This window comes from Thunnus maccoyii, chromosome 5 (assembly GCF_910596095.1).
Source record: "Thunnus maccoyii chromosome 5, fThuMac1.1, whole genome shotgun sequence".
Classification (NCBI taxonomy): Eukaryota; Metazoa; Chordata; class Actinopteri; order Scombriformes; family Scombridae; genus Thunnus; species Thunnus maccoyii.
The window spans coordinates 21311688-21888403 of record NC_056537.1 but is presented as its reverse complement, the minus strand read 5'-3'; the positions used below and the strand labels follow the sequence as shown (position 1 = coordinate 21888403).

The window sequence follows — 576716 nt, the reverse complement described above, 5'->3', positions numbered from 1 at the left end:
TTTATAACCATAATCATTCCCTAACCTTATATCCAAAAATCAATATTTTTATATTCTCAACAGATCAACTGACTACAAGTAATGTGAACCTGACAGTGCAGGTCCCCTCAGCCCAAGGAAGCTTTTTAGCATCTTTTAGCTTATTGTTTTGGTTTTATGGCACTTAACTTTACTCCTTTAGTTAACTTTCACCATTATCAGCGTCTTTACCAGACTCAGCAGGCAACTGTTTGGGTAAAAAAAGCTGTCAAAACCCACAATACATTACCTACCCAGCACCAAATGGCAGACAGACAAAGTAAGTAACTAGCTCATGAACGTAGCGAAGCTGCAGACCAAAAACATAGCTAAAAGTAGAGATGACTTTCACTCATACATACATTCATCAGGGGGACAGAAACACATTTCCAAATGGACATAAGTGTTGCTCCATGTCTGCTGGATGTCTCATACATACATAAAGCTTGTTTCCATTACCTCAAAGAGCCAAAAAATCAGTTAGTGCGGGTTTAATCATACCATAGTTGCCATGCACATATACTGTGGAAACTGAGAGTTGTAGAAATGTTGTCAGATGTTGGTGTCAAGAATTATATGTTACTGCCTAACAGAATAAGAGCTCAAATTGCTGTTTAATATGCAATATGTTGAAAGAGAAAGCCACCAGGTTCCAGTGATTTTTCCATACCAACATTTTTTTAAGTCTGTGTTCTGAAGTTGACAGCCATTCTGCTTGCTGTGTACTTAGTAAGAAAATATGCAGTAAAGGAAAAATCATTTTAATCCTAACGGGGGTGCCATGCTGTAGAGTCTTATTAATATGTAATATTGCTGGATTACTGGGTCTACAGGCAGCTTAGTTTGTTTGCCCAGAATAGGGTGATCATCCATGACAACCAGGTGTATCTGCCAGTCTACAGCTTGCTACAGCATTAACAAGATCCTCACTTGGGAGCCAAACATAGAACATCCAACACAGAGGAGTGTGGGCTGTCGATTTAAGCTGATAAGTAGTACTTCCAGATAATTCTGGCCATGTCATTGCTAAGGCAATGATGTACGACGTGTAAAAACAAAGGTTTTCAAAGCTTTCGTCTTGATTTTGCCAAGTGAGAGTCCTTTTTCTCTGTGTTGACATTTCTTCTATGAAGTGTGCTGCTAGTTCAGTTCCATTGATTCAGCTCTCTTCAAGAATGGATATAATACAACTGCAAAAGTTGTATTCAGTGAATATAGTGTGCAGTGATTTCAGCTGCTTACACATGATCTCTAACAGTCTGCAGCTTATAGCACTGTATCAGCACTAGGTATTACCTTCAGTGTGTCAGTGAAAAGCCTTCTTCCTAGCATCATCAAAGGAAGGCTAGGACTTCTGAATCCTGCCTGTCAAAATTCAAATGGACCCTTTGGGAGCAGTGTCATTCATCTCTCCTCAGTCAATAGCTGGCAGCTCTGTCCTTCCATTGATTATCAACTGTGAGGGAGGCAAAGAGGGACGACAGGCAGGCCTTTTGTTCCTTCTCCTGAAGGAGGACTGCCAGCAAAATAACTCGCCACAATTAAAATCTCAATGCATCAGTTGGAGTTTACTTTATGGTGGAACCCAGCTGTTATCTAAAACACTCAATGAAAAGAAGACAGAAGAGGTCCAAATGCATTGATTTGCTTGTAATGCCAAATATGGATACCTGCTGAATTTTTTAGTGCTTCTTCAGTCTTTTCTGTATTTGTTATTTGTGTGTACAATGGTTTGTCTCTACTCAACACTATATAAGGAATTTAAGACTTTGTTACAAAATAGAAATTATATTCAGGTATAAAAGTGATCAACATCGGGAGGAATTGTTCATCTCACAAGGTAGAACCATCATACAGAGGTTAAGTTCAGGGTTATAGGTTAAAGACAGCTAGGTGGCAAAGGCCAACAAAAAGGTCAGTGCACTTGTTGCACTTTAACCCCACAGATGATTGCTCATCACAATGAATTAAGTCTCCTTGACAAAGCAGGGAGCCAAGTGGACAAGGGTAGAGCCTGGAGACATGAACTTCAGCTCACTCTGTCAACTTCCATAGCCTCCTGCAGAATGAATAAGCTAAGAAGCTGTCATAACATTACCAAGTGAATATCTGGAGATTTGGATTCAAAATGCATCGCTCCAATTTGCCAGTGTTGTGCTGAATGTGCCAGCAGTCCCAACAATGTGATCTGAACACAAATGGAATTTGTGAAAACATACAAAAATGCAGTGTCCAGGCTGAAAGTCTGTCTTTTTCTACAAGAAGTTTTGCGACTATATGAATATAACATTTCAATCACACGAAAACAACTGCTGAATACCTCCACAGCAATGAGCCTCGGCAAAATGGGACTGGGAATGAGGTCAGATTTCACCCTGCATTCATCCAGCAAGGCACCATACCTGTGTTTAATGTGGGCAGTATACAGAAAGAGGGACATTAATGGATAGATGCAGCAAGTAATTCAGGCACTGCATGGAACCTAATGAGGGATAGAATTCAGAGAAACCAATCTTTTTTTTTTCTCCATTGGTGGCAGCAGGTTCTTTCATAGAGCTACACTGCCCTCCAAAAGGTCTGAGGGGTACTACAGCATGGGTTTGGTTACACTCAGGCTCTGATAAAGTCCCCTTTTATGTATTATAAAAATTCTGGCGCAACGAAATCACCGTTGTATAAGAGTGTAACCAGTAGATTTCTCCGTCTGCATATATGTTGTGAAATGGCGAACTTGAAAGGTTTGCCACACAACACAGCCCTGAAATATGCCTGAGAGGAAGCCAAGGAAAGCACAAATGTGAATTGATCTCTCCAATCAACATGATGAATGAGGAACGCCAGGCGTTTTTTCTGCAATGCCAGGTCTCGCTCTGCAGTATTGTTCATTCCCTTGTGTTTTGGGAGAGGATCAGGGTTTCTTAGTCGATACGCTTTTAGTCATTAAGTGAGGCTATGTTGTTATTACACAGGTCAAGACAGTATTTACATGGAGGTATTTGCATATATGTTGCTCAAGTCTCCCACTGGATTTATCCTGTAAAAAACAGAAAGAGGAATTTAATCCTAGTGACTTAAAACATTTTCGTCACACATAACTGAATGTGGGTAGTCGGCAGTCTTGCATTTCAGTGTATCTTTCCATTAATTTTTTATCAACCATAAATGCAGTGAGAGGGACAGGCAGGCATGTGCATTGTGATTGCCGTTGCTTTATTTAAAAGCTGCAAACCCTGGGAGGCATGATAACCCATCCAGTTAAAGAGTGATGACAACATTTCAAAATGATACAGATTCAGATTTGAAACAGAACTTCGAGCATGCTTTTAAGCCCTACTTCTCTAAACAAATCCCACAGCTACAGTAAGTTCTCTTTACCTGCAGATAGCATACATAGTGCAGTGCATCCAGGACATCACATACATAATTGCTATATCACTGAATTATTCTCGCCACCTGTTCTGAGAAATTCACAGTGTTCATATCAAAACAGGTCAAACACAGTATGAGGTTTGTTTTCTAGCAACATGCCTAAATTTAATACGTAATGCATCTTTTTACATCACAGTCCTTGCACTCTCTAAACAACAGAGTAAACCACAGCAGATGGTAACATCTGTAAACTTTGCCTCAGTTCTCACACCTCTTGAGGATCTTTTTATATGGGCCCCATGCATTTCTTTTAACACATAAACACAGTATTTATCTCTTTGTCATTGTTACATCTTCACTGGCCTGCAGGTTGTGCCAACACTTTAAAGGAAAATGTAACAAAAATCCTCCTTTTTTTAACAGCCTGAACAATTTGATATTTATTCTGATTTTTATAATCTTCACTGTTGGCTGCAGCAAAATCATCAAGCACAGCTTTACAACAGAATCCACAGGGCATCACAAACACTAGCAAACAAGCGAACGTAAACAAAACTATCTAAAATATTTTGGAGGTGAGAGGCAAGGTGATCATTTTTGCTTTCACTTCACAAACACTGTGTCCTAACAGTGTCACATCGCATAACATCGGACGCTCTCTGTCCACACTCAATCCATTAAATATGCACTGTTGCGTCATGTAAACAAATCATGTACCTGTCTGCTGTGCAATCAAGACATAACCACTCTAGTAATAGATGGGTCAGTCCTTGCTATCCTACTTTTGTACTTTTTAAACGGAAAACACACATTTTATATTGTGATATGTTTCTTTACTGGACATGTAATATAGCCAACAGCAACTTAACCAGAAACTTCCAGCTCTCTGGCAATCTCCCTCCAGCCAGCTGCTACCTTATTTAGCTTTTTGTAGTGAAATGAGGAGGTATCGTAGAGGTAACTCCTCTTTTGTCTCTGACACTCGCCCGCGTCGCATTCAGTTAGGACACGGTGTAATAGAATGTTACAGAAAGTGGTTCAGTAGGCAGATGACTTGCTCAGGTTATGAAATTAAGCACAAAACTGGTGGACAGGTGCAGAATGACAATTCTGCAGGATAGTTAGCGCAAGACAAAGAATAATCAGATCAACTGCAGGCAGAAGAGGGAAGAGAGGAGAAAGGAGCAGCTGTTGTCATTCACTAAAATCTGTCATTATTTCAATAAGAAGTTACACAGAGACATGAGGAATTGTGAAATTAATATTTTTAAAATATCATAGTCATCCTGTTAAAATCTCCTACACTCTCAGCTCTTAAAATTTAAAACAGTTTCAAAATTGAAACAATGTATTTATATATTATTGGAAAATCTCACCATCAAAAATATTTCTATCATATTCATGCAAACCTTTTTATTAAATTGATTTTATCAGACAAGTGGTTCACATATAATCATCAAGGCAAAATTTAATTACATGTCATGCAGACCCCAACCTTTCAGACTGTCAGTGTCAGCTGTGCCGATTCTGACGCTGCACTATATGTCAAACATGAAAAACAACCCTCTGCGCTGAAGATAAACATTAACATTCAGACTGGGAGCCTTGTTAGAATATAATCTCATGAAATAAAGCCAAGGGGAGTCAAGTGTGTCCTGAAGTGGCAGTGGTTGATCTGTTTAGTCTCTATGCTTTAATAGGAAGGCTGATGAGTATATGCGCAATGCTGGACTATTGATTTTGTGATTCCAACAGAGCACAAACAATCGAAGGTTGTCCTTTTACCTTGTCAGATGTCACGAAAACAGAGTACCTTTTCTCATACGGTTTGCCTTTCCTTCTCAAGAGGTAATGTCACAGGGAACGATCTTTTAACGTTGATCAATTCTGCCACCTGACACCATCATGAGAACAATTAACTCCTGTTCCAGCCCTGGAAGGAGACATGAGGGGAAAACTAGTTCTGTGGGCAGATAGGCTTTGTCCTAAGTGCTGGATTGTGTGCCAAAATATCCAGTCTCAGTTCTATTCTGCAGCTCTGTGTGTCTGGCACTGTTATCAAGTGGGCCCCAGATTTCTATCCATCCCTCTAGAGTGGCTTTCAAACTTCTCTGGGAGCCCTTTTGTTTTGTGACCCACAATAATTTAATGGACTATTGTGTGGGCTTATCGAGTAAAATTTATCCTGTTTTCAGGCTACTACTAACCTGTTATAGTGTTTTATTCAGCTCACCACACATTGCAAAGACCAGAGAGGACTTTGGCAACATAACATGGCCATAATTTTGATATAAGCTTATACAGAGTCATTTACTGACCCAGTTTAATCTCACTATGAGTCATCTTTCTGTTTCTACCCAAATGCTCTCTAGCATGTTAATTTTGCATGCACATTCGGACCACAGCCAATTGTCTGTGGTACACTAATTATTATTTCATATTATACACAAGTGTTGACGCTAGACAGCAACAAAATAAGGCTCCAGATGTCCCTCGGGGGTGTGTTAATAGGAAGGAAAACAAAGGAAAATTACAGAATAACGGACATCAGACTGTTACTCTCTTTTATTATGTGATGAAGTATCACATCTCCACAAATGTATCCAAGCATTCACACACCATTATTTCCTAATCTGTTCTGTGTGAGCTTGGCTGGACACATTTCTCCTCTGCGTGGCATCTTCCCATAATCATCTTATGCTCTCCAACTCTCTTTTGTACACAGGGACATTGGAACTATTTTCTGGGAGACGGTGTTGTAAATATGGGGGTGGTGTGGCGGTGGGGGGCATGGGGCATGGTCTACTTCATCCGTCGCACCGTTATCATTTCTTTCGTGGTGCCCCTCCCTGGACAGCAGTGCTGATTAGACTGAGCCCGACCCACGGCTTTAATTTCAAATAATTTGAGAAGTATATAGCTATTAAGAAAACTGTAACGTAAGATTTAGATGTTCACAAAGCATCTTTATTATTATGACAAAAAAAATGGTTCATCTCAAAGAGGCATTGCCTGTTATACATGTTCATATCAATCATGAAACCTTAATATAATCCTTCAATAAAAAGTGCAAAATCAAAAGTCATTAGGCAAATCAGAGGCCCTTGACCGAACAAATATTTGTAGCCTACTTGAACGAGAGACCACTTCTGAATGAAGGCAGGCTATTCCATTTAGTCATATATCTCAAAAATAAATTGCATGAAAGAGAACATGAGGCCAAACAAAAATAGCTCAAAATAGAAAAATATGTACCTGCAGTTAGCTCAGAAGGTGCATGGAACCTTACACATTTGGTCACTTTTCAGAACTGTACTTACTGTACTGTACTTTAAATTGAATATCTGCTTTTGTGACATTGCCTTTAACCGCTAGCCTAATTTGACCCCACTTGCTAGCTAATCAGGTCAACATGCACATGCATCCAAATTTCTAGCATGCAAAAATTGCTCTGTTTGTATACGTCTCCGTGACTACCTCATACTGCATGTATGCACATCATGTTAGTATGTGCCATTTACTGGCTGCAGATATTTTCATTCACTAGTTTGTATTTTATGAATGCATATATAGGCCACAGCATATGTCATATTAAACTTTAATAACATGGGTCAACAGTTTTTCCTGCTAGGTTGCAAAGGAGTCTTTCTTGGCTTAAGATGATGTGAACCGTACTGGCCTGGCTGTTCGTTTACATAGTTAAAGATGCATGAAGTGCTTTGAGCAGGAGGCAGGATCACATCACTAGGCTATGGAAGCATATATTCTTTGTGTTGTAAGGAAATATGAGAGGCAGAAATGAAAGTAAGACAAATTTAAACATGAATTCTTTATTTAAAAAAAACAAAAGGTTTGGTGCAGTAAAGGGAAATTGTCGGTAGGAGAGGTGCGGCACCCCTACTTTCTGCTTGTACATATAGCGATGTGTGTGCAGAGAGGTCTGGAAGATAGGAGAACCTCTACTGATGGAAAGACAAAATGAGGGAGAGAGGATGAGCTTACTCATCCAGGCCACCTCTGCCAAGACAAAACAAACCCAGGGAGTGAAAATCATCTTATCAGGGTGATAACAAACAAATAAAGGGAGACTGTCAAGAAATTATCACGTTGGTATTCAAGCCATGACTTGCTGTGTCTTGTCACAATAAAACAGAATGCAAGCGGTGGCTCAGAGAATGCGAGGCAAAGAGAGGGAGAGAGCGAGAGAGGGCTGTTGATCTGTTTAGCCTGTTTGCTTCATGCCACTGCGGTGCATCTCCTCTGAAATGGCTGTATTTGAAATCAGCTTTATAGAGTAGAAGACACTGCAGAGCTCTGTGTGCCCAGGCAAGCCTGTCAGACCCAGGAAGAGTAGACTTCACAGATGAATTGTGATTGCTTACATACATAGCTACACATCAAACATTAATCACAGACAGTGGTCTCTTTACAAAAATACCAAAAAAAGCAGAGGTTCAAAGACAGACACAGAACTGTACTGAAAGACAGGGGGTGGGACAAAGTGAGAACAGAAGCAAGAGTGGGTGAGACCTGGAGGAAAAAAAGATATGCGTAGTAGTGATGTGTTAGTCATGAACAAGCTGTTCGAAACTAACGTCTCTTTTTACTGACTGGAGTGACAAGTCCTCGTCTCTACTAACTCATTCACTGACTCGCCCCTCCTACATGCTATTAGCTAGCTAGTATGAACTGCAAAGACGAGGCAAGACAATGTGTCACAGTTGTGCAACTCTTATTAACTGTATTTGTGGAAATGTATCAAGTTCATTACTATATTAACCTAGCCCTGTGAGAAAAGCAACCACTGTGGTGCTTGTTCCAACTCAACAATCGGTCTCCCAGCCTGGAGTTGAAGGTCTGACACAGGTTGCGCGAATCACTTACTCAAGCACAAGTTCCATGCCACAGTCAATAACCGTCTCTGAATTTTAATTTGTTCCTTTTTAGTGACTTGTTTTACTGTCAGAATTTGATCCATTCGTTCCGATGACATTTGGAAAGTCTAGAAGAGCTGCACAATTGAATTATTTTATCCCATTCAAGTTAGCAGGGCTAGACTGGAAGTTAGCCGGCTCAGCCTGTGGAAGTCTCTGTTGCACATGCTCTATGGGAGCATTCAACAGGCACAGGGTGACTGACTTGGCGACTTGGTGACTCAAGTGACCCAAAAACCCGACTCTTTGGTGAGTGATTCATATAAACTCGAGTCAGTAAAAAGAGTCAAACCTCCCAGCTCTAATGCGTAGTTTAAGGTGTAAGCACACTTTATTTTGCCTTGTGGAAAGAAAGAGTGCAGTGGAAGGATTGTGTGCAGTTGAGGAGAGTGTTGCTTGCAATTTTAATGCAAAGCACGGCTACACTGCAACCTGTCTGAGACAGCAGGGACTCTCTCAAGTGGTGCTGACAGGGACCGTCTGTGAACCTGCCTGTGGATCAGTGTAAACCCTGCACCTGCTCATGACTGTATCACGATGTCCCACCGCTTTATATGAGCATTAGCATACGGCTCAACACATGCTGAATATATGCACCCTTATAGACCGTCATTTATCATGTGTCTTGGGGAATTGATTATGTGCTCAGTGATAAGGCAGTGGAACATGCTTATTGAATATGGATAAAACATGCATCTGCATTAATTTGTCCACACTTGTAATTACCGGTGAACAAAGCAACAAATAATCACAAAAGACTCCCAAAAACCTACCAACTCAGTAGATGAAGGGCAAAGTAAGCAGGCCTGCCATGCTAAAACATCTCTGGATGAGAAATGTGCACACCCTATCACTTTTCTTTGTTTGATACAGAGTTTTTCTGCTTTTTGCTCTAATCGACTTTCATGGCAGAAGTGATTTGTAATTAATGGTGGTTTTGTAACTCATCTATATCCCCGAACCTTGACGAGACCGATCGATGGCTGTGCCTGTGGCCCACTCTGTGTGCTCGCTCTCTCTCACTCACTGCAGCAGAGCCTGATGTTCCCTTACAAGTGGCCATGTGTACACACACATTCACACAAACAATGACAACCCATAGGAGGGAGTTAGAATGAAAAAGATAGAACCCTCTTTACTTTTGTATAGGTGTAACAATAGAAAAGACTATATGAAGAGTTACTTGCTTCCTTTAAAGCTGCATTAATTGATTTTTGGCCACTTGGGGGCAGCACAACAAGTTGTAAACATTGTTGACATATTATCACCTTATGAAGTTAACAAACGTTATCAAACAGTCGGGCATTTACATATCCAGCAGACATGGAGCAACATACAGTGAGCGTTCATTTGGAGTCGTGTTTTTGACCACAAATGTATTCGCTCTCATTTTTGTTCTGTTTTGGTCTCCACCAACCAACGTAGCAGAGATATCTGGCTCTGGTGCTGGGCAGGTAGTGTACAGTGTAAATCAGAGATTTACCTGAAAGACACTTGGCATCCAGTTCGATCGTGACCACTACTAACTGAAAGACACTATAATACTCTGTGTTAATGAGAACTGCAGAGGATGATGATTCTCAGTGGGTTCATCACTACAATCGACACAGTCATTTTTTATATTGTTAATATAAAAATTAATGCCGTTTTATATTTATAATCCTGAGATTGCAGTCTATTTCAGCTACTGATTATAATAGAGGCTGCAGAGTTCTGTTTAAAATGAGACATGAAATGACCAGTAAACACAACACTTTGACAAAAATGCAATGCATCAAAAGAAGAGCAATGGACGATACAGTTGCATCTGTTTACAATGTAGCCAAATAAACCAAGGGCTGAAATGTTTCAATAAATCATGGTTTTTGATGAAGACAGCCTTTTTTGTCTTCCTCACCATGCCAAGTATATGTATACATCACTTGCTCTGAATTCTTTGTGCATGAGTACACACTTTCTAACAATGAAAACTACAATATACAAAATAAAAACACATTAAATGACAATATATAATATCAAATATGGGGTTCAGTATAAGCTCATGGTGAAAACAAGAAAAACATAGATAAAATGAGCCAGCAACTAATAGCTGACAGCATCCTCTCTCACCTTCCATGCAGAGATATTTCTTGTTGCATCCCTCGGCTCATTGCGCTGCTTCTCTTCAGTTCATACAGGTCTCACAAACTCTCTGGCTCAGTCCCCGGACTCGTAGTCAGCTTAGGTCTTTATTTGATTTTATGTCTCTCTCAGAAAAGTGTCTTTCAATCATTCCCCTTAGGGTCATACCCCTGAGTTGTTCACATAAAGAACACTGCACCACCAAATTTACTCTTCGGTAAAAAAAGAAAAAAAAAAGTCTAATCAAGAAAAAAAAGAAGAAATAAGACAGCAGGAAGGGGAGAGGGGGAGAGAGAAAGAGATGGGGGTTAACGATACATACTAACCACATTTCTTCTGAAAGGTCACTTCACAGACAGATGGCAGCCCTGTGCTGCTCTGCTAATGTTCCCCATCATAATAGGTCCTGATTTTCATCTTCCATATCCTTTATTTTGGAAGTCACCCATCCATTTGGCACTGGGAAAGTTTCCCTCGCCTTGACACAATATCAATCATACCAGTGTCACAAGCAAACAATGCAGGCAACACCAGTGTTATTAACAACCTTATCAGATAAGAAGAAAAAGAACAAAAAACAAGCCAACTGTCCCTTTCACTTCAATCTCCAACATGAAATGACATGGACAGGTGCGCAGGCTTGACACAACCAAATTAGAGGAGAAGGAATGTGTGACGGGATGTGCCATCACCTTGTGTTAGGTCCAGGAGGAGTGGCACTGTATTCAGTTGTGTCAGCACTCCTACAGTATAGCACACACACACACTCACACACACACATTGGATGGCTGCTAAGGAGGCTGAAGAGTGGGATGAGGTTGCTGTAAAAGCAATTTCCTCATGATAGAAAGGTCTCATAATTCTTGTGAGACAAAGCATCTCGGATGATTGGGGACAGATGGGAAACCCTGTGTGAAATTCAGGAATGCCTTCATTAAGTGTAATTGTGTTTTCAGTCACCTTTCTCTTGAAAGTTTCTCTGATGTATTTGTGAGGGACTTCACATTAACCATGGTTGACAAGCATCAAGGCTTTTCTGTTGACAGCAGTGTTTCAAATCTAGAATGTGCCTTCAGGCATAATGTATTGTGCTGTATATACAGTATACAATAATACATGTATCCAGTCATCTCATCCACAGTGGAGCTCTCTTGATTTTTCTTGACTTATCACTGATGAACATATGTTCAAATGCACAACATGTCTTTGTAGTATTTGCTTGATATCTATCTGAAGTGAAAAAACAACATTTTGTGATGTTTCCTGTAGCTCACACTGCAAGCCAGGGCATACATTCAAACCTGAATAAATTGGGCTTATTCTGCAGTAGGAGGAGAAAATATCCAGCCAAGCGAAAGACATAAACAGGAGCTTGACTCCGCTATTATGTCCAAACATGGGAATGGTTGGCCTGGCTGGGGCATGATTCGCTGATTTCAAAAACTGCTTGTAGCAGGTGAAACACTGGAACAGAGCCAGGGACAAGCCTCTGGGGCAGTGATATTTATGCCTTTTCTTTCTCTCTCCCTCTCTCGCCCCCTCTTTCTCTTTCTGTTTTGGCTGCAAAGCATAACACACACAAACCTGTAACACTATAACTTTGCTGAAATCCCCAGCCGTGCCTTTGGCTGTCATTGCAGTGTCTTGAAATTATTCATCATAATTACTCTTTGTAAAATCAGGGTTTGGAGAGCCCAGTGCTTTTCATTCCTCCTTACTGAGTCATTTTGCCTGAAATGCGAAAGATGTTTATATTCAATTATACCTGTTTAAGAATATAAGTTTTCTTCAATTAAGTTATATTTTAGTGGGGCTGTCACGGTGAAGGAATTTCCCCTGCAGTGATTTAGGGTGGCTCAACAGTGTGGTGTGCAGTCATAAGCGGTATAAGCACCTTCTTTTTTTATGTGAAAATAAAGGTATATTAGTCTGATTATGTGTCGGCTAAGTAGAGCTGCAGTATTATTTGACAAAAACGTAAAACACTTTAAATCATGTTGTGGCAGGAAACAATGTTGGCCTACAGCCAAGTCCCCTTAAACCTGGGATCTATGAATGGAGTCTGGCTGGACACGCCTTTAGATTGTATGATTGGTGAAAAAGTACTCTACCTTGCAGGTTAAATGGCAGCCTGCTCCGGCACGTGGTGACCCCTGAGAGTTAAAACATATAACTGAGGCAAAATATTCATACACGTGTGTTTTTAACTACCGACCATCAGCACCACTTGTTTTAGCCTGGATGCTAGCTGCGGGAGGCTTGTGCAAGGCTCTGTGGAGCCCCACGAGCGAGTTTGGCAGGCAAAAAACATGAACATAGCACACAGTTGTGGCGGCTGCTTGCCATCCACCGTGGTTGGCTTGTCTATAGCACGGTATTGCTATATTACGGTTATTGCAACAGCCCTATGTCTTAGCAATGATCGATGTAGAACAAAGACCACACTGGATGTGACTATGTACATATCAGCCATAGCATTTACGTTATTGCTCTGTAATGGTTTGTAGGAGGTTTGTGTAGTGCTACTTTAACTTTTGGAAAGATTTTTTAAATTTTTGAATAAAAAGCCAAGCTTTGGATAAACAAAGAGTAAGTAAGTATCAAAGAGTAAAATATTGTATTCAGTGTCAGGAACAGAACATTCTGAATCAGACAGACATACTGTAGCGAAAATTGTCAACAGTGGCACAAAGAAGAAGGTCATAAATGGTATAAGGGCTCAAAACTAAAGAAGAAAGTATTTTGTGATCACCAGCAGTCACCTGTTAGGAATGAAAGGCTCTTTGCTCAGTATTGATTTTTTGGATTTAGGATTCCGTCAGTATAACTGATGTGTAGATCACACATTTATGTACCATGGTGTTGACAGTTGCATTTTGTTTTAAAAGAAATACACACTGAAATAATCTTCTTTGTACATCAAAATTAAAGTATCATGATTTAAGCAGCATCAATTGACCTTTCTGGCCACTGGAGAACAAGCTGTAAACATAACATTGACTTTTTATCACTTTATAAAGTTGTTATGGTGAACATTGGCTGACAATTGCCAATTTACACATCCAGCAACATTAGCCTTCATTTGTGGTTGTGTTTCTGCCCACCTGATGACTTTAAGTCCAATATTCACTCTCATTTAGCCATTGTTTTGGTTTCCACCAACTCCTGAGGGAAATATCTGGCTGTTTCGCTATGAAACGCCTCAGTACTAATTTTGTCTGTGCCTGGCAGATAGCATACAGGTGGTTTTAAGAGCTTTTTTGCCTGCTGCATCTGGAAATGATCCTGATGAGAGCAGTGACAGTGAACCAAAACAGTAAAGTTGCATGCTGTAAAACCAAAACAATGAGCATAGAGCTGACGGGAAGTGCAAAGTCGAGTGATAATTCTTAATGTCAAGTTAAATGAAGTCAAATTTATTCATGTAGCGCCAAATCACAACAGAAGTTATCTCAGGGCACTTTTCACATAGGAGCAGGTCTAGACCATACTCTTTAATTTACAGAGACCCAACATTCCCCCACGAGCAAGCACTTGGTGAGAGCGGCAAGGGAAAATCCCCCTTTAACAGGAAGAAACCTCAAGCAGAACAGGGCTCTACATGGGCAGCCATCTGCCTTGACCGGTTGAGTTGAGAGAGAAAGAGGAAGGGAGAGAGGGGAGAGAGAGACACAGAGAAGCACAGCAACAAAATAATAACAATAACAACAACAATAATGATAGAAATATGACTAATAATAATAGTGGTAGCGGTGGGCGGTCATCCGTCGGTCCACAACCAAAGGTCACCTGTGAGACGAGAAAGCACAAAACTATGGGGAAAATGCAAAGTTAGGAACATGCACTAATGGGATATTATTGCTTACAGATGGAGAGGGGGAGGAGGAGCTATGAGGTACTATGAGCTCTAAGATATAAGCTTTAAGATATGATGGTGCCTGACGATTAAGGGCTTTGTAAGTGAGGAAAAGGATTTTAAATTCTAATTAATGGGTTTGTCATAGAGAACAACTCCTATGACATTTCATATATTCATTTAATCCATTGCTAATATAAAAATATTGATTAGTGCAGCTTTAAAAGTTCAATTATGTTTATTTTTTTTAAAATGAGTGCAATTACGTAAAGCTGGACATAGTATTGTGCACATCTATGCAAAATCTAAGTTTTGTTGAGGCCTAAAATAGAGTAGTGCTTTTTTTAAGTGCTGATGAATAATTTAAGGGTTTGGGCTGACGAGATTTCAAAGGTCTGGTAGAAATAGATGAAAATGCAAAACAAATGGGTAATGAACTCTTGAACATGTGAGAGTGCGCGGGGAGGGGAGGGGAGAGCGGGGAGGGAGCTGCTGAGTGGTACAAGCCGATTGGAGTCTCTGCGCTCCTGCACTGTCAGATCAAAACGCCTTTCTGGGCATCAAAGACACCTGCAGCAGCAGTGTCTCCAGTGATAAAGATGCCACTCTCCCTGCTTTCCCCCTCCGATTTTAATTACAAATATTTATAAGCAGCTTAACTCCATGGACAGGGGTTTTTCTTTACCAGACGAGGGTGTGGGGGTGTCAGGGTATCAACGCAGCTGTTGGATACGATAAGATTATTTACCATTTTTTTATTTTATTTGTTTATTTCCTGTTAATTATTCATACCCCCACACAATCATCGACTCCACGTTCTCCTCCTCAATACGTTAAATGGGGGATAACATAAATAAATAAAAATAATAAAATAAATAAATTATACTCGGGATAAACATTCTCACTGAAAAGCTAGAGGGTAAACTTGTCTCCCTGGAAATTAAACTCTTGTCTTGTGGGTCTGAGAATGCATGAGAGAAGGTTTCGCATGTCAGTTCCTTCAGGATCTTAAACTCCTATACATAACAACCTTCATATCAGTGGGTTTGCATTTTCAGTCTCCCCGTGCGCACATTTCATGAGGCATACTGCCACAGCATAGTCTGGCTCAAAACTGCTCACCTGACAACACGTTTGCATTAGGTACCCATCTGACCAAAGATTTAGAGGCTATGAAGAGAAAATAAGAGAGGCAGAGAGGGGGAAGGGAAGAGAAAAAGTGGAGCGCACTCATCTTACACCTCACTACTTTAACCTCCATGCCGCATTATAATCCTAGAGAAGTGTGGAAGTCACCTTGTATGAGGTGAATGTAAAAGAGAGACAGGCAGATTGAGTGTGTGAGAGAAGAGATAGAGACAACACAGGTATTTTTTGCTGTTCTCAATGCACCTCAGAAACACCAGGAAACAAAAAACAACCCAGTGAATCGGGCTGACGAGGATTGAAGGAGGTTGGGAGGGATTTGGTTATTTGATTCAGATCTCTTCTGACTAAGCAGTTCTGCAAACTGAGTGGAAATTTTCTGTGAGATACTGTTAGAATGTCAATAACTCAACACCTCCTGTTTTTTTAATCAGTTCATGGAAGTCAGGAAGACTGTGGTAGCTGAGCCATCAGCTAATGGGAATCCTAATGAAGAGTGTGAAGACCGATCTAAATAGTGACAGGAAAGCCCATTGTGGCGTTGAGTGGTGACGTTCCCAGTGTTCAGAGCCCCAAATGGGAGTGCAGGAGGGTTTATTTTGTTTTCAAATCGGAGGTGGATGGTAATTACATTTAGTCTCATTAGTCGTTCCCCCTTGACTCTGCATGGTCATCAAGGTAATGTATGTGGCCCTTCCTGTTTGGGGGAAAATGGATTTGTGCTGCATTAGCTGATGAGGCAAGTAAATTACATTATGTCCCCCAATGTGATCTTAATGTCAGTGATCCTGGGATGGATCAGCCTTGTGGACAGTCTCAGACTTGTTAGTGTACGCCGTTTCACCACTCAGCACTGTCTCTTTTTCTGCAATAACACAAAGTAAAGAGACAGGAGTTAGGCTGCTTATCCTCAAGATCCTAGATTTAAAGACCCTCAAAGAGTCCCTCAGCAATTCCTTTTCAATTCTGACTTCATTTGGAGCCAAACAGGACTATTGATGAGTTAGTACAAGGGCAAAGAAAGAAATGACAGTCAGTCAATTACTCGGTAAAGCACAGGTCTGAATGAGTGGTACAAAAGGGGGAGAAGTCTTTTTGGAATAGAATGAAAAAGATTCAGCAGTTTCATCAATCTGCTCCTGTATGAAACCTTACTGTGTCCTCTCACTACTGCTCTGTGAAAATAGATTAAGGTTTGCTTTTCTGCGTACTTCTCATATGGAACTAATATCATTTTGCTTTTTGGACTTTTTGCTGGCCTATGAGAAGTGTTTTTAATAAAAGTTCAACATTTCTACAGGAATCCATACACCACAAAGGTCATGTCTCCAGTCATAGTCTGCTGTCTTGAAATGCTGCGTTTTTGTATGTTAGATGATATGAAGGTTTCCAAATTGATTGTGACAGAGATTCCAGAGGTTCTGGAGAAAGCCATCTCAACAAGTGGGGGAAAGTATCTGCTAATGTTTAGCAAAAAGACTAACAGCAGAAGCTAATGGTCGTTATTATTTGGCCTGACATTTATCAAGACACTGATCGCTGCTCCATCTGTCAGCGCCGGGTGTTAGGGGTAATTTGGGGTTGAACATTTATGCAGACATTTAAAAATGATACAAGAGTGTGTGAGTCAGTGTGTGTGTGTGTGTGTCTGTAGTATAACTGTGTTGTATAATATGTGTGTATGTGTGTGTACATTTGTTAATTGTAACCCTTACTTCTGTGTTTGCCAATATACTACACAGTGTTTGCAAAAATCCATTGCATACATGACAAGTATACTACCTACTCAGTGTAGAGGATATACATAATACTGCACACTTTATTCAGGTAGAACTAACACTATAAAACGTACATCAACAAGCAATAAACCCAGACATTTAAAACAAACTCATTGTAAGAAGAAGTGAACCTGGTTCCAGTATTTGGTCCAAGTATAAGACTGAGTGCAGTGGAGTGCAATTGTGTGATGAATGTGTGAAAGGAAGTAAATAATGAGTAGTATAATATTTTCTGAAGTAGCGGGCAGAATGTTAATTTAAATATCGTAATGTGTCCCTGCTTCCAAAAAATCAAGGTTTCAATACTCTATTGCCATTTCAACATAGTAGATAGGAAATTGGTTTGGTGAGCTCACACAGAACAAGAACCCCACTCACATACAATGATCACCTTAGGACATAAAAGCAATTTAACTAATAATAACAATAATAAATAATTAAAACAACACTCCCATGGGGAGGCTATCAGTACCACAACCAGCTATGGTGTATACCATTGTATACATACCCTTACAGTGTTTTCACAGACAGGAACAAGCAGGCAGCACATTAATGATTTAAGAGGTAAGACCACGAACAGCCTCGGGTTAGGTGCTGTTTCAGAACCTGGTTTTCCTGATTTTGATACCTCTCAGTCTTTTAAAAGAAGAGAAGAGGTTAAAAAATATAGTTAGCAGGGTGAGAGGAGTCTTGGAGAATATTGTGTCCCTTTTTCTTTAATCTAATGGTGTAGATCTCAGTAAAGGATGAAGGCTCCTGGCCTGTGATTTTTGGTGCCGTTCATACTATTTTGTCCAGATGTTTCCTGTCTTGTGCTGAGGTGTTTCCACTCCACACAGTTATTCCAAAGGTAAGGAAGCTCTCGACCCCAGCTCGATAGAATTGCATCATACATTCCTGTGATATGGAAAAAATTTTCAGCTTCATCTTTAAAGAAAAGTCTTTGCTGTGCCTTCTTCAGTACTGCCGTTGTGTTGACTTCCCACTTTAAAGAAGAGGAGATTTTTATGCTCAAGAATTTGTAATGCTCCTCCTGTTGAATTTCCTGTCCATTTATGACCAGAGGTAGATGACCTACAACTTTTATAAGAAATGATTTACTAACTGTGTGGTTGCATGTCACCTTTCAGACACAACATAAATACAAACACCTAAAAATGAACCGATGCCCCACCTACTGCTCCCTTGAAGTGACTAAAAGCAGTCAGTTCAAGGAATCAAACATATTTAGTAGAAACACACAGTGGAAAATCTCCCACGCTTTACATCTAACAGAATCGAAACACCCAAAATTCATCAGTGCCCATAGATGATGACCAGGGGGGTCAAAATGTTTGCTTTTCTTGGATGCCATACAATTTTTATGAGAATCGTTGTCTCTGCTTTGTTTAGTTTGGTTTTAGATGTTAATGCTAGATACTATAGTTTCTCTACTGTGTGCTGCTTACTTACCAGGATTGAAATGCCACAATCTTTTTGATCTATCAAAACAGAACTAGCTCAGCACATCAGGTCTTAACCAAGAAACTTTTGAAATAAAACTTTGACTGGACTCAAAGTACAAGACTTTTAATATTCCGCTTTTTAAACCACGCTCCATCACATACATACAGAGAATTTTAAGAAATGGTCTACACTTGAATTTTCACACTTCAGTGTACATTACAGTTTGTTCAATTTTTAAATATTTAACTCTCAAAAGTAACTATTGCTGTCAATTAAATGTAGTGGAGTAAAAAGTAATATTTCCCTCTAAACTGTAGTGGAGTAAAAGTACAAAGAAACATAAATACTCAAGTAAACTACAGTACAAATTCCTACAAATTGTAGTTTAGTACTAGTAAGTTTCCATCACAGGTGTTCATCAGTTCAAAAAGTCTGCTCTCTTCTTCTCTCCTGGCTTTTGGCTATTGAAAGTTTGCCCAGAAAACAATAATATTGCTGTGTGATTCTCACAAATATTAAGAGGAGATTTTACAAAGTTTTGTGTCCTCCTTGCTAAAGATAATGTGTTTGGCATCCTCTACTGTTCTCTTTGATTTACATCTTGTTGGTTTCTGTTACTGCCAAGGAAAAAGATATGGGGATGAGCAGGAAAAACTAGGCCACCACTAAAAAATTGATTCAGCACTTAGCCGAGACCTAAGATCATAATGTCAGAAACCACAGGTTTTATTTTTTATGTCTCTTTTGTTTCTTTTTCAGAAGCAAAGTCATATTAGAAGCATGAGCAACATAAAAGCCAACACAGAAAGCTTGAACCAGTTTTCAACCTGGTCTACCCTGCTCATGTCAGGGAATGATTTCTTTCTATTGATCAAGTTCAGAAATCTCATCTACTCTTAAAAACAAGTCAAATATTGTAGAACTATGTGAAGCTATTAGCTGTAAGAGCTTCACGAAGACCTGCAAGGGATCTCTATTGGTCCCAAAGCTTTCAGCCACAGGTTTTCTGAGCAAAAATATATCAGTTGGGAACAAACCAATGAAACCAGCTGTTTGGGAAAAAAGGTAATTCCAAAAGAAAATGGGACATGTAGCCTTGGGTCCTTTAACAATTTTTTTGAACACTGGAAAGGAAGCATAAAGTGTTGTTATTTGCTGGGAGAACTTGTGTAAACAACTCTATGAAGAAAATACACACCAGAAATGAAAGTAGACATTAAGATGTCACTAGTTCTCCATGAAACATGTACAGACACAATGTCAGTACTGATGCAAGCTTTGTGTTATGTGATAGTAAAATACTCTCATGCTGAAAGAGATATAGACTACAGCTGTGAACGTGTATCTCACAGCTTTACTGTAGAATAACCTTGCTGAGTGCTGTACAAGGGCTGATCCAAGTCCATCTGTAAGACCAGCAGATCATTTTTTCAATACATCGCTACCCTCTGTATAAACCCTGATGTGTTTCTGATCCTTTGTTTATTGTAACCCATCGCTCTGCATACTGTACACCAGCTGTGGAACATATTCCTCTTGCAGTGTTACCAGCAGGTGAGCTGCTGTGACAGGAACAAACAGATAGAGGCAACCAATTTTGCACACTGTTAGCTGGTTTGGGTTTTAAAAATATTATCTAAATTACAGTGACATTTCTTAGTAGGTGGACCAAACCTGTAAAGGGCTGCTGTCGGTTGAAAAAACACATTTTGCTTTTTGTTATGACTGAGGTGAAGAGAGATTTGTCTAAATATATTCCAAATAACTGCAAGCAAGAAAACTATGTAGGAAACTACTGTGATGTGTTTTCACAGCTTGGTCCATCAGTTCTAGCATTGCACATACTAAATTAATTGCACAGACCTCCAAAATCAGCACGTAGCTAATAATAAGTCCAATGGGGCAATAAACACAAGCAGTCAGACAATGGTAGCAGTTTTATACAAGCCAACAGTTTTGGTAGATTATTTTAAATGTCACTAGTAATCCCACATTGTACAGGAAAACTATGAGTGTGCACCAATTTGTCAAGTGATTCAAAGATAAACCAGGAAGATGGGCTGTGAGATGTGATGGTTGTTTACAAAGGACAATTTTGGTTGGAAATTTACTGTTTGACTTCATTTCCTCTTTGGCGTTCTGTGATCTCAGCAATTAATTGGGTGAGTGCAATGTTATCATTACTGATACAAGCAATGGCCTGGGCTATGAAAATGAAAGCTCACATTGTGATTAATCATACTTTTCCTTAAAGTATATGGAAGGATATGAGTGGTGATTTTCATTTTTTTTTTTTTAATTGTCAACAAATCTAATGTACAGAGTCAAACCAACATCAAAGTCTATTGTTGTACTTACATCTATTGTGTGTGTATCCAAACCCTGTGTGATGGGATATTTTGTATTCCTCTGTACTGTAGACCTTTGCTGTTGTCCTAAAACTATTGAAAACATGTCAATGAGCCACATCGCTGCACTGGGTGACATGTTCCCTCACCAGAAAGATTACGATCACAGTAGTTTGTTTAGAAACAGTTCCAAAGACAAATAAATGTGATCATGTTTTCAGTTTCTGGAGAGTAGTTACGTGTAAGGCAGACTCACTAGCTTTTTGTGCTACATATCACAACCTCTTGAGTTTGTACTAATTTACAATGTAGTATCGTGTACTTAAAATACACACTGATTCATCTGTCAAATATATTTCTTTTAAATTTGATTAGTTTTACAACTTTTAATGAAGGCCTGTTTTAGGGCATCAAGTATGCAACACTGTTATTTAAAAATATGAAACTATCGGGACCGGTGTCTGCATGAGTCAGATCAGGATCAGGGGCAGAAAGAATCGGCACATGCCAGATAATTATGTTACACAACATCACATTTTCAACATCAAGTGTCTGAATAGCCAATCATCAATTAATTTGGGATGTCCATAGAGCATTGTGGAGTTATGTAATGCTGACACCATTTGTGTCTCCCACAGATGTACGACAATAAGTTAATTATATAGATGTCACTTGTTACCCACGTACATGCTGTTTCGAATGTGCTGTCATCACATATAACATAATTGCTGACAATAAGCTCAGAAAATTAATGGACCAGAATTGACATAGCCCTGATAAGACAGAGTCACATTTGCAAAATCACAAGGAGGTCTGACCACAACCTGCTGAGTGTAACACAGAGCTGAATGACACTGCTTAGTGCCTTTTCAGAAGCACATCTACTACTGTATTGTGTGATAGTGTTTTGATGCAATGTTGCTTGATTAATGTGGGCCACAGAAAACTAACAGTGATTAATAAATGGAAAAATACAAAAATTTATTTAGCTGATTTAGCTGATTTTAATATTGTGAATGTACAGGAAGGGTTCGTGTTAAAGCAGAAATCAACAAAGTTAAGTATCTGGAAGCCATTTGCATTGTACTAACCCCACATGCTGTCATTCATTTGTAGAAGAAGGAAGAAAAGGAATGATCAAATAAAGAGGCATTAAGTTTAAGAAAAAGACAAATAGAGCACAGCAAACTGACAGGATGTATTGTTATGTTTTTGTGAAGCACTTTCTGGAATTGGCCACACTGATGTTATCTCAAACTCACCAGAAAATCTTGCCGCACTATCCCACACTGGATCACAGGTGGATTTGTCTCGCAGGATTCTCCTCCTTTCGAGCTCCAGCCAGATGAGGAAACTGGCTAGTGCACACAGGGGGGCTGTAATGTGGTTTCAATGTTTGGGCCCCCGTGGTATAGTACCCTCAGGTGGAAAACCTCTCAGACTGTGTTGGCACATCACTGCTCCAATTATCAACAGCAAGAGAGCCCTTTCATTCCTATTACATCTTTCTTCCTTTCTTCTTACTGCACCTTTCTTCTGCTTTGCCTGTGCTCTCATCTCGCCCCTGGCTCCTTCACCTCTACTCACCGTCAACACTTTCCTTCTAATCTTCTGTCTCAGTAATCATACTTCCCCCCTCCCCAACTCACCACTACATTGTACAGCACTGAATGACTGCCACTCTCACCAAAGAATTACTTACTTTACTTGGATCCAGCCAGGATTTGGCCAGGAAACATCTGTCTAAATGGAAGCATATTGCACTCTGAAGAGTCCAATATACTTCCAATAGTCAGTCCATATTGGACTCTGAAGAGTCCAATATGGACAGACTAGAGAAGATCTGATGATTCAATTCATCTGTCAAAGAGACAGACTATCACTAAAACACTACAACTACACTATCACATTGAAGTTTGGAGTCTCTAATCAGAAGACCAGTCTTATTGATTTCCTTCTCCTTACTTTCACATCACAAGTCTCTGCCTCTTCTATTCCCTTGCTTTTTCATTGATTATTCTTTTTTTCTTTCATTCCACTTACTTCTTATCCAATCCGACAACCCAACCATCCTCAAGTTTTTCCTCATTTCTTTTGCCCTTCATTCCTATGTGGCAATTTTCTGACTAGTTTTTATTTAATCTAAGATTTCATAGCATTAGTTCTGTGTGAATTGAGTTAATGACTAATTTGCGATTCTTCATTCATTACTGTGATATAATAAGTACATGTCTGTACTGTACATGTCGAAATCTAGAAATAGATAATTAGTGGTAAATTTGCCTTGTTAAAGATCCAATAGTATGAGATGTGGAATTTAAAGACACTCATCACTTGTATTCAAGGTTTCATATGTCAGTGAGAAAGATTTTGCACTGATGTGAGATTTTCTTCCCTATAGTAAATGGAGAGCAAGGTGATGCATAGTTTGGCAGCTTACAAATTAGGCATCTTGCTCACATTCTCTGTTCTACCAAATAAGATAAAATGATCACCAGTCATATCTTTGGAAATATCTGCAGATTCTAGGAACTGATTGATTAAAGCATCCCTGGGTATGACAAGAGCTACCATGCCCAGAATTAGCTCTAGACACTTGTGACATTTGTTTCTCTTTCTCCACGATTTGCAAAAGTCAGCCTATTTAGGTGGAATGCAAGATCTCTGAGGATATACTTTACACTTAATGTTTTTTGATAAAGTCATCAAGATGGACTAATGCTATACTAATTTCAAAAAGTTCATATCATAAATATGATGCTTGACATTTGGGGAAATACACTTATATGCTTTTTTGCTGTGTCTGTGCGATAAGTGTGGAGCTGGAGCCAGTAGTCAGTTAGCTTAGCATAGAATAAAGACTAGAAGCACAGGAAATTAAAAAAAAAATAGCCTGGCTCTGTCCAAAGTTCAAAAATACACCAACCACATTAAATTTACATTGTAAATTAACACATTGTATCTCCTTTGTTTGATCCATACAGAGAAACAATCGGTAATTTTAGGGGGTGTTAGGGAAAATTTTTATTGACGAACAACAGTTTTAGTGTATTTTATAAATAGACACATGTAAATCCTCTGAAAGGAGGTATGGTATTATGTTTTATGTGCACTATTTCGGTAATGTAAGATGAAATGTAATAACGTTGTTGATCCCTTAACTATAGCATCTGGTCAAAATTTCAATTTGTCCAATAGGTTGGCTGTAGACTTCTGGTCTTAATTTTCAGTGAGGGCAAATATCAAATATCATGTGATGATTTCAAATCAAACTGAAAACAGAAAATGACTCATGTGGAATGAAGAAATAACTGTGGAGTGAAATAACATTCCACAGTTATCTGCTTTCTCTTTTCCCTTTTGAACATTTGAGCATTGAACATTCAGGAAAACAAGTTTGCTAGATGACAAAAATGCTACTTTTTAATTAATAACTCTGAAAACATCTCGGCAATTCTAATTTCACTGTTTAATTCACTGTCTTGACTGTGATTCAACATGCTCCCATTACAAATATGTTCAAGTGTGTCTGCTCTAGTGCTCCACAAGGTCCAGTGTCATCATTAAACAAAACACACTTTGTCCCATATCCTAAAGAAAAGTTTCTTCCAGTTGGTATTGTTAAACAAACACAATTCATCATTTTAGTGCCAAATGACTGCATGCTGAGAGCAGTGAGTGATAAAATAATGAACTCCTTATAGCTGCGGAACTAAAAGACATGATTCATCATTTCGGTGATCCTACTATATTTCTCTTTACTTGCCTGCTGGGGAGACTTTGTCTTCCTATTATAATTAGCATCAAGGCTCCTTCTGTCTAGAAGCCAGCCAGCAAGGGCACTCAGGGATGGTTGAGTCAATATGTCTTCTCTGCACTTTTAATACAAGTGCAGACTTTACAGTCAGGTAAAATGGTTTAGAATTAGAGTTATGGATGGCAGTTTTAGACAAATAATTCCATCAGTAAAAAAAAATGTCTTTGTGCAGCTTTGACAGTTCAGAAATGACCAACTCAGTTGAAATGACAGTCTCACCATTTTTTTCAAGCCAGTATAGTTTCGTTTAGTTTTAGTGTTATTTCTGTGTCATGCCAAACATCATCTGGCCCATCCCACATGGGATTACAAGACACGGCTATTTTACAAAACATGCATCTTCTGGAAGAAGAAAAAAAAAAGAATCCCACATGAACTGCTCACAGAAAAAAATTGATATCTACAGCTTATCCCAATAAAGGGATTTTTTCTCTGTTCCCAGGCTTTCCCCAAGTAACTGGCTAGTTCATTATTACTAGTTTCATATGTGAACATGGAATTTTGTACAAACTTTCATGGGCACCAGAATCCTTACGACTTTGGTGATTCCCTAACTTTTAGTGTGAATTAGCAAATGTTTGTATGTAACATTGTCTTTATGAGCATGTCTAACATGCTCAAAAAGACAATGTTACATGTTAATGTTTGCATGATGCTGACACTAACATTTAGCTCAAAGCACCACTTTGTACCAATTCGAAGAGCTGCTAGCATGGCTCTCATCTTGTTTTGTCTTGTTACATTTTGCAAATACAGTTAAATGTTTCTATGATTTTCAGGAGACCAGGTGGTTAAAAAAATTAAAACTGTAACCATAGTAACCACATGCAGTATATGTGGAGGACATCATCTTTTGTATATCACTGTAATGCTTTTTCTTTTGTCAATACAGCTACTGCCTGTACAGTACTATGAATGGCCATGCATTGAAATATAATAAAATATATGTTTGTCATTAATGTGGCCCCACCCTGCATATTCCTGCTACCCTGCACGCTCATGCATTCTTGATCCTGTAGGGACTCCACATGTAGCTGTGGTGGTGGCCCACTGCCTTTCTCTTCCACTTTTTTCCTGCCACTGTAATATATCAGAGTATAATGAAAACAAATAACACAAAACAGCCACTTCACTGGAGTTGAGTAATGCAAAAGCATGGATATAAGGAATGGATTTGTGTAGTTGTATAAAGGTAACACAAGTGGAGCAGCTCTTTCTTTCCCTCTGAAGGTTACAGAACAAGATTAAAGGAGTGTCAGTCTGCAGACTTAAATGGCTGGCAATGAATGCATCTCTGCTAAGAAAATGAGAGAGCGACCAGGAGAGAAAATGGGAGGGTATGCGAGGGATAGTGTAAGAGGAGGAACAATGGAGTGAAAAGTGAGAGAGATACTGGGGGAGTTTGGTGAGACATTTAGGAGAAGACGACAGTGTGATGATGGGTGAAGAGGCAAGTGATGGATGAGACAGAGAGAGAGAGAGAGAGAGAGAGGGAAACAGAAAGAGAGAGGGAGGACGGGGGAGAGCAATTGTGCTGTTCTTGACACCTCCACAGAAAACACCTTGGCAAGCTGTCAATCAGACAGGCTTGCTTGATTGATTTTCTCCTCTTTTCAATCAGCATTTCACTTTGCGTCCCTCTCTTCCTTCAATGTGCCCTGATGCCAACATTCTGCTTTTTTTACGTCCTTTATGCTACACACCAGGACCAAACAGTGACTGTCATGCCTGTAGCTCTGAAATGGCAGCAGAAATTAGGTTACAAATTAAAAATGCTGTGGTTTTTTGGTTTGGTTTTTGGTTTTTGGTTTTTGTTTGGGTTTTTTTTGTTGCTGTTTTTGTATCACCTCTGCTCAATGAATCTGTTGACATTTAAATGTATATGTCTTATATGCTGTAGGTTACATGCAGCTGGGAAATATTCTGTACAGGGACATTCAAAAAATACTGCAGCCACACACCAGCAGGAACATTTCTGACAAATATACTTAGATATGAGTTAAATGACTCAGTAGTAGGCTATGTCTTCAACCATATGATATAGCACATACACTTTTAAAATACCAGGGTAAGCACTTTACAATAATGAATGAAATGAATGAATCGGTTTATGGTCAAGCAGAACTAGTTTGTAGGACGTGTTGTCTATCCACATCAGAAATCCATGTGTCTTTTTGGTGCCTTTGCCTTTTCAACATTCTCCTATGTTTACACTTATTTAAAGTGTCAGCATTATTAGTGCCATGTAATATAAAATATGGATTTTTTTGGGGGGTGGGGGGGGGTGGGGGTGGGGGGGGGGGGGGGGGGGGGACTTGGTTGGCTGTACAACCAGTTGTAAACTCAACACTCTCACCTTATGAAGTTGTTAAAGTGAACGTTAGCAAACTGTTGACTATTTGCACATCCAGAAGACACTCAGCAACATTAGCATTCATTTGGAGTCACATCTCTGGACACCTGATGAATGTAAGTCCAATATGCACTCTCAGTCTTCAGCAACTCCTGTTTGCTGAAAACAGGTGCCCGCTGCATCTGGAACTGACATTGATGAGAGTGGTGAGAATGAATAAAAAGTCGCAGCCATAAAACCAAAAAGAGATGTTGAAAGATGCAAATGCTCTAAAATGTAGTACTGAGGAAAACTGTATAGACAGGTGATAACAACTAGTGTGTTTGTCACTATGAATGACCCATTTTACATACATGTAGTCATTGATTCAAGGAAATCTGCTATAATCAATATACCGTTTAGGAAAAACTGTTAATTTGGTGGTCCAGAAAATAGCATTATTGTGCTACCCAACAACCAATTCAGAGTTAATCAGGAACTACCTATTAGCGATTCATTTGTTATCAGGTAGTTGCTGATTTGGTCCCTACTTGTTTTGTGTACCGTATAGAGTAAACCGGGGTAAGACACCTCCCTCAAGAACAATGTCTGTTTTCTTTCAAAATATACATATAATTTGAATATTAACATAATATGTACACAAGAAGCATGCTTAAATAAATACATTTAGAGGGTAATTAAATCATAACAGACTACAACTTTATTATTATAAAAGTAAATGTAAAATCTTGAAAAAATGTAAAAGAAAAAAATGTAAAAATATAGCTTTTGATAGCTTTTAGCACCAGCAGATTGCATTTATTGTTGCACACCTGCTTCGCCTCCACAAATATACATACAGGAGAGTAAAATTATAAATTAAAGGGAAAGAAACAATGAGCAGTGTTACCTTTTCATTGCCATCTAAAGAGTTAACAAGTAGCCAATAAAGTCTGGGGCAAACCTACCAGTCTCATTTGGAGAGCAACAAAAGCATACAGTGTGTTGTAGCTACACACAGCGGCTATAGTGTCGACCAGAATAAGCCCTATAAAACTTAACAGTTGCCAATCTATCTCTCAGTCCCTCCTCTTCATATACAGATTGTGCTAATCTTGTTTCACAGCAGTATTTCCGAGAGTGGGAATTTTCAGAGGAATAATAGCCTTTTATCTTTAAATGTGTTATCATATCATTTGAATTTATGCAGATGATAGTGTTTATTGTAACAGTGGGACTCTACGCTCCTGCCAGTCTCCACTTTACACTTGTGCAGCTGACTCAGATGGTGGGCAGAATTCCTGTGGTAAAAAAAAAGTGAGCATGGACAGTGGGGGTGTGTCTGAGAGACAGAGCCCATTGATTTCCATGCGGATGGATGAATAGATCAAATGCTTTTGCTTTTTCCCCTCAATTCCCCCTGCATCCATGAAGGCCAAGGCCAATCAAATAGCCACCAATTGTTTTGGTTTTTCAGTGAAATAGTGGGCCAAGTGGGAGCAGGTTTTATATTAATCAGAGAAACAAATGGGAGAGGGCATGTGGGAGCCGTCTTGGGAGAGAAATTCTGCAGTTATAAAGAGCGAGTAGAAGGAAAAGCCGCCGAAAAATAAGGAACAAAGAGGGGGAGTAAATATTAAATAACTGCATGGATGACAGGCTTAGGTTTTAATGTAAAGGACAACCCCACCACCACCACCACCATCCCTACATAAAAAGCTGGCTGCACTGTTTGTATGCTGAGAAAAAAACAGAGTGATGGATAGAGAGAACTGAGAAAATACATGCATTGCACAGATTTGGAAAAAAAAAAGACAAACAAAGTAGAAAACAGGTGCAAGCAGATAAAGCAGGAAATTACTTTAAGACGAGAGATGTGCAATTTACCCCTCTACTAGCTGCAACAACATAATAAGGTGATAAAATCAGACAGCTTGTTACTTTAGTGATGACATCTATCCATCATTCAGCATGCATCTTCACAGCTTACTGGCATGTCAATCACTCCATCCTTCTCACATCCCACCAGTACCAACACTGTCCAGAAAGTGAAATCAATTATCTCACCAGTACTTTTTTATCCCCTGAGCTCTTGACCCTGTTGCTTTTTAGCATTTACCATGAATATGAAATTCATGATGTAGATTACATTCCTGATTACAGAACTGCCGTCTTCCCTTTGCAATGTGAATGGAAGGTAGATGTAATCGGGCCCTGTGGCAAAGGGGTCCTTATTTAGTTTGTGAGTGAAGATAGCAACAGGGAAATGAAAAACCCTGTCTCATTTCCTGTCTGCTACAGCCGCTATGAGGTTTCAAAGCACAAAATGTTCCTCTGGTGATACATATCACTCAGCCCTTAGACTCAAACCGTAAACCAAACACAAAATTACTTTTTTCACTTTCTCCGTAGGCCACCATTGAAGGCCAGTGCAGAGGAGGGCTTATAAGGGGCCCATTATGCAAGGAGCCATGCATTTCACAATTTCCTTTTGTCCGCACACTGGCCAAGCCTGGAAGCCTCGTTCACAGGGGTCACACTGATAGCCATGACTCCAGGCCTAATTAGTCCAGAGGAAATATAGTAGCATTTATTGCATTTTATATCCTGTCTGCAACAGATACAGGCTTCATAAATACTGTAAGTTCGAGATACCCAGACGCCAGACGGTTATTAAAAATTAAAGGAATGGTTGACCTCCAAACACAGCATACATTTTCTCCTGTTGTGCCTTGCACTGTGTCTGCATGGGGTCTCACAGGGAAGAGAAGGATGAGTGAACTTAGAGGAGCCTCAGCACCATGTCAAAGATCCCTCGCTCCTCATTTTGCCCAAACATGTGCTGATTGTCCTGAGCCTGCAGAGGGCCACTGGGGAGAAAGACCAGAGATAAAGGCAAACAAGTCAGCCCCCACTTGTGAGAAAAAACATGTTACAAACATACAGCAGTGTCACATTAGACCACCTCCCCAGGTGTGAGGAGACAATGCTGAATTGATGAATTTTAAGGCAGCTATGCTGTTTTTTAATGTGTCAGGTTGGATGTATCATGTTCCACCTGCAGTCATTCATTCAATTTTCCTCTGAATAACAGGTGTATAAATAACTGAGAGCCCTGGAGAATAATTGAAAATCAATTGGGGCAAATAAAATAAGACTACCATGGGCATATAAATGTAGGGGATTTAAAATATGTACGAAACTGCAGAGAAGCACATAGACCTAAAAATGTTTTTCTTTACAAAAAGACACTGATTGTGTTGTTATGTGAAGCTATTTTCTCGAACGATATGATCAGCCAGCAGAGGCAGCCATCCCATTAGCCTATTGTTGTTTAGATCAGTATTATTGTTAGAAATGTCTGGTTAATGTGAATTAGCTCTAAGTTTGTACTGGTACATGTACAGGGTATCACAGATGACTCTGTTTATGCTTTAAAGTGAGTAGGGAGGTGGTTACGGCGAGCCAGAAGTTGTGTTGTGAGCCTAATTCAATTCTGTGATGGGAGCTGTCTACTTTATTACCTCAGTGAATTACCTGCTCTCACCCTTTTCCTCCAACATTCAATCTAGGTTTCTATAGGTGTTATCTCACAGTGGCACAATAGACCAGGGGATAGTTACTGGATACTGTGTGGAAGTAACAATATGAACAGATTATGTACTCCAAGCAGATGCAATGGCATCCAAATTAAAGAAGCAATATTCTTTTTTTGTTGGTTTGTTTCACTGTGTGGACAATGTTTTCAGTTGACTGCAAGCAGACAAACAGTCCAATGTAGCCTTATCTATTCCCTAACCCTCCCATAGTGCCACTATTACCTTAACAATGAGAAAGCACAGTGTGTATGTGTTAGAGCCTTTGGTCCCAACATGATTATGAGGGCTCCAGTGTCACTGCCTTTCTGTGCTGTCAGTTAGCTCGATAAATCAGTGTCAAGCGCAAAAATTAATAATAACAATAATAAATCCTTTCTTACTGAATCATGTTCTGCAATGGTGACTTGCAATGAGTCATCAGTTGCATTTAATGTATGATTTTGTATTTTGTATGATTATTTGTGTGCTTTTTAACCATGTTAGCAATGGCAATGCTAGTCTGTTGGTCGTTCTGTCCACCAGTTTGGTCCAAACTGAAATATTTCAACAACAGTTGGATGGATTACCTTGAAATTTTGTACAGATATATATCCATGGTATCTCAGCATGAAATATCTCAACATTTATTTGATGGATTGGCACAAAATTTGGTACAGCGATTAATGGTTTAGTTTTTAGTTTTAATGTATTATCCTTTTGGAAATTCCTTGTGTGTCAATGGTGATTGTCAGACAATCGAAACATCAACAAAGGACATAATTAAAGACAGACATTAAACAGTGCCACAGACATGCCAGAAGGGTTTTGAGACAGTGAATCCAAATCACTTTGGTGATACTCTGACTTTCCCTCAAGCACTACCATGAGATTGACATTCATGGTTTTGGGTGAAATGTCTAGACAACTATTTAATGGACTGCTGCAAAACTTGGTACAGACATTCATGTTCCCTTTGGGATTAATTATAATAACTTTGGTGACTCACTGACTTTTCATCCAGCACCATCACCAGGTAAATTAGTCCACTGCTTAAGGTTATAACCAAATACCTGCAAAACTAATCAGCAAATGTTAGCATGCTAAACTAAGATGATGAACAGGACAATCTGTTAAACATCAGCATGTTCACTTTGTCATTGTTAGCATGTTAGCATGCTGACGTTAGCATTTAGCTCTATGCACCGCTGCACCTAGGCAGCCTACAGTCTCACACAGCTGCTAACAAGGCTGTGGACTCTTAATGTTGTTTTAACCAGCTGAGAATTCATTGGTTACTGTTGGGGTAAAATATGGAAAAGGAAGAAAAATCCATCTGTTTCACGCTTATGCACACCCCCAGACATTTTTTTAAGTTAACACATGCAGATATCTACTTATCTTAGCTTTGCTTCATGCCCCAGCATACTGATTCTGAAAAATACAGCCATGCATGGTTGCACAAGGTCAAGAAAAGGTTGTGTCATATGTCATTGCAACAACTGCTGTCGAATCTCCTTTGATCCACGATAATGACCAAACCTTATGCTCTGTATGTAAAGGTCAAGTTCATTAGACATAATACAAGCTGCAATAAAAAATCACAAAGTTCATATGTCATTAAAATCCTATTATAAATCATCTGGCAGAGCAAGGGCTGGTTATTTTTTAGCACTTAGAAAAGGGCTGAATAAAGTCATTACAGACTTGACTTGAACTAGAAATACTCTCTCACTGTTGCTTCTTCACTGTCTCCTTCCTGTCTTGTCCTCGTCAGGATTCAAGCGGGTAAAGTAGAGATGAGGAGCAGCACAACCAAATTGAGTTTTCGGCAGTGTACATGGAAGTAAACAGTGGCAGTCTGTTTGTCCCTGTAAATCCCACTGATCCGCCAAAAAATCCAGTCTCGACCACAGAGGGCTCTGTCTGGGGCCCAAGGCAAGCCCTGACAGGTGGTGCCATCCTGAGTATTGGCAAGGTGACTGTCTGCACCGAGGGACACTGGTAACTCCTAAAAATATTGCTCTAGAGATCCACTGCCTGCACACTGAACTAAGTTTCTTACACTGCATTTCTCTTTCTCTCATGATGCATGACATGATGCCTTGTTATTATATGTTTTTTATTACAACATCATTACATGTATCAGAGCTGCCTGCTCCAAAGATGTAAATGTGTTTTGAGGAAGAGCTAGTAGAGAGGAAATCAAATAACATAAAACTTCCATGTTCACATACATATCAGCAGGAGTAAAAAGATGTATCGGTGAATCACAGCCACCACAGTCCATTTATCTAAAGCTCTGACTAACATGACAGGCCAGAATGGTCTATTATGACAATAATGCAAAGCTCACTTACACCAGCGGGGCTTCTCCTCTATCTTCAAAGCTATGAAATGCACTTACTATTGCAGCTATTTTAGACCAATTGCTTGGTTGTCTTCCTCTGTTTGTCTAACAAGTGAAAGCAAAGCCGAAGTTCCGCCTTAACAGTCTCTCACGCAACGAGCGCAGAGCTCCCTCCTCTCTGCCTCAGTCCTCACTGCTGGGAGTGCGTGTATGCTCACACATATATAGAGCTTGTGTGTGTGTGTGTGTGTGTGTGTGTCCAGGCCATGTGTCTGGATGTGTGCATATGTTCAGTGTTGCAGAAATTTGGTGGTCTGCGTGCAGCCGCCACCATAAGTCATTAGTGCATTGGGACCGCTGGATGAGGCTCAGTGCCTCAGACGTGGTAACAGTGACACCCACAGGAAGAGAAATATACCATCCTTCCTGCCAGAGGGAAACAAATTCCAACCACCTTCACTGATTATACCCTGGGTGCAAGCAGTTCATGGAGACATATTGGGCAAGGGCAAAATAATAAAATATTAATGGCACCCATATCTTAAATAGGCCAGGAAAAAACTTTCTCAGCAAGAGAATAACAAATGACATGATATGCTTTGGCCGGTGGCTGCGTACTGCTCAGTACTGTTTGTACCTCACAGTAGTCTGTCTCCCTCTGCACAATCAAAGCTGTTCTTTCATTTGGCATCAGGGTATCTCTTGAAGAGAGAACCCTCAGAGGACAACGCTTGTGATCTCTGTCATCGTTTTACATCTGACACATTATCTTGGGAGTTATTAAAGTGATCATAAGCTATAAAATATTTTTGGCTCACAGGGGACAAGTCGGACTGCAGTATATGAGAGGAGTGTTTACCGATGTAAGCTGGAGCTCAATGATGTAAATATGGTGAGTCAGATCCTGAAAAGCAGGAGGCTCTCTGATTGGTCAAAAGAAGAAAAGAACTATTCCCCTAAAACTGTAGTTGCCATGTGTGCTATACTTAGTAGAAATTAGTCATTTGATTATTTTAGTGAACACATCGGACCTGATTAACTAAGATGTCAAAGGTTCTTTAAACAAAACATTCATCATAATAATAATAGTAAACTTTATTTATATAGCACTTTTCTTAACAATGTTACAAAGTGCTTCAATAAAGACAAAATACCGTACACAAAAAGATGATTCCATGATACAATATCTTTATGATTTGTCTTTTTTTCCAAGGTTTAGGTGTTTCTGATGTTACTTAAAACTCCTTAAAAGAGTGAAGATCAGTTCTTGAGCCAGATGATTTATTCTTATTATTCAAATACTTAAATACAATTCTGAGTTTCTTACTGCTACTCTACACTGGTGCTCCATTACATTTCATAAATAAAGTGCTTTGTAGTCCTTTACATTCATTTGACAAATGATACTTTCTACTTACTTTGCAGATTAAGATTTTGAAACTGACCATATAAAATAGCTAAAATGTATCTCTATATCAACCAGCTACAACATTAAAATGCTTTTTATGTGTTAGTATATAACTAATCCAATAGTATAATAATATAACATTGACAGAGGTCATTCTTCTGATATGTTCTTCTGCTAATAAAAAATCATTTTGAGTGGAAGACATTTACTTGTAATGAAGAACTTTTCATTGCGGTAAAGGATCTGAATACTATTTTTCATCATCATGATTGCACAGTGGCAAAGTACAGCCTTTGTACTTGTTTGTTTGTGTTAGAAATCAACAAAAGATCTGGGATAGGATTAGACACATAACAGCAAAGGGAAGATAAAGTAAAGTGAATCATCTGCCCATGAAATGGACAAATTACTCTGCCCTCCATCCAGGCCTGAAATAACACCAGTCAGGTAACTTACAGTCACCTCTTCTGTCCTCAGTGTACACATTTAGGTTCTGTTCGTCATGAAAAACATCACTTTCTTCCCCATTACCATGATCATCATCAATTACCCATCTGGCTGAGCTAAAAGTTATTTTGTTGTGAATGTCCTGTTAATGCCAAATGTCGCCTGTACAATTTCGACTGTGTGTACTCCAGCTGCTGTCTGCTTGGCACTACATCGAGCTTAACTGGCTAAATGGCCGTGCTGCTTGATGGGTCAGGTTGGAAAATATAGTATTACAAAAAAGCCAAGGCCCAGTGTTTCTCAGTGGTAGGAAATTTAGATGCTGTGCTTTTTAGAAAAAAACATTCCAGCAGTTTGAGCCCATCATGGAAATGGTGCTAATTATATCCAAAATCTGTTGTATTGAAAGAGAACTGAGAATATTTTTCAGAATTTTGGTTATATCATGTTCTTTTTATCATTGGGCCTTAAGTTGTCTTTTAAAAGTTTTTGTGTGAGTCTGGGCCCACTTTATCTGACAGTGACCCACAAGGAAATATTGACGGAATCGGATTCTGAACGAAGCAACAAAGAGTGCTAAACTTTGAACAGCTGGGCCATATAAAGGCCCTATGTCTTTCTTCTGTTTGATTTGTTCTCTCTCAGCCTTATCACCTGGGTGTTACTGTTGGTGCTCCACTAACAGTGCACCTGCAAACAGTAGTGCAGGCAGGCTGGGGCTGGGGGTGCCCTTTTATCTCAATCCCCATCTCTCCTGTTGGGGTAGAACCAACTGAAAGGCTGTGGTCATGGCCCTTACTTCTCTGCCACCACAGGCAGTGGCATCACCTGGGGGAGAGAATGAGTCTGTGCTTTAGTGCTGCAAGACCCCCGTAGCACTAAAGCTTATTAACCGTGTAGAATCACTTTCTCACCCATACAGACAAAAACAGGAGCAAACCAAACGCACGTCAGAGTCACACTGGGCTTAATCAAATCAGAATATTTTGTAAATTAAATAGAAAATTAGTGGAATCTTTCTGTTTCACATCAAGAGTTTATATTGAGTATGAATTTATAATGTCAGATCTTGAGTGTCTAATTCAGATATGAGTCATAAATGGACAGTATACTCAATCGTAATCCCAAATTCTGTGTGCCATTGTAGTGAGGTTTCTCTACTGTGAGTATCTCTTCTGAAAGTTTAACATAACCCTGAAAAGGTCTTGTCCTTTTGCTATCCACCAATTAAATGTGAGGTGACAGCAGCAGACATTAAATATGCATTGCTTCAGACTGAGTACGCAAATGTGAACACATTCTTCTTAATGTTTTAAAGTAAAGTAAACCATGATGCGTGCTGGAAAATGTCTTCCGATTTTCTGCAGTATGAACTCTTGCCAAATCCTGTCACGCACACTTTGTTTCTCTTTCTAGCACAAACATCCCATTCATTTTCCATTCTTCTCTGTGCAACAATACAAATACATACTCTAAAGGCAAACACACTTCCCGACATACATAAGAGAACATCATTAAGAGTGACATATTAAACTCATGGCACACAGCAGAGAAACCTCAGAACAAATGGCAAGCTAAAGGAACAAAGCAGGAATGTTCTAAATAATTACACTGTTAAAAAAAAAAGTCATCATTAAGAGGCACTAACACACAAATCTAACCTACCCTAAATTAGCTTACACATATTATTTGCCTTCACCTCCCAGGTTTCCAGCCTTTGTAGGACATTTATTTCTACAGAAAAGCACAGAAACACAGACTGTAGTGACATGAAATTAATTACAGTGCTGCATGTTCACCCAGTGGGCTACAAACACTGAAAAGCTGACAATTGTACCCAGCTAGCACCTTTCCCTCCAAACCACACACACAACAAACACACACACACTCCCTTTCCCTCTTGCACACTTTGTTATTAAAGGGCTATTTTACCCAAATACCTAATGCCTTTAATCCACACCTAAAATGATTGACCTCTAATCTATTAATCCATTAAATATCTGCAAAATTTAGTGAGAAGAAGGTGGCTGCATATCTCTAATGGAAGGGTACTGACATTTTTTATGTCGTCCATAGTGGTGCTTGTAAAAACCAAGTAAAGTGTACATGATGAAGGAAAAATTCACCACTGTGAATATGATGATTTCTTTAAACCAAGTTACTTCTTCTTCATTAAGTCTGGATAAATCGCACCTGTTTTCAAAGGATCATAAAACAAACCAGCGTGCTGGAGTCAGTTACGTTATGTGGATCAACTTACTGAGTGCTGCACAGGTGCTGCTGGATGTAGCCACAAGTTACAGGTAACACAGTCACTGTTCGTTGTTGTTCTGTATTCAGAGTTGTCAAAGTCTGATATAATATTCTCTCAGAAAACAAAGTCAGGTTCACCAAAGCACCGCAAAGTTTGTTGCAGTGTGGCATTTTCCCTCTGTCTCCCTGATGATTCCGAGCACCTGGGCGGTCATGTTGCATCAGCCTCTCCCGGCAGCAGGCGCTTCTCTCCCAGGTTGCAGCTCCCATGGTCACCCTCTCCTCCACACTCTGTTTTGTCTGATTACACAGCAGTAATTCAGCCTCATAAGTTGTATTAGTGGCACCACATCTTTGCTCCTACATTATATTGTAAAGCTAGTTGTTTTTTATGTTAGATTCAGCTCTTCTGGATGAACTTAGCAGCTTAGCTTAGCTGTCACTCCAGTCTGGTGGTCGCTTCCTCTTCCAAACTCTGTTGTGTCTGATTCAACAGCACAATATTCGGCCTTGTTTCATGAAACTAGTTTTCTTCCAAGTATACTGATATTTTGAAGTATTTAGTAGTGTGATATTTTGTGTCAGCTTCTCCCTATCGATAGTGTAGCATGGGACGGGAGTGTTTTGGGAGACCCACATTTTACCGTCCTTGAAGGCACCATTACTGAAAATGAGAAAACTCAGTTTGTAGTCTAACGCAGATCTCCATTTTCAACCAGATGACATGTTTTGCATTACCCAGCAGACATTCAATAAGTGGGGAGTTCTAGGTGCAGGCAACATGGAAGGAAGTTAAACATTGTTCATTTGCATTGTTCATATACTACCCAAATTGTAATGATGCAATGTTGGTTGAAAATCTGCAAAGTTTCCCTTTAAGATAGTTTCAATATTATTTGACTTTTTTCTCATTGCCTTAATTCTTAAATATTGTTTCACTTCAGTGTACATAACTTATATACATATATATATATTGATCTTACTTACTTACTCATGTCCTGCCTCAATGAAATTAAAAATTGGATGTTCTAAAACTTCCTGCAGTTGAATGACTCCAAAACAGAAGTCATTATAATTATGCCCCCTGGTCCCAGCACTAGCAGCATTAATGATCTCTCCTCTAGTCTGGCTGCCTTATTTAATAATGTTTGAAAAGACGCCTGCAACTCAGGGCTTCTTTTTGACTCTGACTCGTCTTTTGATGCTCAGGTGACCAAAGTGCTGCAATCCTTCTTTGCCCAATTGAGACAGCTAACCAAAATCAGGTCATCCCTTTCATCTGTAGACTTAGAAAAGGTCATCCATGCTTTTATCTCCTCCAGACTTGATTACTGCAATGCACTTTATTCTGGTATCAGCAGGTGTAACATCCCAAGACTGCAGATCATACAAAACACTGCTGCCAGGCTTTTAACACGTACTAAGAGAAGCAACCACATAACACCAATCCTTGCTGCCCTTCACTAGTTACCTGTGAGTTTTAGAATTGATTTTAAGATTTTACTGCTTGAATGGTCAGGCTCCTGCCTATATTTGTGATCTGAGCCTGATCGCTGCTGGAGATCCTCCAGCAGCCCTGCTAATGGTCTTATCTCTAGAGGGGACCGGGCCTTTGCTGTTCGGACCCCTCAGCTGTGGAACTCCCTCCCTGGAGATCTCAGGCAGGCAGAGTCAGTGCCATCTTTTAAATCTCCTCTTTAAACTCACTTTTATCATATGGTTTTTTCTCAACTGATGGTAATTGTTGTACTATTTAATTTATTGTATCTTGTCTATATCTTTGTTTTGGATCTTACTTACTCGCATTATCTAGTTTTATTGTAAAGCACTTTGTAACTTTATTTTTGAAAGGTGCTATATAAATAAATTATTGTTATTTTTATTATTACTTGTTTTTCAGAGAAAACTTTGTCAAAACTTTGTCCTTAAAAGTTGTCTTCCATTAATCTGCACATTAAAATAAAAATAGATGTTCTGATGCAAATTGTTGGCTCAGTCATGGACTTCCTTAAAATTTAAAATATATTTTGTGGTGTATGCACATAAAAAGTCAGGATTAACAATACAGGGTTTGAAAAAAGAAGATATTAAAGTTATTTTTAAAATATGCTTTTTCTCAACAACAGTGCAGTATGTAGACAACAAAATTAAATAAAAAAGATAAAATGTATTTTGCATCATCATAATTTCATAGTTTCATCATAAGCTATTGGGCTGCCAGGTTTCATTATTGCAATCACCTGTGCTGTGACATTTTGTCTCCGTCCTCATGCCTCTGGCAGAGAGGGTCAGTTACAGCTGTGTCAGATGACAGAAGCAGGTGAGTCAGTGCATCACCCTCCAACTTCCCAGCAAGACACGTCCAACTAGGACATAATAGAATGACAAACAGAGGACAAGTCATCCTGTTCTCTTGCTTTAACTTTTAACTGACAGGACACATGAAAGCATTATGGGATCATAATGGGTGCACAGAAATGTAAATGCTTTCACCTCAAGTCAGTCTAGGTATATCAGCATAGTAATGAATGCTGCCACCAGAGGACACCTAATTGCATTCAGACAAGCACATGCTGAGATGTGGAGAGACAAAACCATTAAGTCCTTTTCCAGCTTTTCCTGTCTGGCGTTGGATGCTCTACTGGCTCGGCCTGATTTGGAATGACAGCTTCTCTTACCTGCATGGCAAATCTGTTGTATTCTTTAAGATTAAAATAAGTACATCATTACACTGTGAATGATTATCTCATTGGCTTTGTTTTATGTGATCATCAAATGCAATTCAGGAGTGTGACAATCAAATTAGTCGAAATGAGTGCTGACTCACAGTTCAATTAAAATCAGGCTCCACTTGTTTCTGAAAGGGTTGCTTGTCAATGTAATTGAATCGTATCACTAGGAAACCATGCATGGAAATTATAATTTTGCAAAGTAATTATTTTTACCTTCCCAAATTCTCAACCGGTGGACATTGCAAGCAGTGTGTTTTATAACCTTTAGGAGTGGAAAGTGACAGAAAGTGCTAGCCCGGCTTGCCAAACACAGCACTTTTGTTTGACACAATCTGTCTCTCAGCTCCACCCACAGCCCAAGCAAACAGCTCTGTCTCACTAAGAGAAAACACAAGCTTCAGCCAGCATGGCTAAACTGAAAAAGAATTCCATCAAAATGATAGGCCTTATTAGTTGTGTCAAATACTGATATTCACCATGGCAAAGTGCACAGAATACAGATAGCGTTACAGGAGCATACAGAAACCATATCAACAACTTTAGGAAAAGGGCCCCAGACACTAACTTGAGGGATGGTGTGATGGCAGGCATATGAAAGGCATCACAGATGACGTCTAATCTGTATTAAAAGACCTGGGCTGGCTGTAATCACCTCTCTGTCACTGTGCTAATGGAATCCAAAGGCAGATAACCAGCACAAGAGAGCAAGGAGGATCAAAAACAGCGTAACACACACAAAAAGGCAAAAAAGACACACGCGCGCACACAAAAAAAAAAAACTCCCGATAATAGCCGGCAGACAAAAACATCACAGCAATTGCAAAGGCCCAGACAGAGCAGGCTGAAAAGAGTGCAGAAGGCAACTGTCAAAGACAGAGCTAGGGTATACGATTATGTTCTCCCCTGCGTTCATAAAAGGGAATTTCAATCAATTTGAAGGAGCCAACACTATTAAATATTGACACTCTCCACCTCCTGCTCGCCTGCTAATTGTTCCTCCACTTGGTTTGGCAATCACAGACATGATGGTGATCATAATTAAACAGCCAGCCCCTCTTTCTTTTTTGACTCATTTGTGTCACTGGGTTGGTAAGATTTTTCTCTCCACAAGCTAAATGCTGCTGCTGATGGAAGACGTCCACTCATTTACAAGGTAACACTACAACTCTAAATGATTATAACATGACTAGTAGTTGGAAGTGATTCAATAGTTTAATTAGTAAAGCCATTGTTAGTGATACCCTGTTTAAAAACTCTTGTTGTTTCCATCTGAAAAGGGCACCTACAGAACAAAAAGGGCCCCTCTTGTCTCATCATGTGAGAACATTTCCTTTTTATCTGCAGTGAGGGGTGGTGGTCCCTTTTTATGGGACACTTGAGCTGCATAATGTCTCACTATAATCAGCATGACATATTAAACATAATCAGTTATACTAATGAGGTCATTAATTAATCTAATTAGCAAGTATATGGTAAAAACACAGACAGTACAGACATCATAAATATTTGACAACATGTGCAAAACACCAACTTTGACATTCTTAAGTGAGATGTGGGCAGAGCTGCAATATTTCTGGATATTTTCAGCTCATAGAGAGCAGTGCTCAACTTGTGCTCTTCAAGGAGATGTAGCCTGGTAATTTTAACGGATATTGTCCTGAAACACTTCACCAGCCTTTTTTCTGTGAGTTTTTTAACAAAAGGGTGAGGGGGGATCAATACATTGACCGCCAGCTAGATGTAGCAGCTGCAGTAATGCTGCACCACTAAGGTTCAGGATAAAAATTCAGAGTGAAAGAATGAAATTGCAGATACAAGTACCTGAAATATGGTTTCTATGAAAGGTGGTTTTCGTTACTCATTGTGACATACTCCAGAGTTACCCGAGGAGGTGCACCAGGAACTGCTTGCTGGGAGGAGACCACGGAAAAACAGCAGTACATCTCTCAGCTGCAACACCTGGAGATCTAGGAATTACTGAGGGAAAAGACATTTGGGCTGCTGTGCATGGATGAATGATCAAAAATTCATAATAGAGAAAGTCATAATTGACCTTGTTTGCAGTTCAAGGTATCCTGTCAACAGTTTTACAGACGTCTCTTACTGGTGGTCTATGGAGAAAATGCTTTTTGGGCTGCAGGGGTATTTTTCACTGCAAAAGTGTAGTGAGTGACCACTGAGAAAAATTGGCTGCCAGGCTGAGCAGCAGAGCCCTATCCTGCTCTTATAATACATCCATGGTTGATGTCACAGCGGCCACATCCATTATTTTTTTACAGTCTATGGCCACCACAGACTGAAGCATATGTGCATGCAGACACTCTGCAAGATAATAACCAATCCTGATGGTTATTTAGCTGTGCTGTTCTTAAATTTGTTACAGCTTCACACTATTTCTATGACTAATCTGCACTTAAAAGCTATTTAATAATGCTCTGTGCTAATCACACCCACAGCATAACACCCCAAAAAGTCCTGAATGACAAATCAGTCTCTGCTGCTTTCTCATCAAGCAGGTGATATTAGTTTAGACAGGATCATCATGAGCCAGACTAGACAATCAGCTTGATGTTTTAGTCCACAGTTAGGACAAACTGCATGTTTGACACCCACAACAGTGGGAGGATGGTAATTGACAGCGGGGAGAAATTGGGAGGAATTAACCATATCAGGGTGGAGGGAAGTGTCATACTAAGTGAACAGCTGAAAAAAAGAAAAACTCCAAAGTGCTAGTCTGAGAGGAATCATGTGGTGTCCCTCATACAGTACTGGTTGTCATGTCACACTAAATGGAATATCAGAGTTACTGCAACTATTTTTCAGTCTCAACACATCACCACATACTCACACACCAACAACTGTCAGCTGGGGCCATTTTTGGGATGATGGCAGGCTCACACATCTACTGTAACAAATAATTTATTTGTTCTCATTTGTTGTTGCGTTGTCAGAAAAAAAGTTTTAGCTTTAAAAATGTCTGTAGTGGTTTAGGAACTGTTCAGCCAAATTACTTGTTGTAAGTTGCTAAGATAAAACAGAAATTTTCAAACTTGGCCTTAATCTCCACAAATAATCCAGATGGGCTGATTCATCCAGATGCCAAATGCTGAGCAGTCATTGATTGTGTGGTAGACACAATTAAGGGCTGCTCAGTGTCAAAGAGACACAGCCACTTTCCAGAACACCTCCTTTCACTCTGATTTTACGCTTACAGCAGCATATTCATAATTACACATGCTAATCAAGGTGGGAGTTCACATTAAGCCATTCTGTTATGTCAGCATCTCTGAGTGGCAACAGAGAGTCAACAGCCAAATCACTTCTGTACCATTTGGCAGAGATTACAGAGGCGACCCCCACCACTTCACCACTTCACAATCCTCTGCCTACCATTCCATTGTGTCTAACAGCCAACATCAAATCACACACATACTGTTGATTGAGTGGCTCTACATTACACAGAACATATATGAGCCAAACACTCTCACCTACACAATTAATGAATATTGCTGGGCTTTTGAGTCAGTGATCAAGGTTAGACCTTGTTAAAGAAGATCTACTGAGAATGAAAAAGAAGTAAAGCAGCCCTTCAACACTAAGATTGGGACAGCTATGCAATCTGCATGTTGATTATGCATAAAAATGGTAATACAGACTATTTAAAAGGAAATTACTTCCTTAATCACACACATAAAATGCATTTAATATTATCTATATCCCACTAAATTAAAGCTGAAGAAAATAAATGCCTTTCACAGGCTTACAAAGGGACTGTTGCGTATACTTAGTGGGATTAAGAAACATTTGACTTTTATTGAGTTTCCCTTCTTTTTTGTACAAATTGTTAAAAGTCAGTGAATGTAATTTACTGTCAGAGCCTCGATTAAAGGAACCATTCTCCGTGAAATAGCATTGTGGCCGTCTCAAAGCCTCATATCAATACAGCATGGCAAACTTCTACCTCTCTAATTCCAGCATAATCAGAAAAAATGAGGATAAATTGATATTAATGAAGATCCATACGCACAATTAAACAACCTTATTTTCAAATAACAAGAGTGTCATTACCCTGCTCTTCTCAAAGAACACCACCCCTTAATATGCCAATCTGGATTCTGACAAGACAGAGGAAAAAGTTTAGAGAGGAAACAGTAAAATCCTCAAAGGTGTTATACAGGTTAAAAAAACTTACTTCAATAGCTGTTGGTGCGAGTATTTGATTGACAAAATGATAACGCTCATACCACTGGTCCATGCACTCCAGAGGTACACATAGCCTACAAGTGTTCTCTAATCTGACACAACTATCAGCAGTTATAGACTGGAAGACATAATCAAATTAAATATGTACAGTGTATACTGTATCAACTGTCTATTTTCACATCTTAAACAAATGCAGAATATTATCTTAATTACATTGTAATTATTTTCTGAATAAATAGCAGCTATAGTATACCTTGTAAATAATACCAGGTGCAAAATCAGGACCTCCAGCTCTGCCTCCAGCGCTGAGTATTCATTCCCCCAGCTGCTACCTGTCAAACCAGCAGCGCCATCATTCATTACAATAAGATAAGACACTCAGTAAAAGAGAGCTGTATTAGAGGAATATCTTTCATCATACGCTTGTCGTACAGTGTACAGTGTGTAGCAGCCCATAAAATTAAATCATGATGATCAAGTGGTGTTATTGACTGTAGTTGTTACATCTAGTGTCCGATGTGTTTGGACAGTCCAGAGCCTCTCATGCTGAACTGTTTTCTATGCTAAGGGATCTTGTGCCTTTTAGTCTCAAAAATAGTATTGAAATAATCACGAGTGTGTGTTGTGGAGGCTCAATAATTGCACGCTGGCTTCTCTCAGTTATAATCACGTAGTGTGAACCTGTCAGAATGCACTCCCTATGTTCCCCAAAGACTTGATACAAATAATGATTCCAGAGACAGCTGGTCAATTTACTGCACTTTAATGCAATATGAACATGGTATGTGTGTGGTTCTGAAAGATTAAACAATACAAGGTAGCCATTAATAACAGCTCACTCATAATAAATGCAATAGCATTCAAATATGCAATAGCCTACAGCTTGGCTACAATATACAAGCTAACAAACTAACATTAGACTACAGTATCTTAGTCACAGTGGGCTAATATAACTTAGGAGTTCACTAGAAATGTAAATAATCATTCAGAAAAATTGTATGCATCATTGGCAACATTATATACATTAATTACAAATGGTAAGAAACTGTCAGAAGTGTAAGCATAAACATAAAGGGACTGCTCAGTCCTATTTGCAGTGATAAATGATGCATTTATCTACTACTCATTTACACTGTGATCATAACAGAGCAATGACAATGTATCTGGTAAGTAAACAGCACATCTTATATTTCTCTGGACAGGAAAGCAAGCAGTGGATCAACTGTGAAATGGAGTAGTGACTTAAACTTGAACAGACAAAGAAAAACTGTATCATGCCCATGGATGTATAAAGAGAACTGGATACAGTGTTGGTGGCGGGGCCCTGTTCATTCCTATGACAGTTGCTCAGTGGCGCATGGTGCTAAAAAAAGTCACTTCCCACTGTAAAGAAACTACATGGATGAACATACTGCGCATGCTCTGTGGGCCCAATGCATCCATAGAGCATGGTCACTAGAGACTTCTGCCGGCCAAGATGGCTAACTTCCAGTTTAACCGTCCAGCTAACTTGAATGGTGATAAAATGATTCAATCGTGAGGCTCTTCTAGACTTTCTAAATGTGATCAGAGAGAATGGATCAAATTTTGATAGCGAAACAAGTCATTTTACGGCGGTTGCGATGCTCAAAAAAATCTGCTGATTTACAGAAGTCTCTTTCACAATGTAAGTCTATGGGAAAGTGTTTTTGGGCCCATTAGCATCACCCGGAAGTTGTAATGACACGGTTTGGTCACTATGTCAAATTGGTTTCAAAGCCCGGCACTGTTCCTGGGTGCTTGACCATTCCACACCACCTTCACTCCCATAAACTGATAAGACTCTGCTCGGCCAAGTCCACGGCAGCGCCCCAAGTGGCTGGGCCCCCATACTAGCTGTCCTACTATATAATCTTCAGAACAGCGTGATTAATTGGAAACCAAATATGGGATCCTATCTGGGACCATCAGTTTCATTGTGCAGTTCACTGATGTATGGTATCGATTGCAACAGGGAGCCCTCTAATCAGAATCATGGTAAAATCAATAGCTGGCATTGCCTGAGGTCCTGTTCATGCTTCAGTGTACACATCTGAAGTAAACTCCCCTGCACTGAAACAGTCTGGCCATTTGCTTAAAGAAAATCGAGACTCACTGCCGAGATATACTAGAGAAGACAGACAGAGAGAGCGGAGGAAAGCACTGAGACAGGTGAAGAAGAGGAAGGGGCCTCAGTGTGATTGAAAAGTGTTATGCAGGTTTTTTTACTCAAAGCTTCAATCCATCAAGCTTCCAGGGTGCAAGATCAACAAGCCACTGACCTCAACCTGATCCACAGGCGAGATCCAGCCACCAAACTGTTGTTACATCTCACCCCCTCTCCGCTCTGACTGCTCTATTTCTCTTCTGTCTCTTGATCCCTCTATCTCCCCCCAGGAATAGGTTGAGTCACAGTCATGTGTCTACTCATAGTACTCCCCCTTTGGAGAAGGGAGAGGCAGGGTGAGGGCAGATCTGAGCTTATAAGCTTAAAAGCTTGCTTTAGGTTGTCTGTTCAACACATAACAGTCCCAACCCATGAACTGTGACATTGTCCTGAAGACAACTGAATGAGGCAGACCTAGAAGAGCTCAGAGGACCGCAGAAAGACTCCGGGGTTTCCACCAGCATCTGGTCTGGTGCCAGAGTATCTGAGGCAATCTGCACCCCTGGCATCCTGCCACGTACCAAGGCAACCAAGCCTTCTTGCTAACCTACACAGAGAAAGGACAGTAGAGGAGAAACACATTTATTGGAGCAGGGAGTGTAACAACAATAGGAGGAGGATGAAAGAAGAAGAGGGATTTGGAGCTAAGGAGTATTTGCAAACAGAAGAGACTTTTCAGGCAATTCAACAACCCTATCTCTTGCAACATTCCTTTATATTATAGAATTTTCCTTTGCCAAATATATTTCTGAGGAAACACCTGCTTCCTGAATTACTTTAAGCTGCAGCGATTTTTCACATCCAAGAAGTCAGACAGAAGTCATAAGTGGAGGGTTGATGGTTTGGGGTACAATGCACAAGTGCAAGGCACAGGACTTTGACACCAGAGATGGGTCAGGCTTATAAGTCAATGCAACCTTCCTCATGCTTCAAGTCAGCTTTGATTTTTTCAGTATTCACATTTTAGCCACTTTGCAACAGCACAAGCTGAAAACACAAGATTTATATGTTATCACCATGTAAAGTTGATATACTTTTACATGTTAGCAAACAGTTGCCTATTTATACATCCAGCAGACATGCAGCAACATTAGCATTCATTTGGAGTCATATTTGTATCCACTTGATGAATGTAAGTCCTATATTCACCATTCAATTAGCTGCGGTTTTTTATTCCACCTACTCCTGAAGGGAAATATCTGATCTTTTAGCTGCTAAATGCTCCACTTTGTTCACCAGCTACATGCTAACTTTGTCCTATCTGGTATTTGGAGCTGGCCAGGTGATGAAGTGTGGGTTCATCAGAACTGTTTTTGTTCTGGTGTGAAAAGAGGTTGAGATAAAGTTGTGGAGAGTAAAACTAAAACAAAGAACAGCCGAAAGACACTAAAATGGTCAGTAAAGCTGAGAGGAACTGCAGATTATACAATGATAATTATCTTTTGGTTTGTCACTACACCTTTCACGGGAAGTACTTTTCTTACTTGTTCATAGTAATACTTGCAGCTTTAACCAAGACCACAACTTTCCCTAACTTTAACCAAATTCAGTGAATGTCTCGCTGTAATGTAAGTTCATTTGACATTTATTTCCTCGTTATCTGAACAGATGAAAAAATCAAACTTGGAGGCATTGAGTTCCCTTCAAAACATATGTGCAAATGCAAATTAGTAGTATGTGGGCATACTTTTTAGGAGACTGGGATGGGATTCAAATAAGGGAGTGAGCAGCATGAAAGTAATGATTCTGAATGTAAAAGCAGAATGGGGTATTACAGGTCACTTGTCACAAGATGATAACCACAGTATTGCAGCAATATTAACCAGAGAGAGGTGGACGAATCCCACTGGCACTCAGTACCAATCACCACAAAGGGAGCAATTACCGTAACATCAAATAGTGATAAACAGCACTGCGCAGTGATCGTCAGAACATCAGAGCTGTCACCATGTCATCCGTCAAAACCACGCTTCAGGGTAGCAGCAGTCAGGTAGTGATACATTACAAGGGACAGAAACAGGTGCTAGCGTAGATTCTAATTACTTTGTTCTATCAATTATGTACAAATCCATGCATTGCCTGGGGTCTGCCACACACTGCTGTGCCTCCTACTCACTCTCTGCACCATCCCAGCTGCAGCTACATAGAAAGCAATACTTTTCAACAGTGTTTTGTGTGGATGCCTTGAGGTGACTAGAAAGGTTTATTTTTCCAAAGCAGAATTCATACAGATAGAAATTCTCATAAAATAAAAAGAGATAATAAAAAAAAACACTCTGCATATCCCACTGACATCTGAATTCATGCATTATATCCTCTCTAGTAACAGGAGTAAATTTTTCTCTCTTCCACTCAGCCCTGTAAGCATCAGTTTAGACTCACAGGTGCTCTGCTGTTTTGTGTTTTCACGCTGTAACGGTCTTCCAGGCACTTGTGGTTTCTGCCTTTGTTTTGCACACTCCTCAAGTTTTCTCTCAGCCTCTCAGTGCACAAACACATTATGCTAATGAGTGAGTAGACATCTGCTTCGAGCTCTGTTTTTTTTCTCTAGGTGTTCAGACATATTGTGTGTATCACTTATATAGGGTACCTGCTTTTACCTACAGTGGGTCAAATTTTTAAAACCAAGGCACGTACAAAGGAGTTTCACACTTAACAGCTGCTAGAATGTATTCATCATTGTTGAAGAGTGATGTTTTGTTTCTCCTTTCTTTTACCCTCCCCTCATGAAACAGCATCATAGTATGATAATGAATTAAGTTCTGTGTGAATAAATGACTCACATTCCTGGTACAGCGTGTCATTCAGCTTTGAAGGAGAGTGTCAGAGGGTTGACTGAAATGGATAGTGTTGACTAAGCTCACAGTTTAGGAGGTATTACTGTGACATGTCCAGTGAGGCTCTGGATCTCTGTGTATGTGTGTGTGTGTGTGAGGCAGGCGACAACTAATAGCCACATTTGTTAAGATGTGTAAGGGTATTTTTCTCAGCAAGCTACAGGACAAATCTGACATTGTTTAAAGGATCTGGTCATTTCTGATGCCAAAAATAACAACCATGAGGGAGAAGGTAGAGAAAAAGGAAAAGGGCTAATGTGAAGACAGAACATGAGAAAAAATAAAGGGAAGGGAGATACAAAAAAAAGGTACTTCATTAGGGCTAACCATAGAAAAGCTGAATATGTGAGTCTGGGCTGTTGAACAATATATACTGTATACCTATACAACACTTATGGCTCAACGAAAAGATCCATTCTTTCTTGTGAAATAGTGCTTGAATAAATATTTCTGTTCTCATTAGAAGTGTTTGCCCTCAATACTAATGGAGAATCAGTGTGTCTGGTATATAATGCCTGATAATTAACAAAAAAGAATTTGATTAGGTCCTCTAATCAGCTTTTGAAACAGTTGAATTAAGAAGCCCAGGCCTTGGTGAATAAACTAAATACTTTCAATCATCTACATGAAGTTAATTATCTCAGAATTTTAGCCACTAGAAAATAGTTTGGCATGAGGAAGAAATTATTTAGAAATCACACTTCATTCATTATAAGGTTTTGAGGAATGTTCATGTTGGAAGCATATTAATAGACTTTATTGACTGAATGTTATTAAATGGCTGTCTGCATCTGCTTTAGTCAATATTATAATTAAGATATAATGGTTGCATAGTGGTATTTTTCAAACTGTTTCTATTTTTAGCTGTGTCTAGTAAAGTTGTTGAATGTGCTGGATTCAGGAGTAAAACGTAGTTGTAAAATTACTACAATTAAGTTTGCCTGATGGCACAAAGAGCACACAACACTGGCTTTCTATTTGTATTGTCTTCTTCTAGCCTCCCTGACAAGAAACTCACATCAGAGGTGTGTCTTGTTATGACATTGAAAACAAGCAGTCCTGAATATGTCTGTTGTGCTGTTGGTGGAGATTGGACTTATTCAAATAACTTTGTCATCATGCATTCCCTTCATAATGTAGGTCATGATGTTTTATGTTTTCAAGCTTGTTGTTATTTGGACTTCTGTTATTATCATCAGTTTTAATTAAATATTCAACTATCATTTAATTAAAGCCTTTTTTTAGATGTGACATTAATTCTTTGTACATGCTGAAAAAAGCACAACATATCTAGACAGTTTTTAATATCTCAAGGTATTATACAGTTGTTTGTTATACAGACTCCCTCAATAATCCTGTTGTACCTTCTTAGGTATAACTGATATCTGGTGATATCATTGAAGTGACTCACTAAATGAATGCAGGCAGTACACCTGCCAGTGAGCAGCAGTCACAGACAGTTAACCTCAAGATCTGGAAGTGTTTGTGAGTCAACGAAGCTTCACAAACTCACTGTCACTCCCTGCCTTTGTCAAAGTTACGCTACGTAAAGAGCCCTTGAGGTTTATCTCGCACTGTATCCTGGCCCTGACCAGAAGGTAAGCAAACAGAAAATTATTTTCTAAATCAAAGGAAGAATTAACATTTCTCAGGGTTTTTTAATCAATATTGTGCTTACTCTAAGTTGACTTGTAAGGTCTGTGTCACCATAACTGGAAAATGTAGTCAAATACTGTCTGCGATGTACTGACTCATACTCAGACTCAGCTAATAAAGTGGCACATTACAAGTTAGTTGTGGCACTGTAATGATGGCATTAAAATTTAAGAATAATTCTAAAAAATAAATGATGTCACTCATGAGCTTGGGAAATTCATTCAGTGACTTTGTTTAGACTTTTAAAGGTACACCCATCCCTAATACACAGTGCCCACACTGTGCGATTGTCCAGTAATTTCATAATGCTGTGGATACTGCTGTACCAGAAAATATAACCATTTTCCAGGAAAATCATGCTGAGCGCTGTCTTTGTGTAAAAATATCTGGAAAGTTATTGCCTCAGAAGTAGCTCCTAGAAGTGTCATTTGTTGCTGTAATATGCTGCCGCCTTATTTTCATGTTTTTGTGTCCTTAATTAAATATTGTTGGTGTTATTTTACTTAAGGAAAGAACTCAAGTGCTACTTTGTATTGCCAAATAAAAGGAGCACCAGCAGCATGCATATAGTACAAAATCTATGATAAAAGGTATAGTTGTGGTTAACAGTTGTGGTTGTGGTTAATAAAAATGTTACTGTTGGTAGGTGTGACAGTGATGTAGCTTCACTGACAAAAGCATTTCCATCTCCAATATGTCATATCTTGGCAAAATGAATCTTAGAAAAAATCCAGTTTGCATTCTAATTTTTTTCATAAAAAGCTCTTTTTACCTTTTTTTAATTTTAATTATTAAATCGTTTACATTGTGATTTAGATTTTGTCTGTTAGCAACTTTCTAAACTGTTCCACATAAGCTAACAACTGGTATGTTATTAATATATGTATAACATAATGTGATAATAATATTAATATACAGTATGTTATTCTAGTATGAATGTCCCTTTTACAAATTTCAAAAGGAAGGGAAGGAAAGGACTTGTGGAGAAGCTGAGTATCTACTAATGCATTTTTGGAGTCTACAGTGCATACAGGATACACAGTCTTCCACATGTTACTGTAATAAACAGGAAGTAAAATTTTAAAGCCCATGCATGAAAACAAGCAACAGCTGACTGTGTTTGTGTGTTTGTGTGCTGTTTTGACACAGGCACCTGCCGGAAAATGACCCTGCAACCATTAACTCCAGTGAACTGTGCAGGCCTTCTACAGCCCGGCTGCTCTCTGCTGCAGCTGGATGGTGAAGTTCTCCTGTTTGGCCAGAAAGGCTGGCCCAAGCGCTCTTGTCCAACTGGAGTATTTGGGGTGCGGTTTAAACGTGGTGAACTTAAGTTAAGGGCCATCTCCTTCTCCAATGACTCCTGCTACCTACCCCCATTACGTTGCCCTGCTGTTTGCCGCCTCGACCCCTATGATGGGCTTCCAGAGAGTTATCTCATCCACGGTGGTCGCACCCCAAATAACGAGATCTCCTCAAGCCTGTATATGCTTACCATGGATAGTCGCGGCTGCAATCGCAAACTGACCCTACGCTGCAAAGAGAAAGAACTGGTAGGTGAAGTGCCAGGGGCCCGATATGGCCACACAGTCAGTATGGTTCAGAGCCATGGGAAGACAGCATGTGTATTATTTGGTGGTAGGTCCTACATGCCGGCAGGAGAGCGGACCACAGAGAGCTGGAATAGCGTTGTCGACTGTCCTCCTCAGGTGTACCTGTTTGACCTGGAGTTCGGTTGCTCCTCTGTTCACACTTTACCTGAGCTTAGTGATGGACAGTCTTTCCATTTGGCCCTTTCCAGAGAGGACTGTGTCTACGTCCTTGGTGGTCACTCACTAACCTCTGACTCCCGCCCACCTCGACTGTTCCGCCTGCGTGTTGAGCTTCTGCAGGGCAGTCCTTTGCTTTCCTGCGAAGCCTTAGAAACTGGTATATCCATCTCTAGTGCCATCATCACCCGTACAGGTCCCACTCACAAATATATTATCTTAGGGGGGTATCAGTCAAACTCTCAGAAGAGGTTGGAATGCAGCACCGTGACTCTGGATGAGAAAGGGATCCACATTGAATCCCTGGAACCACCTAAGTGGACCCCAGATATCATTCATAGTCGAACTTGGTTTGGCGGTAGTGCCGGGGAGGTAAGCATCCTGCTAGCTGTACCGACTGAGGGAAGGCCATCCCAACCAGATGTGCACTACTTTTATCAAGTGAACTTTGAAACAAAGAGAGAAGGCAAAGAGGAAGAAGGAACCCAGGGCTGCAGCCAAGAGTCGACCGATTATGACGACTCTACTCCTCTTGAGGATTCTGAGGAGCTCTACTTTGGTCGTGAGCCTCATGAGCTGGAGGACAGTAGTGATGGAGAAGAGGAGACTTACAATGAGGAAGATGAGGAGGATGAATCGCAAACAGGCTATTGGATCAAATGCTGCCTTGGTTGTCAGGTGGACCCCAACACATGGGAGCCTTATTACTCCACTGAGCTCCACCGGCCAGCCATGATCTTCTGTTCCAGGGGAGAAGGAGGACACTGGGTCCATGCCCAGTGCATGGAGCTGTCTGAAACCTTGCTGGTCAAGTTCTCTCAGGGCAGCAAAAAGTACTTCTGCCTAGACCACGGAGGCCTGCCTTACCAGGAGATGACCCCACCTCGACAGGTCATGCCTTTGAAGCGCACCCCCATGAAAGTAAAGGACAGGCAAACTCCTACAATAATGAAGATGTCTCCTGCCAAAAAAAGCTTTTTCAGAAGGCTTTTTGACTGACTCCAGTGTTAAATGTAATGCATGTAGATCATCACTGTTAAGGGTGCTCAGTATATATAGGATGTTTTCTTGTTTATATTCAGGGAATAAATGATTGATGAAAAATATTATCCTGTCATTAAATTTGTAATGAGGATATTCAATAAAAATGCAAGTGAGTAAGTGGGCCTCAAGGTGAGATTGTTGTTGAGATACACCAAGGTCAAGAATGAAGTCAAGCTTAAATAAAAACACAACCTGAAATCTGATTTCTCATTTTACAATTTTCATTTTTCTCATGGTGTATATTTTCATTAAGGTGTGACAAAAATATATTTTCTTGCAAGTTTATCTGTTGTTAGTTTATTTTTTATCAGCTGTATAATGGCTTATTTTTATTTTGTATTCCATCGTGTACAAGAGTGAGTATAACTGGTTTAAATAACACTTTGTAACACTGTCTTCCAGGCCAAATGTTTCTTTCTTTCTTTTAAATTTTGAATATAAAAATAAGCAGTTGTGTACTTAATTAAATTTGTGATTAGATTAAATAAATAAAACATATGACGAAATGAAACTTTTCTGTCTCTATATCTGTATTTTTCTAATGGACACTCACAATGATTATATGTGACAATTAATCTTAATCATTTTGTATTTCATCAGTGGAATTCCACCAGAGTGGAAATAAAAAAAGAGCTATTTAACACGTCCTAACACTGGCCTCCTAGAGAGCAAAATACACCATAATCGTTTTTTACAATTGTAAATTGTATTTAAATGACATCTATGAAAAAATAAAAAAGAATACCTAATATACATATATAATAAAATCAGAAATTATGAATAAATAAAATATAGACAATATGATGAAAATGTCAGTGTAATCAGTTCATAGTCATTTTGTATTCATTGTATTCCAGGTATTTGGTATTTTGTATTAAATTCCAAAATACCTAATATGCAGATATGTAATAAAAATGCATCCTGAAATGAAAAGGTAATGTTGTCATATGACGATACTACATTATGTATATAACAGTACTATATATAGTTCCTTCTGATTGAGTTTTTAGCATATATGTGTACAGTGTTTCAGATTTGTATTTTTATCAGCTGTTTATCATTTTATTATTTTCTATTACATGAATCACTGTGAAAGTAAGCCCTCACTAGTGCTGTCCTCCAGAACCAAATGAATCAAAATTTTGTGCTATGATATAAGTTTTTGAAATTGTAAATTGCTTTTAATAATAAAACAAAACCAAAAAACAAACCAGAATATCATGTCAGATTTATTTAATCTTTGGTGGAAACAAGGACAAAACAAGTACAAAAAAACTCCTTCTTCAATTGTCTTTTTCAGTTAAAATACAACAGAAACATCCATAAACAGCACACAACTGCATTTTAAATCAAAATCTAATAAAAATAACACATGAAAATTGTAATAAGTAGTGGTAATTCTGTGAAATACTGTACTATTATGCAGAATAAATCATCACTGAAAGCCCTCTGCAACCCCAGTAAACAGTTAACTTGATATTTAGTGTAATGTGGAAAGACAAAATGAGGAAAAACATGGTGAAAAGTGAACAAGTGGGAAATGGTGAAGCATCCATCATCCATTACATTAGAAATGCAATTCATTATTGCAAAAAAAAAAAACAAATATGGGACAAGTTGCAATATAATGCTCTAAAACATGATGTTATTGTAGGACTGTGACACAACCATCCAGTGAAATGTGAATATTTCACAGCTGTCATGTTTAAACTTATGACAGCAAAATAGGATCAAACATTCAATCAAATAAGAAAACAAAATTGCCTGTCACAATTCAAAATGTTGAGGGCAGAAAAAGACAAAATAATCAATCAATCAAACAAATAAAGTTGCCAACAAATCAGTTTACATCAGGTCTTTCTAGCTCCCTCCTATCCCTCTTGACTGTCAACCATGGCAATGAAGAAATATCAGCAGAGAGATGGGGCCAGGTAATATACAGAGCTTAAGAAAAATCCCTGCGTGCTGAAGAGTCCATGGGGTATTAGGCTCCGTAATGGACCATACTGTATTTTTATGATATCAACAAAAAGGTCAGTATATGCTTTATTCTATGTGAAAAATTCGAATAAGTATCATTTATCCTTCACTGTGCAAAAACTGAAAGAGATAAAAATTGGTTCAAAGTGACCTGGCATCTATTCTGCCCCTGAGGGATCCCACGATAAAGCACTAAAGTAATCTTTTTCAGAGGGCACTCATGAAACAAAGAACATTTGGGTCTCTGTGATTGCATTTTGCTCCAGCTCAAATGATATATTAATACAGTGGCCACAAATGTGTCTTTTTAACACAATTTCCCTCCATGACTTACAGTGCTTTCATCTGTTTCCATAAATATCCTCTCTATATAAATTCATAAATGTGTCATATCCTTGCAATACTATAAACTGCATCATATTTCACAGACGGTGAAGATAAAAAAAAAAGAACTTTCCTGCTAAGAGCAAGGGAACATCTGTGTGTTACTTCTATATTCCTCTGCTGTCCCATCTTCACACTGTACTAATTGCCACAAGTAAAATACACATTTAACAAAACATACTGTAGCACACTGGAAATTGCAAGTCCAAGAATGTAGATATTTAATTAAACAGTATAATGTAAAGTCTAACAATTAATGATTATGCATGTTTGAATTTGCTTTATACTTGTATCTGTGTATTGTATCACAACAAAATATAAAACATTTTAGAAAAAAAGCCATTCCTGCTTCAAGTCCTCCCAATAAATGCAGATAGAGATCGGCTCCATGCAATCTGCAAAAGAAATTGTTAACTAGACAATCTATGACACAGGCAATAAACAGATTATACAACAATCTTGAGTGTAAAATCAATCAAATTATCTGGCTTTCATGTGAAAAAGAATCAAAAATTATTAACTTCCAGAGACATATTTTCATCCTCCAGGATCTCATCTGGGTCAATGGTAGCTTGCAGAGCTTTAGCAGAGTCCTTGTGAGCCTCCATAAACTTCTGCAAGTACTTGGATGTGTAGAGCCAGTGGTGTTTCAACACGTCCTCAAGCTCAAAGGCCTTTGACTGACGTGCATTCATCTTCCGGAAACGCCTGAACAGTTTGTTTGCTGACTCATTCCCCTCACTAGCCCAGGCTCCGATGGATCCATCTCTCTCTATGATTTCAGGGACATGGGCCAGGGTCTTGTGCATGTAATTAGGTATCTTTCCATTGTACCTATATTTGAAGGCAGAGGAGAGGAGGTCAGCAAAGCTCTGGGAGTTAAAGCTATAGCGGCACAGCTGGTCAGGGCACTCCTTGGCTGGGTAGGTGGCGCGCCACACAGGCTTCATCTGTAGGTATAGCCTCATGAGCTCCCTCAGGTTCTCCCTCCTCTCCTCTGAGGGCACCAGCTCACACACCACCTCCACAGCCTCCTGGGTCATTAGCCTGCGAGCATAGTTCCCATTCATCCTCATTACTGGTTTAAGCTTCAACTTCTTCCTCAGCTGTTTATCTAGGGCTGCCCTCCAGCTGCGCCGTTCTTCCCGGCTGGGATTGACCTTTCGATACACCTCCCCAATTTCATCCTGGAAGATTTTGTAGAACTCTGCGGCATTGCCAATGTCACAATGTAATGCATCCATCGTGGGCTGGGTCTCCATGAAGGGCTTGGCAGAGACCCCTTTGACTCTGTCCCGCAGCTCTTCTCCAGACTCAGAAAAGGGGTTGGTTCTCCATATTTCGTAACGTTCAAGGTTCTCGTGATGACTGCGGGTGATGGAGTGTAGCACCATGTTTTGAGATGCCTCTGCTCGACTGGAATCACACAGAGTGCAGACATAGCTGGAACCTGAGGCCTCCAGGCCCTCCATCTCTCGTACCATCTTTTCATCGTATCCCGTGCCTCTGAAGTAGAAGCGGAAGGAGCGAGGCAGGCCGCCGATGGAAAGGATGAGCCTGCTCTCTTTCATTGCATTACGCTCGGCAACTATCGGCCCCAGGAGAGCTGTGACTGTCTCATGGTCTGATTCATCCACAAACATCAGGCAGAGGGGCTTACAGGACAGTTCTGAGTTTGGCTTTGGCTCCGTGAAGATAGTAACCTCCTCCTCCTCATCATCTGCCAGGACAGACACAGTCATAATAGTAATAGAGAAACGTACAGCCTTCTCGGGAACAACTGGTCCTCCACCATGCTTTTCACTGACATCGCCCATGCCATCACAGGATTCCTTGATCGTAACACTGAAGCCTGAGGTGCAAGCACTGTCTTCCATCCCACTTTCTCTCAGCCCCTCCATGATGTCCTCCTCCAGATCCTTTAATGCTGACACTAGTGCCACATCATAGCGAAACCGCCGAGAGATGGTGTCAGGTAGGGAGTCATCCACTGAGGAAGCCCATCCAGAGAGCCCATTAATAATGCCAACATTGCAAGATGCAGACACATTCTTGAGAGCTGGCTGCCATTCAAACTGGTGAAAACCAGGGAGAAGCTCCTTCTCTGTGGCTCGAAGAGTGTGCAGGGGCTGAAAGATCTGGCGGCCGCTGGTAGCTTTGACAGTCCGGTACATCTTGTGATACTGGCTGCAGCTGAGGAAAGTGTTGACCCGAATGGCCAAACACACAGCAGGATGCAACCCAAAGCCTCTGCCTGCAGAGAGAGAGAAAATCAAAAGGGGAGAAAGTTTTAGAGAGACAGAAAGAGGCAAAATAACACAGAAATAAAACAGGAAAGCAAGAGGAAAGGATTGAGACATGAAGAGAATTATTCAACACCAAACTGTGGAAGCCCATTTCTAGTGCTTTGAAAAGAACTGCAGTATCTAATATTTCCTCATTTGATATCCCACATTTGGAGTCATTTATACTATGAGACATAGAGAATCACAAATTTAACATCCAAATGTGAATGTATCATTGTCAAAAGCCCACAAGCCCATGATTAAAAAATCCAATATTTCCTAATTTCCAAATGTTATAAGGGGACAGAGGGTGAATCAGTGAAGCTGGCGAAAGTGATGTATTGGCTGCAGATGAAAACAGACACCAGCTGGCTTCTGTTCCCCAGAGAGGAGGATGGTGCTGTCTGTGTAATTTGCAGATACAAGAGCTGCTGATGTTGTTTTGATTCTAACAGCCCCTTCACAAGAGTTGTTATTGTGCATTAAAGGGAGTGTGAGAATGAGAGACTGGCAGACAAGCAGACAGAGAATGAGAGTTGGACAGAGTCAGGGAGGGGCTGGGCGTGTAACAGTAGTGGTTCAATAGACAGAGATGGACAATAATGAAAAGCTTTTCAATCAAAATCACAGGAAACTTTCTCCTCTCTCCTTAAGTGTGAACCTTTCAACTCATTGTTATTTATGAGATATGTGTATTCCTCAGAGGTAGGCAGAAATATTAATGAGCAAACACTATCATAATTTTCATTTGTTTGTGTTCATCTTTCTTAACTATGGGGGGTTATGTTGATTGAACAAAAGCCTCATAATCGCTTTTTACCTTGCATCATAGCCTCTAGCTCGTCTGCCTGCCGGTGTTCATTCCCAGATCTCAGTGCAAGCAGAAACAGCGTCAGACACACAGACTTCAGGTCGCCACCTTCCTCCTTGTCTGCAAACATCTTCACCTGGTTCTTCAGATCCCTAAGCCGGTGTTTCTGGGCACGGCGAGTTAGCGATAGCAAGTGCTGACGGGGTCTTCCCCCTTTATTGGTTAGCAGGTAGATGTCAAGTTCTGATGACTGCTGGTTTGTATCCTGTTCATCCAGATCATGGCCCACACAGTGAGCTTTAAATGAGTCTAGCCTTACCTTCTGCCCACAGCTGCCTCTGGGGCAGAGCAAAGGCAGAGAGTGCAGGGCTGATAAAAAGGCTTTGGGAGGGGGGATGAGGTCATCAGGGCCACAGGGCAAGTTGCAGGCCGGGCAGTGAGGTCCCAGAATGTGGTTATATTTTATGATACAGCTGCGGCAGAAGAGGTGCCCACAGGGAGATTGAACTGGGTCAAAGAGCAGGTGGTCACACACCAGGCAGGTGAAAGAAAAAAGGAAGTCCACAGGGAGCTTCTCAGAGATCAGCTTGGTACTCAGGTGGTCTTTCTGGCAGTGGGTGATGTTCCTCATCCAGTGCTCTCTCTGGGTGCTGGTTTTCTTCCAGGCCCTAACCACAGGACCATGATGACGGTCTCCAAATGGTCTCAAAGCTCTCCTCTCACCAATGACAATGCTGTTGCCGTGGTCCCACCTGGTCCTTTTTGCCAAGCTCTGGGCTCTAGGAATGGTCCTCCTCTTTCTCTTAGTCCGCTGGAATGACGGTTTCTTGGGAGAGCAAAGATGGCAGGGGGAAGAGTGAGGTTTCCACTCAGGGACTCTTGTTCTGGAAAAGCTACAGACGCCTCCTCCTCGTATGGCAGCCATCCAGCAGCGATGGCAGAACGAAAGAGGGTGGACAGCTTCTGTGTCCTCTGTCACATCCACTTTGAAGACTTTGAGGATGACCTCCGGCCAGCTTGTAAACTTGCAGCCCATTTTACGCAGGGCACCCTTGCTTGCCTCATCCAGATCCGCATGGACATCATGCACTGGGCCTTTGACTTTCCTTAGGACATTTCCACAGAGGCGGCACAGGCACCTTCATAGAGGAAAAACAATGTTGTCAAATTCTTTGACAGAAACTTATATAATATATAGTATAGAGTATCAGCATATAGTATAGGATAGTAACATTTGATCACCTGAGGTGGTTCATATGGGTGTCCATTTCCTGTAGCTTCATATCCACCCTCCGGCCCGGGCCCTCCACATTTTCCTTGCTTTTTCCACCTAGGCATAATTTCATAACACTACCTGGACCCACACTATTATCCAACTCTATATTTGGAGCTACAGGAGGCAAGAACCCTGACAAGACACCATTCTCAAGGTGTGTCTCACTGGGCAACGGGGCCTTCTCCATGGACCTCACCCTAAACAGTTTAAACTTCCACTGAGAGTACTTAGAGTGAGGATGCTGGAGCTCAGCCGGCATTGAGAATCTGGGGCCATCTGTCTCCGAGCTCTCTTCTGCCATGGTGCAACTCAGAACTTAGACCCTGGAGAGGAGAGGAGAGAAGAGGAGAGGAGAGGAGAGGAGAGGAAATAAGAGAGGAGAGAAGAGGAGACCTTAGTTTGATGCATTGAAAAAGTATGAAAATAATTTCAGATGTCCATGAGAGGCCCATTAATGGATACAGAGAAAAGATTCAAGGGTTCAAATACTCAGATATCCCCAGTGCCTTCTTAGCGTTGAGCCCATGACACGATCAAACAGCTTTACTTGATTCCTGTTGAATTTATACACCAGAGTACCCTGAAATCCCACCGAACAGAGAGTAGTGAGCCCTGACCTAGTGCTGTATTATACCGTAAGTGGCATTTAGATCTTGTGTAAAATGCATGAGACAAGCATTGGGGGATCGATACAGCACAAAAATCTTCGTTTCTCTCATCTCCAATCCCATCGCTCAGGGAGCCATTGTGACTCTTTTCCTTTGACACACTGAATTTGCTAAATGGGCAACCTTATCCCTGTAAGGCTGTCAATCATTTATATTAGTCATTTTCTTGGCTGGAGAGAGAGTTGGAGCCCCGGGAGCCTCCGACTGGCATTTTAAATGCGGGGAAAAAATTGGAGACACAGAAAACTTATTTCATAATACATAGATATTGACCAAACAGGAGTGAAAAGAAAACAAGAAACCATCATACTGAGTAAAGATCATAAAGAATTATTCCAGACACAACACTGTTCAATTGAGGAGTCATATTTCAACAGCAAAGCACTCTTATGATATAGCACAGGTAAGATCAATGATACTGCTGCACTGACAGACCTTATTTCATCTCCTCCCATACTATCAAGGTTTTTTTTTTTTTTTTGGGCGGGGGGGGGGGGGGGGGGGGTTAGTTTTACTTTTGCACAGTTTAAAAAATACAGAAAAATGACAAAGATAACAACAGTGCAGGGAGAGGCAGAAAACCCAGTGGGCTTATTTGAGGTCTAAATTATGTTCAATTTCACAATGTTACAGAAAACACAAAATTAACATAAATCCCTAAATCTTATCAAAAATTCACCTCTGCAAGTGAGAAATTTAGGAGGATCAAGATCTGAAGATTGACGAGTTGAGTAAGAATGGACCTGTGAATGTGCTTTAAAGTAAGTTTTGAACTGCTAAGGAATATTCTCTTCACTTGAATATATCTCATAAGTTGGCCCAAACTATATTACAATATGAAAGGTCGGGATAAATTAGATAGTTAAGAGACAGTTTGTGGTGACAAGATAACTGACCCTCCTTATTATACCAATAGATGTATTTATTTTTCTGCAACCCAGTCAGTTTGATGTCTCCAAGTCAAACTCTTATCAAAATGATAAAGAGTTAGATTTTTTTGTTTTACATTCAAAGATAGTTTATTTAATCTGAACCATGTAAGGTAAGCAGTTAAACCAACATTAGCATTCTTAATCAGATAGACAGAGACAGAGAACTAGGGTCGCGTCATCTGAAAACATTATTGGAGAAAGGATACTTGAGACATCAGACAAATCATTAATATAGATAAGGAATAATAATGGTCCAAGAATGGACCCCTGCTGAACCCCACAGACTAGTCTGGCTTTGTTGGAATAGCAACCCTTAACAGAAACAAACTGTCCCCTGTTGTACCTAGTATCATGAAAAACATATTTATTCAACTTTTTCCAATAAAATATGACAGTTAACTGTATCAAAAGCTTCTGAAAGGTCTATGAAAATACTACAAGTAAATTCATTATTATCCGGTGCAGAGGTAACTTTGTCAATCAGGTGAAGCAGAGCCATATAAGTGGAGTGATTTGGAGTGGCAGAAATTTTGTTAGCCAATTAATAACCAATAAATTTATTACATTTTTGAGCTATATCAAAGAGAGAGAATTTTCACCATCCAAAAGACTGAAGGTAGCTCTGGGGTAGTCTTTTATTATTTTCTACTACTTTTTAATATCTTTTGAACACCTCTTAAATTTTTCACTGAAATCTTTCTTTTTTGCAGATCTAATGGGATGAATATACTATTTCTATAGGATTTATAAACACCATGGGTAAGAGGAGTAGGATGTGAGACATATTTTTTGTACAGCTCATTCTTTTTCCTCGAAAGCTTCAGCAAATCAGCTGAAGGTTTATTGAAGTCTTGACTGCATTTCTTGGTAGGACTGCCTATTGGAAAACATTAATTAAAACTAAAGCTAATAACTTTCGTAAAATTTTGATATGCAAAATCAGCATTATTTTCCTCATATACGTCACTCCATGAAATACTGGCAAGCATGTCTTAGAATTTAGAAATATTTGACTTGCTCATAATTCTTTTGTGCATGATTTTCTTAGGATATTGAGTTCTATTAACCTTTAATAAAGAGTACTGGAATATGGGGAAATCATCTGACAATTCTTGATACACGACCCCAGATTTCATTCCTTTGCTCAAAGAGTTAGCTATCAGTCAAAGTTGCTGAATTTTCTTTAACTTATGTAGATTTATGAATAAGAGGGAAAAAGTAACTAGAATAAAGAATATCCCCAGAATAAGAAAATCCCCAGTAAGGGAATTTAATTAATTTTTAAAGAGGTTTATATTGAAATCACCAAAAATGTAACAGAGTTTATCCTTGTTGTTTATCAGTTGAACTGGATAAACTTTCATTAAAATCTTTGTCAACAGAGTCAAGTGGGCAATAAATAACACCAACAATAACATTCTTTCCACCAGAGACACCAGAGAGCTCTAAAAAAAAAAGCAGATTCCACCTCAGCTCTATCTGACTTCAGAGAGAGATCATCCCTAATTTTAAATTCATAGTCACCATGAATGAACAGAGATACTCCACCTCTAGATCTATTCTCTCTTACATAATGAACTGAATTGTATTTAGGTAATTTAAAGATTTCTCTAGAGTCCTCTGTATGCCAAGTTTCTGATAAAGCAATAACAGAAAAATCATGTTTGAGTGAAGATAAATAATGAATGAATTTGTCATAGTTGCTAAAGACTTATTATATTCAAATGAAAAGTAGAGAATATATTCGGAGGCATAGAAACACATGAGTCATTAAACTGGGTTTCATTATAGAAACCACAGAGGTTAGAGGCATCAAATGATGAACAACGTTTAGGTCTGGGTCAACATCAATATTGCTCCATTACCAGGTCAGACAATAAAGCAGTCAAACAGTCTTAGAAGCCATTATATCCATTGTTGAGTCTTACCATTGCACACCTATCACGCACATATTGCAGCATCTTCCATCTATCCATTTTTCAGTGTTCTCACTACGTTTTCTCCCTGGGAAGCTTGAATCTGGCAGTCTCCTTCATTTCCTGGCTCTGTGTGTACTTCACATATGAACTCTCCGTTGAGACAAACAGCTGAGTCTGTGTGCATGTGTGTCAGCTGGGCTCTTACCTTGTTTTTCAGTCTCAGCTGGCATCAGCTCCCCTGGGGGTCCTCTCCGCATGGGAGCACAAGGGAAGCCCTGGAGCCAGGCCTATACACATTACATACATACACTGTATATGTTTGAGTCTGTCACAACTTGGAGCATCTGTTACCAGGAGCTGAGGCTCCATATAGAGGGATTGCTCCTGTCTCTCTCCTTGTGTCTGGTATTTATACCCTTGCTTTGACGGGATCCCAACAGTCAACTCTCACCACCTGATGCAGGCAGCTGATTTGGAAAAAACAAGGTCAAACCCAAAGCACAGTTGCAAGCATGTGCATGTACAGAATCCAACAGTATACCCCAAACAAACAACTTTCTACCACACCACAGCGATCCTCAGCTGGAGACACTTCTGTGTCACCTTTATCTCTCCTTTCTCTTATCCATCTGCAGGTTTACCTCATCCAGGTGGCCGCACTCTAACAGAAAGATATACTGTTAAACATATGTAAAGGCTACTTAAGCAGAGACACAAAAGATCACAGGATAAATGTACCGTCATGTCCCTCACACGAATAAAAATTAAGCAAAATATTGTTCTTGAAATATTTTTTCTAATATGAATATTACAAATTTAGAATTTGCCTTAAAACCTAACTCTTATGTGATTAAACCACTGATGAGAACAGGATAGGATAGACAAAATAACTGAAACACTTCATAAGTCAGTGCAAAAGTAAATTGTTTAAACTCATGATGATCTCAGTGGTGGAGTTACATAGATGCTGTGTGTGATGCTGTCATTTTGCACTTTTTATCAGCAGTTTTTCTGTTTATGTGATGTCAGCACATAAGCAGCACATTTCATTCATTTCTTCTCTCTGTCACCATTCAGAATGAGTTTAATTAGATAGCATCATTTGATGTGATGTCTCAGTAGGTATGGGGAGTATTTGCCCAAGATCTTTCTTGTTTGTAATTATCCAGGGGATTAATCTGGTGTATTCGCCACAGGAGCCTGTTGCTGTTGCTTTGGATTTGCCAGCCAACTCATTAGATACACAGTCAGTGGGCACCAAACAACAGTTGGGTCTCTCCCACTCTTGTCAGCTTAACAGGGGAGCAGGATGAATACTGGCAGGCTTTGCAGCTTATATTTGGTGCATATGGTCATATGTGACCTCAGACAGCAAAATTATTTTTGGGGTTGTTTTTTTTTTATTTTTTGTATGCGTGTGTGACAAGCATACCTTTTCACAAGATATGATGAAGAGCAAATACACCAAAAAGTTAGTGGCAAAAAGTGATGTTTTCGAGGCCTATTCAAGTCCATTCAAACAGCTGGGAGATTTGAAGTACGCAGTGCTTGATATATTACACATCCAAGAACAAGCAAATGATGGATTGTAGCAAGATGTTCCAACTCTATTTATAGTTGATATTTAGATTTATGATAGCCAGGTAGCCACACGTTTCCAAGGTAAACGACACACCTAGTTCCATGGCAGACAGGGACGAAGCTGCAGATGCCAACCTGACAAACAAGCGGTGACCCTCTGAGACCCTCATCTCTCTGCGCCTGCTAATTGACTTGTTATTGATCAACTCAAAGACAGTCTGATTTATGGGGAGGAGGACTCATGGAGACAGCCACCTGGCATGGAGCAGAGTGTTACGAATGTGAGGAGCAGACCCTGGGGGACTAGAGGCTGCAGTTTAGGAGGACATACAGGAGTTTGCAATGCACCACTGAGCTGACACCTTGCGCTAGGAGGGGGTGTTTTTTCTAATATGATGAATCCAAACAACGTCAGTGAGCAATGTGTGTGTGTGTGTGTGTGTGTGTGTGAGCATGTAGCAGGTGTGTGTATAGTGGGAGGGATGAGTGGGAATATGGCAAGGGCAGTGTGTTGGGGGAGGGGGGAGGGGGAGAGAATTGCAAGGCTGTGTATGCATTTGTGAGTCTGTTTTGGTATGTAGGCGATGTCCAAGAACAAGACTAAATACATATAAAGTAGTCCCACTAATCCATCCTTGAAAAACTTAAGAATCATTACTTTTGGGCTTCTGTGTATAAAACAAAGAGACAGACAAACAGACAGACAGACAGATAGAGGAGGGGGAAAGAGAGGGAAGGTGCAAGAGGTGAAAGACAGGGAAGTGGGATATAGTAGTGATCTTGTGTAAAGGAGTTGCACAGGATAACAGGCTTAGCTCAGAGTGGAGAACACAAAAGGGCTTAGGGTTGATTGCAGGCTGTGACAAGGAAAGGGGGGAAGAGATCAAGCCTTCCAGGCAGCACTATGTAAGCCAGGGGTCCAAAAAAAGACCCCCGACAGCTCAAGTCACACACCAGCTTAAGTAAAAGTGTCAACAGCAGAAATGGACAATGGCTGAATTCCACGGGTGCATCAGTATCTTCCTCACAGGGAATAAAATGTCAGTGTTGTCTACATTTGAGTAGACCAACCAAAATTACAGTATGATCTTTCTAAATGTCATGAAGAATGTAGACATCTTTGTGATTATATTCAGGGTAAAGAGGGCATTTCGCTCTCATATTCCCACTGAGTTTTATGCAATATATTGAGCATTCGGTATGCAAATTTTTAATTGCATTTTCATAGCACGTTCGACAACTTCAGTCTCGCCCAGCCAGTTCTTGGTGAGTTGCCTCCCAATGTCCACCTCTTCCATCTCTCATCCTGAGACATGATTTGGTAGATTAATACTCAAAGAGTTAGACTTCAATGCAGAGCTATTTGTCAGAGCTACCTGCCAGAACAAACCCTTTGCCCCACTACTCAAATCAACTTCATTCATCTCCCCCTGTCTCTCCCTCTGAAAGTCTTGCTTCCTTCATCTCCCTCCCCTCTCTTCTCACCCTCAACTTAGGTTTGGTTAATAATCAATTATGTGATTATTCCAATGAGGTGATTAATTACTGGCTCTCCCTCCCTCTGTACCACAGGTTAGCGTGCTTACAGTGACATCCAAGGGACAGCTGAGTTGAGTGATGCCGTCTTGAGGCCTCGCGTGACCCTGTATGACTCGGCTGCATTTGTTGTCAGCTCATCCTGACTGATGGAGCTTTAACAGAGAGTGGAGACACACCACAACATCACAGCTTCTACAAATAACATCCCCTACAAGCTGCTGACAGCCTGACACCACAATATCGTCCATGTCCAGCTATCCAAATATTCATTTTATTGGATAGTCTAGTCTTGGGACTGCATTAATTCGTTCCAAGTCTTGCATTATAACTTTCCCTAAGGCCCTGCAGAGTTATTTTGGTTTTGGACTGGCTCCATTCATCTCTTCTGTTCTGGTGAGTTAGACGATATATATAGAGAACAACTTAAGCTACAGCAACTGTGAGAGTCCATTTTAAAAAACCTTTTTTGAAAAGAAAACAAATCCTATTACCACAGCAAGATAGGCCACATAGAGGTCAATAACATGCAGTGATTGCAATATACATGGTGGGATTGTGCTGGAGGTTTACAGTATAACCCTCTAAAAAGCGAGACCTGCATCTGAGCAGACAATCCAGATGGATGTTGATCCACTCACAGAAAACCAAATGAAATTAAACCTTAAGCCGGATTCAGGAGCACTAGAGTAGAGTGGGGAATCAAGACCAGTGTCTTTAATCAAAATAACAATGCTCTTTAATTCTGTGTTAATTAAATGTAGATTTCCCTGATTGAGGAGCAGTCCCCTTGATGCTAAGGGACCTCCAGTCACGTAAACATCCACTCAATGGATTTGTCTCGTGTTTAACTATGTATTAGACCTCTTTTCTCAAACTGTCTGGTGCTGGTTTACACAGAAGGTCTGTCAGCTGAGGGATAGTAGCTTGCAAACAACTCCTTGAGATTTCAAACGTTCAGCATCCTTTAAAGGAGGATTTCTTGGCGAGTTGTTTAACACCTCAATAAGTGGGTTACATTCATACAGCTCTTAAATGAAATCAGAGTAATACTGAAAGAGTATTTGTCTCTTGACTGGTCACTCTCCCTATCTCCCTCCCTCAACCCCCCTTCATCAATGCAATGAGCAAATTATGGCCACTAGGGAGAGATGTAGAAAGAAAAATTGGTCCCATTATGTGTCAAGGAGTGTGAAAAGAGCAGCGCTGTTGTCTGTCAACTCTAACCCCCAACTGCCCCCGATCTTAACTTTCCACCAAACACAAAGAGCTCTTTTCCCACACGTAGATCTGCTTAACTAAAAAGTCCATTATAGGAAATGCCAGGACAGCTGTGCCCTTTTCTGCACTAGCTCTGCCAGAGCTCAGACAAGGGAACAATGGACACAGTAACACGCGCCGATTCAGGGCTGATTTAGAGTGACTGGTCTTAAACCCGACTTATAGAGTACAGTAATTATAGAAGGTGAAAGGAGGCGCTGTGAAAGATGCTGTGGATAGGTGGGGGGCTAGGGGAGGGAAGTTGTTGTCATTTGGCAGCCAATCCAGTTGGAGAGAGAAATGACTATTGGAGCCAGAGCCTGGGTGGTGGAGCATTTATCAACCAGTCATCGCAATGATTCACATGATCCAGTGGGGAGCCATTATTTTACCACCCTGGCCTCTCACGGCAACCTGCTGGTGGTGAAGATGATGATAGCTATGGGCTTTATGAGCACAGGAACAGACATGTACAGTAATTGTTTGAGAACAACACTTTGGAAATCCCCATCTCTTGTCACACAGTCATATGTAGTCTGTGGATTGGACTACACTGAGAAAGAAGCCAGCAGTTGAGCCTAACTCAGGGGCATATGGCATTTGTTAACTGCAGCAGAACACAGAGATGCCTCAGGAAGGGACAAACATGTGGTCCCTGTAGTTGGAGGGGGAAGTAACTAGCACTGAATACATAAAGATCACAAATAAACACACCATCCACCTGCTCTGCTTTGGGACCGGGTAGATCCGAAGGTATTGATACAGTTTTGCATTTGCTGGCCTGTCTGGACAGGCAAGCATAACAGCCTCTGCATAAGTAAATAAATTCCTAACTGAATAGGGAATAAGGGAAAGAGGTAAGGGAGGCCTGTGATGGCCGTCTCATAATAACGATGATAAAAATGCTATTCTTCCATTCATACTCTCCTCACACTCGCTTTACCATTTTTCCCTTTTGCCTCTCCCGGGAAGCACATCATTCTAATATACATAGGTTTTCATCCTGTCCCTTTTTCGTGAAAGACCTCCAGGAGAGACAGAGGTTTGGAGAGGGAGACGGAGAGAGATGGGGACCGTTTATTCAGTCAGATGGTCTAACGTGTGTGGAATATATTTGAGCTGAAGAGGAAGTCGTCCACACAATGGCAGTTGGCATTAGAGAGTGAGTGAGTGATGCTGTTACTGAAATCACCCCTTCATTCACTCATTTACCATTTCCATATTATAAAGAGTAATAAATGAAGTCATAGTTGTAAATTGAGATGTCAGACACTTATGAATTATCATAAAGTTGCACCATCACTGACGTGTTTATTGTTAAAGAATGGTCATCTCCTCATCATTTAAGGTGAATAAAATGGTGCTTAGAGATATACTGTATTTAACAAAAAGGAGTGTACATACTATAAAAACAGATTTTTTTGGTCCATGTGAGGACACTATACATTTTATACTATAGTACACCAGGTAGCAGTGTGTTTGCTTACTTATCTATTCATATTTACAGATCTCCTCATAGCTTTCTAAATTATTGACCCATGCAATCTTTGATAATGCTCTCATTTATAGGTCTGTTGTTCTAATATGATAATTTCCTTTCAATTCCTTAAAAATTTCATGTAAAGTGCTATGTCATTTGGTACTAATCATAGGGAAAATAGCAACAATGTTCCAAAACAGTTTAGTTGAGTTGAGTTTAAAAGCTGTTATTGGTTTTCAGAGGAATTTCATTGAAAGGACAGTTTCACCCAAAGCCAAATAAATATTTATTTGTCCTCCGTTTATCATTGGAAACTTTATTTTTCATACATGTTGAATTGTACGGCTGCCTTAAGACAAATTGCATATTTTTTCATGTTCAGCTGCTGACCTGTGGTCCATTGACTTAGAGACTCCAGGTTAAGCTACCTTAGCAATTAATTGGATTTTTTAAATTGGAAGTGTACCATTTGAACACTGCCTTGGTTTCACCTATAATCAGTACACAGTTCTTTCCAGGAAACTTCTTGAGACGTTATTAGAAATTTATTTGGAATTTATGGACCCGTAAGATAAACAGTTCCAAAATTCTTCTCCCAAGATGGCTGCACCCATGTCTGTCTTTTTCAACCTCTTTCCTCAGCCTCCTCTCACTTCACTCCCTCGTAACATTCACTGTCATTGTGAAAAGGTGTGTGTGACTCCACTAGTGGAGCAGAGCCCATTATCATAAATAGGCCAATAAGTAACTTCACACAACGTGTCTCCAAAGCAAGCACACTCTATATGCAAAGCAGAGGCACACTGTTAAAGAAACTGGCGCCAAGTGATTATATTTGTAATTTAATTTCCTTGGTCACACAGAGATAAGAGAAGGGAGCGGCTACAGTTGGCCAGGGATGAATAGAGTGACGAGAATGGAACTACAGCTTCATTGTCTGGACTGAGATGTCCGAGACGACACCACTTATGAGCAAGGGTAGCAGCGGGCAGATATGGTATGCACACAGGGATTCACAAGTCTAAACTTAAAGACACAAAAACAATATTAGTACCCGAGACAGCAGAGAGAGCTTGACAATGCAAAGACACCTGCACTCTCAAATCGAATGGATAAATGTAAGTGCAGGGTAATCAAGAAGGTCTTTTCCCTGATGCAAGCTCTGTCTCTCCCCTTTCTGTCTGCCTCCTTTGCACTCAGCTCTGCTGAACAAATGTAATCAGCAGGGTGGTCTGTGTGGGATGTCAGTCACAAAGAGCAATGGCTCATTGAAGATTCTACAGGCAAGATGAACTGGGTCCCTGCTAGAAAAACGACTGAAGGACACAAGGTGTACTCTCCCCACATCATCATGCACTCACTCTCTCTTTCTCCCTCCCTTTGCTTGCTTTTTCTAAGATTGTAGGACTGCAGACATCAAATTTCCTGACTTTTCCATTTTCAGAGAGTGTCCACTTATACTGATGACAATGCAGTGGAGAGCACAAAAACCCCAGTGGTCAAGCACTGATTTTGACTACATCAGAACTTTCAGGGCTACAGAGAGCCAGTCATGAGAGGTGGCGAGGAAGAGAGAGAGGTACAAAGTTCATCAAAACATGACACCACACAATGCAGTAAGGAATTCAGGGACAGCATGAAGCTATTTTGTGACATCTCAAATCCTCTCTTTGTTCTCTGTTCTCTCCTCCTCTCATCTTTATGTCTGTTACTCCCCTGCTGTCTTGTCTTTCTGCGCATTTCCTCAGTGTCTTCACTTTGAACGCGACAGCATTAACCTGTCAGGAAAGTTACAAATGTTCAGACTGAATTATGTAAACCACAGAGAAATAAAACTGCAAAAAGCATGGAGTTCTCACTTTATTTCATAATTCATCATGCTCCCACATCGAGCCAAATAAAACTTGACTTATTAAGTAGTCCGGCACATTCTGGCTCAAAATCGTCTGAAATATGCTTGAGAATATTAATCATACAGTGTCTACCTCACAAATACAAATCTAACACACGAACACAGACACATGCATACATTTTTTTTGTGTGTGTGTGATTTTATCACTCATCAAATGAGAGCAGTGTCTCCCTCATTTCACCAGATTTGATTGCAAGAGACAAACAGAATAGATGTTACACTAGCACCACCAAAAGGTAAAGCAGAAAACAACAGTTTTTTTCTCTTCTCTCTCCTTTGCACTTGCTCTCTTTCTCTCTCTTTCCCTCCAAAATACAAATTTACAGCTCTGAAAATCAGATTAAGAATGCTTCGCCTTGGCAGCCGCCGAGTTTATTTATTTATCTCAATGAACACAACCACAGACACATAGGAGCACAGAAAAACATACTCACACTCCGATTTTATACTCGGGGATGGCTTAGCAGTGGTGCAGCATTAGTAGGACATGGCTGTATAATTAGTCTCTAATTGATATGAAGAGCAGCGGTTTAGCCCAGGTTGTGTTCTACACATGCTGCCGGCTGCGGGCAGGAAGTGCCGGCGGCCTGCTCAATCTTGGTACCATCTTCTGATTGATGTCTCTGTAGCAAATGCCCTTCAACAATCAGCATCCACAATCTCTCTGTGTCTATCAGGGCACCTGTCTATCTCTGTGTAACATCTTCTACCATTCATCTGTCATTTCTCCCTTTGTGCCTAAACGTCTCACTATCTCTTTCTCTCTATCTCCACATTGATTCGACCTGACTTTTTCTGAAGGCATTCTCAGCCTCTGGTATGTTTCTCTCAGGAAGGTGAAAGAGCAGCTTGTGAGGGTTTGTTTATGAGACACTGGCAGCTATAAAAGGCTGCATGTGTTCAAGGGCCCGGACAGCACCTACCAGGGGGAATAAAAGCAACTTTAGATGAAAAGGAATCCATTTTAAAAGTACCTTTATCTACAAGAGAACGCGGGTTACCTGCTCTCTCAATTTAGTAAATGAGGTTTGAAGAGGTCTCTTTTAGAAATGAGCAGCGCAGAACTCAAATAACACAAACTGCAACGAGACACACAAGAGGTCAACAAACAATGAATTGAATGGATTTGAGGTTTAAGCAGGGAAGCTCTTCAGAACAATTCTGTCCATGGATTGCGTGCTGATGCAAGACGACCTTCAAGGACATTCCCCTCATTTACACAGCAATTAAGCACTACCCTGTTGGTAAATTGAAAAAGAGACAAAAATCCTCTGTGGATTTAATAACAAACTCATTACCAGGGCCCAACAGGGCGGAACTGCCTTTTAATTAGAGCAACACCTGATTAACGCCCAATTAACAGAGCCAGAGCCACTTAATTCTCCCCCACTTTGGCAGGTTGAGAACATAAACATAAGCAGTCCAGTATGAGAGCGCTTGCTCTCCTCCTGGGAATGTGTGTGAGAAAAGTAAATAACTTTGGAGGCAGTCTGTTGTCTGGTCCAAATGCTCTGCAGAGCTGGGTGGTGTACGCTGGAAATGCATGAGGTAAGTGTTTTCATAAAAGAGACAGATGTAGGAGTGACTGGCAAAAACTCTGCTTCAATGTACATTCAACTCCTGGTGGGCTGATGTAGGACAACTGTCCAAGCAGTGAACCGTCATGCTCAGCCCTCAATACACCTGCTCTTGTTCTTACTTGTTTGCCTTTCAGACAGACAAATTGTCAAGGGTGAAAACTTTTTAAACTTTTATTTATTTAGCCATGGAAGGTTGTTTCAGTCTGGATCTTACACAGGAGTCTGGAGAGCTGACATGCCACAGCCTGAATATGGTTTGTTGAACATACATGGAATACATTCTGATAACCATGTAAATGCTAATTGATAATCAAATAAGGGATTCTTGAAAAGTAAATAAGGAGAATGGTCACAGGTATTTGTGCAATATTTTTCTCTTTATTCATCATCAGCATATACAGGAATACTCTAATACCTAACCTTTAACAGAGTGACACTGGATACTGATGTGTATTTGCCATTTCACATGATTTATGATGTCACCATACAGTATATCATATATTAGAGCCATTATAGCTTACTTTCCCGCACATTTAGAATAAAACATTCACTGATACATATTTTTACCTGAGAATTACTGCTTAAAATCGCACATGGCAGTATTTTAACATTCATAAAGTACATCACAGCACCTATTGAAACAATCAGCTATAGGTTCTAGTTGACTTGACTGAAAGCACTCCACACCTGGATGTGTTCCTGGCCCAGAAGCGAACCTGGACTCCTGAACACAACTTTACAAACTTTACAAACCCAAATATACCAACATACAACTTACATTTGTTGCCCATTTTCCCAGCCAGTATTTTTGGTCCTTAGTGTTTTTTTTAATGTTATTTCAGGCCACACTGAAAACAAACTGGAGAATGACTCCCTCTCAGTCCCACAGATTTACAGGATTCAGAGAATCTTAATTCCTCCAGGCAACACTTAACTCAAAAGAAAGTCAATCAATAACAGTCTGGTTTATAGATCTATAAAGCAGCGAGGAATTGCTGCTTCCTTTGAGTTTGTTAATGTGTAACTTAACACATTCACACTCATTTTCTCTGTCACATCCTCATTTCTGCACTCCATTCAAGGTGATGACATATACCTCTTTGGAGCTATGTTGCTTGTGCTGTAACCAGGGTGATAACTGTCGCTGAAGGAGCGATTAGCGGACTTTAGTTGTGATTCAACCCGCCACTTCTCCACAGCCTTCTCTAAGTCCGGTAGGATGTCTGGCACCACTAGTTGTTCTGCTATAAAGACTATCATCTCCACAACCAACAGCAGGACCCAGCCTAAAGCCCCCAGCCAATACGAGGAGCCCAGGCTGGAGAAGTCCTGGTGGATTTCTTCCTTGTGCTGATAGGTGAAAAGAGACCAGCTGAGGAGGAAGAAGAAACCTGTAGATAGGGGAGAAAAAAACAAGTCAAATCAAGTGCCATTGCCAGGAAAAGAATAAAGTCATTAAGGTCAATTATTACATGCCTGGAGCTTTAGAAAAGAGTTTGTATGATAATGAACTGTAATTCCAAGGAAACTAAAAAGACTAAAAAACTGATACCCTGCAGGGTATGTAAATGAGTAGTACATAAAAGAATTTCTGTAGGTGCAGATTTGACATGAACTACACCAACCAGAAGGCTATTTGGAGGTTAATGGGAAATGAGTCTATTTTTACTACTTTACTTGAAATGTATGCATTATTTCAAAACTTACAAAAACAACAACAGTATTAATAAAGAGAAAAACAAGAAAAGGTGTGTGGCCCAGGCAAACAAGTGTCACACATATTTTGAGAAGTGTGGGGCTGTTACCTGTAGAGACCATGGTGAGGAGCAGCAGGGTGGTGGGGTAAAGAGCCTGTCCTGCCATGAGCAGAGAGCGAGTGTTGGAGTAGGAGCGCACCGTCTCAGATGTCCAGCAGAGGGCAAACACCAGAGAGAGAGTGCCAGTGCTCATAGCCATCAGGAAAGACAGAACCCCAAATACTCTCTCTGCTTCCAGAGCTGGACGAGAAAGACACATATACAGACATAAATTAGATTTTCTGTAAACTGCCACTGAAAAATGTGTTCTCTTGGATGTTTGAGCTTCACTGTGCACAATGATGCGTGTAAGAGTTTGACACCAGAAAGCTGTTTTCACATTCATCTGCTGAGAGGGGAAAGTTTCTCTGCACTCATCTTGAATCTCAGTTTAAGACATGTTGGTACGAGTGGGATTTTGTGACATAACAACTAGTTTGGAGCTAATCATGTTCCAGTAAGCAACTCACACAAGTGTGATGGTGAAAGTTGAAATCTCCAGGGCACATTCACTGAGAACGGACTTCTCAGTGAAGTGGCAGACATCTTGTGTCTAGCAATTGAACTTTAAAACAAAAAATAGAGAGGATGAACGTGTAGATGTATTTTTTAAATAATATTTACATTTTAAATTCTTATTTTACTTTAAATTGAGCTTGTTTTGGGGAGGAAATATACATACAATATTATTATTTCAAGAATATTATTCTTAAATGTCTTAAAACATGTCCCGAGGGGAGGAATAACACATTCCAAATGCCATGAAAACCCATGCGATATTAGTCTGCCAACAACTGAAACCAGACAAGTAAAATCAAGAGTTCATGTACTTTTTCAGTAGTTTCCATTTACTGTAGCTAATGACACACTACATTAAACTCATTTTGAAATGCATGTTTGTAGAACAGAAAAATAATGTGTTAGAATAAGCTGACCAAGATTTCAGCACATCTGCCTTCAGTCGTCTGTGGGAGCTTCAACAGATACAAAGAATGCACCTCTGGTACACGAGCAAGCTCATACTTGTTTACTACTTCTAAAAGGCTCTTCTGGAACCCAGTGTTTTTTAAAACTTCCTCATAATGCTGAATCCCTCTAGAGATTCAAATGTGTTTAAAAAAAGCCTCCTTATGGCAGAACCAGTGTCTTATCAACACAACAAATACATGTTGTGTCAACCCTTCCTGTTTAATATAATAATAATATTTCATTCAAACTTTTAACATAAACCAAAGAGACAGCTTTTAGATAGATGAAAAATTTGATATGCTGACTGATGTGTGACAGATGTGTTAAGAGGTGAATGCGGCTTGTTGCTCACCATTGAAGACGTTGCTGTCTTTACGATTTGTCTGGTCACTTTTAGTGTTATTCCACTCTGTCCAGAGTCCCTTGTCCTTCAGCCAGAATGGTGTCCAGACTGCATAGCACACACAGAGGCAACCAGCCAGCCCCACACAGGACTGAGCAAATCTAAAGCGACTGATGGAGTCCCCTAACTCCAGCAATTTCATGTTTGTACAACCCTGAGAGATGCAGGGAAAAAAACAGAGTAGAGGAGTCAAACGGTGTGTAATTAGAGTGCAGTGAAGTAGGGTAACAGCAGGTAAATGTGTCTCAAAACTAACCTTGTTTGTTTTATATAAATCAGCTGTAATAATGTGAAATCATGATGAAAGTATCGTCTTACCTTTGTTCTCGATGAAAGAAAAAAGCTGTCAGGAACAAAGCTGTTAAGTTATACTGTGATTAAAGTCTGTGCTGAGGTAAAGCCAAGTTTAAGTTACAAGAACTCTAAGTGTTTACTACTGTACAAACACTACTGTACTATAACATTCAACACCCTGACACATAATGACTTGCTCACAGCTCTCTCACAGATCAAGCCTGTAACTTACTCCACCTCCACTGCAATGGAAACTCCCCCAGAAAGCCCTTAGATTTCCCCGTGAACTCTCCATTTGTGGCCCACCAAGTCGCACTGTAAAGAAAGTGAAAGTTCCAACAACAGCCGTGCAATGTTTGAGGAAGCAGAAGTTTGTGTGGCTGATATGGAGCAACGAGGAATAAAGAATAAATTTACATTTAAAGGAAGTTAAAAAAGTTTTAAACCTCTTGAGAATTGAGAGATTCTCTGTGTCATCAATATACCACTCAGACATTTGTTTATTACCAAGTACAGAAACTGTGTGGTGGGTGTCAGCGGGTCATTATGCATGACATAATAGCTAAGGAAATCCCACTCTCTCTTTCTCACAGTGGGGTACAGTGTGATGTGGCTGACGATCTCTCCTCTTCGTCACATAACTACCACCCCCTTCGCTTTCCTTTGTTGCAACGGAAATGCGCCCACAGCCCACCCAAAAGCATATTTCAAAAAAACAGTCCTACTGAAATGCCCTCACGACCTTTAAGTGCAAGACAACACATTTTGTACAAAATTAGATACAGTAGGTGTCAAACACGTAAATGCGTAAAATTAACCTACATGTAAAAGAAGGAAGAGAAAGATCAACATATTCATCACTGACGCATTAAAGTTTATTTAAAATGACGGATTATGGTCAAATATAGAGATAACATTTCATTCTTTTATTCACAGATCATTAATTTCACAGAAAGTAACATACATTCTGATAAAATAAAGTGCATATGACTAAAATAAGATTCAGATCAACAGACTTCAAATGTTTGAGAAGAGAATGTGACTGATTTTGGTTGATTTACATTTGGCATTTACTTCAGTAAATAAACATCTTTTGACTCTGGATTATAAAAAAAAAAAAAAAAAAAAAAAAAAGCAAGGCCGTCTCTCTTAGCAGCTTAAAAGTAAGGCCTCGAGAAGCAGATGGAAAGTACTCTCACAGCGGTCTGTTCTACCATCCTGTTGTTGCTTGCGTTACTTTTCTTTCATCTTTAGCCTGCTCTCGGCTAATGTTTTCTTCTTCACTCTCTCAAAAATAGGCGTCAGATTTGACCTTGTGTCAGGTGTTTGTGTCGAGCTTTTCACCGTGAACAAAGGGAGCAAGAAGGATGCTTAAGCTCTGCCTTCCGAAAATTTGGCAGCTACATTCATGCCTGTTTATCCTAAGCTTACTTTCTGGCTCTTTGCAGCAGGGCCTTGAATACATCAAGAATCTCTGGGTCGTCCCCGGCAGACAGCTCTGGAGTGTTTTTCTCCAGCCAATCAGAGGAGCGGATTTGATGTCTAAGAGTACCAATCAGAGAGTCCAGGCTCTCTGCAGGCTTAGATGCTTGGCAGTCCAGCAATACAAACTCGTCAGCGGCCAGCGAGCCTGTGTCAGGAACAGGGCTATCCTTCTCCTTCAGCTGGTCTGATGACTTGCTCTGGGGTGATGATGTTGAATTTACAATCGCAGCATTGTCTGAATCTGCACTGTCCTCTTTCACTGACTTTTTCCTCTCATCACTGGCTTCTTTGATAGAGGGTGAATCACGGCTGGCACTTTTTTCTTCAGTTTCTTTCAAAGCCTCTCTAATTCGCTTCAGGCCTGGAATAACACAAAATATTAACAGAAGAAGTCAGTAACTATTATCCAATCAATACCTAGATTAAGATACAAAGCAGGAAATAAGTTAGAATAACACAAAACACTGAATGGTCAACAAAATAACAGATACAATCTTATCAATGTCTAGTTTAAAGCAGAAAATGGGAATGGGTGAGAAAAACATTAAAAATGTGAAAAATACCTAAACAATCAAGTGAACACAGAAAGTTCATACAGTGAAAGAAACAGTATGTACTGTATATTATACTTTAAGACTCACCAAGTTGAAGGTGGTTCTGTTTGTCTGCGAAGACAATGCGAAACCAGCCGGGTGTGGAGCAGGAGAAGGCCTGACCACAGCTCAACACCACCTTGTGTCTGAGAAAGCACCTCCACATAGACAACTCCTCCTCAAATGATGACTCTCTGAGGTACTACCAAAACAGAGAGACAGAAGTGACACATACAGGCTACATGAATGCACCCACATTTTCAAGAAATGATCAGTGCTAACAATCTCAATCTGATTTTGGTCTTGTTACCTTCCTGAGGTCAGCCCAGACATACAATGCAGCAGGCCTGTCCAGGTACTGGATTCCCATATTCTGTAGCTCTCCTGTCATGTAGCTGTGAGCGGCTTTCAGTCTGCGTCGGTTCTCAGGCAAAAATTCCTCGCTGATCCACTCTGGAACATGAGAGTGTGAAGTGACAATAGGTAAGTGTAAACAAAATGTTACAATTCTTTATGAAGTCTCACAATACCAGACAATCGGAGATCTCCACACCTTTACCGATCATCTAGGAATTTCTAAATGCAAAGTAGTTGCTCGAACGGCTGCTAACAAACCTACGCCCCTTACATTTTGTCAAGGACATGCCTTCTCGGAAATTATGCTCTCCCCCCATTCTCCTCCATAGTGAACTACATGTCGCCGTCCCAATATGAAGGGTCGCCGGAAAGACTTGATTGGTTCTGCAATGCAGGTTTTTTTAAAACTCTCTAATTGTTTTCACCCAGTTTTAACAACGAAAGCTGGGAGATTGTCTTCATTCTCTAGGTGAGCAAAGCATTTAGACACTGACTTGAGTGAGTCTAGTCTTTGTGCAGTGTGCCATGCAGCAGAACCCCATGCCGTGCTCCTGTCAAATTAGTGCAAGCTCAAAAAAGGGGGGTGATATATCTCTGTAGCAAAGCACTAGGAAGCGTGTGTGTGAATTAGGGAAAGCCTGCATTCCAAAATAATCTGCATTCATGAATATAAAGTCAAACATGCAGAAACTGCTCACTTTGTGCAAATACAGCTGGTTGTTTTTTGGGAGAATGTTGGCGCTTCTTTACCAAAAGACAGCTGTTGTAAGGATTATTTTCCCATTTGGCAAGTTGTGTTTAGGGTAAATCTGACACGACTACATTAGTGTGTTTGCAAAAGCACATATGAAGCCTGGATCCATACCTCTGTCCTGAAGGAGCTGTGCTACCTGGTGCTGTGTGGTTCCAGAGATACCATGGAATGAGCCCAGCTGGGCCAACGCCTCCACAAGGTCTCTGTTCTCAGTATACAAAGTGCCTATTCTGATTCCTGCCATTGCAAAGTCCTAGAGAGGACAAGATGAAGTAAACAAGAGAGGACAGTGAAAGCAAACACCTACTGAAGAAAAGCTGAGATTTTACTGTACTATCAGCACTGATATAAAAAGTCTCACACTCTCACACAGTACAGTACAGTACGTACCTTGCTCATCCCCCACATTACATGTGTCCTCTGTGGGTCGGGCAAACTGAAATAAGGGCACATCATTAGCAGTTAAGAGGCTGTCTTCAGCTGCAATTGTTATGATTAAGGGTCTGATAGAGTAATCATGCAGAGGTCAGGTTCACGCAGTACCTGTCTATACTGAGGACACTGTGAAATGTGACAGCTTCATCAAATACTGTCAGCATGTAGACTTCATCTACAATGGCGTGGAGCTCATTTCTAAAGCAGGAAACAATAGAAACATTTACAGTACAGCATTAATAATGTTTTATACTGTTAATGATTGCTTATAACAAAGAAAACGCAACATGAATGTAAAATGGTTCCTTCAACGTCCTATGTCAGTGTAAAAGCACTGTGGTTTATGGTTACAGCAGCTCAGTGCCTGCGAGGGTCTATGGAGGGAATTGCTCTGGCAAGATCATTTAGAAAACAATAGATAATGCAGGAGACTCCTTGGCACATGGCTGCACTTGACAATATGCTGATGGTTGAGAGAGGTGATAAAACTCCTTCAAGAGCGTTTGATATTCCACACACAGAACAGAGCTCTCGGCCGTAAAATAAGAGAGCTCACACCAGGAACTGTATGCAACGGCTTGGCAATGTGCTTTAAGGAGCCACAGGACTGCAGACTGGGAGGATTACAGTTTTAGGCCACAGCATGAGATAGTAGTGGGGCAAACCTACCTTTTGGCAAACTCCAAGAAGGCAATCATTTCCTTTGGGGTGTAGATCTCAGCAAGGGGATTGTGGGGGTTCATCAGGATAACAGCTCGAATGATCGACCCCTAAAAGAGACAAACAGTTTCTAAATAAGTAGGAAGTGATATACTGTAGATTCACAGTCTTTAAAGAGAAAGCTGCAAAACAAATCTCAGGAAAACAGCATCCGAGGCCTTTATCTAAACATAAAACTTCAGTGTTTCTTTTAGGATTCATTGAGGGCAAGTGTTAAAAATGCATTCATGAATTACCTCCTGCTTTGCTCTTTTCAGACCTTCCTCTAGTTTGGCCACAGTGAGATGGAAGGGTCGACTGTCTTTGTCACTGGCCTATAAATAAAAAAGAGGAAAAAGGAAAACTACTTCAACACCAAACAGCTGAAACATACAACCTACTGCATAAGATTAAAATGATGTCCATAAAAATATGAGTTATACTGAATGTAAACAATCAGTAAGGCGCAATAGTATGTACATACTGAACAGACACATACACAAGCACATGTGGGCATTTACTGCAAGTAAATCAGGCTCTGTATTCCTACCTCACAGTCAAGAGGAACATGAAACAATTTGACATCACTATACAAATGCAGGTCCTCAGTGATAACACCATAGAAAGGAGTAGGAATGAGAATGGCATCTACAAAATGAAAAACATATGAAACATTTAAATACACAATGTAAGTGTGAACATATTCTCCTTGCAAATCGTCAATTATGAATGATTTCTTGTTGAGAGCATATAATCCATTATTTAGGGTATTAGTGGTAATTTTCATTGCTAATTTTGAAGCAAATTCACCCTCGAGTAAAACTTGCAAATCTAATCTTGTAAAGCATCTTAACACAAATTAATGACATACCACTAAATTAATTAAGGAAGGTATGGAGTGTTTTGTTTAAATTATTATGCTACATCGCGTCTATTCTCTGTTGTATTTTATATAATGATAATCTTTCTTTAATATAAAATAGGCAAAACAAAAAAAACATGGCCAGCTTTTTCATATTATTGTACACATTTGTATTCATACAGTAAATATATGAAAGTATTGATTGTGTATATCAGTGCATTTGTGAACCTACCTTTAGGGTCACAAATTACTGCAGCGATACATGAGAAAAGGGAACCGCAGCCATTCATCACCACAACCTGAACAAACACACAAATACACATTCACTGAGTTATGAAAGAGCCAATTAAGGCACAGAGGGAGGCCTGATAAATACTGTATGCACGAATTCATCCACCTGCTAAAACAGCCTTTCATTACATTTGCAAATTAAGTCGGTTACATTAAAAACGCAATGATAGTTAAATTGTAGAATTTGGTATCTCTGTAATCATAATTGAGTTAATCAAGTAAATTAGCTTAATACACTGCCTTCATTTTTTTGAGAATGAATGGGTATGATACAGTCAGTAATTACACAATTTACTGGACATCGCTATCAATCACAACATGGGACCTTCTTCACACAAATCTCAGAGATCCAGGTCGACTAGTTACACAAACACAAAAAAATAATCACTTTTATATTTGTCTGTGGTGGAAAAGGTATATAAATAGTTTCCCTAAAAAAGTAGCAAGACCACAGTGTAACAAAACCTTATTAAAGTTAATTAATTTAAGTCCTTCAGTCAAGTTTTACTTCAAAGCAAAAAATTAGAAGTGATGTTTAATTTGATGTCAAAAGCAGACGTTGTTATTCTGAAGAACTAAATTATTAATGCAGTCATTGGGATGTTGCAGATAATACTGTTGTAATGCTATTCATCACTTTATTCTCTTAGAAATTCATCTTTTTACCTTTGTATGCTGTGCATATAAAATCTTAATCATAAACAAAAAATAATGATCTGAAATCTAATCCCTCTGACATATTGTACTGAGGAAAAATAAATACTGTAGTCTCACAAAATGTAAATCCATTAAACTCCATTAAAGCACAATTACAGCTGAATTATGTTTACTATGTATACAGAGAGAGTAACTATATAGTGTTACATTTTCCATATCTGCTACTTGTATGCTTCCTGCAAACTCTCTTTTTATCGTAATATATTCAAGTGACTGTAGCTTTTTTCCTTACACAAGCTGATCATACTACTGATGTTGCACTCAGGCATTAAAAGCAACAATCTTCACTCACATTGTCAGCTTTAAGAGGGTTTGGAGAACAACAGTAATGAGTCAGGAACTTTGCAACCTCTTCTCTCAGGCTGTAAGAGAGCAAGATGGAAAGGTTGTAAAGAGGGTTAATGTTTACTTTGTTAAATTTTTAATATGAACCACATGACAAATGTGCTTCACATGAAAAATGAAGACAAATGTTGACTTTTATCTCTTACAATGCGTGTCCCCTCCAGTCTGAATACTGCAGCAGGGATGGGTCAATATGTAGCATGTCAGGCTGGGTCAACTGTGACAGAAAGGGGAAATGGATTCATTTGCGAATGCAGGCAAAGTTATTTAAAATAATGTACAAGGGTAAACACATATTATACAGCATTACATCATTATTATCCATATGTGACTACACTGTTAATCTTACCCGTTTATGAAGAAGATCGTAGCATAATTTGTTCTCACTGGTGCCCATGTTTATTACACCCTGGAGGTGAGAAAAAGAGGATCTTATAAACAAATCTTAGTGTCATTTTTTAACACATTAGAGCTGCCAAACTGTTGTGACTGGTATTTAAATGACACACTCACATTAGGGTTGTCTGTGTCGTGATATCTGTCCGCTCCATATTGGGCATAGCCCTCCTGGAGTATGCCTTGATGCTGTCGGATAGTGTTACCACGGTTGGACAGGTACACGCTACGGCCAGGGGCTTCTGCGCCTCTCAGATTTGTCAAAATGCTCTCAGACATTTTGGAGGCCTTGACAGATGTGGGCAGTGCTGACTCTGTTGTGTCCTCAGTGGAAACAGCCTGTGTGGTGGGTGCCTCTGAAGGTGGCTGGGATAAAGATGACGAGGCAGAGACAGAGGGGGCAGCTGTGGCCATCAGTGAAGCTGACAGATGAGCTGGGGGTGAGACGGTGGGGTCAGTCGGTGTTGTTGTTGCAGTGGTCGGACTACTCTGTCTGACCAATGCCCCTGTGAGCATGCTGAACAGGCGCAGCTCATGCTGCCGCTCCAGTTCCGCCCTCCTCTCCTCCCGCTGCTCCCTCCGCTCCTCGGCCTGCAGCTCCCTGTCCAGCCGCGCCTCCTCCAGGGAGAGGAGGCGCTCTTCAGCAGACTGCTGCCAGGTGAGGAAGCTGGTCAGAGCTTTATCCAGGCGCCCCTGACTGCCTATGTGGCTCCATGCTGTTTTGGCAGCCCGGCGGCGCTTCCTCTGTCTTACAGCGGCTGGGGGGTGAGAACCTTCCTTAGTGGGTAGCTCAGAGGTGTCATGTGGCACAGGACCACCACCAGATTGGGTGGCAGAGCCAGCAATGTTCAGGTCAGTGAAACCTGGAGACATGAGAAAGATATGAGACAAGCCTTTGCAACAATCTAACATCAACTAGTCACAATCATAATGATAAATGCGCTTATAATTTGGATAAACAACCTGAGGGGGAGATCCTTGCATTTGTTGAGCTCTCTCCTTGACCCAGTGTGTCCTCTGGTCCCAGTAGAGACTGCCCATCAGTTTCCTGGTCATCCCCAGATCCATAGTACATCTCCGGAGGTGCAACACCTGAGTTCAGCATGCTCTCCTCAACATCTTCACATTTTATATCCAGCGGATCTCCAGTTTTAGGAGGCTGACCAAACAGAAACCCCCCTGTAGAAGCTGGACCAAAGGAACCTGCTGAAACCCCTTGCAGATATGCATCAGTCCCACCCGGGCTCTGAAAGACCTGTTGAGCTATAACAGCTCCGCCCAGGGAAGAGTAGGTGATAGCCGGTCGGTTCGCCAACACCCTGTCCATCACATCATAAAACTTCCAAGACCTCATTTTGTGGTTGTCTTTTATGCGGCGGTACTCCAGCTTCATCTTCTTGATCTTCTCCCTGCATTGGTCACCTGTACGGTAGATGCCCTTTTCCCGCAGGATCTGGGCTATGCGGTCAAACACACGCTGGTTGCGCAATGAGCTCTCTAGTTCGATCTGGACCGACTCATCGGACCACAGCTGGAGCAGCTCCACTATCTCCGGGTCGGTCCAGTTGCTGCCTCGCTCATGCCTCCTGCCGCGAAAGTCCATCCTCTAAGTTACAGGATGTATTCTGCAACACAGGATGAGGGGATCATTGAAACATGCGCAGCCTACCTTTGTCATCACAACTTCAGACGCAACAAGAAACACTGATTTCGGGTTAAAGTGATCACATGTATTCTTAATGTCCATAGTTCATGACAACAGAAATTATATGTACGCTGTTTTACCCACTCATGTTCTCCTCTCACCGTAAATCTTAAGGGCAGCTCTTCGGAAACAGATTGTTGTGGATGTGTCACTCAGATGTGACATCCACACAGGTCGACTCATTTCACGGCTTGGTTAACCCGTTTTGGACCGGTTTGGAATGGCAAAAGCTTTGTCCAGCTGGTGCTAAAATATCATTTTCATTCGTAACAGCAAATCTATCACAACTTGGTGAAATGGGGAATAACGTTGGACGCGTGAAAATATCTACATCCGGGTTGACGGCACATGCGTGCTGTCCTTATTCCGGGATAACTTTGGTCCGTGTTAACGGGGAAACTGCTGAAAGCGGGCTGGATTTCACTTATGCCAGGCTGTAAACGGGGTAGACACAACCATGCGAGTCAGAGTCAGACTGAGAGCTCTGTGTTATGGCCCCCTCTACCGATACGGTGTGGTTTTGTCCGTGTGTGTAAGGTCAACAGAGGCCCAGAAGATGGCGGTCTCATACAGCGGTGGAAATCAGTTATCCAGACAACAAGGATGCGTGTTTTTAACACAGGCGTGACCCGGTACCTGTGTGCGATGATAAAATAACTATAAAAGCGGTTGAAAACAACGCTAACAGCTTCAAGTATAACCAAAAACAGGTTGTCTTATCTTCAGAATAACAATAATCTATATTTTGTCATTGAAGATCAAATCCTTGCACAAATTTGTGCTTTTTGCCACTACACAGTATGAATTTATCATTTTATATTATGACACAAATAAATTAATCTCTTCTGATAAAGAGGGTAAAATATTGATGTCGAATTAAAAGAGGGTAAACGTGACTTTAAAGGAGTTTGTCCCTGTTTCAGACTGGACAACACACATCTGGAAACAATTCCCCGCCCCTCTTAACAATTGCGGTAACCAAATGAAGCACACACGATAGTCCAGTCGGCTCTAAACGTGACGTATTTCCTGGAGAAAAGCGTTTGTGGCAGTTTGTTGTCATTTCCATCCAGTTCTGAACCGTTACATCTTGCACTGGCATGTAGCCCCCTCTGTCTCCCCTTTTTTGTATCCGTGTATTTACTCTGTAGGTGTGAATTAATACCAGCATACTCTTGTCATCAAACAAGCCATGTGAAACAACTGAAACCGTTAGAAGAAGCCATGAGAGAAATCACTGGGTACGACGGTTGAAGTTAACTGGCAAGTTGGTGGCGGATGATAAGCTAACGTTACACGGGAAAATTGAATTAAGCACTTTTTGAGGAGGATGGGTGTGAGCGGATAACACTGTTATTTATCTCCTGGACTGAGTAGGAGACGTGTACAGCGTCAGGTTAACCACTAAAGCTAGATGTAAAGTTGAAAGGCAAGCCGCAGGAGAAAGGGGAGTCTCCGCCCGGAGGGAGAAGAGGAGGATGAGGAGGCTTGTCGTCTCGATCCCTGTTGGCATCTGACTGGAAACGGTACGAGTGACAACTGGTTGATTCTTTTAGTTGTAGTTCAAGCCACGAGTCAGACGTGTTTAAAACGGGGAGGGGAGCTGTGGCAGAGTGGGTGGGAACAACGGGAGTATTTGCGGAAAGCATGACGGCTATTTTAGCATAAAGTCTCTGCCAGCGCTGCCGACAGCCCTCACCAGTCTTCCCAGTCAGGTGCATCCTACCCTAGTCTGGATAACAGGCTTTCTTAACCCAGTATAGGTGGACCTTTTTCTTTGAAGGAGACATGACTTAGCCTTACAATTGACCACCTTTGATCCGCAGTGCTTTCTCTCTGAAGTTTATTGTTGGTAAGATACCGGCATGTTTGTTGTTGTTGTTGTATTTACAGTGTTGTTTTCTGCAGCATGTCTCATTTGACTCTGTCAATCCAGATTCATGTTCCGCTTTCCTCCATCCTTCTGTCTCTCTCTTTATATTTTCTTTTTCTCTTACTTATTCACCCTGAAGCCATAATAGGCTAAAGTCCTCATCAAGTACTTTTATCTGTGTAACGTGGGAATTGGTGTAATAAATTTAAGTTAGTTCTGCTTCACAGGCAAGGCAGAAACTGTTTAAACCAAGCTACCAGCAAACCAGCTTCACACTGGCATTAGCTAAATATATGTGCCTATTTTAAGATGAACAAAGTGAGCTCTGGTTATACCAGCAAACCAGATTCCGCTGAAAAACTGAACTTTAAGTGATCAAACTTAGCATATCTTATCCTCTGGGTTGTCATTGTTATTTTATACCTCTGTTGTAACACCCACAGGGATTTCATCAAGGGAGGAAGTCAAGGTCACCATCTACTGAGGCAAACAGCAAGGCTTGCTTCCTTCTCAATTGGATTACATTACTTACCACATCAAAGATTACCATATAAAACTAACCTTTTGTGCCTCTTTTTGTGTGGCCTAAATCTTACCGGGGCCAGTTAAGAGATCAAAGCTATTATAGGAGATGGTTCTGTATCATCGCCAGAGGAAGGTGGACTGAGTTGTTTACATGCACACTCTGCCCTAGACACCACCTTTCCAGCTCTGTTGATTTGTCACCGGTAGTACAGTTTAACAATACTGATAATTCTTCAGCTGCGTTCTCTTAGAAGCCCACATTTTATAAGAAGCATAAAACAGAAAGGCAGTGGAGGGGAAAGAAGTCGGAAGACAAACTTGTCAACAATATAACTCATCTATAAACTAGGGCAAAGCGTGTTGTGAATGAGGGGAAGTTTGACACAGGGAACAATGCCAAGATTCAGATGGCTGTTAAAAATCGGGTTGGATCTCTCAGGGGGACATTACTTACATCATTGATCCTTTCTCCTGGACACATTACTGCTGCCCTAGACAACATTTTATCTGGGTTTTCCATCTCTCGTGGACACTGGAAGCTAAGATGGATCAGGCTTTAGTGGTACTCTGTCACAGCGTTCTTGCTCACTTCACGGCGTGTCTCAGATGATCGCCATACAGCTCACTTCCAGCTGTGTACCACTGTCCTAACTGAGCACAACATGCCCGTGCAATACCTTTGGTTTTGCAATCACACTTTCACTCTGAGCAATTTTCCCTCTCAGGAGAGGATGCTTGGCTGTCAGTGGTACTTCACAAATGCTTCAGTTCTCTCTTGTGCCTTGGTTCTCTATGTGAAGGCAGCCCAGACTAGAGCACATGGTGGGTGTTGATTTGGCTGTTGGGCAGCCTGAAATAGAGCTGAGTGCTGCATATGGTCTTTCACAGCTTACTGTGCTTGTCATTACCAATGGAAATAGCTTGTTTATCCCCATCAAGAGGAGATCTGTTATTCTGTCACATAATGTTTGTAGGGTCTTTGCAAAGTGAGAAGAGTGAGAAAGTTAACAGAATGTGCATGTTGTTTATCACATACATCTCATTTGCACAATTGGACACGTTTATGTAAACGTAGGCTTCTACTGCTGTTCACTAATTCGCTTTCAGGCAGCAGTAGCGCATTCAAGCGGTTGCACTGGAGCAGCTGAGGATCAAGTGTTTTCCAGGTCATATGCATTTTCCAGATGGGTATGAGAGTCAGATTGATATCTTTCTGGTCTCAAGCTTTGTCCTCTAATTCTATGTCTTCACTACCATTGCTTTATAAGAGGTAGATCTAGATGTGGGCTCTACTGATAATGGAATATCATAATGCGTTTGACTCAGTGCCTTGATTTTAATAATGCAGTGACATTATGAGTGTAGCTGTTTATATTATTAGAGTCTTTTGTTAATCATTTCACTGAGCTACAATGCTGGATTTTTGAATCCAATACCAATATGGATATCTGAGAGTTTTAAAAGAAATGATGATATATTGGCTGATATTTATGTAAACTCTTTGGCAAGGATCCATCATATTTGGGTAGTAAAGAGTTGTTGTGCCAAAAAAGTATAATGAGTAGTATTGAGCTTTATTAACAAAGATGACTGTTCTAAACCTAGTGGGCAGGCTGAAGTGTGTGTGTGTGAGAGACCCATAGACAGACGACAGATGTTTGTTTTCTTCTATTTTTTTGGTTGATGTTTTGGTATTTGTATGTGTGGTTTGAGCTCTGCAAAAAGAGAAGAAAGTTATTAACATGCAAATTAAATATCTTATCAGAAACTTAAATCAAATAATGTATAAATCTTACTTACAGGACACACACAACCGGGGTCAAAGAAAGAACAAAGGAAGGAAGACAGCATATATAGCCTCTTGTTAAGGTAGTGATTACACCTGAGGGGGGTGTTTGCTTGTGTCGTTCCTCTTCTACCTGAGGTGTGGTCAAGTGACCTTCTGGTGGGGACCTCTGAGAATGACAGTAGCGGTAAATATGAGATAAATAGCTATAAATGAAAACACAAATGCAGCCGTTATAAAATGAACGTGGAATAAAAAAATCACGGTCACATCTATTTGCAGCCTGTAAAATTGTATGTACTGCAATTTATTTTTGCACATCCAGTTAATTTTATGTTGGGCTTTTGCTATAGCATTTTAATTCAGATTCACAGTAAGATTAGGAAAAGACAACATTATATTGACTACATATTGATAAAATGTTGGTTCACCATATTGATATTACTGAACATTAATATTCCCCCCAGATCTTGCTAGACCTTCTCTGCATAAAGATCCATTTTCAGCTGTCTGGCTCTTAATAGATCTTAAAAGCTACTGTTCCTTAAAGCAGCAACTCCGGAGAATATCCAGCAGTGCAGTAGCTGTTGCCCAAGGGCTTAATGATGATATCAGAACTATAATGAATGCACGGTGTTGATGCGTTGCTGATCCAGCTCCTCCTAGAATAAGTGGTGGTGAAGAGCGAGAGGGTGTCGCAGGGACAGGAATCACTATGTTTGGTTTGCGCAACACAGTCCTGTTCTGTTGGCCACTGAATGGCTCCACTGGAGCGGTTGGGGAGGGGGTGAAGTACACTTCTCAAGGGCACCTCAGCTGTTGTTGCCGAGGGAGAGGCGAGACTTGCTCATTACATATTTTCTGGACACAACGTCTTAAGAGAAGTGTTATCACAGGAACAACCTGTTGTCACCGCTGATGTTCCGTTCCTTGAGTGAGAAAGTGGTCTTTGAAAATCATGAATGTTTGATTAGATATTCTCGCAATCCTTATCACTATGACATACTGAACCACATTTGGAGGTCTGTCAATAGCTTGAAACAAGAGGTGCCGAATTAATAATGCAAAGCTGTCATGTTATTTTAGCATACCACAGGTCACCTATCCACCCCTGCATTTCCACTGGCTCACTCACTCGAGTGCGGTAATAATCTCCAAAGAGGTTATGCAACAGATTTTCTCTTTTCATTCTAGTTTAGATTCTAAAGTCTTAAGTTCTCCCGTGCTTTGAAGGGTTGAAGTTTCATCTCAGTTTTAGGCCTTTGATGTATATTGTAAGAGTAAGCAGCCTCTTGTTAACTCCTCTCCAGGCTGTGTTTTGAGAGAAGGTGTTTTGGGCGTTGTGTTATTATGTACTCATTATCCGCAATGCTGTATGCAAGAGTTATACCCCACCTCCCCCTATGTCTCTTTCACTCTCTCCATCTATTCCTCCCTCTCTCAGCCCTCTCAGTGACAGCAGGCCCCCCGCTCCTGTTTTTGCGACTCCAGCATAGCATCTAATGAGCTCAGAATTGCTCCACAGGAAGAGTGACAGCCCATGGTCATGTTTCCACCACCTCTCCTGCTGTGCTCAAATCACACCCACTCCTAAATGTATCTGTGAAGCCACAGATGTATTCAGCGAGCTTCATTTTCTTTGAATCGTTTGGGTACGCAGAATTCCCCTGAAGCAGAGGATAATTGTTAGGGTGAATGAAGGGCAAGGGCATCCTCTATGTTGGTAAAAAAAGTTGTGAATTGTTTTGCCCGTTTTGGACAATAGATTTCAGGGAGAACTTGAGGCAAAAACAAGCACTTGTCCGCAAACCAATTACGGTGTTACATTTCAAATTACCCACTGCCAATAGGCCTTCTTCCAATTAGTTTTATTTTCCAGGTCCTTGAGAAATAGCTAGTTATTTGGCAAGACCTATATCCTCATACCATGGAAAATCAATATTAACGGGTCACTAAAATTTGAACCTGTCAAAACCAAATATAACCACCACTTAATTGGAATGCTCTGCTGTGAAAATACCTTTTTTTTTTACCTCTGTTGCCTACGAAGAGTCTAAACACTCTCAACCAATCAGTAGAACAGTCTGCTCTACCGCATGTATGCGTTACCTTGCAGAAGACAAAGGCTCCCATTGTTTTTTTCCAAAATTCATTAACAAGACTGAAAGTCAAAAGCCCCATAGCTGCCCCTAAAGCCTCCAATGTTCATTACACTCCACAGTTTGAAAGTGTTTGACCGAATGAACACACTGATGATTTTTCCATCCTTAAAGCCTTAAGGTAATGCGGATAAAAATCTTTATTTGTCCTGAGGGTGGCCATAGAGGAAATTATTTATCTTTGAACTTTTATACCTCCCAGAGAAACCAGCAGTCACAACCCAACACAAAATACTTAAATTTGTTCAGTTCTAAATGACTTAGATTATACACTTTGCTCCTGTTTCTTTTCACATCATTTCACGGTGTAGCAGGGATTGACTCACTAAATGCGGTGATGCTACGTTGGTGGGATCAGCAGTGGGACCGGACAGGCATTTAAACCTGCATCACCTCCCTCCTCTTCATCTTTCTTAGGATGAACTGATATACTTAGCGAAATCCCACACCTTATCATTTTTCTTCTCACTCAGTGCCGGTTAACTTACCACAAAGCTTTCCTTTTTATGTGTGACTCATGGGCTCCTTTCCTACAACTCAAAGAGCTGCAAATCAAAGGACCGACGAATATCACAGCCTGAAAATCTTTTTTGCTTGAACATCTGTTCAAATAATGGTTCTTTTTATTATGCTTGTTATTTTACTATTCAATTAAAATACATTGTACCTTTTCATGCCTACCACATACTTGCTTGAATTTGAATATCCTAATATTAAGATTAGTAAAGAGGGTTTAAAAATCCACTTTGTCTCTCTAGTTGCCACAACTAGCTGTGGACTGGTTTGCTTGGAGCTCCTCCTGTATTGCAGCAACATGCCTACTGTATATCATTATCATACATTACCATTTCAGGCCTGGAAAAAAATGAGGAAGGATTGAAAAATAATTGTTTTTGGCAGAGCCCTTGTCTGTTTTGACCTAATATTTATGCATTACACATTTGTTAAGATGTTTTTTTTTCCTCTCTGAGTTTCACAGTGTACAGTGAGCTAAGTACGATGCATGATAAGGTCTGTGGGTGTGCTGTTTATTTTGTGCAGCAGTTTCGGGTTTGTTTTCTGAATGGTATCTGCAGTAGGTAATTTAGGCCCTAGAGTGACCCACTTAAGAAGGCCATGGTTGTCTTTATAGCTTGCTCTGTCCTCTCATCTCTAGGCCACTGTTCTACTTTGCTGCTGTAAGGTAGAGCAGCTCCATTCTGCCTGGGAAGCAGTGACAGACGGACGGATAAACAGCCCCGTGAAGTGTTCTCCTTTTCATGGATGCCAGGGTGGCCCTGCTGCACTTATGGACAGTCCTTGTCCTCCTGACAGCACAGCTGAAGTGGATTGATGCTGCAGAGGTCTACACCAACGCCTGGGCTGTCCAGATCAATGGAGGGCCCGAGGAGGCTGACCGCATCGCCAGGCAACATGGTTTCATCAACCACGGCAATGTAAGTTGTGCTTACAGTATATGTGTGAGCGCATTAGTTTATACACACTGAAGGGGGCCTCTGTCATAGTTAATAACTCTGTATCAGTCCCTGTATTCATATATAGCTATGGTTCATAGGTGAACATCAGTGTTATACATCAAAGCTGAGCATCAGAGAGTCTGATGTGACACCTCCAGGCCCTTTTGTTTGTGCAACGGATTGCAAACGCGTGGCCTCCTCCAGTTCTTGTAGCTTAAGTGGGGCATGCATGACTTCTAACACACTGGCAGACAGTTGTTAGGGTTTCCCTCAGAAAAGCTGTTATACATAATCTTATCAACGCCGGAGCGACAGACTTTCAATGGAAGTGAACTCGGCTCCAAGAAGTGAAACAGAGTAGCACTCAAATACAAGCAGGGAGATGGGACACTCATTACTTTTGTGGCGGACTTCAAACAGGTGAGAGGCGGTCCTGTTTGCTGTTTAGTCAAGGTTGTTGTGCCTTGAGAGGGAGTTGTGTGGGAGTGCAGTAACTGATGTGTTGCATGCGTGTATGAAGCGTACGCATATGCTCGTCCAGTGGGAGAGACTTAGGACAGAGAGGGGAGAGTGGAGACCGCAGGAGGTGGGTTGTATATTGAAATTCTGGCTTCTTTTTTTTTTTTTTTTGTCTGTTCTTTTGTCTTTTCCAGATAACTACCCCAGCTTTAAGTGAGCCTGGGCCAAAGTTGTCGCTAACTTGGGGCTAATCCCCTTCACTTTAGCTGGGTGGAAAGCAAGACACGGGAACTTGGCTTGGATCCTGAGCTGTAGCATTTATTCACCAACAAATAGCCTAAACTGTACACACATAGCACTGCTACATTCACAGCTATACCGTTAACTTCATACTCTCTGCTCCGGTCACCAGGCTCACCGTCACACACACGCACGCTCTCTCTCTCTCTCTCTTTTTTTCTCCCTCTTGACCGCACACTCGCTGCACACACAACCTACGCACTGAGCCTTTCCCTAAGGGAGCTGCGCCACTTGTTGAACACATTTTATAGTTTAAAAAAACATCTTAAAAATACATGTAAAAAAAAAAAAAATTCCAGATGCTTAGGCCTGGCGGACCGCCAGGATTGCAAAACACTGGCGGAAATCCCGTTTGTGTTTACAGAGAAGGGTTAGAAATAGACAGAAATAATAAGGCTGTTATTTTAGGGTTTAAAGGAAGGTTGTTATATTTAACTATAATGTAGGTAGTTTAATTATATTGCCACCATTTGTGCTTCTATATTTAGGATTGCCAGCTCATTTTAATTAATTGAACTGTCACAAAGTTTACAGATAGGGGAAAGAAAAACAGTTGTCAGAACAGGAGAGAGAGAGAGAGAGATAGAGAGAGAAGTAGAAGTGACTTATTGTTCTTTCAGTGGTGTGTTAGCTCCCCTGAATAGCAAAATGCTTCCAAGGCTAAGCTTTTCCATATTTGTGCTCAGCAGTTGACAGTGAGTCACAATTTGGTCCCCTCTTCCCCTGTTGCTCCACTTGAGACTTAACTCCATTTGCATGCATCTTTGTGGAGCTGCCTGAGTGCTACACACGCCAGTGAACAGCCTTCTGGATTACTTCTTAGGAATATCATGCGTAGGAGGTTCTGCATATTCCCGCCCCACTTCTCCCCATCAATAAAGAGGATTTTCTGAAAGAGAGGCTTGCAAAATTAATTCAGGCTTATCTTTGCTTTCTTTATTTTGCCAAAGATAGAGCTTTGTCTGGAGTGCAAGGCCAGATGTTTTTAGTCTCCCTGTTATGATATTGAACAGTTGTCACATGGGTTTACAACAATCTGGAAGAGATTAGGTGTGTGTTATTATTAAATGATATTTATTGTCCACCCCTTCATATTAAATTGTATCCATGTGACTTAACATTGTGCTTGTCTGAGGGACTTGCATTCTTCTTGAATCTTGAGTTAAATTACAGGGTTTTTCCTGGCCCAAAATCAGGTGGGGGTGGTACCTGATAGTTTTACAAGCATTTGTTTACATGTGTGCATGCCTTCCTCTGGCCCTTGCACAACCCAGTTGTGTACATATTCATATATATTCATATTTCATATATATATATATATATATATATATATATGTATATGAAAAATATCTTCCAATACTGATAGTTGGCCTTTGATACCTGTGTTTGTCAATTTCAATTAGGCTACATAACCTCCAAGTGATCTAGCCTGCCATTAGTGCTGCATTTTGACTTAATGGTTTACATTGTTTACACCTTCACAATCAACTTTGATTTAAACAGTAAATAGGGGTGATGGTGAATTTGAAATTATCACCAAAAGATGTTCAGCTAATTTGAAAAGATGATGCCAATGCAGGCCTTGCCCTTGAAACTATAAAAGCCTAACCATAGCCAAAATAACATCTGTTGAATCTGAGAGTAATACAACTGTTGTTCTCACTATATGTTTGAGATTACATTAAATGGTACGATGAATAACATAAGACAGATACGGCTGAAAATGAACATAGCTGCTGAAACAGTGGAAAGGTGCAAACACATCCCTATCAGTCTACATGGTTGGCAATATAGTGGCACTATAGCAGGGTTTCTGCCAGTGTATTGCTGCCGGGCCTGAGTTGCCCCCCTGCCGGCCCTAACCATTGGGGATTTTTTTCTAAAAATGTGTTTTCTAAACTAAAATGTTATCCAAGTAACGTAAGGAATAACTCAGTGCGTAGCGAGTATGTGGTTGAGAGGGAGAGAGAGAGCGCACGTGTGTGTGACGGTGAAGCTGTAGCTACTGGAGCAACCCGCCTACCATCCGAGAGCAGGCTGAGCAGGCAGAGAGCGGGAGAGCACGAACACCCAGGGAAACATGAGAGCAGCTGCTTGCTAACAGCTAGCATTACATTTGTTTACAGCAGAGAGCAGGAGGGAGGACAGACATCTCACTCCGCTACTCTGTGCTGTGACTCCACTGCTGCTGACAGTCACGGAACAGACATTTTCAGTTTATAATTATAATGTCCATCGACTAAGTATTGATAACACGCTTAGTATTTTACAAATTAGAATTTTTTTAGTTTGATAAACACGGGCACAGATACATGAAAATGAACTAAACAGGTTTTATTTCGGTTTAAAAAGCAAAACGATGATGGGGACGGTGGGCAAGTAATGTAATGGGTGTATGGCCAAACACCATGTAACACCAGTAACACCTTTACGCACAGCAACACGTTTTGCTCAAGCAGCATCAACTGGGGCTGAAAAATAAAGCCAATGTAGAAGTGCCAAAAACTGCAGTTCCTTGAATGGCCACTTGAGGCTTCAAAAGCAAGTCAATCCCCATAGACGCTCATGTTAAAATGCCCAACTTTACATCAGAAATAAACATGTTTACAGCCTGGTACAAAAAACGGTTTTGATCTCTATAGCAAATATCCCCTTTCATGACATCTGTACGGGGGTTGAATTTTCTTATAACTCACCTGTTCAAATTTTATTAAGCCGTGACATTATGCATAATTAAGGAGGTGGTAGCTTTGAGTGACAGGTCGCTAGCCTCTAGGTGGCTTGATTCAGCAACCAGGCTTCGTTCGGCCCGCCTCACTTCCACCTCTTTGCCCATTTTGGATTAGCCGGGTGTTAGGCAGAGTCGGGCACTGCCAAGATGGTGACAGCCAGAGCGCCCACTTTGAACAAATAAATGCGTTACATCATAGTGGCTACATCCATATTTTTTACAGTCTATGGTTTTGCTCAGCACCAAACCCCCCCCCCAAAACTGACCAGAAATATCTGAAAGCATGACAGCTAAAATAAAAAAATACATTTTGCTGAATAGGGAAGCTTCACAAAGTTCACATCAGGCTTCTTTGAACCTGCATTTATGTGTTAATGTAAGCTGTGGTTGCTCTGCCAGAGGGCTGGACTTCTTTGTTTTTATTTTTTGTGATCTTTTTCCTGTTATCAGGAATGTTACAATATTTATCCTCATTGTTTTTGTACATAACAAAATCCAATGCCTCCCCTCTTAAAAAGAAGATATTTTGGACCTTGAATTACAAAATAAAATATTTTAAGACGTTTTAAGACATTTTAAGGATCTGTGGGGACCCTGATTTTGACGGAGGCGGCCTGGAAATTGATGGAGGCGGCTGCCTCTAAATTCTCTAGGCAGCAAAAACCCTGATTTAGTATTGATCTGGATAGCTGCAGTTGTTCCAGCAGTCTGAAACTATTGTACTGCTGAGTGAAAGAAAGCTTACATTAGGTATAATTGCCTCTAATGGACTTTTACTCTTAATTGCTTCTGTGAATTCTAGATAGAGAATCAATTTCTAGTCTTAGTGAATTGAGTAAAATGAAATATTCAATATTCTGCTTACAGAACACACATACATATTCTAGACGATCACCCAGAGACACAATGAAGAAGAAAAAAAACCTCCCTCTGCCTCTGAACTAGGCTATTCTTCTTTCTCTCATATTCCCTTATGTGATCACTTTCCCTAAAAAACTTTTAGCGCTTTCTTTGTCCTGTTTACCTCTCCTTCCCTCATTCTATCCAGCCACAAAGACATTTCTAGCCTATATTCTGTCCAATAAACTGCTAGATAAATTGGGAGATATATCTTTATTTTTCCTTTCTGTTGATTAGTGATTGCATCAGAGGAGTAGAGCTGGAAGTAGGCACAGGAACGGGTTCTCTCAGACAGCTGTCTGTTACTGAATGTCTGATGCCATATGGCAGCTTGTCATTTGTAGTGAATGTGACATTAAGCCGCCTGGGTCCCAGAGCATGAAAGAGGAGTGTAGCCCCGTTTCCCAAAGTGGGGCCCAAAAACAACTCGCTCACCTCACCTCACCCCAGCCAACCAGGACTATCTGTCTCTGATTCTGAGTTGCATGACACCACAAGATGTCTGTCTCTACAACCTAATGAAACACTGCGTTGGAGCTTCTATTTGCAGTTTTGCTGTGAGAGGCTGATATTTCAACAGTGGATATAGATGTCTGCGAGTTTCGAGAGGGTGAGGTGGATAATAAAAGGGGAGTCAGGAAGAGTGCAGAAAGAATTGAGATAATTGACAATTTCCCATTGGATAAATTAGAAAAGAGTACAAGTGAGACCTGTGGTGATATCTCGATGACTGTGAGGGCCTGTGGGAGACACTGGTAAAAAAAAAAAAAAAAAGGGAAGATAGCTAATGGAGTATGGTATTACGGACGGAAAAGCATGCGTGTTGGATGGCTGGAAGGGTGAAATTTAGTATTATCCACTGTCTGGAATTAGATTTTGTGGGAGTACATCTTCAGTCATTGTTTCACAGAGGCACCCAAATAAGTTTTATTTTAGTCTCTGGTCCCTGAGTGGGTGCTATGCGAGAAGGATGATCTACAAGCTTTATGCAGTGTCTGTGCTCTGACAGTGCATTGTGGGTTATGTGAGGGTATGGGTTAGGCAAGGCTTTGTGGGGCTGGGGGCTTAGAGGGGAAACAGCTTAGTCATTTTTCCATCATCCTTGATGGTTGTTCTACAGGGCACTTGAAGACAGCAGAGAAGCTGATGTATAATCAGGAGTTAATGGGATTTTTATCACTAATGTGATTATGGGATCATCACGGAACTGAATGTTTGTTCACTGCAGTGCTCAGAAAATGCCTTATTGTCTGTGTGGCACGTCTTTATGTATTTGCAGATTCACTTATTATGTTTCCGCTCAATTTTTTTTTGAGTGTGTTTGAGTGAGAGTGAGAGTGTGTTTGAGTCCGTGAGTGTGTGCATGTGTTCAACACCAGGGTTCAAGTGTAAATGTCATTTAGGCTTCCTAGTGTGCATCTGCATTTTAGTTGACACAGAGCATTGTTGTATCTGTTTTTCTGTAATGTGTTCAAAAGCTCTTTTTCTTTTTTCTTTTTTTTTTTTCAATAACGCTTTTGTGTCTGCGTAGGAGTTCCAGACCAGGGTTTAGAGCTAAATGTCATGTTGTGTTCTTGGTGAGCCGAGTCAGAATCATTGTTTTTATGAGGATGGGCAGGCTCTGTGGGCGTTGCCAGACTGAATCACCCTGCTCTGTAGAGTAGACATCTAATACCAGAGCCTCTTTCTTGTGTCTCTCATGTCTTTCTATTTCTCTTAATATCTCTCCATTTGGGTGTCTTGGTCGCTTTCTATTTATAGCTAACTTACTCAAAACATGTGGCTATAGTGTAATCTGAAATAAACAACACATAGGTTTTCTTGTCCAACTTGTTTTAAGTCGTGACCCTATTCAGATACTGCAGGAAAACACTCCACTGGCTCTTGTGTTGCAGAGGGAACAGGTTATTTACAGGTAGTGGGCAAATGTTTGATTGCAGTCAGCTAGTGTCAGCTGATAATATTACAGCTGTGCTGTAATATTTCTCCAAAAATCCAATATTCCAGCCTCAATTTCTCGGTTTTACAGACCACTGTTTTCCAATTTCATACCATCACAGCCCCAAACACACAAGCATACCCGCTTTGTGCTAGGTGGAATGTAATGCGCTCCAAGGCCATTGTCCATGATACTCTGCCAACTGTGTGATGCACAAGCCCAGTGTCCGATCTCTCTCTCTCTCTCTCTCTCTGTCTCCCTCTTTCTCGATTCAATTCAATTCAAATGAGCTGTATTGGCATGAAATGTAACATAACAAATACAATACAACTTTCTCTTTCTGGTCTGCTGATCTAGTGGCTGTGTGAGACAGTCACAGCAGTGTCAGGGTTGAGTTCATATATTATTGCTTAAGAAATAACATTGATGCTTTTAAGAAACTACAAGGCTATGTAGGGCAGTTTGCACTGTGTGTCAGGAGAGGGTTTGATTATTTTATATTTGAACACGATTTGTTAAGCAAGCTCTGTCAGATTGCTGATTGTATCAGACAGTGTCATTGCTTTTATCTTGCTTTCATTTGCCCTGAGTGCAATCGGGAGGCATGTGTGCCCTTGTGCATGTGTGTGTGGTAGTCCATTTGTTTGGCTAGGTGCTGTTTTTGCCCTCATTTTAACGTAATAGTTTATTAAAAGGAACATCAAAATTCTCTCTCTCTCTCTCTCTCTCTCTCTCTCTCTCTGGTTCTGCATGTCTGTCTCTGCCTGTTGTTTTCTGCTTTAGTTTCAGTAATAAACCGACACAACATTGTTCTGCAGCATACAGACAGCCAATACCTACACCTGCAGTATTTGCTGTCCTCTATTTCCCACAGGACTTTAAAGGGAAAATAAGGACCGTCTCTGAATAAAAGCTGTGAAGTCTTACTGTTGGCACTAACGAATCTCAATAGAAATAGTCCGTGGAGGTGCTAATGTATTATAACAGTACCAAGAGATTAATGTACGAAAGAGATTCTCTCTCAGCAGAAACTAGAGCTTTTTTGTTCTGAAACACTTTTGTCCCAAGTAATTTTGAGAATGTAGTAATTTTAGGTAAACACTGTGATAACTATCTATTGTGGGGGAGTGAAAATTACAAATTTCAAATTGTCCAACACTTGATATAAATAAGCTTTCGTATTCTAATTTTAATTTACTGGCTCAGCAAAAACTGAGTTAAAATATATCTTTGGCATCCTTTTACTTATCTATGTAATGTATGTATCCAATAATTAGTTAATATTATTTTAGTCACCAAAAAGGATGTGATCTTGACATCAATTGACGAAATCAACAGCATTGTGAAAAACATGAAGGTAGTCTTGGTCAAGTAGATGAAACATGAGTGGTAATTAGTAGTTTGGTTCGATGCCATCTGCCATAATGAACTGATGTATAGTATGGGAAAAATGTTTTATAATGTCAAGATAGCAACCCAGCTGTAAAGCACATAAATGTGTGAAATAAAACATTTAACTTTATGTGTTTATGAATGTTGTCTTAAACGTGGTGTTTGCTCTCAGCTTAAGCGGCATGCAAAAATATACAGTGTGCAGCATTGCTCTTAGTGTGTTTACGATTTCATCATATAACGTTAGTGTGTTCAACATAATTAATCCAAACTATTAATATTAATACAGGATGATTGACAAACATTGCCCTAATTTTCTTCTGTTTTCGCAGCACCGCTTCCTTCCCAACATCATAAAGCTGCATGAAATGTTTCCATAATCCAAAAAATGTTAGGAGGAGGACCTATTTTCAGTCATAAATTTAAAAAAAGGAAGGAAGACAGAACAGTCTTTCCTCCTTTTTTTTCTCCATCCCTTCTCCCTGCATCCTCTTTTCTTTTCCCATGTAAAATTTGTACATCTCACAGAGTGAAGCTGATTGAAATGTGTGTGTAAGGTTGTAACGACACAACACTTCTTACAGAAGTAAAGACATGTATACACCAGCATCCATATTAAGCAAATTGTTATTGAGAGTCACTTTACTTAATTTACTGTAGTTTATTAACTGTATAGTAGTAACAAATTGATTTTAGAAACACAATAATAAGAGACAGAATTTAATGTGGTTCAGTAATTTCTCACTAATACTCAATCGGTTTAATAAGGTCAGTATTTGCACTACATACTGATCCTATACAACAGCATTACTAGCATAATATGTGTTATCAGATAGTTGAATTTGAATCACACGATACTTGGAATTGGCAGTGAACTTGAATGGTAATTTTAATAAGAGGTTGTGTTTTCAAATTTCAGTTCATTTAAAAACTGTTTGGCTGCAGGGTTGTTTTTGGTACATCAACTGATTCAAGACTGAAAGATTTTTTGTTTTTTGTCCAAAAAAATTATTGCAGTGTATTTAATAGTTTCAGTTTCCTCATGGCACAAAATGTATAACACATTAGTCAAACTCATTTGTCTTGAAGTTAAAGTTAAATACATTTACCATTCAAAAATAAATCATTTATTGAAATATTTAAAACATTTTCTTTCTAATTACCTGTTAGTAGACATTTTACAATGCTTTGGAGCTCATAAATATCTCTTAATTTTATTTCTAGAGAATGTCAGACTAACATGAACCAGTCAAAAGCCAAGCTTTGCCATTCGTTGTGGCTCTGTATGACCCCTAAGAGATGTGTTTTTTGTATTCATTTTAACTCGCAGACCTTAACATGGAAATAAAACTTTATTGACGTTATTCATCTTTTAAATTTCTAACTAAGTAAGTGGATAACTTTAAGCGTGCCTGCTGGCATCAAACATCTCCATTAATTTATTTAACCTTGCGTCCTTCCTTGCTTGCTGTTTCTGTATTGGGTAGATGCACGTCCTTTTCTGTGTGTGTGTGTGTGTGTGTGTGTGTGTGTGTGTGTGTGTGTGTTTATGTGTAAATTTGTTTTTGCGATATTTAGGTATCATAGGGTTTGGTGCAACCTTCTGCTCCTGCTCACTGCCTCACAGCTGTAAAGCCCTTGTGACTGTCTGTCTGTTGGCACACCAATCTGCAATCTGTACTGGCATTAGGTTGCCATGGAGAAAATTGCCAGTATATTATTTCCAGCAGATTGAGCCCAATGTTGAGAGAGGGGGGTCATTTTTTTGTCAGCATTGTAATACTATGTATTTTCCTAGATCTCATGGTCACAAAAAGTTTTTAAAAAAGGCATTTAAAAAAAGTAGTTCACGACCTACTGCTATTATATATATACATTCTTAAGTCATTGTGGGTTTCTCATTATATGCTTCTTGGGTTTACATTTCATCTTTCTCACTAAGGTGAAGTATTCAGTAACCACTAGAAGTACATAAAATCTACTAACACAGCTTTAATCTTATTGTTTTATTTTGTAACTTGTTTTAGAGGTATTTTATACTTTCATCAGCCTCTCGCTACCACAATATCCTATAAAATCCATTGGGAATTGCTGCTTTGCAATCTACTGTATCTCATTTCCCTTTTTCCCTGCCATTTTTTTTCCTTCTATCCTCTTTAGTGTCTTCTTCTCTTAAAATTTCCAATATGCAGTTTGTTTGCAGATCTAGTCTCCCATCAGTCTTTCTTCTTCTTCTACCTCTTCTTTCTCCTGTTCTCTCCATCCTGTCCTCTCCTCCCTTTCTTCATCCTCTAGGTTCCACTTTATTTCAGTGTTTACCAGTCTGAGTGAAGTGTGCTTCCTCATCCCAGAGCTGTCTCTCATTTAAATGCACCACTTCATTATATGGAGCCTGAAGCCACAGACCTTTTAGCTGTTTCCAAAAATGTCTCCTAGAAATGTGTTGGTGCTGTGCCAGAGCTTCACAGAAATCATTGCTCAAAAGGTACTCAAAACTATGTTTTATAAATGAGGAATTCTGACCTATAAAAGTCTGGCTCTAGTTACACCTGTTACTAAGACCACACAACAGCTTTGCAGTCAGGTGGCGGACAGGAAGAGGAGGAAGGTGAGAAAGAGGGTTGTTTGTTCCAGTGGAAAGGGTTACTGCATGACCAGGCTGTATAGATCAGGTGTGTAGAAAAGGATTAAGTCTATCAGACTATTCTCTGTTCCTCTGAGGTATAGAGCCAGCCATGCATGTGCATTGTCTGCCTTCATTCAAGTCTCTTTTCTTCAGGGAGGGCTTTCTTAGGACTACTCACATTCATAATCTGGTCGTTATTGACGTAGGATGGCTTTGGGTAAATTGAAGATGGAACATTCCTTTTTGTAAGGCATTGACTTTTGTTCACAGAGAAGAATGTAGCTACAATATAATTCAGCCACAGCCTCAGTCACAATACCCACCGTTTTTGTTAGCTTGTGTTCTTTTTCAGCTGCAATATCTCACTCTCATAACTCATTTCTGTAACTACCGTCATGACTCATGATGTGCAAGACCAGTCAGAGATTTTTGTATGTTTGTTTGTATACATTACCTGCTGTTTGTTTGTATATCTGTTTATTCCCTCATGCATGTATGTACGGTGAATGTATTTACACATTTATGCCAGTGTCAACAATGATATTTTTATTGTCACCCCCTGGGGAAATTAAGAGAGTAAAGACAACTGAACACTGTAAGTAAGACTTCTTTTACAGTTCTACAGTTCCAGGAAGTAAATTTAATTCCAGCTCATAAGCCGGTATCATCCCAGGTAAAAATGAGCTCTAGAAATGAGGACCTGAGCTAATGGAGCTACTTGACGTTGTTGTTTATCAACATGTTTGCACTTGCAGTAAAGTGTTTTTATGATGTGTGTTTCTCTCTTTCTTAATTGTGAAAGATCCCCTCCAGACATGTATTAAGATATAAAAATACTCTACTTGGAATAATAATATGGTTTTTCCACAAAAAAGTATAATTACCATGTTAAAAACCTTAAAACTACATCTACTTCTTCTCTCTCATTAAAAAATCCAGAATCTATAAATATGCAAATATTGTTCATTTCAAAAAATTGATTGCTGGACACAAGATGTCTCCTACTTCAGTGAAAAGTCCCTTGTCAGTGTTTGTGCACTGGAGGCTTCAGGTTTCCACATCACACTTGTGTAAGTTGCCTATTGGACCAGGATTGGCTCCAAACTAGTTGTGATGTCACAAATCATGTTTGTAGGCCCATCCCTAAGTGGAGGGAGACTTAAATCATGTCATATTGTTTTGTCATACTATTTTTTTATCAAATCAGTACACTTACTCACTAGACCTGCATCACAGAGGTCTTCTTGGATTCAAAATTTTGGACCTGATCCCAAGAGGACTGAAGGAGAACCTACCTGAACTTGAAGTGCATGAATCCCCATCTGAAAGGGACCCAAAAACAGTCAGACCCAATCCAAATAGACTTGAGGATAATTTGACCCAATCCAAAACGCAGTCATACCCACACCAATACTCGCAACAGCAAGAGGTGCCACCAATTTACATTGCACGTTTGCAATGATTGCACAATATCTCTTTTTGTCTGTTTGCATCAGTGAAAATAATACAAATGTATTGCAGTTCAATAAAACTGCCTTATAAATAGCACTTATAATGCTTATAATCTGGGGGTTTGTTGAGCCTGTATCAGAGTGGTGTTGATTCACCTGTATGGTAATTCTGGAGGTTTTTGTGTGTGTGCTGTTTGCTGTTGATTTGAAGATGTAGGGTTAGACGGGGTTAGACTTAAACAGAAGTGCTTGAAACTCATTCCACAGTTGAATTAACACTTTTCTGGCACATCCTCAGAAAGATAGAAGTTGTTGTAAAAATGCTGACAATCTGAGATCTCCGCCTACAGAAGTCTGGGGATTTTTGAATGCAAGCTAGTTGCTTGAATGTCGGCGAGACACTTTGTTTGTCCTTGTTGATTTTCTCCTCTGGATGTTTTGGAAGAGTCCTTTGCAGTGGAAAAAGACTAAAAGTATGTGAGCAGACTATCAGAGGTGTAGATCAGATGAAATACATTTGTGTGCAGTTCTTGTGTGTGACATTTTTCACACAAGTCCTCGTCTGTTGCACATTTATACTCAGAGTGAATGTAACTGTCAGGGTGCTGTGTATGTGCAGCACTTAGCTGTACATTACAGATGAATTTGTCAATGACAAAACCAGCGGTGTAAAAGTAAGCCTTATGACATGCAGTCAGACATGTTTTGCTGCAGTGGCTCAGGCTTGTGAACCTCATCGTGTCAGGCTGTCTACAAACATTTCAAATATCACTGTGCAACACTCATAAAAACATCTACCTCTTAATTGCTCTCAAATGGACGTGTAAAGATTCATTCATTGCTTAGATGCATCAATTATAAATGATGCCAATTCAATGCATTGATCTGCTAAAATGATTAAATCAAAATGCTCTGACTTCAGAAACAATCAATATTAAACACTCTGAATTGCAATAATGAAATTGAAATGAAACTACATGCTCCTCTGCCGAGATTTAAAAGCTAAAACTGGCACTATCACTGCCATTACATTACTGAAACTATTGCTGCCACTGTCAGTAATATAAATGTTATGACTACTGCTGTCACTGTCAAAACCAGAAGTAATATTACTGCTGAGAGTGAAATGTCTGCTCAGTGCTGTTCTAACAGTAAACACATTTCTTTCAATCTGGACAACTGCTTTTATTAAATCAGTATAGAAGATACTCTCAGTCTTTAGATGTCTCTTTAATAAAAGCTTGACAACACTGTTGAGTTAGATTGAAGCCTTCAATGTATGGTGGTTTCCCCCCAGGAAAATTGGTTAGTGAGAGGTGGCAAGCTGCCCCCCTGGTCAAATATCCACATTTAAAATAGCTTCAACTCAATGTGCACTCTGCTTGATAAAACATGTATCCAGCTGATCCAGCTATCATAAGTGTGGTATTAGACCTGCAGAGCTCCTCTGCCTGTTCAATGAGTTATTCCTCACACATCCCCACCTGTTTGTGTCTGATGGATCGGTTTGCCTTTTGCCCTGAAAACCCACAAGGGTTTCTTTTTTTTTCTCAAATACTGTGACATGCTGCTCTGATTAATTACAACTAATGGAATGTATGATGTGATTAATCAGGGATCAGTTACCACATGGTGGTCTACACAGTTATCTCGCTCATTGTTATGCACTTTTGGACGATCATTACTGAATCAAATTGTGTTTTCCAAAATTGAATTCAATCATGTCAAGAAAGAAAAGTAACAATAATCCCTCTTGAAGTGAATCACCATCTTGAACAATTAAATGAAATCACTGTTAAGCCAGCAATCCAAACACCTACTAAGCATATTTAAATGTAGGAAAAAGCCCTTTCTTCCTTGTGGTTCTAGTGTAAAGCTCTGAAGCTCATCCCTGATCCTGCCCACTGCCAAAAAATATATATATATACATATATATAGCCGCAGGCAGCAATGATTGGGATGCAAGTAGATTGCAAGCATTTGGAGGCCTGTTTCTTATTTAATTGACAAGAAGCAAAACTCTTGATTTTCTTTTAAATAATTCATTGTGGTCATCACTGTATGCTGATGCTCGGTTGAGGTATGTAAATCTACTTTCAGAAACATTTGATGTAGCTTCAGTGAAGACATGTTTCACATGACTACATTTGCTGCTATTTTGATAAAAATTGATTGGCTTGTATAATTGAAACAGATTGCCATATCAAAATGTCTTGAACAACTTTAGATCAAAAATCGCATAATTTGACATTTTTAGAGCAAAAGACTGAATGCAGATGACTTGAGAAATTAAAATGATGAAAGAATTTTGACTCTGGACCAAGCCGTTCCCGAGATAATTGTGAAAATGTATACTGGATTATTGCAGCATCACCTTGAGGTCAATGAGTGTCATTATATTTGCCTGAGTAGTGGGTGGAATTTGCAACTCACCTACCAATTTTGGTGTTTCTAGGTCTGATGGTTTCTGCTGCATAAACAATTTAAGCAGAGAAAAATAATAGTCTAATGAGAAGAAATTTTCACACGGTCACAAAAGGCAACCTTGGACTTAATATGACCTCAAAAAGCACTTGAAAACACACCACATGCAGGAATTGCTCTCTTGTTGGCAAGTAGGACATGGCCACCTGGGGGATTCGAACCCTGGACCTTTGTATACCCGGAGAAGGTGACTTACCGACTGCATCACTGAGGAGAGGCCGTTTCCACACACCCTCTCACAAGTTGAGGCAATGACATCACATGTGTCTATCTAAACTTTTTGCACATTTTGAAAAATATAGAGTGACATATAAATATAGACTTCTGAATTGACCATAGGTTGCAGTGAGACAAACTTTTGTCACAATTCAGTGGATGTGCTGCCAATATTTCACCTCTGTAGGACATACGAGTGGTTTATTTTGATACTTTAAAGTTTGTGAAATGTCTAGAAATGTAGATTTATTATAATAAACAAATTTTGTACGAATACATGTAGCCAATTACAAAATATAAACTTTTTGCATTTGTTGCACCCCTCAGTGGCAGAATATCCCAGGACTGCACAGCAAAGCTCTGACCCAGCATCTGAACATGTGCACCAAGTTTGGTTACAATAGCTTAAGCCAATTTTGATTTATGAGCATTTATGTAAAATTGAACTTAATAACACAGGTTTAAAAATGTATAATTTCAAAACAGTATGGAATATCAACAATCCGAAAAAGTACTTTTTTCCAGCTTGTTCCAGATATGCTGTGTGCCAAATTTGATGCCGATTGCTCAAAATTTGTAGTTGGTGTAACAAAAAAACAGATTTGAACAAAAGTGGAAATGGGCATGGCTTATATGGATAGATTCATCTGGACCCACAGAATCCAAGAAGACTTATGGTACATTGTTATAGTGCCACCATCTGGCAAATCGATAGGCCTATAATAGTTTTGTCTGAGTAGTGGGTGAGATTTCCAACCTATCTGCCAAGTTTGGGAACTGCTGTTACAGTTTAAGGCAGAAGGAGGAACAAAACACTAATCCTAACAGATACAATAGGGTTCCAACAGCTTTACTGCTTGGACGCCTAATAAAAAATAATACGAGTATACCTTGAGTCAGCAATGGGCTCTCTGCATGTAGAATAACCTCCGAGCATTTTGCATGCTGAACAACACTGCTCAAGCAATGCGAGCATAGGGCTAGCTTATCCATTGCAGCACAATCATTTTCTATGCTGTTCTTTCTGTTTCACATATTCACAGCTCAGCCATAGTTTGTATTCACTGTTGATATTGTACAGTCACATGATATTTTCTTTCGCTCTGCTTTTCATCATGTGAGCATTCCAGTCTTGGCTTTGATAAAATATTATTAGAAATGTAATATGTGTGGGTATCAAGAGGGGTATAAATGAGAATAAGAATTACAAATAAAGCATAACAGTTGTAGGTGAAGGGGGGAATTGTTACCCAGAGGTGCAAGTGAGAGATCAGATTAGTGCTGACCCAGCATTACATTCTCCCGGTAGAACCCAGAAACACCCTCTTTTGTCCGTACTCCACGAACACAAAACAGCAAAGACAATGCAATCTGAAGCCTGTAAGTGTACAAACAATAAGTAATTTGACTGTGACTGAGAACATGAGACGAGTTATTAAGAGATTATTAGTTTTTTCTGCTGTGTGCCCAGATTCTGTTGTCTCTCGTGAAATGTCTCATATATCTGGACAGCTCACAATGTTATCTTTCATTTGATGTTTTAGCATTTGATTTTTCATTTTTGAAATTTCATATCCTGTTAGGATTCCAGTATAATGCTTTTGATTTGGAGTCTCCTGGATTTTTGATGTGCAACCAATCAATTTGGCATGAATATTTTAAGACCCAGTGAAATGTAAATCACAGCTCAGTACATAGAATTAATTTTGATAAAAGGGAATTATGAACAGAAGTTCGGCAGGGGTTCGTGGTTGAAAGTCTGCACTGCATTTGTATCGGTTAGAGGTGTCTGTAATTTTAGGAGGTATTGATTAAAACCACACCGGGAGTGATGAAAAATTGTAGTTAAAGAAATGTATTATGCTCGTAAATTCTGAAGTTTACTGAGAGCAGTGGCTGTGGATTGAAATTGCTGCTAGGCTAATCGTATATATTTATAAAGAATTTGCATACATATTGCATTGGAACGCCTCTTATGGTATATGCCCATCAAGCTCAATAGACAACACAAAATGTCAGTTACACTGTTATACATCAAAGTGCCAAATAAATGATCTAACACCACAATTACTTTAGAAGAAAAGTGGGTTACCATGTCATATACAGTATTTCATCTATGGATTTCCACCCCGTGTGCTATTTCTAAATTTTGACGCCTGTGATCTTCCACAAGAGATTTGTGTATCAGTCAACAACCAGCATGCTAGCGTTTCTATTTTACTTCAGGGGGTCTTTAATGTATGAGAAGCAAAAAACTCATTGAAAGTCCAGGAGCATTACTTTTCTCCGGGAGCATACAGATGACCATGTTTCTTAAGATCCCTGCTGTGCTCTGCTGTGTTTCAGGGATTGTGTGGGAAGGAAAAATAATGTATTCATTTTCCATTAATAAGTAAAAGGCAAATCAAGTGAAACTTTTATCAAATAGCATCAAAAGCATCTTCAAGGACTCATTGTGATACACAGCCAGGCTCCAGACAGTGGTCAGTGAGCTTTTTCTTCTCTCTTTTTCCCTTATCCTAAAGAAAAGTCTGATGAAGGGATATGATTAAAAAAAAAAAAAAAAAGTTGTGCAGTGCAACGTGTGCTTTGTGCTGCTGTAAAAGTAAAAATATGACCTTTTGATGAAAGCAGAATGGAGAAGTAAAAGGTCTGCAGGGCTGGAGATATCAGGCTCCCCTCTGAAGCGTGACACTTGGTCAATTGCAGACTGATGCGATTTAGCAGAGACAAGACAGAGAGTGATGGTGAAATAACAAGGCAACTGGACCTCCCTGACTCAGGCACTGTTGGTGATCCGGTAGCTTCTTCCTGGAGTTCACAGAAAGTTGGTGGATCGGTTTCTTCATGACGCGACTATCAATAACTGTTTACAGTTGACAGTTGCTGCTCCAAGTGTCCCATCATACATGAAATACATCTAACAAGTCTGAGCAACCGTTTATGGCTTGAATAGACAAAGGGTCATCCAAAGAAAAGACCTTTGTATTTAATTTATAGCATTTAGATATATGCACATAGTGATATAAAGTGCAGAAGGATTAAAGTTACAAAATCTAGTTTAAACATTTGTGTAAGTAGTGGCTGATGACCCATGTGGAGCCTTTAGAGAGTGCATGTGATGGGTGTGTGGGTGCTATCATGCAGCACCACACCCACAGATGGGTATTGCGTGTAGTTCTTATAATACAGCCATATCATTCTCAGCCTGAATAATGTACAAAGAGTGCCTGCTATGTGGGGGGAAAAAAATACAGTTCACAGTAGAGGATGAATGCAGAATATTTTTGCAGTGTTCGCTCCATTTTCATTCTCCTCCAGAATCCTTTGTGGGCAAAGATTGAGCACCGTGCCGCATGAGCAGTTCTCTCTAAAATTTAAACGATGCAGGGGTTCTTCAAAAGTGTATTCTCTAAAATAAAACTGACATGAAAGAATGGAGCAGTTGACCCAGAACATACCGGGGGCTTTTCGTTCAGATGGTACTTATAACCTTCTGGCTCTTAGCCCTTGATAAAGAGTTTGTCTCAGATATACAGTAATTGAAGCTAGAACTGTGGGAAACAGGCTCTTTAGAGCTAGTTTACCGAATGCAGAACCTTCCGCCTGTATTCACGTGAAGTACTTGAGAAGCCCATCATGCTCATCCCTTGTGACTATAAACCTACTTTCACTTCTGCACGCACAAGCCCCATACTACCTGAAACGTACCTTTACTTCAGACTGCTTTCCTCCAATAGAAGAAAGACAGTTTCCACACGTTTTGATTTATGCTTTTATCCCAGGGAGTGGACAAGCAAGTTCATTAATGTATACCACTGGGTCACGCTGAGGAGTAATGCGCCCACTACTTAAATGCCTCCTCATTAAAATGTTGGATAGAATAGCGAGCCCTGTAAATCTGTAGTCTACATTATAGTGTAATGGGAAAGATGACTGCATTATTTATGTCAACTTTTCATGTACACTGGTAGCTATTGTAAAGCTCCCCCAGCATGCATCTGTCCTCCATCTGTGCTGCATTACTACTGCAATGGACGCTGCAGGCTATTCTGTCAGATGTTGTATAGTAAGACCAATTGGGGATGTTGTAAAACATAACTCTTAATTTTCCAGTCACCTTTCGGTGGTGGAGTAGTTTCACTTAGCCGGACCATTGTCTACTTTATTTCTGTTGTACCAACATAATTAATTACATGGCTGCTGAACTCATACATGAGCTTGGATATCGCAGAAAAAAACTGTTTTGATTCTCTATCAGACAAACAGTGACTATCACCATAGCCGACCATGTCATGGTACATTTTATTACAGCTGAGAAGATGCTCTTAAGCTTGCATCATAGAAGACTCGATTAAAACACAAACTTTTTTTTTCCTCAAGTTTTTATAATAAATCCAATGACATTCTCCTACTATAGCTCCATAATTGTTGTTTTGTGGTATAGGAGGACAAATAGCACACACTAGGCTGCTTCTATCCAGCCTTCAGAAATGTCTGTGGCTCTGCTATGCGTGTAAGAGAGGAAATTGAAAAACAAAACAAGATTAAAAAAGATATAATGGATCCAGGAAGTTAATCCCCTGCTCTGTTTTGCAGGAAAGGTTTCCCAGTATGCTTCCATTGTAAGCGTAATAGAAAAAGTCCTAAAGGTGCTAGTCATATGATGTAGCTTTACAGAATGCTTCAGCCATTTATCATTGTTATGAAGGCTATCATGGGACCTTGCACAAGAGTCCTTTATAATAAGTGCTCTGTTCTCTCATATTTTCAGTGCTGCCACACAAATGCATACACCCCACACAGCAAATAAGAGTGGAGTCCTTCTCTTTCTGCTGCATTAGATTCATAAACCCTGCTGCAACATGATATTTTTCAACTCTTAAATCTTGAGGAAAAATGTACTACGGCTGAAATCTCACAAATATTTATTTTTTCAAAATCACATTACAGAGTTCTTTTCTTCTTCAGGCCTTGTTTGGGTTTTGTTGTAAAAATGATTATAGCAATGTAGCCTGTAAATCCTTGCTTCTACTGAACACAAAGTGTTGTGTTGAGATGAAAGGGTTTTAAATGTCATGCCCTTTGCAGCAAAGGGATGTTTTGCCTTAAATAGCACCATAACAAAGCATATCTGGCAAGGCTGAATGCCATGTGAGTAAGCCCCCTTTTAAAGCTTAATTTATGCTCCGTCACTTAACAATGCCTGTTGCGTTGACCGTTGTCTTTCAACAGTTCTGTCACACCCCGTGTTTCTACGTCGCTGACAGCAAATAGAGACACCGAGGAATTATTAAATGGAGTCATCAAACAAGGCAAGGGTGTCACTCATGGATACACATAACTATAGATAGAAATAAAATGTACTATTTATGTCTGTTTTCAACCTCACCACACACCCCACAGTGACAGTTGCACTCTGTGACACTCTTTCAGCCAGACGTGTTGAATGTTAAGTAACTAATTAGTATTCAACGTTTATTTTGATATTAATTATAAATCACAGTACGGTATATGTACATGTTCTTACAAGGATATGATTCGGCTCTTGTCTTTCCTTTTGTTTCTGATGCTTTGGTGCAATGACTCATGTAGTCCAGAGCTTAAAACTGCTCACCATTCCATCAGATTTAGGCACACAGCCAGCTCTCTTACCGAGGTTATTTCAGGCAGTCATGAAGCGATGCAAAGCTCAAGTTCTTATTCTCAACACACAGAGACCCCAGCTCTATAACTCTGAAAACACTGTGTTGTAATGTCCTCAACTGCTTGTGCTTTTGAGGTTCATGGAAGGGGCGTGATGTTCCACGAATTTGAAAGAGCCCTGGTTCAAAGACGCACACACCCCTCTAATCTTGTAGTCAGCTTGCTCCTCTGGTTCCATGGGTTCTGCGCGGTGTGTCGTGGGCCCCCCTCACAAAACGAACAGAGGGAGCTACTGACTCTTTATTTTTACAGTCTTTTACTTAATGTGTATGACGCCACTGTTAAGCATGCACTGCTTCTTTCAAGAACACTCCCTAGTGGGCACAAGCAAAGTTTTGTAATACTGTTTGATTTAATATAATTCTTTTGATTTAAACCATATAGTACTTGGAATAGTACTTCATGTATTTCAACCAAGATCTGTGGAACTCTGTTTCACTGCTGTGACTGCTTAGCTGAGCTGATAAGTCCATCTCTTATGGCAAATCTCTTGTGTGTAAGTGGTAAATATGACAAAAGCATTTTAAATGGTTCAGGCCAAATTTACTTGTTTCTGTCCAAATATTAACAAGTTAAAGATCAAAAGTATAAACATTAGACTAAAATGAAAATGTAATTGGAGGCAGATTTTTTGTATTTCGCTTTAAGGAAATTTTGTGTGACCCCATTTGAACATAATTAAACTGTGCATGTTTTTTATTATTATACCTCTAATGTGCTCATTTGTGCGTGTATGTGTTAGTCTATGGTAGCACATGTTGAAAGGAGAGAAATGAGTTTTCATTTCACATTATTACCCTTTTTCACTAGAGTTGGATATCAGATCTCTATGCTTTATGAATGTCAACTATATTATATTCGAAGCACTTAGTATTAAGACAATGTGCAATGCTGAAAGTTGGTGCTGAGTGCTTGGTCAGATTAGCAGTCTTGTGTGGCTTTCTTTGATCACTTACAGTATTACCTGATTTAAATTAGACATTTTCAGTCATTTTTAAATCAAAGTTCTTGAATGTTATGTTTGCATAAACATAGTATTAGACACTGACGTTTTTATGTGTATTTCTACTAATCAAATAAGGTATTAAAATATCAATTGTCTTGTTATTGATAACAAAAATCAGTGATTAAAAGGGGTCTTCTAATCTCCTAGTGGTAAAACCGACTATACATCATGTCTTATCTTCTCACCTCCAGAGAAAACGCGCTCATCTTCATACTATATTCTCTACACAGGCAGCGCCCAGAGATTTGAGTAAACAGGCACTAATTTTCTGAATCAAGGTGCAAAGCCAAATGTGCCACACCCGGGGACGCCCATGGCAACAGGGTGAGATTAGGAAAGAATCCATTATCATACATCTTCAATGGGTGTGTCAGGGGTCGATATCGACTTTTCTTATTACAAGTAAAAGCAGTGCTCTTCCACCATGAGGCACCAGCAGACCTCAGAGGAAACTAATATTGCCATATGGGAGGTGGGAAGTCATGGGTGTTAATATATTGCTGACTAAATATACTGCAGAGGGTACAGGAGATGATGTCTCTTTTTAAGATGAATTCATGTTTCTGGACGTATTGAAAGTTTGACGATTATCATTTAATTTAATCTGCACAGTTCCAATATGAGCAGTTATTATTCTGGTCTACCACTTCCAGAGTATGATGCCATCTCTCCTGTTGACTAACGCTGCATAAACTAACAGGCTGTGTATAACGCCAAGATAAAAAAACGGCCAGTTTGATTGGTAAGAGACCAGTGGATCTGGCATGTGCATCACTCCAATTAGAGACCATTGTTGGTTAAACACACGTGGTTACTGGTTTCATTTGGCCCACTTGCCCCAGAGTGAATATTGGTATTATTTTCTTGTGTGTACTAACAACAATAAGGAGGCATCGGCAAGGCATTTGCATTCATTCATATTGAACATCTCTGCAAAATGTTCATTGCCATCACATCACATGTGGTTAAATAGAAAAGTGAAACAGGCCACCAATAAAAGGGTTTTTGTGATTTTAGATTTATGTGGGTGCCTCTCCACCTATTAAAATGACAAGAAGACCAAAGACTAGAGTGCTGTTGACTCTACTGAGCAGACAGGCAATGGACAGCACCAGTCTTGACACCAAAATTGGAGCCATTGACACTCCTCCTACTACACATCTCCACCCACTGCAGCAAATTGCGAGTCACCAAAGAACCAAACTAGTGCAGCTGAGCTTAAAAATATCACTGCACCTCAGGAAAATGTCACAAATAGAGAGTCCACAATGTTCTGAAACATGCAGCACAGTACACTGTATGTATATAAATGTGATCATTTGTAATATGTTCACATACCTAAATCTGGTTTATATTGAGCAGATGGGAGGACATGAATGATTTTAATAAGGGTTTTAACATGAGGAAAGGGATAAAATGTAAGCATCGAATGTGTGAACCAGAGGAAGAATCGCAGGGGAGTGAGTGAAAGACACAGAGAGTAAAGGAATTAAACTGACGAGTGCTGAATGGAAATGGAAGTGGAACCTATTTACTTCAGCTCTCGAAAACTAGGGTGACAGAGCCTGACAGAGGCTGTTTTGGCACCAGGGAATTCAGCATAGATGATGTGGAAAAGAGCAGTGGGCTGAGTTACACTCTGCAAATGAATAATCCAGCAGCCTCACAGAATCCCAGCGCTCTTAAACAGGCCACCGTCTGAGGATGGAGCCGAAGGGGACAGCTGGAGGCTGCGGTTGTCTTTTTTTATTGACCTTATCACACACAGAGAATGGAAGACAGAGATACAGAGGCGTGAGTGTGCCGGTATGTGTTGGAGAGTGCTTGTGCACACAGGTGTTTCTTCATCTTACTGTGTGATGCTTAAGTGAGAGTGTGAGGTTATTCTCATGGGGGGGGGGTTTGTTTTTTCATGCAATGGGGTTGCAGCTTCTTGCTTTATGTCTGAAAGTGCTGACAGATTCCATTTTCCTGAGCTGAGCCCTTGAAGTGAAGGTCACATACAAGGCAGAGGACGTTTTGCACATTTCCTTTTCAGTAGTCCATCACTGCTGCTGTACACCCACGGCGCCTCTCGCAGTGCTCCTGCCTCCCCTTTTACATCCATTGATAGATTGACTGATCTGACTCTATGAAAAATCAATAGGACAACCCTTTGAGTGCTCTACACATTGATTTTTCATGGACTGTAGTTACTGTACTAACAAGTATCAGGCTTTTTTCGTTCCTTGGGAAAGCATGCTCTTTCACGACTCTTAACAGACAACAGGTTGAAACAAAGTCATGTAAGAGCACAAGAGTGCTATTAACATAGACGAGGGGAGGAAGAGGAGGATGAGAGAGATTTATTTTTATTTTTTTGGCATGACAGAGTCAAGTGCAGCATGTGTGTGCCATTCACTTCAGATCAAAATTGCTTTTCAATTTTTATGACACGGCAATCAAGATGACCTGCTGCCTCCAGACATAAACTAAAGGCCAACAGCATTCAGGTTGTACTCGTACAGCACAACACCTTGGAATACTAAACACCATAACACACTCAATATTTGAGATGACTCACAGTTCCGAGGGCTTTTTTTAATTCACTCTCCTTTGGTATTTTTTTTCTTTTTGTCTTTCTCCTCATCTACATAATGTTATGCTTCATTGCTTAAGCTCATTGTCAGATGCACTTACCGTGGTGGCACATTTGTTTCCATCGCTTCTTTAGATCCAAGGTCTGCTCAGAATGTCTGCTTACTCTGCTCTCTCCCAACGGCTCGAAAATTAACCCAGTTTGATCTCAATCCTTTGCTTCCGCCGAAGTCGTTTTCATATATCATCAAATCAAGTCTCCTGCTTTTCCTCATGGCAAGAGGAAGAGGCCCCTTGTGGCCCCTGTTTCAGTAAAGATTCTGTTTACCGATGCGTTTGAATGTTTATTAGTATATCTCTCATCCTCTCCCTCGCCCTGTCTGTCACTCTCTCTTGCTCTCAGTCTCTACCTCTTGCTCGATGACTGGTAACAGGGACATTTACATGGAGAGATGTCTAGCTTCCTTCATCCCTTGGCTTGACAGACCTTGATAGACCTCTGTCATATCAGAGCAGGTTAACAGTGTTAACACTGATATGACCAAATACCAATTTCAAGGAGAAATCAGGCTTAGTGCTGTGCTGAAGCATTGCAAGAAGCAACGGATCCAACCTTTCTTTGACTACATCATGAATATTCAATGCTCCGGTGAAGCATAGTTAAAGTTGAGTGTTTACTGTTTACTAATTCGGTTAGCACATTTCTCCAAACCAAGACAGGGACTTGGGAATCAGCCCAGTGGGATAAATCTCAAATTAAACAGGCAAGGAGTGATCTTAACAATTTAATGTTTCTCTCTCTCTCTCTCACACACACACATACACATTCACCTTCACATGCAAAGTCTTTTTTATCTTTCTCAGTCTCCCTTTCTCAAGGCCACAGCTCAGAATCTTTAGAGTGTTCGCGTGTGCGTGTGTGTGCGTGTGTGTGTATGCATGCTTGTGTGAATAACTTTGAACACCAACGTGTTTGTGAGTTCAAGGTGCTGGCTGGATGTATCAGTGCCACTCCAAGCAAGGTTTGGTTGAGTGATGGTGTAGTTTTACTCTGCGTGTGCGTGCGTGTGTGTGTGTGTGTGTGTGGTGTGTGTGTGTGTTTGTGGTGTGTGTGTGTGTTTGTGTTTGTGGTTTCTGATAAGCACCCCTCTCCCTGCTCTGTCCCTTATCTGTTTTCTGAAAAATCACACCTCACTGATAAGCTACATTAGGAATCCTAGTTTTTCTACATTTTTTATGTCTGCAGCAAACGCATAAGATTCATGCACTCAGGCTATTTAATGTTCTAAATTTAAAACATTTGCATCGAGGCATAAGAAACGTCTTGTAGATTCACCATGTTTTATTCAGGCTTAGAATCACAAAGGGTGATAATCATCACTGATTAGGATTACAAGGCAGTAGTCACTAACAGTGACAGAACTGTATAAATTATGTTTAATGGTAATTTTAGCCAAAGGTCAGGCATCAGTGGGAGCTCTATATCTCTACTTTCTTATTGTCAACTGTGACGCTTGCCTTTTGTAGACATTCCCCACTCAGTGTTCCACCTTCTTCACTCATCTATCCTCCTGGGATATATTTCTTTCTCCTGCCCCTCTTTCATTTTTCCTCCTTTCTTTCATATTCCACTGTGTCCTATTCGCCTGGAATTGAAATAGGTCTGGCCAGACACACCAGTCATGATTTAGATTCTCTATACTCTTAAGTGCTCTCTTTTGACACGACTGCTTGTATAACCCTCCTTTTCTTTTATTAAAGACAGTTTATTCAGTGGTCCAAATCGGTTTACACACCTTTCATGCTGGCTCTGTTTTGCTACCTCACCACCGCTACTCAAAGGATGGTCTTCATAGGCATTTTGTTAAATCTTTGCTATTCAGCCACATAATTAGCCAGAACAGTTTTCTGTGGCTCAGCTTTCCCCAAGACAACAAGTCCCCTGAGCTGATGAATGCAGTCAAGGCGGGTAACATGCAGAATTAGAGCAAAGATGCAAACAAATAATTATCCTTCATTTGAAAACACCCAATTAGCCTCTATTTCAGAGTAAAATAATGAGCATCTCCCACTAATGCTGAGTTCAGGCTATACAATTTGAGTCCTGATTTTCATTCGCCAACTGGAGATCGCCGACAAAAGCCCCAGATTAGAGGCAAATAGGCGCTTGTTCAAAGACGCAGTCCGAAAGCTTGCCGATGCCTCGCAGGAGCCCGAAAGATATCAAGCAGGCTAAATATCTAGACCTGTCGGGGAATCCAAATCCTGTAGAGCGAAGTGTTGTGACTGGCAATGAGGGTGGCAACGAGTTACAGCCAATGCACAGTATTATAGTTTCTATCAGAACACATTTGCATACACACAAGCTTTTCAGTATTTGTTACCTTGTCGCCCTTGCCGAACCACAATACGAGCAGGCAGCTACATTTTCATTGCAGAAATATTTATTTACCTTTATTTGTGCACATGGTATCATGTCATTTCCTGTGTCACATCTCGCATGTGTTTCGTAGAGATCAAGATCTTGTAATGTGTGACCCCCTGATGCCGATCAGTCATGTAGCGTGCAAACCACAACCACTTCAAGATTCCCCAATTACAAGACAGAAAGTTGTGTAGTGTGAACAGTACAGCGATCTAACAACTTTGAAAGTCATGTATTGTGTCCATGGCATGAGCGGAACCCCAGAGTTTCAGCTGCAATTAGTCCAAAAGACGGCAGCCCAGTGGCTCAGTGGACACCAACAACATGACTATTTTAGTAGCCCAATAGCAAATATCGTACCATACCAAAACACAACAACACATTTGCTGTGTATATAAACTATAAGCAACAAAGATAGCACCCATTTCTGTAGGGGTTTTACATTGATGTGTGTTTTGTGTGAATAAGTAACACAAATAAAAGGAAAAGCGAGAAGGGAGAAGAGAGGATTGGTGGGCTGTGTAGCAATTAATGAGCTCTGCTGTGCCGCTGATATTTCTATCTCACATGTGCAACAGAAGCTGCCTCTGAGTGCCTTCCTTCTGTATAGAGGAGCAGAGCAGTATTATGCACATTTGTGGGTCTCACACATTTATTTGCCGACTGAAGCATTTTCCATCAAGGTTAGAAGAACGATATATCACAAGCTGTGAATTGAGGTGCTCAGTGTTTAGAGTGAATTACTGTGATTTCCATGCAAGATGGGTCTGATTGACATCATGCCCAATGGATTTACCTTTTATGCAGTTTTCCTAAGCTTAAGGAAGTACACTTAATGTGGAACTCAGTAACAGTCAATATCAGCATAGTGAACCTTTTAAGCTCCCATGCCGAGTACCGAACACTGAATATTTGTATTCAGTCCCAATGCTGAATTCATACAAACCTACACACACACACACACACACACACACACAGTGTATCATTGCATTAGTAGGCAGGAATCCACACAGATACTCTCACTCTCTACAGCCTCTACACCACCATTTCCATTTCTCTGAATATTGGAATTCTTTTGAGTCTCCCAGCAGAATTTCAGTTCGGTGATAAGAAAAATTACATTTTATTGTGTACCTTTTTTTCCGTCACCTATCACGTGAGACAACCACAGCATGTCTGGCGCAAAACAAATTTAAGGCACTCAACAAGTGCAGTGCATAATTTTATTTTACTAGTTTAATGAGAGTGAAAAGAAAACGTCCCTTCGTTTCAAATCAGTTTGTAACATTGGAGAGTTTGCCTAAACGCTACTTATATGCACATGCACTGCAATGTGAAATAACATTAGGTTACAGACTAGTGAAAGCTTGCTACATTTTTCTTTTCAGCACCAGTGATCTGAAGCCAATCCCCTCTGGCCAATATTGACTTAACAACTGTGGCTGGAGGTGGCTAGAGACCAAGACAGCCACCATAGACGAGAAGAGGACAGGACACAGAAGAATATGGGATGTAGGAGACACACCATGACATTACTTTCAGTCACCTTGAAGTCGAACAACCTCTCTGACTGATAACATCAGCAGATATCTTGAATTCCTCTGCAGAGTGTAGCAGAATACTGTTAGTATGACCTCTGATATGGGCAATGCTGTGGTAATAACATCATTTGGCTTTCAGTAGTCAGAAGTAGGATTATTAGAGAAATAAAAATCAAGAGTAAAACATTGATGTGGTGGGTGAGCTGAAGAAATGGTGCCACTGGTTGATGCATCTTTGATGCCTCATATAGCTCTCGGACAGATATAAAGCTTTTGATATGCGATCTTAACGTCAGTTGCACTCAGACTCAGCCATCCCATCGTGTAGACTCCCACATCTGTCTGTCTCACACAAGCGCATACTCTTATAAGTTCAAAGTTGCTCAAATTACAAGCTTGAAATACTTGACATTCACATCAGATGAACTCAATTTGGACAAATCTCAGTTCATAAATAATGTCTTTTTTTTAAGTCACAGAATTACACATTTTTCTTGCCGCTGCACAGGGAATTGAAATCAAGAGCAGTCATAGAGGAGTATTTTTCCCAGCTAAATGTTAATTATCATGATCACACAGATCTAAGAGGGTTCAGCCCAGCCTTGCAGACTCACAGATGTACTTCTGCCAAGTCCACTGCACCAGAGGGCTGTCCCATTGAATAAACTACAGTTGCATTAGAGCTTTTGTGCAGTCTGTTTGTCACCCCTATCACAAGTCTGCATCTCAGTGGACATTGGCTGAGTGAATTAACCCAAAATTCAAATCAAATTACAGTGACATGTTTCATTGATGACCAGCCCAGACAAGCCTCTTTCTCTCTTACAGAATTCACGGATATAAACCAAAACTCTACGCTTTCAAGGTTAAAAAATGATGTAATCATCATGGCCAAAAAAGATAATTGTATGTAATCAGTGTACAAATATTCAGTTTGTTGCCTAGGCAACAGGTTCCTCGTAATGCAGTGTAGTGACAAAACTAGAATATTACTTGTAACCACAGTGATTTATTTTAAGTCATTTTCAAGTTTCTACTAGATACATACAGTGTTTTCTATCATGTCAAAGCAATATCACATTTAATTATGTTAATAAGTAAATAAGTAAAAGAAAATAAAGATTGTGTAAGTTTGTACATCTTGTTTTATCAACATTTCTTTAAATCAGAGAGAAATCTTTCACCAGAACTTAATATTTCATTTCATCATCTCTGCTGCGGATATCTGGTTTTTCAATGTAGCTACAGGTTTTGAAAACCAATTAAACTATTTTCAAAAGTATTTTCAGACTACTGAAAATTATGCTTGTTCTCAGTGAAATTCTTATTTTCAGTCAGCAGAGCGAGACCACAGTTGAATCTCAGTGGATTTTAGAATGTAGGATAAAAAACTGTATTTCAAAGAAAGGAGGGAAAAAAAACAAGCAACGAAAAACGGTAATTATCATGTTACATTTGCTATATCTGAAAATACATCAGAAGGGGGACTTTCACTGGAGGTTATAAGAACATTTTTACTGTGGTCTTTCACTATCTGAGAACATAATCTTTATTTGGAGTGGGGATAAACTAAACAAGAGATAATATGTGATTCTTTAAAACCTCTAGGCCTATATTTGGAATCCAAAGCTATTCATATGTGCAACTTTTATTCAACAATATGCTTTCAGAGTATGAATCCATCCCGCTAAGATTCCATCGAGATCTGTTATCAGCTCTTTTTGTCCTGTTCTCGATTCACATATATGTTATTAAACATGTTTGGTTGAATAGAATATTCTTGCTGATGTCAACAGTGCTGTCTTTTTTCTTCTTTTTATAGTCGCCCCACTTACAAACATGCCCTTGGAAATTCATTTATGAAGAATTGCGGTGGTTTGTCAAGTCCACGCTGTGCAGATTTGGATTTGGCCAGGGGGAAACCTCAGGGCACATCTTAAAAACACAAATTTTAAGACATGCTCCTCTCTTCTCTTGTCTGTTCTTTTAGAGAGCTTACATGGTCTCATCTTCACAAATGTAACATTTTTTCTGTGTAGATACTTTAAGAGATTACTGCAAGTACTGTGTTATGCATCTATGCAAGTGGGATAATCTTTTATTAATTTTCTTATCTTAGCTTTAAAGTAATTTGGACTTGTGTTTTTAGTGTAAAAGGATTGACTAATGCTGACTATGTAAGACTATCTGTCTTTATCCATATAAATGTCATATATAAATGTAAACATGTACAAATCGATCCATATGAATGACCTTAGTTAGCTGTTCTGTTAAACCCCCCCTTAAGGCTACACAAAGGCATAGACAAGATGGAGATGAGAGCAAAACAACTACAGAAAAAAACACATTAGATAGCAACTTCTGGCACTGCCCAGTGGGGAGTGTAAAGGGCAGTATGCCTCTAATGCAGAGCATTATCAGAGCATAGTGGCAGGGTGACTAATGACCCACAGTGCTCTCAATTATTATCACTGGCACACATACACACACACACACACCATATGATTCATTCAGGTTCCGACTGTGGAGAGGCATGACTCAGCCGCACTTAAAGGCAGCTACACCAATATTTCCATCTCCATCTCAATTTCCCAAGACCTGTGGACTCCTGGTCTAAATGAGGACATCAGCACTCTAGGAAATAGGTTTGTCCCACTGAAAAGCCACCTCAGTGCAGCACAAATTAGCTTTCTGCCCTGCCGCATTCAATGTGAAAATAGGTCTCATTAATTTCTTGGGTCACATCCTTCATCACACCTCAATCTTGCATCATTCATAGGCTATTTCCTTTTGCATGGCTTTTACCTTACTCGGGGTGGCTGTAAGGTCAGTCGCTGATTGTCTAATTTACTGAAGATGTCACAGAGTCAGCATCACCTAGCACCAAGCACAACCGTGTCTCCATGGAGAGTGTGCTGTGATAGTAATATAAAGTCATCTCTCTGTCCAGTGTTAACTATCTCACTCATAGTACTGTATATTACCTATTTTGCATATTTAGCCAATAGCTATTCATATCTGAGAGCTTAATGATAATTATCAGACACTGATTGACTTGAACACATAAGCTATTACCTCTGTCACCCTGTCACCCAGAAATCGTATTTTATGTTGAAATTTTATCTCGCGCTTCCCACATTTTTCATCATTTGATTGTCCTTTCGCAAATCCGTCTCCTCACAAAAGCAGCCCTATTTATCTTTTCCACCCATAATTGTGTGCAACCTGAACTCCAAGGGAGAAGAAGAAAATTACTGAGCAATGAAAGAGTGATGTACATGCAGTTAATGTGGAAATCATCACTGCGAGTGATTTAAAATCAAGGCTTAATTACAAATATTTGACAAATGAAGTCAAATTGGACAGCGCTAGGCTGGCAGCTTTATATCCGAGTTGCCAGACGAGGCCTCTGAGCTCCAGCCTCCAGTCTGGTCGGCTTGCAGACAGCCAGCCTGCAGATTCAGCCTGCAGCCCCAGGAGAGTCTTCCATCCTGCTGCGTCTGCTCTTCTCCCTCCACACACGCATCCATCCTGCCTGGTCGGCCTGTCAAACCCCGCGTCTCCCTCCCCCCCTTCCTTTCCTCCGTCATTCCCTCCCCCCTCCTCTATCCCCCTCTCTTCCTCCGCTCCACTGGGCTTGTGAAGGTGAGCCAGTCCCCAGTGGCACTACTGTACAGATTGCAATGCTTCCTCTTCAAATGGAGGCTGCTCTCTTGTGAATAACCATATAAAGAGTGTTTGGGCTGCTCCTTGTCTTCCTTTTCCTATACCTTTTTGTTTGGTTATTTCCATCTATTACCACAAAATTATCTTTGGATGTCTTTATTATTTAGTCTCTGTCCTGCTCTCAGGTCGGATGTTCTTGACCGTTACTAAAGGAGGCGCATGCTGCTCCGTCTGTCAGTTAAGAGCAAGGCTGACAAAAAGAAAGCACTCCCTGAGGTTTGAGGCCAGTTTGGTGACAGCTGTCATCCAACCGCTTGTCTTTAAAAGCTCTTTTTTTTTGAGCAGGGCATGCGAAGGAATAATGAGTGGTACGAGGAATGCCTCAGTATAGCTTTGAAGCGACACACAGCACGTGTGTATGTGTGTGTGTGTGTGTGTGTCTGACATTTTCTTCTATCTGTAGAGAGCCAAAGTCTCTCAACCCCACTTCCAGGTTAGCTGCTGTTCCATAAGCTTTTGTTGCTCTGTGGAAGAGACAGTTTCTTTCATCATTCTTTATGAAAAGCTGAACCATGTTTCTTGGGTTCTGTTCACATATATAGTAGATATTTAATACTGTAGTGGCTTGTGAGATTTCAACACTTATATTCACTTATCTTTTCAACACTTACTTATTATCATTTTAACAATGATAAAAGACAAATTTTGTTTGTTATTCAACAGTTACCACTTTCATGAGGCTTTTACAGCACTTCTGTGGCAAGGACTCATGGGATATGTTATGGGTGCTAATGAAATTATGGTTGTTTTATCCCTCATTAAGTGAAGAGTTGCTTACATTTGTACTAGCCCGCACAGTAATTGATACTGATTAAGCTTTGAATATGGGCAGAAAATGCCAGGCTCTGATGTGCAAATAGATGTGTCTCCTTTCAGCTCTTTACAAAATGAACACTATCTGAACATTTTCCTCATGTGCACATGAATGCCTTGGTGAGCATGGATGTTATCTGGCCATCCTGCTACAGCAGGTGAACCCATTGCTTCTCCCTTTGTGTTTGTGCAGGTTTTTGGAGATTATTATCACTTCAGGCATCATGCCGTGGAGAAGAGGGCTTTGTCTGGCCACAGGGGGATACACATCAGACTGCAAAAAGAACCACAGGTAAGACCGTTGTCAGCTCTCACACAGCTCATTGCAGCACTCCATGTTGGCAACAAAAGGCCAAAAGACAGATTGGATTACACACAGAAGAGTGTGTATATCACAAGAGAAAAGGATGCCAACATCAATGACAGCTTGTCAAACTCTGTATTCTTTGCAGTCCACACTGATCCTTTCGTCTGTCCCCCTGACCCGTTCAGAGGTGCTACATAGCTGTAAGCCTAAATACACAAAATAAACCCTCCCAAACAACAGCACAGCTGGGAAGCTCTCGGTTTGGTCTTGTTTTTTCTCTCGCCTTGTAAAATCATTATTTGCACATACATTTTAAGAAGATAATTTGCATTCATCTGTCTAACATCCAAAAACAAGGACATTTTCCATCCCTGAATGTCATCTTCATTTGGACATCTGGTTCTGAATTTGCACACAGCCCAAACACCAATTTATATCTGGCATACTGTAACTCTGCATAATCTCAGCTACTGTGTATACCAGATGTAGTTTATTCGGTATGTAAATTCCAACATAGCAAAATAATCTTTTTTTCCTACTAGCGATTAAGAGATAAGCAGTCTCACATCACTAGACATATATCCATACAATGTTTATGCTGTTCCTACACAGGAGAATGGTCTGGCCGTATCTACCACCGTTCTGTTGTAGGTGAAAAAACAACAAAAACCAAATTAAATTAAACTCTTGTCCAGTTTGGTATCAGGTATCAAGTTATTTTCTCACAGACAGTGACTTTGAAATGGCAGCGAAAGCCTGAAGAAAGACAAGAGGACGGCAAAATGCATCAGTCAGCCATTGAGAGATCTTGTTTCATATGTTTCGTTGTGCATAAAATGGTAATTAGATGTGAAATTTATAGATTATTACAATGCTGTCTTATGAAGGCAGCAAAAGATATGCTAATACAACAGGCCTGTGTGAAAAACTTAATTTTACCCACTATCATGAGCTCCCTTTATTTAGGTTGTATTATCTAATCAGTAATACACAGAGGAGACCTTGTAAGAAACTAAGAAAACACACTTTTCAAATGATCTTTATACTGCTTGAGTTTATGTGTGGGAGGCAAGAAGTGTGACAAATGTAAAGCCTAATATGAAAAAAATGAAGTCTGAGAATGTCATAACCTTTTGCAAGCTGTGTTCATGGTCTTTGCCGCTTTTATTCACACCTGAGCTGAGTGAGCACAATGCCACTCTGGTCTGAGTAACAAAACGGGATTCTACACAGACCTCACTGTGAAAGTTTTTTATTGTTTACTAAAAATCAGTGTAGAAAATGGTTTTCAATAAAAAAACAGCGACAACAGTGGATCACTCTTGAGTACCAGAAGGACACGATTTCTGAGAAGATGCATGGCTGTCGTTTTCAAGTGTTATGATTTGATGCTTTGAGTGTCACAAACAGAATGCACTGCACCTCATTGTACAGTAAGGGGATGTTGACAGAATTTTCTGGGGCAAAGATCTCAAAACCGTTTCAAAAAAAATAAAATAAAATCTATTCACGTGGCTATATACCGCACTACTTGTAAAGGAGACAATATGTTTCTTTGTGATTTTGATGAACTGACCCTTTAAAGAGCAACTTCCAGGTTGGAAAATCTATTGAATTAATGTGTAGGAAAATGATGTAGGAACAAGATTTTCTTAAAAATATACTTATATATACACTACAGTGACTTCTGGAGTCATTTCTATGAGAGAATTTTACTTCTACATCTAAATAAGACGAACCGGAAGTGACGTAACAAAAGGGAGTACTGCCATGTTGAATGATAAGAAATGAATGGATCTCAAGGCTAGTTCTGACACTGAAGAGGTTGTAAATGTTTATTCATATGCATATGACAGACCACAGCCTTATAATTATGAATATGCAAGGCATCCAACCAGGAACAGACCAGGATTAGAAGGAATAACGGTCAGAGGAGAGAAATGAAGTTGTGTTGTGAGGAGAACCAGTGGAGAACTGAGCAGGTGTCTTGGTGAATGAGTGGCGTTAGCTTATAGATTTATACACGTATATATTTATGTGTGTTAGCTAATGATATCTAATACTGTGTTCACATCACAACATTGCAAATTTTGCTATCATGTATCAGACCATAACAAAAGTAGTATTGGTTACTTATAATACCGGCAGGAGTATTGTTATTTACCCATAACAGAAACTAATGCACAAGCATCACTATGTTTTACAGTGCGCTGCCGTTACATCAAGAGCGAGAGAGAGAGGCAGATTGAGAGAGAGATACATTTCTGATCAAGGTTTTTCATAGGATAACAGAGGAAGTTACAAAGGGTTTCAATGGCCTCATTTAGGTGACAATTAATACATGTTATAACAATAATAACCAAGTGTTTGGATGTATTAAAAAGCTTTATGCTGTTAAGAGCAGCTTCATAATTATCAAACAGACGGTGCATCAATGGCTAGGCCTGCAAGCATCAGCAGCTAATACTAATAACTAATAACTTAACAAATCTATATAAAGAAAACCTATTAGTACATTCTGATATTCTCCAACTGCATTAAGAGTCAATTAAATTATGTTATATAAAACAAATGCAAACCAATGTTTAATCCCACCACCAAATTTCAAAACACTAACTTGGAAGTTACTGTCACCATCAAACTGATCAATAAGCATTTTAACACATAGAGTAACAGTAGACAACCACTGACCTATAAATACTGGTATGAAATATACCATATCTATTTTTGACTAAAATCAGGTAAGACATACAAACATACTGAATGTTTTTAAATTTCAAGTTTTTAAATTATATATCTGGATGTGTCTCAAACATATATGGTCAAACGGAAAAATACCAATTAACCCTTTTAAAACAATTAGAAAGCATAGAGCGGATACATCACAGCTGTACAATGCTTAATTAGCTATTTCAAAATGTTTCACTCTGCATCTGGCTCTACATCGAAATACACACAGAGATACACAATCATGAGACAGTTTTTTTTATTTAATAACCATGAGTAAATAGTGAAAATGTTAAAAAATACCCCATCACTCAATTATTCATGATCTAAATTTTCCCCCAAATTTCATATAAATCTCTTACCAAGTTTCAAATATAAATAAATAAACAACAAAGCAAATGAGTCAATCTGAAACTGAAAGTGTAACCTCCTGGTAAATATGAGTTATTAATATTAATATTAATTAATATTAATATGAGTAATTATAGAATTAATCTGACTTGTAAAAATGTCAAACTTCAAACTAAGAACCACAACATCTGTGCTGGTTTTCACACCAAAGTCCTGCGTTAAGCCATCAAGGCCGTCGTGTTTGATGATCTGCTGGAAAGGGACCCCGGACCAGTGGAGGACAGCGCAGCGCTGCTGCCTCGTAGACTTTGGTGACGTTGAGTAGTCCTTCCTCAGAGACTCCATCAGGGCTGATGCATATGCTGGGGGAGATAAAAATATTTAGATCACATTCAGTGATTCAGTGATATAATATTTAATACATGCACTGACCCAAATAATAAATTCGATTAAATAACTGACTGAAATTGCTAACTGGTTGATGATGACTGGCCTCCGCAGCTTCAGGTCCTCCACTCCCTCTTCATGCCTGCATCCAAAGCCTCCCTGGACCAGTTTCAGAACAGAAACAACATGTTGAAAAGAAAATGTTAGACATAAAAAAAAACAGCCAATTTAAACTAAACTACAAACATCAGGATACACTTTTTACCAACATGCCAGACATGAAAGAAATGTTTTTTTCCTTCTGGACACAACACTTTTTAAAGATGTGGGATATCAAAGGAATTGAAGGTGTTTACATGATGCTTAGAAATCATCAGATGCTGCTGAGCAATCAGCTGGCACACCTGGTATTTATTAGCCGTTTCCTGACATCTCTTCCTGCTCCTGAGGATGGTTTCAAATTTACACAGAAAGCTTGAAATGCAATATGCATCTGTGCCTCTTGAGAGTAACTCTTATTTTACAGAACAGTGCAACATCATATATACACTATCATGCTGGAGAAAATGGTGACGGTCGATCATTAATAACTGTGTGATATAGAACAAATGGAGCTAACATTAGATATGAGAGGACCCCAGAGACACCACCTCTCATTACTGCAGAGTCTCCCAAAACCTCATATCATAGCTATATAACACCACCTGAGAATAAAAATTACAAATGTTTTAGCTGAGCAAACAGAAAGTCACCAAGCTATGTAACAGTACACCAGGATCCTGTGTCAGATAAGTTGATAACTAACGTCATGCCGTAACCGCATTTACAAAATAGGATGCTAACAATGTTAGCTAACTAACATTAGCATTGTCCCTCGTCAGCTAGTGGTTGTACAGGTTAGTTACCTAACAACAATAAACACTCATCAGGTGTTACTTCTCATTTCAAGCCAGCATGCTGATTTGGAAGTTGAAAACATTAGAAACAAGGATTTACCAGAACAGTTCATGTCTTCGTGGAGCTGAATCTCTAATCTCTGGTTGGCGCGGAGCTGCTGCTGAAGGCGGAGTTGATGAAGCAGCTCACCGTAAGAACCGCACCAGCTATCAGCCTCACAGAGTCCTGGCTTTCACATCCCATCCTGAACTTCATCATATCACAAATAACATAACCCTCCTGTCTAAAATGCACTCGCACACAACCGTGCTCTTCCATCACACAGGCAGAGGTGAAGTCTGTCTCTTCACCTGCACGAAAATTAGCTGTTGCTTTTCCTGCAAGGAAAGTGAACTTCAAGCCCTTACAGGCTGGAATTTGTGTAGCCTGCACGAATACAATTATTCACGATGAAAAATGGTAAAAAGCAAAACAAAACTAGGGAAAAAAATACAAATTCACTAAATGACAACCACTCAGACTCATTAGTACCTATTACCGCACAGTGTACTGCAGATGCATTGTTGAAGAAAAAAAAAAAAGCTTGCCTTAAGGGCGCTGCTCAAAATGCAAACTTTTCTGTTTTCTGTTTAATGTCTAGTTAAACTAATTGAATCATACATTAATCTTTCACAGGATAATTTTCATTCATAAACTGTAAATCCAGTAAAAAAAAAATTCAACCAGAAAGTTTTGAATCTGCCATTTGATTTTGGTACTGTGTTTGACCACAATGACAATCATGGAACATCATTAGTTTGGTCTTGCATTTTTTTTTGTTTGTTTTTTTCAGTTAAAATCATCACACAATCAAGCCTCTTCTTCACCTTAAGATTTTCCCCATTGTTGTCAAAGCCAAACTGATCAGCGAGCTAGAAAAGTTGAATTACTACTTTTTTTTTTTTTTTACAGTCAACTCAGACAGCAGCAGTAAAAGGCTATGTGCATACACGAGCAATGTAGCCACCCGCTCTTTCAACGCTTCTGCCTCCTGACTCATTAACAGGCTGCTGCCATGTTTGCATTGCAAGCACCGGAGGCAGCAGTGGTAGTTGTTGCTATTTAAAAGCATCTTAAGAGTTAACTGACAAGTGCTAAAAAGGGGGCAATTATGAAGTGAGAACAGACTTGGGCCATCTGTATCAAGGTGGCCCTGCCAAGTAGAGCTCAAGGACTACTCTCTAGCTCTTCCTGAGTCCAAGTCCAAATGGCTGAGGAGAGGACTGATGTGGTCTGACAAGTGCAGAGTCCCCAAGACATCATTAGTGAGATATGGTGACATTCGCTGAGGCCAGTGGTGTCAGGGGTCAGGTTAAATGGACGTTAACAAGGCTCTGAGAACATATGGGTTCAGAGGTGTCTGCCTGGTAGCTGGGAGTGTACTATAGCACTCAGATGGCTATAAGATTTGCTTTGAGATCTCCAAAATCAACAACAAATGAGATTCAATGTAGGCAGTGACAGAGGCTGGGATTTTGTCATTGTTACTGAGGAAGATGTAATGACGGGCAGTACTGAATTTTAGAGTTATATGCAATGGTGAGGGACAGAGTTCAGAAGGAACTCTAAGCAAAACAGTTAAGAAACAGTCAATCGAAACTTGATGTTTTTCTAATAAGTGGCTGGCAAGGACCGGAGTTAATCTGGAAGATGGAACGTGGGGTTTACTGTATTCCTAGGTTATCTATTTCCTTTATTCTGTATATGTCATATGGCAATGCCAAATGAGAAAGCTGGAGCCCCAACAACAGGACCAGAGAGATAAAGCCTTATCTAATATGAAGACATTTTTGACAGAATAGATTCCATCTCATTCCATCGTCCATATCGCATCATCTCAGTCAGAATGTCAGTAGTTCAAGTTAACACCACACTTGAACCTCCAGCTATTCAGGGCATTGGGTTTCTGGCTAAAGAACAACAGTTTGCCCCCAAGTTACCTACCCACCCACACACCAAAGCAACAGATCAAACCTCAGGCAAAGCATGACCACTGCCAAAAAACAACACAGCATAAGCGAGTGGGTTTGTGTTGACATGTATTTATTTATGTGCATTTGTATATTCATATGTTTGTGTGAGACCATCGTGATCCCTGAAAAAAATGAGAAAGAAAAGGCTCTGCTTCACCTGGGTAAAAAAAAAAAACAGATTTAAAAGGCAATGAAAACATAATGGTTGGATTTGGATTAGTCAGTGCAAAGCTTTGAGCTTGTTACAGTGTTTCCTTTTTTGTAATCCGGTCGCTGTCTCTCACATTACCTCCATTGTCTCTTTTCCTCAGCTCTCTGGTGCTAACATGCTGCTTATCACCATCCCCTTTGAATAATCACACAGTGGCAAGATGACATTGGCAGCTGCATAAGCTTTTACCATTACGCTTGCAAAGGTTGTTTGTCATCTCCTCTCCACACCCCACACCTTCTCTATGAGGGAAAGTAATCGATTTGTTTTGGGGTGGTTGCTGTTGGTTTTGAACAAACTGCAGTGTAAGGCAGCTTAATGCATGCTGTGTTTTGGAGGGACTTTATACTACACCCCTCTTCCTCTCCCTTTCTCTCACAGTCTTGCTACAGGGTTAAGGCTGATTTATGGTAGGTCGCTCAACACTTTTGATAAGTGTCGCTCAACAAAGATTAAAGAGTTGCGCAACATTCTCAATTTATGCTTCAGCAAAAGGTTTCACTTGTCTGCATGTATCCAGCTAGCTTGTTTATTTACATTATATCATCCTCATCAGGATTAATTACATAAGGACGTTTCAAGTTATCTAAAGTTACAGACCAAAATTTCAATCAGTTCAGTGAAAACTACAGTCTCCGTGGCGACATTAGTAACACTACCAAATCACATTGCGTGACAAATGATATGATGGTGTCCGTGACATAACAAAATTCTTCAGGTGTGCAACATGAAAAGAAAGTGTCGAGCGACACTTTTTCTGGCGAAAATACGTCATTTCTGTTGAGCAACAATTATCAAAAGTGACAAGTGACCTACCATTAATCAGCCTTTAGTCTCTGGTTGTAAGAGTGCACTGTATCTTCAGGTGCTATTAAAGGACCAGGCTGTATATATACTATATTTTTGTTATAGTCAACAAATCCCATAAAAAGACCTAAACCTTTCAACTTAATCAAGCCTATCTGTGCCTATCAGGCTCAAGCCCAGTTGTTCCTACTGAAGACGTCAATGGTCAATGAACAGGGCAGGAGGAAATAGTGCATTTGTTGGGGACTGTTTTCACTGGCGGATTTGGTGCACTAGCAAGTATTTATGACACTAGAACGGTGTATGTGGGACAGACTCAAAATAAACTGCAGTGCCCATATTCATTATAATGAAGGAACATGTCAGCCAGCATATGTGTGGCGCTTTTAATAGTCTGGACAATAAAAAAGGTCTATAGCAAGTTATAAGCTATATCAGGCTTTGTTAGTAGGATTAATCAATCACTGGTTTTGTTTTTGTCATTGGACCGGTTGATGATAAGACAAATAAGGAACATCACCAGGATTATCCTTTAACATGTCTTATTTCTCCAACTGTGGAAACACGTAGGCCTGGATCAAAGCAGAGGCTGTTTTTCTACCGGTTTCTCTGCATTACACAACAAGACCAGCACTGCTTCTCCTTAGTCATCATATGTGAAAGCCCTCAGGACACAGTGCAAGAGATGGAACAAATAGTATATTGCTCAAGAGGATTACTGGCTTAGCCCATGTGGAGACCTCCTCCTTGTGTCATGATTGTTTCTCTGTGCGGTTGTATATGCCCACTGTTCTGTTCTGTCCTTGTCCCAGACCTCAGGGTGATACTTATTTCTCTGTGTTGTAATTAGTCCTCCATCAGTCACTTGGTCTCCAGGAAGATATGGATTAGGCTATACGTTTTTTTTTTTCTCAGTGCTTCAGAGTGGGTAATCTGGCTGTTGCGGAAAATATTACACAGTTTGCCATAATTAAAAAGACTGCATTACATTACATTCATTATGATTTAATGTCGGTTTTCTTAAGATGATGTTATAGGTTGTGAGCTGAATGTGCTAATGTTTAATTTGCATTAATTGACTTTATAAAGTAACATTATAAAGTCAATTAATGCAAATATAAAATATAAAATGAAACACTGAAAAGCTAATGAGTTTTACAGTATATATCCGAAGTTAGATGGCTGTATCCAGAACGTCTGATTCATGTCTCAGTTGTTGCCTTGATAATATTATGGTGTGCAGTGGGCAGAGGTGCAATGAGGTCAGTTATAAATGTAATGAGATGAGATAAATGTTAATTAGTCTAGGGTCACTTGAATAAGGTTAATGGCTTCATTCTCTAAGGCAAAGTTTTCAACGAGGTTAGCAGTTACACAACCCTCTGTAGCTGTGCTGAACACATTTTCATTCAGACCACGCAGTTTGTACAACCACATAATCATAAAATCAAGCAAGTAGAGAAGCCTCACCACCAAAAACAGCTCTGACAGCAGCAAGGAAATTGCCAAAAAGGAAAACCCTTCCAAAAGACATACTGAAGTACTTAAACAGCAATAGAAAAGTTGTACTTTCAGAATTTACCAGGCATTGTCAAGAAAAATTCACATATTTAGACACACTTCATTTGAGTGTTCCTGATACACAAGTGGAACCAGTTTAAGCTTCATTACCTTCAACAAAAAATCAAATAATGCATTAATTACTGAGAGTGATAATACACAACAGCATGTGCTGAAACTGCCAGAAGAATTATTTGCTATTGTGTCGTTTTTTCCACAAGGATGTTTGGAATTGTTTTTGCAACTTCAGAAACAATATATGTATAAAATGACATTTACTATGTGTGATATTTGCATTTACTGTCACCCTGTCCTACCAGGCCTGAGCATATCCCAGCAGCCTCCAGGACTTCAAAGGCCCCTACAGTCACCACTTTCACTCTTCAACTCAGGAATGAAATAAATTAGATTTGCCTCTCAACTCTGCCTCTCTTTCTAGTTATTACTTTTTGAACACAGCTGGGGCCATATTTTTCCACATCTACAGTCTGTGGGACATTGCAATTGTTGAAAAATTAGAATATTAATAATGACATAATTGCATGTGAGGATAACTGTGTAAACTCTGAATTTTCTCTGTTCGTGTGTGTGTGTGTGTGTGTGTGTGTGTGTGTGTGTGGGAAACCCAGGTTCTATGGGCAGAGCAGCAAGTGGTGAAAAAAAGGAAGAAGAGGGACGTCTATGAAGACCCGACAGACCCAGATTTCCCCAAGCAGTGGTACCTGGTGCGTAATGGTCTATTATCTTTATATCCTAGGTCTTATTAGGCTGTTATAAAGGCTATATGTTGAAAAATTATAACACAAGGGTTTTGTTTGTTTGTTGGATAACTTAAATATCTGGAATGACCAACTCAAAATTCAAAATGTCAGATATACAGTATATCTGTAATTATTCTAAACTGGGATTGATTGTCCAATTTGCAGCAACATGTTTATTGCTGTATTAAAGCCACGTCTTTGTAGTACTACTAACAAACAAATAAGGCAGGTACAATGTCAGTAGAAGATATAATGATTTTTTCATCTGTTTGTATTCCATTTAGTATGCCACTTCAGCTTTTGAAGCTATGAATAATGACCTTCCCTACATTCAGATTTGTCAATAGCAAATTGATGTCTTGGATGTTTTTCAGTTTCTGCACTGCAATTATTTCTGATTAATCCTTATTCAGCCCTGTCCAAGCAGTACAGCACTCAATACTTTCAGCTCTGCAGAAGCTTGTGAGATTGCCTGATTTAAAGATGTAGTAATTATCACAGTGGCAGGAGTTAATAATTAATTTTCCTTGTGGTCAGTCAGATAAGCATAAATTGAACTGTTGTCTTTTGGACTAACCCCGTAGGTTAAATCAGCCTCAGCACCAACACAAAGTTTTGTGACTCATATGTATAATGCAATGCATCCAAGGATGCTGGGGTGAATTTAAATTAAATGTCAGGACAGATCCACTACTAAACTGTATCACCTGTGAAACATTGCATAGCAAATGGTCCTGGCGCTGTGTCTTCTTCCTTCTTCACAGCTTTTCTCAGAGATGCTTCAATTTGCCCTAATCTCCCCCTTTTTTTCCTTTTTTGTATGCACAAAACCTGTCACTGCAAAGGATTAATGACAACATTGACTATCCCCGACATAAATCACCAGTGAATAGCAGTTGTGCAACCACCTCTGCCATTCAGCATTAGACCTCTAATCATCTGAGGGCTTAAACCCCTTTTCTCCTATTTAAAGTATTTTACACAGCTCTGACTTGAAAACCAAAGAAAGATGGTTGAGCTTAAGGCATATGCCATCAATGTAGATGTTTTGTCTTCGTAGTATAACCAATTTATTTTATTCAGACTCTGTTTATGTTGCTTTATTTGGATATGTGGTTGTAGAGATGGACTCCATTAGTCTGTAGCAAACAGTTACTTATAGTGTGTATTGAATGGTGTCTATGCCAGTTCGAAGCTACCTGCATTCTGGCACCACACAGGAGTGAACATGTGTGATTTATGCCCTGTGGTGAAAAATCTGCTGGAAACCGGGGGCAGAAAAGGTTGGCTGTGCCTTCCCAATCTTCCATCTATGCGTTCTTGTCTGTAACCATCTCCTCCACCACTCACTCCATACTTCGCACAGTATGCATTTTCATCGAAATCGTGCTTTTTACCACTCTGTATCCCATATTTCTCTCCCTTCCGCTCTTCTCAGTGCTTACAGGCTGTTATTTCTTCTGCAAGAGAGGAAGATGCTCTCACTGAGATTTTTGACCTGCAACAGGTTGTTTTTCTGACAGCGTAACTAGAGTAGGACGCTCACAGCGGGCAGCTCAGCCTGAGGAGGCTGACATGTCAGAATGATGCATTAAAATTGGATTTTAAGTGTTCATAACCCACCTATGACATTGCTTTTCATGCTTCAGTGTTTATTTTTATATTGGGTATTTCTGTTTTCATTTGTAACATTACATTTTGCTGGGAGTAAAAGGTTTTTCATTTCAGCTGTTCTCACACTGATACACCTGTTCTGTCGGACGTGTCAGTCACAGCAGATTGGCAGCTGAATAAAAGCCTTATGTCTCCTCCAGTCAACTCCAACCCATCAGGACCTAAACACCAAATTAGCCTGGGCTCAGGGCTACACAGGAAGAGGCATAGTGGTGACTATCCTGGACGACGGCATTGAGAAAGACCATCCTGACCTCATCATCAATTATGTAAGTCCAAAAAATACAAATCAGTGAGTAAAGTCACATTATTAAGGACCCTCCCCATTTGTAAACAGTATTTAGTTACTGAATATTTTCAGAGAATAAGCTGGCTGATGACAATTTAGGACTAATGAGTGCATAACAGAAAGATGAAATCATATAATTGGTGTCTTAACCTTTTTCACGTCTCCTTTAGGACCCTGAGGCCAGCTATGATGTTAATGACGGAGATGCTGACCCTCAACCAAGATACACGCAGCGTAATGAGAACAGGTATTTTGGCAGCGAACACAACAATCTGGCAGCACCAGTGGCTAGGAACTGATCTTAACAGCTTCACAATGAGCTTTCAAACACGTAAAATTTGGCAAACAGGCTCAGACATGATTAATTTTATCGTCAGCCTGAGCAAGCACATTCATAAACTGACAAATAAATTAGACTGGGATTTTCTGTTTTTTATCAAACAATGCTTGTCCAACCCTTGTTGTTTTTGACGTTGCACTAGCTTCTTTTTATATATTAGATGACAAGGAATGACACTGTTGAGAAAGCACCATGTCAATACGGCTTTTGGTCCAGTGCTGTTGGCTGAACCTTTACATTTAGAAACCAATTATATAAAGTTTGAAAGCATTGGTGCAGTCATACGGCAAAGTCCCAAAAGAATGTTTCTTTTTTTTTTTCTTGCCTCCATACACGAGCCAAGCTGCTGTAGCTGCATTTCAAGGTCCAGCCCATACAGCCTTAGAGCCACTTTGGCACTTATATGTTGTTTATACAATACTTGTTTACTTGCCCTCAGTGATTCATGCTCTTCCCTTCCAGTCTTTGGTGATCGCATTAAAACATGTTCGCCCCAGTTTAATGATGGAACACTAAAGCTCTAGCGAGGGTGAATCCTAAACCTTCAGCCCCTCCCTCTCTCTGTTTCTCCAAACGCTATGGTCGTCTGTCTGCCTTATTCCAATCCCCCTGGAGCAGATGAGAAGCTACATCCCGCTTCTGAAATGCACAGCAGGATTTGTCTCAAATCTCTCTATTTCTGGGATGATTGCCACAGAGTCTTTTGGTCGTTGTTTGTTGTTTGTTTTTCTTCTTTATTTTGGTTTCAGAGCACACCATCCACTTGCAGTCGGTCAGGGGAGAATCTTAATAAGCTTAACAAGTTTTCATGAGATTGTAGAAACTATTGTATGGAAATAGAATTTCTTCTGCGTTGTTGTTGTTCTGATGTGAACTTTTAGGCTGTTTATCTTTCTAAACCGTTTCCTTTTTACAGGTAGCATTATTTGTCTTTCTGTCCTATTCTGAATGATCTTTTCATACTGTATTTATTTATTTTGAAAGAGGTTAGCATCAGCAAGTTTTTAAGCTGAGGCCTTGTTTCTTGTCCTTGCCGAAAGCATGAGCAGCCATGCAGAGCGACCCCAGCCCTTTCTGTCATTGTAAAGTAGATCCCACTCTGTCCTGCTGATGGAACAAAGCACTACTGGAGGGGATTACTCCTTGCTTCTGGTTCACTTCAGCTCTCCAACTGCACCAAACTATTACTTCAGAAAGACACATACGCATCATAAAAATAATAAAAATAATTTAAATTTACACTCACACACACCCTACTACTCATGTCAGTCGAATTTTCCAGAGCAATTATCTTGGACCGGATCAATTTATGGGTGAATGAAAAGCAAGGATGTGTCTGTGTCTACAGCGTGGAGCTGCGGTGTTTGGAATGACCTATGGACAAATTATATCCAACGAGTTATGTAAATCACCACAGAGTTATACTGGCCGACAGTGAGTAATGCTCACAACCCCCCTCACAATGAGATTATATGAATATATTCATAGGACAACAAAAAGCAGAGGAGAGCCGGAGGCGGGTATTTTCCATAGCCATGAAGGCCAGTTCATTTGTGCTGATGACACGCAAGGAGGATTTTTGAATTCACTTTCTCAGGCTGTGTACTCTTAAGTTGACAGCTCTGGCAGGTATTGTTGAAGTGGGTACAGGCTTAGTTGAAGGCTGGTTAAAGGCAGGCCAAGCAGGTAATCCATTTTGTTCTTCATCGTGACAATGTTTGTCTTTTTTTTTTCTCTGCTTTCTTCCACTTCTCCTCCATTATGTCAGTGTGATATGGATGCAGAGAGTGGGCCCAGAGCAGCAGAAGATAGCAGGATTGATTTCACCTTCTGTCCTAGGATTACCTCCGTCACCATAGCTGCACGCTCTTTTTTTTTTTTTTTTTTTTTTCCCCAAACACCTCAGTGAGTGACAGCAGGGCTGCCATCAGAATCATCATCACATATCATCCTCATATTAACACGGATATATTCCTATACCAATATACATTATATGATGATATGGCAAATCTTTGCAAAATCATATAAAAAAATAAATAAACTTCTGTTCAAAGCAATGAGCTGTGTTCCATTGTTATGGATGATATGAGATCAAACTCTTTAAATGTGTCAAAAAATAAGCATTTTAAAACAAACTGTGATCATTTTACAGCCTGCTTAGAATCTTTCATTTGGACAAAAGAAATTTGTGGAGCAATAGAGTTATAAGATTGTACCACAGTCTAGTTCTTCTGTCATTTGAAACTCTAAAACAATAATGTTGAATTGTCACATAACCCGTGGTGATAAACATACTACAGTTTATAATGCCTTCAGATTGTATAAAAAAATACCCTGTCACTGATCTCCACATTTTCATCTATAATGCCAAAACATGTTTAACTTGCAGATCTTTTTGAATCAGTCAATTCAAAATGTAAATGTCTTGAGTCAATAAGTTAATAGCAATACAAATTCAGATGAAGTAATACTCTGTTATATTTACTTTCCTGAGAGCCCTGGAGGAATAAAGGAACATTATCTTGCTGTGCTGTGTCTGTAACTGCTACCGTAGGTACATACATCAGACCATATTCATTACACATCAAAACTGCACACTGCTGTGCAGATTTGTCATTTGCTGAGATGTGTGATAATGGTCATCGCTGTGTCTAGGCTTTGTACTCACCAGAGATCACTTGGCAGTGAGTCATTGTCATTTTCTGATAATAGACTTGAAGGTTGTCTTTCAGATTGTCTGTAGTACCCTTTATTAAATTCCGAAATGAATACAGACAGACAGAAAAATGGTTTTAATTTGTTAAAACAAATATGTATAACTAAACATATCGACTGACATGCTTACTGCTCCCTCGTCTTCAGGCTTAGACACACTGTGTTTCTTTCCATCTAACTTCCCTGTGGAGACCTATTAGCTCCTGTATGGAACTTTTCACAGGGGTCCATTAATTAAGATCCGCATGCCTGCACTGTGAGATTATGTAGTGACAAGCTTTATTAGAAAGTGATTGGCATGCTACACAGCCACATGTGTCCTTCAGTCTAAACTAACCCATCAGCAGCTAAGCTCAAGGCTAAGAAGATGAAGGAAGAGGTGTGGTAGTTAGTGTGGATGTTGGCATTGAGAACGACTAAGACAAGTGTTTGTATGCTTCTCTCACCCTGCCAGATTGCTCTGTCCTTGGTAGCATATAGCTTTTTGTTTCTCTGACCATGAAAGCGCCTCTTCCGCAGAAATTGACTGGATAGGAAAAATGGTTAATGCACCTGCACCAGTCACTGTAGAAGACACATCTTAAGTTAACTTTAATTTCTTATGACCTTAGTCAAGGTCGCACAGGCATCCTCTGAAGCAGATAAAAGCGAGAAACTTTGCAATTATTAAGAGGTAAAATATTAGGTTACTTTTAGTAGGCTACTTTACACTTTGAAAATACAGTGATTTATTCAGTGCAATCGTCTTGAAAAGATTTTCATCCATCATCAGTGGTGTCCTGTTGAATAGACATTAATTTGTGTTTTTACCTCTTAGTTAATTGTAAAAATAGAGATGTGCCAGGGGACAGACTGGAGGTTAAATGTTTCTGTGTGTAATTGTCAAAGACATTAAAAAACATTAGTAGCATGATTAGTAGTTATAAGTAGTAAGTAGTAATTAGCCTCTGGAAACGTGGCTTGAAATTATAAAAATGCATATATGATATCAAAATTGAGTGTCTTATTAAGCATCTACAAAAATCTGAAAGAAAATAAACATTCATAACTAGTTAGAAAACTTAGCTCAGAAACAGCTCATTTGGCTGCTCAAACCATTTCTCAGGACTATTTATTACGTAATAAATTCCCTTGCTTAGCCCCGCCCAACTGCAACCCAGTAACAAAGGAAGGGAGAGAAACTTTCTAAAGAATTACATAAGCTATTTCAAAGGCTATGTCCTCATACTTTTTAAGTGTTTACTATATGCACATTATATCACAAATAACATAATTAATAGCCAATCATGGATTTGCCTTTCCAGGGGCTTTCCCATATTTTGTAACCAAGGTGTCTTATGTGTACTTTACTGACTAAAAAGAAATCTAATTTGAATTCTAACTGCAACATCAGAAAAAAATGGAAAATGGCAGTGGGGTTAAAGACTTTCTGCAGGCACTGTGTCCTTGGCTAGACACAGAGAAGTGGCTTCTAAGGCCTGAAAAGTAGCCTATTTATGTATGTGAATGCAAATGAAAATGCCTGGGGCCAGATGCATAAAAGTCTGTAGATTCATGACTAAAACTGTGTACGCACAAAGCCAGAAATATGCATACGCATTCTTCTCGTCAGATTTATAAAGCCATGCGTATGTTTTTTAAATCTCAGTCATAGAGGAACTGGGTGCACATGCACAAGCCTCATTTTAACCCCCCACAATTAGCCATGAATGGATGAAGACACACCCTGAACCAGCTGTGTTCATATCAATTCGCTGCCTGCTCCAACAGTCTGTACACCTGTCAATGAAACAGAGTTGAAAGAAGTAGTGCCATTTCACCGATTGTGTTGCACCGGCGAGGTTCTCCAACACAAGAACAGCTGTCATTACACGCAACCATTACACATGGCTGTTCAACTCTTTTTACCGATTATATCGTTAATTCATCACATGGACCTGTAAACCATTGTCGGCAGTGATATCTCAGAAATGTTATCAATGATTAGTTTGTAGCACTCATATCTATACAGATTTTACAAGGTGTGACACAACTAAGGATAAAATAAAAAGAATATTAAGAGCAAAATAAAATGTTGACTCATCAATGTTACGTTTATAAATGTGCCTTTGATTGGCATTTTACAAATCTCTGTGTAAAAACAAATAAAAATCACAAAGTGACTGCAGATGGTTATCAACCTAAACAATGTTTTACTGAAAGATTCCATCTTTCACCTTATATTTCATCTCCACCTCATCACACCACCCTTAGGAAACCATACGCACACATGGTTTTCTAAAGAATGCATGAGGTGAACACATTCTCACTGTAAGTTCTGTATTTATAAACACCAGTTTGTGTGCAGGGAATGGCATATGCATGGTTTTTGTGCATATGCATCGTTTATGCATCTGGCCCCTGGTCTGTGCTGTGCACATCCACAGCCCCGTTGTACATACGCTGCATTCATGCATGCCTAAATCTGTGTGGATGTAAGAACCCTGAATCATCAAGGGGATGATACAGGACAAATCAGACTGATGGAGAGTACAAATCAAAGAAGACAGCTTCCTCTTGTGTTGTCTGCTTTCGCGCCTCTGTTACAGTGCTTGACACAGCAGGTCGCACCTGTGCTGTGTTGACTTTACTGCTCACACATTTTAGAACATATCATAGTGTGGAAATTGGCATTCCTCAAGCATCTGCATTCTCTTATGTCAAGTATGTCTCTGACATAAGAGAAATAGTTTTTCCTCAGTCGTGTAAGGAGAAGACATTTTTAAATATACTTTATTCAGTGCAGTACTTCTGTGTCTGAATAGAGATATTGTTTCTCAAGCCATGAAGAATTACTTAAACAACATGCCATACCAATAGATAAACAAGTAAAATCCGCTTTCTAGTGAATGTACTTTAATAAAAAGAAAATTGTGCAAGCTCTATTATGAGACCTCATTTGTCATTCTGAGCCCAGTGCCTGACAGTTTCACAAAAGTTTTCTCAGACTCTTGGTGGATTGTCGGCAGTGTGAATGGAGAGAGGACAATAAGAAAACAAAAAGAGAGTAGGGAACCTGCACACAAAAACTCTTTTCTCTATTTATTCTGGCCATCACATGCTGCAGATAAATTCCCTCCACTGTTTACATTGAGTTTATCAATTATTGTTTACAAAGCTGCCACCCTTTGTCAAGCCTGAATAATGTAATGCTGCTTCTCCCCATCTTGTTTATTCTGCTGGAGACAGCTTGTTTATTTTCTAGGCAGCCAGGCAGACTTGGGTAGGTGATGTTGGCAGGGACCTCACTCTTTAACCCGATTCCTCTGGCTTTCCGTCTGCTTTCCTACTATTATTTTTGCCAGTAGAAGGGACATTGTGGTTAAAAGCTGCTGCTTTCTAAACATTTTAACCAGACATAGCCCATGGTGATTGAAGGTGGCAATCCTATGCCAAACCCCATTCTACAAGGTATTACTGATCACTTGGAGTCAGTCAATATTACCCTGCTCAGTTGAGTAGATAGTGATAAATGGGATGTTAAAGCAGGCGTGTCAGTGTGTGAAGATAGTCCAGTTAAGACATGCTTTGCAGTGTTATTTTGGTTGCTTTTAAGTCATTTGAAATGATTTAAACATGCTTTATTGTTTTGCAGATTTAATCTATCTAATAACTGAACCGCCATGCGCTGCTTTTATTTATGTCCTTTTCAGATATCTTATCATTGGGCAATGGTCATTTTAACCACAATAGCACTATTAAAATACTTCATTTCCTCCCCTACCATAGTGCTGCATGGGCCAGAATAACAAACCATTTTATTCAGAAAGGGACATAGCTTTTACTGTGTCTCACAGGAAAAACGACATCTTTTTTTTTTTTAGAGTTTTCTTTTTTCTACCATGTCTGCATAAGTGTCCTCCCACATTAGGGCATGAGAGTCAGATGGATTAGAGAGTCTAAATTGTCCATAGGTATGAATGCTCATGACAGTTAGTGTTTCTATGTATAAATGCCTGATAATGGACTGACAAGTGTTTCCCTCCCCACTGTAATACTGCATTAGGCTGGAATAGGACTACTGTGAGCAGACAGAAATGAAAATTAATTTGTATGTGTGGTCTTCTCAAACCCAAGACAATAAAACCTTTAATTTGAAACAAATCTGATCATCTTCTCTACAAAGATGGAGACAGCAATTCCGTGGTTGGCCACACAATGAAAAGATCTCCACTTCACACTCCAGTGTAACCATTTGAACAGAAACTGCCTCAGGCCACAGCTGAGCTGAGCTGAGCAGAAAATAGCCTAATCCTTTTGGGCAGCTCCAATGAACAGGCCCTATTCAGTCCCTCTAAAAACAGATATAAACCAACACAGCAACGTCAACAGACAGATCCTACAGTTAAGCCAAGCATGGGTTAGACATCAGTCACACTTGGTGATGCATATTTCAACACACATGCTCTATATAGCACAACACAAACAAGTGTATGCGTGTGGTTGGGCTCGTCAACCATCTGTAAACACCGACTCACAGAAAATTTACATAGTATGTAAATGCTGTTTTTAGAGATTAAGCCATAGGGACTACAAGTGAGGATATGTCAGCCTCTTCTGTTTGATTTTAGCTTTTCTTTTCAACTTTATGGAAGAGCAATACTAAATCACTAAAGTCCCCTTTTAAACTGGATTTATTGTTTTGCTTGAAGGTGTTATACATGTAGAGAGGCTCTGCCATGTGGGGACCGCAAGAACTGGGATTGTTCACCTTGGTTCCCCTTGTGTTTTCTCCTCTGTCTAGGCTGGTAGACTGTTGCGAGTAAAGACAAAATGAGAAATTTGAAAAGCTCAGTTGTGTCTAACACAGCCATTTCCACTGCAAAGCTGCTACTGCTTGGAGCAGACTCATATTCAGTAGTTGAACTTTCCCACCATCACTCGTGTCACAAAGTAAATGAAAGAATGTAAACACAATTACTGTGAGGAATATAATTAAAGCCTGATGCTGCCTGATCACGTACGATACATCCATCTAGTGTTGCAGTGGTGCTGTCAACAAGTGAAATCCAACACAGACCAAAACCTACACCGTAAATATCTACAGTGGAACTCCAGTTTACTCCTTGCATCAAGTAAAAATCCAGCTTTAGATCTAATTCCCTTCATGGTCATCATGCTCAGATTGACTGTGTTAGATGACACGCCCGCATTCACCAGTAAATGGGGGCAATGACTTGACCAAAATGGTGCCTTGTCCCAAGGAAGAGAGATAAAAGCATTACCTCACTCTGTTCCCATTGCTCCTTCTGATAAGATAAGGGAGGTCACATTGGTTTTGTGGCTACAGAAACTGTAGTTCAGTAGACTTTTATCTAAGATTTGCGTAAGCTTTGTTGGGTCTTTTCTCTACAGTTTGTCTTCTGAACAAAGCATGTAGCTTTTGCCGTCCCCTGGCTCACATACTAATGATTAATTTACTGTGATTGTCTTTCTCTGAGATGAGTATCAGTATTTAATGGGTTTTTGTTATTTTCCCACAACTCTTACTCAAACAATAACTTTTTCAATCTTCTCAATCTATACTTGTGTCTGACCTCAGTAGCCGTTGTGTCTCTGACACCTCTTCCAATCTATTTTAAATGGATATAGAATCGAGGCATTCAGTTAAGTGTCTTGGAAATCATTTAATTTCATGGATATTTGACAGATAAAATTGTGGCTTTGTCATAAACCCTTTTGTCTGCTCTGGCACGTCTGAGCCTCCCTGGATATATCAAGCTGTGTGGCTGTTTCAGCTGAATTCAATCCAGGCCAGTCACTCATTTGCACAAAAACACACACATGCATGTGCACATGCAGATAGTATTCAAAACAACTGCATCTTGGTGTGTACGGCCTCTTTATAAATGTCTACCCAGGCCTCTGGCTCTAGGCTCACTCTGCCCGTCCAGGCTGAATCCCCTGCCTGGCATCACATCTGTGGCCACAGCTCCTTGGTTTCAGGATATTTGCTGTGTGGAGCCCAAAGACCTTTTTACAATGCTGTGGATGGAACAATAACCATACATGCACATATTTGAAGATAAAGGCATTAGAGACCTCATGTCAAAGCACTAATTACTCATTTGAATTTGTAAATAACACACTGTTAGTTTAAAGCTGGGCTTTGATTGGCTAGTCGAATAACAGTTGCACTGCTCAGAAATAAAGAGATGCAACTTAAAGCATCTTCATTTCTTAACATAAAACTACATGCCAGGATTTTTTTTTTTTTTTGTTTAATTTTAAGCATAAGTCACTGACAGTTGACACATAAGTTGCTATTTGCAGTGCATTTCAACTGCAAATGTCTGTACAGTGCTGGCATGTAGTATTTTGGGCCAAGCCTTCTGGCTGGACAAGGAGCTGACTGTGTATTTTTGCCCAGTGCGGATGGTTGCAGGCTCTCTGGCCTGAGTATTAAAGGATCTTTAAAGAATGTGTTACTATTTGAAATGAATGTTTCCTCTGTGTTTACTCAGAAGTGTACCACAAAGAGAAAATGAGCAACACTGCAAAAGTGTGAAATAAATTGCTTTAAAATCTAACTAAACTTCAGAGTAAAACAAACAAGTGCAAACCTAAAGTTGTATTTGTCATTTTTAAGTGTAATTTCTAAGAAAAATAGCTCATAAATAGGAACTGCACTGGATCCCTACCTATTAAAGGAAAATTCTGGTTTATTTGAACCTGATGTATTTCCCATAAATGTGGCAGTTTTGACTCTATGTGTCCTGCTAACTTTGTTCTCTGCAGCTCCGTTATTGAGATTCCAGAAATTCAGATTGAGATTCAGGCAAATGAGGCCTCACATGTAATGACAATTATCGGGGCAACCTCTATCAGCCTCCTACTGTTTTGTAAATAAACATGATTTTTATGTGAATCGCTTCAAGACTGTTTCTGAGTCTGAATGGAAGTAAACACAGGAACTAGCTGCCTGTAGCAGCATTATGGCTAACTACACAGAGATCTATGTCTGGGACAGTTTGCCAGCTAACTGAACCACCCACATACTCATCCGTGCACGCCAGTTAGTTTACCTGTATAAGGCTGACTTTCATAGCAGTTAGACTGTAAGGAAACTAAAAAAACTAAGTGCAATGACGGATTATCCCGTGGACTATTATGAGGATGATTGTGAGTCATTTCACTTTGAATGGCCAAGCGTATTTATTTGAGCTGGCGAACACAGAGAATGGAAGAAAAATGAAGAATGGAGGCAGAAAGGCAACAGGACAGTCAGGAGAGACAACGTACAGAAACAGTTACCTCAAAGAAACTGCTGGTGTCCCTGCTGTCACTGATCCCCTCTTCTGACGAGTGAAGAGAAAAACTTTTTCTGCAGAGTCGGACTTGTTGCTGCCAGCCAAGTGTCCACGGATGAGTAATCACAGCTGTGTAACTACTACAAATGGATTTACAACGTTCATCAACACTGTCATCCTGCAGATTGTTTCACCTCCACAACGTCAACCGAAAGAAAAGAACAAGGCCATCTGGACCAACGTTCAGCTCCACACAGTAAGAAAAATGGGATTACAACACGTAACTGTGTGAGGAGGAATTACAGTATTTAAGTCTCTATCATCCAGCAGGACTCCATGAAAACTGCTCAGTGAGGATCTTGTCATTTTATCCTTGCAATGTGGAAACTTCCCGACATCAACCATTTCATTTCATCTTCTAAATTACTACTTTTCTATAAGGAACAGACGCTGAGCTATCCACAACCTCACACATAAACAAACTGACTTGCAAACTGCCCCAGGTATAGTTCCCTATACAGTTTGCCATAATGCTGCTACAGGCAGCTAGTTCCTGTGTTTACTTTCGTTCAGAATCACAAATTTTTGAAGCAATTCATGTAAAAATCATGTTTATTTCTACAGCAGTAGGAGGCTGACGGAGGTCGCCCCAATAACCATCATTATATGCGAGGCCTCATTCGCCTGAATCTCAATCTGAATCTCCATAATCTCAATAACAGAGCTGCAGAGAGCAAAGTTAGCAGGACACATAGAGTCACAACTGCCACATTTATGGGAAATACATCAGGTTCAAATGAACCGGAATTTTCCTTTAAAACAGAGACTGGTGTGCAGTGAGGAGGTGCAGCAGTGACCCACTGCTGCATTAAATTACAGAGGAAGCACTTAGTATCTTGTATGCATTCAAATACTGATCTGATCTACATTAGTTTTATGTTTGATGTTAGGCAGGTACATTATATTATATTATATATTATTTATTTTATTTATTTTATTTTATTATTTATTTATTTATTATTTATATTATATTACAAATATAAAAACAGAGTAAATTAAATTGAGCCAGGTTTGTGTATCTGCCAGCATCATCTACTCACTCATATTTATGTTGCGTGAGATCAAAGTATCACGTACATGCAAGTCATTAGGAAAGCTACTGGTATTATAGTTACAATTTTTCTAGTTTGAAATGACTGACAGTCACCATTCAGCACCCACTCTGCAGTGTTTCAGCACATAATAACATAACTGATTTGTGTGGATGAGTTTGTATGGCCAGCCAGTCAGACGTTGTCAGTCGCACAGTGATGAGCTAAAATGTAATGAGTGGGCAGGTTTGTGTCATTTAGTGCTTTGATTAAACAATAGATACTTACCAGAAGGTATGCTCACCACTTCACATGCAGACAGACATCCTGCTATACAGACAACAACATATCTGGAATCTGATTAACTGTGACTGTGGTCTGTGCCTCAAGGTTTTTCATACACTGAATGTTTCTTTATTAATCACATAAATAAACTGATTGGTTTAATAATTCTCTAATGCGAATTGGGTCATGGTAATGTTTGAAGCTGCATTTTTCACAAAAAACTGCTGCTGCTACATAACTGTCTGCTGAAAAAATGGACTCCCCACATAACAAGTCCCAATTTAACCCCTGAGTACATAGATTGTTCTCGAGGGAGCCGTCAAGTCACCATCAACTGCCGCAATTAATACAATATGAAGTGAGCTAGTTAGCTGTAAAACAATGTAGTTTAACCTCTTGCTAGCAATGATAACATTTTAATTGCATTTGTGATGTATTACACCCTGCCATATGTTGTGCTGAGGTCCTTGACTAAGGGCATGTCTGTCAGTGAAAAATAAGCCCTGTCAGGCCAAATGATTGCTTGTTTAAAAATCCCTTAAGTGCTTATAGTTGGTGACAGCAGGGTCATGTAGTAAATGATTTGTTAGGAAGCAACACGTAACCGTAACATTGTCTTTTTTTTTTTCTTTTTCATACTTTCCTCTCTTTTTTTGACATTAGAAACCCTGAACTTATAAAAAAAAAAGAAAGGAAGGAGAATTAAGAATAAAACTACGGTCATCCTCTTGTAAAATATGTTAGAGGGAACAAAACTGCGAATTAGCGGGTGGGTAATATATCACAGAGCTACACAGAGTCTAATCAGGATCCCAGCTGGAGGCGTAGCCGTGCTATGACCCTGTGAAACGACTTTGTCCTCTGCCTCATCATCAGGGAGGTCGGGAGATCAAAAAGGAAGGAATTTTTGGCTCTTCTGAAACAATACTGGATGTAATTAGCTTCGTTCTGATAACATTCACACAGCACGTCTCAGAGGCTGGTGTGAAACTGCACCTCCTAATCAGATATCTGCACTGTAATCAGGAGACAATCTTAATGACCTGTGCTAAATGCCAAATGCCCGTTCTGTTTCACACATTGGCAGTCTGATCACACCACTGCAACCCCAGAAGTCAATTAAACAAATTAAATCCATTTCACAAATGATTAATTCTTTGCCAGGAATGATGCAAAGCAGTAAAGGTATCAATTTAAACTTTTCATTGTTTCATTATTTGATTGAAGGGTTTTTTTTGGTCTTTATTTGATTGTCCAAAGTATAGAGAGACAGGAAACATGAGTAGAGAGAGTGGTATGACGTGCAACAAAGGTCTCAGGTTGGAATCTAACAGTGGACCTTGTTGTTATGTGATATGTGTCTTAACCAGTTTGCTACTGGGGCTGCCCCATTGTTTCCTCCAAGACTTGATCTGTAGTTGATAAAGCATGTTTTTGACAGTTGGAGTGGTATTCATTTCAGACAAGGCTCTATAGGGAACCTGTCTGTTCTTTAAAACTCAAGACTGAAGGTATTAATGAGGGACTCTGAATAATTCATGTACATCGATAAAATCTCATATCTCATTTGGATGGCCTGTGGCCAGTGACTGTCAAGGTAAAGTTAGTTTTAGACAGGTCTTTGTATTTGTCTCCAGGTTTCATTTCAAATATGTTTGATTGGAAGAACCTGTATCCTGTAACCCTGTAGCCTGTGCAGCAGGAGAAAAGATTTCTAATATTTAATTCTCAGAAATTGGGTAGAAGTGAAAGAAGGAGCTCTCTGAAGTAGCTGTGTTTGAACAAAAGAATGTACTGGAAGTACTGTATATTCACTGTAGTCCTTGATTCTCACAGATGCATCAAAACTTGTACATGCTGTGATATTGTGTAGAACACCCTGACACTGATAGGAATGTATGAAAACACGTCGCAAAAATGCTGTTCAACTTTACTTGAAGCCCCTGAAATATTTAATATTTCAAAGTAGTGGTAGTAGTATTTATTAAAAGTATTTCTTTAATATTGAATATTTATGACAAATTAAGCAACAATCACAGTTTCAGTTTGGAAAATGACATCCTTAGTTATTTTATTAAGAGTTTACTACAGTGGCTGAGCAATATAAGCAAACAACCCCAAAGTATCATTACATTTTCATACAGATGTTACTAAACTCTGATTGGTTCACAGAAGCTCACTTCTTTACAACTGTAAGACTAAAACTATATACTATAACTATACTACACTGTACCTACAACTACAGCATAAGACAAACACAAATATGGAAAATCTCTCATGTGAAACAACCAAAGCTGTTCAAACTTTGGCAGATAACAGTGTGTTATTGTTGGAAGACATTGCTCATAGTAAGAAGCTGACTGAGAAAATATGTTTTCAGGGCCTTCAAACATGATGTGGGAATGGGACTCGACTCGGAAAACATACAAAAGCCAAACATTTTTATCATCCAGTCAAGTGACAATTTCTCTTGCTCTACACGCTCTAATGCTTCACGCACTTTTTTCTTTGGATGTATGATTGTTGCACGAGTAGTGTTCGCTCGTCCTCTAAAACCCATTAAAGCTTGATAGAGCACAGAAATAGAGTGGGGAAGGTTTTATACCTCAATTTGATTACTGTGCTGTGTGAACAGGAAACCCTGTCGAGTGTGTCCTGCATACTTCTAATTGTACCTCCTGTTCACCATGAAAGTTGTTGTTCTCAGTGTTGTTATGCCAAAGCATTGAATCCTAACACTTTTCAAATTAATAGCCCTGAAATGGGAAAGGCATATCAGACCTTCTGGCAGTCATTGTTACAAGTCGAGTCTGCTACTGTTACAAGAGGGCCACTGGGTTTGTGCTCTTCTTTTGATTGTGGTGTATTTTTAGCATCACTTCAGCTACAGTATCGTTTAAAAGCCTTGCTCCATTCAGGGGGGTTGCAAAAGTTAACTGCTTGTTTTTACTATCAGTATTTAGTTGAGTAACTGTAATGCTCCTGTTTGATGTGTAAATTTTCTCATTAGTCTCCTTTTCATTGACTCTTTTTTTTTTTTTTTCCTTTGACTCTTCCCAGACACGGAACTCGATGTGCAGGAGAAGTTGCAGCTGCAGCCAACAACGGTGTGTGTGGTGTTGGGGTGGCCTATAACGCTAAAATTGGAGGTGAGCGAAGCCTACTACTGGGATTTTAATTAGGAGCAATATTTAATTAGCAATCATTTTTATTTAAATCAGTTGAATCTTATTTTGATTAGAAATAATATGCACAATAATATTCACATTCAAACTAATTAACGTAGAAGTGAATTTCTTTCAGCTCGGCTCCCTTTAGTATGGGACCTGAATCAGAATCACAAATGTAGCTGTGTCTCCACATTATACACCCAATAATAGATTTAAATCTTGATATCCATATGCTCCTTTTCTCTGGATCCACTGAGCATTGAACACCTTTCACTTACTGACTGACTTCCTATTGTTCAGATGCACGTGTAGAAAAAGATCAGGTTTTTCTGTAGACGCGCAGCGAACTGTCCTTGATACATCGCCACTGAGAAGAATAGCTTTTGATCATTTTCTCCAGGTTTCCCTCTGGAAATAAGTGTATCATGACTTCATTAAGCCTGCTGTGCGCTTGTTAAAACCCAGGTGTCACTTTTACTTTTGTCTGACATAAAGAGCGACACAGTCGAACAAGTATTAAATGCCTTTTAGATGAGTAGAAAAACATCCCCAAGACACGGACAATACTGAGATTATGTCTCATCACTGGGGACAGTGACAATGCATAGAAACGTATACTGTAGATTTCAGATTTAACTCTCTAACAGGGTGAATCTGATGTTTTTTATTCAAACCAGAGCAGATAATAAGTCCCCTCACATATATCTGGCACTCTGCCTGAAACTTTAGTCTTTCTTTAACTAATCAGATAAAAAGCAAGTTCAGTTTTTAAAGTTTTTCGTTGAGTCCTTTGTGAGGAGGCAACAAGCTAAATTTAGTGTTATGTTCATGCCAAGGAAACTGTCTTCTTTTCAAACCACCGTGTAAATTACCTGCCTTAAAAGCCGGTCAAAATAGACTCTGAAGACAGGCTCTTGTTTAAACAGTAATAAAGCTGTCAGCGTGTGCAGATATGCATTAAAAAAGAAGATACTCAGAGAAGTTTGTTTAATTTACACCTGTGATCACGAATTAAGTCTGAAAGATTTTGGTCTCCTGAACATTTTTGCACTTGATAGAGTATTCCAAGGAGGCTCTTAGTAATTTTTGTCACCAAACAATCTGTCAATGACATGATGCCAGCCAACAAGACTCACCGGAGCCTGTGGAGCCCGAAGCAGTCCCATTCACAGATGTTACTCGTAACTCTCCTTCTTTGTCTTCATTACCATTCATCTCCCGACGGAGCAGCGCATTGGCCCTGTTCTCATAAATTACTCCTCTGTGAATCTGTTCACGTCATGGGGTCAGTGGATTGTTTATAAACAGCTGTGATTCACTCCCGAATACCGATGGTGCGTGCGCACACACGTGTGAGCACAAGCAGCCATATTTATGAGGACACCTAAATGCGTGTATCCATACCGAGCAATGATTAGTGATTAGTATTTGAAACCTGTAATTAACCCTACTTGGCTCCCTCTGTGTTTCCTTCCACCTACTGTACCTGCTCTCCCTCTGCAAGCACACTCACCCACACTCACCCACACACACACACATCGTCGCATTTCTACCTGCTACCTCCGACTTACTGAAGCTGCAGGGAACTCACACAGCAGCGTCTTAATAAGGAATCGTCGAGCCGCAGGAAGTTGATGAGAATTGTTACAACAGTGATTATGATTACTGCTTTAATACAACAGCCTGCACATAATGATCACCAAGCAAACAATGGGCCTCAAGCATGAATGTTTTCTTATTTTTCTCTTATATTTGTTCTTGCACAAAAGCAATAAGAGGAAAATAAGAAATCCTACATGGGAGTCAACAAACTTGTAAACCACTTGTTTCAGCCTGATGAACGCCACCTGTTCACGAGGAGGTGCACACCCCTAAAATTGCTATACAAGGCTGCATGTTGCGCTCCGTTTGTGGGTGGGTTTCATTCACAAAAAGTTCCCAAAGAGTAAAAAAAAATCTGCGCAGCTTCAAGTCCTGCTTTGAGAAATCAGAAGATAAACACATAGGATATTTAGGAGTGACAGGAGAAGACCCGAAACAATTATCAAATATAAATCCAGCTAACTTGACATCAGAGCAGCTCTACACTGTGACAGAAATGAAGAGGGAATGCTTTGACATTAAGTTAGAGGCTAAAAAACATCTTTCTAAAGAAAAGCTCTCCATGAGGGGAGGCGGTGGGATGTGACAGTCACAGAGATATCAGAGAATATTATAGTCTACAGGTGATGCTACACTGTCAGCTGCAACACAACATAACACTGGACAGAGACCTGCAGAGAGACACAGAGGAAGCTGTTGGAGCGAGAGAAAATCCTTAGAAACTGAAATAGAGAGGTTGCTGCATCAAAAATATGAGCATAAAAATCATAAAAGTTGGCAACCATCATGATGAAAATATGCTAAACAGAATTTTGCATTAAGTTTGTTTCACTTATGTATTAAATTTTTTATTAATTTCGTTATCATATTTAAACTCGAAATTAATTCAGATTAGGACATTAAAATTGTAAGTCAAGCAAGAGTTTCTCCCCAGTGAAGAAAGGCAGAGATGATCTATTCATGACATGCACGACATGTCTGGAAAACTGAATTTCGTTCGTACCTAAGAGAAAATTGTAAGTACAAGAAAACTGATGAATGCCATGAATGTTTTTAAATCAGTCGTACGTGCATTTTAAGAACGAATCTGTCCGTACGAGTGCTTTTTGCATGAGTTCTGCTTTGTGTTGTATATTTAGCCGAGTTTTTTTTTTTCAGGCTACTCAGTATTCAGACTTGTGTTACGCTCAATCCCCACGCCAACAGAGTAATTACTGCTTTGGCTACATCCCTACTGGCATGTGTTTGCGCCTGCAGGGCCAGGCGGGTTATCTAGAATGGATTATTGAAGTCTTAATGTGGACGTCGTCAGTCATAGTGTTGCCTCCGAGGTCCCGGGGTCCTCTCCCAGTAATGGACCTTATTTGAGAGTGGTTCATTTCATGCCTCTCTACAGCCATTAATGTTCAGAGGACTGATCTGAGGCTGCTCACTTCAAAGGCTCAGACAGGGTTGCGTTCAGGTATGATGAAAGGTGACATTTGGTGCTACCCTGTGGACACAGCAGTCTGTCGAAGGCTCTGTAAACTCTCAGCTCATTTATATGTACGTGTGTGTTTATATGTGTGTGTGTGTGTGTGCCTTTCCTCTTTTCCGCAGTCTGTTAGATTTGTCTACTGTCCGTTCTGTGTGGTTGTTGGAGTCAGGCGACAGGGTTGCTTAATTTAAGAACCAGCTGGATTTTATGTTTATGTTAGGGTAAAATAGTGTAGTATCCGTTGGAGCAGTATCTGTGGGTGAAGCTTTGTATGGTTACTCATTAAAAAATGAAACTCTGTGAAGTCTTTGGTTTTTCCTGTGAAGTCTTTTGTTTCTCATGTTTTTGTTGTGTTTTTTTGTTTTCGTGGCAGAAGATAAAATGGGAATTTGTGGTCCGATTGATTCCTGTCTTTTTATGACAAGTTTTTTCTACTTGTCATCTCGTGCTGAGTTTTTCCCCCCCAGGTTTTGACGTCTCTCCTCCTATCTGAAGCTAAAATTCACACGCTTGCTATCTCTTAACCATCTGTCATTCTCTCCACCACTTCTCACATCTCTAGTTCTTTAACCTAATCTGTGCTGCATTTTACAGGAGTTCGTATGTTGGATGGGGAGGTGACAGACGTGGTGGAGGCCCACTCTCTCAGCCTCAACCCTCAGCACATCCACATTTATAGCGCCAGCTGGGGCCCAGAAGACGACGGCAAGTCGCTGGACGGCCCTGCCAAGCTGGCCAAGGAGGCTTTCCTCCAGGGAATCACCAAGGTCAGTCAGAGCATCAGCTTGGACTTTAAGTCTAATAATATCTTCCCGGTTTCTTCAAACATCACTGTCAAACTCACAGCTGTTCTGTAAGCCTCATATTTGAATGTTTGTTGTTCAGTAACATATAAGCCTTCCTGTTATATCAATTATTACATTAAGTTTTCCACAAATACAATCATACCGTATCAATTTTTGATGGAGGATATCTGTCCAAAATGTACGAAGTCAAGTTGAGTTTGTTAACTGCCTTCTGACTAGTCCTTAAGTGTCAGATAGAATAAAGAGTAAGACATATTATCTAAAGCTAATGTCATCATTTCTCACGTGTTAGCATGCTACATCAAAAGCACAGCGAAATGATAAATGTAAGATGGAAGAAGGTAGAAATAGAGCAGCAGTCACTGATGTAGAACAATAGTTAGATTCAAAGGCCGCAGTAATTGGCGTATAAATGAATGAAACTACAAATCCCTTGTGGAAAAGAGTGATTCATATATCACGTCCTAAATGTGAAATGCTCCACACATCACGGTGTGTTAGGGAAGGAAAATTGCCTGACAGCAGCACAACAGGACCTTTCTGGTACAGCGTGTGTTCTCCTGGCAGCGAGATAACCCCTGGCACTGAAGTGTTATCATCTGGCCTCTGTAACCTGCAGCAAAGGCAGCGTCAGGTCATAAATTGGGCTGGAAGGTTTAGGAGTATTTATTACAGCTGCAAGACTTGTGTTTGGATACAGTACAATTCAGACAGCATCATACAAACACTACAGTAGAGGCACTTTTTTTTTTCCTAGATTCTAAAGAAAGCAAATTTGTGAGATGGAGAAGTAGGAATCTATTAAGGTAATTCACTGGATAATCATTTTAATAGCGCTCTGAACAAGCCCACTTGAAGTCTGTGTTTGGGTCAAATTGAGGTCCCTTTGTACTCTTAGGAGCTTATAATGTCTCTGATTAACCATGCCAGAGAAAACAGCGTTGCAACAACAGTGATAAGGAAGCAAAGATTCCAATATCTTCACATTTGGCGTCACAGTCCTGACAACTGGTGATGTGACAGTTTTTTTTGGGTTGTTGTTGTTTTTAAAAAAAAAAACCAGCCAGGCCCGGCAGAGAACAGAACAAGACAGGCAATCACAATCTTTAACAAAAGAAGTAGCAAGACATTCCTTCAGTCTCTCCTCATCAAACACTGACTGAAAACAGCAAGTTTTTTTTTTTCTGCTTTTCATGTGGTTGTATGTATCTGTGGGTGACTGAGAGGAAGGAAGGAATGTTAAACATGTGTTTCCTCTCACCTTATTAATTTCTTGCTTGCCATCAACTGTTTCATCGCTGCTATCTGTATGTGGAATGTAAGAGAGGTCCCTCCACCTTCTTTTATCTGTTTTCTTCTCCATATGTTCTGTATTTCTTGTTTTGTTCTCCAAAAATGAATATGTTATCCACCCACTCGGCTCAAACTGTAGGTAGAAGAAGCAAGTAAAAAGTTTTATTCTGAAGACACAGTGTCTGTCTGTGTTTCTGCTTTCACGCATTGATGGGAAATTTTGCTTTCTTTAATCAACTTTTGAGTGACAGGGTCCTAATAATACTGAAAATAAAAGTTAGTTGCGAGAAAACACTGAAAAACAGACCAAAGACAAATAGAAAAATATAGCCGCAAGCGGAGATTCCGGGGTTCAAGCCAACACAGACAGTTAGAAGTTGAAAGCTTCAACAGCGTCATTAAAAAATATCCACCAAGTCTGGTGATGTTTGGAAAAACTGTCAATTGGCAGCAGGCACATGCATGTGTTTGAAACTGGTGATGCCCCCAATTGAGAGATTTCAAAATAGTTTTACACATGTGGTTCAACATTGTTATGAAACTTATCCTTCAAGTTTTGTAATGATTGGACAAACAATTTCTGATATATAAGTCTGATTTGTGTGATGCCACGCCCATTTTTTTTGCATCTGTAGCATCCTCTAGTAGTCGATTTGAATTAAACTTTCAGGGTGTGATGTTTCAGGTACTTATGTGGACATATCCTGCAAGTTTTGTGATGATTGGCCAAACAGTTGTTGACTTTGGTCCACGCCCTTTTTAAGATCATTGGTCAATATCTTGAAAAAAAGATAAGATGTCAACAAACTTTATGCAAATTTTAATAAGTTTGGTCCAATAATGATCCACAGAAAATTAGGTAGCAGTCAGATCTACGGTTTAGGAGGAGATGTCAAAAATTTTACAAAAAATTCAAAATGGCGGAAAATCTGTCTAAATCTACAAATGGGTGTGGCTTACATAGATAGATTTGTCTGGACCCACAGAATCCAGAAAAATAGAGAATTTTGTTTGTCAGACTAACGGTTCAAAAGTTATAGGCCAAAACGTAAAGTTCGTTGTTATAGCGCCATCATCTGGCCGATTGGGGTCATATCTCTTGGGCAGCACTTGCAGACAACTTCCAATCAATGGGCAAAATCTCATGTCTCTACCATTTACCAACTGGCAGGAATTTGTTCAAACATTTCTGAGGAAAAATAATAATAAACTAGCACAAAAACAACATGGCCTCAAACACGTGTTCGTAAAAATGAGAACTGACGCACAAAATCCAAAATGGCTGATTTCCTGTCAGTATATAAAATGTATTGTGTCCAGAATGATGAGAGCAGTGAACTCACTGAATTTCATGAACATCCAGAGATGTTGAACATCGGAGAATAATAACAGTCTCTAAAAAAAACAGTAGATTGCTGGCACTTTGTGCTCGGGCCATAATTAAAAGTAAAACTTTAACAAAAGGACAGTGAGGTTGCTCTCTGCCTAGAGGCTAGTCCAGAGCTGTGGAGCCCTGACAGCAGATGCCCTGCTGCCCTCTGTCTCCATCTCTAGCCAGGACTCCGGGGACTGTCAGCAGCAACTGTTCAGCAGAGCTCAGGGTAATATCAGCTACATATTGAGAGAAAGAAGGTAAATATTATAGGAAGTGGCCAGACCAAACAGTGCCCTAGAAATAAACAGTGGAACTCAAAAATCTATTGTAAAGGTCATAGATAAGTAGTGCAAGGAGGGCAAATTGAGAAAATTTGCACACATTTTCTACAACTTATGAGTTCTGTTCGTACAAGCTTAAGGCGATCCATCGATTTCTGGGGCAAACCAGCCAATAAAGAAAAAGGGTTTGTGTGCCTTGGAACGAAAGGAATGATCTAATCTTAGAAATTCTCCTGAGCCAACAAATGACACAGTTTATTACTTTACTTAAATGTTAAGTCAAATTTTAATCTGAGTCATAACTCCCCCTCCCACCAGCCCCCAAGATTGTTAGCCTCATATTGGCGATGCCAACCCAATGGGATTAAATGTATGTGTCACATACTGTATGTGTTTTAGGAGATTGGAGCAATACAATCTCACTGCCAAATATCACGTTGTCATTTATCAGGCTCTTAAATTGTTTTATGCTTGAGTAGATTTTATAATTACATTTCTTCTGTCTTCTGTATTAATAAGAATTGTGCAGCAGTTCAATTTTTCTGAAGGAAAGTATGAAAGTGACAAGGCATTTAAGCAGTGAGAGGCACATCTTTGTCAAAAGCAGTTTTTCACACTTCAACCAGCTCTTATTAGTCTCTCTCTCTCTTTCTCTGTCTGTCTCTCTTAACCTATCCTGTAAATGTCTGTGGATTACAAGTGTGCCATCGTATGTGTGTCCTTTCACTACAGGGACGCAGCGGACTAGGCTCCATTTTCGTGTGGGCCTCAGGAAATGGTGGCAGGGAGCAGGACAGCTGTAACTGTGATGGCTACACCAACAGCATTTACACCCTGTCCATCAGCAGCACCACGCAGTCCGGCAACGTACCCTGGTACAGCGAGCCCTGCTCCTCCACCCTCGCTACCACCTTCAGCTCCGGAAACCCGGGGGAGAAACAGATAGTGGGTGTACACACACACACACACTCTTTCTTTTTCACATACTTTGAATACTTCAGACTGTGTGTAGGATTGTTTTCATACCTCAAACAATACACACACTGTAAATGTCAAGATTGCAAAAATAACTGTACATCTCATACGTTGCATCAGCAATCAGTCAGCCAAAAGTCGATGCCGCTACATCCAAAATGAACCCTTTTCAAGTGTACACACACATGAATCTTGCCTCTTTCAAAATCCAAAATATGCATCTAACTGTCAGAATCAGAGTGCTCGACGTGTAACATACAGTGAGCAAAACTGACAAACACTGAGAAATGCCACATGCTTCCTTCAAGCTGCTTGTCAGCTGAAGAAAGATTCGCCTCAGGGACAAAGAATAACATGAAACAACCATAAATCTGCTATTCCCTCTAAAATACACCAGAGGCACGCTGCAGGCAAGCAAACACAACTCATCAAATGGGTGAAATTGAAGTCAATTTAAAATGTACCGCAGCAGTCGCTTTGTATTGTTGCTTTAGCAGTCAGAAACTGTCATTTGTCGTATCACTGGATTCTTTCCATTCTATTTTCTTCCCTTCAAAAATTGGTATTTTTGCGTTCGGTAGATTTGTGTTTAGACTTTCAAATGCCAAGCAAACCAGGCTTTCAAATAAATGCAATGTAGACTCACAAGTAGCTCATTCAGTGGACATATTTGGTCTCCCGTCCTCTCTTGAGAGTATAGATTTTTGCAGCTAGAGCCAGAGAAAAACACATTTTGTTTCCAGCGCTGGTAACTAAGCATGACGGCCTTTTCTGCACCCTTTGTTGTTATTCACCTTCTCTGGTTTTCACACCTAGGATGAACAAAATAAACAGATTATTACAATGTGGCAAAAAAAAAAGCATTGTTCACTGATTGGCCCTTGAGGCATTGTGCTCAACACAATATCATAATGACAGTACAATTGAAAATCAAACCTCTGTATTTTCTTAAAATTGCAAAAGTCAGTATGCAGTTTTTAGTAGATACATGGTGTTCAAGTGTTTTGTTGACATGTTCAAATGGTTCAGAGCTTCTCTATATTTCAACTAACTGCTTAGTCAAATATGTTTGCAAAAGTAAAAACTTAATAGGTGAAAACAATACAATTTTAGTGTTTTGTTTCCACTTGTGATCTAACAGTTGGCTTGTGCCCTCCCTTTGTTTACTCCTATGACGCGAAGACATCTTTCCACAGATAACGGTCATTAGCTCTACAATCTGTCAGGCACAGTTGCAAACCAAGAATATATCCTTAACCTTCACAGCTCTCCTTGCCCTCTGGCTTCTTGTCATTCCTGACGTGTCCCCATGGTGACCCAGACAGGCCTCATTAGCTTTCTGGCACCGGCAGAGACCGAGAGCAGAGGTATACCTGGAGTGCTAACATACTTCATCTCACCACCGCCAGAGCTGGCTGGTCTGATTTGGCTGACATTCGCTGTCCCGTTTGTGACCCTTTGGCAGAAATCCACAGACCTGTGACTGAACCTACCTGCTGATTCTGTCTTTCCTCCTCCTCCTCCTCCTCCTCCTCCCCTCCCACCCCCCCATCTCCAACTGTTGCAGGCAGTGCTCCCATTGTCCGAGGCCCTCCCCTGTCTAACACTCAACTTCTCTCGCTGTGACATTCACTTATCCTGAAGTGGGAAACTCAATGTGTCATGTTAACTGTCTCTACTTCCTCTCTTTTATCCTGTCTCCAAGGTGACCACAGACCTGAGGCAAAAGTGCACAGACTCTCACACAGGGACGTCCGCTTCGGCCCCACTGGCTGCTGGGATCATCGCTCTGGCTCTGGAGGCCAAGTGAGTGCAATTGACGCAGCCTCCTCCTGTAACCATAGAGCTATTTTGTAGTCAGTACAGTAGAAAAAACATCATAAACACTTTAAAATTTTTATTTTACTGTAAACTTAATTTGATATGTAGCACTGCAGGCTTGCAGGAGAAGTGAGTGTGTGTGTATGTGCGTGCACTTGTATCTGGAATTGCGCACCTGCGTCTGGTAATCAGAGTTGGCCTAAATCCCAGCCCAGAAATTCTTTCCTCAGCAAATTAAGCTTTTGATAATCAGTTAATTAGCAAGACAAAACAGCAGATCCTGCCCACACACACACATCTGAATACCTGTAGGGCCGGTGGAGAAGATTTAAAACTAGAGAATGTCTCATTATTATCGTTCACTCAGGACTCCAGGTAAAAGAATCCAAGTTTCTGTCAGTAGCTCTAATGTGTTCCATTACGATCGTATCTTTAGTCATATCTCGTGCATGTTAAGTCCTCTTATCTGCCGGCAGTCCCCTATTTTGCATAATTCTCCTCGTTTCCGCGGTAGCGATTAGCTGACAGGTGTCAAATCATATCCAGTATTACCTCACAGGCCAGTTTCAGTGCAGGTATACATCGTTTATCTCAGCACCGTCACCTCTGATATGAAGAGAGGAAGGGCAGCGACAGACAGGACTAAGCTTTACACCATGTAGACTCTCTCTTTCTCTCTTTCAACACCAAACTAGAGGCAGTATTTCTCAGTGACTACACCCCTACACACACACACACACACACACCTCCCTCCACACCCTCCCGACAGGCAGCAGTAATAACAGGGTAGCCAGTTTATCGGACTGGGACCACACTGGAATTCACAGAGATGGAATCATTTAATAGGCAGAGTGCTATGGCTTTCTGGTGTTTTATTATTTTATTATTCTCCCCCCCCCCCACCCCCCCTTCGCTCTTCGCTGAGGTGACATTGAGTGGATGGGGGATCTTGTCCATTAATAACACATGAGAGGACGCGAGATGTGAATGCTGATGCGGAGAGCGGCGGAGGTGACGCGCTACAGTGCAATTCTGTTTCTATTTCTGACTGCTGTGGTGTTGCTCTCGGCGAGCTGTGTGATTCATGGTTTTATTATCTTAACCTGCGCAGAAGTTGGTGACTCAAAAGGCTTCTGCGAATGGTTAACTACCGTGCCTCTTAATAAATCTATATTTAAAAAAAAAAACAACAAACTTTTATTAGGCTTCTACTTTGTGGAAGGTGAATCATCCCAAAATCCCAGACCTCATTAGAAACCATCATTACTGGAAGGTCTAGACACAGTCCTCCACGGTATTATATCCACTGTTTTACTGTGTTCCCTGACCTTTCAGCACAAAAGCTTATGATGTACCTTTAATACTGGTAGTTTACACCGGCATTAAAACCATAATGTGAACCCATACTTTTGTTATGGTTGACTGACATGTCCCTCAGGACTCCCTCTATGCCTCAGTATAATATTTTATACATGTATGGCTGTAAATGCTCAGCGGTGTCATATTTCCAGGTGTGTCTACAAACTCCTGACCTTTTCCATATCCCATAGCTCCTCACATTTCCTCTGCTCTATTGTCATACAGTCGAGGTCAGCGAAACCCGACTGCTCTCATAATGTAGAAGAAGTAACACCTTCTGCTATTACAGTACGGCGGCAGGAAGTCAATATGGTCCCACTTGTTCTCCTCCCTTGTATCTCTGCAGTATGAACCTGACCTGGAGGGACATGCAGCACTTGGTGGTGAGAACATCACAGCCGGGACGCCTCAGCGCCGGAGACTGGAAGACTAATGGAGTGGGACGCAGAGGTAGAGACGACTGCCATCAGTAGTCGCATATCAAGCACAGATGGTATTGCACAGCGTTACATTTGCACTTCAATCCTGAGCGAATGACGGGACATTTTGAGCACAGAAAAAGATTTTTAGCAAGCACATGATTTATATTTTTAGAGCAAAATATTGTCATGCAAAGAGTAATTTAATTTGAGCAAGCGAAAAATATATTCTGTGCTCAGTAAATGTATTTGCTTCTTCGCTATTAAATGCACAAAAGGACCCTTTCATAACCTCTCATTTGCTCTCTCCCAACATTTCTCCCTGCAATCTCATTTAACCTGACAAAACAGTGCCAGAATTTCAGCCAATCAAAAAAAAAAAAAAAATGGAGTAGGTCGTTTCTGATTGATTTGTCTCCTGCTATACTGCTATAGTTATTAACCTAAACTTAAACAGGGGCAGTCCTTTTTGTTTTTAATAAATTACCTATATGACTGCATGTTCAGGATTGAGGCACAAATATAACACCATGGTTATTCCTGTAAAGAGTGGATTGTCTCTCTGTGATTTTATCTCATCCTCACCACCCACCAACCTGCCATCCTCTCTTTATACCTCCATCTTTTTTTCCCCCACAGTGAGTCATTCGTACGGTTATGGGCTCCTGGATGCAGGTGCTATGGTGGCTTTAGCCCAGAATTGGACCACAGTGAGGCCACAGCACCAGTGTGTTCACGCCATGCTCACAGAACCGAGGTTAGAGGGGTTATCTTGAGCTCTCCGCGTGTGTTTTACAAGCGCTCGCTGTTCTATCATCCGGCTCGGTCTGATAGATGTCATATTCTCGCCCGAGCTGGGACGGTTGTGTAGATTGGTAGCACAGCGCTGTAGTCTGTGTCCATCTCTTGAGCCACACAACATTAAGCACTCTCTCCTCTCCGCTTGTCAAACCTGCAGAGACATCGGGAACAAGCTAGTGTTCAGCAAGAGCGTGGATGCCTGCTGGGGACGACCAGAGTATGTCAGCTCTCTGGAACACGTTCAGGCTCGTCTCACTCTCTCCCACAACCAGAGAGGAAAATTGGCCGTTCATCTCATCAGTCCGCTGGGCACACGCTCCACCCTGCTGTTCCCCAGGTACAGTAAAACAGCAAGACTATTCACACCAGCAATCGAGCCCCTCATATATATTTCTCTCTTTCTCTTTGCCAGAGAAACAAACACACACTATGCATGTGTGCGCCTCAGTTTTAATTGTGCGCGGATACTCCCACAAGTATACTCTCTGCTCTCTGTCTGAAATACATGTTCTGCATTCTAAAGCAGAAAAAAAAAATCATACAAAAACACTGTCTCTCCCCTTTTCATCCAGGCCAAATGACTTTTCCTCGGAGGGATTCAACGACTGGGCCTTTATGACCACCCACTCATGGGATGAGGATCCTCAAGGGGAATGGACCCTGGAAATAGAAAACGTAGCAGCTAATGGACGTGACTATGGTAACCGTACTCGTCTTTATTCATTGTTCGGTCTGGTCACATCACATCAGACCCACATTCATGCCAGTGATCACTGTCCCCTCATCTGCTCCTCAAGTCTTTTTCATTTTCATGCTTCTCTAAATAGCCTCTCCTCAATTCCCTCTTCTCCATCCTGTTCCCTTTGTAACACTTGCCTTTGTTGGTACCGAGGGGGAGAGGCTCTCAGAACCAAAACCAGATTAAAACATTACAGCTGCTGGGTAGAGAAAGATTCCTCTGCAAGAAAGTTGTTGGCAGCCTTTTGATTATCAAATCTTCAGCATCTTGAGAATGTTTTTTTTTTTTTTTCTCCAACTATGGTTTGCATTTTCTTCCAAAAGCCAAAAGGCAGCATATTCTCTAAGAGCCAACTCGTAAAGTCCTGCAGCTTTCCTTTGTGCTTTGTTTACTCTGACCAGCCGGGGATATGAGATATGAACGCGTCTCTTACTCCGCTGGTGTTGATCCTCTTCCAGTGTTGTGTTTGGTCCACTCACATCACTTGTTTCCTTTCCTCCCACCCACATATCCTTCTTCTCAAGTTTCCCTGCCAATTCCCTCTCTGAGAAGTGTTAAACTGATATTCTATTCTACATCTTATGCACGCCCTCCCACCGTCTGCTTCTGTCTCTGTCAGGTGTGTTGAGTCAGTTCACCCTTATCCTGTGGGGTACCGGACCCAGCGTTGTCAACCCCTCATCATCTGACTTCCCCCGGCCGTCCAACAACAGCTGCAAGACCTTCGATGCCCAGCAGATCTGTATCGGTGAGATCATCTGAGCTTCCGCTGACACATAAACTTTGAACAGGAGCCACTTAAGCTGAATGGGTTTATTTGTATTGGTGCTCAGTCATTGTTACAACGCAGGCTTTAGGTCAGACTGTGTCGGCTATTTCAACTTGCGAGAGGTGGACGTCGTGAATTCACATTGCCCATTTACAAACCACTCGTGCATCTGTTTATATACGCTATAAATAAACACATCACCATATGTCATATTAGTTTGAATCAGAGTGTGGGACGTCTGGAGGACCAGCAGGGGAGATTGAGACTGCGTCAGTGCAAAGAGCTGCTGCACTGTCAACAACTGTTGAGGAAGATGACTCCCTCATTGAAAGGCAGATGAGGATGCAGGTTGCATTCTGCTTCCGAGCTTTCAGATGCTTTCCTCTTGATTATTTCAGACTCCTCGAAAACAAAATCAAAATCTACATTTCATGAATTATTAGTAATGCTTTCATTTACAGGTCCTCAGTTCCTGTGAAGGAACAAGAAGGTTCCTGGAAAGGGCTTTGTTATTTGGTAATAAGTATAATTATTTAAAATTATATATTCATTCTAGGAAAACGGACACAGTGTTCATTTGCTGACAATCTCCACTAATTGGTAACAAAGCGTTCTTTTACCAAAGTAATTATCTTTTAGTCAGTGCAGAGCAGGTAAGATGAATCTGCAGAAATGTCGAAGTTTGTCTTTCTGTGTGCAAATTACAGGCAGGCAGACCTTTTATAGATCAAACAATTAGTCAGTTAATCGAGAAAATAATCTGTGGACAAATCGAGCCCTAAACGACATGCACTGTAATTTTTGCCTGTAAACTTCCTAGGAAATTATGGGACCCATAAAATAATTTTTATGTGTGAATGTGGGTATCTGTAGATTTTAATTATGTTTGTTGGATTGGAAGAGACTTAAGCTCCCTCGTGTTTTCATCTCCCATTCCCCATCCAGAGTGCAGCCCCGGCTTCTCCCTCTTCCTGCAGGGTTGTGTCAAGTTGTGTCCACCTGGCTTCACCTCAGGGCAGCAGCTCCTCAACCTTTCCTTGGAGAACTGGGTGGACTTGTCCTCCGTCCAAGCCTGCCTGCCCTGCAACCCTGCCTGCCTCACCTGCTCTGGCACCGGACCTACAGACTGCCTGTCCTGCCCGCCTCACAGCCACCTGGTCCTCACCTCCTGCCTGCACCAGAACCAGGTCCAGCGCAAATCCCCTCTAGCTGGGGGACTCCAGGGTGACAGAGCTGAGCCAGAGGGGGAGATCCCAGCCGCAGCAGACAACAGCGGAGAAGATGAGGAACCTCCAGGGATCAGCGTAGCTCCGTCCACTCAGCTGCCTGCCGTCGTGGCCGTGCTCTGCTGTGCCTTTATCCTGGCCGCCTTCATCGGGGTCTTCCTCTTGCTGCAGATGCGCTCAGGTCGCACCTCTCTGGGCTGGAGGACCAAACTGCCCTCTGTGTATTCAGAGACGAGGGGGGTGCGGGTGGGCTTTGGTTTTGGCTTCGGCCAAGGACGAGAGAGGAAGGCACGGATTTCCTACAAGGGGATCCCCACTGTGTGGGGGGACGAGGACATGATCGCCTACGAGTCTGAATCAGACAGCGAGGAAGTGGACGGTCACTGCGAGAGGACAGCTTTTATCAAGACGCAGAGCTCGATCTAGCTGAAGCCTGCGTCTGCTGCGGTGGTGTCTGATACCACGACATCCTGGGTCTCGTCAGATTTTTAGACCTGACTGTACGGAGCCGACACATGAAGAAGAATCACGCAGGTTCCGGAAAAAAAAAAAACACAGGCCTTACCGTCCCATCAACACCCCATCCAACTACATTAAATACACTCAGTGTTTTGTTCTGTCACATATTTATTTACATTTGTGAATTTATCTTGTTTGATATTTCCAGATGTATTTATCATGCATTCAACACTATCACCAATTTAAGGTGTTATGCAACTATTTCACTTTTAATTTTATGACCTGTTTGATCATTTTTCCTCCGATCTGTCAAACAAGTAGAGCACATTACTTGACCAAATATACTGTACATCTGAATTGTTCCTAAAACAGACTATTTGCAGCATTTTAACATTGTAATATTTCATAAGATTCCTGGCAGATTACAGTCAGAGTAAAGCTGACAAGCTTTTCATTAATAGTAAGAAACCTTTTGTCTGCAGCATACTGGGATGGCCTAATAAAACATCCTGCTGGCTGTTTGATAAGAAAACTACGGAGGATGTTCTTTCTTCAAACGCAGCACAGTGGGAATTGCCACTGCAGCATAAGACACAAAGGATGTATCAATCACAAAATCTTACTGACTTGTAGTGGAGTAATGCTGTTTTTGAATGAATAAAAAAACACTTAGCCCAAAGCTGCTTGGCTGACCTTTACAACATTTTTCTAACGTCGTTACTGCTGCTAAGAAATAAGATCATTTTCTCTTCATTTTCCCCACAGAGCGCATATTGATTTTGGGGCTTCTCTCCCAGAACATCTCCATCAGGGTGTAAAGCTCTTTCCCCTTCTATTGTGAGCGCCATACATTACAAATACACGCTTTATTTCCCATCTCTAGCAGTGTAGGCTTCTCACAACCCAAGTTGAATCTTTGGAGCTAAAGGCCAGGATGATTTAAAAAAATAAAATAAAAAAATGAAGAGATCTTGTATTGCATTTTTCTATGTTTGTTTTATATCCTTTTTTATTTAATTGACAATGGATGTTAATATTGTGTGAGATCTGTTTCATGCTGGAATAAAAATGACTTTGGCTGTTGCATAGATAGGCTGTTTGTGTCTTTACTGGCAGATTCTAAAACTTCTAAAGGGTTTCACACATCTTGAATTCAGCCTCTGACACACAAACACCCCGAGAGCACAGATGGTTCATCACTTCTTCATGGCCATATATCATTGTTGTAAGTATACTTCACTCCGGGGCGTTGAGCTTTAACAGGGTGCCAGCATTCTGTCTTCTTGCTGCTATCCGGCTGCCAAAAAGCCTCGAAGACAGTTTTCTCAAGCTTCAATGTGGTGGCCGCTTAAAGTTTAAATTAATATAAATGGAAAAGGTTTGTATGCGTGCGGGAAAACAATATGCCTGCCGGTAGCAGTTCTGTTCATTAGCGGCTTTCCAACCCAACACCATCTACAGAGTCAGGTATCTGGGTTCATGGGTGAAGGTACATTCATTCAGTGGGCCATAATTAGATCTGCCGGGAGAAGTCGCTGTACAATTCAGTGCCCCCTTGGATGCTTCGTGCTTTGCATTATAAATACTGTAAGTGTGAAAGTAATGCCTGTGTGTTCTCGTGGAGTTGAAAAAAGCAAATGAGTTTCAAAGTCTTTTATCTGCTCATACCTTCACTACATACCACGACACCACCATGTGATTGTCTCGCTCTATCTGCCCTTCAGTTTTATCTAATTAGCTGTCATGTTCTGTACAATACTGCTCACTAAGTAGGTTTCGGCAACAAGAAATACTAGATTAATTAAAAGAACACCAACAAATCAGTTCCTCTTTAGCCGATTTCACATTTGGATCAATCGGACACTTGAGTTTCCGTTCTCATTATTCCAGCAGGTCACACATCATCCGTGTTTATGTACGGAGTCTGATGCTCAGGGATAAACTCGGCTGTCAGTTCTGCTTCCAGGGGAGCATAGAAAGCTTGAAAAATGCAGCAGAGTCAGGAGTAAAATGCAGAGGCTGAGTATCCCCAGGGTGCCTCCACAGGCATCGCTCCCCTCTCACACACACAAGTGTGCACAACTATCTTTGTTAGGACATTACATTGACTTCCATTCATTGTAGACAGCCTAGACCTAACACTAACCTTAATCTAACCTCAGTTCACACCTTACCACTAGCATTAACCAGGACCTCAGAAATGACATTTTGCTTCATTAGACCAGGCTTTGGTCCTCATGAGGACTACTGGCCCTGACAAAGTTGGTGTTTATACCAGAAAAGGTCCCAAAAAGTGACTAAACATCCTCTCCCCAGTGATCACTGGCAGGCCTAAGGTGTCCCTGCCTCCACACTTGCTGTCTTTCTCTTTGTAGATCTTTTTTTTTTTTTTTTTTTTTTTTTTTAAATGTAGCATGAACAATGAACCGTTTTCTTTTCATGTTCAACTCCTGCTCCGCACTGTCACAGTTAACACCTCAGCCTCACAGCGGGGTGAGTAAAAACTGCTAATGTGAGCTCCTACGCCAACACCCTGCTCAGTTTAATGTCAGGTTGTCTCCTCGACAGGCCGTCTGAGTGGGAGAACAAGCACTGACAAGTGAAGCATTGGACAGTCTAAAAGGGCTGATATCACTTGCACTTATCAGAGACTGACAGCATCTAAGGACTGTACTGCTCTCGCTGACTCAATGTTTCCCCCTACAGACACATGATTCATCGAGCTCTCCACTGGTGCTGAGCAAGACTGTGGAAAGGCATGAAAATACACTAAAAAAGACTGATTCAATTGGTTGATTGGAGAAACTTTTTTAAAACACAAACTTTTGTATCTTGATTTTTATTCACCTCCCATCTCTTCTGTGGTTCTTCTTCTGCATCTTTCATGAATTAAACACAGAAGAGACCTCGCTTGCCTTCATATATTACCTCTGAACAAATGAAAAACAGCGCTACAACAAATCACATTTTTTTAAAAAAAAAAAAAGGGGGGGGGGGGGGGGGGGGACATTTAGACACACAACAAGACAGCAGGAAAAAGAAGATATGACGGTTATAATAAGACAACTGGAGAAAAGTGCAATTCAAGATGCAGTGAAGTCTGGTCTTTGAGAACAGCTGGAGGTGAGAGAGAGAGAGAGAGAGAGAGAGAGAGAGAGAACAGAAAGTATTGAGCTATGGCAGACCAGACATTAGGCCAGAGGAGGAGAGCAACAGGGCAGCAGACCTCCTGTGGAAAATGAATAATAACCGGATAAGTGACGGACACAGTGGGGGCAGTGCACAGTGGGGGCAGTACACAGTGTGTCACAGGTGGACTGTGAGATGTCCGGCCTCGGTGTCGGACACAGATGACAACATCCTCCACAGCTCTGTGAAAGCAGATATGCACCAGAGAAGGCTGAGTGCCTCGGGATGAGAAGCACTGTGGAGGAAAAAGAACTGCAGCTCATTTGAAGGAACTCTTTCTTCTGTCTTCTCTGTGTACAGTTTGAGCCAGCTCGTTTTTAAAAGGGTCAGTTCACCCAAATTACAAAAATATAATTTTCTTTAATCATCTAGCTGTGCAGCTGGTTTGGAGGTTTTTTTTTTGTGTTGAGGTTTTTAGAAATCCATCTCAGAGATTTCCACCAGCGATTGAGGTGAATGGAAATGCATTTGTTGTGCTCACAGCTTTGAAAACTGATGTTTGAAACAGCAACGTCTCTGTCCAGAAACAGTGTTCATAAAACCAGTTCTTAGTAGAAAGTAGTTCCAATGAAATTCAGTTTTATCCACTTTGCTGCAAAGACCAGCTGTTGTCAAGAGTTCTTAAATTTGATGCAGAAATTTCACTGCTGTGAACACCGCAAACAAAAGTCCATTCACCTCCATTATGTTGTGATGGTGGCAAAAATGCAATCAAGTCAATCAACAGAAAAAGAATTGGCCACTGGTCTGACATTTCTTTTTTTAATTTTATAGAAAAAATGATTAATCAACAGATTAATCAATGGTGAAAATAATTGTTAGTTGCAGCCCTAATTAAGTCAGCCAACAGAAAATTATAAACGATTTTGATGATCAATCATTTGATTTGTTGGTTGATCATTTTTCGAACGTGAGCATGTGCTACTTTTCTATCTCTTTGTAAATCAAATCTCTTTGAGTTCTGAATTTTAAATTTATGGCAAACAGACAATTTGAAAACATTATCGTGGGTTCTAACATTTTTCAATATTTATGGACTCAACAGTAGATCAATATTAATAATTATCCTTAATTGGAGCCCTTGACAGAAATCTCAAAACTATCTTCATGTCCACATAACACTAGATTTTTGTAATTTGTGTGAAATGACCCTTTACCTCTGATCTTTGATGGAAAGTCCCATTTTTCGCAATGATACAAGACCCGCAGCCTGACACCAACACCCGGACTGATCGATGACACCGAACAGTACTATTAATGGTCCCTGATAGTGTACACTGAAACCTTGATACACCCAAAACAAAACAAAAAAACCCTCCCATATTCACATCAACATACTTTACAGTCACACACATACCGATATATCTGCCACATGGTATATATGAGGTATAGTCTTCATCTAACCTTCTACTGCGTACAGTATGGTACACAAAACCACCCTCTCAGCAGTGAAGTTCAAGCACAGGAATGATGGACAGGGGCTTTGAAATGCAGACCTTCCACAGTTTTCTCATCAGCGAATAGGAAGCTCTTGGGGGGTGGGGGGGTGGGGGGGGGGGGGGGAGGAGGGGAGAAAAAGACAGGAAGGATAGAAAGTCTTCAGACTATCTACAAGCAAAAAACACTGGACAGAGGATAAACAGTCATCTGATATGATTAATGATCACATTGTTATCGTGTTGTGACCCACGCGGGACTCTTGGACTCAGACATACGATAGCTTATAAAGCCGCAGCTCGGGTCTCCTAGCGAGTTGAGATGAAGAGACCGCACATTCTCTTCGCTGCATTCGAGTCTGTCAGGAAAAAAAAAAAATTGAAATGCAGTCAACTTTACATTAAGAGGTACAAAAACAAAACAAACAAAAATCGCTGTGATGTGTCTTCTTCACTGCGTACATTAAAAAAAATTAAAAACCCCATACACCAAATAAAGCTTTTTAAATTGCACTCTGATGTGGCATGAGTCCCAGGCCGCCCCCCCCCCTCCCCGCGTCATCAGGATATTTACATTCAGTAGTTCAAGTCCAGGATGGAGCAAAGATAGAAAAAGTTCTTTTAAAGCAGAACTAAATGAGATTTAATTTTTCGATTGCAGAATAACAGACACCCGAGACTGTGGCAGTCTTTGTTGTTTTGGAACAGCTGCGAGTTCACCCGGGTTTGCTGCTCTGTCGGAGATGTTCACGGTAACAGCTATCGCCTGCCCCCTGCTGTGCAGTCCGTCCTGTTACAGTGCACCCTTCCTCTCTGACGCTGTTGTGTGTAGTGTGGTGTGGTTCTGCATGTGCGCTTGACAAAACAGAGAGATTCTCCCGTACACCTCTGTGCCGGTCTGTGGCCGGCGTAGGTCTGGTTCTTGGTCCTGGTGGGTTTTTATTGCCTTTGTTTAGTCAGGACGGCTCTTAGCGCAGTTTGAGCTTGAAGGCGGAGATCTCCATGGGATCCAGGTTGATGGAGGAGTCGTTGGCCAGGGGCGTGCCGGGGTGCATCAGAGTCAAAGAAATGGGCTGGAGCAGCTGCAGGTCCAGGTTCTTGAAGAGTCCTGATACACTCAGCTGCAGCAAGAGAGGGACAGGAGTGTTAGTTAGCGAGTGAGAATGAAGATATGAGGAAGAAAAGATTGGGAGTTTGGTGGAAAATACATCTGACGAGTGAGTCCATTTGTTTTATGTTTTGTGTGTGTGTTTCTACCCTCACCTGTCCTTGTGTGGTAGTGCAGTTGAAGCCCAGGTTCTGAGCCTCCAGACCACAGTCCAAGCCGAGGCGGTGAAGAATTAAGGCTGTGTATGCAGACGGAGAGGGGGGGTCCTGCTGCTCACAAGCACACACACACACACACACACACAGAAGACAAGTCGGTTCCAAAGGAAAAACAGAATATGTAACTCCAAAAATCAAGAATCAGCTAGATTCCTGAATCTTTACCTGGCTTTGGATGCTGCGCAGGTTCAGCAGGTGGAAGTCGCAGGGAAGGATGGACTTGAGGGGGGCGAAGGTTTGTAGAGGAGGGATGCCGCGCCTTTTTGGCAGGACGGGCAGCGCCAAGACCTCGTGGTTCAGGACGGCATTGGTCATGTGACTAAGTATCGACGGGAAGCTAGTTGTTGCACTGTCCATCATCTGGAGGAGGGAAGAGACAGTCCATCTATTACGACATTCAGGTCACACTTCTAGATTTAGTCTTTTTGCTAGATTGTAAGAGTATGAGGTATATTTCTAATTCTAGTCCACACAGACTTTTATAGAGCAGGGGGCGGGCGGCTGTGGCTCAGGAGGTAGAGCGGGTCATCCACCAGTTGGAAGATTGGCAGTTTGATCCCCGGCTGCTCCAGCCCGCATGTCAAAGTGTCCTTGGGCAAGATACTGAACCCCAAATTGCTCCCGAAGGCTGTGCCATCATTGTGTGAATTTCCTGATGAGCAGGTTGGCACCTTGCGCGGCAGCTTCTGCCATCAGCATATGAATGTGTGTCAACGGGTGAATGTTGGCATGTAGCATAAAGCACTTTGAGTGGCTGGAAGACTAGAAAGGGGCTATATAAAAATGCAGCCCATTTACCATATTGAGTTTGTTACAGCGCTGAAGTCAAATTTTAAATGAAGAGCAAGAGTGTTTCAAACATGATGTGCAATGTTTTGTTGACTGGAGGATCGTAGCAGGCCAGAACTTCATCCACAGTACCATCAGCAGTTTTACCAAATAGAGCTGGATGATAAAACTGCAACCAATGCCTTCCCATCCTCTGCTCATGTGTATTCATTTACTTGATAAATGATATCATTTGTTACTTTCAATACTACTATCCTAAAGATGGACCAGTTTGGCTACAGCTACAAGGTGGAGGGAGGCAAAAAAAATTTAAATAAAATAAGAGCATAGGAACTGGAGCTACAGTACAGACTATGATGCTGGCTAACAAGCATCCTCACTGTTGCCAAGGCAACGTTACCTTTTGAACTCCGTCAGTCAAGATTTTGGAGAGGAAAGAATGAAACAAGGAGGAGAGTTTGGCAAAGACGCCATCATGCTGAAGGTAATCGAGTGGAAGAAAAAGAGAAGGAGAACAAAATTAGAGGAGAGGAAACCAAAAAGACAGATGGGGAGGTAATGAGTATTGAAAAAAAAGAAAGATATGAAGACAGGTGTTAATGAAGGATGAAACATTGTTCAATGCAGCGACACTGCACAGAGCTTATAGAAACACATTCAGCACCTCAGAGTCAGGTGTGGTGTGCCTGAATTTCAAGAGCAGCTGCACCGCTTCAATAACCGCCTTTGCTTTCATCTGACTGACCTTGTTCCCCGTGGATCTTCGCTCCAGCAGCAGTCTGAAGCGGTTGGCTGTCTTCTTGTTGTCCTTCAGGCCCTGACCCAGCCCACGATTATCATCCTGCATCAGTCGCCGGTCCATAATCACTTCGAGTTGGCCTGAGGGAAAAGGAGGAGCAGGGACTTTAATACAAACCCCCGTGTATTGAACTTTCCGACATCAGTCAATGAAGACAAACACTTTGAGCTACTTGTCATGTACAAATGCCTCCATTATGCACCTAACGATGATAAAAGGATTAGCCCAGTAGAAAAATGTGAGGGTATGAACTGATCTGCTCTCTGAAAACCTCTCGAGGGAGAGAGAGAAGTGCTTCAATACTGCTCAATAAAAAGCAGAGAGACAGTAAACAAAGAAAAAGAGCATCCATTTCAAACATAACTTTCATTAAAAAAAAATAAATGATGATAAATGATAGAAAACTGAATAAAACGTAATAAGATACAGACCGCTCTCCAGGCTGCTGACGCCCAGAGACTGAGCTGTGTGCAGCGTGAGGCGGTGATTGCTGTCCTGGATGTACGCCTGGCTGGGCATGGGATAGAAGTTGGCCTGCAAGGGGAGCTTTAGGTAGTGGTGACGAGGCTGAATCTACAAGATGAAGGATCAGACACAGACCAACACAATATGTCAAACTTAAGGTTAAGAGGTTAGCAGCTTCTTACCGTGCACATAATCAGACACACACACACACACACACACACACACACAAAGCTGTCCAGAGTGGGACTGACCTGGAAGCCGTTGAGGTCTGTGTAGAAGACGTCTCCACTCTGGATATCAGTGGTCAGTCGCATGGCCAGCTCCTTATTGGTCTGATCTCTGATGTCCACCATGGTGGTGATGTCCACAGACAAGCCATCCACACCTAAAAATACAAAACCATACAAAAAGTCATCCATGGAGGGAAGTGAATGGAAAGATGTGATCTGCAGAACTGGGACATATACTGCTTTGTTTTACAGGTTCCTTCATTTTATACTCATTTTTTCTAATTGACTTTTCTAAGTCATTTGCAGGAATTTAATGTTTCATTGTTAGAACATTTTACAGAGATGTTGGTGTAATTTAGTAGAAATGATAAGAAAAAATAAAAGAAAAAAGTTGGTTTAATTTGTAAGCACCCACTCTTAATGTTTGGGTTTATAGCTGTTAATTTGCAAGAAATCGACTCTTGACAATTCTTTAACTGACAGAAAATAATTAGTTTTCAGTGCTCAGTGCTTGTGTGTCAAATTATATATTTGCATATTAGATTTTTTTCTGCTGCTCTTGTATAACTGTTAATTCTTAGCACATTTCTTTCAAAGGGTTATGTGATTTGGTAGTATACGGGAAATGTTTTTAAGTATTTAAGAAACAAGCTAATATGCTAATATGTAGTTTGACACACAAAACTACACTGAAAACTATTTTAAGTATTTTCTGTCAGATAATAAATTAGATTCTTAACAATTATTTAAGAATTTTTGCAGACTAACAACTATGTATGAACCCAAATATAATGAATTGGCACAGTTTTTTTCCTTATAATTTGTACCAAATTGCACCACCCTCTCTGTAAAACAGTTAAATACCTGGAAATTATACAGAAAAGTTTCAGAATTTTGTTTTCAGAAATTTGCATAAAATTAAACGACCTGTAAAACAAAGTGTTACCAAATATTGCTTACAAATAGTGTGAGCCTGCTGAATGTACAAAATCTAACACTTTCAGCTGACAGGATAAAAAGTACATAAATTTCATTATGAATTATAAATTGTCATATTGTCAAACACATGAGCCCTTGGTGTATTGTACCATCTGGTGCCTTAAACTAAACACAAAAAGCTTTTTGGAACTGATTCCATTGTGCAGTTTTGCGCTGTTATTACCTGGCACATTGTTTATGCGAATGGTCTGCTGAAAATGCTGGTAGTGTGCCACCACCTCAGAAAAGAGAGGGCCCTCAACAACACGCACCACAGGCGGCTCTTTCTGGTTGTAGGGCTGAAAGCAGGAAGAGAGAGATGGCACTGTGAGCAGAGGAAGTGCTAAAAATGGGAGCAGCAGCAGTAACAAGATACAATATGGCAACGACACGCTGACACTCCAGTGCGTTCTGTTGTCTTTAACTCAAGATTCATCTCAAGACAAGATGAGGAGGCACCCAGCTCCCTAGCATCATACAATGTGGCAATACACATGGGAAGATATATCAAAAGCTTATGAGAGGCAAGTAAACATTTGAGATTCAACAACTAGAGTGAATACCTTTGCTTTCCCGTCAGGTAGGAAGAGGTAAGCCCCACTTTTGTCTTTTGAGGGACGAGTGCCGTAAACCATAAACTGCATCTGAACTTTCACTTCCTGAGGATCATCCTTGCGCTTGATACTCTGCAGATGAAAAAGCCAAAAAGTGGAAGAAAGACGATCGCGGAGGGGGAAAAAAAAAAAAAAAAGAATTAGAAAAGAGATGAAAGGATGTTTGAGTAGCAACAAGACATGTCATGTTCACTTTGATCAAACAGCCAGGGTTTATTGGGAAATCAAGTTCATTTTTTTTCTCCTGAAGATCAAAGTTAAAAACAGATGAGCAGATCTCTAATGCAGATACAAAATCAATAGAAGTCAGAGCAGATAAAACGCCAACCTCCAGCAGACCGGTGGTGCCGGAGAAGCCCAGTGTGAGAGACTGGCTGCTGATGTAGAAGGTCTGAGAGTCCGCCTGCTGAGAGCGGACAGGAAGCGGGTCCATGGCGCGGGCGCTGGCAGTCCGTCCAGACAGCCTGAGGAGGGTGTCGGAGCGGAGCGTCATGGGCGAGTCAGGGGAGTCGTAAAGATGGAACACAGCTAGACCCAGAGGTGGCAGACGAACCATGAATGTTGCCTGGACAGAGGATTGAAGAGTGGTTGAAGCAAACATAGACACAAAAATAATGACATGAACTTTTAAGCACTGGCTTCATTGTCGTTGTTTTTGGGTTTGTTTTTTTTTTTAAAGGGACAGTGTGTAAGATTTAGTGGCATCTAGCAGAATAGACTAGGCAGAAATGAAATATAATATTCATAAGTATGTTTTAATTAGTGTATAAATCACCTGAAAATAAGAATTGTTGTGTGTTTGTCACCTTAGAATGAGCCCTTTATATCTACATAGGGAGCGGAGGCCATGGAGGCCGCCATGTTTGCTCCACCATGTTTCTACAGTAGCCCAGAATGGACAAACCAAATATCAGCTCTAGAGAGGGCCTTTCGCGTTTTTCACGTTTTTCATGAATTTCGCGGCCACTGTAGATTCTCCTACATGCTTAGAAGGGGAGGGTGAGAGGAGGTGTATTCATTTAGTTAATCTGCAACCTCACCGCTAGATGCCACTAAATCCTACACACTGGCCCTTTAATCAGAAAATAAAATATTGACCACGGGGCATTCACATTAAAAGTTATAAGCATTTGCACATTAGCAACATTGTGCTGTAATTAAAATGTGATGAGAGACGGAAATAATGAGATTGTATTTCTCAGTTGGATTTAAATTCATTGCTTTCTGTGGGTGGAGCGAACTTTATCTGGGCTGAAATAAATGAATCTACAGAGTCTCAGAGAAGCAAATGGGATGCATTTTTTTACTCAAAGAGTCTGTTCTAGTGCTGGCTTGCAGGTAGACATCAAAAAGGAAGGTGGAGAAGACTTCAGGCACATAACTGTGCAGAAATCTTTTTATTGCAAATTCTGTTCCATGTGGAGTACTTTTTATTTTATTTTTCTCCATTACATACATTCATTTGGTAAGCGCTTTTGTCCAAATCAACTTAGCTCAGATTCTATGCATAATAATGTTGTATCAAGATGTGCCAAACGTGGAATATTAAGTCAAAAATGTGTTTTTCTTCTTGTTCTTTCATTTGGATGTTTGAGTTTCTCTGTGCAGAATGATGTATGTGCAGAGTTTGACACTAGAAGTCTGTTTTCATGTGTGGAGGGGGATCTCTAGAATAAAAAACAAGGCCTAATAAACATAATCTCTTACCTCAAATACTTCCGCACTCATTTGACTTGCAGAGCTCCACTGAGCACTCAGCTGCACAGGGAGGGTCTGTCCATCCTCAGTGAGCACCCTCACCCTGACTGTGTTGACCAACACAGTAACCACACACAGCCGCTCCTGCTCAATGGGGTTGAACAAGACCAGATACCTGGTAGCAAGGAGAAAAAAAAAAAAGTAATCAAAGGCAAAGGATGGTGGAGGAGTAGCCAAGGGAGGAAGCGGGGGAGGGGATGAAAGATGCGAGGGGATGCAGATAATACCTGGGTCCTGCTGGGTCCAGCTCGATTAAAGTGCGCTGAGGCAGAGAGTCTTGAGTAGCTCGCCTGTCGTCCTACAGGAGAGGAGATATAACACAGAAACACACTGAATAATAACAAGTCAGAAATATGCATGTTTTTCCAAACAGTTTATTATGCAGTGTCAGAGGGTCACCCCCTCCCGCCCACCCCATGTTTCCTCTTACCGTCTCCAGGAAAGGCTCTGTCTGGTAGAAGCGATAAAACTCTTTGTTCTTCATCACCAGGAAATGAGCAGCATTGATGATTACTCTCTTCAGACCGATGAGTGAACGCAGTAATCTAGGGAGAAGGAGGAAGAATCAATGGCTCAGCAGCAGTCACAGCAGACAGCTTGTTTTTTTGCTTCAAGGTATTGAACAAGCAAGTATAAAATTGCCACAAAGACAGAGGATTAACAAAGGGGAGGCACAGTTCTTCTATTTAATATCTTTTTTTTTTTTAAGAACTCAATCTATCCAATCTATACTGTCATTTCTTCCTAAAGCACAGATTCTTACTTGGTGCCATAGTCAACAACAACATTCTCCTTCGCGGTGCCGGTGATGGCATCATGATGCTGGAAGAGGGCAACAGAGCGCCTTGCATCGACTAGCAGGGCATAATCTGCAACCGGGTAGCGTCCTTCCATGCCTGCATGTCGAGCGTTGGCAACCGCCAGGCTGTAGAGGATCTCTGCCCCCCTGAAACACAATGACAAACAGCTATCAATGAGAAGCTGTTCCAGTAAGATTTTGATGGCTTTATTGAGTCGGTTAAAAGTGTTCACATTATTATACTTTTTTCAAACAGGGTCTCGTATTCAACTGTCATTTTAGAAAATTGCAATGGTTCCTGTGAAAGTTTTTATTTCACTTTTTAAGTTGAGACTGAAGTTGAAGTTTATATATAATGTAAATCAAGCCAGCGTAAGCTTTTCTTATTTTGCATGTTCCAACAAAATGCATTGAAATCCAAACCGGGCTTTCATGCAACAAGCATACATGGACACACCTTTCTGTTAATGTTAACAATGTGCATGTTATGTTTTGGTTGTTTGTTTTGCTTTATTGTACCAAAGCAGAGCTGAAACAATTAGTCGATTAATCGATAAGTAGATTGTCAGAAAATTAATTAACTATTTTGATAATCAGTTCATCATTTTGAGTCACTTTTTAAGAAAAAAAATACCCTAATTCTCTGGTTCCAGCTTCTCAAATGTGAATATTTTCTTGTTTCCTCCATGACAGTAAACTGAATATCTTTGGGTTGTGGACTGTTGGACGGGACAAAACAAGACATTTTAGTTTGCATCTTGGGCTTAAGGAAACGATCAACATTTTTTTATCTTTTTCTGACTTAACACACCATAAAGAACTAATCAATTAACTGAGAAAATAATCGACAAATTAATCGATAATGAAAATAATCGTTAGTTGTAGCCTTAGTCCAAAGTAGGGAGATATTGGAGAAATGCAACAAAGACAGTGATGAGCAATAAAAGCCCATTCAGTATTTCTTTTCTGACCACATGAATATTACATAGAAAAAAACAACTGACATAAAACAACTAATAATTGAAAATACAGGCTTGTTTTGCTGCCTGCTGCGTTCACAAAAAATACAGATGTAAACAATGTTTTAAACAGCAACAGAAAACATTAATAACTTAGATGTAGTTGTTGTCTGGTGTATTAGTTTTGGAGTCATACCAAGTTCCAGTCGTGCTTGGATTTGGACTGTCTGCCTTTAATTTGTATACAGGCTGTTGCTGGTGCTTTAACCTAGTAAGCCACAATTTGCATTGCAAACAAGATGTAGATGTTGTGAAGATGTTGTATAACTCCATATGTATTATTAAAAGTGGAGCACTATTAACACACCCCAGGTTGTGTGTGTTGTGTCTGTCCTACCTGAGGTGCGACTCAATCACACGATCCAGGCTCTTGTAAAAGGGCCGCGAGGTGAAATAGCCAGTCCAGTAGTGGTCTTCACGGTCTGCATAGGCAAAGAAATCTCCGCTCAGCACTGGGAAGTCTGCAGGTCTGGATCCCTGGGCCACTCCATGCGCTTTGTATACAGCATTGAAGTAGTCTGAGAGAGTCCCGAACTGAGCCTGGAGGAGCAGCCGGAGACAGATGTTAAAAAAAAACAAAAAAAAAAAAACAAAAAAAGACCTTACTCAAATACAGCTGAACAGAACAAAAGAAAAGAAAATCTCTCATTATTATGCATGCGGCTTTCATCTTACATGGCATCTTCAGAACCAAACATTGAGTTGTGACAGATTCTTTGTTCTATCAGCAACGCCACTGCATGATTCATTACGACAAGACAGGTTGTACACTGAGATACTGGGTGCACTGCTCTCAGAAGCACAAAAACAATGAAAAGGCTGCAAAATATATAAATATATTTAGTAACACTATTTGTGACAGTTGACAAATTATTCTCTCACCTGTACATGCATCTCCGGGTGAGAATTCATGTAGTCAAAGAGCTTCTGGTAGTTGATGTACTGCTGATCCCACTCCAGGGCCTTGTCGTAGCGGAAGTCGTCCCCCAGGGGGACAAGAAGCACCTTGCTGCGGTAGAGTTTGGACTTTTTACGGTACTGGTCCAGGAGGAGGTGTGCCCTGATTGAGAAACAAGAGGAGAGAAAAAAAAAAAAAAGAAAAATGAGGGAACACATTTCTTGGCATCCAAACTGTCCTGCTTTCCATATGCAGGTTTTCTAGGAAATTACTATAAAACTTGGAAAGAGAAGGATCATGATAGTCCAGCAAGTATTTTCCATTAGCCTCAGAAAGATGTTCTCTGGAAAGTTCTTAAAGTCCCCTAAAATCTGGTTAATGTGACTGCAAGACTATCTGCAGTCTATGTCTGTCTTCCTCCCTCCATGCGCTCTCTGTGGTTATTGTTATTGGCGCAAGTTCAAGTTGAGTTTATTTGCAAGTGACCAGTACAGATAACAGAGTTGCAACAGCAGTGACCAATATATTATATTCATCCTTTTTTTTTTTTTTCTTCTTACACAAACAAATAACATTGACAAATCTTTTTGATAAATTGTGACTGAGATATGTACTGAGTGAGACATTTTGCAGTTAAAAAATAAACTTGTCAGTGCTCTCTGGTGGACAAACTATGCAACGCACATGCTGTTTCTTAAAAGATCTCAAACATATCTTTGGTATTTCTGTACTGACATTTCCTGTTATTTAAATCAGCCAACATATACACAATACAAATACATCTGCAATTAGCAAATTTGGGCAAATATGTCATTCCACTGATTTATCTATTATTCTAGCTCTACTGGACATCCTAAAAATGTGTTCTCCAAGACAACTGGATAGATGCACAGCTGCCACTTCCACCCTGCACTTTCCCATGGAAAAGGATGACTAACCCCCTCCGTGCCTCACCTCTCTGCTACATTAGCTTCCACCACAGTTTTCGGTGGCACTTTCCACGGGCAGTTTATCCGACCACCTGGTAACCTCTTGAAGTCAAATTGGCAGCAGATCTTTGGGTCGGGCCCGCAGGTGTGAGGCACATCGTAGCTGTAGAATGGCATCATGTGGCAAAATATGTCTGAGCTTGATCCGGTATCTGTCAAAGCAGTAAAGATAAAAATATTAGCTTGACAGTAGCCTCTAAAGACCAGAATGCAATAGATACATGCTCTGAGTAAGGGTGCTATTTGTGATGATCGATCAGTTTGTTAGCAATTGAAGTTCACACCTACACTGGAAATGTTCAAAAGGTCATTCTGGATAAAACAGGAAGTCACTTTGTAGAAACAGCAAATAGTAAAAATGAATCACCAAAGAGGTCTGACTTTGACAAATTGATAATATTTAACAGTGTAATATCTTAAGATTTTTCCATTAAGAACAAATGGACAGTAATTCTTCGCCAGACGTGCAATTCATTAAGAAGATATAGCTGGAAGCAGTGATTCTGGGGTTCAAGCCAACACAGACAGTTAGAAGTTGAAAGCTTCATCAGCTTAATTAAAAATATCCACGAGGTCTGGTGATGTTTTAGAAAAACTGTCACTGATTTATGGCCAAATTTGGGCCAAGCACATGCACGTGTTTGGAACTGATGGCATCCCCTATTGAGCAATTTCAAAATAGTTTTACACACGTGGTTCAACATTGTTATCCTGCAAGTTTTGTGATGATTGGCCAAACAGTTGTTGACTTTGGTCTATTTATGTCCTGAGCCACACCCTTTTGAAGTTCATTGTTCAATATCTTGAAACCTAAGTAAGATATCAACAAGCTTTATTCAAATTTTGATAAGCTTGGTCCAATAATGATCCACAGAAATTTTGGTAGCAATCGGACCCATGGTTTAGAAGGAGATGTCAAAAATGTGTTTTTCAAAAAGTTAAAAATGGTGGAAAATCCATCTAGGCACAAACGGGTGTGGCTTATATGGATGTGAGACTAACCGTTCAAAAGTTATAAGCCAAAACATGAAGTTCATTGTTATAGCGTCATCATCTGGCCAATTGGGGTCATATTTCTTAGGCAGCACTTGCACACAACTTCCAATCAATGGGCAAAATATCATGTCTCTACTATTTACCAACTCGCAGGAATTTGCTCAAACACTTCTGAAGAAAAATAATTACCCAGCACATAAACAGCAGGGTTTCAGCCCTTCAGGCTTGAACCTCTAATGATGATGCAGATAGCTCTTCTGAAGCTACTACGCACTGGTTGTCCTTCCAAAATTTCCCCTCACTTTCAAAGGCCATGGCAAGTGGCATGACTCATTCAGAAATGAACTTAACAAAGATAAGCACATGAATCAGATGACATCGCTGGCTGTGGTCCACTCACCCCAGGCCTGCCTCCACATAAACTCCAGGCTGCGGGTGGAAGCAAAGTGCTTTTTGATGGAGTAGTGGACCCTCTGGATGAGCATGCTGGTCAGATTGGCCTTCTTCAGCAGATAGGGCATCGTGGCACTGTGACCAAAAGGGTCTACCGCCCACCCACTGCGAGGAGTTATACCTACGACAGCGAGGAGGAAGCCAAGTTTTCAGGATTATGCTCAGATTAAAAAAAAGCAAGAAACGCATCTTTTCGGAAATCAGTCTCCTCAGCAGAAAGCACTGAAAATAGCACAAAGTATTTTATCTTCCACTGAGTGCGAAGCTACACCTGCTGCATGTGGGAGCTCAGAAAGATTAAAGATTTACCTTTAGACTTACGGGTAAAATTTCACAGAGAGAAGAAAGCTTGTGAAACATTGAAGCATCATTAAGTCTAAATGTAAATGAAGAGGCCAGAGTAAGAAAATACTTTCTGATCAGTTGCATACCTAGATTTTTCTCTAGCCACTGATGTCCTTCAATGAGCTGGTCTATCATAGCAAAATAGTGAACGTTGGCTTCATCTGTCATCACCCAGCCTCCTGTCACAATCTCTAGCTGCCCTCCAAGGATCAGTCTGTTGAACAGAGAGGATTAAGAAAGCAAGGTGAGGATAATCCAGCCCTGAAGAGGGAGAGCCACATTAACCAGATAACAAGCTATTTTTAGAGCATCCACAACCTGCCAGGGGGTACTATCCATTGTGTTAAGTACTACACTTCAGGCCAGGAGACATCACAGAAATCTCAACTAATTCTCAGATTAAGGTGGGTTTTTTTTTTTAAATGTGTGCTTCACTAAGCTGTGACTCACTTGCGCATGGCCTCCTGCTTGTGTATGTCTGCAGTCTCCCACCACTTGGAGAAGAATGAAATCTCAGACCAGATGAACTTCCTGCGCGGATCCTCAGCCAGCTTCACCACCATGTTGTTTAAAATGTGTTGTGTCTGGTCTGTGAAGTACTTGTCAAAGGTCTTGATCCAACCTAACAAGAAGAAGATAAATCTAAGCAATTTGTACAGCAGATTGCAGACAGACTGTCCACTATCTCTACAACAATACACCTCTATCTGCCCCCTTTTATCCACCCGGTTGATGCCAAGAAGACAGGCCAGGTAAGAGACTCGACGCTGTGGAAAAAGTGCTGCAACAGATCAAAAAATAAAACTCATATTTTATTCAAGTGGAGCTGTTCCCCTCAGAAAGCTATTTAGAAGAGTGGTTTCAAAGAAAGTGACTAAAAAAAACACTTTCTATACACTTCAAGCGTACCACAGCATGGAGTACCACAGCCTATAAAATATGTCAAATATTTATCTCACATATTCTGGGATAACATATTTAGTAGATAAAATATATCTTATTAATAAATTGCCTTTCAAATGTCTGTAGTTTAGTGAGCGGGGAATCAGTAGTTAGAAATAGTCCTGACTATTCATTCCAGCTTTTCCCCTTCTTTGCGTTTAGTGAAATAAGCCTATTTCTAGTAAACCAGCCTCCAAGCGCCTTCGGTGTGAGCTGACAATATGATTTCTGGTTGCAAAACTTTACTACAATCTATAAACCCTGGACACAGAATGCAGCATAAACAAATTACTGAAGAAAACTTTGCGGCAGAGTTTAATCAAATGCAGCTCCAAATGAAGTCTATTTCCCATTGTTGATGGACAAAATTTGCAGGTCTCTGCAGCCTGTCAACATATCAAAACTGTCAAGTTAGCAAGCATGTGGCAGGCTGGTAAACAAGTTTAATGGAAATGTCAGTCTAAAATAAAATCTCAGCCAATACAACCTATAAATAGAGTTTTCAGAGGCCAATATCGTTCTAATTTCCATTGTTTGTGGCTGAGCTGTCAATCATGTCAGCATTATGCTAATAATAATGAGAATGAATGAATTAAATTTTTCACTAGACTCCCACTCAGGTTAAGCTTCATAGTAGTTAGGTTGTCTCTTTATATATACAGACAGGACACTATTTTTAACCTCCTGAAAAAAGTGGTCAGACATGCTTTTTGCTGCGTCTTGAAAAACCGTTCCATGAAATAGACTTTTAAATTAGCACTGAGACATGCACAACATTCAACAAAGGTTCACTGTGGGTGTTTGTTATTCACTGCTCACCTGGATCGTTGTGGGAGTGGGGGACCACAAATACTTGCAGCGGTTCATTGTCCCACTCATCAGGGTCATAAGTTATATCAAAGCCCTGTTTCCAGACGCCGCCATCAGGGTTATCAAACTTCAGGAGAGAGTACACATCCACCATCTAAAATGATACACAAACTCGTCATTTGCACATGTGACAGAGCCCAAAACTAAGCATAGAGTAAGATCTACAAAGTCGCAATGATAACATAAAAGTTCTGGCCAATTAGCCACTTAGCTTTTCATCTAAGTGGAGGCCAACTTTTAGTGTAGCAAGCTCACCTGAACGTCTGCTTGACCGTGGCTGCCCACAGCAAATTGGCAGTCCTGGGGCTTCACAGCGAGGAAAGTGGGGCGGCCATCGAAGGGTAGGACCCAGGAACCATTGGCACTCCTGAAGGGCAGGTGGCCGCTGGGAGACACAGCTCCTGTGTCTGTGAGCTCCATCACAGAGTCCTTTATGTGGCTGATGATTTGGTGGTTCTCCTCCAGGAGCTGCTCCAGCTGCTCTATCCGGTTTTGCAGGACTGAGATTTGGCTCTAAAAACACACACACACACAAAAAAAAAAGATAAATCACACAGCTGTATAGCATCATAAAACATCTGTCAACCGAATCCAGATTGTTCTATCATTATAGTAAACAAACATTAATTTTAAGCCTAGAAATTAGACATCTGTCATAAAAAATATTCTGCTTTAGCCAACGTAACAATAGCAGCATGAGATTTAAAATATTTCAGACCATAAAGATATCTACAATACATGATTAGGCATGTCTATTTAAATTTAAATATTCAAAAAAAGGAATAAATATTTAGTCTTATGTTACAGGATAAGAAAATAATAATAAAAAGTATGCAATTTATTAAGGCTAATGTAATCAGCTATTGGGCCTTAGAAAAATTGTTTATGTTCATCTCTGATTTCATGCAAATCCTGGTGTATAACAGAACATGCAAAAAGAAGTGCTACAAAACAGACAGCAGAAATGGGTTCTCATGCAAGATAGCAGTACTATAGCAATTATTCTTACCCGTGGAAAGTTCCCGCCATTCTGTCGCCTTGCAGGGTCATGTTGGACTCGATCCAACATCAGATACAGTGAGAATACAGCCACACAGAATATGGCCCCTCCACACACTGTCACCTGTTTCCTCAGCTTCATCCTCCCCTGGAGCAATCTTCTTTCCGGAGTTTAAATTTAAAAAAAAAAAAAAAAAAAAAAAAGAAAGACCTTGGCAGTGGTCTCTTTTTTTCCCAACACACACAAAAAAGTCCTTGAAAAATGGGAGGCAATCCTTCACAGAGCAAAAAAAAATAAAATAATGGAAGGTAAGCAGCTATGCCGGTATCAATGGTTCAGTTCCACATCTGTGATGCCTACAGCCTCCTCTCACCATACTGGAGACCACAGCACAGGGGGGCAGCAGTGGTAGCAGTGGACAAGGCTACTAAATCAGCAATAGCTGGCAGGCAGTCTGTCAGCTTTGGCCAAACCACAGCCACCGGTGGGCTCCTTCAAAGTAGCCCTTGTGCTCAACCATCCAAACCGATGAGATTGCAGGAAAAGAAAAAAAACAAGCGCCACACAGAGAGGGCTCATACAGGAAGCCTAGTGTCCCTGCAGCATGATGTGTGTCACTGTGGGCCTGCTCTTATGGACCAGTCCCCACTCCCACAGCAGCGTCCTCCAGTGCAGCCACGACGTCCCCTTTAGCTCAGTTGGCCTCTGGTGCCATAACAGTTTACACACTAGGTTGCGGCAGAGCAAAGAAAGGGGCTGACAAAAGACCAACTTGGCTGAGAGCAGCAGCTTTTTTAATCAAGCCTCAACTCTGCCCGAAGCAGCTCCAGGAATTAGAATGAGACAAATGTCATTCTTCTCTCAGGAGCACTGTGACGGCATATCTACTGTGGCAGCACGGTCTGTCCTTGATCAAAAGCGCCAAGTTGAAATCACATCAGAGGGTCTTCTTCAGCTGTTGGGGACATTTAGGATTAATGGAGCATGCAAAAATACGTATTCAGCCTAGCATTTTAAGAGAGAGAGCGTCACTCACAAGATGCACAAGTAATAGGGACTGCGTGGGAGAAGAAGAGATACTTTCTTGATCTGATGAGTAGAGTCAACAGTGAAAAGAAAAAAAAATCATCAAGCTGAGCAGAGTGGCCTGTGTTTCCTCTCAGCCCTAATGGATGTCCCTGCTTCCCTCTGTGTGCAAATCCAACACGATCATAATCCGCTCACTTCTCAGCCTGAGACTATTTTAGCATTACCACAGGGAGTTAGGATTATAACCTGGTATTTACATTTGCTCATACTGAAAAACAGTATCAATGTCAGCAGAAGGGACGATTATTATTTGTTAGACCACCTGGGCCAGATGATCAATATATACACAACATGAAAGGCTCTGTTAGTTGGGTTCACTGGTTGAGCTTATTAAAGACTACAACACTGCGTTAACGTGACAAATGTGAATATACAACCGTTCACATGATGACGCTATGACGTTAACATCAATACGATATTTCTGCAATATTCCTAACCTCTTATGTAAATTATCAAATCTCTATGAACAATATTTTCCAGTTTATTGACTGAGGGGTTGCACCTCTTTAGGTTTAACTTGGATGACTTTTAGTCAGCTGTCGCTGGGCAGCTAGCCAGGCAACACTGCGTTGCTTCAAACTTCAGAGCACTAAAACACCTGCATTTGGTCACTGAGCTTGACACACTGAAGCTGGTTAACGCATCTAGCTCCTTAACCAAGTAGTACTCTGTCAAACTTTAACCGTCCCGATTACTTTATCCTTAACTAGCGATCACGAATATGCAGCCAAACAAGCTAGCGCTAACGTTAGCTAACGTTATGTGCCGGTTATCACATCAACTCGACTGGTTCTCGAGCTAGCTTCATGGGTCACTAAATATAAAGATTAAATCTAGGTGAACAGCAGGCACATCTGTCTCTCTGCAGCCGTGAAAAGCGTGTGCACCACGGCAGATTTATGTCTAACGTTACGCGACAGTGTAAACGCTGGCTTGATAACATTAATAACGTTACGTGGCGGATATTACCTGGCTAACCCTCCACTTTTGTTCTAAACCTCGGCTAGCATTCGTGTACGACCTTGGGACGCTGTGTCTTTGTGAACAAAATGGAACAAATCTGACGTTACCTGTCAAAGGAGAGTGCAGAGTCCGGCGGTGTGTGCGCTTTCAGCTGCAGGCTGACAGATTACCAACTGAAGCTGCTAGCCTAGCAGCTACAACCGAGCTGCTGCAAAGCCTTATGGGAAGAGAGGAGCTGCGCATCAGTCCATGATTGGTCCACAGCTTCAGCAAATTTTAAAATAAATGCACTAAATCTTCATTTCTGTATATGAGAGTCTAAAACGCAATATGAGATGACAGATGTTTGAATGATTATTGTATGAATATAATGACTTAAACCAAAGGATGGCTTGAATCAGCCGTGTGTTTAACTATGACACACAGCATTACCTATGAGAAAAATATGATTTAATAACACCGTTAATACCCAGATATAAGCACTTCTGGTTACAGAAAAGGTGTACCAGGAGTACACACAACACAAGCTTTGTAAAGCTCAGTGTTCAACCCATTTACAGCACTCTGTAACCCACTAATGTTTACCATTACCTATTTACCTGTAATAGTTATTGCTAGTTAATTATTGTAATATTTAGAACGATCCACTCAGCAGTTTAGAGACAGAATAGTGTCAACTGTAATGAAAAATGATTAACAATAATGCAAATGTTGGGATTTTATCCCTCTTGCAGTAACTTACTATATGTATGTCATCATACATAAATACACATGCATCAGCCTGTTTTTATGGAAAATGTATTTTTTGCATTTAAGCAATGAGATGTTGTGGTGTTGTCTTGTTCTCTTGTTTATAAATGACGTCAAATTCCACATGATTCAACAAAGAGATAAACGCCATTAGGACATTATCAGTAGCTTACTGGTTTGGACAATTTTATAGAATCATTTGACCATTTTTTATGCCACACAAACAGGACTATTTAAACTGGATCTACTGTCTATTGAGGAAATAGTCCCAAAGCACCATTTATAATTCTGCCCTGAATAACTGGGTACATTGTTTAAGGCACACTGCTGAAGGGGTTATCTAGGGATATCTCCAAACCTCAGCTCACAAAACTGAAAGTATCTGCTTGGCCAGACATCACTAGTGGTTAAGAAAATATGTTTCGTTTTGTTTTTGTTTTTTGTAATTGACTGACCCTTTAATAAATCTGTCACTGCAGCTAGACAATGTGACTTTAAACATTTTTAGTTTAGTCTATGAGCAAGAAGAATCACATATCCTATCAGTAGAAGGGTTGTACCAGTGATAGAGGGTCGTATCCAGTTACATTAAACCGAGCCACAGCTGCATCTGGTTTGATCATCTGCTCTGATACAAAACACAGAAGTCCAAAAATGAGATACTGTAGCTTGGGAAACAAAAGAACATATGTGCTAGCCACATTTAGCTTATTGTTAGTGGACGAAAGCAAGGAAAGCAACAAAGTGTAGAGACCGTTTTTCACAGCAGTCATTTTGACTTGTCATAGTGTAAAAGCACAGGTGTTACTACTAACATGAACGATGGTTCCTTTCTATAAAAGTATCCCAGTAAGCCTTGACAAAGTGGCAGTGAATCATCACACACAATACCATGTCCCTGCAATCAAAGCAGCTAAAAGAAATTGACCCATCATTATTTTTATTTTGTACACCTGTGCTTTTCTTACTGTGACATATGAAAATGTCTTCTGTGAAAAAGATCTGTTAATTGATTTTAAATGAAGTAATTCGTCAGTATTACTACCCAAAGATGGACCCCCATGGATGGCATACTTGAGATGTCCAGTTGTCAAAGTGCTTGATGTGACAGAAACATGAAAATGGGAGGAGGGGGTGTTTCTTGATGTGAATGTTAAGTTATGTCACAATGCAACTTTTATAATGCTACCCTATGGGGACTACTGCGACCCCTGGATCGGCTACCTCATGTATAAGCCACTCGCTTATAGAAAGATGGACTCAAGCAGTATCATTGAAATCATTAAAGCATGAATAGCAGCCTGACTTCTGCAGAGAAGTGAGAACCACTTCGCATTAACGACACCTGAGAAGCCCAGTATGGAAAATGTAACAGTGCTTTGCAGGTGAGTCGCATGTTGTGTTCTTTTGATGGATCATTCAGGAACTCTTTATATTTTTATGGAAACTGGAGCTTTGCCAACACTTCAATAATTAATTAGCAGACTGTGTGGGACACGACGGGAACAGATGGTATTGTTTTGGTTCTGCTCCAGTCACAAGAGGCTTTTAAAGGGATCTACAAAATCATTCAAAATGCTGTGTACAACTGAGACTGTTTTTATCCAGATTTAAAAATATTATAAATGTAAATAAATAATATAAATTATTCTGAAAGCGTAAACTCTCACAAAACAAAGTTGTGATGAGGAACAAATGTTTACACAGCTGCTTTTGATTTCAGACTGGGGCTCATATGGGTCCCTGGTGCTGTCACTGAGCCTCATGGATCTCCTGTGGATCTGTTATGTATGAGGTCTCGCGGTCAGACCAGCCCTTAGGAGATATATATACCAACTGTCCATGCTGGATATTCTTCAAAGACACAAAGCTACCATAGTAATGTGAGAGTCTTCACAGGTGTACTTGAGTACAAAACTCAAAGGGAACCACCTTGTCTCTAAGGCAACTGAGGACACACAACAATGGTGCTGGGCTGTCCTGCTACATGAGAGTCTCCAGGGGACTGATCCAGGAAATACCAAACCAGGAAACTTCATGGTGTGGTTTTGACCTAAAGGGAGACATTGTAATGCTAGTGGCAGAACAGTACCTTACATGTATATATGCGTATATATTTACAGTTTAATCCATTTTCAAACGAATATGCCTAGACTCAAAATACGATGACCCATTTTTACTTTTGCTCCAAAGTGACAGGACTGAGTAAATCTGTCACCATTCATATTCAAATTAATCCACCACATATAAATTAACTAAAGGAAGTACAGTATCAAGGCTCAGGGTTTTTATTGTGTCTCTATTTTGTGAGATCTTATATTTTACTGCATATCAGAAGAAAATATGCTGCACTTTTTACTCCACTTAAATTTTGCCTGACAGCTTACTACAGTTACTATGGCTACTTCACTGCATAGTGTTTAACATACACATGTTTGCATTAAACATGGATCTTTGTTTTGGTTTTGTTCAATTGACTCATAATATTCTGACATTCACTGTTATATATATGTTGGCGTTGTATATTTGTACTGAATGCTCTTTTTTTTTTGGTGTGAGAGTGTTGTTATTAGGAATGTAGCTACCATAGAGGAAATTACCTGAAGAGGAGTTTAGACATGGTGGGCTTTTTACGGCTGATAGTTAATATTAGTTCATCTTTTTAATCGTGACTGTGGAGCCAAAACAATTACTGAAATTATTTATTTATGTATTTATTGTCTGTTATTTCTCCCTCTAAATTATATTCCTGGCAATGTGGAGAATTGTCTTTTTTAAAGCTGCGTTTAGACCATTATGCGAGGTTTCCCCAAGGAAATAAGCCTTTTTCACTGCAAATATTTTTGACTTATAGTGGGAAAAGCGGAGGTGTTAATAATAGTTAAGTTCTCTGCTCTATTCAAGTGTCTCAGGAAACCATGGCAGTGTGAGAGTGAGCTAGTGTGCACAATACCAGGACCTTGAAACTGAAGCAGCTAAATGGAATCCAGGCATCATTCAAATTATTATTTAGACCTGTGCCTTTCCTACTGTGACATGTCAACATATCTCCTTTATCACAGAAGACACTGCTGCACATAAGAACCTTGCTTTGCAGAACAATAAAACTAACTAGTTAAATGAATAAAACAAGAACGTACAGGTTTTGTACAGATCCAGCAGAAGGTGATGTGATGCTCTTTTAATTGTTTAAGTGGAAGAAAGGTTATTGAGGTTTGTCTCATTAAAACCAAACCTTGAAAAAAACATAACTAATCATAAATTGTAACTCAACATAAACTAATCAGGGTCTTCTCTCTTAAACCCAGTAGTCAGCACAACTAAACTCCACAGATACTCATGTGCAACAAATGTTGTCCCTCCTCTTAGATGCATCTGCAAAAGACTTGGACTGACAGAAGGTAAGGATGGCTCATAAGGCAGGAACATAACTATGCAAACTGTTGTAATTCACTACTGTTTTATAATACATTTCATTTGGCATTGCACCTCTAAATGAATAATGTGGTCCATCAATCAATTTCAGGCTGCTCAGAATCTGGTAGAGTCTCATCAAACATTTCTTCGGGCAGGTGGAGGAATTTGAGTTCTTGACTTCAGCGTTTCTAAAATCTTGGTAATTGCCCTGGTTGTAATTGGTGTTCTTTTTGGCTCCTTAAACTCTTGATAAAAAAAAACATACATCAGATATGCCTATGTTCATAAAAGTTTGGCCACCCCTTGACAATTAACAGATTTTGGTGATTTTTTAATTGAAAAGATGTAAACACAGCCTCTCTTAGATATAGAAACAACACAATATTTTCTGCAAACATGAATGCATAGTTACTTTTTATGTCATAAATTGAAAATGAAATAAAATACAAACATCATTGTGGCATGTGCAAAGGTTTGGGCACCCTGAAAGTTCTGAAGTCTCTACAAGGTCTCAGACTTTAATCAGCCCGTTAGGCCTGAGGCATGTCAACAATTGTCATTAGGAAATGTCAGCTGGTGCCAATTTCAAAGCTTTACAAATACTCTGGCTCTTCAAACCTTGTGGAAACACTCAGGAACCATGGATTCCTCTGAGCAGCTGTGTAAGACTCTGAAAGCTATGAAAGTTATTTATGCCCACAATGCAGGGGAAGACTATGAGAGGATAGCAAACTATTGTCAGCATGCAGTTTCCATAGTGTGATGTAATCAAGAGATGGTAGTTTAGGACAACTGTGGAGGCCAAGATGAGATCTGGAAGATCAAAAAAACTCTCAGAGAGAACTGCTTGTATGCTGGTCAGAAAGGCAAAGCAAAACCACTATTTGACTGCAAAAAGCCTGCAGGAAGACTTAGCAGACTCTGGAGTGGTGGTGCACCGTTCCACTGTTAAGTGATGTTTGCACAAACAAGACCTTCATGGAAGAGTCAGTAGAAGAAAACCTTACCTGCATCCTCATCATAAATGTCAGAAGTATGTAACGGAACATCTACAGAAGCCTGATGCCTTTTGGAAACAAGTGTTGTGGACTGATGAAGCTAAAATAGAACTCTTTGGCCACAATCAGCAAAGGTATGTTTGGAGAAAAAAGGAGCAGCATTTCATGAAAAGAACATCTTGCCAACTGTTAAGCATGGGGGTGGATTCATCATGCTTTGGGGTTGTATTGCAGCCAGAGGCACAGGAAACATTGCACGGGTGGAGGGAAGAATGGATTCCACTAAATAGCAGCAAATTCTGGAGGCAAACATCCCACCGTCTGTAAAAAAGCTGGAGCTGAAAAGAGGATCCTATACATATCTCAAAATCCACCATGGACTACCTCAAGAGACGCAAGCTGAAGGTTTTGGAATGGCCCTCGCAATCCCCTGACTTAAACATAACTGAATATCTGTGGGTAGATCTTGAAAGAGCTGTGCATGCCCAAGAATATTGCAGAACTAGAAGCCTTCTGCGAGGAAGAATGGAGAAAATCCCAAATACAAGAACTGAAAGACTTTTATCTGGCTACAAAAAGCATTTGCAAGCTGTGATATCTGTCAGAGGGGGTGTTACTAAGCACTGACTATGTAGGAAGCCTAAACTTTTGCAAATGCCACAATGATGTTGTTATTTTTGTTCAGCTTATGACATAAAAAGTAACTATGCACTATTATTTGCTGAAAATATTGTGTTTTTTTCCATATCCAAGAGAGGCTGTCTTTACATCTTTTTAATTAAAAAAAACACCAAAATATGTTATTTGTCTAGGGGTGGCCAAACATTTGCTTACAAATGTACACTGCTGAGGTGAGCATTTAAACTTGAATTACTGGCTTTCAGAACTCCTCTTCTATTATTACATAAGCAGCTTGTTAAATACTCTGTGTCTGAGAGCAGCGGAGAGCACCACAGGATGGAAATGTAACCAAATAAAGCAGAGATAGAGGCAGAGATGCTCTGACTTCTCTCTTCCTTTTATGGTAATGCAGCGTGGCCTGGGGGGCGGGGCTGAGGCCGAAAACGTCATCATCGTGCTCCCGACACCCGGAAGCATAGTGAGATATAGCACTATATAACTAACATGTTTGGCTGAAGTTAGCAGTGTTTTTGAGCAAGGAGAGTTTAATTAAGCGACGTATTCACCCTACTAATTAACGCCGACTTGTGTATAGCACCTTGAAGATGAGTGTGAGTGAAAAAGAAAAGGTAAGGTAACAGCATGTGAATACACAACCCCTTTTTTTTAGCTTAGCAGCCACACTTCAGTCATACCTGGCACTTGTTGCATACTTCTGCTCTTATCGCCTTAACCTAGGACCCTGCAGCCCTGAAGGAGGAGGGAAACACCCTTTTCAAGGCAGGAGACATGCAGGGCGCTGTTTGCTGTTACACCAAAGCACTGAAGCTAAGTGACAGCCAAACAGAAAGGGCTGTTCTGCACCGCAACCGCTCTGCCTGCTACCTCAAACTGGAGGACTACAGCAAGGCAGAGGCTGATTCCTCCAAAGGTGGGATAACTACAAACTCAGCTAAATACAAGAAGTACCCGCACACTGAATCAGAGCTGAATCTATCCATTCAGACACTTTCACTGTTAAATGCTGAGTTATGTCATATGGACAGTATCACAATACATTCGAAAAGCTCAAAACAAGCATCTCTCTCCAAAAATAAGATCAGATACAATGAAAGTAACAGACCTTGGGGTGGCTACTTTGATTGAGAACCACTCTACATAAATACAACCAACATTGCAGTTTATCTACTGTAAGCATATAGATTATCATGAGGTAATGAATTAGGTCTGCAACCAATAATTATTTTTTATTATCGATTAGTTGTTGTTGTTGGTCAATAAAATGTTTATTACTGTTTCCCAGAGCCCAAGGTGCAGCCTCAAATGTCTTGTTTTATCCTGACCAACAGTCTAAACCAGAAAATATTCACATTTAAGGAGCTTTAACAAGATAATTTTAGGGTTTGTTTGTTTTTTTTTTAAAAAGACCCAAAATGATTAATCTGTTATCAAAATTGTTGGTGATAAATTCTCTGTAAATTGACTTAACGATTTAATCAAGTAATCATTGCAGCTCTATGATGAATAGCTCACATTCTGGGCAAAATAATCAATTACTGTATTGTTGCATGAACTGTGTCTGTAACTGGATTAAGTTTTATGCATGTACACAGTTACCCTGAATGTCAGTTTCACCTTTCAGCTCTCGATACTGACCCGGGAGATGTGAAAGCCAGGTTCAGGAGGGCTCAGGCTTTTCAGAAACTCGGTCGTCTTGACCAGGCCTTTCTGGATGCTCAGAGGTGTGCCCAGATGGAGCCCAAAAACAAAGCCTTTCAGGATCTGCTCAGACAGCTGGGAGCACAGATCCAGCAGAAGGTGATGTGATGCTTTTTTAATTGTTTCAGTGGAAGAAGGGTCATTGAGGTTTGTCTCATTAAAACTGTACCTTGAGAAAACTTTAAGTAATCATAAACTATAACTTAACATAAACTAATCAGGATCTTCTCTCTTAAACCCAGTAGTCGGCGCAACAAAACTCCACAGATGCCCGTGTGCAACAAATGTTCTCCCTCCTCTTAGATGCATCTGCCAAAGACGTGGACCGACAGAAGGTAAGGATGGCTCATAAGACAAGAACATAACCATACAAACTGCTGTTATTCACTGCTTTTTATAATATGTTTCATTTGGTATTGCACCTCTGAAAAAATAATGTGATCCATCAATCAATTTCAGGCTGCTCAGAATCTGGTGGTGTTATCTCGAGAAGAGGCAGGAGCTGAGCAGATCTTCCGTAACGATGGAGTGAAGCTGATTCACAAACTTTTGCAGTCAAAGTTGGAGGAGATTGTCCTTTCTGCTCTGAGGACCCTGGTTGGCTTGTGCACAGGACATCAGTCTAGAGTAAGTGCTACAATTTCCTTTAAACTTATTCATCGCATCATCTTTAAAGCCCCTTTTTGACAAAGATTAACTGTTTTCTTTTTTGGAACATTTTGTCGTTTGTTCCTTAATTTTTGTTTCTTATTTCTGATTTAGCACAATCACCAACAGATGTCAATATGTAAATACATCCATGTCTTATAGGAGAAAATATCCACAACGGTAATAACATTTATGAATTGCTCTGCTGCTTTTTATTGCTGACATTTATTGTTTTATTCCCAGACTATGGCTATAGTGAATGAGCTGGGAATGGAGCAGCTGTGTGCAGTAATGGGATCAGGGGCTTCCACTGTGTCCCTGGCTGCCTGCCACCTGCTGCAGGTGATGTTTGAGGCTCTGACGGAGGGCATGAAAAGAGAGATCAGAGGGAAAGATGAAGCCATACTTCCTGGTGAGTTTGGAATCTAATCATGTTTATATTTGGGGTTTGGAAAGTTGAAATTCTAACAAACAAATTTCTGTGTGCATCAGCTTTCTGTTCTGTGCTTTCGGTGTTGATTGACTGTATTTTGATTGATTGTATGGATTTAACACAGAACCGTCCAAGGAGCTACGCTCAATGTTGCGCCACCTCTTGGAGATGATGCCAGCAGCTAATGTATCAGGGCCTGGCAGAGATAACGCCATCAACCTCCTGGTCAAACAAGTGCCCCGCAAGTCTTTAAAAAACCCAGACAACTCTCTCACATTATGGGTGATAGACCAGGGTAGGTAACACATCTGTACATAATGCATAAAATGAAATTTGCACGTGGCTTCGACCATTTCAAGCCCATTTCAGACATTTAGTCATCAGTTTGAACTGGCATGGGTTTACCCAGATCAATGAACTCTGTGTCCTCCTGCAGGGCTGAAGAAGATCCTGGAGGTGGCAGGCACAGTACCTGAGCTCTCACAAGGACCACCTCTTACAGACAACTCTCACATGAGCTGCTCTGTCTTACTCAGCAAACTCTACGATGACCTTAAGAGCGACAAAGAGAGGGAGAACTTCAACAAACTATGTGAAGAATATGTTCAGTGAGTTGCCCACAAAGATACAGCCAATTTTGTAGCCTCTGTTAGTTAACATGGGAAAAAAAACATTACTATACTCCATAAACCAAAAAAGAAAACTTATTTATTTTATGACAAACTTAAAATCTTATTGGTTATGATTTTCTGTGCAGGCAACACTTTAGCCGACAGGGTCTTGATGCCAAGCTGCGAGCCATCCAGACAGTATCAGTGCTTCTCCAAGGACCGAGCGATGTGGGCAACAGAACTCTGGAGATGTCAGGAATGATGGATGCAGTGATCTCTCTGTGCGCTTCTGAAGATGTAACTCACCAGCAGGTAGCAGTGGAGGCTCTTATCCATGCTGCAGGCAAGGCCAAGAGAGCCTCCTTCATCACAGCCAACGGCGTGGCACTTCTAAAGGACCTCTACAAGAAGAGTGAGAATGACAGGATACGCGTGAGAGCTCTGGTGGTAAATACTGCGGCGAAGCAACTGTATTTTTTTCAGAAAGTTGGACAAAAGAACATCTCTAAATATAGATAAAACTAACTATGGTTTCTGATGATTTCACAGGGTTTGTGCAAGCTTGGGTCAGCAGGAGGGACAGATTTCAGCATGAAGCAGTTTGCAGAAGGATCTACACTAAAGCTTGCCAAGCAGTGCAGGAAGTATGTATGTTTGTGCTGAATCTTAAAATTGAGTGTAGATTAGGAGAAAGGTGTTGTGAATGATCCCACAGTTGCACAACCTGATTAAAAAACAACAGATAATGAGTGGTTTCTTGGATTTGAAATAAGACGCAAGCTGTATCTCCTTCTCTGCTAGGTGGCTGTGTAATGAGTCTTTGCCTCCAACGTCCCGCCGGTGGTCTGTGGAAGGCCTCGCCTATCTCACCTTTGATGCTGATGTGAAGGAGGACTTTGTGGAAGACAAGAACGCTCTCCAGGCCATGTTTGAACTAGCAAAGGTTTGATTTCTCAGTGTAGTTCTGGGATTTGTTTTAATACTTGAGACACATGGACAGTACACTGAAATAATGATTTCTCTCAGAGAAGGGTCTTAGTGGTGATAATTATTTTTATGTAATATGAGAATTCACAAAACCATAAGAATTCACACAAATGTTTCATACTGGTACTGACTGGGATAACAACATCCTTGTTTGTTTTTCTGTGTTCCTGCAGTCTGAGGATAAGACAGTGCTCTTTGCTGTGGGCTCCACATTAGTGAACTGCACCAACAGCTACGAAGTGGAGAAGCCAGACCCTCAGATGGTAGAGCTGGCCAAGTATGCAAAGCAACATGTGCCTGAGGAGCACCCCAAGGTACCTCTCCAATGCTACTTTTCCTTAAATATCGAACTGTATCTCACCTACTGTAACATCACCTGCTCTTTCTTTTGTTCTGAAAATATGTTACATGTATTTTTTTCTTTTAAAAAGTGTGTTTTGTCTTTTATGTGTTAGGATGCACCTTCCTACGTGGAGAAGAGGCTGGTGAAGCTCCTTGAGGCTGGTGTGGTGTCTGCGTTGGTGTGTATGGTCAAACAGGAAAGTCCAGCCCTCACTGAGGCTTGTAGGGAGTGTATTGCCAGGTAGGAAAATGACTGGAAGTCTTTTTTAACTCACTGTTCTTTCTGTAGGTTTACTCAGAGTATTTGTTAATTCATCTCTCACGGCAGGGTATTTTTGGCTTTGGTGGAACGGCAGGAAGACAGAGGCACAGTGGTGGCACAGGGTGGAGGAAAGGTAGAGCAATGTGATATGCTTAATTTAGCCTGCACATTGATCTGAATGCCTTACCTAGGAGTCTTACATGATTTTATGTTTACTGTTTTTCCTCCACAGGCTCTGATCCCACTGGCATCCGACAACACAGATGTAGGGAAAATCAAAGCCGCACAAGCCCTCGCCAAAATAACTATCACATCCAATCCTGAGATTGCCTTCCCAGGAGAAAGGGTAAGAAGACATGCAGTAATCAATCACTTTGGTTAAAAATATCTAAACAGCTTTTCTTGTTTAACTTTGTTTCATGTTTTTTTTTTTTTAATCAGATATATGAGGTGGTGCGCCCGCTTGTCAGTCTTCTAAGTCTTGAATGCTCCCTGCTGCAGAACTTCGAGGCTCTCATGGCCCTCACCAACCTGGCTGGCATCAGTGATAGACTCAGGTTGGCCACTAGGGGGAAGTCTCTCCTAAAGAGTACATGTACACAGCGAATTATAATGTGAACATAAAAACAAATATTTGAACTTGTTTACAAATCCAGACCCTCAGTTTTATTCTCATGTTTTACATTTTCTAAATTAATTTTCTCAAAGAAAGATATATTATGTATAGTTATAAAGTTATGTGTCATTTTCATTGACAAACACACTGGATCCTATTTTAAAAATGATAATCCTGTGAAAATATCTAATCAGAGCAGGTTTTAAGTCGTCTGGGGCAAGTTCAAGTCATGTCTCAAGTCGCTCAAAGCAAGTCCCATTCAAATTACATGAATTCACAATCAACTTGTGTCCAGATGAAAGTCTTTCAGGTCTCTGAATGATGACCATTACAATTACGACATTTGAAAATGTTTCTTTCACAGCTCCGTTATGTATTTTAACATAGTGTTTTCAATGTATGTAATATATATATATTACAGTGCAAAAGTTTCAGTTCTTTATGACTCTGGCTGTATGTTTGGGGTCATTGTCATGCTGCAGAATAAATTTGGGATCTACACCTCTAAAGTGCCTAAAGCTTTTGCACAGTACTGTATAATTAATATTTCACATGTGCAATTATACAAGCACCTGTATGGTGCTGGGTTTTTTTTGTTTTTTTTATTCAGTTTTTACCAGGTCAAAACGTTTCACTTGCACGTTTTTTCCTTTCAAGTCTCAAGTTTTGCCCTCCCATAATGTTTGCCTTATTCTGACACAGTTTAATATCAGCATTTAGAGAATCTGCTTGTATTTACGTGTGTTGTTGTTGTTTCTCAGACAAAAGATCATAAAGGAGAAGGCTGTACCAAAAATTGAAGGCTACATGTTTGAGGAGCACGACCTGGTCCGAGCATCTGCCACAGAGTGCATGTGTAATTTGGTCCTGAGCACAGAGGTTAGACATACAGTGTTAGTCATCAATTCAATGGCACAAATTTGTAGAAAAGTTGAACTAACAGCAGTGGGTGTTTGTGTGTCTTCAGGTGCAGAAGCTGTACCTGGCCACTGGGAATGATCGTCTGAAGCTGCTGGTGCTCTTTAGCGGAGAGGAGGATGAAAGGCTGAGGAAAGCTGCTGCAGGAACACTGGCCATGCTGACTGCTGAGCAGCCTGAGCTGTGCGCTCGCATCCCTGACACAGTAAGCAGACCACTGCAGCAGACACCTGCTCCACCACACCTCCACCAACTCAACAATACTATTTTTTTTTTTTTTTTTAATTCTATTTTTGCTGACAGGACTCTGTATTGTGCTTTTTTCTCAGACAACCCAGTGGATGGAGATCTTTCAGGCGCTGCTGCTCAGTGAAATATCCGACCTTCGTCATCGCGGAGTGGTCATCATTCACAACATGATGCAGGCAGAGAAGAGTCTCGCTGACAAGCTCATGGAGAGTGAAGCTCTGGAGATTCTTTCTGTCCTGGCAAAGGGAGGAGCGAGCACGCCGGAGCCGGTCTCGAAGATAGCTCAGAACTGCCTGGATAAGGCTGTGGAGTATGGCATCATCAGGAACAGGGAAGGGAAAGAAAAGGCAGAGGGAACTGAACCCTGAAAACACTGCTGCAGTTTGCAGACATGCCCCATGGCACTGTTTAAGTGCTGTAAGCAGTATGAGGGGTCAGTGAAGTCATTTCACCTTAGCTGGAAGTCAGTTTTGGTCTGGATGGGAAAAAGGTGATCCGGAGATTCTCGTGTGTCTTACACCTTAACAAAAAACTGTGAAAGCAATACAGAATTTATAGAGGAAATGTGTTATATGAAAACCAGAAGATACTTTCACAAGTGTTTTGTCACTGAATATCTTTGGCTGCTGCCTCACATTGCTTTTCCACTGATTTATTTGTCTTCATTATACTGTATGTTCATGCACATCATGCAAAGTGTCTGTTCCACTTGAAGTCCAATAAGGTGACTTTATACATTCCTATTCCTTGACATTTGATTAAAAAAATGCATTTCTCTTATTTTACATTTTACACACTACTTTATTCATTATTTTATAATGATTTCTGCCCATAACACACATTTCATTAACATATTTGTGTGCTTATTGTTTTTTTCTTTTAAGTTATCACTCCACTACATTCCCACTGTCTTAACTGTATGGTTGGTTGTTTTTATAATTGTGTGTTCAGTACACATGAGCAGGTAAATAAAACTTCTCCATACCTGAACTATATTGTCACATATATGTCGAGGTCACTTCATTGCTGTCAAAGCCATTGCAGCAACACAGCAGCGCATGCGCAGATCTACTGTGTTCACGAGCGTTCAAACTATGCGGACAACTGCGTTGCACAGCGCAGCATCCGTGAGATGAGAAACCAGCGGATTTCAAAGCGCTCCCAATGCGTTGGTTCGGGTTTGGCTTCAACGCATTTGGGCAGATATGTGTCCATGAGAAGTTAGTTGAAGGTAGCGACACCGTGAATGAAGTTAAAGTGATTAATCCAACAGAGCTCAGTAGTCATGTGGACAGAAGTGGCTGCAGACAGGATATCAGAGCTAGTTGGAGTCGAAGAGCATCTTTGCATTTGGATGGTAAGTTTATCAGAGATGAATCAACTTTTAAAAGCTCTGTGAGCCCATGTTTAGACACTGTCTTAATCTGTATCAGAAATAGAAAGCGTCTGTAATATTACACTGTGTACACAGCTGTCATTAAACAGTGTTAATTCTGCTCTCTGTTAGGTGACGGCTGTGTGTGCCTGGCAGGTTTCGGAGCTGTCACCTCTGAAGAATGCATATCTGTGGCAGAGAGCCGTGGCTGCAAGGACGCTTTCATCAGTGAATCATATTTGACCCTGGTTTTCCCTGACAGAGTTGAGTCCTGGGACCTGGATACCAAAAAGAAGACTCCAGCATGGAGCATGGAAATAAAAACCCAGCCAGAGTGTTCTGGTAATGTCTATCATAAACGTCTCTGACAGCTACTTGAAGTATGTTGTGATAAGAGGCTCAAAAGTACTTTTTTCCCCTCTGCTTTCCAGGTACGCATCTGAATCTCCCATTAGTCCCTGGGGGCTACATAGCCACAAAACCTCCCTTCTACCAGTCCCTATCACCACACCTGAAAGCCAAGAGTCTGGCACTGGGTGCAGAGCATGCCATCCTTCTCAGTGCCACTGGAGCTGTGTACACCTGGGGACTGGGCAGGTAGCGCCCGAACACACCTTCACACATAATCTGAAAAATAATACATGTATATATATTTTAATACACATATAACTTGAATGAGCTCTTGTGTTTAACCGACAGCCACGGTCAGTTGGGGCACGGAGGCCTCATCTCTGAGGAGGAGCCCAGGGCAGTGGAGGCACTATGGGGGATGCCCATGAGCTGTGTAGCCACAGGAGGCTGGCACTCTGTCTGCATTAGTGGTAAGTGTCATACAGAAATGTGGGCATGCTCACAGCTGGTGAAAGAATGAATTCAAATTACCTTTTTCTTCACAGATGGGGGTGACCTATATGTGTGGGGCTGGAATGAGAGCGGCCAGCTTGGACTTCCATCACAAACTCTGAGGAAAGCACAGCAGCAAAGTGGGCAACAAGCAGGTAGGTCTGTTTTGGGCTTTTTGAGGGTTTTCTAACAGGGGTATCTAGCCATGTGGATACAGTGATTTTGGTTTTATTTGGCCAAGTTTTGAGATTTTTGTCTCTTGAGATTTCTGTTGCCACACAAACACAATTAATGAATTGCATTTCGTTTGTGGTGCTTGCATAATTTTAACATTCAGTAGCAGCAGAAACACAAACAGATTACTCTATCCAGAGCGACAGGGATATTATTATTTCTGGAAAAAAGATGTTGCTGTCGAAATGTCATTTTTCAATCCTGCAAGCACAATTGAATGAAATAGAATTTGCTTCTGTTATTTTTCAGGTGGCAACAGAAATCTCAGGGATAGAAATCTCAAAACCTGAACTCATAAAACTGAAACTATCTTTCCTTTTGCTGTCTATAAATCCAAATAGCTTTGGAGTGATTTGCTGAGTTTTCAGCTGTAGTGAACCCCAATTTAATGCACTCAGTCGCGTTTTGTTTTAAAGCACGATACAGTTACAGTAAATCAAGACCTCAACATGAACATTTTCAATGAGATCTACCATCTATTAAAGGATGCCTGTCTAATGTTGCCCTCTGCAAATGAGGAACCAAAACAAAGATTATGAAACTGTGTTTTTAATGAACCCATCCGTTTAATTGAAATACACATACTTCAAAATTATGATTTAAGTGGAAAGTTTAGCAACATTGACTTTTCTTAAATTGAACTGTTGCTTTCTGACAAGATGCCAGCACATCTCCACGTGAAGATCCACAGGAGGGAGAGGATGACAAAGAAGTGTTCATATCCATCCAGGCATTCCCAGCTCTTGTGGATATCACTCCACCATGTGAAATCAAGACAGTCAGCTGCGGCTCCCGGCACACAGCTGCAGTAACAAGTAAGATATCTCTCGACTATGGGTGTGTATTGATGCACGTTTTCTCAGTGAGTTAATGTCAGTCATCTTTATCATCTCGTATTCTCTAATTTTAGCCGCAGGTGACCTCTACACTTGGGGCTGGGGTAAGTCTAAATCTGAATCTAACCTGACACTTTAACAGATCGTAAATGTGTTGTAAATGTTAGATCTTTGCAACATATTCCCAGTACCAGTAATAAAAAACTTCCCTGTCCATCTTTCGATTATCTTTCCAGGTGAATACGGCCAGCTTGGACACCAGATTTTGAGCTCAGATGAGCCCCAACGTGTGGAGTTCTTCAGGGAGCAGCAGATGTGTGTGGTCGATGTAGTATGTGGGGCGTGGAACACTTTTGCTGCTGTGGTCAAGGAGGAAGTAGCCAATGCTTAAATATTAAGGAATCCCATTGACACACATAAACAATGGACTTTGGACATCATATCAGGAACTGTGTGTTGTCATAACAAATACAAAACTCTTAATTAAATGTATTTTGGAATACACACATACATATATGTATAAAAGCTTTTCATGTCTGTATAAAAGAAAGAATCTTGGTACAATTTAGTTTTGGAAGCTTTCTTTATAGAAATTAAAAAACATCAGAATTTTTCTTTCACATAAAAGGGTTAAGGCAGTAAAATCCACAGGTAAATATAATTTAAGGCAAATCTCTAAAACTGTTCTAACTAAAAAAAATCACACATCATAATAGAATAATTAATGGGTGATCAATTCCATAGTCCACAGTAGGTCTTCACAGCACAATCTTGAAAGAACTGTGGAGAAATGAAAATATAACAGTATAAATTGTAGTTAATAAAACTGTGTTAAGCAAAATACACTTTTTTGAACAGTAATCAGATTTCTACTCACCTGACAAAATCTGGCGACCTTGAAATAACATGCTGAAACTCAGACAGGTTAACGGTTCCGTCCTTGTCAATGTCCGACTCCTCAAGAATCTGAACAACATTCAGCAGAAACAACGATTAAGCCCAGTGACATACCACAACATACTGTGTGCTAAGCTGCAACCACAGAGGACAATTTTAGCCAGCTAATGTGTCTCTGGCGGCCACAGTGCTGTTGCATCTTTAAAAAGGGGAAGTGCCACAAACTCACATTGTTGATGAGCTGTCTCATTTCGTCGGGGGTTAGTCTTGTGTCATTTGTGTCACCAGTCAGGCAGTTAACCAGCTTCTCCAGATCACCGCAGTCAAGGGTTCCATCATCGTCAAAGTCTGGAAATATCAAAATACTTAATACTCAGATTGATTTGCCTCAAATGTATTAGTAAAAGTTTGGTTTTTATTAACTTATTTACCAAATATACGGAATGCATAGTGGGATTTGATTTCCAGAGTGGCAGAGTCGCTGAAGGCACTCAAAAGATCCAGAAAGTCCTCAAATGTGAGGCTTCCATCTTTGTGTTCAGATGTTGAGAATACATGGCAGATTCTTTCCCTGAAAGGGTTGGACTGTGACAGGAATAAGTACAAGGGTCATTACAGCTTATCAGTACTTGAAGCACTTCCTTGAGAACACATAATGCACAGGACAATCCTAGTTAAAACAACCACTAAGCAGCCTCATTTTCCCGTTTTACTGTTCACCTTGAGCTCTGGCAGAGTAAGAATCCTATCCATTGGTACTCTGGTATTAGTCCCAATGTCTTTCTCATCTTTTGTAAGCAGTTCGGTGAATCTCTTGTGAGCACTAAAAAAACAAGAAGACACAATTTAAACATCAATTGTTGCAAGAAGCACTGCTAGATTAATTGAATTTTTTTTTAACCTGGTAATATGAATGTCATGTGGCATGCAGCTGGTCACTTACAGAAGAATTTCTTGTTTTGTCAAGAATGTCAGCTCCTTAAAGTAAAAGTAAGCATTATTTGAATGATGACAGTCACATAGTAACCCCAAAAGCTACTTTTTTAACCCCTGGAATACTTTTTTTGACTCTGACTATCAGACATTAGCAACAACATTAGCTTTGATTATCCTGTTGAGCTTGATGACAACTTGTCACTTCGATAAAGCAGCCATCGACGTTATGTTTACTTTATAGGATTTATTACGACTACAGGCACCTAGTAAATCATACTGTACTTCTAACACCAAGGCTTTGGTAGTTCTCCTTTGCTTTAAAACGTTATGCTAACTTAGCTACAGCGTTATCCTCGGTTAAAACGGGGCGTAAAAACAATTGTTCTCAACTTTAGCCACACGGTGAGCGTCCAAAACGATGTCTTATTTGTTTTGGTAGTTTTAGCTTTTGGACACTTACTTGGTATTCTGAGAGCAAATCCTTCCCGAGTTGACTTGCTGTTGTTCCCATCTTGTTATTTTCAACTCGAAAATGTACTTTTGGTGTTGTAAATAGTTACCCCTGAACTAACTAGTTGGTTGGCATCGCTTACTTCCGGTGTTTTGACTAGCGCACTCCCTTTCCTGTAGTTAGCTACGTAACGGTTTCCATAGTGACGTACTTACGAACAGCTGTTACCTTTGAGTAACAGGTGACACTTGGGGCTAACTGGTGTAGTTGTAACTTTTCATCCTCCTGTATCTTTATTTTGACACAGTTTACCAGTGAAACTTGGCTTCCCTTTGCCAGTTGTCTCCTGGTGCCACTCTTGAAATTTTGAGGGGCAATTTCCCTTTATGTGTGTGGAAGTTCAGGAAGCTACTCTCAGTAAACCACAAAAAAGTTCAATCAAAAGTAAATATTGCATTCAAAAACGTAACAAAAAGCAAAACTTTGTCGTGACATTGTTTCATTTTGTAAAATGTATCTTTCATAGTGTTCTTTCACTTGCCTGGTCTGGCAAGTGGGTCAGAAATCTACTTGCCCAAGGTCAATTGTTACTTGCCTCTATACAAATTGTTTTATTTATTAGGGGTTATCAAATAACAATAAAGACTAAAGTTAATTGTCATGTTTAATCTTTATTTAAGTAAATGAAGTGTGTCATAGATACAAAGCAACAAACATTCATGCATATTGAAAATTGTATGACCAATCCCCTATATTTCACTGAACACTAAATTCTTGTGATCACCCCAATTTCTTTCAAATAATGGAATAGACTCCTTAACAAATACATTTTAGACTCATTTCTTCCACTCCGAGCTTCCTGATTTCCATTTTTAATGTTTCTTGTTCTCAAGAGTGTTTATGGCAGTGAAAAATTACATGCTCCACTGATTCCTCTATTTGACGGTGCTCATATAATCCTGTAGGCTGTTTGTTTCACACATAATACTACTAGCCTACTCAATTCTTGATTGGCCAGCAGCTGTGCCAATATTCTCTGACATGTGCAAGGGGAGGAGGTTATGCTGTGTGGCAGAGAAAGAGAACATAATTTCTAATATGACGATGATCAAAAAAATGATTGACACATTTTTTATTTTATTACTTAAAAAAAAAACATACCACTTGCCCAATCGGGCCAGTGAGTTGCAGATTTACTAGCTCAACATGGCATTTTACTTGCCCTGGAGAATTTGTTTGTTTGTTTGTTTTTTAATTACCAGTATAATCTTGTCTTGCTTGTTTTTCTTTGGGATGACTGTATGCCATCCAGTGTTAATAGTATGTCCTTTTATATAACAAATCCAAAGTTAAGCACTAACATTTTTCTCATTATCTTGATTTTATTGTAGTTTTCCCACACACAAGGTCATGTTTTTTCTATTTAGAAACAGAAACAAACAAAATTGGGGCATCTTGGTATTTTTCCTCTATAAATAAAATCTGTCATTTATTAGGCTTACTAATATACAAACATTTAAAAAGAAACATAATCATTTATTACAAAACAGCAGCTATTAGTAATGCATTAATTCATAGAGCATACACTAATTGATAGAAGGTCTTTTGACACAATTTGGGAATTGAACATAGTCAACAAATATTTATAAGTTGGCTAACTGCTCAACAAAACTGGATGTAGATGAGAAATAGATGAGGATCTTGATGATGAGGATGATGATCAGGGAATGATTAACTCAACCCTGGGAAGGAGACAAGCTAAGCTCCTGGATTTGTCTCCCAGTCTGTTGTATCTGAAATGAAAAGATAAAAACAGAATTACTCTTAATACAGCAAGCAGAATAATGTGCAATTAAAGAAGTTTAAGTGCTTAATATATCTAATTGTTCTCTCAAATCTTTTAAATTCTACTGTACTTAGACACTAATCACATCACACTAATAAGGTTTTTTTGATTCCTACTAAATACAATAACTCTTATGAGTGTGTTTGTTCTTCTCAGATTGTACCTGTCATTTTCGTTCCCTCCTTTGTCTCAGCTGGAACACCGATGCCATACTCGTTTTCACCGGTGACTCTGAAGAAGTAGATCCCTCCCTCCTCCAGGTCAGACACCCTATAGGACAGGCGGCGGCATTTTCCCGTGAGTCTCGTCCACCCTTTTCTGCTGATGTCCCGTATGTCTACAAGGTAATTCTTAACAGGGGCGCCTCCCTCGTTCTCAGGGATGTCCCAGGTAACAGTGGCAGAGTTCTTGGTCACATCTTTAACTGCTATATGAGTTGGAGGACCAGGTGAATCCAAAACCCTCACACTCAGGGTCAAAGAGGCACTCCCAGCAGCATTTTGCAGCTTGACTGTGTATTTGCCGGAGTCATCACGTGTTGCCCGTTCCACTGTGATGGAAGTGACGGAGCTGGTGGTGTTTATCATTCCTCTGATTCTCAGATCAACATCTACTTTTTCCCATGTCACACTGGGAACAGGTTTGCCTGTGAAAGGCACAGTCAGAGTGAAGGAGCTGCCATCTTGAACAGGAAGGGTCTTCCTCATCTCGGCGCTAACGTCAATTCTGGGCTCCTCCTCTCTCTCCATGGCCACTTCAGGATCTGTTTCAGGACTGGGCTCACTGATGCCAATCTTATTTATAGATCTCACAACAAAAACATATTCTGTACCCGATGTAAGTCCAGTTACTGTAAACTCTGTTTTATCTGTGTTATGCACACCAACATCCCAGACTTCTTCTGTTGATTTTCTGAATTCAATTTTGTACCCAGTGACTGTTGCTCCACCATCAAACAGCGGCTTGTTCCATGACAGAGTGATTGAGGACCTGGATGAATCAATTATGGTGGGCTTTGCAGGAGGGGAGGGCAAAAACTTTGGATCCTCTGCCAAGGTGAGTTGGCATGGCATACTTGGTTCACTCAGCCCAGCAGCATTCTCAGCAAAGACTCTGAATTCATACTCACATCCTTCATGCAGGCCGGAGGCTTTGACTCGTAGGTCATAGACTGGCTTCTTATTGACACGTACCCAGCGAACGCCATGCTTCTCCCTCTTCTCGATGATGTAACCGCTGATGCGGCTACCGCCATCAGAGGCGGGTCTCTTCCAGCAGATAGTCATAACTTCACTGGTTGCACTTGTGACCTCGACATCAATCGGAGCAGATGGGATAGTAAAGGGATCCGTGGCTTTGATGGGCTCACTTTCCAAAGTCTCTCCCTCCCCATATTTGTTCACTGCCCTCACCCTAAACAGGTATTCATTTCCTTTGAGCAGCTTGGTTATTTTGCAAGTAGTTGCCATCATGTCACCATACACAAGGGTCCAGGCTACCCGACTGGTTTCACACTTCTCAACAATGTAGTGCATGATCTCAGCACCACCAGTCTCTTGGGGGGGTCCCCATGACAGGGTGCATTTCTCTGCTGAGAGTCCAGACACTTCCAGAGGTCCAGCAGGTGGGCCAGGCCTGTCCAGTACCTTGCAGGTAATAGCCTTAGATGTGATACCACCTGTACTCTGTAGGGTGAGAATATACTGTCCAGAATCTTTCCTAACACTTTCTTTGATGGTTAGAGAGGTATGTGTCTTTGTTGCAGTAATCTCAACCCTTCCCTTGGTGCCAATACTCCTACCATTTTTCGACCACAACACTGTAGGGTTCGGTCGACCAGAGATGTCAGCATCTATTCTTAGGAGGTCTCCTGCTTTGACAACCACCACCTGTCTAAATTTGTCTTCCAGGATAATTTTGGGTGGCTCCACATCATGCTGCACTGTAACAGGTCCAGTGGTTTCAGAGGATGCACTGAAGAGATCAGCTGCATTCTTTGCAATAACACGAAAATTGTACTGTGCACCCTCTTCAAGGCCAGTCACTTCCAAGAAGGTGTCCAGTAAGTTGGTGAAGTTGCACTTAAGCCAGCAACTATCTGGGAGCTCTTTGCGCTCGACGATGTAACCAGTTATTTTAGCGCCACCATCATATTCTGGTTTGTCCCATGAGAGTGAAACTGAGGTGTTAGTGACATTGGTGACTGTGAGGTTGCGTGGGGGATCACACTGATCTCTTGCTGCTACAGGCTCAGTTGCTTTACTGCACTGTCCAACACCAGCCATGTTCTCGGCACAAACCCGGAACTCATAAATCAGCCCCTCTTCAACAGTCGTTATCTTGAATTGGTTCTCGGTCACTGGACTTCTGTTTAACTTTGTCCACAGAATACTGCTATGATCTTTGCATTCAATATGGTAACCACTGATAGGGCTTCCGCCATCACTGTCTGGCTTGCTCCATGCAACCACCATGATGGATTTTGAGGCACTCACAACGTGGAGTTTGGTTGGTGGACCAGGTGGCTTGAAAGGATACTGAGCAACAACTGCTTCAGACTCAACAAAGTGACTCTTGCCATAGCGATTCTCTGCAGCAATACGGAACTGATATTCTGTGCCCTGTGTCAGACGGGAAATTTTGATTGATGTTCTGGCAACTGTAGCTGACACTGTCTGCCATATTGTACTGCTTGTATCTCTCTTCTCAACAACATAATTGCTGATTTGACATCCTCCAGTATAAAGTGGGGGCTGCCATAACAAAGACACAAAGTCAGCACTCACCTCAACCACACTGAGGTCACTTGGTGGTCCAGGTCTTTCAAAAACGTTAACAAAGATTTCAGTGGATGTGGTTCCAACCGAGTTGGTGAGGGTCACCTCATACACACCAACATCTATCCTTGATGCATCTCTGATAATGATCTGAGATGATGTGTCAGATGTGTGCACATTTACTCTGCTTGTCTCTTTCAGGATGTTGCCATCTTTTTTCCAGGCTACTGTTGGCTTTGGCACACCCTTGAATGGAACATCTATCTTTAAATCACTCCCTGCCTTCACACTGAATGTATTGGACAGCAAATTAATAATGGGCTCAGCACTTATGTCCTTTACGACAACAGGTGCCAACAGGGACTTTGATTCACTCTTTCCCTTTTCATTCATAGCACTCACTCTAAAGAAATACTCCTTTCCTTTTATCAGTCCATTAATAGTCACATCCAATGCTCTACCCTCTGAACATATTGTCCATGTGTCATCTCCCTTAGCCTGCATTTCTACAATATAACATGTAATTTTACTTCCTCCATCATGATCAGGCTTCTCCCAAGAGAGTCTTGCACTACTGCAGCTAACATCACTCACTGTGATTTTCCCAGGAGGCACAGGAGCCTCAGACACTTTTACAGCCTCATTGGTCTCTGCTGGCAGTCCAGTGCCAAACTCATTCACAGCCAGGACACGGAAATAATAAAAGCATCCTTCGTGGAGATTGTCAATCTTGTATGAGTTTCTCACACAGTTGCTACAGACACTTGAGAATGCCTTCCTTGCCTCTTCTCGTTTTTCTACGATATAGTGAGAAATCTTTGATCCTCCATCAATGAGAGGTGGCTCCCAGGAGATGGACACAGAGTCTCTCTTTACATCCTTCACCTCTAGGTTTGTTGGTGCACTGGGAGAGTCCAGTATTCTGACATTGATAAATGCCGATTTGGAGCCATTGCAGTTTTTAGCAGTCAACACATACTTCCCTGTGTGGTTTCTATTGACATTCTCAATTAGTAACTCTGTGTGGGAGCTTGTTACCTCAATTTGAGCACGCTCACTGAGAATGCCGCCTTCCTTTGACCATTTGACCTCAGGTTCTGGCCTTCCTCTGATGGTGACAAAGAGACGTAATGTGGAACAGGCTCGAACATTGACAATCTTTCTCAAAGCAGTCTCCAACTCAATCTCAGGTGCCTCCAGTTTCTCAGCCACTACTACAGACCCAGGTAGATCCACATGCTCTCCAACTCCAGCAACATTCATTGCACATATACGAAAATTGTACTCTGCATTTTCTCTTAGTCTCTTCACGGTGTAGTTTGTGTCCTCTACACCTGTGCTGGGTGTGCATGTGATCCACTCATCCTCTGCTGCTTCTTTCATCTCAACTATAAATCCGCTGATAGCAGCTCCACCATCATAAATGGGCCTTGACCAGGCCAGAGACACAGTACTGCTGGAATGGTCTGTCACTCTGGGGTTGGTAGGGGGACCAGGTGGGTAAGTAGCCTCACAGACTTTAATATACTCACTTGGCTCACTGGGTGCACCAACACCAGCAGCATTCTCTGCCAGTACTCTGAACTGATAGTGATGTCCCTCAGTGAGCCCTGTGCATCGGAAACGTAAGTCATTTAGTCTTCTCTTGTTGCACTTAGTCCACCTGACACCCTCTTTGTCACGTTTCTCCAGGATGTAGCCATCAATCTCTGAGCCCCCATCGGTCTCAGGCCTCTCCCATGTCAACACTACGGAGTCTCCAGTCACCGCACTGGCTGTAGGGGTAGAAGGTGCACTAGGTGTTGTAAAAGGGTTTTGTGCAATGAAGGGGTCTGATTCCAGAAATTCACCAACACCAAATTTATTCACAGCAGCAATTCTGAATATATATTCTTTGCCAGGCACCAGTTTTGTCACTTTGTAACTGACAGCTTCAACATGAGGTTCAACCGCTGTCCATGTGACACGGCTGGTCTCCCGTTTTTCAATGATGTAGTGGGAAATACCGGCACCACCATCATTTAAAGGGGGGTTCCAATGAAGATTACACTTCTCTGCACTGACAACTTTCACCTTCAGAGGTCCATCTGGTGGACCAGGTCTATCCAGGACCTTCACATTAACTGAGATAGATGTTGTTCCACCAATGTTACTGAGGCTCAAGACAAAGTGCCCTCCATCCACACGTGTACACTCCCTGACAATCAGAGATGTATGAGTGAGCGTGTTCTTTACATCCATTCTCGGTGTAGATTTGTTGATTTCCCTACCATCCTTCAGCCACCTTACTTCAGGGAGGGGCTTCCCAAAGTAATCAGCATCAATATTGAATGTCTCACCAGCCTGAACAACAGTAGTAGTCTTGAATTTAGGATCCATGAATGCTGATGGTCCTTCAATGACATCCTGAGCAATGACAGTTATACTTTCTGAAGGTGTGCTCCAAACACCTGCACCATTCTTGGCAGTTACTCTAAACTCATAACTCTGGCCTCCTGTCAGACCTGTGACTGTGAACTCAGTTTCAATAAAATTTGTGAAGTTTGCCTTCATCCATCTGCCATCTGGGAGCTCTTTCTTTTCAACAACATAGCCTGTAATGGTGCTTCCACCGTCATACCTGGGTTTTGCCCACTGAAGTGTAATATTCTCTCTAGTGATGACAACAGCTTCAGGTTTACCAGGTGGATCACAGGGATCTCTTGCCACATAGCCTTCAGATATCTTGCTAGATGGGCTGAGTCCAGCAATATTCTCAGCAAAAACCCTGAATTCATACTCAATACCTTCCTCCAGTCCAGTTGTTTTGAAGCGGGCTTCAGATACAACGAGTCTGTTCAGCTTGGTCCATAAAATACTGTTTTTCTCTTTGCGTTCAAGATGATAGCCGATGATGGGGCTGCCTCCATCTTTGGCTGGAGGTTCCCATTCAACCAACATGCTGTACTTAGTCACTGTGGACACAAAGGGGGTGCCAGGAGCAGTGGGCACACTAAAAGGATACTGTGCAGTTACAATGGGAGATGTGATTGAGGTACTTTTTCCGTACCTATTTTCTGCAAACACTCTGAATTGATATTCACTACCTGTCTTCAGCCTGGTGACTTTGATTGTGGTTCTTACTGTTGTTGCTGACACAGTCTGCCAGTCTGTACTTGCAGTGTCACGTTTCTCCACAATGTAGTTGTCTAGCTGGCAGCCTCCTGTGTATTCTGGTGGCTCCCAGGAGATGGTAACATAGTCAGAACTGACCTCATCAATCCTCACAGGCCCTGTTGGTGGGTCAGGCTTTTCAAGAACAACCAAAGTGATTTCTCCTGTATATTTTCCAGCACTGTTGCTTGCCGTGATAGAGTATTGACCAGAGTGCTCCCTGGTAGCATGTCTGATATGAAGAAATGTTAATGAGGACGTAGTTGAAACCTCTAACCTGGATGTCTCTTTGACTACCTGGCCATCTTTTTTCCATTCAATCTTTGGCACTGGGTGCCCAACCACTGGGATCTCTACTTTCAGCTCTTCACCATTCTTGACAGTGAATGTGCTAAACGTTATCTGGAGTTTTGGTTTAATAGCTTTTTCCTTATCTGTGACAGGACCGGGTTGGTCTGTACGGCGGTGCCCTCTGTTCTCATTGGAACTGGCAGGCTGACCTGGTAAAGAAACAAAAAAAATAAATAAATGTAACATTGGATAAAAGCACTGTGCAGACTGATTATCTGAGATTCACATGAAAAGTGAAATGCATGTTTGTTAATGCTTTTGTGATAACACAACATTCTGTTGAGTGAAATTATTGATAGATTATTGTATTTTGCTTTTCATTTGCTGGAAACTTTATAAACAAATCAGTTTTAATATTACTTTACACTGTGTTATATTGCATTAAGTTTTCATTGTTACAACTATAAATGTTACAAATATAAATATTATTTTCAATTTAAAGCCAAGTTTTAATGTTTGCCATTTAGACTACATGGTGATAGGATGAATGTTTGGCATACCTTGGACAATGAGAGTGGAGGATGGTTGGCAATCCTTTTCTGTGAGCGCTGCATCAGTGTCCGGTGTCATATTTATATTTAGGGTGTCAGCCTTATCTTCTGCTTTCTTTCTTGTCTACAAAACAGAAACAAAACTGCCAATGTCAATGAAATCAAACTTAAGCAAACACTTTATCAGGGCAATCATTTTTCCACTTTTGTTCTATGACTATTGTTTTAGTGTGGCTGTTTGGAAGTACCAAATTAATACTTTTGCTATACATATGTCATCAGAAATTAAGGATTTTGACAAAATGTCCTCTGTTTTAAGACTGACTTTAGTGTTTTAAACATGCTAACATGTATTCTAGAGAGTGTAGTGTACTGGAAATAGAAACTCTTGATGGTGTTAAAAATAACATTACACGGCAGACCAGACTGCCAACTGTTCTACCGAACAGATAAAACCCCATTATTATCAAACTCAACTTAAAAATCTCATGTGGTGAAACCATTTCACATATGAAAATTCACTAGACAAAAAATGTTTGAACAGTTTCGGTAACTTAAGAACTTAATATTTTATGGCTGTCAAGTATTAAAATTTCAAACAAAACTGTACTTACTTCATTGTTGCTCGCTTCCATCCTTTCTTGTCTTACTTGTCCTTATTTATGTATGTATGAGAGACAAAATGTAAATTTAAGATTCAGCTAATACAAGATGCAGCTACTGCTATGAGCCCCAAAACAGCCCCAGACATACACAGCTCTGCCAATCACTGCCTGCTTTATCTCCAAAAGCATGCAGTGACTAAAATAACCGTGATGCATCATTGGCCAGCTGCTCCCTCTTTCAAAGTTAGTTGAGCCAACATGGGTCAGCTTTGAAAAACTGGAAAGTTGCTCAACAGTTAAATATTGTACACATATCATTGCTGTTAAAGGGGAATTACCGTATGGCTATTTAGATATCTAAAAACATCTTTTAAATACCTTTGTGAGTGTGTGTGTGTGTGTTTTTGTTGGGGGTTGGGTTAGGTGGGTTATATATGCAGACATAGTGAAGTGAACAAGAGCCTCCCTGAACAAATAGTATGCCACTAAAATAATAAGAGTGGGAGAAAAAGGTTACAAAATACTTAACATGTACAACAATATGTACAGGATGTAACATTATCTTGTTTGTCAATATGTTGTAAGCTTGTATGTCTCCTGTTTTCATTTGCTGATCTATGACGAATAGCAGTTGTCTGCTATATATACTACTACTGTATTTACTTACCAAATCAAAAATTCTAATAAAACCATGTTAAAAATGTAATCACATCAGTGTTGATCTAAATGTTTACATTGCTTTAATGTGGTAACTCAAGATTATATAAATTAATATTTTTAACATAAACCTTTATTCTGAAATATTGAACCGGAAATACACTGATAATCACCGACGAAGGAGAGCACGTGTAAACCAGGAAGTTAGCTCGCCTAGCAAACCGGTGCCTAGAAAAAATAATCAGCAGGAATTTAAATACAGACGTGTGACTGAAACTGATAATGGAGATTTTTTCTTAGAGGGAGTTTTACTGCGTGGTTTGGTTCAAGACACTGACTTTGACACAGTTATACAGTGTCAAAATTACAAAGTAAGTAACTGTCACGCTGCTTATTCAAGTAAACTAATAGCTTAACTTACTTGTTTGATGGGCAAACAATTCATGGAATAAGCACAATTAAATCTTTTAGGAAAACGTGTGTTCATCCATGAATATCTTCAGACTGCTTGCTTTGTGTAACGTAGAGCAGGTGACTAGTTTCTGTCTCCCCTGCACCACATCCCTGATCTCACAGCTGCCACTTTCTGCCCATTACAGCTGAAGTGATCAGTCGATGTCATAAACTTAATCAGCAATCACTTTGTTAATCGATTATTTATGTCATGTTTTAAATTTAAGTCATGTTTCAAATCATAAAAGCTGCTGTCTGCTGGCTCTAAATGTGATGAGTCAGCAGGGTGACACCAGGCTGATGTATCATGAGATGAGCTCTGTTGTCAATGTCATGTCTCTGTGTTTCGCATGAGCTCTGTTGTCAACGTCATGTCTCTCTGTTTCGCATGAGCTCTGTTGTCAATGTCATGTCTCTCTGTTTCACTGTTCAGTGACAGATCCAACCATGGCGCTCCAGTTTGTATATAGCAACCAGAACTTTGTCACAGATGTCCGTCGGACCACTGGGAACAGTCCTGGGATGGCATCGCCTCCAACAAGTTTTGACACAACTATCCAAGCTGGCTGGACAGAAAGGTTAAAGAGGGGACTCTTCCGCTACCATTTGGGTGATTTACAAACGCGCATCCTGCCAGGCCCGCATGGTTATGTGGCCCAGCTGAATATACAGAGAGGAATAGAGAGAAGAAAGCCTCAGGAGATACTGAGCATTCAGCAGGAGTTCAACGCCAAGCAGTTTAATTTTAACAAAATCAATCCAGATGAAATCATATTTGAGATGTTAAAGGATGCTGTGGGAGGGTCAACTTCGCATGAAAATGGAAAGCAGTTGCATCAGTCCGGTAGGATGGTGGTACTGGTTAATGTCAGCCCTTTGGAGTTTGGACATTGTCTCTTTGTTCCAGATCCAATGCGCTGTTTTCCGCAGGTCCTGACGAGGTTTGCCATCCAAGTCGGCATCGAATCTGTGCTCCTGAGCTCCGACCCAGGCTTTCGTGTGGGGTTCAACAGTCTTGGAGCTTTTGCATCTGTCAATCATTTACACCTTCATGGATATTACCTGGACCACGAGCTCAAGATAGAATCTATGCCAGTCAAGCCGCTTCTTCCTAAGAAGGGATTTTATCGTCTCATGGACTTTCCTACAGGTTTTTTGTTTTACACAGAATCGGACGGGGTGGAGGAAGTTGCCAGAGCCATCTGCCAAGTCACTGACTTTCTCGTGGATGGCAATATCGCTCACAACCTGTTCTTGACCAGAGGATGTCCGCCCTGTGATCGCGTACCGAGAGAAAAGGATCGCAACTCAAGAAAAGGCGTGCGTATTGCTGTATGGCCCAGAATATCCTGCTTCGGTGCCAAAGAAGAGTCTGCTTTCAATGTTGCTCTTTGTGAGCTAGCTGGACATTTGCCATTTAAGAACAAGAAGGACTATGAGTGCATTGCTGAGAAAGATGTGGTAGATATCATTCAGAGGTATCTCCTGCCTGATGGAGATTTTCTCAGATTGGAACAGCAACTTACTTGTCATTTAAAGGATTTATAATATATGAACAAAACCATGTTAGAGAGTACCTTAATGTAGGATTGCACGTGCACACAAATACCTTTCTGCACCAATACCTCAAACTACATTTCATAACTGCCAATAAAAGAGACACTTATAAATATGTAGGTTTATTGTCAATATATTTATTATTTAGCATGTGCTCCAATGGATGTGTTGTAGTTAAACTGGTCTTAAATAAAAAGCTAAAATTATTTTCCAGTTCTCAGTTGTGCCTGTGATGTAAGTTGTCACCATTATAGACATTTTTTTACTGTATACATTTTGTTTTGTCAAAGCACTGCAGGTGAAACATATGTGTATTTAATGGTGAATGGCTGTATTCCAACTTTGTGTTCCACCTAAAGGGCTCTGGTATCCTTCATGCTGACTCACTGGTGTTGCTTACCGGGATGCTTCACTGAAACACAGCCATGTGTGCTTTTCCTGTTAAGGCTGGTTGAAATGTACACAATGATGAAGGCCTATTATGTAGATATCATAATATTCTCTTGTAGCAAAGGGAAACAGTCAGCAAGAGGTGGTTTTCATTTAATGGAAGTGAACAGGAACCAGACCTGCCTAAAGTTGTATAAACTCAAAAACACAAAACAGAAACACAAGAACAGTGCGTGCAAGATTAAGACTTCTTGGAGCTGAAAAAGAAAAAACTAATATCTCAAATCACATATTATCTGTTAGTATGACAGTAACAAGTTTGCACTATAAATCCTATAATGATAATCATTTATATATATTAATATGCACTATTCATTTAAATCATTGTGATTGTTATTTATTTGTTAAAGGCCACTTGTTCACAAGTGTTTCCAATTATTCTGGCTGATTAGAGCTTTGTTCAGGTTGAAGTTAGGCAGAGCTACAGTAGCCATAATGAATCATAACACACCACCTCAATCACTGTCTTATAAGCTCAGTATGGAAATTTATTGGTAGTTCTTGTTGGGATGTGTAACATTTACACTTGTCATTTCAAGTGTCTTGTGTCATACACACATACTGCTTCAAACACAGTGAAACAGACAGTTGAACTGACACAAAATAAAGCATTCATGTCTAATAAATAACATTAATCAAGCAGTGTCCATTATTTTACTGTTCTTGTACATATACACACATTGCACAAATGAAACACACAGTTTGATGTTGAATCAGAGACAAAAAACGATTCAGTGTTCATTCTATGTCTTTGTAAAAATAAAATAATATCCATACATATCCTGGGGATGATTAAGTTCCAAAGTTTCTGTTGAATCAGAAAATACAAAAGCCAGACAGCAGTTCTTAGTTTAAGTGGGATTAAAGTTACACATCATCTTGAAATATATCATCCCTGAAGAGCTCATCATCTGCCAGAATTACATCACCAAGGTAGCGATGCTAACCCAAGCAATAAGCACAGATACCTGCTCGCTCATTTTAATGAGGTTCCTTATTGTTGAGCTCACAGTCAGTGCAGTGATCTATACGTTCAACTGCTGACAGGCTCATTTTTCCCAGTGAGATTCTGATTAGACAAAACATTTTCTTTTTGTCATGTTGCCTTGACAAACAAAATTGTATGGTTTGATGTCATTAAGCTTTGATACATTGCCCTGTCCAGGATATTTGACTTTTTGAAACACTTGGCATAAAATCTTTGTAGTACTTGGTGACAAAAAAATGCACAAGAATGACATCTTTGTTTCATCTTTAGGTAAAGGTTACACTTGTCTGTGCAATTTACTTTAAAACATGTCTATTAATGTGGTTGGAAGTCACGTGTCTTGGAACACAGGTTTGTAGTTTGGAAAAACAAAAACAAACATGAACTGGCTTGATGGAGTCAAATTGAGGTTATCTGCGCTCTTATGTCCAAAGAGAGTCACCCTCATGGCTCAGATGTCTGGTCGCTTCCAGGATGCCCCTGTGTAGATTGTTTAAAGGCTACAAATATGATTCATGCTGCTTCTGTTAAGTAAATAATGTGACCTCTACAGTCATTACTCAAACATGCTGCTTTATTCTCATATATACTATGTGTGTAAAATTATTACAACTATGTGTTTTGATTTGAATTGTTGACAACATTAGAACAGGCCCTATTTATAATGCTTTTAATTGTGGAATATCAAATCCACATTACTTTTTCTTTTTCTTTTATTTGTTTACAGAACTTGTGTTCGCTTGTCATCACAGTTCATTCAGAGGATAGAAGAGAAGTGACATTTAAGAGCTGATGTATTTGTTCAAGACCCTTCTGAAACAACATACAAGTACAGGACAGTTTGGTCTGAACTATTTACAGTTTACAGTCTATGTGTGTGTACATTCACCCTTTTTCCATTGTCAATGTTACTTAGTGTAAACTGAACTGAGAACATTTACATAATCGTAGTGAAAACTAAGAAAGTGACAGAAACATCATGATGGATTAGACTGCTGAGAACACTTACAGCAGACAGTATACAGTATGTATATGAAGATCATTTACATGGATGTAACATTTAGTTAAAGATGATCTCCCACGTAACACAGACTCCAGTTTAATTGTTCCCGTTTTGATCACAATACAATACTTAATTATACACAAATGTCATACTTAAACTCAAGAAAAGGCAAAAATAATGTACAAGTAAAATTGTTATTATTTGCTGAGCTTAACTAAAAAAAACCGGATCCTTCTATCAACCTTGAGCCCTGCGGCAGTGATGGTTGACTGAGTCAAACCTGTCATGCTTCGCCTTGTGGGGCCCAACAGGGATACACATTATTTACAGTTAATGCTTCACAGGAGCAGCCCCTTGTACAGAGGAGACGAGAACATCCCTCCCGCCCCACCCCGCCCCGTGACTAGTAGTACTACTACACTGTACAGAAATGACTGTTTGTCTTTCTCTGACATGCAAAGACAGTCTATGTCGAGGGAAGAGCTTTCAAGAATATTCAAATGTACATAATCCCTCTAGTTTCTAGTTTAGTCTAGGAAATGAAGCATGTTCCTTCTGTCCTTAACCACAAAACTTTGTAGTAGCAGAATTTGATGTCACAGTGCCATTTTTATGTTACAAAAAATCTTAAACATCAAGAATCAAATAATTGGAGCTTCTTGCTAACTGAGCACGTGTCACCACCTGAAAAGAGTCTGCTACGTTCCTACTGCTATAGTAGAGGGAGTGACGGTGGGAGTGTCCTGATATTAGAGCAGAGGCCCATCTTTACTCATCTTCAGTTGTGCTTAAGATGCTCAGGGTCTTTAAAGTGTCTCTCACTTTTGCAGCAGACAGCTTAGTTAAATAATTTGGCTCTTTGACAACTATTATACCTAAAAACATTTCTTTTAAAGGAACAAAAAAATTAGAAAACCAAGCAAAAATAATGGGCTGTGTTCAAAGCTTCAGGGAATTATGTGACCGTCCAAAAAATACTAATGTTCGTTTGAGTCTTCCGGCAGTTTGCATTGTGTGGCAAACAGCCATGATCATCTTGTTTGGGGTTTTTATTCGTTATAATGAGGAATCCGATCCACACTGGATAGAGCACAGAGCAGCTAAAAACATATCGAGTGACATTGAAAATGACTTCTACTTCAGATATCCAAGTAAGTGAATTCATCTTGATCCTTTTTTTTTTTTTTTAAAACATAGATGTATTTTTTTCAAAATGTCAAATTACTGTACCTTAGTCATCATTCTTATATCTTATTTGTCAATCCAGCCACTTTTATATCTTTACAGCTTTTACAGTATATCTCTTATGTCCTTTAAATATATATATGTATCTTTATGCATCTCTATGTATGTTTTCCTCATTATTCTATGTAAATATGGCAGTAAATTGTTTGTTTTTATCAGAGTAAAATCTGTTTCTACTTGAGTTACTGAGTTGATGATTGCTCTCAGATTGTGTTGACCTATCAGATTATTCCTACATTGCTGACAAGGATCAGACACCCACAGGTGTATATTTCCCCAGAGGTTTGATTCCCCTCCGGCTTTTCCTCCAGTCTAACTATAGCTACCAATTCAACACTCTTTGTATCAATAAAAAATAGGTTATTTTGTTTAAATATATATATATATATATATATGTAATTGTGTGTGTATGAGTGTTTGTATGGGTGTGGTTGTACTGTACTGTACACTTCCCAACCAACCCACGGTGTCAATATCAGGCTATCATGAAGCCATCTAAGGTATGGTGTTGGATGTCAGATGATAAATGTATGTTCTCAAACTGTTTGTTGTCCGAGACCAATAAGACCTCATCCTAAAGTCACAAGACATTACTTTAACGCCCACTGTCGATGTTGATTGGAGGAAATGTCTGATGTCTTTGTTGTTTGTGAGGCTGTGAAACATTTGTCCAGTCTGGGTCTGATACAGTGTTTTATACAATGGGCTGTTTGTGGTAAAATTCTTTTATACGAACTATAATGTTTCACACTGCAGTGAGAACCTATTGTGCCTTGAGATGTGTGAGCCGGTTACAGAGTTATGCTGTATATGATACTGGCTGGTTGATGCTGGTATCAGAATAGTGTTGTTTGATGGCTACAACAGATATCAATTACCCTAAAAATGACCCACCTGCTCCAAAATATAGTTGTAAATTTTAATTCCCCACAAGATCCATTTCTTTGTTGCTTCTCTGTCTTTTGTGTTTGTGTTTATTATGGTTATTGTTTTAGCAATTAGTATTATATTTTAGCTTCAGTGTGAACTCTTGACCTTGTAACCAGCAGCTTGACTAAATAATTCTCAACACAAAGTCCACTTACTTGTTGTTTTGGAAGCTTTCAGCCACATTTTGGGGCCATTTCCGTAGGTGAAGTTGCTTAGTTGTCATGGAAGCATATCTATTATTATTATATTATTATTAGCATTATTATATAAACACCTCTATGTCTGTATGGGTGTATAATGTATATTTTTCTGAGATATTTTTAGTTCCTGTAAGCCACAGAATATTGTACCTGTGTAAGCACCTTGACATTGCGCTGTGTCATCATAACAAAACATCTCATCGGCATGTAACAGTAAATACACACTGTAACGTCCTTGAGTCATGTTCATGTAATTTCCCCTTTTGCCCTCATGTCTGTGAAACTTTCTATATACAGTTTCTCCACTGGTATATCAGTTCACTCATAACTCCTGTACTTTTATTTAATTTCAAAGGTTATTGGTGTTAACAACCCTGATTGTTCGTTAACAATATTAAAGTTACACTGAACTGACATTGCATATAATTATGACATTATAATGATTTTCTTGATCATGTACTTTGTTTTTTTTTCTTTTATATTGACAGGCAAAAAGATTTCTGATAAGTCAAGAATGAACAATAATGTTGACCCTTGGATACTGTATATTGGTTTGGCTCTTACATCTGCTCTTGTAAGCCATATAATGTCATTATAAACACGCAACCTAATCAGATCATGGAAAATTCCCAAATACAATATGTAGAAGATGATTGAGAAAAGAGTAGAAACAAAACAAGTAATGACTGCATTATTTTACTGCATCTAGTAAAGACTGAGCCCATTAAAATGTTATGTTAAAATTTTATGCTGTTAATTCATTGCCTCTACTTTGAGCTGACCCTACACCAGGAAGTATGTAGCCCTGTGATGGACAGTACTACTACAGACAGACATTTACTGACTGACCTGCATGTCTGTAGAATGTGGGAGGAAATCCACACGAACTACATGCAAACTCTTGACAGAACGGGTTCATCTTTAATCCTTCTTTGAAGTGAATAAATCATTCTTGATGCTGCTCCTTATTATCTTTTCCTTTTTTTTTTACTCACTGTCCCAAAACCTACCACCCTTCGTCATCTTTGCTCAAGGTTTCCAGGATGTCCACGTGATGATCTTCGTTGGATTTGGCTTCCTGATGACCTTTCTGAAGCGGTACAGCTTTGGGGGTGTGGGTTTCAACTTCCTCATCGCAGCCTTCGGCCTCCAATGGGCGCTGCTAATGCAGGGCTGGTTCCACTCCCTGGACTACACTGATGGGAAGATCAAAATCGGAGTTGAAAAGTAAGCACCCAGTTGTATTCTCAAAGTACAGTGTACAACTGAAACAGAAACTCATGGCTCAGTGACATTGTAAATAAGGTCACATGTATGAGAAGCTAAAGTAGTTGATATGATTCACCTCTGATTTTTTGTTTAATTACTGGGAAACATGTCTGATGGGAATACGTTTCCACCTGTATGGTTTCCATAGACAAAAACGTGGAGGTGGAGAAACCAGTCTGACACTTCCCACTTCCCATATTTCCAGGCTCGTTAGATTTAGTGTTTGTGGATTCAGAGGTTGGAAGGTAAACAGAAACTCAGGCTAATGAGAAACGAAGGTACTGTTGAAGTGCCACCAAGTCACTGTGTGTCAACAGATATGACACGTGTACTTCTGTGTGCACCTGGGAGCTAGAAAGAGAGAGTAGGATATGAGGTTAAATTTACCATTGGTTCAGTGCTCAAACTAATATATAATTGCAGCCATATTTGGATGATTTGGATTATTTGAATAGGTGCACACTTACCCAGATTAAATCTTGTCATATATTTGTCCAATACAAATCACAAACAATCACATATTTCCTCATTTAACTTCTCCTCCTCCTCAGCCTGATCAATGCTGATTTCTGCGTGGCGGGCTGCTTGATTGCTTACGGGGCAGTGCTGGGTAAAGTCAGCCCAGTCCAGCTGATGGTCCTGACTCTGTTTGGGATCACATTGTTCGCTGTGGAGGAATTTATTATCCTGGATCTCATACATGTAAGTTGGAGCCATCAGTAGTTTTTGTTTTGATGTCATTTTCTGAATATATATTCAGCTGCATTATTAAAACGGGAGAGAGGATCTCATGATGTAGCTGAAGATGTTATTACAGTTTATCAAACACACCCACTGTGAAGTGAATGAGGTTCATCTTACAGTGTTTTGTGTATTTATGGTTTTGTGGCCCTGAAATTCTTGAAATTAGAGTATAATCCTGTGACATATATGAAAGTCAGAGGTGTATTGTGTTGCTTTTTTAGGTTTTATAATTTATGCTATGTTGAAACTTCTAAGTAACAACTTAGTAATAACCACATAGTATGACACTGACTAACTAGTTTTCTTGCTCTTGGAGGAATCAACTCAGAATATGCTTCCTATATTGGAAAGTGAGTTTATTCAACTGATTAACAGCGAAAAAAAATCTCTTTAAACAAAAACAATCATTTGAGAATTGACATGTGTGTGCTAAATATAGATAGGATTTTTTTTTCTTCTGAATTTTCACGTTTTTCAGTATTCATATCAAAACTGGCATATTCCTAGATTTTAAAGATCAAGTCAGAAAATAATTACCCCTCTCTAGGAATAATCATAATTCAACTACCAGCAACCTCCTAGCAAACACCTCATAATAATCTAGTAGCCATAACTAGTGTGACTGCTTCCTCCACTACTAATGCTGACATTTTTCTTCCTGAAGGCCAGAGATGCTGGAGGCTCCATGGTGATCCATACATTTGGAGGTTATTATGGTCTTGCCATCTCATGGATGCTCTATCGACCAAACCTGGACCAGAGCAGTCGCCTGCAGGGCTCCGTCTACCACTCGGATGTCTTTGCAATGATTGGTGATTTACTACATAACTGCATACAGTCACACTAAAAGCTTTTAATTGTTTTGATTTTTTTGACTTTTACAACCAATTCCAATATTTCTCATTATTTTGGTGGACCTTTCACATCTATCTCCACTCTGCTTTCTGCATAGGCACTCTCTTCCTGTGGATGTTCTGGCCGAGTTTCAACTCAGCCATCACAGACCATGGGGACGGGCAGCACAGAGCGGCCATTAACACCTACCTGGCTTTGGCCTCCACGGTACTCACCACTGTGGCCATCTCAAGCCTCTTCCAGAAACATGGAAAACTAGACATGGTAACGACCAGCAGTGATTGTTTTGCGTGTCAGTAAAGTTAAACTGTTACATATATTTGACTTGGTTCAAAAATGAGGTGTGTGTATTTGTATAGATAACAGTACAGGTTATGCTGAAATAAATCCCCTTTTTGAATTGTTAAACATGATATGCATGATTTGCGCCCCACCTGAACTAACTCAAACTTGTGCATTATCTGTTTAACCTGATATATTTAACACCTCATTTTGTAAATGTGTACTAAACTGATACACACGATTGCTTCTGTGATTAGCACAATACATTTTCCTGTTCATGTCTCTTAGGTTCACATCCAGAACTCCACTCTTGCTGGAGGTGTTGCAGTGGGAACTGCGGCAGAGTTCATGCTGATGCCCTACGGGTCTCTGATCGTAGGATTCTGCTGTGGTGTCATCTCCACACTGGGATATATCTACATCACGGTATTTCTCTGGTTTCATTGTAATCTATTATGAATAAGCTTCTCTTTTTCAGTAATTTCATTTTTTAAAACTTTTTCTGTATATACAAAAACATAATGAAACCCAAGACTTTTTTGGGGGGCAAACAGAATTAGCTACAAACAAAGTAAGAAAAAACAATACATAACTAGGACAAAAATAAAAAATAAGGGGGCACCATGTATCAATAAATACAACATAAATGGGTAGCATAACAAAGTGTAGGAATATGTCATCGATTTTAAGCATTCAGCTCAATCTGGCTTTGTCTGACTCATGAATAAGCTTCTTTATTAATTTTTGCATTCAGCTCTTGTGTTTAAGGCAGTCAGTTACAAAAAAAGCATACTACACATAAATGAAAATATAAAACTTAGTTGTCTAAAATGTGCTTACCCAAAATTTTTCATTTTTTAAAATTTGGTAATATATAGCCTACTATTTTTCTCTTATGAATTAGAGTTAAAATGTTACCTTCTTAAGCTGGGAAGGTGTTTTATTGCTTTGTTCTGTCCGTTGATCATCTGTATCTTGTAATGCAATACTCAAGCCAGCTAAACTATGCTAAGCTTGAAAGATTTTTTTTAGGAAGAACAGCTTATAAAACTGACATGTCTGTCTCAGCCGTTCATGGAGAAGTACCTGAAGATCCAGGACACATGCGGAATCCACAACCTCCATGCCTTGCCAGGAGTCATAGGTGGCATTGTGGGAGCCATTACTGCCGCAGCTGCAACAGAGACAGTTTATGGTGCCGAAGGGTGAGTTTTCCTTGCTTACTAAAGAGGCAGAAGTGGCCAGAGATCATGGGGTAGCTTTGACATTTTGAATTAAATGAATATAAGATTATCAAGCATTTAAAGAAGAGAGAAAGGAAGTAGTAATATTTGTTTTCTTGTGGCCTTTTCATGTGTTAGAGCAATATTTAACATACCTCTTTTTTTGTATTAAAGGCTGATTAACACCTTTGACTTTGAGGGGTCTTTCAAAGACATGGTACCCACACGGCAGGGTGGTCACCAGGCTGCGGGCATCTGTGTGGCTATCTGCTTTGGTGTAGGTGGAGGCATCATTGTTGGTAAGTGAAATGTAGGAAAGTTGTTGGACTGTAATAGCTGATTCTTAGGATGGACATCGGTGCTATTGTCAGAATGCTATTGACAGGATCCCAGTATTCGTTCACTGCACTTTATTAACTTAAGCTGAAGGCACAGCAATGCACAGGGCACTTATCCCCCATAGGAAACTTCATTAGACTAGATTTGTGAACCTGTTGTTGTGTACACAGAAATTGAAAGCACAGAGTTTAGGGCATATATTTACAATAAGCAAGTAGGCCTCACTTGGATTCACCCAAGTTAAAATTATACATATTCATTATTGAACAAGTTAAGGCTGGAGTGCAGGACTTTTGTCAACCCTTCTGGTTGTGAGAGTAATTACAAAAACACTGCTGACACATTCTTACGTTATAGGCGCCGCCATAGTTTACACCATTGCTACTGTTGCGGCTGTAAAATGGTGGATAAATTGTTTTGAGTGTCACACAACCCCTACAAAATGACTCATTTCACTATCAGAATTTGATTGACCATTCGGACTAGTAACATCTGGAAAGTCAGTTCAATTATTTTATCCCTCTTCAAGTTAGCAGAGAGCTAACCGGAACTTAGCCAGCTTGGCCAGCGGAAGTCTGCATTCATGTATTCATCTGGCCAGCATGGGAATGTTAAACCTGACACCAGATTAAAAACTCTGGTATACTGTGAAATACAGAGAGATTTATCTGGCTGCGATAGGCTTAATCAGCATTGTGTGAACTTGTTTGGCAATGGCTTGAATGTAACGGATGTTCATTTACATGTAAAGTTCCACACTGCAGGTTTAAGTACATTACTCAATTTAACCTAATATCAAAGGCTTATACATTTACAAAGGCGGCCATTATCACACAATCACACAAAAACACCGAAAAAATTTAAATGTGAAAGGCAGCATTTAAGACAGTGAGATAGCATCTCTGTGGATCAATCATCATCACCATTAGGCCAACCATAAGAGGTACCGTGGCACAATGCCACTTTTGACAGGGTTGTAAATTTGGTAGGTAGTCCCTCACAGACCGTGACCGGAAATGGTCAGCAAGGATCTGGCTGTATCTCCAGTGGTGCTTGCTTAGCTGCTCCGATTTGGGGCAAATCACCTGAGGAAGTGCCCTGTCCCACTGCCCCATCAGCAGGTGGTTTGGGGTTATTAGATCAGGGTCAACTAGGTTGGAGAACACATACCCCAATGGTTTCGCATTAAGAATGCCTTCCATTTTGATAAGCACAGTCCTGAGCACCTCCTCTGCGACTGTTTGTGTGCCGATGACTTTGTAGAGTGCAGACTTGACAAAACGGATTTCTCTTTCCCATGTGCCGCCAAAGTGTGTTACGTAATACATGTATGCAAATAGCTGTGACGTTGCCGTGTTTGAATAAGATGGGTGTGTTAGTATGTACTGGGATAACGATCTGTTTGTATTCTTTGCAGGTTGTATCTTAAGATTACCTATTTGGGGGGATCCTGCTGATGAAAACTGCTTTGATGATGAGGTCTACTGGGAGGTGAGAGACAAATCTTTTGTTCATTTGTAACAGGAATATCAATATCAAGTCACCATTCATTTAGTGTTTCTTCCCGCAGAACTTTTGAAGTTGCACAGAATGAACACCAGATATGTTAAATATTCCATATTTTTCAGCTTTAATTGTTTTGCTTGCTTTTAGTGTACCATTTCTCATGATGTTAAACAAATGCAGTTTAATTATAAAGGTATTTCCTGAAGGAGTTGGTAAACACGTACTATTAGGCAGAACAGATCCTGATTGATCGACTGCTGATTGGAGGCTTTTTAATACCTCTGATCCAATCTGATCTGACCGGAGGAATTCTAGTAATTCTTTAATGCAAGGAGCCAATCAGGCCCACCTCCAGCTGTGAGGCACTGCAGGAGATACTCAAGAGTGTAACATGAAACTAGAAGAGTGCACTCAGTATTAGTGCACATCACCACTAGGTGTATACAGTCATGATGGTGGCGAAGCTAACAAAAATGGGGATTTATTCACCTTGTATCGTGCCTAACTTTAATGGATCATAACATATTGGGTAACTTTTCTATGGATGTCAGTGTTTGAGCCATGACAGAGGCCAAAATGCTGCGTACAATGGACTAGGTAAGCCTAATTTTTAGCCAAGCTGGTTGCCAGAAAAGCCTTTGTCATAACACATATTGTAAAATGGTGAGGACTGCTGAAAAGACTAAAGTCTAAGCTTTACAATAGGCTCATAGTCATAGACTGTAAAAAAAATAATGGACATAGCCACTGTGACGTCACCCATTGGTTTGTGGACTCGCTTTGAAGCCTTGAGTTTGGCATTTTGACCATCACCATCTTGGACTTTTGAAGCCAGAAGTGACCATTTTTGGACAAGGAGGTGGAGCTAATCCTCACACTAGCTGCTAGCTTGGTTAGCACAGTGCATTTACAGTCTATGGTTAACTGTGATAATGCTAATGCTAATGCTAATTTTCGCTAGCATAAAACAGGCTTAAAACCATTAAAACAAAATGTACTTACCGGAAAAGCTAGACATGACTCCTTAGAGAGTCTTTTAGTACAACCAAATGTTGAAGAAGACTTTTTAGGTGACAAAAATGTTGCAATTAACTTTCATGAACTGAAAACACACTGAAATTGTGACGGCTACGACTAAGCCTATACTCTGTGAATCTGGCGTTACACCATGTTTACATTACCTAACCAACGTTGTCGCTGTGATAGTGACTTGTTTATCACGGTCATTCACAACATAGCCACACCCTAAGGCATACCCTGCTTATCATTTATTTTACTCTAAATGGGACCATAATTTACAAAATGAACATCATACTGTCTTGAAGAAGACTTGAAACTAGAGATCGAGACCTTAAACTCATTAGGAAAATACTTACTGAGGTAATAAATCAAGTGAGAAGTAGGGTCATTTTCTCGATTTTCTCATTTTCTAGACTTCCATACAATCAGACTTCGTTTTGGAGACAGTGGTGTCGCCTCCTGGTGGCCATTATAGAGAATGCAGGCTTAAGTCATTTCCGCACTGGCTTCACTTTTTGGACCTGGAGCTACCCGTTTGCTCACAAGGAACAGGTTTTTCAAAACTTGTGAATGACCCAAACCATGAGAGGTCCTTGAGCATACAGTCCTAAATGTGTACTAAAATTATTAGACTGATGGGTCCAGTAGTATGTGAGATTAGCTGTGGACAGATACACACGGACACACACGATCCCCTCCAGGCATAATAACAATGTATCCACTCAAACTAAATGACATTTTAGCAGTTTCTAACACACCTTTGATTCCATGTGAATATACATTTGAAAACAGATTTCGATTTATAGGCTCAGCATACTTTTAGCTTCATGCTATCCTAGGTCAACAACATTTTGCTGTGTTGTGTTTCTTGCCCTGAGGCTGTTTTTCCATCCATTGCGTGTGTTACTTAACGGCCTACCATCACTCTGCCCCTTCTATTTACAAAGAAACAGTTTATATTTCCCCTTTTTCAGATACAAGCAAGTGTGCATAGCAGTACATATTTTGTTTCTGGTTGATTGTGTGGTAATTGTTCTTCTACGCAAGCCGAGAATTATTGCAATTTTTTTTTTATGCCATTATCTCAAGATCACAAGTTAAATTAACTTGTGATCTTGAGAAAACAAAAGACCAATTTCTCGAGATAACGAGAATTATTACAAGATTTATTACAAGTGGAGCTTATTCTCATTTGTTCATTTCTGTCTTCTGTCCATGTCTCCCTCACATGGATAGCTCAACTATTTAGATCAAGCAAAAGAAGCCTTCAGGTGGCTCTTAAGGACGTGGATTCAAATTTGGCATATGTTATTCCCTCTCTCCACCCCACTTTCCTTTTTCTCACTGAGTCTAATAAAATGAAAATGCTTGAAAGGTATAGTTTTGTACTTCTTCTACATGAAACATCCCATCATATTAGGACCAGCAGTTAATCAACCTGCCATTTGGTCGTGATGCAGATCATTAATAAAGGTGCAGTTAATAATAATGAGTACTCCTTGATCTGACATTTACAGCTTAAATGAGTTGCTACAATTGTCAAGACGGCATCTATGCATGCTGACATAGCACTACTGATCTCTGATAGACATTATAAGTCATAAGAGGAAACAACCTTTTGATTTCTCGTGATAACAGGTAGATTATCTCATTATCTTGAGATAACAAAGCTAATTTTTTTCTTGAGATAACGAAATAATTAATTTGTGATTTTGAGATAACAGCATTAAAGAAAATTATTGCAAGCACAGCCATTCTCGGCTTCCGTAGCTCTCCCCCTGAATCATTATGTTTAAACTCTGATTGTCCACAGGTACCTGAGGATGAGGAACAAATCCCACCAATCCTGCAGTACAACAACCACATGCAGAACAAAGATGTGTAAGTGTCTGTTTAGTTTATCTGGCGACAGCGCTCTGGTCATGGAGATATGCTTTTCTCATACCAACAAGCAATGCAGGTAGTGTCTTTGTTGTTGTGAGATGTGTTGCATTCAATATCCTCTTGGTGGCAGCAAGTCCCAAGTTGCGGTGGCTCCATATGGCTCACTGTAATTCCTACCCTTTGTTGGGAATATCTATTCACAGTGTTGAATATGGTATGAATACTCAGTGAAGATGTGGCTGTAGACAGCATGGCACCACTGCCACAGAGGCGCTAACCCTGTCGCTCAGTGTGGGCTAGATTATGAAACGCTGACGCAGACCCTGTGCTCTGTGCTTCCAAGTGGAGCTCACCTGTGCTGTTTGTTGATATGGGTTTTCCCCAGAACTGCTCCGCATGTGTTGCTCTTCAAGGTGACCTTGGAGTTGTTCAAGTCATGTTTACTGTGGAGATGAAAATGATACAATAAAAAAAAAACTGAATGGTGGAGTCCATGGGATTTTATATTTTAGTGAATGAAAGCACAGATATCCACAAGCCAAATCTCAGTGAATGAAAAGGTTTTTTTAATGCTGCCCATAATTTATCAGAACTTTGACATGACTCTGTGTATTTACACTTTTTAAAAAATATTTTAAATATGTTTGTTCTAAAATATTCATGAAGTGTCATTTTTTTTACAGGGTGGAGTCGAATTTCAACATAGAGCAGAACTGACACTAGGCCTCAATCCTTAAGGATCTCTGTCTTCATCCTGAACATCCTGTTGGCTCCTTTTATCCTCCTGCTGGACAGAAATGTTAATTTAATACAATCATTCCACACCAATGAAAACCAGTAATTATCCATGCAGTGAGTAAATATCTGTTAAAAGGTTATTTAGCCTAGAACTTAAATTTAAACTGGAATTAGATCATTTCTGTTTTCCAAGATTTAACATTTGAAATCAGCTCAAATTCAATCAAATAGTTAAATTAAATATATTTTTTAAATGACATATAAAGTGACATTATCATGCCTTATTCTTGCATTGACAAACAGGTGAATTTATTTGGTGACATTGTCTCACCCAAACAGAGTTTTTCACACAGAAAACAAGATTTTGTTGCTCAGTGCTGGACTCAAAGTAAGAGTGAATGTCATAACATGAGCGATAGAAATACTGAGACTGCTATATACATATTTAATTCAGAACCGCTTGTTTTCATTTGAGATGAAAAGCACTTTAAGGATTTTCAGCTGGAGCTTTCATGTCTTTGTTTTTCCTGATTTAAATTGTGTTTATGTTTGTGTGACACAACAGACCTCAGGTGAAATCTGAAGTAAATAGACTTTTAGGTGAGTTGCAGCTGTCAGCTTTCTTTGTTATATTATTATGCATAGTTGCATCTTTTCTTTATTTTGCCATTAGATACATTAAAAACAGAACTTACATAATTTTGTGTGTCTTCATGGAGAACTTTTACACTGAGATGTAATGAGAGTCATGTTACTGATTGTAAATTTTGAAAGTAAGAGCTGTGATATTTGTTTTGAACTAAGTTATACTCCTGTAAAGGATGTTTTTATTCATGTTATCGATCTGACAATGAATAATCTTGTCAAAATAAACATATATTTGTATGTATGTCATTGTTCTGAAGAGGGAAAATTGTATTAATGCTACAGAAAATTGTGAAAATTAATTTAAAAAAATATATGGTACTGTAATTGCATGATATATGCTGTATTGAATTTATTTGGATGTGACAAATCTAGTATTTTCTCAAACAAAATATTTTTCAGAGAATAATGTGTCAAGAATACTAGATTTATCTTAAAAATAGCCTAGCGGCATCATACTTCCTTCAGTTAAGAGTCCTTCAGCATCCTCTCTCCGGAGGGGTCAGACTCTGGGTAAAGGTCACACCCTTATTGCTCTCCGGGGACACTGTGGTGACCAAAATCAAACCAGTCTCATTGTCATGACCTCAGGTCAAAGGGTAGGAAGAGAGCAAGGTCACTGACAGAGCTGCACACATATGCTGGAGTCAATCACTTGACTAATAAAGAGGATTCCTGCGCATTCATACACTGCTGTTTTGTAGTTTTTACTCTGAGTCAAACAACCTTCCAGTAGACGAAACATGATACCTCGTTTGTCTATAAATACACCCAATCTCATTGCGCAGTGCAGTTTATTTCTGTGCCTGATAAATAGGTCTTCTGTCCATCATTTTCTGATGATAATTTCCATGTGTTCTGTCTACTGTCCACCTGACCGCTGCGTTTCATTAGTCGAAGGCAGCAGCTCACGGTGGGAGCACGGATGATTCCCACACATGAGTAGCAGCGAGGAATCCATCTCCACGTCCAGTCCTCTTGCTAACAAAGGCAGGCTTAGTGCTGTTTTCTTTTGTCATCAGTAACGTGTTTGAGTAAAGGAGGTAATGGTGCCACAAGTGCTCCAATTAAACGAGATGCAGCCCTGCTGGGAAGAAAGGCTCCCCCAATGCCCTCAATACCCCTCCACCACCCCCACCCCAATACATACACACACACCGGGCCCCTTCTCATCCTACCCCCAGTTCCCGAACCAACTCTTCTCATGTTTATTCATCAGCCACTTAAAGGGCAAATGCAGAAGCCTGTTAAAACTAAATCAGAAGTATTTTTACATGATACCAGGTCTTCTCTCAGGTTGAGCAAGCTAGACCTTGTGGCATTATGACACCCATGTCTGAAGAAATTTAGCAGTTTAGTCCTTCGGACTGAAGCTGACCACAGATGTGACTTCCACAGGGGAAAACACAAACTCTACAAGGATAGCAGGGGGGGAAGAGGGGGAACCGAGAGGCCACAGAGAAGGTGAGATGGAAAACTTGAGGAGGCAAGGGGGCATGAAAAGGGGGAGGCACGGAGCGAGAGCGAGGCCTCACTTTCATTGCTGATGACTGACTGCCTGCCATTCGGGCTCAATCATGATCTTTGATTGACAGGTTGGAGGGAAGGCGAGGGTGGGAAAGAGGGTGCAGGACGAGGGCTCAGAATGGAGGCTGCACAAAACATACTCCCATACAGGGGGGCCACGGAGACGCTCATTAATGATAAAGAACATGCCAGGAAAAGCATGATTTCTCTGCATGCCAGCGATGTTGTTTGTAGGTTGAGATTAGTTTGTAATCTTCTACACATGGCATTGTAAAATGTACCAGAAGGCCTAAATACAACGTGGGAGGTCGTGTTGGAGCACCTGGTTGTGGCTATTTGGCTTTTTTGTTCTTTTATTTTTCACCACCATTCAGAGAAAACAACGTCATGTGTCTGCTGATGATGATGTGCCTGTTCATCTGATCGTTTTCAGATTGCATTGTACAGATACAGATAAGCGTCTGTAGTAGAAGTTCACTGAATCCACTTTACAGTTATGAGGATTTACAGCAGCTAGAGACGTATTCAGGGATCCGTGTTCACTCCCATATAAAGAGAGCAGTAAAAGCCCCTATTTAAAGCATCCACAAGTCCATAAAAGTGTTCATAAACTATTCAAGCCCTTACTCTTTTCTCTCTAATCTGCTCACGTTTTGTGCAACTTCAGTGTCTCCTAAAGGTTATTTCTCAGCAGGTGCATCTGACTTCCAAAACCTTTTTCTAGATATGGACTGTTACACATATTTCCCACCATCCACCCTGCCCCCCTCCCCTCCCTCCACCTTTTTTCCGCCCTTCTGTTTGCAACCTGCTGATGAACCTCCCAGCTCTGCCTGCCCCAGGTATCCTCAGGCCTCCCCACGCCACTAACTGTCCACAGAGGCTGCTTAAGTGTCCCTATCGGACCACAGCGGAGAGGAACAGCAGATTAACCATGATCCTATCCGCTCTCCGCTAGCCCCTTCATACGCTCCGTTACGCCAGCATTTAAAAGGAGGAGGGGATGCCATTCAGGCCCATGATATGAATCCCAGACGTACGGACAAGAACAGAGCTTTCACCCCCGTTTCACAGAAAAGACCCCTTTCTGGCACCCTCTAATTCTGGTTGCTACGGGCTTCTGGGGTTCAATGGTGGACTCCCGTTGTGAGGGGACAAAGCCTCTCAGTCATCCAGCGATGGTTGCTAGGGGAGGCAGAATGTATGGGGAGGGACGGGCTGCCGTTGTCCCAGACGAAATGTCTCTCTTAAGGCGGGCGAGATGTGGTGATTGACAGGTGGCTACACGCTCCACTGCAGATCACCCGGGAGGTCTGGGGGGCCTTATATCTGTGACCGTGTGTGTGTGTGTGTGGAGAAGTGTGTGTACTATGGCAGGTTATGTTGGTTGGCAGGGTGAACAGAGGGTATAGGCATATAGTAGGTTTCTGGAAATATGAAGGAGGCACCGTTTATTACCTGTAGAGGGAGCTGCTTCTGCTTCAATTAGATGTCCAACCACCCTGAAATAATCTACTGTGGTCTTTACCCGTGAGCCTGGCTGATAGTGGAGGAAGAAGTACTCCAAACCTTTACCAAAAAGTACCAGTTCAACAGTGTAAAAAAAACCAAACCTCTGTTATAAGTAAAAGTCCTGCATTGAAAATCCCACTTAAGTAAAAGTACAGAAGTTTGATCATTAAAGTGTACTCAAAGTATCAAAAGTAAAATGACCCATATAACTGCTAATATACAATATGATAATTATTAGATTGTTAATACTGATGCGTCCATGCATAAGCAGCATTATAACTGTTGTAGCTGGTCAAGGTGGACCTACTTATAACTACTTTAAATATTCTTTGGTAGTTTTAGTCCAGTGGTTCTCATCCTGTGGGGTCGGGTCCCCTCAAGGGGTCACAAGAAAAACCTGAGGGGTCATAATGTGATTACAGTAACGTCCTGCTACACAAATTTATATTCATTTTTTAAAAAACTTTTCTCTAATCTTCCCTTTCTTGTGAAATATTATTCACTCTTTTGGCCATGACGCAAATATCAGAATAAAACCATTTCAGAGGTTTAGTTTCTTTAATTTAGTTTAGTGGATTACAGACTATATGCTGCACAGATATTTTAAAATTTTAAAGGAACAGCAGTAGTAAAATAATAATCATAAGAAGCACCAACAAAATCTGAATTAAAACTAAAAAGACTAAGACAATATTCTAACTTTAAATATACAATTAAAGAGCCTGGTAATATGTCATACATGCTCAGTGCTGTCCTGTAGCTTCTAGCTTCTTTAGAATTGTGTAGATGAGCGTTGAGAATAAAAACTGAGAATAACTATAGAGTGAATTTATATATATATATATATATATATATATACACACACACACAGGTATGTTATATACAGGTAGAACGCTACAGAGATCAATGTAAAAAATTGGATAATAATAATAAAAACAATAATAAACAAAAAATGTAGAGTTATAGTTATGATTAAAAAGTGAAAACAGTAGAAAGACTGAAGAGAGATAAATAAGTAATATAATGATTGCCATAAAATGAAAGTCATCCTAGTTTTAAGGAAAAAGATCATGACGCTTCACCATCAGAGCTAAAGATAAAAGCTTTTGTAAATGTGAGACTGACAGAATGGATTGTAAATTAAAAAGGGGACTTTAAGGCAGTGGGTTTGTATTTATCTGCATCTAAAGGATTAGTGGTATTCAGATTCTTTGTATCTTCCCTCCTCCAGTCTGGGAACCATCAGCTCGCTGGTCTCTAGACATCAGCGGCCCCTGTTTCCCCCTCCAGGGCCACGGAGGTGAGTGGGAACAGACAGGGTACGACGTGGGGATCTAAAGGGGTTCACATACGACACTGTCTCCCCTCAGATAGACGTCTGGGACTGTCTGGGTTCTGCACTCCCAGACAGGGAGCCCTTCCACCCGTCAGATGCCGCCCACGCCCATCCGCCCCCTCCCCCCCTTCTTCCCCTTGACCTTGACTCTCTGTCACCGTGGCCCTCCAGACAGTCTGGGGTCAGAGGCTAACACAGCAGTCACACATCAGACACGGTTCGAGTCCCCTGTGTCCATATAAATGCTGAATGGTAAATCACCCTAAAATCAGCCTGTTGGAATGTGCCTTTGAATTCCTGTAGAGATGGACCCGAAGACCTCAGCGAGGCCGTTAGATATTACTGAGTAAATATCAGAACCATAAAAACAAATTTCACGACATTTATTGCCTCTTTCTGTCCATGCAGGAATATGAGTTTAAAGTAAAAATGAAATAAAATACAATCCAAATGTTTTTCTTTGTCAGTATTTCAACAGTGGTTAAAAAATGTAGTGAAACACATTTAAATGTACTTTTGTCATAAAGATAATCAGCTTGCCATTTACAAGCAGCCATTCTCATCATTTTACCTTTCACCTTTGATGCACACCGTCTTCAGCCAATCACAGCCGAGCTACCAGCATGTCATGACAGATTTGTGAGAGAAGGGAATGGCTGTAGCCTCACGTGGCTTTTTAAAAAATGCCAACCCACACAGTGTGCAGCTCTGATGAGGCTCTGCACGCCTCACTGTGAGCATGCGCACGGCGCTGATTGTGTTCGTCTCTCATTCTCCCTCACACAATCTCTCCTTCATTCCTTCAGCTCCTGTCTCTTAAACCTTTAGTAGTCAGATATCATGCATCTCTGTCAAAATGAATATTCTCATCATTCCCTGTCTGTTCAGATATTTCCAAATCAGCTAATTTCTTTGGAAGACATTTTGCAGTGTAACAGGCCAGCACACACAGTGTTTGGCATTTTTGATTCAAGATCACAATCTGAAGGGTGAAGTGCAGCGCCACAGGACAGGACAAAGCCAGCACTTACATCAGAGGAGGTTTTCTCACTGTGAATGTTGTCCTCAGACCCAGTGGACATGAACACATGAACATAAGCATGGTGACAACACACACACACACACACACAAGGTTTCTCTCTTCATTCACACACTCAGGGGCATCAAGGTTTGTTTTATACTGGACACAGACCAAGAAACTGCCTCCAGTAATCCAAACACTGAGTTTCCCTGCCTGTGCAGCATCTAACACACAGCACCTCAACCTGCAGATTGACTACACCTGCTTTTTTAACCCCTTGTTTTAAAAGAAAACTTCTTAACATGCAGCTGCTAGATTAGGACGTGTAGATGACATTTTGCATGTTTTCTTTAAATCAGCAATAAATTAAACAGATATCAAGGCAGAACTATAAACACAAACAGTTAAGTAAAGCTAATAAAATGATAAAATAAGGTACTGGTTAATTTTATTTGAATTGCAATTTAGGCTTGAACCTAGTTCTTTTTCTGCGGCTATTTGAGAGTTAATTTACAGTTTTAAAAACCATACCTTCTTTATGTCACAACTAATTCTATGTGTCTTATAATTTTCTCAAAAGTGTCACAGCATTTGAAATTTACATTAGCACCTCACAAAAGCAAATTTATAAAATATCCTGACTTAAAAGTTTAGCTTTTCAGGTTGTTTTTTTTCTCTTAAACAGCTAAAATGAAAAGGGGCAGCAAAGTTATTCTACTTTTTTATATATATATCTGAATATCTTCCAATGTCTGGTAATAGTTTTCACTCTATTTTTCATTAAGGACTCATAAAATCAGACTTCTATATTTGCCCATCCTTCAAAAGAAAAAAAAAAGAAAAAAAGTTCTTAAATATTTACTTTATTTTTAATTCATATTATCACTGCTATTAAAAAACCCACCTGGCAATTATTCATGTACCTTGTGGCCTGTCATATAGGACTGATAAATTACACAGAGCTGGTGTTTGTCTCTCAGAGGATCTACAGTACATCACATTGGCTGTCCATTAACTCTATTACATCCCGGAATGAGCTGCACGCACCAATCAGGGGAAGCTCTTTAGTTGTAAACACTTCTGTATTGGTCGTAAATTAAAATAAGTCAATTAAGTCAACAACCACTAACAAGAACAAAAAAAATCATAAATAAAAATCTTTTACAGGAAAAAAGTAATATTTCCTCCTCAAAAGGGACTGAAATGCATCTGATCACTGAACAATCCATTTATAACAAATATAGCTTATAGATAGGATATATCAAAATTAGAAACTTGCTATATATCTACAGATTCTTGGTGGAATATTATAGTGATATCTAGATAAAGGTCAAAGTATTTACTTTCTTAGATTAGGTTCCTATAAATCCAAAACCAGAGGGCCATTAAAACCTTGACAGAAATATTACAGGAACATTTTATGTTTACTTTCAGTTTTGATGCTCAGCCTGTTTAGAGGATTTTAGAGGATTTTACACAAGGTTTTGTTTGAGCCCAGGAAAGGTGTGTAAACTTTCATTTTGAAATGAAATGAGTTTGCTCATCTGTTCCAGGATCAGTTTCCACTTGGCGCTGTCCTTTCAGCACTGCTGTGTCCTGCTGGAGTTCATTTCTGACACTATATTCTCCATTATTTATTTTGTGTGCGTGTGTGTTTGATAGACACAACACTTTTAGCTGATAGCAAACTAGATATTTGTTATATTTTTAAGTCCACACTGTAACTACCTGAGAAATCTAAAATAGTTCCTTGGAGGAGGAACCAATTGATTATAAAGAGACGCAGACTCTTTGGAGGGAGAAAGGGCCCCCTGTTGTTTCAAACCAGCTCCTCTAACTTCCCAAACCAAAGGGGCCCAGAGGCAGGGGTGTGGAGTGTGTGCCTCCAGTAAACGGCTGCAGACCGACTCTTCTGAGGCGGCAGGGTTGGGTGAGGAAGGAACTTGTAGGATACATTAAATCAGCCTGATTAGGAGTTTAGGCGAGGGCAAAGCTCAGGTCTGACTGAAAGGCTGCCGGGCAGTCCTTGAGTGATACTATTCACATCCTGGGAGAAAAGGTCAGTGTCAGAGGAGTTCACAGGCCCCATCTCCATTCTTATGCTAAAGGATCATACACATAGACTCATTCAGCGGCTAGAAAGGCATAAACAGCTCCTACCAACTTTCCCTCCAAAATGTTTGGACTCCAACGTGTGAGCTGTGAGGTTCTGCCTCTCTGTTTCTCTCTCCTGTAGCTTCTGAAGTGGAAATTGGTTTTGATGTGAGATTATTGATCTGATAGTCTTCTGGTAGTGTTTGTTAACAGCTATACAATTGAATTGAAGTGCAAGTAACATTAAAAGATCAAATTTTGTTGACGAAAAGACACATAAGGCGTTAATTTTTTTTTCTATATCAGAGCTATAAATGATTTTTTCGACAGTGGATTTTATTTGTAATTTCCTCCTGTAAAAAGCTTGTATGAGGTGAACCTGCTGTTGTTTTCCTCTTTTATTATCTGCGGTTCCTTTTACTTTTTTGTTGTAGTGACCATGTTTTATTAACCTCCTATATATAGACCTCTCCATGCCTCAGAGTCCAGTGGTCACTTGGGAATAGCAGGAAATAGCCACTTAATTAGCAGCCCTTGACCTTTGGCTCCGGCTCAGACGGCTCCTGACCTCGGCATCTCTATGACTTGTTTATTGTCCTCTGGGGGACTGTCCAGATCATGACCCCTGACCCCTGCTGACCTGTAGGGACTTCACCAACAGGTCTCTGACCAACTGCCCCGCCTCACAAGACACTCATCAAGAAGCGATATTTAACCCAAGTAGCTGATTCAGGCAATTACCTCTGCAGGAGGATGACAAGGTATTAGCTGGTTTGGAGTTTACATGTACGTTTCCATTAAAAAAAAAACATAAACATTTGCAGAGCATATAGGGTAAATCCAACAAAATCTGAGACATTTTTAATGATTAAAATCACACCAGTGTAACATTTTTTACGAAATGATTAGAACATTTGGGGCTTTCGTTCCACCCAGACTCTACAGAGGCTGATTTCACTAATTGGTTTCCATTCAACCAGAGAGGGGAACTAATCACCGAAATCAGCCGCTGTAGTGTTTGGATGGATTGAAAACATGCTGGGCCTCCATGAAGGAGATCTCTACTGTGACATGATTTTAAAAACACAGTCTTTTTACACTTTGTTCACACCTAAATGACTTATTTGATTTATTCTCTATTGCAAATTCTTTGCTACTCACTTCATTTGTGGCTATTTTTGTCTCAGGTCACTTTGCAGTCATTATTCATGTTAGGTGTAAATCTATTAAGTAGCCCGCCTTTATTTTAGTTTTCTTCATGCTCCATTTAGTATGTAGCCGATGCTCATGATGTACACTAGTTTTTAAAGGTGACTTATATATTTACTCTGCATTTGCTCTTGTTGTTCTTGTGCTGCTGTGACACTTCAACTTATTTTACCTTTTTAACTTATTTCTCTGTATCAGGAGGAGAGGGCCACACCTTTACACTCCAGTCATTTCAAATACAAAAGATGTTCAAAAGTGAATTTCAATAAAACATTTTATAATTGGTTCTCATGAAAACAAATGTTAATTCTGAGAATGCATGTTGGCTTATTTAGACCATGTAGTTTTTTGTGTGTGTTTTTTTTTACCATTTCAATTTTTTTATTATGTTGAATTAAAAGCTTTGTTATGAGTGATTCCATTACAGCAGAATTGTTTTAGAAAAATATAAGCCTCTAAAATAGTTTAGTCTAATTAAATGAGCGATTTAACAACACATTTAGTGGAAAACATTATTATCACAACACCCCTCACTACTTAATAAATCGTTATTTATTTCTAAATGGAGGAAATGGCAGGAAACGCTGTGGTAACTTATGGACATGTCTGTTTTTTTTCTGTCACTTTTAAGCGTTTTTGCTTGTTTCCTTATAAAGAGACGGAAATAATCCCCTGTTGACCCTGCGCGTGTCCATCTGTTGTTTGACTCCGGACACAGATCTGACTGACCCCAGGACGGCCTGTAATCCCACAAACTGATTAAACGTCAAAAACTGGGCTCTCATGTGCTTTGACAAATTTTGGATTTCAAGTCAACAACACATCGAAATATACACATCTTTTCGATCATGGCAGGGTCATTGTTTTATTAGTTTAGGCCTTTCCTTTTTCGCAAAGCACTGCAACAAAGTCTGTACAATTTAATTGTAAAATGCTGAGAAAAAAAAAATCTACCCGTTTACATTTCCCTGATAAATAAAATATGAGGGCAATGAACAAAACCTTATTATATATTTTAATAGCGGGCAGGGTCATTTCGTCCACTGAGAACTTTTTTTTTTTTCCTCCCACTGATTCAACACACGTTCCTCTGTCTGCTCCTCCTAATTAAAACTTAATGCGGGGTCACTTTCTCACACACATTTCCATGTGAATCTAAAAGAAATAAGACGAGGTCCTGCAGGCTCTGACTTCTAAACACGTTGTGTATTTTAAAACCATTTCAATGTTTGAAGATTAAATATTTTAAAAAACGCTTTTAAGGTTGTATGATAAATATTTCGATATAAAAACTTAAGCCTCGAGCAGCGTGATCATCAGTTTCCCTTAATCATCAAAATGAAAACCTACTGCTAACAAAACCAACACAGAGATGATATTTTCAATTTTTTATTATTTTTAATAGAAAGTCAGTGTCATTTACAACAGTAAACCTTTTAAAAATCAACTTTATCAGCAATGCATTTATATCCCATTAATTCACATTAGATATTCCATGGAAAAAATAATTAATGAATACATTAATAAAACAATGAGATCATGCATTTGCAATGAAAACACACAGTATTGAGTGATACGTAGGAGAAACAAGTCTTTTTTTTATTTCATTTAAAAAATAATAATAACAGGTAAACATTTCTAATCACACACATTCATTCATCATTAATACAGAAACTTAAAATAAACTTTGCAACAAACATATTGTGATTAACACACATCAGACTAACAGAATACATATTTTGTTTCTGCAGGACTTACTAACATTAAACTCTTATTGCAGTGTTCTGATTTTGTGAGTCTCAACAGTCTGACGAGCTTTCGGTGAGTTTGGTCTGAGCCAGAGCAGGTTCCTGTTGAGTGCAGAGAGGCTTGCAGATCCCGTCCCGTCCTGAGGACAAATGATGGAGGGAATCATTAGCATGAGAATCAAGCTTGGCCACATAAACTCTTCCACTCTGCGTGGACAGTCATAATATTTCACAATTTGGGGGCAGAAAGAGATCAAGAAAGAATCTGGTATCTATTTGATTCATATTTATTGTGAAGATATTTTCACTGCAGTGCGTACTGAATAGATGGAATTTCTCTATATTAAGATGATATCAACAATAAAGCATAAAAGTAAATTAGTCTTGTCAAGAGTTTCGTAAAATGTTCATAAAAATAATTAAAAGCTTTCCTTGTAAAGCATTTTTCAGAGCTCGCAAAGTGCTGATCAGTCAATAAAAACAGCCAACATTTGCAATAAAAGAGATTAAAACAAAGGGCTACAGGGTAAACAACACATAAAGAGAGTAAATAAACCCCGTCTATAAAAGCAGGTCTGTGGAGACATGTTTTAAGAACAGATCTAAAAGGCAGTAAGGATTGTGCAAACCTAAGCTCTTTGATTATTCCAAATGCTGATGAGTCTGTTTTGACAATACTGAATTTGTTGTTGCGCGTGATTTTCAGTTTTATACATTAAAATTGTAGGCACTGTTTCAGAAAAACAAACTTCCTTTTCATGCCCTGTAAAAATAGGCCCCTGCGCTCTGCATGTTGTTCTTCTCTCCCATTTTCAGGCTGTATGCATGGAGGGATCTTAAGGCTTTTATCCCCACAGGGAACCAGCCCAAACTCTTTCTCTGTCAATTTTCACCCACTCCCCAATTCAGACAAGCCCTTTCTCCCACCAACCCCACAATGAAGGATTTGTCCTCGTTCTCTTTGTCCACCTCTGATATCTTTTTTTGACTGCTCCCTCTCTGCAGACGGCATGCAGCGTATGCAAATACACACTCTTTTATTCGGGAGACCCCTCCCCTGAATGAATGCAGCCTTAAATGAGGCCACACTTGCACACATTTTACAGAGGGGGCATGGAAACATGCACGTATTACAATCAGTGGATTTGCATGCCCGCTCTGACACGCAGTCACTCAAACATCGAGCAGTGACAATTTCAAAATGAGCAGAAATACGCAAAAAAAAAAAAAATATATATATATATATCTATACCATTTGCTGGTGGAATAAATTATTTTATTTATATGTCTAGATATGTAGTTTATCCAGACAGTTTGACAACAGATAAGGGTGGAGGTGTGGGTTAAAGAGGACGGCATACCATGATGAATTACAATTAAGTGTAATTTGTGCTAAAACATGGCCTGTTGATGGTTGGTACAAACTTAATTTTCACTTATATTGTTTTTATAAAACAGCAAAGAAGCTTATGTGGAGCAGAATTTAAGCATAAGTCAAAGATCTCTATATGCACAGTTACATTCAGGTGCACTACAATTAGACATACAATATAAACTGCTATATGATGATATAAGGGACACACTTTGTAGTACAGTGTCCTAAATCTCTGCTGAATGATTATGAAAGAGTAGAGAGTCGTGTTTTCAGAAGGGAGCGTTTTTTGTTTTTTTCGTAGCAGATTTAGCTTGAGAGCAGTGACAAAGATATTGTCACCCCTGCGATGGTATATTTAGTGTCTTACAAGCTCACAACATGTGTAGGATGGGCTTGAAAAAATGAGACAGACGTGGTCCAACAGAATTGTGGGGGTGCACTGAGGAAGAGGTGTAGACTGGTAATATGTGAAGGTTGGATGAATTATAACTGTGTCTGATGAACAAACATAAAACGCTCCCTCACGGCGAACATTCCCAAGCTGGCCCGTGCCATCTGTGAGTATGTGTGAATGGTTGAGAGTTTAGTGTGTGTGTGTATGTGTGGTGGGGGGTTGACGTCTGCTGGACAGCTCTGACAGTTCGGCCTTTTCAGTCGTACATTACTGAGCCTGCCGGCCTCTTTCCCATAGCAACCCTAACAGAGGTCAAAGGCTATGTACCACCCACCCATCCATCCACCACTGCCACCTTGTACTCCAGGGTGGCCGCAGACGCTCTTAACTCCGCTAACTGGCCGCAGACAGAGCGGCTGCACCCATGAACTTGAACTTGACTTCATTCCTGACAGAGTGATGGAGTCATGCAGAGATAGTGACACAGGGATTTTTCTTGAATGTTTCCTCTTTTACTCCCTTTTTTCTCCTCATCCTCATATCATGTACTGTACCAGAAGAATAAAAATACAATGCGCACAAAAAAAAAAAAAAGAGGTCACATCAAGGATTCCCCCTAATTCTCCTCACCCTAGAACCTCATCTCCCTTCCTGATATGATTACAAAGAATACCGCTGTATTAAAGGCTCAGTCACCTAATTCTCCTCTACTTTCATTGGAGCATACAGGACCCCTACTCAGGGACGCCACGTAATCTGAAAAGCCCGGGATGTAGAAACTTCTCTCCATCTTCCTCTAAGATACTTAACGTCGGGCTTTGTGCTAGATTAGTCTCGGCCAAAGTTGCATTAAAAGAGCCCCGATGAGCCTTGCTTGACCCACATTGGACCTCATCCAAGACTATGGGCGGCCCATGAGCTGGGCTTTATATATATCACAGTAGAGCCGTTAAAACATTAATAGTGTCCACACCAGTGAGGAGAATCCAAAGAGGTAACCCAGGAGCTATATGGTATTAACATTTTATCGCTACTATGGCTACGCTGTTTCACCCACACAGAATGGGAACTGAGTGCGGGCTACTGTCACTTCATCATGTCACATATTATAATTTCCTTGCAAGTCCCACATAGCCAAAGCAATACATAGTTAATAATGAATAACAGAGGAAAGAAGGAAGAAAGAATGGAAAGGTAATCATCTATGTTCTGCCATTTTCTTTGGGGGAAATATATTTTTTTCTGTCAAATTTAAAGTTAGGTACAAGTAGAGGGAATTGAAGAATGAATATTTAAGTCACTGTATGTACAGTGAGTGAGGAAGATCAGATCCTATAAATCCTCCTGACACATCGTCAAAGCCACTGACCTCACAGTCCAGCCTGTCTGGTTTTAGAAAATCTTGATTGGAAACTCTCTTTGTTCCAGAGAAGATTAAAAACAGACTCTTAAGCAGTTTAATGTCACTAAAGTGTTTGTAAGACAGCACACAATATCAAAAATCAAGCCGAGCTCACGTCAACGGCGTATTTTAATTCTGCGTTCGACCCCTCTTGCTCATTTGTGATCATGTTATTTTCTCCCTCGCCATATTGCAATTAGTGCCATCTCAGAAATCATTAGACGAAGAAATATTCTGTGTATTTGTGCGTGTGTGTGTGTGTGTGTGGGACATTCAGTTTTAGGTCCTCCAAATGCTAAAAAAAAAAGGTGATTGCTCTTCTAGCAGGCGTAGTAAGCATGAATACATTTTCCTGATAAATTTGTCTCAGTCACCGCCTCTCTTTGACCACGCTGTCTCTGTCGACTGCCGCAGCTATCACATACAGTTGCATACCGACCTCCCCCCTTACTCTTTTGAAACACACACACACACACACACACACACACACACACACACACGAATCCTCCATGCCCAGCTCCTTGCGCCTGCAATTTGCTTTAGCATGGCACTGCACAAGCTAACACAGGCTAACTTCATCAGCAAATGCAGAGGTGGCTCCAACTCAAACATGGCTGCCCATGTGCTACACACCTGCCTCTGTTACCTCCTTCACATACATTTGTCTCCACTAGTTTTAACCCCTTATTGATATGCAAATTTTTTATTTCTGGGTAGTTTTACATGACGAAAGCCACAATTTCCTCATTTCCCCTTTTTGCTCCTCTGCTTTCTCTAACGTATACCATGGAGATCTGCAACAGACACGTAGCGTGGAGCGAGCTACAGTATCTTCAAGATTAATTTCTCGCCTTCACCTTGCCTTCTCTCTTCTGTCAAATCTGCCTGAAGCGATGCTCTGTATATCACAGATGAGCAGCACAAATGCAATTATGAAGACAGCTCCGAGTCTTTTATATGAATAAAGAGAGGGAATAATCTTTTGACATGTGGGCTGCACATGCCTTACATATCTGGTGGAGGCACACGTACAGTATGAGGCTCATAAATAATCATTATACGCAGGTTACATCATTCAGCTTGTTAGGCACACCCATCGCCTTAGCTGAGTCATTCGCTGTGATACACCAACTCTGTTGTGAGATTTTCCACGATGTTTGTCTTTTTACAAGCAGAAAGCGATATAAATGTGTAGTTTCTGTTTGCATGAAGGACAAACTGCATCCAGCTGGTAAACTGAGCAAAGCTAATGCTGATGATGGGCACAATGCAGGGGTTAAAATCCTAATTAAAATCTGATTCTTGGTGTAAAAAATGTGAAAATGCATCTGTGCAGTGTTGGAATATTATTGCATTACACCTCTGATAAAATCCAGTGGCAGACTTTGCTCTACAGTGGGACAGGGTGTAGGCCTGAGCGTATGCTTCTATATGCATATCATGTCTGAATGCATCTCTGATGCCAGTGAAATCCTTCTCATTTAGCAGAAAAAAACAGCATCTCCATGCCTTTCAGACATGCAGAGGAGGCTGAATAGACTAATGAACAGTCAGGTGGCACTCCAGGGCCTGGACTACAACCCCCCCCCCATCACACACATATCAAACACACATACACTTGCACACACATTAAAACTCAGCAGCTCACCCGACCCCGGTGATCTGCACGACAGTCTAATGTCTCAGGCATCTGCTCATGTCTAGTCTGGAGGGTCTTTCCCACCCTGCCCCCCAGCCCAGGCCCGCCACAGCACCAGCTCCCACAATGGTGGGAAAGCAGGCTTTTTCGGGGTGGCGGGGGGAGGAGGAGGTGGGGAGGGGGGGACTAAACAGCTTTTGAGGGGGGAGAGAGTGAGAGAGAGCGGGGCTGAATGATAATGTGAAAACGCACGGCGCTGTTCATTAACACATAAGCGCTGCAGCTGCACATGTTGGCCCTGGACACACATGCTCACGTGTCTCTTTTCTGCTCCAGGTTGCTGCCAGAGACACCGGAGCAGCTCTATGCCATGATAAGGACTGTTCTCATGATGTGTGTGTGTGTGTGTGTGTGTGTGAGAGAGAGAGAGTGTAAGGTTGCAGGGATGGAATTGGTAAAGATTTGGAGCTTTAATATTTGGCGATGTCTGTTTGCTCGTGTATTTTGGAAGAATGTGACATTTTTACATTAGTGACATCTCACATTTCTAGTCTGCATGTGTCAAATGAAGTTTCTAATCATGTGTGCAGCACTGTAGTTGCAAAGTACACTGCGGAGAGCTGTAACCAATATTACATTTTTAAGAAATTATTTATATATCACTTCCTGCAAAGGAGAGCTTGTAAATAAAGGTTTCAATCAAACTGATGATACTAAATGCTTAAAAAGAGATTCAGTCTGTCATGAAATCTATTTAGGTTATCTGTGTGCAATTAAGTAGTTTTAAAAATTGGAAATAAATCCATTATGGCGTCTCTGATGCACAAATAGACACAAATACAGAAGTGCGTACATGCTTACTTTATAACATCTTTTGTTCATATAGCAAATTAAATCTACGATTTTAATGGTTTTTCTGTTAAAAACAATAATGTGATTCCCCAAATGGGAAATTATCCCAGCATCCTGCATCATCCCCCAACAAAAATCACCTGAGGGGTTCAGCACATTAAGATACTTACTGTACTAGATATCATAATGTGAGTTTCATAACAGAATCGGTTTTGCATGAATTCGTCTGTGAGATTTGTCAGGTGGAAACACGGCGTACACCACTGCCTGGTGTGCATCAGGGAGTAAAGAAGCACCATGACAAGAGAGGATGGCAGGTTTCCTTCAACCAGTGCCAGCTCATTAATTTTGTTTGCTACCCAGCCCCCACCACCACCACCACCACCACCCTTCCTCACCCACCACCCCCCTCACATCACCCCTTAACTGCTAATTAGCAGGAGCAGAAGATAGAAGAGAAAAGGGAGAGGCCATGTGTGACTGGGGAGGAAATGGGAAACTCCTCTTTCCCTCGTCCTTCCTCCTGCCCCCTTCCCCCACCACACACACACACACACACACACACACACACTCCCCCACCTCCTGCCCACCATTACCACTGGTACCCAACAGAAAACCATGATGCAACCCACCTCGTATGCCAGCCCAGCCATTTTAGATGTCGCGGCAACGTCTCCCAAGATGGCTCCTCTGAGCGCACCCAGACTCCAGGGATCCGGAAGGGTCTTTGTCCGCCTCCTGGCACGGGCAAAGTGTCTCCCGTTGGCAGTACAGATGGCATTAGAGGCTCTTGAGTAAAAAGAGTGAGGGTGCAGAGAGGAGGAGGAGGAGGTGGCAATTCCGGATCGACCGTACACCCCCCTCCCCCCTCCTCCCTCTCTGCTCGTTTTCTTTTAATGATGATTTACCCTCTTTTCAGGATTCTCAAGATCATTCGATGTTGTTAATTGAAAACCTGTAACGAGAGCAGATGGAAGAGACACAACAGGGGAATAAAAGATGAGAATTTTTAGCTATCATTACAGCTAAACAAAGATACTCAAGGAGTGTTTGGATTCTGGGCTCTTAAACAGTTGGTCCTTTAAACCAGCAGCAAACATGCACATACACGAGTTGTGTTGTGGTTGTGGTTATAAATCAGTGACTTATCAAAACTTTCAAATCTCTGGCCAGCTTTGCTCATTCAAAGAGCAGTCCTCTTGTGATTTTTATGTGGATGAGTGCGTAATTGTGCTACGATAAAAGCAAAGAAAAAGCACAAAAAGAATCACTCACGATATAAATGTACAAAAGATGACACAAAGATGCCTCGGACCATCCCATAAATAAAGCCTCTAGTGTTTTTGTTCCCATTCATTAAGGAAGCACGCCATGTTCACACGCTACCTATAACAGGAAAAGCTCAGGAAAAGACGAGGACTACGGCCTTTTCACATATCCAATATCTCGCTGTGAAACGAAGCAATTAGCCTGGTTTGACAGCAAAGCTCTACTGTAATAGGTAGTTAACAGAGTGAATGAAAACTCATCTCACTTTGGTGCTCTTTAGGCTTTAGTGGCATTCTCCGGGCTGAGCGTATGCATTGCACAGCACTGAAGTACCAAGTTGAAAAGTTCAGCTCCTGTCTACAGGATGGCCCTGCCCTTCTCATTGAGGCAAGATACAATGTATCCCAAAGGCTGGAAGATTCGCTACAGCTTTAAGTACAGGCGCCAAGTGTTTTTTTTAACCCTGCGTATGTAGGGTGCTACACCACTCAACTGCATTATTAGCAGTCCTGGAGACATTAGTGCCTGGACAAAGCATTAGCTTCCCCTTTATTTCCTCTATAAACAAAGTCTCACAATGGTTCTATTTTTTTTTAAAACAAAAGGAAAATACTCTCCCAAAAGAAACTAAATTAATTAAACATTATGCTGTAAAATGCAAATGATAAATCATGAAGATCCACGTTGGTGAGCTATGCAGTGTGACCCAAATGTACCTCCAGGGATCCTTGATCTTGATTCTTTAGGACCTCAGAAAAATGAGGAACACTTAAGCTTCTTGCATCTTGATTTCACTTACTGCAGGTGACCAGGAGGGATCAGATTAAATACTATCAAGTGTGATTGTCCCCAGTATCACCACCCTGCCTACATTAATAGATTTTTTTCACACTATTACAAAATTCCTCTCAGATGACATTCGTAGATCTGAGGTCACAGGCCTGTCCATCTGAGGATGTTAAAATGGAGAAAGTTTGGAAGTCATTGATTTAGTCTGTACTGACCCCCTCTACCCACTGAGAGACCTGTTCAACATTCAGCACCATGTTGCAGAGGACCTGAATGGACCACCTTAAAAAACAGTCTATTCATACTGTTAATATACTGAATCAACGACATGAATCCTCACAATAAACTGAGGAGACAACCAAAGATTCTTGGGCCTGTATAGCTGGGTGAACTCTGTTTTTCATACATGAGGTAAACAAACAATAACATATATTGCCAGAAAATCATTTCTATTTTCCATAAAAAGCCCCACCTATCACATGTAGGCTGATATATGCTGTAAACAACACATAAACACACTTTTTCTGCAAATAAAGGGCTCTGCAACTTATTGAAAAGATGCTGAATTTTTGTACTTATTATAGGAGAAAAAAAACATTTTGAACTAGCACTTTTGGATTAATTGTATGCTCATTTTTTAACAAACTTTGACAACACTGCAAACGACCGTGCAAACCTATTTTCTTACCTTTTTTTGAACTGGAAGTCAAAATCCGATCAGAAAGCGTCAGGTCTCTTTTTCTCTCAGGAATGATCGTTACGGAAGTCATTTCTACTTTCGGTTATCTAGCTTTATGACAGGCATTTAACACTCATACAGCTAGATAACCAAAGACAAAAACAGACCTCCTCTCTCACTGTCACACATGCTGCTATACCGTGATCTAAAAGAGGCGAAGATGCATTATTAGTGTAATATTTCTAAACACATTCCCAGCTCATTTTACAGCGTTTTTTTTTTTTTTTTTAAATAATTACAGCTAAACAAATCGAGACCATTGAGAATAACATCAACTTAAATACACACGAGAAGATGACATGTTTTAAGATGAGACAATTTCTTTTTTTTGTTGTTGTTTCATGCAGCTAAAGAAAAAAAAAGCCGTCAAACCCTCACTACAATAATCCTGTCGTGATTCATAGCTGTAACGTGGTTGAAGGCCTGTTCAATATTGAGTTTATAGTGACCCTCTCTGTAAAGCTTCATATTAATTTTTAAAAATCCCATATGGACATTAGTTTAGTGATTACATTTGAGTAGCAACCTTAAAAAGATGATATGATTGCTCTCTGCGTAAGGAAATAAATATTTCTCTTTACGCGCCTGTATGTGTGTGGGCCTGCAGCCTCACATTATCAATAACACCTGACTGTGATCTTTCTACAGGAGAATAAGAAATATTAATAATAATTAATAATATAAAGCCGAAAGAGCCAAATGTTTCATTCATTATTATAAGATGCAGTTTAAACTCAAATAAAATATCACGTTTAATTCAAAAATATCCACCTGCACTGGAGGCTATTTGCAACTTTATATAATACAGTTGTAGATTATTTTAGGATTCGTCTGAGCTCTGCAAACCTATTCTATTGTGATACATGAGCTATTTTTAAAAAAAAATTAGGGTGACATTATGGCTTCCTGCATGCAATTTTATACAATTAATGACCTCTTAAAACTCATAATGATGATCTGAACTGATACAATAATGAACTGCTGGTTGTGTGTTTTACAGTGGTCAAAAACTGACTCATTGGAAAACATAAAAGGACATGTGCTTTATAATTTAAAGCTTAAATCGGTATAAACAGACTGTTTTGTCTCCCTGGTACACTGAATGGCCATGAAACGTCAGTGTGACCAAATTAGGGCGGCCTGAAAGCATGACCATAAACTGATGGGTAAAGAAATGGCTCTTTGGTGCAGCAGGTTAAAAGATGACTCTTGAAAATCAACTTTGAGATGCTTTAATTCTACTCTTGGCTTCTTCGGTGCTCCTGGTGACCACGGATCCCTACTTTTAATGAGAGTTGTGGTTGGCCTACTTCTTCTAAAACTAGACAAATTCACATCACAAGGATTATCCGCATAAGCCATGATAGAAAGCAGTTTGTTACTGATCAAAATAATAGGCAGAGGAGCGTGCTATAGGCCTATTATTCTAGAGCAAGGGGGGATACGCTTTTCACAAAAAAAAAACTGATCATGCATCATCTGTGTCCCTAAATTCTCTGCATGAAGACACATGGACATGGCATGAGAGCAAAGCTGGTGAAATGTAATGATGTATACGTGCATATCCCGCATATTTTCAAACGCGCTTCTTACCTGTGTTAGAGGTAAAGCCGACTCTGGAGACATAATGTCCTCAACTTTAGGTCGCAGTGAATTTTCCAGATTGATTTTTTTTTTCTGCGTGTATATCGGGCCCATGTAGAGTGTCAGCGCTGCTGCTCTCAGATGAGTCCAGTTTCATCCTCGGTCCTCCAGCCTCTGCCTCTCCTCCAGCCTGCGCGCTTCCTCTACTGTCTGACAACTCGCTCCCGCACTGACGTCATAGCAGGACCAGCTCGGCGTATTGACCAATCACAGAGTCCGGCGGTATCAAAGAGCATCCAGTAAGAGGTCTCACTCCTCACGGGTATCTTCACCTCTTACTACTACTATACTACTATCACCATGCTATTATTAGTAATGTATGATAATAATATATGGACATGACCGAACAATGCACAGCAACAGGTCCATTTAGTAGCTGTTCTGGAGCTTTTGACCATACCGCATCAGCAGATGGAGTTTGCCCAGTTTCATGAAAATCGTAGATAATCAAATTTCCATTTTTTTCTGAGCTCTTCGAGAACATCTATCATCATCTATGTTGGTTTACAAATTGAGATGAACTCACTTTGGAATCAGCAGTTGACAGAACCAAGTCACCTCAAGGTCCATTTAGTAGCTGTTTTGGAGCTTTTGACTATATAACATGCTCCTGAGCAGATGGAATATTTGGATGGATATAGACCGGATGCGTAAGGCTACAGTTGTGATCTCATATTTCTATGTCAGAAGAGAATTCAGCTCCACTTGACACCGTTGATCCTTCAGATGCCATTAAGTCTATAGAAATCTACATTAGTAAAGGTATGATGTAGTTCTGCTGTAATGTTTATGGTGTTAAATCTCAAAGAGTGCAAACTTTGGGTACAGCCAGCAAAAATGTGTAAAATCCAACATTTGCAACACCAAAGCACTGCACACGACTGGGCTCCAGAGAAAAACAAACCAGCACAAAGTGACTCTGGGGAGCCTATCATGCGTAAATGTATTGTTAGACATCTATATATCCATATCTTTTACAAAACATCCTCATATTTTAGACATAATTATTATTCACAGGCTTTCACAGGGTTGAGGAAAGTGTGAGCGTTCTTGACTAATAAAGGATCTTCGAGGTCGGAGGCATTTGTGGCAAGTGTTGGCCAAGAGCATCAGGGGCCACGGCCAAGAGTAGTAACAGTTCCCTCCAAATCTGTACGGTCAGAATAAATATTCTCTGAGCGCCTTTGGTAATAACCTGCACTGGGAGCAATAAAAATACATTTCCCAAGATGTCATGCCACATTTACAGCAAATAATGTCAAAATCTAAGACATAACGAATATAAAACCATGATTTACAAGCTGAGCTTCACATCCTGCCTGAATATTTAATTTCAACTGGGCGAACAGGGCTCTCAGTGCTTGGTGATTTAATCTTATAAAGTTGAATGCTTTTTGGAGAAAAAAAAAACCCAAACTCCCACTTCATTCCAGTTTGCTCCATACTATCTTAATGAACAATTATTCTTTAAATGAATGGTTTGACCTGTGTATGCACTAAGCTGAAATGTTTCTGGAGGTAGCCTATTAAAATTATACTGGCTCAACCTGGTCAGTGTACAGAGCAATGTAAAATATATTTGGGGGGGCTGATTGGTTTAACCTGTGGTGCACAAATACACATTTCTAAAATTCAAATTTTCATGAAATTCCATACAAAATGATTTGGAAAAGCAAAATGTTTTAAATTAACAGGTGTTAAAGGCTTTAAGAGTAATTTGGACTTAATAATTATTTCTAGTTTTCAAGACAAGTTTGGTTTCTGTTCTTTTGCTTATTTATTCTCCATGTGGTCCATCAAACAATGTAAATCCGCCACAACACATACTGTGGGGCTACTGCTTACATTTTTGTCAAATTCGAATGATTCTTACTATGTTCAGTTGTACATAATGCTTAACATTGTGTCTTTGGTGTGGTCAGCACTTCCCATTGAAACTTCTATCGGTGTAATGGACAAATTTCAATCAAACATCTGACAGAATATGCCTCATTTGATCGCTACGTGCATTTTGAACTTTCAGTAACTCCCATTTCTTATTATTAAATGCCAAATTTGGGGGTCTTTACATCAGATTTATCCCTGTATTTCTATCATAAGTCTAGTATGTACATACATAGAGCCTTTTCAATAGATAGGTTTGCCTCAAAGATTTTTTACTGAAAGCAAGGCATTTATTTATTTAATAAAAAAATGAATCTACGGATATGTGGTGTTCAGCCAACAACAAGAATACTCACTCAGTGGGAAATTGTAATGCACTCATCTTTTATTGACATAATAGCCAGGCATTTCTATGGGCAGCATGTGAAGTGAACAGTCAGCAGCATGAAACAAAGGCATGCAAGCGGCACAAAGCCATTCAAGTAGACACACACAGGAGCACAGCAGGGTGGCTGTTCAGGTACAGGAAGCAATCTTTATAGTATTCCAAAGATGATGTCTGGCTGGAAGAGAAGAAATAATCAGTGGTCACTCCTAATTTTTCACATGGTAACGGGACGACTGCACATGCTAAAAAAATGCAGCAGTCAGTCACTCACACGCTGAAGGAAGTGCTGTCCCATGAAAGAGCGGGTATCTGGAGGTTGGCCCTCCTGTCCCCCTGCCTTGCAGCGTAGATAGCCGTAGAGGTTAGCTGCTTGAAGGGAAATACTGGCTACCACAAGTGCCTGGTGAAGACAGACAGAGTGATAGATACAGATGGATGCAGTGTTGTGTGATTTCAATTCAGAGCATGCACACAAGCCGCCATGTGTCTCACCAGCCATTTAAACTTCAGCGAGAAAAGGGAGGTGAAGAAGAAGAATGTCCAAATGAGAGGACAGATGATTAAACCCAGCCAAAATATCCTCGCCTCAGCCTCTGTCCCAATGTTATTGCCTCTGGAAGTCTGCATGCACACACACACACACACACACACACACACACACACACACACACACACACAATGCCCAAAAGAATGTTAAAAATGTTGTTTTTTTTTTTATTCTTGCGTAGATTCACTGAGTGTCAAATTGACACTCAATAACGACAGTGTCTCACTTTTTTGGCCTCAAACACCCAGAGGCTCTTTCCATCCTCGTCGATCTGATTCCACCAGCGCAGCCCAACCAACAGCCTGCCAGTTACATTCTGAAACAACACAGAAAGAAAGTGATTGAAGAGTACTGAAATGCACAGGAGGATAAATTAAGAGGGCACAACAACAGAAGGGGGTGAGATATACTGTAGGTAAGGAGAGGGGATCAGTAGCTGTTGACCTCTCACCTTGACAGACCAAAAGTCGAAAGAGAGCAGAGTGATGATGAGGACAAAACAGGACGCAAAGTTCTTGCTGATCCAGTCGCAGAGCAAATAGGAGACAATGGCAACCACCCGAAAGAACAGGTGGAAAAAGGTGGCAAGGGGATGTCTGAAATCAAAACAGATTATAAGTGAAAAGCTAAGCAGCATTCAATACACTACATCTTGACATAAAGGCCTATAAAAAGCAGGCTAACATGAGGTTAGAGCAGGCAGAAACAACCGCAAATCTACAGGCTACAGCACAGAAAGAGAGGATGAGAAATATTAATGTAAAAATATCAGCAATATGGATGAGAAAGCTCCACTTGTTTCTAATTAAGTTGAGATTTATTTGGAAAGTGTCATTTAAATTAAACTATTTATAAATGAAATCTCCCCACTGTCCGGTTTCTCTATTAATTCAAAATTCATAAAATGAAAATAGTCTGTACTAGACAAATGAGGTTAGGCCTGTATGGTCAATATTTCCTTCAGTGTACCTTATGACAGCGCTTCTCCGCGCCCTCTCCTGCTCATCATCAGCAAAGTCCAGCTCAACATCCTCCGTGTCATCCGCCATCGTCTGACGAGAAACAACAGAATACATCAGTTATTTAACCAGTCCAGCTAATACAATACAGAAACACAAACACAATGCACTTAGAGCCAGACAAAAAAATGACTCGTTTGTCGCATGACAGTCAGTAGCCCATATGTGTAAAGCAAAGCGAGGTACCATTTAGGTAAAGCCTAGCTGTATGGAGGGCTGGAATAAACCAGGTGTAGCAGTGAAATAAGACCGACACCGACAATGCTTCCCCCAGCCGCTACATTGACAACAGCCCGTCGTCACATGGCGGTCTAGTTTCAGTCAGCCTGTATGTCGATAATGGAACTACATTTCGCTGAGGAAAATAATACGGATAGATACATCCAAGGTATTCAAAAGAAGCGACCGCGGCAGGACTCGAACCTGCAATCTTCTGATCCGAAGTCAGACGCCTTATCCATTAGGCCACGCGGCCGTCGATGAGTGCAGGAGGCGATAAAGAGCTTTTTAATAGTAAATACAATACAGATTATAATTTTTTTATGTCAAGGTTTTTTGTTTTTTATTTTAATAATCTACGTCTAACAGTTCGGACCAACAGAACAGACAATATGTCCACTGTGAGATTCATCCAATTAGTTGGTTGTATTGTTAAAACAGGCGCAGTCATCCAGACCGCTTGAGGTCGCTCATATTTTTAGTTTGCCGTGGTCTTACAACCCCGTGGGTAAGCGTGCTAATGTTGAAGCAACTTTATACATCTTTTGGATGAATACATCGACGTTACACCTGGTTACACATAACAGGTTAGGTGCCTTTCTTTTGTTTTAGCGACAGTCAAGCTAACAAACAGACTAACCAGCTATTATTTTGTTTAACTGTTCACCAGTTGCTCACATGTAAGCCACTGTCTTTGAGGTGTTGGTAAACATACCCTGCTGGTTCATTTGGTTGAGTATACTTAACGTTAGCTTGAACGCGCTCTAGACAGGCAGGTAACTATTTTTCTACGTAATCAACTGTGCATCTTTACCTACGCTACAAAGTTCTACGTCATGTACGTCATACGTTAGGTTTAGGAGACCTTTTTTTCAAGGTTATCTGAGTGCAATATATCAAAAGTGTTCTTGACCCAGTGAATGTAAAGTAGGTATGGGTATGGATGAGTGTAATATTGAGGTATTAATGGTGACCAAGCAGGTTAAACTAAAGGCAGTTTTTATGTTTTTAGTTTTACTGAATAAGAAATAAGTTCAAAACAATCACATGGATGTAGGACAGGAAGATGTAAGCCACTTAACAACATTATAATAGCTTTATCATCTCATCTAATCATATCTCATCCTGTTAATGTCTTCCAGCTGTAGTGAGAAGTCCTTATGAGGTGATGCTGCATGTGTTCCGCTGTCATCTGCAGAGACCTCTCATTGCTACACAATGGAGATGTCTACGCTCCCTCTACTCCACCAAGCCTCACTCCAATCAGGGCGAGGACTCCACAGAGACCCGCCTGAACCCCCTGAACATCCAGATGCTGTCGAGAAATCTCCATGAGCAGATCTTTCGAGGGCTGGAGCCAGAGTATAGAGAGGAAGATGTGGAGCGCAGCGTTAGGCACTTGCAGAAGCATGAGTTATGGGGCAAGGAAACTTCACTGATGCCCGATGTGGAGCTGAAGCTTTCCAAAATGTACGGCAAAAATATAGATGAGCACTTCCGGGTTTTGGCAAAGACACAGAGCCTTCCATACCTTGAGGCTGCCTTCATGCTGCAGCAAGCAACGTTGCCACCCATGCCTCAGGAGTGGACATGGGAGGCTGGCTGGACACGTTATGGGCCAAATGGGGAGAGTCAGAAGGTTGATTTCCCAGATGAGACAGCACTGGTATTTGATGTGGAGGTGTGCACAACAGAGGGAAAGTGTCCTACACTGGCTGTCGCTATGTCTCCCACTAACTGGTGAGTAAAGAGAAGAGAACTGCTCTGACTGGCATTACGCTGTTTATTGGAATGATTTATTAGCTTAATGTGGTAACTTGTGGTGTTTATGCTACCAAAAATGCTAAAAACACACATGTTTTCAGACACGAAAATGGGATGTGGATGTTGATGCGCAACATTTAGATTTTAATTTTTTCCAACTGTTTATTTAATCACTCACTTCTTGCTAGGTACTCCTGGTGCAGTAAGCGTCTGATTGAAGAGCGGTACTCATGGTCAAACCAGCTGAACCTCACTGACCTCATCCCACTGGAGACACCAGTAAACTCTGCCCGCCCTCCAAAGGGTCAGTGGAAGAAGAGGCTCATAGTGGGTCATAATGTCAGTTTTGACCGATCATACATCAAGGAGCAATACTTGATAAAGGTCAGTATTCGGAGGGTGCTGTATTTCACCCCAGCCTCTCATTTAGGTATTTACTTGCTCCTTTCTAGTCCTCTTTCTTCTTGTGTTATTTAATGATCCTCATTGTATTAGTGACATGATTCAATTTCAGATTACAGATTTTACAGATATTTCACAAAAAGTTTTGTTTTTAAAGGGCTCTAAAGTACGCTTCATGGACACCATGAGCCTTCACATGGCCATCTCTGGGCTGACTGGGTTCCAGCGCACACTGTGGATGGCCAACAAGCTGGGCAAGAGGAGAGGCCTGCAGGAGGTCAAGGAACACATTAAGAGGGCTGGACACAAAAAGAATGGCCCAACGGTTTGTGTCTTTTCTCACCATACTTCTACCACATGCATTACAAGTGATAGTGCCGCAGATCTGCTTTTGTGTTATGTGAGATCAATTGCTTGTCTTTTGGCATTAGAGAACTTAATGTGACATGATGTATTCTTGTGATTAGATTGGCTCTTGGGACTGGGTGAATATTAGCAGCATCAACAACCTGGCTGATGTCCATGCTCTGTATGTGGGAGGGCCGCCACTGGAGAAAGAGGCCAGAGAGATCTTTATAAAGGGCAGCATGGTGGATGTCAGGAACAACTTCCAGGTCTGAGATTAATCATAAATCCCACGTCAGATTATCTGTAATCTTAATCAAAGTGTATTCATATCATTAGGTGTTCTGAATGACTTGCATTAATCTTGAGGTGGCCAGTAATTTTGCCTATGCTGACCCCTACAGGAGTTAATGCAATACTGCGCCCTGGATGTCCTGGCCACACATCAAGTGTTCACAGAACAACTACCACTCTTCATGGAGAGGTCTGCATATCCCCACCCACAAATATTTTCCTTGAACTCTTTCTTATTTATTGATTCACTAGCCTAGAACAATGACTTTGCTTTCATAACAATGGTGGAAAATAACATCATCTCCTCTATCTTTTACAAGATGCCCTCATCCAGTGACGTTTGCTGGAATGCTGGAGATGGGTGTGAGCTACCTTCCTGTCAATCAAAACTGGGGGCGTTACCTAGAGGATTCTCAGGACATTTACGAAGAGCTCCAGAGAGAACTAAAGAAGTCTCTGATGACTCTAGCGGACGATGCCTGCCAGCTCCTGCATGACGACAAGTGAGAAGACTTGTCAGCATGTTTCTGACTGCAGCTTGTTATGTCATTTTCCCCATAAATGCTTGATAAAGTTAAAAGAATTATAGATTTATTTATAATCTGTAGTTCTGTAACTCTAAGGGGTGGGTGCTTTAAGGTGTTGTGTATGAAAACAACCACTGAATGACATAATTTATGTATTTTACTTTAGATATAAAGACGACCCCTGGCTTTGGGATCTTGAGTGGGATGTGCAGGAGTTCAAGCAGAAGAAACTGGCAACCAGCAAGAAGAAACTCTCCAAACAAGCAGCTGAAACACAAGCTGCTACTCCTCTTCCAGAGTGGGAAGAAGGTATATACCCAGACCCTGGGCCACATTTATAAAACCAATATTTTATATGTCTTTTTTTAAGATAACTGTTGTGATATCAGACCCAGGTCCACCAAATGAAGAGGAGATGGCAGGCCCTCACCCCAGCAGGCTGGCTGTGGAGAAGTTGAAAGAAACAGTGAATCGACTCCCCAAGAGAAGGCAACATCTGCCTGGGCACCCAGGGTAAGCTCACCACCAGGCACCACAGAGACACCCAGTGTCATACCCATTTGACTCACATCATTCTGCCTCAATTATTGTCTTCCTGACCGTATCACCTCCGTAACTGTGTCATCAGGTGGTATCGTAAGCTGTGTGAGAAGATGTCTGAAGAGGACAGCTGGTCACCTGGAGCCAGCCTCATCAGTCTACAGATGAGAGTGACTCCTAAGCTGATGGGTCTGACGTGGGATGGATTCCCCCTGCATTACACAGAGAAACATGGGTGGGGCTACCTGGTTCCTGGGCGCAGGGATAACCTGACTTCTGAGGAGGAAAACGAAGGACCAGTGTGTCCACATAGGTATTTAATACACTGCTCTTACAAGACAAGTGTTATAGGATGCTGTCATGAAGCATAGCAGGATAATCATAACCTGGCTGGATATGTCTACTGATTGTTTAGCCTCAGTCAGATTTAGACTGCATTTGATTTGTATACATGTATTAAAGTTTTATGTCTTCCACAGTACTATTGAGAGTATCTACAAAGAGTATTGTGAGCAGAACAGCAAAGAGCAGCCTAAATACCAGGACTGCAACCCCTCAGATGACCTCATGTGGACAGACAGCACAGTGTGGGCAAAGGTACATCAGCATAATGTAATATGACTCAATTGTTGTCATGTTTACAAGAAGCTTTCATTTTGTCATTTTAATCCTTAGAACCCATTTGAAGCAATTAGCATCGAAGGGGTTCAGTCAAACGGGAAAACACAGACGTCAGGAGGATAAACATCCATAAATCAACAGTTTAATTTCAGATCTTGTCTCATAATCATCAAATTTAGACTGTTCTTTTTAAGACTCAATAGTAATCAAGGTGATTTCCTGTACATCTGTGGCTACAGTGCAAACAGAAACAGCTGCAAGCTAATGCAGCATGATGTGTCATGGTGCAGGTTCACCAAAATGTAATATTTGTTAACTGGACCTTGTTTCATTTGCTTTGCATTGGTGACACAGTTTTTTTTCAATCGGTGTTACATTAGGTTATAGATCACACCCACATGATCTTGAAGGACAGAATATTTATCATGACAGATGTTTTTCTTAACTTCATCCCAAGGTGGAGGAGTTAAGTTCCCTGGAGAGACCGATAGAGGAAAATGGAGTCATAATGAAAAATGGGGTGAGTGAATTGTTCTTTTGTAGATGGTTTATCACTTTTTTTTTTTTACCTTGATCATGGACAGTTTTACACTGTACTGTAAAATTTCTGCGTTTGTAGGTTTATATACTGAACAGCACTATCTGATCTAACATGAAGTGTATTGACATTTTTATTCTATATTTATTTTTCTCTTGTGATGTGTTGTTGTGATGTGTTGTATGACATACTGTATTCTGTATCAACAACAGTCCCAAGATCCACATTATGTCCCAGAGAAGAGTCACTGCCACTATCACCATGGAAACGGCCCCTACAACGATGTAGACATACCAGGGTGCTGGTTTTTCAAATTACCGCATAAGGTGAAGTAAAGTTTTGCTGTCACATTGTACCTACATCGCACTCCTTTCATTGTGTAACAGAACATGTTTGTGTTTCAGGACGGTAATCAGAACAATGTTGGCAGTCCATTTTCAAAAGACTTCCTGTCTAAGATGGAGGATGGTACTCTTCGGGCAGGGAGGGGCGGAACCAATGCTACACGTGCTCTGGAGATCAACAAAATGATGTCCTTCTGGAGGAATGCACATAAACGTATAAGGTACCCTTATTTCTCATCATAAAATTAGTCCTACTTATGGGTGATCACAATCAGCTTTGTTAACATAAAGATGTTCAATACATGACTTGTCCCCTCATAGCTCTCAGATGGTTCTCTGGCTGCGAAAGGGAGAGCTTCCTCACTTCGTCAGCAGGTTTGTTTGTATCAGTAGCTATCCTGTATTTAGTGACCAGCCATACAGTGAGGAAAATCATTTACTGTATACAACAATCTTTCTGTCTCCCAAAGACACAAAGATTTTGATCAAGAGGGTCAGTATGGTGCCATATTACCTCAAGTCATCACTGCAGGAACGGTAACACGAAGGGCTGTGGAGCCAACGTGGCTGACTGCCAGTAATGCACGAGTAAGCAGCAGAGGCAACAAAGACAAACACACAAAGTCTGAGATTCCTGATGCAACTGCCAAATATCAGACAGTAGAGGAACAATGTTTGTATTGGCTGTATTTTGTGTCCACAGAGGGACCGAGTAGGCAGTGAGCTGAAGGCGATGGTGCAGGTACCACCTGGGTACCACCTGGTGGGAGCAGATGTAGACTCTCAAGAGTTGTGGATTGCTGCTGTGCTTGGAGAGGCTCACTTTGCTGGCATGCACGGTGAGTTTTGTCCCTGTCAAATCTTATTTACCTAAAACTAAACATATTATTAGAAGTTGTAAAATGTAGTTATTTTAATCAGTCATAGTCTTAACAAATATGATGTTAACTGCACTCATCTCATGTCTCTGCTGTGTTTAGGTTGTACAGCGTTTGGCTGGATGACTCTTCAGGGAAAGAAGAGTCAGGGCACTGACCTGCACAGCCGCACTGCTGATGCTGTGGGCATCAGCCGGGAACATGCCAAGGTGTTTAACTATGGGCGCATCTATGGTGCAGGGCAGCCCTTTGCTGAGAGACTGCTGATGCAGTTCAACCATCGCCTCGGTCAGACAGAAGCTGCCAGTAAGGCCAGGCAGATGTACGCTTTAACAAAGGGTATTCGCAGGTACACTCTCTCTCTACTGCAGGTTTAGTTGTTTGTGCAAAGGTGACACAGTTTTGCCTTCATGCTGCATGTTTGTGTTTTGTTTTTTGCCAGATATCATCTGTCAGAGGATGGTGAGTGGCTGGTCAATGAACTGGATATAGACGTGGAGAGGGAGGAAGATGGAAGTGTGTCCCTGCAGGAGTTGCGCAGGATCAGTAGACTGGCCTCACAGAGGTGAGCAAGCAAGTAAAACCTAGAACAAACATCCACAACCACTTGTCAGGAGCCTTTCAGGGTCACATAAATATTCTCTTGCATCCTCCCAGATGCTCTGTTTCTTGATTTCTCTCTCTCTCTGTTCCTTATACCCCTAAGCTTTCGGCGGAGGAGGTGGGATATGGTTGGCAAACGTCTTTGGTCTGGAGGTACAGAGTCGGACATGTTCAATAAACTGGAAAGTATTGCCCATTCAGACCAGCCAGCCACTCCTGTCCTAGGCTGCAGGATTAGCAGAGCTCTGGAGCCCACGGCAGTAAAGGACGAGGTGAGACTATGTTGATGATGATATTCAACTAGCATGAGCAGTCCATATCAAACATGGCCTTGTGTGTCAAAAACATTTTGCAGAAGTATGTGGATATTTGATGTTAGGAGATGCAAATAGTCTTTTATGATTTTACTGTCTGTTGCCATGTGGCCACTTTCTGAATAAGAACTTTAAGAAATATGAAATAAATGAAAAGGCCTAACAACATGAGGTCAATTGTAACTGGAAAATCAAGGCTCTTTACCACAAAATAATCTCATGCTTTCAAAATGGATCTTATATGTTCATGTCACTGGATTTCTCTGTCAGTTTATCACCAGCAGAGTGAACTGGGTGGTCCAGAGCTCAGCAGTGGACTATCTACATCTGATGCTGGTGGCAATGAAGTGGCTCTTTGAAGAGTATGACATTGATGGTCGTTTCTGCATCAGCATCCATGATGAGGTGCGGTATCTCATCCGTAGCGAGGACCGTTACCGAGCAGCACTGGCACTTCAGATCACCAACCTACTGACAAGGTTTGTTTACAGCTTGGTATTTATTCCACTAGATAATGGACAAGTAACTTTAAAGCTTTTTGTAATCGTGTTCGTCTGTCTCCTGCAGGAGTATGTTCGCCCATGCGTTAGGAATATCGGACCTTCCACAGTCAGTAGCTTTCTTCAGTGCCGTTGACATTGACCAGTGTCTGAGGAAGGAGGTCACCATGGACTGCGTGACCCCTTCTAACCCCACAGGTCTGGAGCGAAGATACAACCTGTCACCTGGTGAGCCCTGCACAATCATTAGCCTTTATTTAACTGCAGGAAACCCTTACATTACATTATACCAATGTGCATTAAAAAAAACAGGAGGGAAACTCAGATGTAAAAACTAGTAAATTCCACCATCTCTTATCCAATAAAATAAGTTTTATGAGACACCAAAGATAAGTCAAAATCTGAAGTTTATCTCCATATCTCAGTCCAAAATCAAATATAACATATCAATTCAACAAAACAGTCACTATAAAAGAGACTGAATAAACTGAATAAGAAAGAAAATATGTTTTTAAAACAGCACTTCCTATGACAAAAGTAGGCTGAAAGTCTCTTCAGGATTTATTCATGTGATGGGAAACCATAGATCAACTTATTCTGTTAGTGTAGTACTGACTGGCAAGGTAGGGCCATCTCAAGTACTATGTTGTTACAGTTGTGCTAACCATAACATAAGTGAGTCCTAAAACAGCAGGCAGAGCCAGTTCTAATTATGAACTTGCAGAAAGTCAGATTACTTTCAGTTGCTCCTTGACAAATCATCACAGTGTAAAATAGAAATTACTGTTTTAATGTCAGCCATAAAGAACAGCTATAATTTACATTTACTGTGTTAGAAATATGTACCATGTACAGAATATACACAGTGTTCCTTGTGAACAAAGTAAACTACAGAGCACAAACAGACTGTTAAGTAATGTGTGCAAACTTTCCACAGGTGAGGCCTTGGACATCTACCAAATCATTGACGTCACTAAAGGCTCTCTGAGCAAAGCAAAATAGCACTTTGTGGGCCAAACTACTGTTACCCAGAACAACAGTGCAGATACACAGCGGCCAGGAGGCTCATCAACAGCTGGTCAAGTTGAAGATCAGTGAGGAATCTGGAGATGTGCGTAACAACAAGAGGAGCGAGTGTCGATTCATTGTTTTCTCTTCTTCTGTTTGGGTTCTTGTGTCTCCTCTGCGTCCTGTAACTCTGTGGTCTGAAAGGATTAGAAGAAGAAACAGACACTGAAAAAACCTACTGAAACAGAGATTATTCAAAATACTGACAGTGCATTCTAAAATGTTCTACAACTAAAACCAAATTAAGGATTAATCTTTAAGCTGCATGCACCTCAAGGGGGGAAACATTTCAACAGTTACCACAGTCTGGATATTGAAGATCAGCTTTATTGACTGATGTGAATGTGTGTAAGGTAAAGACAGTATCATCTGTCCTTTGGAAAGCTGCCAGGTTTAAGATGGTACTTACCTCCTGACTGTCGTCCTGCTCCTGCAGGGCTGCGTCCAGAGTAGCAGCGTTGATGCGGAAATCTCTTGAGGTGCTCAGCTTCATGTACTGCATCAGATTTACCTGGACAACATACACACAGATGTGTTAAAACTGCTGACACTGTACAAACATTGTTCTTGGGGCTTACGGCATTTTGCTCAGTGCGTGTTACATAAGTTTTATGTATTTTGAAAATCTGATTTTGTCAACTATCTTAACTCATCCAGCTCACACATACCTTTGATTTCTTTGAGAGTGTGATGAGGTATTTCTCATACTGTTCAATGCTGAAGATCAAGTTAGGAATGGCCTTTGTCTCACGCAGAAGCTTTGCCTGCCAAGAGAAAAAAAAAGAACAGATCTAGATAAACAAATGCAATCTCCTAACAGATTTGTTTCAAGCCAACAGTGTATCTATACATTTGTACATACATTTTTGATATAATAAAGATAAACAGAATATGTACATGTATTGTTGTTATAATCAATTACATGCATCAGCATTATTACATAATTATAGGAGACAAATGTCCTTACAGAGGCAGCAGTGTTCACTTCACCCCTTTTCTTTCTCTTCTTGTCATCTCCACCACCGAATTCTCCATTCTGGCAAAGAAAACTCATTATTTCAAAAACATCAACTCTCCCTCTTGGGGATGAATTACTTGTGTCAAGTCCACGACTAAAAACTTCAGAAAAGCAGTAAGCTGTAATTTAAAAATCAAACTGTGTCAGCCTGAAAGCTTTGGCAGGAAACCAAGCTGTACCTGTGCGAATGTGATGAAAGAGTAGCACTGCGGCGTTAGATGGGAGCCAGACAGTTTGACCTGCACAGACGACACAGGAAACACTAAATTAGCACGACATCAGAAATACTAGAAGATTCAGACCACAAAATTGAAATCCTCAGACTCACCAGCTTCTCAACGCGTGCAGGTAGTGCACAGTGCTGGCTGGAGCACACCTGGATGTACTAAAACAAGATGTGGAGAAAAGAAATTGTCACACTGGGCATATTCAAAAAAGAGATAGAAAGATCATTGAGTGGACAAATACGCACATATTTGACCAGGGTGGTGAGGATGGTGTATGTGCGACTCAGCTCTCTCAGCAGTGTAATGGTGCAGGTGCCAGGCAGCAGGGCTGTCTGGACCAGCTCATTTAAAGCTGTCAAAAGGGTCCCAAGCTGCAGTGTCACCGCTTTCTCCACTGGATCCTGCTGACCTGCAGTCTGTGTGGCCTCTTCTACACATTAGCAACAGAATATCATGAAATTTTTTGACAGATGCATCCAACTCGCACCACTAGTCCAAGTGAGCATCAAGTGTAAAAGGCTTCTCACCTGAGCCCGCTTTGTCAGAGGCCGTCTGGCTTTTCTTTCTGGCAATCAGCCAGTCCACTTCATCAAGCACCTTGTCAACCTGAGACAGGACCAGCAGCTGGGACAAAAGATTAAAATCATGATGAAGACGGTGAGCACTATGCAAAACAGATTCAAGGTTATCTGTTTAAAAGCAAGTCAGAAGCTTCAGGTGAAAGAACAAAACAAAACAAAAAAAAAAAACTGCACTCACTGTTGCTGTTGTTGCAGTCTTCATGTTGACAATGGCAAAGTGAGACTGATTTTCTACCTCCACATCCTGATAATGGAGAAAAAAAAAAAGGTTGAATAAAAATTTTATTCATTTTAAAAAGGTACATTCGTTGACAATTATTGTCAACAATTTACAAGAAGGCCATATTATCAAAAAAGGTTTGAGAACATTATAAAATATATCACTTTTTGCATGTTACAATGGGCATCAAACAGCCTGTATTGTACTTAAATAAAGTATTTTAAAATGCCTAAATTATATTATCTTTTATACAGAGAGACAACCAGATCTACAAACTAATTAACTGTGTGGTGGCCCCATTTTTCATAATTAAATCATTCTAGTTGGGGTATCGACTGATGCCTCCTACTGCCTTGCAATTGTTTTCATTGTGACTGTGTGTTACTTGATCAATATCTCCCAGTTGGCTGTGGATGTCTCGGCAGAGATCCAGCAACAGGCTCACAGGGCTCTTATAGAGAACATGCAGGCTGAAGAGAAGTGAGAGCAGCCCCTTGGAGAAAGCAGAATCCTCTAAGAGAGAGAGAGAGAGAGAAACAGGCCTCAGTAAACAATCCCACCAAACCTTAAATAAGTTTAATTCAAATGTCACTCACCAAAACTGGTCTCCTTGCAGATTTTCAGAGTCCATGTGATCATCTGAACAAACTGTTAGATGAAGACATGTGTTAGCAGAAGTACCACTCACTTTGTCCTATGAAGTGCACGTGAGAGTGCACCTACCTGTTGGGAGGAGGGCTTTAGCTGGCGTGAGAGTACGCTCAAAATGCTGACCAACAGCTGAGCCTCTTTGCTGTTAAATTCCTCCTCTCCTCTACTTATCTGAGTGAACAGCGCCCTCTGTTGACAAATGCAAAGAAAACTGGATTATTAGTTTAGACACTCAGATGGGATAAAAATAACTACACATGCAGCTGTGTACACATCTCATCACACCTGAAACTGTCTGATGTAAAAGAAGTTGATCTCTGTGACGTTGCCGTCGTCTGGCTCGGCATCGTCCTCGGAGATTTCTGGAGAAAGCATAAAATGTCAGGCAATTCCTGCAGACTGTTGAGGTGAGAACATTTAATTCACTGTTTTTATAGTTTGAAAGCTACACATGTCTAACCCATGGTAGAGAGGAGCTGGGCCATCTTGTCTGGGTAACGCTGCTGGCAGGTTGTGAAGATCCTGAGCAGACCTTCCAGACAGAGCAAGGACAGACTGCACCGCTTCTCCTTCTTCCCTCCGTCCTCCACCACGCTGGGGATGTTGGTGTAGCGCCACATCAGCACACTGGGAAGACCATTAGACAAAGGACCTCTCATTGGTCGAACAATGTCACAAAGAACAAAGCCATGAACACAGTCTAACTAAATGCTGTTATTCAAGCCACGGATTCCTACCTTGTCATGTCACAGAGGAAGCTGAAAGTCTTGTCTGCGTTCTGTCCATCTGGGCCGTCTGTGTGTCCAGTTTCCTCCAGCTGCTGGATCTTCTGCACAGCCACATTTACTGAATAACGCACAAATTCTCCATTTGAGCGCAGCACTGAAAGAGCCTCCTCTCTGCTCTGAGTGCTGTCTCTGAAAAAGACAAAAAAAAAAAAAACAGTATTTGTCACATTTGTCTGTGGCAAACAATCCAGCATTGCTTAATTCATGTTTTAGTTCTGCAAATACTAGACCACTGCTATGGCTGCAATGATTCTGGTTTCATTGCTAAGTCACTGCTGCAATCATACAACAATACTTTACTTGTCCCTGTCATTTTAATAAATGCTACACAAAAAAGCTAAAAAAAAAATTTAAAAAAAACATGGGAAAGAAAAAACTGAAATGAGTGATTTCTGAGATGAATACAATATGTATACAATTAATTTTCAGATGCATGTATAGTGATTTGATTTCATAAATGTAATCTTTATAATTGATAGAACCAGTTAAGAGTTAACAGCAATCCTTGCCTCCAGAGATCATTTACCTGAAGAGCACAGTGAGGAGAGTTGATACGAAGCCCACAGAGAGTAAACTGCGAGGGGTCTTGTTCGAGGGCACTCGACCCTTTCCAGATTTCTCCTTCAGGATCTCAGACAGCTTGTGGTAGCGATTGAACAACTCAATGAGCTCCTCAAAGTGGCTTTTACTGGAAATATATAAATGGCAAATTCACCATGTAAGAACATAAGAGCAGCATAAGAACATTTGTGCTGCACAATACCCACAGCACACAAAGTGAGGAGGTTGTTACCTGTAATTGGCTTTAATATAGTTGTACTCCATAAGGACCTCATACACTCCCATCACCAGCACAGCATAGATATTATTCTTCACCCCAACACTGGATCCCATGGAGAACTCTGCTGACTTGTCCTGATCAACACACAGACAGTATATGTCTAAAGATGATGCTTTCACTGGCGTAACATTAATAACCAGAGTAGAGTAGCACAACAATGAGGAATACTGACAGCTGATTATTGCTGTTATACAAGTCTACAAGAAAATGTTCCACCACTTTATTTGTATTAATAAATGCTTATTTGCTTCATCTCTTTCAGAATTTCATATTTTCCTTGTGCACCACACAGTACTTAGTTGAAAATATTTACTGAATTTTGATATTTTTTTAGTTAGAGTGGATGGGATAAAGACATAACGCAGCTTTCCACTTTGAAGGCCATACACTGTAGTTCAGTGTATGTCATTTAATCCAGTGTCATGAATGCATACCAGTTCAAAGTCCTCAAGTTCACTCTTGATCATGCGTCTTGTCATGCTCTCTAGGATTGTCTGGAGTTCAGACTGGTATCCCTCCTCCTCCTCCTCATCGTCATCGCTGTCACCAGCGTTGAGGTTTGCTGATCGGTGCACGTTTTGAAGCCACAGCAGGCAGTGGACAGTACAGCTCACCAGATGGCCCTGAGATGGAACAAATACTATTTATAGAAGACATTAACACAATGAAACTAGCATGCTGAAGCAGGCGCACACAATCACAAAAATTCTACATTATAGACAGAGTACCAGTGGCTCCTGGAGGTAGACTTGCTCTCCATGAGCAGTGATGCATGGTTCCAGTTTGACGGGGGGCAGGAGGTCTTGTTCAGGTTCGTAGTATCTCCTTAGCTAAGGATACAAAGACATAACATACGGCTCTCCATGCATGTATAAAAATATGACAAGCAGGTTAATATACATAACACAATATGCACTCACTACGCACACATACCTGTGAGAAAAGGGTCTGCATGATGGAGCTTGCAAGTTGGGAGTTACGACGGAGAACATCATAGAAACCCTGAAACAGGCAATAGTTTGCTTTCTCAGTATGAAATGCATTCATCAGCACTCCACATGATATAAAAGAAGTGTGGCTGCACAGATTAATCTCCAAAGATTATCATACTACAAATGTTGAGGGGTTTCCTTTAGAATTTTGGCTGTAGTTAAAAAATATGCACACAAGATGCTAAAGATGGAGGACAACACACTGTTCCTATGGTTATCAAGACCATCAGTCATAACTGCAATCCCAACTTGTAACAAAATTCAAATCAACTAATAAACATGGCATGGAAAAGCGACATCTAACCTCATAGAGCATAAGGCGAACATCAGCCTGCTGGCCCAGGCAGCGACGCAGGCTGCTGAGGATCTCCAGACAGAACGCTTCATTGGCAGCAGAGTTGTAACGAGAATGAACGTCTACTTGGACCTATTCAGGGGTTCAGGCAGACAGTTACTATAACACAAATGTTTATAGCTGCCCGTCTTGCGTGTGCATCTATTGAAAGAGCACATATACCTGGCTGGAGGAGACTGCCTGGCTACACTGGCTTGAGGCCAAGCTGCCCAACACTTTGAAGTTCTTCAGCAGCAACAAGAAGCCAGTCACTGCAGATTTCCTTCCATCCAGTTGGCTAGCAAAGGGTCATTTAGGGGGGAGAACAGTGTCAACAATTAACTTTATTTGAGCTGTTAAACTGCCTTTTTTAAATACTATAATATGTTAAGGCCTCAAAATGCATTAACCAAACCATAATGCATAAACATCATCTGATTGTATTACATAGCAACATATGCACATCTGTGAACTGGCCAGAAATGTGTAAAAAGGAGTGCTGAAACAATGTATGTACCTGGAAAACATGGCCTTGCGGAGAACTAGAATCAAGGCATCTTTCAAGGACATGCTGACCTTGAGCAGAGGCTGGAGATTAAACAGACAAGAAGGATTAAACAAAAGACAGTCATTTCTACATGTGTTTTTTTGTGTGTGTCTGTTTAAGTACCTGCACAGCTTTTAGTAGGCCCTGAACAGTTGCCAAGGGCAGGTATGACAGGTGGTCAAATGTCTCTGTCACCTTTGAGGACGACTCCAGGAGGATCATGGGAGCAGAGACCACAATGTCAGAGAAAAGGTCTGATGATACAAAAAGAAAAAAAGAAAATCTAGTCTCTAGTTTCACTGATTGGTCACTGTTGCACATTTGAATGTTGGGATCGATGCCTGAAAGATGTGCTACCTAAGTAATGACTGACAGGTGAGGCTGTCTTTGTGACCAGTCGATTCAGAACTTGCTCCAATATCTCGCCTCGGATGGGCTCGTGCATCTTATTATGGAAGAAAATACAATAAACACACATAGTCAATGTCAGATTCATATTTTAGATTACGACACTTCTACAAATGAAAAACCAAGAGTTACCTTGAAGCCCTGCAAGAGCACCCGACTTCCAAGCTTACATGCCAGCTGAGTGGGGGTCCTGGCTACAGTAGTGGACCCTTCTGTGGTCTTGCCAAATGGTCCAGGTTTGGGTCCAAATGTGTCCATGAGGAAGAAGCCCAGCTGCACCAGCCCCTGAGTCACATGGTCCCAACCAAACACACTGCACAGTGTAGAATTCATGTGAGTTAGATTAACAACAAATGTTGTATTTATTTAAGGGGTGGATCCATCCACCTTGTATCATCCACCTAATAGTGTCTCATTTCAAAATGGTCCATATTGTTTTCTTTTTAAACTTCCAACACACATAATCACGATTTAAAAGACCTTTTCGTATGCCATTGTCTCTGTGGATAAATACTGGTAACATATAGCATATATCACATCAGCACATGGTCTGTAATGGAGCAACAACAATTCTGATGCTCTTACCTGTTCTTCACTGTGTCTAGTATCATCTGAGCGACGCTACAGTGCCCAGGCAGGAGGTCCTGCAGGAACTTTGACCCCTGCTGCAGCTGCTCGTCCTTGAAGCTCTTGATGATTGCTCCCTTCAAAACCTCGAAAACCTACAAAAACCAGTGGAGGAGAGAGAAAATGAGTGAGCAGAACAGACAAATTCAAATATGACTCACGCGAGAATAGATTTACAACCTGCTCCTCGTAACGCTGGATACGTGCCACCGAGAGCAACAGGGCAACGCTGAAAGGGCATAGGTCCCCATAAGATGTCTAAAAAAAAAAAAAAAAAAAAAATGCAAATCAAGATTTATTGTAAACTCTGCAGTACACATTTAATCAAACTTTCTAAAACAATGTCAATAACAGACAGTTTAAACAAAGGCAACCTTAAAGCTTTTAAGGAATTCTCTCCCGAGTTCATGGTCGAGTCTTATAGCAAAGACTATGTGGAGGATAGCAGTGCCCTCCACATGCCTTAGCTGGTCCTGTGGAATGGACTGAACCTCTAGATCCAGGCTCCTGAGAAAGAGGCAGAAAAAACATCATCAGTAAATGGATAGTAGGCAGTGATAATTAGAAGGAATATACGCCACTTGCAATGTTTGAGTCACTTACTCTCCATGTTTCTGCTCCTCTTCCTGGCGAAGGTCTTGCTCCTTAAAATAACTGATGATTCCGTCCAAGACCTGTTTCTTACAACCCTAACAGACACAATAGGGGCACTTAGATACTGACGAAGAAAGAGAAAGACGGAATCACTTGTTGCTGCAAATCACACACACAAACACACCTTTGCTGATAACAACAGCAGCTGGTAAACTAGAGGCGGGATCTCTTGCAGATCTAGTTTGCTGAACATCCGCAGTACTTTCTCCACCAGGAACTGCAGCTCCTCTGGTGACAGGGGCACGTCCCTAAAACGATGCAGACACAAAAACCCTTAGAATCTTGACTGTGATAACATAGTGAAAGCAATAAAGAAGGAAACGACAAAGCTACAGCATAAACTGTTATTATATGCAGGAAGCAGAACAGTGATGTCAAAGGTGTTACCTGAACATGGTCGTCAGGTGGATAACACATTGTGGGTCCCATCTGAATAAAAAAAGATAAATACAAACATACTTTGATTTTCTATTCATCAAACCTTTAACGATCAATATCAAATGGTTCTGACTTTAATATTTCATCTCAGTGAAAGGAGTGGAAGTGCTGTTGTTGCAAAATATGCTTGTGAAAAGTGTTTAGAATACAAAGCAGCATGACGCAGTTGAAAAATAATCACTTCAGAGTGCCACCACCCTTTCCCTGCACAAAAGAAAAAAAAAAATCAGAGATATTGTGTCCTCACCTGCTTGCACAGAGGCTGTTGATTAGCTGTTTCTTGTATTCCTCACCACTGAGTTCACCTAAGATATAATATAACAAAATAAGATATATTTGATATAAAATAACAAAGTTACCAAGGTTAGTAATTTGCACTTACCTTTGCCATATGACAAGGCTTCACAGGCTGCCAGAGCAGTAAGCACAGTAGGAAATAGCTCCAAGGATTTCCCACTGCCCATTTTTCCCACCTTAATGGCGTCAACAAAAAGAGATGCCAGTTGTGCAAGAGAGGCTCCAGACAATGTGTGAGTCTGTAGAACATTCAAGAGGAAAAATGGGAATCAGTCAGAAATGATTTTAGTTGTGTCTGTAGCAAACAGGACATATGAACAAAGGAAATGGACATGAGGACACAATATCTAAACACACGTCTACTATTCGAAAAATGCAAAAAAACAGCAACTCAGTACAGGATGCTGCAAAAAAAAAAAAAAAGTAAAAGAAACTGACACTAGATCAGAAATCTGGTAGCCGCAAGGAATTTGTGTGTGTCCCCAAACAAAAAATTCTGCAATCTAAATCTCACATCTGAAGACATTTTAGCATTATCATGATGACATATTGTATTAACCCATGTCTCACATTAGTGCAGAGAGCTCAAAAGAGTCAAGTTGTTATTTAATTTCTCATTCAAAGACCGATACATTTGGAGCCCAGTGCCACCATCCTACAAGATACTACTTCCCCTGTGACAATCGGGGGGTCCAGGTGCTGTGGGCAGTACTTCCAAAACAGAATAGGCATACATCACCCTATAGATCCCAGTAGCTATATAAGAACAGGTGCGGCTGTGTTCTTTTATTGGTCTTTTTATTTGTTAGTGCTGTGATAGAAGGACTTTAAAAAAAATGAGATAAAGAAAGGACTTTTATTATGGATCTGAATTTGTTCATATTTTTTATTGAATTCATTCAAATGAACTAAATGCTTTGACTGAAATATATTGTTATTGTGTTATATAAAAATAAACCTTACTGTGTTGAGAAATGAAAAATAATTAGGCACATTGTTGAGATTCCCCTAAAATTTAATTTTGAGATTTTCAAGGGATCCAAGCTGTCAATTAAGGGGTCCAAGACCCCCGAGACCCCCAGTATGTCTTTAGCTGTCCTTTGACTGAACACCCATCATTATTAAAAGAAAACACTTTGAGTATGTTCTTGTATAAACATCTAGAAGAGCATCATAATCAGACATGTTTACCTCAAGCATCAACAGTCCAATGATATCAGCTGCCACCTCAGTCTGGAGGTCACCAGACTCACACAGGGGGATGCAGTGTTGATAAAGCAGGAGTCTGCGGTTTGACCCCTCAGAGGAACTGGGTGGAGAGCCTAAAACAAAAGAGCACAACATGTATAATAAGGGAGCTGTTAATGCACAGGCTGTCCTATGTGATATTAAAACTAATGCAGTTCATATTGGCTGTATTATTTCTGACTGGAGATATGACAATGTTAAGTCGAACAGCTGATGTTTAACACCACTAATATACCAACACTGTATTCTTACCTTTAAATATGCCTTTAATCATGGTACCGATCTTCTTACCCTTTAGTGCGCTATTGGTAATGACAGTGATTAGCTAGAAATGAGATAATAGAGAGGGAAGAATTTTATAAGCTCTCAGACAAGATCCATAAGATAAGTGAGGTAAGTTAACGTTAAATTCACAAATAAGCTGACCTACCTGGTCATCTGTAAGGGAGGACAGGTATTTTTGAAGTTCGGCAGTTCTGTCTCCATCTGACAGTGAGACGATTTTATCCATTTCAGCCTTCATGATAAACCTACAAATATAGTTTACAGACACAGCTTGATGGTAAATTACTGTTAATCTTCAATTAGCTACGTAACAGACAGCAAGAAATCCCCGTTTATTGTCCGCAAGCTTGATAGCCGTTACTGTAGCTAAATGTTACATTTGACGCACGAATAAAGGCTTTACATCTGTTTGTCGGTCGTCTAGCTAACCTAAATGTTACACATATAACTTAATTTAACGCTAATTCAGTGAAGTAGTCCTTGAGAAGGAAAGTCAAGCCTCTGGTATCTTTGGGAACGCTTTCATAATATTTAGCAAATTTCCCGCCAGTGAATACTTCCTGTTGCTCGTCATGGTTGCCATGTTCGAGTTACAACATCCCACAATCACAGCATCTAATAACTCACCTTCACAGTTAAAAAGTCTAATACATATTCAATACAGTTCTTCAGTAGAATACCAGAAATAATATGACATATCTTTGATACTACGCGAAATTACTCATTAACATATATCCGTGTTATTGCCAATCAAAAGACAACGTTTTGCAGAAAAACGTAATTTCAACAGACATGTCAACCTCGTTGCTGCGTGGTTATGGGTCGTGTCTAGATGAAAATCCCAGATTTGCGAAACTGTCGCACATGATGAATTGTAAACACCACGACAATTGTTTTTTGATTTTTTAAAAAAGCTGTCCCGACTCGCGATTGGAAGCGGGGAGCAAGTTAGGATCTAACCTGCCACCCAACCCAATCTCGCGAGAGTTTCCAGAGTTACCATCTAGACACGACTGTGGTTTGTTTAACTTCTTTTTAGGGGCTCTGATGACTGTTCAGCGGACTTTTAGAACATAATCATGTCTCTGTTGGTGAGTATGTGATTTATCAATACTCTAATCTAATGCCGGGTTATTGGAGGAAAATATAACGTGCTTTTGGGTTTTAGATAACTTATAGAACCAAGTCGCTGGCTTCTTTCGACAGCCTTGTCTGACTTCTCTCTGACAATATTTAGTTATTACCGTGAGTAAATAAGCCAACATGTTGTGTCATTGCGTTTTTCTTTTATAATGCCGTACATATAACGTCAAATAGAGGGTGTGCACAAAAGTAACTCGCAGAATGATCATTTTAAAATCTCGCGCGGTTTACTGTGTTGTAGCTCGGGCCAGTGGCGCAATGGATAACGCGTCTGACTACGGATCAGAAGATTCTAGGTTCGACTCCTGGCTGGCTCGATAACTTTTGTTTTTCAAATGCCGCCTGTAAATCGAGGTTATTCTTGGTAGGGTAGCCAATCACGTTTCCGTCTGCTACCACAACTCTACCACTGTTTGTAAGCTATGGCCAATGAGCGCTCGTATCGCCACCAAGATTTCCCCCAACAACTACCAAGAAATGACCAATCAGTGTCTCCCAGTGCCCGGACCAACGGTACGGTTGCCGGCTAAAATTTTAAAATAAAATTGATAACAATAACAACCAATTATGATTGCTTCACTTCTTACCAACATTTCGAAAGTAAGTCAATCCTTTATAGCCAGTTTTGGGGAAACTAATTTAACACGGTACTTTACCAAACTACGAGCTACTTCACATTAAAAAACAGTTAAACTACATCTTAACTACTCTAAAAACAAACTAAAGGAAAATATCAGGAAAATGCTACATTTCCAGGGAAATTCACAGTATTTGATCTGACAACCATGGCCATTGAGCTGTGGCATTGTGCCATATTATATGGCAAAGAACATCATGAGAATACTATGAATATGTAGTTTATAATTAACTACCTAAGCTAACTTAGATGACCCAAAGTAGGTAACTACTGAAAAAGCTACTGAAATTTGAATGTAGTTAAACTACTACCCATATACTGCAAATTGTAGTTAAACTAGTAATTGAACTGCATGTAGTTAACTACTCCCCGACACTGTAGGTATTATATGTTATATATATATATATATGAACTCAGCATGCTGTTACACATGTTTATTGTAAATGAATGAATAAATAGCTAAGTTAGCAGACTACAAGGTGATCATGACTGAAAATAACTAGTAGTAATATATTATTCACAGCTGCCTTACATAATGCGTGTCCAAATGTTTTGTCCATCTCATTTTTCACAGCTGTGTTATTTACATCTGTTTCTCAGTTTTCTTTATATTTCATTTTTTAATCTAGATGGAAACTTGCTTCAGGAGATGGGTTGAAGCCTAAACCTTACAGACACAATTGAAGCAACAAAGGTGAAGGATATCAACAAAGTAAAGCCATGGATGCCACCCATGTCCCCAGAGGGAGTTCTGGACAAGGCCAGAAAAGCTTTAATTCAGCACCATGGAGATCCAGCAAACAGAAAACCCCTGCTGGGTTTCTTCGAAATCCAGTTTGGTGTGTTTCACGGGCAGACATTCAGCTGGGTGGCTGAAAATGCCCTGGGGGTATCTGCTTACTGGGGGCAGCTATGAAGAGGGACCCCACAGGAGGCAGTGAAGACACACAAGACCATGCCCACAACAAGATGTGTTTCAGGCAGTATATTGAGCTCTTTCCATCTGGCAGAATTGCCATTGCCATGAAGGAAGAGCAGTATGCTGGGAAAACTCCCCAGCACACTGCGACCACCCAGCACACTTCCCTTCCTCTCTCAGCTCCCTCATGGTTAGGAAGTTGCATAACCAGAAAAGCCTGACCAAGACTGTAAAAAGGCTGGTTTCCCCCCTCAAAGCCGAATGTTGTAAGCAAACATTTATTTGTATAACAAATAAATGTGTTTGTATGTTTAATATGTATTGCTGTTCAATACTCATGATGTTTATCTGTTTGTCCTGCTTTTTTTCTTTTTAGCTTTGACCCAGGCATGCGCATAGCCGTTACCCACCCTCATCCACCTGACTGTTTCCACTGAGCTGGATGACAGCACACTGCTGGCAGAGGCAACTACTGCTGAGGTCTGCTTGCAGAAGACAGTCCACTTCCTGACAGACTGCAAGAGGACTGCCAGTGCTGTCAACTTGGGCCTGATCCTGCCTGTGACATTTGAACCTGCATCATCCATACATCTGTCCTCAAGCACCGGTGGCTGATGCAGGTTTATGCCCAGGATGTCCTGTAAAGGCTGGATGAGATCAAAGCCACTTTCACCGTGCAATATGGTCAGATCTTAAGATTGATTCTATGAAAAAGGTGGCCTGAAAGCTTGCAGGACACAGCTATGGCACCGAGGCAGCCAATGTTGGTAATGACCATGGACAGGTGATCATGTCCGTGCTCACAGCCAGCGAAGGTTTTGGTCTTGGATCAATGATTGAAGGCCTCATCAAGCAATACGGAGTGGCTTTGGTGGCTCCTCCTGAGGTAGTATATGTCGACCGAGACTGCTTTGGCAGCACTCTTCTGAGGAGGAAGTTTGACAAGTGGGAGCTAATGACCATCTGGTTAGACATATGGAACTTTATGCGGAGGTTTGCTGTGGGTTGCAGCACTGACTCGCCAGTTGTATGCCACATTCATGGGTTGCGTCAGCCACTTTATTTTCATGTGGGACTAGGACAACCTGACAGCCCTGAAGGAGGCGAAGTGTGCAGAGCTGGAAGCTGACCAGATACAACCATCCGAGGCTGATATGCTGTGTTGTATCAGCCGAAGCGAGCTACCCCTGCATTGCAGGAGAACCACCCACGGGACCAATGACCAAGGAGACCAAGGCTCTGATTGAGAGCCATATCCAGGCCTTTGAAGGAGACGCAGGTCGTGACACTTTTGGAGTCGCACTAATCAACTTGGCCCAGATGAGCGAGATCCAAATGTCCCATGGGAAGCATGTGGCCTGCATCAAGGATCCTCCAGGTGCGCAGCTCTACACACAGACAGGAACTGTAGTGAAGGGAGGGCACTGTCTGCTAACCCACCGCTGTGCCAGAGGTTCCACGTCGTTCAAGTCATTTCACCTGTTTTGATTTATTCTTCATCATCTTATTATTATTATTATTATTATTATTATTATTATTATGGTGGAATAAAAGAAAATATCTGTCAAAATGAACCACCAAAATTGCTTAAGACTAATGCATGTCATTCTCTCAAGTGACAAAAGAACAAATGTAATGTGCTACCTGTGCTGTAAAGGTGCTTAGAATAAAGAAGCTCATTATTCAAGTGGGAAAAAAGCTGTCATAAACATGACAAAACAAACTGCAGTCTTTGTAATCACGTTAACAGTATGTTGTGGTTGTGTATTCCTGGCTGATCTTTAATTTAAAGCACATACTGCTAGAATTGCATTTGTACAGTTGTACATCTTGCAGTCCCTTGGATAGATATTCCCCAACATGGCTGGATTACCAGCTGGTTAAAGTGGGAAACTGCCCTGGGGCCCCAGACCCCAGAGGGCCCCTGAAGTCCCATGTTTAATACATATCAATTGGTGTTGGTCATTTGTAAATTTGTCAAGGAATCTGCACCATATTAACTAAATTGGGGTCTGCGTTATTGGTTTTGTGGATGCATTGTCAGATTATGTCAAAATCTTGTGAAAAGCTTCATTATTTTAATTTATACCATGCTTACATGGTAAATATTCCTAAATAAAGTTAAGTTGAATGAAATCACCACAAACTGACATAAGTATTATTCCAGCACAGGAGCACTGTTGAAAACTGGATGTGGGAGGTGACAGGGTAGGCTGTAGGACACATTACATAGAGGGCCACTACATTTATTTATTCCACTACATTTATCTGACAGCTACAGGTAGGTGCAAAGATTAACATTATACCAACAAAACATATGATCAGCTTATAAAAAATTATAACGTTTTTACAGACTGACACACCCAACAGAATATGATAGATATATTGACTGTAAACAGCCCCAGCTCAGCGGGATAACAGTTTTGTAGTTTTAATAGTTTACTCAAATTTTATCACATGTCCCTTGCAGCCTGTGTGCTATTGGCATTTTGCCGGAAAACTGGATTCTGCAGGAGGCAAAAGATAAAGACTATGATACTATTGTAATAAACTGTTTGTAATAAGACAGCACAGACTTATTGTCTTGCATGATGTCTAGTATGGGCTGATCCTCTTTATGAACCTGCAACACATACCGCCCTTTGTAGGAGGGGTAGAAGAGAGAAGGGTGGTTATTACGCTCTGTACGTGCACAGATGTGACGTTGGGAGAAATGTTTCTGCCCATGCTCACAGGACAGGAGATCAGGCAGTCTGCAGCTGATAGACTTCTTGTAGTGATGTAATGCTGCCTGTTTAGTGACTACGGATGGCTGTTTGTGCCAGGCTCTGCGGAGTGGGTCAGTCGCGGAGGTGCCGGAGGCGACAGCGGCATAACCAGCAGGATCAGGGGAGCGATTCCGACATGGACGAGGAGGAAGAGGAGCGGATCGTGGGTCAGAGGCAAGGCGACGTCGTCGTCGGCGGCGGCGGCGGCTGCGGCGCAGGAGGCCCGGAGAGCGGCGTCGCCACTGCAGGGCCCAGTGACGCTTGTGAATATGGCAGCGGTCGTGTCAACAGAGGAGGCTTTCGCACCAGCACGGGACCTCCACACCCGCAATCATTAAAGGAATTACCGCCGGAGCTTCTGGTGGAAATCTTCTCTTTGCTTCCCGGAACAGCATTACCAAATGTCGCCCTCGTCTGCAAAAAATTCAGACAAATCCTTAACACTGAAACCATCTGGAGGAGGCGGTGCATTGAAGGTAAATACAGCGATTAATGGACATAAGAGTTCATTGAAACGTTTACGGTTAGACTGCCATAGAAAGCATTGAGTCACAAATACGTATCAGATGTGTTTCTCAGACTATATGAAGGCTCCTTCTAGCCGACAGGTTATGTGCGTCCACGGAAATGTGTTCACCTTAAAAGCATTTCTATTGATCTTCTATTGATCACTAAAGAAATGAGCGTTAACGCTGCGGCCTAAGGTCACTGCTGTAAAAAAAAAAAAAAAAAAAAAACCAGACCAAGGCCCCCTCACTGTTACTGGGCCCATGTCAGCCATGAGACTCTTGATGCAGGGCTCTGAAGCCTGTCAGGGGCCTTTTAATCAGCACCAACACCACCATCACAGTATTGTTATTATAGTCAGATGACAAAAAAAAGTTACATAATCTATGTAGGCTGCTTATGAGACACAAATCATATGTAAATACATAAAGATACACTTCCTGGTTTTATTATAGCAGATACAAACCTTCTGATGTCCACACAGGTCATTGAAAGTTTTGTGTTCTTGAAATTATGTGTGGCCAATATGGATAACATAACTAATGTAATTTTCAATGCAAGTGACTACTTTAAAACAATGGTGCAGAAATCATATAATAGATCATCACTGCTCTTTTTTTTTTTTTTTTTGCAGCTTTGTCCACAATAGTCTAATACAACCAGACATGTAATTTGGTTATTTTTACTCACTTCAGTGTACACTTTCAACATAGATGTTTGCACAAAATATAGATCTAAACTGCAAACAGAATACACATCCCATGATCGAAAAGGAGCAGTGGCAAGAAAAGTCTTTATTATATTATTATAATAATAATATATATTATATGCCTCTTTCTCAAAGTAAATTACATGAAAGGTCTGTTCGTAGTTGGTTAAACCATGTTATATGTTGTATAGTAATGTCTTCGTAGACAAACAAATATCATCTCACATATATTGTAATATCAGCCATTTGAAGTTATTTATAAAGTAAAAATGCTACTAAACATAAGACAATTCCACTTCATCCAATGCAAGGGTTTTCATATCATTATGAATTGAATTATGAATAGATTGTTCTGTCTGTCAGGCAAAACAGGCAATATGAAGATGATAGTCAAAGATCCTAAAATTACTGTAATTATTTTTGATACTTGATAGATAAAATGATTAACCAGTTAATCCAAAAATAGTAATCAGTAGGTTTATTGATACTTCATGTGAGGTGCAGTGGGAGTACTGAGTTTCAAAACATCAAGAGTTAACTGGGAGGAGCAGTAACAGAATCATGGGGTGAGGCAGCAAACTGAATGTGAAATGATAATAGCCTGAGGAATGTTGTGTACTGCAAAGTTACACAACAAGCAGCTTACCAGGCATTTACAGTTAGGGAGGTATCCATTTGTGTGCAGGACAACAGTTGAATACAATAAAAAAACCAACTGAGCGTCTAGTCAAAAACAAATTGATCTGTGATGAAGTGCTTGAATGCAGCATAATGAGACTATCCAGTTTTAAGATCTTACATTCAGTCCAAAATATTGGTTCCCTACATTTGACTTCTGATGAAAATGGGTAGTATTATCTTCTGTTTTTATTCTAATGTTTATACCTCAGGCCAGCTGTGTGTTTAAGACATTTTATTAATCATTGTGAATCAGATGTGATCAGGTCATGTCTGTGTATGCTGACTGTGGTGTCACTGCTTTTCAAATTTCCAGCTAAGCCGTTATCAGTTTACTCAAAGTTTGATCTGGCTTTTGCCGCTGTTTAGTGTTTCACTGCAGATCTGCCATAAGATGTGACACCACGGTTCACATTATGAATATGGAGATAATTGATTACAGTGTTTAAAAGCCTGACACAGCCTGATACAGTTATTTTGCATGCCCAGCCCTTATTAATCATTTTAATGTTTATCCTTCTCCTGTTTAATTTATGTGTTTTCTCTCCACAGAGTTTGGCATGCAGCAAGATCTTAGGAAGATGGAAGTAGGAGGAGTATCTAGCCGGGACCTCTATGTGAAACGTGAGTTTGGCTGCCAATTTAATGTCTCCAGTGAAGTGTTTGTTTCATTCCTATTCGATTATTTTACGATCATATTTGAACTGTCTTGACGTATGTGGGGTAAATATCCAGATATAATTCCTAAACTTCGAACTATAGCAGATGGGAAACATTCCCAGCGAAAGCTTTTTTGATACAAATGTGGTTTCTTTTTCCTATAATGGTACTGCTTTGTTTTTTTAACGTAGGCTCTAGGGCTGCAACTAATGATTATTTTCATTATCCATTAATCGCTGGATTATTTTCTTGATTATTCGATTAGTTGTTTAGTCTTAAAAATGTCAGAAACTGGTGAAAATTGTCTATCACTATTTCCCAAAGCCTTGTTTTGGAATATCAAATATATTGTTTTGTCTCGACCAACAGTCTATAACCCGAAGATGTTCAGTTTACTATCATAGAGGACTAAAGATGCCAGAAAATATTCTTATTTAAGATGCTGGAACCAGAGAACTTCTGCATGTTTTCTTTAAAAAAAAAAAAGAAGACACAATTGATTAGTCGATTATCAAAATAGTTTGCGATTAATTTTCTGTCAATTGGCTAATCGATTAATGGACTTATCATTGCAGCTGTAGTAGGATCCTCTATTTGTTTCTCATTGTGTATCAACAGAGATCTAGAGCTTAAACCAGCTGCCACAGAGCACGCCATGCAAAGCGGTGGCACCTGTTAGGTCTTTGAATAGATTATTTTGGCGCATTACTGCATTCATTAAGAGTGCTGCGTTGGACTGAGTCCACCTCAGTCCGTAGGCGCTCTACACATGCCTGTGTTGTGCCTGTCCAGGTGTCAACCCACGGGTGAAGTCTGGGCGCTTTATGAAGCTCCTTCCGGATTACGAGCACATGGACTATAGAGACGTGTACACACACTGTATGTACATGGGCCTCAGTGTGGATGGCTGCAGCATGAGGGGTTGTGTGTGCGGGAATCTTACTGATTTAGTTTGTAAGCAAACAGTCGCAGCAGTGTTATGCATCCTGTGTGAACAGCAAATGTGTTAATAATTCTCCTCAGCACTGTTTGCTTTCATATTAAGTGTGAGATGGGAAGCCAGATAATTCAGTGTGCTGTGTGTGTTGTTGAGAAACTTGGCTGACTGGAACACAGTCAGTTTACACTTTCTACCCTTTGGGTTTACATCTCAGACTCCATCCTGACAGACGTTAAACAACAACTGAAGTGTGTGGGTTTTAACATCTCCTCTTGTGTATTTAACCGTGCACAGTGTAGCTTATTGTAAAGCATGGGGGTAGCGCTGCTGATACTGATTAGTACGATGTGATGTTGTGCTCTTGTGTTGCAGTGCTTCATCCATACAGACATATCTTGGGCCTATGGCAGCCTGACATAGGCCCTTACGGCGGCTTGCTCAACGTTGTGGTAAGCACAAAAAAATTGGACAACTTAAAATGTTTTCCTGTCAAGACATTTGCATAAAGATGAGGAACAATGACTTAAATTTATTTCTTTTTTCACAAGAAAGCATTACATAAAATGTTCTTTTGGTCATTTATGATTTGTAAATATTCTGCTGCAGAAGCTTTGGCAGGAAACTAATTATAATTTTATTGCTTGTAAGTGACTAAAAGTATTTTTCTTTCAGGTGGATGGGCTCTTCATCATTGGCTGGATGTATTTGCCGCCTCATGACCCTCGTGTGGAGGATCCAATGAGAAGACGGCCGCTCTTCCGTATCCACATGTGGGAGAGCAACAAGGCCACTGTGGAGTGTATGTATGGACACAAGGGTCCCCACAAAGGAGACATACAGGTGAGGGCTTATACAGCACTTTTTGACAAGAGACAAGATACAGATTCTACTTCAATTTGAGGTTAGTAGTTTATAAAAGAAGGTCATCCTCTAATATGTGTCATATTCTGTTATTTTTAGACTGTGAAGAAGGATGAATTCTCAACAAAATGTAACCAGACTGATCATCACCGCATGCCAGGAGGCAGACAGGAGGTTGGTCAAATCAGGGATCTGTTACAACCTGAAACCTGTCGATGACCGCTTTGAATTATGTGCTTATCTTGCTTGATTAGGTTTTTAAAGACCATGTACTTTGATAAGGTCAGAATTATCAGCCATTATCTGCTTTCTATGTTCTCTGTGTGTGTGTTTGTAGGAGTTCAGGACATGGTTAGAGGAAGAATGGGGCCGGACACTAGAAGAAATCTTCCATGAGCACATGCAGGAGCTCATCTTGATGAAGTTCATTTATACTAGCCAATATGAGTGAGTCTCCTCCTTACATACACTTTCTCTGTGGCTCACATCAAGAGTGTGAGTAGGTTTTATGTGAAAGATGGTTCTGTTTTCTCTTGTGGATTAATGTATTACCTGTCTGACAGTCTTGGCAGACTCAAATAAAACTCTCTCTCATATGCTTTCATTCGACAGTAACTGTTTGACATACCGGCGGATCTATCTGCCTCCTACAATGCCCTCTGACCTGCTGCAGCCAGGCCTCTTCAAAGGAACCTATGGCAGTCACGGTTTGGAGATTGTCATGCTCAGTTTCCACGGGACTTCTGCAAGAGCCACCAAGCTCACTGTAAGTCCCATTGCTGCTGCCATTTTTGGGATTAGTGAATAATCATTATCCATGGCTGTGGCAAAGTTTTTGAACAAATTGAAATTACTAATTTGAATATCAACTCTGCAAAGCAGAGTAATCACAGGTTGATTACAACTCTACTAACACTTTGATTTTCTACTGTCAGAAAGTCAGCTATCCTGTTAATCATAAATTACCCAGTAAATGTCCTCTAGGTCATCTCCTTCCTCTCCAACAACAAACTGTTCAGCCAAAGTTCTTGATGTAATCATTGCTTCAGCTTTTAGAATCAGAATCAGAAACAGGTTTAATGCCAAGTAGGTTTACACATACAAGGAATTTGCCTTGATATTGTGGTGTTACCTTTGGAGGCAGTTGGATTCACCAGATCACAACATCACACGAGAATCCATCTTGTCAGGCTTCAGGTTCTGCGCTTTTGTCTGAACCACTGGTGGTCCAGCTGCCTCACAAGGTAAGACAGTGATAGATGGTGATAGCCAGATGGTTCATCCAATCACCTTATCCAATCACCATAATTTTTGAAAGTGCCTGCCCTTTTCCAAACAGTTGATGGTTCTGTGTAACAAACCATCCGGTGCGTCAGCTTAAATGTGGTGCATAATAGTCAAAAAATAGAGGGTAAGAGAAAACAGAGAAAATCTATACAAAGAAAGAGATAAATACCACGACCGTGAAAGATGGGTGATATAACTATATAAATAAAAATTCACAATTAAAATGTGAAATCGTAAATATAGTAAAAATATATTCTAAGTAAAAAGAGCTAAGGAAATGTACAAGTCTGTGTCAGTGGGGGTCCCAGACCTCGTTGATGAGGCCAGCTGCAGACGGGAAGAAACTGTTCTTGTGGTGTGAAGTTTTGGTCTTGAAAGACCACAGCTTCTTGCCAGAGGGGAGTGTTTGAAAAAAAAAAAATCAGGTTCTCCTACACACCAACTGCCTTTAAATAGAATATTCTCACATTTTTGACATTGAAGTTGCAACATTAACCCAGCAAATTTATCCACTATTGGTGCTGACTGCAATTTTACCCCTCCCTACAGGGAGACCCCAACGTTCCTGCTGGGCAGCTCACTCTGGATGTTGACCTAAGTCGGCCTTTGGTCCTCCCAGACTTGGAGCACCAGCGCAACATAGAGGAGCTGTCGCGGCTGGTTTTAGGAGTACATGAAGAAGTGCAGAGGGAGGCGGAACAACAGGCCAAAGACTCTTCTGCCACAGTGAGAGGCACCGCAGAGGGGGCCTGTGATGGTGCTAGCGGAGCAGAAGGGACGGAGGCAGACCAAGGTGCCTGTTCAGACAGCTGCCAGCCAGGTCCCAGCAGCAGCACCCATCCTCCTGAAGCCCAGCCCTTCACTCTGCCCCTAGGGGTTATGGCTCGCAATGAGGTGTATCCTCGCACCTGCAGGAAATGGTAAGTGAGGACATGTAATATGCATAAATCCCATTGTGAAGAAGATGAATTGTTGCAACCTTCACCCCAGTAACAGTGTCATCAAACACAGTGTGCCTATTGTTATTGAGCTGTTACAAGTTGCTCGCTGGTGAAAGTTCACAGCCAATGAGCTAAAACCGTATCAGCCTCTAGCGAATGCTCATCAGTATGTGTGTTAAATGTTGGCTGAATAACTGTTGGGAGAAAACCATTATCTTGAATTTTTAATTAATTTTTATAAGGTTAGGCAGTTAAAAATCATACCACAAGTGACATAGCAATTTTGGCTCTCTCAATTAATCAAACTGGGCAGAATGCAAAGTGGATGGACAGTGCATTTAGAGCACATTCTCTGGTGCATCAAATCATAGTAAAATGTTTTACCAGTCAGAGGCATTTGGCTGTAACTACTGTTTTTATTGCAGATATCATGCAGCCCTATTTCTATCACTGATTCCCAATCAAATAATCTACATCAATCCATGATGAGAATGCTATTAATCTTTACTGTAAATTCATATTCAGCAATTATTACACATTATTAATTATTAAAATAAAATACTGTGACCATAACCATTACCTGTCTTATTTTTTGTGCTTACAGCTTATTACAACAGAGTCAATGACCCAGTGAAATTCATATCCATCAAAATATTTACTGACTGATGAATTGATGTCCCTTCATTTCAGCTTCTATGGGACAGGCCTGATCGCTGGGCACGGCTTTACAAGTCCAGAGCGCACCCCGGGGCTCTTTGTGCTGTTCGATGAGGACCGTTTTGGTTTCATCTGGCTGGAGTTGAAGTCTTTCAGTCTGTACAGTCGCCTGACGGACCACCTAGCCCATGCTCATGCCCCAAACATGGAGCGATTTGAGGCCATGCTACGCAACATGCAGTCCTGGACATCCTGATGCACCAAGCTTTAAGTCTCCTCCCACAATGCAATGCATAATAACATACATCATACACATATCACCTCTGTCCTCCCTTGACAACGTTACTATCATGTTAGCTCGTTTTATTGTCTAATAAAGCTAGTTATATCACCCTGACCCAGCACACTCGCACTCCCGTTCCCATACACAAGCACTTTGAAAGGCCTCCCGAGTCACCGTTTATCACCTCACCTCAGTATGACCTTAATCCTCCAGTGCAGCATGATAGCAGGTCATATTTTTTAATTTATTTATTTATTCCCCACCCCCCCACCCCAGGAGAAAAGGAATGATATTTCATACCACTTATTATGGATCAAACTGTATGTGCCTCTGATTCTAAAACCATGTCTGTACTTGATACTGCTTGAAGAAGATAAATGTGTCCAACGTATTCTACTCCATAGTATTATACTGATTTCGGTGCCCGACATGTTGAACTGCATGCTGCGTTTTAATTTAGATCTAATGGCATCACACTCATAACCATTTCTGAACATGATGAGTTTTTCTGAAGCAGCATGTCTTGCTTTTTAGTTAATTGCTTTAGAGACATAAGAATTTTAAAAAAAGGAGACAGCATCTCAGGTGTATTTCTCTTTGCCACAAATGAGTGAAAAACGGGACAAAACTATTTATGTTTTAAAAATGTATGAAATCAGATTTGCTTTATTAATTTGTCCAATAGAAATGCTGAGTGAGTTTTACAACTGGGCAGTTTTCTAACCATTGACAAGTAAGCATTTGCTGTCTTATCAAACACTGTAGCTACATCAGCCAGTTTGGGGCGGACTGATATGTTTCTGCTCTTTGAACTTGAGCTATATCTCTTTCAGTGATATGCTTTGGCTCATGATCATACATCAGACATACTTTTAATGTCACCACACCTGACATAATATTATGTAAGCTGGAAAGATGTATTGCAATAGAATAACATAGCCTATACATAAGCTGGATTTAATCAAAATATCAAAATTGTACAGTTTATGTGCTTGTATAATAATGGTCTGAAACAGAAACTTCTCTTACCTTTGAAATGTATTGCATTCGTTGTTTGTTCAAATGGCTGACATAACGTTTGCCTGGCTTTATACCTGCAAAGCTATTCCCTCCAGTTTTCCATTTTATTTCAAACTTGAGACCAGGCTAGCTGAACATTATACGAACTAACAGCTCAAAGCGCATCTCAAAGTACCAAGTATGTGTCTGTATGTCTCATTACAGCCTGATGGTGATGCCCAGTAGCTTTCCTACTCCAAGTGCACTTTTCTGGGCAGTATAGTGAATCATTCAAAACCACTGGCCAGCACTTTTATATCAGACTGCAGCTTTACTAACATTTGCAAAAACAACAATGTCTGCTAAAGCATCATCATCTTAATTTTGTCACGTTTTATTGATTTCTTATGAACCTAAGTATATTTGTGTTCTACATTCTCCTATCTGTAAACCCTCTGTATCCAGCTGTTTGAATGATTTGCCTTCGAAAAGTGTTGCTTTGGACTACTTTCAATGCCATAGGCCTGATTTTGTGAAAAACAAAGTTTGACCTATTGAACTGCTCACATCAGACTTCAGGGAGCTTTTCAGCTTAAGCGCTCTTCTCAGTAATAAAAAAATAAAAAACTGAAAAGAAAATTTTGTGGAATCTGTTTATTCTTCTGTGTTTATTAATTTGTGAATATTTCACCTTGCTATAATGCAAAAAATATTTCTGAAGCATCTAAAAGGATATCCCCCCTCCATTGCTGTTTTACTTTAGTGCCGCAGTTGAATTTTGATTATAATATATATATTTTCATATAAGTAAATGTGAAAATGTAACACCTCACACAACACCAATTACATCTTTCTTAAATTTCACCTTAAATCCATCCCCTCTTCAGGTGCTAACCAGTGTATCTACACCAGTCCCATGAGATAGGAAACACAATGTGTGTGAATGGGGGCGTTAAATAATGTAAGTGAATAGTAAAACATGTCACATAACATCTTAAAAGGATTTTTATTTTATATTAGATCCACTTCATACAAACACAGTAGGTGTATCCCATGATTTAAGTTACCGTACAAATACACACCGTTCCTTTATGCTATTAGATTTTATAAAAGTATTTCCCGAAAATACTTTTCCTTGGATTCAAACTGCTTCAATATACAAAGTGGAAAAATATTCACCCAACTTAAAACTTATCTCCTCTCCAAATTTCAATTTTTTCAAAAATATTGTTATTATTATCAAATCCAATTAGTAAATATCTCACAGTAAGTAAATGCATTTTTGTCAGACTTGTTTGTATTTAATGAATGACTGATGGAACAGAGAAAGATGAGAGGTGACAGCTCTACAGCTCGCTGTGCTCCATCTTCTCCATATGTTGTTGGATCTTCTCTGGGAGAGTCTGAGTCAGGAAGACAAAGCGATCCTTCTTCAGGTGCTGTCCAATTACCTGCTCTGTTATACCAATTGCCAGGTATTCTTCATCTACTCCATACTTAGGCCAGTGGACAAGGCCGTCCCCATTAGGAGACCTACACACACACACACACACACACACGTTATAAAGAAGTTTGTCTTATCTCCATGTGTATTATGAACTATAATGAAGGTGAATTCCTACCCTGTGCGAGCAAAGTTGCCCCAGTAGCTCATCATGGTTCTGCTTAACTGTTCCTCCTCTTCTGGGCATGCATCTAAAATAAGACAGTCTAGTCAAACACTTTGCACTCTACGAAACCCAGAGAAAACCCAGATCTCAGATTATCATTTGATATGGTGATTTTTATATTGCACTTACCTACTAATTTAACATGAGTGGTAGTGAAGCAGAATCCTAATACTGTAAAGAGTTCGTCTCCATGGTCACACCCAACAAAGCTTGGCCTTTTTGCCTGCAGAAATTTGGGAGGATGCTGGTACTCATACAGGTATACAGGGGCGCCTGCATCTAGAAGACGAACAGGTGTGATATGTCTTGTTTATGAAAGTGTGTGATAGTAATTTTTCTTAAATAGATTTGCATATTCTTGTATTAAATTAAAGTTTACCTCTGTGGGCATTTGCAGCTTTAATGGCTGGAATGGTGAACAATGTGTCTCCAAGCATCTCAGTAAACCCTTCTCTATTTTTCACACGATCTTCACCAGTTCCAATATATTCATCTACCATCAGATCTCTGATGATTGCATATTTGGGCTTGAGAAAATGAGCAACACAATGTCAGAGAAGCTTAAGCATGATGAAGCAGAGTAATATTGTAACGTCAGGCAGTGGCTGTCTTACATCAGAGTAAAAGATGGACAGCATGTTCACAACTTGCTCCCGATCCATTCCCTCAGTCCAGTTTGGAGGAGCAAAGAACTAATGGAAGAAGCAGCTGTGATTAAAATTGCATATTTAATGGGCACATCTGCAAATTGGTAAGCTATTAATGGACCAGTGTGTGGGGTTTAGTGGCATCTATTGGTGAGGTTGCAGATTGCAACCAAATGAATACCCCTCCCCCTCACCTTCCCCCTCCAAGCGTGTAGGAGAACCTATCGTGGCCACAAATTCCACGAAACACGAGAAAGGCCCTTTCTAGAGCCAGTATGTGGTTTGTCTGTTCTGAGCTACTGTAGAAATTAGGGATGTGCAGAAAGCCTAGTATTGGTGTTTGTATCTATATTTGTTGAGGCAGCAAAATTATTTGTAATTGTGTTTGTATTCAAATAAAAGTGGAAATAGGCTTAAAAATCCTGTTTTTGTTTTTATTACACTTCTAATTGTGTTCTTCTAAAGTGTTACAATAAGTGTTCATGAATACATTACTTTACGAAGGAGGTCCCCACACCAGGTCTCGAACTGAAGTCTCTCAGATTATAGATGACTGCACTGACTGCTGAGCTAAAACTTTACTCATCACCTCATTGCAGACAGACCTCTACCTATTTATACACCCATAACACAGAGAGAGCACAGCATGTAACATGTAGGGAAGAACTTCAAAGGTGATTATTGCTTTGCACTTTTCATTTATTGCCTATTTTTTTTACAACCAAACTTTGTGGAAAGGAGAAGGGGACCAACAGGTTATGGAGAGTCTCTTGGGAGCACTTTGCATGTGTCAATAGCTCAGCTTTATCTCTGGGGAACACCCCCAACTCCAGGAGTGATGTCCAAATTAGGAAATGTGCGTCATGTAGTAGGTGGATGTGACTCGCCTAGTTGAGACTTGCTGATAGATCTAACAGTGAGCAGAGGAGAGAGACTGAGATTGTGATGTAACCGACCTTCACGCTGGTATTTGACATGTTTTTTTTCTTCCCGAAAACAAATCATTTTTAAAATATTTGTATGAAAAAAATATTTGTAAAAAACCCACTAATTGTGCTTTTGCAAATAATGTATTCAGATTTGGGCACACCCCTAGTAGAAAGATGGCAGTGTAACATGGCAGGCTCTGTGGAAGAGGAACCACTTCCTCTGTAAAAATAAAGGGCTTATTCTAAGGTAACGAAAACACAATGATTCTTATTTTCAGATGATTCTACACTAATTAAAACATACTTATGAACATTACATTACATTTCTGCCAAGTCTGTTCCATTAGATGCCACTAAATTCTACACACTGAACCTTTAAGTCACACAAATGTCAGCAAAAACTTCAGCATTCACACTTACTTCAGCAAGTAACCAGCCCACTTCATCATTATTAACACCAGTCATGAACGGTACAGTGAGAAGTTCATGTTTATGGAACAGCTCATCCACGGGTTTTGTCAGGAAGTGTCCATCAACAGTCATAGAAAATCTTAGTGTTTCATCCTTGAGAGGAAAAAGTTGAGATGAGGACAAAACAGCCACATGAAAGTGAACATTTCATAGAGGTCTTGCAGAAAGTATTATAGGCTTGTGTTCAACTAATTCCCCATCAGCATATATTGGTTTTACATACAGTATCTCACCTGCCCAATAGTCACAATAGTATCAATATCGAGGTTTCTCAAACAATCAGCAATCTTCTCTGTGCTTTCGATGCTACATCCAGATATATTCGCTACTACCTGAGGACAGATATCAGGGATTCATCTCAAGGAAAGAAAGATGTTGTGACATTCTCAATACTGTACTGTGAAGAATGTTTGCACAGAAAAATAACCAATCAGATGATTAACCTGTGTTATTGGTAGAGGATCATTTATCATGATTAAATCCATTGCAGCAGTGCCACTCTCAGCAATGGCTTGGTGGAACAGGCCATCAGACAATGCTGAGAGAAGCTGTTAATTCAAGCAACAGACAATATGAAAGGTTCAGTGGACAGTGGTAACTTTGCAGTGAAATAATTGTGATACTTTATCTGCAGTTTCATCCTTACCAGGAGAGACACGCTCACTCCACCTGCAGACTCCCCAAATATGGTAACTGAAGTAGGGTCTCCTCCAAAGTTGTGAATGTGCTGCTGGATCCACCTCAGGGCTTCTACCTGGTCCAGCAGGCCAAAGTTCCCTGATATGTGCTCATCTCCCGTGCTGGATAGACAATACAGTTATAGTCTACATAATCATACTATGTTTATTCTAACTGTGCTCAGAAACTCGAGTCTTTTTACCTAAGAAAGCCCAAAAGTCCCAAGCGGTATTGGATCAGAACCACAACCACATCCTGGTAAGCAGCCAAGGCCGAGCCATCATATATTGAAGCTGATCCTACAACAAACCCTCCACCGTGGATCCAAACCATGACCTGGTCAGATAAAGAAAGACCTTGGTATTTTCCACAAAGCATAAAGGACATTTTTACTTTATTATTACTAAGCTGATCTTGTAATAATTTCAATCAAACTACATTAAATTGATGAGACTCAAGATAAAAATGTTAAATTGATTGTGAGAATTACAGACAAGTAATAAGTTGTTGTTATAGATTACCCTAATGCAGCCTGATAGTAAACAAAGAAATTATTATTTATATTGATATTATGGACTCTTAATTTGCAACAAAGGGTTCTTACTGGGAGCTTGCCATCATGAGCTTTGTTTGCAGGAGTGTAAATGTTGAGGTAAAGGCAGTCTTCTGAAATATCTGGGAGAACTACTGACATGCCACCGTTTTTATCAAGCAGATCTATAGTAAGCTGCTTATGTTGAATACACCTGAAAAAAAGAAACACTTATGTATACAAAATAGGATAATACTTCCAAGCACAGTATCCAACAAGTGGAGCACATGGATGTCTTACATGGGTGGCTGCTGGGTGGCGTCTCTCACTCCTTCCCATCCCTCTACAGGCTGAGGTGCAGCCAGTCTCAGAACAGGGCCTATGGGTGGCTTGGCAAATGGGACACCCAGGTAGGCATGGACCCCAGTCTCTTTCCCCTTTACACTCACATACTCACCTCTCAGGCTCCCAAGCTTTGTGTGGACTTCAGGTGCTGTCAGGATATAAATATTATGTAGCAAACAAAGAAAAAAATATAACAAAAACATTACAATTTATTAAAACAATGATTGTAAAATTAATTTTATTGGGCAAACCCTGGGGAAAAAAATCTTCTTGTGTCACTAATGTCTACACTGACATAGGTTATTGCTTGTTGGGAATATGTGCAAAGATCATTCAGGTCAAAACCTTAACTCCTCTGTAGTGTAAAGTGTAAAATAATAACTTTCAATTTGGATTCATGCATGGCTGATGTGAAAGATGTATTTTTCCCAGTCTTCTCCAATGTTTGCCATGCTGTTGGTATGACAACCTCACATGTGCGTAACTACTGTATAGTTAGGGTAGCAACCCTTTCTTGACACCTTGGTTCTGTTGATCTCCCCTTTAGAGCATCGGGTAGAACAGAAATCATCCAATTTGACACAAACTGGCACAGTGTCATTTTTATATTTTGGCTATCCTGCATCACCATGAAAGCAGCAAAAGAAACGTTTGCCTTCATCCTGCTTGGCTCTTAGGGATAGGCTTTCACAATCAGGCAGTATTTGAGTTAAAGGTCATCTCTAGCTAAGCATAATAAAATATGAAGGGTTGAGGAAGCACAAAAAGTTAATAATGGATTCGATCACAATCCTATGACAGATACATGTAAGCAAGATATCTTGAATTTTTCATTATAACTAACACTGAAGGCACAATATCTAAAACATACATATATATACATACATATACATTTTTATTGGTGTAATTGTTTATTGAAATCAGGTTTCTCCTACTTACCATGAAGGTCTGCAGCAACATGCATGAATAAAACAGACAATAGAAAGAAAAGAGTTTGATAATCCTGAAACTTCATGACTGGCATGTCTGCGGATTGCAGCACTCCTTTGGAAAAACAAAATGATAAAATGCTGCCTGCTATGAAGCTTTTCCCTTTATGACTCTGACAGGGACAGTGCTAAGGTTAATATTACCTGCAGGATATGACGTGATTTTCCATGCAATATGCAGTTACACCACAGCAACAGTTGACCTCTGAGCAGATGCTCCCCCTCCTGATTACCTTCTGCCCTCTGGACTCCATAGCTCAGTGTATTGTGATAAGTGTGGGCTCTCAGCTGCAGGCAGTGCCGACTTACCATTAGCCTTGTAATAACTGTGGTCTCACACTGGGGAGTGTATACAACTTCACTCACAGTCAAACTGCATTCACTTCTAGTGACAAACTGTACAGTTCATGGAAACTATGTAGAACTGATAAAGATTATACAATTACACCAGTAAAATGTGGGAACACGAATACAATTAAATTTTTTGTCAATGAGTTGCCCTGGTGATATCCCGCACACACTTTTCACACACACCTACCCCTGGGTCAACAAAAAAACCCCACTGAAGTGGTTACCTGTCTCCAGCAATTTATTGGTGTTTTTCCATTACTGGGACTTAACAACCCGTAGCTGAACTTGTAGACCTTGTCCCAGGTACTGTCATCCGTCTGCTTTGGAGACAGGTTCTGGGAGCTAAATTTTGGCAGCCTTCAGGAGGTGGTGCTAAATCAAGTTCCAAGATCCTTCTTTCTCTCTGGGCTGTAGACCCACTCCCAAGTCCCTGTGGTAAAGTCCCATCCTTAGCAGGCAAGAGTTGTAGGCCCACTTCTGTCAGGTACAGGGGTCCATTAGGGCCTGCCTGCCTGGTCAGTTTGTTCATCTCCCACAGCTGTGGACGCTGTGGAAATAGTCCCAGCTGAAAACCAACCTAAAAGTGGCCTGTAGGTTTGCCAGCTGGGATGCTCCCCATGGGGACGTTGAAGATGGCCAGTGCGTTGCGGAGACAGAATGTCATCACAACTGCCACAACCCCTGGCCAATGGAGAAGGTGCCCTTTGGGCATGCCTCTGATTTCAGCTCCACCTTGCAGCGCCCACTATGGAGGTTTTGGGTGCTGAACCACTAGGACCTGGCAACATGATCTTGGGTGTCATCAATGTCTATCTAGGGTGTCATGGATCGAAGCCCTCTGGCTGGTAAAGATGCCATGATGCACCCCATCTACGATGAAGGTGAGGAGACCAGAAGCCTCAGAAAGTAGAGGGTGGCTTTGAACATGTCAACCATAGTGTTCGGCTAGATCAGGTCCAGCCTGATTATGCAGAGAGAGGTGTTGCACGTTGGCTCTATACCACACATGGCTCATTTCCCTGGAGAACTTGACCATAAAAGTAATATATACCTGTATTCACTCACATTGGAGAGAGTATTCATCATTGATAAACACATCATCACTCCGGGTCAAATTGCTTCTAACAACTACCTGTATAACAACAAAGAGGAATCAATTCAATATAGAACATAAAAACACCAGTAAAAATGTGGGAACATAAACAAAAAACAGTAAAACAGTATTTTCTTACAGAGGGATTCATTCATGGGTCTTTCTGAAAGGCTAAAACATAATGAACTTGTCTGTTCATATTCTAGGCTAAATGAGCAAACATCAATGTAATGGATTTAAAATTTAACTGTCACTATGTCTCACAGACAGCGGGGTGCCGTCCGTCCATCCATCCTATCCATCCATCCATCCTTTCAAATGCTTATTGCCTCTCTGTCCAGGAGCCTCTCTGTATGGTCAAAGGCCCCCATGCACCAGGCCGATTGGCCTAGTGTGACTGACCCTCCAAACCATATAGTTAGGCTTAAATTTGCATTTAGTTATTGGTCAAGGGTTTGTGTGTAGGGTTAACAGGTCCAAGACCCATAGAGGTAGAAGTTGAAACCTCAGTAGAAAAGAAAACTTACAGAAGCATATAAATTAAACACATATAACCATATAGTCAATTTCAATTTCACAATGACACAGTTTACTTGTATATCTGGTTGATTAATTAACATGATTGTTTCTATGTTTAGTTGTCCATTAGTTGGTTAAATCCCTTGGCTTGCCTGCTCTAACAAATATACTGAGTCAAAAAAGGATTGGAATTTAATTGCTATGTAGTACCTTTTCCTGAACTACATGCACATCTCAATCATCCCTTCTCACAGCCCCAAAGGCTGTCATGTCATGAAAGTGATTTTTCATGTACAAGTGAAACATACAAGATTCTTGATTTGTACACTTTGTAAGAACTGTATGGTAATATTTAAGTTGTTTTTTGTTGTAAAAGGTTCATGAGAATATGAGTCAGAGAGACATAAAAACTCCATGAAGGAATAGAAAAAATGTCACACAATATCTTCAAAATATTGTTTAATATTAGAATCCAAGATGCAGAGACTTCCGGTGGAGAGGAGCCATGGAGTAGACGCATGCACTGCGCTCTCCCGCGCTGACCTGATAAAACACAACTTTTTCTAACCCGACTTCGACCCAACGCTTTGGTAACAATGAGTAATATATTTCAGCACATGCAATGTTCTCCGGTACCAGACTTGCAAAGGAAAAAGACACCAAAAGAGATGATTCACTCATTACGGCTAGCCAAATTAGCATGCCAGCTCTTACTAGCCTGCTGGAGGAACACCGCCAGTCCATAGTGGTGGCACTGTCGGTTGAACTCAGGTCAGCGTTTGCCGCTCTTGAAGCTAAATTTGACACAGTTCAGGCCACAATAACTGACTTCGGTGAAAGAATAACGAGCCTGGAGACCAATGCTAATTTAACCGAAGAACGTATCCAGGCTCTTGAAGTGTCATGCTCCGCCTTATCTGAGACCTCCGCCAAGCTTAAAACCAAGAACATTGATTCGGAAGGACGGAGCTGTAAGGGTAATTTTATCCTGCGGGAACAGGGACATTATGGGATTGGTGAGTATAAAAACTGGAAGCTATACAGGGGTTTTACAGGTGTTAATGGGTTGGTTTGTTGTTGTGTTTTCTTTTTTTTTTGTTTATTGTTGGGTTTTTTTTTATTATTATTTTTGTTTTCCCTGCCCCCCCTCCCCCCAAAAAGGGGTGAGTAATGTATAGCACACTTACACCTCGAAACCAGGGCTGCCTGTTTGGATCATGGAATGTTAGGGGAGTCAATGGAGTTATTAAGAGGAACAAGGTGATTTCACATTTGAAACAACTCAGAGCGGATATCTATTTTCTTCAGGAAACTCATCTTAAGACTCCTGAGATTTCATGTATTAAAAGACCTTGGATGAGTCATGTATTCTATTCTAAATTTTCCATGAGGGCACGAGGGGCAGCTATCATTGTCAGTAAAAATGTAACATTTGAACCCACAAAATTAATTGAGGACCCAAATGGGTGTTTTGTGGCTGTATCAGGAAGACTTTTCGACATCCCACTTATTTTAGTGAGTACCTACGCCCCTGTGTGGGGTGATGACAAATTCATAATGCACCTTTTTTCTTCCCTCCCTGATGTGGACAGCCACTATCCCATCATCGGCGGCAATTTCAACCTTATTCAGGATCCTGCCTTAGACAGGTCCTCCTCTAGGCCATTCGCTCTGTCTAACTGCTACCACATTGAAATCTTTCGCAGATCGGCTTGGCCTAAGTGACCCATGGCGATATCTTAATCCATCTACCAAAGCCTTTTCTTTCTTCTCCCACATTCACCGGACATACTCTAGGATTGATTTTTTTCCTTGTTGATAATAGGCTACTGCACTGGGTTAACACTAGCGAGTACCACAGTATAGTGATCTCGGACCATGCTCCTACATCAGTTATAATAAACTTCCCAAACCGTAGGCCCCCGCACATTCAATGGAAACTTTTTACTTAACAATCTTCATTTCAAAAAGTTCTTTCAGGAAGAAATTACCCACTTCTTGCAGTTAAACGACACCTCAGATGTCATGAAAGGCACCCTGTGGGAGGCATGTAAAGCTCATCTGAGAGGACAGAACATCTCGTTTGCCTCTCGACAGAAAAAGGCGGACATGGAGAGGAGGGGCTGGCTCTCTGATCAACTATTGAGGATTGACACACAATATGCCACCACCCCCACTCCCATTTTTTATGACCAATGTCTTAAATTCCAATTTCGAGTTTGACCTTTTGTCAACATCCAAAGTGGAGGCAAAATTGCTAAAAACAAGACAACATTATTTTGAAATGGAAGATAAAGCAGGGAAACTTCTTGCCCATCAGGCTAGGACTGCAGCTGCCTCAAGACTGATCCCCAGAATAAAATCACTATCAGGGACAGTGGTCACTGACCCCAATTCAATAAATGAGGTGTTCTCAAATTTCTATTCAGACCTGTACACCTCAGAGTACTCGCCTGAAAATTGGAAAGGCCACAACCCACTAGACGTATTTATATACCCCAAAGTTGATAACGATTTGGCTGTCAAATTAGGTACATCAATCTCACTGTCAGAGGCGCAGGAGGCAATTGGACAGCTTCAAAATGGCACATACCTGGCCTGGATGGGTTTGTTGTAGAATTCTACAAAACATACTCAAATCTGATAGCTCCTCACTTGGTCAATGTCTATAATGAGTCCTTCACTTGCGGCAAACTACCCCCAACCCTATCTGAGGCTAACATTTCTCTTTTATTAAAAAAAGACAAGGACCCCCTTGAATGCAGCAATTATAGGCCCATTTCACTTTTAAACATAGACCAAAAGATTCTCACGAAGGTCCTTGCCACACGCTTGCAGCAGGTCCTTCCTGCCCTGATTTCCACAGATCAGACTGAGTTCATGGCTGGAAGAAACTCCTCATTTAACACCAGAAGACTTCTCAAAATTATTGGCTCCCCCAACCCTGACACGCCGGAAGTGGTAATTTCTTTAGATGCCGAGAAAGCGTTTGACAGGGTAGAGTGGGAGTACCTTTACTATATCCTGTCAAAATTCGGCTTCAGCTCTGACTTTATTGCATGGATTTGACTGCTCTGCAATTCCCCAACTGCCCATATCATTACAAATGGAGTGAGGTCACCCTCCTTCACCCTTCACCGGGGCACCAGACAGGGATGCCCCCTCTCCCCCCTCCTATTTGCTCTAGCTGTAGAGCTGCTAGCCATTTGACTTCGTGATGAGGGGGGAGTGGAAGGCATCACTAGGAATGATGTTACCCACAAATTGTCCCTGTACGCAGACGATTCATTATTATATGTATCGAACCCTGTCTCGTCCATCCCTGTTATTACAGACATCATTATCCAATTCGGCAAATACTCTGGTTATAAATTAAATTTTAATAAAAGTGAACTTCTTCCTATCAACCACCTGTCTAGGAAGATACCACTTTCTTCTTTTCCATTCAGAACTGTTTCAGAGGAGTTCAGATACCTAGGCATATTCATCACTGCTTCTTTTGGGGATTTATTCCATAGAAATTTTCACCTTCTCGTAGAGAAATGTAAACTTGATATGAATCGCTGATCTGCTCTCCCTCTCTCCCTAACCAGCCCAGAGACGCTCCATCTCTGTGATATACAACTCCATTGACTCTCTTAATTCTGACCAGACGACACACCTGAAACTGACCTGGGAGGAGGAGTTAATGGTACCAATATGAGACAGCAGGTGGGATCAAATTCTTAGACTAGTTCACTCATCCTCCATTTGTGCTCGACACAGCTTGTTACAATGCAAGGTTCTTTTCAGAGTGCACTTCACAAATGTTCGATTGGCGAAAATTTACCCTGGCACCAGTGACAGTTGCAATAGATGTAAGCAGTCACCTGCCAATCATGCGCACATGTTCTGGTCCTGTCTGGCCCTCACTAGCTTCTGGCGCCAAGTTTTTGACACTCTTGCAACCTTGCACTGCACTGTTTGGGTCTCCCCCATCTACAATACCTAATCTCCCTGTGACAAAGCATTGCGTACTGGCTTTCTCAACCCTATTGGCCAGACGCCTTATTTTGTTAAAGTGGAAACACGTGCTTCCCCCTTCACATAATAGCTGGCTTAGGGAGGTCCTATCTCATATCAAACTTGAGAAGATTAGATTCTCACTGGTGAGTTCTGGTACTGTCTTTGACAAAACCTGGCGGCCCTTCATAGAGTATTTAGCTGGAGCTATTATCCAAAGTGATTAGATGCCACCCCCCCTCTTTTTTTAAAAAGTATGTGGATTACATGTGTAGATGTACTTTGCACATTGGTTTTATGTATCTGTCTAGCCTTTTCCATTTTATTATTTATTTATGTAATTAATTTCATTATTATTATTATTATTGTTATTATTATTATTATTATTTTATATTCTTTAATGGGTGGGAAGAGATAATGGGGTTACTATGGTTCAGAGAGCCTCCGTGGCTCAGGTTATGTTGAGTGTGTTCTGTATAAAAAAATGTAAAATCTAATAAAAAAGATTTACAAAAAAAAAAAAAAAAAAAAAAAATAGAATCCAATTCATTTACAGGAGACATTTAAATTGTGGATACAACAAAGTAGGGATATATATGGTTTAAGATGCACTTCAAGGACACATTTATATTTAGGCCTCTACATTTTACAAGTACTCACTAAAATACCAACCACGGATATTGTCACGATTCCTGCCTCTGTCATGTGTTTTTCCCTTGTCCTTTCTGCCTGTGTGCCTGCCTTCAGCCCCACTCTCTCTTCTTAGGCATTTGCCATTCTCTACTTGTCCACCAGATGCCCCCAATTGTCTGCATCTGCTGCCCATTCCTTCATAGCTCCCCTGTACTTTCCTCGGTCATCCATTCCTATTATTCATTATTCTAGCCACCCTGTTCCTGAACCTGTTCCTGCCGTTCCTGTGGTTGGCCTGTTTATGACCTGCCTGCCTGCCTGACTTGCCCCTTTGGACTTGTTGCTTGTTTTGGGCTATCTGCTGTTACCGACCTGTAAGCCTGTCTTTTCGATTTCTTTATTAAAGCCCTTTTCATTCAACCTGCCCTCGGTGTCTGCATTTGGGTCCTCCTCCTGTCTGTCCCATACACACACTTGTGAGACGATATACTTTTAACTTGATGGCCAATATACAGGATGGTGGTTATAAAAAGTATTCACCCCTTTAATTTTGTATTCCCCCAGCTGCCACCACACACACACACACACACACACACACACACACACACACACACAAGCACACTCATTTAAGTTCAATCAGTTCAATCCTGTGTTAAAAACAATGCAATGTGATATGTTGAAATGTAAGAATACATCACTTTTATTCAAATATGATGAAACACACAAGGAAGTTTCACCACATATTTTTACAGCTCTGTAGCAGGAAATATGATGTCACGTTACATTTTCAACTCAGATTTTCAGTTGTTGCTTTTTTATAATCATGGGACAAAGCCAACCTTTTTTATAAAACAAACTAAAACATAAAAATTAACCTGTAGTTTCAGGCTGTGACAACAGCAATAATATAAGTCACGTCAACATTTTGTGTTCAAATTCAATTTAAAATATTGTTGAAGTACTACAGTCATTTGGAAACTCTTTCACACAAGGATGAAACTAATTTCTGATTAGTTAATATTATTTACGGAGGTGGAAATTACAAATCACTTTGTTCAGTTCAAAAAAATTTGTAGTCACTGACTATGTAGTTCACTCACTTTTTTCTAAGCTAAGCGGTTGTATCACAGTTTAAATGTACTTCACGATGTATGTCTGTCAGTGTTCTCTGCTTATAATGAGGGCAAGGGTGACTATCGTACCGACAGACATAGTGCTCATGTGTACATATCATTTCATTATACAGTCTATGATTTATTCCAACAATTGCATTCACTTCTGTTGCACTGGGTATCTGCATTTTCTACTGATATACCTTGGTATATTGTTGACGTTATTCCATGTTTTAAAGTCAACCTAATGCATTTTTGTGAATGTGAAAAGGTATGACTGGTTGGTAAATTTACTGGCTTGTTTAAAACTGAGCACTTGTCAAGTTATGTCAAGACAATCTCTTCTTGCTGACTTGTTTGCAGTTAAAGGTTCGGTTCACAGTTTTTCTAGTCTGTCGTGAAACAACAGTGAGATACCTATATGAACACTGAAAGAGTTTTTGCTTGCTGTAGTCATTCCTCCTGCTCATGCTGACCATTAGAGATCCCTTCCTAATGCGATTTCAATGTAAGTGATAGGGGCCAAAATCCACAGTCCTCCTTCCTGGCAAAAATGTATCCAAAGGTTCACCTGAAGCCTATATGAGGCTTCAGTTGTCCATATGAGTAAGTGGATATCTTCCAAAGTTAGTCTTTTTAGTACAAAGTTTCCTCTTTGTGTTTCCCTGGGCAGGGTTTCCTTACTGAGCTACAGTAGAAGGATTGCATCAAAAACTGGGGAATTTGAAAAAAGGACTGTAACTTTGGATGATATCTACCTGATTTGACTAATTTGGATGGCTGAAGTCTCATATTAGCTTCTGATAAACTTTTGAATACATTTTCTGGCAGAAGAAGGACTGTGAATTTGGCCCCCATCAATTACATTAAAAGCTTGTTAGAGATGGATCTTCTAACGGTCAGTATAAATGAATGATACATCAAGTAAAACCTTGCAGTTTAAAGGTTCACGCAAGCACCTGACTATTGTTTTAAGATAGATTTGAATAAATGTGAACCTATTCTTTAATGTAGGAATTGAAAAAGGTTGATGGAACAGAGAAAGATGAGAGGTGACAGCTCTACAGCTCGCTGTGCTCCATCTTCTCCATATGTTGTTGGATCTTCTCTGGAACTGTCTGAGTCAGGAAAACAAAGCGATCCTTCTTCAGGTGCTGACCAATTACCTGCTCTGTTATACCAATTGCCAGGTATTCTTCATCTACTCCATACTTTGGCCAGTGGACAAGGCCGTCCCCATTAGGAGACCTACACACACACACACACACACAAACACACACACACACACACACACGTTATAAAGAAGTTTGTCTTATCTCCATGTGTATTATGAACTATAATGAAGGTGAATTCCTACCCTGTGCGAGCAAAGTTGCCCCAGTAGCTCATCATGGTTCTGCTTAACTGTTCCTCCTCTTCTGGGCATGCATCTAAAATAAGACAGTCTAGTCAAACACTTTGCACTCTACGAAACCCAGAGATTATCATTTGATATTGTGATTTGATATTGTGATTTTTATATTGCACTTACCTGCTAATTTAACATGAGTGGTAGTGAAGCAGAATCCTAATACTGTAAAGAGTTCGTCTCCATGGTCACACCCAACAAAGCTTGGCCTTTTTGCCTGCAGAAATTTGGGAGGATGCTGGTACTCATACAGGTATACAGGGGCACCTGCATCTAGAAGACAGACGGGTGTGATATATCTTGTTTATGAAAGTGTGTGACAGCAATTGTTCTTAAAAAGAATCTTGTATTAAAAGTTTACCTCTGTGGGCATTTGCAGCTTTAATGGCTGGAATGGTGAACATTGCGTCTCCAAGCATCTCAGTAAACCCTTCTCTATTTTTCACACGATCTTCACCAGTTCCAATATATTCATCTACCATCAGATCTCTGATGATTGCATATTTGGGCTTAAGAAAATGAGCAACACAATGTCAGAGAAGCTTAAGCATGATGAAGCAGAGTAATATTGTAACGTCAGGCAGTGGCTGTCTTACATCAGAGTAAAAGGCGGACAGCATGTTCACAATTTGCTCCCGATCCATTCCCTCAGTCCAGTTTGGAGGAGCAAAGAACTAATGGAAAAGCAGCTGTGATTAAAATTGCATATTTAATGGGCACATCTGCAAATTGGTAAGCTATTAATGGACCAGTGTGTGGGGTTTAGTGGCATCTAGTGGTGAGGTTGCAGATTGCAACCAAATGAATACCCCTCCCCCTCACCTTCCCCCTCCAAGCGTGTAGGAGAACCTATCGTGGCCACAAATTCCGCGAAACACGAGAAAGGCCCTTTCTAGAGCCAGTATGTGGTTTGTCTGTTCTGGGCTACTGTAGAAATTAGGGATGTGCAGAAAGCCCAGTATTGGTATTTGTATTTATATTTGTTGAGGCAGCAAAATTATTTGTAATTGTGTTTGTATTCAAATAAAAGTGGAAATAGGCTTAAAAATCCTGTTTTTGTTTTTATTACACTTCTAATTTTAGAAAATTTAAGTGTTACAATAAGTGTTCATGAATAAATTACTTTACGAAGGAGGTCCCCACACCAGGTCTCGAACTGAAGTCTCTCAGATTATAGATGACTGCACTGACTGCTGAGCTAAAACTTTACTCATCACCTCATTGCAGACAGACCTCTACCTATTTATACACCCATAACACAGAGAGAGCACAGCATGTAACGTGTAGGGAAGAACTTCAAAGGCGATTATTGCTTTGCACTTTTCATTTATTGCCTATTTTTTTTTACAACCAAACTTTGTGGAAAGGAGAAGGGGACCAACAGGTTATGGAGAGTCTCTTGGGAGCACTTTGCGTGTGTCAATAGCTCAGCTTTATCTCTGGGGAACACCCCCAACTCCAGGAGTGATGTCCAAATTAGGAAATGTGCGTCATGTAGTAGGTGGATATGACTCGCCTAGCTGAGACTTGCTGATAGATCTAACAGTGAGCAGAGGAGAGAGACTGAGATTGTGATGTAACCGACCTTCACGCTGGTATTTGACATGTTTTTTTTCTTCCCGAAAACAAATCATTTTTAAAATATTTGTATGAAAAAAATATTTGTAAAAAACCCACTAATTGTGCTTTTGTGAATAATGTATTCAGATTCGGGCACACCCCTAGTAGAAAGATGGCAGTGTAACATGGCAGGCTCTGTGGAAGAGGAACCGCTTCCTCTGTAAAAATAAAGGGCTTATTCTAAGGTAACGAAAACACAATGATTCTTATTTTCAGATGATTCTACACTAATTAAAACATACTTATGAACATTACATAACATTTCTGCCAAGTCTGTTCCATTAGATGCCACTAAATTCTACACACTGAACCTTTAAGTCACACAAATGTCAGCAAAAACTTCAGCATTCACACTTACTTCAGCAAGTAACCAACCCGCTTCATCATTATTAACACCAGTCATGAACGGTACAGTGAGAAGTTCATGTTTATGGAACAGCTCATCCACAGGTTTTGTCAGGAAGTGTCCATCAACAGTCACAGAAAATCTTAGTGTGTGGTCCTTGAGAGGAAAAAGTTGAGATGAGGACAAAACAGCCACATGAAAGTGAACATTTCATAGAGGTCTTGCAGAAAGTATTATAGGCTTGTGTTCAACTAATTCCCCATCAGCATATATCGGTTTTACATACAGTATCTCACCTGCCCAATAGTCACAATTGTATCAATATCGAGGTTTCTCAAACAATCAGCAATCTTCTCTGTGCTTTCGATGCTACATCCAGATATATTCGCTACCACCTGAGGACAGATATCAGGGATTCATCTCAAGGAAAGAAAGATGTTGTGACATTCTCAATACTGTACTGTGAAGAATGTTTGCACAGAAAAATAACCAATCAGATGATTAACCTGTGTTATTGGTAGAGGATCATTTATCATGATTAAATCCATTGCAGCAGTGCCACTCTCAGCAATGGCTTGGTGGAACAGGCCATCAGACAATGGTGAGAGAAGCTGTTAATTCAAGCAACAGACAATATGAAAGGTTCAGTGGACAGTGGTAACTTTGCAGTGAAATAATTGTAATATTTTATCTGCAGTTTCATCCTTACCAGGAGGGACACGCTCACTCCACCTGCAGACTCCCCAAATATGGTAACTGAAGTAGGGTCTCCTCCAAAGTTGTGAATGTGCTGCTGGATCCACCTCAGGGCTTCTACCTGGTCCAGCAGGCCAAAGTTCCCTGATATGTGCTCATCTCCCGTGCTGGATAGACAATACAGTTATAGTCTACATAATCATACTATGTTTATTCTAACTGTGCTCAGAAACTCGAGTCTTTTTACCTAAGAAAGCCCAAAAGTCCCAAGCGGTATTGGATCAGAACCACAACCACATCCTGGTAAGCAGCCAAGGCCGAGCCATCATATATTGAAGCTGATCCTATACCAAACCCTCCACCGTGGATCCAAACCATGACCTGGTCAGATAAAGAAAGACCTTATTTTCCACAAAGCATAAAGGACATTTTTACTTTATTATTACTAAGCCGATCTTGTAATAATTTCAATCAAACTACATTAAATTGATGAGACTCAAGATAAAAATGTTAAATTGATTGTGAGAATTACTGACAAGTAATAAGTTGTTGTTATAGATTACCCTAATGCAGCCTGATAGTAAACATAGAAATTATTATTTATATTGATATTATGGACTCTTAATTTGCAACAAAGGGTTCTTACTGGGAGCTTGCCATCATGAGCTTTGTTTGCAGGAGTGTAAATGTTGAGGTAAAGGCAGTCTTCTGAAATATCTGGGAGAACTACTGACATGCCTAGGAGTTTATCAAGCAGATCTATAGTAAACTGCTTATGTTGAATACACCTGAAAAAAAGAAACACTTATGTATACAAAATAGGACAATACTTCCAAGTACAGTATCCAACAAGTGGAGCACATGGATGTCTTACATGGGTGGCTGCTGGGTGGCGTCTCTCACTCCTTCCCATCCCTCTACAGGCTGAGGTGCAGCCAGTCTCAGAGCAGGGCCTACGGGTGGCTTGGCAAATGGGACACCCAGGTAGGCATGGACCCCAGTCTCTTTCCCCTTTACACTCACATACTCACCTCTCAGGCTCCCAAGCTTTGTGTGGACTTCAGGTGCTGTCAGGATATGAGGACAATCATAATATAGCAAAAACAACACATGTTTATCAATACAGTGGAGTCATTGTAAAACGATTCTGCGGAAACATAACTATTAGAGCTAAGTAACAGATACAAGCTTAATCCTTCCAAATATGGAACCTCTAGTTGTTGTGTTGCTTACACAGAAAGAGGCTAATGCCAGTTTATTGCCTGTGTGCAACTGACAAGTGGAAAGTGGTGATAATACAACAGCTTTCCATTTGGATTCAGCCAAGTCAATTCATGTTAAAGACATAATTGTACAGTCTTCAATGTTTGCTGTGCTGTTGGTATAACTAACTAAAGTACTCATTAGTGCTGAAACAATTAATCAATTGATTAGTTATAGACATAAATAAAATCAACAATAAAAACAATAAAAGTTTAATTGTTTAAGTAATTTATCAAGGAAAAAATCTAAACATTTGCTGGTTCCAGCCTCTCAAGTGTGAGAAATTGCTGCTTCTCTCAGTTTTTACGACTGGAAACTTAATATTTTGAGGTTTTGGTCTGTTGGTAAGACAAAAAAAAAAGCAATTTGAAGATGGCACATTGGGCTCTGAGAAATTGTGATGGAACCCATCTCTTTTCCAATTAATCTTTCGCTATTGGAAGAGGAATTTGATAGAATGATCAAAAAATATCAATGAAAATGCTTCAGCTTTTTGTACTCAATACATTATTGATGCAGACTGTTTGGTGGATCAAGTTAAATTGTGGTGAAACACAAGCCTGTTCACTCATTCAAGCTGGTTCTGCGGGTCAGGTTGCAAAGGGGCCAGTGAATGCAGAGGATGACTGTGACATAAGATTATGAGTGTGTTGACATTTTTGTCTGAGCTTGCCCCCAATAGGCTACACCACAACCTCTGAGTATATTTGTTAGTACACCCAAAATCATTACCATATTCTGATTATCTTGCATCAGAATGAAGCCAGCAAAAGAAAAGATTAGCCTAAATAATTAAAACTCGCATTGCGCCTGGGATCTGGGATAGGCTTGCCTTTGGACACAATTATAAACATTGCCGCAATGTAGGTCAAAGTTCAGTAATCTCGGTTAAAGCGCAAGGAAATGCGAATAAGTAAGGAAGCAAATCAAGTTAACAACGGATTGAGTCCTAGAGATATTTAAATATTTAAACAAGATATGGATTCTGCTTCACTACCACTCGTCAAAATTAACAGGTAAGTAAGATATACATTTAAACAAGATATCTAGAAGATAGTTTAAAGTAAATCTGCGCGCGTCGAAGCAGTGCATGCAAGATGTACCGGATCCCAGAAATATTTCTCCTACTCACCATGTAGGTCTGCAGCAACACAGAGAAATAAAACAGACGCTAGAAAAAGGAAAGTTTGCTTTGTGCGGAGCTTCATGATGGTTGATCCTCTCTGTGTGGGTTGCGACACAGTTTGGTTCGACAAAAAAGAAGAGGACAGACCCATGGGACAAACAAAGTTCCGCCTCCTGTGAAGCTTTCAGTATTAGTAACTTTGATCGAAATAGTGCTGCGCTTAATACAGTATGACCTTCCAACTAATGCGTGACTCAGCTGATATTACACCACAGGTGTTCCCGGATAGCACGACACGCCCTCCAACTGTCCCTCGTGCTCCACTGGCCGCCAAAGTGTTTTTTCATGGAGGGGGTTCTGTCATCTGTCATTTTCAAAGGCGAGACAAGGCAAGTTTATTTGTACAGCACACTCCAACAGCAAAGTGCTAAAACCTGATAGTCAGGCTGTTCATATTCTAAGCTAAGGAGCACATACTATATTTTTCTATACTGCAAAGCTTTAATAATGCCATTTTGTTTGCACTACAGAGCAATAACATGAATCACATACATAAGGTAAAGGCTCAAACATAATTTTGGCTTCCTGCAAGGTGATTTCCAAATCCAAAATCAAGCCATACTGGAGGATAAAAAGAACTTTAAAACACTTAAAGGGGATATATTCTGCACATTTCCAGGTCTATATTTATGTTTTGGGGCTGCACTGGACTTCCAGCAGCCTGGGAGGCAACGTCAACAAATCATGAAACACACTACAGTAGTAGGATTTCACTACTTTTTTCATTCTTAATTAGGTCTAGAATTGATTTTTGATTAATTTCTGACTGTATAAAACAATTTGTTACTGACTGTTCTATATCTACTGCTCCCTTATCCAACCACTGTTTTATTAGTTTAACTTTGAAACCCACTAATGCTTACAAGTGAAATAAAGGTTATTTGAAGTTTAAGGCTAGCCTGTTACATTCTGAGATCTACTGTCAGGAGGTTAAAGACATTATTACTGAAGTTTTTGAAGATAACAGCCTTTCTTCTTATATCTCCATATTGGGAATTTTTGAAATTTAGAATAGGAAACTTCCATAGCCAATGAAACTTATTCCTTTGTAGTAATTTATATTCTTCTGATTTCTCACCCGATACAGCACAAATCTTCTTTGACAGAATCAAAGACTTCATTCCTCAAGTAAAAGAGGATTTCAGAAACGACTGTGAGGCAGAGATCTGACATGAGGATCTAGAGAAAGCACTGCAGTGCTTGACCCCTGATTGTGCTCCTCACCCAGATCACAGCTAATGTTTAATATTACTTACAATTACTATTCCTATCATTATTAATACTATTTTTGGGAACATATAAAAGTATTTTATTTGAAAAACTAAAAGAAACTATAGAAAATGTACCACTTCCACAGACTATGAGGCAAGGTATAATAGTTCTCATTCCAAAACCAGGTAAAGATCCCAAAATATTGGATAATTGGCACCTAATAACACTCCTCAAAATTGATTACAGACTTCTAACACACACATTTTCAAATTGTCTCAAAGAAGGGCTTTCTCACAAATAATGACACCCAGTCAAGATTTATGAGAAGTAGATCAATACATAACAATGTGCGCCTAGTCCTAGATTTGCTTGAATATAGTGATCATACAAATGATGATGATGATGATGATGATGATGGATTTATTATTATTTTTTTATTTACATTACAAAGCTTTTTTGAGGCATTGTAACTCTGTGGTTTTGGAGAGAATTCATGAATGTAATCAAATGCTTTTATCATGACACTAATAGCTCAATATCTTTATCAGGTGGTACTTCCCCTTGTTTTACAATTAACAGAGGTTTAAAACAAGGCTGCCCAATTTCACCACTACTCTTCTTAGTTGCAGCGGAAATGCTCTCAATTCTGATCGAATATTCAGATATTAAGCATTTGAGTGTCTCTGAGAACCTAATAGTCATAAATCAGCTGGCAGATGACACAACTTTGTTTTTGAAATGTTAAGCAGGTTCCAAAGGCTATTCAGATCATAGATTTATTTTCCAAAGCATCTGGTTTACAACAGAACTTGAAAAAGTGTGAATTATTTTCAATACATAACTGCCATCTTGTGGCCACATATGGTATCTCCATTAAAACTGCGGTCAAATACTTAGGTATGCATGTTACAAAGGACACTAAATTAAGTGAAACTTTGTATATATGGAACAAAATGGAGGAATGTAAATCAAGGTTAGACATATGGTTAAATAGAGATCTTTCTCTTTTTGGTCGCATTTATATAACAAAGATGGAAAGTCTTTCAAGGTCCATTTATCCAGCTTATTCTTTTTCCATATCTAACAATTTGATTTCTATATAGTGAATAATATGCACATTGGAATCACCTTTGATCACAATCCAGTCCCCAAATTGGCTTTAATGTTCTGACCACTGCGTTTTCTCATGTAGAAACAAAAAAGTACATTAGCAGGTTGTTACAAAACTGCTATAACATCAACAGTTATAGAGAAGTCCTGGCACTTCTAATGGCATTGTCGCTGCCTGATCTAAGAAGCTGCCTGATCGGGGTTGCTGGCAACGTGACAGACTGAGTGGAAGCAATGAGTACAGCACTGGGATTCAATACAGTGGAACTGAAAGAATGCAAAAGCAAAGCAACTGCTTTAGAAAAAAAGTGGCATTTCTGGATAAAGAAAACAATGGCCTTAAAGAAAGATCGGGTGAACATGAAAGGTACAGCAGGCAGTGGAATCTGAGGGTAAAAGGCATGAAAGAAGCAGTAAATGAAAACACGAGGGAGGCAGTGATTAACCTATTCAAGAAGATTGCACCGCAATGGGCACAGAAGATGGATAAGATAGGCTAGTAGACACTGCTCATCAGGTGAGCTGGTGCACCATGAAAGATGAGATTCCCCTCTTTTCAGTTCTAAAGAACCACCAGCCACAGAGGATTTGCAGCCCCTTAAAGGTTTACTTTAAAATCATTTAGCTTCAGGGTGGGTTAACAGAGCCTGCAGGAGCTGGGGGGAAGCCGAACTTTAAACTGCAAGTTTGGAGGCTGGAACCAATCAGCTCCCTGGAACAACCTACACACTCACAACCATTCAATCTGACAATCAGCCGAGCTCACTTGCAGCCCATCACACACAGGCACCACAGCAGGATCACCAGAGAGAGGGGGAGAGAGATCCACAACACATGCACAGAGGGGATTAAAGCACATACAAAAAATACATAGAAAATGTTCATACGACCTTAGAGAAGGGGATGTGGTAAAATCGTTAGCAGAAAGGGGTTTAAATGTGATCCACCATGAGGCAATGAATGGAATGATAAAACTAAAATGGTTACAACAATTCATACAAAATAATGATGGATTCTGGTTTAATATTTCTTCTAAAATATTTGATAAGTGTGGTGATTTTCTGTTAAGATGCGATTTCTGTATTGCTAAACTACCCATTAAGCTGTCTAAATTTCATCAGGAGGTCCTTTTATACTGGAGACACACAGCTTTCCAATCTGGAATAACAGATGTATCTTGTTTAAAAGAAAATCTTTATGCTACTGTGATTGGGTATTTGGTCTATTTTACAATTGATGGATTCAACAGGAAATCTTCTCAAGTACAATGATAAATTGATTGATTGAATTGATAAATTCTGTGTGAAGTCTACAAAACCCCCCCTAAAAACCCCAATAATTGAAGCTATTCAGCGAAGTTTCAGGAGCAGGACCACACCTCAACTACGCCACTTCCGGCATTCCTATAAATACCACCTAACCCTCTCTGCTTCTTCCGCTCTCGTATTCTGCGCCCCTCCCCCCCACCCTATTTCTCTCTTCCTGTTTCTTCATGATTCTTCCTCTCCTTTGTAGGGTCCTGAGGGGGTCCGCTGTTGCCCGGGTGCTGCAGCGGATTCCCCGTAAGCTTCCCCACAACACAGTCAGAAACCGGAAGAACTATGCATATCAATTGTTTTCCTCAATAAATCATTCAAACGTATCTTGTTGACGGTGTGGTCCTTTCCAGTGAATCAGTGGTTATCAATGCAATTCCACAAGTAATGGTGAATGCTACCGAAACTTTAGAACATTAGTTTTTTGCTTGTAATTATACTAGATCTTTCTGGGAACTGTTTCAAAATTGGATATTTGAAAAGGACTTTCAATCACCCAAATTAACTTTCAATCAACCAAATTAACCCAAGTTAAAATGCAGGACAAAACAATGGAAGTGATGCAGATTTACCAATGCCAGACTACTGTTCTTAGTCCTCAGGAATGAGTTAATACATTTTAAGAAAGCAAAGAAGATATTTTCAAAGACATATTGATTTCTGATTAGACCTCTGACCCATTTTTTATTTATTTTATTTATGTTTTGTTTTTTCCTCATTTGTACTGCTTTGTGTTATATTAAGAAAAGTTGTAGCAGCTCAGTCTATGATCTATACTGTTTGTGTTGTATTACCAAATTATTATTGTAATAGCCAGATTTTGTTAATAAAATAAAAGTATAAAAAAACATCCATGAGCACGCTGCCAAAATGTTCAGGGTGGAACTCGTGTTGTAGAATTATCATTCTCCACAGTGGAGTAAGTGGATTATTAAACTATTTTGACAGTAAATATTTGGCTGAGCATACATATACCATTATAGTTTGGGACAAATACACATACCATTATCCCCATAATTACACAATATGTTGTTACTTCCTTGTTTATCACATACCATTTGCCCCATCCAATGGCTGGGCTGAAACCAACATTTGAAGAAGATGTTTGTGTCACACCACATCCTCATACACCAGACAGTAGTTTCTGTTGTTGCATTCTTCAACAACAGTTGTACAATAATGGTTGCACAAGATCAACGGTTTCCATTACACATCGAGAGTAAAACTGAATACAAAGTAGATCAAATTTCCCTTACAATGTTGAAATGTAAGAATGCATCACTCTTATTCAAAAAATGATGAAGTAAGTTTCATCACATATTTTCATGGCTTTGTAGCAGGAAATATGATTTCATATTATATTTTCAATCCAGATTTTCAGAGTTGTTGAGTTGTTGCTTTTGCAGAGTCATGGGACAAATCCAACCTTTTGCACAGAAAAACTAAACACATAAAAATGACCCTAAAGTCTTAGGCTGTGAGGACAACACTTTTCACTCACTTTTTCCTTAAGCTAAGCAGTTACATCTCTGTTCAAATGCACTCAAGTATGTATGTCTGCAAGTGTTCTCTGCTTATAATGAGGGCAAGGGTGACTATCATACAGACAGACATAGTGCTCATGTGTACATATCATTTCATTATACAGTCTCTGATTTATACCAGCACTTGCGTGAATGTGAAAAGGTGTGACTGGTAGGTAGATTTACTGGCTTGTTTAAAACTGAGCACTTGCCAAGTTATGTCTCAGTTTAATGGTGGTTAGTACATTAGGGACAGTGCAAGATGATCTCTCCTGGCTGACTTGTTTGCAGTTAAAGGTTCGGTTCACAGTTTTTCTAGTCTGTCTTAAAACAACAGTGAGATACCTATAGGAACACTGCTTCTGATATCTGGCAGAAGAAGGACTGTGGATTTTGTCCCCCATAAATTATATTAAAAGCTTGTTAGAAATAGATCCTCTAATGATCAGTATAAACCGGAGGAATGATCCATCAAGTAAAACTTTGTTGTTTAAAGGTTCACGCAAGCACCTGACTATTGTTTCAAGATAGATTTGAATAAGTGTGAACCTATTCTTTAATGTAGGAATTGAAAAAGGTTGATGGAACAGAGAAAGATGAGAGGTGACAGCTCTACAGTTCGCTGTGCTCCATCTTCTTCATATGTTGTTGGATCTTCTCTGGAAGGGTCTGAGTCAGGAAGACAAAGCGATCCTTCTTCAGGTGCTGACCAATTACCTGCTCTGTTATACCAATTGCCAGGTATTCTTCATCTACTCCATACTTTGGCCAGTGGACAAGGCCGTCCCCATTAGGAGACCTACACACACACACACACACACACACACACACACGTTATAAAGAAGTTTGTCTTATCTCCATGTGTATTATGAACTATAGTGAAGGTGAATTCCTACCCTGTGCGAGCAAAGTTGCCCCAGTAGCTCATCATGGTTCTGCTTAACTGTTCCTCCTCTTCTGGGCATGCATCTAAAATAAGACAGTCTAGTCAAACACTTTGCACTCTACGAAACCCAGAGAAAACCCAGATCTCGGATTATAATTTGATATGGTGATTTTTATATTCCACTTACCTGCTAATTTGACATGAGTGGTAGTGAAGCAGAATCCTAATACTGTAAAGAGTTCGTCTCCATGGTCACACCCAACAAAGCTTGGCCTTTTTGCCTGCAGAAATTTGGGAGGATGCTGGTACTCATACAGGTATACAGGGGCGCCTGCATCTAGAAGACAAACAGGTGTGATATGTCTTGTTTATGAAAGTGTGTGACAGCAATTGTTCTTAAATAGATTCTTGTATTAAAAGTTTACCTCTGTGGGCATTTGCAGCTTTAATGGCTGGAATGGTGAGCTGGTCTCCAAGCACCTCAGTAAACCCTTTTCTATTTTTCACACGATCTTCACCGGTTCCAATATATTCATCTACAATCAGATCTCTGATGGATGCATATTTGGGCTTGAGAAAATGAGCAACACAATGTCAGAGAAGCTTAAGCATGATGAGTCAGAGTAATATTGCAACGTCAGGCAGTGTCTGTCTTACATCAGCGTACAAGGCAGACAGCATGTTCACAACCTGCTCCCGATCCATTCCCTCAGTCCAGTCTGGAGGAGCAAAGGACTAAGCAAAGAAGCAGCTGTGATTAAAATTTCAAATTTAATCAACTCATCTGGAAGTTGGTAAGCTATTAAGTCACACAAATGTCAGCAAATAATTCAGCATTCACACTTACATCAGTAAGTAACCAGCCCACTTCATCATTATTAACACCAGTCATGAACGGTACAGTGAGAAGTTCATGTTTATGGAACAGCTCATCCACAGGTTTTGTCAGGAAGTGTCCATCAACAGTCACAGAAAATTTTAATGTTTCATCCTTGAAAGGAAAAAGTTGAGATGGAGACAAAACAGGCACATGAAAGTGAACATTTCACAGAAATCTTGCAGAAAACATTATAGGCTTCTGTTCACCTAATTCCCCATCAGCATATATCGGTTTTACATACAGTATCTCACCTGCCCAATACTCACAATAGTGTCAATATCGAGGTTTCTCATACAATCAGCAATCCTCTCTGTGCTTTCGATGCTACATCCAGATATATTCGCTACCACCTGAGGACAGATATCAGGGATCCATCTCAAGGAAAGAAAGATGTTGTGACATTCTCAATATTGTGCTCTGAAAAATGTTTGCACACAAAAATAACCAATCGGATAAATAACCTGTGTTATTGGTAGAGGATCATTTGCTACGAGTAAATCCATTGCAGCAGTGCCACTCTCAGCAATGGCTTGGTGGAACAGGCCATCAGACAATGGTGAGAGAAGCTGTTAATTCAAACAACAGACAATATGAAAGGTTCAGTGGACAGTGGTTACTTTGCAGTGAAATAATTGTGATACTTTATCTGCAGATTCATCCTTACCAGGAGGGACGCGCTCACTCCACCTGCAGACTCCCCAAATATGGTAACTGAAGTAGAGTCTCCTCCAAAGTTGTGAATGTGCTGCTGGATCCACCTCAAGGCTTCTACCTGGTCCAGCAGGCCAAAGTTCCCTGACATGTGTTCATCTCCTGTGCTGGATAGACAATACAGTTATAGTCTACATGGCTACATCTACACCAGCTGCTAAAAGTGACCCAAGTGAGTTTTTTGAGTTTTGGTTCACATGTGCTGATCAGACACAGAACATAATTAAAGCTGCAAGCAGCAATGAACAAGCCCTCGCACCTCTCGTGTGTCAGAGGGAGCTGCAACCGTGGTATCACTACTGGAGGTCAGTGCACATGGCTCTGGATTGTCAGGATTATTGGACACTGTTTGAATGGGTAAAATATTACCTCCTGTGTGCAGTACATGGCACTATACACATATTGGAAATTGTGTGTACATTTGATGAACTATGTGTCATTTAGGCCTCACATCCTTTTGCTGGTAGGCAATACTACATAAGTGAAATATTAATGCAGCAATACATTTACCAGAGAACAACTGGCATGGATTTACATTTTCAGAAATATCGGATATTGCATGTAGGAGATAACTATCACTTCCCGTGTCCACTACATGGTGCTAGAGAACACACACTAATTTTTATTCATGTTACTATATATCATGTGTAAGCCACACCATGTAAATTTCATGTAAATTGGTTGATGTTTGTCAAGTAAGGCTGACTTCCTGACTATGACTCAATATTGACTATTAGATGTGTTTAGGCCTGGACTCTTATCAAGCATGAGAAATTTGGGGCAGATTGGGCGATGTAAAGTCGAGTTACAGCCACTTCCTGTATCATGTTTTGGGCAAAATGGACCAGCAAGCTATGCCAAGGGTGTTCCATGGAAACTCTAATCCTTCACAATTTAGCATATCAGTGGTCTTTAGATGTCACCTACAAAATTTGAAGTCACTTAGGTTAATTCTCTAGGAGGAGTTTGTTTAAAGTAACAAAGCCAGTAAATGGCCTCACTTTGTGAGAAAGTTGCACAGTAAATTCAAAATGGCTGACTTCCTGTTGGACTTAGGGTATGGCTCCAAGAGGCTTTTTTCAAATCTGGAGATGTTACATCTACAATTTTCTAGGGATCACCCTTGAGCCATTTTGCCACACCCAAAACCCATGACCCATATCCGATATCAAGTTACGCCACTTCTGATGCATGTACAATGTTTCATGAATTTTCAAGCATCTGTAGCTCCTCAAAAATGCTAAAAGTAATTAGGGGGCGCTCTAGAGCCAGCGTGTCACATGCAAACGCAGTTGCAATATCAAATCAAAATACTCACTAGTTCGAACATAGGTTCAAAGTTTCGTGAGTTTTTTTGTATCCTAAAGGCCTCAAACATATGTTCGTAAAATGAAAATTGACGCATGAAATCCAAAATGGCTGACTTCCTGTCTGGAGAGTTTAAAAAAAAAAAAAAGTATTATGCCCAGAATGATGAGAGCAATCAACTCACTGAATTTCATGAACCTCCAAGCAACAGTATCCCAACATGGCCCTGTGTGTGGGGGTGCTATGGAGCCTGCTGGCCACATCTGAGCCCAGTCACTACAGAACATTGCAATTTTCACCAGTTTTGACATGTGTGCCAATTTTGTATGTTTTTCGAGCATCCCAAGCCCTTCAAAAATGCAATGGCTTAGGGGAATAATAAACTACACAAAAACATTTTCAGTGCAGGTAAAAACTTTCATGTTCGGGCCCTAATCATAGTATGTTTATTGTTACTGTGACTAGAGACTTGTGCCTGACTTGTTACCTGAGAAAGCCCAGAAGTCCCAAGCGATATTGGATCAGAACCACAACTACATCCTGGTAAGCAGCCAAGGCCGAGCCATCATACATTGAAGCTGACCCCAAAGTATATCCACCACCGTGGATCCAAACCATGACCTGGTCAGATAAAGAAAGACCTTGGTATTTTCCACAAAGCATAAAGGACATTTTTTCTTTATTATAACTGAGCTGAACTTGTAATAATTTCAATCAAACTACATTAAACTGATGAGACTCAAGATAAAAAATTTAAATTGATTGTGACGATTACTAACAACTTAAGTTGCTGTTAGATTACCCTAATGCAGCCTGATAGTAAACATAGAAATTATTATTTATATTGACATTATGGACTTTTTAAAAGAATGGACTCAAACCACCTTCTCAAGCAACACTACCCAAACTTATCCAAAGCTGAATCTCAGTGGCTGAGCAGCATCACTTCAAACCTGCAGCAAAGGGTTCTTACTGGGAGCTTGGCATCATGAGCTTTGTTTGCAGGAGTGTAAATGTTGAGGTAAAGGCAGTCTTCTCAAATATCTGGGAGAACTGCGGACATGCCAAGTTTATCAAGCAGATCTATAGTAAACTGCTTATGTTGAATACACCTGAAAAAGAGAAACACTTATGTATACAAAATAGAATAATACTTCCAAGTACAGTATCCAACAAGTGGAGCACATGGATGTCTTACATGGGTGGCTGCTGGGTGGCGTCTCTCACTCCTTCCCATCCCTCTACAGGCTGAGGTGCAGCCAGTCTCAGAGCAGGGCCTACGGGTGGCTTGGCAAATGGGACACCCAGGTAGGCATGGACCCCAGTCTCTTTCCCCTTAACACTCACATACTCACCTCTCAGGCTCCCAAGCTTTGTGTGGACTTCAGGTGCTGTCAGGATATGAGGACAATCATAATGTGGCAAAAACAACACATGTTTATCAATACAGTGGAGTCATTGTAAAACGATTCTGCGGAAACATAACTATTAGAGCTAAGTAACAGATACAAGCTTAATCCCTCCAAATGTGAAACCTCTAGTTGTTGTGTAGCTTACACAGAAAGAGGCTATTGCCAGTTTATTGCCTGTGTGCAACTGACAAGTGGAAAGTGGTGATAATACAACAGCTTTCCATTTGAAGTGTTAACATTTTTATCTCAACTTGCCCCCAATGGCTTCTTTGTAAAGTGGTGGTGTCACAGCTAGTATCTCTATAATTAACATGGTGAGGTTATCAGAATAAAAAGTTGCAAAAACTAAAAAAACCAAGGTTGTGAAAAAATAGGAGAGAACTCTACTATGATGTCAGACAGATCTGGTCATTTCAAAAATGCAATGAATGACATAAGAATAGGCTACACCACAACATCTGTATATTTGTTAGAACACCCAAAATCATTCCCATATTTCTTGTATCAGCATGAAGTCAGCAAAAGAAAAGATTAGCCTAAATAATTAAAACTTGCACTGTGTTTGGGATAGGCATCTCTGTAATAGGTTGATGGTAACCTTGGTTAAAGTGCAATAAAATGTGAATAAGTGAGGCAACACATCAATGGGATGTCAGAGGAAAATAAATTTAGGAATTAGGGCTGTCAAATTAAGTTAATTTAGATTAATTCATTATGAAAATACGCACTAAAAAAGCAAATAAATAAATATAACATTTGCACTGTTATGACCACATTGTTGCTTACAGTAGGTATTTCCCCTGGATAAAAAAAAATCATTATTATCATTATTAATTCATATTTATTTATTTATTTCCGTTTTTTTTAAATGTTTTTTTAAAATAATTTAGTTATTATGAATTAATCTCTATCATCAAATTAACTACGTATTCAGTCCCAGACACATTTAAACAAGATATCTGTAAGATGGCTCAAAGTCAGATTTAAAACATAAGCAGTGCATGCAAGATGTATGGGATCCCGGAAATATTTCTCCTACTCACCATGTAGGTCTGCAGCAACACAGAGAAATAAAACAGATGCTAGAAAAAGGAAAGTTTGCTTTGTGCGGAGCTTCATGATGGTCGATTGTTCCTGTGTGGTTTGTGACATAGGTTGGTTCGCCAAAGAGGAAGAGGACAGACAAAGTTCCGCCTCCTGTGAAGCTTTCACTGTTGGTAACTTTGATTGAGAAAGTGCTTCACTTGATATTACATGCTAGGTATGATGTGAGTCAGCAGATATTACAACACATCAACAGGTGATCGACAGAAAGCACGTCCTGCCCTGAAAGCATTTTCTCATGATGGGTTTCTGTTATCTGTCATTGTGAAAGGCAAGACAAGACAAGACAAGGCTAGTCTATTTGTACAGTACATTTCAACAACAAGGCAATTCAAAGTGCTAAAACCTGATATTTAAGCTGTGCATATTCTTAGCTAAGGAGCACATACTATATTTTTCTATGCTGCAAAGCTTTAATAATGTTATTTTGTTGTCACTACACAACAATCTCCCACGAATCACACTGACACAAGGTACAGAGCTCTTAGTTGAAATAACTGAGTATACCTAACCAGGAAGACAAAAACACAAGTTTGGGGAAAAAATATGATTGGCTTAGCAGGCCCATAATGCATCACCTTTCAACACACATATACATGCAACTATATATCTATAACAACATAGATACATACAATAAAACATAATTTTGGCTTCTTGCAAAGTGATTTCCAAATCCAAAATGCATCCATGAAAGTTAGAAGGATAATAAGAGCAGTGGACATACTGTCAACATGCAATTCTGGAGCTCACTTTGTTCCATCATAGGCCTGGGCAGAAGAACTGTGACCCACATTTAAAGATAAACTACGTGCTTTTTCAGAATTGATGACTTGGGTGCTGGGTTAAGAGATCCCATGTCCAAAAACTGTAAAGTGAGCTTGAGGATGCAGAGCTGCATTGCCAAAGTTGGTTTTACAGTTACGAAGATTCACTAACATCTTACATCTACTAAACTGATTCACTTGTTTGCATCTATTGGTCTTTAGTTGTTAAAACCACTACATATGCTCTAATAAATGTATAAGAGAGATATTCAATCATGTATTTGATTTGTGTATAGTGACCCTTTTGAACAATATGTACATTGGAATCACCTCTGATCACAGTCAGGTCCCCACATCATCTTTAGTGTTCTGACCACTGCATTTTCTCATGTAGAAATGAAAAATACATTAGCAAGTTGTTACAAAACTGTTATATCCTTAACAATTATAGATAACTCCTGGCACTGCTAATGGCATACTGTGGCAAGAGAATTCAAATCACTGCGGTAACGTGAGCCGCCGGGTGCTAAACCGTGGTCAAGCCAGCCGCCGTCTGAATTTCGTTGCGCCTAAATTAGTGTAATTATGGTAAAGACGGCCGCTAAGCGAGGCGAAGATCCTGGAAGATACATAAACGCGTTTTCTTTCACGTTCTTTGACCTGTTCTAAATTTTATTTTGCTAATGGATAATTGGATGAATCGAAGAGACTGCTGTTCCTGATGTCTTCTCTAACATTCTTAGAGTCGAATCATCCCACTTTGTTTGTGGAAATTGCAAAATAAAATAATCTCTGAGCTCTTTAGGCAGTCTGGTGTGTTTGTTTTGGCTTTGATGAAACATTTTTTCACACACATTGTTTCACACACACTTCCACACTTACAGTTTCCACAGCTTGAACACCCTGTTACCCATCATCCAACCACAATATATTAATATGCTCTTACCCAATCAAATGATTGAAAAAGATGATGCTAAATCAATGATGTGAATGGATTGGCTTTGTTTTCTCTAAGATTTGATCACAGTTTAAAAAGACACCATAAAGTGTAGTGCGTTGGAAGTGTCTGTGAAAAAATGCAAGAATGTTTCATCAAAGCCTAAAATAGAAGAAACACAACAGACTGACTACAGAGCTAAGAGGTTATTTTAGTTTGCATTTTCCACAAACAGGTACAGTTTGATAACTCAACTTTAAGAATGTCAAAGGGGACATCAGGAACAGCAATCTTTAGGATTTATCTGATAACCCATAGGGAAAATAAAACTTACAACAGATCAAACATGAGGGAAACGTACAATGCAAACCGATATCACCATTATGTTCATAAAATAACACAGAGGGAATGTTGGGTCTCTTTAAATAAAGGAGTATGGTCTCTCTCTACGTGAAAAGTGCCCGAAGATAATTTCTGTTGTGATTTGGCGCTATATAAATAAAGTTGACTTGACTTGACAGAAACAAGGTGAAAGAAAACGCATATATGTATCTGTCAGGACCTTCGCCTCGCTCCGCCGCTCTTTACCATAATTACACTACTTTTGGCGCAACGAAATTCAGACCGCGGTTAGCATGGCCAGTGTTTTGCGCCCGGCGGCTCACATTACAGCAGTCCCAAAATCTCAGAGGAGGAACTATGTGTTCAAAGTAAAAAAGGGTTTGGAAAAAGATTCAAGACTCAAAATCAAAACGGACATACTTTGTCAGTCTTGGCCATGCGAGTGACCAACTGAGGCAAATCACCATTTAGTTTATATTATAGGTTATAGTTTATATATCTGAAGCATAGTTATTTGTTAGCCTCACCTTGAAAAATTCTAATATTTCTATTCAGTCATATTCATATAGTAGTAATAGTTAAAATAGCTGAGCATTTTGTTGACAGATAGGCGGGCCAGTGGCGCAATGGATAACGCGTCTGACTACGGATCAGAAGATTCTAGGTTCGACTCCTGGCTGGCTCGTTCATTTTTCTTTCCTCACAATAATATTCCATATTCCAATTTAAAGGGCGTGTTATTCATACTGATGTTTTATGTCGGTTTTATTCCTGGTAGTGCCAACCGATCATGCTTCCGCCTGCTACCATAAATATACCAGGATATGTGTGCTATGGCCAATCAACTCACATATCCCTACCAAGATTTCCTTCAGAAACCACCATCAACAGACCAATCAGTGTCTCCGAGTACCCGATTGAATGGAGACACTACGGTTGCCGGCTGGAATTTTAAAAATATAATAAATTTAACGACAGCTTCGCTTCTTACCAACATTTCGAAAGTAACCAATATCACACTGATGTAAAGTCAATTTAACGTTAAAATATCTGACTAATAACCTGCCTACTGATGAAATTAGTGAGCTAAGTCATTAAAGGAACGTTAAGTTACAAACACTTGTCCAGTAGGCCTACAGTACAGTACTTAGCTCTACTTTTTCATTTTATTTTAGCTCATCATGCTGTTACATAAGTTTATTGTAAATGAATGAATAAATAGCTAAGTTAGCAGACTAAATGAATGTAAAAGAAAGTGAAAGACCGCTCCAGTCCAGGTCCCCTTCCCCTCATCCACTAGCCTTACCTGAAAAATCCTCTTTGTCCCAGGTGGGACATACGTTGTATTTAATGGCATAATACTTGTGATAGAACCTATCACTCCCTTATAATGCTTTACTTCTGATTCGAAGTGATTCTGGGATGTTATCCGACATTTTGAGCCTGTTGGAAAAATAACCATAAAATCAACATAACAAGGTGATCATGACTGAATATAACTGGTAGTAATATACATAGCCGCCTCAAGTAATGTTACCAAATATTTTGTCCATCTCATCTCTCACAGCTGTGTTACTTACATCTGTTTCTCTGTTTTCTTTATATTTTCATTTTTTGATGTAGAAGAACACAGTACGAACACCTGTCGCCTCCTCACAAGCATCGGTGTCTGCAGCGTCTACGGTCCCATTAACTCAAACTCCTCTGGCAATCAGCACCGTGTCATCACCATCTGTGGTCTCTCCATCACCAGTGACTTCTCCTGCAACCAGTGCACTGCTCACTCAGTCAAAGCCAGCACTTTCTCCCGGAGCACATAGCTGTGAGTTTTACTAAAGTATCCATAGAGTATTTGTTGTCACTCTAACTCTAAATGTATATTTGTAATAAAGACGTAAAGACAAATTTAAACTAAATATTTACCTTTTTTCATGTAGCCCCAGTGGACCAATTATCATCACCAGCGCTAGTTTGCTCCTCACAGGACACTGACTCGTGGTTCAGACACTAGCACATAACTTGAAGCCTGACAAGATGGATTGGCGTGATCTTGTGATGTCATGATCTCACGAATCCAGCTGCCTCACAAACTATCAGGTGCGTCAGGTTAGGTGGTGTCACATCACCTCAGCATAATAATTGGTCCACTGGGGCTACATGAAAAAAAGTAAATATTTAGTTTAAATTTGTCCAGGAGTTAGGTCTATTTTGGTGCATGTGTGTGTGTGTGTGTGTATGAGAGAAGGGTGGGGATTGTGTTGGGGTTTGTACCTTTATTTTTGTTTTGTTTATTTTGTTATTTATGTTGCACTTCATTAATATTATTGTTATTATTTTTTGTTTTATTGCTGTTGTTGTAACTATATTAAAAAAATATAAAACGGGTTCAGATGTTTCTGTTTTGATTTCATGATTGTCGTCTTCTTCCTTTTGTTATTATTTAGTTAAATTAGTACAACAACTTCACTAAAAAATCTACAACTTTTAATATCTACACAAGACAGGATTATATGAACTCAAACTGTGTAGACAAAAAAGCAATAATCCTCATATTTGTCACATTCTTTGTCTTCTTCATCATCACATAAGGTCCTTAGTTTGGCCCCGGATTTTATATAGGCCTATTTTACATTTCTTTGTGTGACAATATGAATGTACAGTACAAATAAATAAGATTTTGGGTACTAACTTTACTTACTAACTTGTTTACTACTGTTCCTTATTATAACAACGTTATTATTCATTTTCATAAGGATTTGGATAGTTGTGTGACAGTATGAATGTAAAGTGGTCATAATATGATCATAACAAGTTGGGAAGGAGTGGGATTGACGATCTCAAATTGTATTTCACCTTATGTGTGATATATTTACATCCACTAATGTGTGCTGTGTAACTGGATAAAGTGTCTGACTATGGATCAGAAGATTGTGGGTTTGACTCCTGACTGACCTGCCAACTTTTCTCTCCTCACAACTATAGTCCATATACCGAATTAAAGGTCGTCTTTTTTTAATTACACTGATTCTTTATAACTCAACTATCATTTGGCCAGTGGAAGAACAAAGCAAGAAGTGTGATAATCTAAATGTCAGGAGTATTAAATCAATGTAGCCCTGAACAGTCTAACCAGCCACAATGACTTTTTTTTATTCTACAAAATTCAAGTGCAAACCTTTAAGGCATATTTCAATAATACAAAACATGCATTGGTGTTGACACAGTACTAAAGACAAAATCAGTCAAACAAAGACAAAGGAAAAAAGAAACAGGCTTAAGCGAGAAATTAAATTAAATTAATTAAGAGTGATGGTGCTCTTCAAGCAGCATAAACAAGCCCAGTAAAGTTTCAGGGCGTTTCTTTCCATAATGCATTGAAGAAATTTTGCAAGTAGCTTGAATTCATTCTTCCATCCGTTGATATGGGACTTAACCTTTAAATATTTACATCTATAAATATAAGATTTACACTAGTGACAACTGCCTTGTGAGGTCAGGATTAAAACTAATATATTTGGGGCATTGCCAGACACATTTTTCTCTTGGGCAGGTACATTTCAGAACTACTATTAAGTCAGACCTTGTAATATAAAATAACTATTTTCAGATACAATACATACTGGCCTCTTCAGTTATGGTACTATAACATTAGCTGACGACCCCAACGTCAATTAACAGAAATTAAAATCAGTATGATTGATGTTGAAGCCATTTTGAAGTCATTAATATGATACAAATAGCTAAGCAGCCACCTCCTTTTAAACTGAGTAGTTAACGTCAAATCTGCTGATGAATTTCCGTGTAGCCTGTGCTGAGCAGCTGTGAGCTGAGCAGCAGGCTGTCTGTTGTCTCTGAGCTGTCTGACCCAGAGAGACTTGCTCACTCCATGTAAGGAACACACGAAGCCGAGGGCTCATCTCTCGCGAGGAACGACGCCGTTATCGGAATCTCTACAAACAACACGAGAATTCATCATTCACACGGTAATATAACCCAATCTTACACGGGTGCATGTGTCGTGTGCCAGCTGTGGGGGACAGAAGCTGTATCGAAATTATATTTTATAGTTATTTCATCTAACAGTTTTGGATTCTTGGCACTATATTTTGGCGGCCTTTAGGCCCAACTAGCATGCTAACCACCACGCTAGCTTAAACAGCAACTCCTTTGCATCAGCTTTAACGTTAGCGCGCAAGCTTGCAAATCCGATTTCATAGCGCCAGCTAACGTTAGCTTTTTCTGCTCATGCTAGGTTAGTTAACCAATACAAAATGGATCGTTAAGCCGAAATGCAGTTTAAATAATGTTAGCTAGGACACATTCAATGGAATTTCATTGGTTTGTGTTATTTTTTCAATACTTTGTCATGAAACCCCTAGCCAGGCTAGCAAGACTAGCTACCAACGCTGTGGGATAGACTGTGACAGCAGCTTAGAGGGTAACATTTGCTATCCTGAGTTTTGCTCAACAGTTATAACGTTGCCCTAAGCTACCCTTATTCCTCAAACGAATAGTCTAACGTTAGATAATATCACCCATCACTAAATTAAATGCTAGCTTTTACATGCTGTTTTTCTAGTTGCATTTGTCATCATCGATATTGATATGACGTGATAAATCCATTATTCATATATTTATATTAAATAAAGCCTCGCCCATGAATGTAAAACTAGAGGAATTGACGCAGATGAGGTCGCAAAACACCTTTTCCCCCCTCACACTTAAGTTACTGATAACGTTACACTTCCTGTGTTTGCATCTTGGTGATGAGACCTGCCCCTGTACATAGACCATGAAAATGCATCCAATGTATTTCTGTTTGATTGAGTGAAAAAGCACCTTTACATTTATGAATTAAACAATAAAGATTTTTCTTAATATAAAAATATATGGGCTTTGAGTTGTGTCCAGAAAGCCCATGTAATTTTAAACAGTCATTGTAAGTGCATTATTCCATGAGGTGGCTGCTCCTGCATTCATTAGTATTGTCTTTAAAAAAATAAATCATGGATGCATATTTTTATAATGACTTCTTCCATTTTTTAGAAGGTGTAGAGTTAACCTTTCACTCTTTTGCTTTAAATGTGTTTTTTGTCAAAGGAGGCAAATTAATTCAGACATATCCATGTAGACTTAACTGCATAACAATCACAGAAGACAGTGAACTTTGTTTGATGAAGCCCACATAAGAAATGTATGATCATAACCAAATAAAATGTTTTATTAAATTACAACACAGGTACACAAAAGTATAGTGTTACTGGCAAATTTAAAAGACACATAGCAGTGGTAGCATAATTTATTAATTAGAAAAGCAGCACACAAGACTAACACAGAGGCCTGACGATATTTTGCATTACATATAGCACAAAAGTTTTTCATCGGCTTGACAGACAGATGATCAGAGTGATAGGAAAGAATTGTTAAATATGTGGGCACTGTGGTTTGTGTAATAACCTTATTTCTTAGGTTGGTCTCATGAAAGTTGGAAGTATATTTCATTTCAATCATTCACTAGCTATAGCCTTGTCTACCAGTTTCCCCTTTCCCTCTTGTGTTTTGTTTGCAATCCGTTGTAGCGTTTAGTAATTGTAGCTGTATTGTTAATAATAAATGTGTTTGTAACTAAAAGTGAAGTTTGTGGTGTTTTCATGTGCTTGCATCTCAGTCTTTTAACTGTAAAAGACTTATATTTTTGCAAAATCATAATTAAGATTAATAACATTCATAACTCTAATTGACCTCTCTTGTGTGGCAATCAAGAAGGACAATTTCCCTATTATTATACATATAATGTGAGTTATAGTGCTGGACAAATACTTTCATGCACAATAATAATTCAGATTCCCCCTGAAAATCATGATACTATTTGAGTGCACAAATTCCTGCAGCCATTTGTACATGCCATTAAATGCCATTTTTCAATTTATAGAGGTCATATCTTCTATATCTTGTGACATTATTAGTGTAGTTGCTAAATAGGTCATTTTTACTTCTTGTTCATAAATATCTAATTCCTGTAAGAAGCAAGTGAAAGGCAGTTCAGTTTGACAAACTAGTCAAAGTGTATTACCTCCAGTAATCCAGAGACAGCTACAGCCACAGCAGAGAGATATTTTGCCCTGATAGTAGCATGCTAGTAAAGAAATATTTTTCTGTCTTGTTGAGTTAACCAAGTTTTCCTATTATCTTATTTCAGCTGTGAACAATGTCTGAGCAAGAGTTGGATGAAATTGTGCAAATAACAGTGGAGGACTTTAACCAGGATGACCGTACAGGTAAGATTCCCGTGAAGCAATATGAAAACATAATTTTTCTATCAGATCTAATGCATGTATAGCAAATAGCTGGATATCAATCTTCTCTCCTCTCCTCTCCTCTCCTCTCCTCTCCTCTCCTCTCCTCTCCTCTCCTCTCCTCCAGTAATGGTTAGGTTCCATATTAGGCAAGTGCAGCACTATCAAACGTTGACATTAATCACCAGCAATTTTACTAATATAACTGAAGTTTAAATTAGGCGAAATGTGTGCTGTGCAACTGTATTATGTAAAATCTATATAATAAATCCACTATATCCTATTGGGACTTGGATACCATTGCCTTGGATTAGAGCAGAAATACAAGTTCAATCTGGACATCCCAGTGAAATCTAATAAGCTGTTGTGTTGTTTTCATGGTGTCTCTGTATTTGATTCATGGCAGACATGCTGGACAATCATGAAGATGATGAAGAAAGGCCTCCGAAGAAAAAGAGGAAATTAAGCAACAGCCAGGAGAATAACAACAACCAAGACATATCTTTTATTAAGGTACTTAAGATCTGTATAATGAACATCATCCAAAGCCCATTTATTTTTTATATATTTTGTAATTAGTGGTCATAACTTACACATATATATCTGATTCTCTGTCTTTCCAGAACATGTTGGTCTCATTCAGTGCATCAATCAGCCAGCGATTGGAGGGAATTGAGACAAAGTTACTGGCTCTGGATGCTACTTGCAAAGCCCTTGGACGCAAACTGGACAGCATGGTGCCCTGTGCCAAGAGTCCTATCCAGGTCCCTATGGTTGCAGGGTCACCTCAGGGGGCCACTCAAACTTGGAACAAAGTGCGGTGGTAAGCTACAAGTGTTTGCCCAAAAGCACAGTTTGCACCAATCAAACATTGTCTCCATTCAGCCTTAGAGTGCAGTCAAAAGGATATTAATAAACATTTTCAGGCCAAAGTAGGTGTTGTATTTTCTTATGCTGCGAAATTGTCCTTGAAATCTTTTTGCAAAGCTGTATTGTGATTACAGGAGCTAGCAGAACCACATTACTCACTGCAAGCTTATTTCAGACTGTGCAAAGCATACATACATGAGAATGTGGTTTTCATGACCAATGTGTTCAATAATGTGTTTTGAACTTCTCCCTCAGTGTTGTTCCACAAACAAATGTTATAGTGAGCAGTGAACCTCCAAAGGCCACTAGCCAAGAAGACACTCCACTGGAAAATCTGCTCAGCAAGTGAGTGGCTCACATTCACACTACATGCCTTGTGTGGACTGAAGTCAGAAATTTGCAAATCCTTCCTAACACAGAGCCTCATAAACAATGTTTGATCTGTATGTGTGTTAGACATACTGCACTACAAGTTTGTGTTTCTTTGTAGCACGGTGGCCAAGAGGCGACAGAACACAATCCTGGTAAAGGTGCCGGGCCCTGAGGAGAGTCAGGAGGAACAGGAGAGTGGCTCGGAGGCCAGTGACTCTGTGTCCAATGGTGGCCATTCAAGCAACGCGCAAAATGGCCAAAATGTCACGCTCATCACACTCAACTCAGAGGGTATGACTTCACACTGTTGATACAGACGTGGAAGCACACATATGTATGTTATTGCTCTTGTTTCCCTTTAGTCTGTAAGTAGAAAGTAAGTAGTAATTGATTACTAGTGTAGTTACCTTAAATTTTGTTTAGATCTCCAAACAAATGTTTTTGATTGTTTTTTTGTTAAAATAGGACCTACAAACGGGTGACAAATTAAAGGAAAAACCAACATAAGGAGCTTCAGTGCACCTTGGCATTGATTCTACAATCCTCTGAACTCTTCTGGAGGGATGAACACCATTCTTCCAGAAGATATTCCTTCATTTGGTGTTTTGAGGATGGTGGTGGAGAACAGTGTCTAAAAAGTCAGTCCAAAATCTCCCATAGGTGTTCATTTGGGTTTAGATCTGGTGACCATGAAGATCATAGCATATCATTCACATCATTTTCATACTCATCAAGCCATTCAGTGACCCCTCGTGTCCTGTGGATGGGGGCAATGTCATCCTGGGAGACCACTCCCATCAGGATAGAAATGTTTCATCATAGGATAAAGGTGATCACTCAGAACAACTTTGTATTGATTTGCAGTGACCCTTCCCTCTAAAGGGACAAGCGGACCCAAACCATGCCAGCAAAATGCCCCCCACAGCATAACAGAGCCACCAGATCCCCTCACTGTAGGGGTCAAGCATTACTTTAATTTGTCACCTGTAATTAATGTGGCTAATGTAACATTTTCAGGTGGTCTGCATATTCAGTGGAAAGCAGAGTGTTACATTTTCATGTCCCTGTGAATTTGTTTCAGACTGTTATTGATGAAGTATGATTGGTCATTCATGTTTTCAGTAGCTTCGCCCAGTGGTTTTTACTAAGCTTGAGGGAGAATAGTTCACCTCTAAATGTGCAAACCTAAACTAAGTCCATACTGTTTTAATATTTGCTGTGATTGTTGGTTGGGTTGTTTTCAGTGGGCTTGGGACATTTTTGGTTATCTTCAAAGGCAAACTATTGTTCATTTATTTGCTGCTTGTGGGTTACCATGATAGAACTGTATTAGTCAGCATTAGCTAGATGTTACCATGTGTTGTTCAGAGTAGTGTGTCTCACGCTTTGCTTGTGTGTTTGTTTGTGTGGTGGACTTAACAGCTTACATACGCTGTGAGCAAACAGCCAAACCACATATTCTGCTTTTTAATATCTTTAATAATAACACAGTTTTCCCCATAATTCAGCCACTTCTCCTTTACTGCCACATGGGTGTGCTATTGTACTACATGAATTATCTCTGTGGCACTGTACCAGTGTAGTATTTGTCAACCTGGGAATCAATTCAAGTGCATTTTATAGAGTGGATATATTTTGTTTTTCTTCAGTGAAGGAAGGTTAGTTAGAATTTTGTTAATGTCCCAGAAGTCAGTATTATTAACTGAAAGAGAGCTGTGTTTGAATTACTGTTCCTCCCTTTTTCTCCAGATGATTACCCAGGGGGCACTTGGTTGGGAGATGAGAACAACCCAGAGATGCGAGTTCGGTGCCCAGTGTCGCCCGCTGACATGCTCCATATCACTACAAACTGCCGCACAGCAGAGAAAATGGCACTGACACTGTTGGACTACCTGTTCCATCGGGAGGTCCAGGCCATGTCAAACCTCTCTGGACAGGGCAAACATGGCAAAAAGCAGCTGGATCCGCTCATGATCTATGGCATTCGCTGTGAGTACTCCGGAGCTGACATCATAACCATCTACTATTGATGACCATATCAGTTAAATGCCACCTGTTTTACTTTGGTGGACGTACACCTGGTGGTAAATATTCTTTAATAAGCCAGTTTACAAAAAGAAGCTTTTTTTTTGTACCAGCTACCAGCACTGACACACACCCTCAAGGCTTTGAAGTGAATCCAACAAAAATATCCCTAAAAGCAACATGCAGGTGTTACTACATTTTGCTGTTTTGCTACTCCAACATATCTTCATGTCAAGTGTTTCTGAGTTTCTGAGTCTGAACTTGCCAGTGTGTGATGACTTAATTGGCAAAATGACCCACTAGTCACTGCCAAGGCAGCATCTAGTAACCACAGTTTATCTCATGATGATTATATGATTTCTGCATATCTGAAATTATCCCAATAAATTTCACTCAGCCGGGGTTTAAATCCTTGCCCCCTTACAGCAATGAATGAACTCTCGGAGACCTTCCCACATTTCATCCCCATGCCTTTACAAAGCAGCATCGAATTGAACACAGAAATAGACTGCAGTCTGTATTCCCAAAGCGGGTTACAACAACATGCATTCATCATTGCACTCAAGCGTTCGTGTTCAACACATTTTTATAACATACCAGGCTCTAAATGACAAGCACATGTCTGGTAGAAAGATCTAGCTAGCTAGCTAGCTAATGTAAAGAGTGGCTCTGTTAGCTGTAGCCTGTCCTTCAGAGTGCCCCTTGCAGGAGGTTTTACTTTCTTACCTGTATTCCCTCTCAGCAGTGTGGGTGTGTGCAGTTATGTAGATTTGACCTAACATAGAGGTATGCAGGTGCTGGAACAGGGCCAGGTGACTTTTGGGTGACTCATTCTGCCTGCTTAAAAAAATAAAAAGAATGAAGGAGCACCTGCTTTGCCTGCCTGTACACGACCCATCAGGTGTGAAAGAGCTGCCATACGCTGCCATCTGACTATCCACAGATACCCCTCAGCTTGCCCTCTGTCTCGTTTTCTAGCCTCAGGCTTGAGCTGTTTTGTTAATTTATGTGGAAATGAGCTGTCAAGCGGCTCACCACCTTTAAACAGATCATAACACTGAGGTATATAGTCACCAGTACACCTGCATCCAGTCTCACCTGCACATATCTTTACTGTGGGAGGGATGAGGGACAGTCACAGGCCTGTGTTGAGACTGCTTGTCAAAGAGGGTTGAGGAGAAGTAAACAGAATCAGGACAGTTGTTTCCTGTAACTGTTTCAAGTGATGAAGTGGCCCTATTGCAAACACCTTGTTCTATAGCCAATCAGGCAGCTTAATGATGTGCAGTCTGTCTGTTCTAGTGCATTAGTCTGTTCCTTTGTTTTGCTGTGACAAAGCTGGGATTAAATCTCTTCTTATTTCTGTATCTGCAAGTATTATTGCAAAGTCTGTATGAACGCTATAGTTCTATTCTGACGTTGTAATGAGTTAAGGATTAAGCATATCAACAAGCCTACTACATACATATTTTATGCAAAGACGCAACCTTCAAATTTAATTATGAAACAATATTCCTCCTGTAAAATGTGCAACCCACCGTGTCAGCCTGTGATACTCTTGCTAGTAGGCTGTATTATTCTAGCTGCTTGCATTGATGCTGAAGTTTCCTTCAAATGTAGGTTTGTTTAGTGGGGTTTATGTCATCAGGAGCTTGTCATGTTAAAATATTGTACCTTCTGAAAGTATACACTACCTCTTTGTTTCCTCACTGAAGCTGAAAGCAGACTAGTTGGTTTCCTGCAGTACTGAAACAGAGAGGAGGAGGTGAGGTAAAGGACAGAGTAGGGCTGTTAAAATTGGCCAAAAATGACGTTTGAGTATTCCTTCTAACAAGAATAAGTCAAAAACCCAGTATATGGCTGGATCGTGCATGGGTGTGGAAAATTGTGGCTGATTTGTTAAAGGGATAGTCAGTGGTAGTGTCTTCCTGGACATTAAATGTTCATCTGGAGGCTGTGGCGTAAATTATAAATGAAAGTTTTGACAGCATTTTGGGTGCAAATTCAGGAGGTTCATCTCCGCCCAGTTACTGCAAGTGCAGCTACACTAAACTGATATAACAACATAACATGAGTCTCATGTTTTACGTGCAAGACTCATATTTTAATGCTGTTGTTAATCGTTTGTGATGTGAAAACGTCAAAAGAAATAAAAAGTTTGTGTCCTGGTGTTTAGTTCAGTTATAAAATCCAAATGTACCGCGGAATGTTTTAATGACTGCTCACTTGTATGCTTTATAACAGGGTGCAACATACTCTGAAGTTTCATAGTAATCTACTGACAGGCTCCACTTCACTTCAGCTATCGACAGCCTATCTGCTGTTTCTGAAAAACACACTCTCCTTTCTCCGCCTGCCAAACCCAACAAGATTTCTAACCAATGAACAGAGTGACAGCTCCCACGCGGCTTTTGTTGATAACATTTTGGTTCACTTGAAATTTTGCTGTGTGAAACCAAACCGAACCAAAGGGAAAACGCACAACTCATCCACTGATTCAGATCAAGTAAACAGGTGTGAAAACACCCTTAGATTGCTTGGAGTGCAACTCCCTCTCTGTGCGGCCGAGTTGGGTTGTGAACTCTGCCGTCATTACCACACCGTTGTTGAATTATTTGCTTGTTTCAGCTTGAGCTACATTCCATTTTCAATCAATGAAAGTGACGTTTGACTCCTGTCCATCATGCAGTGCATTAAGTGCAGTGGCCCAGGCCCATGCGAGAACTCGCAGGGCAGACAGCTGCGGTAGTTCTGCTTTTTTTACAACTCAATTACGTAATCTAATTTAGTATATTCGTTGACAGCCCTAGGACAAAGCATATCTGGGGCAGCATGACATATCAAAATAGTGAAATTAAGATATTATGGCGATATGATACACTGATTAATGACTAGGCCAACAAGATTTGATTATGCATTTGATTATACCATTGACCATGACCTCCATGTCTCTGCAGGCCACTTGTTCCACAAATTTGGCATCACGGAATCAGACTGGTACCGCATCAAGCAAAGCATCGACTCCAAATGTCGTACTGCCTGGAGACGCAAGCAGCGTGGTCAGAGTCTGGCTGTCAAGAGCTTCTCCAAACGGACACCTCGCAGTTCAGTCACAGGTGAAGTACAGATTATTATCGGAGTCATCTCCTGCATTAACGCATGTATTTGTCTGTTGTGTTCTCCATTGCTGAATAACTTTCTGTGCCTAATGACCGTGGCGCATGCTACCTAGGATGTTGTGTGTGTGTGTGTGTGTGTGTGTGTGTGTGTGTGTGTGTGTGTGTGTGTGTGTGTGTGTTGTTTTTGTCTATGTGGAGATACATTGTGTGAACATAATAACTCCAGAAAAGATTAATAATTAATCTTTAGTGCAGTTTTCTGCATTAGTATACATACTAAAGACAACTTATTCTCTTGAAACTACTGTAAATGCTTTTAGATATGAGATATTAATACTACCTATTACAGTTGAAGTCGGAAGTTTACATACACTTTAGCCAAATACATTGAAACTCAGTTTTTCATAATTCCTGACATTTAGTCCTAGTAAACATTCCTTGTCTTAGGCCAGTTATTATCACTACTTTAAGATTGTGAAATGTCAGAAGAATAGTAGAGAGAATGATTTATTTCAGCTTTTATGTCTTTCATCACATTCCCAGTGGGTCAGAGGTTTGCATACACTTAGTCAGTACTTGGTAGCATTGCCTTTAAATTGTTCAACTGGGGTCAAACGTTTCGGGTAACCTTCCACAAGCTTCTCACAATAATTTGCTGGAATTTTGGCCCATTCCTCCTGACAGGCCTGGTGTAACTGAATCAGGTTTGTAGGGCTCCTTGCTAGCACACGCTTTTCAGTTCTGCCCACAAATTTTCTATTGAACTTAGGTCAGGGGTTTGTGATGGCCACTCCAATACCTTGGCTTTGTTGTCCTGAAGCCTTTTTGCAACAACTTTAGAAGTATGCTTGGGGTCATTGTCCATTTGGAAGACCCATTTGCGACCAAGCTTTAACTTCCTGGCTGATGTCTTGAGATGTTGCTTCAATATATCCACATAATTGTCCTTCCTCATGATGCAATCTATTTTGTGAAGTGCACCAGTCCATCCTGGAGAAAAGCACCCCCACAACATGATGCTGCCACTCCCATGCTTCATGGTTTGGATGGTGTTCTTCAGCTTGCAAGCCTTCCTCTTTTTCCTCCAAACATAATGATGGTCATTATGACCAAACTATTTTTTTTCATCAGACCAGAGGACATTTCTCCAAAAAGTAAGATCTTTGTCCCCATGTGCAGTTGCCAACTGTAGTCTGGCTTTTTTACGGCGGTTTTGGAGCAGTGGCTTCTTCCTTGCTGAGCGGCCTTTCAGGTTATGTTGACATAGGACTTGTTTTACTGTGGATATAGATACTTTTGTACCTGTTTCCTCCAGCATCTTCACAAGGTCCTTTGCTGTTGTTCTGGGATTGATTTGCACTTTTCGCACCAAAGTATCTCATCTCCAGGATTCAGACCATGTCTCCTTCCTGAGTGGTATGATGGCTGTGTGGTCCCATGGTGTTTATACTTGCGTACTATTGTTTGCACAGATGAACATAGTATCTTCAGGCGTTTGGAAATTGCTCCCAAGGATGAACCAGACTTGTAGAGATCCACAATGTTTTTTAAATTTTATTTTCCCATGATGTTTGTAAACAATTGCTGGAAAAATCATCTCATGCACAAAGTAGATGTCCTAAGCAACTTGCCAAAATAATAGTTTGTTAACATGAAATCTGTGGATTGGGTAAAAAAATGACACTATAATCACACTTCAACCTAAGTGTGTAAACTTCCGACTTCAGCTGTATACATGTTATGTGACTGGAGTGATTTCCAACAAATTAAACACTAGACTGTGTTTAAAAGATCTAAATCAAGTCAATTTTTAAGCTTATTAATCGCTCTTGTCTTTTGAATGTTGAAATGAGTCAGAACATTAATATTTATCTCTATGGCCAGAGAAAACTGATACCTACCAGGCACCGCTCTCATAACTCCTTATCAGCTGATAACGTTGCCACGTTTCTGTGGTTGTTTTCAGCTGTTTTCTAGTTTTTAGTTGTATGAGTCAACTACAGACCCTATAAAGAGATATCTGCTGCTCATTCTTTTGCTTAAGGGCCAGTGACACCACCGCTGATTTTCAGTTTCTCTTGGTTTCATTGGAGCAGCATGTGACATCACTTTGCTCCAAGTTATGAAGGTCATTCACTCTGTGCTGTCGGAACAAATTTCACATTTGTTTAGCTTTGAGTTATGAATGTGAACTGGTGCTCAACCACTATGAAAGGAATGTATGTAAGTGCTTATTTTCTGCATGAATTAAGTTCTGAACTCAAAAACTCTGAAAGCCAAAACATTCTCATGGTTTTGCCCAAAGTTGAATACGGGTAGTTACCCATAAGTAAAGTCATTTCTATAAAACATAACTGGTACTCCACCTAAAGGCTTTCCACTAGTATTACTCATGTGCAAATTGATTTGGTGCAAATTTTGGGTTGGTTAATCATGGCATGACTGGTGAACTAGTCCGTTGCATCATTTACATGCACCTTTATCTCATTAGTTGGCTATATTGCACCAAATGATGGTTGACAAAAGTTTCCTTTTTTATCTTTCAGTTCCTCTTATATTACTTTTATGAAAGAAAATGACTGTACGCAAGTACAACAAACAACAGTGCACACTCAGATGCATCCTCACTTATTTCATAGGCTATGTGAAAGCTATTTCAAGACCTGAGCCTAAATGCAGATAGTGTGTATTGGTGCAGATGGTTCTAATCTGCACACAATGCCTGCTGTCCTTCCCTCCCTGTGAGCCATCACCTCTCACCTCTGACCAAGGAAAGTAAGACTGCAGGGGAAACCCAAATATCCTGTGAGCACACACTAGGGGTTTATTGTCAGGCCCTGCCTTTTCAGGCCACACACACCCCAGAGTGTACAACACAAACACTAGTTCAGATGGTGCATGTACAAACATGCAAAGACACACACCAAACAATCATTCCCTCTTTAATCAGATTATATCTTAATGGACTGGAAAGAGGCAATTCTTCTGCTTTTAAAACCATTACTTATCAGTGAACCAGCACATAGAGCTCAGACCAAAACTGTAGTTTCCGCAAGCCACCTGGCTCTTGCTTCCTCATCTGGCAAACAACAGTACTGAGGATTATTTACATAGTGCAGTACATAGCAGTAATACCGAAAGATGGGAGACAGCCTTATATTTCAAAGTAACATAACACAAAACAGAACCTTTGAGGTGTATGTGATATGCACTGTATGTTTTATGTCAGTTCAAGCTACGTTTCCAGATTTTTTTAATTTATGCTCAAAAAAGTGCTCATAGACTCTCCGCTCTGCAACTGCAGGATGGTTTGCTACGAGAAATGACCTCAAATTCTGTCAGTCTTCACTTCTCTCAGATGGTCTATATATTGCTGCACGTTTTGACATCTCACAGGAGAAGGTGTGATTTTGTTTATTTTGTGGCCTGTGGTGTAGACGTCGGTATCATTGAGTGCTCTGCTGTCTTTGACTGCTGTGTCTTGACATCTTTGGGGTAGCGTGTCTCTGCATTGGGTGATGTGATGGATCCATGCAGGGGTTTCAAATTGCTGATGTGATAGTGAGTGTTTAGACTGAGGCCTAGAGTTTGTGTTTGGCTGCTAGACCATGAGTGTGTTTGGATGGCTAGCTGGACAGTTCTTGTGTATTTAGGCGTATGATAAAGTATAAACACAGCATCATCCAGCAGATGGCTTGGGAATTAGCCAGGCTTTTACAAGAGATTGCTCAGGCCCCTTGCATGATCATGTGTGGGTATGTATAGGTTGTGTGTCTGTCTGTGTCATGCTTAATCTACTGTAAACATGAGCACACCAATGACTGTACTGTTTGTCCCCCTAACCAGAAGGAGGCATGGCAGAAGAAACAGCCCACATTGAGACTGCCACCCAGCAGACCTTGCACTACACGCTGGCCAATCAGCAGGTCCAGTTCCACCGTATCGGCGAGGATGGACAAGTTCAAGTGGTGAGTGTCAGGTGTTTCATCCTTGATCTTTATTTGTATGCATGAGTGGCAGTTCTATTTATACTCAAACACTCAACAAATTATCCTCTTACTGTGAGAACTTGACTATTTTTATCTTTTCTTTGTCGTTCGTGGGTTTTTTCAGGCTGTGGTCATGTGATGATCCCATAGAGCAGGGTTTGTAGTGTGTGGCGTCAGATCTCGCCATCCACCACAATGACACATACAGCAGAAATAAAGTACAGCTTATATAAATGAAGGAGTGGCAGCTGATGCTCAGGGATTGGATGACCTTGTACAGCTGCTTTGGTCAAATGTCACAATCAGGCCCACTACACATTATGGGTGGGCTGACAAACAGGAAGTGACTGGAGCTATTTAATCTTCTCTTCCCTGTGCCTCTAAATCACTCTAAGGACCTAAAGTATGTCCCATATCCATAATATACACTAACTCTAAGCAGTTTTTGAGTATGAAGTGTGATAACACTTGGCAGGTGACGAAATAAAGTATACTCAAAACAGCTGGTATGCATCCTAAAAGCACTAGAGTTTTGAGTCTGCTGTTGTACACTATTCTGCCGCAATGCAGTGCACAAAGGAAATGGAGGAGTTACTCACAGCTGGACAAAATTGAAAATAATAGTGGTTGGTGATGAAATAGCTCCAAGAACAACTCAGAAAATAAAAAAAATAACTATTAATCTTTTCAGAAAACATTTTTCTGTCTTTTTGTTAGATTTAACTGGTGGTGGCATTCTGAAGTCGCAGTTTTGCAACATTTCCTACTAGTATAAAACTATGTGGTATGTTTCTTGTATACTAACTGAAAAAATGGTATACAATGAAGATTAGTGTATAATACTTAGTACATACAATTAGTATGTAGTATGGAAGAGAGCCAGTATCAGGGGACAAGAGACAGACTGGTCACTCGATCAAACTCTGGTCTGGTGAAGGTCTCAAACATGTCAGTTTTAAGGTTTCACTTTGTCTGTGGGATTTATCAAACTGGAATTTAACATGCTAGGTCCTACTTCAAAGTTCACCATGGAGTTTGATTAAGAGCAGCTTGACTCAGTCTTGATAGTTGTTTTATATTCAAACAGCCAGTGACAGATACACACTTGCTGAGAGAAAGTGTGTGTGTGTGTGTGTGTGTGTGTGTGTGTGTGTGTGTGTGTGTGTGTGTGTGTGTGTGTGTGTGTGTGTGTGTGTGTGTGTGTGTGTCATGAGGAAATTAAGTTAGATTTTCTTGCCTTAGTACAAAAAGACTGAAGGTACTGATGATAAGAACATGTCTGAGAAAGGAAGGAACAGGCATAAAAGATGGAAGGCAGGAAGAAAAGTTAAGGAGAACATGGAGGAGTGGGAGAGAAGGATTGTTAGGAGCTCAGTGTGCATTATTATCTTCCTGATACTCTGCGGAGTATTAAAGGGTGCAGCTGAGCTTTAAATTTATGAGTGCTGCTAATATAGCAGAGGAAATCAAGTGCATTTACTGGAAGTGAGTCATCTTTGCAACCATTGTCTGGTATTTGCCAAACTAAATTCGCATGGTGTTGTTTCCAGATTGCATCTAGCACAAGACTGCTCAGTTAACTATTTTTAATCACAATTTGTACATTGCTGCTTAAGCATAACTGCACTTTATAATCTTATGATCATTTATATGTTGATTTAATTTGATTTTTTTGTTTTTTTGAAAATAGTTATTAGGATAAAAAATGAAATTATTGTTGAATTATTGTTCATATTTGTTAATTCCAACTTCAGCCGTCTAATATTTCATGTGTCTCTCTCAGATTCCACAGGGTCAGTTGCACATTGCCCAGGTGCCACAAGGAGAGGAAGTGCAGATCACACAGGACAGTGAGGTAAGTTGTGTGTGTGTGTGTGTGTGTGTGTGTGTGTGTGTGTGTGTGTGTGTGTGTGTGTGTTTGTTAGGATGATAGAGAGAAGAGGACCACTCCTTTTCTTAAGTCATTCTTCCTGGTGTATTAAATTTCTTAGCAAACACATCACTCAGGAGAATTCGTCTTGTTGCAGGGAACTCATGCTTCAGAAAGAAGTGGTTTACTGAAACTAAAAAGAATGTGTGTCAATGTGGGAATTTCAGTATGTTGCGTTGGAAGTGACTTATAGTATTTGACTGGCTGTTTGAATTAATCTTCAATATTTATGGGAGCATTTGGATTCAGCAGCTGCACCCCTGATTGCCCTCTGACATAAAGCTATTTCCAATGATGGTTTGAATTTAAAGAGATAAAAACTTTCTTTTTATTTAGGAAGTGAATGGTGGAATTGATAAATATGAACAATTATTGATTCTTTTTTTTTGTTAAGCTTTTTTGTTGATTACTGTTCAACCTAGAATAATTACAAACACAGAGATGCTTGCAGATATACACTGTCGCATGACATTACAGCTATTAAATCCACTGTATGTTCTTTAGGCCAATAGAGGGATTTGTTGCAAAGACCGGCACACAATGAGAGCTGCTGTCCAGCGCATTGCTCTACCAGGTGTCCTATGATGAGGCTGTCTGTCATGTTGAAAGCTCGCCAAGTGTTTCTTCAGAAAATTGGGATTGATCCCGCTTCAGCTGTGCGCAGAAACAATTATTCTAATTTTTAACTACACCCATTTCCTCGTGATTGATCAAATTTGTTATTGCACAATTCACATTTTGTACACTACAAACTAGCTTTCTTCCAAAAGAGAGAAAAGAAAGAACACTTTAATAGAGAAAAGTATTATTTGTCATCTGACAAATATGCTTGGTTAGAACTATTAAGCTGCATTTACTGTGTGTGTCTTTTCCAAGAAGACAGACATACAAGTGAAGCAAAATGCACCTGAGTAATAGCTGCTATTTAAGTCATTAGTGAATTTTAGCAAAAGCAGATGTTGTTTATAGAGTAGGGCTTGGCGATATGGAAAAATATGATCACGATCATTTTTTCCATATTGATCAATATTGATATTTATCATGATACATAATTTGATAATGCTGTCAGTTTGAGTATCCTGATAATGACTGAAGCCTGAAGAAACCAGAGGGTTCATTAGTTAAACTTTAGAATGGCTTATTAACATGAAAAATAGAATAACATGATGTAAAAATGTAACTTTGCAAACAAGCTTTATCTGCCTAACAAAACAATACAAGTTAGCTTGCCTTGTAACTTATTAAAATACTGTAACTAAAACTAAAAGCTGTGACTATCACATCGAATTCCTGTCGCCATCTCTCAGTTTTAGAGGTAGAAATCTGAGTAAAAAGTGCAAAATTGTAAACCAGTGATCATTATACTACATCTTTATATATATATGCTTAGTTCACATATCACTAGATTAGCTAGTTTTCTTTTTGAAACAACAGTAGTGTTAGTGGGTAACTAGCCTTACATTGCTACTCTGTTTACTTAGTTTTGTGCTTAGCTTAGCTGAGCAGTTAGCTTTGTGAATCCACAGTCAAAGCAGCCTCGTTAAAACGATGATGTGTGATGACTGTTCTGCAGTTGCAGACAGGATGTCTCTACTAGTGTTCATGAGTTAGAGCAGCTTTTTTCGACCAGGGTTACTTTAGACGTGATGGGCACTCCAGCTGCAGCCCTGCTAATGTTAGCACTAGCGTATCCTCATCAGCAGATGCGGCGGAGTTTGTCCCTCTTCGCCAGCCTGGGTTCACTGTTTACCTGGGGAACAGGCTCTGACATAGAGGCTAATCTGAGGTATCATCATATCACTTTCGTGCCCCTCGGATCCACACATTTATTTCCTCTTTTCCAAAGGACATCCACTTTCTTCACTGGTAGCGCAAACAATACGTTGTGGTAGGAAATGGGCGTGTACTTTGATGTGCAAGCCAAAAACTGCAGACTGACTGGCTGTCGTGTTTATTTCTGCTGTGTGATAGGCTGTTAGATCTATCCATATCGAGTTAAAAATGTCTGAAGTTTATCATCGTAATCGACATACCTTTTTTTTGTGATCCTGTATCGAGATCGTTTTATTGCCCAGCCCTATTATAGAGTGCTTTAATGTTAGGTACACTTATGCATGGGGTTATGACTTTGTTTCCACATAATGCCCCCTCACCAGACATCTCTGCATGAACTCACAGCGTTGTGCTGCCAGTTGAAATCAGAATCGAACTCAAAACCACACCGACTGCTGAAGAGGAATTTCCGCATCAGCATCATTGTTAATGATTTATCGAGGATGTGGGAGAGAGATTTATTTCAAGGCGCCAGTCTGTGTACACACATACACATGTAATCACATAGTGTATATGATATGTGCCACACATGCATGACAGCTTGACATTTATGCAAAAGCAATTGACACTCTGACCAAGTGTTTTTCTCATTTCCTATTCAGTTGTGCTAAAGAGCACTCAGAGGACGAAATGCACGATTGAGTGAGAGAGACAGAGTGAACTGGAGGCAGAAAAGCTCTAAAGCCTTTCCTGCTCTTTGTGGCTGAGCCCAGATTTTTTTTTTTTCCTTTCTCCTTCCTATTCCATGATATTGTTTGTTTTTTAGAGTTCAAAGCTTAGCAACAAAATCCCACTTCTCCCAACTGCCACTCACAGAATATGTTTTCATTAGGAACTGGCCCCTTTCATTAAAGACATTGGTTTTAGCGTGCTTGAAAAGGAAATGAGCTGTTTGAGAGATTACACTGCTTTCTGGCCATATGGCAACTCAGACAGCACTGCATCTATACATGAAATACAGTTAGTGAGAGAAAACAGCTCAAACTTGGGGCAGGCTAAATATGGCTTATATGATGTCCTCTCTCATGTGGTCTTGTTAATATCACTGCGGGTGTTTTATGTGTTTTATAAATTTTATGGTGGTCATTGCATCATGATAGGACTGAAGTGACGGGTCTGTGCCTGCACATATGTGTTTTTGTTTTCGTTTGTAGAATGACAGAATAGTTGACGTATTTACAAGGACATTTCATTCTCTTTTCATTCTTATGTCATCATGTATTAACACATGACAAACACTGCATGCTCAGAATCCTGTAAAAATAGTTGTGATGGCACGCTCCGGTCGCCTGCTGGCTGGGACGACCGTGGTTCGATTCCAGCAGCAGACCTTTGTTGCATTTCATTCCCTGTCTCTCTTCCTTCGTTTCCTGTCATCTCTCTCCACTGTCTCTTAAAATGCCCCAAAAATATATTAAAAAGACAAAACAAAAAACATTTGTGACACTTTTCAGATATTGCTGCAAAAATTATAGCTAATGGGAGAGCCAAGAAGTAACACAAGGTGTCTTTTATATAGTTTTCTGATCAATAATTGTGTATATTTGATGCAACATCAGGGTTTTGGCATGACGTGTAATCTCTCTATTTCAGGGGAACCTCCAGATCCACCAGGTGCATGTTGGTCAGGATGGACAGGTAAGAACATGTTCACAGTAAACTAAACTAGGAGTTGTACTAATTTATTTAATCCACGCTACAGATTATAAACCACATATTTTTACCGCTGCATACTTTTATGCATAAAATGCAAATCCGTCACAAAGAATAGATAAGAGTAATGGTGGATGTGTGTGGGTTTGTGTTAGAAAAATGGCCGTTCATCAGGATACTTGCATAGTAGTGATCATCAGATCTTCCACAAATGATTCATATGTGTGATTATGCCAAACCCTGAGGACTGTCTGTGCAGAACTGGACAGGCTTCAACCTAGTCTTTTTATCCACTACTTATTCCATCCTTAGAAATGGGAAATAGCCTTTAACTTCTAACATTAAGGGCAGTAAATTGATGGAAAAAGCTAATTTTGAAAGGTTTTCTATGACATTCCATCTATTTATGTACCTTCATTCAACATCTCATGCACAAAGTCACTAACTAGTCCAATTAGGATGTTTTACTCAAAAATGTAACATACCTGACACAACAAGAAATGACATTAATGTTTCAATACCAAGATTCCAATTTTCTCCCTGAATTGCAAAGATATCTTTGCCTCTTTTTATGCATTACAGCCTTCAGTGGTCTGTAAAATCGTGACCCTGAATTTTTTCACTGAATCTATTTCTTCAGTCATTGCACAACAGCTCTTTACCATTTTAGCTGTGATTTTTCCATGTAAATGCATCTGGCAGGTGCTGGATGTTTACATTTTTGCCATTCAGGGTAGTGAACCATGGTGATTTCCATGTGTGGTGTTGTCAAGTTCATACCCTCTATTATACTGTCACTGTGAGTGTTATGATGCTGATGTGAATGTGTTATGGATATTTGCTGAATATTTTACCAATAGTTTGTCCAATGCTGCATTCATGATGGCCACATTCAACTGGCAGACAAATATTAACTCTATGCCCATCTTCCTACTTTATTTTGAGGAGCTCTAGATAGGAAATACAGAAAGAGAGAGATGGTGAAATAAAAGTAGTACAAATCAAACAAATACTTGTTTTTTTGTAGAATTTGGTATTTAACTGAAAATATACTTATTCTAATATTAGGTGTCGCTGACCAACCTAATTTTTCTTTTGTTTGTATGGTCAGTGAAAGCTTTAACAAAGTGTGCTGGAGAGCTATCACCTAAACACCCAGTTGTCATCCAGTCACACGCACCTGGCTTCATGTTTCTCAAAATTATGAACCCATCATTTGTTCTGCTTCTAAGTATGAAAGCTGCTAACTATAACTTTCTACAGTGTAAATGTAATCGACCGACCAGGCAATTTAAATTTAATAAAGTAATGTTTTTAGCCTGCTTCCATGTTATCAACTTGGACAGGTGAACCCCAACAAACCCGATGACGGAAGTACAGAGAGCCTCCTGAACCACGGTCATCTCTGTTTTGGGGCATTGTTTGTTGTTCATTGCACTCCACCATACAATTGGATATGATAATGATGTATTAATTAGAAACATACCCTCACACACACATATACACACACACACTTAGATGTTCCTCATGTCCTCCCAGTGTCTGTTTTTGTTCATCCCTCACTCCTCCTCCATCTCTGTCTTGGATGTTTTGGACCAAGGGCCCTTCCTGTTTCTCTGTTCTTTCTGCTGAGATCCAAGCAAGTCTCGATCAAAGCAGAGCCGGCCTGTGTATGACCATTGCAGGCCACATATGGACGCCTGAAGACTAGAGCTGTACCAGACTCAGATTTTTGTCAGTCACATCGGATTTAGCTATTCAATATGAAGATTTGACTATTCATTACTTTTTTTTTTCATATAGACTATCTGGTAATCAGAAAATCCATTGGCATGAGTTTCAGTGATGATTTCGACCACATTAACATAGTCAAATGAAACAGAGTCATAGGAACATATTTTTGAGCATTTAAAAATCAATAAAAGTTAGCTGCATATGATGCAAGATTTGAATTGCCAACATTTAATGTCAGGCTACCATATGGATTTATCGGAATAATGAGACAGGCAGAACGCATGTATTTCTGTTTAAATCAAGCTCTTATAGCATATTTTTTTATTTCACTGTAATCATTAAAAACAATATGTAAATGAATAAACAAATGAAGCACTTTAAAATAAATTCACAGGATTGGCTGCTAAGAAATAAAAGGCATTTCCTCTTCAACAGGATAGGCCTACTACTTTATTTCTCTTTAAAGATTAGAATTATTTTTAGATGAAAATAAAAACTATGGGCCTGAAAAATAAATTCACAGCATTGTCCACTTTGAAATAATAATCAAAAAAACCCTGACTGCTCAACTTGAAGAATCTCAGTCGACTGAAGGGTCCCTGACAGATATTTTGACTCGTTGACTTTCAGGGGGCAGCCCCACTGAAGACCAAGACATTATTTCACTTTCATGATTTCATCATGTCTGCCTAGAAGCCAGGCGTTAGGGAAGAAAATTCTTTCTCATGCTGCCTGTCTGGTGGTTAAACTGTTTTATGTTATTTTGTAAGGACAGGTGCTTTTATGTAGCAACCAGTGGATTTTTTTCCTACTAAAATGTGAATGGAGGCCACACATAATCACTGTGGGGGTTATTACTAGAAATTACACATTATTATCTACATTTTTAAAGGTTATGATTTCCTCATGACCCCCTAAAGAAAATTAGATACACATTATGTAACTTTAGCATTACACCCTAAAACAATTGGTTGACTAAATGCTGTAGCGCTGTGGTTGTTTTCAGACAGAGAAAAGGCACAGCTCCCTCATTCATTTCAATGAGGTAATTTTATGCAGTACCTGGTGCCATGTGACCCTGACACAGTGGGGCTGCAGTCGCTGAGGGCTCCAGCAACAAAACGCAGTGTAATCTGCAAAAAAGTTGAATCTGGCTCACTTTTTGCTGCAACGCAATGTAAAGTCACTGGCAGCCAAGGCGTCGTAATTTCCAATCAAATATGTGCAAGTGCACATTCCTAGTAGATTACTTTGTAACATGGACAGTGTAATTCTACTGTTTCCCTGGTGATTTTTGCAACAGAAGATAAAATTATTCCTCCCAGTGTTATATACCACTCTGCGGTGTTTTGATGTCTGAAAAGCCTTCAAACTTATGAAACTATTGCTCAAATCAGCCTCATAGGATTATATTTTATTTTCTCGCCAGTACCTTTAACATCAGCCTCCGACCAAAGCAGCCCCTTGTGTTTGAAGGCCCAGTAAGACCACATTACTTATTTTCAAGGTCTGTTGTAAAAATAGCAAGAATAGATTCTGCAGCCTTAAATTCACACTTCCTGAGTTGTATTTGCCACTTCGTTGGCTCAGTCATGTTCACTCCGCTCATAATTCAGAAATTTCTGGCAAGAACTGAAGGCAGAATAAGACAGAGATTTTTCCAAATACTACGCCAATGAAGAGACTTAAGAGGTTTAAAAATGTAATGCAAGTAATGACCTATTTATTCAATCAGTAAAGTAATACCATGCTTTGTTCCAGTAGTAGTAGTAGGAGTAGTAGGAGTAGGAGTAGTGATGTGATTATAGTAACAATACTTTGTAAGGAATTCTTTGAAGCTCCCAACATTGCACTCGAAACCTAATCATCACCTTTCTATATAACATGTCAAAATTTGGGGTGATGAAGGCGTTGCAAGCCACTCACCGTCTGGAACCACGTGCTTTCAGCTGCTCAGTTCTTCATTTTATTGTCAGATTAATATCTCAATCATCCAATTCGCCCATAGGTTCAAGGCGCCATTGACTGTCTGTGTGCGTGTATACTTTTTCTTTGGTTGTTGTTTGTGTTGTTTTATAGGCTATTTGGCTCCATGTGTGTTTTCAATTGATTGAGGTACTCACCACACATCCTGGAGCTCCCTCTCTCTCTCACCCTCATAAACACACATGCATGCTTGTGTCCTCGACTGACCTACTTGCTGAGCCTGACAGCAGCATTCCTCTCTGTCTCTCTCTAGGATCTTGGAACACGTTTTGGTCAGAGTTTGATTAAATTTTGCACCATAACACACGTTTTCTAGCAGTTATCGATTCAGTTAGCAGGGTGTATGCCGTCCCATACACGTAACATGCATTAACAAACACAGAGTTCAAAGCTACAGTGTGTAATGTGTGTAGGCTTTTGTTCCTTGCAGACAGGCACCACAGGGTCCCAGGATGTGAGAACTAGAAACTGCACAAAGGCCTCTATTCCCTAGGCAGTGTCTGAAAGCCTTGTCCAATAAAAAGCTTTTATTTTCCCTTTCTTTTTAGCTCATACTTTGATTGGTTTTGTAAAATGATATGAATGCTGTGCCAAAATAAATACACAGTGACTTATTTTTTAGACCTCGTGTTGCAGGTCGAGCTTTTCACACAAATGTTGTGGTACACTACAGTGGCAGCGTTTCTTCACTTGTATGTTCTCAGATTCTCATGGAATGGAGGGTGGGCGAATCTTGAATCTGATGAAACCCAGAAAGAGCATAGACATTCAAAACAAACCGTGCCCAAACAAGTATGATATTAGTGATAAAGCTTATGCAAGGAGATTAATCACTTTGACCAAGATATGGTTGCATACAAATTACATCTTATGTCTTTATCATGATTAGTGTGGTGTATCTTGGACCAGAATTTAAAAACCTCAGACAAAGACAATACAAATCAGACTTAATCCTGTGTGCTTTCTTAAATGTCTCATTTGTGTGTTTACAGAGAGGCCTACATCAAACAAGCTATGTATGATGTCACTGTTTTTGTAATCTGGCGGAATAGTGCGGACGGCGGAGGCTATCTTAGTGTAACCAAACCTACACAATTCATCACACAAGAGTTCTGTCTCACCGTTTCTTTCTTTTTGGGAGGTTTTCCTCTTCATCTCGCTCTGTCTTCTTTTCATCTGTCTGTGTAGCTGCTGTTACACCTTTCTTTTAAAGGCCACCTGCCACATGCAGTCACTCCAGGTCACATTAACTCTCAGATGTTTATGCTCTCAGGTCGAATCTTGGCTGCATTTAGATCCATTACATAAATAAAGAAAAGTTGTCACACTCTCTGGCTGTGATTTTTAACAGCTTCACACAGGCGTTTTTACACTCTGTGACTCCATCAGGGTTTTCATTTATGTGCATGTTTTCCATGGTTGTCTACTCTGCACCTAGCTCATTTGGGTTTGTGTCTGCTGTATTTGTCAAATATTTGGAGGTGTCATGTCCGTTGTGTTTTCTGTAAAAGTTAAGTGAGAGGATTTGGTGCCTTGTTAAAGTACGCTCCAGCTTTACTGGCAGAATAAATTTAGATGTCTTTGTAGCTGGGGAGAAAGGTAAGTGTTAAAATTTTGACAGGGCTGCAGACTGACCCCTCAGTCTGCCCTCTGTCCATCTATCATGCTCTATATTGCCACTGGAGATTTACTGCTATGAGCAGTGCAGTGTGCTACACACATCTCACTATTCACTTTGTTTGTGTGTTTGTCTAACTGCTCACGTACACTCTTGATGTGTAGTTTGGCAGCAGATGTTTGTGTATCCGGTTCCATGTCTGTCTATGCCAATGTAGCCCTGACTGTGCCAGCTGAAAGTCTGAGCAATACAGGATTCAAAGATCTCTGCCGACCCATAAAAACCCTCTCATGGAAAAGAGACGGAAGGGAAGGCAGACCCAGAAACTATAAAATAACTAGTCTTTTACTGCACTCCCTGTCTGTCATAGCCTCTTATCTAGTGCCCTTCTTTCTCTGCTGTGATCTTACCCTGCACTGATGCAGACCAAATGGAGGATTGAAAGATAAAAGGAGTGACTGATGAGGAGGAAGAGAGAGAAAAAAGATGGCGAGAGGAAAGCCAAAAAGGGAGACTGTCTGGAGGAGATGTTTTGTGCTGTTCATGATTGAAAACTGAGACCAGTTGAGCTGTGAATCGGGAGGAAAAAAAACACACTCTGTTAAACAAATGCATTGTAGTTCCATGTGCCACATAAAAACACAGGAGGGGGTGATGCCCTCTGCTAGCTCAAATGACTCAAACAAATACAATGTGCCCACAGTGGCCTCGGATGCCCCTTCCCTCTCTTATCCATCTTTGCTGTCACTCATTTCTGCAAATCTGTGAATTCAGAAAATAAAAACAATATTTTCAATAAAACCAACAGAAGAGCAATACTGTTGTGTAAGCTCACAGAGTTTATTTAGGACTCTCCCTTTCAGACGGTCCAAAACCCCTGCTGTGTCAGTATGAAAAAAAACAGCACATCTCAAGAGACGGCTAAAAAGCTTCACCAAATTTACTGATCTTGTCATCTGCCTGTGTTATTTAACGATGATGGACCTGAATGCTGCCCATTGGGGGTTTTAGACGTGATTGTCAAGAGTCTGGACACAGAACCCCCCCCCCACCCCCGGTCTCCCTCTTGTTGAACCTCTGCCATCCCTTCCTGTCAACACATGTTGCGGTGCATCTGTTGGATCCTCCCAAGGAGTATTGTTCATGGTCAGTGTGGGAACTGGGTCACCGATAGAAGAGAGGGAGTCCGGCTCTGCACTGGTTCCTCCAGCGGTACTGCCAGGACCTGTAAACACAGAACTGGTCCAGAACCAGGAAAAATGGAGGCAATATATATTGTGTTAGATTGATGGTGCTGAGAGGGAGAGGGTTGATAGAGGAGATGATGAAAGAAAAAAGGAAAAATGAAGGAAGTCTATAGAAGAGAGAATGAGGTGAGGTAATAAAGGAGAGATGATGAGGAAATGGATGATTAAGTGTATTTTGAACTCAACTCCTCTGAACTCATGTTGCACTGGAAGTGTTGATGTTTCTACAGTTGTGTTTGCAAGTGTGCATTTCTGTGACAACTACCAGAGACATCAGCTCCTTCGATGCCTGTTGCCTGTTAGCTTCGGTACGGATCTGGCGTTCTAGGAATTTTTGATTTGTCATTGCTACACACAAAGCAGATGCTTGAACAATCTGTAGGGTTAACCTCACAGAATCAGGGTGTGATTTGTCCTGGAATCAAACCGCTGGCCCATGGCCTGAGTTACTCTTTCTCTCTCTGCTCAAGAATGTTGTTTCTAGTGTTTAAGGGGATGTTGAGATTCTTGTGATTCACAGCGCGAGGGGATGGTAAAAATGAGATGAAAAGATACAAACAACATGTTTTATGACCAGCGTTTAGTGTAAGTGGGATGTACGTAAGCAGTTAAGGATTTAGAGGCCTAGTGGTGGATACTGTTTCAAAGGAGTAGTGGTCTGCTTTGTGTCCTTGTGGCATCATGGCCTGTAGATAAAGAGCTACAGATTGGGGGAATCCTAAGTGCCGAATGTGGGTGTTTGTAAGGCAGAGGAGGGTACCCCCAGTGGTGTTTTCTTTTGTCTTTTTAGGCAGAGCCCAGGGTCGCGGGCTGTGTAAGTAAGAGGGACCAGATGTTTTAGATGCATTTCAGGATGACTCACCGTCAGCACAGGCCTGGTGCAGCCCTGCCTCACCAATCCCAGGCCCACAGCGCTCCATCATACAGCAGTTTCCAGCAAGATCCTGACAGGGAAAGCAGTTCATGCAGCAATAGCCAGTGCGTTTTAGTGGATTCAAGATTGATTATAATGAGGTTGGATAATACATCTGTCTTTAATCAGGGTAACACACATTAGAGTTATAATCAGAAAAAGCATAACTTATTTAACAGAGCTAGATTACTCATCAGTCTGATCTTTTTTGTCTGTACTAAGGCTGAACAATTAATCGAAATCTTATTGAAATGGCAATATTGGCTACTGCAATTGTCAAATTGCAGAAGGCTCAATATTTGTTAAAGGTGAAATGTGGCAAAAATATGTTTTTCAATGAAAATGACAAAAATAACGTGAAAATTATCATTCCCTCTAATATTGCAAATCATATCGCAATTGCAATATAAGTCAAAATAATCACAATTAGACTTTTTTTCAAAATTGTTCAGCCCTTGTCTGCACACACACCACGTGTTTTTGGGAAAAAAGCAGCATGACAAGCAGTATTCTTTGGGAACCATAAAATTTGTACTTTTGTGGTAATCATAGCAAAACAGCTTACATAACTAACACTGCAACTAAAAGGGGTTTTGTAAAATTTACCAACGCAAAGAATTTAAAATACCAACAAAATATAATATATTCAGACCGCCCATTCTTCTGGACATCAATGTGACTATTAAACATTAAACATAATTGGAAAGGACAAGACAAAATGTTGCAATGGTTGTTTACCAAAACAAGACAGTATGAGTTCTCGGAATTGTTTTTGTTTCCTTTTTTGCGGCTGCTGGCAAGTGTACATACTACAGTAAGTGTGATTATATCGATAGATGTGATGCCTCATTGAGTTCAAGACTCAAGTGTGTTATGTGGTGATGTAAGAGGGCAGATGTCTTTCACAGCAGATCTGAGAATTGAAGTGGAAATGTAGAAATCTTGGCTGCTGTGTGTCAAAGGCGCTGGGTGAGTTCAGGACACATTGAGTCTTCTAAGTGAGGTTGTTTGGAGGTTCATGTGTACTGCTTAAAAGGTCAGTCTCAGGTCATTTGTACTTGTTTCATCTCGTTTTCAATGCAGTTTTATTTGTTTTTGGATATTTGAAGAGAAATGCCAGTAACTGAAAACAGAATAGAGTGTATCCCTCCAGCTGTGTCAGTAAAATGACATTTGGTTTAAGAAATATCTTGGCTTAAATTGATGTGCATTTGAAGATGACTGACTCAATAGTAGACTGACTTGTTAAGATGGGTATTGTTTGCAGTGTGATATTCTGTTGGTTGAGTTTTACAACCTGTGTATATCATCTCCTCTGGCTCCATTGAATTAAACAGGATAATTGGAAACATGATAAAAGTCATCATCTTAAATCATTAAATTTACAGGCATTGTAAAAATGCCTTTGTCAATTAGGCAGGCCAAGTTCGGATTTGCACTAGGGAACAGAGAGACCTTCAGGGGAATTTTCTTCCTTTTCGTTTTAGGGTCCTGACTCCTAATTACGACTGTTATTTTTGTCATCTGTCCCCTTTTGATTTGCCAGTTCTGAATTCAAGTCAAACTGGTTTTGTCGTAAAACCTCTCTTAGCCCTGTCTGAATCTGACTCCCAGTCTGCTGGTGGGAGTTGCGGAGCAAAGGATGCAAGGGAGGGTTTGATTAGATGCAGGTGTTGAGCTCGGGTGTAGAAACAGTGCCAGGGTGTGGGTGGGAGATGGGAATCAGTAGGCCAGGTTACAAGTTCAGGGGTCTTGCAAGACATGAAGATTTATAACAAATATGTATTTCAAAGAATAAGATGTAGACAGGAAATGGATATATCTGTAATGCATGGTAATATCACTTGTGCAAAGTCTGAACATACAACTGTAAATAAGTATACCCTTTGGCTTCTTAATCTACTTTTTTATATGTATATCACAAGTCCACTGTTGTTCATTCAATCGTATAATGAGCTGAGGTCCAGCTGAAATCAGAATATTTCTTAGAAGGTGAAATAAATGGCATATGTAATTAAGACAGTTAATGGCTGCGGTGAGACATACTTAGGCCAGTGTGCTCATTTTCCCAGTCTACACTAAACAAACACTCAGAATACCGCTGTGTCTTTGGGCATCTTTACAGCACAGTCAGAGCCAGGCTTTAGTACACCTCCCCCCCCAACCCCCCCGACTATCCCCCCTACCCCCTCCTCTCCTGCCCCACCTACCCACCCGGAGCTAGTGTTACTGCTTGGACATCTGTCCAGGGCTGGCAGTTGCAGATGTTGTTGACGGCTGTGAAGCTGAGAGGAAGTTCCAGCCACTCCAAAGTCCAAATGTTTCTTTTTTCATTTCCCTGTTTTCCTTTTGGGTTTTTTCAGATCTGAGAGAAGAGGAGGTTTTCCTTTGGGAATGATCGGAACCAGATTTGTGTGGCACTCTTTTTTTAGTTTATTAGTTCATTTAACAGAGGCCATGTACAACATAGCCGTTGGGCCAGAGTTAGCTATATAGCTAATTTACATCTGCAGTCCGGTTTTTAGAGCACAGAAAAATGTCTTGTGAGAATAGATTTCCTCTAAAATGAGGATCTTGTGTTTTGGGGGATTTCAGTCTACTTTGATTGCAGTGAAGTTGAAGAAAAATCTAAAAAAAAACCCAAAAAAACTACTTAGACACAAACACACACATGCACACTTAGCGGGTGACTCATAGCCTCTTCCGATGCACAGCTGACTTTAACTGAGACCTCCTGTGAGCCTGGGAATCGATGCCAGTCTGCAAATTTTCTGATTGTTGCATGATTTTGAGACTATTATCTGGGATTGAATAGAGACTGGAATTCAGAGGCATTGTTGTATTTCTGAACAACTCATATTTTGTTAAAGCCCTCATTATTCGTTTAACTAGTTTCATATGAAGTAAAAGGAGACAAACTGCGTCTTAAAATCCTCAGACAAGTTGAGATGAACTCTGGGTAAAAAGTCTTGTTTATCCAGTTAGTTATTGTCTTTCATTCTTGGAGTCATGACTGTTTTTTTTGCATTAAGCTGGTGTTGTTGTTCATTTTTGTGTCTTTCCTCTCCCATCGCTGTATTTCTTTAGTGTCCTGGATCCATTAGTGAAAGCATTGCAGCATCAGCGAAAGATTTATTTTTTTCTTCCCCTTTTTTCTCAAGGCCATAGCAGCTAGCAAAGCCTGCAGAAAATTTAAGATGATCTTGATTTTTCAGTGCTCTTCTCTGCAGTGCTGTGCTGTGGTAACATATCCCTTTAATCCTGCTTGTCTGCTCTGCTCTTTGGCCTTCCAGCATGGGGGTGGCCAACCAGCCAGCCAGCTCTCATTATTTAAGGGTTCCAGTCCCTGAAACATTGAGGTCAACAGTAACTAATGCACTTAAGATCTGCTGATGGCCCCTGTTTATGACAAATTGATCCCACTATGTCAAATCTATTTTATTAGGCTATATTTTAAGCAAGTCATCTCAGCTCTTAGTTGAAAACTGATGCGGTTAAGTAATCAAGACTGCAAACTTCTCCCGGTGTGAGGGGATTTGTCTGCTCCAAGAAAGCCACCTCAAATATTTCTCACCTTGTGGATAATGTTTCGTGATTGTTGCTGATTCAACATAATCTGCAGGCAGAATACTTTTCTACCTCATAAAACCTTTCCTTGATATAATTTTGTAATTATTTTTGTTTTTGCATCATTGCCAACAAGCTTAATGGTTATGATTATGTCCTTTTAGCCAAATGAGACGTAATTATCATCAGTACTCACAGAATTGCTTAATAGTTCTCAATAGTGTTTTACTGTATGTGAACTTCCAACCTCGAGGTAATCATAGATAGCATATCAATAATTTATGCTACAAGGAAATAAATATTATGCTACAAGTCTGAAATGTATTCTCTGGTTACACTTTCTGAGCAACTTCTTTGAAGTGAATGTACATTTCTTGAGCGTTTGTTTGTTTTCGACCGACTCATACTTTGAAGCCAAGCATGACTGTATTGCACCCAAACAGCAGAGACGAGTTGTTCTGACAAAGTGAGCCGTGGGACAGGATGTGGACCAGAGCAGTTCCTGTGTAACCGCTGCAGGGATCTCACACACCGTTCCAACTCTGTAAATGCTTTTGTGAGCCTCTGTGTGCTGCTCCACACAGCTGAGAATGCAAACTGTTCTCAAATGGAGGTTGAGAATCTAATTGAGTGAGACAAGTGTTTACGATCTCAAGTGTCAAGCATAGCATCACTTGAACCCGTTAATTGTACATTTACATACACCAGTTAGACAGTACAGACACATCATCACATTTGAGTTTATATACTTTACACACACGTGCATCGCACTATTGCAGACAGATGAGCACTTGGCAGAAGCAACACATGATTCCTAACGAGAGAACAGTGTGATGAGATGTGGCAATAACTATGCATTTCTATGGGTGTTTACCATGAAGAAACACTTGATGGATCATCATTGATGGATTGTTTGTCTCTGTGGGACAATGCCTACTTCAATTATGCATGTGCACTTTAAAGGAATAGTTGGGCAATTTGGGAAATTTCCCCCAAGAAATTGATAAGAAGATCTATACGACTCTCATGTCTGTAGGGTAAATATTGAGTTGGAACCAGGAAACGTTTGCTTAGCTTAGCTTAGTCAAGCATAGAGACTGGAAGCAGCTAGCCTGGCTCTTTCCAAAGTTAAAGTGTTAATTAGTGAGCTATAAAGAGCAGTAATGAAATCGTAACTTCCGGGTTCTGTTCCAGAAGTAAGAAAACCTCATTCTAAACCACAATCACATTTGTAACTACGCTAATAACTAAATTTCCAGCCTTGGAACAGAGACTTTCTCAACATGTGGCTTGCTTCATATGTTTAGATAAGGGCAGTAACTTTGTGAAAAACAATCTAATATTGTTGTTTGTTCAGTATCTATTTTTAGCGGCCTTTAACGAACACCACTTCCCATATGCTGTAGATGTTCATGGGCCAAATGTGAGGGCTCATCAGAGGAGGCACGTCCAAGAGTGAGTCAAGGGGTTGTGGCCAGCTAGACATGGCTGTAATAACAGCAGGACAGAGAGGAGCAAACACCGTAAGGGTTTGAAAGTTGAAAAAATGACTTTAGAAGAAACTTAGGGAGTTTTATGGATAATGATGAAACCAAGTTATGATGACGTAAATACCTGGCTGCTGTGCTTGTAGATTTTTATGGGGTCTGTAGTTTTTCTGTGCTCAAAAAGTAATCGTTGTTCAACTTCTGATAGCAAGTGTTGTAGTGGATGCCAAGTTGTCTTAGAATATGGAAAGTAAAGCCCAGGAACGCAATTTGTTTTTTCAGAAAGACAGATGAAAGAAACACAGAATGAGAGATTGCATTGAGTCACGGAAGCTAGTGAAAAAGAGGCTAGTTTAGAGTGACGTCTTGATTTTGGCTCTCTATAGAGTTACTGGTAGGCAGATATGTTTTACCTCTGGACAGACTCGGTTGTATCTCCCTGCTTTCAGTCTTTATGCTAAGCTAAGCTAACGTCTCCAACTTCATAATTAGTCTACAGACATGGGAATGGTATCAATCTTCTCATCTGACTCAGCAAGAAAGGAAAAAAAAGCACACCAAAAATTTCAGACTACTCCTTTAACTCTCTGATTGCTGTTTAAACCAACTCTCCAGACCAATTCTTCAATCGATTAGGAATGTTTTATGGGTCATTAAACACTGATTCATTTGAACCAGCTCTAACAGTCTATATTAAGCGTTTAACTCACCCAGCCTTGATTCATGTGTGTGCTTGAAGCCTCCTGGTTGTCTGATCGGGTGAGTCAGGCAGACATCTTACACTAATAGCTTCCATCGGGCTGCTTGGGCCTGGTGCATTATGGTGATGAGGCGACAGATTTTGTGGTAAAACTGGCAAAGTCTCTCAGATGACGAAGCGAGCTGGTGGGTACCGGGGGGGTTAACTGAACCTTTGGAGTCCGTCAAGAACTCCGAACTTCAAAGCAAAGGTTGGACTGGGGGTTGGGAGGCAGTGTGGGACTCTGGAATTGGAAGGGTTAGGGGGCAACAAACATCATCTGTAATTGAGGTTTGTGAGGTTTGGGTTTTTCTGCAGGCTTGCATATTCTCCCTTAAAATTTTAATGTCTGTTTAGCATGTCCCAGCCAGTCCCAGCACCAATTGCAGCTGGAAGGAGACTAAGATGGAGACCTCACATAACATCACAGAGAGAGCACACAAAGACTACATACATATGAAACCTGCCAGACTGGAGACACTGGAAGACGCCTGTGTGCCAGTACAAGGCGTTGAAACTGGGAAAGAAAATAAATTAGACCATGCTGTCATTTCATGTAGGAATGCCTTTTCTTTCAAACCAGTAACACCCCCCCCCCCCATGAGAAACTTATAGTTGGAAAGCCCTTGGCCACAGTGGAGGGTACTAGTGTGGTCTCTGACCTCTCTCCGAGGTTGAGCATGCACAAGCACAAAGCTGAGTGAATGTTTCCCTCCATTCATCTTTTTGTGTGTTTGTGTTGACAGCATGATTGTATCTTAATTTGTATGTCAGTTGTCACATGGGAGTTTTGCTATCTAAATTAACAGCAGTGCTCTGCTAATCCCAGACCATCTGTGTGTGTGCATGCGTGTGCGCGTGTGTGTGACCTTGTACAAGTGTATACACACACACTGCCAATGCTCTGTGTGTTTGTGGTTACAGTCTATCTACAGAAATAGTCTCAACAAACTATAGGAATACCCAACAACACTCCAGCTGCACTATTCTGTAATTAGTGCATCGAAACCACAGAGCTCTGATGTCGCCTGGCGGACCTCCATCGCAGCGGGAGATTAGGATCCCCCTGCAAAGTCTCACTCTCCATTCTCCGCCTGTGACTTTTATTTCTTTGTCTAAATTTGACTTTAATGGAAGGAACCCCCCCCCCGAAAAAAACAAAAGCTAACTAGCATATCATGTTATGGAGCCTAGGAAAACTTGTAAAAATATAATTGAATTGAATCGACTATAAAGTTCCTCTCCAACTCGATGTATAAACAGGGGGCGGGATGAGACGGAGTGAGAACAGCCTGGCTGAATTGTTTATTTACGTCATTCAGATACCACCGCTTGACTCTCTCCATGCCACAAACTTACTTGGTGTGTTTGTGTGACACCATGCTTGTACACATTGATGGCTGTAATCAATAAAAGAACATAAACACATCAGATAAGACATAAATGAGGCTTTCTGCTGTTTGTTTTTATTTGGCTCTTATTTCCACTGGTGTGTACTATAGATCATTACAATGGTGGCCAGATTGTTGCTGTTAAAACTCAGCTGGATAAAGCCGATGAGGGGGAGTTTATTCAGATCTATTACACTTTTGCAGTATGTGGAAATGTAAGCAGATTGATAACTGATGATAATGTTGAAAACGGACTGAAAATTTGAGTGATGGTTGACAATGCTTCTCTGTCCTCTCCCTCCCTGTCTGTCCTAGGTGCTGCGTGGAGCTCAGCTGATAGCGGTGGCGTCAGCTGATGGGGGGGCTACAGCAGTAGAGGGCTCTCCTCTCCCCCCTGATATCCAAGTACAGTATGTCCAACTAGCCCCTGTTGCAGATCACACAGCTGCTGTACAGGTATGAGACACACCCTAAACACAAACTCTTCCAGGCTGTTGTACACGTGTACACAGACACAGATTGTTTGTAACTGGGTATCAGTCCAAGTGCTGGAGTGTGCAACTGTCGTTTGTTTGAAGTAAAACAGACCCCAGTGTTAACCTAAATTAGTCATAACTCACATGTGTTTGTTTTTTAAACAGTCCGTAATAAACAACAGTTCCCCTCCTCATGCTGAAGTATATAGATTACTAATCAGTCCCTTAGTGCTGCCATTAATTTGTACTGTGCTTAGCCAGAACTTGCAAATCCCAGGATTTTAGCACTGTGAGGTGTTGAAGTAACAGCTATAATCTGAAAGGTACAGTTAGTGGTTTAGCTTCCTCAGGAAAATCTCATCGTTATATGTGCAATTGAGATTTCACTTCAAAAACAACAACAACAACAACAACAACAACAAAAACCCACATATGTGAAATCAGCAGATCAAGTGGAAAACTTGGAAGGGCAGTTGATGATGGAAGTATCTCTTCCTGCATGTGAATTTCCATCTTAAAGTTGACTTTTAGCTTAACTTTCAGTCCTCGAGCTAGTAGGTTTTAAATTTTTCTGCTTTGTTTTGCTTCACTTTTTGTTAGTTTGGTTTGTCAAATGAAAGTAAATATACAGTACCCAGATACAGTGCCAGCCAGAGCCTCAAAAGCACATTTGCAACATGTTCAAAATGTGTTTTCATTGCGGACAAAAAGGTTACTGAATTCTATGGTAAGTGATCTTTTTTTAATTTATTTTTTTAAGCGTAGCGTTCCCTGCAGCTGGAACCATATTTTTTCAATTGCTAATTGTTTGTACTGATGACTCAACCAGGAGAATATCATACTCATCCAAGTGTTGGAAACACTTAGACAGCAAGTGACCTCATATTGCCTATCCGCCAATTCTCAGCGCTATACAGCCATCCAATTGGAGCAGTGGTTCTGGTAAATTAGAGTAGTGGCTCTGGTAAAAAATTAAATTTTACAGTTCATTCATCCAGTTTCATAAATCATATATAATGACATAGAATTGCTGATAAAGTGAAAACAAACACACATCATCATTTAAAGGAGAGGCCAAACCAGATCTGTATCTGTAAAAAGAACAACCCCAAATTGTTCGCATCTTTTCTGGTAAATACAGTATTTACCAATTTTAAGAAGTAATGCAGTGCCCATTCGAAACGTGCCTGTTCGGAACAGGCCGATTTCTCAATATCTAGAGAGAACAGTGCCCGTCCCTTAAACGCCTCTCATGCAGACTAGTGGTAGACACTACAATTCACTGATGCTCCCTAAATGCCTCACATGCAGGCTATCAGTAGAAGCTGTAATTTACTCATGTTGCCTAAACACCTCACATGCAGAATATCTGGAAACTGCCTTTTTTTTCCATTATCACTATGGATGTAATCCCGCCTCTGACCACAGTGTGGGTTGCAATGGCAGAGTGGTGTCGTCCGTATTTCCGCTCGTTAACTCCACGGGCAGAAGAGGAAGCCAATCAGTGTTGTGTATGAGATATTTTTTTATATTTCTTGAGAACTGTTCATCCAAACAACTTCACACTTGACACTGCACTTCCTTGAGTACACAGCAATACACCTGCCAAGTGTGGAGTAGTTCTGATGAATGGTTCTCAAGGTATGCAAAGGACAAACATACACACAGACAGGCTGAAAGACAGACAGAGATTCCTTGCTTTATAGTTAGATCTTTCATGTCTTTGTTCTTATACTGGAAAGTTGTTCTTTTCTTATTTCTTTTGAGAAATTAGGTGCTGACGAGCAGCCAATGTTTCTGCTTGTTGGGGCTGACACCTGCCCTCTTTTATAGTGTAATGGTTTGATCGACTTCATAATGAGGCTGACTGTATCCTGTAATATTTCATTCATAATTACTGTGATGTTAAAATGGAAATTTGAGTGCAATTTCTGCAATTTAGACTAAACTACTTACAGGTACAATGTGTCTCATTTTTCCCTGTTGTCATAATTTAGCTTGAATAAAATGCATTTCGCTCTCAGTCATTGTGACAGGTGTTTGGACAAACAGTAATTTAAGATAGTAAAATGCAAGGATAGAGTGTTACAAGGGGAAAAGTAGTAATTAGTAGATATGCCTAAAATCCCTTGATGATTGAGCTTGTTGAGCAACAACCACATGTGGAATCAGGACTGTGCACAGGAACACAGCACAGTGGTTTTTGAAGTGGTCAGTGTAACTCTGCTAGGAATATAAAAGAACAGCACTTTCCATTGTTCCCTATGCTTTTGTTTTCCCCAAACATGTTGAATATCACATTTTCTCCTTACTGCTTCTTTCCCTCAAGTCACGTGCTAAAATGTGTACCCTCTAGTCCTGATGTGAGTAAAGTCTTTGTTGTGTTATTATAGTATAAACAGAGAGGACTTCAAATGATTTATGGTTGTGTGGAATACGAGTCCTGTCCTGATAGGGATCTCCTTGCAGACTTTGTAGTGTGACTGATCATATCTGCCTCCCTACAAGACATGCAGAGAGCAAATGTGCTGATCAGCCACACATCAGGTTTTAGGATTTCCTAGTTAGGACTTAAAGACCTTATCTTGTTGTCCGTTTGTTGTCTGTTGTCTAGGCAATTGGTTCCTTGCCCCTAAGAGCATGGAGACAGTTAAGGCATCCTATATTGATTAATTCTTTGGAGTGTGGATCATACACAAACTGATAGACCCTGAACCACTATTTATTTGTGTATTTATGAGCATGCACAATGATTGCCACTCCATGTACTGTATTCCAAGATCTGTGCTCCATGTTGCTTGGCACAGCAAGCAATCAAACTGTTTATTTACTCAACTGATTCGTTTGAATGGATTTTTAGGTCTTAAAAGAGCCCATTTTTCCTAATGTTTGATTGTACACAGATCTTGACAGAAATGAAACAAAGTTAACATCGGATCAATCATGAGCTTGCTTTTCAGTGGAGCTTGGGTTCAGTAAGGACATGATGACGGGCAGAATGAAACCACTTGTTACACAAAAGACACAATATTGCGTCTTTTGATCAAACTATAGCCCCTTTTACACAACCTGTTCAAGGCGGGAACGTTGCACTGTTTTTCTGCCTCACTGTTCTTTTTTCATACCTTTCTATAAAAGGTACCAACACTGAATGGGAGGGCATTGTTGTTCCTCCATAAAGCCGGCAGCAGAGGTAGTCACGTTGCTTGACTGACGTCTGTGTAAAAGGGAAAGCTGGCATGGCGGGACAACACACACTAGATGCTGATTCCAGAACGCCAGCATGCTATCTGAAATCACTAGGGCTGTAGTCTCCTGATTGACTGGTCAATTAGTTGGTCGATATGTTCTCGTCCAACTAAATTCTCATCGAATAATCTCTGTGTTACTTTCATAAGGAGAGAAGTGCTACATCAATAGCTTTCCAGGATTAATCCATCATTTCCTGAGGCGGGAGGGACAGACTAACAAATTACTTGTGAAAACGAAGGTGTATTCAAAACACCCCCATTGTTTTCATGACTTTGAACTTGCCCAACCTAATGGAGACTGCTGGGTCTAGCTGTACTCAACGTTTACTGAGCGTTTACTGAACGCACTGACCATTTACTGAATCAGTGTTTCTCCTGTAATTATAACAACGAGAACCCCCGCCAGGCCAAAATGAACGCCGAATATCCATTCATTCGGATATTAATAGCGTTTGGGAGACTCTGTGCAGCACTGTTCTGAAATGTGAGTCAACCTCTGTGTCATTGCCTAGGAAACTATTGGTAGGAATAGGGCAGTGCTTAGTATGTTTGCATAGAGAGTGGGAAAGAGCGAGCGGCAGGAACGTGAAGGTGGATGCGAGCGGAGCAGAGGAAAAGGTTAGCAGTAAGATGTCAGTTTGGCAGTAAATATACAGTACAGACTACAGTGTGTCAGTTAATAAATGCTAGAAAGTCAAGTCTGTTGTTTCCCCAAGTGGTGGAAATTAGTTGATTAGTTGAAGATTATGTGCGATTTCAGTCGACCAAGATTTTCCTTGGTTGACTACAGCCCTAGAAATCACACATGGGGGCGACATTATGCTGGCATTGTTTGGTTCAGTGTAAAAAAGCTAAACCAGCATAATGACAGGTCTTCTTAATGGCAATATTGCAGGATCTCTGTATAAAAGGGGCTTATATTATCCATGTAGAAAGCAGATTTTCATTAGACTTCAGTCCCAATAACTGTAAATAAAAACTGAAACTGGGGCCAATTTCACCAAATTAGCAACGGCAAGCTGCCATTTGTAAAATGAGATAATTTTCTCTCAAGTTAATTTTGACACTTTAACTAATCAAAAGAGACACCATACTTGTGACCCAAGCATGAACATGTGAGAGGACTCACAAATATATCTGCAATTTGCAAGATATCAGCATTTGTGAAACGGGGCAGTGGCGCGGTTTTCAATGTGCGTGTAAGCAATGCTTGCAAACTGCTTTCGTGCAACAGGCCACTTCTACTGTAAATATTGCAAATATTCATTGAGCCCAGTGGCCAATATGGGAGCACAGATATGTGGCTTGGCCTGCCTGGTACAGAGTGTTATTATCACAGTTGGGTTTTGATGTCCTCGAGTGTAAACATTGCTGCCTCTCAGTTCAAAGTTCAGAGGAAGGTTAGTGCTGTTCTTTTTCCCCCCGTTTCTGAAAAGCGTTGAATCGAGAGAACTGCTCTCATCTGCTTCCAGGCATATGGTAGCATTTATACAAGTTCTTGAAAAATTACTTAGGCTTTTGTATTTATTTATCTCTGCATTTTTCCTCTCTCTTTATATAATAGTTTCCATTACACCAACAAGATGAAGTACTGTAGTGGGCAACGCGCAATGCTATCTGTGCATAGCAAGGGCCATTTCTTCAAGTTGGTGACGTGTGTCGTGAAATGTTTAGCCTCTACCAAAGCACCAACAACATTCCTTAAAGTAATGTCAGGGCTGTCTCTGCAACATACAACTCAAAGCAATGGATCCATTATCCATTCATTTCCCCAAATGGAGTACAAGGCCACTGCTATGACAGTCCAACATGGCCAGAGTTTCAAATACTCAATGAAAAACATGGATACATATGAGTTTTACTTGGCCTCTGTACCGTCAGTGGTTACATTGTGTCAGCCTCATGTGTTTTTGCATTGTGTTGTGCTGCTGTTGTGCAGCTGTGCTCCAGTCAATACTGTTGTCTAGTGACAGCATGCTGGGCTGGAGGGAGGATTAAATACTGCAGGTGTGTTTGAGGGAACCTTTGGCGTGCATTCGAGGAAGGAGTGAGTCACTCTTCATGGTCATCATCAAGGACTGAGTCATGAACCTCTCATCTTTTTAAGGGGTTTTTACCCACACAATACCTCGCTCTGTCAGACATCAACCATAGAGACAGAGAGCATTAAAATACAAATAGCTCATCTCTTGTCAAGTCTCTCTCCGCCTGTCACTCTGCTTCTTTTCTCATTCCTTTCACCAGCTGCCTCCCTCTTTCTTCTCTCTGATATATCTCTTCTATAATCTTTCGTCATTCCTCTGCTCCTTTCTTTGTTCCATTCACTGTGATTGTCTCCCACAATGACACAGGGGCAGGGGTTTGGTCTGTGTTCATTCATACACAGGAAATACTTCCCCCTCCGTTCCAGCATTTTCAGAATTAGACTGATTAGCTCAAGCAGGATGCTACATAATTTGTGTATGTTTCATGTGTTTCCCCATTCGTCACCCTTTGCCTCTCCTCTTTCATGTGTCCCAGGCTGCTGAGCTGGCTCCAGCCCTGCAGGCAGACATGGAGGTGAAAGAGGCCATCCAGGGAGCAATCCAGGGAGAGAACGGCGAGGTGGTCCAGATTGTCACCTCTGTGGCTACCTGAGAGCAACGTCTGGTTCAGCGCAGCCCAGAACTCTGCCCTCCAGCACGGCCAGACGAGACACAGTGAAACATCAGAGGTCAACAAATGCATCCAGTCTGACAAACGCTCAAGTCGGAAAGCCTTTTTTTAAACAAATACTGAAGGTCACTGATGAAACAGAGGGAAGAGGAATTTTTCTTTGTTTTTTGTTGTTTTTTTTTCCTCTGCAAACTGCTCAATTCATTGTCAAACAGATGTCACAATGTGGAAATGTTCACAGAGAACTTGAAAAGACCATGATACTTCAAATTCAACTGTGGTCTTTCTGGTGTTTTCATCACCAGAATGACCTGGTCCACCACAGAATACACAGTGGGATTATTGTCTATCCAGGGAGGATGCCGCTTACGCAGACCATCACCCTGCCACTTCATCAGCATACACACTTGTTTACATCAACTTTGGAAAATAGCAGAGTTATTTGGAGTTAAGCCACTTGGTTGACCTCGAAACCCCCGTGAGGGTTTGTAAAACCCCTGAATCCCACCTCAAACAACCAGTGCTGTGCTCCTTTTCTCGTCATCATTCTGGTCATGGTGGACTGCAGTGGAAAGTAGATTTAGCTGAGGACAGCTACTCTTGGTTGTGTTTAATTTGGTTTCCTGTCACTCTCCATGATTCAATCCGTACCGTGTCTCCCGGCTGTGAGCCCTGCCTTTCTTCACATTCTTCAGCTTGTTTTCATATTGCTTTAGCCGCACAGCTTTGTTTGTTTGTTTGATTTATCTAATTGTGACATGACGAAATTTTTGGGGAGCTTCAATTTTGGAGGTAGAAGACCACGTAATAGAAGAGATGGTGCCAGTGGTAGACAATACAAGTTACTTGTAGAATACCAGGGAAACCGTTGTTGTTTATTTCCCCTGTTTTGTCTCTGTGAAAGATACATTCATGTGAATAAAACATGTTTGTGGTTGCCATAAAAGTGTTTTTATTTTGGTTTGTTTCTGTATTTTTTGTTTATTTCCATCAACACTGGTCATCAAAATAGCTTCAAAGTTTTTCAAGCTTTTATCCACTGGAAGTAGACAATTGAGGAGAAAGAGAAATGATAGTTTGGTTTTGAGGTCTTGTTTAAAGTTGAGCTCATTTATTTACTATGTTTGAAGCAAATATGTATCATGTCAACTTCAATAACCATAGGATTAGGCTACTGTATTGTCAGCAGTCTTGACAAAAAGAAAAAGTAAGCTTTTACTTAGTCTCAACAAGGTTTTTGTCAAAAGACTGTAATTAATACATCAGCCTCATCCTAACAGTTCCTGAACTGTAATTTATTCAAATCCACTTTGTGCCCACTGCATAGTTATGTTTTTCTTTCAGTAAAGACAGAGAGAATGTGTTGTTGTGTTGTGTTGGAGTGATTCTCCGCTAATCATAAATATCTTTGCAGTCAGCAAGAAAAGAGATAAGTGAGACACTCTTGTGGCTGTGTGTTGGTTTGGGGAAGTTTCCCATGCTCAGCATGATGTAATAGTGTATTTTGGAGTAGGGGAAATAACCAGGCGACAAAGTGAACTTGATAAAACAACATCCACGGTCTTGGCTGCTTCCTCTTGTTTCCTTTCAGTCTGTTGCTGTCTCTGACCTCGTTACACTGCCTCTTCATCTCGTCCATTCCCCCTCACTGCCTCTCCTACGTATTCCTCTTCTGCTGCTCAACTTGTGTTTTCCTCTTTCTCGTTTTGGAAGCTGTGTTAAAGTCCATTTACTCCCCTTAAAACATATACATTAAGCTGCTCTAAAGTTTCATGGGATAGACGGGTGGGTCTTTCCCTTTCAAACAAATCCTGACGCAGCTTTAGTTCAAATGTTGACTTGAGACACTCCCCTCCCCCACACCACTCCTCCTCCAGCGACCCTACCATTAAATCTTGAACTTGGACGGGAACATAACATCATAACAGCTTTTTGCTCTTCACTTTTACAACCCTGGGCTCCATCCAGGAGCTGGAGTGGTTACCGTAGCGACAGGCCCTCTCAGGCTGTCTCTAAGATAACCTGCTGAAAACAGAAATGAATGATAGATGGAGAGATGAGATTGTTTGGAAGCAGAATGCATGTTAGAGGAGGAGGAGTGGAGTGATGGACAGAGACCAAACGGTGTATCTTTCCCTTCCTTCTTTCAGCAGCTCTGTGTTATTCTGCAGTGACGGCAGCTGAGCTGGCATCTGCTGCAACATGCAAGTACCAACCTCTGCTCATTCGCCTGTGGACTTTCCCCCTGATCAAGATTTTTACAAGGCTGGACGAGTTATCTCAGGATTTGTTGGACCAAAACTGTCCAAACACAATGTGTTTCCAGGATCATAAATCTGCAATTGTTAATCTTTGGGACACACAGCTCCCCACAGCCTGAATTTATCTGTTTCACGCCTACAGTCAGATTACACCAGAGCAGCAGTGTCACAGTTTACAGCACATACGCTTTTTAGATATATCTCACTTGCTGAATATCTCAAAAGGTCACAAGCAAGGCATGCGTCAGTCCTTTGTATTTCCTGTTGCATGAAAACAAAGAGTATTCATCGGGATGTACAGTATCGGTCAAAAGTTTGGATGCACTTTCTCATTCAAGTGCATGGGAAGGTGCGTCCAAACTTTTGACTGGTACTGTATGTGTGGCTGTATTCTTAAATTAGATGGCAGCAAGTCTTGAACCAGAGTCAGGGGAAGCTTTAGCACCATGGCTGTTGTTAAATGCATCGTAAAATGGCACGGATGGATGCTAAAGGTCCACAAACTGTTGCTATAGTCAGTAATTTATCTGCCCTTTTGGTCACTCAAAAGATGACAAGCTGCTACAGTAAAAAGATCATTCTTAATTATCTGTTCTTTTTTTTTTGTTTTGCTTTGATTTTATGTATTACTCTCTTTGTTAAGTTCTCCTTCCCACAGCACTAGTAATGGGTTTTTGTTTTAGATACATATATGTGCATATATTTACTGTTTTTTTTACAGCAGTAGATATAAATATCAACTGTACAAATAATATACTAAAGGAGGGTAATAAAGAAGGAACCAGGATGGAAGATGAATCCACTGATCTGAAAACTACAGGTATCTTTTGATGTTTCAATATAATGTATAATAAATAGAAATTTCCTTCCTACTTTTATTATCCCAAGACTACTTCACAGTTGAGTTTATATTTTACCAGTTTATATTTTATTTCTTTAAACTTTTTTGAAATTAGGCAACCTGAGACTGATTTTGTTCATTTGACTAAAAGGTTGATGCAGTGCAGAGTAACAGAAAACCAAAAACAGAAACACATGAATAAAAAGTTCAGAAAACTAAATGTGTTAGTTCTTAGGTTGTTATTACAAGTGGTAGAAGTGCACAAATCTAAATATAGTGGAGTAGTGTATTAAGTATTTCAAAATGACAGTATACTTCAGCAAAGTAAAATAACCAACAAGACAAAATAAATTCAAACAAGCCAGGATCAGACTACAGCATATAGTCAATCAGAAAAAGAAAATAAAGAAACAACTAAAGCATCTTTCACCTTCAGATCTTCAGACCATCACTGACTAGGGCAGAACTCCTAAATCACTGATAGAAGTTAACTATGTGTTACTGAAAAATCCAAATAAATACTAAATAAACAATCTATTTTGCCTTCTTTCCCAGGCTTTTGAGATAAAGTTAGCAAACTTAAACACATCACAATTAAACAGCCATTCCAGTTTTTGCTCATCTGAACACCAGACTATTTCAGGGTTTGTTCGAGTGATTTCATGGTACAGTAACTCCCTTAAGTCATCATAACTTGTACAGTATAAAAGAAAATGGGACTCACTTTCCGCTTCGCCAGAATCACAGCTCACCCAGTCTGTTTTCCTCTGGAATATTTTTGAATCAACCAACCTCAATGGCCAGAAGAAGAATACCAGCTCTCAACTGAGCAACCAAAGATCTTTGGCGTCTAGATAAATGAGATGTAACATATAATTAAGGACCAAATTTTTTTATAATATGCACATATGTCCTTAATTTTGGCTTTGAAAGAACATTCAAATCATTTTTCTTCAAATTTCAGTGAAAGCTTATTTTTGATGGGGTTAACATTACAACACAGAATATTCCTGTAGATATACAGCATATCCACCTCCTCAGAAATTGAGTAAAGCTCCTTTGCCCGTGGAGAACTGTGAATTGCTCCACATAAATACTTTCTTATTTATTCTAACCTCTGTCATTTTAATTAGATGCTTCTACAGACGGATCATTTTGCATTTTCATTGTGCAGACCCTGTGGCTCATGTCTCTCTGAATTGCTGGAATCAGAGCAAATTTATGAACCCCCAGAAAACATCTTATAGCTCTATTCTGTATGGTGTTTACAGTTGTAGATTCCTTTAAGTCCGACACCCCCGCTGCATAGTTCAGTATGAGGGAGACACATGTATCATAAAGTTGGGTATATGTAGAATAGCCAAGATCATTATATACTTTCACTGTGTTAATAACTGATCCCAAAGCTTTCCCAGCAGAGTCAACAAAGGACCCAATTCCAACCTCATAAGTCATAAATTCCTGAAGAAAGAAACCCAAATATTTATATCCACTAACATATTCTGAAACAACTGAGCCAAAACTAATTATTTGTGTAGCTACTTCTTTCCATACCTTTCTTTCTGAAATGCATTTTAAGTGTGTTTTTCTCTGATTTAATGATTATGATCATTGTGTTACTTAACACTAAACCCACTTAGTTTAATGCGTTAATGCAATATCTTCATATATATTCTTTGGGCTACATCCATCTAATATAAATTATTTATGATGAATGGGCACATGTGCAGGATGAAGTGCTGAATGATTCCTCTGAATTATGCAATTGCAACATAATTTTTCTAGCAGGAACTCTTGCATTAATACCATCTGTATCCTATAGTCTATCTGTTGCTATTACTAATACATATTAGAAAATGCAGCATGATATTTTATGTCTTGATTGCTTCTCGTGCAATTTTTATTAACCTTGACGTCTTTTAACCCTGTTAACCCTGTGTGAACGAGATGTGCTCGCCCTGAACGTCAGTAATTATGACACCTGGAAACAGGCGGTCTCTAATGAGGATTAGTTTCAGCCATTTATAGCGTTTAACTGAGGCTTTAAAGATACAAATGATAATTCATTGAGAACCAGCAGGGAATCCCGTGACTCAGAAGAAATGAAGAAGAGAAGAAGTGGGTGCGCAGAGTGCAGCTGGAGCTGCGTGAATGGGAGGTACTCACGCAGTTTGGGGACCAGATGTGAGAGAGAGGAGGGGTACAAACTCATCCAGACATCGGCTACAAAATGCTTCCTGGTCAACGACTTTGTTAAAAAACAAACTGTTTAAGTTTCCAGCTCGGACCTTCGAGTTTTGAGTTTTGAACATCTCTTATTTTAGCGTCGAAGGTAAGTGGAAAATGCACTACGGCCGTCTGTTTTGTTAACTGGAATGCGCATTACGTCGATGTCCTGAAGGTGAACTTCAGACGTGATGACGTGAGGGGGGCAACAATTATCGACAGGCACACGAGGTGCTTTCATATCTGCCTCTTTAAAATGTATAATTGTAGGGGGACTGTATATATTAATGTAAAAGCCTGACTAATGCAAACCAGTCCCAATGTTGTGGTGGGCTATTCACATTACTGTGGTTCACAATGTGAGGCAGACAGCTTACAAAACGTCTTAATGTGAAGCAGGTGCATTATGCTGAGGATCATAATCATGTAAGAATATGTGAAAGAAGAAGTGGAAGTTTTAAAAAAAAACTTTGATTGCACTTTGTATCATAAAGGGAAACTCAAGTATTTTTCAACTTGGACCCTATTTTCCCATGTTTCAGTGAAGTGGCTAATGGGGACAGCAATTTTTAAAATTGGTCCAGTATTGAGCGAGAGCATTTTAGCTGGCAGTTGCGAAACGGCTGCGATGTAATCCTTTGGGGCAGTAGCGTCCATCAATTTACGTCCACTAAAAGTGCTTTGTGTATGTCTAACCAAGTCTCGCTCAAGGAGAAGTCTCATTCAGAAACCTTGCGAAGTTGCAAGTTGCTGTCTCTGTCATGGCTGAATATTTCAAGTAGGTCTATCCATGAATGTATTATAAGAGCATGATACCAGACAAAAAATGGCGCCCATTCAGTTCTATAAGAATTGCTTGGCTGGCGCATACGCCAAAAAAAGTTTCTAGCTTCCGGGTTTGTTCCCGCGTTTTGTGGCCCACTGAATTTGCTAAGTAGTGTTTCCCCCGCTGGCCCCACCCACGAGTTCCCGCTCGGCCCACAGACTTTACTTGTGATGACGTCAAGGATGTTTAAATTGCTTTTGTCAGCTTGAGGAAAATTTTACAAATAGAAAACTTCCATGGATCAAAAATTCATAATAGAAAGACACCTGTTTTGAAACCTCGAGTTTGCATTTTGACCGTCGGCATCTTGGATTTTTGGAGCTAGAGATGACCACATTTGGACGAGAGGGTGGAGCTGACCATAGCGCTAGCTGCTAGCTTGGTTAGCACGGTGCATTTACAGGTTAACTGTGATAATGCAAATGCTAATGCTAATTTTTGCTAATGAAAAACAGGCTTAAAACCAACAAAATGTACTTACACAATAACAAATGGACTTGATTAAACTAAAGGTAAAGAGGATGTTTTAATTATCTGTACGGTCCTTTCCATAATGTTGTCAGACCCTTATGATAACAATCTGAGCCTGTCAGTGGCAAAAACAAGCACTTTAAGTGGACATTCTTTGACAGGTGCAATTGCCCTTTCGAATTACATCACAGCATGTTTCATGGCTGCTGGCTGAGGCACTATTGCTCAATACTGGTCCAATTTTTAAAAAAAATGTTGTCCCCATGAGTCACTCAGACACAAAATGATGGGAAAATAGGGTTGAAAAATACCTAAGTTTGCCTTTAATGGGGATGACTTAAAGGCAGAAAATTTAAATTTTCAATCATGATAGTGCCCTGTTTTAGTCTGTAACCTTACCTTTGGGAATCACTACCTTTGCCCAGCTTATGAGGTACAGGGACTTTCCTTTTATTTTTATAACTTACAAACTACACATGATATGGTTAATTTGAAGCGGTTGTTATCAGCATTTGGTGTGTGTGTGTTGTGAATTCTTGTCTCAGGTGACTAGGAGGCCATGCTTGTTTTATGAGTCACAGTGCCATTTAACATAAAATCTTACTTGCAGATAATAAGTTTCTGAACCAGAGGCATTTATTTAATGACCTCTGTGGTCTGTTTGAGTAAGTGACTGCGTGACACATTTTATTAACATTGAATGCCTGAGCAAATTTCATAACAAGTTATTGAGAGCCTACTGTAAGCTGCAGGAAAGTTCCTGAGATCAACATTGGCATGAAGTCTGCCTCTGTCCATATTCATAAGATTCCTGGCAAGACTCATAATATGTTTGCTGGTTGATAATGAATTCTAGGCAACATTAGCAGGGAGTACACTGGCTTGGTCAATACCTGGTGTACAGTAACTGGCAGTGCATCTTTTGCCTCTGGTATTTCTCTTTCCTTATCACTGAATGTTCCTTGGCACAACGGCAGATGGCCACTTACTGAAAAAACCTGATTCATAACATCTGCGTAAATATGCATCAGGATAAGGATAACTTCACTTTGAGAGACATGTATTGTTCCTATAATATAGGTCAGAGACAGGAATGACTGCATCTTGCAGTGTATGTTTGTTCACACTTGTGAGTTTTAACATACCAGAATGGTTCTTTGTTTTCAGAGACATTAGGGACTGAGAAGGGCCATCCAGTTTGGACTGCGGCAGACTCTGATTCCATGGGAGAACGACTGCTTGTTTGTTAACGCCAGAGAGCTCTCACGTGATGAAAGGAAACGCCAATTTGCTTTTCATTTAGTAGAAGTGTAAGTGCTCTGAGAGAGGCTGTGTTTGATTTATCCCCTCTTATCTTTGTTATGGTTATAAATATGGTTATGCCAGATGTGGCATGCAGTACAAGGCTTTGTCTGGAGCCGTAAATGGTTGATATCTCAAAGCATGTTTTTCTCCAGTCTAACCATAGCAGGAGGTCAGCTCAGGAAAACAGGGACTTGGAGATTTCTGGAGCTGTTGAACAGCAGTGTCTTGACACAGCATCACACCACCTCTGGTTATATTCACACATTAACCTATCAAGAGTGTCACTGTGTGGGTGTGTGTGTGCGTGTTCTGGCACGTGTTAATTTACTTTTTGTTTGTGTGCAGGCAGGTGAAGATACATTTGTCTTATTGAGTGAGTGTTTATGAGACTTCATAAAGTGAGTTACTTAGCTCCTTTTTGTGTATTTGCATGCAGCAGAGTCTCCTTGTCTGATCCTGTGGTTGTACCCTATAAGCATCGAATGTCAGGCCAAGCTATTCGCTGGCTCATCCAACCCCAGTCTGCACAAGTCATCCTGCCACCAAAGTCACCAGAGGACGAGAGACAGAAAAGCTGAGTTCAGTCTTCAAACATAAATCTGGCTAGACAGACTGGATAAATGACAGCAGCATAAGGAGATAATGGGGTTTCACATTCAGAGATGACCAAGATGTCGAGAGATCAACAGAATTGGACTGCTTCAGCATGTATGACTCAAGCAGAGATCTTTGGATGGAAAGATGAAATAAAACAGATTTGAATGGGGTCAAAGAATTACACAATGAGATATGGAAGAGGAGGAGGATGACATAAAATGATTTCCAATGTCACCTGGGTTAAAGAGAATTCTAAGGCCCAGAAACCTTTAAAAAAACCCAAAAAGTATACTTGAGTGATGGCAGCTGTTTACTTAACAGTTGACAGATGTTTAACATGAACATACTTTCTTAACAGCCAATAACTTAATAGAGAATTAGCATTCTCTATTAAGTTATTGTAGGTAGTTATTGCTTGTTAACTTTTAACATTTAAAATTACATCTGGGAAGTAATTTATACATGAATTGAAAGTAATTGTTTTTCTGGGTTATCATAGACATGATCAGTTGATTTATTGGTGTTGTATTGCCAGTGTTTTGCTTCTTTACACATACCTTTGGGGCAGCTCTTAGGGCGCTTGATGCTTATCACAGGTGATAGTGTAGAGTGAAAAGTGAGAGGAGAGATGGAAGGGACAGATAAAAATGATAGATTGGAATAATCTCACAAAAAGAGGGTTTATATTTGTCATATATTGCATTGGTGTTGTGTTATAGTCAAGGAGTAGATATGTAACTCTCACAACAGCACCGGTTCTCTTTGAGTGCAGCAGAGTGAGCCGGTTTCTTTAAGAGGGATGTGTAGCCTAGCTGAATGTTGCTAGGCTAGCAAGTTTATATCTCTCTGTCTACAGTGTGTCTGCTAGAGTTGTTCAGCAGTCAAAGTGTCAAAGTTTGACATACAGGAATTATCTGCTCGCTCATAAATTCTTAAAGAACGGAAATAGTAATCCAATGCCTTTACAGAAGAAACTGACTGGACAAAGTCTTTTTTTTTCATGGCTACAGAATGGCTCATTAGAAAATGGTGAGCCCAACAGACATTCTGAAAAATGCTAACAGTCAGAAAATCTGTCTGTGCTTTTAAAATGGTCTGCTTCCAACTGGAGAGTGATGTGAGTATGATTCATTTCATTTTTCTCATTTTGAAGAAATGAGCTATCATAGAAATGCTATCATAGCTATCATAGAGAGCCCAGAAGCAACATCATTTAAAATCCAGATGACATTCTTAATGATGCAAGAGTAGTAAAATTGGGCCAAACAAACAATGTTCATGATATTAGTAAACTGACCTATTTTCTCAATTTGAATCTACAGCATAACTCACTCTTTTTAGCTATGAGATTATAGTAGGTGTGTTGTAACCTGCAGCAAATGGTACATACAGGTCATTAGTAGAGTTGTGCTCAGCAGTTGTAACCGTGTGCTGGGACTGATGACTGCTGACATATAATATGCACATTGACACACTGGAAACATTTCAAATGTGATTAAATCATTTATTGTTTAACATGGTTAAAATCAAAAATTGTAAATGTTGTACTCATTCATCTTAAATATGGTAAGTAACTCCAGAAACACGTTTTCTGTCGAATGAGAGATTGCATTTAGTTACAGACGTTAGCTAGCGGCTAGCCAAGAAGTGACGATAGTGCTTCAACTCTGTAAAAAGCTGATGTGGCAAAAGTGGGGTTTATCTTATAATCAGGGTTATGTTATATTTGGAATAATATGGCACATTTAGGAAAATCATAACATACAAAGACACACTTTTGGCAAATGTTCAGAATAAATGGCTCTCCCTGCTCCTCTGGATGTGGTAGATTGAGGAACAGAAAGTCTCTTCCTAAACCACTATTATAGGGATAATTAGTGTGAAATCCTGTTTTTTAATATTTGATAAATTGCACCAACTGCTCAGGTCTTTTGCTTCATAATTTACAGAGATCATTTCACAGTCAATGTTGCCAGTAGTTTTCCTTGGGTTTTCTGTTCATGAGACTTCAGTCTAGCTGTGGTGACTCATTGCTAATTACTATGTATGTTCTATTTATTTGAAAAAAAACAAAAACATGACTTCTCCACACCCAAATGAGTTCCTCTGGGAAAGAATTCAGTATTGACACAAGATGTTCAAACATAAATGTAAAAGCTTTCATCTCCCAGATATACAGTAGCTTAAGTATCAGTTGTTGGTATGTGGCAAAATGGAGATTTATTCATATGACATTACTGTAAACTCCCAGTCTGTCAAAAGAGTGGGATTCTTTGACTTATAGGCCGTGCCCAACACATGCTGTCTATTTCTCAGCAGCTTCATGCCTCTTCTGCAGCCCATCACGTCATGTCATTCTCTTCATTTTCCTTAATGACCTCCAGAAAGTGTGTGGCAAAACCAAGAGGAGAGAAAACTAGAAGCAGATCCTCGTTAAATCTCACACAGTGAAATAAATCACATGCACTGTTTTTAGCTGAAAAACACAGGGAAAAGGATGTGATGTGATCCTCGCAGCACAGGCTGTCCTTTTTGGCTGAGCTGTTGGTGTTCAGGTCCAATCAGAGTCTGGTCTTCTTTGACGGACAGTGGCTCGGGGTTGTGCCATGGTTATGATGCAAGTGAAGAAAAGGGAGAAGAGGAGAAAAAGGGGGCTCCGTCCGTCGACTCCCAGCTCTTAAAATTATCATCGCAATCAGCACTGAACAAGAACCTTTTCATTTCAGGGATGCGCCCCGCATGCACCACTCAGCTCAACCATACATCAGCCAAAGAAAATGAGGTGAATGTTGTTGTACCCAGCTGTGTCTTGGCTCAGCAATAGTTTAGCACAATTAGAGAGTGAGAGGCAAGATCAGGAAACACCCATAGGCCATGTTGTCACTGCTGTGTAACGTGATGAAGTGAGTGTGGCTGGCAGTGGCCCTCAGAAGGCCCAGGGAGAAATCAGATGTAAACATGAAGGATTAACAAAAGTCCAGAGCCTGCACTGAGTGAACTCACAGTCAGTTAGTTCGTTGTAAGGGCAAAAGGCAGCGTAGCATCAGCGAGATGGTTTCAGAGCCCTGCTGAAACACAGTTTCTGTTTATTTCTGTGAACATAATACATTTGATTGGATTGTAAATTTGTGAATTGTGAATAGAGTAATAGTGTGGGATATCAAAAATTATTGTTATGTGTTACTGTAGCGTTAAAGCTCTGCAGTAATGGCTTAAGTGATACCATAGGTGCTTGTTGTTGTGGTGTATGTGTGTGTGTGTGTGGGAGAGAGAGAGTGAGAGAGAGCATTCATTTTTGGGACTAATTCTCCACCATCTGGTTCAGCTCTTCTTGATCACATGATCATTAGGTAGAGGAGTTTGGTAACAAAACAAACACACACACACATGCACGTACACACTCACGCATGCACACATCAGACATGCACGTATGCATGCATGCACTCACTCACACATTCTTAAATGTCACATTTAAGATTTCCTGTTTTTGTGTATGTGTTATTCTCTAACTAGGCCGGCCAAACATATTTTATTGTTTATGTCTTTTTTTTCTGAAATATTGGTTGAAGCACTTTCTTCTTTCCTGACTTGACTAACCTCTGAAATATCCCCTCCATAAATTTTTCACTATCATTTGTGGGTTGTTGTTAACCTGCAAAACTGGTTTAAAATGCACTAAAAGAAATCCAATCTCAACACAATGCAGATGTACTCAATGTAATGAATCATGTGGACTTATCATGCCAAAAATATTCACAATATTTCTTTCTGCCCGCTTTGGAGACACAGTCGACATGTTAAATTTATTAAAGATCCTGTCAATTGAACCTCATATATCAGACCAATATCTTTATTAACCCCTATTTCCAACTGTGGTACCACACAGAGCCTGATCTACTATATTTCCTCAAATAAAAGACAAGCAAATCAGAAAACAATTAGGCTATGTACTAAAATGAATAAATATACTTATCAAACAGAGGGAAATAGAAAAAAAGGTCTCTCTCTAATATAAACCTGCTTCCAATAAAGGCCTCGTACCCTCTGCAGTTGAGGTAAATAAAGGCCCCGGCCACTATTTGAGGAAATACTGTCATCACTAATCCTGTCTTCTTCTCTTCTTCTCAACAACGCTGTAAACACATGCACAGAAACTTCAATGATTAACAGCCTGACATTAAAGGAATGATGAATATATCCTGAGGTGGAATCAGACGGTGGGTGGTAAATTATTTGTTCAGGTTGTAATTGCTGAACTCATTTATAAAAGCTGGGTCACAAAGCTCATTGATGTCGTGTAAGGATCAATTGCTGTCGAAGAGATGATTGCAAATGTGTGCGGGAGATGAATGGAGATGGAAGATTACTGAGCTGACTCACTCTTTGTCTCTTTGTCTCAGAAACATTCCTAGTTTACGATGCAGAGAGTGCTACCTGAAGATATATTGACAGAAACATGACATGGGATTCCTGAGAATGTGTGCATGTGCACTGTACTGTGTGTGTGTGTGTGTGTGTGTGTGTGTGTGTGTGTGTGTGTGTGTGTGTGTGTGTGTGTGTGTGTGTTTTAGTGCGGGTTGCAGGTATTGTCTGTCTATATTACTCTCCTGCGTTTCCTACTATGAAAACATTGCATTTTTTGCAAAAGAGTGAGTAAGCCAGTAGACTCAAGATGAGCAGATGGTCATTGGAGCTGATATGAGACTGTTCTGATTGTTTCTTTTTGTAAGTGGAAAATATTCTACGGATTTCCATCGAGTAAACTATGAGTTCAGTCAGCATGAAATTAGCCTTGGTTCACCTTTCACTCCAGTCAGTCAAACAATAAAACGGGTCAAGCAATATACAGACTCTTGTCAACTTGGGGTCCTTTACAATGAAAACCAAAGATATAAACACTGGAGAGATATGATGTAAAAACAAAAATAAGGCAACGAAAAGCTCACACAGTTTCTTTACCACTAGGTAAAATAATTAGTTTAACATATAAAACATATTGTACAAATGATAGATATTCTGAGGAATGATCCCACTCTTTGCACTGTTTTCCAGGATCCCCCACTGATCTCATATAGATCTTTCTCAACAGTTAAAAACATGTGTGTGTGCAGATACCTTCCAGCCAAACATTGCAAAGCTTGGGTACGAAGGAGCAAGAGCACCTGCACATCAGGTAGTTGGTGTGGTTCAACAGAAAGAATGAATTGATATAAAAACAGAAGAACAGATGGTACACCTTAACCTGACATGCCCTGTGGCTGCTTTTATCTATGGTAAAAACATAACACACCAAATACTGTTGAGAGAGATTAGAGATTATTGAAAATGTCAAACTCTTGAAATGTCAACATTATTGAAAAAGTTGCAACCCTCCCAAATAAACAGCTAAATGTTTGTTAGAGATTTACATTATTTTATTTATTTATGTGGAAGATGGAAATGCTAAGGTGAGATGTTGAGGTACAATGTGAAAAGGTGGATTCAACAAATCTCATGTGCAGAGACAAACAAACAATGAATAGATCCTACTTACAAGTATTGTGTGTATCCAAAGCCTGATATACCATTGTTATCCAAAAACAATTAAAAACACAGAGAAGAGGAGTGGTGTGGGAAAACTTGAGAAGGTTGAATACCAGGTGGGCAGCAGCATTCTGGACTAGCGCCTGGATGAGCACCTGGGCCGCCTCCCTAGTGAGAAACGGACCTACAGGAACAGGCTACTGCTGTGATGTTTGGTGAGAACGACAGTTCATCATCCAGGGTTGCACCCAGGTGCCTTGCTGTCCGAGTTGGCACCAACACAATATTGTCAATTTTTTCCCAAAAGAACACAAGCTCAGTCTTGTCCAGGTTGAGCTTTAGGTGGTGCCTAGACATCCACTCTGAGATGTCTGCCAGGCAAGCAGTGATGCATGCCTCCAAAGGGGGGGGGGGGGGGGGGGGGGATAAGAATCGCTGGGTGTCGTGGTAAGAGTGTCTGACAGCACCAAGGGTCCTTGGTTAGAAGTTGATTTGCAAAATAAAGGGGATGTATTTCTATTACTGATATACAGTAGGTATCAGATTTGTCATGAAAGAGGCAACTGTAACAGATCTCTCTGGGACTTGACACTTTTACAACATGTATTACTTTGGTCCAGCTGCATTTTATCTAATATCTATCCAGTATCAAATCCGCTTGCCGGAAGCAAAGAATCCTTTATTCAGCCTATTTAGATTTAGCTTTCAATAATCGTAAGCAATAAAAAGTTATAAATCATTAAGAATTAAAACAAAAGGGGAAACTCAAGTTTGACCTTCCCAAAAAAAAAAAGGCTTGGCAGATAGATAAGATACTAAACAGCTCATGTAAACTGTCTAAATATTTTCTACATTGCTCTTCTCGTAATTAAAAAGAGAAGATACAGATGTGACACAGAGCTTAACAAATAAAGAGTATTTCACCAACATGTAACCCAATCAAAAATTGAATCAGCTATTCCAGCCCAATAATGTGCAGCTCAGTATGATTGTGTGTAATCTGAGCATTTAATTCAGCTGAACTAAACTCCTACCAAAGAGTCATCCTGAGGCGTATGCCAGACATGCTGTGAGTGGGTCTATTGGCCTGGGTCAGATATTGAGGTGTAACTCGGAGAAGAACACTTGTTAAATAGGCATCTTTTGAAATTACTCAAATGAAGCTCCTTACAAATGCTTTATATTTTATAGTTGATTAAAAAGTTGCATTAGAGGAGTGCTCACAGTTTCTTTGTGAACAGTAGTTTTGGTTAATATTTATAATGGAGGCACTCACATCTACAGTATGTATTATGATAAGATATCTGATCCAGGTCATTACCGACCAGGGCCTCCACTCTGAGACATGCAACCAGACTTCTGAAGTCACTGCTTTGTGCTGAGTGAATGTATTTTGATTAGACATAAGATCTTGCTCATTACTGATCCATCTCTGTATTAGTTCTATATATCATTTCATCTCTCTCTGCAGTGATTGCTTCCACATGTCAGGCCCCAGGCTCCACAGGCCCACACAAGGCTGTAGTATCTGTTTGCGTGTGTGGGGGGGGGGAATCAGGAGCCCCCTAATGGGCTTAGACAGTCATTGGGTCCCCCTGGACGCATCAGTGGAGGGGACACAGAAGCTTGCTGATGAAGAGGTGGGTGGGTAGTGGGATAATGTGAGGACTGTTTGGGGATCTGTGGGAGGATAGAGGGGCATGCAGGGCAGAATGAGGAAAGAAGGGGATTTGGGCAGACACATCCTCAGGCTGGCTTGGTACTGATGAAAGAATATTGGATCACAGGGATGTATAGAGCAGATGCTTCCACCACATATATATGTAAACATGTACTCCATACAGTGTATATGTTAGTGTTTAGCTTCTGGCAAATGTGGATTACCCAGTGATTAGGGTGTATTTGATGGAATGACGTTGTTTGAGTGAATTCAGTAAAGCCCTTCACGTAATAGTTCTTAAAGACAGGATATGTTTTGATATCCATAATTTGCACAGGGGGGATTTCGTTGTAAGTTCTACCCCAGGTGGAGTGTACATCTGCCCAAATGATCTGTGTCGGGAAAAGCACAGGAGAAATGGGGAAAACAGCTGTGGGCGTTCGTGAACACATGAAAACAGTCTCACCAACATTTTCCACTGAAAAGAGACTTGCAGTATGATCAGATGACAGACAAACTGTTTGGCAATTTATTCGGCTCGTCTTTCTGGCTAGCCGTCCTGTTGGTGGTGGGGAAGACAGATGCGACAGTGGTGAAGGAGACCCCAAACTTTAGAGATGAAGAGGCCTGTAAAGGAGATCAATTTGAATTGCCATACTTTGATTTGTGGCATCTTTTCTTTTTGGATAAGGGAGTGAATCAGTTTTTCAGTTTTTTTTTCATGTATGCATAATTCTAAAATAATCTAGGCTAAGAGAGGTGCAAAGAAACATTGCATACCCGTGCCATAATCCACAATCAGTGCTTTTCTTTGTTATAATCCTTTTTTCTCTCATAATTCAGAACATTTGTTGGCACAACTTTTTTGTTTGGCCTGTTACTATTTTGTTAGGTTACATAGTTAACCCTGGGAATATCACATATATTTTTGATTGCAATCCTGCAGAAATTGCTCAGAGAACTTTCCGCTCAGTGAACAGCTCCATTCTCAGATAACAGTGCTCAGCAATTACCCAGCCAGCCGAGACAAGCGTGTGAACACCGTCACCCAAACTGACTGAAGGAGGCTAAGATATTTGATTTCCTGGGTGTGAAAAAAAAGCCTGAAGGCTATATCTTTTTGCCTCCACAGTTCATGGTAACCTGAGAGTGATGTTCACAATGATTTGATAAGAACCAAGTGTTTGACAGGCTTTGGCAGTGTTTTTTTTGGCTTGAGTGTCACTGTTCTGCACTGGTACAGTGCTAGAGAGCAGCAGAGCATCCTCTCGTATGCAGCTAGTTTTTGTGCTGAACCTAATCTCTTCTGTCGTGTTGCAGATATACGTCCCAGTGTTTGGTCAGGGAAAGTTACACTGTGCAGCACATGGACCCTGAAAAAGGAGGCTTGTGGGCCTTTTGAAAATAACAGCTTTCCAATACTACACACTGAGCACAGCCAGTCCACCTAGATTTAAAACATGTGCATGAAACAAGATAATGCCTTTTCAGAACACATGCTGCGTTTGTATTGTGGCATGTGCAGTTGTCTTGTCATTATAAATTTAGATTCAATCAGTGTGGCTCGAGGGTCTGACTGGAAAGTCGTTTTGTGGATGACTTTCCGTTTGCCTCTATGAATATTTACATGGCAAGACCACAATGGTTATAAACAAGCAGCGTTTGTTTCAATGCACAAACATGCTGCAGACAATCCGATAAGGATCATACATGACTGTGCATCTACAAACATGTAACATTCACCTGTGACACTTTCCATCCAGCACACACAGACTCTTAAACGATCATTGAAACTCATTTTCAATCACATAGTCCTCAGCAACAGGTCTGTAAGATGAATAAACTGCTGAAAAGCTGCAAAAGTCATCTTTGTTTTTGCCTGTTTTGTTGTGTTCTCACCGCCACCTGTTAGTCATCTATTTCATGTGTGTCACGTGTCTCTCAGGCTAATCAGTTCTGGCTTTTGGCTCTGAGAAGCACGTTTTACCCAAACCCTTGTTTACCCTAACCCAGCACTCATACGCTCCCACCCTCCTTTAGACCGAGATGCACGCTGTGGCTTTTCCTGTGTACATATTGCATAGCTTGTAAGTGTCTCAACTACTGTACTGCAATTGCCCACAATGTCTTCCACATGTGGTTGTTATATTCGACCACTGTAGCTCTGAGATGTCCTGGAGTACCCTCATGAACATGAGCATCATGTTGACTGGGTATGTCCTTGTTTCTTTTGCACAAATATTTCAATTTTTTAGTTAATCCGAAGTTAGTCCACGGAGGGGATCCCTCTCCTAGAAAACTAATCACAGCAAGTCAGAAAAGTGAAAGCAGATGATATTCTTTTGGAAGAAGTGACATATTTATGGTGCTTTCATTTGGTGGTAAAGTAAAGTGGTAAAGTGTTGTATAGACATTCCAGTGCTGGCCTTGACTTTTTAACCCTAAACTTAATTTGTTTTATGACCAAAACAGGACACAGCTCATACTCCTGCTTGTGCCAGTGTTGAATCCAGATTAATGAAGCCCCCCCCCCCTGAAACACGAGTACGCTAATTATTATTCCATAAGCCACATCGCTATGTCAGGTGATTGAGATTTGTCCTTGAAAATCCATTTTAAAAATGTTTTGAATTTTCTTTTCAGGTTTCAATTAATTTTTGTCATGTTTATGACTCTTTTGTCAAACTCAACAAGATATAAATCACAGATTGTCACTATCCAGCTGGGCTGAGTTCAGTTGGATTTAAGATGGGGTGCCTAGCTGTTCTGTAATATGAGTCATTGTCAGCATTTTCACAAATGTATCACTGTATTCTGGAGGCTAGGAGGAGAGCATACTTTTTTCATGTTTCTCAAATGAAAGCTGATTCAAAAGAGCTTGTAAGCACTCACAAGTATGTACATCCTTTCCTTGCATGTCTCCAAATCTCAGGACCACCAAATATTTTGCTGTTTTTAGTAAGCTGTAAAATTCTGGCGTCTGTTTTTATACTGTTCCGTACTGCTCTACTGGATATGTTTTTGTCCTGAAGTAAATCCATGAATAAATGAAAAACAGTGTTCAAACCTTTTTTTTAAGAACAGATGCCCCTCCTCCAATTGATAGTGTGGGCACAGATTCAGAGCAAACAGTAAGAGTCATCACTTTGAGCCACTGTGTTTTCATTGGCTCTTTGGCTCTTTGTGGAGCTCTTGAGTTTGATTGACACAGCGCGGTTACCATTTCTTTATGTAGTATTCCAAAACATTCTGATATTATTTTGATGTTGAACATGGAAATCATATTTAATTCATTAGCTGTTGCTGTGCATCTTGCAAGTCCACAAGTGTCTTTTTTTTTTTTTTTTTTTAGACTGAACAGTGATCCCAGTGTAATTTGCTTGGCATGCTTTTTGCTTACCGCTGCAATAGTTGGGGTGGGCTGTTCCATTGTCATATTCCTGATTCATTAGTATTGTTTTGCATCATTGCAGTGTTTATCTTGCAAGAGATATTAAGGTTTTTGTCTGACTATTGAAGTGTGTCCAAGAAGCTCTTGCACTGAAGCAATCCTACTCTTTCATGGTGAACTTTCTCATGGGGTGGGAAGGGACATTGGGAATATGAGAGTTGCTTTATTGGGATCTTCTTAGCTTTTATTTATTAGTAATTTCATGGGTGCCCTCCAGTTGTGTGTTTGTCTTTCATTCCAATGTATGTGTGTACCCTCTTCCCTCTGCCCAGCCGCACAACTCATCTTTATTTCATCAAACATTATTAACAGAGTGCTTCAATCAGCCAGCGGTGTGTAATTCTTTCACGCCTTAGCACATGTGGTGCCCTAGGCGAGCTTCACCCCAGGCGCCCCCCCCCCTTCACAGAAATGTGCCGATTGTTTGGAAAAGATTCATGAATAATCATATCAACATAAATACAAATACAGCCTCACAATGTGTAGATTATTTTGAAACAAATACACGACTAATAACTGAAAATTTTCACATGACATACTTTAAAACCAAAACATATCAATGCTGTGGGCAGGCGCCATGAAGAGTGCCAGTGCATATGATGGGGGTGCCGGGAGCATGTTAACTGCAGGTCGTTCTGGCGCATTGTGAAATTGGCTTGTTATATCCCTTTTGTTTTTTTCTTGGGTGCATTTTTGGCACCTCCCTCTGGGTGGCACCCTAGGCAGCCGCCTATGTTGCCCATAACCCCCCCCCTCCTCCCCACACACACACGCACGGTAACAAATGAACAAATGACTGTTTTGTCTACTCTTGTCTCTGATAGGAGAGTGATACCAAGCAGTAGAGAGCAGCTGCAGAAAGAGATACTGCTCATACAGAAACACAGACAGTAAATGCAGAACTATTTGGGCATGTATTAATAATATTGCTTTTGAATCGCATGTGTACCCAAATTTATAAATGTCAAATATTACACAACAGGGAAGTAATTATTATTATTTTTTTGGGTGTAATAGTTTAGGTGAATCTTTAGATATGTTTGTAAAAGAAAAGGAAATACTACTTACCACTTATAACAAATCTTTCTATTGAATATTAGAGATTTGAGTATTAAATGCCCACCCACTGTAAAAGTTTGCTGTTTCTCTGCAGCAAAAATCATGACAAAACATCCGTTACTCCACAGAAACTTTAGTCATTTGGCGTAATCCACTTCTCTGTTGTTGATACTGATGTTGAATTTGTTATAAAAAACATCCCTTTATCAATAAATCAGTAAATATGATACTTCTGGAGAAGCTTCAGACTGATGAGGAGGAGATAGATTTACACCAAAGTAAGGAGTGTTTGGAGCTTACTGAATATATGTATTAATGGTAGACACATGATTAATGCTCCATAAAAACAATGACTGATTGTCGGCCACTCACACTCAAGAAGATTATGAAAAGTGCAATTTCCTGTTATGAACTGTTGCTTATTGTGGTTTTGATCTACAGTACTGGGAGGTGGATAAAGCTCTTACAGTAAGTATGATAGCATTTTAATCTAGCTAGCTAACATTACACATTGGAATTCTGTTGACTGGATGCTGACTTGCTGAATACAGTATAAATTAACTTTAGATGTCCTCACAGCCTTTACTTCTCAAGCTAGTACAATCTGCTTTAGCCATAATGGCTTTTCATCTAAAAATGGCAAAACAATGTTCATTAAAGGTCCAGTGTGTAGGTTTTAATGGTCGATTTTAAAGGCCCTCTCTAGACCCAGTGTTCGGTTTGTCTGCTCTGGGCTACTGTAGAAACATGGTGGTGCAACATGGTGGCTTCTGTGGAAGAGGACCCGCTCCTGTATAGATATAAATGGCTCATTCTAAGGTAACAAAAACACAATGATTCTTATTTTAATGGGATTATACATTAATGAAAACATACTTATGAATATAATATTCCATTTCTGCTGAGTCTGTTCTGTTAGATGCCACTAAATCTTACACAGTGCACCTTTAAGGATGACCAAGAAGACTCCTAATATCAACCTAAGTGAAAAAGCTCCATAGCTAACAGTCTGTCAACAAATCTTCTCATCAGAAGTTTGGTTGACTCAGTGTCCAGCTAAAAAACCTGTAGCTTTAGAGAAGTGGTCAGCACATAAGAGTCTTCCACCGCAGAAGTAGGCACTTAATGTCCTTATTTCTCATTCTGTCATGGCCACAGCTTATTTACGAAACATTATGTTGACTAATACATGTAACAGAAAACACGCATATTTTCTGTTTTTGAAATTCCACCAGACTGAATCTGGATGTTGCAGATTACCACCAACTTCTAAACACAACATACATTTATGGATCAGAGGGTATTAGAATATTGTCAATGTTTGCAATTGTCAATGAATGCAAAAACTTTCCTAAATTATGTTTTAAAATGAAATACAATATTAATGTCTCAACAATAATATATGCAGGAAACATTTCAAATTTATTAGATGAAGGTTGGATAGTTTGAAATACACTTATATTTAAGTTTATTGATATTTTCTCAATATATTGGGAAGTATTTGTGTGTGGACAGGAGGATTCTGATCATCATGTGTATCATCAAACATATACTTGTCACCATTGAGACTTATTTCTCTCCATAGCAAAAGCAGTAGAATAAGGTCTAAAGAAAGAGGGAATTTATTGAGAGTGCTTAGAATGAGAGGAGAATATAAAATGCAGAGGGTAAACGCTGACATGAGCCCTCTTGGAAAGCTGATTTTTTTAGCCTGTAATGGGGAACATACTCTATACATACTCTTGTTCTTTCCAGACTTTTACCAAGGCCTTTGTCATTCATTGCCATTCTACTGGAATAGTAAAATTAAAGCAACATGGCAATATACCTATGAACCTTCCACTTGTTACTCTGCTCATAATTTTGGTTAGGGAATGCAAACTTACTCTATTCACTCTGTGCAAGTCATTAGCACATTCATGTTGCGCAGGGAGTTTAGAGAAGCTCTTGATAAATTTTTACCAGCAGGCAGCTTCACACACAACTCCACAACCCTCCTGAGTGCTCTACACAGGAGAGGCTGGTACGCTGTTATTCAACAGTGGTGGTCTGTGATGCCGGGTCCAGCCATTAGGGGGCAGTGGGATAGTAGTGATGATATGCTGAAATTGTTTTGATAAATAGAGATGATGATGATTGACTTATAGGTCGTAAGTATGCTGTTATATGTGTTTTAAAAACACTGAAGGCATGTTGATGGTGATAATGTATTGCTCTAATTGGCAAGTGTTTGGAAACAATCATTGATATGCCATCATGGATAAATTATCCCTATAACATCCCTTGTTGAACTTCACCTTTGACTCAGATTTTCTGATTAGCCCTCAAAGAGCTGATTGTATGCTAATTCATCTGAATCTCTAAATTGCTACCAGGTAGGATGTGCCCCTCTTGTCCTGTGCAAACCAGATAGCCTGCAGATTGCAGGTAAATACATAATTGATGATATTAACATGGAGGAAATCTGAAAAATGTGAGCACCAGGCTCTAGATCAGTCTTGGGATCTACTTCCTTCAGGCCTCAAGTTCTCTCTCACTCACTTTATTGAACACAAAAGTGCCTGGCCACATATAAAGCATCATAAGGAAATATTTTCCTTCCTGCTTCCCTTAAGATTTCCTTAGAAAACAAGGAGTTGCTCAAATTTAATTTGACTGTCTGTTATTCATTGCAGAAATGTCCTTAATGATAAAATAAGGGAAAAATTGAAACTAGTGTGTCACTAGTGTGTTATCTCAGGCCAGTTTTATTAATGATCAGATTGAAAATTTGTGTTTTTTGAGTCCCATCTGATTTTCACCAGCCATTTTAACACACTACTAGTGCCAACAACAATAATAGATTGAGTTGCATTTAAGATGAACCCAAACTGAAACTGTGTTATCTCAGTAACACAGTATTCCTGCTAAAATGTGAGAAATACTTTTTTTTGGTACCTTTTCCTTGGTATGTGCATAAGGAAGAAACAAAATAATAATGATACATCACATATACAGCAACTAGAAGCTCCCAATTGCAATTTTTAAGCAGGGTAAGTATTGCAACCTCTGTCCTGAGAGTCCAGAGAGGTTGATTGGTACACTGCTTCTGTGTGTTGAGGTTTTGTCAAAGCTGTGCACAGTGGTAATTGTGTTAATGACAGCACTGCCAGACAGGAGGTAGAGCTTTGAATGCTGCGGTGTGGTCTTTGAAAGGGCCACTGTATTTTACAGGCGAGTTTCACCTCTCCTTCTCAATGGATCATTACTCCAATGGAGTTCAGTGATTTATGAGCTGCGCTACAAATGCTGGGAGCAGTTCCTGTCTGGGGGCTGACATCCACTCACTGATTGCCACTATTTGTCTGTGTGCATGTGTGTGTGTGTGTGGGCATGACAAAATGGGAGAGGCACTGGTGTAAAGGTTTTGTTAAAGTGAATGTGAGCATGTCTTTTTCATTCTGTCTTAGGATGCGTTAGTGTTTTCCTGTCTGCATGTGTTAGACGTTTGTCCAGGTCTAGAGTTTCACTCCTGGTAACTGGATACAGTAATGTTTCACTCTACTGGGTGCTGATTGATTGTTTTTTAAACTGAGAAATGTGACCTCTAAAACCAAACGGCTTTGAGTGCGTCACTGAAATGCCACCGCACACATTTTTACTAGGCTACTAATGGGCTTGATTTTAGATCTAAAGTCTTAAAGAGAAAGGTAATCATAGGCTGAGCAAAGACCTGCTAAGAGGAGCACCTTGGTGTTTTGTTAGATTTGTCATGCTAATGCATTCAGCTTTGTGTCTTTTGTGTAGAGATTTGCTCCGTCCTGCTTATCTTGGGCGAGGTTGAACATGTTGTTTGGACAGGTCTGTGTTGTACTCCAGCCGTGATGAATCTGTGCCAGCATCAGCTCTCATCCACTGTGGAAACTATATTAGCCTGTGACTGATGCATATCTGTGCACATGCATGTGTGTGTGTTTATAGCCATACCGTCGGTTCATATAGTGTGGCAATATGAGTCACCACTGGATAAGTATGTTGATGTTTTTCTTGTAAACAGGTAGCGACAGTTATATGGAAACGCATTCCAGAGATTAATTTTGTATATGAAAGTGTGGATGAATGCACTGCATGCCCTTCTAGGTCAATTCAAGCAGTAATGTGTGTGCTCTCACAGGAAAGGAAATGGCATGTGTTCAGAGAGTTTGTATCAAAGTTATATTTGCTCGTGCCTGTTATGTCTTGTCTCTCTCTGGCTTGCTCTTTTCATACACGTGTGTACGTCTGTATGTGGACCACCCAAAGCCTTTGAGGTCATAACAATAACAGGTCCACTTCCTTCCAGTGATATGGCAGTGGTTCCAGTCGAGGGGCTGTAGACGGGATAGACTCTATCAGCCCACATCACAGGAATGGCAGCAACACTGTTTAGTGGACCTGTCACAACTGTGTAGTAAGTTATTCCCCCTCTTAGTGCCTTTATCTACTTTTGCAGACTCACAAATATACTGTCACAGCCCTATATTTAGTATGAGAAGTCTGGTGTTCTTGAAAAGCACCAACATGGCTCAGTGTGTTAATCCATCTTCCAACAGATGTGCAAGTTTGATGTTGCAATTAGTCTTTTTTTGAAGCCTCTCTTGCAAAATGTGGTGTTTTGAAAATCCTCTTTTACTATTTAAACAGTTTCTCTCTTTCTTTTTTTTTTTTTGCCTTTTAACTTCTGCATAAACAAATTCCTCTGGTTAGACAGCATTTTCATTTTTGCGATTCTTTATTTTGTGATTCTTTCTCCTCCTGGTGAGCGAAAATACACTGTGGTAATTAATATGATAATAAGTGTGGTGGCATAATTTTTTCCAGGCATCCCTGTGAGCCATGTTAAATTGAGGTCTGAGTGAGGTTTCAGCTGGAAACACTGAGCAGGGCCCTAGTACAGTATGTCTCTGTCAGTGCCTGGCCAGTCAAAGGGGGGAAATAATATTTGTTTTTTTGGAGAGAAGGACGCTTTGCCCACAGCAAGAATCATTCTTATTTGCCGAGATAACTCAGGGAAAATTTAGCTCCGTTCACCTTAGTGTAGTGTTTGCGTGGTATGGAGCAGCAAAGGAAAAACAACTCTTCAGAGGGGAGTAACATACTAACACACACTGTATGAGAACCACAGAAACTATACTGTAGTTTCAGCCTGATGATTTATTGCACTGCACAGTTTAGCCTCGGGATTCAAGTGCGCTAATGCGTCTGATCTAAAGGGAATTCCATCACCAAGCTCCATATGCTTTGAAGCATTGTTTTTAGATTACTCTTCAAATTGGTTTCTCAACACCCCAACCCTTGTAGGCGGTTTATGTGCGAGGGTCTGATTTATGGTGTAAAATGACAGTGGAGCACTCATCTGTGGTTAAACAGGGTGCAATGTACTACTCAGATGCCCATGGCTGCCAGTCCCCCAGTCTGTCTAGACGGGGTAAACACCAGGCTAGACCTGCCGACTGACAATCATGGATGATTGGGTTTGTGGGATATGAAAGGTTGGGTCAGTTAAAATGATTGACAGCTAGTGGCATTCTTTGTGTGTTTGTTTGGGGGTTGGGGTGTAGGATCTGAGGCAGTGGCTTCATCCCTTTATGGCTGATGTAAAGCGCCCTCAGTAAGGTGAATGCTCCACTGCTTGAGCTGTTATGAAATGATCAACACAAATACTGCTCATAAATGTCAGGTGGATGGAGATACAATGATATAAAAGGCATGTATCTCTGCTGTACTTCTGGGTTATGAGAAGAACCTTTCTAACAGCCAACAATAACATCCATAACACAGCTGATGAATCATACTGGTTTGAAGGCAGATAACAAAGGGCCCGGGACCTTCCCAGGAAAGAGTGTTGGCTTTGATTTGCCAGATCACATGTCTCCCTCGCTGTGCTTGGTGTGTTTACTGTGCAAATTTGTTGCAAAGTCGAGATGGTGATGGTAATTACTCTTGTTATTTATGTGTTTTGCTTTTGGAGTTGCTGTGAGCTCAGGCAGGGGGCCAGTTCCCCCGGGGCAGCATGGAAACCCCATCAGAGCTCTGGCACTGACTAACAGGTATCCATACTGCCATTATTACACTGATGCAGATACAAAGACATTCACATGTCAACAGAGATCAACAATCTTATGATTTACTAATGATGTCTACTTTGCATTGTTTTGTAGATACTCTCACACTCACATTTTTATTTGGGCTGAGTTGCTAATGATTATCATTGGAATGATCTTTAATCTAAATGCCTGGCCACACAGGATATTTAGATGTATTTTATTTTAGTTCTTGCTTTTAGTTTATTCTCTTATTTTTACTATCTCGTGAAACCTCAATGACTGTCCTGCATTTGTGTCTATTTGTCTGTAGCTTTGCATACAGACATATGATATGAATTGAAATTAAATGGCTGTACATTGATATCAGCTGTGTAAGAGCTATGAATAAGCCTGCTTGTGTGATGAATGATGCATTTGCATATCTGCCTTAAAAGAGAGGGTTTTAATTGCCAATGACTGGAATCTATCTGCATTTGATTAAAGCAAGATGCTGATGTTAGAGTAAAGACTATTCAGTATCTGTTTGCTCCATTTATGCACACTCAAACTGCTCCCTAAATTCATTGTTAAATTAAAGCAGCTTGACTGCGCAACAGCTCATTTTTGCTTATGTTTTCCTCGGTTGGCTGCACTGCTCTCATTTGGGTGTGCGTGTGCAATATTCGCTGTTTGATATGAGTTGCAATAACATTTGACTGGGTTGACGGAAAAAGAAAATTCTCATCTGTTTTAAAGAAGAATAAGCAAATAAAATACATCCTGGCAGAAGGAGAATGTGCCAAGACAATGCTTTGGTTAATCGGCATCACCGTGCCAGGACTGTGCCATAGTGAGTCACTGTGTAAGTGATCGCTCTTAGATCAGTATCAGAGTTTAACCACATTGCCGAAGGCATCCAAAACTCTTTTGCACCTACAATACTTACAGCCTTAGGATGTAAAACTGCGTATGTCTTTCTACAGTAATGCGTCTAAGGAACTAAATCTTTCCCGGTCTGTCTGGACAGACCTATCAGAGTTCAGGATCAGTTTCATATCCTTTCCTGTCTTTTGCCTCCTTTTCCCTGGTGGAGCTTTGTATGCCAACCTCATTCTCAGTTAGACTGATGGAAGAGGAAGTGAGAGGTGAATGAGGAAAACAGTGCATGTATATTTGAAAGAGACAGTAGGGGAACTTCTTGGGGCTATACTTGGAGTAGTAGTCTTAAATTAGCACGTTGCGGTGACAGAGATATTAGTGTGATATTTTCTTCAGCGGAGGGTTAGCAGGTTCATTGCACATTGCTGCTTTGCCTACAGTAGGGCCTGTAGGCCTCGGAGTTGGCAGCTTCTTCGTGTTGCTTGGCATAACAGTCAGACCGCAGGTTTATCTCATGTTGTTAATGAAGATTAACCTGACAGTTGTATTCACAAGAACAGAAAGGGCAAAAGTTGAAATTGGAGGATTCACATACCTTCATTTTCACATCTATGCTAAACCAGCTGTGCTCTTTTCTTTGCCAGTTTATATTTATTTAACTTCAAAAGGGGTTTAGTTCAAATCCTCTTTTTTTCCCTTTTTAATAATTCATTTTTTACATGTCCTGCATCATATTGAAAATTCCTTCTGTTCATTGGTGTACTGTACAGGACTGGGCAATATGTTTTTTGTCCACAAGGGGGTAGACATTCAGCACTCATTAAGGGCTTTTTTCGCTGTCAAAGCTTTGGATAAGTGTCAGCGAATGACCAGGGACACAATGAATCCTATCTGACTGTGTTTTGGCTGACTGTGGTTTTTTTTTTCTGTGTTTTGCTTTCGCTCCTGCATGAACACTGAAAGAAAACTCCTCTAAAGCCAGTTGCACAGGCATACCCCTCACTACCCCAAACTGCAGTTAGTGTAAGAGCTGCTCTTCAGCACAACACAGCATGACAGGGAGGACTTGAAACTGAAGAGCACCCAGTCATTACCTGTAAGGACCCCATTATTACCCCATCATCGTCAAGTTATCTTTTATCATTTCCTTTAACAGCTCCACCTCTAAACCCTAACAGACAGACAGGCAGTGCCTCTGATTATATATTCATAAAAAAATGGAAGTGACAAATGTCCTTAAGGTTTAAGGAGATTAGAAAATAAATGCCAGAGTCGATTATTAATATTTTGCAGTGAATTCAAATTCACTTACAGTATGTTGCATGACAGCAGGAAGGGAAGTTAGGATTAATTTGGAATTTCACATACTTACATATCCTGAGAAGACCAGCAGTTGTGACTCTCAAATCCTTTTTTTATTTCTTTATTTCATTAATTTTGTTCATGCACGCATGAACTTTTTCAGTCATCGTGACCTTCAACACATTTGGTTTCTCTAACAACCTTGAACTGCGTTCAGTTTCTGTTAGTTATGCCATTATATGTGTACAAGCCATGATTTGAAAATAATGCTATATAATGTGAAGTAAACATCTTTAGTAGATGAATGAGTTGTAACAGCAGGGGATGTTTTGTGTAATATTGTAGTAATATTTTTGGCTGAAAGTTTCCAGCATCTTGAGGCCTCTAATCAGTTTGTCCTTTCTAATGAGAGCCATGGAAAAACACACACACACACACACATATGCACACTTGCACACAAACACAGCAGAAAATTTTTAATGGACCCTACATATACACTGTTGCAAGTTTTCATATTATTACCCTGATAATGGACGAAAAAAAAAAAACTTTCCACTAAACCACATTATTTCACTGTGTTCACATTTGTTAACATTTTCCAAGAAACTATCAAAAATGTGGTTTAGGTGCCATGAATATATCTCATATTTATGTGTGTGTGTGTGTGTGTGTGCATGCGTTGTATGGGTGCAAGGGGACACCTGGGCTCTCTTATGTTTTCTGGATGTGTCTGTAGATTTATGAGGCCCTGCACTTTGTCCTCACTCAGCCTCATTCTCTCTCTCCTCCAACATATTCAGACACATTGCACCTCTTCTCTCCTCCTTTCTCCTGAACCGCTATTCCTCCATCAAGATCCCTCCACACCATCACAGTCAGATCTCTGCATAGTGTATAATCCCAAAACATTTTTGTCCTATTGTTTCTGGAACCACAGTTCTCCTATTGTCCCCCTACTATCAGTCCATTGTCACTCTTTCCAACTTTGACTCTCAAGGGAAATTTCTTGGCTTGTATTGGCAGTGCTGAAGCTTGTGTTGGCAGGAATGTACTGGCAGTACACTGGGCTATGAGTTCAAACTAGGGACGTTTCTCGCAGTATGTTAAGGTAGGCTGTTTAATCTCTTAAAATCAGTGGCTAAAGAGATAGACAGACAAAGCCTGGAGTCCGCCGCACCCAGTGAAGATGAATAAAAAATGTTTCTATTCTTCAATAAGGCCCTGCACCAACAGTCAAAAAATTATATATTTCCTACGCATTTATCACTCTATCTGTCATCCTATGTCACCCTCAAAAGGGGCCTCTGTTGTTTCACTGAGTCGACCCGCTTTGACCTTTCACTCGTGACATCATTTCATCAAATTTCAAATGATTCATACGAAGCATGTGCTCACTTAAAAAACACACCGCGGAATTTCTGCCACCAGGTCACTACATCTGCCGATTTCATACCCATGAAGCAAATGCCATTACAGTTGACGAAAGATACATAACAGTGTATCATACTTGTTTGAGTTTGCATTTTCACTGTAAAGACACGCTGGTATGTTTGTAATAAGCCTAATCCGTCTTCATTTGTGTTTGAACTTGCTGAACTCCATTTTCAAATTCAAGCTCCACTGATTCACACATTAGAAAGCCTGGATGATTGCCATTCCTAATTCACTCAGCTTTTCCATTCATGGTCCCCATTTTAAGCTGCTTTTTTTTTTTTTAGCATGATCTCAGTCAGGTATAAAAACAATCCTTTTTCACGTTAACATCTGGGCTTTTGATGGACCTCTTACTACCTGTCAGAAATGCAGAGAAGTGGAGTGTATATTTTCAGAGATGGGGGGTGTGGTGCACTCATCTGTCTATGACTATCTATTGTTTTCCTGTCAGCACTGAATCAACACAGTTGACTTAGTATGGGTGTTTATATACACAAGCATGTATATGTATTCTCTCTCACTGATGCATCTGGGGTTAGGCAGTCAGTCGCTCACATTTAAAGCTGCTCTGAAGGTCACCAGTGAACACTGAGCTGCTTGACCTTGACCGGGGCGTGTTAAACCACTCAGAGTTGTTGTTATATGAGAGAAAAAGGAAAGAGAAGATACAAGGGAGAGGGGCAGATTTTAAAGGAAGACAAAAAGAAAGGTACAGTGCATTGAAGAAAAAATATAAATCAATAATAGGGAGAGTAACCTGGTGGCTGAGGTCAAAATTAATCAAAGAGAATGACCTTTTGTGGTTATTGGCCGTCTAAGGACAAAATATCGGACATATCTGAGAGTGGATGGCAGAGGGTAGATCGCCTGCTATGTTTGTTTTGGAGTGTTAAAGGAACAATACTGTCTCTATTCTCCTCCTCTCCTAAAGAGGAATTTGGAGTCAGGTTGGTGGCTCAGGAAGATCCAATCATTCCATTGTTATCTGGGAGAACGATGGTGATGTAGTTGTCCTTGAAGACAGAAGGGGGACTGAGAGCACCTGGACAACAGTCCGTTCATTTCACAGTAGTCCAGTTGCTGCTCATGACTCGCAGATTAACAAAACTTCATTCGTCAGGGTTTGAAATTAACTTTTTTCCTCGGTGTCCTGTAACTGTCCTGAATTCTACTTTCAACTGTCCCAGACTTAAAAACCATTTTCCCTAATTGAAGTTCTTATTTTTTTATTCTACATACATACATATTCTATATAGTTGAATAATTTTGTTTCAATGACTTACATCACTTCATTGACTCACTCTGATCCACCATGGACGTTCTCAACACTTTTATTTCAAACACTATGCATGCATAGTTTAACATAACATTCAGTTCAATTTGCTTTGAGTTCATATGTACATCAATCTCATCATTATCTACTTACTGCCGCCCCCCCTAAAGGAGGTTTTCTTAACAAGATCAAATGCACAAAATGACTGCAGTGTTTTAAAATAAAATGCTCCGTTATCACATCAAATGTTGTCAGTGTTTTTGTGTTATTATTTTTGCAGTATCCACTGCGTGCTGGAAAAATGTCAAAAGGTGCATTTATAAACTTATTTATGAAATTATTTATGAATGATGATTTTTTATCACTCTTTATTTACTCTTGAGTCGTTATTTCCCCGTATCAATAATCTTTCCATTTTATTCTAAATTGTAAAGTCTGTTTCAGTATGAGCACTATAAAATTAATCATTGTTTATTCTTCCGACATTTAATAATGATGACTGAGATATCACCACGATGATGGTTTATTTAATCTTTAAGTTAGGTTATTGTGCTGATTTAAATGTGCAGTTGTGCATAATGGTAGCGTGTTAACAGTAATGACAGCTGTTTTCATGCTGTTGGAGAAAATCTGTAAAATAAATTGCACTTCTTCTTTGACATTCTCCTGTCTCCTATATCTCATGTCATTATTACACATAATAATAATAAATAGTATTAATAATAATAATAACTTGATACTAGCTTCAAGTGCTAGCTAAGCTGGCTAACTTACTGGAGTGTTGGATAGATGATGTGGATGAGACTGGGAGCCGTTGGAGGAAGATACTAACATGTCTTCATGGTTTTGGCTGTCACTGTGGCTTTCTTTGGGAGGCTCATCTGCTTTATGATTATTTTCCAGCCATTTCAACATTTTTGACCGTGGGCTTTTTGCTATATCAGGAGCTGACTGTATTTGCACCAACAGGTGATACACAATTATGTGGTGACCCATTAGATTCTGTGACCTACAGTGTTGATTAGGTTGGTTTAGGCATGAGGAGTGAGATGAATATCAAGGCAGCTCACAGAATGTGATGGGTCACCAAATACGGTGTGACACCTGCAATGATGGCGTCATGGTGGAGATTATGCGCCAGGCTACAAACTGTTGAATTTTCACTGTTAATATGTCACTTTATTACGTTTTAACTTTTTCAGGCAAGAGAGTAGCCATTTAGAGTCACATATGTGGTCAGTTTTTCCAAATAACACCTATTTCAAAATTTGCTCTACTGTTCCAGAATTGTCCCAGACACTGTATTGTTGTGTCCTGGGTGTTATTTTTACTATCCCCAGGACAACGGGACATCCCTAAGTTCAAGCACTGCAGTGAATTACGAATGAGGTGGCAAGTTCATACCATAATGGGGAGGGTGGGTGAGTGAGTTTAATATTTTTGTCATTTTTCAGATGTTGGAATTACTGGAGTAAAATTTGGAGGAGATTTTTGCCAGTTTGGAAATAGATCAGTAGGGAAGGGGGATGAAATATTTAAACCGGGACATGGAGATGTGAGAAGGACTCCTGTGGACTGAAGGACTGTGTTTGCTCATGTAACTGTTGAGCATTAAGAGTGGATATCAATTTACCCGTCATCCATATAAAGACCTGGGCAGCTACTCAGGTCTCTGCTGCAATCCAGTCCAGTGAATTTGGGGTAAATGCCTCAGCACACGGATTTTAAGTAATGAAGGGACTCATGGAAAGTGCCATTATAGCTCAGAACTGCATGTGTCCCTTCTCCAGCTGGCTTAAATGCTGACGCATATAAATGTCCATGTATGCAATTAAATTGTGAAATGCCGTTTCAGTTTAAGTTATTGGTTTGTTCATTCCTCTAGTCTTGGGCACGACGCGTGCTAGGGCTGTCTGTCACTTTAACTTTATGACTGGTGAGGGAGGCGGCTGGTGAAGACAGGGCGTTATGTAGGAATAGAGGAAAGGAGTGACGAGGGAGACCAGCAATGCTCAAGCTGGTGGCCTTATTCTGTCATAGGGTTTGGCTGGACAGTGAACTGCAGTCTGACATCATCTCTTGAGGAAAATTAAGTGACAACATCAACAACAAAGTGTCTTTTGTTATGATGGGACCCTACAGATTTATAGACCATCTGTTGCCCCCATCGAGCCTGCAATCTATCAACTCATGCCAGTTCTTAGCTCTCGGTTAATCTTAAAACAATGACAGTCATTTAATAGTGCTCTTTTGACATGGTCTGACTTTGCAGATACTGCTGCCACATCTAAGTTAAAGAGGTCAAATAAAATTATGGTTGTGATCAAAAAGTTGAGCTAATAATCTCTATAAACCCCATTTTGTCACAAATTTATAACATGCTCATTAAATATGAGTCAAACAGTTGTGTGGCACATGCACTTACAATGCACATGCATATCAAACACACACACGCAAATAAAACCAGTGTCTTCACCATGTGAATACAATTGACAACTCATTTGTTTGCTTCCAATCCTAGCATATGATACAGATCCAAACTGAGACTGCATTCATTCTCAACTCTGTGCTGAATGTGTTCACAGGCCAGGTTAAACCCAGAGGCATAACTTTTGTCTTTAGAAATCAAACATTTGTATATATTGGTGGTGTCATAAAAATTTCCAGCCGTAAGTAAAAGTGGAAGAAGGAACTAAACCACACAGCAGTCAAGGACTCTGCTGACAAGCCTCAGTATATGTTTGGAGGCAGTTCTGTGCACTAACCTGGCTCAGGCCAGTGTAATTTGGATTACTGTCAGCATGGTCTTTGTTGTTGTGGTTGGTGAAAATCAGACTCCTCAGCAACATCAAGTGGGGAGAAATCATATTAAGCAGAGAGTTGTCCTTAGTGCCCATTCATTGAGGAAACAGTGGAGTGCAATCAGTGATATTTAATAGAGTACACATGCATGTGCATATTTGTAGGTGTTTACCTTGCACATGTCTCCCTACTGACAGTAGAAACAATCTCATGTTTCAAGGCCAAGATAGTTTAATTCAAAATATAATGTGTGTGTGGCCTTGGCTAATTCACTTTCTCTCTATGTCTATGCACTTGCACAGCTCCTGTTCTATAGGAGTAAGTGTATATTCATGAATGTGTGTTATCTCTGGTATCAATAGTTGGTAACACTGACATCAGCTACAATAACAGCCTGTGGCAAAATAATACGTTTGGTGGAAAATGAGGACTTGTAGTATCAAAGTCAGGGTGTGTGTTTGATTTGGACGTTTTTCAATTCCATATCTGTCACACATGAGGCATTTGTATCTGTTGCAGAACTGCTGTATCCATTACAGCTTTCAGCTTGTAATCACAAGTAATCTTTTGACACAGAGCTGGGTTTATGCGCTGACTTTGATTACAGAGGTCAGTCAAGAGAAGAGAGTATAGTATGCACCTTTTTCAGTTGGACTGTAACCTCTGTCAGTCATTGTGCATGCGTTTAAATAGTTGTAATGGCTTGTAGATGTACCATATATGTTGCATACTGTGCTGTGCTTCATTCAAATGTGTCTGAAGTTTTGGCTTGTGTGTATGTGAGAGAGTCATGATGGGCATTTGGTGACATATCTAAACAGACCTGACATCAAGGCCTCAGCAGTCATCAGAGGTGCATCTCTCAGACAAGCTGAAGTGTCAACCTTTGAAGATTATGACATGCAATGCAATAACATGGCTCTTTTTCTGTGTTGTTATTACAGTTTTGTTTGGAGTATTGGGGCTCTGCACATGGAAGCTATTACCCTGAGGGCTTAGTAGTGCTTTTCCATAGAGAGAAAGGGGGCTGGAGACCATCTATGCATTATGCCTACGGGCTTATTTTTTCCCTGAAGCCCCCTGTCTTCTCTGTGGAGATGAGGAAGGCCTGGTTTCCTTTTGAGGCTAACCATAAAGAGTGTGAAACCTGGCCCACAAGAAGTCATGCATAGTCTTAAAAGAGAATTAGGGTCTGTGAAAAGAGGTTGCAGGGTAGTTACGTGCATTTTTATGCATTCTTGGAGTTTAAAGTACCTAGGACCCGTGCCATGTTCTTTGCACGATTAAGACTGAGGTAGGCTGCCATTCCTCCACCAATGTAACTTCAACCCACAGATGAGCAAAGTCCAATTCTTTCTGTCACTTCCTTTGCACAGCATCTCATCATCATCTCATCGCTAGCTGGACTTCACACTTAAATTGATATCCAGTATTGGCATGATGGAACATCTCCCATCTCTTGCCTCCCAATTAAGAACCATCTGTGTTCTTCCTTGCCTATCCAAAGATGATCAGCCCAGCTTTGCCTGCTTGCTGCAATTGGTGGTCCAGACTCAGTGAGCCTGTAAAGGAGAGGAGAGTCATAGGAAGCCCATCTGGACTCCATCAGGACTAGGTAAACAGAGCCAGATCCTACATGGAGCTGTTGAGCCAGACCTTGGCTCCCACCCACTATCACAAAAGACTCAGGCAATGGCTCAAGATACAAAATGATACGCACATTGTCATTAACTCAAACCGTGTGCAAAAATGCAAATCTGCTCGAAGCTTGCTGCACAAACTCTTAGTATTCTGGCATTTTGGTTTAATCCACCAGTACAGCAGTGGAGAACAGAGTTGTAAATCCTCTCCAGGGCCAGGTCAAGTGTTTTTCTTTCATTTTTTTGTGATCCATTAAAATGGTTTTAATAATGTCTGATGCTTTACTGGCCTATATCTTTGTTAACTTCCTCCTGCACCTACTGTACCACTCACTAACAGGTGCTATCACCACTCTGCCTCAAATAGAAGTTTTTTTTTGGGTGAAGTATTTGTCAAAGAGAAAGAGGTAGACCTACAAAGTGAGACAGAGTGAAAAAGGTTCTTACTGCACATGAAATTAATTTTTGATAAATGTAGTAAATGATAAATGCAGAGTAGAGAATAAGGAAATTACTTTTTTTTAAACTCTTATTTATTCAGGGGATTTTCTCTGACAGCAATGCTCTCTTTTTCAGGAACGCCCTAATCAAATTCACACAGTTACACATTCATACCTGGAAGCTGCCCAGTACAATCACAGTCTGATCTGCTGGCTACTGAGCAGCTCCACTGGAGCAGTTAGGGTTAAGGGCCTTGCTCAAGGGTACCTCAGTGGTGGTAATGAGGGAGGGGGAAGCGCTGCTTTTTCCCCACCCATATTTATCTTGCTAGTCTGGGGATTGAACCAGCAACCTTCCACTCACAAGCTTACTTCTCTTAACATTTGGGCCTTTTTTTCACTTAAAGATGAAAAACGACAATATATCACAGATTATTTTTGCACCCACAAAACAACATGACATATCATACAGGAAAGGGCTTTGCATGCTCTTATTTGACCTTGTAACAACCAATGTGTGTTTTATTGGAATTTCTCTACTGTGTGACTCCACCTGGATCTCTGTGTAGCTTACAGTAAGCTTTGAAGTTATGTAAAAAGGACGCTGAAAACAGCAGATGAGGTAAAACAGCAAGTTTCCACTCGTGTTCGGATCATACCCCTCTCTCTACAAGACTGCAGTCACAAAAACAACAGCCCTGTTCCTTCACTGCTCCATCTCCCAGCAGCCAGTCAGCACTGTGTATTTCTTCCTGCTAGCATATATGCTAGCATATATCACTCATCCACCTTTACTTCATGTTCCAGCATCAACGTTAATGGTTGTGGACCTAACACGACCTTATTGTCACACACTACAAGATCGGATTGTTCCAATAGCACAGTGTGAACTCTATACTTCACTACTTTAGTGTGATATTGACTTGAGATATTATTCTATCTTTCAAATGGAGAGATTAACTGTTCTGGCCTTGTGCTCACTGCACATTTGATCTTTTGTTCTATGTGGTGATCAGCCTTGGAAAGAGGACTAGTGGCCATAAAGAAGCTAACTGCTCTGCGTCCTGTTTCTGGAGAGATTTATTGTAATAATCAGGTTGTAAGCGGTCATGGACAGGGCAGCTACATATGGAAATATGCAATAGTAATAATGATAATAGGCCTCGTTTATAAACACTGGCATTTGGCCTAGTCTCTCATTAAAATGAATAGGTCCGTGTTGCAGACATCATCAGTGCTCCACAGTTGGAGATGGAGGATGGTTTGGATTGTAGAGTAGGAGCTCTTATCTGGAGAACGCTGCTTTTTGGTAAGCTCTTCCACTGGGATCCCGCTTCCAGACGGTTTCATTGGAAACAGTTTGGGGTTAGTGGCTGATTCAAGCATAGCTGGCCTCTGCATGTTCCCCTGCTACATAGGGTTTCTGAACCTCAAGTCAGACTGCTTTAATCTTCGCAGTAATATGTAACTGGAAAGCATAACCACTGCAAACCACTGCAAAACTCAATTTATTTATGTCTTTGAATACTACTGGAGAGAAAGTCTTGATCTATTCCCCACTACCTTTCTTGGCAAGGAAATATCTCTCCCGTGTCTTCTATGATTCCTGTGTTTGAAACTATTGTAGCTGCTATTGGATTCAAACCATGTACGATTCTCCAAAACTCTAGATTCTGTTCAGTCAATTTCTTTTACATCGAGTGCCAATGTTTTTAAAATTCCCGCTTTCTACAATATTTGCACATTGCAATTAGGGTATGGTTAAGAGAAGAGTGTTGTTATGGCAAATAAACTATTAAGGTATGGTCAAGGTTAAGCAGCTAAAACACTTGGTGAAGGTTAGTGAAAGACTGTGGTTACTGTTAACAAAAATGTGAATGTTCATTGCAGGTTTATGATAGGACGCAAACTCTGATCTCCTGCGTTAAATTCATCCATCCACCACTCGGACCTCAACACCCTTACTTCCTGCCTCGCTACATAAAGGGCACTCTACCTCCTGCATTGGCACTGGACGTAATTTGTGAGGTATGCATGTGATTTCTAGGGATACTGTAACTGCAGTCCTTACTTTCACTTAGCCATAGCAGGAAAGATGGACGCTGACCTAAATAAGAGTTACATTCCAGACCTATCCAGTCCTAGTATCTCATCTCCCAAGCAGATGCAGGTTTTTACATTAAGACAGGAATTTGGAAAGAGTGCTGACAGTTTAGATTATAAGTATAGGAAAGGTGAAAAATGTGGAAGAGACAAAGAATCAGAGAGAATGAGTGCAAGAGAGATGTTGTCTGGCTGTGGATGTGTGCATATGTCCATATGTGTGTATTTAATTTTTCGGTGCTATGAGGATTCCATTACCTTTAAGCAGAGAGAGCATTATGTTGCTTATGAACACCATGTGTCGGTCTTCCTTGTGTACATGGGAAACGTTTATTAGATCTTGCCTGCTGAAAATGAAGACTGCACCACATGTAGGTCTGCCATTGTTTGAAATTGACCAAAACTGAGTCTGCCAGCGTTTCTGTTCACCAGCATGTGAAGGTTCACTCCTGCTGTGAGGCAGTGTATAGATACTATGTCTGATGCAAACTTTACCCACACACTGCTGGATGTTTTCAGTTTTGTGAGGTGGATTATTGTTTTTTATTAAGAGCAGATGCATTTGCTGGGATTGGGTTTGGCCCAGCTTCAAGGTGGCTTCAAATGGGATCTGCTTGATTTTGGACACAAAGCAGTATGTTTCACATGAGGTTAGCACCTTCAGTTAACCCAACCTCATAATGGGTTATTTTATGCCCCTTTAGGCCAAATAAATAGTACTGTACTGTATGAGATGGCAGAGAAAAACAGGGCAGTGAAAATATTCAACCTTGTCCTCATGTCTTAAACAACGCAGATTAACTCTGACATTTATAAAGAAATATGGATCAATAGGTCAATAATTATCTCAGGAGAGTGATGACTGGTTACGCCTTTATTATAGAGCAAGAGAGATGTAGATTTAAACAAAGCTGCAGTATGGCTTTGTGGATGATTTATATTTAACCCATTCAAAATAATTACTTGCTTCATCCCAGCAGCAGGTAAACCTCTTATGTATACGTGAAAAGTGATAAGTCTTGGAAACCCACCCCATAATTTGAGCACGTAAGTCATCTTAAGTGCACCATAAGCCTCTGTCCCTCACCACATTCCTGTGCCACCCAGACTCCAAATTACTGTAAACTAAACCAAAGCCACACCATGGCAACGGAAGGGTGTCAATTTGGACAGGAAAGAATTTATTTGAACGTGACTAGAGTTTCTCTGGCTCAGCTCCCTGGTGGGGATGTGGAGAGGGTCTGTCTCTGGTTACTCTGTCCCTTGACGTATATGCCACATGCACCCCAAACAATAAGCGATTCATCCATCTCTCTGTCTGTCTACGGCAACAGCCAGGGGAGGCCGCTAGGAATGAAAAACACTTCAACCCTCTTCTAAATGAGAATACACATATAGTTGTACATTGCGTGCACACATAAAACATCTACAATCAAGATGACTGTGCAATCTACAATAAATAGAAGTGTTATACACATGGAATAACAGAGAGATGCAAATTTTGTATTAAAATGAGTGTAATCCAGAAAAAGTCATCAACTCGGAGCACTTCACGAATGATTTAGAAAGAAAACTGAGTCTTTATCCTGTTGTGTGAGTGTAATCTTATATCTAATGATATGCTGATCTAATCTGCCAGATCTGCTGGTATCGTGACCAATACTGAGCCTGTTAACCAAACTGGATATCAGCCCAATGAGACCAATTCACATCAAACACTATTTTTTTCATCAATTACATTAAGTGCACAGTTTCTGCTATCAGTTACATTCATGCCACTTAGTTTTTATCACCACAGTAATCCCTGGCCTCAAGTTACCTTAGATTAAAATGATCCCAATGAGTTCCACCCAATGAGCTTTACAGATTTTAAAGTTTGTGAAAAACAAAGCACTGGCATTGGATCAGTAATCAGTATTGGTACATGCCCTGCGTTGAGGTATTGGAATTGGTAGAGAAAAAGTTAGATCTGTACATTTATATATGAGTAATACCTTCACTCTCCACCTGAATACCTGATATGACCTTAGCTGACTGATTCTTATCAGTCTCATATTTCTGTGTCTCTGCTCTCAGAAATATTTGGGAGGCCCTGCGATGGAGCTGTGACCCAAAATGTCATGCCCTTCAAACGAGCAAAGCAGGTACGTTTGTTATTTCTGTTCCACAGCCTACTAGCATGACACACATACATGCACCGTGAAGTTGTTTTTTTACTTAGGTAGCATAGAGAAGTAATTGATTCACAGCATCTTGTATGGACACATACTGTAGGTTCTGTGGACGCCACGGCAGCTGGCTCAGGCCACACTTCAGAATAATATTCCTATAGTGGGGTGATGTGTGTGAACCCTACAGGACAGTCCCCCCTTTTTCTCTTTTTCTTCCCTCCCCCAGTTCCTCTTCCCCAGCCCAGTCCAGAGAGCGGAGGTGATGATGGGCCCCATAGTTCCCCAGTAGGCCTCTCTTACTGGTCTCACTCTGAATGGGTGTCTGTTCCCTGACATCTCCATCTCTCATCACCACCCCATCAATCCCGTGCCTCTGTGACCATCCCCGCAGAGACAGGGCTCCACTTTGTCCCAAAACCCACCCCACTTCCCCACTAGTCCCCCTGCCTCATAGCCCCCCACTGTGCATGGGGCGTGACAGCTACCTGACAGCATAGGCCCCTAAATGACAGAAATCTTAACCAAAGCCTCCCTCTATCCCCCAATGCTTTAAAACACCAATGCCCCCTACCCATGAGGAAAACATCCCCCCAACATATCCAAATACCACGTGTCTGTCCATGAGTGAGAGACCATCCCCACTCTGTATATCCATAATGGAGGCCCTCTACCTTGCTTTCATCCACATCAAGGTCCCCTGACCCAGTAAACGCCTGCAGGATCAAGGCCTCCTTAGGGAATAGAGGTGGATGTTATCATAGCATTCCAGCCCATGTGAAAGTATGCCAATTAGCATAGCTGGAGAATGTTGTTTTGCTAGTCTCTCTCACCAAGACCCCTTCCAAATGGCAGGCAGGGCCCATGTGGCTGGCTTCTAGCTGTCACTGGAGGTGCTATTGATGCTGAAAATTGATATTTTCTGTTGTAGCCGCTCCTGAATTTATTACACAATATAGAAGAAATATGAATGTACACATTACACAGTAGGTGGCATATGACCAATCCTTTCAAATATGACTGGTATGCCTCAGCAACAAGTTGCTATTCTTACACTTCTGCAATAACTTTTCCCAGTGTTCCTTGGCTCTGTGGTGTTGGTGAACACACTCTAAGTTAAGCAGTGTGGCGATGATCCCACAGTGTGTGTGTGAGTGTATGTGTATGTATTCACTTTTCACATATTCCAGCGCTCACTTGTACATTCCAGACAGGTTTATTGGGTGTTTGCACTGTAGAGTAAACATGAACTAGGATGCCTGTTTGTATATTTTTCCTGCTGTCTCCTTTGGGAAAAGCAGGTAGATGAGACAAGAAGTGATTTTTTTTAGACAATCTATGGCTTATAGGCCAGACACCCTGCTAAAATTAGGACACATCCATAGTAATTTTTTTTTATTGAGTGGTTCAAAGGACCGGTGATAATGCAGGGAAATATGGCCAACCTTAATTTACAAAAACAAACATTCAGTTACATTTGGCAGTGTGGTCAGATATTGCAGTCCTTTACCTATATTGGTAATTAGTACTGATCACAATTATTTTGGCTGTAGTGTGTGGCTGTGTTAATTTTGGCACCTTAATTTTGATTTAGTTTTAGTCTAATTCATAGGAAAATGCATAGTCATTTTAATTTTAGTCTCATTTTTGTCATGAATTTTAATTTTTTATGCCTTCTAAGCATTTTTGAGGCTACAGCTGCCACCATCTTTGTTGTGTGCAGTTACCATGGCCACAGGTGTTGTTCTCGTCTATCTTGAGGTCAGTGGAAAGGGCACTGTTTCCTTTTTCACACACACTGCCCATGTCACTCAGCTCTGCAGACTGACTCTCCTCAGTAAATCCAGTTGTCATTTTTAAACTCTGGCTGTTTGAACAGGACTGCTGTCTCTCTGCTGCTTCTTCCCACCTAGCATTATCACAGCCATCTGTGCTCTCCACTGCAGAGCAGCTGATCATTCATATGATATATGATATATAATGTTACATTAACATACCTTTATAAATGTCACTGTGCTGGCCTGCATGTTTGAATTGCTTGTCTCAGCTGTTTTTTTGACACTTCTTAATTCTCAGTGGACCGAAGATGAATTTAGTCCATAAATCAATCGTCAGATAATAATACTGAGAGAGACATAACATTACTGAAAGCAAGATGTTTCTTGTTAATGGTAGTCCAACAGGTCATGCAGCCAAATCAACTTCTGAACAAGAGATATTTTAGGATATTGAGGTTACTGTTTTACTAACCAACAGCAACAGTGTGATACCACAGATGCATGTAGGTCATTGAATAAGACTTTGCATTTAAACTTTTGATGTAAGAGCCAACATTTTTTGGTGGAGTCTGCTGAGATTTAAATGAAGAGGAGCAGACAGTGAAGTTCACAATGTGCACTAGAACTCTACTCAACCACATGCCCTAACCTCAAACAATGTGCTGTAATTCAAAAGCATTGTTTCAGACACGAGGCACACTCTTAACGCTGGCTCCGAATCCAAACTGACCACGATACCAAATGCCTTTAGCTCCCTCAGAGATACAGTACATGCCTCCGTCCAATTCCAGCACAAACTCTTCCTACACCAAATAACCACTTGAGTACATTTGCAGTATACTTTGACTCTGACGAGAACCTCTCCTCTCCCACACTTTCCATTGAATGCTCCTCCTGTAGGCGGAATAAAATCCGGCATTCCCGTCTCGTAGGGATTTAATGTGTTATTGTAGACAAACCTTCTCATGAATTTAATTTCTTGGCAGAACGGGTTGTAACTAAAAAGGAACCTCCACTTTTAGTGTTGTGTTTTATGTTTCAGTGCCTGACAAACAGTTCTGACTTGGCAGGACTAAGTCATTATGTCCAGTAGCCAGGAGGGGGCTGGAAGGGGTTAGAGGGGAATGTCAGGTAAATGGGTGTTTGCCATGATTGAGTTGAATAGCGGTCTCCATCGCCAGAGAGTGCCTTAAAACACACCACTGCTGCAGTGCTATGGTGTGTCATATGACGTGCGTCAAGTGCCGTCCCTTGCACCAATAGAAAGCGTTGCGCTGTAGCGCGTCAATATAGTAGTTGGATGTAACTCTAGTTCTATGAGTAAAGTGCAAGACAACGAAATGGCATGGGTGAGTTGACTATTGTAGTTGTCTATTTTTGATTAATAACTTGAAAAAATAATATGATATAGGCAGTGAAATCCTTAAAACTACAGTGAAAAGCAAGCAACAAACTAATAAATAATATCTGTAGTTGGGCCAACACTGTATTGAAGTACAACAACAGCTTTTTCTCTGGAAAAAGGCTGGAAATAGGACAGTGCTGTTGGGCCACATGTTGATGCGCGCCGGCACACGCCTAGCTGCCACCAGTGTGGGGGTTGTACGTTGAAAATAATAGGGCTGGTGTGTTTTGGCCTGTAGTCCAACAAGAATGTGATACCACTGCTCTGCTCTCTATAAATCAATGGACTAGCTGGTTTGGACCACAAGAGAGCATTTTGTGAGTCCATAGCCTGGTGATTTGTTTTTAAGTAGTGCTACGTTTAAGTATTTTCTAACGAGAGCTCAGACTTCTATTTCTACTACTCAGTTATATAACTACCACTACTATTAATGATAATAATTTTACATGTGTAAGCTCCCATATCTGTCAGGGAAATCTTAGTGTCATATGCATCTGGATTTTCATTCACTCTGCCCCCGAATCACTAGGGACGTGTGGTTTAACGTTGTGTAGGTTCCTGGCTCTCTAGTTCTGCTGGCAGAGGGATATATGATAGGATAGGTTTTGGTGTGGCTGATATTGGTGTTTGTGTTTCTGTCCTGACTGCTGTGATGTTTTTTGTTCCTGCAGAAGTGTGATTTGGCCTAGGGCTGTCATGACTACTGGTTTCAAGAGGGATGTCGGTTTGGATTACAGCATGATCTTGATTTAGGATCCTGATGCTTCCTGCAGATTGACTGTACACATAAACAGCTCATCATATGACTGAATATCTATCTGACCCTGTGAACTCTATGATTGAAAATGCTATGTATCAACCGTGGATTACTTTAGATATTTGTTTTGACTTGCATGTCTTGCCAATTTAGGATCTGCTTAAACATGATAACCATGACAGTGAAGGATATACAATATGTTGACATTGTCAACTGAATTCCTTTTGAATGAAAGAGGCTCAAATAAATGAGCTTTTTAGCGCAGTTTTTAAAAAAATATGCTGTAAAAACATCAAATTTCATATGTTATTTGAATCTTCATGAACTATTTTTTCCCTCTGTGGCTTGGATTCATAATCATGATCATCATCTACAGTACAAGCAGGTGATATTTTCATTTAACTTTTAGTCAGGACTGTAGCCCGTAGAGTGATTGTTTAATGGGCTTTAATAATGTCAAATAATGTCAAAACATCACCGGCCTGTGGGAGAAATACGTCTGATAACCTGCAGCAAAGCCTAGACTGAATAAGCTTTGTGAAAACTTCTTCAGCCTTTTTAGTCCTGAGGGTGAATAATAAGGCTTCTTATCATAATTAATATGGATTATGTGGCAAAAACAAAGTTATAATAGGGTACTTCTGCCAAAATAATAGCCTGAAGTTGTTACTTTGCAGTTATAATGGGTTTCTTTTCTTCTTATTGATTGGCAACCCTGAGTCTACATATTTAGAGCTGTGCTCTCAATGTGTTTACAATTAGGTCTGTAAACCTTAAAGAAATACTTGCATGTTAGCTGTGCAATGAAGCAGTGTTAAAGACTTTTGGGTCACTACTAGGGCTTGGAACCAGTGTTCTTTATGCAGGTGGGACTGCAGTACACCAGCGTCTGATACCCAGATGGATAATAATTCAGAAAAAGGCTGGACTTGTACCTAATTAGAAACAGAAATAACAATATGTCATGCTGGTTTCAACAAATTAGGGGACTGGGATCATCCAGTTATGTCTCAGTCCAGCTGATAGGCCATATCTTTAGGATCACTTGAAGAGGATTGGATTTTTCTCATGGCTCCCGTTCAGGTCAACACTCATCACATGCACTTGGGACAGTGATTTATCAGGGACAAAACTGAAACCCAACCCTCTAAGTGAGTTTTACAGTGAAGACAGCATTTCAGGTTGTGCACATAACTGTAATCCCTTACGTAAAAGTTTGGCTCATAGATTTTATCCTAATGACACTACCAGTGTTTTTCGTTGTTCCTTTTGTAACGTTTAGTTTCTAAACCTGTTGCCGTGGCGGCACTTTGTTTTTCTTGGCTATGTGTGAGTGTAAGACTGCCTGGTTTTGTGTCTGTGCCAGTGTATTTGTGTGCAAATGACAGAGATAGATGGATAGAAACAAAACAAAAGAGAATCTGTGTGTGCCAGAAAGAAAATGTGGAGTTAATCACAAGACTTGCTCATTGAGATACAGTCTGCTTTTCATTGCCCCTCAAAAACCTCCCCCCATAATCACTGCTCTGTCTTCATATAAACCTGTGACTAAAACCAACCATCACAAGGGTGTCTGGGTTTACAGGACACATGACAGCCAAACTTCAGCTCGATGACTCAAAGCCAGAACCATTCATTTATTTCCTTTAAATCCGTTAAACTCCTCCATCGACTCATTTTCAGTAAATATTCACTTTCCTGAAGTGTGGTCTGAAGTTGTGAAACACATTGATAATCTCGTTTTGAAACCAGGTCAGACTTCTGATTTTAAGTCTGGCCTTTGTTTGACATTTGGGAGCACCTGCAGTACCATGAAATTGGAGTGACATCCATGAAATCATTTGGAACTGAAAGAAATCACTCAGTGAAAAGTGGTGTATTGAATGCTTTTTTTCAGTAACACTTCATTTGGATAGTTTTAAGTCCACACTCAACTAAATGGTGACAAAAAATGGATGTTCAACAAAGTGTCATTTGCCTTTTTGGTACATCACTACAGACTCAAGTGATCCTCATAAGCTTGTGGGGACAGATTACAGAAAGTGGTTCAACTGTCAATGGCATAGCATACAGTACCATTAGCTCTGGCGGCTTTGCTGCAATTCACTTCTTGTCCATGTTCACTTTTCTAAAAATATGTACTGCCAAGATGAATGTTTTAACAGCAGTGAGACAGCAGCATTTCCCTGCATGGTTTTACATTGAGCAGACTGGTGTCTGTGTTATGATTGTTAGATCGAAGTTATCACATTCTTTTGGGAAGCAATCAGAAATGTCCTGCATTTCTGCTCTCTACCAGTAAAAGCACAGTCAAAAAAAAGATCAATGATTGTGATACTGAGCTGCAGCTCACTGACTCACAGTGGGCTGGCATGTGGAGTGTTCATACCATATCTGAGAAGTTGCATGTCAGGTTGGCTGGATACCTCTTTTATAGGGTGACCAGATGAGAATGGGTGAAATTCAGGACAGGGGAGTTGGAGGTGGGTGTGGTCATGTGGCCACGGTGGGCCTCCAGTACATTACATTTAGTGTCAACGAACAGTAAAAAAAAGTCAAAACTCAATGCTAAAAAATATTGTTTTTCATGAAGTCAACTGTCTGTCATTAGCAGACAGTTGACTTTCATGTCATCAGGATGATTTAATTTCCCTCCGTTAATGTTTTAATTCAACAACGTCGCTGCTATGCATTGTTGTTTATCAATTTGCTGCAATACCGTGCACGGCTAAAAAAAACTACAACAGCCATAATTCATGAAGGCTACGGACAAAACAGTGCCCGTCTGTGGGCAACACCAAAGGGATGCTTCACAACAATCAGTATTTAATGTTTTATTAGGCTAATCAAAAGGTTTAGTCTCAGGTTTAGTCTAATTTTCGGGACAAACAGGACAAGATTCAGGTTTTGGGACAAATGTACGTAATTTGAAACTGTCTCGAATTTTTTGGGACGTCTGATCACCCTCCTCTTTCATATAAACAACACATGGCTCCACTGTCCAAGGCTGCGGTTTAAAGACAATTTGAAATGTTCTATAAAACGTTTGTTGACGAATGAAAGAAGCGAGGCTCTAATCAAGAAACAAAAGACCATGAAAGAGCAGTAAAAAATTATGAATCTCAGAAGTGATGAACAAGCGAACGGCCAAAAAAATAACAACTGCTATCATTCACTCAGCAGTTACGAGTTTGGATGTCTCATGTCAGCACTTCACAAGGGCCTTCTGTGCCAAAAGTGGTCTCATCACTGATCTAAGAAACAAATCAATAACCAAATGAAAAATGTCTTGATGTTTGTGGTCTTCATTGTTCACAACGTAAACATTGTCAAAGAGAACGTTACCTCATTTAACCTCACTTCTTGTTTTTTCCTAACCTCAACCTGACACTGTTTCTAAAGTAAACTCTAACTCTTAGATTAATAGTGAATAACTGTAGAGTAATTTAACACAAATACAACTCAGTAGAAGTTTAAATGATGCATTATAATCAATTAATCATGAATAAATAAAAGGAAGTTGGACACCAAAATTTCCTAAGTTATTATTGTTGCGCAGTTCATCAAAACATTCCCAAAGATCTCTGTAGATAAAAAATACTTTGTTTGCACACGCACACACACACACACACACACACACACACACAAAGATTATGGTCCTTTTCGGGACATTACATAGACTTACATTCATTTCTCTGAGACTTACCCTAACCCTAACCATAACCACTACTTGAACTACTACTACTACTTGAAATTTGTCCCTGAAATTTGTCTCTATTCCATGTATCACTTTATGACAGTTTTATGGCAGATCAGTCCTATATGGTCCTGACTTCATCAGACATCAAAGAGTCGCTGGGGCATGTTGGTTTTCATTCTACCCTCATTACGAAGCCTACTAAAACAGCCAAGAGAATTTCAAGATCAAACTTCTCTCCCCAGTTAAAACAATCATATGTGGAAAAAACTGTGAAAATGAAAGAGGTTAGACTGCAGCACTCTACTCCATGTATTACTGGTCCCACACAAATAAGGGAATGGGCTTCTATTTTGGATCCTCTAAGAGATAATTAAAACTTTCCCGGGGAGTCAGTAGAACGAGATATTTTCTGTTGATTATGGCAGCAAGCTTGCAAAAAGCAAGTAAAGCTAAGAGCTTGTTGACACATATGGTTTATTTCTCTGTGGCCATAGATTGTAAATCACTTAGAATGTCAACCCTTGTCTGGCGCACACGTTACCATTTATTTTTGTTTGCGTGCATGTAACTGCTGCACCTCTTTGTTGCGATACTTATCAGCATGCCGCTGACTCATTCCTCACGGCTGCCTTTGGTTTATGTAAGTGTGAATGGCAGTGATATTGTCAGGGCGTGGGTTGAGAAGCAGAGCAGAGAGAGGACTGGCTGTGTGTGGGTGGATGTGTGGTTGTGATAAAATCCTGAAACCAGGAGCGCAGCACTCGTCCATTTTGGCAGACCTGCAACATTGGAGAGTAGCAGCAGCAGCAGCAGGAGCAGCAGCAGCAGCAGCAGCACAGCCAACCATTATGCCAATCTCTCTTTTTCTCTCTCTCCTGGAAACAGGTCTTTTCCACTCTTTATTAGATCTGATTTATACTTTTTGTAAAGTATTGAACAACGCAGGTTCATGACATTATGCATGCTTTGGCACAGGGTGGATGTAGTGCGAGTACTTAAAGGGGCTAACCAAATAAAAGTGCTGCAAACAGAATGAAGGCAGCAAAAACCTAAAGCTCGTACCGACCTCATGCTTTTATTACCATGCCAGAAAACTGTCTTGAGCCAGCGAGAGACCGTTTCTCATTCAATTACATGTTCCATGTGTGCGTTCCAAGGCTTCATGCACAGGGGCTTCTGAGCAGCCCCAATCTTTCACACACATCCTCATCTCCAACACTCAACTCATTGCCTATCAAAACAGGACTGCACAGTCTGTCTGGCACTTGTGTGTATGTATGTTTTATATGCATGTATGTGTGCACAATGCATATTTCCCACAGTATAAGTTCAGGCATGTGCCATGTTGTTAACCCTCTCTACAGTTCATTGCTGTGCTGTAGGCACTTACCATAGATCTTGTTGAGGTGGAATGTGTACAGGTGTTTGGAGTATACGTCAATCATCAAAACCCTTCTCCAGAGGCAAAAGGGCACGTGAGAGTGCCACATAATAGCAGTGGTTTTGGGTAACCTGGATTCTAGGAGATTCAAGAGTACAAGGAGAAAACACAAGACAATTGCTACTTTTGAGCAAAGCTTTGCTCGCCTTAATTGTTGTCTCTCAACAGTTGTGTAAAGTGCCTCCTCTAATGCCAAAATTCTAACATGGTGTCAGGCTTGTTGCCTTGTAAGAGGTGCTTCTTTGGCTAAATATTTAGTTTGGCCTTGAGTTACTTTGAGTATGTATTGTGTAGCTGTTGACCTGCTGCATAGAGTAAATCTGTTCAGCTCATGAATGGTGTTACTCGACTATTCTTACTGTAGGTGTGTTTATTCATTTTGTGAGTGACTCATAAACACAGCCCTCATACATGACGGACTATGTGTATTGTTATGTTGGCAGCACACATTCTTGTACTCATAGACATTAGGTGCCTTTTATAAAGTATTTTTGGGTATTTGATGCCTTATTATTGAGTCAATACTAAAGAGATGAGAGGAAATGATCACAAGGTTCATGGTCGACCCCTTATTGCAGGATTCTGTAAATTTGAACCATATCATGATGATGCTTTTATGATTACGATATTTCTTTTCCCATCTCTACCATCAGCACCTAGCCAGTTTTTCAGTCAGTATGTTAGCTTTAGAAATCAAATTAAGCGTTAGTGGCTAGTGGAATAAAAACTTAGCTGCTCAGATGACTTGAAGCTGTTGATTTATTTGTTTGTTTAGTGTGTGTCTACGACTACTGGCTACAAAGAAAATTGTCCCACAGGAACAAGAAAGATTTACTTAACAGTTTTATGATGGCTGTTCTTGCTCAGTCCTGTTCTAAATCATCAAAAATTCCATATCAATAGGCCACTTTTATTAACTTGTTCATCTCTGCTGCAGTCTTGTCAAATGTTTATGACTGTTGAAGATTCCACACCCTGTTTGCATGTCCAGAAGTTGCCTGTGAGATAGGACTGCTATAAGAAATGAGTTGTATTTGATTTTTATTAAAATCAGCTTAGGAAAAGGAAGATTGATGGTTTATAATTGTAAATAAAAATGTGATCTCACTTATCTTTACAGTCTGCTATAAAAACCAGTGTACACAATCTGCTAAATTCAATGAAATTATGTTGCTGCTACACTTTGATCTCATCTCATTTTGCCTTTACATCACTAATGGATGACATAAATCTTTTGTTTTACAGCTGCTGAAATTGGTACTGTAGATTTCTGTAAATGACCTGAGGATGACCCAGTTTATTGGCAGCATCTGGCTACAGCTGCATAACATACTTTCCTTTTGTTTCCTTCAGCCCCACGTTTGACCTTCACCTCTCCTGATTTGCCAAAAACCAAAGGCCACACAGGTATGGTTTGAATCTGCTCTTACCAAAAAGTTGTTTATGTTTTGCTATCAAATATTCAAGCACAAACCTTTATACAGACCTATACACACACTCACAGATATACACACTCCCCCTCTGCCTGTCTGGTTGTGGTTAAAATGCGGTTATCATTTTAATCCACAGTCCCCCTTTCCCCTACCTCCCACAGTGTGTGAATCCGATGCTGTGATTTTAATTGCTTTATCTTTGCTTTAATTACACGCAAGACTGCTTCACTCTGTGAACCACACTACTGGTTTTCCCTGCAGGATCTGGCAGCTTGTTTATGTATGGATATGAGGTTTATTGGTCTGGACGGCGCACAAACGATAAGGGAGCAGCCATTGATCTGCTCTCAGTGCAGCTCAATCAGGCCGGTAAACAGAGCTGGGCTGAGACAGCAGGATAATGAAACAGAGACTTAGTCCACTTTCTGCTGCTTTGATCCACATTACAGGCCCTGCTGGACCGCAGCATGCTTCTTCATTGGCCCGCCTTCTCCCCCACTTTCACCCTCATTGCTAATTGGTTCTGGTCTTCCCACTTTATTTCTGTTGACTGCAGGACAGTAACCAGAAGATTAGCAAGCAGCGGGCTTGGCCTCGTGCTCTGCAGACTGCGACGCAAGGCTTACACTTGTGTGTTTTCATATGAGGATGTTTGTGAGTGTCTGTGCTTGTGTGTACAGTTTGACTGAGGGCATGCATGCTTGTCTAAGTGTGTGTGTAATGTGAAAAGGCCTTGTTTAGAGAAGTGAGTGAGCACTGGAGGCTTGTCAATCCCCCAGCACTCGGTATCACAGTGGGGCCTTTAAGGCCTCCCTGTTTTCCTGGAAACAGGCAGGCATGCAGGCAGGTTGAGTGTGGTGCAACTGAGAAGTGCTGGGGATTGATAGGGTATAGTAATGCTGGAGCGGGCTTTGCAGTCCTCTGTCCCGTAACTCAGACCATGACTCAGAAGAGCTATTAGTGAGGACAATAAATCAAGGAGTGGGGCTGTTGAGTTTGGTTTAAGCTTCACCATAATTGTGCTCAGCATGATGTCTTCTCACTGGTGAATCCCATCCAGCAGGAAGCTCCGGGCACAGCTACAACACAAGTTGATGTTGGGTAAGCAGAAAGGGAGGACCAGAGGAAAGAGAGGGAGTGCAACACAGACAGTCAGACAGATAGATAGATTATTAAACACCTACAGATATGGAGGTAATACTAAATCTGGCGTGAATGTTTTTGGCTTTTGGATTGGGCCTAAGGGGGAGGATGTGAAGAAGGAGGGTTGGAGCGAGAGCAAGAGAGACGAGAGGGAGGTGTGGAGGCAAGTCTGGGTCTGAGTGGAAACTTGAATGGAGTGGAAACTGGGCTGGAGGCCACTCAGCAGATCCACCTGAATGCTGCCAGAGCAATCAGCTATCAGGAGTTTAGAGAGGGAACCATTTGCCCCCTAAGTAAATTCAGCAGGGGTTTGTAGGGATTTGGCTTGCTTTTTGAGCTCTATTGCGGGGATATTTTGGTAAGTGAAGTCCTCTTGTTTTCTGGAGAGGGTGCCAGAGCCTGTCTGCTTTTTAATGGGATCACAGCAGACACCCCAGGAGCCACCGCCAGGTGAAGTGATTCCGCTCTCCACTTCAGCTGTGTAAACACTCACACACACGCTCAACGCACTCTCCCACCCACCCACACACACACACACACACACACACAAAAACACACGCACATAGACACATGCACTATCACTTCTAATAAAATACTTGCTGGCTCACATCGAGGGAAATGCTCACTTTCCCCTTTTTCTCTCAAATAAAAACAAAGCTCAGTTTTCTGCTTTTGAGAAAGTTCTTGGCCTTGTTAAAAACAATGAGTTGCTTGAAAGATGTAAACAAATTTAACAAGAGCTGGTGTTGTCTTTTCTCAGGCTGGGAACGTTCAAAGGAGCATGACATTGTCCTTCCTCTCTCACCCTCTGCTTTTATATTTCATTTTCTCGTAAATCCTTTATTTAGCTTTCTGTCAACATTAATTGTGTTCGTAACCTTTATTTTCCTCCCTTGTAATTTAGTCTGTCCTGCAATTTTATGAGACCTTGATGTAGTGATATGTATATCTCACATCATTTAGTTTTTCTGAAATGATGGTGAAAATGTTTATACTTAAAAAAAGCATATGGTTATGAACCTTGTTGGAATTTTGGAGCTCGGTTCATTTTAGGACGTTGCTTTACTTAGCCAACGTGGCCTATAGGGTGAGCTTGTGCAAAGAGGAAGGGAGGAAACAGTCGTAGTGGCCAGGCAGTAGCTGTACTGTTAAAGGCATTTGGACTTTAAAGCTCCATTGTTTATGTAACCAAGAGAAAGCCTAGACTCCCTTATGGCCCTTTTGAAAAGCAGATGCCGGAGATTTTTGCCTCTGCATTTTATGGCTTATTTGCTACCAAGGAGATTCTGACATTTTTTATGGGGCATGAATCTTTCCTCACTTTGCACGTGTCAGGCAGAAGTTATCTATAAGGAGTGGCTTAGCTGTTAGTGTAATCATACTCGTGCACAGCTTGCTCTCATTTTGTAGGATGTGAACTGATTATTGTAATGATCTGTCCACTTTAACCCCCTTTTAACCTTTTACGAAGTGGCTTTAACTGCATGATGCATACAGCTGCACTCCACCGTAGGCATCAAACCTGCGACCATGTCATACTCTACTCATTAAGCTAACAAGACTTCTAGCCTATTGTCTGCAAAAAATAAATAAAACATATTTAAGGTGTTTAATTGATGCTCTTTTCCAAAGCAACATACGATGAACAGAATTAGTCCAGTGTGTGTCTCTGTCAGGACATACTGTATGGTTTTAATTTTGAGAAGGTGTAGGATCGAAGTTGTAATGTATTAGTCACTGTTGTCATAGTATGTAGTCACTAAGAAGACAAATATGAAGTGTTTCATATCTAAAGACAGACACACTACACAGGAGTAATACAGTTATTTGCAATGTAAGAGAGTTAAACACTAAATTACAAATCCAGACTAATTTCCAGCCCTGGTGATGATTGCACCGTATCACTTCTCAGCTGTTTTCACTTTACTGTCAAGGCTGCCCAAACTGCAAAAAAACACCCCCTCTTAATAGTCATTTAGTTCCCTATGTAGCCTTCAGGGCTTATTTTTTATTAAATAGGGAAAATATTCTGCCATTTGGGTGAGATAATTCTACTCGCTAAGACAGATCGCTACACTAGTATTTATATGGGAAGGCTGAAACACACACACACACACACACACACACACACACACACACACACAGACATCGGTCACTGACTGCACTATTGGTCTCTGAGCCACCATGCTGATCTTCTGTAGGAGCAGAGCAGCAATCATCCTGAGCTCGGAGGAGCTATAGTGTTGGCAGAACTTTCATAACCAGATAATGTTGTATAAGGGCTGTGTCAGAGATCCTGCTCAGTGTGTGAGCATATTTTGTGTGTGTCATGTGTGCAGCCATGGGTTAAATTACAGCTGGAAGGTGTGATGTTTTTAATTAGAACTAACCAGCCATGACTTACAGCTACAGGAGGCAGGTCCAACCTAAGGCGTCAATCTGACAGTGTCTTATGCCAGAACAGACAAACTGGTCCTAATAAGACCACAATGGCCCAAGAGTGAGTTTTTCCACTCTGCCTGATGTGTGGAGATGTGGTATTAACCCCATGGTGTTGAGGTTGGTTTTCTGCAGCATTGGCACGCTTGCATTAATGGTAAGATGGACATTTTAGCATTTGTAGAAAGTTTGTTCCCTATAAAAATCATTTTTGCACAATGGCATACTCCTCGGAAAACAACACGTAATTTTATGGAATATTATCACCTTCATTTGTGCAACCCTTCCACATAAGAAATCAAAAATGTCTGCAGAACACAGAAAACCATGATTCTTTAGTTTTGCACTACATGTATTTTAAAAGAAAACCAGACTTTAAGTTAATGCACAACTTCAATGTTTTAAAAGATTCTTAACTTTCAGGAACTGAGCTGCTTAAATCACTTCTCCAGAATATTTCCTCACAGTGTGATTTCTCTACATTTATTTGTGTTTTCCTTTTGGGTGGTGGCGTTGAAGGTCTTGCAAACTTTCATCAGCATTCAGCATTTTGAGACAACTTGCCAATTCTTGCCCTCCTGGGTTGCATTAGTCCACGTGTTAGTTCAGAGCTCAGCCTTTTATTGACAGTGTCTGGACTCCAGCCTCATCTGTTTGCTCAGCTGGATGACTCAGGCCTCCCCTCGGGATCAGCTGCTGTCCCTCTGTGCCACCAAACCTCAAACATTCACTACTGTTGTGGTCAATGCATGGTCCACATACACAAGTTAAAGCTGAGGTTTCTGTGCATATAAACTGAATATGTTTTGAATAAAGGGCTTATATCTGTTTGGGTGTGGTCACACACTACATGATATAGTGTATATTAATGTGTACTGTATGTGCTTATTTATGAGCTAATGTTCTCACTGGCAGGGTCAGGCTGGGTATCAAGTACTTCATTGGTCTGTGGCGTTACTGTAAAGTACCAAAAGCTGGCATCCATCAGATTTTTAACGTTGTTCATTTCTTCTTTGAGTCTTTGTTCCTAATTTTGCTAGTTTTATTTATTTTTTAGTATGATTTTTTAAATTTATCATTATTTAAGTTCTTGTTTGACTGCTTGTGTGTAGTATTTGAGAACTTTGGCACTCTTGTTAAATGAAAACATGTTAATCAAAGTAAGGTATTGAAAAAATAATTTGCCACCAGTACTAGTAGTGCTGAAACAATTAGTTGATTAATTGATTAGTCGTACAATATTGAGAATTAGTTAATTGTTTATGTCATTTTCTGGTTGCAGCATGGGCTCTGTGAAACTGTCATGGATAGTGTTTTTTAGAATTTTCTTGTATTTTATAGACTTAACAATTAATTAACTGATTTTAAAAAAAACAACAACAACAGATGGACATAAAAGTCCACAACAAAAGTAATTATGGACTTTTATGCGCTAGACACTAGCATTTCAAATGATACTTAGCTCTAGTTTTATGTGGCATACTATAGGCACAGGATGTGCACACTTGTTTTAATATAAAGTATACACTATGCATTTGTAGCATGCATGCACATGCAGAAACAAAAGTCTTCAACAGTTAAAAAGGTTTTGTGTGATCTGGCTGTAGGTGTAATCCTGCACTCTATTTGCCCTGCCTGATGACCCCTCCTCCAGTGATAGTCTGGGCTTCCCCACTGGCTCACTGGCCCACTGGATTAGCAGTGGAGTGAGCTGGGAGGCAGCTGAGTGATATACTGTGTGTGTAAAAGTAAAGGGCGATAAGTGGAACACAAGCCAACTGCAGTAAAAGCCACAATATATCTGGAAAGACATGTCTTTTATACAGCATATCCATCCTTGGCTTTAGTGGTGTGTGTTTGTGTGTGTGTGTGTTATTCTGTGAGTGTGCACAGACCCAATTCCCTGAGCTGGAGTCTTGCCTTACAGAATGACCCCATGAGCTGATTTACGTTTAGATTTCATTCCATTCATTCTGTAATGCTGGGTGGGTTTCTGTAGGAACTCTTAACCAGTAAATCATCCAATAAAATGTGTGTCATACATGGATGACATTATAAGCTATACATTAAAATATATACATTACTGGCTAGTGGCTACTCAAAGTCTTGCATGAATTAAATGGCTTGGGAGGGGTTTCTCAAAGACAGAGCCATGCATGAACTGAAAACATGCATGTACAAGTTTGTTTGCTTGTGTATGGGCATATCTCACAGTGCATGTGTGTGTGTGTGAGTGTGTGTGTGTGTGTGTGCGTGAGAGGGAGAAAAACAGCGGTAGCCTAATTTGTAGAGATAGTGCAATCATTAAGCCATGTCTCAGTAATGGAGAGTAATGTGGGATTAGACAGACGTAATGACACGCACCAGTCTGGAATGCTTAAGTAGCAGCAATCAGCGTGGAAAATGGAGTGATATGGAATTTTTTTGACAAGCTTTCATTCATATTCATAAATGGGGATACTAATGTGGAAAATTATGGGATAATAGCTTACTCAGGGAAAATGAGGATATGGTCTAGGAAAATTATCTAACTTATCAAATATGATTGCGTCCCCAAGGATATAAAACTGACCTTAAAGCCCCTAAAAAATAGTCTACTGAATTGTTTTGTGAGTGCGTCCCAGCTCCTTTTTACGCATCCCGTAACAGTTGTGAAAATATCTATAAAATGCAGTTTATGACAAAATGTATATGTGTGAACAGTTGAGGCCTCGTAAACTTGACAGAGGAATAACGTGCTTTCTTGTGAGAGGGCACTTTACTTGATGTTTCCTTAATCGGACAACAATTAGAGGCTCAGAGATATTGATACGACACAGGACCAAACCTTTGGATGGACATCCATTTTCCATAGTGACGCCATAATCGAATGAGTTTGTGTACAAAACTGGGCCTGCTTATGCCTTAAACGGCTTAAACAGCAGTCGCTGATCATTTCCTTTTCTAAGAGAGAGAGGGCTGAAGCATCAGGGGAGGAGGAGGAAAATGAATGAATGATTTGTGTTTTTCTAGGAACCCCAATTTACCCCCTTGGATTGCTCCTTCTGCCTTCAGACTGTACCCCCCTTAGCTGGGACTCTCAGTGGTCAGGCCACTGTATGCCCCCATGCCGAGACTGACTGGATACATTTATAAATGGAGCTCTCTTCTCCAGCCTTCCACTAATTCTTACTATTACATTTTCATGTCCACTACCGCTTTTCTCCTTCACTTTAACTCGCCTCTTCTTTGTCACACTCTCCCTCCTTTTTCCTTTTCTCCCTACTCGTTGCTTCATTGCCCCTCGCTCCACCCTCTGGCCCTCTACCTTTGTGGGAAAGTACTCAAAGAGGACTGGACCATCTATCAAACAGGCCATTAAAAAGAAATACAAAGACAAACTGCACTTCTACCCGTAAAGCAATGAATCAATTAGTTTCTTGTTACTGTGTGTTATTGTCAATAGAATTGTGGGAAAAGAAAAATCTTGTATGAACAACAATCCAATGCTGTCAGGGAATTATTTATACATACATTATTAACACAGCTCATAAACACATACTTGTTTTATTACTCTTTTTCTTAGTTTGTTTTCAATTTACTTTGATCAAACTGTAACTTGTCTGTTTGATATTTAGATGTAGATTACACTGCCAGACTGACACAGAGCCAGACTGAAGCATTGCCAGGTATTACACGCAGTAAAAAACTTTGTAAGCAATACACCTTGAGCTATGAAACGCCCAATGTAAAGCTACCATTTTTAAAGGTAGTTTAACATACTTTACTGTATATAAAATGCTAAACCATCTTAAAGCATTTAACAGCAGTGTTCTGAAATGCAGTCGAGCTTAAGCCATTCATAAATCTTCATTTTTGAATCCTTGGATTTGTTGATCGCTGCCAGTTTTACCACCCTATCCATTTCCTGCTTTAGATCTCACTTTTGACATTGATATGACTGGAACTGTTATGTCAACTAATAATATATCTAACGAGATTTATTTTTGAAGCTATTTCCTACATAGCTTTGGCCGTGTCTTCGCTGCTGCCATGTCTACAGACATCCTATATGAATGGAAAACAAACATTGCTGGTGTGTAGGTGTGTGTTGGAGTCTGTCTGTTGCTCTTTGCTCCAAATATAACTGCTTAGATTTAAAGGTCTGACTGCTCCAGTGCATTCAGCACTTCATGAGGTCCCACATTATCCTTTCACTGTATTATTAGGTGCATTATATATTTTCAATGACAGTTAATTCTCTAAAATTACATATAATACATCTGAACTCTTCAATAACTGGAATACTGAAGGCAAAAACATGAACGCAGAGTTTCATTCATGACCCCGGGAAGACTTATTTGTGAAATATTCTGAACTCAAGCCTCACTTTATAGCTTTTTCCAGAGCTTTCGACCATAAAAAGATGACACCAGAGCAAGTTCAATATGCCAAAGAACTGACACAGGTGAGAGTTTCCAATATTTCACAGAAAACTGAATAACTTTATTGGGGTATCAAGGGTTTAAGAGTTATACCTACATGAGTATGTTTGTGCATTTTCCTTTCATAAAAACAAAGGTTTGACTTTAGAATTGCTTATACATTGAAGTGTGAGTTGTTTATGAGAATACAATAAGCATCTTTGCATGTTTTCTGCATTTTGCTCTAATAAAGGTGGCTTCAGTGCGTTGCTCACGTCACTGATTAAATACAGTTTATTAAATGTTTTACAAATCCTCAGTTGTTTTTATAGTGTGAAATGTCGTGTATTGCGCCTTTGTTTATTGTGACCATTTTAGGAGCATTTAATGAATCATACTAACTATTCTACTATTCTTTTTGTCTGTAGAAACATATATTTATAGAATTACCTGTTGGTTATATTATTACCTACCTTGTCACCTACCTCCTTGTTACATAGATGTATGGTATCAGAGCCGGTTTGAATCTACAGCTGCATTGGCAAGAAAAAATATATACCAAATATAATAAGCAAGATAATAAGCAAATGCCAAAGCACAAAAAAGTATGATAAAAAAACAAACAAACAAAAAAAAACTTCCACTTGTCCCAGTCTGCCACTAATAAATCCTTATGAGGTTTTGCAGTTTTGTGTTACCTACTGCAAGTGGTGGTCATGGTTGTTGCCCCCAAGACCCTACACAGCTAAAGCTACACTGGACAAACTGGATTTTTCTGGATAGATGTGCTGATTTTATCCTAGGCTACAGATTTTCTATGTTGTCTAGTTGAAATTCAGGTGTCCATTTATTTAGTGGTATGCAACATTTTCCACACACACGTGATAAAACAAATCTTGACTTTTTCACGACCCCTGGCCCTAACTGAGAACTCATTTCCAAGGTCCAAGGAGTGCTCCATTTACTGATGTCATGTTACAGGATTTCTGCTGTAAGTCTACACAGTTCATACATATTCCTCTGACTGCCAACATGGGAACTTGTGTGGATTTCAGTGTCTCCTCTTGAGTGACCAACACACGGACACAGACAGTCTCTGCTGCATAATGATGGAAAAACGCTTCCCAGGCACAATTTATGAGGTGCAGGTTTTTCAGATGCTGTTTTATTAAATCAGAAGAGAATCTACTTGGAATCAGGGCATTATTAAAATTGTTAACACTGTATTTGTCAAAAAGATACAAATAATATCATGCGATGGTGATGTCTTTCATGTTTTAATGATGTCATCTCTCAGTAGTCACAGGGGATCTGTCCTCCTCCGGTGCTTACAGGAGAAAGATTGGGTGGAACACATTTATAGACACAATACATCATCGGCTTTGTTAGAGTACTGGAGCTATTTCACTGCAGTACACAAACAGAATATTTGTCTTGTACACACGCATTCTCATGCAAACACACATCTGCAGTTATCTTTCAGGCTACGTCTGTGGTTGGGGCAGATAGGGATACTAATCTGATCAGAGGCAGTGTAACATGGATTGTATTGTCTTGTTTGGACTGTTGAATGGAACATATATTCTTCTCTGCTGCTGTTATATTTTTCAGTTTCCTCTGCAGTGCAAAGTTCTCATGCTCATGTTTCTGTTTCTCATTTGCATGCTGATTGAGTCAAAAAAGAAAACTCGATCTCTGTTTATTGCGCTTTCTGTCTGGATCCCATCGGCGCATTTCAGTGTTTTCAGTGCTCTCACTACAACAAGCAGAGCTGCCTTGTGTCTTTCTCCAACTCTTCCTCTCCTGTAGGCACAAAAGGACTGATGTTAATAATTTGACTGCTGGATCCGGTCCTGCAGATCCATATGGTTTCACTGGGATGGATCAGGATTATTAATCGTGCTCTGTTGCCTGTGAAAAATGAATGTGATACTTCTATGGTATTACAACATGGCATTACACTCCGGTGAGTGAAATGTCTTGAACACTTGGTCTAGATGACAGTACCACGTTGTTTCCTGTGTTTTCATAGACATCAGGTGATACTCTCTTCAGTCTTCATTGGGCCCCATAAGGACACTGAACATATAGGATATATGTGGATATGATATATTGTGCAGTTTATTTGTACAGTTATTGTGCAGTTTATATGTACAGTTTATTTGTTTTATGTCTTCTACTTTTTCTCTTGTACTAAATATAAGGTCCTTTAACTATTATGTTACTGCGTTGTTGGTATTCCCCTTCAACCACGTTCCCAAGACAAAGACAAATTGATTTACAGTGCGTTTGTTTTACTTATGATTAACACGACTGACAAATGAATTGATTGGCTTATGTAAGTGAGGGTGTCCATGTGATCTCAGTCGACATCAGCCTCTTAACTGATTCCAGTTTGGCTGTCCCACCAGCCTTCAGCCTCTCTGTGAGCCAACACCTTGTATCAAGTCAAGTCGAGTCAAGTCAAGTCAAGTCGAGTCAAGTCAATTTTATTTATATAGCGTCAAATCACAACAAAAGATTCCTCAGGGCACTTTTCGCATAGAGCAGGTCTAGACCGTATTCTTTAATTTAAAGAGATCCAACATTCCCCCATGAGCAAGAACTTGGCGACAGCAGCAAGGAAAAACTCCCCTTTAACAGGAAGAAACCTCGAGGAGAATGGGATCTAGGTGGGCGGCCGTCTGCCTTGACTGGTTGGGTTGAGAGAGAAAGAGGGAGGAGGAACAGGGGGAGAGAGACACACACAGAGAAACCCAGCAACAACAATAACAATAACAACAACAATAATAATAATAGAAATATGACTAATAATAATAGTAGTAGCAGTGGGCATCAAGCTGGACCAAGGGGACAGCAGGTGGTCTGCAACTGAAGGTCACCAGCGAGACGAGAAAGCACAAAACTCCGGGGAAGATGCCAAATTGGTAAACATGCATTAGTGGGGCATGTGTACAGATGGAGAGAGAATGGAGGAGAGAGGAGCTTAGTGCATCATGGTAAGTCCCCTGGCTGTCTACGCCTAAATCAGATCAGATGCAGTAGTAAAAATAGATAAAGTTGTGAAATCCCCCAGTTTGGTATTTGATTGGTCACAAAAGACTATTTACATCATTGTGATTGGCCCACAGTTTGAGAAGCATGACTTGAATCTTGCCAGGGGCTTTTATTACCTGATTCGTCTTTGCTCAGCTTGGCTGTAAGTAGCCTGTTTGTGTGCTTTGTGTGAGTGCACATTCTCCTAAAATATGTCTCATTTCTTTCGCTTACAATGTAGGGATGGGCGATATGGTAAAAAATGATATAACAATAATTGTTTTCTATATCAGTTGGTAATGATAATAGAAATTAAGCCAACATTTCTGTTGAGCTTTAAGATTCCTTTAAAGATGCTGGTGGAGTTGGCCACTAGTAGCGCTATGGACAAATGTTTTTACATGTGGATTCCTGCTTTGTTTTTATCACAAGTTTGAGAGGATGCACAAGTGTTTTCATGGAAAACAATGGATGTAAAAATAACTTTCATTTGTTTACAAGAAAACTCCACTGGATACCTTTAAGCTTAAAATGTCCTAGTAGTAGATTCAGAATCTGAAAAATGTCCAAGAAATTTATGAGCTGCAAACAGAAAATCCTTTTTAAATAAATTGAAAAATGGAAAAAGCAGATATTGTTACAGTTTGTAATGGGATGTTTCTCTGAGTACTTCACTGTTTGTTCCAGGATGGGTCTAATTGCTGGTTTTGGAGACTACAGTCATTTTAAGGTGAAGTTTTTGGCAGTAAATAATAGCATCATACTATACAGTAACAATATACATCACCAATTTGTTTTATGTCTGACTTTAGCTTGGTTTGGCACCCCTAATGTCTCGTTACTCATCCTCAGGTTTTTAATTTTAGGTTTGTAATGACTGAAACAAACAATAGCATGTGGCGTGATTAGCTACTATAACACGAGCAACCCCGCTGTGCCTATTTTGGAAAGTGGGCTTGTGTTCCTAAAGGAAACAAGAAATAGCTTGTTTCCGTGATGTGATTGGTTGTTAGTAAATTGTCAGGAAATGTACCTTATCGAGGGGATATTAAGGTTTATTTTCTTATTGATTAAATGTTTCTATCACAATCAGTGTTTAGTTTATATGGCCCAGGGCTATTATTATTTACATAGCTGCTGATAAGACTTTTTTTTTTTTTTTTTTTTTACCTTTAGAACATCTACTTTTCATCAGTCTGCCTCCTGCATGGCACACACATAACGACCCACGCTGACTACTGTATAGAGGTTGTACAGGTCTTTAAACTCTCTTCCCCTCTGATGTCATGCTTTTTGGTTGTGACAAGTAGCAGTCCCTCTTCCCAGCAGAGCTGTAGTGCACGCTAACTGAAGTGAGGTCACCACAGTAAAACAACCCAGAAAGTTTCCTAAGGTCGTAAAGGCTGGCCGCTGAGTGTTTGGAGCACTAGGGGAATACGTCCTGGATAATTGGCGGGATAATTTCCGCAGCGGCAGCTGAGGTCAGGCATGGGCTTCCTTCCCCCACTGTCCACAGCCCACATATACAGCCTGAGCCCCTCATCTGCCCTTCCTCCCATCACCATAACATCTCATCTAATTGCAGTTTTTCCCTTGCCTCCCCAGTTTGCCCGAACTTTTGGCCATACTCACCTCTTGTGTGCCCATTCTGGTCTGTAACAGTGTCCTCCTATGGAGATATTGCCACTTCTTGGAGAGAATGTTTGTCCCCGGCTGTTTTGAAAGCACATTCAGGAGTGACCTCATGCCCCCAAACGACACCATTGAACTGAATACTGGAATTTTTAAATGAGCAATGTGTATAAAAGCATGCAATACACACATGGGGGATACATAAAATACAGAAACACAGATGCAAAGAGACAGAGAGTTTTATAGCTGTCGTAATAATGCACACTGTGTCATTTTTTAAGCTATGCTAAGTGCCCCTTAATGGTGCCTCCAAGTGACAACTTGGCACAATAGCAACACCCTGGACAGAGGGTCAGAATTTGCTTCTCCAGTCTGCTGCACTTTTAAATTGAGCATGTGTGCCTGGTACTTACAAATCAAAATAAGAAAAATAATTTAAGAGTAGATTAAAACTCTGGTTAAAAAGTTAAAACTGTATATTATATGAGAAAGTCACACTGAGGTTAAATGTTATAATATGGTGTATTAAAGCTGTAATAAATAATTTTTTGGCCACTTGTGTGCAGCGGAACAAGCCAAAAGCCACCAATGACATATTAGACTTTATAAAGTTGTGAGGCAAACATCTTACAAAACTGTTGCCTTTTTATGCATCCAGCAGGCATGGTGCAACATCAGCACTAATTTGATGTCCTGTGTCTGCGCACCTGACAAATACAAGTCCAGTATTCAGTCTTTTCACGCTGGTTTGGTCTTCTTCAATTCCTGCTAGATGCTCCACTGTGTTCACTAGCCAGTTGCTGATATTTTTCATTTTGTTTTTCCATTTGCTGTTTGCGTTCCATGTACAGTGGGCTTTTAGAGCTTTTTTTGCTGAAGAAAACCGCTTCTGCTACCGGATATCCATAACAATGGGTGATGGTTTTGTTGGACTGAAGGGAACTGCAGAGTCATGCTGTGGATTCTTCACTACGAGTGACCCCTCTTACATTACACATAGTCATTCGATCCATTGGTAATGTAAATATAATAATCAGTGCTGCTTTAAATAAAAGCGAATTACTTTAACAAGTTGCATGTGGACACAACACATCATGATTATATATAACAGATTTTAGTTCTTTTCTCTGTTTGTGTGTAGACCATCTCTGCTGTTTCCTTTAGTGCTCAATTGTTTCGCCAATTTTGGTGATTTCCTCTTCCACTTTTCCCAAATATATTTCTGTCTTGTTCACCTTCTTTTGCTCTTCAATTGTCAGTCCTTATTCCTCTCTTGCATGGTGTGCCATACAGATATCTGTTATCATGATATCTTTTTATTTATCTCCACTTTAGTTGTGCTATTCTTACTGCGTCAGTCCCAGCTTTCTCCATCTCGCCCCAACCAGCACAGCGTGTTGGAGACTTGCTCTGTGGGTGGGAGGCAGTTGCATGCGAGGCACACTCTGGGCCGCGTGCTGTGGGCTTTTCTCCCCTTTAAACCTCTGTAGCTTTTCTCTCTGCTCACTCCATTTTTCTTCTTTCCTCCCTTTTCTCTCAGTTCCTGCGGTGGGGGAAAAACTTACGGTGCGGTTTATTTGTTCTGGTTTGGTGTCGGTTCTCACATGTCCTTGGCAGGCTTTCATACCTCCATGACAGTAGCCTGGATTGCAAGGGATTATCATGATATCATGTGCGCGTGTGTGTCTGTCTGACTGTTCACACCGATGCCATTGCAGCACTACTTGCCTCAAGGACAGAAAACGTACATGTGTGTATTTTGTGTGCACGATATAGCTTGTCACTGTTAATGTTGGAGCAGCGAAGTGCTTGACTGCCAGTGCTTTTCTCTGCCACAGAGCTTTGGTGTCCAGCATCCAGAGACTCATCTTTCCCCTTCTCCCTTCCCTGTCCCTCTCCTCATTTGTGTGTCTGTCTTGTTTATGTTCCTCCTCAGAGAAAAACCATGCAGACCTTGTAGGAAGGAGCACGAAGCCTACAATTCAACTGGTGATTTGAGGGAAATGAATGAGGGGTTTAACATGAGGGGAGGGCTTGGGAGAAGGAGGGGGTTAAGTGAAAGGCAGAGTGGGAGCTGAGCTGTTTCCATTCGACTGTTTCCACTAATCCCAAATTGCAGCCACTGGAAGAAAGTGACCTCCTCCTAACATGTGTTCACCATTAATCTAGCCATAGTGAGAGAAGGCCTGTTTTCACCAGGAGAGAAAGATGAGACTATGGAGGAGTTGCCCCTCAACCTTCATATTATTCACACCATATTTATATACATCATATGTGTCTGTGTGGATACATATGTGCATGTATTTCTTAAATATGATGCTACTCATGACTTATGTAGGGGAATACATCATCTGTATCTTTCAAGAACAATTTCCCTCATGAGCAGCAAATCATTTTAATTTCTAATACGAGACAAATAATATTAAATCAAATTGAAAAATTACTTCTGAAATTTGTTCTTTGGAAAAGTAAACAGAAATATTGTACTTACAGATGTATAAAAGTTCTCTGAGGACAAACCAAGATAGAGTATAGTTTTGAACTGCTGCGAGAAACAAACTTGAGTATATTATTGGTAAATAGAGGTGGTTGAGTCATTCCCTTTTCTTTCCGACCACGACTGGAGATTAGATATTCCATTTCATGTCCACAAATATGCTCTGTTGTTAATTAAAGGGCCAGCAATTTGTTGCTTGGGTCAGCAAAAGCTTTGACACACTGGATCCATTCAGTGGATGATGACCTTTCTTTCTTCCTTTTCTCAAATTTTTTTCTTCCTCTAAACATCTCATAACATGATTGTAAAAATTTATGCTCTTTGCTTTACCTTTCTCTGACTTTTGCTCACCTCTTTCTCTTTTTGCTGCTCCATAATATCATATGGAGCCATGTGACTTTTGCTGTGAGAAGGAGAGAGTGCAGGGAACCCATCGCGCGTTGACATCCAGGTCCTCCATGTGATGTACGAGATGAATATAGAGGGGGGAGAGGGATGCAAATCCCGTTCCAATGTTTGGGAGGCACATAAAACATATTACAGAAGGGCCGTAAAAAGAGCCAACATTAGTGTCCAAATTTAAAACATGTCCCAGGTCTCAGCTGTCGTCAGTAAAGGGATTGCTTACCCCCCTTCTCCTCTTCTACAGAGCTTTGGCAAAGAAAAAGAATAGAACAACAGAAGAGAGGGGAAACTGGCAGCCTGTATCTTCCCAACATGCAGACTTTGTTAGTCTGAGACATCATGCAGTGTTTTTTCAGAGTGTTAAAGATTGGGCACCAAAAGGTCCTTAAGGCTACTAAATCGAAGGATGCAATGTAATGGTTAAAATATTCGACAGGTACCACACAATGGCAAAGGCAAGAGCCAATATGATTACATGAACCCATCATTTTAAAGGGTCAGTTCAACCAAATTACAAAATCACATATTTTTCTACTTAGCCCAACTGCAGGGGTGGGGAACATTTTTCCAATCAAGGGCCATTTCATGTTTTATATCCTTCGAGGGCCATACAAAATTATTGAATTAAGATTTATCTCTAATTGCATTAATATTTTAGTATTAATAATAATTTAACTGTTAAATTGACATGCTTTTTATTGGAAAACTTCCCACTAACCTCTAAAGCAATGGCTGGAACTGCTTCTCTTTGGCCAGGCATCTGATGTCAGATGGTAGTGATGATGGTGCTACTTGCAGCTGGTGTTCCAAGTTTGGGTCAGTCAGTCTTGAGCAGAACCAAATCTTTGCAAGTCAGTTTTGAAAACAACTGCTCACAGCAGTAGGTTGTCCCAAACAGAGATGCAAAGTTCAGTGCATGTCTCTACAGAATGGGAGCTACCCATACCAACCTGAATTCTCTCTAATGGCCAGCAGGGAGCAACTCCACTGGGTCCAAGTCAGATTGTATGGAAGTCTATGAGAGAATGACCCGAATTTTCCAAATTTCCTAATGAGTAAGTACATTTTATTTTAATGGTTTTTTGCTAGTGAAAATTAGCATTAGCATTTTCACAGTTAACCATAGACTGTAAATGCACTATGCTAAACAAGCTAGCAGCTAGTGTTGAGGTTAGCTTCACCATCTCATCCAAATATGGTCACTTCTGGCTCCAAAAATCCAACATAGCAACAGTCAAAATGCCAAATTCAAAATGGGAGTCCACAAACCAGTGAGTGATATCCATTTGTGGCTATGTCCATTTTTTTTTTTAGCCAATGGGACATACATACAGTTTATAGAACTCGAGCAGAGGGAGGTTGTTGTACCTAGCTTTGAACTCATCGTTGCTTTACAGCACAATGATTTCATGGTTGGTCAGGTTGTCAGGCACATCAGCTGGTTCCACATTAAACAGCGTAGCAAATTTTCAGTTCCTTTTGTTTACTTTTCATGTCCTGAAACCTCTCGCCAAATGCCTGAAGGAATTTTGCACTCACCAGCATATTCAAATGTCACAGCAGGCTTTTGTTCTCCCAGTGTAGGGAAATGCAGTATTAACCCTATCCAGTTGCACTTGCCACAGCTTTAATTTCGCTTCAAATGATTTCACATTTGAAAACATAGAGCTGAGAAGCTGATTGTGACCTTGGAGCTTGACGTTCAGCTCTGAGAGGTACTTGGCAATGTCCGCCATAAAGGCCAAATCACACAGCCACTTGCTTTCACTGATGAAGGTTTTCCCTTCCATCTCCATGAATTGTTTTACTTCATCCCCCAGTTTGTAAAACCGTGTGAGCATATTTGCGCGACTCAGCCATCGCACCTCACAATGGTAAACCGGATCTCTGTACTATGATTCAAGCTCACTCAGTAGCTCCCTGGACTGGCGGCTGTTTAGCTGTCTGTTTTGATAAAATTTATGGTGGAAACGACAGTTGTCTCTGACATTTTGGAGCTTCAGGGAATGTGCACACAGACTCTCTTGATGTATGATACAGTAGCATACAACTAAATCACTTGGATCGAGACTGAGATGACCGATTTCTTTTTTGACTAATGCAGTTAATCCCTTTTGCAGGCCAACCATGGCTGGGGCTCCATCTGTAGTAAGGCCACTTAACTTTTCAAATGGTAGTTCAAATTTGTTCATAGCCAAAACAACTTGCTCAAACAAATCCTCACCTTTGGCAGTGCCATGCATGACTTGCAAAGACAGCATTTCCTCCCTCGTATTAAACTTGGCAGTAATCCCATGTACAAAAATGGCTAGTTGGGCAGTATTTGTTATGTCTGTTGTTTCATCACGGGCTAGAGAGAAAACTGGAAATTTCTTGCGTTGTCTTATAGTGTTTTTTCTATATCTTGTGCCATATCAGTAATCTGCTCTGTGACGATTCTTCAACACAAACTGACACTTAAGAACAAATTAACTTTGTCTGATGCTAGCAACTCCACAGAGGCAATAAGGCACTCCTTCACAAATTCTCCTTCTGAATGATGCTTCACTCACCACAAAACTTGCATAACACATGCCTCTGTCAGAATGCGGTCTTGAGAAAGCTGCTTATTGGGCACTCTGCCGAAGAACGTTAACTTTACCCAAACGCATTTGTCCTTTCAACTCATCCAGTTTAGCATGTTTTGAGCTGTAATGACACTCAAGATTGGTCTTTTTCATCACTGCGAGCATCCCCACTAACTAGGCATACTGGCTTGCCTTTTACTTCAGCTGAAATATAATCGTTTATCTTTTCTTGATACATGATACATGTGAACGATGACACATAATGCATGTTTACCCCGACATTGACATGGAAGGACGTGTTAGTCTACTATTTAATGTTATTTTTATTTTTCTTTTATCTCAGAAAAAGTAATTGCTTTCCGGAATTTTTTTTATATTTCTGAGTTGTTTTTTTATATTTATGAATTGCCTTGTGGGCCGGATCAAACAGTCTTGCGGGCTGCAAACGGCCTGGAGGCCAGATGTCCTCCACCTCTGCCCTACTGGTATCTATATCCTTGCAGCTATTTTCACTTAAATCTACTGTGTTTTTGAGATATCCGTCTCTGAGATTTCTTCTGCCACCCCAATACAACTATGGTGTTCAAAGTATTGAAAAATGACATTTGAAAGAGTCATCAGCAATTCTTATTTCTGTCTTTCTCTGGATAATCCACAGACCTCACTGTCAACAATTTTCGCTGGAAATATTTTGTTCCAAAGAAATTGTTTATATGAAAACTGTTGACAGCGAGGTTTGTGGATCATCCAAAGAAATCAAGAATGACACAATACTGTTGAGTTCAAATGTTATTTTTGAATGCTTTTTGCATAAACAATATTACAATTACATCTACTGTGTTGTGTTGTAGGTAGAGGTTTAAGGTGGGTTGCACAGGTTTGACAGGTAAAACTAAATCATATCTTCAGAATTTGGGACCTTTAAACTGGTCCTATATAGGCTGAATGAATGTAGACTGTCAGACTGCAGGCATGACATGGATATGATGGCACTCAGTTTCGCATGTATTTGATATGTGGTGGTTTACTGGATGTACTGTAGAGATATATTTAGGTTGTGAGTTCATGTAAATGGAAAAGTGTCAATAAAGGCCCTTGCAGCAGCACCATCATTAACATTAATGATGCGTAATGATGTACAGAAATATTACATCTATATTTTCACAGGCTAAACATTCAACACCTGAAGTGTGGTACATTTTAATTGCCTTCCTGATCATCAACCCCTACATTCATTTCTATGCAACGCAGGCTAGCTTTAGCCCCATGAAAGGCCCATATAGACACTGAATATCCAGCAGTGCAGGGAGCTTCAAGTAGCAATCCAAATATACAGAGGTATTCTCAAACAACGCAGGCCTGCCAACTACAACACTCCTATTTATTTATGTATTTATCTGGATTTCCTGTATACTTGTCGAAATGTTGGGTGCTGTGGGCCATGCTATCTGAGGCCCGTTTGACAAGGGTTGGCTAGCCCTGGCCAGGCTACGCTGTGTTGCATTAAGGCTGGGTTATTTATCCTGGGAGCTCATAATGATGCTGCTGTCCTGGTCCCTGAGACGGCTCTGTTCTCCCAGCTGCCTCCCGCCCTTCGTAGAACGCTGGGCCTGGCAGGTTCCCACTGGTGCTCCCACCAGGAATGTTGCACAGGAGCTGCGGATGCATAGTCAGGGGAGGGGCTTGGGTTTATTTTGTGTGTTTGTGCGTGTGAGTATGAGTCTGCATAATCTAGGTAGTGTAAAGTATTTGTGTTGAGTGATTCTTTTGCATTTATGGTTTTGCTCCTCACACAGTAAAGCTGGTTGGTTAATTAAGTTGTGTGCTGTAGTTCATCAAACCCAGCACTTTAACCTGTTAAACGACACTGTCCCACATGTGGCACCTGTGAGACCCATAATATCAGTTGTACCATTTGTCACAAGTTACCTTTCAAATGAGATTTCAGATGATGATAACATTGTATAACAATATAACAATATATGATATAACTATTAAATTTAAATGCATCAACATGTTGATGTATACACTACCAGAACACACCGTACCACCGAACCCTTATGTCCAAACATGCAGTTATTTTGTTTTGTATAAGACAAGCACTTTGTAGCTTGTGAGTACAGTATAACTGATTATCAATTAAAAATATATTGCCCTCCTCAGTGCTCCTCAGTGGTGCATTAAATCAGTAATTTAATGAAGGTAGATGCAACCTTTTTTTTAACCTATGCCGAGGTGCAATAATGCTCTTAGCCATAGCTCATAATGACGTGATTTTTTGTGCTGTTCAAAAACTGCTGCCACTGCATTCATTCTCACATGGATTATCATGACTTTTTCATGTGACTTTTGTTTTTAGTCTGGAACAGATTTGACTTGAAATGTAGGAAAGTACAATGATTGAAATAAAAAAATAATTAAGTTAAAGTTACATTACTGATTTTTAAAAATACTCAAGAAAGTACAGTTACACACACACACAAAATGATAAGCATAAATGTAAGTTGTTTCTTCCACAGCTGCTTTTTAGTTGTTTCCATACATGAAAACATGCAATTAAAGGCAAGCAATGCTGCAAAGATAATAACATGATATAAACTGAATTTTAATATTGTATAGTGTTTTCTAGGCTATTTTAGCTAATAATATAATTTAAACAGCAAAAACCAACATTGAGATCTTTCTTCTCTCTTTCTTTTGGTGGATTTGCTTTTACAATTTTTTATCTACACAAATTAAACTTTTTATTTCAAACATTTTTTGAGCTAATTTATTCTGCCTTCTTTCGACAGTTGTCTTAAATATTTAGCAGACCTTTTGCCCAGCAGACATTTTCAGTTGTCAAACACAGGTGTAACTATGATGTCTCTGTTTGGTGCCAGTAAGCCCTGCTATTGAGCCTGCATGTGTAATACCGCGGCCCTGCCAACTGGCACACCTAAATGGAGAGCAGCCACAATTAATGTTATTAGTTACACCTGTGCCTTTTCTGCAATGACAAGTCAAACTTTTCACTATACGGATCATATGTGCTTTGAGATAACGCAGAGCTGCATTGACAGTCATCATGGGAATGATTGACAATTTCATTATTTTCATATATTTTCATCATATTAAGCACTTTCATTGTCAGTCATTAACTTTCTGTCTTTTTCACTATTAGATCACTTTTTATTTGGCAAACCAGGTTTTGGCTGATTTCAGCAGCAGCAGTAATGTTGATATCATTTTCTGCACATGCACGTGAAAAGTTCTTTACTTCAATTTGCATTATTTGCAAATCCTCTCAAAGTTCCTCTTGGCTTGAATTTCATGTGCATTTATTTCAGATGCACACAGTGTAGTGTACAGAATGTGTGTATTTGTGCGTGTCTGCAATTGGATGCTTGTTGCTCTTTAAGTCACATGGGTATGTATAGATTTCCACTCGGATACTTAAATCATTGGAGGGTCAATAAATGGGCTCCTCCTCATGGGTTTGTGTGTGTATATAAAATGTGTGCATGTTTGTAATTACAAAATTAGAGTGAGGAAATGGAAAGAATTCTCTAAATACTTGCAGAAGGTCATGACTAATACTATATAATGTATAATAGTTTTAAACCACAGTGAAGGTCGTTTTACACCATATTTTAAATGAGCACGTGTAAATCAACAGTGGATCTTTAGCACATAAAACCACAACTGTCTGCTCAATACCACTAGTGATGAGTGAGAAAGTTATTTCTTGTGATTTTATGTGGTCCATTAAGTTAAATAGAGTGTGTCCCATTTGTGCATGGCGGATGTTCTCGCTGAAATAACCTATATTCATAACATTCCCCACTCAGATCTGATCAGCAGAGCACACTCTATGCATTAGCTGTTGTCAGCTGTCACACATTTACAAAGGTTTGCGGTATGTTACTTGTTATACTATTATTCCAAACGTGTTTCCTCATTGACCTTGCGGATCACATCAGCCAGCCCTGTCAGCGGGGACCCATGCTGTGTCTTGTAGGACCTCTGCCTTGCATGTCTCAACCCAATTCATACTGATTGATGCTGGCAGAAATAGGCCTTGTTTTGGCAGATATTTTAAGTGGAGTGCTTGACAGATGGTCAGATGGTAAAAGTATATTTTTCTCGTTTTCAAATAAATGAATGAGTGATATTTCCATTACTCAATAAAGTTCGTAATGTGACAAAAGTTCTTTCATTTACCCAAAAACCAAACTAAACATTTTTTTTAAACTGGAAAGTACACTATGTTTGTTAATGAAAAGAACACCTGGGAAAGGCAGTTGCCATTGATTTCGGCTCCAGTGCCAGGTGTATTTTACTACGACAAATATGTTGCTGGAGGAATTTTAACATCACTGGTTGAGTAACCTTCTACAAGGCCAAAATAGACAGCAGGATGGAATGCACAAGGGAGCACTATGCTACTAAAAAACTCGTTCCTCTTTAATTTATACTGAGAATCCTAACCAGAAGTCACTTTCAGGTGTATAAGCAAGCTGAATATAAAATATAAATAAACATATTGACGCAAACGTGATTCTCCTATGGCCAACTGACTTGGGGAATGGGTACTTTGAAGAATGTAAACAGAGTTATTTTTCTCAATTAAAAAAACCTGCTGTCACCCACATGCTCCCTCAATATGTGCATATGGTTCAGCATAAAGTGGTGATGCCAAAATTCATCTCATACCATTCCCTCTCTCTCTCTCTGTCTTTCTATCTGCCTACTGTACAGCCCTACCTCATGCTTCAATTCCCTTCAGGTTCAATCAGACCCATTACAACCTTCCCACTGGATTTAAAATACACAGGTCAACTTTTAAAAGTTGCAGGTCTATCCAGGTAAGTTCACCCTGCAAAATTGTCCTGGTCAAGTCTGCGGTTTAAGCAATTTTAGAGAATTTTTGCATTGAGTTGGATGAGAAGATTGATATCACTCTCATGTCTGTACAGTAAATATGAAGCTACTGTACAGACAGTAACAACTTAGCTTATCATTAAGACTGGAAACAGCTTTTGGACAGAGCCAGACTAGCTGTTTCACCCCTGTTTCCGGTCTTTTTGCTCAGCCAACTGGCTCCTGGTTGTAGTTTCATGTTTACTGCATAAACATGATCGGTATCAGTCATCTTATCTGACTTTCAGTAAGTAAGCAATAAATGTTTTTCCCAAAAGGTCCAATTATTCCTTTAGGACACTGGGGAATTTTGTTGGTTAATAAGTTAGACACAGTCTGAGGTAAAAATGGACCTTAACACAGCTCCACTAGAAGTGACTCACTCTTATTAGCATTATTTGCTTTGAATATGCACACTCAATAGCTTTCAAAAGTATCCTCTAGCTGATTTGTTGTTTCCAGATGACATTTCACTGTGGCTCAAGAATAGCAATTTTAATAGTTATCATATGATGACGTTTTATGGCCATTAGTACATAGAAAAACAGGCTTAACAAAACAACTTGCAATTTCCACTTGAGGTACCACTAAACTACAAAATAGGTCACTTGTATAAAATGCTATATATTTGTCATGGTAGCTGAAGAATAGATGATTGTAATTGCATGTTTTATGCACTTAGTGAGTAGTGCTGTATATGTGCTGTTTGTACTATTAAATGAGTAGAATCATTCTGACCCAACATACTATTTTCCCCAGCAGCAAGGACGATGTCGGACTCTCTCTACTCTCAATTAATGATTTGTTATAGTTTGGTTCATTTATTTTTTCTGGGTGGTACCTTCTTGTAGCGATCTGTGTTTTTACATAGCCTCAGTGGGAGCACTAGTAAGCTGAGAAAACACTGTCACCACATCACAGCAGTGCATCTTATGAATAGCACAAATTCTGAATTGAATTTGGACTGCTGCCCTTAAGTCTTTTCGGGAGTGTTTGGGTTGTCTGTTGAGCTTGAGCCAAGTTGCCAAAAGGCTAACTTTAATGTGTGTGCTGTTTCCCACAAATTATAATATTTTTAGCCGACTTTCACTTCATCATAAGTGTCTGCTTTTAGAATTTAGTAAAATATGGGGGATGTGTGTCTTGTTGACTTTTTCTATTGTTCTGTTTTATTTGTCTAACAAATGCCACAAAAAAAACCTTTCCAAAAGGCCAATAAGCTGAAATATGAAACTAACTGCTGTATCTGTGGTGCTACATGACCTCTGTTTGTCTACATTCTAACATTTTTGTTCATTTAGAACAGTTTATGTAAGTAAGAACTGATCCCATATTGCCTTGCCTTATGGCTGCAGGACAGAACTTTTGCTATCACTTGTTGCAGCGGAGAAGAAGAAATAGAGAGCAGGCATGAATGGATGCCAACCCAGTGATCCAGTATTTATATAGACATAACTAATACACATTTACTGTATTAACTTTCCTCTTGTACATTTTCCCTCCACATTTCTTTGTATGCTAAGACTAAATTTTGCCCAGCCCTTTAGAGCTCAACGCACTTCACATGTGCACAGATGGCTAAACAGTAGCTTGTTTGTGTTGCTGAATAATCCTTAATCAACAATCCAAACCAAAGCGTAGTCTCTCATTATCCCAGGGAGCATGCCAGCTTGGCACACAGTGAACCCTGCTGTCTGTTTTATACAGGAACCTACTGAAACAGCACAGAAGAGGCCCTGACGGCAGCATAGGCAATCTATGTGTGTGTGAGCGTGCGCACACACACACACACACACACACACACACACACACACACAAACAGACAAACACAGAGACAAATTTGCATGAATGTGATGCACATGAGCGCCGAAGTGCACAACAGTACAGGCCAGAACATGTGCACATACACATACTGTCAGAGGGCAAGTAAGAGTCAGAAAGAGAAAACAAACAGCAGTACACATAGACTGACTCACAGTAATGCACACACACACACACACGCATGCACGTGCACGCTGCATGCATCATTTGAATATAATAGTGGGGTATTGTGGCACAGAGATGAATAACGTACAGACGCATTGTTCGCCAAAGACTTCAACAGGGTGCTGGATACTGCAGAGAGCCATCTTTCTTTCATTAGACAGTATAGACGCAGCAACATGGGTCCTGAGGGCATTAATTACATTGAGAGCAAGGTCTGCATGGGCCCAACAGAAGGCAACACACATGGCATTAAATAACACATGGCTGCAGCTCCTCATTATTGGGGCTTTCCTCTTCAGACCTTTCATCACTCTCCATCATGCAATCCAGAGAGGGAATCCTGAGCTCGATAACCGATGAAAACATGCATAGTTCTTTGTTTTTCTAATGTATTTTCATTCAAAGACAACTCTTTCTTCCTCCCTTGTTTTCCTAATGTCTCGCCCAGTATTTATTTTCCTGTCTATTTGTTTCTACTAAACACAAACACACACATACACACACACACATGCACAGAGTGAAATTACTTGAGCGACACACTTCACAGCTCTGACTTCCTGCCACTCAGTGGGAGGAGCTGAAAAGCATTGCAGTGACAGACTTGACTTTTTAAAAGTATAATTTCATATCAGGCCACAGAGGTTAGAGAGAAACAGATGCTGTCAGAGAGTGATGGATGAGCCTCTTTTAAAAGGCCATCAGGGAAATAATAGACAGCCCAGCGAGCCCTGAAAGCAGCAAGCTAAGCCAGGACGATCTTTACTCCCCCTCTCATATCCAGAACTGTCAGACTGAAAAATGTCAGCAATTATAAAGTATAGTAATGTAAAGGTAGTTTCATGTTTGATCTGCCGTGTCCTGAAGTGGCTGTGGCAGTCGAGGTGGTCAGAGAGGTCAGCAAGCAGCAGGGGTTCAGGTTAGACTCAGGACAGAAGGAGTCAGGGCCAAATCCAAAAAGGAGATGGATAGATTACTTAAGATATTTGAACAGCATGACCCCTGTCACAGGCAGAGTTTTGACATTCTTACTTCTAACATATGGCAGCTTTTCCAGTATTGTGAAAGTGAGTATTCTGCCAGTATTGTTTTTTTTTTTCCTTCTTCTATAAATGTGATTTTTTTTTTTTAATGGTTTTTGTATTTCTGTCTTGCATCATGCAAGGAGGAAGCAAAGGTTTTAGATGTCATCGTTCACAACCCATGATGTCATCATAGAGACGTCTCCTGTTTTTGAGTGTTTGCATGCTCTGATTGAAGTCTAGGGTCCGTGATTCGGTTGTCCGTAAACAACACATTTGCAAAGTTATGCACACAATGACAGATATGAACATTTGCTTTGTTCTTTTTCTCATTTATACAAAACTAAATATGAGATAATGCTTTTTGGGGGAAGATTAAAACCATATATGCACAAACATATAACGATATTGAAAAACCCACACTATTAAAGACTTGTATTCCACTGGTTGTCTTTCCAGTAGAGACAGACATGGTGAAAGTTCAATAGAACAGGAGACCATTGAGACTAAGAGGCAGTATTTACTTGCTTTAAATGGCTTATTTGATTAAGGCATTTTGACTTAGTGCTTCGTCTGACGCCAGACCTGGGACTTGCAATGGGTAATGAGTCAGAGACAACTTGAAGAAGAAAGAGATGGAGAGAGACAGAGAGAGGGAGAGATCGGGGGCTTCTTAGTCAACACAAATACTGTCAGACAAGAAAACCATAGAGTAACCATATAGTTCTGCTTTTTATTTACTCATAGCTCATGGTTATAGGTCTAGCCTCCAATTTGCTCAAGTTCATTTTCATGAATAAAAAAGGGTGAGTGTCCATGTGTGTTATTGGTTGGAGTTGGTATTTCTTAACACAAACACAATGACAGAAAAACCATAGACCGACCATACAGCTCTGCTTTTTATTTATTCATTACCCATAGTCTTAGTTTTGGCCCAAAGTTTGGATAACTTCATTTTGATAAATTGGCCTTCTGATCGCGTAGAAAGCAAAGGGACAGTGAGGAGCAGGAAGATGATCTGTTCTCGTTTTCGGGCTGATGAGACAACTCGAGTACGAGAGGAAAGTTCAGAATTCAGCAAAACGCATGCTATTAAACAGTGACATCAGTGTGGTAAAACTATAACTCACTGGTTTTGAAAACATCTAGCTGGATCTGTGGGTACTTTTCTAGTGGTTATTAAAGAGAGACAAATAGCAGAGCTGCTCTGTCCACTCACTCATGGAGAAAAGCACCAATACAGAGGGTCTCTAGCACTCACTGTTTATTTTCGCTTTTTTTTTTTTTTTAAAGCACTCCACAGTGGAAACTGTGCTGCAGAAACACTCTATTCAAGCTACTGTATGTATACAGAACCCGTAAAGCTTTAAAATTGCCATAGCATGCTGATTCTTGTCTGTAAAGATAATCATTACTGGATCTACATTATCTGTGCGTGCGGGTGTGGGTATGATTTACCATGTGTTTCCTCGGCAAGGATGTGTCTTGGACTGTGTTAATGGCTGGGTCTGTGTCTGTTTGTGGGCGCGAGTGCGTTTATAACAGCAGTGTGATTCCTTGATCTAAATGCTGGCAGATTTGATTTAGAGCACCCATAAGTCAGGCCTTTCTCACTTGGTGGAAGGTTTTCAGCACGCTAACATGAAAACTTCTCCACCTCAGGCTTTGGCCAGTATACCAGGCAGGAATCATAACCTTGTGAAGCCATTAAAACATAAATTACCATAAGAATTGTTCAGTTTATCACCACGGGCATTTATAGCAAAAACAGCACAAGCAATGGCAGTGTTTATATCTGCTCTGATTTCTAGTTGGAAGAACTGAGATCCTTACTCAGGGGGAAGGAGTGGAGGAAGACGGAAAAGGAGGTTTGGGATGGATACTGTGGTGTCTTGGGGCTTGCCAGTTGCCTCGACCACTGGCATGTGTGTCTTTGTCCCTTTGCCCAGAGCAGCCATGTCAGTTTGTTCATCTCTCCAAATGAACAATCGGCACCACTGACTTGGGGAGAGGTGGGGATGAGGAGTGGGGGAAACATAAGGGCGCCTTGTGGGGGTGGGGGTGGAGTGGTGAAGCGGCTGTGGGGGATTTTTCCTTCAGCTCCATTTTCCTCCAGCACCACAGCTGATTGCTACCACATTGATGATGGTTAGTGGGAGAGTACTGTATACCCTAGAGGCTGCTGGCCAGACTGGCTCCTTTCCCTGTGGCATCAAGCCCTTTGGCACCCAGCAGCACTGTCCTTCCGCCACCACAGCATCCCCGTCTCATCCATCTCTCATCCCTCCTTGGGTCTAAATCCCTGTATCCACCAGGGACTTGGAAGACTCCCCGCTAGCTTTTATTTATCTGCACTTGTGTTTTCAAGTATCCACAAAGCCAGCAGTTGACACTCAAGGAATGAAACCAATATTCTTTTGGATAAATTCATAGAGGCTCTTTTGTTACATGTGATGATGAGTGATCCAAATCAATTGTTTTTTCTTTTTTTTCCGTTTCCCTCGTTCTCTTGCATGTCTCTCATTCTCTCCCATCTCATCTCCTTGTATAATATGAGCTGCTTGCTATCAAACCTTCAGCAGTATGTTTGACTCATTTTCCAGCCTCGCAACTCTCCATGTCTGCGTTTTGTAAGAGCAACAACGTTATACTCCTGTCTCCTGCAATTTAATCCAGAAATTGGAAGCTGTAAAATTTAGTGTGTGAGTCCAGCTTTATGATGGAACTAATTTTTGAAGTGTGCAGTAAACTAAACCAGATTCAACATCGCCCTTTTTGCCCTCATTTGTGTCTCTTTTGTTTCTCTGTGGCATAATCCTGTGCCCTTGTTTGGCTTTTTTTGTCTCCACCGTTCACATATATAAACACTATAACAGTATTATAAAAGATACGTTTTCCCATGACAGTTTGTCACACATGAACAGCCATGTAGATGTGTAAACATGGCAGCTAGTGACTGGTTTTAGAACAAGACATCTGCATTTGCTTTCATACACTTACAGCAACTTATTCACCTCTACACGCACAAGGCCCCAGACTCTTTGTGAGAGAAATGTGAATCAGCTCTTTCTCTCCCTAGACTCCTACTCTAAAATATCAGCACAACTGTAATAACTTTTGTTTTAGTGAGGAAATAAAAATGAGACACTTTCTTATAAAGGTCTCTCACGGACTAAAAAACCTGCCACTTGGAAGCATGATACTTGTGTACAGATATATACCATTTTGCTATGTGACATTGATGAGAAAGTTTACTGCAACAACAATCAAGGGACATTGTTAACACCCAATTAGCACTATTAAAGCACTTTGACCTGCTCTTTTTTCTCAGGCTTTCATTGCCATTCTTTCAAATAAACTAATTATCTGCCAGGATATAAAATGATTTCTCATATGCATCTTAGTGCTGCAGTGTAAGTAAATTGGTTATCAAATTCAAATTAAAGAGTAAATGTATGTTTATAAGAATATAGATTTTTTGCTGGAGTAAACCTTTTTGTAATAGAGGCTATGTTTGCCAAAGGAAAGTCTGGTAAAAACAGCTTTTCCTTTCGGAAATGAAAACACCAGCGAATGTTTATGGGCCACGGTTGAAGAACAAGATCATGGTTTTTGGCATGAGAATCCTACAATGCCAATGACCGCTCTCTCCCAGTCTACACTTCCACAGTTCACTTATATTAAAAACAATGGTGGCGATGAGTAGTGCGAAGAGAATAGTGGTGAGATCAGTGACTGTAATATATACAGAAAGGTTGCCAGAACTTGATGTAATACAGACTGCTTGTTTGAAGAGCAGAATTTGAACTTTAATCGGATGATTTGCCGTAAATCTAGCCAGTGCTTGAGTGATATTTCTTTGATACAACAGCACAAGCATGGAACTTGTCTTACAATATATTTTTCTGCGGTCATGAATGCAAAGCTTCTCTTAATGTTCCTGGGACGTGATCCAATTCATGCTGAGAAGCTGTAGCATTAAAAAGGGCAGTATAGTGGAGGTTACACATCACAGCGGAGGGTGTTGGGGTGCAGCTGCTGCATTTGTTCTCTTTAACCAGAGAACCAGAGTAATACATGGGATTTATCTTAGTTCTTGGACTCATATTCTGAGATATTTATAAAAATGGAAGGAAATTATGATGAAATCAGGTCCAGGGTTGGCGGCAGATTGGACACTTTATTAGATGGACAAGTCCAGTGGATGTCCCGAAATGGATTGCTGTAAGGAGGTATTTCCTGCAGGCAGACAGACTGCCTAGACTGAGTGATGTGGAGGGCTTTAAAGGGCCTGACAGGCTTCTCCACTCTGCTGTATCTTAACCCTGGTAAAGCCTGCAGTTATCTTGCTGTTTTCCATGTACTCAACAGACTCGAAGCGCTGCCAGATTCAACCACACCATACTTCAATTTACAGCCCTCATTAGGAAGCAGAGGTTTATTCCCACATTAATATTTCTGACTCCCCTCTGGTACTGAAGCTTGTCTTGTTCTCTCACTCCGCTCTCGTGAAGAAATGCTGCAAGTACCTATTATTTTCATGGTCACTGAAACTGATTTTTCTGATTAATTGATTAAGTGTTTAGTGTATAAAATGTCAGGAATTTGTCTGAGAGCACAAAGTGACGCCTTCGGACGTTCAATTGACAATAGTATGAAACAGAGAAAAGCAACAAATCTTTGCATTAAAGACGCTGGCAACAGCAAATGTTGTATTTATGAAAATTGTTCTTGATTAAATTTTGACAAATCACTTTATCAGTTAATCATTTCAGCACTGATTTAAATTTGTTGTGAAGTAGTGTCAACACATTTTTCCTCTCATTTTCTCCTTTCTTTTTGGTTTGTGTATATTGCTGTCTGTCTGTCTGCCCTCCAACTTCTTCTTCTTCTTCTTCATGCTCTGTTACAAACTGATTGGAGAATGTCAGACGTCACTGATTATTTTGGGCTCTGAGGCTTCTTTCTCAACAGAGTGAATACATACGGCCCTCTCAAGCTTACCGCAGAGTCAAGAGGCTTTATCGCTGCTTTTATTTAAACCATTTGGTTTCACTGATTGATGAATGTTTCACATGCGTGTGTGTCTGCATTAGTGTGTGTGTACAAGAGAAAAATTGTGGGCTGGAGTGGAATAGAGAATGGCTGAATGTACAGCGCTCCTGCTGTGTTTAAGTGCATGTTTGTGCCTTTGAGTGTATACATATGGTTCAGTATATGTGAGTGTGTATGTGTATGTGTGTATCTGAATCCGCACCTTGGCCCCGGGGCAGCCTGAGCGAGGACATGATTGATGACTTGTGTACTGTAGTGAAAGTCTTTTAAATTAAAGCAAAATGGAGTTCAGAATGTATGACTTCATCAGACCTGCTCAGCCTAATGTGAGGTTAATGAAATGTGGCAAACTTTTCTCTTTCAGCTCAGACCATGCATTTTATTCCAAAATAAGGTCTTTGCTCAAGTGTGTCATTGTCCTCAGCTGTCACACTGGATGATCTGCTGTAACTGAGCTTATTGTGGTGCCACTAAGTACAGTAGATACAAAACTGAAGGGGTATACAGTATACAGTATATAACCAAACTGTACTGTGGTCATTTTGAAAACATCACTGGCAGTAATAGTATTGTATATTATATATATATACATTATATACAATATATATATTTAAATATTCAAATGCCATTGGAGTCTGTGTGCATCTGTCTTCAGCACACAGTGACATTACAGTACTGCAGTGTGAGTATTGAAGAAAAGAGACCAGAGTGAATGTGTGAGTGTGTATTGAGATAAAGACAATGGCCCTTCATTGTTCCTCTTTTGTTCAAAACGAGAGTCGACTGGAAGAGACAACACAAATGCCACCCAAACAAATTGAATATAATGAGTAATAAAGTCAAAACTTGCATTTTTGGATATATTTTATTTCATTTTTAGCAAAGCTATCACCGTGGATCTATTGGTGGCAACTTTGGTCTGTCTGTCTGTCCAGATTGGAATTTCTTAAATTGTCTTGACATTTGGTTCACGTCCCCCTCAGGATGAATTGTAATCCATTTGATGATCCCTTACTTTTTCCTGTAGCACCATCATCAGTTCAAAATTTTAATGTATCCAATACTGGTTTATGACCAAATACCTGCAAAACTAATGACACTCCCATCAGCCTCAGGTGTAGCACTGATTAGCAAATATTAGCATGCTAACACACTATACTGAGATGATGAACATGGTGAACATTATACCTGCTTAATATCAGCATGTTAGCATTGCCATTGTGATCATATTGCCATGCTAGCATGACAGTGTCTCGTTTTACAAATGATTGTCACTGGCAAATTGCAAATAAATTGACAAGCCCTACAGAGCTCTCACATTCTCATGCATGGGTCAGCAGCGTGGAGCTTGTTTTGATTAGTGAAATGTTTCAACATTAAAATGAGAACAAATTGTCTAATGTTGCAGTTGCAGCTTACATGTTGCAAAATTGGTGAAATGGCCCGAGTTTTGAAGGAAGGGTTTTGGTATTATGACAATACTACTTCAGGGACATGAGGTTATTGGTTTATAAATGACTGATCTTCACAAACCACAGCTGGTGCTCTACACTATCAGCTATTTAGTTCCAGTGGTTTCCAATTACCGGGTCGACCAGTCGTAATCAATCCCTTATTTGTTACATAAGAAGACTGGAGAAGATCAACAGCTCCAAAACTCCACCGGTCACAACTCCTGTGGTTTCCTGATGTAGTTTTTGCACTGTAACACTATTACCACTGTAATTTACATACCAAGGATTTGCCCTTGACAAGCACTCTATGGTTATCTCAAGGTGATCTTTTGCTTATCTTGCCTTCTGGGGAATGCAGAGACCTCTTTCATGCATTATTGTGATCTTTCAGAAGTGGAAATTCTTTCCCATGCATCTTCCCTCCAACCACGCACATTGCTGACAAACTTTATTAAATTACACTTAGAACTTGCTCAATAGTATGATTGTTTTTGTCTGTTTTCTCATGTCAATAACAGCTGCTGTGTTATTTCTTTTAGTTTGATTCGAATTGATGTAGACAATTCTTGCCACAAACTGGCATACATTTGTCTAGGGGAGCTGGATGGCTACGGTGGTAAGTAGCCGTCCAGTATCCTAAACCTTATATAGTACTGTATATGTGTATTTGCCTGTCCGCTAATGCGTTAATTGTGTGCATTCATGTGCACTGAGGACCGATTGCATGCGTGCATGTGTGTAAATGCTCTTTCAGGTGTCTTATAATGCGGTAATGGTTCTCTTACCCCCGTTAGGAAAGGAGTAATGAACTCAATCAGGTGTGTAACACCACCCTCCCACCTGCTCTAAACCTGCCGGGACAGGGGCTTGTGGAACGCACAGGAAGCCGGTTGAACCCCAGGGGTCCTCATTGCGTATTCAGGCCTTCCTGAACTGCCTCAGGTATGCACAGCACTGGTTTGATCGGCAACTCGCTGTCACTGTTGGCCCCAACTCAAACAGCTTCTGTGTGCGGAAGTATCAGTACTGTGGGATTGTTTAGTTTGTACTTATGAGCAAGCATTTGCATTTTTGTGGATGTGAGTGCAGTACTGTATGCGTGCTCGTGCTGGAAAAGAGGAAAAAGGCCAGCTTGATATTCCTAGACAGAGTCCGTGGAAAGAAGTTGGAAGGCAGCAACTTCTCACCTCACTGTTGAATGTACATAGAGGTATCATGCATCAGTGGTTTTGAATGGTCTCTGTGTATTACCAAGTGTGTATGTGTAATATCAGAGCCTTGGCCTGAGAGCGAAAGCCGACGGAGGCCGGTCTGTGTTATTCCAAGGATTATCAATGGCTGCCGCTGTGTCAGGCCTCACTACCCTCACAACTCCATGGGCTATACGGTATTCAAGTGTGTGTGTATTAAATTACATCTGCATATTGCACATGTGTTTGTGTGTTGTAGTTTGACGGTGTTTGTGGTTGCTAGGAGTTCTTTTAGGGGCACTGTTGGCGCACAGAGAGAAATCAAGAGTTGGTCATGACTCAAATAATATAGTCAGGGGATTACAAGCTGATCTAAAACAGAACAAAGAAGAATCAATGAGACTAAGAAAAAGTCACAGCCAGACTGACAGACGGATCCTCTGTCACTGTCTCCAGTGGGCGAGCCTGTTTCATTTAGACTTGACTGTATGCACCTTGAACCCTAAACTGGTTCTCTGTATGAAACCTACCACAATGAGGAGACTGTATGTGTCCAGAGGGTGTGAAAACATTCCTGTTATCACTATGGAAAACTCTCCCAGCTGTCATCAGATGGGGGAAATATTATGAGTCTGTCTGCCGGCAAGTGTGTGTTACTCTGGGACAATCCTGCTATGTTTATTTTCTGAAACAGTAGACGTTTAGCTTCCACATCACACAGACCAGGATCCCTTAGCCGCAGCATCGACCTCACTACTGTTTCCGTATGTGGATGAGTTTGGAGGAACGTGAGGAGTGTGTATGTGTGTGTGTGTGTGTGTGTATGACGGAGAGAGAGGGAGACCAAAAAAAGTAAAGGTTTCGTTTTCACTGGGGTGTGTATGAAAGAGAGGCGAATGACTTTCGGGATTAGCTGGGGATCAGAAGATGATGAATATAATTATAACAACATGGAAAAACTAATGTTAAAACCACAAAATTGACACGATTGTCGTTGTTTGTTTAGTCTAGACCAGCTGAGGAACCAGTCACTGCATACGCTTCACCATCTGTTCTTGTGGGCAAAAGATTGCATTCATAAAGAAATCGGCTGTAAGTATTTTTACAGCATATACTTCTTCTCGTGTAGATTCAAGTACTTTCCATTGTTTACCTCAAGGGCTTCATCCAGAGTCACTTTAAACGGATTTGTAAGTAAGTAAACAGCCATGTTCACAGACATGACTGCTTACATATTTGATTAACATTTAAAATGTAGAAAACGTGATCTGGAGACGTTGTGAATTGATTTCCCAGTTTGGGACTTTGCTTGTAAGGTAGTATTTTATTTGCAGAACTGTTGTCATGGAATTTTCCCTTTGTTAGGCTCAATTTGATGGATCAAAGAGACAGTAGTTGGAGTCTGTCCAGCCTCAGTATTTAGAAGATTAATGGTAGACAGAAGAAAAGTGGCTATGGATATGCTCTGTAATTGTTAAATGATGATTTTTTTTAAAGGGGAAAGATAGTTGAAAATCAAATGTCAAAAACACAGCCTCCCTTGGTTACTGTCCCAGCTTTGTTGATATTGGACTTTGTGGTGAAGGATGGCGTCAGCACTAAGCAGTAGTGCTGCTCTCTGGCCCCTGCATATGGGTGATCTATCTGGTCCCATCAAAACAAGACGACACTGTCGACTTCCCCGTGCACACATGGAAAGCATTGGGTCACACTCAGAAGTAACCACACACACACACACACACACACATGCACGCACCCACACACACACACACACACACACACACACACACACTCAGGAACATGCACAAAAAAAACAGAGAGAAAAAGGTAAACGGAGCTTCCAGATGACTACCCACCTCGAGGTCTCAGATTACAGGAACAAATTTTCCAAAGCAGCATTCTCATCTTAGTTTTTCCTCTCTATGGCCTCTCTGCTATTTGGAGATCTGTCACGTTTCCATTAGGCTGCAGAGTTACTGTCGGTCATGCGTTTTTTTTAAAGAGGGATGCTGTAAAAACCTTTTTTTGCCTTTAAACGCAGCATTTTGGCCTCTGATAATAGTCTGACCTCACAGATAATTATCTTCATAAGGATCTTAGTGTCCTAAACAGACTTCCTTAACCCTGTCAGACCCTGTGTCCACTGAGATGGAAATTGTATGTTTATTGGTTTCAGCCAAGGAGTGTGCATTGTTTCTAACTAACCAATCAGTGCCAGGTTTTGACATAACAAGGACATACATATATAGGAACAGAACTGCTAAAGGTGCATATGAAATTGTTTGTTTTCTTTTACAATAACACAGTCACAAAATTTCTGGTAAAAACAACAAACTAGTTGGCCTACCCATGTGTGTTTAGTTAACGTGTGGTCAAAATAGCAAGCAATGAGAAAAAACATAATGTTTTCAAGAAATTTTACAGTCTCTTGGCATCTGTTGTAGTGGACATGAAAACAAATTTAATAAACACATGAGTTGAAATAAAAGAAAAGGATTTAATTTCATTTCTACAGGGGAGAAATAAAGAAAAATCATGCAACTTAAACAAAATTCAGGTCCAAGAGGGTTAAATTTTATTGTATGTGGAGGCCTGTGTCCTCAAACCAAACAAAGACTCTGTTCCAGTGGTGTTGATGCCGTAGATCCTGAACCTTTATGAGTGTGCTGAAAGGCCTGCTGGTGGGAGGGTATACAGATGGATGGTGGTCAGCAGCAGCTACTGGGCAGATGACAGCAGGCCCTCCTGTGGGAAGCGAGGGGTAATAATGAGTGCTACAGACGTGAAGCCCTTTGAAGAGAGAGGCCGTGACCTGGCTATGTAAGCTGGGGCAGTGGGTGACAGATGCTATGAAAAGTATTATGATTGCAGGTACAATATCCCAGGGTATCTTTTAGATGACTAAAACATATACAGTATGTCCCTCAGTATAAATTCTCGTGGTGTATCTTTGTTTTTTTCAATATGTTCAGCTTTTGCTTCCAAGCATTCAGTCCATTTGAGCTCGCTCTCTCTCTCTCTGTTTGTGTCATGCACCAGCTTGCTGTCTCATGCTATGAATGTAGCATCTATAATTTCTCAAGCGTGGACTCAACGTAACCCCACCAAACAAACACACACATCAATCTAAAGTTACCTAGAGCCATGGTTTCATCACCATCAAGCTCACCTGGACTGTCCTATGGAGTAGAACAAAGAAGACTAACTGCTGGCTTTCACTTATATATCATGTGCTGCCTAATGCGACGCCGCAGGGACAGAAAATTAGGTCGCTGCCCTGACAAATCTCAAAGAGGTGGAGGCAGACACCAAATGGGTGTGTTAGTTTATTCTTTTCAAGTCTAAACTCCCACTATTATTCCTCTTTCTCTCCTGTATAACTTCTCCTTTCCCTTGATTTACCTTTAATGTGACTCCTGCAAAAACACTTGATTGCGAAGAAATTCTGAATTTGCATAGCCAGGAGTCTGGCAACACCTCTCGATATTCATCCTTAGCTCCTTGTAATTGTTTCACAATCCAAAGTCGTTTAGCCTCCTCCAAATCAAGCGCCCATCCCCGTGATCACAGCCAGCGTCTTAACAGTAGCCATGTGTCCTGAAGTGCACTCTGCGGCTGGGCGCTCACATACACTCAAACTGTATATGCACACTCTACACACACTAGGAGTCATTAGGATAGAATCACCACAGGTCTTTAAAAAGTTGGCTTCCGTAACAGTAACAGGAAAAGTGCCCAGAGCACTCAAAGAGGAGCAAGTTTTGCTAACTGCACGTTAATACCTTTTCATTTATCATCATGAAAAACTGCTTCTTGCGTACATGTTAAGACTGAATACTATATACTAAATCACCAAATGTAGGATTTACTCCAGGATCAATTTGGACACTAAAAAACGTCTTTCTAAAGCAAAGTATTCCATGACTAATATGAGAGACGGGCAAAGGATGTGACAATCACAGAGATATTAGACGAGAGAATATAGCCTGCAGTAGGTGATGTCAGGTGCAACAGAAGATGATATTGTACATTAAGACCCTGTTTCTTTAGATAGAGTGCCACAATTAATTATTGAGTCTAATCATTTAGACTCCTAGACTAGTGCAGTCTTTCCCCCTGTCCTTGGCAGCTATTATGTCCATATGTTATAGATTAGATTCCTGGGAGAGGAGATGGGAAGACTTTAAGAGGTTGACACCAGAGGAACATTTACCTGACTTTAACAACCTCTTTTACATGCCTGCCTTAAGAAATTGTTTATTTAATCCTTTGTAATTGCCATTAACTTTTCCTGCCAAGTGTGAGAGAAGGCTCTGTAACTTGTAAACCTATAGCTCGTTCTGTCTCTGGCTGCTTTAGAGCGTTCTGGAGGTTTTGCCCATGGCTGAACAATTTAAAGGCCCCCATTTTGTTAGAGGGGAAGCAGAGTAGCTACCCATAAAATTCTGCAAGCACATAATACTGACAATAAAGACGATCTGCTAGCACATAAGTAAGCTAGCGGAACAAATTAATGTGAATACAATATCCTGACCATTCATTTTACTTCTGATTAGCAAGCCAGATATTTTAAATACTTAATTACTTAATTAATTGTTGTTTCACTGGTTAAAAAAAACGCTGATAGAAGTGTATAAAATGCATACAATGCGTGCAAGAAAGCCCGAGTTACCTGCAGATATTTTCAGTTTCATTATGAAATGAGATATCAAACATTTGAAAAAAAAAAACACTTTCAGTACAGTAAAATTATTTCAGCTTATTTTGAACTTAATTTGATAATTTAACAACAACATGTTCAACATTCACTTCATAAAAGACACAATTTTATAAATAAACATGCTCTATTTTTTTTACATTTTGCACTGACTACAATACAGAGGTCACCTTTTTAATATTATACAATGTATACTTTCCCTTTACACACACATACTGTACAGTAATCTCACATACACACATACTGTGTAAATATTCATGCTCATTCCAGTAAATTCTAATATTATTTATCCTTTCTCTTTTCATTAATTTCACTTCAATTTCTGGCAATTAGCACCTTTTAATGTCAATGCGTTTTTATCACCTAGGTGAAAAAACTCCAAGCTTGGTGCTGTGTGGGAGCGTAACCACTCGGAAAATGACCCAGTGTGCCACAAAAAACACTGAATATCTAATGGAAATACAGACTTTCTTGTTTTCCTTTTCATCTGTCTCTCTTTCTTTTATTTCTCTTTTACTCCATTGCTTTTATGCTATTTAGTTTTAGAACATGTTTCTGGCAGTCACTTACTCTCTGACTGGAACAGATGTTGTGCTTGGATTGTAGTGGCATTGTTCTGGTGTGACTGCAACAGTACGTGTTAGTACATTCAGCGGTTGTGGTGAAAGTGAGTCTTCTTCTCTAAACGGTTTCTCCTCATTATGATCAGGGCTAAAGGGCAGAGGTGGTATCCAGCCCACCCTGTCTGCCTTTGTGTGTGGAAGGACCCAGCTCCAGACTGTGGATCATGCCATGTGTGGGTGTGGATATGCCTGCCTGAGTAAACAGCTCCTAGCCAAATCATAGTGCACTGTATGGTCAGGAGGTGATGGTCAGTTGACTCTTTGATCATCGACTTATCTGGGATGCAGATGTTCCCATTACAAGAAATGTATCTCATATTTTCCCTTTCAAAAGACAGAAAAAACACAACCAGATACTAGAATGAAATAAAATAAACAAGTGAGATGACTCAAAGGAGAGTAATGTGCTGTTAAATAGCATCTGTCACAGTTTTGCTGATTGCTGTGGCTTCCTACCAGGCTACACACGGCATGTTGTTACTTGTTTTAAGACAAATATTCCTCTGGTCTTATTGTGAAACAGTATTAAACTTTCTTGTATAATTTACAGGATTTCAAATACGGATGAATGGGACATGTAGTGCAGAGATCATTCGATCAAGATATTGAGGGAAAACAAGTTAGCAATGCTAGACTTGTAAACACACTGTGGAGTAGCACCCAAAAAAGACTGCACAGACAACAGACTTAATGTTAAGATGATTGTATGCAATCTATCATGCAGCTTTTCTGTCTTTGTACTTCATTATTGTATGCATAATGTATATCCATGATTAGAGTTTGCAGCATACCATGCAGCATCCACAGTACTTTGACTGTAGTCAGATAGAGCACAGACTATACAATGTACTGTATGTGGTTTTTAGAGATCTGATTGTGCCCCCCTTGTACTGTAAACTATGATACACTCAAAATCAAATGTTCTGAGGCCCCTTGTAGCCACATATGAGCACAACAAGCAAGCCAATCAGCTTTGATGATATTGAAAAACGCCCATCTTTACAGCAGATGCCAAAACTGGGTACTGTATGTTACTCGTTAGTGTGTTGGGTGATAGAGCGAGGTTAAGGGGTACAGAGTTTAGTCTGAGCATAAGATCCTTTAAGGTCCCTTTGTGAGATTTATTAGCAGCAGATAAGGCGGATAGCCATCTGCAGCCACGCTCACTTCGCTCAGCCAGCCAGCGCTGATCTGCTGCCAAAGCACACAGAATGATACATTCCTTAATGTGTCTGGCAGGAGAGAGAGAGAGAGAGAGAGAGAGAGAGAGAGAGAGAGAGAGAGAGAGAGAGAGAGAGAGAGAGAGAGAGAGAGAGGGACCATGTGAGAGAGATTTGAGGGGGTCATTTTATGGATCTTTTTATGATCTGTTTCTGCTTCGTGTTCTAAAAACAACTTTCACTTCTTTTTCTTTCCCCCACATCTCTATTTGCAGGTTAGAAATGTACTGTAGTGTGTGTGTGTCCACAGACAGACAAATAAACTAGCTCATTATCCAACAAGCCTGTACATTTATGGGGAGGGGGAGAGGAAGCTGTGAAAGGGAAGAAGAGAGGCATGATAACATTTTAATCACAGCTAATAGTGGGGCCACTAATGAGACTGTGAGTCTGTGAAAACAGCCTCCTGAGATCAGGAGGAGGGGACATACCACAGTAGCAAAACACACACACATATACACATGCACACGCGCACACACACACACACACACACACACACACACACACACACACACACACACACACACACACACACACACACTGTGTATTTTGCACAACAAGAAAACACTAATGCCACCACTTAATGGGGAAAACCTGATTAGTGTGTCACCTGCAAACACCTGACAATACAATGCACAACACTCACACATACATATGGCCATACACAATGACAATCACACATTGTAATGCACTTACATCTTGAAACAATTGGTCAGTTTCAGTGAAACCACAGGGCCATGGTCTGTACTGTCACCAGTAGATGTGCCTTGCTGTGAGTCTGCTCTCTGCTGGACAGATCTGCTATGATGTGAAATGTATTGAGCAAGTAGTGGCCCCATCACTCATCTACACTTCTCTCAGCTCCTCTTTATTTTCTAAATATAGCCAAAGACATTTATAAATGTCAGCATAGCACCTTATCTCAGCTACATGTAAGAGGCTGGAACAAGTCAAATAAAGATGCTGTCAATGCCTTTCTCTGTTGTCTCTTCCCAGGATAGTTAAGGATTTCTGCATCTAAAGCCTTTTTTTGTCCAAGGGAGTCTCTCAGTATCTGCCTGGGAGAGAAATGCTTGCACTTTAGCAATATTTCTGAGGTGATAAAAAGCTGTTTCAGTGAGATTACTGATGTGAGATTCAAAATTCAAATCAGGGTCTAGAAGCATGCTGAAATTGTTTGCTAGGGGCTTGGCGTTTTGTGCCAGTGATTTTAAATTAGTGCACAGTATCTCTCTGTGGACCTTTGCTCCAATAATTAAAACTTCAGTCTTATCTTTGTTCAATAGCAAGAAATTATGTGACATCCACAAGTTGATATGATCAGTACATTGAACCAGTTTATCATTAGAGCTGATGTCACTGGGTGATAAAGAGATATGCAGTTGTGTATCATTGGTATAGCTATGAAAATTAATCCTTTGTTCTCTAATGATAGTTCCCAGTGGCAGCATATAGAAACTGAACAACACAGGTTCAAGACTGGAGCCTTGAGGAACCCCACATGTTATAGTGGTGTTAGCTGAGGAGTTGTCACCAAGGGAAACTAAATAGTCTCTGCTGGACAGATAAGTCCTAAACTAATCTGAGCTAGAGAGGCCAACAAACTTATGTAGTTTGTTAATAAGCACATCATGATTGACGGTCTAAAAGCACTAATATTGAGAGTTTTTTGTCATCCATGTTCATCATCAGGTCATTTACAACTGTAACTAGCACTGTCTCAATGCTGTGGAGGAATTTAGGTAATCATTTAGCAGATTTTGATACTGATTTCTCAAGAATTTTACTAAAAAAAAAGAAAGGTTTGGAATTGGCCTAAAATATTTTAGCTCTAAAGGATCCAGGTTACTTTTTTTAGGAGAGGTTTCACAATAGCAGTTGTCAGTGCCAGAGGGAAAATACCAGTCAGCAGGGAATGATTTACTAGCACATCATCCTCTAACACAGTCTTAAAAAAGGTGGTGGGGATAAGGTCAAGAGAGCAGGTGGAGGGTTTTAGTTGCATCACTTCGTTCTTGAGAATTTCTTTTATTTAAATCAGCAAAATGATTCATAGCAGTCTTAGGCAGAGGGAAAATGTCCAAAGACAGGGGCTCACGCACATTTTGTAGAACATGGTTTAGATCCAATCAGATTTTTGTCATCTTGTCTCTAAAAAAATCTGCAGACTATTTACCTTTTGATGTTGAGTTGATGAAAGAGTGATTTTTTGGAATTGGATTTATGAGGCTTTCAATAGCTGAGAAAAGTTTTTCTCCACTGATGCTCAGCTTTTCTACAGTTTTTCTTTAGTTTAATAATATCCCCAGTTCTCCATGGTGGTTTCTTAAGTTTGATAAACTTATGAACTAATATTTGATAAACATAATTATAAATGTTCCACCTCAATCAGCTTAATCTCAAACATACTGTACATTTAGACATTTTCCAACATCTACATTGCAAAGTTGTTTTTCAATTCAAGTGATTGATGTTATCTTTAAGATTGAAGTTCTTGTCAATTTGGCAACACCAAGAGACACTTACAGTAATGCTAAAGCAAAGAATACTTGAGCAGTTGCTTTACAACAGAAGATCAATAGGTGTTTACAATGAAGCCAAACCATCTCATATTGTTTTAATAAAAAAGGTCAGTCAAAAATAATTGCAGCTGCAATCTGATTTCACATTGTTCATTGTGTGAGTACAATGACAAGGCAGAGTAAAAAGAGTTGGTTACCTTGATGAGGAGTTGGATGTATGCAGCCAGTTGCTTGCAGCTCACCGTAGCTCTCTCCTTCTTTTCCTATTACTCCCTGCAATATTTAAAACTGATCAGCTGACAAAAAATGCAGAAAAAAAAATGTTGTCATGAGTGTGTTTCCTGTGACTACTTCACAATAAAAGCCACCCTGTGTTTCGTCAGTTGAACAATTTTAATGTGAGCTGGCAGCAGTAGGAAATGTTGAGTTTCCTCTGATACAGAGTTGGGAGACTGAACAGTAAACAGTGAGGCTAATATCAATGTGATGGAATTACAAACAATAATGCTAGATTACATGCTGTATATTCCTGTGAATTCTTCTGGTATGAGAAGGAAATTTTAATCCACTGTTGGAATTTCAAACTCTGCCACTACCAATGAAGACTACAATATAGAGAGGTAATTACACAATGTAAATACATTGAATGACTATTGCTGAAAAAGTGCTGACCATAAATAGTATCAAAAATGAGGTTTGATTAAAATCTTAAGGATTATACCTTTAAGGACAAGCAGAGTAAAATGTTCAAAATGTGGGTAGAGATCACAATTTATACCCTTTTATTGGCACACCCATTAATAATGCATAATAAGTAACTAGTTTATAAACTCTGGAAGTGAGTTCTCAACCTACTTATTGGTTATTTTATTGCTCTTGGACTAAAAACGCTACCTCCAGCTCCATTATTAACCCTCTACTGGCACTTGACCACACAATATCTGTGTCTATCTAAATCATGGTCTGTGTTGATGTAGTAGAGAGTGGAACAACAAAGAGAATGGTGGGAAAGTGGATTATCATTGATAGGGATAAACCACAACTTTCATCTGTCCGTTTTTCAGTCTGGGCCATAACAAAAGTTTCCACCCACACAAAGTTTTTGCTGCTATGTTGCGGTAAAGTTGGAATGCAGGGCCATTTAATCTGAATATCGGGTATTAGATTCACATAAAACAATACAAGTAGGAACCCTTGAGGTTTTTTCTAATGGATATGGTTGGCGGTGAGACAGAGCACAGCTGGGAGGGCTTTAAAAGCGGGCATTTAACAATACAGCCTTAGATACTTTCTCCACTCTCCAAAAAGGTTTTCATTAGTCTGCTTTGGAAAAATGTGGCAAATCGTTTTTGACAAATCTGCTACGTCAGAATGTCAGTGCTTTTGTTAAATCCACTGGAAAGAATCACAGCCTCTTAATCATATGCAGTTTAACATCTATTATCATTTTTTAAAAGTACGCCTCTTGGAAACTTGAAAGGGAAAAACAAGCATTATGGAGCACCACGCTCTTCACTGTAGGACCTCATTATCACCATTCTTCTGCAGGTTTTCTCTTCAAATGTGTTGCACCATTGTTATCCAAGAGTTTTAAATCCTGCATCTATTAGCTTTTAAAATGTGTTTAACTGGATGGTTCTACTTGATGAGTGACCTTTTGTGCTGCTACAAACACAGCTGTGCTGTAAATTATAGCTAATTTACATCATAGACTTTTTGTGTTCTCATGAAGTGAAAAAACTGTAATGGCAAAGTTTCTCTCTCACAAACACACACAACAGGGGAGTCGGTTATTGAAGGGTTAATTGGCCTAGCTAATGGCCACACTACATGTGATTCACATAATGATGAGGATGTGGGCTTCTCAGGGAAAAAGTGAGACCACCATTGATACACTACCTCCCAGGATGACACTGCTTTGGTTTCCTGTGTGAATAAGATCATCATTAACACACTGAAGACACTGTAAGTATGAGAGCAGTTTTGTTTAATGTTAGTGACATTCAGTACAGTTGTGAAGTGGGAGGAGATACTGGTTCCAGAAGTATTTTCCCCAACTGTAAATCTCCATTTCAAAGTTCCTTTTAATTATATCCTCAATGTTTTGAGAAAAAAAGTCTTCTGGATAATATTACAATGCTACAGGTTTATGTTATAACAATTAGTTCCTACAGTTTGGTATGGCTCTAAATACTATGACACCAGCCTCATCCACTACTGCTGTGGAAAAGGAAGACAGCTAGAGGCACAAATCTGAGTTGTATTACATTCAAAGCACTTTGTTTTTACAATTGTGAACAAAACACTGCAGCATAGTTGTTGAATTTATACAAAACTGACCCAGAATCTGAAAGTGAACTGATTTGAACTCAATGATCCCCGTAAACGTTGATTTTCATGTCATTCATCATCGGTGTCTGTGATATATTCTTCATGTAACACAGACTGTTGGTCGAGGCAGGGGATATGTGGGGGAGAAAAGGCTCAGGGATGGGTTAGAAACAGACTGCTGATAAAGGGTTAGCAAGGCAGGAGCAAACAGGGAGTTTGTTAGTTTTGGCTGATAGGTGGGTCAGTTACAAAGTATCCCTCATGCACCACTTCCCATCTCCTTTGTGAACTTTGTTAAATCATTATGATAATTATTTAAAGTACAGTATCACGGGAGTAACTGGAATGTTCGGCATTCTCTTTTCACACATAAACACACATACTATTAATACCTCTCTTTACTTAGGTTACAGTAATCTCTCATACAAACACTTCCCCTAAAACACACACTGGTGCAGAAAAAGGAAACTGCTTGAGTTGATCTGGAGCCACACAGATGTCTTGTACATAAAAGAGGATCTGGACACAGTAGGGTGTACGCTGCTGTTCGTTCCTGAAAAACCATTCAGCAAAAGTTTTGTGAGAGAAGAGAAGAGAAGAGCAAGGAAAAAGAAAAAAGAGTTTAAGACATGATCTTTAATCAATGTCCACCTAATGAAAGATTTACTGCAGACATAAGCTTTAGTAATAAAATGACTAATATCTACAGTCAGCAGTGAATCTTTCATAGCATGTTTTCAATTTAAGTTTGCTGATGACAAGGTGATTGTTGGTTTGATCAATGAAGATGAGCCCAAGTATTGTGGATGTGTGGAATTGGTGGTTTTCTTCCACTAAATACCAAGAAAACTATGCCAAGGAAATGATGTTTGATGTCAGAAAAGGCAAAAGAGGTCTAAACTCCAGCAACACTTGTACTATATAGAACAACTTTATTATAAGTTTGATAAACTTGTGAACTAATATTTGGTAAACATAATGATAAATGTTCCACCTCAATCAGCTTTATCTCAAACATACTGTACATTTAGACATTTTCCAACATCTGCATTGCAAAGTTGTTTTTCAATTCAAGTGATTGATGTTATCTTTAAGATTGAAGTTCTTGTCAATTTGGCAACACCAAGAGACACTCACAGTAGTGCTAAAGCAAAGAATACTTGAGCAGTTGCTTTACAACAGAAGATCAAAAGGTGTTTACAATGAAGCCAAACCATCTCGTATTGTTTTAATAAAAAAGGTCAGTCAAAAATAATTGCAGCTGCAATCTGATTTCACATTGTTCATTGTGTGAGTACGTCAAGGCAGAGTAAAAAGAGTTGGTTACCTTGATGAGGAGTTGGATGTTTTCAATTTAAGTTTGCTGATGACAAGGTGATTGTTGGTTTAATCAACCCAAGTATTGTGGATGTGTGGAATTGGTGGTTTTCTTCCACTAAATACCAAGAAAACTATGCCAAGGAAATGATGTTTGATTTCAGAAAAGGCAAAAGAGGTCTAAACTCCAGCAACACTTGTACTATATAGAACAACTTTATTATTAGACCAACATGTTTCGTCTTGTGGCCTTCATCAGGGTCATCATAAAACATATTACAAACCAAGTGTTGCTGGAGTTTTGACCTCTTTAGACTTCTTTCCCTTTTCCATGCACCTTGGAAGTAGATGAAGTTGTGCCAGAAACCCCTATTCTGCATTTCAGAAAAGGCAAAAAGACACACAAAGAAGTAGCTATCAGTGGAGGATGTATTTAATTTGAAATTAATATAAATATCTACGGACAGGAATTGATGAAACTATCATGGGATTCAAACACAGGGAGAGGATCACAAGGATAATACTTAATGTGCAAACTCCAAAAGTTTGAGGATGACAGATAGATCCTGGTTCTCTTCTATCGCTCACTGATTTTACACATCAAAGTTTGTTTACAGGTCTTGGGGAGTTCTACTGCATATGTGACAAAAGTTGTATAAAGTGTGGCTTCAGAGGAGCTGCACAATGTCTGATAACTTGCCTCAAGTGATGTCAACGTCGGCTGGGGCTGAAGATTACAAGTTTGAAAAAAAATTCAGGGGGTGTGCATTTAGAAAGAAGTGAGGTTACCAGACCTCTGTAGCCTGCTTCTCATCTTTGATTGAGGCTAGCAGCTGGAGGCTATATTAGACGCTACTAGGATAACACACCCGAATTTCCAATCAAACTGTCGGTGGTTTGCATTGTGGGTAATGTAGGCACCAGATTTTGATCTGTGATGTATCACATCCTCTGGTGGATATGAAGTGTTACCATAATGACTCTTTGACTACCTGTGCTCACAGTTCCTTCATACCTTCCACTAAAGCTCTGTTAAAACAAATCATTGTGATATGATGGTTGTGTCATTTGCATTTTGTTGTGCTTGATTTTTGATTGTTGTTGATGTTGTCGTGGAGCACTATGCTGTCTAATGTCTGTCCTTTATTGTAATACTGTATCTTTTGTTGTTGTTGTATTTGTCTGACAATTGCCACAGACACAAAATGAATTTCAGTGTGTCCAGAGTGTCCAGGCAGGTCACGAGTATGTACTGTAGCATTGGACGACAAAATGAATACAATATGCATCATGTCTAAATGATTGAAACAGTCATATCTGCATGACATTGCTGTCATGCTGACAGGTTTGGGGAAAGAATGCTGATGGAAATATTAGACTGTAAATCTGTTTTCTCTACTTATGTGCGTGCGTGCATGAGAGTGTGTGCTTATTAATATCCAGCAGACCCTGAGGTGGACAGAAGCTAGGGAGGGGCAGAGAGGAATTCAGGGCCGCAGAGATAGAGCAGAGGGGCTCCACTTTGTAGACAGGTGGACAGGTAGCAACAGAGGCCTCATTGTCCATGGCTTAATCAGGCAGGCAGGTGTGCCGCTCAGCACTCGCCTCACCCCAGCAGCACAGCACACTCCTTGACTCTTTGCCTCCTTCCAGCTGTCTCTCCCTTGTCTCTTTATTCTGTGATATTGCTGCAGCTCAAAGTGCCTGCAGTCATGGCAAATGTTATTAAGTTTGCTTTAATACTGATGGATTAAAAAATAATAGTTGATGTTATTGGAAGGGTTGCTACAGCATGAGGTATCAATTGAATATGAGATGTGCCATAGATTCATACACTCATGGAAATTAATGGACCGGTGTTGAGTGCATAATAATTTTCAATTATGCGCACATGGTGGTGAAGTGGAATTTTTCTGTAGCTGAAAGTGACGGAGTGAGTAACATTGACTTTAATAGATAGAACATCAAACTCGAGTAAAGATAATAAAACCAAAGCAATTAATGCAAAAAGCAGAAGAGGAAAAAGAGAGAGGGGAGGAGGGGGGTTGCAGCGAATGAGTGAGATATAGTAGTAGATATATTGCAGTTTAAGCAGGTGATTCTGCCAAGCCAGGTCCGGGTTGATAAATCTGTCAGCGGTGCGGCCAAGCTGCACAGATCCAGGTTACTGTAGGACTTGACTCTGCTGCTCCCCAGCTGGCTTGGACCTCATCCAGAACCTCATACTATATGCTGGAACGGCTCCAAGCCTCTGGTCTGTCCTTACCCAGCCTCAGCCCACACCCCAGCCACTACCACCCGGACGTCCTCTTGGCACTGTGCCACACAGCTTTATTCTCACTCTGTGGACGGTTCAACTACTGTCCACTAGGCCTCAGCATTTGTAGATGTTAATGAGAAGTTTTTTTATGGACATAGTCAGGCATTATACAAAGGTACATTCGTCATCTGCTTATTTCTATGTAATATTGATAGTTCACTACTAACACATATCCAGGAAATTGCAGGAATCGCTTTTCTTTCTCTCATTGCTAGTTTCTACAAACCTTTACTAATCCTAAATCAGTTCATGTTCGGATTTTATTGTTGTTGTTTTTTTCATACAAGAAGAATGACCAAGGGAAGACCTGTGAGTGTCACAGTCCAAAATAGTGATTACAGTATTGTAACGACCCAACATAATTCAACTGGTCATCTTTTGTAGTTTTCTGAGGTGTACCAACAACTAAAAACAGTTTACCACTGTCCTCTGTTGCATGGCCTTGACACCACTTTCAGAACCAAAGCAGGATCGTGTCATCGGGACTCTGGCTATAAATTTTGGGATCTGTCGGTTGGATTCTGGTCACACTCTTATTTAACCTGTGGTGAGGTTCTGGACCTATCGCTGTCCAAGTGGCCACGAGGCCAGTCTGTGGTCCAGCTCATTGTGTTCTGGTGGTTTGCAGACCTTGGTCCTCACATAGGGGATTTGACGGCAGGGCTGTTTGTTTGGCCGCTGCTGCATGCATGCTTTCAATCTGCCGGCTGTGTTTTGGAACAGTTAATGCTCTGTGGTAATTTGCATTTCATTTTATTCCTGTCCCCAAACTTATCCAACAGTGATGCAATGGAGATGTAATGCTCCTATCACAGGCCATCAACTCAGTGCTGTGTGTAACTAGATATTACAGGCGTAGGGCTTGTTTAGAGTATTATTTGAGAGAAAACATGGCTCTGCAAAAGGGTATAAAACTGACTAAGTTCTCCCTGCACCTCACTCATTAAAGCTTTCATTACAGTTTTTTTCTCAGAAGCCTGTGTTGTGGTTTAGTGTTCTCCTTTAGGTAACAAACCTGTTTGTTTGGTTTTTCTCAATTTCGTTGTTGAATATGGTTCTGCACAATATTAATGTTCTTTAAGAATGGTCTGTAAATACAGTCAGCTGTGTTCAAATCAATTGAATTTGAAGATTTCTGTCTATATTATCAGAATTCACAAATACGGTGCCTCTGTCTTCTATTTAAATGGTCAGAGAAGGACGTCAGGGTAAAATGCACTTTCATAAATTAATTATTGAACTGGTTTGGTTGAGGGGCCAGTCAAGTCCAGGCCTGTTTTTCATACATTGAATGGAGTTACAGGAAAACTGGGGGGGGAAAAAAGGATTAAAAAGAAATAACGTAGTAACACAACATTTATCTTTGTTAGGCATCATATCTATTTAAATAGTCATGAACTGGAACTGTTTTTAATTAATTAATTAATTAATTTATCCTCTATGTAATATAAGTGGGTAGCATGTTTTCCTGTATGTACAGAACCAAACATGCATAATCATAATGTTTTATTTACATTCTTGAACATGAAGTAGTTCACATCATATACTGCTTGTGACTTTGTGGCACCACTGATCCTTTGCCTGTGACAACTGATTCATAAATACCAAAATACCAAAATACCAGATTTAATATTTTAGAAATGTTACATTAAATAAAAGGTCATTAAAAAAAAAAGGTTATTAATGATTTAATGACTTTTTGAGAGTGAGCCACTGAGCTTCGTCACAGTGGTTGATGAAACCTCTTTATTTCCAATACCTAAGACAGAGCTGGAATTAACTCAGTGGTTTCCTTTTTTTCTAGAATAAACTCTACCAAAGTGAGCTAAACTGTCATCCAACACATTTTGTGCTATAAGTTGCTGTTCCAGCCAGGTTTCATGAAAACAGACCATGGCATCTTACCTCATTTGTGCCCAAGACAGAATGATTTCACATCACCCTTTCTTGTCAGAACTTCACTGTTGGTATCCAGATAGCAATTTGTATTTCTGCTCAGGATATTTTTAGCTGTTAGATTCACTGCTATGAGAAGTGTTCTCATGTTACTATGGTGTACACAGGCTGTACAGTGATGTCTGGAAAAGCCATTGTTTAACAGGAGCCCCGTCATCAAGAATGAGATTCTCTGCATGTTTTCTGCTGCTCTGTTCTCACTGGCAGAGGATTTGACAGAAGAGACAATACAATTGAATAACCCCTGTAGAGAGGATCTCTGGTTTCTTTTCTTTATGCAGACCTGATGGTACTGACAGTATTAACAGCCCTGACAGTATTGTGAAATCTTATGGTGATCTGCAGGCGGTTCACTGAGCCATAACAATTCCTGTCGGAAACGACTAATCCTCCTGGTGACACCAGCCCTCTGAGATGGAAGGAACTATCCGGAGCTCTGTCTTCACTCTTTGAATATCAATCACTATATCAGATGATGAGTGACTTCTGCGATTCTGATTCAAACCATTATGAACTGGTGGGTAATTGCAATGCTTTCCTTCCTGTTGACGAATGCCTAAGAAATATGTCAGCTCTTGTGAAAATAATATCCAAGCAAGCTTGTAAGAATCAGCGGCTGTGACGAGGACAAATTGCTTGTTTTCTTTACGGATTTTCACATCAATCTGTGTCAAACACAAACACAACATTGTGAGTAGAATAATACATACCTCCATGATCAGCAATGAAATGCTAATACACGGGGATCATCTCTGCACTCTCTCACACATCACATCTACAGTGCTTTTCCGATGTTAACAGGGCCCTACTGTATCATACTTGAATTGATCTCAATAATATAAGACTTAGTATCGTAAAATCAACAATAAATCAAATAGTGTGTGTGCTTTGTGTCAGTGTGTTTTGCTAAGGCACATTGTCTGTTTACAGACAATAAAGCAGTGACTTGAGATGTCAGCATGAAATGTAATATTTATTTAACACACCACATGGATTCCACATTCCTCTATACTGTTGTGTGAGAAAAAGTTGAAACAAAAATATCATTATGAACCATTTTACAGCCTGTAAAACATCATCTGATTGTAATTTCCAAAAGCTTGAGAGGTCAAAAGGTGACAGTTGCTGCTTCATTAAATCAGTCTTCTCTATATTAATTGATGTTGACTTTTACCCACTAGTCACTACAAAATAACTATAACTACATAAATTATTTCACCTTTCTGAAACATTAGCATAAGAACAAAATTTATGTGTGGTCTGATCACGATATCATCATCTCGATGGCTGCCAATTTACTGAGAGGTTCAACAACATTTAGAAACAATGATTTTATCTGCATATTTTGGCTTGGCAACTTCGACAATTCAGTAGGAATGCACAACCTTATATGGCATTTTCGGGGCATCGATTATGAGAATTAGGAAAACTCACGAACACACACCTCCCTATAAACAGGTGGCATTTATCAAGCTGAAACTAGCGATTTATAACAAGTTTGTGCATTAAAAAGAGTCTGAATCTGACTTGGAACACTCACACTTAGATTAAAGATAGAGCTAGGATAAGAATCAGAAAATGTTTTTTGAATGAGGCCCAATATGTGGGCAGGGTATAGTTACAAGAAGGATTTAAATCAAATCCTTTGCACTTGACCGAATCATTGAAAACTGGGTGTGGTTTTGCAAATACAGAACAATACGAACCTGTAGAGAGACATGGCGCTGTAGAGGAATGTTGACCTCCACCCTTGACATATACTTGGCATATAGCAAAAGGTGATTGATCAATAAAATATGAGATTAGAGCTTGAAAAATGTATGTGTCTTTATGGTGCACAGAGAAGCCTTTTCTCTGCCAGGATGCATGATATTTTCCAATGTGTTCAGAAAAGAAAGAACTTTAAGTTAAAACACACGCACACATATGCACGCATGCACATGCATACAGTGCTTGGAGAAGGAGTTAACAGCATTGAAATTCCTGTTTTCTATGAATGTGCCAGTCCACGACTTTGCAGGAGGTATTGGTAGTGCAGATGTGGAGACTGCAGGACATTTTATGTCATCCATTCCACTGCAGTTTCGCTGATGTGATTTATTCTGCTTGTTGTGAGAAATGTCTGGAAAAATAAAACAAAGCTAAGTGACCTATTGCAGGATTTGGAATGAAAAATGTGGCTGTGTTGGTTGAGCTGTGCAGCATTGTGTAGAGAGAAAAAGACCACGAGAGAAAGGATAGACAACAGCCCTTATCATAATTTAATGGCTTAGTGGAGATTTAAGCAAGCAACATAAAAGCAATCAGCACACAAAATAAGTTTTTTTATTGCTAAATGTGAATTTTTCTACATGGACATATGTGTGTATATTTATGTGCATATTTATACAGTGATGTGTATATTTATGTGCATGTGTGTAAAAGTGGAAATCACTCATCATGCATGAAGATTAACAAGGCCTCTTTCATATTCTGTATTTTACATGAAATACTATTTTGTGTGTAAATCATTTTCCCAACAGCAAAATATGTGACTGAGGGAAAAGACTGATGGGGTTGATGAGAGGCAATAATTGAATGGGTGAGTGAAAATGGGTAAGGAAAAGATAGAGTCGGTGAGTGAGGGAAACAAAGAACCGGGTCAGGGAAAGTCAGCGAATGTCAGCACATCCAAATCAGATCCCGGGCCCTCACCCATGACCTTGGCGCAGTTGGATTTTGCAGTTCTGAAAACAGTTAGTATGTTGGCAAAGAAAAGAGAGATAGTCTGTCCTAAAACCATGACTAGCTTGTCACTATGACTTAACTTGTTCTTCTTGATTTTTATTATTCCAATGAAAAGAAGCTGGAAGAGGCTTAAACTCTGTTCTCCTGAATAATGATAACATAAACATAAATTTCAACAGTATATTTGTGTTTATTTTAAATAAATTAATAAAGTTCATCTTGGATTCATTGAAATGAGCCAAAGTACATTTAGCTTCTTTCAACGCCAGTTTTTCTGCAGTGTCAGAAGTTCTTATTTTGGCTCATGTCACCCTGTGTTACAAATGTGAATGTGTGTGAGCTTTGTTGTTCTCCATTTGTCTTCCCTGTGGTTTGAGTTTGAAGTATTTATTGATGTATGGTGTTGTTTGTAGTGTGTTTTTAGATTTAGACCTGTCACAGAGTAATGTGTTTCTGTTGATATTTCTAGACTTTCATTGTCATTGTTAGTTGTAACTATTGAGCCTAGGAGGGACTGAGGTCTGATTGTTGGGGTTTTTCTAAGTAACTCAATGACTACTTCTGTGTAAATGTGTGGCCACTTTGCAGCTGTCAACTTGTTATCGCACTACACAGGACCACATTTTTATAGAGCTTTTAAGTCACAGTGAAATCAAAAAAGAACTGTTTCACCAGGCCACTCAATGTTCAATTTCATAATATACTATATACCAGTATAAGCTTTTAAACCCCTGACACCCTTCAGCAGGTCCGTCATCACAAATGCATATTGTGCAGCCGAGCATTGTTCACACCCACAGAACTGTATTTTAAATTCTGGTCAAGATCTTTAGCTTTTTACTGAACTCTAAAGAAAAAATGTGTAAAGCTGTGCACAAGACTTCCATCTGATGTCATGTACGCTAACCGGCTTCATACTGAACGGACAGACATGAGAGTGGTACTGATCTTCTCATATAACACTTTGCAAAACAAAGAGGCACATAATCCACAATTTATACCTATTCCTTTATTACCACGTTGAGATCTAACTGTCGATTCTGATGCAGAATCACATCACTTCCTCTGTGCATATAGCGGAAAAAGCTGTACAATTTACATTTACCGTACAATGTAAATGAAAACATAAACCCATTCAAGCTGTGTTAATTGTTCTTTGCCATCACATAACATTCGTGACCAACTCTTGAAATGGTTTGGGCAAGAGCAATCAATGCATCAATGCTTGGGTACATTTCCACCCGGATTTCATACTGTTTAGCACTGATTGTAATCAAATCCCCAAAGCCAAGTGATACTGCCAGATATAAATGGTGTAAAGTCTTACTTGATTCTTATGAAAGCAAATGTCTTAAAATGTCAACAAACCTTTCCAATGAATAAACTGTATTTTATCCAGATTTCAAATAGTTTTTTAATATTGAAGCCAACTTAGCATCTTTACAAAAACGGAAAAAGAAGAGAAATGAGGAGGTTGTGAATCTGTAATCAAAATATGGCACCATTTATGCTAAAAATGCAGCAAACAAGGGGTCCTTTGAGAATCTTTGAAAAAGGCCCCTTTCATTATTTTTTCATTAAGAACTTAAAATTAAATAAAGCATTAAATTAATGCAATCAGGATGGACTGTTAGATTTTGTTAATTTTGGCTTTCCTGCAAAGTCTTGATTCTTATAGGTCATAGTAGCTCCACATTTTCATCCAACATTTTATTGCTGGCTTACCACATTATAATCCTCAGTGCTTTTGAAGCTGATAGTATGTTTGTCCTCCATCACTCCTGGGCTTCCAAAAGACCAAGGGTGGCGACCAGGAGCCCATATGACCAACATTTCAAATTTATGGCTTATATTTTACATCCTTATTGAAGCCCTTGGAGAGGCATATTCATGGTTCTGTGCAAAGGTCAGGTTTCAGCCTTTATTGCCTAGGTAAAGAAAACACACAGAAGAATTTTTCAAGCCTGAATGATTGTCAGCTCTTACAGCAGTGTGAAGACAAAACAGGAAGGCCCCTGATGGTTTTTTATTAGCAGGAATCACTGACAGTGCCAGAGACTCTCTCTTATAAAACATACTGTATAACCCTGCTGGATCCTCTCATCTGATTGGTTGGTGTGTTGTCACCACCAATTTAATATCTTTGCTTTAACTCTTCATATGAATGGGGCCCTATGCTACTGTTCCTATCATATAACGAGTGAGGTTCTGAACATACCAGTTGTGTAAGAGTTTCTGATCACGTGTGATCTTCCTCTGTGGCTCGGTAACTGTTTTGTCTCCAGTTGATTGTTGATTCTTCAATGCAGGACGCTGGATTGTTTGGCATCAGAATGCATTCAGTTGCTTGACAAGCAGGTGAAATTAAAGAAGATAAACAAGGAAACTAAACAAGGCACAGTTGTACAGAAGGGGACGGGGGGTGCTACTGTGTATGCATATCATCCTCAGCACAGCTTGGTGCTGATGATGAGTTAATAGGAACATTACTGAGATCTTCAACACAATGATGGGATATTAAACAGCAGGACGAGCTCAAGTTGCTGGTATGTCTCTGCTATCCCTTCATTTTCTAGTGGTCAAGACAATTTAAATTTAATAGAGGGTATTGAAAGGATAATAGTTATGTCTGCACAGGCAAAATTTTGATGATTCTCTGCTGCTATACTTCAGATGGCTGCATGAAATGGTTGTTCAGTGCTATCATTACAAATCATTCCTTTTATAAATGTGGACTGTATCTTGAAGCATTATACATAAGTTATTAACATTGCCAGGTTTCCCAGGAGTGTGCAACAGAAAAATGACCAATGAAGGCACATAAACACATAGACACACTATGATCCGCTTACTTTAAAGTTGTCAAAATGTGTCAATAGCTTTCCATAACAGGCCTTCAAACATTTTTTGAAGTGCAAAAACCCCTCTGTTACATCTGTTTAGCACATGTCTGGAACAATGACTGAACTTCATTTGTTCATGAAGTATGGGAATTATTATGCAACATCAATCACATCATATCTTTATATTTTAATTATTGTCAGTAATTTAAAGTGAGTCATATTAGTTATAATCAATGACCCATGGAGCTTTGACCGCTCAGCGACTGGTGAGCTACATAAAGATCATCTCTAAAAGAGACTGATTTAAATGACATTAGCAGTATTTAATCTAATTTGCAGTCATTTGTTGAAGTTAAACTCTGGGTATGTGGAAAGAAAATATTTAAAGTGATAACAGGTAGCCTGCTGTCTCTGCTCATTTTTCATCTCAATTTCACTGGGGGTAGAGCCAAGACACACACATCAGCCACTCTGCCTGACTGAATAAGAAATACACACCAACCTGAATGCACTACCGGGGGTTCCCACACTCTTGGAAAATCAGAAGAAGTCATGTCATTTCAAAATTCTATTTTCCAGGCCTGGAGAAGTTATGAGAAATTATCAGATGCAGAAGTGTTTTGGAAAAGCCATACAATTTAATTGCATTCGTTTCTTTTTTGAATGCTGTTCAATATCACAAAAACATGTGGCCTTTTCATGAAATACTCCAGACCTTTTGGAGGAAAATATTGTTTGTTACACTTTTTTTTTCACAGAGGTAAAATAACATAACACATGCACGCAACAGATCAAGGCCTACTAACTAACACAATACTATCAGAGTGCCATGAGTAGGTGGTGAAATCCCATGTTAGGAGGCAGGAGGTCATGCTTGTTATTTTTTAGAGGATCAGTCCCAGTGTTACTGAGGCCTTACTGATGTCTTTTATATAGTGCAGACAGGTCCCCCTGGTTTTACAAGAGCCCTAAGCACCAAGACTGCAGCCGTCAGCTCAACCCCTCCAACGCCGTGGCCCCTGAGACACGACTGTGAAGGCCTCACAGGTCGCTGAAATTTAGAGTGAGGGGATAGTTTGGTTTTTCAAAGAATTATTTATGTCTCTTTATGGAATTTAATGATATAATTGACATTGAACAGATTTACTATAAACAAAACACCCAATCTACTTCCTGTTTACTTGTGTCCAGACCCACAGTGGTGTAAACTGTTTAAAATCATTGAAACAAGACTAGTATAAAGCATGAAACCCTCAGTGTTTGAGAGAGTCCATTTCCCTAAGTTTGAGCAGAGTTGCCACTACTTCCACAGACATCTATTAATTAAAGATAATGTTCAAACTGCATGCAAGGACAGAGCAAAGGCATCTGTTGGATTAGCAATGCAGCTATTTCTATTTGCGAACACATTACGCAATGCATTTCAGGAAATCCTGTGACTGACTGCTCAACTTACTTAACCGTACCTCATACATTTCTGGAAAAACAACGGACTCTGGAATATAATTTAAATCTTGTAATGAGAAAATCAAATGTCTTAAAGGGTGTTCAATGATTTACTCTCACATGGGCCATTTTCACAGCACACATTTTGACTAGTCATAGCAGAAAAAGCCAGCCCGTCCTCCCAAGAAAAATGACAGTTGCCAAAAACGATCTATAGTTATGTTTGAGTGACGGACGCCATCTAGTGGTTATGGTAATTATGACCCGGAGAAGTGACGCAGTTCAGTTGACGTCAATATAAGGCGACAAATTTCCCTGTTAGAAGGTGGTGAGATCGCTGTTTGCTTCCCGCTTCCAACTGCGAGTTTCACATTTCCAACCGCGAGTCGGGACAGTTTTTTAAAAACCATAGCTACTATTGTCATGGTGTTTATTGTTGCCATGACGACAAAGGTTGCCTAATTTTAAGGGAGTAACTTTAACCCACACCACATTTCACGTTATAATTTTAACCCAAACCATGACCTTTCCCTAATCCTAACCAAGAGCTTTTTGTGCCTAAACCTAACCAGACCACAGTGTTGTCACACCGTAAAAACATCATTATTTTTTTAACAGTGATTTGTAACAGTTTAGCGATTAATGCTGATAGAGGTGACATATTAGAAATCAGAATCAGAATCTGAAAAACTTTATTGGTCACCGAGGGGAAATTGGGTCATGTTACAGTTGCTCACATTCTAGAATAGAAATATATGTAAGCACAGAGAAATTATAAGAAAAAAAGAAAATAACAAAAACAATAAATATGTAAAAGTATGTGCATCATACTACAATAGTAACAACAATGTAACAATAATGCTGAGAAATGGGATCTATAAATGTGTTAAAATGTAAGAATAGTATTAATAAGAAATATCAGTTGAAATATACAGTATAAATGCAGTATTAATGCAGTATAAATATACATCAGAGTATGGCACAGTTGAATTATTGCACAAAATTATTGTAAAACGCTCCTATGGGTCGTTCTGCAGTGCATGGACAATCAACCTATATGGTCATTTAATTATCATTGTCATTCTTCAAGGTGCAAATGTGCAAAAGTTCAGTCACTGGAGTAAGGTGTGTGGGGGTGGGGGGCTATCATACCAAGGCGACAGCTGTGGGGAAGAAGCTGTTCCTGGAGCTGCTTCCTGTAGCGCCTCCAAGAGAGGAGGAAGGAGGAGTGGGCACGACAGCGTGACAGAGAGCCTGCAAGCACAACACCAGGTCTCTGAAACTTTCAGCCATCACTTTAATTAATTACACCTGTGCTTTTCCAACTATGATGTGTCAAAATGTCTTACGTGGAAAAGGCACAGTGCAAGTTTCTCCTCTTATTTGGACTAGTGAGGTGAAAAATAAATATTTTTTTTCCATAAACCTACTTTGAGCAGTAGCTGTTGTGACAGAATTTTACTTTCTCCAACTCTGTCTTGCACTAATGCACAATTTCCTCACATAATTTTTCAACAGTAGAAATAACATAAACTTTGCAAGTTGACACTGTACAGTAAGCCGTTTATTTGGAGGATCATACCATAAATGTCTGAAAGTGTAACACTTACAAACCAGAATTGTGGTCCATGTTACAGTAAATGTCAGTGTCGCAGCTAATTTTATCTTTGTGTATTGTATATGACTCAAAAAAATAACACTGAACTCAGTGAATGGAATGAATCACCTACTTTAATGAAACAGGACATGTTCAGCTGGAAGCAGAGAAAAAGAAAATAAAGTTGAAACGCTCCTTCCTCTCAGTGCCAGGAATAAATCTGAGAGTCTTCCATTATTAGTTAGCTACTCTACATCTCAGTCAATCTGCTGCCAAACTGTTGTCCTGGTGGTGGGAGGATGATGACAATGACGACACCACTAATGACAACAATTAGGACACCGCAATAGATTAATCCAGAAAAAATACACCATCAAGATGACTGGCTGGTCCTGCTGTGACCGATCACATGCTGGCATTATGCTCAGACAGACAGATTGCATTTAACAGCCCTTAAATCTTAATTACAGCCTGGTATGACTCACAGTGGCACAGCACTTCAAACAGCTCTAAATCTGCTCTTATTCTCCTTAGACACACAACAATGTTGCGATGAGCTGATTAAACAGGGTTAGAGTGTTTTCCAGCTCAGTTCCTCTTCTTTGATATCTTAGCGTACCTGTCGCTGTTTCATAACGAATTTGGCAGACTCTAACAAGGAAGATAAGATCGTGTAGCTTCTGCCGCACCACCCGAGTGTGCTTGATAGTGTAACCAGAGGCAGTGATGCTATCAGGTGCTGCGGTGGAGAAAACTCTATAGTTTGGCAAAGGTTCAGAGGATTTGTGGTGTGCTGACAAGCAGCATGTCCTGTCTCTCTCACACACACATCTGCTCATCAGCTATTTTAATCCTTTGAGTTTGTTAGATGAGCACACACGCCTCTATGTGTACCACCATGCATTATCCTTATGTGAATGCGCTCTCATGCGCGCACACAATAATTGCTTTAGGTTTGGAGTCCCGGTTGATTACAGTGTGCTGAATGTGGCAGAGGTGGTAGTTGTCGGTCTTTGTCCTGCTTTGAGGTAGTGGCATCGCTGGAGTTGTGGGTGGGCTTGCGAGATTGTCGTGCTTGGCAGATGGTAATTTGGGGTTGAGTCTGTGGTTAGTATTGGGGTAAGAGTATAAGTTATGCTTGGTGTTGGTTTGACTAGGCGGAAGTCAACAGAAGGGAACAGTAGCTCAAGCCTTCACTCTGGCTGTCTACTGTAGATTAGAAAGTTCTGCGGTTTCCTCCTCTTGTCCCCTTGTCTTTCCTTTCTTCATTCTTCCTGCTTCACTTTGAGTTTCTGGGTATTTTGGAGGAAAAAGGAAAATGAGGATGACAGAACAAATAGGAAGGACAGTCGGAGATACTGAGAGACAGACAGAGAGAGAGAGACAGAGGGATAGAGAGGAGGGAACAGGACAGGGCAGGAACCAGGGAGAGGCAGTGTTTGAAGTTAAACAAAACTGGTCCGTATCCTGAGGAAGTGACTGTTGCCAAAGGCAGGGATAAAGACGGGACTGTTCCTCATGGTCTGTGAGTGCACATGATTACATGTGTACTCTGTGTGTGTGTGTGTGTGTGTGTGTGTGTGTTGACGTGTTACGGTTTGATAATACCACCATCCCACAACACAAACCCCCTATTTTCACACGCAGTTATGACTCATTTTCACTTCTCATGCTTCCCTTCGTGGGCGCATCGTGTCCTCTGCTTAGACCTCCACTTAGTCCTTGGGGTAATAAATTAAGCTCTCTAAAGGTCTGCATTCACTACTTGTCTGCTCAGAATCCAAAGGGGTGTTTTTCTTTTCCCTGAGTCTATAAATGAGGAGTTGATTGGGTGCTAACAAGGAGCACTTTATGGATTTCAGATAACATCGCTGTGCCTGAGTAATAGTGGTTCAGGGTCTCCAGGGTCATATTAGTTCGAATAATTTGAGGTGGTGTGTGTGTGTGTGAGCGAGAGAGCCAGAGAGAGAGAGATCTTGTACTTCTATCCTTTTAAGGCGCAATTTGAGTTTTAGATCTTTTTGGGAGTGAGGACTTTGGTTTGGTGTTAAGTTCAAGCAGAATTAGTTTTAGGGCAAGGGTTTGGCTTAGGCAAATAGCTGTAAGGTTAAGGTAGGGGTTAAGGAAATAGGTGATGTCGACGACAGTCCTCACAAGTCTAGAAATATGTATGTGTCTGCATGAGGTCAGGAAGTTAAAAGCTTTCCTCTCCTGTGCATCCTGACAAGATGGATAAGCTCAAATGTAAATGAATGCTTGTGGTTTGAGGTGTATTTGCATGCACGTGTGTATGTATACAAATACTTATGGCAGGACACTGAGGGTGTGCAGAGTGGTATTAGCTTTGCTGTAATGACACACAGTGGTTGAATCCCACAGCCACCCAGACAAAACTCACCCAGTGTAGCTGCTCGGGGCACAACACTCAGAGATTACACATTAGTGTGAGTGTGGTTGTGGGTGTGTATGCATTCCCACTTCAGTCTACAGCAGTCTAGACTCTCTAACAGCCCTGTTGTGGAACAGCTAATCAGCACAGCTGATGAAGCGGTGGGAAAAAAGGAGAGCAGAGGGGATAAAGGTCACGCAGGAGGTTTAAGACTGAGAGACAAAAACAAAACTCCTGGAAGAGAGAGAGCTGTGGAGAGGCCAATGAGGCATGCAACAACTGGCTACATTACATATGCGCTAGAGATGATCTGTCTTGGAATGATTATCGTCTTCCCTGTAGATATGCAAATAGGGATCAGTGCGGTTTGGGAATGATGTGAGTGGTGAAACTGGTAAGATAGTTCTCTAACAGGACGTGACTTTCAAACAAGCAAAAAAAAAAAATTCCAACTGAATTAAAGGTTCTTTCGACCCTCTCAGCAGATAGCATGAATAATATGCCCTAGGCCAACTGCCAGTCAGTACCGACTCTCCTCCCTCTTGCTCTGAAAAGTGCTTTGTTTTCTGGGAGCTGTCAGACGGACTTCATGCAGGTTTTGGAGGGCTTTCCAACCTAGGACCACGTGCTTGACAGGCTGAATAAGAGGAAAAGGATTTCTCAAAACCACATCTGATAGTTGAATGCACATCTGTTTAATAGCAAGAATGTATGTATGTGTAATATGTTTGTGTGTATGGGAAGTATATGTATATACTATATATATATGTGTGTGTGTATTTCTCCATCCCTGCCTCTCAATGTGTCTGTGAGAGCAATGATATAAGAACTATCTTGGGTTTAACCTTTCTCGCTACATGTTTTTGTGTAGAGGCTTTACTGCCTGTTATGACTCACAGAGTTGGAGAGGATGATAGATAATGTCCTGTGTGTTTAGTAATTACGCAGTCAGCCAAGCTGTTGCTCATTCATAGAAAGGCAGCTTTTCCAATTCACCACTTGGGGAGAATGTTTATACTTCATGGGCACATATTTATGGGTACAGACATTTTCTTTGGCACAGGATAAAGTTTTTAGTGTGAGTGCGTTTGTTCAGGAAATAACTTTTCATTCTCATGTGCCTTCAGAGATTTATCTGTTTTGCTATTGGTCTATCAGATCATATGATCGCCGTCTGATTTTCTGGCTCATATGGAGAGTTCAGCTGTTCAGAAGCATAGTGTATAGCAGTCAGACGCACCTGTTTTGATGCATGGATGTCTACTTATGATTAGGGAATGGTTAGAACAGAGATGGATGGATAGTGACATCGAGGGACTGACCAGTGACGAGTAGACAACATCAGTATTTTTGTTCCGGTCTGCGCCTGACTGGAGCAGTAGTACAGTCTGGTTTTTACTCTGTGTGTATGATTTAGGCTGCGTGGGTTGTGTGTTTGTGTCTGGACAACAGCAGGGCCCGAGGCTTGAGCGTGATAGAGAGGTTAACCAAAGCATAACCAGAGGGCTGGAGTCTGGGTTTGTGGACTGGAGTGTTTTGATGGTTTGTGTTATCTGTACTGGGAGCCTGAAAGCTCACGAGATGCAGCCACAGCCCTTGGGGGCATGAGTGATGTATGCTGTAAGGGGATGTGTGTCATGGACAGTTAAAAGGTGTTGGGGAGCTCCAGAAGAACATAGAAACACAGAAAACATTAGCAAATGCCCTCCTGGAACTGCTTAGACTTTGTCTGTTTTTGCTCTGTGTAATAAGCAGAAACATACAAAAACAGACATGCAGTGGCGTGAATATGTGTAGGAGGGCAAGGGCATCACACTGTCTGAATTAAAGGTATAATGAGATATGTGTGTGAAGGTTCCCTGAGAGAATATTGGAACAAGAAAATGGCATCAGTGGTCCATGCATTTGAGTGTATTAGTCCACATGGGGTGCTAATGCAACAGAAAGGTCATGGCTAGACCATCCTGATGGAAAACTTGTAGGCCATAGAGGCCTGCAATTCCCCAGACAGTGATGAGTCACTGTTAGTTGATTTGAAGGTTAACAACAACCAGTCTTCGTGAGTCAAACCTATCTTTCTTTGCTCTGGTGAGATATGTGTTAATAGTGGGAGAGAGTCGTTGGGAAAGTCTGATTTGTTTTACTTTGTGTCTTTGATACTGTATACATGATGTTTTGGGTGACTCATGCTTACTCACAATGACATTGCGGACATTTGTTTTTTTTCATGCTGCATTTGACTGAGAAAGGCTCAAGATTATGCAGGTTCTGCTTTCTGCTCTGGGAACAGAGGGAGGGTGGGACTGAAAAACTGGCAGAGTGAATGAGACGCTGGGACATCTGGTGTGGTTGTTTATTTACCCAGTAAGGAAGTGACAAAACAGTCCTCTTTCATCTGTTGGCTTTACTGGTTTATTTGTCCAATCAATAATTTAAGCCCATTCTTTCTTTGTACCACTGTTTCCCTTTTTCCATTCCAGTCTGCTTTTGTAATGTAATGCTTTTGTGACAGTACATTACAGGGCTGGTACTTCTTGATGAATCACTTAAATCAATGAGTCAAGGGCCCAAAACATCTTCCATTGCCCCTAGATTTCATGTCTATAAAAGGATGGATATGTGAAAGAGACATAACTATTTCATCAATTGTAGGTTGACAGTGAAATATTGTGGTAAAGGGGTTGAGTTCACAGTGGATGATTATACTTTTGTCTTTATCTTTAATGACCCTGATTCCTTTGCTAAATCATGCCAGCAATTGAGTAGATTTTCCTCATTCAGTACTTGCTGAAACTTTATCGCATTTTAGGTTGCCAACCTTTTGGGAAATATGCCCGTTTGTTTTTATTCCAAAAATTAGATGACAAGATTAATGCCCTTCTCAGGTTTGTGAGCTGGAGCCAGGTGAAAGCAATGAAACAGCAAGCTTGGCTCCCTCCAAAGTTGAAAAATGTGTCTACTAACACCTCTAAAGCTCAGTAATTAATACACTATATTTCATTTGTCTAATCCATACACAAACAAAAATGTACAGTAAAAACGATACAGGTACATGTTGTAACTCTATCTCCACCTCAAACATCTTGAAGTTCTCATCTCTCTCTCAGAATAAAACAAATAAGCATATTTCATATAACACCAGTGTTAGTTACCTATCTGAGGGGTTGCAAGGCAAAACTAACAAGCTAGGAAAGAAGAAGAAGAACAATATTAATTTTCTCAGACTTTTCTGAAATATTTTCTTTTTAATTGGGAAATATTGGAGAGTTTTACCTCTTCAGGACTCAAAACTATTAAAGTAAATCAATTGTTGAACTACTCACAGCTAATAGATGTACTGTATGCAACCTGTAATGATGGATCACAAATGACACAATCTGAACCCATCTGAGCTATCTGCCTTACGCTGATCTAGCCTCTGGGGGCAACAGCCAATATTTTGGGGCTTCCTGTGTAGCCAGTGGATATCCAGATAATGGATATCCGGCCCAAGACTTCCTCTTCCGTGTGCTGGTCTTTGTTTACAGTCCGATTAGCAACTTGAGAAGGTCCAGACAACATTTCAGCTAATCTCTATAAACAGATATACGCATATGAATGCAGATACATTTTAAAAAAAGCTAAATCGTTATCAGATCATAGTCGATGGGTTCCGAGATTGCATTTCGGCCTATGCGTTCCGCCTCTTTTGCTCTCTACACGTGATTGGTCAATATCACTTGGTCTACAAATGGACTACAAACAGAAACCAGAACGCTTCTGGTACCAAAATCTTGTCCCATTGCCTACAGATTCTGCATTCATATGCAGATATCTGTTAATAGAGATTACAAGTGACATTGTGACATAAACTGATGTTTTAGTTGCCAAAATCCAACCCTTAGCAACTGTAATCTCTTCACTTGACAAAGATGTGAAAATTGCATGTTGAATTTATGCAAAAGGCCTTTTTAAAGCATACATTTTGAGTTTTTATAGCAGAAAAAGTACAGGTGGAACTAATAGCATAAATAATGGCTCCCTTGTATTGTAGTTTCCCAATTAGCCATGTTACACAGTTCGAGGCTCCGACACTGACACACCTATATGTAGTAATGTTATTTGTCACACCTGTGCTTTTCCTGCTATGACATGTCAGAATGCTTGCTGTTAAATAGGCTCATGTTACTGTTGTGGTGGAAAAACATGATGTTAGAATAATTCCTGTCCATAACATGAAATATGAGTTTCATAGTTCACGCTCTTTTCATAGTAAAACTTCCTGTGTTGTCTTGTACAATCATAAATCCAGTAAAAACAATAGACACAGAAGAGTAATTAGACTCTTCTGAATAGAATGGATATCCAAATCATCTTTGCATGATATAAGCTGAGTGAAAAGTACGTGCAGCTGTTACAAAACACAGCTTTTTTTTTTTTTTTTGCCTATGGTTCCACTTCTCTCTGCTGAACCGTGAACTTTGGGAGTCCCCTGGCTCTCACATTGACTGTTTAGATTGAGTATAGCACTATTTGGCCTTCACAATGCAGCCCCACTCCGGCAGGACTTTCCCCTATCGAATTCATTGAGAAATGTTTACCTTCACACCCTAACATGCTGGGGTGGCCCCAGAGCATGAGGTTAATGGGCATAAATTGCAAGTGCTCAGCTGTGTGTACACTCAGATGTCAACTCAAAAACAAAAGCGCAGAGGTGTGATATCAAATGCATATACTGTACACTGTACATGTGCAGAAAAGCACAGAACCAAGGTTACATATTGTGGCTGCCTTTAAAATGACTGTCTGGCTGTCAGTGTTCACTGTTTTTACCTTCCACTGTGAAGATGAAACAAGATGAAATAATTCATATGGAGCGCTTGGTATGTGGTGCAATATGTGGCACAGATGTTGAAGATCTCCTTTCGAACATAAACAAAACCATTTCTTATGTCATACTGAGAATGTATGCTTCACATGATTTATTCTTTAGTTGGACTGTGATTTTCCTTTCATACTAAATATTCTTTATACATGATCAATCTTCACATGACTGCGGCTTGTAATAAAAAACATTAATGTCTCATCGCTTGTTTCTGGTTTCTTTGTGCTGTGATATACGTTAAGTTCATTTTGATTATTTCAAATATAACAGATAACTCAACAACCAAAACATGTAACTCTGCATTTGTACAACAAGGTACTTCTTGAACATCTCTATGTATAAGCTTGTCTTCTTGTTAGTATGTAAGCGTCTAGCCGGTGCTCTTATCCAAAGCAAAACAGTATGAATGACATGGCAGAGGATAATTCAACAGGACATATACTGTAGCTTTTATCAACTTGGAACCTGGGAACTTATCATATTATGGTCTCACTTAGCACATATTTATGCTGTTCAAATGTTCGTGGTGACTTTTACTGAATTCTTTTACAGAGGAAATGATTAAAGAAATGGCTTTTGAGTTGAGCTTTCATGTGTAATTTGGGCTCATATGTTGCATTTAATGGATGGACAGGGTTGGACTATATGAGGTGAATACCTCGTAGCTACTCTTTGAGGAGTGCAGATTTGCTATATTCATGTCTGAAATGACATATACAGAATGCGTTTGCCTGTGAGTGTGTGCACGTTCGCATTATTGTCTGGCTTTGATGTTTTCTAAATCTGCGTGAATACGTCATCATTGACTGTGCGGTTATAGTAAGCATCTTGCATTGATACATAGATGGTAAATTCTTTGGTGAGTCTCATGGGGGTTGATACAGCCGCGTGAGTCAGTGTGCCAGGATGGCCAATTTTAGTCAGCAGTCATTAACAAAAGGGAAGTCCGTTAATGTTGCTGAGCTCATCTACAGCTGCTCGGCACTGAAATGTGAAATATATTATCATTGCAAACACACACATACACACATGGCTGGTAAAAATAAGCAGTTTTGCAAGTTCTCGGAGACACAACACACACCAATACATTACTCAGTGTCTCCTGCTAGCTTCTTTTGTTCTTTGGGTCTTTTCCTTTTATTCTCTTTAACTCTTTTCAGGTTGAGGCCACATGTGCACTGGTGGAGCTTTGAACCTGTGTAGGATTAAGCGTGTCTGTCTGGCTGGATTCATTTGAAAACAGGGCATGGTGCGGCTATGGCATCTGATTCTTTCTGCTCTTCAGTCAGAAGTTGTTTTCCATCCAAAAAGTCTATGCAAATAATAATATCTTGAATTGAAAACAGGAATGGAGTTAAATATGATTTTTTTTGTCACTTAATAGTAGTAATAATGTGATGATTGGTAATGAAAATACAGCATAGAAGTTGATAATGAATTAGCAACATTTTGCACATCATCCCAGATATTCCCACTATGCTGTAAAAATGTCAGATGGCAAACAGCACTGCATGATCCATTCATAAGACACGGTTGAGCAGGTAATTTAGACATTACACACACATAACACATTCCATTTGTGTGTATTTTCATCTTCAGACAGCATGAAATGTGACCAATGACACCAGTCGTGAAAGCAGACTTCCAATTTGTGCATTACTAATCAATTCTTTTAATTGCAGGTGAATGTTTCTGTGTTATTGCCTGTGTTATGAGCTCTAACCCACACGATGGAAACACTGCTAATTTCTGATATATTTCTTGCAATATCTTGCTTGAATTATGTTTCACTGTGGAAAATGGAGCTTCTCTCAGTCTCTTTCTTTTCGTCACAGGCTGCAAATAGATGAAAGGTGTGCACCATTTCCACCTAGGCGTCTCTGCATTGCAATTCCCCTGTCCTTTAACCAAGTTGCTCGGTTTAGGCGAACACAGTGAGAAATATAGCTCACCAAGCTGCTCTTTTTAATTCTTTCCAGGAGGTGAAAGAAAGGCCTGTGGTGGTAAACCTCTCATAGTTTTAGAAAGAATAAACAGTAAGCATTGTGAAGAAATAAATAAAACTGTAATAAAAGAGCTACACAGGAAGTTGGAGTTATGCACTGTTTTTTAAATTTTTTAAAATTTTCCAATTGAAAATGGAAAACTGCTCCAATATCAAAGGCAATCACAAAGGAAAACAAAAATATAGAGTTTACAAAATAACCTCAGAAATACTCTTGATTCCTTTTCCAAGACCACAGATTGACATTCTGTGAACCGTATTTACCATAATTTACTCTCTCTTTTGTTTATAGGTGGCATTTCCTTTCATACAAAGGCTGACAGACGTATGACGGCATCACCAGTAAGTACAACACACACCTGATCTAATCTTTTTAAGTCCATAACAAATGGTGACTCACAGTACATCCAATACAGCAGTAACAACGACTGGAATAATATGACTCATGTCCATATATAGAATGGTGTTTTTTTATTGTGTGTGTCTTTGCAAATTATGAGATTCCCCAGTGTTTCATATAAAAATTTCTCTCATGGATGAAAATTTGTCTGCATCTTTGTGTTTACCCCTCCCACACGTTAAGGCCCATCCCTGACCACAGCCAATAGGGGATAATGCATGGTTGATGCTTTGCCCCTCCCTGTAAGATGTAAATCTTTTTTCTTTTTTTTTCTCTGCTGACCACCACGCTCCCAGGAAAAGACAACAGTTTTCCAAATGACACGGTTGTAGACTTCCGATTACAGCCCTGTCACTTACTCTACCAACGTGTAAACACATGATGGAGAGACAGACAGACAGAGAGAGAGAGAGAGAGAGAGACGAAGAGAGGGACAGAGAGAGATGTGCTGGGGTGTGTGGGCTGCTTTTTGTTTGCCACCAGACATCAGACCATTGGTTAGAAGGGCTAACATAAAAGTTATAACAACATGATGCCTTTAGTTAAGCTGTCTCACTGCACAAGCCTTTTGGCTCTCAAGAGGATAAGTGAACATAAAACAATAGACATAACTCATTAAATTATCTTGTGATGTCATAAGGACCCTATGTTCCACCTCAGCTGTTCTCTATATCTTCTATCTTGTTTTAAAGCAGCAGCAATAACATAACTTGCTGTAATCTGTTATACATTTTGATCCTACTGACAGCCTAGACATGTGCACTTTTGTCTCATATACTGCAGTATCTCCTTTAAAAGATGTTTAAAAAGGAGTGTCAAATGATACATTTCTCAATTATAGCCATCCAAATGATTATTACAATTGTTTGAGCCATCCACAGCATCTTTGTGATCCTGTGGCCTGTGAGAAGACAGTCCTAGTGCTGGCTTCATCTTGGCCTCCTGACCAAAAGTGTGATAATTTTAGATTGAAGTCTCTCACATGGTCTGGAGCAAGGACGGTATTTGGAAATAAACTTGGAATTTAGCTTAATTGCAGTTTACAGATTTAGGAGGGGCAGCGTTCTCTTCTTTATTTTCTTGCATAAATAGAGAGTGACTGGAGGCCAAAGACATGAGGTTTGAAACCCACAAAAGAGGTTAAAGAACGTCAGAGGCAGTAAGGACACTTTTGAGCCTGGCTCCTTTGCTCTGCCTAAGGCTTAGCCATGCTCTGCCCCTAATGTGAGATCCTTCTCTACGCTCACCATATCCATCAGATTTATTATTCCACCCAGGCTATTAGGTCTCCGCAGTAAAACTCGACTGTTACTTTTTAACTGCTTTATGCACAGCCAAGTTACAGTGTTTGCTTTTTTCAGATGCTAATTTCTGTTGTAGGAGGTGCAGAACGTTTAAGTTGGGAATTTTCCCCATTTTTGTTCAGCTGGATCTCCTCACAGCAAATGAATCCTCCTCTGAGGTCCTCAAACTCTGACAGCCTCCCTGCACACACTGTTTTGTCCAGATATTTCCCATTACCTCATTACCATTATTTGTAATTGCTCCCTGTCATTTCATAATTCTTCTTTTTATCTTTTTATCTGACCCTTACTCTATTTTACAAAAGCCTTTACTTAATTAAGTTTTTCCAATTAAAAATGAACACTAAATCAAACACACACACACACGCATGCATGTATGCACGCACAAAGACACACACACACACACACACAGATTTACACACACACAAAGTAAAAATGACAAAAAGTTGAAAAACAGTTGTCCGGCCACACACACTCAGGTAAGAAATTGGCTGATTATAATCCTGAGAAAACAGAAAGGTTTTAAGTTTTCTTTTAAATGTGGAAACAGTAGTGAGTGATCTCAGGTCATCTGGTAGTTTGTTCCAGAGAGCAGGACCAAAGTAAGTAAAAGTTCCCTCTGAAGACCTGGATCTTATTCTTGGTTCAGTTAGACAACAACCACCACGTGACCTGAAGGATCTGGTTGGACTGTAGTCAGTGAGCAGGTCAGTAATGTACTGGGGAGCCAAACCATTAAGTGCTTTATAGACTATCAGCAGAATTTTGATCTTGATTCTGTGCTGTACTGGGAGCCAGTGAAGAGATTTAAGAACTGGTGTAATATGTTCATATTTGCGTGTTTGCGTGTGTTAGTGTGACAGCACGATGTGATTTGTAACTTATGAAAATGATATCATGATATTGTTTTCTGGGATTTAGCAAACAGGCAGAGGGAGGAGATGTAATGGATGTGTTTCAGGTGGCGTACCAAGGGACAGGACATAAACTGTGAACCAGTTTAGGAGATTCAGTCTTCTTTCTCCCTCTCTTGCTGCATGGAGTGTGAATGATTGAGTATCTGGGCCTCCCTCATGGTCAAACTTGCTTGGATGACAGACATTAGATCAAGATAAATCTCATATTGAAACACTCAACACACTCACTAACATCTGTCATTTGTACCCTTGTATTAATGTTAAGTTTTACAGATGCAAACACACACACAAATACATGTGCACGCACTTGCATGTTTGCACACACACACACACACACACACACACACACACAGTATGCATGTTGGAAGGAATGCTTTGTGAAATGAAGATAAAAGCTATATTCTAGAGACTAATTATGAGAAAAATGGCTGTTAATAGTGTGCTCTGCTGGAAAGGATGCCATCCAAACTGCAGTATGTCCACATTAGCTAGAAGCCATCACTGCCCCAGACCTGGAAAAATAGTCACTTCAAAGACGAGGTAGGTCAAACTCAAGAAAACAAGACCTCGGCACGGGACATAAATCACTATGTATAGCCTGGGTTGAATGGAGAATAGGGGTAGGTAGACGGGAGTGTGGGTGATGAAGAGGCTCGCTGGGAAGAAATAAGTAAGATTCAAGGAATGAGACCAGGGGTCTTGAGATAGGATGAACATGTAAGCTTTTGAATAGTCCCAAAGGATAAAGGAAAGACAGTGTGTGATTTGGGGCTGAGTGATTCAGGGAGGAAATGGTGAGTGACTGGGGCCTATGGAAAAACGTTTGTAGTAGATAAACAGGAAGAAAGGGAGGAAAAATGGAAAGAATGAAAAGTCAGTAGAAATAATTCATTTCATTGGTGGGAATTTCAGGTCAGCTGATAATGTTTAGGCGTAAAAGTTCATAGCTGGATTAGTAGATTTGTTTGATGATTATAAATCAATGAAGAGTGTGAATAAAGTAATATTGTGCAAGTGCAGGTGTGAATGAGTCATTATAAATGTTCTCTCCAGTTCTTGTTTGCACACATTTTTTAATTCTTTAACTGCAGATCCTGATTCATACTTCACTCTGTTTATCTGTAAATCTACCCGGCTCAAACCCAGATTTGGCTGAAACCTGAAGGGAACAACTAGAAGAATGAACAGCTTATTCACTGCTGTGTTTATGAACACACTGATTTATTTTCCTAAAGGAGTTGCTGTAACTGTTATTTTCTCCCCAAAAAATAGACCAGTATATTACCATTCCTTTAATATAATAGGCAGATAACACGGTCCTGTTTCCTTGGAATTACAGTCATATGTAATTAATTTACAATAGAGATTTTGTTCAATGAATTTTTTTTTCCAATATACTGCAACAGAGGCCAGGCTTCATTTCCTGTGTTGTGCATCAAGTCAGCGTTGACCTTTTCGAATAGTCCTTTGATATTTAACAGCGTAGGATGACATTTTGGGAAAAATGCTCATTAGATTTCTCACAGTTCGTTGAGAGCACCAAATTCCACTCACGTCTCTTTGTTGAGAATGAAGCTAGAGTCAGGAGGTGATTAGCTTAGCTTAGCATAAATATTGGAGACAGGCAGGAAGAGCTAGCCTGTCTCTGTCCAGAGTTTAAAAATCTGCCTGCCAGAACCTTTAAAGCTCAGTTATTACCACTATATACCATGTTTGTTTAATTGAAACACAAAAAGAAATGGAAAAAAAAAACAAGTGGAGGTGCAGTGCAGGGATGTCCACCATGGTGACAATGACAAGTGACTGATCCTTACCCTGAAATAGCTCCAGCATGTAACTCCCTGTAAAACCACAACTTGTCATTTTTAAATTTCTGTTTGTGTGCTCATTAAACAAATAAAATATAATGTATTATTTAGTGAGCTTTAGAAGTGCTGGTAGATGGATTTTGTTACCTTTGGATAGAACCAAGTTAGCTGTTTCCCCTGCTTTCAATTTTTATACTAAGCTAAGCTAATGCCCTCCTGGCTGTAGCTTAATATTTAGAGGACACATATGAGATTGGTATCTATTCCTTTAACTAGGACCTTTAACAAAGTGTTATAGTTTTCAGACCTTCACCATACCTTAAGCATACGCCCATGACCACAATGTCTCAATAATCTTACTGGTGGTTTTTTGAGTTGCCTAAACAATGATCATAAAAACACCATCAATGCATTCAATATGAACACTTTGTATCATAATGACCATTTTGCAGATGCATTCAATATACACATTTTGTCAACATATAGCTGTACGGTGCAAGATCAGGCATAGAGAAAGTGCTTTTCTCTACCTCTACCCATCAAGAGGCCTTTGTAACACTGTTTGCTCGCAGTTTACATTCTAATCCTTACCTGTCCTCGTTTTTGACATCTGTGACTGCAGTCTAAGCATCTGTAAATCCAACATTTCATCTGTAGTACTTAATGTTTACCATCTAGAGGAGACCCTTTTGAGCAGAGTCTGGTTTACCTGTCAGTGTGAATGGTTGGAGAACACCTCAGAGAAGGACTAGTGTGAGCCAGTTTTGTTACTGTGTTTGTTCTTCCTGTTCACTAACCCTCCCCTGCTTGAGAGCTTGGTGGGTGATTGACAAGTGGGAGTGATGCTCGGGGTCACAAAGCGTGCAGACCTGAGGAGTAGGACCCAGTTTCATGACCGGACATGCAGGCTGACACTCCAGTCTTATTTGCTAGTGACAGACAAGTGGATTATTAGTATAAGAAGGGTGTGGATCTCTGACCCAGAGAGCATAAGAATTCATGACTAATCAATAAGTTACACTTTCCCATTTCTGGACTGTGGCACAGAGATGAATACATCATATCTATTTCATCATAAAACATATCAAGGATTTTATTTAATACCTCTAATCTTCAAAATATTTAACAGTTGTGATCATATTTTTCAATAAAAAGATTTCACAGTTGATAGTGAAACAGTATTGTCTTCTGTCTTCAGTTAATTCTTTTCTAAAGTGCGTCTTTGTTGTTTGTTAGCAATTCCTCTCTTCTGACATTCAAGCCTTTTTTAAAAGCAAGCATGAATGTTTAACCTCATATTCACTCAGTCTGCAAACTCTGCATTTAGTTCTTTCACATCGAACAACTGAAGTCATGAATTAAAAAAACGTTGCCGTCCTTAAAAGCATCTGTTATCTAAATATCCTAAATTTGACACATGAGTTCCCTTCACTGAAATCTTTTACCATGCATCTTTAAGATGTGACAATCTGCTGACACTAGCGGGTTTCAACAGAGCACAGGCATCTTATCCATCCCACTAGGATTTTCCTTAAATCCCATTCAGGTAGAGAACAGACTCTGCTAACAGATGAAAGCTCTCGGATCTGCTTTACTGAGCTCCTACAAAAAGAGCTGAAATGCATGAGCATGATTAAGGATACCCAGGTGAATTTTATTTTTAAATAAATTTTCCCACAGACTCTGAATGCAAGAATTTTAAGTATTTGAAATGTTACAGAGAATCCAGACCAGTGTTTTTCTTTACATCCTTGAAATAGAGTTTTATGAGGTTATTCAGCCATACATGAGCATAAATCCAGCTCTTTGGTTTTGTTTACAATAGCTTTGCTGGCTAGGTAAAGGAAGCCCATCCCATGTCTTAAACACTGTTGTAGGCTGATTTAGGAGTGTGTATCCCAGAGTTGACCCTTTCGTCTCTGCCCTCACCCTCACCCTAACCATAACCCCAACAATGTTCAAAATACTTCCACTGCATCACACAGAGCAGAAAGTTAACTCATGCATAGTTTTACACCAAGGGTTAACCTTATGCTATAAACTTGAACAGGTAAATTATACGTCTCCAAAATTATAGCCTTTATGCAGCTTTGATTTTATGAACTGCAAGATGACCACAGTGAGTAATACAACAATGAGAGCTACATTCTAGTGAGCTGAATGTAGCTCTGGATTCAAAGTCTAGTATATATGGAGGGGATTATAATAACTACCTAGACATACATTATTGACTTGGTGACATTTTGTTTAGACATTTGAATGGCTGTCATGTAGCATGTGCTATATAAAGCCCTCAAGCTTAGACACTTACTAACTTGAAGTCAAGGTGGTACTTCCATCGCAAATGTTTATCCATTGAAATTGTTATTCCAGTATAAATACACTAGCTCCTGTCTGAGTTTGCCCATGTTGGTAAATTTTTTCTTCTGTGACCAGAAAGTAGATAGAAGCATAATGGCAATATATCCATTTAAAATGTGCCAGAAAATATTGTATGCAACAGTGCACAGTGGTATCAATGTTGATTTCCTGTGCATTTGGCTCTAATATTAAACTAAATATAAAGTTTAGACAGTTTAGGGTCAGAACTGTGGTAGGTTAACGTATTAGTTCCCTATAGTTGATCATTTAACTTTTTTGATTTAGAAAACAATATTGTTGCCACAAGGTTGTTTGCTGGTCTAAGTACAGCTGTTTTTCACACTTAAAAGGTGAAAAGTTAAGTTTGTAAAATATTCACCTGGATAATTTCCCGGTTTAATAACCCAACACTTGCTTTGTAATGTGCTGAGATTATTGGGCCTGAAAACCACACTGTACCGAACCCGTACTGTAGCTAAGATTTTCCATGAACAAGTGCGAACTGTTCCATAAAAGTGTCAAATTCTTTGGTTGCTGACTGTAATTATTTAATGCCCTTCTAAAAAATTACATCTTTATTCTTTAGCAGTATGAAGTCATTGTTTTTGTTTTTTTAGGAGTTCTCGTGTTTATGGGCTGATATTTGTTGCCTACTAAGTGATATTTAATTTTAAAATGTTGTTTCCACTCCCTATAAGCACTTATAATATCAGTTACCGTGACCTTCAAGCTCTCTTCGCGAGCTCCCCTTTCCTTTTGCTTTTTTGCTCTCACTCATCTCCTGAGGTTACGTTATATCAACGATGCCATCAACCCCAAGCTAGGTCTTGTTGAGGTATCCATCTTTTATCCCCAGTTACTCCATATTTTCCTCCAGGGAGAAATGAGATCATCACCACTCTCTGCACATAATATGTGTCATACATGTAGACACACAACTACAGATAAAGTACACATATACATTACCACAATTATTCACACAGGCTCATTGTATTGTCCACAACTCCAACATAAATGAAAGAATTATTGTTATACTTATAGTGAAGGTCCATAATCTGTCAAACAAAGCATTCACATGTCATGTCTCTCTCTCAACCTTTTCACAATTTCCCCTCAAGTGTTGTGATGACAGTACATTATTCAACTGACAAGAAAGCTGAAGATAGAGGTTAATGAAATGGAGGTTTTTTTCCAAAAAAAAAAAAAGAAACTACAGAGAGATGAAATTGTGAAAAGAAATGCTTTGTTTTTGTTGCAAAAGGTGATGAAACTGAAAAAAAAGATGGCAGTGAATCTATATGGCCGTAGAGGACTCTGGATCTACAGCCATGCTGTTATGTTCATTTGCTAATTAGAACTAAACACACAGTATAGCTGTGGCTCCAAAGTATTTTGAGAGATTAATATTTTGACCTCATGATGACACTGAATGAAAAGTCAATAAATTAGCAAAGTTATCGCAACTCATCATGTGTGGAACATGATATGTGTACTTAATTTCACTCAAAATCATTAAATGTTAACCTTCTTGTGGTGCTGGAGGTCAGGGGATCACTAAACGCACTGGGATACATTGTTTGGAAACCAATAATTTTGTGCCAATCCAACCAATATATGTTGAGATACTTCACTGGATAAGGGAAAACTTTTAACGGCTGGTTATAGTTAAAAGGTCAGTGGATCACCAAAGTTACTGAATTATAAATCATCCTGTGGGGAATGTGAATATCAGAACCAAATTTTATAATAATCCATCAAATAGTTTTTGAGATATTTCTCTGAAAATTGGAATAAATGTCAACCTCATGGTGGCGCTAGAAGAAAAGTCAAGTATAGCCTTCATCTTCTGGGGACCACACATGTCTGTACAAAATTTCCTGGCAATCCACCAGATCATTGTTGCAATATGTCAGTCTGGATCAAAGTGGTGGGCCAAGAGACCGGCCAACCGGCTGACCGACCAACCAACCGACGTCACCATCCCTAGAGCCAAGCCGCTAGCGTGGCTAAAAATACCTCCCCATGCACATGACAACCTAGAGTGTTTTCTCAGTTGCCCACTAACTCTAAATCACTCCTAATCATTTTTTAAAAAATCACAACACTGTTCCCTTGGAGTTAAGCTGTGAGTTGGGGGGACAGGAATGAAAGGGACCCCCACTTTCTTCAAGTTTTTTCTGCTGCCCAGTTTCTCATGAGAGCAAAACAACAGCCAGAAGCCCACCCTGAGAAGGACCTGAAGCTATCTTTTTGTTCATTTCATGAAACTGTCTCTGTCTGGCATAAGACTGATTAGATGGGCCATCTTACTTTCTCTTATTCATTTGTTCAATGCACCAGTCTGATGTTGAGATCATTCTCCAGTCTAATGTACTCCATATGGAGAAAATGTCTTGATAAAAGGACGACAATACTTTTTTTCATTAACTGAATCATTTCAACAAATTCACATGGCTGATTAATTGCTTCTTGACTCATCTACTCAAAGAATTGTCATTGTTGACCAATTTAATCATCAGCCACACCTTCACCAGAACTTTAAGCTAATTACTAACATTCACAATTAAACAAGTCCCATAAAATCCAGAAGGGAGGTGCTTCACAGGAACAAGCCAAGTTTCAGTCATTTCTGTATTCTCTGCTGTGTTCTGTATGTCAGCAGTATTGTGTCTTGAACTCAGTACCATTATATAACCCCAGATGGTTCTCTGGCGCCTCTGCTCATCTGTAACATGTTCATGGGTCCAGCCGGTATACACACCAGAGCATGCCGGCGGGCCTTTGATCTCTCTCCCGTCCTCCTCAAAAGAGTGAACCTCTTCAAACTTGTCCAGCCTGGATGCATCTAGCCAGATCTCCTCCAGGTCTGATGAGTAATGGAACGCTACTGATCTAATTCGTTGCATCCATGCAAACAATATGTCCCCTACGGATAAGCTGTAGCACTCGTGTTGGCCTCTTAGGTAGAGCGACAAGCATCCATGAACACCGCGCTGCAGGTCCAGGTATTGTCTCCCTCAGTAGGCCCCCAGTCCTAAGGAATGCCAGTGGCTGCCAGCTCCAGACAGCCTTTCACATTTTGACTCCCTGTAATTCACTCTAAAGGCAGACGAGCTCTTGTATCTATGCCATATGCTATACTGTGGAAAGTGCGTGCTCAGATGTTTAAGCAAGGTGTTATAGATGTTTGGCTGTTTGCGGAAAGCGGGCCTTTATAATAAGACATTTGTGAAATGCATTTAGCTGTGTTGATAGATGTTTACAGAAAGTACCTGCCAAATGCAAGGCGAAGTACAGGTTTTATATGGAGCCAGTTTACTGCAATGTGGCACCATACAAACTCTAAAAATATACAGTGGCTTATCATTTGCGCATATATACATCTGTGTCTGTTTTACGTCTGTATATGTGTGCATGTTTTTGTACAGATCTGTGTATGTAATCCAGGGGGTAAAGGACCGTAAAATATTGTGTTGGCTTTACTCTGTTATGCTCTTGTCGTGAGTCTCAGTGAGAGGAGGTTGGCTTGACTCTCTTGTTTTGGATAATTGTACGCTGCCGAGGTCTGTGGTCCCCTTCTCTGTCTCCCTGTGGCCTAGGCTGCAAGAGCCATATTTAGGTTGCACGTCCTCCTCATCCTATCCTGTCTCATCCCCATCCTGTCCGACACACCCCCGCAGTAGGGGGCAGATAAAGGGATAGCAAGTGGTCCAGAGGCCAGACTCTAGGTGCCCGAAGGAAAGTATGCTGGGTTACTTGCCTCGACATTTCAGTAGCGTTCTTTGTTTTGGACCTGTTTTGTGGACATAAAGTCGAATGGTTTGGTTACATAAATGTTTTTTAAGGAATTTATGTAACCAAAAATATTTGAAACCATGCTGTAGCTTTACTAGTTTTATTTTATTTTTGCAGGTTGTGCTCTACTTCTCTGTGGTATTTGGGGCATTGCAGTGTGTTTATGAAATGAAGAGTGACAGGCTGTTCACACATACGGACTCAAGAGCTGGAACAGAAATAGCATTGTGAATGGGACCTGGCATTGCATCCTGGCCCCCCACTGAGATACAGATACTGAAAAGGTGCCCAGCAACACCACAGAGGGAAAATGAGAAAGAATCCACTTCATGCAAATATCCTCTGACGCAATTCAAGCTACAACAAGGCAAGACTCAATCGTGCTCGTTTTGATTCCTGCGGACCTGGAGTTGTTTATTATTCCACTCCACAACGTGTAAGAACAAAATGGAGGAAGGCCCATGGCCTCCCAATTCTCTATGATGGGTCTTTAACAAGCTACTGGAACTTTCAAAAGAAGACTGAGGGGCAAATTCACAAAGTATGGATTGCTGCCACTGATAGCACCATGAATTGCGTATCATTTGCAACCAGTATCTGCCCCTTCTCAAGGTGTGATTCACAAAAGATATTGTGCTAATGATATGAAGGCGCAAACATGCCCATAAAGTATTGCAGCTGAATGGAATTTTTCCTTGTTTTGCATCTGATTGAGTGAGCGGAGTGGTTTCCAATGTTTCAGGCTTTTCTCCACATATTAGCACACATATTGGAGATTGGTCCATAATGAAAACTGCAGAGAGCACAAAAGCCTCAAATTGCCTGTCTTTAATTAGCAGAGGTGCGCACACACAGAGCTTTCCACAATCACAAACCAACTTTCATGTATTTTGCTTCTTTTACTTCTCTATTATTTCGCATCTTTAACATTATCTACTGAAATGTCAAATGTCAAAATATAGCTATTAATGTGACTCAGGCAGGTCTGAAATGTGTAGATTAATGTCTGAATCTTACAATAATGTCGTTCAGGTGTCACTGAATGTATCCGGGATTCTGCAGAAACATCAGTACTGATGTTCTGTTTGTTGCCCACAGCTGGCTGTGTATCACAGCTGGCTGCAGCATCACACAGCAGCTGAAACGATAAGTGCATCTCCAAACTGAGGCTGTGTGCATTTATGCATGCGGCACAGCAGCAGTAACTTCATTAAAACCGGATCGGTCAGGATCTGACTGTAATTAATGTGCTGTGATCTGCTACACATCTACACATGTCAGCTGTTACACACTGATTCCAGGTTTATACAGTGGAATTGTTTGTAATAAAGCAGCAATAAAGAGTGAGTGTGTTTCAGTTACCACCAACTCTGAAGATGCAAATAATTTTATTCTAACTGCATGTGGCTTTTAGCACTGGTCTTTGTGAATTGGACTGTTTTTGCAGTGAGGCTCAATTGCATAGAGAGGGGCCAATTTTGTGCCAAATGTATATATAGTCTATTATATAATTTACATATGTGCAAATAGCAAAGGAGCACTGAGATGCTACTTGCGTGGCGGCGCAGTTTGGGGTGCCTTTCACCCTTTGCGGGAGCTTTGTGAATTACAGTTTCTTTTTGTCTCATTTTCACAGGTTTAGTGGCCATAAAAGCTGTGGTGAATTTGGTGAATTCACCCCTGAGACTGTATTTCCCATAGACTGAGAACTGATGGCCCATTAATACAGTGTCTACATGAGAAAACAACTGTTTTAACTCAGTTAGAACAGAGTATATAAATCATGCGCTCAACACACACACACACACACACACACACACAGACAGCTACAGAGACTCCCCACTACTTTTTATCTTAATGTGTGAATGCACCAAAAGACTTGTGAATGAAAATATTGAGAACTGGTTAACTGCAGAAACTCCAGGAGATATGGATGTCTTAAGCCATGAGATTTATTGACAAACACAAACTTGATCGATCAAGGAGACAACAGTCACATATCAAAGTGCTCGTGTTGACACAGTGAAATGCCACATCAAGTCTGAGGGAAAGATGTGGTACCACTCTCAATTATTCAGGCAGCACCCAGGCGACCTTGTCCCTAGTCACAACATTGCTATAAAATTGTTGACTTTAGTGCTGTCTCTATGGCAACAATGATAAAGCCAGGTCAGCTTGACCAGGAAGAAGACAGCTGTCTGCTTATCTAAGGAGCATTTCATACATGGCACATATATGAAAATTCCTTCACAAGGCTTACTTGTTTATATTTGCATTGGAATAACTATGCAGTAAAAATCATGAATTAAGGTTGTAACATTTGGAATATTTCAGACAAAGTTAGTAACATACTAATAGTTATTGGGCCTTGGCACCATAAACAGCACAGAGTAAAAAAATGTAAGGAGCCGTGATGGCGGAGGCTTGTAGCTTCAGTTACTGGGGAAACAGTGAAATAAGACCAGTACAAGAGTTTGAAGGCTCATCAGACCCCAAAACATCACATAATACTATGACGAAGGACTTGACAATTCTGGAAAGTTATCACGGCAACAATTATTTTATCCTCCATAGCAACAATCACAAGGTAAACAGTAGATATCCTGTGTGTCATTGACATTACAAAGTAGTCTACCAGGAATATGCACTTACACATATTTGACTGTCCAAGAGACCTCCTTGCCTGATGTAGCTACATAGCATTGCAGCAAAAGTTTACCCTGGTTAAACAGTGCTGGTGCCAACACAGTGGCCTTATTGAAATTAATGAGGGCTGTGTAAGGAACTGATAGGTTGCCTATCTGAACCTGCTACACAATGGGCTGGCTCTTCATAGAAGTAAAAGCCTCTCCTATTAAAATCAGTCTTGTTGTAGTGCTGTGTTTTTGTAAAGGTGAATAACTTAACAATGTAGTTGATTCATGCATTTAAACAATTGTTTAAAAGATCACTTAACATCTTGTTGGTACAGTATGAGAATGAACCCAACAGCATGACCGGTACATGCTTTAAGACCAGTCTTTCAGTGGTAAAATATACACTCACCAAGCACTTTGTCAGGAACACCTGTACACCTGCTTATTTACGCAATTTTCTAATCAGCCAATCACATTGCAGCAGTGCAGTGCATGACATCATGCAGATACAGGTCAGGAGCTTCAGTTAATATTCACATCAAACATCAGAATGGGGAAAAATATGTGATCTCAGTGACTTTGACTGTGGCATGATTGTTGGTACCAGACAGCCCGCTTTCAGTATTTCTGCTCATCTCATGGGACTTTCACACACAGCAGTCTCCAGAGTTTACTCAGAATGGTGAAAAAAACAAAAAACATCCAGTGAGCAGCAGTTCTGTGGACAGAAACACCTTGTTGATGAGAGAGATCAGAGGAGAACGGCCAGACTGGTTTGAGCTGACAAAGAGGCTACAGTAACATACAGTAGTATGCACAACACGTCAACCCTTGAGGCAGATGGGCTACACCAGCAAAAGACCACGGTGGGTTCCACTCCTGTCAGCCAAGAACAAAAATCTTAGGGTGCATTGGACACAAGCTCACCAAAACTGGACAGTTGAAGACTGAAGAAAAATGTTGCCTGGTCTGATAAATCTTGATTTCTGCTGAGACACATAGATTGGTAGGGTCTGAATTTGGCATCAACAACATTGAATCCATGGACCCAACCAGCCTTGTGTCAACTGTCCAGGCTGGCGGTGGTGGTATAATGGTTTGGGGAATGTTTTCACTTTGGACCCTTTACTACCAATCAATCATCGTTTGAATGTCACAGTCTATCTGAGTATTGTTGCTGACCATGAGCATCCCTTCATAGCAATGATTTACCCATCTTCTAATGTGCTTAGTGCACCATGTCACAAAGCCAATGTCATCCTCAAGTGATTTCATGAACATGACAATGAGTCATCCAGTCACCAGATCTAACTCCAGTAGAACACCTCTGGGATGTGGTTGAACTAGAGATTCGCAGCATAGATCTGCAGCTGACAAATCTGCAGAAATGATGCGATGCAGTCATGTCAGCACGGACCAGTCTCCCTTTCATGTGTTGCACAGAATCAGGGTGGGCCAAAGGAACCTCCCTCAAATGACTCTTGCTCACCACATTTCTCTCCCTCTTCACTCCACCCTTCTGCTTCTAATGTTCACCTACAGTAACACTTTCTATTGCTCACCACTTTCTTTTCTCTACCCTGTAGAAATCCCCCCAGAGGTCCACTTTGTAAGTTCTCAGACTGACTGCACTCTCATTTGTGGAATGATACAGATGTTACAGTATGGATATCTCACAGAGAGGACAGACCCCATGTGCTCCATACATCTTCAGTCGACGAACGTCACCCCATCCTGAGCAGCTTTCTTTGATCTTTCCTTTAATGATGCCCTAAAGTTGCTCAGAAACTCAAATGAAAAGAAATGGTGTCAGATGCATCTGGTTATAATATTTTTTCTCTGTCATCATAGTGGGCATGTGTATCACTAAAGAATAATCTGTTTGATGATAACATATAGTTATCCTGCAGCGGAAACCTTTAGGCAAAGAGATTAATGTTCTTTTTATCCTGATGATTTTCAGATCATTCACTGAAGTCACTGTTTATGAACTGTCAGTCAAATGAAGTAATGGCTAAACTATAGGTACCACACTTAAAATCATAATCTATACGTGATATACACAGATTCTTGCGGCGCTACATGCTGTTGAGTGATCACGCATGGATCTCAAGACATTGCCTGCATCAACTCGTATGCCTGTCTCCTGCGGCGAATGATAGTAAGAGCAGGTGTTACTGCAAACAAAGGCCTATGGGAGAACTCTTGATTTTTCTGGCTCAATCTCCTTTTTTCCCCCTTTTCTCTTACTTGCAGCATCATTCTTTCTCACATATGTTATTCTACAGAAACACTCCTTCACCTTCTCTTTGCCTTTCAGTTTAGTCAACCAGGAAAGAATTTACTACCGCTGGGCTTGGATTCCAATCATTATCTGCTGAAATCACCCATGTAACGCACATGCATGTTTTATAGCTTGAGGGCTAAATTTCTATTTTTCTTTACCTTTAGACTCTTTATCAGGGAGAACATTTACTAATTCATCATTCTGTGACCCATTTTTCTTTTCCTCTCTTTGAATGAGCCCTGCTACCTTGTTATGTAGAGTTTTTTTTTTAATATACCTTAATTCATCAATAGTGCCTGCATTAACTGATGGGTTTATAAGGTTCACTGTGTGTGTGAGGCACATGATAAGATCAGAATAATTATGTAACCCTCAGATTTTTATTCATGGAAGCACCTGCGTGTGGTTTAAGACTATGAGGAATGACAGAGCAGGTGTTAGTCAGTATTAGACCAGGAGAGGAGAGATGCTGCCCGGCAAGTACAGTAGGTACTATAAACACCATCAGCCACAATGATGTGGCGATGTCCTTCTGTGGAAAAGCCCAAAAATGCCTGTTTTGTCAATACAAATTTTAAAATGATAAATGATTTCCAGGAACAAGTTTAGCTGATTTATTTTCCAGTGATTTCACTTCATCGCGTTTACAGGAATGTATTCTGCCCTGTGCCATCATGCAGCAAACTTTACTGGTGATGACTAAAAGATTCTAATTGTTTGAATTTTTCCAAACCTCAATGCCGTAAAATACAAACCCACCATTTTCTGAATTTCTTGTCATACCCCCTGTAGATGCTCGTAAGTCCTACTGTTAACTGGAAGTGGGATGGAGAATTTCCAGTATGTGTGTGCATGTGTGTGTGTACGTGTGTGCGTAGGAGCACCATTCCTCAAGTTATTCATCGTACTCACTGTGACAACATTTCCCCTCATGTCAAGTTATCTGGGATAACATTCAGTAGAGTAAATAAGGATGTACTGCTGATGTAGGTGATCACAGTAGAGCCCTCCCAGGATCCGTTGTCTTATTATGACATGCTACATGTATAAAACATTGTGTTGTCTTACTCTACCCTCATTTTTGTAGCACCGTCCATCAGATCAGACCATTATCTGGTTGATATCTTGTAGTCTGATCCTGGCATCCCAACCTTCACCTGTGTGAGCATCTAAAGAGAGCCAAGTTAGTTCTGGTATTGATTTGCGTACATATAGGTGTACACATTCTTACATGCATAATTGCATGTGCATATGCACACATACACAAACACACAGACACAGACAATCACACAATCACTTGGAGACAGAAACATACTGTACATGCACACATTTGGGATATGGGCTTAAATATTTGAACCAGTTGTTAGGTTTTAGCACATTTGGATCCATGACAGAGCTGAATGCCTCTTTTGAAATTTTGCTCAATAAGGGAGAGAGAAACGGGAATGCTTCCAACTAGACAACCGAGAATTTGGGAAGACTCTGGGGGAGTGAAGGATGACCATCCAGCAGAGAGAGGAAGCTGTGCCAGATTCTCAAAGACTACACCATGACTCACAGGTCAAGGCCCCTGTGCCTGTAAACAGGATTTTTCTCATAATTTGAGCACTGAATCACATGTTGTACTCATACACTCTGGTCTGCTGTGCTGTTGTATAACCTCCATCACTTTGATTCAAGTAGTACTAATCTCCCAGGGAGTAGAGGAGAGACGGGCAGAGAGTCAGAAATGAAGCAAGGGGTAGTAAAGCAGGAAAGTTATTTGTGTCCGGGGAGGGGGAGTAAGTCTGATCAAAGTTAGGCTTGTTGATGGTGTGGCTGATCCTCACTGTTGAAACATCCCAAGTGTGGTGATAAAGCCTGGCCCAAACTGATGATTGGGATCATCAGGATGACTCTTTACTGTAATCTGTACAAATCTTTCATCTTCCTCAGGGCTGGGATGTGTTGTGAAAGCTGTTGTACGTCAAGGTCATGTGGTGTGGACAGGTGTCAGCACTGCTCTGGTTTATCTCTTGATTAGGTTACAAGATGACCACAGAGCTGGACTGGATATTCTCCTCTCCTCCTGACCTTGTCACTTTTTTCTCTAGTGTGTGAGTATATGCGGTAATAAAGATGATGTAGATATTTCCCTGAATTAAGACAGGCTGTTGCTGTCTTCTCGATTATGTCTGATGGCTTGCCTTAAACAATCAATTCACAGTTTAGCCACATTTTGCTAATTTCTTTATTTTTTCTTGCACTTTCTTCCTTTTTTTGAACGAGGTCATGACCCTTGAGGAGATTCCCTGTTGGTTTGCCTTTTAACGGACACACTCGCAGCCCAGTAAGCACAGTGCATTCCTCACATTCTGGAAAGACAGTGTCAAGGCTATTAAAACCTTAAAGTGAAAGGTGTGTGTGTGTGTGTGTGTGAGTGTGTTGCAGCTGGGAAGGCCATATTACACAATGTCACATGCGGCGGTCAGGCATCCATGATCTGACTTGTGCGTTTCTCAGAATTATCTATTAAATACCTTCAGTAGACCATAGATTTATAGTCTCAGTTTAACAGTTCCTGTAACCAGACGACAGTTGAAACAGTATGGATAGCACACTCCAAAAGGATTCCTCTTCTAGCCTTACAGTGAGACCCCCACCCCACCCCTCCCCCCCAGCTCCCCTCCACACACACACACACACACACACACACACACACACACACACACACTTTAATAACAGCAGGTGTGTCTCCCTCATCACACAGCTGCACACCAGAACATGAGAGTGAGGTAGAGCTATATGGATAGAAAGGCACATACTGTAAGCATAGTGAGTGTGTGTTTGTGTGTGTGTGTGTGTATGTTTGTATGAGAGAGAGAGAGAGAGAGGCAGAGAGAGAGAGAGAGGATTCAGACAAATTTAGATAAAGAGCAGCAGACTTCTGTATGGAGAGAGGGAACTAGAGGAGCGTAAGTTTTGTGAGTGGAAGAGGTAAAAAGAGAAAGAACGTAAGAATTAAAAAAGAAAGAGCAGTTGGTTTACTGACAGAACTGGCAGAACTTCAAGAAAGCAAAAGTGGATTTAGGAAAACTTTAAACTGCTGGGAAAAAAGAACAGAAGAGAAAAGAGCCTGGTTAAAAAGAAATCAGTGGAAACAGCACAGTGGTGAGAAAGTTAAATTTTTAGTGGAGTGAAGTGTTCTAATCTTTTCTCTCCTGAGGGCATTTTTGCAAGTCTCTCTCATCAGTCTGGGCAGGACTCATTTGTCCCTCTATCCCTCCCTCCCTCCTCCTTTTTCCCTCTGCCTTAGTTCACTGCAGTAGAGTGTAACTAGAGCCACGCGATGACTACAGGTTGAGAAGTGAGTGAGAGAAAGGGAGACAGAGATCAAGAAGAAGAGAGACTGACACACACCTCACACATTGGAGTTTGGAGTCAGTGTGCAGCCCACAAATGTGAGGTGAGGGGAGAAAATCTTGCCAGTTTATGAGCTTTCTTTGTGCATGAGTGTGTGCATTTGTGTGCATGTATATTTGTGTGCCTATATGTTAACATACTGTATCTGTAGGTGAGAGTGCAACCATGACTATAGTTGAATTAGATCATTGAGCAAGTGGCTGCATGCAGTGGATCTGTTTGAGCGGAGTTTCCCTCGAATCCACCTCAATGAAGGCAGCTATTCATATTTCAGTGTGTAAACCATCCTCATGTCAGTGATCAGACTTTGAAGCGTGTGTGACAGGTTTGCCTTTCCAAGATTACAGTTTGGTGTGTGTATGAATCACTCTGTCAAGCGGAGCAAAAGACGCATTGTGAAAGCACATGGGTGCACATGTATGTATCTGCACGTGTGTTTGTTTCTCTTTGATTTAGCTTTGATTTCGGTTTCTGAGGGATCTGCAAACAACAGGGAATAGTTCAGCTGTGTCAGCAGTGGACACCAAGTGAAGGACAGACCTCAGAGAATCAAGAACTCATCTGGTCACAATATGGGCTGCCTGCGTATTTTGCTGTCACATTTAAAATTGCTGGATTCCTTTTGTAAAAGATTTGTATTCGCAACACGCATCAGATGTTATGACAGTGATGAGAAGCAGAAAACAGATGTAGTAAATTGATGCAAGAGGGTGCATGTACTAGTGTGTACTTTCAAATGCAAAAAGAAGTAGTTGCAGTAGTGTTATTGTCCTGCCTATACATGCATGCTATAACACTGTTTATCCTTTGCTTCTACCTGCTGTTACAATATGTTAACACCTCACACCTTTTTTCTTTTTTCGTCTTTGTTTCTCTTTCACCCTCAGAGAGATTATGTGTGCATTGTGGTTACCCTGCTTTGGTTCCAGCCCACCGGTGACAGCTAAGAGCTTCCAGGGTGTGGCTGAGGGACCTTAGGGTGGGGCTCAGGTAGAGCAGCGATAGAGGTCACTGAGGAATGTTTGAGATTCCTCTGCAGCGCTGCTTCTGCCCCCACTCAGCCTCTGTTCCCTTGCCTCCCACCAGGCACTCCACTTCCTCTCCCCTCCCTCCCACTTTATCCTTTCTGCCCTGCATGTGGAACCTGCTCAGTCATGCCAGTCTGCCTCCTTATGCCAGCCTAACTACCACACTCATTTAAAAGGTGGAAAATCATCCTCAGTGCTGCCAGGTGTGGCATTCCCCCTGTGAGTGTAATGCTGTATTTTGCCAGGTGTGCCATCAGAATGTCTGAGTGAAGGAGACAACAATCTTAGAATATCTGTAAGGGATCTGGCCTGGGGAGTCTTTGTTTTCTGATGTTAACATAGCGATCAACAACATGAATCCAGCAGCTGCCAATAGTGCTATCTTTTTTGGTCATGTGTGTGTATATCACATACTTTCTGTCAGTGTTGTTTGTGTGTGTGTATGACAAAATGAGCAGCACCAGCAAGGCTATAAACCGTGTTGTTTTATCTCTTGCAATCACAATGACATAAATAAAAGGTTCTGTGTCTGCGTGCATGAAGTTGTCCTGCAGAAGATGTCACCTGATACAGGTTCTAATGTTTGTTTTTCTTTTCGAAGGGCAAAGCTACTCTCAACCATGCATATAAAAAGCCTTTCTTAAGCTTTTATACCCCCTGCAGGCACAACGCAGGCTGACTCGATAAGAATGACACTAGCAGCGCAATTACAACATCAAGAACAAAATTACAACAAATTGCCAGATTTGTCTATCAGTCAGCAATCAGTCAGTCAGTCATATGGCCATTATCAAGGGACTAACCAGGTATTCCTCTGAAAAGTTTATAGGAGAATTGATTGATTTATGAGATTGCAGGCGGCAGTGAGTTTAGAAATCCAGGTGTACAACGTTGTGAGCTGCAAGTGCCAGACGCAGATCCCACTGAGAACAATAGAACGGACGTTAGACATAAAGTTAGTGTGTGTTGAAAACATTAGCTGAGGGAAACAGAAAGCTTAAGGTGTCATTGAAAGCCAAGAGAATAAAGCATCAGGCAATAAGTGAAAAGGTTTGGACAGATGGAAACAGAAGGGTGTGACAGAAGAGAGAGACAGCAAAGAGGCGAGAGAGAGTCCTGGTCCAGCTGTATGACAGCAGTCTTGGCCTGGTACATAGAGCTCTTCAATGGCCCAGTAAATGCTGCTGGAATGAAAACCATATCAGCACTGCAGACTTTTTACCTCATGTTACCTCTCCCCTTCCTGTTTCTCCTCTGTCTATGTTATGCTCCCTCCCCCCTGCCTTATGGACTCTGTGGTTCTGGTGTGGCAGTGGTATGGTTTTCATTAGTCAATTACAACCTCTGAAGCTGGCCGCTTCTCTGAAACACTCTTCTTTTGCTCACGTCCCCTTTTACTCTGCTTGGTACCATCTTTCTTACATTTTTTTTTCTCTCTGAAGTTCACCGAATACCACAGCTCAACCAACGACCCACTGCAGTACTGTATTCTAGCAGTCACTATGACAACCTTTTTTTTTTAAACTACCAATTTAAATTTGATGTGTTTTTAATTTAAAAGGCAAGTCATTTTCAAGAAATCTCTGCCAAGTGTAGTGCATATAGTCCTCTTGAATTTGTATATGCCTGTAGAGATGTATGCACAGAGCAAGATACACAGTGAATTCTCACATGTAGGAAAATTCAACACATGCAAGCCCTCACTTGCTCCTCTGCATTTATCAATGCATGCAACAATAGGACACCTCAATATGCCTTCAGGGATTAAAATTGTCAACCGCTGAATAAATCCTCAGCTTAAAATGCATGACATGCAAAACATTTCAAAAGACACATGGAGGGTGTTTCTCAAAGATTCTTGTAGGATTTTCTCTGTGCTGTCAAAGTGTTGTAATCAGACCATGTCCATGGGTTCACTCAAATAAGATAAAGTGGACATATCTGCCCCATGGCATGGGAATGAACCAAGAAAATATTCAGCAAGTTCTAGGCTTGCAAGTACTTGCTGCTAAGTTTCTTACTACAAATTATTGTACACTAAGTGCCATGTTGCAGGTAGGTTCTGGCCTTTTACAATATAAATAATTTCATACACAGCAATAAATGAATATGAAGTAGTAGCAATCAAAAATTGTGAAATATTACATTCATTAGTTTTTCACAGCTAATAGCTTAGACTTAACACCCTGTTGGTAAGGCTGTATAAAAGCATCGGCCTACAATAACAACAGGGTTTTGCAGGATAAACAGCTGTAGGCAATTTAGCTCACTGGGTGTAAAGAACAGGACACTGGGTGGCAGGTTTTAGAAGACACTCAACCATTGGATGTTTGTACCTTTTTTCCTCACTGACAAACATCAGAGCATCACTCTCTGGTGGGCCAAATAAATGCCAATCTAGTAAAGCACAGGAAATAAGAAACAAATGGGATCAGAGCCCAAAGACATAGCTGGAATACTGCCGAATTATTACTAAACACCACAAAGTCTCACATAGACCGCAGCTCAGCATTTCCTCCCAAATAAGTGTTTCCTCTGCTCAACTAGAGCAAAAGACATGAATCCATTTGTTTTAGTCAGGTTCTGGCTGTCTAAATCCATGCAAGAAGCAATTTGTACGAACAGCTTAATGCCCTCATTCTTTATTTGTTGTTGATGCCAATGACTTTTGTGGATGGGCTATAGTTTACTAATGTGTATGAAGAATGTTGATTTTTCTACCTGGCCTGAGTTTCTTTCCATTTCCTCTCATGAGCTCTTACTCAGCTTGTCATAAATCTCCCCCAGTAATCTTTGTTTGGAGTTGTTTAATGTCTCATTGCTTTGGTTTAGAGTATAGATCACTGGTAATACTGTTGAAGGGATACCCAGTTTGATTCTGTCCTTTTATGTTCTGACTAATTCACATGGTGAGGAATGGTTTAAAGCAGTTGAGTAACAGTGTGAGTAACGAGTGAAAAAAAAATTGTCCACTGAAAAGGAAAATTCCTCTCTAATGTCAGGGTTGGTTTTATGCGTTCTGTCCATGTCCGTCCAAAGCATAAATAATAATGTCTTGTTTATCTTTTCCTATGCTCGGATTTTGAACAATGATTTAGTTTCAGGGCCATTCATTATTTCATTTTTTTAAACAAAGGGATACAGCAATATAAGTTATAAGTAATAAATACTCAGTATATAAATACGGCATATTATGTTGTATGTTATGATAGCTTTTTCAAGTATGCAGGCACCTCAGATTTTTAGCTTGAGGCACTAAACTATCAGTTGTAGCACTTTCTCTGGGGTGGGGGCGTGGAGATAATATTCTCCTGACAACCGCTGTGAACTTTAGCTCCATTTGAAGGCCCATAACTTACTGAATGTACTTAAATTCCTTCCTGAAGCTTTAGCCAATACGCTTCTTGTATCAGTTCTGTGTTTATTATTTTTGATTGTTAAAATATACAGCAGCTCCACCCAGCTCAGGGTGGAGAGGAGAGATGGGTACAAGCTGGACTACAGCTTGCATCTACCACCTCACCTGATTTAGGTGTAAACTCATTCAGATGATAACGCCTTCAAGCTGGAAGGTAAGGAAGGATGTCAAGAGAGGATAAGGCTGACATTAACACACACCAGTAATGTATACCCACACAGTGGAGACACACACACACACACACTGTACCCAGGCACACACATACAATCTAAAAGCTGCTGTATATTGAGTGTCCAGTATTTGACAGAACTGGTTCCCACTGTGTTTTACTGTGTTACCAAGTGTACTACCTCTGCTGGATGAAGTCTTGCCCTTAACAAATGTGTTTTTTATTTGTGACAGTAAGCCTTGTCACTTTGACCACATAAAGTGTGGCAGTGTATGTCACCTGTGCTAGTTGTTGAATGTTGCTCAGGTGGTAGAGCAGGTTGTCTGTTAGTTGTAGGGTGAGTATGAGCCCAGGCTTCTACTGTACAGGCATTGAACCCCACATAGCTCCTGAAAAAGTGTAAGCTAGTTTTGAAAAAAAGTGAGATGGCAACAAGCAGGAAGCTCTGGGTCTGAAAGGTGAAGCCAATGCGGAAGTGACTTAAACCTGCATTATCTCTAATGGCCAGCAGGGGGCGACTCCATTGGCTCCAAAAAGAAGTCCAATTGTATGGAAGTCTGTGAGAAAATGACACTACTTCACTTGATTTATTACCTCAGTAAACAGTTTCCTAATGAGTTTATGGCCTCGATTGCTAGTTTAAAAGTCTTCAAGCCTTCCTCAATACTTACTTATGTGTGTGTGTTCATCTGTTGAAGATTCTGCCCTTGTGTTTATCTTTCATCCCACTCAGGGATGCACTAAATTTCATTGTACAGCTGTGCAGTAACAATTAAGGTATTCTATTCTATTCTATTCTATTCTATTCTATTCTATTCTATTCTATTCTATTCTTATCTATTTTAATACAGGATGATGTTTTGTAAATGTTGGTCCCATTTAGAGTAAAATAGACAATAAAGCAGGGTATGCTTCAGATTAGAATAGGAGTATAGGCGTAGATGTTGCTATTTCAGTGTGTTTCATGAAATTTAATTGTAACATTTTGGTCACCTAAAAATTCTTCTTCAGCATTTGATCGTATTAAAAGACCCTCTAAGGAGTCACCTGATCAGTTTTTCCGGTAAGTACATTTTGTTTTAAGCCTGTTTTTCGCTAGCCAAAATTAGCATTAGCAATATCACAGTTAACCACGGACTGTAAATGCACCATGCTAACCAAGCTAGCAGCTAACACTAGCGTTAGGGTCAGCTCCAGCCTCTTGTCCAAATATGGTCACTTCTGACTCCAAAAAAACAAGATAGCGATGGTCAAAATGTCTAACTCGAGGCTTCAAAACAGGAGTCCACAAACCAATGGCTGATGTCAAAGTTGCTACGTCCATTATTTTTTTACAGTGTATGGACGCAAGAGAGTTTGCTGAAAGTTTTATCTTCTTCTGCTTTTGATTAATTAATAAATAATCACAAAAAATAAAATAAATATAAAAAATAAAAATAAATAAAAATAAATAAATTCCTATCCCTAGTTTCAATTAGCAATTAAATTCTTCATTTGTTAGGTGGGGGGAGAGGTCTTGCCAGCAGTGAAGTCACACTCGGAGTGTGTTTATTAAGCAGAAATACAGCATGAAAGATGACAGTGAAAACAACTTTTTTTTATATACCTCTTTGTTAAAACTTTGTTCTCTTCTTATGTTCGTTAATTAAGAATTTATGAGGAGGAGACAGAGACCTAAAAAGAACATGTCGTGGTATGCGCAGATGTTACCATCTTCAGTGACTAACATGACTCAAGTTTCCTTCCATTTGTGTGTGTAAATGTGTGGGTGTGTGGATTTGTGGTTGCAAGTCTGTGTCCATGTGTCTGTTTATCTGTGCGTGCGTGTCTGTATGTGTTTGTCACAATAGTAAAAGTCATCAACTCCTTGTGGTCGCAGTTCTGTGGTCTCATGGACTAGATGAATGTCTCACACGCACACACACACAAACTTAGAACACCTTGAGGTGACTCCCCGTGGCAGGGTGCCCAGTGTGTCACAAAACCACACAGCTGTACATTCCCAGACTCTGAGAGTCGGATTAGATTAGCCAAGTGGAACACTTGCATCTGTAGGCGATGGCTGTGTTTTTCTCTGATTGCGTTTGTGTGTTTATCTGTGTCTGCACATAAACACGGTCTGTAAGACTCATGCCAGCTCAAGGTGTGTGGGAAGGAACACTCAGTACTGACTGCATTTTTATTAGATTATGTGAATGTTCTTTAGTGAGCTCCCATAGGTCAGCGTTTTATGGCTGTGTAAATGGTTCTGTGTGCCACATAGCCATTTTAGTTGGTATATAATTTGATGTCTTTACACTGAATGGGTTTTTTGATTGGCAGACAAGTCATGTATGGCTCAGTGCTACCTTAGTGGCTATAAAAAAAGATATTTTAAGAAAGGCTTGATTCTTAACTATAAGGGCACATTCACTATGGATAATCTTCTTGCTTCCTGTTTTGTAAAAACACATTTTATTTTAGTTTTTCCACTTCTAAACTCCTACCTGTACAATGCTGGAATAGTTTCATGTCTCTTTTACTGTATGATATGCATGTGTGACAGATCTTTGGGATTTGGCAACTGATGTGAAAAGAGGGAAGCTAAATCAGAGTCAGCAGGCTCGCTTAAGTTCTTCAGGACGATCCTGTCTGATGTGAGAGTTTTGATAAAAGAGCAAAACAGATGGAGAGGGTCATCACAGAGTATTTTTCTCCGTCACTGTTTGGTATCTATTTTTCATATAAAGTGCATGTCAGACATGGTCAGTGCTAGGTGTGTACAGACTGTAGATTTTAAAAGTATACCACAGTTGCTTCCAGTGGTATTGTGATTACTGGCATTGTGATTGTGGCTGATGAGCATTTTAATGAGAGCCAGTATCTCCCACAGCTTCAGGCAGAGCCTCAGAGTACAGCGAAGAGCCAAAGTACAACTTGGAAACAGTGTATTTACCCATATTTTGGTAAAAGAATGATTGTTTGGAATTTGCTGAGGATATGGATGAGACAACAGAGAAGTGAATTATGATGCAAGAGGGATTTGACAAGTTTCTATGAATATTTTGATGCCACCTATGCCACCTTTTAAGCCTCCATGAGGTGAGTGTTTGATACTCAAAACCAGTAGTGGAAAGTACCTAAGTACATTTATTCAAGTACTGTACTTAAGTACAATTTTGAGGTACTTGTACTTTACTTGAGTATTTCCATTTGCTGCTACTTAATACTTTCACTGCACTACATTTCAGAGTGAAATATTGTACTTTCTACTCCACTGCATTTATTAAACAGCTTTAGTTACTTTTCAGATGGGGTTTGACACAATGGATAATATAACAAGTTTTTAAAATACAACACATTGTTAAAGATGAAACCAGTGGTTTCCAACCTTTTTAGCTTTTGATGTCTTACAAAAAGCAGTGTGTAGTTGGGTCACATTTCAGATGTCTATGAGTTGTTAACAGCTCCACCAAACAGTGATTTTTCCCTTTAAAGTTCTCACATGGTTTCATTTCAGCAAATGTTCAAATGATTCAATATTTCACCAAAAATCAAAGATTAGAGAAAAAGTCCAAAAACTGAAAACAGATTTGTGTATTTGTGAACTTTTTTTTCTTCTTTCCTCTCCCATTAATCATCTCATTACCTCTCAGATTTATCTGGTGACCTTTTGGAAGGGCCCGACCCCTAGGTTGGGAACCACTGGACTAAACTAGTTAACTGTACATAAAGTAGTTAAACTAGCTCCACCTCCAGCAGCTACAACAGTAACATGCTGCTCTTACACTGATGCTTCAGTATTAATAATCTAATATAATAATAACATATATAATAATAATCACTCAGAGGGATGAAACCACTACTTTTATTGCAATACTTCAACTACATTTTGCTGCTGATACTTATGTACTTTCACTTAAGTAGAATTTTTCATGTGGGAGTTTTACTTGTAATGGAGTATTCGTACATTGCTGTATTTGTACTTTTACTTAATACTTCTTCCACCACTGCTCAAAACCTACTGTAGAAGTATCACTTCTACAGTAGGCACATCAGGGAGAAAGACTGACAGGCGTGTGTGTGTGCTTGTTTGTGCTTGTGTGCGTTAAACATGTGTGTGGAGATGGAGTGCCTCAAGCCCAAAAAAGACTTTGTGTTTGTGTTGTTTTAGCTTAGATAGTGCTGAGTGTCCATTAAAGTGGTGTTGAATGGATATTATGGAGTGTGGTGAGAGTGGCGATATGGGGGATGAGTCCAGTGTTGATAACAGAGTGAGCAATAGCAAGTCTACACTGATAACTACAACTAACCATGGGAGTGTTGAATTAAAGTTCAACACACTGAAGTGACAGAGAACGGTGACAGATACAAGTGAAGAAAAGAACAACAGATAGGGATAAGGAGGGAGGGGGGGAGGGGGGATTGAGTAAGCAGTGATGTGCCGAGGGAGGAAAGAGGAGCAGGATGCCACCATCTGTTAGCCACATGCACGCCCCACAGCAGTCACATAAATCTCAGCCGTGCTCAGCAATGCAAGGCTGCATTCCGCCAGGCTAAACGTGCACTGGCTAGCTACCTCAACAGAAATGTGCAGCTCATGCATCATACAGATCCAGATTATACATTCAGCACATATACAGAAGGATATACAAAAGTTGTTAAAATCACACACAATGGGTTGACCAAGACACTTGATCGATTTGGGACATGCAAGAAAGTGTATTGGAAACCATTTCTCCAGTGGGGAATTGCAATGTTGATAGACTGCTGCAAATGTAATTAACAACTTGCCTTGCATGTAGACAATTAAGTACAACTTGGTAGAACAGTTACACAATCTTTTAAATATGCTACTGTCACAGCAGCTATAATTAACATCCGTTAATTATAGCTCCCTACTATTGGCTTGGAATCTGTTGGAAAAATACTGCAGCTAGGCAATGGCTGATTTAAAAGTTGTTTATAAAGGCAAAGTTCTTCTGTTCTTCTGGTGTGGTCCCTTGGCCCTCCACTACACTAGGAACAGTGGATGTGCAAATACGCAGGGCACACACACACACAGACACACAGTTACAGGTCACTAAGGTTAAAGTCAAGCTCAAGCAGGGGAATGTGTGGATGAGTTGGGTGTTCCAGTGTTGTACAGATGGGCTGGAGACTTGCAAAGTCAGTTTAGAACAGTTTTGCTATAAAGTTGGTGTGTGTCCCTTGCCATCGCCCGAGGCTGCGATGGCAGTGTCCATTATGATGTCACGTCTCATGCTATTCAGTCTCTCAACTGTCCACTGTAATGTGCTTTATAACACATATGCATTGGCTCAACATCTGCATAGGCCATAGAAGTGCTTTTTATGTGTTGTATTGGCGCATGAGATTGAAATAAATGAAGTCAATATCACCTTTTCTCTCCTCTCCTCTTCTCTCCTCTCATAGTGACAATGATAATAGTGACAGGGCATTGCTATAGTGATGCTCTGATGTGATTTGTAGATGTAAGTGTGACCTATGAACTTTAGCCGCTCTCTGAAGGTTCAACATTCAAAGAAATTCTCTTTCCTCCACCTCCATAAAACTAACCAAATGGTGTTGTAAAACAGTAGTTTTCCACATTATTTTGCACTTGGTCAGTGCTTCTTTATAACTATGAAATTTCCTCGTTGTGTTTTTGATGACACAAATTACAGGTTTGTAGAAATAATGCCTTTGAGAGCAGAGGGTGATCAACTTTTGGTTGTTAGTTAAAGAGACATTGTATTATGTGAAAGATCTTGCACGTGTGAAGCTGGTCTGCATGTACTACCTTTTGTACCCATTTGAAATTGTCTAAGATCTATAGAATGTGAAAGAAATGTGGTCATAAAAAAATCATCTTTTCCATCTTTCGGATACAGACACATATTTTTGGCTTTTTTGGTTTGATTTCATGGAACTTTAGATCGATTGAAATCATTGCTGGTGAAGAAATGATATAATAACATGGTGGCCAGAGATGAGTCACCACTAATTTCATGTTCTCTTTCTAACCCGCTGTTCATTTGTACCATTCAAGCACTGTGGATGAACAGAGCCCGGCCAATGAAAAAGCCCAGTCATGACATCACAGTCATGCAGTGTGGCAGATGGATGGGGGAGATTCCAGAAAAAACATCAGAAACACAGCAGCAGAAGCGGGAGTTAAACTCTTGTTTCATTATTTGCCCAGCAATGATCAGCAGAATTGGTTAGAGGGTGGCATCCAGCCAGAGGTCTTGCTTACGAGGCAGGAACACTGTGACACTCCACGGTTACTTTAGGATAAGGAAACCATAAAATAATCACAGCCCTGGAGAGTGCCATTGCTGTACATCCATCATCATTCCTCCATCAGCATGCTTCCCTTATGAGGATACAAGAACCACAGCCAAAGTGGCTCCTCGCCTTATCCTGTGTACATGAAGTAAATGAAGGAACGTCCTTCACAATACAATTGGAGACTATGGGGAACACTGCACAGGGACTATAGATCTGAGGTATTGTTCCAGTAACTATTGGGAGACAGCCGATTAATCTCCAATTTTCCAAGTACATTAACAAAATGGCCAGCTGATGAAAGCCTCGGCATGCAAGGTTGCTATTGGTCCAGCTGGCTTTGCTCCAACAACAAAGCCAGCCAGCTGCCTGATAATCCATGGGTTTAGCTTCTTCCTGCTAACTTAACTCTGTTTACCGTTATCAGAACACCGATCAGAAATACTGGCAGCTCAGGAGGTATCTGGTCGTCCATTACACTAATCACAGGGTGGGTGGATCGATCCCCCAGCTCCTCCTGTCCTCATTTCAAAGTGACCTTGGGCAAGACTTCCGGATGGGCAGGCCAGCACCTTGAATGGCAGCTCCCATTTAGCTAGATATTGCTGTCTATATGCTGTAGAGATTTATAGAGCTGTGTATCATCAGGATGGGCTGATTATGCAGCCAGTCACATGTTCAGTCAGCAGCTGCAGGACAGGGACAGCTGTGACTTCCTGAATCCCAACTACTGATACTGTTGCCAAGCCAGACTAATCACAGCTGGAGAAATCTTATTCCAATAAGATATGATGCAGTTTATATTAAGTTCTTGAAAAACCAGAAACATTTTGTGATCAGGAGTATTATCTTTATAATGGTTGAAAAAGAAAAGTGCTTGAGGTTGTATGGAGCATCTTTTAACATGTACTGCACAGATGGTTGAATCAGTTCCAGGTAATTTAGGATTCAGAGCATCTCCCTAGTAGCAACAGAGTGCTACTGAGGGGTTTATTTAACTTATTGAACAACACTTGGTGACATAAAAATGATGAATTAATGAGCAAGAGTGTGTAAATCTGTCCACTCTGTACATAACATGAAACTAACCACTGAAGGAGCAAATTACACATTTCCCCTCGTCTTATCAAATCAGCTGTTCAATGAAGTTGGATTATTCGTGGTTTTAAGAAATGATCAAAAGAAATGTAATAAAGTGTCATACTGCTACTGGCGTGTCTGCCTCACAAAACATAAAACTTGTCCATCTTCCCTCTCTGTGTGTCTGTCTTTTTCTCTCTTTTTTTTTTAACTTCTTCCTTTCATCCTCAGCCAGACGTTTTTTGGATATGTAAGATGTAAAAAAAATGCAGGAAGGAGAAGAAGAAAGAAAGGACAGTTCTAAAGGAATATGGCTCGTATTAATCTGGAAATATTGCTTTACCTCATCTGAACTAAATTACTGGGCTGAACTCGCTGTCCTCAGAGAGCAGGCAGAGCGCCACCGGCAGCCCAGATGGGCAAGGAGTGGTCGGCAGATCTGTCACCGTGACCACGGTGAGCACATGAACCCCTGGTCTGTCCTGCTTTGTAGCAGTCCTTTCATACAGCGGATCAAAAGTGTTTCTTTGTTATTGTTGGGCTCGGATTTTATACTCAGGGGCAGCGTCTTTGGAGGAGAATCCAGAAGTTTTAGACTCTTTCTCTCTCTCTTTCTTTGTCCTGTTTCCTGCTATCTCTGTGGCTTTGTGTATGTGTATTGTTAGGAGACCAAAATACACTCTAAACAAAGATGTGAGAAGATGATAAGATCTGATCTGTATTGTAAAATATTAAGGATATTCTTTTAGTTTATGTTAGCATTTGAACAATTCTATGACTGATTTAAGGACACAGTCAAAGTAGTGCCTGGTTGTTGTGTGAGTGCACATTGCTGGAGGCGATGAAATCTATAGTTAGACGAGAGGAGCTGGCTTTTGGTGTGGCTACAGCTTGCCAAGGCTTGCGGTTTCCACTGGTAAGGAGCAGAGGCAGGCACAAGTGACTGCAACCTCTCTCACTACTGCTCAGAGGAATTTAAAGGTGTGATTGCACACACTACGAGTAAACACTGGCCCATCTGCTCTCTCTCTCACCCATAACTGAGCAAAACTGACACACAAAAATGTCACTACGCTATATAGTAACATAGACAGGAGCCTCAGAGAGACAAGACATAGATATATGACTATTACATAATATCAATGGCCGGTGGCACCGAGTCAAGCAGTACTTGTTGCTCATAATTCCACCTGTCAGTGATGAGGGCCACTCTGTTTTTATTGGAATGGTTTATAACTGCGAAAAGGTGCACAAAGTACTCACTCACATCAGATGAAAGGCTTTGTTGCATCACTCCACTGTTCTCAGATGTGTACCAGTGCTTGCCTCCAGTGAGGCTTAGTGTCATTGTGTTGGTCGTTCAGTAGTTAGGGGTCAGCAGAAGAGGAGGATCGGGCTGTTTTTTTTTTCTTACATCAACTCGTTTTCACCTATAAAGAATCTACAAGACCGAAGCATCCTGTGATTTATCTCCAACGATAATCTTTCATGAAAGAAACCATAAATTAACTTGCACATGCCTCTGACAACAGTCTCTAACAGAAACCAGCAGGAATGCTATAGTAGGTAATGAGTGACAGGCTCAGTTGCCATAATACTTCAGTCACAACTACCAAACATATACAGTACATACAGCACTGTACCTCTGTACTTACATATTACAATGAATAAAAATAAAGGCAAATTACATCAAACAATCTGAACTAAACAACAGTTTGATAACTGATAATGCAGCCAAACAATCATGCAATCAATCAATCATCAAAAGTGAGGAATAATAATAATATTAGATACCGTTATTTGTGTTAGTATTAGTGTTTGTATTGAACGAAATTAAAATGAACTTAAAATAGAAAAAGGAGGACAAAAGCTCAATAAGGGAGGAATATCAGAATGGATACAAAAAATTGCCATCAATATTAGGGGTGTCCTTAAGATTTATTATCCTGATCCAAATCTGAGTCTCTTTATATTGAGTATCTGTCTATGCAGTCTCTGATCTGATATAGATATTTTCTTATATAATTCAGCTGCACAGTGGCCTAAAGTAAACAGTTAGTACAGCAATTATGCTGGACGGGTGAATATATCTGCATAATAATGCATGCATTATAGCTTTCCATCGATGGTTTCCTATGCTTGTTATGTTTTGTATAATATCTATGGAGACAGGTTTGTTAGTTTGCATCCATTGCAACAGCAAGCTTTGACCAGGATTTAGACAGCATAAACAAAATAATGAAGTTCAACTGTTCAACAGTTTTCACCAACAGCAGCATTTTAAAGACATGACAACTGACATGTAACATTGTCAACATTGAATTACATCTACCTGCAAAAGCTCAACATGCACAACCCTCACAATGAGTGTCAGTCAGGCAAACTGCAACCAGAACAAACCTGTGTGGTGTAGTATATTGATTTATCTATAAATGAAACGGGTGTATTGGATATTTGTCTATAGTAGATGTGAAATTAGATAAATTAATCAGATTTCCTCTGTGACACTCCTCCATCCATTCCGACTAGTGGCAGACAACATCATCATGACTGCCTACATATGTTAACTCATCAGGAGATGTCATAGTTCTATTTCCCACCATCTATTCACATCAACTCTTTAGAAAGGCTGTAATTTCATCACATTTTCAACTCGGATTGGCAGCTACTGTACATCGACTACTTCTTCTGTATGTATTGCATGCCTGGTGCAAGCTACAGCATAAATTGATGCTAAGTTAGGACACTGATGTGTGATGCACCTTAATTGAATGTAATATGTGTAACAACAAGGTTGTGCCAAAAAGTTGGCACACCCCTCCGTCATTGGAGAGATTGATTCTGATCAGCGTCTCCTGTGTTTGTACATTCACCTGGCTTGCTGGCCGACCTCTGACCTTAGGGAACACATGCCCGTGGGAGAGGGAAATGTGCCCGTGAGAGGCCCACTCATGGGCGGCAGAGTGGTTTTATACACAGACTGGCATTATCTGCATCTCCTGCTCCACTCAAAGGACAGGGCCACTAAATATACCCTGTGAGGCCTTCCCATGCTCCTCTGGGCTCGGAGGATGCGGCCGCTGCTTGGGCCGAAGGCCAATGACATGGCTGCCGACCTCCACGAAAAGTATTTTTAAGGTCAATTACAGGGTACAGTGCCTTTAGATGGCCGACTGGTGCTGAGGAGGCCTCATATTAAAGGTTTATGTGGAGAAGGACCAGAGAAGTCTGCCTTAGCTCACCCCAGCTCCCATTGTTACCACACACCCACTGAGACACTGCACTGAAGGATTCATGTTGTGATATGCAATCTGTGTGTGTGTGTGTGTGTGTGTGTGTGTGTGTGTGTGTGTGTGTGAGAGAGAGAGAGAGAGAGAGAGAGAGAGAGACAGAGAGAGAGAGAGAGAGAGAGAGAGAGAGAAAGAAAGATCATCTTTCAAAGATGGATTATTATTAAGTAAAAGATGAATCATTAAACTTAAATATGTTCTTGATCAAACATATTTCTTGTGAAGAGGATGATTTATTTGTGTTTTACCGTAAAAGTCAGTAGAGGAAAATATATCACATTTATCTAGAAATTCCTGTGAATTCTGCAGTCAATGGCTTTCTCCAAGCATGTAACAATGCATAAAGCTTACAGTGCTTACAATTAAAAGTTAGTTTTTTTTCCTGTCTGTCTTAAGACAACACTCACATGCCCATATGTTCATTGAAAGAGTTGAGTTGAGAGTATTGTTTGCTGCTCTTCCCAATGCAGTTCCAATGTAAGGGATAGGGGACAAAATCCACAATCCTTGTTCTGTGCTAAAATACATGGTGTACAAGTGTTACTTAAATGGAGTGAGTTTTCCTCCAATGTTACAATCTTACTTGTATGAAATTCCCTCTTGCTGTTACTATCCCAACACCAACACTCAACAGGCAAAATTTCGCAATAAAAATACTGTGACCTATCACAAATAAAGTTTTGCTTTTTTATTTGAAATTGCATTTTTGCACAAAACGAGGACTGTGCATTTTTTCCCCAATCTCTTGATTTTGGCTTTTTTTTGGCGATTTCTTCATGGCCAGTTTGAACAGAATGAATGATTACAGCGACCAATTACTGTCAATCCATGTGCATACTGTTATGGGCATGTGAGTATTGATTTAAGATGTGAACCTGTTCTTCAATATTATATTACTGATTTGATGGTGGTTTAAATGGTGGTACTTACAAAATCACTTTTCAGTAATCTGGCAGGCTTCATAATCATGGACAGAAACACAGTCTCAACAGAGAGAACACGTAGCGTATTCATCCATGCAGACACAGACAGATAATAAACACAGAATAACAAAAACACTTTGTTGCTCATTAGAGGGCTTATCGTAATCCTCCATTCCCATACAAACACACTCACACAAGCCCCATTCTGCATACATAGGCCACACACGCTGACCGACACAGCTGACCAACACTCAATATAAATGAAGATCCAGTGAGATGATTTTGGTCCTTTTCATGATTCATTCCAACATGACTCCGGCCGGCCATAAATACAGGCCTGTCAAAATGTGTTCTACCCCACAGAGAGGGGAGTGGTGGAAGGTACAGTAGACACCATTCACCTCTGTGTGTTTGGAGGGGGCAGAGGGAAGGTTGGAGTTGGTGGCTTTGGTCTCCCTGAAGAGTGAAGTATTGATGGGACAAAAGTGAGGGTAAGGATTGAAAGGCCTATTTGTGCAGATGAGGGCCGGGCATCTCTGTGTTTGCTTTGCTGTGGCTCTGCTACAGTTCAATAGCAGCTCTATCCACCTCTTCTCTATTTCAACCCAGACGCTTTAATAGAACAAAATAAAGACACCGGAAGATGCAACCCAAAGAGGAAACATCGATATGTGTTTTAGTATTTAACTCTATCACTTTATCACTGTGTTCCAGACATAAATGACATTTTGAGTCAGTTACCCTTCAATTAGCCACAGTTTAGCCTGAGACACCAGTCTAGCAAGAGACAGCATAGTGATTATCTTATTTTCACTGTGTGAACATGATTAGCAAATGGGTTGGGTTTTTTATGTGTCCTTGGGTAAAACCATTATTTCTCCTATGCTGGGTGAATGAAAAAAACATTTCATGAAAAACTCTAAAGTGAATCTTTGCACACTAGATGGATGATGGATGGACGATAGATATTCTTCAGTGGTTTATGTACTAGTACAACTATGCAAGCAGCACATTTTGCCACAGGATTCATCGAGTTCAACCAAGATATTCACTGGTCTTTGTGAAAAAATATTGCAAGGAGGACCTAAATGAACATAAAACATTCAACCAAGATTCTTGTGTGTAATGGTTCACTTTTGATTTTTTTGTCATATGATTTCTGCTTTCGTCAACATCCAGGATGGTGTTCTTGTGAATGTTATGCTCAAAGTATCCCAGTATCATTGTCGCAATTTACTTCCAATGTCAATGTTAAGTGCCAGTACAGGAAGTAGTTTGGCCTTTATGTAGCAAGGCTAATCCACCTGCAATTAATATCCATGTCAACTGTAACCATGATCTTTCCCCAACCTTACCCAAGTGTTTTATTTTTCACTGATTCAAACTTTGTGACCAGTATTGGCATTGATACTGACCTTATAAAACAGATTGGGTATCAGCCAGGACATGACCGATCCACACTTAATACAACGTTTTTGTTAATGTCATTGTAAAATTCAGTATTTCCACTATCATAGCTGGCTACCATTTTTACTGCCACAGTAATCCCTGGACTCATAAAACAATTATTTTTTAAAAGTGATTTGTAACGGTTTTGGAAAGCCGGAGTGCATTACAGCTGCTAGATTGCGTAAACGTAACTACAGGTTGTTTTTGCCAGCCTGAATTTTAGACCTATACTGTAGTTTTTTTATGAGGATGTGTTGGTTAAATAACAATGACCCCATAGAGTTTCAAGCAGTGAGATATATCAATTTTAAATTTGGGAAAGAGAGAGTACTGCTATCAGAATTGGTATCTGGAGAGAAAACTTTGTATCGGTGATTCCCCAACCTCAACTCACTAACCTTAATCAAGTATTTATTGTATTTGATAACCATTCCTCAAGCATAATTAATTTGTCATAACCACTATCTTTCCCTAACCGTAACTGTACCGTAGTTGCCATGCACAGATATTGTAGAAGCAAACATTGTCACTGAATCACTCAATCATCCGTGTTTTTATCTGGTGATTTTGTAGGAGAGGAAAACAGTTTTGCAGCTGAAGACTTTTCACTTCCATGAACTCGAGGCACTTAGCATGGGCCTTTTCCCCTTGCTTCAACTCTTCCTCTTTCACCTCTAACCTCCCCAATTCCACCCCACCTCCCCCCAGCCTAAACCCCCAGACTTTTTCTTCCTGGGAACATCATCACTCCTGGTCCACATGGCGGGGCGAGTACACATCGCCAAGCTGTTAAGTCTACACTGGCCGGGGTGCCCCGTGTTTGCCCTGGGGGAGAGCATGTGTTCGTGGCCGCTGGGCTCTCTGGGTCAGAAATGGCACACCAGGGTGTGATGGGCTCTGCCCGTTGCTGGTCATGGCCATTGAAGGTGTGAAATTCCCAGAGCTAAGGCTGGCCACTCAGCCCGGCAGCCCCGGAGCCCAAAAACTGCGGAGAGAATGGATGTGTTAGACATTTTGGTTAGCCACCATCATCTGTGTCTGAGTCGAACCCACAGACTCATTTTTCTGAGGCTCTTTCTTGTCTAAATGCACAAACTGCAACTGTGCACAAACACAGAATACACACACAGAACTGCTCCTTGTGTTTGTAACACATTGTATATTCTTGCTGTATATTCTCAATATAATTGCTTTTATTGGACACTTAAGGTGTGTAGCAGTCAATGAGTCATGGAATATATCACCAAATGTAATTGCCCTCAGTACCCTTAATTGAGAGTTACAGGAGCTTTGGCATTGGCGGCGAAGGGGAGGCCTTTCATTGGGGCTCTGGGTGTGTCAGCAACATGACCTGGAATGACCCTGGTCCATCTACGCTCCCACTGTGGCAAAATCAGGTTGCAGATATCATTTTAAAATGAAGAAAAACAGTAGACTTATTGTACTTTACAGGCTCTATTACCATGCCAAGAAGCTACAGGCATGTCAAGCTGTTGTAATTATTGTATAAAATGTAGACTTTAGGCTTGATCTATTTTTTTTTTTAGAGACAAAGATACTTCATTGTGAAGTCTTGCTCAAGAAGCAGTGCTGGTCAACACACATTAATGACTGTGAGTGCACTGACTGTACTGGCACACAGCCAGGGTAGGACACTTGACTCCACTGTCATCCTGCCATGACTACACTGATTCATCCTTTCTCTCTTTGAGAGCCAGAACTGGTTCCTAAATGTTGTTTCCCTGTATTTTTTTTCAGAAGAAAAGAGAGCTATACTGTTTAAAATTAGGTGAATGTTAGCAAGATCGTCCTATTGCTATATTTAGCTTTATGGAAATATATTTAGCAGTAACTGTACAGAAGCTCAATACATGTCTGCCTGCACATTGCCTGCAAAAGGTCACAGTTTAATAAGTTTTTTTGACCCAAGTGTTTCTCCCTGAGGGGAGGTTAAAATACTCAAAGATCAAAACACGTTGGTGTTTTATTTTTTTAAATTTTTTTCTCCTCCAGAAAGAGAGAGAGTCCATTTAGTTTAAGGTTACAGTATAAAACATTTTTTAATGCCCTATATGAACTAAAAATACTTGTTTAGACTAGTATAATACAAGCCACTGGTGTCCTGATATGCACAGGACCCACGTCTGGGTTTAAACAATCTCCATATTCAGCTTGGAACTGTTAAGGAGTCGAACTTAGGCTCCCTCACTTTGATACATCTCACAAAGGTTTTCTGTGTTAAGATCACAGAAAGCCCCCTCTCTTTCCATCTCCTTCAACTCTGCTTTCAATTCAGGTTGTTAAGAGTGAAATTTGAATTTCACAACAACCTAAGATTGAATTCTAAAGTCTAATATGATCCCAGCTGCCTTCCAAAGGCAAGTTGTCTATGATGAACTTCATAAACTTAAAATCTATTGTATGTTCTTGTTCCATTTATCAAGTTTAGTTCCCTTGCATGCATATGTGATCATACCACAACTATTTTTGCAGTTATTGGCGTCAAGGGGTTTCATTCTGTACTTTAATATAGTACTCCCTTTTGGCCCATCCCAACTTGGTGTTTTGCCATCTCTGTGCAATGCCTGAGAGTCAGACTTTTTCCTCTGGGCTTCTTGTTTTTGGCTTTTCTGTTACCTGAAGTTCCTGTGAGATGACAGTGTTGCTCTTCCTCTAGCCTGCTCTGTTCAACCAAGTGGTGTTAAGCTAGTCATCCAAGTATCCCCTTAATCTGATATTTATTGTTGTCCTTTTTAATCAATATGTCATAATCAGTGCTTTCATATGCGATCAGGGAAACAATTGAGGTTTTCTGACAGGACACAGCTCTCTCTTTCAGGCTTTAAGAGCTCTCACCCCAATCTGTTGCTTGTAATGAGTGGATTTTTGAACCAAGCAACATGTGGCAGGCACGCATGACTGTGTTCGTTTGGACTGAATTCAGTTTGCGCTAACAGGAGTCAACAGAAAAGATAATGATTTTTATCATCTTAATGACTGCACTCTATGTGTGCTGCACTTTATCAAATGAACGCCTGGAATAAATGATGACATGCTCTTTGAAAAGAACCACTTCCCTTTGTTATCAAATCAAGAGGCACAAAGGTTCATCCTCCAAAAAACAGAAACCCAACAGGCTTACCAAGATGTTGTTTAAAGTGGTTACTGCCAAACTTTGACTCATCCCTGTCTGTAAATGGACTGTATGTACATTACAGCTCAACTCAGCCCCTAGTGGCTAAACAGAATATTGTGTCCTTTTAGTAAATTCCACTTTAGTCCTAAATGCCAGTTTTAGATCCTGAAACACAATCACATCTTTCTGCTGCAAAGTGTGACTGACAGCCTGTCATTATTGTTCTAATTTAACTTATTATATGGCCGCTTTGTGCTATTTATATCTATTTACTATTGTTATGGTAATGAAAATATTTTAATTATATAGTCGACAGTAAACAAACAATGGCTTTCAGATGTTGGATTAGTGCTTTATCTGTCACTAAAGCCCCAGATTAAAGACATGAAACACCACAGACGGGCTGTCCGTGTCTCTGGTTTTGGAGGATTACTGTTTCTTAGCAATAAAAGTGCACTGAAATGAGTTTGTCTCCCCTTTTCTCTCATCCCTCTACCAACCCACTCCAACTGTCTCAAACCCCAACCCCAGGCCAGGGATTTCACAGCCTACAATGAAGGCAGCCCATAACCTTAAGTACTGTTTTGTGGACCTGTGTAAATTTGACACCATTATGCCACAGGTGGTAATGTTAGTGCAGGAGATCGCCAGAGATCTGTGTAATCCCTGCTTAGCTCATCGAGTGCTGCTAAAAAAAATTTGCTCCCTTTTTATATTACATCATGCTGACTTTTTTGTCCTTCTGTTCTTCTCTGTGATCTTTTGAATTGTTTAAAGCTTTTTCTTGCAACCCTCCTAATGTTAATATTGAACTTCTTCTGCTTATTCTTGTTGAGGAATCAAGTTAGTGCCTCTGTATGTTGGACTTGTATTACTTTATTTTAAGTCAATGTGGAAGTACTTAAAACAGGGCACAACATTGAGTGGTGGTCTGGGAGGATGTAGTGAAGCAATGTAATGTGTCTCTTGCTAATTTTCAGCAGAATCAAGGCATTTGTGTCATGCAGTGCACTGGAGCTTGACCTCATCTGCTTTGTCAGAAAATAAGCTCTCCCGGATTCTACGGAAATCATTACTTTGAGCAATCTTTTGGCATTGCATGTCAACAACCTACAGCACATTATGACTTTCAACGAACCCATATTTGCAAGTTGTTTCGATAATACTGTATTGCTCCTGCTTTTTTCCAAAAGTTAGGTGAATTCATCTTTGCCAACATGTTTCTTTATTACAAATAGTTCAAAAACTTTAAGCTGCACCATTTTTACTCTTCTTTTTTTCACTTTACACCTCTATTTCTGTGCCATGGCCTGGTTTAAACTGGCAGACTTGGTAGAGCTAGGTTTGTGTGTGGTGGCACTGGGGGCAGGGTGCAGTACTCGCCTTGGTTGAGTGTACCCAGCCCCTCATAATTATAGACAGTAAACAGCTAGTGCTTTTAGGCCTATTTTCCCCGTCTGATGGGGAGAGAGTTCACTTTGGCATAAGAAGAAAAGGCAGAGAGGATGAGAAGGAGGGGAAAGGCAGTCTGAAGATGGACAAAAACTGTCATCCTTATTTTGGGTGTTGACGATATGAGCAGTTTGCCAAGCGTTAGTGAGACTTAGAGACAGGTTTATAGACACACAAACACACAGAGACAGACATTGTCCCCACCCCCTAGAACCCAGCACACACACACACACACACACACACACACACATGTCTTTTCTTGAGCAAGTCTTTTGATGTGATCTTTCTTACAGTAAGTCTTAATTAGAAAGTCCAAACAACTCCTGCTTAAATGTGTCTCTTCTCTTTTTACTTTTCTCCCTAAAACTGTCAAATTGATCACCCGTCTTGCTCTATGTCTCTCTCTGAGTGTGTCTATGTTTTTCTTTCCGTCTGCCTGCCTGTCTGTGTCCTTCCCTCTGTCTCTCTCCCCCTCTCTCTCACTCAAGTGAATCCCCACTGCCTCACACTCTGCACTTGGTCCAAATTTAATTCTCCTCCTTCTGTTTTCCTTCTTCGTTTTACTTCATACTCATTTAACAGCCCCTCCTACCCCCCACCTCACACACACACACACACACACACACACACACACCACACAAATACAATCTCACACACACACACACACACACACACACTTTATCCTTCCCCATTGCATTTTCAAGCGCTTTCCTGGCAAAACTGTTAAGCTCAAACAATTCTGGGGGAGTGCAGTTAATGTAAAATTTCAAAACAAACAAATAACAGTTTGTGGATTCAAACCATATGCTATATGCCATCTCTCTGTCTCTCCATCTCCTTCCTCATCTCTCTCTGTCCCTCTCTCTCTCTGCACTGCACAGTGCTGGCAGGCGGTGGGATGGGAGGTTTTCTTTGGCAGTCTGCTCCCACTCTCTTGGCTGGGACAGGCCCTGGAGCGTGCTACTGGCTGAGAGTGTGGAAGGGAAGCGGGGAGGTAGTGAAGGAGGGAGGGAGGGGGGGAAAAGAGGGCTTAGGAGGAGGGAGAGTGGAGGGGTGGAGGCGTGGTCTGCAGCTGGTAATGAAGTCTTCTCTTTTCATCCTCAGAAGGCAGAGTGTGAGTGGACGGGCCCAGGCTCTGCGCGGCTCCACTGCTTTCTCTGCCTGTAAAGTGTGCCGAGCGCTCTGCGCTGCGCTGCCTGTGCGTCTCAGCGGCCGTCTCCACAGCTGAGAGATAAAAAGAGACTGAGACAGAGAGACCGCTACAGTCATGAGGCTTTCCCTTGTGTCGGCTCCACTGCACTTCTCTTGAGGTAAGACTTCAGACTGTCTCTTCCTCGTGTGCTGCTCCTGCCTGTCTCTCTCTCACTGCTCTCCTTTACTGTCTGTCTGTCTCTGTTGATTGTTGTGGTGGTGGTGGGGGGGTGGAGGGGGGTGGGGGGGGTTGGGGTGTCAAGGGGGCTGTCCGGTTCAGGTCCCTCCCACTTTTAATGTGCATGTGTGTGAGTGTGTTTGTGTGTGTGTGTGCACATTCAGTGTGTGCGATAGTAGGTAGGCGCGTGTTTGTGCATGCATTAGCGTGCACACACGAATACACTATATTTGTCTGTGTATTTGAACATTTTCTACACTGTTTATGTATGAAAGCAGACTGAGTCAGCATTTACTGAAAGGTTTATGCTAATGGTGATAAATGACTCCTACTGGTCAGGCAAGGAAGAGGGTCAGACTGGGGCTGAGAAGTTCTGGAAAGAAAGATGAGACATCAGTTATGAGATGGGAATTTCAGTAAAGGTCGACTGGAAGTGAATATTCTGTGATGGTGATGTTTTTTTTCAGAATTGCTTTAGTTGTCAGGTAAATTTAATGTCACTGTGTTGATCTTTATGAAGTGTTACTGTGCTGGTCTGGGCTAGTTCTAATGTAATATACAGTCATAACCTCTAATTTTAAATGATGTGTTAACTTTTGTACAGGGCTGTGTTACTTCACTTTTACTATGTGTGTGCACGTGTAGAGATGTTTATTTGCACTTTTGATAGCTGTTTAAGGCAGATGGACGCAACAGGCTATTGGGGCTCATCTCTGTAAATAAAAGGGACAGGAGACAGTCTGTACTCATCTGCAGCACAGTGACACTAGGCTTTGATGTGATTTCAGTGGATCTGTCCTCCTCCCCGCTGGGCAATTCAGATCCGGCCTGCGACTCACTCACTTTCATCCACATTCCCTTGGAAATCCATCCATCTGTATTCTTTCACTCACCTCCTTCCTGCCCCCATTCACCCTATAAGTTCTTGCACCCTGATACCCCTTGGTGAGGCCTTGACCCCCTATCAACACCTCCGCTATTCTCATAGACAGTATTCCATGGTTTTGCTTTCTATCGGCACTACAGTTGTCTGACACGCTTCTAGAGAGCGGGTCTTTCCGATACCTCTCCCGGAAAAAAAAACCTAAGCGACTTTCCATTAGTTTCTGCTGGGCCATGAGAATTATGGTCTCCCAAATGAATAGTGTACAGGAGCCCGGCTTAATTGAAAAAACACAAGCATGGTCTGCCATGAAGGAGACGGTCCTTGTGTCACTGTTGAACTGTGCGAATGTACTTTCCAGAGCTGGAGAGGGGGAGAGAAGGAGAGAGAGGGAGGAAAATACAAAAAGAGCATGAGATAGGGGACAGACAGAAGGCTAAGGCAAATAAAAATATGTAATAAAAGTGTCGGAAATCAAAAGGACGGACTGAAGGAATTGTGGATACTATATAATGTGGATTTGGAAGCAAATACAGGGGAAACATCAGGAGACACAGAAAAATGTATAAAATTTCTTCTGGGTTCCTCCAGAACCCGGAATAAGGCAGTGCTGTGTAAATGTGTGTATTTGCAGTTTGGCTTCATCTGGTCTGTTAGTCAGGACGGTGTGTATAAAAGGGGATTTTAGCAGGATTGAGTGGCAGAGGGAGGCCATCATGAGACTGTTTGCTGGTCATTAAATCCCAAACGGCAACAGAAGAACCCACCGTAAAACCTGCTTGATTGCAGTCCAGTCAACAGCAGCTTCTCTCCCATGATTTTCCCAACAGGGAGTCATCATAACAGTTAACCCTACTGGAGCAGTTAGTTCAGCTGTGAGAGTGTCTGTAGTGTAATCAGACCACCAGTGAGCCTTGAGGGTAATTCATTCTATATTACAGCATGAACAATACTTGACATATATTAATATCTGCCTCATTATGTTTTATTGTGTCTGCTGCTTCCACATCCTCTGTCGCTCTTCACCCCCTGCAGTCTCTCTCCCACCCTCTCTGCTGTGTTTGTGTGACATGTTTGTGTGGCAATCCCATATGGTGATGATTGAGACTCTGTCATTGGATCAGATGGCACATTTGTCACACACATGTTTGCCAGCAGCTGCTGTTGCTATGGCTCTCTGGACTGCAGGGGAAAGCATCTCTTGTTGACTCCCTCACTGGGTGGCTCATTTGTTTGTCAGGGCACCATGACCCCTGACCCAGCTACCACCCCCAGCTTTCACACTGCCTGTTAATGTAACTCTAGACTCCCTGACAGCCCCACCACTCCTACTCTTCCACTGCTGCTGCACTCATGCATGATTACGGGAGAGAGAAATATGGAAAGATCAACACATGAAACACTAGGTCTTAGTTAAAGCAATTCTTCTAAGGAAACATCCACTGGGATCTTGTGGTCAAAATACATGCAGGAAAGATGACTTCACTGTAATCTCAGAGTGTTGCCAGACTGCAGTATTAAAAGAAAGATAACCTCAGGAGGTGTGTTAGCCCTTCTTTTTATGATTGATCTACATTTGCATTTCCATTAAATCCTTATTAAAGACTATTAATCATAATCTCTCAACCAGATACTCTAACTATGAGACTACTCAATCTAAGTATTACATCCAGTGCTGAAGGGGAATGATAATAGCTGTAAGGTGAGTTTATTATCAGCTCAGCAGGTACCGTCCAGACCAGTCGCTTAGGTTACATAACACTGTGGAGTTTATTCATCCCTTGATTCCCACGTCGAGTGACAGGGTCATGACTTCTGACCTCTCTGTCTCACTGCTGACAGGGCTGAGCTGACTTTCATTAGACATCAACAGTGAAAGCTGAACAGTTACCTCAACTTCAGAAGAAAACGTTCATGTTAGCGGTTTAATCTGCCCTTAATCACCAGCATTATGGTGATTAAAATAAATAACTGGTTGAGATATATTACATATCTATCTATATATATATACAGGAGATGATGAGTAAAAAGTATTGAAGCATACTGTAGCCTTTGCTTGATACACAGCACTGTGCCACAGCAACACTCATTGCTTTGCTAATCTAGACTCAGACAAATGTACAAATGTCATATTTCAAGCACTTAGCAAGTACAGAGATATACTTATACTTTATATATGAACACTTTTACACATACAGTATATATACATAAATGTCTACTCAGGTAATCATAATCTATTCATTATTCCCTGATGTGGTAAATCATTTCATTTTTCTCTTTTTCTCAGCAGTTATTTGGACATATAAACTAGTCTTTCTTGGTTTAATTGTCCACAAGAGGCTGTAATTTTAGCTCATTGTCAGACTCACTATTGAATTATCAAAGCAAAAAACTGTGACTCCAATAAACTGTCAATACAGTGCCACTAACACTATTTTAATGAATGTGGTGGAGTTCCTTAAAATTTTACTGCCACCACCCATAATGCTTTGCAACCAAAGCTGGCATCAACAGAGATATTCCCCCTGGGAAACACACGCTAGTCTCTACCACTGCAAAGGGATGCATGATGTGCTCCCCAGGAACCAGAACTTTGAGAACCTTGGAGTTAGATGATGGTAAAACAAAGGATGTCCTTCCTTTCTTTGACTGTGTAATTTTCAGTTTAATTTAAGTACATAATTGAAGAGTTGCTTTCATGATTAAAAAACAACATGTTATGTGTTTGTCATTTGATCATAACTGAAAATATAGACCTGTTACCAATGTGAACAAACTTGAAACAGCATCTCGCTGTGTGTGAGTCCTGTCAGTCAGTAAAAATGATAGCAAGTCATATGTTTTGAATTTTGGTAATGAGGCTACTGTTCTATTTATATTTGGATCATGGTTTTTGCCTCAAACATTAATGAGCAATAGTCTAGTTGGTGCAGTAAAATAAATTGTGGTATGAATCATATAAATAACTTTTTGTTTGAGCTGAGGGAAATATCTCCATACAGTACATCTTGTGTAGATAACATATTTCTCATTGTTCAGGGGGAAGATATTGAAGGTATGGCAGCATGATTAACTTATTCTGACTCAGCTCCAATTGCAGTCTGCTGTAGATACACGCAGTAAATGTTTATGTGCTTTTAGTGACAAAATTTGCATTTGTTATAATACCTCAGTATTTTCCTTTTGTCCTCCTTTTTTCCTGCATTTTCTGTAATGCACTTTTGCTCATTTCATTATATAAAATCTATAGTACAGATAAAGTTTTGTCACTAGGACCTTGTGTCACATCAGCACACTGAGTTCAACTGCGTGTCCGGCTATGCAAGTCACCATCACTCTCTTCTCAGCCATGCAGCTGCCCGAGTGTTTACTTACAGTATAAATGGTCTCATCTGACGCCACTTTAAAGAGCCTTTAAAATGCTACGAGAGTTATCAGTACCTTCCTCCTCCATACTCTCTGCTGCCCTTTCCAGCTGATGGTGACCCCCAAGTTTGCCCACACCTAGCATTGGAAAGCTGAGTAGACTCAGCGCGGTGCTGATGTAAAACACATGACTAACAGGAGAGGAGAGAGTCCCTCAGGTTCCATTATTTCAGCTCTTTCCCCACCTCCTTCCTCTCCTCCCTATCTGTGTCCACTTCTTCAAACACGACACATTCAGCATATTTTCCATCCTACCGTACGTCTCTGTTTGTCAGGTCACACCTTCAATCTAAAGGGCCTCCTGAGCTCCTACACAAATCTACTCACCGGTGCAGACTGATGTGCATATGTGTAACTGTGTGCATGTGCATATGCATGTTTGCGTATTGTTGAATACATTTTTTGCATTCTTGACAATAAGTCCAAGTATCTGTGTCAGATTGTAGGCGGTACACTTTCTTTCTACTGACAAATAACTGTTGGATCCGCCATCATGTGTTTATTAGACACTTTATCCAACAGGCAGAAAATTGGCCTGAATATTTTCCTTGCTCCTCTGCTCCTTCTGCTGCATGAATGCAGACCCAGCAGCTCTGATTGCTTCTGACAGTGACAACAAGAACAGGCTGCCTGAGAAGACTTTTCTGAAGACCTCCCCCTGTATCTGCACAGAAAAGTCAGAAGAATGAGCCAAATAAAACAAGAAAAAGCTGTTCTTTCATAACCTCTTTAGAATTTTTCAGGCCGTAGAGATTATGAGGTGTTAAACATGGGTTACCACTGCATAAGCAGTGATTGGATGTTGTCTGTTAAGGTTGTTTGGTATTAGTCAGTATTGGTGGCCTTAAGTTGATTTTCCAAGATACTGAGATTACAATATACAAGAAGAGACATCACTGTATGACACATAGAGAGGTAGTAGTGCATCAACTTCTTTCACTCTGTCTGATGTTTGAATCCACTATAATGACATCAGGTCTTCGGGGGTAGGGCAGCAAGGGGAATCACCAGTAAATTATAGCTCAGGCACATCCCCAGACACCTTGGCCAGGGTCCTAGAGCTAAACAGCTTTAGGACCGCTTTCCCTTTTTCAACCCCTTTTCCGCTTCATTCCTGCTCTTCCCCTCTCACTCCTTGCGTTTCGCTCCAGATGTGGCATTGTTTAGACACATTTGTTTTGGGCTTGGGCCGGTAGACCTGTGCAGAGTCTGATGTCATGCTCTATTTAAAGGGAAGAGCCATGAGAACTGGGTGGAAAGGAGTGCACTGTGGTCTCACTTCAAAGCTCATGTGTAGGACTACTGATGACTGTCATCCATGGCATAGCAATCTGTGTCATGGACAGATGACCACATTCATTTTAAGTGTTGACAGACATGTCATTTTGGAAAGGTTCAGAGAGGAGGCACCACTTTTCACGAGTAAGAAAGATGGATTTTTTTGTTTTTATCTCACATCACTTTAAGTACTAGGTTTACTGAAGTTAAATCAGTTTCACAATTATTTGAAATAATCTTCCACTGATATGAAGAAACAATACCGGGTTTTATTTGAAGCAGTGTTTTGGCTGTTTATGGTACAACTGAGTAAAACTTGATATTGTAGTTCAATGAAATGAAAAGATGATGCCCTCAATTGAACCAACAAACATGACAGGTTTTTTATGGGTCAGAACAGTCACATGCTGCCTAAACTTTCATGCCTCTCTAATTGGCTCTGTCAGTCAATGAACCTGGCACCTCATGCCATTGAAGAATGGGATAATGAATCTCTTTCTCTCTCTGTGTCTCTCGGTGTGTGGGATTTGAGTTTGTACTTTAAGTGTACAGGGTATTCTACACTGCTTTAAATCCGCTGTGTTCCAGCTGTAGGGGAGTCAGGAATGGCACCTTTTCTTCATTGAGGGATCTTTTCCTCGATGACTGAGCTTATTGTGCCCTCTTCTTTAAACTGTTAGCATAGTGGAGAATCAGCAGCAGCTGACTATCAGGTTCCACTGTCAGATTCCCCATGGGAGCTCTGCCTTCAACACTGTTTGGCCTTCAAACACACATATATTTGCCAGGTCCTCTCTAGTGTCCCTGGTTCAAACAGCCATAAGCTCTAACCCCGCTGAATATTTCCGGTTCAAACGGGCATGTTTGCTAGATCTTCATCCCTCAGCCCCTCCTTGCTTCAAAGTGTTTTCTCAAGGAGTTCACAGTGACTTCTTGGCCCTTTCAGGAGTTGAAAGCTGGAATGACATGAAGTTAGTATTTCCATTCAGTCATACACACATACTCACACACCTACAGACACAGAGGAAGGGAAAACGGCATTGTGGATAATAAAGTCATCAGACAGTCTCTCTCTACAGTATATATGGCCTCTCAGTGACCCACTTTACAGTGCATCTGTGTGAAAGGTCCACATCCTGACAATGCTTAGCCTTTCAAGCATTCGCTTTTCAAAAGCATTGTTGCTCCAAGACACTCAGCCACCGGAGTTTTAAAGGTATAGATCTTTGAATATAAAGCTGTCATCCTAAGAAAACAGGGTTTTGACTGTTTTTAAAAGCATCGCTTGTCTCACCTGTATGGTATGGTGACCCTGAAAATCCAGGTGAGCTGCTCATTTGTATTTTCAGGTGTTTTGGTTGTAGCTTTTGTTGTTTTATGTGCTGGATTTTTGGATATTTAAGGAGCTCCTGGCAATGTGGATTGAGTTTTCCCACTTTTGCAGCACACATATAATTCTGTTCTTGTATTTCATTTTGAGAGGAGTTATATATAAATGCAGATGTTTTTGACAAAAAAATGTGGGTCTTTGTGGGTCTCTCTCTCTCTCCCTCAGCTTAAAGTTCACTATAGTGTAATGCCACTGTGGTCAACATCAAAAACTTGGACGCAGTCATGTTAACAGACTTGCATGCACAGACACGCAAACACACTTTTGGGTAATTTATATTTACATCCATACAAGATCATAAACAATAAAGATCAAATCAGGAGAATTCTCTAGAACATGTATCCTTTCTCACATACACGCTCACACACACAAACAGTCTCTCTGGCTGTGGTCCAGTGTGGCGCCCAGACATTCTTCCAGCCGAATGGGCCAAGTATTACACATAGTGAAAGCATAACAATTCAGCTTGGGGTCATAAGGTCAAGCACATCTAGGTGATCAGTGCTTCCGCTGCAGATTCTGTTTATGAGTATGTGTATACACACCATGCAGTCTGTCAGACAGCTGTATACACCCCACACCCAGCTTCAAACTCACACAGCTGGCACAGCCAAACATTCACAGAGTCTGTTTTAGGGAAGGGGGGGGGGGGGGGGGGGGGGGGGGGGGGGGGGGGGTTGTGTATGTATGTGTGTGAACTCGCTCAACTTAAAGAATCTTCGCCTGCCACCCTCACACTAAAACCAATTAATATACGCATACATATACATTCACAAACTGAGATTGACATGTAAACTAATACTGCATAGGAATGCTAGCTCATACAATCAGTTCTTAATTCTGAAAGCAAATTATGGATTTATTTATATTTGGCAAAATAATAGACTGATAAATATTTCATCAATTGGAGCCAGGAGCTCCATTGAAATTTTGTAATCTCTTTCTTCATCTACATTAGCCCGTATCTCCTTAAAAAGCTTTTGAGTGTCTGTAATCCCTTCACATTTGTCCATTTCTTATCACTTGAGAGTGGATTAAGATGTATTTGTGCTGCTGCAGGAAAGTTGCAGGAAAAATACAAAGTGCTGCTGGTCTGAATATTCTGTCCCACAGTGAGGAAAAGTTGCGGTTTGTTCACACAAACTCTTCAAGTGCTAAACACTCACTTTTCAAGGGTAATACTCTCACTTTTTATTGGGCTAAAACAGGTGGCTGGGTTGTAGAAATGGGAGGACAGATGGGTGAAGTGACGGGGTGGAGTAATGACAAACTCCAGTATAGATTAAAGTTAAACATTGTCATTTGAGGGGAGTGTCAGACTAGTTGAATTGTACCTTTAATTTGCTTGCTTCTTTTTTTTATTATTCAATTTTGTTGTTTGTATCCCAGATTGTTCTTTGGCTTATATATTTGGGAATATTATAAATCTAAAGGGATCTAAAAGGGAAACACTAAATCACTTCATTCATGTAAATTTACCTCTCTTCGTCAGTGGACATGGAACATTTGCCAAGCCATAAATAAATGTTTCACTGATCACAAAAACAGGAAATCTATCTATCCAGGAAAAAAGTCTCATTTAAACATAAAAACAGCCCGGGAGGCAGAGTTAGGCTTCCTGTCACAGTGGTAGCAGTCTTATTTTTGTGTAGCATCCTTTACTCTTACTGAACTCATTTGACCTTTTGGACTATACAGAATGGTCATCTTCATCAACACAGCTGACTGACTGAATGTGTGTATGTGTGTGAGAGTATTTATACTTGTTTGCGTGTGGGTTTGTTTATCTGTATGTGTGTGTGTGTGTGTGTGTGTGCAGCCATGCATGCACACACCTACATGTGTTTTTGTTTAAATGGCCGCTTGTGGTTTCTCATGGCTATCAGTTGGTTATATCTCTGCATTAGAAAGTCAGTGCCCACCCCTCAAGATTCAGCCTCAGCATAGTAGTGTATGTCTCATTTCCGTGTTTGCATGTAGCCCTAAACTGCCACAGAGAAGAAAGAGATTTCTTATGTGGACCATGTGTGACTGCTGATGCAGATGGGAGAGGTTAAAGCAGCAGGGAGCTCAAAGAGTGTGGCTTCATGTGCCGATCTGTTTTACCCTCCATCTGATGTCAGACATGAGATTGACAGTCTGTGAGATGCTATCAGCTCCTACACAGCAACTGAGGCCTAAAATGATCACTGATACCAGAGATAAGCGTGTCTCCAATATATATTAGCCCTCCAGGTTCTCCCTTAGGTCAGGACTGCAAATGACCCACGTGATGTATATCATTTCTAACTGCATAGTCTCACTTTGCTCAATAGCTTGTAGGAAATCTTGACTTGTTTCACAGGGCTGATTTTCAAAAGCATCCATCTTTGGCTAGATCAAGTAAGTGGGCTTGTGCAGCTGGGCTAAACTAACAGAGTTTCTCCCTGTGAGACACAGTGGTATTACAAGTAAATACAACAGATACACATAGTGTGCTGGGGAGGCGGATGTATACACAGATTATGGGAGTGCTCCAGTCACAGAGGGCTAACAATGGCCTCATCAGTGTGAGGTGCAGTGGGCTGGTGCTGCGTTGGGCTGTGTGGTGTTTTTGTAGCCCTGGGAAGGCTGTCCTGCTACATGTTAACACAGTATTAAATCATCTCATGCTGACAGCATTATCATAAGGGTGTTGACTTTGGAATCCTATGGCCCAGATTCTTCCAAAAGTGTCATCATGCCATAGCTGTGCATGTCAAATATACAGAGTACATGTGTTTTTTGCAGGAATTTGTTTCCTGAAGCTGTATGAATGGGTGTAAAACAGAGAGGAGCCTTGCAAATGTATAGTATATTACAGTGTTACTTATGATCTATATTTGTGGTAGCGGTTTAGGTTAAAGTTGCAGAATTTAAGTACTATGTTGGTTTAGCTAGACTGTTTTAAAACTTTTTTAATAAGTACTTCTAAAGTCTTTTACTTTTCAACTTCACAAGCTGTTGTATGTGGCAGCCAGGCCCACTGAAGGAATACTTCTGCCTATCATTCCCAGAGACCCTGGACTAAATGAGAATGTTTTCTGCAGGAGGAAACGCTCCAGGTATGCTAACAACATAAATGCTCTGCAGCCCTGGAGCAGAAACACTTTTCCTGCTGCAGTTCTGAAAAAGGAAACCTTGGGCTTTCAGATTTCTGCTAACAATAGAAAGCCTAATAGGCAAATAATCGTCTGGACCACAAATGCCTCTTTCTCTCAGCCACTTTTAGAGAAGATTAAAAACATCTAAGGAGCGTAGTTGTCTTGTAGACACAGGTATACGTACACCTGGGAGAGGGGCATGGGAATCCCCCAGACTGTCTTACAGAGCACTGATATCATCTTCTTAACTCTCCCTACTTCTGAACAACTCCTTTTCTGTCTTCTTTCCACCTCCGTCACTCTTCCTCTCTTGTCTCCAGACATAAACATAGATCCACAGTCTCTGATGCTCAGGGGAAAGCGACAGATGCTGCAGTGAAAGCCACCTCAGTCCAGGCCTTTTAAATCCTCATGGCTCTGTGAGATGCTAGACTGGCACATCCAGGCATCTCAATTGGCTAGAATGACAGACAGAGAAGAGAGCAGCAAGGGAGACAGAAGTATTACTATCAGGTTTCCCTCTAACTACAGCAAAGACTGGGTCAGAGCCAGAGCTGCCATAGGGCTCTTCATATTCCCAGAGGCACTCATGTGCATTCTGCTTATGAAATAATACACTTGGCCTCAGCTATTCTATTTCACAGAAGAAATTCACCATTATTGCTGAAATTTTGTTTTCCATGATTTTCCTAGTGAGTGAGATGAATAGAAGAATAAGAAAGAGGGGGGATGGCAGTGTTTTGGTAAAGCAGTAAAGCAGCTGCTTTGGTAATCCCACATAGATATTTTTTACGTGTGATCAACAATTAGCCCAAATGTGTTCCTTGTTTTCTGACTGCAGCTCCCAAAGCATCAATAAAATAAGCTTGAGAAGAAGCAATTTGAAGTGGTTTGAGTTGCTGTAGCTCACCAGAGGGTTCTGGGATTAGACTTCATTTTCTCCTTTGGTTTGTCTTTATCACTTTCACCCCTCATTTTTCACTCTTCTTTTACAACAGCTAGCTCACACTCTTTGCTCTTTGTTCTGGTTCCATGGTGAGAATATCATGAAAGTTGGACAAAAAAAGTCTTTGATCAAGCACACACAGAGGACTTCAAACACAGCTGTCAATCAGAAGCCTGAAACGTTAGTATTCTATGATTTATCTACACTGCTGCTTTTCAATGAAGTTCTGAGGGCTGATTGGTCTGGCTGTGATGGAGGGCATTACAGTATAAACCCTTCAACAGAACTGCTCTTGTGTCACTTTTTATTTAATATCTAACGGAGAGCCTGAAGTCATGATGGACCTTGAGTGAATTTTAATGAAAGATTTCCTGCTTGGTCCCTGCCAGGCCTTCTACCACGCAATATCACCCGCTCCTTAAGAGCTAACTCCTTTAAATTAAGGGTGAGGAAAAAGCAGCAATCCTAAAAACAGAGTATTCTCAAAGGAACGGGCCCATATTCAAGGAAAGTAACAGGAGCTGTATCCGACTTTAGACCCAGGCATGGGTCATTGGAAGTGGGACTAGTAAAACCGGTGGCCATGTCTCCCCCTCTCACTTCACCAGTTCAAGCCAGAGATGAGGTGATCCACATGGTGGGAGAAGTGTGTGTGTGTGTGTGTTTGTGTATGTGCAGAGACAGGGGGAAAAATTCAGACTCTGATTTTGGTCCAAGACAGGAAAATGCTGAAGTAAGCTCACCCGTCACCTCCCAGACTCCTGGATAAAGCACCAGCCTAATTATACCTAATGTAGTTGTGTGATTTATTCTTTTAACCCCCTTTTAACCATGTGTATGTGTGTGTGTGTGTGTGTGTGTGTGTGTGTGTATAACCACCAGTCTAACGTGGTAGTGTTGCTGATGAAAAGGTCATGTGAGGAGAACTGCACAGAGGATGTAATGATGTATTGGGCTTGTTTTCCTGTAGCAGATGTGTGTTTTCTGACAGCTTGTTTTTTTCTCCCGTTACTTGATTTGTGTCAGAAGCTGAGACTCACCCATTTTGTGCTGTACAGACAGAACAGAACAGCTCCCACAGACAGGAGTTTGGTCTGTCGAATGATGTCAGTTTTTGGAGAGGATGAGTGTGTTGGTGTTTGGGGGGGGGGGTAGATGAGTCTAGCGGAGGAGATGAGAAGAGTGCGTGCGGGGGAGGTAACACAAGATCCCCCACAGAGATGCTAAACTCCATTACAGACTGTGAGAGAGGGAAGAGGACTCTTTACAAGGATGAAGAAAAACGTTCCACTTTTAATCTGTGTGCAATCTAAAAATAACCTCCCCTCTCTGTCTACTGCCCACTGGGGCAGGCTTGTTAAAAAGTCTGTCTCCACAGAGAGAGTCAAAGTGCTGAAGAGGACCAAACAAAAAGAAGGAAGAAAAAGGGACAAGAGAAGAGGGAGGGATTAACATGGAAAATGGAGCACAAGTGGGAGGGCAGAGACAGAGTGAAGGCAAAAAAAGGCAAAGAAGGAAGAGTGCTGGGAAAGATGTGGGACAGATGGATCTTTGAGAGAGTGAGAATGAGTTTGTGAAACTTTAGAGAGTGCCGAGTGGATCAGACTCCTATGCTGTCAGCTGTTCCTGCTCACCACGCCAGTCAGCCAGCCAGGCTCAATGCAGTGCCATTACATACCTATTTGGCCCTAAGGCTTTTGTGAGTCTTGGTGCAGCAATAAAAGCACCTAGTGCTTGGAAATGTGGAATAACAGACGAGCTTTTACAGGGCCCAGTAGCATGGCCCTTCTCTCAGAGGTTCACCACACAAGCAGTGAATAACACACACCACATAGAGACCATTCTTCAAATGCTTCCCTGATTTCCAGTCTCAAAGTCTGAGTCACAACTCGCTACTGTACCAGTTCAGCCAGCCACCCAGCCTGATGTGTCATCCTCAGTTCTGTTACTGCTACTTTGTTCTTTTTCCCCTGACTTCCAGGAAAATGAATGGAACAGGACAGTGTTGGTTTGTTTTCAGTGGGGACTGGGATTTGGTGCATTGCGCCAAAGACTTATGAGAAGCATTTAACAAAGGTAACGGGTTCTAAAAATACTAGACACTGTCTCTGGGATGTTAAGATCCTCCCTTGGAAACTTAAACAATCTTTGGCTTTATTCACTAACATCCATCTGCCCAAGGGTAGGAGATTTTCTAGACTGCACACACTCATGGTTTTGTCTTTCTGAACGATTTGGAGCCAATCTGGCACGGTTTCTACCAGGTGGATTCACTGTGCTCATCACATGGTGAATCTACTGTACGTAGCAGCACCCTCCCTTTAACCTGCGGTGAAGACCTGACTCTCAGCTTGTTTGATTTCAACATTCCAGCTTAAACAGGGGCTGGTAAAGACATCCCGTCATCCTCACCGCAGCCTCTGGGCCCTTTCTTTTTATACACACACTCCCACTGCATTTGCCAGCGATTACATATTGTTCAGATATGACGACATAAAAAGCAGAGCGTTGGTTGCCAAGAACACAATCACAGTGGTGCAATTACACAGCATAGCTGATAAACAGCATATGGACTCTTCAAGTTCAGAGCAAGGTCACACAAATATACTGAAGTCACATACCTTATCTGGGGTGCTTTTTTACAACTCTGATGTCATTTTTCCCACTTGAAGCTGGGGCACTAACCCCCAGCCACCATTACTTTTTTCTGTTTTTAACAATGGAACATCAGCTGGGCGTCTGTGCAGAAGTTGGAGAGAGTCAAACCACACTGAGCCCCTGACCAACCAAACGTCATTCATAAATTCCTCCTAGATTGTAGCCAAATGCACAAGACCTGCTGAAGTGAGGACTCTGTAGTCATGATTACGCACTGTCCTCACACATTCTCTGCTGGCGTTCACTGCTGGTTTAAAGGAATGACGGTCGCCTACCTCACCATAGAAAGGAAGGTATTCTAATGTAAGATAAGAGAATGTCCTTGGGTAGATTTTCCATTTACATAGCTCTAGTTAGTTTTCACTGACCCTTCAAAACACCACAACAGAGATTTAGTTTTTTGCTCTCTGAGGTTGGTAAAAGCTTTTAACATTTCAAATCCTCTCGGAACTTTACGACCTCATATTTCATTTTAATTGCCCTGCGCTCATCTGCCTGCATGCATGATAGTGAGGTGGATAAAGGCTGCAGAGAATATATTCTCTGGAGTAAAACTGCCAATCAGATGGGAATATGTTCATTTGTTATTCTTTTCCTGGAACTGTTGCGTACATACTCCTCCACATAGTTTTCAGTACATGAACTTTAAATGTGTCTTTTTGTGAAAACAAAAAGAAGTTGATGTAATTCTTAGTCTTTAAATTCATTTTGTAGCAGTTGAAGAGGACATGATATGACAACCCTCCATTTATGTTATGTCTGTGATGTGCAGCCCTTCGATGCAAAAGCAGGTTTATCCAGTGCACATTTAAAAACATCGGACCTTGTCAGTCAGTCTTCAGTGAGTGAAACCAGAACAGGAAATAAAAATCAAAGACATGTAAAGTAATTATGTTTTACACGTGATCAGTTCTTATTTATTTAGCATTTACTACAGATTCAAATATTTATACATATTTCTTAAATTATGGCTCCTATTTCTGACTGCATCTTTGACTAAGATCAGGGTGTGTTTTTGTGACCAATGGTCCTCACATGGCCCCTAAAGACCCACTAGTCCTAGATTAATGGCTTTCCTGCTGGCCCAGAGATTCAGGCTGTGCCAACACAAATGGTTGGGCACGCGATGCTGGCATGACAAATTGAAGTGAGGGCAAAAGGGCAAAAGCAGACCACAGCCCAGACTAGTAGTGTCTCTAGTAGAGCTGCATGAAAGCAGCATTATGACCACAATGCTGAGCTGAGAGGTCAAAGGCACGGGGGTTACAGACCCTAGCTTGTCCCTCTGTCTCAGCCTTTTAATGGACTGTGACAGGGCTTCCGATTCCAACAGCCTGACCAAATGGTTTATTCATCAGAGCTGCTCATGGGCGCAACACTTGCACATTTCGTGCATACAGAGGTTGACACATAAATTACAGTGTGCTATCCTTACCACAGCCTGTGCTAATGAAAATGTTTTCGTCTGATTGATGTGCGTAGTTGTGAAAACAAAGAAAGCTGGCAAACTGTACAGTAAAAATGACTATAGTTATTTCATTTGTGTTATTGGTTGTGAGTACATGCTGTCAGAAATGTGACATATAATTATAATGGTGTACAGTAAAATCTATAAACAATTTTAAAAAAAGAAGATAAACAGCAATTCCCAATTCAAAACATAAACTCAATCCATCTTCCGCTTTTGTATATCTTACTTCCTTATTTATCTTAATGTCTGATGTCAATGGCCGTCATTTCTTGAAATCCCACAGTTGCGTAGTGAGTGACTCACATATTTTGTCTTGCCTCTGATGCAACCACTTACCATTGTCAACACAAGTGTTTCTTTAATGCTTTTCAAGTGTTGATTTTGTGACACTATGATAAGGCATCACATTCTTGTAGTTTCACATCCTGCGGTTTAAAGTCAATTGGCTAAATCAAAGTAGAAAGAGCCTGTAAATCATTACTCTTTCTCAGATAAGATTTCTCTGAAATGCGTATGTGTATGGCATTATGCACACACACATACATACATTTATGGGCATGAATGCTTGCGTGCATTTGAAGGTCAAGAGGGGATCGTTGGTGGTTGTTTATGCAGTGAATGTGAGGAAGCAAAATGACTGTGAGAAACCAAGTCTTGAACACTTTCTTGTCTTTCTCAGTCACCGAGGAGTAAAGCGTTTGAGCAGATCTATTTGTCGAGCAGCTGTAAAAATAGGAAGGAGAGGGAAAGTATGATTCATGTGATGGAAGACAGGATTACTCAAGCTATTATATACTGTTTTTCTGCAGTGGAGGAGGATCCAAATGATGTGCCCAAGTCAGACCTTATCTGCCAGCTCCTACAATGACTCAGAGAGATGGAGTGAAGCAGAGACGAGTTTGATAAGGAGTCAGCTGTCACTTAAGACATGCTGTTAAAACTACAATTACAGTCCCAGTGAAGAATAATACCCTGAGAGTATTTTTGTAGAATCTTTAAGGTCAGCAGAAAAGTGTGTGAACTCTCCCTGGCATCTAGAGGATTTCTTAATCTTCTGCCTTGTGCCTTGCTGCACTTTTAGTAAGTTTTGGACCTCAGGTGTAACATCGTCTGACAGACTTGAAATAAATCATACTCATTCATCCTATATTCTCTTTGAAAAGTTAACCTATCACAGGAGGAAAAAGTTGTGTTATCTTTGTCAATTTTACATACACTATTAAGTGCTCTTGAGCGGGTATATTTTCCATAAGACAAAATATTCCAAAGTACACAGCATTCTCTTGGGGTCGCTCTTTGGCTTGGCCCAGCTTCCCGCCTCACACGCAGGCATGTGAAGCCAGAAAGGTTGGGCATGGTTGATGCACAGAAGCCACTTTCTCTATATCGGCCTCCAGCACTGGTCTCCAGTGAGCCTGAGCAGGTCTGAGGGGAACAACATGAGCTCTGCCAGGGGCTTTGGTTTGTTCCTCAGCCTCCAGTCAGCCACTGACCTATAATAAGGCCTCCTGTTCAGCATGGCAAAGGCAATGGGGAGAGTGGAAAAGAATTTACAGTAGTCCGGGTTGACTGAGTTTGTTGATCGACCAGAGATTAGTCCTGTAAACACAGGTTTGGTTCCGTTAGATACACTGCAATGCCTTAGTAGAGCTCAATCAGTAATAGCAGTGTTGTTTTTTGACAGACTGTAGTGATTCAGTGTTGGAGAGAGTCGAGTGTATTGATGTACCTTCTCATCTGTGCAGGTGTTGATTGAGCCAACTGAGCAGGATCCTGCAGAAGTCTGTCATGGTTGAATCAGTGGCGGTGTTGTCTACTTTGGTTGGACCTAGCTGTGATCCTGCTGAATCAGTGGACATGTTGTCTCAGTGGTGCTGTCCTGTCCAGCATGGGTTAGATCAATACTGGTGTTGTGTAGTGTTGGGACAGCAGGGACCGGATCAGTACTGGTTCTGTTCTAGCCACCATGGGTCAGTGCTACACACTCTCTGTGGCTGAGCTGTGGCTGTATGAATGGCTTCTTGCAGTGGCCGTACAGAGCGTCATTATTCTCACCCTCATCTGAGGCTGACATCCGAGGGAGAAGCCCGGGGAGCCGGCAGACTAAATGTTTTTCTATCCCCCTGGTAGGAATGGACGTATCGGGTGCTGTTTTAATGCGTTTAAAGTAGAAAAACAAGGCAGTGTCCAATGACCGAAGGTAGAAACGACAAGGACAGTAGTGAAAACAGACTGTGGCTCAGGCCGTTGGCCCTCCCCTTGCAGTATGAAGGGGGAAAAGCGAAAACATCCAGTCCAGTGACAGGCTCATCATTAATGCTCCAGGTTTGTTTGTCTTAAGAGTTATTTGCCCACTTTGCCATTTCCCCAAGAATCTTAAATACCCCTGCCCCTTGGTCTCTGCATAAATAGTCCAACTCAGTGGGAGTCCACTATCCCAAGCTCTTGTCTTGTCCTTCCCTCTGTTGCCAGGTCTAGATGGGACAAAGTGAGCATTCCAGGAATAGCAACACAACTCTAACACCCCAACCCACCTGCTCCCCTCCTCCCCAGACAGGGTTTTTATTTTTCCTGCATCCATTCTCCTCTGCACCTCTAACTATGACAGTGGGGGCTCCCACGCAGAGACAGTTTTCCACAGGAAACTACAAGACTCATTTACCCATGAAGCATCTCTATAACTTTTTTGCTCAGCTCGAAGTTGTCATTTTATCTATGACCCTTGCTCCCCTCTTTCCCTTCTTATGTAACAAGACAGATGCCAGAGGTGTGTCTGTGCCAGACAGACAGACACCGTTCAAATACTTGACACCAGCACGTTTCACCTCCCCAGGCTAGGGGTAGCACTGACACAGCATGTCTGTCAAGCACCACTGAAAAGAGGGAATGAGTGTCCATTTGATTTCAATGCCTCAGAGAGGGGAATATTTGTGAATTTTAAAATAAAGCCATCCTGAGGCTGGTAGGGGAGAAGCAGGGAGGAGCATTGGGGAGAGGATGAATAGGGTCCTGTGCTCAGCCCCTGGGTGGACTGAACCCCTCTGTTTGCGCTTTTTTCGGCCTTGGCACACAGGGCTGCCTGTGAGGAGTGGGTCGGAAGCAGGAAGTGGTCGTGTAAGGCGATCTGCAGATGCAGCACAGAGCCCCTTTTCAACTGCAGACCCCTTGGTCCCATTCTGCACAGCGACACATCAGGTAGTCCTCCTGCTGCAGCCACAGCAAGACACAGGCCACACCCACATGGGACCAATAGGCAGAGAGAGAGGGAGAGATGAGAGGAAAAGATAGAAAAAGGGACAGAAGGAGAGGGAACAAAAATTGGGAAGGATACAGAAAGGGGATGGAGTGGAAGAAAAAATGACAGTGTGGGTCGCTGCTACTTTAGTCACAGATCAGATAGGAAGAGATGTTCACCAGAGCGCTGGTGAGGTCTCTGCCAAAATTTGACATGGCTGGACAACAGTCCAAATTTTTATCCATGAAATCTTCTGTTATTGCAAGGTAAGGAATGATGAAAATGATAATGCGATTACTTTACTGAAATCGGAGATGGAAGATGAAGGTACAGGTGTACAGCAGGTTCATTTTTCCATGGTACATTGTAGAGGAACCTGTTGAACTGTATCTGTCTGTTGCGGAAAAGCTGCTGTATTATCCCATCCCGGATCTGAAGTAGATTGGCAGTCAGCACTCAAAGCCCCAGGAGCTGGAATCTGTCTCTTCTCTGCTTGACTTCCTTTCCTCTTCCTCATATCTCCCCTCCCTCCTTCTCCCCATCGTGACTTTTAGATTTCCCAAGCGACGTAATTGTTGTAGGTGAATTGCTCAACTCTGTTATATCTGATTTCACATCCTGTAACTGCCCAAGGTCGTCATCCCCCTGCTCAGTATTTATAGATCGTTTTTGCAGCTGCAAATAACTCACAAAGGTGGCCCATTGACAAAACACTTAGTTTAAACACTGAGCAGGAATGTAAGGCACTCCAGCTAGTCCATCACTTTTCCCTTCATTTTGCTTTAATTGTCTTGGCTATTTTCAAACCATTACCATAAAGTGGTTTTGAGCCGGATGCATACTACCTCGCCTCCCGCAGTATTAAATAAACAAACACAATAAAAGGATAAAGTTAGAATCCTGCTGAAATGTCACTAACTGACAGCTCAAGTGAGCTTCACTTGGTATGAAAGAGGCTTTTGTTTGAACAGGATTCAGTGTTATTGTTTCTAAGAACTGCTTTAGTTGCAACTAAGCTGAGGTGGACCAAAGTGTTGGGATCCCAAAATAGAAACAATTATTTAACAGTGTTTTTTTTCGGGCAGGGCAGCTTTTGCGTGCAATTGCCCATCAATGCCACAGTGGGAGCTTGAGTATTATTCTGTAAATTGTATTACTGAAGCAGAGTTTGCGGTCTGTATTATTGTGACATACATTAAAGTGTGATGAAGTAATCTGGTCAAATCTATGTCTCTGGTAAATCATTTAGCTCCATCAAGCCTTTGAAGGTCTGCCCAGGCCAGGGAAAGCTTTGAGAATCGAGACACAACAGACAGAAACATAGACGCAGACAGAAACCAGCTCACTGTCCCACCATAACATTAATAAAACCACACAGATGAAAAGCATGCTTCACTGCCACCACAGCACTGCTGTTTTGTGACTATGTATATTTTTGAATACCATGTCATGCGTTGACACAGGCTACTTAGGAAAGCCTGAGTCGTAATTAGGTCATTTGGACATTTCCTTGGACTATTTAAAGGGAGGCAGGCAGGGTGAATTTGCAAAATGCTGGTACTGACTCACGCACGCTGTGCCTGGAATTCCCTCTTTGCCATTGGCCAGGGGACTACTGATTTTGGCATTGGTGCAAATTGGACTGAAGAATAAAAAAGGGAGAGAAAAATATTACTCAAAGTTTTTTTCTTTGCTACCCTTTCCACCCTTCTTAAACAGTGCTGGAGAAAGAAATTACTCAAGTTTGCCCCAAAACACTTAACTGAAAATAACCTCACTTCATAATCTTATTCTTTGAGTTAGTCGTGTTGCTTCTAGCATTAAGCCATGACTGTCAATCATGTGCTTGCTCCACTAACGTTCATCCTAAATCTTCTACAAATGTTTTGTTTCCTCCTAGCACCAACCCCCACCTGCCCCTCAGTTCCTGTGACCTAATGCCAAAGTGAAGAGATTTGCTTTCATGCGTGTGTGGGTTGGAGAAAGAAAGAAAGTAAGAAAAAAAAGAAAGACAGCACAAAGGAAGACTGAAAGAGGCAGTATGATGCATCTGGCACTGTGGTTTGAAGCAGAGGAACATAAGAAGGTGGAAGTTTACAGATGATGGTTTTCTAGGCTATTCTTTTCGCCATCTCACCCTCCTTTTTCTCTCAGCGTACACATTACCAGGTGCCAACTCTATAAGAAATGAATCACCTCCTGTCATGTGTCTGCTCTCTCTTTGATTAAAATATTTATGTGTCAGCCCGTGACCCTAGCAACACAGCATTACATTTGACTGAAACACTTTGATCCATCCACTGGGGCTTAGAAAAGCAACATTATACCTACAACTTCACAAGAACCCACTACCAAACTGCATATCAGTCACACAAATCGTACTAAAATTATACATGAAAGCACTTGCACGCATATATTCACACACATGCACAACCACACTCACGGAGATGTACACATATACAATTATACCCAATTGAGTGTGCGAATATTCTCACGTGCGTTTAGCGCTTTCGTGTAAAACTTGAAACGTTCTCCTTCAACTCCTAATTGCAAACATGAACTTAGACCAAAGGTTCATTCACAAATAGTGCTTTTGTGTATCGTCTGGCTCTGTAGTCTCACAGGAAAAACTGTATTTCATGAGAATAAGTTTGTTTCATTTGGCATTGATATGTGGTAGTACACTTATGTAGTCCATTTTCCCAAGGTTTCAGGAAAACCCCTCTCACGGTCGCGTGTTGGAACTTGACTGTCCTCTTGTCTAAAGATATAGACAAAGAAGCCTCCCTTTAAGCCTGACAAGCAAAGGTCTTACCTGAAGGTGAAAGGTTATGAGTGTGGCCTGCAGGTATGTTTGGGGTTTAGACCAAACAAACTTTCTCCTAATATTCTCTGATGGATTTCTGCCATTCCTAACCTGCCCCAGTCACACTTCAAAAATAACTCTTCCCAAATGTCAGTCCAAAAGCAAAGATCACTCTTCTTCCACATTTGTCGTCAAAACATTAAGCACAAGGTGATGGCGTGGAGGTTCAGAAGCCTTAAGTGGTCAGAGTCATAGCTGTGTGTATGAGTAACAAATTAAGCCAGAATGTCACATTTATTTTAACAAGATTAAACTTTATGTGGTCTGTGCTGTACTTGTAACTTATTTATTTCACTCCAACATGTGAAATGCTTCAAATTCAGATGCTGGTAGGTTTGCATTTGGTTCTTTTGCAGAAGAATAGAGAATTTCCTGACTGCTCTAAACATTAGCCCTCACTGTGAAGCACCAGCCTTATGCCACCTGTGAAAATCATTATTGAGATTCCATGACAGTGCACCCTCAGTTGTGCTGTACAAATAGGAGAATGTGTGCTGCTGAATAAGTGTTTTGCCATTTATACATTACGTATGAGGATAAAAGAGCTTCTGTCAAAACATGTGGTCTTAGTGACATGAGGACACAGTCATCTGAAGCCCTGCCTGTCCGTGCATGCTTGCCTTAGATGATTTTGTTCATTGATTCATGGGAGGGAGGGTGATGGGTCAGTAAGAAAAGGCTGAGTCCCCTGAGGCCACTGACACTCAGGCTGTAACTTTGCCTCTGCAGGCCCAGTCTCATCTCTGGACTTTCACCTATGTGGTAGTGGGCTCGACCTCCTCTTACTGCCTCTGGCCTCCTTGTGGTACAGGATATGTAAATGTTAATGGTGCAAAACATGCAGTTCCTATATATATATATATATATATATATGACACTTCCTCCGCAATACATTCTTAAATTAACTTTGATTAAGTGGTCTGTTAAGTAATGCTTGTAGAAAAAAATGTAGATAAATACTAAGTTTATATCATAAACTGAAAGAATAGAGATACTTGTAACATCCACAGATGAAACTTAACTTTGTCTAGACTGTGTTTTGGGAAAAGATTCAGAGGTTTCTTTCTGTCTGGTATAGCTAAACGGAGGTATTTGAGGTGAGAATGTAAAAAAGTTTTGGTTTTTTTACTTTATTTGTTGTTTGCTGGCTCGGTTCTCTTTGCATAATTAAAACTAATGATTGATGATTTTGTTGTAGCATGTGGCAGAAACCATTGAAGTCAAAACTGCCATATTTCATCCTCCACATCGTGTTTATATTTGTGGGGGGTCCATCCACCACATCCAGATTCAATATTTTTCACTCAGTGACCACCTTGAAGTGGGACTCTCGCTGGTTACCTTTTTACCAATGTTGAATTATTTAGAGTTCAGAGTGTCTGTTAACGTGTGTGTTAACAGAGTCTTCTAAATATCTAAATATTTATAGCAACCTATTAGTGTGCTATAGTATATGCTGAATCTTGGTTAATTATTCAATTATTAAAATGCAAGAGTGTAGCCTTAGACATAACTGTCATAATTAAGCTAATCCTAGCCCCCTTCTATCTCAAAATTTCCTTACATTTATTAAAACTTTGCTAATTTTGAGCAGCAACCAAACACTTTGGCCCAGGCTAAGGAAGGGACAAGCAAATATTGATACGGTGAAAAAAGGAATGCAGCATGAATAAAACCCCAAAGACGGATTTTGTCAATTAAGGATAGTGTTATTGTGGTTATAAGTGGAAGTCAGGAAAGCTTGCCCTTTCGCTAATATCCTGTTCTACTCAGTCATGTTTAACAGTCTATCACATATTTTACCTATTTTTTGCACAGCCACACAAATAATATTCCAAAGACATGCAGAAATAAGGGAAATTGTGTCAAAAAGAGGAAAAAATAACCTTTAAACACTCTAAAACAAAGATTCCATCATGTTTGTGGAATGTTGTGGTTAGCAATATGGAAACAGACGGCGTCCAGAATCCAGTGGTTAGAAAAAAAATAAAGAAAAAACTCGTCTGAGAAAGAGGAAAAACTTGGGAGGGGGTTAGGGGAGCCTCTGGAATTACACACCAAAACCCCCTTAGACACACACACACACACATATTGAGACACTCAGACACACACACAAACTACACACACTCCTTCCATCTTCCCCACTGAGCAGCTAACCACATTGGGTTAAGGGTGGGGTTAGGGGCGGTGGAAGTAGGGAGCACGAGTATAACAAGCCTCCTACAGTCCTGTGCTCACTGTTTCATTTGAAGTGCTCAGACGCTGGTTTCTCCGGCATCTTTCAAATATTCTAAAAGCCTCTGACAAAACGTCACCAGCATGGAGGAAGACAGATTGCTTAGTAATTACTCTCTGTAAATCATAAATGGAGAAATTAAGTTTGTAAACCACTGACAGACCACTACTGTTCACACTTCCACATTTAGAGCTTTTGTATTAATAACTGCAGTGGTATAGTTGTGAAAGCATGCTGTGCTCTCCTCACATCACTGACATTTCTCTCCCCCTAGTTTGTCTTTGTATGGACATAGGAGCAGAGATCTTAAAGGCAAATTACTTGCATAATGGATGTTTCCAAAAATACAGAGGAGTAGGCAGGCACACTGACCGAGGTTTTGGCAGTGCGCCCCTGTATGGGCCATGGGCCAGCCGTTCTCACTGCACATTCCCTCCACTGGACCAGCCATGCTGGGAGAGGTGGGAGGAGAGCAGTCAGACAGCTTCTATTCTGCCACCTGATCCTCCCCCCTGCATCCCTCCGATTACCCAGCCTACTGGGCTACGCAGCATACTGAACATCCCACCTCCACTTCCTGACACTCATTTCTTTGTATGATTTTCCCCCTCTATAAAGGCCTTCTCTACTGCGCTGTCATGTTTCCTCTCCACCACGTCTGATCTCATCGCCTCTCATCTTCTCATCTCTCATCCATCTTCTCTGCTTGAGTGGTCTTTGGGACGACTGTGTGGGGATATTTCAGTGCGCAAGCATCTGGAAAAGCTGAACAAGTTGGGAAATTGCTGCTAATGCAAGTTATTGATTTACATTATTATAAAGGGAGCCATTGTTTGTAGAAATGGATTGCTTGGCCTGCTGCTGCCCTTCTCTTGGCTCTTATAATGCTTTGTGTCTCTGGAGAGTCATTGTCTTCAGGATCTACCTGTTTTGTGTTGTATCTTACGAAAATGTTAAATTGCTGTATGGTTAAGGTCACCTACCTTGGTAGCAATGGTCTGCTTTTACCATTTCTTATAGCCACCTTTGGGTGCTCTCATGTTACAGAACACACATCAACAGAAATGTTGAATAGCTCTGAAGAAAGAGACGCTGAGCCTGTAGTCTTTAAGTTAACCGACTTTGAGAGATATGAAGCTTATTGGGGGCTTTGGCCTCTTGGAAAATAGAAATTGCAAAAGCAATTACTGGCTTATGCACTGATGTGACGAGTCGACAGAGATTTTCACTGTGCTACCAGCATATTTTCACTCAAGCCAACACCACATACATCCTACACCAAAATGACAGGGAAAAGACTTTCAGGAAATTGAGTTTTCATTCAAGCACCTTTTACCCACTCCCTCATCTCTGAGCGAAACCAATACATGCCCGTGTTCTAGTTATGTCTTCGCACACACTCAAAAGCACACATGCACCTATACCGCAAACACACCAGTTCCTCAACACTCAGCAGTCTCAAGCATCAGGGTGGTGTTGTGGTGAAGCCATATGGGGCGCCAATGCTTGAGAAGCTCAGTGATTTGACAGGAGACCTAGAGAACACACACACACACACACACACACACACAAACACACGCACAGCCTTAATTGACTTGTAAAACCCCACTAAAACACACTTTTATGGAACAAATTTTAGACCAGTCACACAGGATTTGATATCAACTTGTGCCCAGCTTGCAATTCCGTCACCACCACACTGTCTTTATACATAGTCCAAGAGCAATTTATACTTTTCAAGATAAAACTGTACAAGCCATACCAAAGACGCCACTAAATTGGCAGATTGATATGTGTAAAAGTCTGTGTGTGAACTAATTCTGGCTTGTGTGGAGGACGTTGGTGTAAGGGAAGAGTTACTGAGCTGCACAGTGCTGTAGGGGAAGTGGACAAGGCGTTTGTTAGGAAATTAATGACCCCTTACTCTTTGTAAACTGACAGCTCAGGCTTTGGTAATATTTCTGTAAGGCCCCCATGATCCTCATACTGGTCTTTTTGTTGCTGAAGGCATTCATCCTCAGCCTCAAACCTCAACGGCTGGTCTGTGCAAATATAATTGGGGCTATGATGTATGATTGTGACTGTTGACTCTGTAGAGATGAATCAAGCACTGCCTGGTGGAGATGCTGGCAGGGTCCTTCACACCAGTTTCCCCAAATGTTGGCAGAGATAGCTGCAGACACTCCGGCTTTCAGATTCTGTGGAGCTGTAGAGAGGATGTGATTTTTCACAACCAGGCCTAAACCCGGCCAGGTCTGAGCCTCGAGCCTCCCCCACAACCTGCTAAATACCTCTGGGAGGTTTAGCAGAGGATGAGACAAGGAAACACATGCCAATAGAGTGATCCCCCTGGGTAGAAATAGAGGTTATATCTCACTATTTCATTTGCCAAGTGGTATCTGGGCACATGCGCTACTGGTCTGGTGATGTAAACATAGCCCTCAAGATGCAATGCTATAGGCCAAGCCATCTTATCTGTTTTCTGCACCCCCAGGTTCTGTCCTCCTCTCTGTGCCTGTGAGAGGGCCTTGACTTTATACACTGAATAAATGTACCCTTTGGGAACACATGTCTGTGCCATGGGCCCCTAGAGCCTCTTCAGTCCACTCCTTTGGGGCTATGAGCTCTCATTTACACTGTAAAGTAATCAAAACACTATGCAGTTCTTAGACTTACACCATTAATAAGGCAACAAGTCCTTACAAAATTCTGTGTCTCTAATTGTAAACAGGACTATGTTTCATCATCAATGGACGTGGTTGGATTATTTTTGCCAGAGTTCACAGAGAATTCATTTGTATACAGTCTGTCATCATCTTCCTGATAATCACTAATATGTCAAACAATCTTATAAACCTCAATCCAGAGATAATCAGATAAGGTTTTGATGAAATTAAATGGAATTAACTTAGGAGTTTTGCAGAAAAAATGCTTTTTTTCCTCCATGTAGCCTTAGTCTTATGAAACATTGCTCTATGTTTTGAAGAAAACTTTGTCACTCAGCACTGAGGCTACAACTTATATTCTCCATACCTACCTACAAGTGGATGTTTTATAAAAACATTGCATGCATTATTTGGTTCTGTGGCCTCTCACATCACACTATGGATGAGGTGATAGTGTGATGTGTGTCTTTTTAAAGTTCCAAATAAAGACAATATTTCTTCAGCTACTTTGCTTACCAACAACAGAAACACGGACAATTTGTGAGTTACATTTGGCTATAAAACACAGAGTCCTCTGACTAAATCAATGCTTAGCATTAAGTTAGCTGATAAAGGATAAGCTGGACTGATGGGGAGGCATAGTACTTTATCAGAATGACAACAAAAACAAGTGCTGATATTAAAATGACCCAGAGAGGGTCTTCCAGTAAAATCTCCTGTAAGACTGATGAGTTTTGGTGGATATTTTTACAACATCTTTGCATTTTTGTCGAGGGGACATACTGTATACCCAAACATATTTGCTCCTTCAATGTATAATTTATTATGTACAGGGTTAGGGTTCATTTAATATGTTAAAATGATCAGTAATTGCACTTTGTGGGAAATTGTGAATACTGTTTAATATTTTGTCTTCCTGCTTGTTCTTATCTGGTCTAAAGATGTATGGTGCAGAGAAGCAATACGTTTGTGTTTTACAGGCTGCTGGGCAGTCACAGTCATCATCTGAGGGAGAGGGCCGTGCAGTGCAATGATCACTTTTTCATACAGTAATATTGGAATTTCATTATACAGTTTTTACTCACTCCTCCCAGGTTAAAACTGACAAGAAGTCTGTATGTTGCCCAAGGACACTTCAGCAGGGTGGATGATAGCCAAAACAGAGGTTTGAACCCAAATCCTCTGGCTAAATGGTGGTCTCTCCAACCACTAGGCCACCCCTAAACATTGGCTTCAGTACGCAATAGCCAGGGGAAATAGACAAGAAGGTGGGATGGAAGTTTGGTTACCAGGCCTAGAAATTACATTTTGGTGCTAACTCTGAGTTTCATCTGGTCTGACCTCAAAAGAAGCAACAGCAGTGGATGGCCAAAGTAAACTGGGACCTGAGAAGCGGTGTCTGGGATGCCTGAGGAAAGGCAACAAACGTCAGTATGCCCACAGTTCTCACTGTCTAATAGCTGACTGACTAATCCCTGATATTCCTCCATGATCTAAACCTGCAGCCCTCTCTAGCAATAGAACACTGTGGCATTGTGTCCCTGTGCTAAAGGAGTCTGTGATTCATTTACTGGCAGTGCTTTTTGGATCCTTGAACTGTATTTTTCTCATCGTCTGCACTGTAGTGTGCTTCATCATTTCAAGACCAAACTGGTTTCTTTGTGTGATTGTTTATATAAAGGATTTCATTTGAGATACTTGTAAAGCTATCCAGTCACTGTTGTTATGAATCCAACACTCAGATATAACTGTATTTATTTGTTTGAAATGTTTTTTTTATTGTTGGGCATAAGGAATTTAAGTGTTAGTATCTCCAAGACTTGGTATGAGTTTGGCAGTATTTTGAAATTCCCTATTTATTGCACTAGTACTTTCTGCTATGACAGCACCACGGTGAAATGCTGCAATAGTGCTCTCTGCTGGCAGAAACTAGGAACATTGTAATTGTGCTTAATCTTATACATGAAAGTGGATGTTTGAATTGGTTATTTAAAAAATATGTTCTTAAGTAGTTGTGTAAGAACATACCTTTTATTAGTTGTTATTTGTTGCACTTCAAAATTCTTCTCTTTTCTATTTTCCATACTAATGCCTGGACTAAAGAATGAATGTGTTTTCGTTATTTTGAAGATACATATCCTTTTATGAGTGATGCTTGATACTTTGCTTGCATATTTGAATAGTGTTTCCAGATTCCATTCTAAAAGGCACATAATATAATCGTTTGCATTATTTCTTTTAATAAGACAGCAGAGGCCTTTCATCTGATCCTCTCTGTTCTGTCTCTCCAGGTCTGCGTTGCTCTGGTGCCAGATCAGCAGGTCACAATGAGGGAGAAGAGATGAGCCTGCAGCGAGCAGCCCTGTCCCTGCAGTTCCTGCCACTGGACGTTTACTGATTCATACTACCCAGAAGACGATGCCCCTGCCTCCCAGATAGCACTTCTGAGGACCAGGCCTTCACAGCACGCATTGTGCACCATGGCAGGAGAGACTCAGCGAATGCACGCTGTCAAAGAGCTGGACGCTGAGTCCAAACTGCAGGATGAGGGGACAGCACTGGAACAGCAGAGTGACAAAACCACAAAGGAGTCTTCAGAGCACTTTTCAAGCACAGGCACGGAGGCCAGAGCCAGCAGCAGAGGGCCCAAGGTTGAAAAACTAGAGAAGGAAAGGGACGGCACTCAGCAGCGTGAGGCTGTAATACGGCCACAGCAGGCAGGGAAGATTGACTTCAGATCACTACAGAACAGATCAAAATTTGCCACTGATAGGACTTGGTCTAGTGGCAAAGGCAGTCCCCAGTCCCCGAGTGGAAAGGGCCGCAGCAGAGAGAAGAGCAAGCGGTCAGGAAAGTCAGAGCGTGGCAACCCGCAGCAGCTGTACAGACTTAGCATTACAAATCCACGCTCCAACCCCACCATTGGTATTGCCTACCCACAGCAGAAGGTTTCGCCACCCAAGAAGCTGGAGACCAGTCGTGGCCCCGTGTCGGGCAGCTACAGATTCCACGCTCCGATTATACCAGAGAGAGAGACCGAGCTACAGCAAGAAGAGCTCAACTACAGTCGCTGCTTCCAGGAGGCCTCCTCTAACCTTACCTCCCCAAGCTATACCTCACAGGCACTGGGTTCCTCAAGTGGAACATCATCCCACCAACACCCAACCCTGTCACAGCAGCAGCAGCCTGCCTCAATGGAGAACAACAGTGCACAGCCTGGCAGCCATCTGATCATGGCTGACTTTCAGCTGGGTGGCTCTAATGCATGGCAGTCTCCTGAAAGGACTTTTAATGGTGCTAACTATGGAGTTTCATCACAAAAATCCACTGCCCTTTCAGAAGCTAATAAGGCAAGTGCCTTCGTGCCTGGTCCGTTTCAATATGGATATAATTTTCTGGAAGAATCAACCTCTGACTCTTTTCCCTGTGAACAGAACCCACAATCCCAAGACTTTACAGACTCCTCCATTGGTTCTGTTCATGTGACCCACAATTCCTTTTCCTTTACGCCTGGAGAAGGGCAAAACATTGCTCAAAACAGCACTCAGTTCAGTAATGAACAGCAGCCAGAACACAGAAGCTCCTATCCTCACACCCAACAGTCACAGTTTATTCAAGGGGTGACATCCTCCATCCAGTGTCCTAGGAATCTGAGTGAGGACTCAGCGAGCAGTGACAGCTCTGGCTCCAGCTCGCAGCAGTCAGAGCAGGGAAAGACTGCCCTGCCAGAGAGCACAGATACTATTGGACAGGCAGACAGTAGGGATGCAGCCATCACCTCGGGGAGTAAGAGGAACTGTCACCCCAAAGACACAGCTGCCAACCAAAGAACACTCATTCAAGGAAATGTGCACCACGCGAGAAATATTTCACAAGGTCCAGGCTCCCAAATGCACTTTCCTAGCAAAACATTTAACAGCCCTCCAGTCAGTAACATTCACTCTGGCTCAGTACCCTTTGATAAAAACATCAATAATAAGGTTTTAAATAGGTTACCACACTCCTGGGAGGGGCCTAATAAGACATATTCACCAGCTGATCAAAACACAATTCAATACAGTGATATGAATGATAAATTTCAGTTTCAGAACCAGCCAGCACTTGACCAAAGGCCAAATTCAGCTAAAAATAGCAGAATGCCCTGGCAGCAGATACGGCCAACCTCTGCAATGCAGAATCAAAACCGAATTGAGTTATCCAGGCAAATAAACAATCAAAAAATGGCTTACATGGTGTCTCCCTCTGACTGGCAGGATGATAGTAAATCACATAAACACAGCTCCTTGAAAAACACCGGTTCATTTCAAAACAGCAGGACTAGTGAAGGGTTTTGTAACCAAAGACAGGAGACTGTAAAACATAGCAGTAATACAGTCTCAACTTTTAAAGTAGAGATGAGCCATGCACAAGTATGTGAGTCCAAAAATAAGCCTGTATATTTTGGACTCAACCAGTCTCTTCCAGCAGCACCATCAAGAAATTACAACTATCCACCATTACAAGTTCCACCCATGGGACTTATGATGGTGTCGCCTTATGAATCCCCTTTGCCCTCCCCAGTTCATAACCCTGCATCTAGTAGTACTTGCTCTTCACTCTCCCCAGCATCCACCAGCCCCGTTAACATCAGTTCAGAGGACAGTCAGATGTCAAAGTCAGCGCCCCCTCACCCATTTTATCACCAGTCCCAAGCCAAAACACAGTTACCTTCAGATCACGTAAACACTCACCCTCACCAGTTTCATTCTGAAGCTCCACGCAACCTTCCTTATGCACCAGATAGAGCCAAAGACGACATGATGAGCTACCTGCAAAACAGCACACATCCAAAGACAGCAATTGATGGAAACAAAGGTTACATGGACAGTTTTGGGATGGAGCATCACCAGCCTCCACCACCTTACTCTGCACATCAGCTGTTAGCCACCTCATTAGCCACCGCAAATCTTGACCAGTTAGATGTGCTTCTGACATGCAAGCAGTGTGATCAGAATTTCAACAATCTGGCTTCATTTCTAGGACATAAGCAATACTGTGCTCAACACACCTTTGCACAAAATGACCTCAAAGACATATCAAAGATGGAGGACAGCAGAAAGTTCCATGCAGAACCAGCAAAAGCTGTGTCTTCTGTGTCAAACGTTTCTATGTCAAGATGCCCATCTGACCTTCACCTGTCTCTGTTGGGCCTTAATAAGAATGGAGAACTGATATCTGACGGTGAAACAAAAGGAGATAATAAGGATGATCCGATGAAACTCAGCTTGTTCTCTGGTCCTGGTACCCTCCCTGTCCCTCTCCCTGAGCTGGAAATGGAGGATGCCAAGTTAGACAGCCTAATCACAGAAGCCTTGAACGGACTGGGATATCAGTCAGACAATGTAGAGATAGACAGCAGCTTTATTGATGCATTTGCTGATGATGAGCTCACCACTGTCAAAGCAACATCAAACAAACAATGTCTGAAAACCAAAGAATCCCTAGTATTTGAGAGCAAAAATAAACAGGCAGCAGACGATGACAGGTCTTTCACACAGGGAAAATATTTTTATGACTCTGATGTGGAGAGCCCTGAGACAGATAAACAGTACACAGAAAGCAAACTAGAGAAAATATCTCTGAATTTGGAACAAGATGAGAAAATTAACATAAAAAAAGAAGTCTCTCATAAAAATTCAAGAACTGCCTCAAGGGAGAAGACGAGGGAACAAGACAGCAAAGTGAAAGAGGCAAGAAAACTGTGCAAGAGTGAGGACGATAACACAAGTACCCCAAGATTTCTCTTATCCAGCAAGTTTTCTGAGCGTTGTGGTGTTAAAAGCTTTCAGGACAGCGCTGCACTCCGAGGGTCAACGCCCTCACAGGCCTCCACCTCTCCAACCTCAAGAACTGCAATGAAAGAGAGCAAGAGGAAAAGCACGGGAGGGGGTACATGGAGCAAAGAACTTATTCACAAAATAGTTCATCAGAAAAATAAGCTTCATAAGCTCCATGTAAAAGGTACCAAAAACCTCCAGTTTTCCTTGGTGATGGAAAGACTGACTCCCACTGTGCAGAACCCTGCATTTGGAGAATATGACTATGTCTCAGATTCAGATGATGAATGTGAGCCTGTAAAGATAGCAAGCCAAGGCCGGCTGAATCAAAGCAGTCGGTGTAAGTACACATACACTAAAGAGTGCAAATGGCGAGCAAGGAGTGAGAGGGACCAAGCAGCGTGGAGACATGAGTCGAAGGAGTGTTTTGAGGTGAAAAAAAGTGAGGAGGTTTCTCTCTTGCCTGAGAAACATGGTTCTCACCAGAGACTCAGGAGGAGGGGTAGCAGGTCATCCACAAGCAGTGAACTCAGCACATCTGTGAGTGTTTCAAGTGATAGTATCAACAGCCCCAAAAGCACTGACCGCACTGACTCAGACTGTGAGAAGAAGACAGACATCAAAAAGAAAGAGTCTCCAGAGCAGAAAACCTACGAAAGGTCCTCCCCACATAAGTTACGTAAAGAGTCCAGCACACTAGCACTGACATTCACTAAATCTGTCAAGAAGTATAATACTGACAAACCCATTCTCTCTGACAACAAAGACAATACAGAGAATACCAAAAACTATCATTCAAATACAGAAGCTGCTGATCCCGTGTCATCCTCACAAAAAGCAAAGGACACAACCAAAACCTTTGAAAAAAACAGAAACTCACATACAAAATCAAGAGAGAAGCTGGTGTCAAACAGCAAAGAAACTGGCTCAACAGCCAGTTCAAACAGAAACACCCCACAGAGAACTGACAATCTGTGCCCCAAAGAAGAACCAACCCAGTGTAGCAGTACAGATAACAAGCCACTACAGTTTGATTCACACTCTCCTACAATCAACAAAGAAACTGATTTCAATATTGACAGAAACACAAAGGGCAAAAGAAGAGAGAGGCCCCAAGCCACACAGCCAGAGCTATCAGACAGTACCACATTTGAAAAACAGAGTGACAGTGTCTGCATGGTGAAAGAGGCTATTACTTTAGTCAATGACCTAGACACACACAAGCCTGCGCCTCTTTGCACCTCTTTGATGGATGAGGTGTGCCTATCTCCAACTGAAAGCCAAGGCCCGTTGATACAAAAAGATACGCTCCACCTCATGCCCTACCCCTTGGATCAGGAACAGGGGCTCATGAAATCCCCACTTTCATTTGACACCTCATCAATGTTTGGGGACCTCACAGGATTCGACAGTGGCCTTTACTCAGATATGCCGATTCAGAAAGAGGGTTTCCATTCAATAGAGAACACGGTTGATAAAAAAGAAGAGTTCGTATCGTCATTCTCTCCCTTTCTGGAACAAAGAGACTGGAATCTAATAGTAAGCCCAGTGCTACCAGATGAGATATCTCAATACAAAGGCAGCTCAGAGAAATCAAATGAAAAGAAACCAGATTACAATCACGTTCCTTTGTCTCTGCCAGAAAAAATAATGAACTACAGTGCAAATCTCAACAGCTGTGCATCGGAAGATGAGCTAGAGATAAAGAGAATAGTGAATGAGCTTGAAAACCAGCTGCAGACAACTAAGTTGGAAAGCCCACCACTGGCTGAGGATGTCCCCAAGCAGCTGCAAATGAGCAAATTTTCACCTTTACGTCTGGGTGAAGAGTCTGAGAATGAAGGCACTGGTCTGGATATGAGGTGCCCTGTGCAAACCATAGATGTACCAGTGACCACTCTGCCTTCAGAGCCTTTCACTGAACCAGGACTCCCATGGTCCAGTCCGTTCCAGTTTGAGCTGATGAGTGAGCACCACAGTCCCCACACTCCCATTCACAATGAGCCAGGGGCCCTTGAACATTTCACTGAAAAAGAGGATGATGCACCAAATTTGATAACCACAGCCTCACATATTGAACACTCACAGCTCCACTGTGAGCGAAAATCAGAGGAAGGAAATTCTGAACAAGAGACTCCTGCAGAAACAAAGGAAGATATTTTAGAACAGAAGCAATACACAGAAAACCTGATGAAAAGCCTGGAGGTGATTTCTGATTCTATATTCAAAAAAGAACCCATTATATCAGAACACAAGGAGCCGAATGTCACCTCTCTCACAAGTCAACAACATCAAGAAATTGAATGTCAGGCAACTTATGCAGTTGAGAGAGAAGATCCCAGTGAAAGGGAAGTAATTACAGGCAAGGCGAATATATTATCACCTTCAAATATCAATGAGCGGAAGGATGATATTGAATTCATTCTGAATGAGTCACAGTCATCTCTCTCTAACAGCACTGACCCCGCAGTTGATGGAAACCAGCCAATTTCATCGCAGCCAAGTGAGTCCACAGAAAACAATGATAGCAAGGCTGAGACTAAAGTCATATCAGAGGGGGATATCACTGAGAATAGTAATTTGATTGAGTCTGCTCACTGCTCAAGTGTGGTGATACCTGACCCACATGCTGCAGAGGAGTCCTGCGGAAAGAGTAAAACAGAAGAAAATGTGAATCAGTTGTTTGATAGCAATAGTGTCAGTCCGGAACATTCGACAGACGGCTATGAGGAAGAAGAGGCAGTCAAGGGAATCACTGGTCAATCTGGCAGCCATCCGTCATCACCAGCTCCACCTGACACTAGTCTAGACATTGGCGAGAGAATGGGGGATGTGATGCAAACAGCACTGAGAGAGCAATCAACTGATATCCATAATAATCCTGAAGATATTCATTCATCACATGCTGGTGAATTGAAAGTGGAGGCCTCAGACAAGGTGACGGAGGAAATAACAGTTGAAACAGCAAAACATGATCATTTGATTGGACTTTCTGCCTCTAAAAACTGCATCCCCGCTAATGTTTACAGTGCTAGTCCAACAACTGACATGTCAGTGGAGATAGTCACCACAGAAAAGCCCTGCAGTCCAATTCTGGTGGAAACCAATACAGAAAGTACAAGCAATTGCTCACTCTTCGAAGACAGCCACTCCATAGAGGGTCAAAGCAATCTGCTGATCCTTTCTCAGTCTGATGGCATCATTGACAGTGACTCCTGCAAAGTTACTCCATTTAATGACTCTTTGAAAACTGACAGCACCTTTGACACCATTCAGAAAACAGAAGAGATTTTAAACGTTCAGGACATCAAAGACCATCTTCCTATTGATTTTATGGCAAGCCACCAGAACTCGCCGTGCAGAGAGGAGATGGAGGAAAGTCACTGTCTCTTTTTACAAACTGCCCCACCTACCAGTCCTCTTTTGTCAACCTCTCATCAAGTACCCATGCAGAAATTGGACATAGAAGAGGATAAATGTCAGTCACAAAGCAAATGTAATATGTCTGTTGATCAAGGTTCAATACAAACTATGAATTCTCCCGTAAACAAAGATGATAACCAAAAAGAGGCCTTAAACAGTGATGAAAAATTGAACACAACAGCTGAGATGGAGTATTCTCTGATAGGCCCACCTCAACTGGATCTGGGAATCACAGAGTGTAAAATACCCAGCTCTGAAACTGCCGTTCCCTCTCCACTTCCTGTGACCAGCACAGCAGATCCACCAGCGGTATCAGAGAGCCTTGAAAAGAGAGATCCAACATATGATTTCAAGCTCAGCCCTCTTAACTACAACAGCATCTCAGATGAACCTCCACAACTAAATCAGTATGACTACATACCAATTTCACCAGCGAGTAAACCTGAAGACAATCCAGACATCAAGCAGAGTCCGAGAGATGACTGTGAGCCATGTGACCTTAGTGTTAACTCTGCACGGATTTTCAACAAAACTGAAATTGATACAACAGTGTCACTGAACTCAGACCCTGTAGCTAAACTAACTTTATCAGATGAACCACTGGCCATTGAGGACAGTATGAAATTCACATGTTTCTCATTGGGTCTCCCAACTGAAATCAAAAGCACAGATTCCTCAGCTAGTAATATTAAGAAGGATTTGGAGGTTTGCCATGATCCAGTTGAACCTATTGAACATTTGCATATTCATGCTGACCTGCTGAGAAAGGTTGACTCAGAAAATATCGATTCTCACGAGGCTTCTGCGGAGGACAGTACACTTCTCAGAAAAGACATTTCAGATGGTCCGCCCACTCCAAAGCCACTCATCATCTGTGAAAATGAACAAATGCCTCTTCCACCAGATCCATCAGAGAAGCAACCAACAACAGAGACTGGCCAGTGTTCAACAACACTCCAAACACACAAAGAAATAACACAAAAAAAGACACAGAACAACACTCAACAGGGAAAAGTGCTCTGTGAAATCTGCTTCATGTGTTTCAGGACTGTGCCTGGGTTAAAGAGACATAAGGCCATGAAACATTTGGTCAAAGCTGAAAAACACATTGGCCCACAGAGCACAACATCAAGCCATCAGGGGACTATGGTTATTTATGAAGCATCACAAACTACAGAGAAAGAACATAAAGATGATTCACAGACCTGTTACCCAACAAAAATAGATGGGATGTCTGAGACAAGTAGCATACTCATATCTAAAGCAGCAGATACTGAGTCAGTCCTGGAGGAAATGGCAACTGAGACAAGTGCAGTGGCAGTGGATGAAATAAGCCATCAAAACCCTCTGCTACCAACAAAAGTAAAAAAGAACAACAAAGCTCGGAAGAACAAAAGCAGTGAGGTAAACATAAAGCTTGGCCCATTCTCTGATGAGCTTCTGAATATATTAAAAACAGACATACTTCAGGCTATAACTCCTGAATTCAAAAACAGTGGACTGCAAGAACACTGCAAATCTCCTGAAGACCAGATGAAAATCAATGTGCATCCTGACAGAAATGTTACTGGAACAGAGGAATTCCCTCACCCTGTTACTTCAAACTCTGGCTTTGACAATACACCCCGATCTCCAACAAAAGAGGCAAATGTACTTAATGAAAGTGTGAAATTAAATCAAATCACTGACACAGAAGAGGTTAAATATACAAGCATGACGGAGATAGCAAAAGGGGAAGTATGTACAAATAATAATGTGGAAAGTGATATATCTGTAGACAAGGATATTATCATAGAATGTGATGGGTCGAGAAAGACTCTGTGTGCCGTGGAAGAGATGTGTGAACAGAGAGGATCAGAAGAGAGCCTCGCCGAAGAGATTCTTAGAAAAGTGGCAGTCGAGATAAAATGTGAGAAAAACAGTGGCCCTTCAGATGAGGTGCATCCTATCTCTTGTTTGAATCCTTCCCCTATCAGTCCTCCCGGCATAAGTCCCGATCTAAAGGCCTTACTTGACGATGACACCACATTCTCACAGCTGTTCCCCAGAGATGAGGAGGCAAAAAGGAAAAAGTGCCCAAGGGTTTACAGCAAAAGAAACAAAAGACAGAAGCTATCACCAAATTCAAATGTCACTCAGGAATACCCTCCTCCTTCAGAAACCTTCATGCAAAATAAAGATCAGTTCATGGACAACCAAGCAGAGCAGATGTTCACTGACAATCAACCTAACCGCTGTGAATATGAGACGATATCTATTGATGATACCATCATGTTGAATATGTGCCATAACAGCGCTTTGAAGACTGATGCCAAGCCACCGTCAGATGTTAAACAAAGTGATCAGGAGGATGTCCTTGAGAATATTAAAGAGCTCAGCAACAGCCTCTTGAATCCACTTGAGAGCACCATTGATAAATCCTCAATTGAATGGAGTGGCTCCAGTGACTTCAGTGGCTTTAATGCTGGCTCGACGGTGACCTCTGACCCCAGCAACTGTAAAGCAGAAGTGCCAGCTGCACCTTGCCCTCTGCCCCCACCTGCTGCACTGCTCCACAGTGTAGGGGACACTGTGGAGCCATGTGTTACAGACAATGTACAAAACTTCCACAGCATTGACATTCAAAACATCAATACCACATTTCAACTTCCTGAAATTCAGTTCTTTGACTCTAATAAAGATATCTCATTGGCTCCTCCTATTGCAACTTTAGACATGGAGAAAAAAGATGATGAAAAGTCTAAGAAAATAACAGAGCGACGAGGCAGGAAACGACAAGACGGTGGAATAAAAGTCAAAGATAAGCAGTACAAGTGCAAAGTGTGCTTCACTTGGTTTCTCACTCTGGGTGAGCTGAACTTTCACAAGTTATCCCACAACCCCTCTCCACCTCCAACCTGCTACATGTGTGTCCAGCGCAAGTTCAGCTCCAGGGAGCAACTGAGAGACCATCTGAGGGAGAAACATGCCAAGAATAAGACAGGGATCTGGACCTGTGGAATGTGCTTGAAGGAGATATCAGATGTGTGGATGTACAACGAACATTTACGAGAGCATGCCACTCAGTTTGCCCGGAGGGGCCAGACTCAAGGCTCCATGTTAGGCATTCCAGGCTGCTTCATGCAGGAGACAGCCGTGAAGAACTTTATCACCTCAATCATGCAACATCGCCCCAGCAAAGCCAACAGAGAGTCCAACAAAGCCACTAAAGAGCAAGAAAAAGCTGCTGCCTCTGACAGCACTGTAGGAGAGGGGAAAACCTCTGAGGGGCCTGAGCCAAAACTTCATAAAACTAAAAGCAGCAGTGGAGTAGGTGGGAAGCAGAACACTCTAACCCCACTTGAGGTCCTCCATAAAACAGAGACACCTAAAAGTGTAGAGATGCATCCCAACTGCAAGGACCCCTCAAGAGACTGCCACCACTGTGGGAAACAATTCCCCAAACCATTCAAACTTCAAAGACATTTAGTGGTTCACAATTTGGAAAAGATTTTCCTGTGTCACAAATGCCCTGTGTCTTATCAGGAGGCCCAGGAGCTTAAAGACCATCTGAAGAGAGCACACGAGGAGGTGGATGAGCTGGATTCAAAACACACCACCCTCTACACCTGTGAGCTCTGTGCCGATGTCATGCACGTGATCAAAAAATCCTTCATCTGCAGCACCTGTAACTACACCTTCTCTAAGAAGGAACAGTTTGATCGTCACATGGAAAAACACCTGTCAGGGGGGAACAAAATTTTCAAATTCAGAGGTGTTCTCAGACCTGTCAAAGCATCTGCGTCCAAAGAAGATGAATGTGATTCGCCTGCAGGTAAAAAGAGAAGAATTCTTTCTGACAGTTTGCAAGAAAATAGCTCAGACAGTGGCATCGCCAGCGTAAGCTCACTGCACCTAAATCAAAACTCTGAGACACAGTCTTCAAAACCCCCTGTGTCCACAGCAGACGACTCCACACAGACCATCGCAAATGAATACCACAGTGACACAAACAATACAAATGTGAAGACTGAGGACATTGCGGAGGACTACTCTGAGCTTCTTGTAGAACTGGAGAAATGTATTCACATGGGCTCGTCAGAGTCTGCTACACCCAAGAAAGAGGAAACAGACCCAACTCCCTCGCCTAATCTTGATAAAGAGGGTAATGGAAAATCAATTACTGGACCATGTGATGTGAAAGAGGAGAATGAGTCAGTCTGCATTAGAGCAGAGACAAGCTCATGGTCAGCGTCTAAAGAGAATAGTAGTGCGGGGGAGGAGATTGTTAAACCTAAGGAAGGCTCTGCTGAAGGTGACACAGATGAGACAGAGGAAAAAACAGATTCACTACCACCCTGTGAGGATTCTTTTGTCAGCTTAAGAGAAAATCAAATCATTTCAAAGACACCTGAGTCAGCAAAGCATGAATTAGCAGCTGATGTGATGGACCAGCAGAGGGATGACGAGCAGTGGCATCATATATCGAAAGCTTCCAATAATGACAGCAAACAGCAAACTTTATCTCACAGCGCTGAGCAGGAAGGCAGCAGTCAGATGAAAGACAAAGTTGTCCCAGCCAAAACAACTGACAACACAAAAAACAGCACTACAACTAGCGGCACGAGGGCTACAGAATCGACACCAGTCCTCCACTCCAAGGCTTCCCTCAACGCTTCAGCCTCAAATGAAGACAAAGAATCACTGAGACCACAGAAGAAGAGGAAAGACATGAAATCCCCTCACAGCCTGCAAAGAGTTTCCTCTCCAGCCACACAAGAGAACTTTGGCATTGACTCCAGGGCCAAAAAGAAATTTCGCCCCAGCAAGTGTGCAAATCCCTCTTTGCAAAGAAAGTCAGACGGACCCAATGACTACCCTGTGCTGTCCTCAGTACGGGATGACGTTGTGAGCAACAAAATAGTTTCCAAGTGCAAGACTTCAAACTTGGGTTTGCAGTCAAAAAGAAGTTTGCTTGATAGCTGTACAGCAAAGAAAGCTGAGATTGTGACCCCTCTTAACGGGGATTATAAAGCCAAAAAGGGACCTTTGGGGCGGCCTTTGCATGCCCCAATCTCTAAAGTATCATCGGTTCCCATGAACAATTCCTTGAATAAATCCAGGCCAAAGATGGGGGTTAGGTCAATGGAGAGCCATTCCTACAGGACAGCAGAGTCCCAGAACCACCTCCTAAGCCAGCTGTTTGGCCAAAAACTCACTAGCTTTAAGATTCCTTTAAGGAAGGACACATCAGAATCTATTAACTGAGCGGGGGGTTTTTTCGGGATCTGTGAATAAGAGACTGTAAATTTCACAGTTATAAATGTTTAAGACAATTCATTATGGTGAATGAGATTGCACAGCTCTTTTCTGTGAAATGCTATCTTTAAATACTTACGTAGTCACTTTATGTCTTCTTTGTACATGTGTTTTTATGACACAAATGTGAGGACTAATGGCAGATATGAATTTTGGGTCAAAAATGAATATGCTAGTTGGAAAAAAAAACTTTTCTGCTTTTCCTTTGTTGGATATTATCCGTTTAAGAGATTATATTTCATTTAGCTAAAGGAAAGAAAAAAAGAATACTTGAAAATACAGTAAAATATATTAAGAAATGCATGTTCATTTTGCATTCATAACATGATCTTATCAGTTTCTCTTCAAAAGGACCAAATGACGTCATAACTGACCTGGACTATTGTCTGTGCACCTTTCGTACATGCTTCCAACATACTCATTTTGTATTATTTTTTAACTTTACTGTACTGCATTGACATTCATCATATTAGCCTTTTGTATAAACATTACCTGGTGCTAAATTGTGTTTTATTGTAATGTGAATGCCAATGTCCTCGGAAGGGAACATGAGATCTGTAGCAGTTACAGTACATTCATCCAAGTGTTTTTACTGGTTCTCTGTAGTTTATTAAAGATACTGTGTAAACCATCCAAGTACTTCATATGTAGGCTGATAGAGCACAAAATTAGGAAAGTTTCCATTGTATAAACTCAGGTGCATACAAGGACATCACAGTCCCAAGACCTGTATTCGGAGTTCTTCCCATGCACTGATAATACCACACACAAATCACAAACTCAATCATCTGTGTCTGTAACTCCAACTGTTTAATTATGAGTAGTATTTACTAGGACAACAAAGGTGCTTTATCTTGTTTATACTGTATGTATCTTATATTGTATAATATTGTAGGTAGGTCATTGTTTGGTGTAATGCTTAATGTCAAAGTTTTATTTTAATAATGTGCAAAAGAATCAGAATGAGAAGAAAGGGAAATGCAGTGCCTCTTGCAAGCTGTAAAGTGGTTCACTAAGTGCCTCCTTTATAGTTGGTAATTAAAGATCTGTATTGGTCTCTCCTTGCTCTTTTCTTCCTTTGTTCATGACATGTTTTGCAAATGTTCCAACTTCCATCTCTGCAGACTACAGCTGTCACCACATGCATCAAACACTGGAAGCAGTGGAATCTGCTTGTGCCTGGAGGCAAAAACAGGTGCACACACAATAAAGTCGGATTTCATTTTTTTTTTGTCTCCAGATCAGCACTTCAATGAGCTAACTCTTTGTCTGAAAGATGAGCATAAATGTATCTTTACTACAGGGAAACATTCAACAGAAGACAGTTACATTTATCCGACCATATGTAAGACTCCAGCAGCCCTGTCGAGCAGTCAGCAAGGAGCTTTCACTTCTGTCATGCTTCTGTCATGTTGCTCTCTCACCACGTGTAAAATGGCTTCTATTCCTACATGAACATTTTTCATCATCACATAGGAATAAAAAGCCATAGTACACAGTGGCATACATGTAGAAACACACAGGGGTAAATATGAAGAGGAGCTGTGTTCTTTCATCATCCACTAAACGATGAAACCTGAGAAAAGGGCAGTAAGAAAAGAGGGGAGGATGGTAGTGTGGGGAGGAGAGTAAAAGACAAAGAGAGGGGAGAAAACAAAGGTTATTTACTTTGTCAAGGACTGAAGCTCAAGCATTAAGCTGCTGTGGAATAAATTAAGGTAGCGCTCAGTAGTCATTTGTTAATACAGTAAAACCAACCACTATCAGATTCAGACTCCAACTGATCAGATCTGTGGATTATCATTTCTTACATGTGGAAATGTGGCTTAGTGTTTTTCAAATAATGACTTATATATACCAATATAAGACATTATAATGTATAATGAGTTGCAATAAGCCTTGCATTAGGAGGTCTTGTAATCTTAAGGTCTCTTAAGGTATGTCCATAATATGTCACAAAGTCAGCTGCTCATAATCCCTCCACCCACTTTTCATGAAGGTTTATAAGGTTTTCCAAGTGGTATTATTGTTTGCGCTGCTGTCGCAAAGACAACCGGATCACTTTCCGTTTTTCTCAGAGCATAGCTCCATGAAGTAATGATTAACACCACTTTGGAAATAAGAGAGATGAAAGAAGCATGTTCACTGAAGAGGTAAATTGAAATTGTCACAATTTTATATTGAATTTGGGAACAGGCAAAAGCTATTGAAATGACGTGCAATGAATAGTAATAACATAGTTTGAGTAACAATATTGCTTTCGCACAAACAAGTAAATACAGCAGGGTTTGGTGTTGGGTGGAGGGGGGAGTAACGTTTAAAAAAACCAGGAGAAAAAGCGTTTGTTCATTCTTTTAGTGTATAATAGAGACATAAAAGCAAATAGAAATTCTTTAGTTTGTGTTGAGAAAAGCAAACTGGGTTGGTAGCATGTTTATGTTTTTACAAAATGAAAGAAACTGCGCAACAGAGACGGTGATAACATGTTTTCTGTCCATTGGTTTTCATATGAACAAGTAGATTCGCCTGACCAGATACTGATCCAGTATTCTATGGCTGTAGAGCTGATAGCTTAGCTAACTGTTAGCTAGCTGGTAGCTAATGGGAAGAAAGCCCACTAGAAATCAAAAGACAAGTTTATTCATGTAGTATACTCAATGCAACTAAAATGTAGCATCTGCGGATATAAGTAGTGTGTCGTTAGATTTGCCTGTGCAATATTCCATATTTATCATATAGCACTAAGAAAATAGAAGGATGTTGGCCACCTAACAAATTATTATGAGCCAGCACTACCCTCTTCCTGTTTTGGTTTTGCAATGGTTGACGCATTTCCTTTGTGCCATCAATCAAGCCTTATTTTCCCAGGAGATCATACCTGGTGGCAGACAGAATTGCATAGTGAAAGCAAGGCTTATAGGGAACCAATCTTAAACGCCGATGGTGTCATTATTTTATAGCCATTACACTGTGCAATCAATATTTACTTCATAATGATAAATTAAAGCAAAAAAGTTGTGTATTTCCACTTTAAATAACCATCAATCCCTTTGTTGATTCTGACATCAGAAATTATTTTTTAAAATCTTAAGAAAGCGTGGGAGACACTCAAAGGAAGCATGGATCAAATGGAGCCAAACTGTTGTTGTAGAAATAACTTCCCTAATTAATTTAGTGGGAACACTGGTTTGGCAGCACCTACAGAGACCATATTTTTGGACTCATTAATGACAACACAAAGTACAACAACCATGACTGTCAGTGAATCCTGGACCTGGTTCCCTGTCTGCCTCTCCACTCCACTCACTGTATAAAATTATACAGCAGAAGAGAATTCAAATTCATGGAGGTGCAGTGCAGCTGATGTGTTACATCTTGACCTTTGGTATAGTACAATAAAATGAAGCGTGAACAGCATATTAAATATACATATTCACCCTCACTTTCCTTGGAGCAGACAAGGAGCAGTCATGAGGGCGTTATGCTAAGCTGATAATTCTCTATTCACTACAGTATGTTTGCAGAAACACGTTGATGTTCAGAAATTTTCATAATCTTTCATGCAAATTGGTTGAAGCATTTAGAAGTATTTCTGATATTTAATTGTGATACTCATAAAGCTTTTTCAGATATCTGTTAAACGATCATACACAGTGTTACCAAATTTTTCTCAAGACCTACTCTACCATAATTGTGACTTTAAGATCTTTTACATGACTAATACTAATTAGTCAAATACTAATTGACCAAACTGCTGACAGTTTACCACAAGTCCATTGATATAAATGTAAGCAGAAGTACACAATAATCAAGGTAGTTGGCAGACACTGTAAGTGAAAAAGTTTTGGGTTGCAAAGTAATTATAAATCAATCATAAATACCTTTTAAAAACATATTGTATGTATAGTTTCACTTACTAGTCATCATGGTTTTAACATGCAGGTCTGCTTGAAGGTCTATCTGTCTCTTCAGTTTCAACAGTCTTTTTCATACAGTAAGCCACCCTGCTGACATGCTGTTCTGGCAATTTCGTAGTATGACAATCTGTCATTTATAAGAATAGAGCTTTTTTTTTTTAACACCAAAGACCCAAATGTTTTTGTTTCTAGACCACTTAAATGGACAAATGTTGTCAAATCCTCACAGGACTAAACTATTATAAAGTACAAAAAAGAAATGCATCACTTTGATCATCAGTGTCTAAATTGCAAATAATCGGCTGAACATTTGTAAAACACTTGTATAAATACCTGGCTGATAGCCTGCTGAAACATTTTTTGCTGTTTGTGGGTGGTTTGTGGTTTAATATCTACTGATGCATTGTTTAGAGTCAACAGTGAAATCAAAGCGGTTCACTAAGTGATAAAATATGTGATTTTGGTGGAATGTATTTTTTCATTTAAATCACAGCAGAGTATTGAATCCCCTCACATTTGTAGATTCACACAGTATAA

At 40.4% G+C, this 576716-nt stretch overlaps 22 protein-coding genes, 3 long non-coding RNA genes and 3 other non-coding genes across 49 annotated transcripts; 12 read left to right on the top strand and 16 right to left on the bottom strand.

Moving 5' to 3' along the window:
- Positions 1-51974: 51974 nt before the first annotated feature.
- Positions 51975-53802, top strand: rag2 (recombination activating gene 2). The gene has a single exon (XM_042412502.1). The coding sequence runs from the start codon at positions 51975-51977 to the stop codon at positions 53574-53576; it is 1602 nt and encodes a 533-aa protein (XP_042268436.1). The 3' UTR covers positions 53577-53802.
- Positions 53803-56491: 2689 nt separating this feature from the next.
- On the bottom strand, positions 56492-60658 carry rag1 (recombination activating 1). Its single transcript, XM_042412647.1, has 3 exons — positions 60324-60658; positions 59091-60220; positions 56492-58239 (listed from the first exon to the last, which is right to left on the bottom strand). Exons 1-3 carry the CDS (start codon positions 60656-60658, stop codon positions 56492-56494), a joined length of 3213 nt encoding a protein of 1070 aa, XP_042268581.1.
- Positions 60659-73604: 12946 nt separating this feature from the next.
- Positions 73605-75231, bottom strand: si:ch211-256a21.4. The gene is made up of 2 exons (XM_042412641.1): positions 75031-75231; positions 73605-74616 (listed from the first exon to the last, which is right to left on the bottom strand). The coding sequence occupies exons 1-2, from the start codon at positions 75179-75181 to the stop codon at positions 74303-74305; spliced, it is 465 nt and encodes a 154-aa protein (XP_042268575.1). The 5' UTR covers positions 75182-75231; the 3' UTR covers positions 73605-74302.
- A 2309-nt stretch (positions 75232-77540) lies between these two features.
- On the bottom strand, positions 77541-85893 carry accs (1-aminocyclopropane-1-carboxylate synthase homolog (Arabidopsis)(non-functional)). Its single transcript, XM_042410602.1, has 16 exons — positions 85428-85893; positions 84585-85246; positions 83739-84484; positions 83575-83634; positions 83372-83442; positions 83173-83242; positions 82105-82171; positions 81561-81658; positions 81268-81345; positions 80981-81081; positions 80420-80509; positions 80267-80312; positions 79988-80129; positions 79076-79218; positions 78814-78967; positions 77541-78533 (listed from the first exon to the last, which is right to left on the bottom strand). The coding sequence occupies exons 2-16, from the start codon at positions 85222-85224 to the stop codon at positions 78115-78117; spliced, it is 2925 nt and encodes a 974-aa protein (XP_042266536.1). The 5' UTR covers positions 85225-85246; positions 85428-85893; the 3' UTR covers positions 77541-78114.
- Positions 85894-86368: 475 nt separating this feature from the next.
- furinb (furin (paired basic amino acid cleaving enzyme) b) lies at positions 86369-168781 on the top strand. 2 transcript variants are annotated; one of them, XM_042410603.1, is made up of 16 exons: positions 86369-86852; positions 92826-93105; positions 125612-125710; positions 135307-135402; positions 137253-137381; positions 137572-137648; positions 152182-152270; positions 155965-156137; positions 159858-160070; positions 161806-161906; positions 163627-163730; positions 164339-164456; positions 164658-164837; positions 165073-165200; positions 165859-165987; positions 166954-168781. In XM_042410603.1, exons 2-16 carry the CDS (start codon positions 92929-92931, stop codon positions 167658-167660), a joined length of 2520 nt encoding a protein of 839 aa, XP_042266537.1. In that variant the 5' UTR covers positions 86369-86852; positions 92826-92928; the 3' UTR covers positions 167661-168781. The 2 variants fall into 2 exon arrangements, with proteins under 2 accessions (XP_042266537.1, XP_042266538.1); XM_042410604.1 differs by lacking the exon at positions 86369-86852 and adding an exon at positions 86866-87178.
- Positions 128930-133109, bottom strand: LOC121896683. Its single transcript, XR_006096076.1, has 3 exons — positions 130187-133109; positions 129266-129349; positions 128930-129165 (listed from the first exon to the last, which is right to left on the bottom strand). It is a non-coding gene; the product is annotated as an uncharacterized LOC121896683 (long non-coding RNA).
- A 4156-nt stretch (positions 168782-172937) lies between the features above and the next one.
- On the bottom strand, positions 172938-189852 carry man2a2 (mannosidase, alpha, class 2A, member 2). 2 transcript variants are annotated; one of them, XM_042412318.1, is made up of 24 exons: positions 189748-189852; positions 188625-188677; positions 187598-188543; positions 186844-187101; positions 186538-186682; positions 185227-185398; positions 184863-184990; positions 184379-184552; positions 182948-183134; positions 181978-182155; positions 181433-181635; positions 180041-180223; positions 179708-179822; positions 179505-179575; positions 179227-179392; positions 177848-178084; positions 177469-177591; positions 177090-177204; positions 175949-176082; positions 175664-175805; positions 175179-175312; positions 173810-174004; positions 173582-173695; positions 172938-173439 (listed from the first exon to the last, which is right to left on the bottom strand). In XM_042412318.1, the coding sequence occupies exons 3-24, from the start codon at positions 187727-187729 to the stop codon at positions 173287-173289; spliced, it is 3459 nt and encodes a 1152-aa protein (XP_042268252.1). In that variant the 5' UTR covers positions 187730-188543; positions 188625-188677; positions 189748-189852; the 3' UTR covers positions 172938-173286. The 2 variants fall into 2 exon arrangements, with proteins under 2 accessions (XP_042268252.1, XP_042268250.1); XM_042412316.1 differs by lacking the exon at positions 188625-188677.
- Positions 189853-195869: 6017 nt separating this feature from the next.
- unc45a (unc-45 myosin chaperone A) lies at positions 195870-203201 on the top strand. The gene is made up of 19 exons (XM_042412109.1): positions 195870-196055; positions 196165-196357; positions 197069-197244; positions 197391-197480; positions 197605-197772; positions 198037-198205; positions 198351-198521; positions 198663-198834; positions 198984-199284; positions 199387-199481; positions 199639-199780; positions 199998-200138; positions 200280-200407; positions 200495-200561; positions 200661-200774; positions 200870-200985; positions 201806-201923; positions 202012-202167; positions 202292-203201. The coding sequence occupies exons 1-19, from the start codon at positions 196032-196034 to the stop codon at positions 202577-202579; spliced, it is 2829 nt and encodes a 942-aa protein (XP_042268043.1). The 5' UTR covers positions 195870-196031; the 3' UTR covers positions 202580-203201.
- Positions 203202-203286: 85 nt separating this feature from the next.
- Positions 203287-206009, top strand: LOC121897548 (RCC1 domain-containing protein 1-like). Of its 2 annotated transcripts, none has more exons than XM_042412111.1 (8): positions 203287-203568; positions 203743-203928; positions 204018-204183; positions 204286-204407; positions 204483-204584; positions 205323-205478; positions 205574-205603; positions 205736-206009. In XM_042412111.1, exons 1-8 carry the CDS (start codon positions 203376-203378, stop codon positions 205888-205890), a joined length of 1110 nt encoding a protein of 369 aa, XP_042268045.1. In that variant the 5' UTR covers positions 203287-203375; the 3' UTR covers positions 205891-206009. The 2 variants fall into 2 exon arrangements, with proteins under 2 accessions (XP_042268045.1, XP_042268044.1); XM_042412110.1 differs by having other exon boundaries at positions 203719-203928.
- Positions 206010-206063: 54 nt separating this feature from the next.
- On the bottom strand, positions 206064-207954 carry LOC121897550 (calcium and integrin-binding protein 1-like). The gene is made up of 7 exons (XM_042412112.1): positions 207793-207954; positions 207340-207374; positions 207117-207219; positions 206828-206981; positions 206626-206744; positions 206377-206465; positions 206064-206279 (listed from the first exon to the last, which is right to left on the bottom strand). The coding sequence occupies exons 1-7, from the start codon at positions 207841-207843 to the stop codon at positions 206258-206260; spliced, it is 573 nt and encodes a 190-aa protein (XP_042268046.1). The 5' UTR covers positions 207844-207954; the 3' UTR covers positions 206064-206257.
- Positions 207955-209424: 1470 nt separating this feature from the next.
- LOC121896724 (titin-like) lies at positions 209425-217263 on the bottom strand. The gene is made up of 4 exons (XM_042410676.1): positions 217016-217263; positions 216411-216525; positions 209793-216059; positions 209425-209576 (listed from the first exon to the last, which is right to left on the bottom strand). Exons 1-4 carry the CDS (start codon positions 217034-217036, stop codon positions 209542-209544), a joined length of 6438 nt encoding a protein of 2145 aa, XP_042266610.1. The 5' UTR covers positions 217037-217263; the 3' UTR covers positions 209425-209541.
- Positions 217264-217826: 563 nt separating this feature from the next.
- gdpgp1 (GDP-D-glucose phosphorylase 1) lies at positions 217827-219879 on the top strand. Its single transcript, XM_042411750.1, has 2 exons — positions 217827-218034; positions 218550-219879. Coding segments are annotated over exons 1-2 (1116 nt in total). The 5' UTR covers positions 217827-218033; the 3' UTR covers positions 219665-219879.
- A 2648-nt stretch (positions 219880-222527) lies between these two features.
- rhcgb (Rh family, C glycoprotein b) lies at positions 222528-235228 on the top strand. The gene is made up of 11 exons (XM_042412741.1): positions 222528-223265; positions 225524-225716; positions 226310-226460; positions 227167-227314; positions 227455-227621; positions 227928-228065; positions 228708-228844; positions 229037-229161; positions 230619-230692; positions 233541-233608; positions 234295-235228. Exons 1-11 carry the CDS (start codon positions 223043-223045, stop codon positions 234326-234328), a joined length of 1458 nt encoding a protein of 485 aa, XP_042268675.1. The 5' UTR covers positions 222528-223042; the 3' UTR covers positions 234329-235228.
- Positions 235229-245115: 9887 nt separating this feature from the next.
- Positions 245116-255585, bottom strand: LOC121897975. Its single transcript, XR_006096315.1, has 4 exons — positions 255494-255585; positions 253850-254045; positions 251736-252058; positions 245116-245581 (listed from the first exon to the last, which is right to left on the bottom strand). It is a non-coding gene; the product is annotated as an uncharacterized LOC121897975 (long non-coding RNA).
- A 2206-nt stretch (positions 255586-257791) lies between these two features.
- On the bottom strand, positions 257792-260401 carry LOC121896627 (Golgi apparatus membrane protein TVP23 homolog A-like). 4 transcript variants are annotated; one of them, XM_042410505.1, is made up of 7 exons: positions 260317-260401; positions 259333-259415; positions 258815-258959; positions 258590-258679; positions 258309-258437; positions 258088-258216; positions 257792-257991 (listed from the first exon to the last, which is right to left on the bottom strand). In XM_042410505.1, the coding sequence occupies exons 2-7, from the start codon at positions 259410-259412 to the stop codon at positions 257965-257967; spliced, it is 600 nt and encodes a 199-aa protein (XP_042266439.1). In that variant the 5' UTR covers positions 259413-259415; positions 260317-260401; the 3' UTR covers positions 257792-257964. The 4 variants fall into 4 exon arrangements, with proteins under 4 accessions (XP_042266439.1, XP_042266440.1, XP_042266438.1 ...); XM_042410506.1 differs by lacking the exon at positions 260317-260401 and adding an exon at positions 259806-259906; XM_042410504.1 differs by lacking the exon at positions 260317-260401 and adding an exon at positions 259569-259660.
- Positions 259682-268292, top strand: polg (polymerase (DNA directed), gamma). Of its 4 annotated transcripts, none has more exons than XM_042410495.1 (23): positions 259682-259770; positions 260744-261341; positions 261554-261749; positions 261925-262092; positions 262235-262381; positions 262517-262596; positions 262727-262909; positions 263100-263242; positions 263323-263446; positions 263562-263786; positions 263953-264070; positions 264552-264614; positions 264845-264958; positions 265037-265197; positions 265298-265351; positions 265447-265564; positions 265680-265815; positions 265957-266203; positions 266297-266419; positions 266561-266729; positions 267042-267250; positions 267339-267499; positions 268209-268292. In XM_042410495.1, exons 1-23 carry the CDS (start codon positions 259713-259715, stop codon positions 268271-268273), a joined length of 3660 nt encoding a protein of 1219 aa, XP_042266429.1. In that variant the 5' UTR covers positions 259682-259712; the 3' UTR covers positions 268274-268292. The 4 variants fall into 4 exon arrangements, with proteins under 4 accessions (XP_042266429.1, XP_042266432.1, XP_042266430.1 ...); XM_042410498.1 differs by lacking the exon at positions 259682-259770 and adding an exon at positions 260062-260109; XM_042410496.1 differs by lacking the exon at positions 259682-259770 and adding an exon at positions 260100-260188.
- Positions 259785-259857, bottom strand: trnar-ucg. Its single transcript has one exon. It is a non-coding gene; the product is annotated as a tRNA-Arg (tRNA).
- Positions 267661-279419, bottom strand: fanci (FA complementation group I). 6 transcript variants are annotated; one of them, XM_042410494.1, is made up of 38 exons: positions 279288-279419; positions 278641-278740; positions 278463-278535; positions 278154-278284; positions 277048-277201; positions 276913-276970; positions 276615-276656; positions 276352-276475; positions 276177-276262; positions 275948-276080; positions 275754-275831; positions 275532-275668; positions 275079-275259; positions 274896-274983; positions 274662-274792; positions 274509-274579; positions 274175-274289; positions 273962-274084; positions 273599-273667; positions 273394-273495; positions 273100-273288; positions 272618-272739; positions 272351-272512; positions 271774-271953; positions 271497-271663; positions 271322-271398; positions 271109-271225; positions 270982-271033; positions 270771-270898; positions 270344-270409; positions 270112-270208; positions 269830-270014; positions 269686-269742; positions 269537-269596; positions 269307-269375; positions 269008-269103; positions 268749-268850; positions 267661-268476 (listed from the first exon to the last, which is right to left on the bottom strand). In XM_042410494.1, coding segments are annotated over exons 1-38 (3987 nt in total). In that variant the 5' UTR covers positions 279290-279419; the 3' UTR covers positions 267661-268413. The 6 variants fall into 6 exon arrangements, with proteins under 6 accessions (XP_042266428.1, XP_042266423.1, XP_042266425.1 ...); XM_042410489.1 differs by having other exon boundaries at positions 267661-268850; XM_042410491.1 differs by having other exon boundaries at positions 267661-268850; positions 279296-279391.
- A 67-nt stretch (positions 279420-279486) lies between these two features.
- fbxo31 (F-box protein 31) lies at positions 279487-292046 on the top strand. 4 transcript variants are annotated; one of them, XM_042410499.1, is made up of 12 exons: positions 279487-279586; positions 280905-281460; positions 281571-284438; positions 286409-286480; positions 287309-287395; positions 287829-287905; positions 288129-288296; positions 288417-288491; positions 288655-288764; positions 288930-289083; positions 290154-290524; positions 291236-292046. In XM_042410499.1, exons 3-12 carry the CDS (start codon positions 284003-284005, stop codon positions 291456-291458), a joined length of 1773 nt encoding a protein of 590 aa, XP_042266433.1. In that variant the 5' UTR covers positions 279487-279586; positions 280905-281460; positions 281571-284002; the 3' UTR covers positions 291459-292046. The 4 variants fall into 4 exon arrangements, with proteins under 4 accessions (XP_042266433.1, XP_042266437.1, XP_042266436.1 ...); XM_042410502.1 differs by lacking the exon at positions 279487-279586 and adding an exon at positions 279717-280151; XM_042410500.1 differs by lacking the exon at positions 279487-279586 and adding an exon at positions 280152-280238.
- Positions 279883-279955, top strand: trnar-acg. Its single transcript has one exon. It is a non-coding gene; the product is annotated as a tRNA-Arg (tRNA).
- Positions 292047-293498: 1452 nt separating the features above from the next.
- LOC121897065 (cocaine esterase-like) lies at positions 293499-298870 on the bottom strand. Its single transcript, XM_042411333.1, has 13 exons — positions 298696-298870; positions 297712-297904; positions 297484-297625; positions 297082-297215; positions 296848-297001; positions 296645-296749; positions 296435-296533; positions 296151-296294; positions 294769-294846; positions 294534-294681; positions 294284-294433; positions 294107-294179; positions 293499-294017 (listed from the first exon to the last, which is right to left on the bottom strand). The coding sequence occupies exons 1-13, from the start codon at positions 298778-298780 to the stop codon at positions 293831-293833; spliced, it is 1692 nt and encodes a 563-aa protein (XP_042267267.1). The 5' UTR covers positions 298781-298870; the 3' UTR covers positions 293499-293830.
- Positions 298871-306036: 7166 nt separating this feature from the next.
- Positions 306037-313240, bottom strand: LOC121897063 (cocaine esterase-like). Its single transcript, XM_042411331.1, has 13 exons — positions 312921-313240; positions 311400-311592; positions 311172-311313; positions 310773-310906; positions 310539-310692; positions 310336-310440; positions 310126-310224; positions 309842-309985; positions 308460-308537; positions 308225-308372; positions 307987-308136; positions 307813-307885; positions 306037-307703 (listed from the first exon to the last, which is right to left on the bottom strand). Exons 1-13 carry the CDS (start codon positions 313063-313065, stop codon positions 307517-307519), a joined length of 1752 nt encoding a protein of 583 aa, XP_042267265.1. The 5' UTR covers positions 313066-313240; the 3' UTR covers positions 306037-307516.
- A 3540-nt stretch (positions 313241-316780) lies between these two features.
- Positions 316781-322541, bottom strand: LOC121897064 (fatty acyl-CoA hydrolase precursor, medium chain-like). The gene is made up of 10 exons (XM_042411332.1): positions 322408-322541; positions 320566-320719; positions 320363-320467; positions 320168-320251; positions 319869-320012; positions 319679-319756; positions 319447-319591; positions 319209-319358; positions 319032-319104; positions 316781-318934 (listed from the first exon to the last, which is right to left on the bottom strand). The coding sequence occupies exons 1-10, from the start codon at positions 322536-322538 to the stop codon at positions 318748-318750; spliced, it is 1251 nt and encodes a 416-aa protein (XP_042267266.1). The 5' UTR covers positions 322539-322541; the 3' UTR covers positions 316781-318747.
- A 353-nt stretch (positions 322542-322894) lies between these two features.
- On the bottom strand, positions 322895-325752 carry LOC121897067 (fatty acyl-CoA hydrolase precursor, medium chain-like). Its single transcript, XM_042411338.1, has 3 exons — positions 324376-325752; positions 323119-323311; positions 322895-323032 (listed from the first exon to the last, which is right to left on the bottom strand). Exons 1-3 carry the CDS (start codon positions 324482-324484, stop codon positions 322957-322959), a joined length of 378 nt encoding a protein of 125 aa, XP_042267272.1. The 5' UTR covers positions 324485-325752; the 3' UTR covers positions 322895-322956.
- A 1339-nt stretch (positions 325753-327091) lies between these two features.
- trnar-acg lies at positions 327092-327164 on the top strand. Its single transcript has one exon. It is a non-coding gene; the product is annotated as a tRNA-Arg (tRNA).
- A 3048-nt stretch (positions 327165-330212) lies between these two features.
- LOC121897066 (BTG3 associated nuclear protein) lies at positions 330213-370993 on the top strand. 3 transcript variants are annotated; one of them, XM_042411334.1, is made up of 13 exons: positions 330213-330462; positions 332679-332757; positions 333182-333288; positions 333399-333598; positions 333901-333990; positions 334136-334308; positions 335767-336006; positions 339000-339158; positions 343008-343129; positions 344934-345005; positions 348507-348551; positions 363564-363704; positions 369496-370993. In XM_042411334.1, exons 2-13 carry the CDS (start codon positions 332688-332690, stop codon positions 369610-369612), a joined length of 1536 nt encoding a protein of 511 aa, XP_042267268.1. In that variant the 5' UTR covers positions 330213-330462; positions 332679-332687; the 3' UTR covers positions 369613-370993. The 3 variants fall into 3 exon arrangements, with proteins under 3 accessions (XP_042267268.1, XP_042267269.1, XP_042267271.1); XM_042411335.1 differs by lacking the exon at positions 330213-330462 and adding an exon at positions 330474-330731; XM_042411337.1 differs by lacking the exon at positions 330213-330462 and adding an exon at positions 330758-330917.
- On the bottom strand, positions 354724-375338 carry LOC121897068. Its single transcript, XR_006096176.1, has 4 exons — positions 374899-375338; positions 373457-373582; positions 356014-356095; positions 354724-355143 (listed from the first exon to the last, which is right to left on the bottom strand). It is a non-coding gene; the product is annotated as an uncharacterized LOC121897068 (long non-coding RNA).
- Positions 374981-573413, top strand: LOC121897062 (zinc finger protein 469). Of its 3 annotated transcripts, XM_042411328.1 has the most exons (8): positions 374981-375064; positions 407555-407692; positions 409844-409911; positions 420370-420423; positions 489347-489396; positions 507858-508007; positions 531284-531489; positions 560017-573413. In XM_042411328.1, exon 8 carries the CDS (start codon positions 560206-560208, stop codon positions 572209-572211), a length of 12006 nt encoding a protein of 4001 aa, XP_042267262.1. In that variant the 5' UTR covers positions 374981-375064; positions 407555-407692; positions 409844-409911; positions 420370-420423; positions 489347-489396; positions 507858-508007; positions 531284-531489; positions 560017-560205; the 3' UTR covers positions 572212-573413. The 3 variants fall into 3 exon arrangements, with proteins under 3 accessions (XP_042267262.1, XP_042267263.1, XP_042267264.1); XM_042411329.1 differs by lacking the exon at positions 507858-508007; XM_042411330.1 differs by lacking the exons at positions 374981-375064; positions 407555-407692; positions 409844-409911; ... (2 more) ...; positions 507858-508007; positions 531284-531489 and adding an exon at positions 559134-559152.
- Positions 573414-576716: the final 3303 nt, after the last annotated feature.

Excerpts from the sequence above, each read along its gene's own strand:
- rag2 (XM_042412502.1), top strand. The coding sequence starts at position 51,975 with ATGACCCTGCAACCATTAACTCCAGTGAACTGTGCAGGCCTTCTACAG.
- rag1 (XM_042412647.1), bottom strand. The coding sequence starts at position 60,658 with ATGGCAGAAGAGAGCTCGGAGACAGATGGCCCCAGATTCTCAATGCCG. Across the intron at positions 60,221-60,323 it reads ACCCATATGAACCACCTCAG|GTGCCTGTGCCGCCTCTGTG; the intron begins GTGATCAAATGT and ends TCCTCTATGAAG. Across the intron at positions 58,240-59,090 it reads GCTAGAGGCTATGATGCAAG|GCAGAGGCTTTGGGTTGCAT; the intron begins GTAAAAAGCGAT and ends CTCTCTCTGCAG.
- si:ch211-256a21.4 (XM_042412641.1), bottom strand. The coding sequence starts at position 75,181 with ATGGCTATGAGCACTGGCACTCTCTCTCTGGTGTTTGCCCTCTGCTGG. Across the intron at positions 74,617-75,030 it reads CCTCACCATGGTCTCTACAG|GTTTCTTCTTCCTCCTCAGC; the intron begins GTAACAGCCCCA and ends CCCTATCTACAG.
- accs (XM_042410602.1), bottom strand. The coding sequence starts at position 85,224 with ATGGACTTTCGCGGCAGGAGGCATGAGCGAGGCAGCAACTGGACCGAC. Across the intron at positions 83,443-83,574 it reads ACGATCTTCTTCATAAACGG|TTGACCCAGCCTGACATGCT; the intron begins GTAAGATTAACA and ends TTTCTGTCACAG. Across the intron at positions 83,243-83,371 it reads GACTGGAGGGGACACGCATT|CCTGAGAGAAGAGGTTGCAA; the intron begins GTAAGAGATAAA and ends GCTCTCTTACAG.
- furinb (XM_042410603.1), top strand. The coding sequence starts at position 92,929 with ATGGATGCCAGGGTGGCCCTGCTGCACTTATGGACAGTCCTTGTCCTC. Across the intron at positions 137,382-137,571 it reads CTGACCTCATCATCAATTAT|GACCCTGAGGCCAGCTATGA; the intron begins GTAAGTCCAAAA and ends CGTCTCCTTTAG. Across the intron at positions 161,907-163,626 it reads GCTCTGGCTCTGGAGGCCAA|TATGAACCTGACCTGGAGGG; the intron begins GTGAGTGCAATT and ends GTATCTCTGCAG.
- man2a2 (XM_042412318.1), bottom strand. The coding sequence starts at position 187,729 with ATGAAGCTGAGGAAACAGGTGACAGTGTGTGGAGGGGCCATATTCTGT. Across the intron at positions 184,991-185,226 it reads AAGCAGGAGGCCATGCGCAA|ACTGATCCTTGGAGGGCAGC; the intron begins GTGAGTCACAGC and ends TCTGTTCAACAG. Across the intron at positions 174,005-175,178 it reads GAAGATCCACGGGGAACAAG|ATGATGGACAGTGCAACAAC; the intron begins GTCAGTCAGATG and ends TCCCTCCTCCAG.
- unc45a (XM_042412109.1), top strand. The coding sequence starts at position 196,032 with ATGAGTGTGAGTGAAAAAGAAAAG. Across the intron at positions 198,835-198,983 it reads CTATGTGAAGAATATGTTCA|GCAACACTTTAGCCGACAGG; the intron begins GTGAGTTGCCCA and ends TTTTCTGTGCAG. Across the intron at positions 199,781-199,997 it reads CCATGTTTGAACTAGCAAAG|TCTGAGGATAAGACAGTGCT; the intron begins GTTTGATTTCTC and ends GTGTTCCTGCAG.
- LOC121897548 (XM_042412110.1), top strand. The coding sequence starts at position 203,376 with ATGCGTTGGTTCGGGTTTGGCTTCAACGCATTTGGGCAGATATGTGTC. Across the intron at positions 204,408-204,482 it reads GCACTCTGTCTGCATTAGTG|ATGGGGGTGACCTATATGTG; the intron begins GTAAGTGTCATA and ends TTTTCTTCACAG. Across the intron at positions 205,479-205,573 it reads GCACACAGCTGCAGTAACAA|CCGCAGGTGACCTCTACACT; the intron begins GTAAGATATCTC and ends CTCTAATTTTAG.
- LOC121897550 (XM_042412112.1), bottom strand. The coding sequence starts at position 207,843 with ATGGGAACAACAGCAAGTCAACTCGGGAAGGATTTGCTCTCAGAATAC. Across the intron at positions 207,375-207,792 it reads ATTTGCTCTCAGAATACCAA|GAGCTGACATTCTTGACAAA; the intron begins GTAAGTGTCCAA and ends TTTTACTTTAAG. Across the intron at positions 206,280-206,376 it reads AGGTCGCCAGATTTTGTCAG|TTCTTTCAAGATTGTGCTGT; the intron begins GTGAGTAGAAAT and ends ATTTCTCCACAG.
- LOC121896724 (XM_042410676.1), bottom strand. The coding sequence starts at position 217,036 with ATGGAAGCGAGCAACAATGAA. Across the intron at positions 216,526-217,015 it reads TGGAAGCGAGCAACAATGAA|ACAAGAAAGAAAGCAGAAGA; the intron begins GTAAGTACAGTT and ends TCTGTTTTGTAG. Across the intron at positions 216,060-216,410 it reads CTCCACTCTCATTGTCCAAG|GTCAGCCTGCCAGTTCCAAT; the intron begins GTATGCCAAACA and ends TTTCTTTACCAG.
- rhcgb (XM_042412741.1), top strand. The coding sequence starts at position 223,043 with ATGGGCTGTGTTCAAAGCTTCAGGGAATTATGTGACCGTCCAAAAAAT. Across the intron at positions 230,693-233,540 it reads ATGATGAGGTCTACTGGGAG|GTACCTGAGGATGAGGAACA; the intron begins GTGAGAGACAAA and ends GATTGTCCACAG. Across the intron at positions 233,609-234,294 it reads CACATGCAGAACAAAGATGT|GGTGGAGTCGAATTTCAACA; the intron begins GTAAGTGTCTGT and ends TTTTTTTTACAG.
- LOC121896627 (XM_042410504.1), bottom strand. Across the intron at positions 258,680-258,814 it reads TCGACTTTTGGTCTGTCAAG|AATGTAACTGGCAGGCTGTT; the intron begins GTGAGAGGTCAA and ends GTGTTGTTTCAG. Across the intron at positions 258,438-258,589 it reads GGGTGTTTGAGGCCAAAAAA|ACTTCCAGAGGCAATAACAT; the intron begins GTGAGACACTGT and ends GTGTGCATGCAG.
- polg (XM_042410495.1), top strand. The coding sequence starts at position 259,713 with ATGTCGATAATGGAACTACATTTCGCTGAGGAAAATAATACGGATAGA. Across the intron at positions 262,093-262,234 it reads ACAAAAAGAATGGCCCAACG|ATTGGCTCTTGGGACTGGGT; the intron begins GTTTGTGTCTTT and ends TCTTGTGATTAG. Across the intron at positions 264,615-264,844 it reads GAGTCATAATGAAAAATGGG|TCCCAAGATCCACATTATGT; the intron begins GTGAGTGAATTG and ends TATCAACAACAG.
- fanci (XM_042410489.1), bottom strand. Across the intron at positions 269,743-269,829 it reads TCACCACCCTGGTCAAATAT|TACATCCAGGTGTGCTCCAG; the intron begins GTGCGTATTTGT and ends ATCTTGTTTTAG. Across the intron at positions 269,104-269,306 it reads AAGTGAACACTGCTGCCTCT|GCAAAGCTTCTGCGTGAGAC; the intron begins GTAAGGACATTT and ends TTCTCTTGGCAG.
- fbxo31 (XM_042410499.1), top strand. The coding sequence starts at position 284,003 with ATGGCTGTTTGTGCCAGGCTCTGCGGAGTGGGTCAGTCGCGGAGGTGC. Across the intron at positions 288,492-288,654 it reads TGCCAGGAGGCAGACAGGAG|GAGTTCAGGACATGGTTAGA; the intron begins GTTGGTCAAATC and ends GTGTGTTTGTAG. Across the intron at positions 288,765-288,929 it reads ATTTATACTAGCCAATATGA|TAACTGTTTGACATACCGGC; the intron begins GTGAGTCTCCTC and ends TTCATTCGACAG.
- LOC121897065 (XM_042411333.1), bottom strand. The coding sequence starts at position 298,780 with ATGCCAGTCATGAAGTTTCAGGATTATCAAACTCTTTTCTTTCTATTG. Across the intron at positions 297,626-297,711 it reads GCCACCCAGCAGCCACCCAT|GTGTATTCAACATAAGCAGC; the intron begins GTAAGACATCCA and ends TCTTTTTTTCAG. Across the intron at positions 296,750-296,847 it reads GAGTGAGCGTGTCTCTCCTG|CTTCTCTCAGCATTGTCTGA; the intron begins GTAAGGATGAAA and ends TTGAATTAACAG.
- LOC121897063 (XM_042411331.1), bottom strand. The coding sequence starts at position 313,065 with ATGGGTCTGTCCTCTTCTTTTTTGTCGAACCAAACTGTGTCGCAACCC. Across the intron at positions 310,693-310,772 it reads GGACTTTTGGGCTTTCTTAG|CACGGGAGATGAGCACATAT; the intron begins GTAAAAAGACTC and ends TTGTCTATCCAG. Across the intron at positions 308,538-309,841 it reads CGGGTTGGTTACTTGCTGAA|TTCTTTGCTCCTCCAAACTG; the intron begins GTAAGTGTGAAT and ends CTTTTCCATTAG.
- LOC121897064 (XM_042411332.1), bottom strand. The coding sequence starts at position 322,538 with ATGGTTTGGATCCACGGTGGTGGATATACTTTGGGGTCAGCTTCAATG. Across the intron at positions 320,468-320,565 it reads GAGTGAGCGCGTCCCTCCTG|CTTCTCTCACCATTGTCTGA; the intron begins GTAAGGATGAAT and ends TTGAATTAACAG. Across the intron at positions 319,592-319,678 it reads TGTCTGCCTTGTACGCTGAT|CCCAAATATGCATCCATCAG; the intron begins GTAAGACAGACA and ends CATTTTCTCAAG.
- LOC121897067 (XM_042411338.1), bottom strand. The coding sequence starts at position 324,484 with ATGTCACAAACCACACAGGAACAATCGACCATCATGAAGCTCCGCACA. Across the intron at positions 323,312-324,375 it reads TGTTGCTGCAGACCTACATG|CACCTGAAGTCCACACAAAG; the intron begins GTGAGTAGGAGA and ends ATATCCTGACAG. Across the intron at positions 323,033-323,118 it reads GCCACCCAGCAGCCACCCAT|GTGTATTCAACATAAGCAGT; the intron begins GTAAGACATCCA and ends TCTCTTTTTCAG.
- LOC121897066 (XM_042411334.1), top strand. The coding sequence starts at position 332,688 with ATGTCTGAGCAAGAGTTGGATGAAATTGTGCAAATAACAGTGGAGGAC. Across the intron at positions 332,758-333,181 it reads TAACCAGGATGACCGTACAG|ACATGCTGGACAATCATGAA; the intron begins GTAAGATTCCCG and ends GATTCATGGCAG. Across the intron at positions 339,159-343,007 it reads ACCTCGCAGTTCAGTCACAG|AAGGAGGCATGGCAGAAGAA; the intron begins GTGAAGTACAGA and ends CCCCCTAACCAG.
- LOC121897062 (XM_042411329.1), top strand. The coding sequence starts at position 560,206 with ATGGCAGGAGAGACTCAGCGAATGCACGCTGTCAAAGAGCTGGACGCT.